The 489,148-nt window shown below is 40.7% G+C and overlaps 3 protein-coding genes and 2 long non-coding RNA genes across 19 annotated transcripts; 3 read left to right on the top strand and 2 right to left on the bottom strand.

The window, feature by feature from the left end:
* The first annotated feature begins 116,612 nt into the window (after positions 1 to 116,612).
* Positions 116,613 to 218,688, top strand: USP3 (ubiquitin specific peptidase 3). 4 transcript variants are annotated; one of them, XM_047074991.1, is made up of 16 exons: positions 116,613 to 116,816; positions 147,361 to 147,421; positions 151,064 to 151,195; positions 168,412 to 168,495; positions 170,390 to 170,471; positions 171,696 to 171,778; positions 174,045 to 174,158; positions 176,867 to 176,980; positions 187,664 to 187,810; positions 188,483 to 188,527; positions 191,090 to 191,196; positions 191,339 to 191,419; positions 213,959 to 214,077; positions 215,331 to 215,444; positions 215,585 to 215,652; positions 217,892 to 218,688. In XM_047074991.1, the coding sequence occupies exons 1-16, from the start codon at positions 116,726 to 116,728 to the stop codon at positions 218,055 to 218,057; spliced, it is 1,608 nt and encodes a 535-aa protein (XP_046930947.1). In that variant the 5' UTR covers positions 116,613 to 116,725; the 3' UTR covers positions 218,058 to 218,688. The 4 variants fall into 4 exon arrangements, with proteins under 4 accessions (XP_046930947.1, XP_046930948.1, XP_046930949.1 ...); XM_047074992.1 differs by lacking the exon at positions 188,483 to 188,527 and having other exon boundaries at positions 116,616 to 116,816; XM_047074993.1 differs by lacking the exons at positions 116,613 to 116,816; positions 147,361 to 147,421 and adding an exon at positions 148,574 to 148,666.
* On the bottom strand, positions 179,573 to 230,735 carry LOC124508523 (uncharacterized). Of its 2 annotated transcripts, XR_006961273.1 has the most exons (5): positions 229,404 to 230,735; positions 195,533 to 195,656; positions 192,653 to 192,723; positions 188,206 to 188,258; positions 179,573 to 180,088 (listed from the first exon to the last, which is right to left on the bottom strand). It is a non-coding gene; the product is annotated as an uncharacterized LOC124508523 (long non-coding RNA). The 2 variants fall into 2 exon arrangements; XR_006961272.1 differs by lacking the exon at positions 188,206 to 188,258.
* Positions 224,696 to 228,501, top strand: FBXL22 (F-box and leucine rich repeat protein 22). The gene is made up of 2 exons (XM_047074995.1): positions 224,696 to 225,072; positions 228,165 to 228,501. Exons 1-2 carry the CDS (start codon positions 224,738 to 224,740, stop codon positions 228,499 to 228,501), a joined length of 672 nt encoding a protein of 223 aa, XP_046930951.1. The 5' UTR covers positions 224,696 to 224,737.
* Positions 230,736 to 234,922: 4,187 nt separating the features above from the next.
* HERC1 (HECT and RLD domain containing E3 ubiquitin protein ligase family member 1) lies at positions 234,923 to 429,730 on the bottom strand. Of its 11 annotated transcripts, none has more exons than XM_047074980.1 (78): positions 429,612 to 429,730; positions 384,234 to 385,189; positions 379,735 to 379,830; positions 372,680 to 372,874; positions 371,568 to 371,879; positions 369,313 to 369,409; positions 368,576 to 368,719; positions 367,226 to 367,353; positions 364,640 to 364,784; positions 364,366 to 364,537; positions 363,046 to 363,180; positions 362,512 to 362,677; positions 357,433 to 357,558; positions 356,110 to 356,331; positions 352,201 to 352,353; positions 351,942 to 352,074; positions 349,955 to 350,146; positions 340,545 to 340,766; positions 338,314 to 338,487; positions 334,770 to 334,884; positions 334,561 to 334,681; positions 332,547 to 332,718; positions 329,933 to 330,272; positions 329,334 to 329,454; positions 322,847 to 322,898; positions 315,856 to 316,124; positions 313,904 to 314,119; positions 313,143 to 313,263; positions 312,676 to 312,913; positions 312,330 to 312,523; positions 308,915 to 309,070; positions 306,465 to 306,571; positions 305,823 to 305,933; positions 302,832 to 303,008; positions 298,630 to 298,869; positions 298,181 to 298,264; positions 295,907 to 296,427; positions 293,356 to 294,131; positions 291,152 to 291,350; positions 288,756 to 288,916; positions 282,815 to 282,931; positions 282,382 to 282,613; positions 281,354 to 281,478; positions 280,185 to 280,405; positions 278,966 to 279,234; positions 278,169 to 278,221; positions 277,280 to 277,480; positions 276,258 to 276,432; positions 273,763 to 274,033; positions 273,417 to 273,630; positions 272,396 to 272,655; positions 271,169 to 271,296; positions 269,685 to 269,812; positions 268,255 to 268,455; positions 266,928 to 267,058; positions 265,928 to 266,127; positions 265,429 to 265,534; positions 263,014 to 263,160; positions 260,922 to 261,023; positions 259,665 to 259,838; positions 257,870 to 258,163; positions 256,542 to 256,607; positions 256,254 to 256,379; positions 255,337 to 255,475; positions 254,098 to 254,279; positions 253,241 to 253,396; positions 252,402 to 252,524; positions 251,318 to 251,420; positions 249,599 to 249,768; positions 247,847 to 247,985; positions 245,727 to 245,896; positions 244,337 to 244,506; positions 243,891 to 244,056; positions 243,027 to 243,103; positions 241,979 to 242,231; positions 241,326 to 241,478; positions 238,197 to 238,502; positions 234,923 to 235,568 (listed from the first exon to the last, which is right to left on the bottom strand). In XM_047074980.1, the coding sequence occupies exons 2-78, from the start codon at positions 385,161 to 385,163 to the stop codon at positions 235,383 to 235,385; spliced, it is 14,667 nt and encodes a 4,888-aa protein (XP_046930936.1). In that variant the 5' UTR covers positions 385,164 to 385,189; positions 429,612 to 429,730; the 3' UTR covers positions 234,923 to 235,382. The 11 variants fall into 11 exon arrangements, with proteins under 11 accessions (XP_046930936.1, XP_046930939.1, XP_046930945.1 ...); XM_047074983.1 differs by having other exon boundaries at positions 272,396 to 272,652; XM_047074989.1 differs by having other exon boundaries at positions 272,396 to 272,601.
* A 7,116-nt stretch (positions 429,731 to 436,846) lies between these two features.
* LOC124508518 (uncharacterized) lies at positions 436,847 to 470,803 on the top strand. Its single transcript, XR_006961271.1, has 3 exons — positions 436,847 to 436,922; positions 457,821 to 457,998; positions 468,943 to 470,803. It is a non-coding gene; the product is annotated as an uncharacterized LOC124508518 (long non-coding RNA).
* Positions 470,804 to 489,148: the final 18,345 nt, after the last annotated feature.

The raw sequence follows: 489,148 nt of genomic DNA, 5'->3' as shown, positions 1-489,148 counted from the left end.
AAGACCCAATTGCCCTGCTTTGAGTGATTTTTTGTTTGTTTGTTTAGGGGATCAGAAAGGGGGAAAAGCAAGCAGGAATGGATGGAGTGACCAAATTTCTAAACTATTAAAGCTGAACATCGAGCACCCCCTCGCTCCCCAACAAACAGCACAAACCTAACCAGCTTAAGTTCCCAACTCTGGGAGCCTTCCCTGTCAGAGGCTCCCTGAAGCCTGCGTAACTGGACATGCATGGGCTCGCTTTGCCATCATCAGATGGGGCTGTCATCCGCCAATAAATAATCCATTACTCAATGGGTTAAGGTGGAAAACGGACCTGTGGCACACAAAAGGTGGCAGCTGGCCACCAAACAACATGCCCAGGCAGAAGGCTCCAGGGTGAGGAGCTCCTGTATAATGTCGCCATCTGACTTGATGAAAGGGCGAGGCTGCTGAGTCAAAGGGCAGAGAAGTGTGGGGCAAAGGAGCTCGAGATTTGGTGTCGGGGGGTCTGGGCTGAAGTGCCTGCCCCATCACTACTTACCGAATGGCCTTGACAGTGGTACAACCTCTTGAAACTTCAGTTTCCTCCTCTGTATAGTGCAGGTTGTAATCCTGGTCCCTGGGTGACTAACAGAAATGATATATGGCTGGAATGAGGGCGAGCGGAAACTTTTCTGTTCATTCATTCACCCTCTGTGTGCCAGGCGCTGTGCTAGGCGTTCTCCTTGCTCTTGGAGAGTGTGGAAACGTAAAACAACCTCATAAACAACTATATCAGATTGGAATAAGTGTGATGGAAGGTTGATGTATAACCAGACGGGAACCACTCTGCCTGGGGCAATGAGGGAAGACATCATCCATGTAAGAATTAGATTCTGTGACTTCATAAAACCTCTGAAGCACACTGCTAATGCCAGTCTCTTCTTTCCCAGAGCTGGCATCGTTTGACCATACATAAGCCAATGTGTAGCCATAAGCATTCCAGTATAAAGAGTTTGATTTCCTGGGGCGCCTGGGTGGCTCAGTCGGTGAAGCGCCCGACTTCGGCTCAGGTCATGATCTCACAGTTTGTGAGTTCAAGCCCCGCGTTGGACTCTGTGCTGACAGCTCAGAGCCTGGAGCCTACTTTGGATTCTGTGTCTCCCTCTCTCTCTGCCCTTCCCCCATTCGTACTTTGACACTCTCTCTCTCTCTCTCTGTAAATAAGTAAACATTAAAAAAAAATTTTTTTAAGGAGAAAAAAAGAATTTGATTTCCTAAGGTATGAACTAACTTTTCACATAGTGTCACTCAGGGTTGCCCAGGTGGCTCAGTCGGTTAGGCATCTGACTCTTGATCTCAGGTCAGGTCTTGATCTCAGGGTCCTTTAGTTCAAGGCCTGTGCTGGGCCCCAGGCTGAGCGTGAAGCCTACTTAAAAACAAACAAACAAACAAACAAACAGTGTCACTCAGTTGGGAATGACTTGTTTATGGGGCTAACGAAAGGACTAGTGGGCGGAGGACTAACATTTAGTGAGCACCCACTGTTTGGCACTGTGCATGGCACTTTATTCTTACAACAGCTTGTGGGGATAGTGTTAGGATTGCCATTTCACAGATAAGGAATCTGAGGCTTGGCAAGGTTAACTCCTTTCCTTGAACGAGGCTGTTGGGTGGCAGAAACTGAATCCTCAACCAGACGATTCTCTGTCTCCAAGACCCAGGCAGGCTCTTTTCACGGCTCCCCTAACAAATACCTTAGATGGGGATACTTTATATCCTTCTAGGATGAGGATTCTTTCATTTTTTAGATGCTTTGATCATTTATTTGTGGATTAGGGGCACAATGTGCCAGAATGCCCAGCATGGGCCGTGGCTGTGTCCTCCCTGACCTCCATGGGGTTACTGAGAGCCCCTGCACTCTGATCAATGCTTAGCACATCTGCCAAAATGTGATACGGGGAACCTGAGACCACAGGGCTTTGATATGACACGTCTCTCCAGCAAATGAGAATATGAGCCCGACTGCCTAGTTACTTGTTATAGTAATGGACTTGTTATGTAATGAACCAAGGAAAGGGAGTATGGAGGAAGGCAGAGGGAAAGGAAGGAAGGAAGGGAGGAAGGGAGGGAGGGAGGGAGGAAGGAAGGAAAAGGAAGGACAAGGAAGGAAAAGGAAGGAAGGAAGGAGGGAAGGAAGGAAAGGAGGAAGGGAGGAAGGAAGGGGAGGGAGGAAAGGAAAGGAAGAAGGAAGGAAAAAGCCACAGGTTTTCCTTTGGGTAATAGCTGAGAAGACCTCTGGGCCAAGACTTGCACAGACCCCTTGATCCTGGTGCAAGTGTCTAGGTCTTTGAAAATGCAGTCACTTTTGTAGCTTTATTCACATGGGCTCCTTCACCTGTGAAGCTGTGGCTTGGAGTCATAGCCTCTGTGTGAACCCTAGCTACCCTGCTCACTTTCAGGCAGGATCGTCACAGGGTAGAGTGACCCACAGGAAAGAATGCTGGACTCATGGCTTTGCCAGGAATGAGCTCTGGGCTTATAGCAGATCTCTTGTCCAGTATAGGCCTCAGTTTTCTGATCTGTAAGTTGAAGTAAGAATGTCTAGCCACACACAGAGTTGCGAGTGTGGGATGAGACCATAGATGTGACAGTACGTCGGAAAACCAAGTGAAAGTACTCGACAAACACGATATTCCTAAGAGAGGGCTTGAAACAAAAGATATTGTTTTGTCTCGGCCTTGGTTTACCAAAGAAAATGAAAACTGGATTCCAACAAGGGACCATAAGTTCTCATTCAGCCCCTGCCACCAGTTACCATGGCAACTTGTGACTCTGGTCCAGCTACTTGTCCGCTGAATCCTTCAGCTGTTGCTTCTGTCAAGTGGGAAATAATGGCTTGTCATCAGGACTTTTATAAAGCACTCTGCATGATTAATAACAAAATGACAGTAATTTAAAATTCTATGCACAAGGAAAGTACGCATTGTCAGTGAAAATAAACCTTGGTGCAATATGTTTCCTCTTTCCAGGCAAACGATTCTGAAAACCATGGTTAGCCGACAAGAGACTGCTTAGGAGATATAATTAGACTACAATAGCTTAAGGTTTCTCACATCCATCTCCTTTCACCCCTGCTGGTTGGATCCACTCTTCTCTAACCTCGGGGGTTTGGTCCAGATCCTGGACTATTCACCGAAAGTGAATAGTCCTCATATCAATTCTGACAACTTCCGCCCGGGGTTAGGAAGGCCGAATGGTATAAGGGAAAGAGTTTGGCATCACATGAACCTGGGTTTTGAAAGTCAGCAACACCACTCACTACCCATGGGAACTTGGGCAAGTCACTTAGCCTCTCTGAGTTTCAGTTGCCTTTCTTTTCTTTTCTTTTCTTTTCTTTTCTTTTCTTTTCTTTTCTTTCTTTTTCTTTTTTTTTTTTTTTTGAGAGATAGAGGGAGTGAGAAGGGAAGAGGGGCAAAGGGAGAGAGATAGAGAGAGAGAGAGAGAGAGAGAGAGAGAGTCTCAAACAGGCTCCATGCTCAGCACGGAGCTCAACATAGGGCTCAATCTCACAACTGTAAGATCATGACCTGAGCCAAAATCAAGAGTCAGATGCTTAACTGACTGAGATACCCAGGCACCCCTCCTGTTTTCCTTTCTAAAGAGATGAGGGCCATAGAGTAAGAATACCCCAAAGAGCAATAAGGAGGAATAAACAAAATAAACTAGGCCTGTAAAGAACTTAGCCCAGTGGCATATAATGAGCACCATATAATGGTAGTTCTCTGCTATAGAAAGGCCTTGAATGGCTGATGGGGGACTATTTCACCCATTGTTCCTGGTTTAGGCAACCCCACCAACTTCCCTGGTTTGGGCAACCATACCAACTTTCATGAACCCTAAGAGAAGAATGAGTGAAGATCTCAAGACATCTCTTTTCCCCTAATTTTACACATTGGCCTCTCAAAGAATGTCACTTTTGTCATAACACACCAGCCTTCCTATAGAAGCAATGATACCTTTTAATCAAGGAGACTCAGAACTACTTTATCACGGGAAATGCCTGATCACTAGAATCTCGGAGCTGGGAGGTACTCCTGAGCTCAGAGATGCCACATGCTATTAGAATAAGCTAGTAATTTCCTCTTGCTTCGATACCCTTGTTTTTTACAATTGCAGGAATTTATAATCTGATCCCTCATTTCCTTTCCTTTCAAAGAAAACTGGCAAGCAACTCCCACCTTCCTTCGGCCCCAGTGCCAGGCAGAGACTCAGTAGGCTGGAAGCCTGGTGCAGTTAACATTGCTGGTTTCATGGCATGGACAGGTGAGGGCCACTGAGCATCTCAACAGACCATCCAAGTTGAGCTGGCTCTCGGGTCAGGTGCCCGCCCCTGGCAAGGACCCAGCTCCATCTCAAGCCCTGAGAAAGGGCTCAGGTGTACCCGGTGGCCAAGGACAGCAGATAGGCAGCCAAGGCTTCATTGTTCTCTCACCCAAGAGAGTATGGCCAGTGAACTAGAGATACCTCCCTGAGGGAAGGCTGCACGGTGAGCTCACTGAGATGAGTAAAGAAATCTTACCTATGGAACTAACTTCTTTATGTCCACCCCATCCCCCAATCCTTGAAATCAAGAGTCTGAGGCTCAGGGAAGAGGAGAGGGGCCGGAGGTTGAATCAGTCACCAACGGCCAATGATTTCCTCAGTCATGCTGATGTAATGAAGCCTCCAGAAAAAACCAAAAGAACTTCTGGGTTGGTGAGCACATGGAGATGTGGGGAGGGTGGGCCCTGAAGAGGCATGGAAGCTCCATACCCCTTCCCCAGACCCATCCCGTGCAGCTCTGCCATCTGTTCCTGAGCTGCACCCTTTAAATGTGTGGGGTTTTCTTTTTAATGTTTATTTATTTATTTTGAGAGAGAGAAATATATGCGTGCATGCACACAAAGGGGCGGGGAAGAGAGAGAGGGAGAGAGAGAATCCCAAGTGGGCTCCACGCTGTCAGCACAGAGCCCGACGCAGGACTCGATCCCATGAACCGTGAGACTGGCAAGATCAAGAGTTAGACACTTAACCAACTGAGCCACCCAAGTACCCCTGTTTGTTGCTGTTGTTGTTGTTGTTGTTGTTTTGAGAGAGAGTGGAGAGTGGGCACAGGGAGAGAGACAGAGAATCTCAAGCAGGCTCCAGGCCCAGTGCAGGGCCCAACACAGGGCTCAGTCTCACAACCACGAGATCATGATATGAGCCGAGATAAGAGTCTGATGCTTAACTGACTGAGCCACCCAGGCACCCCGAGTTATATCCTTTGATTATAAACTGGTGATCCAGAAAAAAAAAAAAAAAAGAGTTTGAGGCTCACTTTACAGTGGAATAAATTATAACTAGGTTACTTACATCTTCGAATTCTGTTTCTCTTGGGGAGGATGGGAAGGAGAAATGCCTCAGATACCTCAGTCATTCCATTTTTGTAACAGAAACTGTGCCAATTAATTCCAGTGAGAATTTGTAAAATTCTTTTGAAACATTTAGGAAGGATTCCATACTCCATAATTACAAAGTGTGCTGATGCTTGTTACTATTGAGTTGTTCATCTTTAGTGAAGGCATCTGATCCCCCTGTGATAAGAAGGATCTCAGAGTCATTACCCCTCTGAGACAAAAAACATGTTAACACAGGCCCAGTTCATAGTAAAGAAATCACTTCAGAGCTAGTGAATAAGAGAAATCCCGTCATGGGGTGCCTGCCTGGCTCAGTCAGTAGAGCATGCAACTCTTGATCTTGAGGTTGTGAGTTCAAGCCCCATGTCGGATGTAGAGGTTACTGAAAAAATAAAATCTTTGAAAAAAAAAAAAAAGAGAAATCTCATTGTAATAGTTCCTATATAACAAGCTGCCAGCAGAAGGGAGATGGTAAAAACTAGGGAAGAAGGCAGAGAAAAGTTATGGAAGGAACAGTGCTAACGTGTAGCCATTGTACAGACTAAAGAGGAAGAAGCCTGGGGAAGTCAAGGATAATTCCATGGTCTTCCACCTGAGGGATGAGCAACATGTGATTTTGTGAAAATTCAGGAGTCTGATGCTGGACCAAGCATTCCTGGCCAAGACTGGAAACACAACTTTTTTTTTTGTTTCTTTTTTTTTTAATGTTTATTTATTTATTTTGAGAGAGAGTGTGAGCAGGGGAGGGGCAGAGAGAGAGGAAGAGAGACAATCCTAAGTAGACTCTGTGCTGTGAGCACAGAGCCCGACATGGGGCTCGATCTCATGAACCATGAGATCATGACCTGAGCTGAGATCAGGAGTGGGACGCTCAACCTACTGAGCCTCCCAGGCACCCCTGGAAACAGAACTTTAAATGCTCAACTATAACAGGGAAACATCTCAAATGATTTTTATAAACAAAGTTATTTAGAGGGAATTCATAAAAGGAAAAGAAATCGCATACGAATGCATCCTAGTTGACAATAACTTCTTGCATGTTCCATTCTTATTCTTGTTCATGTGAACAAAAAATATTTATCCAGTTACTATCAAGTAAATATACCATAATGTGCATACAACTTTTAATAAAAAAAAATGACAGTGGATCATAAGCACTTTTGTACTTTTCTACGTAATCTTAATAATTTTTACATTGACAAATCTTAAGTTTCAAGAAGTCATGAAACCTGGGAAGAGTAGCGATTTAAAACAGGGAATCAAATTTCTTGAGGGAGTTCCTCAAGAAGGTCAGGAAACTCCTAGAAGAACAATGGAAGATACAATTTGACGGATTTAGATAAATATGACACTGGGTAGATTGTAAGTCAGTGGCTTGATGGCTTTGGGAACAAGGGGAAGTGATTGCATATACAGCACTGGCTGCACAGGGGAAGTGAGCCCACAAGGATGGGTCCAAGTTCACAGCCCAGAGCAGGAGCAGCCTTAGTGTATGACAGTGAGTCTTCTTTCAAAGTTCACATGCTGCACAGTGTTTCACCAGTAGGCACTCTAAAGAAGCTTCTAGGCTTCAGAGCTCCTAAAAGAGCCCAAGACCAAGACCAAGAACCAAGGACACTCAATGAAAGGAAAAGTTTGGGGAATCATCAGAACCACACATCCAGGACATCCAGAGCTGGGCATTTTATTCCTTGTCCCACTTCTAGGTTGCCAGCTGCCCTCCTCCCACTCGCTTGTTGTGCTTTTCCTTTCTTCTCTATTTCATTTATTCCTCCCCCGTGAACGTTCTCCATCTTTCAGTCTGAAGAATCAATGGGCTAGGGCGCCTGGGTGTCTCAGTCAGTGAGTGTTCGACTTCAGCCCAGGTCATGATCTCGTGGTTTGTGAGTTCAAGCCCTGCATCGGGCTCTGTGCTGACAGCTTGGACGGAGCCTGGAGCCTACTTTGAATTGATGTCTCTGTGAAGAGGGATTAGCTAGGGCAGTAGGAAGTAGACTCCGAAGACCCTGTCCCAGGAAACAAAGTGACAGTTTTACTTGTTACACTTCTGTATTGTTTGAAGTTTTGGGGTTGTTGTTGTTGTTGTTTGTTTTAAGCAAATCTGTTACACATTGAAACAGTCACACAAGTCAAATTTTAAAACCATTGAAAGAGGCAAATGTTTTCTTTTTTGAAGTAAAAAGAAGCAACAGACAACTGTTAAAGAACAAAAGTGCAACTGAGTACATTTGAAGCTCTGATTGGCTTTATGAAGCGATTCAAGAATCTCGCAAGTGGAAGTGAGCTTCCGGGAGAGGAATTCGACCACATGGAAGGTTTTTATAGGAAAGACAGTGGGACAAAGACGTCATTAGCAAAAGAAATGATTGTTCCAGGAGAGGGCGCTTTCTCTTTGGGAAAAGGGCGGGGGAGGGGGGGGTCTCATCATGCAGATTACTTCATCTCCCCTTGGGTGGGGTGGAGAGGACCCTCAGGACAGGTTGCCTCATTGGTGCTGGCTGGCCTGCATTTGTAGGGAAGGTTGAAACTACAGTTAGGTTAGGTATAAAGCCCCTGTTTCAAGACTTGGCCTCAGTAACGCCGTGTTGAGCTGCTGGTTCTTTTCCACACTACCTAAGGAGAGTCTACAGTGCCAATAAAAGCAGGGGCAAGATCCCAAATAGCAAATGCAGAGGAAAGGTCTCAGATGACAGGCAGTCAGTGCCTCCGAGAAATCCCGTTCTGCAAACACAGAGTGAGCCTCGAGAAAGAACCCTGATAGGAGGGAAATGGCAACTGATAAGAGATGGGTCATTTAAAAACGTCAGCAGGGAGGACAAGGAGACAAGGCAAAAGCAGCAGGAGTCTCAAAGATTTGGAAAGCTTGAGGCAAACACAGAGAATAAAAGGAGCTGCCATATCCGAAGCCAGGAGGGAACATTCCAGACAGAGGAGAGCTGGAGAAAAAGGGACCAAGAGGAGCAAGGAGAGAGCAGTTAGGGCTTGCACTGCAGGAAAAAAAATGGTTCCGATTTTTTAAAACGTTGTACTAGGGAAAGCTTCCAAACACATATAAAAACAGGGTACAGGGGCACCTGGCCGGTTCAGTTGGTGGAGTATGTGACTCTTGATCTCGGGGTTGTGGATTCAGGCCCCACACTGAATGTAGAGATTACTTAAAAACAAAATCCTGGGGCACCTGGGTGTCCGACTCTTGGTTTCAGCTCATGACATGATCTTGTGGTTCCTGGGATTGAGCCCCGAGTCAGGCTCTGTGCTGAGTGTGGGCCTGCTTGGGATTCTCTCTCTCTCTCTCTCTCTCTCTCTCTGCCTGCCCCTCCCCCCCATGTGTGTGTCCCTCTGTCTCAAAATAAACTTTAAAAAAATCTTAAAAAAAAAACAGGGTAGTTATAATGAATCCCTGTGTACCCATCACCCAGCTTCAACAATTGGCAGCTCATGACCAACCTTGCCTCCTCTATACGCTCACCAACTCATTACCCCTTCCCTGGGCTGGCTTGAAACAAATTCAAGATTCAACATCCTTTCAGTGGTTCTCAGACTCGACTGAGCATCAGAACCCCCTAGAGGGCTTGTTCAAACATGGATTGCTGGACCCCACCCTGGGTTTCTGATTCTGCAGGTCTGGAGGGGGACTGAGAATTTGCATTTCTATTTATTTACTTTTTTTAATGTTTATTTATTTTTGAGAGAGAGACGACAGACAGACCGCAAGCAGGGGAGGAACAGAGAGAGAAGGAGACACAGAATCTGAATCAGGCTCCAGGCTCTGAGCTGTCAGCACAGAGCCCAACATGGGGCCCAAACTCACAGACCTCAAGATCATGACCTGAACCGAAGTCGGACGCTTCACTGACTGAGCCGCCTAGGTGCCCCGAGAGTTTGCATTTCTAACAAGTTCCCAGATAATACCAGTGCTGCAGATCCAGGGGCCACACTTCGACAACCACTGTATTATTTCATCTGTACATATTTCTCTTTTAAAAACGACCCCCTTATTTAAAACATAATCACAATGTTGCCACCACTCACAAAAATCTATCGTAATTCCTTACTATCATGTTTTCCCAGTTGTCCTCTCGGTGGTCTTACCAACCACTTGTTGATCTGTGCTCCGGACAAGGTCAGGGCCTTGCCGTTGGTTAGTCTATTTTCTACTCCTCTGGTCTAAGGGGTGGGGTTTGAATGAGTAGCATGAGGGTCGTTTGGGCAGTAGCACTGAGAGATGTGCCGCTGTGTATTGTGAATAGAGCACAGCCTTTGGGTCTGAATCGCACTCTGCCACTTGCGATTGACAGAGGTCGGACCCGCCACGCCACCGAAGTGCTCTGAGGCTCATTTGCGTCAACTCTGAAATGAAGAGAATAAGCCTATCTCATGGAAGACTTGCGAGAACAGCAGGGAACATCAAGCCTGTGGCATGGTGTCTGGTCACCTGCTGGGCTAAGGAACCAGAAGACATGGTCGGTAGCAGGTCTGTGACCTTGGGACCTCAGGCAGGTGCTTCCCTAAGCTCCAGCTTTCTGATCAATAAAATGGAGATGATAATAATAGTACTTTCGTGGGGTGTGAACGAGCTAATGGGCACAAACAGCTGAAGCATGGCATCTAATGTGCAGTAAGCTCTCAGATTTGTTGTTGCTCTTAGGAAAATACCAGTTATTATTAGGAGCACAACGAATGTCACTTTCACCTGAGTAGGAACGCCTTCTTAGAATCTTGGTTTTCAGAGTGATGGGCTGGGAGATCCCAGGCCGTGAATGTTCATGTTCCCCATCTCACTTATTTCTTAGTTTGGTTAATGGCACCACCATCCTCCCGGGTGCCTGAGTTAGAAACTGGGGGTCGCCTCGACTCCACGCCACATTCAAGTGCATCATCCATTGTGAGGGTTTCCCCCTTCAGGTTGCCGCTGGGATCCCAAACTGAATGAAAGAACCTAATAGCGCCCGGTACACAGCAGGTCCTTAATCAACACTGATGGTTTATTTTTACTTCCATTGCCTCTGCTCTCCTTCTGACCACCGCCCTCCCCCCACCCACACTGCCCAGCAACTCCCCTCCCCAACCTCCCTTGCCCCTCCCCCGCCAGCCTCTCATTCTTCAGATGACAGCCTTTCTCCCTGTTTCTCCCCCTCCCCCACCCTGTCTGCAGTGCAGTCTCCCTCATTCTCCAGCTGTGTAAGGAGCCACTTTCCTTTTGTTGTGCTTCTCTCCCTTTGTCCCTGATACTTCCGGCTGCCTCCTTCCCATAGGCCTTCACTCTCGTGGGTTTTTTTAAATGTTTATTTATTTTGAGAGAGAGAGAGAGCATGCACAAGCAGGGGAAGGGCAGAGAGAGAGAGAGAGAGAGAGAGAGAGAATAGCAAGCAGACCCTGCGCTGTCAGCAGGGAGCCCGAGGTGGGGCTCAGTCTCGTGAACCCTGAGATCATGACCTGAGCCAATGTCAAGAGTTGGACCCTTAACCGACTGAGCCACCCAGGTGCCCGGCATGTTTTTGATAACGTATGTGAACTTAAAAAATATATTATGTTTTTTTGTGTACATTCTGTTCTTAAACCCACCTACCACATCTACTTATCCGGTCCCCTGGAAAATACCCTCAACTCCCCGCGGCCAGTACTACAGTGAGACGAATGTCTTTGTTGATGATCCTTTAGGACCTGAGCAAGAGTTTCTCTGAAGCATATGCCAGGAGGGGAATCACTGAATCATAATATCTATGCCAATTTCCTTTGACAAAGTACTGCCGGGTTGTCCCTGAGAACTACAGAACTCTCGGCATCTGAAGACTCTGTTGTCCAAACCCTTCCACTAACAGACTTGATGAAAGTCTAGCATGGCTTCAGTCGCTTAAGGTCATCCCTGGGATGATCCTAGCCCCCTGGAAGGGCCCACCCGGGATGAAAGTTCAGTGCTGCCAGGAGAATTTGCTGTTCGTCCCGCAGATGGGCCCCTGAACCCCTCAAAGGGCAGTTACTTTAGAAAGCTTGCAATTATGAATTCTTTCTCTGCCCTTTGAAACGCAAATCTACCACCTCAAACTGTTTCCTAAAAGACCTAAGAGGAAACATTCAGGGAGATAACCCTTCTCTCCCGCCTATCCCTGTGGGAGGACAAAGACCTAACTTGAGCAGGCGCCTCGTTGCATCTCACACCACTGCCTCCTTCATAAAGACGGGAGAATTTGTTTCTCCTCAAATAAGCACCAATTAACGAATCCAGGTAGCCTCGTCACATAGGCTGAGCCCTCTTAACCCCCATCTCAGTATCTTTCCCCTTGCACAACCTTGTTGAAACGTTTCCAGCCTTTTGTTTTGAGGACGTTGAGTCCCATTCCCTCTGGACTCATTTTCCCTGTTGCAACATAGTTACTGAATAAAACCTGTCCTCGCTGCTTAAACTCGTGTCCAGCTTTATTTGTGACACGCGCTAGAAAAATCCTAGCAGTGTACTTTCTTCCCAGCAGGCGACCAGAAGAGTTTCAGACCTTGCGAGAATTTCATATTACCCAGTCCCCTAATTCTTGCCAGCCTCCTGGGTAAAAAGAGATCTCTTTTGCTATTGTTCGGATTTTCATTTACCTGTAACGGGTGGGATTGAGCAGAACTACTGGACTTTCTTATGTGAGTCACATATTCGTATTCTTTGTCCATTTTCCTACTGGGTTCTCCATCTTTTTCTGATTGATTTGTAGGACTCTCTTATACATTCTAGGTAATAATCCCTGTTGGTTTTTTTTTTTTTTAATTTTTTTTTTCAACGTTTATTTATTTTTGGGACAGAGAGAGACAGAGCATGAACGGGGGAGGGGCAGAGAGAGAGGGAGACACAGAATCAGAAACAGGCTCCAGGCTCCGAGCCATCAGCCCAGAGCCTGACGCGGGGCTCGAACTCACGGACCGCGAGATCGTGACCTGGCTGAAGTCGGACGCTTAACCGACTGCGCCACCCAGGCGCCCCCCTGTTGGTTTTTGAAGTCTCAAATGTTTTTTCTCAGTCTATCACCTGTCAGTTAATTTTGGTAACAATATCCATCATTATCATTAATTTTGACATAGATCTCTCCATTTTTTTGGCCTATGACTGTACTTTTTAGGTCTTGGTTTTAAAAGAATCCTTCCCCACTTTAAAATCATAACTCTATTCTCATATATATATTTCTGTGTCTTTTTTTGTAGGGATGGTTTTCACAGTCAATCTTTAGTGTATCTGAAATTCACCTTTGTTTATGTGTGTTGAGGCTTCAACTTAATTTTTCCCCATGTAGTGAGTCAGTTTCCCTGTCCTATCAACTCAGCAACTTACCCTGTCCCCATTGATTGTGGTACTTTTTTCCTGTACATCAGGTACACTCACACCCAAAAGCATATACGTTTCTGGGCACTTTATGGCCCTTGGTCTCCTCACACGTTTCTGCACCATAGTGTTTTATTCCATGACCCTGGAGTATCGTGAGGTAAGTCCCTCCTTTTTGCTCTTTTCTCAGAATTATGGATTTTGATTTTTTTCTTCTAGATAAATTTCTGAATATGCTTTTCCTTTCCACTCAAAAAATTATTAGATGTCTATTGAAATTGCATTACATTTTTAGATTCACTTTGGGAGAATTGGGATCTTTACATGTTAGGGAGTCTTGTCTACCAACGTGGCATATGTCTCTGCTCATTCAAGTCTTGTATTGTGCCCTTTAATAGTTTTACATTTGGCTTCCAAAAATGATTTTGAATTTTTCATTAATTTTTAGGTACTTTATAATTTTGTTGCTCTCATAAAAGGTATCTTATTTTCTATTATATTTTCTGGTAAAATATTGCTAATACAGAAGAATGCTACTGATTTCTGAAAGCAGACCTTGTTCCTGACATCCTTGCCAGGATTCTATTAATTCTGGGGTGATTTTCTATATGGATAATCAAGTCACCTGTCAATAGTGACAGTTTTGTCACTTCCTTTCCTTTTTTTTTAAATTAGAGAGAGAGAGAGAGCAAGCATGCAAGCATGGGAGGGGGCAGAGGGAGAGAGAGAGAATCTTTTCTTTATTAATTAAAAAAATTTTTTTTATGTTTTATTTATTTTTGAAAGACAGAGAGAGACAGAACAGGGTAGGGGCAGAGAGAGAGGGAGACACAGAATCCCAAGCAGGCTCCAAGCTCTGAGTTGTCAGCACAGAACCTGACACAGGGCTCGAACCCACAGACCATGAGATCATGACCTGAGCCAAAGTCGACGCTTAATGGACTAAGCCACCCAGGCACCCCAGAGAGAGAGAGAGAGAGAGAGAGAGAGAGAGAGAGAGAGAGAGAGAATCTTAAGCAGGCTCCGTGCTCAGTGTGGCAGTGTGGAGCCTGAAGTGGGGCTCAATCCCCTGACCCTGGGATCAAGACCTGAGTCAAAATCGAGTCAGATGCTTAACCAACTGAGCCATCCAGGCACCCCCCCCCCGTTTTTTTAATTTAAATCCATGTTAGTTAACATATGGTGTAATAATGATTTCAGGAATAGAATTTAGTGATTCATCACTTAAAACACCCAGTGTTCATCCCAACAAGTGTCCTCCTTAATGCCCCTTGCCCATTTAGCCCATCCCCCCCACCCAACACCCCTACAGCAACCCTCAGATTGTTCTCTGTATTTAAGAGTCTCTTGGGGTTTGTCTCCCTCTCTGTTTTTATATTATTTTTGCTTCCCTTCCTTTATGTTCATCTGCTTTGTATCTTAAATTCCACATGTGAGTGAAGTCATATGATGTTTGTCTTTCTTTGACTAATTTCGCTTAGCATAATACCCTCTAGTTCCATCCACGGAGTTGCAAATGGCAAGATTTTATTCTTTTTGACTGCTGAGTAATATTCCATTATATATATATATATATATATATATATATATATATATATATATACATACCACATCTTCTTTATCTATTCATCTGCCAATGGACATTTGGACTCTTTCCATACTTTGACTATTGTTGATAGTGCTGCTATAAAGATGGGGGTGCATGTGCCCCTTCGAAACAGCACACCTGCATCCCTTGGATAAATGCCTAGTAGTGCAATTGCTGGGTCGTAGGGTAGTTCTATTTTTAGTTTTTTGAGGAACCTCCATACTCTTTTCCAGAGTGGCTGCACCAGTTTGCATTCCCACCAGCAGTGCAGAAGGGTTCCTCTTTCTCCACATCCTTGCCTACATCTGTTGTTGTCCAGGTGTCCCTTTCTTTCTTTTTTTTTTTTTTTAAGTAGGCTCTATACCCAACGTGGGGCTTGAACTCACGACCCTAATAAGATCAAGGGTCACATGCTCTACCAACTGAGCCAGCCAGGCACCCATCACTTCATTTCAAATCCTTATACCTCTTACTTCTTTTTCATGTCTTAACATGTTGGCCAAGACCTCCAGTACTCTGTTGAGAGGTAGCAGTTCCTGTTCTTAGAGGGAATGTGGATCTACCTGAACCTCTTATCTCCTTCCTATCCCCAGGGGCTAAGCCTGCCTTTATGTAGCCACAAGCTCTATTTCCTACTTGTGCAAGACTGGTGGTTCTGTTTTGCCATGTAGTAGAGTTGGGATAAACCCTAATCTGTCCATGGAAATATGGGGGAGATGTAAGTTCCCCCACCTGTGGCACCTTTCCTCTTCCCCTATAGACTGTAGTCACATACACATATACCCTGGGACCCAACTATTTGCTGTCTCTCTAGAAGCTTCTCACAGTTATTACGTTAGATACTCAGATTCACCACTGCTCCATTTCTGAGGCGTTCATTCCCAGCACTGTGTTGAGGAGGGTAGCCAGTAGCCTAAAATGGGTTGCCATTTTGTCAAGATCCAGAAGCCAGAGTGACATTTCTAAAATAATTCCCATCATGAGAGTGCTTTAATCATAGACCATTGAAGGCCCTCACTGTAAATTAATAAGATCATTCAAGGACTTGACAAGGTGGCCTCACCTCCTTTTCTGCTTACCATAGCATACCCCACACTCAGACCATCCTGGGTGATCTCCTTTTCCTGAATGTGTGTCCATTCAACCTTATCTGCTTACCATTCAGTTCCCTCTGCAAGGGATTCTCTCGCCGTTTCTCCACACTGAGAAAGCCTAATCATTCATCAAGGCTCAAAACAAAAGTCATCAGTCTTATGCTGTCTTCCCAAGTTTATCTCATTGGTATAAACCATTCCTTCCACCGTGCTCTCCAGAGCACTTGGCTATCAGATTTGCCTTACAGTTTGTTGTTACTTGTCTAACTGTTCCATTAGATAGCAACATCCAGAAGGTCAAGGACTGTGTTCTATTCATCTCTGTCTCTGCAACAATTCCTCGCACACAACAAATGCTCAATAAATGCTTGTTCATCAAATGAAAAGGTAGAGATCACAAATTACTCAAAAAAGAAGTCGTGAATAAAGATGAAGTAATGCCGATCGAATGTGTATTTGCAGAGGTGTTGTTACCTGCAGTAATAGTCAGCAACACGCAGATAGGAGCGAGAACAGACCCCATACGTGCCTAGTCATTCTCGTTATTCTGTGATAAACCTTGCGGGTGCTATAGTGACAGGTGTTCAACCTTTGCAGTGCGGAGCAACCCTGGGGGCAATTGTGGAAGTTAGCGTGTGGGCAGACATCCCTGGGTCTCTCCTTCTGAACGATACTTCTACTTATGCTGTATGCTACAAAGGCCCTTGAACTGTGCCACTTTACAGGTCAAGATTATAAGATACCTGGAAAGGGCTTTTGAAATATTACCTTTGGAGCACCTGGCTGGTTCAGGTCACGATCTCAGGGTTCTTGAGTTTGAGCCCCACGTCAGCCTCTGTGCTCTCAGCACGGAGCCCGCTTCAGATTCTCTGTACCCCTCACCCCGTCTCTCTGCCCCTTCCTGCTTGTACTCTGTCTCTCTCTCTCTCAAAAATAAATAGAAACATTTTTAAGCACCTTTACTTTTGATAGGAATTTTCAATAAGTGGGAGAGATTGGTCATGTGGTAGAGGAAACGTGGAAAAAGTAAATGAACAAACTGAAGTAAAGTTAATCCCGTTTGTATTGTTGCTTTTCTTTGAATGATGGTTTCTTCTGTGCGTTTATTCTTTTTGCTTTTTGCCTGTCTAGGCAGTAAGTAAAGAAGGTATTTTATATATATATATATATATATATATATATATATATATACACACATATATAGCATATATATGCTATATATATATATACATATATATGCTATATATATATATATACATATATAGCATATATATATGTATATATATATAGCATATATATGTATATATATATATAGCATATATATATATATAGCATATATATATATATATATATATATATATATATAGCAATCTATCCTAAGAGAGAAAACAGAAAGGAAGGAAAAAGCAAGGGCCATGTTTTTGTCCCCATGATACAGAAGAGAGTCTTGCAGAGTCACTGGCCTGAACAACTTCAGGGAGCAACCATTCACATTGAGGTCTATACTAATCGTCCCCCCACCCAGTTGTGCAGTGCGCAATGTACACAACTGTACACGAGGCCCCTGCCTGGCACCTAGTAAATGTTGAATGAATGAATGAGCAAATGAGTGAGTGAGCGTGTGTGCGTGCCTACACATCATGTTTGTGGCATTTAGCAGAGTTTTAACTGGAAAGAGAAATAAGCCAAATTAGAAGGAGTATCCCTGTTTAGTGGGCTCCCAGAGCACAAACCACTTTGCTTTTGGTGTGAAAAAGTGAGAAAATAGCCAAAGCAGCTATAGATTCAAAGAAAAAACTTTCACCAAATGTTTGGTTAATGGTGACACCTAGTGGTGGTATCCAAGGTGTGGGTTTTCCTTGGAGTAATAAACTATTTTATTTTACACGTTAGGGTAGCGGAGTCCTTGGGAAGGTCGATTCCTGCTCCCCTAACAGATTGGGCAGTTAAGGCCGATAGGCTTCCCACGGTCAGCACAGCTGGGACATTTGTTGTTCTGGAGTTTAGCACTGGAGAGGGCATTCCCTTGCTGCTGCCACAGAGACCTCGGAATAAATGCCAGAGGTGGTAGGAAACTCCCTTCCTTCCAGTGGCACAGGGTCACTCACTGTCACTTAAGACAACTGTCCTCAGCTTTTCCACGTATGTCTTAATCTTTTTCCCTCTCCTTCCTTTGCTTCTTCTATTTGTCCATTGTCAAAATAGCCAACCCATGTGGCCATTTAGAATGAAATGAATTAGGGGCACCTGGGTGGCTCAGTCGGTTGGGTGTCCGACTTTGGCTCAGGTCACGATCTCGCGGTCCGTGAGTTCGAGTCCCACGTTGGGCTCTGTGCTGACAGCTCAGAGCCTGGAGCCTGTTTCAGATTCTGTGTCTTCCTCTCTCTCTGACCCTCCCCTGTTCATGCTCTGTCTCTCTCTGTCTCAAAAATGAATAAATGTTTAAAAAATTTTTTAGAATGAAATGAATTAAAACTAAATGAACTGAAAAATTCAGCTCCTCACGTTTCAAGTGCTCTACAGCACTGGTGGCCACTGAAGTCAGTGCAGAACACGATCATTTCCATCACTGCAGAAAACCCTCCAGGAAAGCGCCAGCCTGGAGTTTGGTTACCTACCTCTCCAACCTTCCCTCTCTTTTCCTTCTCAACACCTCTTCTCTAAGGGGTGATTCTGACCCCTCCCTCCCTCCCTGCTCACTCCAGTTTATTTGGTGGCTTTCCGTGTTCTGTATATTATTATGTAAACTCGTTGAGGTGACCTTACCAAGTGAACACAAAAATATATAATCATATTGGACAGTGTATTCAGGACAGTCAATGATTCATAGCATCTTGTTTTCCATGCATTGGAACACATCAAAATATTTTTAAACTCAACACATCAACACATCATTTAAAACAATTATAGCTCAGGCTTTCTGTCTCTCTCTCTCTCTCTCTCTCTCTCTCCTGCTTTTTAAATCCACAGGTTTCTGCCCTTCTACTTTGTCTTGAGTTAAAGTGGCTTTAAAATTAAACAGTATATCTTTTTTAATGTCTGAAAAAAATATTTTTTAAGGTTTTATTTTTAAGTAATTTCTACACCCAAAGTGGGGCTCAGACTTACAACCCCAAGATAGATCGGGAGTCACATGCTCTACTGACTGAGCCAGCCAGGTGCTCCAGAAAAAATATTTTTTATGCATAGAATAGCTTTGAAGTAATATACCAGAAACTTTTGGTTGAATACTCTTTTATAATATTTTAGTTTTTACCAGATTTTTATGCATGTGTATATTTGTATCTGTGTATGTACTTATCTCTATGTATAACTTTTTATTACTTTTTAGACTTTTTTAAAGTTTATTTATTTTGAGAGAGACAGACAGTGCCTGTTCAAGAGGGGCAGAATCCCAGACAGGCTCCTCACTGTCAGCACGGAGCCCGCCGTGGGCCTCGCACCCACGAAACTGTGAACTCATGACCTGAGCTGAAACCAAGAGTCAGATGCTTAACCAACTGAGCCACTCAGGCGCCCCTGTATGTATAACTTTTTAAATTAAATTGAATTCTAAATCACTTTTGCAACTTAAATCCTTTCTGAAAATAAATGTTGCAACCCTGAGAGGATCCAACCAGAGGCTTTGCAGGATACATGAGCTCCCGGAGGGAGAGTAATTTCTGAATGAGCCTGCAAAGTTTGGGTGGTGACCCATCTCTTTAAAGAGATCAGGCGGGACGGGGAGCGGTGGGGGTGGATGTGGCACTGCATGAACTTCAGATTTATGTCTAACGACAATTTGCCAAGAATCGGAATGCACTGACAAGTGGTCCTCTTGACTGTCGATAGGAAGTTACATTAGCTGGAGAGTCTTCCTTTTCCTTCCCACCCATGATTAGAGAAGAGTGACTGAGAGCTTGTCCCCTTGGTGCCCATCTCGAAAGGGACCTTGGAAGGTGCTAACAGCTTGGATCCTCCCTTTCAGGGGCACACTGACCCCCCCATGTCTCTGTAAGGGCTTGATGAACAGGGTGAAAGTTACCATCTCTTGGGGCACTTGGGTGTCTCTGACGGTTAAGACTATGACTCTTGGTTTCGGCTCAGGTCATGGTCTCACTGTTCGTGGGTTTGAGCCCCTCTGTGCTGACAGTGCAGAGCCTGCCTGAGATCCTCTCTCTCTCCCTCTCTCTCTCCCTCCCCACCCCCTCAAAATAAATAAATGAACATTAAAAAAAAAAAAAAAGAACATGGGCTCAGGGCATGATCTCACGGCTTGTGAGTTCAAACCCCATGTCCGGCTCTGTGCTGACAGCTCAGAGCCTGGAGCCTGCTTCGGATTCTGTGTCTCTTCCCCTCTCTCTGCCCCTCCCCCTCTCACGCTCTGTCTCTCTCTCTCTCCTTCAAAAATAAATAAATATTAAAAAAATTCTTTTAAACAAAAAAAGAACAAAGTTACCATCTTTCTTCCTTTTCCTCTGATCCCTCGGCTAGTCATGGCCACCTACCCTCCGTAGAACCACCGGCTTTCAAAGAAGAAAACTGGATAAACCCTGAGATCTCTCCTGACTTCAAATCTGGTTTCAGCTCAAAGTTACTTCAGAACTTGGATTTATGCAGCATTTATGTAAAGACATGTATCTCTTTGAAAAGAGATTTGGGGACCAGGACAGAATCACCATACTTCCATGATAAATAACGGCTCTACTGCCAGTATGAGAAAAAGGGAAACTGAGGCAGGGCACAGTAACTGTGGTGTGTGCTGGGATTTGCAGCCACTACTTTTGACTTCCCGTAAGCCAGTTTGCATCAAAACCATATAATCATATGCCCAGACCAAACTGTAGCATCTCTGCGTGGATTCCTCTAAATAAAGTGCCGCCCGGACCATGCCACCCAGGGGAGTTGGTTTGTGGTTCCTTCTGACTGTGGACGCCTGTGGTGCCAGCCTGGCTCGGGCAGGATCATGGTCCTTCTGAAAGAACAGGCGTTTATGTGTCAGCTCCGTGGGACATGCAGGAGTCCGTTTCTAATGGTGCTCTGTGATGGGAAGACAAATAACATCCCATCCCTTCTGCGGAGGACCAGCATGGTCCTTATCCCAAGGCAGACTGGCCATGGGAAATGGAAAACTCAGGATCATCAGTGCGACGAAGGCCCATGAAACACTCCTAGTCCATCCCCAATTTTATGGAGAGGGAAACTGAGGCCCCAAAAGGTTAGGGGGTCAAGCGACCTTCCTAAGATTATATAAAGGGAGTACAGGGCTGCAGCACAACCCCGGCCCCTGCCAGGCCTCCCAAACCGTTTGGTGCTGCCTTGTCTGCACCATCCCAGCGGCCCCGAAGCCCCCCGTGCAAAGACTTCCTCTAGCCTCGTGGAAAGATGCAAACACCTTCATAGTGTCCATTCGTTAATATGAAGATTCACATACTGAGGATTACTCGGTGAGTGTTTTCAGGTCAGATTTCTTTTATTTATTAATTTTGAAAGAGAGTGCGTGCGAGCAAGGGAGGAGCAGAGAGAGATAGGGAGAGAGAATCCCAAGCAGGCTCTGGGCTGATGGCGGGGCTCGAACCCAGAAATCCATGAGATCATGACCTGAGCCGAAACCAAGAATCGGGCATATAACTGATGGAGCCACCCAGGCACCCCTCAGGTCAGATTTTAAGTGTAGATCTGTGCTAATAAATTAGCTACTAGCCACATGTGGCTACTGAGCTCTTGAAATGCAACCACTATAAACATGCTATAACTGTAAAATACACATCAGAGTTTGAATAGTTGTTATGAGAAAAACAAACTTTAATCATTTTCATACTGAGTAAATATTGAAATAATATTTTAGGTATATTAGGTATTATTTAACGTATTATTAGAATATGGGTGTATTTCTTTTTACATTAAAAAATTTTTTAATGTTTATTTATTTTTGAGTGAGAGAGAGAGAGGGAGAGAGCATGAGTGGGGGAGGGGGAGAGAGAGAGGGAGACACAGAATCTGAAGCAGCCTCCAGGCTCTGAGCTGTCAGCAGAGCCCGCAGCTAGGCTCGAACTCACAAACTATGAGATCATGACTTGAGCCGAAGTCAGACGCTTAACTGACTGAGCCTCCCAGGCGCCCCAGACGGGCTTCTTTTTATGACAGTCTCAGGGCATTCTGAGTGATAAGGGCAGAAGTTGCAAGCCCTTTTGGGTTCTAGGCCCTGAACTCACGGGATGCCCGCTTAGCTATCTAATATCGGTCAAGGCAAGTCACAAAGCCAGCCCCACTTGAAAGAGTAGGAAAATAAACTCTGCCTCTTGGTGGGAGGAGCTGCAAAGAATCGATGGCTGGATTTCATTCACCACACACATGTACTAAAATATTCATTTAGTCTTTTGAAATCTACATAATACACGGCAAACCTAGAAAGCATTGTCTCAATTTCCACCATCTCCCTTAACTGGTTAAAAGGAAAAGCAACTATCGCGAAACTATCCAAACGCAGAAGGTTTAATTCTATTTAAACTTAGATAAATGTGTGGGTTTTTTTTTAATGGAAGAATAAAAGGGGGGCAGGGAATGGACTTTTAAAGAGAATGATGAAATGCAGGCCTGGAAATGGAGTCCCCAGCAGGAACATCTGCTACCACTTAATATTTAACTGTGTGAGCCCCAGACGATGAGAATGGGTGGGATTTTAGTGTTTGGAACTTACTAAGCACCATCTATTTGCTACACTAATTTTTAGTTGATGTGGAATTCTGTATTTTAGGAAGACAATTTGAAGGGCACAAAATAAAGCTAAAATGAATATAAGTGAGCAAAAGTGGGGGGAGCCCCGCAGGACAGCAGGTGAAGGGGGTTAGCAGGAGTGTAGCTGGGTATTCATTAGATGTGATTGTTACATTAAGTATCAGTTTTGCACTCAGACAAAATGCATGGAAGAGAAAAAAGGAAAGGGGAAACAGCGAGAGGAGAATCTTAAATGTTAAAAAGTGCAATTTGTGAAAAAGCTTTACTTCCAAAAGAAAAGAAAATTCATTTAATTTTGGAAGAAACTCTTTCTCAAACAACTGCCGTTTTCATCTCCAAACCCAATCCACCATATGTGAGATTGCGTTCAGTTAAAGAAAACAGGTTCTGGAAATGATTTACACACTCAGGCATCAGGAAAAGTCACTGATAAAAGCGAATGTGCAATTTTCTTGGGGAGAAATGACCAATGACCACAGGGATTCAGAGAGTATGGAGTGGAATCAAGGGCTGGGGGAGCCAGGCTGCAAACAAGAGAGAAAATGTAAGCCAGGTGAGAATGATCTGGATACGAGAATTGCAGGCTACGAGAAAGGGAGATAACTGGGCAAGAATCGGCTTGCTTCCTCCCTACCGGGGTCCTGCAAAAGCATTAACTGGCCTTTTAAAAATGAGAAAAAGGAGAAAGAGAAACAAAACGAAAAGGAAGACCCCGAGACATCACCAGCCTGGACCAAAAGCGAAAATGGGGCGTTTAGAGAGAGTTGCAAGGCCTGTGGCAGCTGTGGGGTCCTGACCCACCCCTCGCCAGCCATTTGACCTTGGGTGAGTAATATGATATCTTTGAACTTCAAGTTCTTAGTCTGTAAAATGGGAGCCGAAAGTGATGCACATAGCATGCCAGGCACGCAGTAAATTCCTATTATTCTCTCGGGGCGAGCTAAGCTCCTGCCATTTTGTCACGCTTCCTGTCTCCTCCTCAGCCCTGACATTTAAGCTCATTCAAGACAGGCCCCGACTCAGGCACGGCGGCTTTGGGGGTCCCAGCAGAAGCGGTGAATAGTTTTCCTTCTGGTTGGGATCTAGTGGGGCCCAAAGGGGCAAACCTCAGCACGGCTCTAATTTTTAAACATTTTGTTGCCTTAAGAGGCCAATGTAAATACTTCCCAAGAGCCTCAGTAGATTTCCAAGCGTTGCCTGTGTTGTGGCATCTGCATCACCCCAGAGGTAAAATGCTTAACGTTTTTAATGTGGATTTTCCTTCTCCCGAAGCCTTTAAAAAAGATCTATTTCTCTGAGTACCTTTTGCCAAGAGACAAGAGAGTAGAGAACATGCCTCTGTTGAGTTTTACTTCTAAGCATAATGTAATCCTTTGCATTAGCTGAATTCACTTTAAAAAATACTTATTGAACATTTACTATGTGCCAGGCAAATAGAGGAGCTCAGGTGAAACAAAGAAAAGTGAAACATAGTTCTTGCCCGTGAACAGTTTCTGGTCCAGAGGGAGCTAAACCGAATACACACTCAGGGACCCCCAATCAGGTAGGAACAAGGTAAACCGGGGGGTTTTGAAGGAAGGGTAGCATTTTCTCTAGATTTTTATCACATCAACAACATTCTAATAAAAATAATGCCCTAATAAATAGTGATTTTCCGTTCTCTGTGCTCCCTTACACAATCTTATTCAAGCATCTATGTGATTTTTATAGTATGTTCACAGTACAGTTTTGTGCTCTCCTAAGCACCAAGTTATAAGCATTTCCTTTTGCTAAATACTTTCCATCATAATTTCCCTCTGTTGGTGAATGTAATTGCCTTTACGGTCCCCCATTGTAGGATGGTTGGGCTATTTCCAGTTTTTTCATAGTGACAATTTATGATGTAAAGGGTATCTTTACGCATGTAGCTTTTTTTTCTTCTTTAGTATAATCTTATTTAGGTTAGGTCTGCAAAGTAGGATGGATAGGGGTCGAAGGGCATGAACATTTCTGTATCTCTTGAAATATATTGCTCTGTTGTTTCCAACACCCTCCCTCAAAACTTGGACCCATTTACGATGTCACCAGCAACCTGTTTCTTCAAAACAATGTCAGCATTGGGTGATTTTTTTTTTTTTTGGCTTTTTGTTTTTTTAATCTGATGTCATAGCTATGCCATGATGCCTCACTGCTATCTTAATTGACATTTCTGCGATAACTTTTTCCATATCCTTCCTGGTTGTACCTCTTAGTGAGTTCCTGTGCAGGTCAAGGGGGCAGAATTCTACAGGCAGAGAGCCGGTGAACAGGCCCGTTGGGGAGAACAAATGGCTCAAGCAGGTGTCGGGATGGAAGGGAAATGCAGACTTTTTGGTTGGGGGATAGGGTATACCAAAAAGAGAAATGGTGGCGGTGAGGCTAGAAAGGGAAGTGGATACCAGCTTGTGCAAAAGTTTGCTTTGAATCCTATGGGTTTTTAGTGTAACTGGTACAAAATGCCTCATAGGAGCGAACAGTGAGATGGCCTGAGTCTCTTTACCTTGATGAATCTTGTGACCAACACCCAGAACAGCCAGCTTCACGACCCCCTATTGCTTCTGCCCAAACAAGCTCCTGCTGCTCCCTTCTTTTGCACCCGGGGCCTGCTGATTCCCTGGCTCCTGCCCACCTGCCTCACCTCCAGTCGCACACTCGGGGAACCCTGGCCCGCCTCCTCAGCGGTGTCCCGCACTCACCCTCAGCATGTGGCATGGGTCATGCTACATGGGCTCTCTCCACCTGACCCAGCCCAGGACCCAGCATCAGTCCTGAGCATTGGATCCCCAGTCCTGCACTCCTCCTGCGCCCACCTGGCCCCCTTGGGGATGTGTTCTCTCTGTCCTGCAAGAGGGTTAAAAACCACCAGACTGGGAAGGAGGCATCTACAGTGTCTTTCCTCACCTACTGGGAAAACCGGGCACCCTGAAACAGAGCTGTAGAGGAGTGTGTTGTCCTTTGAGAAAGCACCTAGGCCTTGGTTCCTAAGCTTGGTGGAATCTTACACAATAGTGTTTGCAAGTATGAGAATCTCAGATGTGAAATAAGGCTCCCAAGACAATGGCCTGGGAGCACTCTCTGACCCAAGGGTTGCCCTTGTGACTTTCTATAAGCAGACCTTCTGATAGAAGGCCCTTGATTCCCAAAACATGCCTGTGGGAAATTTCATCCCCCCACTAAGGCTCAGTCTCCTTATCTGTGAAGTGGGAAGAATAAAACCCATGCAAGGTGTTGTGAGGATTAAACGAAATAATGTATACAGAGGACTCAGTGCCCGGAGACACTCCATAAATGGTGGTGACGATAATTTGGGTTGATTTGGTCAGCTGCCTGCCTCTGTGCCTCTTCTGAGTGCACCAGCCTGAACACCCACGATGAGATTATTGAGCATCTGGCCCCAAGCCCTCAGGTATACCACAGGCCGGGGCCATTCCCTCCAACCAGATCTGTAGACCAGAGCTTCCTTTCAGACATCTGTGGTGGGTCCAAATGCGGGTCTCCCGATGCCCACCCATGTTAGTAACGACTGTTCCTCCAGGGCAGGGAGGGGAGAGCCAAAACCAAATCCATGCTGGACCTTGATGGGAGGGGCTGCACCTAGGGGCCTGAGGTGGGCGGGTTCCCTCAAGGCATCGTGGCTTCCACGCTGGTTAGGGGCCTTGCAGCACGTGGCACCGCCCAATCTCAGGGGCCACTGGTAGGCCACCTACTGAGCTCCCGGTGCTCTGCTCAATCCACAAAGCCAATGTCATTCTCTCCCAGTGCTCTCCAAATAGGAGGGGGAGAACGCTGAGGGTTCTGTCCCTGGGTTCTCTGTGTGGACAAGCACTACTCTGTCTCCACAGGAGGAAGGTGTGAAATCACGTCTGTGGCAGCCCCGTGGAAACAACAAAGAGCTACACAGTGTCAGGCTCCCAACTGTGAGTTTTGGCGTGAGCCCCGCCCCTACGATTTACTGACCCCTGGAGACCAACTGCAGGTAGCGTGTTGTGATATTTGAGCAGATTGCATGGTTCGCCAGCATGGTTTTTCAGACAAGGCAGATGAAATCACACCCTCGTCAAACTGGATAGACGCCCCCAGCTGGGGTCTGGCGTAAGCTGTGTTGATGATATCATCCATATTCCAAGCTTGTCCCCACACTTACCTGGTGCACACCCCGAAGGGAATTCTGGCAGCTCCAAAAAGTAGAAAAACAGTTGCTTTTGATCCTGGACTACACTCTGCTCTCATATTGTGGGAGAGCAATTATTAACTTGTCTTAACTTGACATTCAAAACCATCTCAGTGTCTGTTTTTTATTAACTATATCCCACCAGACAGCCTAAGGCAAGTGAAGGAAAAGGTAAAGCTTTGAACGTTATCTTAGAGACCAGCTGGAGGAAAATTTAAAAAAGAACAATCATATTAGCATGTATTCAGTGCTGCCCTCCGCTAAATCCTGCCTGCGTTCTCCCTTTATCTTGACAATGACGTGGGAATCTATTATCGCCATTTGCCAAACAAATGGATCTCAGCTATTGGAATAATCAATATTGGTTTTTACAATGAAAAATAAATTGAGCTTTATGTCCACATGTAGTACAGCAATGGGGATGCTTTTCTCTCTACACCAAAACACAAGTTGTGGTAAATGTGTTGGTTGCATGACTTTTGTACGTTCTTTGACTAATTCCATCTGTTCTTCCTGGGGTAAGCTCACTACTTATATTTGCAGAGGCTAAAGCATGCATTTAAAGGGAGGCTCCCTGGCCACAGCTCATGTTGCTGCTCTGTGCACACACTGTTCTGTTCCTCACTGCAGAGGGCCCTGCATGCACGTAGGCCAACTTCATCCTCATGCTCCCACCAGAGCGCCCTTGGCTACCTCTTGGGCCCCTTGGTGTGCACGTCAGAAATACTACCCGCCTTGGGGAGGACGGGTCTGGGGAAAAGTTCATCAAAGGGTCTGGGGCTCATTTCAACAGAGAATTCCAGGGCCCCAGGCACCACAGCCTGATCTGGAAGGTGCTTCTTGTCCCCGGCCCCCTTGGCTCCATCTTGCTCCGTGGGGGAAGAGCCCAGGGATAGGAAGGCCTAAGCACGTGGTCCTGTAGAGCTGAGTGTATAGGGCAGGAACCCTGACTGCCTGATCCAAGGGTGACATTTAATGGTGTGTGCCAATGCCAGCCCAGATGGGAAACCAAGTGGAGAAGCATCGGCTATTCTGGCCCCACAGGGCCAATAAGCATATCCCTGGACCCAGTGGAGGTCCCCAGAGTGGAGCTCACAAGGACTGGATGCCCTCTCCACCTAGATATCATGTGGGTTTTTTTTTTTAAGTTTATTTATTTATTTTCAGAGAGAGAGAGAGTTAGCACATGTGCATGCAGGGTTGGGGCAGAGAGAGAATCCCAAGCAGGCTCCGCACTGTCAGTGCAGAGCTCAACACAGAGCTCGAACTCATGAAACCTGTGAGATCATGACCTGAGCCACAGTCAAGAGTCAGACACTTAACCAACTGAGCCACCCAGGTGCCCCTATGTCAAAAGTCTCCTTAGCCTGGCCTCAACCCATTCCTCCCAACTTAGTCCCAGCATGTTTCCAATTAAAGGTTAACCTCCTCCCCCCCAGTAAAAGAAAGGATCTAGGCCTAAAGCAGCTACTTCAGGAGGCTTAAGCCATGAGGCCCCCCCAAGCATGCAGAACCGACTAGGTGAAGTAACCAGAGAGAAGATTGGCTCAAAGGCTAGACAGAAGAACAGATGAGAAAAATGAGTCCTGCTTCTATTCCTGAGTATAGTACCTGGAGAAAGGGGTTTACAGACCCAGGATTTAGTGGGTAAAGGCATCATGCAGAAGCAGGACTTGAAACCTTCCACTTAAGGCAATAAGAGCTCTGAGCCTCAGTTTCTTCACTACAAAACAAAAATCTACCTCCTTGCAGGGATATCGTGATGCGTATGTGGAGATAATGCAAATGAAGTGTTTTATGCTATCGAGTGCTTCACGTATGTAAGGGCATGCTACTGGGTAATCTTGGAGGTCTTTTCAAGTCACTTGGAAAAAATAGTTTTGATGAGGTATACTTTGTGTACCATGAAATTCACCCATTTTAAGTGTACAACGCAGTGATTTATTTTTGCACAGTAACAGAGTCGTGCAACCCTCGCCCCGATCCAGTTTTAGAACACTTCCATCGCCCCAAAGGGACCCCTGATGCCCATGTGATGTAGAGTTCCATTCGCACCACCCCCCAGTCTGAGGCAACCATTGATCTGGTTTCTGTACCTTTGGATATGTCCTTTCTGGACATTTCACATAAATAGAGTCATACAATACATAGTCATTTACATTCAAGTTGCTTTTTACAACATAATATATGTTGTCTTTTCCTTTTTCGCTCTGTAATTCCCAACTCACCAGACGATTTTATTCTAAAAGTTTATGTCTTGCACTGGTCTTTAAACCTCACTTATGCTTCACCAAAGAAATACTGTTGTAAGTCATGGTTAAGTTCCCAGGCCAACTCCCAATGCCTACTTAACCCCGAACAGAGCCAAACTAGAGTATAAACACTTCCAGCCTGAGCTTTGAGTCCTGAGAGGAGGGGGCCACGGGATACAGAAGGGACATAGGTTTTCTCCTGCTTTCCCTTATACAGGGTGCTCCTAGTAACATCCTTGGGGTGGGCAAAACTTCCTACTGCACCTCTCTCTAGATCAAAATGGGATCCTTGGATTACCCGCATTAGAATTCATTCATTGGGGCACCTGGGTGGCTCAATCAGTTGAGCCTCCGACTTTGACTCAGGTATGATCTCATGGTTCATGAGTTCAAGCCCTGCATCGGGCTCACTGCTGTCAGTGCAGAGTCTGCTTGGGATCCTCTGTCCCCCCCCACCTCTCTCTGCCCCTCCCACACTTTCACTTTCTCTCTCAAAGAGAAATAAAAATCTTATTTTAAAAAATTCATTCATTCATTCATTCAACAGAAGCATTTCAAGAGCTCTATGAACTATTCATCAATTCCCCTATCCCATATTTGGAAACAGATATCTGGGAGTGGACCGCAAGAATCTATCGTATTTCACAAGCTCTCCAAGAGATCAGAATGCACAAGACAGTGTGCCTCTTCTATGCTGGACTGGCTGTCCCTGAATTTTAGGGTGTCCTAAGCCATTCAGGCCTAGGCTAGCCACAAAGTATCGATTACCTATCTCCCCTCCAGTTAATAAATTCCCTTCCCTCAGTGTAGCTCTTTTCTGCTAGATAATAAAAGAGCATCCAGCACTGCCCCTGCATGTTTCTGTATTTTCCAAGTTTTCTTGTCTAACAGTTTAAAATTAAAAAGAAAATAAAGATAACAACAGAGGCAAAACTGGATTCTGTAGCCCCTTGTCCTACCCTGCTCAGAGCCCTATAAAAACTGCACTTAACAGCTTGATTATTGTCTCCCTCCCTCCTGCTGGGGCACAAGCTTTGGGGGGTGGGAGGGAAGGGGGGTGGGGGGCTGCCTTTGTCTGGTATATTCCTGCTGCCTTGCCCAGTGGCTGCCAAATAGTAGGTGCTCAATAAGAATCTGCTGAAGATTGTGAAAGATATTGGAAATCTGATTGAACAGCTCAATACTTTGAGGAGGGGGCACCTGGGTGGCTCAGTCGGTTAAGCATCCAACGCCGGATTGCTGCTCAGGTCATGATCTCACGATTTGTGGAATCGAGTCCCGCATCAGGCTCTGTGCGGACAGTGAGGAGCCTGTTTGGGATTCTCTCTCTCCCTCTCTCTCTGCCCCTCTCCTGCTCACGCCCTCAAAATAAATAAACATTTAAAAAAAACCCAACAACTCGATTCTTGGGGTTAATATTTCCATTCACTCAAAGGTAGTTAAATTTTTCAGAGACTGTCTCTAAGAGCAGGAGGGGTACCTGATGATTCCCTGCAGTTTCTGACAGAGAAATTAAGGGAAAATAAGAGTCCAGGCTTTTTGAAGAAAGAGGATTTGGGGCCCAGAGACCATCACATGCAGGCTCTTGCTTTTAACTCCGCCTTCCCAGTTTGTGGGACTCTGTTACAGAAGCCTGAAGAAATCAGTACTGTCTCACCTCACTTCCATTTTTCCTTCACTTTTGCTGTGCCGTGGGATTATGTCCTTCCATAAAGTGTTTGCCTTAGGCTCTGTTGTCAAAGGCAGTTAAAAATATTATATATATATGTATATGTAATATACATATAATTTTTATATTTTACATATTATTATATTATATATATTATTTTATTATATATTATATTATATATTAATATATTTTACAATATATAATATAATTATATAATATGTGTGTATTGTAAAAATATATAATATATATTTTATAATAAAATATAATTTATAATGTAATATATAATATCTATAAAATTTTAAGTATTATGTATATATTTATTATGTGTATATAAAAATGATGGTAATATTACGTATTATGTATATACACATTTGCATATATAAATATATATTTGTGTGTATTATGTATACCTGAGGTGGAATTCGACCCATGATAGATAGGAGATGAATATATATATATATATATATATATATATATATATATATAATATACATTATATGATTATAGGAGATGATTTTAGGAGAGTTATGTTTATAAAGGCATGAACTATTATTTTTGAGAGAACACATAAGAAACTGGTAAAAATCATTGCCTCTACAGAGGAGGAGTGTCTCGGGACAGGGATGAAGAGAGAATTTTCTGGTTTTCTTTTTGTACCCTTTGCATGTCGAACAATGTGGATTTATTGTGTTTTGGTTTTTTTAAGGTAAATTTAAAATGGTTCAAAGACAGTGAGCCTAAGAAGGCCAGAGGTCCTGAAAAGGACACAGAGAGTACAGAGTAGAATGGCCTTGATGTAGAATGTAGAATGGCCTTGATGACCAGATAACAGATGAGGTACTTGATGTCCCAGAAGCCAGCACATTCTGCGCCAAAGCCTAGTCAAGATGAATCACAGTTCAGGGAGTAAACGTGGGCAGGTGTCTTCCTCCACTATGGTGATGACACGTAAGCCCCCAGGATGAAGGAGGACAGTCACCCTAGGGAAAAGAAAAGAGAGGAACAAATACAGACTCCACTGAGCTTAAAACTAAAATGACCAAGAAAACCCTCAAGTGTCTGAATTTTCCTGGAATTGACTATCGTCTGACTGTTACTGTGTCTGCATTTAACCAGAAGGCAGGATGGGAGCTCGTGATAGTATTTAAAGCTAAATTTCAGAAAAATTTGGTATTTTAATTGGTATTTCCCCCATGTTACAGATGGGAAAACCAAGACTTAATCACGGTTATGCAACATCTACATGTTAGAGCTGGGTGTTAGTGTCAAACCTAGGTGCTTCTAGCCCCCGAAGCTGATGCTTTCTTCAGGACTCCACATTCCATGTTAAGTGGGGTTTATTTGGTCACTTTTCTAAGAGAGGTCCGCACATCTGCCAATTAAGTGGCCAATTGGCTCTTAACCAAATGATGCTTTGGGGTTGGGAGTAGGAAAGACTGAAACTGGAGAGGAATGGAAAAAATAGAGGGAAAGAAGTGAAGCCCCACTCCCACTCATCTTTGTTTCTCTTTCTGGAGAAGGTACATCCTGTCCAACAGGTTACTTCTTCAGTACAGTCTGATCCAGGTGTAGCTCCCACTTGGTCTGAATTCTTGGTGACCTGGTGTTTTGGGGGGCTGATTTGAGAAGGTTTGAGTTAACAAGCTATGGTGTCATGTCATAGGATGTCTGTTATTGCCAGAGTGTTCCCCAAGGGACAATGATAATCTGGGTCAGTCATAGACTGTTCTCTTGGTCTGACTTTATAAAATTCGAAGGATTCTGCTCCCAACTGGTTCTTGTGATTAAAGAGCAACAATATTCCTGTGGCAAAACTTATAGATTATTTATATAAAAATAAAAAGAATGCCTGAAACTATGGAAACTGGAATCTTCTGACCTAACTATGGTTAGCAATAGGAGAGCTTCATGTTTACCAAACACTTCCTTTCCTTTGGGCCCCAGAGTTACTGAGTTCATCTTCTATCAATCTACTTATTCTAACAATTATTGGGAGAGAGGTTTTAAAATCTCAAACAGTTGGGCACCTGGATGGCTCAGCTGGTTAAGCATCTGACTCTTGATCTCAACTTAGGTTTTGGTCTCAGGGTTGTGAGTTCCAGCCCTGTGTTGGGCTCCACACTGGGCATGAAGCCTATTTAAGAAAAAAAAAAAATCTCAAACAGTAATTGTGGTTTTGTTTATAACTCCTTGTAGTTCTATCAGTTTTTCCTTCATGTATTTCATGAAGCTCTATTATAAGGTATACAAGTGGTTAAGATTATTGAATTGAATTGACTTCTTTGTCATTATTTCATTACTCTCTTTATTCCTGGTAATATTCTTTGTCTGAAATCTACATTGTCTGATATTTGTATAACCACTCCAGTTTTCCTTTGACTAGATTTAGCATGGTATATTTTTTCTATCCTTTTACTTTTAACCTATTTGTGTTTTTATATTTAAAGTGAGTTTCTTGGGGCGCCTGGGTGGCTTGGTCGGTTGAGTGTCTGACTTCGGCTCAGGTCATGATCTCACAGTCCGGGAGTTCGAGCCCCGCGTCGGGCTCTGTGCTGACAGCTCGGAGCCTGGAGCCTGTTTCCGATTCTGTGTCTCCCTCTCTCTCTGCCCCTCCCCTGTTCATGCTCTGTCTCTCTCTGTCTCAAAAATAAATAAACGTTAAAAAAAATTTTTTTTAAGTGAGTTTCTTATCGATAGCATATAGTTGAGTCTACTTTCTTATCTTTGTTTTAATTTGGATATTTAGCTCGTTTACATTTACTGTGATGATTTTTATGATTGGCTTCAATTTTCTCTCTTGTTCTGCCTTTTTTCAGCTAATTAGCTATTTTTCATGATTCCATTTTTCTCGATTTATTGGCTATAGCTCTTTGTTGTGCTACTTTAGTGACTGCTTTAGGGTTTATAGAATGCATCTTTAACATCACAGGTTAACTTCAATTGACATTATACCACTTCATGTATGATGTAAGAATGTTATAATGATATACCTATGTATAATATAAAAACCTTTTAACTGTATATCCTTCTGGCTTTTGGGTTATTGTTCTCATACATTTACTTCTAAATAATGGCATTATTATCTTTGCTTTAAATAGTCAATTATCTTATTTTTTAAGTGTTTATTTATTTATTTTGAGAGAGAGAGCGCACAAGCATGAGCTGGGGAGAGGCAGAGAGAGAGGGAGAGAGAGAATCCCAAGCCGCCTCCACACTATCAGTTCATGGAGGCTGATGTGGGGCTCGAACTCACAAACCATGATATCGTGACCTGAGCCAAAGTCAGACGCCCAAACAACTGAGCCACCCAGCCGCCCTATAAATAGTCAATTATCTTATAAGGGGGTTTAGCTAAGAAGAAAAAGCCTTTAAATTGCTGATGCAATTGTCATTTCTGATGCTCTTTATTCTTTTATGTGGATCTAGGTTTCCCTTTGGTATCATTTTCCTTCTGCTTATTAGACTTTCAATAACCTTTCTTGTAGAATATGTCTGCTACTGATGAATTTTTCCAGCTTTTGTGTTTCTGAAAAAGTATTTTACCTATCTTTCTTTTTCCTTCTTACAAAACTTTTTTTAAAGATTTTATTTTTTTAGAGCAGTTTTAGGTTCACAGCAACATTGAGAAGGAAATATACAGATTTCTCATATATCACCTACCCACATACATGCATAGCCTCTCCCCTTATAAACATCCTCCACCAGAATGGTACATTTGTTGCAATTGATGAACCTACATTGACACATCACAGTCATCCAAACCCCAGTTTATCTTAGGGTTCATTCTTTGTATCATACATTCTGTGGGTTTAAGGCAAATGTGTAGTAACATGTATTCACTATTGTAGTATCATACAGAGTGTTTTTACTGCCCAAACAATCCTCCCTGCTCTGCCTGTTCATTCCTCGCACTCCAGCTCCTGGCAACTACTGATCTTTTTACTGTCTCCACAGTTTTGCCTTTTCCGGAATGTCATACAGTTGAAATCATACAGTATATAGCCTTTTCAGATTGACTTCTTTAACTTAGTAATACGCATGTCTTTTCATGCCTTGATAGGTCATTTCTTTTTAGCATAGAATAATATTCCATCGTGTGGATGTACCACAGTTTATTTAGCCATTCATCTATTTTTTTTCCTTTTCCTCTTTTTTTTTTTTTAATATATGAAATTTATTGTCAAATTGGTTTCCATACATCCATTAGAGGACATCTTGGTTGCTTAGAAGTTCTGGTAATTATGAATAAAGCTGCTAAAAACTAAGGAGTACAATTTCTGGATCATACGGTAAGAATATATTTAGGGTTTTTTTTTTAATGTTTATTTATTTTTGAGAGAAAGAGAAGGAGAGAGAGAGACAGAGAGAGAGAGAGAGAGAGAGAGAGAGACAGAGTGTGAGCAGGGGAGTGGCACAGAGAGGAGACACAGAATCTGAAGCAGGCTCCAGGCTCTGAGCTGCCTGTCAGCACAGAGCTGAACACAGGACTTGAACCCACAAACCACAAGACCATGATCTCAGTTGAAGCCGGACGCTTAACCGACGGACACCCAGGCGCCCCACGAATATGTTTAGTTTAATAAGAAACCTCAAAATGTCTTCCAAAATGCTCATGCGATTTTGCACTCTCACTAGTGGTGAGTGAGAGTTCCTGTTACTCTGAGTCCTCACCAGCAGTTGTCATAGTTGACAGTGTACCAGATTCGGCCGTTCTAATAGGTATGTAGTGATACCTCATTGTTTTAATTGGCATTTCCCTGATGACATAGAGTGTGGATTACCCTTTCATATGCTTATACACCATCTGCATATCTTCTTTAGTGACATGTCTATTAAAGTTTGGCCCACTCTTTATTTGGGTCTTTTGTTTGTGGGTTTAAAAAAAAATTTTTTTTAATGTTTATTTATTTTTGAGTGAGAGACAGACAGAGTGTGAGCAGGGGAGGGCCAGAGAGAGAGAGACACACAGAATCCGAAGCAGGCTCCAGGCTCTGAGCTGCCAGCACAGAGCCCAGTAAGGGGCTTGATCTCATGAACCATGAGATCATGACCTGAGCTGAAGTCAGATGTTCAATCGTCCTAGCTACCCAGGTGCCCCTAGTTGTTTGTTTGTTTGTTTAATTACATCTCTCTTTTTTTTCTTATTGCTATCTTACTGTTGAGTTTTAAGAGTTTTGTGTATGTTTCAGATAACAATCCTTTATCAGGTGTGTCTTTTGCAAATATTTTCTCCCTGTCTGTGGCTTGACTTCTCATTCTCTTGATCATCTTTATTTTTTAAAGATATTTTCATTGAGTACAGAATTCTAGTTTGACAGATTTTTTTTTCTTTTTAGCACTTCATTTAATTTTTTGGTAAAGTTTATTTATTTTGAGCTAGAGTGTGAGCAAGCACAAGCAGGGGAGGGGCAGAGAGAGGGAGAGAGGGAATCCCAAGCAGGCTCTGTGCTGTCAGTGCAGAGCCCAGTGCAGGGCTCGATCCCACAAACTGTGACATCATGACCTGAGCTGAAGTCAAGAGTCAGATGCTCAACTGACGGAGCCACCCGGGCGCCCCTCTTTTTAGTACTATAAAGATGTCATTCTACTATCTTCCAACTTGCTTCATTTCTGACCAAAATAGTCTGTCATCTTTATTTTTGTTTCTCTGTAATATGTCTTTTTTCCTCCACTGCTTTTTATTCTCTCTTTATTACTCGTTTTAAGCAATTTGATTATGATGTGCCTCGAAGTTTTCTTCTTCATGTTTTTGTGCTTAGGGTTTGTTGAGCTTCTTGGATCTATGGGTCTGTAGTTTTTGTCAAGTTTAGAATATTTTTGGCCATTATTCCCTCAAATATTCTTTTTGACCCCTGGACCCCCATTTCTGGGACTCTAATTTCTAAATTACATGTATGTTAGGCCACTTAAAGTTATTCTTCATTTTACTGATGCTGTAACTTTTCTTCAGTCTTTTTTCTTTTTTTTTTTTAAACATTTTTTATTTATTTTTGAGACAGGGAGAGACAGAGCATGAGCAGGGGAGGAGCAGAGAGAGAGGGAGACACAGAATCTGAAACAGGCTCCAGGCTCTGAGCTGTCAGCACAGAGCCCGACGCGGGGCTCGAACTCACGGACCGCGAGATCATGACCTGAGCCGAAGTCGGCCGCTTAACCGACTGAGCCACCCAGGCGCCCCTCTTCAGTCTTTTTTCTAAGTTTCATTTGGGATAGTTTCTATTGCTATGTCTTCAAGTTCACTCTTCTTTTTTTCTATAATGTACAATCTATTTATCCTAGCTCGTGCATTTTTCATCTTGGACATCATAGTTCTCATCTCTCAAAGTTCACTTTGGGCCTATTTTATATCTTCCATGTCTCCACTTATTATGGCCATTCTTTCTTCTAGTTTCTCAAGATATTGAATACGGTCCTAATAACTTGAAAAATACATTGTTGTACATGAATTATAGCATCTGTATTCTTTCTGGGTCAGTTTTAACTCACTGACATTTGTCTTCATTCTGGATTATATTTTCCTGAATTTACGCCTGCCTGGTACATTTTGTTTGGATGCCAAACATCGTGAATTTTACTTTGATGGATGTGAATACTTTTGTATTTATATAAATATTCTTTAGCTTTGTTCTTGAATGAAGTTAAGTTACTTGGCAATAGTTTGATCATTTCGGGTCTTATTTTAAAATTTTGTGAGACTAGATCAGAGCTGCATTTCATTTATAGTTATTTTTTCCCCGAAGACAAGACCTTCCTTAATACTCTAGTCAGTGCCTCCTGGATTGTGATGTTTCCACTCTGGCTGTTGGGAAAAGGAATTACTTTTGGCCCAGTGTGAGCTCTGAGTACTGTTCCCTCAAATCCTTTTAGGTGGCTCTTTTCCTTGTCTCAGCAAGATTCTTCACATGCATGGGCTGACCAGTATCCAAATGTGTACTCAGGGGGCCTCCTTTGCAGATCTTCAGTATTCTCTCTCTGTGCAGCTCTCTCCTCTCTGCTACTCTGCCCTGTGAGCTCTAGCTGCCATGGCTTCCCTGGACCCCACCTCTGTTTATTCAACTCAGAGAATCTCTCCTTCTGAGAGAAGCCTCACCTGAGATCAGGCCCTCCCCAGGGCAGCTCACATCTGGAGACTTAGAGAGGCAGACGTTTTGCATCACTGTGGGACACTCTGAAGGCCACTACTCATCCCTGAGCTCCCTGTGGGTTGACTGAAGCTTTGTCAGTCCTGCATAGCAGTTGTTCTTCTCCCGATGCCCAATCCTGGTTTCTCTGCCTGCCTTTTGCAGGCATTAATTCCTAACAAATGCCTTGTGCCCAGGCTCTGGCTCAACATCTGCTTCTGGAGAAGCCCGCTTGAGATGATTATCAAGCCAGTGACTCCTGTGGGCAATTAAGTGGAGCTTAACCTCCAGGGACCTCTAGGAGACAGTGCAGGGCGTGTGCCTCAGAGTTATTCTGTCTGAGGATCGAGGGAGCTGGAGAATGTATCTACCAACTCCCCTCAAGCATGGACTGAGGGCTGCTCTGGGAGCTGTTAAATCCTGGCCCTCTGGTCTGCGCCGCGGGCAGTACAGCAGGCTCCGGCAGCCAGAGAAAGCCCTCCGGCAATAATGTGGGATGCTGGAGCGGGGCCAGGCCTAAGTGCTGGATCCAGGCAGGCGAGATTCCTGGTTGGTACAGGGACCGCTACATTCATACAAAGGAAGAGTAAATAGCAGGAAAAATGAACGAAATATTTGTATCGATATGAATAAGTCTCACAAAAATAATATTGAGTGAAACCAGCAGGTTGCAGGAGGAGATATGTAATAGATTATAATTTATGGAAATGTTTCAAACATGCAAAACAAGAGCAAATATTTTTGCGACGTAGGTATTCATAGTAAAAGTAGAAAATGTGATGAACAGCGAATTCAGGTGAGTCATGACCACAGACAGGGAGGGAGGGATGGGATTAGAGGGCGCACACAGGAGGCCTTAAAATAAAAGTGTATTTTAAGTGTTTTGTTTTTTATGCTGGGCAGTAGATATACCTATGACCATGGCATTATAGTCTAAAGTTTTTCTAGGTCTGAAATTTTTTAAACGAAAAAGTAGTATTAACCAAAGTAAAATCTTATTGAAAGAATCCAAATGGTTTTAAGGATTAAGGATCTTTTTAAGTTGAAAAATGCATCTGTGAGAAGAGCACCAGAGAATGTAATAGCAATCGCCATTGGAAAGTAGAAATACTTCCAACTTCATACTTTCCCTGTCTGAACTTTTTTTAACATGAGCAGAAACTGCCTTTTAAAAGTTTTTTTTTTTTTTTTTAATATTTATTTTTGAGAGAGAGAGCATAAGTGGGGTAGGGGCAGAGACAGAGGGAGACGGAGGCACTGAGACGGAGGCACACACTGGGGTGTGTGGTGTATGGGGATACAACCCTATTACCATACCATTGCCGGGATTCCCTCCGTTGCACCTTCATTTCCCTGACTTATTCATTCCCAAACTGGACACCTGTATCACCCTCTCCCTGCCCGCTCCCCTTCACCCATTTTGCCTAGGCCCTCACCCCCTTCCCCTTGGGAAACCAGTTTGTTCTTTGTATTTGTAGGTCTGTTCTGCTTTTTTTCTTTTTCTTAGATTCCACATCTAAGTTAAGTCATAATGGTATCTGTCTTTCTCTCACTTATTTCACTTTGCATTATACCCTCCAGGTCCATCCATATTGCCCCAAGTGGCAAGATCATTCTTTTTTTTTTTTTATGGCTGAGAAATATTTCATTGTGTGTATCTATCTACCTACCTACCTATCTCTTTATCTATGTCATATCATCTGTATCCATTCATCAAGTAATGGACATTTGGGCTGCTTCCATATCTTGGCTATTATAAATAGGGTTGCAATAAACATAGAGACGCACACATCTTTTTTAATTAGTGTTTTCATTTTGGGGGGGGGTAAATAACCCAATAGTGGAATTAACTGGATCATATGGTATTTCTATTTTTAAGTTTTTGAGGAAATGCCATACTGTTTTCCCCAAGAGCTGCACCAGTTTGCATTCCCAGCAACAGTGCATGAGGGTTCCTTTTATCCCACATCCTTGTCAACACTCGTTACTTTTTGTCTTTTTGATACTAGCCATTCTGACAGGTGTGAGGTGATATGTCATTGTGGTGTTGATTTGCATTTCGCTGATGGTTAGTGAGGCTGAACATCTTTTCATGTGTCTGTTGGCCATCTGGATGTCTTCTTTGGGAAAATGTCTATTCAGGTCCTCTGTCTATTTTTTAATCAGATTATTTGGATTTTGTTTTGTTTTATTTTGTTTTGTTGGTGTTGAGTTGTAAAAGTTCTTTATAGATTTTGGATAGTAAACCCTTATCAGATATGTTATATGCAAATACCTTTTCCCATTCAGTAGATTGCCTTTTTATGTTGTTGATGGTTTCCTTCACTGTGCTAAAGCTCTAACACCACTATTTTAATTTCCATTAATCCTTTTCCAGGTTTGCCCACACACATACATAGTGCTGAACTGCAATCATATTGCACATGTATTCTATACTCTACTTTTCTCACCTGATCATACATGGTATGTCCATAAATGTTTCTCCATTTCTATATAGTCTAAAGAATCATCCTTTTAAATGGCTGCACGATGTTCCGTTGTGTTGATGCATTCATCCAGTCCTCTATTTTGGACATTTATATTGCTTCTCAATTTTAGATATTGAAATAACTTTATGATAAATATACTCATAGAGGTTTTTGTTTATGTTAAATATAACCTTAGCAGAATCCCAGGGGTACAATTACTAAGTCAGGGGGTGTGACTGTCTGTGTGGAATTTTGCCACGACACACATAAAGCTTTCCCTCTGACAATGGCTGTTTACTTAAAGCCCTGGCCCTCCCAAATGCCTAGGAATCTTCATTTTAGAAATAATCTATTTTGGGCTTGTTTTTGTTTTACTAGTTTGTGGGGAGGCTAAAGAAGACAGCTGGGAGGAGATGGGCAAACCCCAGTTTGCCCAAAGAAATGTCTATTTTCTTTTTTTTTTTTTAAGTTTATTTTGAGAGAGACAGAGACAGCACAAGTAGTGGGGGAGAGGTGCAGGGAGAGAGGGAGAGAAAGCATCCTAAGCAGGCTTCGCACTGCCAGCACAGAGCCTGATGCGGGGCTCAAACTCAAGAAACTGTGAGATCATGACCTGAGCTGAAACCAAGAGTCAGATGCTTAACCGACTGAGCCACCCAGGCACCCCAGAAATGTCTATTTTCTAAGGGGCATGAAGAATTTAGGGGGAAGGCAGTCCTCACTTCTAATCCTGACTACTACTGCTGAGTTGTGCAGCCTTAAGAAAGTGGTCCCCTCTAAGACTCAGTTTCCTCATCTGTGAAATAGATATCAACTATGTCTACCTCACGGGTGTGTTCTGAGGATGAAGTGAGAAAACACACTGAAATGCCGGATGCGGAGCTTGGCCCGTAGCAGGTGCTCCCCAGATGCAGACTGATACTACGATCAGCAGAAATACTCCCCCACAGACCAGTGCATCAAAGGCAGAGCCCAGCCCTGCTGATGGAAAGGGTGCAGAAGCTGGACCCACAAATCTGCCTGGCCGCAAAGTCGCTTCCTACGTGAAAGGCTGGTATTTCTCAAGGGTTCTGATGCTGGTGATAGTTAAATGATTGAAAGAAGGGGAGGGAAAGAATCTTCTCTGAACTTGGGAACCTGTACTTTCCATATTAGCCCAGAAATGAGAGGAGACTGGTGTTCCTTGGACAACTATGATGTCCTAGGTGTTTCCCGGGCACTTGTTGCCCCACGGTCTCTGTGCAGTGTGAGGAAAACTTGGAGTCGTCTAGGTAACCCATGTTTGCACCCTGACCCCCCACAGCTGGGGAACTGCACAACTGTATGTAATGTTTCCTTGTGTGTAAAATGGGGGTGATCAATCAACCTCGTGGGAAGAAACCATGCCTCTAAAGCGCCTGGTACATAGTAGGCACCCAGTGGCAGCTGTAATGGAAACTTGCCCCAGCGCTGAGCCTGGGGTGGGGTCTCCTGCCTCCAAAATCCACATTCTTTCCACCACCATTCTTCCTCTCTATGCGCATACCATGGTCTGTGTGACACAGAACACTGAAGGAATACTTTCATGTTGATTCAAGGAAAGGATTCTTCTGGGCGTCTATGTTCAGAACATTCTATATTCATGAAATTCATCTCTCCACTCACTTCTGAAAGTTTCCCTTCTTATTCAGGACCTCAAAAGGGATGGAGACCCCGAAATGTAGATTTTCCCCAGATCAGAACAGCCACTGGGAACAGAAGCCCTGATACCCTCGTGTAGAGCAGTCCCTGCCTTTTCTTGGATGATGGCTTTCCCTAGAATAACTGGACATTCATTCGTTCACACAAGGGGAAGCAAGCTCAGAGAAAAGCAAACCCGCGTTTTAAAGCCTTGGGGATATTTACCACACCTTGTTGAACCTGTTTGGTTAACAGGTAAGGAAACTGAGGCCCAGTCAGTCACGTTGGTCACAACTGCTCCACGCTTTCGTGTCTGAAACAAAATTACTAACCACCCTGTGCTTCTGGTAAACAGTGTTTGAGGTTTCACATCAATACGAGCGATCATATATGAGAGCGTCTCTGGCTGTGCTGTTAAATTACCACCTTTCTAGAGTAATCTCTGCCCGAAATACGCTGCGGCTGGAATGGCCTCTTGCGCGTGAAATGACCGCGGGCCCCGTGGGCATGCAGAGGTCTGAATCAGGAGAAAGGTGACCCCCTTGGCAAGATGGGAGGAAACCTCACGTGTTTCAACTTGCTGGTGCCAGACTCCACACAGGGCCTGCTTCTGTCAAACAGTCCCTCTCTGCAGCCATCCTCACGTGACGGGGTGGAGCCACCATGCTCGCTTATTTTCAGCGGGAGCAAGCAGGGGCTGCTTCATAGAGGAAAGAGCTAAGAACGCACTCTGCCCACAGCGGGTACACGTTTTGCTGTTCTTAGCCTCGGTTTCCTTATCAGAAGGTGGGGACGGTAACCTTTCCCGCATCCAGTCCTATGCATGACCGGCAATACCGTCGGTAGACCGATGCCTCCCACATTTGAATCTCCGTCCCCAGTGGCTCTCCTGAGCTCTAGATTCATGCATGTGACTGTCCCCTGTACCTCTGCTTTGTCATCCAATAATCAACACGCCTCTTCTCTGTAACCCATCAGTCTTCATCCACCTGCTCCGGCCAAAGACCCCGGGGCCCCAACTCCTCTTCCTCCCCTCCCCATACTTAATCCACCAGCTGGCTCTGCCAGCTTCACCCACAGGATGCATCCAGAACCTATTTGTTACCACATACCCTATTTCCACTAGTGCCGGCATTTTCTTCATTTTCTTGCCAGGAACTGAAGGATCCCTGTATCAGAATAGTGTTTTTTCAGTACATAAAACGCTGGGGATTACAAAGAAAACCAATCATACTGAAATATAGCTACCAAAACATTTTAAATAACAGACTTGTGGTATATTAATATATGTGCTTCACTGGTTAAGTGAAAAGACCTAGTGGCAAGTCTAATAATTATTATAATTACAAAGTAGTGACGAGGATAAGCAGTATTTCTAGACACCTGCAGAAACTGTATGTAACGTGATGTAAAACCATCTGTGATTTCTAGCGGTGACAAAGTCACAGGCACTGCCCATACTGTGATCGTTGCCTACATTTATCATCGCGGGCAATGCTAACGTTTAGTTAGAGGTTAATAAAAATAAAGCGAAGCCCCATCTAAGGGCATGAACTCCCCGAATTCTGCAGGCGAACACCTGGAGTTTTACAGGAAGCCTCCAGGCTTGCAACCTGGCCTCCCTCCGTCCATTTTCCACACCACAGTCCCCCTGACTGCTTCCTATGTATGTCCTATCATATCACTGCCCTGCTTCAAACCCTCCAACAGTGTCCCATCACCAAAAATAAAATGCCAAGGGACCACAACAACAGGGCCCCACCTGATCCGGGCTCTGCCTGCCTCCCCGCCCTCATCCTACCACTTTTCCCTCACTCGTTACACCTGGTGGGCCCACAGGGTCTTGGCCCAGTGACACTCCTTTCCCCAGTACCCACGCGGCTCCCTCACTTCCTGGGGGCTTCTGCTCACATGGTGCCTCCTCAAGACACTTCCCGCGGTCCCCTCCCCACCTACCCTGTCTCAAAAAGACCAGCCCCTCTTCTCAGTCACCTTCTATCCTCATGTTCCACTGTATGTCCTTTCTAGTGTGTATTCCTACCTGAAACGTGTTATATGTGTCTGGTTTTTTCTTGCCTGTCTTCCCCACTAGAGCGTAAGGCTTTATTCACTGTTCTTGGGGAAAACAATGCCGGCCCTATAGAGAGAACTCTAGACGGAATGAATGGAGAAATGTAAGCTTCAGACTCCTCAGTCTTGAGAGCACCGGCCAGGAGAGGCCAGTCAGGGTAGTTCCTGGAGAAACTGGAAGGCGAGCAGGGCCCCTGCCAGTTGAAGTTGTCCTCTGCTTCAGTGCCTCACTTCATATGCTCCGGTCCCCACGTCACTCATGTTGCCAGCGGACAGCCCATCTCAGAACCTACAGAGAGCCCAGAGGAGAGCGGGGCACCAGGCAGAAGGAAGTCCTGCAGTAGCCGAGCCCAGCCTGGGAGGGCACTGAGTGAGCTCTTGATGTTACCAGTGCAGCCCCGAGGCTCTCAGCCCCTGCCCCAGGCTGAGGTCCCCTTCCCCAACCTCATCGTGCTCTCCATGAGGCGTGTTGAGAAACACAATTCCGGAGGGGAACCGTCTTAGTCCATCTGGGCGGCTGTCTCAAAATGCTATAGGCTTCGTGCCTTATAAACAGCAGAAGTTTATTTCAAACAGTTCAGAAGGCTGGAAGCTCAAGATCAACATGCCAGCATGTTCTGGTGAAGCCCCTCCTCCTGGTTCATAACCAGTGCCTTCTCACTGTGTCTTCCTATGGCAGAAGGACAAGCAAACTCCCTGGGTCTCTTTTATAAGGCGCTGATCCCATTCATGAAGGCTCCACCCACCGTGACCTAATCACAATCCCAAAGGCCTACTTCTTAAATTTTTTTTTCAACGTTTTTATTTATTTTTGGGACAGACAGAGACAGAGCATGAACGGGGGAGGGGCAGAGAGAGAGGGAGACACAGAATCGGAAACAGGCTCCAGGCTCTGAGCCGTCAGCCCAGAGCCTGACGCGGGGCTCGAACTCACAGACCGTGAGATCGTGACCTGGCTGAAGTCGGATGCTTAACCGACTGCGCCACCCAGGCGCCCCTCTTTTTTTTTTTAATTTTTTTTTCAACGTTTTTATTTATTTTTGGGACAGACAGAGACAGAGCATGAACGGGGGAGGGGCAGAGAGAGAGGGAGACACAGAATCGGAAACAACAAAGGCCTACTTCTTAATGCCATAGGCTTGGGGGTTAGGATTTCAACATATAAATTTCAGGGGGACACAGACATTCAGACTATAGCAGGTACTACTGTCCTTTATTGGTCAGTGCTCGGCCGATGCCCCTATAATCGACTGTAGTGGGCTTTTCAGCCTCACGGTCTTGTCCTGGACAAGTACTGGGACCCGGACAAGGACAAGGATCTGGACTTCCCTCTCTCCTGGCCTGGCCTACCTGATCTCTCAATTTCAGGTTTTGGCAGAGCCCCGATAACCTTCAGCTCCCTCCAACCATCATGCTGCCTGTGCCCCAGATCCATGGTGGACCTGCCTGAAGAGTCAGCCCGTCGGCCACAGAAAAAAGGGGCTGCCCTCCCCTTTAATGGCCTGTCACATCTTGAAGCAAACAAAAGCAATAATCTAGCTTAAGTCCCAGCCCGATTCACCAGATTTGATTCCCAATCGTTGAAATTTCCTTCCCAGGCCTCTCAGGACCCAAGGCTGGGCGGAGGAGCTGGGTTGAGCTGGCCCCTGGGCCACGTGTCATGACACCATGGGGGAGCTATAAATCAGGATCTTGGGTGAAGTTGGGGCCTTCCAATGGAGCCATGCCGAGAGGCCGACACCAGCCCAGAGCAACAGGCCTGCCAGCTTGGGTCTCCTTAACATATACAGGCTAAGTGTTCAGAGGTCACAGACCATATACATCAGTATTTTAAAATTACAAATCAAGGGGCACCTGGGTGGCTCAGTTGGTAAGCCTCCAACTCTTGATCTTGGCTCAGGTCATGGGATCGAGCCCTGTGTCTGGCTCTGTGCTGACAGTGCAGAGCCTGCTTGGGATTCTCTCTCTTCCTCTCTCTCTCTCTCTCTGTCCCTACCCTGCCTCTCTCTCTCTCTCTCTCTCTCTCTCTCTCTCTCTCTCAATAAACATTAAAAATAAACAAATAAAATAAAATTACAAATCAAGCTAACAACAGCATGAAATAAATATGTTCTATCCTCCTACCTTGGCAAATACACCTTTATAACATACCTTCATTCCACAGGATGGAATCCCAGGTTCAGATGTAGAATTTTCACATTCCTCAAAGTTCCAAGCCCAAATATGATAGCAGAGGAAAGCCCCCAACCCCCAACCTGTCGGTCCCCCTGCCCAGTTTTCTTTCCATTGCCAACTCTATGTCATACCACGAGGGGACTTAGGTGAATGCATCTCGGCACCCCAACTCCCCACACAAACTTCATACTCACAAACAGCTGCCCTTGATATCTCCTCAGCCAAGGATAAGCACAGCAGCAGTGTAATCTAAGAGGGAGGTCATGCAGCTTAGAGGCTCTTGGGTAGGGAATGTGGGAGTTCCTGGTACCCTAAGGATGGTCCAGTAGTGAGGGCACAGCCACTTGGCACCATGAACTCCTGACCCCATGGGGAAGTCCAGGGCTAGAGAAGGGCCAGAGCAGGCCCTATAAAGTGTGAGGCCCAGGGCAAGAGTCCCCCTTCCCCCAGGTCTAAGGGTGCTACCTCCCCAGACCTCACAGCTGAGCTGGTTGTGACATGGGACATGGGAGGGTACTGGGGAATGGAGCGTAGAGCACTTGCCTGAGGTGGGAAAAAGGAGTAAAACTCTGTTTAGAGGGTGCTAAGGATAGACCCGTTATAGCATCAGAGGCAAATCCAAACCCATCTTCGGCTGTTTCTAAAAATCTTCCCTTAAAGGACAATTTTGTTCTCATTGAGGATTTAAAAAAGAATCCCCTACAAATAGTTCCAAAACATTCTGTTGTAAAAATTCTAGCATGTTGGCAAAAAATAAGCTTTTCTGCTTGATGGCTTCACCATTCATAAAATATTCGATCCATCCAATTCAAAAATTGGAACAGGATATTTAAACTATCAATAAATATAGGTAAGGACAATGAACCTTGAATTGTGGTTTTTAACCTTGTTTTTTAGTCATGACCAGTTTAGGGGAGAAATACCAGGGGAAATGGGAATAAAAAGGTAAAGTAATTTTTTTAATGTAATTTATTGTCAAGTTGACTAACATACAGTGTATACAGTGTGCTCTTGGCTTTGGGGGTAGATTCCCGTGATTCATCGCTTACATGCAACACCCAGTTCTCATCCCAACAGGTGTCCCCCTCAATAAGGGAAAGTAATTTTTAAAAAATAAACGAAGTTGGGGGGCACCTGGGCAGCTCAGTCTGTTAAGTGTTAGACTCTTAATTTCAGCTCAGGTCATGATCTCACAGTCATAGGCTCAAGCCCCACGTCCAGCTCCGTGCTGAACGTCGAGCCTACTTGGGATTCTCTCTCTCTCCCTCTGCCCCTCACCCCCAACTCGTGCTCTCTTTCTCTCTCTCTCAAATTAAAATAAAATAAATGAAGTGGAATAGGTATAGGAAGAAACAGAAATGTGTGCACAATGAGAAAAAGAAGCATAAAAGACCTACCCACACTGATGAATATTCTTATACTGGTGCCTTTTAAGACACTAAGTATTTTGAAACCATGTGGCATTTTTACAACCATAGGCACCAACAGCGATATCATCTCTAAGTACTTGCCATATGAGTTGTATGAACTTGTGTGACAGACTTCTGGTTTCTCAACTTTTTCTAAAACTGTCTGGGCATGAATCACAGAGGGCGGTTTATCTTAAAAGCATTAAGCAAGTGGCAGGTGTCAGATATCTGAATCAGCAGGACTCTCTTTTGTCCCTATAGCAACCAGTCATCCATAATAACTAATTTTTAGATAGGACTGGTACCTTTTAGCATGTGATGTCATATTGCGTCTAGTGGTCCCACTATAGCCATGGGTGGGTGCCTATCCTTGAGATACAGATAAAGAAACTGGAGAAAGGGGAAAGCGCTTGCCTAGGGTTTGAAAGCAAGTGAGTTACTAAGAGATCTAGGGCAAGAATGAGCAAGCACCTAGGTCTCCCGCCTTCTAGTGCTAAGTGCTCGCCATTTTGCTGACACTCAGCCTCCCCTCCCCCACCTTCCCCACCCACTCAGTGGAGAAGAGCTTGGGACATCCATGTTCCCAACAGCCAGGTGACTCAGGCACGGATGCCTGACAATGGCAGCAGGGAGGCATCATTCTGGGCTCTTCTGATGAGAGGTTGTAGGTGTAACCAGCTGTATGTGGTAGGGGAGGACCCAAGAGGCAGCTCTAGGGTGCCTTGTTTCTAAGAAGCCAAGAAAAAACAGGGTCTAATGGTGCCTTGAAATTAAATGCATGACATCCAGGTGGGCCAAATATAGAAACAAAATAATAGACGTGCTTTGGGAAATCACCATCCTTGCCACGTCTGAGGACACTGGCCCAGATTAAAAGGGAAGGAGGGAGGGAAGGGGCAAACCAGGGAGGCCAAGCTGCGGCTTTGAGCCAAGTTTGCCCCTTGAAGAGAGGTGCCAGGGCCACTGTTCCTGGCTACAGCTAACTGTGACCACTGGGCGAGCCATAAGTAACTCAAGAGGTGGCCCTAAGAGTCAGAGCTTAATAAATACACGTGGGATGAAAGAATGACTGTGTGGACAGACTGAAGGATGGATGGAGGAACAGAATGAGTAATCAGTGCCTTGCTATCAAAGTTTCCGTGGGCACAGGGTTCAGGTTACATTTACTGCTCTGTATTTTTGGAGCTGTTTTTCAGGTTGGAATATTGGATTCTGCCTTTAACCAAATTTTTAAATTTTCAGAGTGACTTGGCCACTCCACAAAGCTGCAGACATTGGAGTGGGGAACCCATCACTCAAAAGTCACATCTAAAACTTGGCTTGATTTTGTCTAGCCCTTGCCAAGAATTTCCAAAAACATTGACCTATGACTGACTCTAATGGGCTTTTGTTGTTTAGTTTTAAGAATACTTTTGGGGGCGCCTGGGTGGCTCAGTCAATTGATCGGCCTACTTCAGCTCAGGTCACGATCTCGTGGTTCATGAGCTCAAGCTCTGCATTGGGCTCTGTGCTGACAGCTCAGAGCCTGGAACCTGCTTCAGATTCTGGGTCTCCCTCTCTCTCTGTCCCTCCCCAGCTCATGCTCTCTCTCTCTCTCTCTCTCAAAAATGAATCAACACTAAAAAAAAAAAAAAAAAAAAAAAGAGTACTTTTGTCCATGTGGCAGAAAACAGTAGAAAGAGCACTGGTGTTGGAGTCAGAAAACTGGCCTCTGTCCTCAGATAAGATGTGTCATCATGTGAATCTGAGTTTCCTTATTTGTAAATGGATAGGATTCTCTGCCCGTCATAGGATATTGTAGGAATCAAACGCAAATGAGATGATGCCTGTGAACATTCTCCACACATGGAAACTGCTAGTTATAATAGTTATCGAGTGCCTTCTTGATGCGAGGCGTTAGTTCTAAGAACTTCACATGAATCAACTCATTTCTTCTTTATCACAACACTGTGAGATACTGTGAGATACCTGTGGCACTGTTAGTACCCTCACTTCTAGATGAGGCAACCAAGATACCAGCCCACTCAGCCAGGAACCGGAAGCCCTCAGATACAAGCCAGTCTGGCTAATGCCGAGCCTACACTGCAGCGACTGCCCATGTGCTCCCAAGCATCGCTGTCGTACCACTAAATGCAACGTACTCAAGCCTGTCAGTGTTGGGGTGGACTGTGGGGTGCTATTGGCATTGACGTCAGACCAAAGGCTGATTTCAAAACTTGTACCAGGCCCGCGATTATTGCTTATGTTTGTCTGAAGCCATTGGTAGGAATGTTTCTTCAGATCTGTGACCCATGACGCTGTCACCAAAGGGGAAACTAAGGCTGAGAGGTGAAGAGCCTTAGACCGTGGTCACCTAGCTAGGAAGTAAAGTAGCATGAGTGGGATTTGAACCAAGTCCCCAGAACCCACGTATTTGCCCTCACAGCAGGCCACCTCTTCTTGTCTGTGCATCCTGCTTAGATCCTGGGACAGGGCAGGCTGGACACTGGGACAACGTGAAGAACATATTTTTCTCTTGCCACTCGAGGTTCCACATGAAGAAAAAGCAATCATTTTTGTTTTGTTTTTATTTACTCTGAGAGAGAGATAGAGAGTAAGTGGGGGAAGGGCAGAGAGAGAGGAAGAGACAGAATTCCAAACACCAGTGCTGACAGCACAGAGCCTGATGTGGCGCTCGAACTCACAAACCGTGAGATCACGACCTGAGCCAAAATCGAGAGTCAGACGCTCAACCGACTGAGCCCCAAAAGTAGTGGTTGAATGATATGGCTACGGCAAGGCAAACAGACCATTTTGGAGGACAGGTTACTGTCCTGGAAAGGAAGACGCAGACAGGACTCAACAGTGGGGGCCGGGTCAAGGGGGCGTGCAGTGATCAGAGGGCATCAGAGGACATGGGAGGCGAACTTGGCCTATTCCTCAGGCCAGCCTGGTGTTGAGAAGAGGTTTGAAATGAGTGTGTTTACCTTGCCACGGCCCTTCCTGCAAGGCAGCGTGGCCCTGGTGAACATAGCAGTGTGGCTCCTCAGATGGGATCTGGTCTCTGGGCTCACCTCGGTATGTCTACAAGTCCCATACGCTGTATCTCAGAAGGATGGAAACACGTTTTTCTTTGAATGGACAGGTCCACACCCCACCCATGCTATTTAAAATCAGAGTGGGCCAAAACAGCACGCTGGGATCCCAAACCCCAGTGGTTTTCATTCTGGCCCCCGAATCCAGGGGAATGATTTCCAAAACCTCTTTCAGTTGCCCAAACATGGCGTCCACCTTAAACCATCTAAAGATGTTCAGAATAGCCCCAGACGGGAGCCCAGAGCATTTTGGGCAACTTGGGAGCTCAACTGAGTCACAGCTTTGACTTCTTTTAGGTCAAGACTATTCATCTAAATAAGGCACAAGAGAAGCTGGTGTTTTAAGCTGTGAGGACAGACGAAAATAGCTCCCCAGCCTCCCTGGAGTCTGCTTTTCCACCTCAGCACCTGACACAGAAGTCACCAGGCCTGCGGCCAGAGATCTGTAATCCAAACTGTGGTGAAGGGGAATAACCACCAAGGAGGCTCCTCTGTTAGCTTTGGATCGCCAAGTGAGGACGGGCCTCTGGCCGCCGGACTCTGGTTTGGCCCACAGACCTCAAATGTCTGAGACGGGAACGATGACATGTGTGGGGCTCTGATCACCAGCCTCGGAGGGCACTCGCTGACCAAACGGGATGGCGTGCCATGAGCCGTGGGCGTGGGGGAGGCCTGGGTCTGGCTGGTGAACAACAGTAGCTGCCTTTTCTGGAGCACCTGCCTGGTAGAGATTTACATTAGAGGCGCCTTGCTAAGGTCAGGTTGGACAGAGGAACCATCCTGAGCAGAGGAACAAATTGGAGACCGAGAGTGGCTCTCCTGATTCAGCTCCGTGAGGACAGCACTAAGTCTGTCCCCTTCACTGTCCTTCCCGACACTCAAACAGTGCCCAGCCCAGGGTAGAAATAGCAAATCGTTACTGAGTAGACTCGACCTCCCCTCGTGGGGCTATTGGTGTCAGAGTACTTTCTTGGAAATACTGGACATGTCAGCCCCTGTTCTGTGGAGAAACGTTAGTTCTTTAGTTTCTCTATCTGTAAAATGGGCGTAAGGCTCCCCTGCCTTTTTCCCATGGTTGCTGCAATGAATGCGGGAAATATTTGAAGTCTGAAAGCATCTTATAAGCGTAAGGGGTTAGGACCGTTGCCGATGAGGGAATCTCTGCTCAGATCTGTTGTCCCCGACTTTGAAAGCAGTCAGAACCTGAAAGCATGTCAGAGATTCGAGATGCCCTTTCGATTGTGAAAGATGGTATACTAAAGGACTTTCTCACCTTCGGGTTTCCATTATAGCACTGCAGTGTGGCCACCCCTGTGATGACAATGTTGGATTCACATCCACCAGAGGGACAACCAACCACCATTGTAAGTGGCTAACTGTGAACTCAGCATTCACATCTGAGCGGTGAAGAGTAAAGAAGTGGGAATTCTTCACCTTTCTTAGGCACATTAAAATAGACCTGACCAATACAGTATCCTCTTTAAAAATCAGTTCTCTGGAGGGGCACCTGGGTGGTTCAGTCAGCTGAGCGTCTGACTTCGGCTCAGATCATGATTTTGTGGTTCGTGAGTTTGAGCCCCGCATCAGGCGCTCTGCTGTCACCGCAGAGCCTACTTCGGATCCTCTGTTTCCCTCTTCCTCCCTCCCTCCCTCTCTCTCTCAAAAATAATAAATAAAAATTTAAAAAATAGATAGATAAATAAATAAACTCTTTGGGTGTTTTGTGTTAGAATGAAGATCCGGGCAACTCAGTGAATATAAACATTAGCTACTATTCAGTGAGTGCCTTCACCTGGGCCAGGTGTTTAACCAACACAATTTCCTTTTACTTCTTCCTTCGATGCTCTGAGGCCAGTATTATTCCCATTTTATAGATGAAGAAATCCAAGCCCAGAGACTTTAAGTAACTTTCCCAAGATCACCAGCAGACACCGGGGATTTTTCCAGCAGCAAAGAGGAAGAAGCAAAGAGAGTAATGGTTTTGGACCAACCAGTGGAGTGACAAATGACAGCAAGATCCTTCTGGTTTGTTACAGACCATTTTTTCCTTTTCCACTTCAAAGTGTGTAACAGGCTGGAGCCATCTATAAGCTGCCGTCCAGGACATCCGGCTGCACCTGAAGTAAATGAGATCAATGAAAGGAACCGAGGTGTGCCCACTGCCAGGGATAAACCAGAATGACCAAGTGGTTAAGGTTAGTTTGCAGCAATCACACGGGAGCTAAGCCCTCCAAACCACTGCTGTTCTTTTCAAAGGAAGCACCTTGGAGGACTCCACTTCCTGCACTGGGCGTCGCAACCTGGCACATCGGAACCACTGGGAAGCTTTAATACACTGATGCCGGGCCCGACCTGCCAAGATTCAATTGAGTTGGGCAGGCAGGGCCGAGGCATGGGGATTTTTCACATCTCACCGGGCGGTTCTAACATGCAGAGGGTTGAGAATCACCACCCTGGGCCGAGCCTTTTGGGAACTCTTCCTGTAGAAATGCCTTCAAAGTCTGTGGCACTTCCTTTGAATCTTATCAATAGTAACCAATCTTCTTCCTTTAAAGATAGATTGGGGTTTTTGAAAAACAGGCGAAGTCATTCAGAGCTGAACCTGTGGAGTAAGAACGAGATACTCTTCTTTGTCCCAAATAAGATGAGAAACCTCAAAAATGCACCTGGATCCCATGTGTGGCTCTGCAGGGGGTTTCAAAGGCAATGATGCACTAAGCACCTGCCATACGCCAGGGGCGGGGCTGGGGCCAAAGCTGTCAAGATCAGAGCTGGTCCTCTGGGTGAGTGGGAACCAGGACCCAGGCCTTGGATTCCCTGTCACTAGGGCTTGCTCACACTGGCCTCCCTTTGAGGGACTTTGCCAAATGCCCCATCCCTCTCCTGCCACATGGAGTTGTGGCATCTAAACGCTCCTGGTTTCTGGGGCAAAGATGCTCTGCAACCAACATCTCACCAAGCTACATTTGATCCTGAGCTGTGGCCTGAGGTTGAGGGTGGGTGACTTCCCATCCCTTCCTCTGTGCCCACCCATAGATGCCACAGGCCCTGCCCATCTTGCCTCATCCCTTGATGGAGTCTTCCCAGAAGTAGGTTCCAGAATGGGAATCAAGGTGTCAGGAATAAAACTCTGGGACACAATGACAAGGGGAAAGGGAGGACCTGACTTAGCCTTTCTTAGTAATGCCGTGGTCTTTCTTTTTTTTTTTTTTTAAAGAATTGTGAGTTTTGTTTGTTTGTTTGTTTGTTTTAATGTTTATTTATTTTTGAGAGAGATAGAGCACAAGCAGGGGAGGGGCAGAGAGAGAGGGGGGGATACAGAATCCAAAGCAGGCTCCAGGCTCTGAGTTGTCAGCATAGAGCGTGACACAGGGCTCGAACCCACAAACCATGAGATCATGACCTGAGCCGAAGTCGGATGCTTAACTGACTGAGCCACCCAGGCACCCCAGTAATGCCGTGTTCTGGACAGTAATTTCACAGTGTAACCTCAGCAGTGTCTACACAGCTTGAGATCCCAGTTTCCCCAACTGTACATAAAGGAGATTTATTTTTTTGTTGTTGTTTGCTCTTTTTAATTTATTTATTTATTTATTTTATTTTTTATTTTTTTCAATATATGAAATTTATTGTCAAATTGGTTTCCATACAACACCCAGTGCTCATCCCAACATAAAGGAGATTTAAATCATTAATCTTTAAGATCCTTTCCAGCTTTAAAATGCTGTGAATCTAAAACTCTATGGGCCTGATTGTTTTTTTTAAGTTTACTTATTTATTTTGAGAGAGACACACACACAGAAGCCCAATCAGGCTCCGTGCTGTCATCAAGAAACCTGGTGAGGGGCTCATACTCACTAACTCTGAGATCATGACCCAAGCCAAGATCATGAGTCAGACACTCAACCTACTGAGCCACCCAGATGCCCCTATGGACCTGAATTTTTTAAATCAAGACTGGATTTTAAGACAAATTCATTACAACTCTGCTTTGCTGCCCAGAGGGACTAGGAGAGGATGGGCACAAAAGCAGAGTGGACACTTTGGGCGTGAAATCCGGAGACAAGTCTTGATGGCTTGTGGTGTATTCTAGATGTGTCCATACAATGAGCTTTCCAGATAAGGTTGGGAACAGTCCCCTGGTGCCAGAGTGAGAGAAATGCCTTTCCTTGCTGCCTCTTAACACAATTATTGTCACGTCTGCGTGGTGGTGGTCATAGAGGCAAGACAAAATCATTCTGGAAGGAGAGCAGGACTTCTGCAAGTACTGCTTGTTGGCTTGATTATTTTGTGGAGGGGCAAGCCTTGCTTATGAACCCTCGTCTTTCTGTAAACCAGAGGAGCTGGTGGAGCTGGATCATTTGGGCTTCGTGGACTCACGTAGCTGAACATTGAAAGTGGAGTCTGCCAATCACCCTTGTAGGTTAAGGCCCGTTTATCCCTGGCCGCTTTCAGAATTCTCTCTTTATCCTTGTATTTTGCCAGTTTCACTATGATTCGTCGTGCAGAAGATCGATTCAAGTTACGTCTGAAGGGAGTTCTCTCTGTGCCTCCTGGATTTCAATGTCTGTTTCCTTCTCCAAACTGAGGAAGTTCTCAGCTGTGATTTGTTCAAGCACAACCTTCAGCCCCTTTCTCTCTCTTCTTCTGGAACTCCTATGATACAGATATTGTTCTGTTTCATTGAGTCACTTAGTTCTCTAATTCTCCCCTCGTGATCCAGAATGTTTTTATCTCTCTTTTTCTCAGCTTCATCTTTTTCCATAATTTTATCTTCTAATTCACCTATTCTCCCCTCTGCCTCTTCAATTCTGGCTGTCACTGCCTCTAGTTTATTTTGCGCCTCATTTACAACATTTTTTAATTCCTCATGACTATTTTTTAGTTCCTTGATCTCTGCAGCAATAGATTCTCTGCTGTCTTCCGTGCTTTTTTCAAGTCCAGCAATTAATCTTATGACTATTATTCTAAACTCTTGTCTAGTTATATTGTTTATAACTGTTTTGAGCAATTCTTTAGCTGTCATTTCTTCCTGGAATTTCTTTTGAGGTGAATTCTTCCATTTCATCATTTTGGTTAGTTTTCTGTCCCATATGTGTTTCAAAAGCTTGTTATGTGTCCTGCACCTGTGAGCACTACTATATTAAAGAGGGGTCATGCACTGTCCAGGGCCTGGCCCTTCAGGAGGTGTTTTTTGGAGAGTGTTACTTGGTCTCTGTTGTTGTGAGTTTGGTTACTTTATCTCCCTACTCGTGGTGATGTTTTGAACCCTCCACTAGGTGTGCTTTGATTTGTTCCTTGAAGTAGTCCTATGGCCCGTCAGGTTGTCCCGGTGGGTCCCTGGAAGCGCGACTGTCTCTTTTCCTCCCGGACTCTCGGAGTTCAAAGTCCTTTAGCTTCGACACTGCTTTGTTTGTGAGACTAGGAAACTTCAGATCCCCTTATTTCTCCGCCATGTTGGCTCCTCCCCCCTGGAGTCTGCCAATCAGACTTGGTTTCCAAGCTTGGTCTTGCCACCTACTAGCTGTGTGACTTTGGACAACTTTTGTCACCTCTCTGAGCATTGGTTTTTATCACTGGAAAATACGTAGGGATATATCCAGCTTGCAGGGTATAGGTCCGATTAGACACAATAATGCACATGAAGCAACTGGCAATAGAAGGTCAATGCTCAGTAGCTGAAACCTCCCCGTAACCTCTGGGTGTTTACCACCTAAACAGTTTGAGAACCACCTGCACTATTTATTGCAAGATCTGCGCAGTAAGGGAAAGAGCTCAAGGAAGCAAAGACCTCTGCTCAAGGGAGGAAGGTTGGACCTTAGCAGCCAAGACTCCTGGGTATTTCCCTTTCTCTCCGTCACCCCTCTGACAGTGCAAGGGGACACCGCCCTCCATCTTTGGCAGTAGAGGCACTAAATTATAGCAGCTCCAAAACCGTGCTAGCAAAAACATAATATAAACACAAAGCTTCATTGTAATTCCCAAGCCAAAATTATTCAAACCTGGGCCGGGGACCAGCCCGACATTGAAGGGTCTGGCTGGAGGGCACCCACGTGGTTTCCTGGAAACCTCTCCCCGACAGCACAACATATGGTCAAGATGACAAGCCTCTGTGTAACCCCGGGTTAAATGCATAATGTGCTTATTACACATTTAAGTATGTTGTTGATGTTTTGAACAGGCAGCTTCAACATTTCAGTATATACCTATCATTAAGGAGAGTTTTAAAAATAAGATCCTATGTACCTGGGGTGGGGGTGATGAGAGATAGAGGCATCAGCATGATGTCACTTAACTTCAACCTCAGGGAGCCTGGGTGGCTCAGTCGGTTAAGCGTCTAACTCTTGATACTGGCTCAGGTCAGGTTCTCACAGTAGTGAGATCGAGCCCGGGTAGGGCTCTGTGCTGACAGCCCAGAGCCTGCCTGGAATTCTCTTTCTCCCCCTCTCTCTGCTCCTCCCCTGCTGACATTCCTTCTCTCTCTCTCAAAATAAATAAATAAACTTTAAAAAAAAAAAACAAAACCTTCAACCTAAATACACTCAGCAAAGAGGCAGTCTCTGAAAGGCTTGCCCATATAGAAGTGCCCTCCTCATCACCTTGCCCCCAGGCCTAGGGGTGCCACCATTAGTCTGGGTCTTTGTCCCAAAGGGAGAGAGGAGAAAGGTCAACAGGAGTTAGGTTTATTAACTCACTTAACATTGGAGTCACCTGGAGAGTTTAAAGTAGTGATGTCACCCCAACCCTCAAGCCTCTCCTCCCCTCCCCTTCCCACTCCAGTCCTGGTCAGTCTAGAAAGCCTGGGGCTCAGCAGACACCCAGTAACAAACTACAGGTAGGTATTGTGTTCCCATTTTATAGATGAAGAAATTGAGGCCCAGAGAGTTTAAGTGATTTTTTTCCCCAAGGGCACCTAAGTAATTAATGGCAGACTGGATTTCTCTGGCTTCAAAGAGATTCCCGGCTCATCAGGCTGCCTTGATAACCCAGGAGCATTAACTACTTAAGCTATTAATACATCAGAAGACTTAATTTATAGTAGTAATGACCTCTTACATTTTTATGGAGGTGTTATGGTTCACAAAGCACTTTCACGGTAATTTGTTTTTTGATAGTAAGGATAAGAAAGATAAGAAAGTTTAAAGATAAGAAAACTGAGGCCCAGGAACATTAATACATAATTACACAGGTAGAGGAACCACAATTTGAGTGCAAATCTTCATATTCCTATTTCCAAAGCCTGGAGCACTTGGGAGAGGGGGGTGGGGGAGGTACCTTTTTGGATCTAGGGAACTGGAAAGTTTCAGAGCAGGACAAGCTCTCGGGTTCACTAAAGGCAGGAACCTGAGGGACTTCAATACCCAGAAGGCAGCAAAAGAGGGCAGGAGGCCATAAAGAAGGCTCCATCCTTTCTGCAATTGGGTTTCTGGCAGCCAGCCCAGCTCAGAGAAGCACGTGTTGCTAAGTGTAAGGCCACTAATGCCCAAGTGCCCTCCCAGGAAAGACAAGAAAGGAGAAGGCCTTTTGTCTGGTTCCCTGTGCAACTGCCCCTGCATAACGTGCTGAGTTCTGTTTTATTTTTCTAAAATGCATTCTATATCACATTCAGCACCCAAATATTGGTTTCCAAACACCATTGTCCAGTAAAAGCACCAAGGGCTCCTTAGAGAAATAGTTGATTCCAGGACTTGGGCAGGGAAGTAGAAGGTGAGTCTGGAACATCTTGCAGGACCAGAAAATGAGGGAGTTTTGACATTTTTTAGTAGATGGGAAATACCCCAATTAATTTTAAAAAGCTGATAGGGACATTAAAAAAAAAAAAAACAGAGGGAAAAGGTTACCTACTGGACAAACCAGAGACAATTTGGGCATCAAAATAAATAATAACTGTAAAAGATTATAAGATGTTATCCATCCAAAGACTCTGTTAGCCCATATTGATACTTATAAACACAAACAGATATACAAATAGATAAATAATTAATTAAGGGATAGGAAACAGTAAGGAGAAAGAAAGCTCTTCCTGTCAAATAATGTAGAAGAAATGATGAGTAAGAAAATCATCATTTTCTAACTATTATACTAATAAATGATTGTGTATTTAAAAAAATTTTTTAATATTTTGTTTTTAAGTAATCTCTACACCTGGGCTGGACCTCACCACCCTGAGATCAAGAGTTGCACGCTCAAAAAAAAAAGAAAAAAAAATCACATGCTCTAATGACCCTAGCCAGCCAGGCACCCCAATGATTTGTGTATTTTTTTATTATTGTGTATTTATTATTTCTTAATGTTTATTTATTTTTGAGAGAGAGACAGAGAGACAGAGCATGAGTGGGTGAGGGGCAGAGAGAGGAGACATGGGATCTGAAGCAGGCTCCAGGCTCCAAGCCATCAGCACAGAGCCCGACACGGGACTTGAACTCACAGACCATGAGATCATGACCTGAACCGAAGTTGGTCACTCAACCTACTGAGCCACCCAGGCACCCCTGGTTTGTGTATTTTTAATTACAAAGTGAAAAGAGTCCCTTTACAGTTGAAAGATCTAGAAACACAACCTTAACCAACTGATCAAAGTTAACATCACCAGTAATGAGACAACCAACATCATGTGCCTCCTGGTATGATGCACTGAGGAGGACACACTGTTTCTGCCAAAAACTCGTAAGCTGGACCTAATCATGACAAAACAGCCAGACAAATCCAAATTAAGGGACATGCTACAAAACCTGTGCCCGTGATCTTCCAAAATGTCAATATATAGAATATATATAATGCACTAAAATGTTAAAGCTAGCGGATCTCATTGAAGAGTAAGCAAGTGTTGTATTATTTGCCACTCTTCCATAGATTTAATTTTTTTAAAATAAGAACAGGAAGTACAGGTAGCTTTAGAAATAGCCACACAATATTCAAAGTGAGTTGTGAAGAACCAGGGAAAATACTTTTATTCTGAAACTCGGTTACTGTTTCTAACAGCAAAAAAAATACTGAATCATTTACCTGTGTCACTGCAAGGTGGGAAAATCCTGTATGCCGTATAAGCACAGCTCTGTGTTAGTAGTTTCTAGGTGAAGCTCTTCAAAACAAAGTTGTTGTTTTTTTTTAATTTTTTTTCAACGTTTTTTATTTATTTTTGGGACAGAGAGAGACAGAGCATGAACGGGGGAGGGGCAGAGAGAGAGGGAGACACAGAATCGGAAACAGGCTCCAGGCTCCGAGCCATCAGCCCAGAGCCTGACGCAGGGCTCGAACTCACGGAGCGCGAGATCGTGACCTGGCTGAAGTCGGACGCTTAACCGACTGCGCCACCCAGGCGCCCCACAAAGTTATTTTTTTAATGGAAAATGAAATTTTAAAAAATGTTTTTCTAGGGGCGCCTGGGTGGCTCAGTCGGTTAAGTGTCCACCTCTTGATTTCGGCTCAGGTCATGATCTCATGGTTCATGAGTTTGTGAGTTCGAGCCTTACGTAGGGCTCTGTGTGGACAGTGCAGAGCCTGCTTGGGATTCTCTCTCTCCCTCTCTCTCTGCCTCTCCCTCACTCACACTGTCTTCTCTCTCCGAATAAATAAATACACTTTAAAAAAATAAAATAAAAAATGGTTTTCTATAGAATTTTATTTTTTTATAGACTTGGCAGTTTTGCTCAGACTTCATAGTTACTTAGCAGGGCTTATAATTCAGTAGAAATGAAAATATATACTATGTTGCTATATTAAAATAGCTACACAAAGAATGTATTTACTTTTAATTATTAGTTATAAATAAATAACAGTTTTATATAAATTAAATAAATTTTATATAAATAAAATCCTATGGGAATTTTCATTCTGGGATATTGATGTATATCCTATGACTTTAGAAACATGTTAGAAGTAGAAACTTTATAAATATATAGTTCGTTGTAATAGTCTTTATCATAAGGAGACAGTACACAAAAAAATACCATGGTGTTACTCTCCTACTTGAAGATTCTTGGAGTGTCCCATTAAGCCAACAGAAGCCCATGCTCCTTAGGTGAACCCCCATAGCCTTCATAACTGGCTGCAACCCACTTGCTAGAATCATCTCTCTTCCCTGCCCAGGCACTCCCAGGCTCTTTCCTGAACAGGCCCTATCCTTTCAAGACAGAGTCTTAGCAAACATTCTTCCCTGGCTGGAAGGCTCCTTCCTGCTCCCCAGCAGGTGTCTCCTTCAAATAGCAGCTCTACGTCAGCCCCACCCCACCCTAACCCCTGCCCCTCTTTCTGCTCATAAATGTCCCCGGGGTAGCACTGCCTCACTATATTTGAACAACATATCATGACGGTGGGATCTTTCCTCTTTTCCAGAATTGCCTATGAGAGCCCATAGCTGGAAACCTCACATTTTTAGAACAACTCCACCAGCTACCCCTGTACAAAATTTCTAACATGCAAAACATCATTTCTAGAGAATCAGCACCCCATTTCTCCCACCCGAGCCCCGTGATTCCACCCTGGGTCCCTGCAAGATGCACTGGGGGAGGGGGATTGATGATTAACTTTGAGGGGTGAGCACGTTTGTAAATTGAGATGACTTTTTTGCCATCTCCTGCCATTGTGAGAGGGTCCCCTGATTGGTCCCATGCATAAAAGCCAACAGTAGAAGTACCAAGATAATGACCCTGAGACAATCTTTTGTAGGGCCTCAGAGCTTGCTGGCCTGAGCAGAGCTGGGGGAGGTGAAGAGGAGGCTCACTAGGGTGAGTTAGCTAGAAGGGACCAGGGCCACTTCCTCTGCTGGGGAATATCATCGCAAAGACATGACCTCAGATTGATTTATAAGCCAGACCCAGGCACTGGGAGGCTCCTCACTCCTCCCCTGTCCTGGGAAAGTGAGTTCAGCTGGCTTTTCCTGCTCCCAGAGGCAGCACCAAGGACCTGGCCTTGAGACAGTGATGTGTTGAGGACATCTACTTTGTAGGCGTGACTAAACCCAATTAAATCCTCTTTGTAAACTTTTAAGGGTTTGGAGGGCGGCTGCAGGGACCTATTGGTCTTGCTGCAGCCAGACGAGCCTCATATGTAAGTTCCCTTTGCTTATTAAAATTGCCAGGACCAACCTGGAGTGGCTGCCTCTTTCTTCAGTCTCTCTGAACTCTCTGTGCACCGACCCTTCTCAGGTTACACCAGGGGAGTTCCTAAGAGGGTTTCAAACCAACATCCTCTAATCCCATTTCTGGAAAGGTATGGCTGGGGGCTCCAGAGCTGGAAAGTAAAGAGACAGGGAGAGCAAGCTGCAGCGTGGTACCGCCAGTGGGGGATGCACACGAGGTGGGGCGGAGTGAGGCAGCCGGAAGTTGGGAGCCTGATCAATTCTGTGCCGACCAATGTCAAAGGGATTGCGTGAGCTTGAGTCCTGTCACACTGGGGCTGGATGGAGCTTCTACCCATCCACACGGAACCTCTTGACAATGAGGTAGCTCAGGGACCAAGGTCCCCTGGCCATCCCAAAGATCAGCAATTAGAGCAACCAGGGGGACCCCCTCCCCATCACAGTCAGTCAGTTGTGGGAGAAGACTGGTTTCCCTCTCGGGTTTCCAAGCCTGGAAGGGCAGGAACAGGGAGAGAAGAGGGGCTGGAAAAGGACATTCCCCCAGGGATACACTGCGGGAGCTGTGAAGCTGGGGAGGGGACCCAGAACCCTATGAAAGAGAAAATGGGAGTTTGCTGCAAGAAGTGCATATTTGTAGATGTTGGCACTGATTTTTTTTAATGTTTATTTATTTTTGAGAGAGACAGAGCACGAGCTGGGGAGGAGCAGAGAGAGAGGGAGACACAGAATCTGAAGCAGGCTCCGGGCTCTGACCTGTCAGCACAGAGCCTGACGCGGGGCTCGAACCCACAGACTGTGAGATCATGACCTGAGCCGAAGTCAGACGCTCAACCGACTGAGCCACCCAGGCACCCTTGCACTGAAAAATTTTAAAACAATTTAAAGGCCATGTATTAAGTGTATTCCCATTTTAAAGTACGCATTTGGGGGAGCCTGGGTGGCTCAGTCCGTTGAGCGTCAGACTCTTGATGTTGGCTCAGGTCATGATCCAGGGTCTTGGGATCAAGCCCCAACTCAGACTCTGTGCTGAGTGTGGAGCCTGCTTAAGAGTTTCTCTCTCTCAAAATTTAAAAAAAAAAATTTTTTTTCTCTCTCTCTACTCCTCTCCCACTCACATGTTCTCTCTCTCTCAAAAAATAATAAATAAATAAAGTATGCACTTGAATGGCCTCCTTGTGTAAAAATGTGGAGCACATAACTGTACCCGTGAGGAGCCCAGGCGCTTTATCATTGGGTAGTGAAACCGCTGTATGCTGAACTTCAATTGTATGAAAGTGGTGGCATTTCTTTAGTTATTTCAAAGTTGTGTTTATTTTGTATGATGGGATTTTCTCCTGATGGCATGGCATAATACTTTATTTAGATTGTCCAAATTTCCCCTCTTTGCGTGTCTATGTGTCCTATGGTATTTTAAGAACATGTAAAATGCTAACAACTTTTCTGAAAGTTTCAAATGATATAAAAATAGGGGCACCTGGGTGGCTCAGTCAGTTAAGTGACTGACTTGGGCTCAGGTCATGATCTTACAGCTCACGAGTTCGGGCCCCACGTCAGGCTCTGTGCTAACCGCTCAGAGCCTGGTGCCTGCTTCCGATTCTGTGTCTCCCTCTCTCTCTGCCCCTCCCCTGCTTGTGAGGTCTCTCTCTCTCTCTGTCTCTCAAAAATAAACAACCATTAAAAAATTAAAAATAAACAAACAAAATAAATAAAACATTACCCCAAAGAAGTTATTATAAAGGTTGTGATAACTACCACTGATGTTTATACATGGGTGATCACACATGGGTCCCTTTTATTAATGAAGTTGAAATGATTTAGACATCAGGTCACTTTTTAAGAAACGTAAATGCCAATGGAAAACAACATTTTCTTAATGGAAATAATAGCCCTTTCTACTTTTTTTAACAGCTTTATTGAGATATAATTCACTTACCATACAATTCACCCATTTAAAGTATATAACTTAAGGCTTTTGATATATTATTAAATTTTAAATCGTGGTAAAAAATATATAACATAAAATGTGCCATTGTACCCATTTTTAAGTGTATAATTCAGCGGCATTAATTATATTCACAATCCCTGATATCACACTATTTTTCTTACTAGGAAAAAAAAAGTTGATTTTTCATGTGAAGTGCTTTTAATTCTCTGCAGGGAGGATGAAATCTTTATGTTCTGATACCACTTGTGAAAGATGAAGAATAAATTAGAAGGGAGACCTGAAAGCAAATTTAAAGCCTTTACATCTGCTGACCAGCCCTGTGCCTTGCGGCTTAAAAAAAAAAAAAAAAAAAATGATTATTTGTAATTCCTACATACTACGAAAATACATGCTTTTAAAATGTTTCATCCTTCTGGAGAAAATGTGTTTTCAAAAGGAGAAAAATCCCTCTTTGGGCTACAAGAAAAGTCACCTGTGTGAGCAAGTGTATCCACATGGTAACCTGGGATGAGCACTGGGTGTTGTGTGTAAGCGATGAACCACGGGAATCTACCCCCAAAACCAAGAGCACACTGTGTATACACTGTATGTTAGCCTGTTTGACAAGAAATCAGATTTAAAAAAAAAAGATAATCTGCTGATATAATAAAGTGGATTAATTGTTACTTCTCAGGGGAGAAAAGAACAATCTGTCACACTGCACAGACATACACGTTCAGAAGTGAAATACAAATGTAGTTGCATTTTTATAAAGGTCCTCAATATCTTACTCAACCCAAAGAGACAGCTGAACAGTGGGAATCTGAGTTAAGGTGGCAAACCCCAAGGAGGGAACGATGGTGAGCGAGGGGCATGAGGCAGAGTGGAGGCAGCCTTGGACCTGAACTCAGGTACAGCTGGGACTGGGACCCTTTCCTGCGGTTTACCAGCTACTCGGCCCAGGCAAGTCATTTCCCTTCTGATGCCTCAATTTGTTCTCACCCATGAGAAGGAGCGTATCGAGTGGAATGCTTTCAGCTGCAAAGAACAGAAAACCCAACTCACAACAGCTGAGACAATCAAGAGTCTCGCAGGGAGAAGTGGGAGGGAGGAGGGTCAGGGTGGGCTCTCTCAGCTCCAGGCTGTTCTCCAGCCCCCAGGTTCCTTCCGTCTCCCTGCTCTGCCCGTGTCTGCTCAGGATAACTGCTCCTCCTCCAGGCCTCAAGCTCAGACGCAACACCGTCCAGCAGCCAAGGAGCAGAACATCAGCTATGTGAAGAGCGAGGAGAATCATTCCTCGAAGCCCTTCACCAGACTTGCTCCTGCATCCCTCTACAACTGTGCCAGGTGCCTAACTGGCGACTAGCAAAGGGAGTGCCCCCCACCCTGCCCTGTGCTGCTCCGAGATCTGGGAATCGGGGAGCAGCGCCCACCCCCTCTGAGGCCCAGGAAGGAGGAACAAAGCCGAGGCCCAATATTCACACGGAAAAGGAGACAGATGGGGACCCCTGGAATAACTGGTGAGTGGGCAACCAACTCTGCCGCCTGCGGTTAAAAATAAGACCTATTCTAAAGTCTTGATATGAAGGGGCACCCGGGTGGCTCAGTCGGTTAAGTGTCAGACTCTTGATTTCAGCTCAGGTCATGATATCGTGGTTTGTGGGTTCAAGCCTTGTGTCGGGCTCTGCACTGACAGTGTGGGGTGTGGGGCCTGCTTGGGATTCTCTCTTCCTCTCTCTTTGCCCCTCCCCTGCTCCTGCATTCTCTCTCTCTCAAAAATAAATAAACATTGAAAAAACCAGAGGCGCCTGAGTAGCTCAGTTGGTTAAGCGTCTGACTTCAGCTCAGGTCATGATCTCGAGGTTTGTGGGTTCGAGCCCCGTGTTGGGCTCTGTGTTGACAGCTCAGAGCCTGGAGCCTGCCTGGGATTCTGGGTTTCCCTCTTTCTCTGCCCCTTCCCTGCTCGCGCTGTCTCTCTCTCTCAAAAATAAATAAACATTAGAAAAAAGCCTTAATATGAAGATTCAATAAGATAAATGTGTAATCTATTTGTAAATGTTAAAACACTGGGCATGTGTTAATTACTGAAATTACAAAGTGTTGAGCACAAAGGAGGGAGTAATTTTTGCTTCTCCATTTTCATATGCGAAATCAGATGAGTGGACAACCAAACTTTCCTTCCTTCCTTGTTTCCTTTTCTTTCTCCTTCGCTCCCTCCCTCCCTTCCTTCCTTCCTATCTTCCTCAAACAGTCCCGGGAGCTATGCTAAGTGATAGAAACAGAGATATGAATTAGTGTCGTCTTCCAAGTGCTCCCAGTCTGCCAGGGAGCCCTTACAACTTGTCTTACACTGTAAATGCCATAAGGCGGGTAGAAAAAGCCCCAGCGAGCAAAGAGCCCAACTCTGCTGAGCAGTGAAGGGCAGGTGGTGGCGCGGCCAAATAACACTACGCCTGATCTGATTTATTTCCAGTTTAAACTTGAACATAGCATGGACATACTGATGCTAAAATAATTGCTCCCTGATTATCTAAACTGGGCCCCCTGCGTGTTTGTGGTCATTGAATCTGACAATTCTGGGAGTCGGGGGATGTTAGAAGAATTGAACTGAGTGAAATTAAGTTGCTGTGGCCAGTTCGGAAAGCGGCAGGAGTTGGGGGGGGGGGTGGAGAGGAGGGATGGAATTGGGTTGTTGACCTGAGTTAAATAGAAAGGAATGGAATTTCACTTGTTAGGGTGGAATAAAACACAATGGAATCGGCTGAGTTGAGAGGCACTAGTAGACCCACCTCTTGGCTCCTGCTCACCATTTATTGAGTGCTTGGCTTACACCTGACACGATACTAAGCACTGAGCATGCGCTATCTCCTTGCACCCACTCAGAGCAAGGACCGAGGTGAGGCAAGTGAGGTGCCTAGGATGCAAACCTTACAGGGACCCCCATGCTCAGGGCCAGACAAGTATGCCCTCTTCCCAGCCCTGCCTCCCTTCTACAAAACACAGTCCCATGTCACAGATAAGAAAGCTGAGGCTTGGGAAGGATTTAGCAGTGTGTTGAATTCATCAGCAGTGGAGTCGGGAGGCAAACCCAAAGGTCTGTGCCCATAACACACTCATGGGCTGTCTGAGAGGGGCAAGTGGTAGAACCACGAAATGAACCAGTCTCCCTTCCAGCCTGCACTTCCTACACACAACTTAATTTGTGTGGAATGAAATTCATGTAACATGTTTAATCTAGGGTGAGCAAAGTCTCTCTACGTGGGACAGAATGGAGAGAAGTAACCTGTCTTTGGGGTTGGGGGATCCACAAATCCTCGCCACTCTGGCTACCCATTAGCATGCCTGGAAAACTTGAAGAAATGCGAGCCCCACCACAGATCTCCAGGGGTGGAGCCCCAGCATGGAAATTAAAACATTAAGGTTGAAAATCACACCTACCCTTAAGACTTGCGAATGCCTGGCTGATGAATTATCAGACATAAACTCCAACTCTGAAGAGAGATTGTTTCTGCCTTCCCACTGGGCCCCTCGCCAAAGGCCTGAGAGGTTTCAGGGGCCAAGTCGGATAGGCCATGGTAGGCTGTGTGAAAGGGAGTCTGGGGACACACTGAAGGCTGGGGACGTTTGGCCTTCCTGTGTCCTATAAACAATGAGAGCAAGAAGATAGCAACGTGGGTGTTTTGATCCCAAACAGGCTTGTTTTAGTGTAGGCAAGACTGTGACATTTTTTAGTTCTGATAGGGGTCGGGGGGCAAAGAGAAGGGCAGGACTATTGCTAGCTCTATTATCTTAGACCTCTGCCGATACTCTTTGCTAGAGGTTCTCTCTCTTGCCTCTTTATCCCTGAAGCTGCCTAGTTTGTCCACCCACCAGAGGGAAGATGTGGAGTTGCACAGAATCCTGTGTCATGTCCTCAGAAGGGGAGGGGAGGGGACCCAGGTGCTGGGAGGAGGGGCCTTCCATATGCCTGGCTCAGCCACTGATGGTCCAGGTGCCCTTCACAGGCCCCTTAACCTGCTTGAACCTCAACTTTGTCATCTACAAAATAAGGACAATTGTTCCTCTTCTACCTACTTCCTAGACTTGGTCTAAGCAGATTGAAGGAGATACTAGTTTAAAGCTGTGCTTGGAAAGCGTGGACACTTCATGCAACTCATCTCTGGGCTCTCGTGGAAGGCTCTAGATATTTCTGTGAATACCTGAAAGGACTTTCAAAAAATCTTGATAGTATTTCTGACGCTATCTCTGTAAGCCTCTTATAGAACCCATATTAATTTATTTTATCTCTATGGACCTTATACTGACACTCAAAGTTTGCTACATGCTCAAGGGTCCATCAGCTATTCTAACTTAACATTTCCAGGGACTTCGTACCATACTTCGCAGGTGTTTGCAAGGATGAGAAACAATAGCACAACCTGGGAGATGTTTAGAAATGCAGACTCTCGGGTTCCACCCCAGACTTGTGACTCAGAAATTCAGAATCTACACTTTAAGATCCCCAAGCGATTCAATGTACATTTTGGTGTGAAAAGCCTTGTTCTAGTCACCAACTACAGAGTTAGAGAAAAGCTATGGGAAAGAAATGATGCCTGTGCCTGTGATACTTGAGAAGCCCTCACTCAGAAAAGCTTCCAGACCCCTGTGTCAGGAGGTCGTCTTGCACGTGCTAAGGAGGGCAAACACCCCCAATACTGCACAGCTCCTGAGACAGGAGAAGAGGTGAGAAAGGGAAGCGAAAGGCAACTAAGTGATAAGTGTGAGGCTCTGTATGTGCAACTACCTGCTAGACAGACTTCATTGCCCCATTTCACAGATGAAGAAACGGAGGTTGATCAAGAGTGAGCAACTTGACTAAGGCCTTGCATCTGGCTAGTGGAGGAACTAGGATTCTAATTAGTATCTCATTAGCTACCTCATAAGGCAGAATGCATTCCACCACTCCACTTGGAGCAGAAGACCTGCATATAAATGCTCTGTTAGGCTCACGCATCTAGCTTCTAAATGTAGATCGTTGTATTACAAAACTCTCATTGTGGTTTTCCTCCACTATCTCCTTCCAGAACATTTTTATCATTTGATAAAGAAATGCCATATCCGTTAGCATTTACTACCATTCATCTTCCCCCAGCTTCTGGAAACCACGAATCTATGCTGTCTCTATGGAGATGCCCATTCTGGAAATTGCATACAAATGGAACCATCCAACATGTCTTTGGTGACTGGCTTCTTTCACTTAGCAAACGTTCTCAAGGTGCATCCATGCTTGAGCATGTATCAGCACTTCATTCCTTCTTAATTGCCAGATAAGGTGCCATTGTATGGTTATAGGATGGTTTGCTTATCCATTCATCAGTTGGTGGGCATGGAGGTTTCCACTTTTTGGCTATCATGGATAATGCTGCTATGAACATGGGTGTGTGATTTTAAGTGGACCTGTGCTTACAGTCTCTTGGGTATATATGTAGGAATGGCTTTTGCTGGGTCTTACAGTAACTCTGTGTTTACAAACATTTTTCAGAAACTGCCAAACTGTTTTCAGAGAATCTTTTCACTATTTTGGTACTATATTGGAATTAAACAAGATCAGCATGCAGTTAAAGAGACTTGAATAAACTGAATAGACAAGAAATAGAAACGATTCAGTGAACTTCAACCTACACTACATCTGAAAAGCGGGCAAAAAAAAAAAAATGAATTTGACCAGGACCTAGAAAAGCCAGTTGTCTACAGGCCTGTGACTCATTTGTTTTGTTTAAAAAAAATTTTTTTAATTGTTTTTTAATGTTTATTTACTTTTGAGAGAGACAGATCTTGAGCAGGGGAGGGGCAGAGAGAGAGAGGAGGACACACAGAACCCAAAGCAGGCTCCAGGCTCCTAGCTGTCAGCACAGAGCCCAACAAGGGGCTTGAACCCAGAAACCACCATATCATGGCCTGAGCCAAAGTCAGACGCTTAACCAATCTAGCCACCCAGGTGCCCCTACAGGCCCGTGACTATTAATGACAGCACAGGATGCTGGAGACCTGGGCCCAAGTCCCCACTTGCCACTAACTGACTGTGTAATCTTGAGCAGGAGCCTTCCTCTTGCTGGCCTCATTTTTGTCATCTACACATTGAGAAGTTCTGTCTGAATGGGATCTCACTCCCTGTAGTTCTGTGGCCATCTTCCACCTTCCCACATCTCGGAGCTCCTACTCCCAGTGATCAGGTGCTTTCCTGATAAAGATATTCACCCTGGAGCTCCAGAAGCCTCAGGAAATGGCTGAAATTACAGGTGCCCTGGAAGACCTTTGAAGAATGATGACAAGTCAGGAGGGTTTTCCAGTCATTGCACAGTGGCAAGCGAAGTCTCATACCACAGGCACAGATGGCACTCAGCCACTGTGAACTGAACGATGTGGGTGAACAGATCCTGCATGCTGTGGATATGAAGATAGGATCCACCTGCACTGAAAGAATAAAACAGAAACAGCAACCACCTGACCAAACTCCACGTGTTTAAGCTTGGCATTTGAAAAAGAATATTTATTACATGTTAGTCACTCTAAAAATTCTATGTACTCATTACAGAAAGTTAAAACACAAAAAATTATGAAAAGAAAAATCAAGCATCCTACTACCATCAAAAATAACCATAATTTACAGTTTAATGTTTATTCTTAATATCTTTATAGTTTTATTTTTAAAAAAATTTTTTTCAACGTTTATTTATTTTTGGGACAGAGAGAGACAGAGCATGAATGGGGGAGGGGCAGAGAGAGAGGGAGACACAGAATCGGAAACCAGGCTCCAGGCTCTGAGCCATCAGCCCAGAGCCCGACGCGGGGCTCGAACTCACGGACCGCGAGATTGTGACCTGGCTGAAGTCGGACGCTCAACCGACTGCACCACCCAGGCGCCCCAATATCTTTATAGTTTTAATTATTGGTATTCTACTTGATAGTTTCCTATTTTTTTCTTATTCCATGTCATCAATGAGTCATCAGGAACTTGATTTTCAATGATTACAGGCTATTCCATTGTATAGATAGACTATTGTTTTTTTAACCATTCATTCATTATTAGATGTTTATGGGGGGGGTCCTAAATTTTGTCTCTGAAAATAAACGATGTTCATCTTTGGGAATCCCAAGCACCTGGGTGTTTAAAGCCCTTCACAATTTGTGGTGCCTTGGTGGCTCAGTTGGTTAAGCATCTGACTTCAGCTCAGGTTGTGGTCTCACGGTTCCTGAGTTCAAGTCCGGCATTGGGCTTTGTGCTGACAGCTCAGAGCCTGGAGCCTGCTTTGGATTCTGCGTCTCCCTCTCTGTCTTCCCCTCCCCTGCTCATGCTCTCTGTCTCTCAAAAACTGAATAAATGTTAAAAGAAATTTTTTTGGTGGGGGGGCGCCTGGGTGGCTCAGTCTGTTGAGCGTCCAACTTCAGCTCAGGTCATGATCTCGCGGTCTGTGAGTTTGAGCCCTGCGTCCAGCTCTGTGCTGACAGCTCGGAGCCTGGAACCTGCTTTGGATTCTGTGTCTCCCTCTCTTTCTGCCCCTCCCCCATTCGCTCTCTCTCGTTCAAAAATAAATAAAAACATTAAAAATTAAAAAAAAATGTTAAAGATTCTCTCTCTCCTCCTCTCCCTCCACTGCCCCTTTCCCCTGATTGTGCTCTCTCTGTCTCTAAAATAAATAAAATGAAAAAAATGTTAAAGCCCTTCACAACTTAACTCCAACGTGACTTTACAGCCTCAGCTGCCATTAGTCTCCAATGCAGGGCAGATGTTTAGCCAGCAGGCACTGATAGAGCCATCCTGGGTGTTCAAAGACGAATAACATCCTGGGTGTTCAAAGACGAATAACAGCAGGGTGGTTAAATCAATCAGAAGTCATCTCTAACTGCTGTCCTGAGCACCCACGCACACACACATCTCGGGGTCCCGGCCCTAGGAACCTCTCCCAGACCCAACAACTGAGACTCACCTGGCCAGTAATCATCAGGACTGGTTAGCGCGTGCACTTTACCGAGTGTTAACTCGGGACTTTGCCACCTTCTCCAGGGTGACCCTTTTGTTGATGCTGCTTCCCCCTTCCTCTGCCTCTGGCTACATTTCACCAGTCCTTCAAGACCTAATTCAAGTCGCCTTCTCCATGAAACTTTATCCAACTACTCCAGATCAGTTCGAACTCTTACAGTCTTTTGTTATCGTATAGTTACTGATATAGTCAGCACCTATACTGCGAATGCCATGGTTGACACGGTGTTTGCAATTGTACTGTTACTCACATTTTCATACATGCTCACTTTTCTCCCCAGCCAGATCCTGGGCTCCTCTGACACAGGCACGTGTCTTAAAGTCTTCTTTACTCTCTGCCACAGACAGTGCTATAATTTATGTATCAAGCTGTTGCCTCTTCCTAGACATACTGGAAAGTGATTTCCTCATATCCCTTGCGGTTCTGTTGGGACCGTTTGAATTCTAACCAAGAACATGTGTGCAGAAGTAATGTGCCTCTTCAAAGATCTCATGCAAGCCTTCAACCCTCTTTTCTCCTTTCGCAGGATGGCAGAGATGGTGGCCTCACAAGACGGAGGTGGCCTGGGTCCCTGAAGTACCACATGGAGCCTAGCTGCTCAGGAGATCACTGAGGCTGCCTGGGACAGTAAGTGAGCAAGTCTAAACCTTCAACGTGCTAAGCCACTTAGGTCGGGAGATTGTTAGTGCCCCCAGTCTGTTTTTATTGGGAATACAAGCTAAGAAAGGTGTTTGTGTTTTCAAAGGGATATAAACAGAATGCAAGAGCTGTATGTGGCCTGCCAAACCTGAACTATTTGCTCTCTAGCCTTCTACAGAAAATTCTTGCTGAGCCCTGTAATAACCGATGATGCTAACATAACTCTGCATAGCATTCAGTGGCCATACGAAGTTCACTCCCCTGGTCCTTCCCCAATAGACTATCTGCACAGTGCATGAAGTCATGTGCTTGATGCGTGCTTCATTCATCTCTGCACCCTTATGGGTACTGTGCAAATAAATGTCGAATGAGTTAAGGAATATGGACATACCTACATCTATGTGGATGCGCTGTTCTAGGAAGCGGAGGTCACATAAACCTAAGAGTGAAAGATGTACCAGATCCAGTTTATATGCTCCCTATTATGTCTCCTTGGCCCTCAAACATTCCTTCTCCCAGGCCTTGACCCCTCTCCTTAATTCTTGGCCCAAGGGGTCCTGGCAGAGCTCATACTATTTGTGAGCTCATAAGGTCCTAGCAGCTACCACCATCACCCCCTCTCCCAGTGCCACTGGTTGCCTCCACGTCCTCTAAGGACAAGGGCCAGAGTACTAGGTGCTTCCATCCTGCCCACCACAGCAAGAATCACAGTAGCTCAGACCCCCAGACCTGAGCTCACCTGACTCATAGAGGCCTTGGCTTCTCCAGAGATTGCCCGAAGTCTCAGGGGGGTGGGCTTGTAGGGGCGTGCAGAAATGCAAGGGCTAAGTACCCCGTAGGGCAAACTTTGATTAGCCAGAGACCGGAAATAGGAAGGTGCTGGCAAGTAAGGTGTTCTTCTCTCCTCCAAGGCTCCAGACGGTCTCTTCAGAGAAATCCCACATGACCCCATAACCCACCATGCCAGCTCAGTACCACCATCCAGTATTTGCTCTTCCTTCCTCCCTCTCTTCTCTTTTCCCCCTCACTCTTGTTGCCCTGGGTGAAGCCAGCCAATAAAGCATCAGTGCATAAGCCCGGCTGCAGGCTCTGTTTTCTGGGGAACTAAAGCTAAGACAACAGGAAACAAAGACTTACGGATTCCTATTAAGTGCCAAGCACAGTGAGCCTTCCCTGTGTTGTCTCATTTCATCTGTAATACTACGATTATTTCTTTATTTAAAAAATTTTTTTATTACATTTATTTATTTTTGAGAGACAGAGTGAGACAGAGCACGAGATGGGGAGGGGCAGAAAGAGAAGGAGACACAGAATCCGAAGCAGGCTCCAGGCTCTGAGCAAGAGTTCAGCACAGAGCCCAACGCGGGGCTCGAACCCACGAATGGTGAGATCATGATCTGAGCCGAAGTCAGACACTTAACCGACTAAGCCACCCAGGCACCCCTATAATACTGTGATTATTAACTGGGTCTTCCAGATAAGAAACCGAGGTAAGAGGAAATGGGCAGCTATTAACTGGTGAAAATGAAATGGAGTATTCAGACAGGCAAAGGGCACCATGCCTCACCCTCAGTATGTTACACTTTTTGTGATCTCCTAAGAGTTTTGGTCCTTTGAGGAGCCTTTAGTTCATTCAGTTACATGCCAAAGAGGTTTGGGGCAGAATTAAACCATAGATAGCAGCATCTGACCTAATAACAAACTGTTGTGAGGGGTCCTCCAAATGACCATACAGAATCAGGAGGAATTCCAGGAAAGGAGACAGAGCAAGAGGGAGGAGGACGGGTTTGAAAGACTGGCGAGGAAGCTTTCATGTGGTTCTTTCCAAACCAAGGAGAGGCCTGAGCCCCAGAGGCTCAGGCCCAGTGTGAAGCTGGGTGACAGCAGGAGGATGTTAGCTGATGCAAAGGTGCTACCCTTGCGGGCTGCTGGGAGGTGAGAGCATGGGGGCAGGAGCTGGGCACAGCTGAGCAGGGCCGAGGGACGGGCTTCACTGCCTCTGAGCCGAGCAGATTGTAGGGTAGGGAGCTCCATATCTGGTGTGGAGGCGCCTCCTAGGGGCTTTGGAGCAGCTGAAGGATGCAGGACACAGGGCCTTTGAGAGCCAAGCCTGCAGCCCCCAATGAAGTCTTTCTCTTGGCACCTGTCAGAACTCAAAGCCCTCTGTGCTGAAAGGAGACATACTAGAATAGAAATAACCTCTGTCGTACATTTTATGGAAAGATGCAGGAGCTCAGAAGACAGAACAGTCCTAAGAAAGGCATTTGGAATTTTGTAACTTACAGCAGGAAATGTGAGAGATTATCCGTGTGATCTCAGGTGAAAAATAATTTCCTAAACAAGATGCCAAAAGTGAAGGAAATGAGGAAGGGAAAGATGGACTGTGCATTAAAATAAGAACTTCTATTCATTGGGGAAAAAAAATCACAGAGCGTGACAAGACAAGCCAGAGACTAGGAGAAGATCACTATCACACATACAACTGGCAAAGAATTCGTGTCCAGAATCTATAAAAGGCAGCTACAACTCAATAGGAAAAAACTTAATTTTTTAAATGGGCAAAAGACATGAACAGGCATTTCAGACATGAAGACCAAAAGGCCACAAGTACATGAAAAGATGCTCAATGTCCTTATTAATAAAGAAATGCAAACTAAAACCAAAATGAGCAAATACTGGATGGTGCTATGGAGCTGGCTGTAGCTAGTCACAGGATCAGGTGGGATTTCTTCTCTGGTGAGTCAGTCTCGAGCCCTGGCTGACAGACAAGGCCTTCCTACTTCCTATCTGTTGTTAATCAAGATTTGTCTTGTCCAGAGTAACCAGAAATTTAGAAGCAATCAAGCATGAACAGGAATGCAGAACAGTGCAAATTCTCATATACTGTTGGCGTGAGTGTTAAGTTGTATAACCTGTTGGAAGAGTTTGGCCTTATCTTAAAAATTAAAGACCTACATGCTAAATGACCCAGCACTTCCACTTGTAGATACATACAAGCTCTTACCCATACGCTACAGGAGACCTAGAAAAGTATTGTTTATAATATTCTCAAACTGGAAACAACCCAATGTCCATTTGCTGTAGGACAGGTAAGTGAATGATAGCACATCCCCATCATGGAATACTATATACCAGTGAAAAATGAACGAGCTGCAGCTGTATCTATCACCACAGGGACATCACAGATGCAAGAAGTAAGTTATAGAAACATACTTATAGTACAATCCTCTTTATGAAAGTTCAGAGACACGGGGTGCCTGGGTGGTTCAGTCAGTTAAGCATCCAACTCTTGATTTCGGCTCAGGTCCTAATCCTGGTTTGTGAGTTCAAGCCTTGCATTGGGCTCTACACTGACACTGGAGAGCCTGCTTGGGATATTCTCTCTCCCTCTCTCTCTCTCTCCCCCCCTCCTCTTTCTCTGTCCCTTTGCCTCTCTCTCTCTTTCTCTCTCTCTCTCTCTCTCTCTCTCTCAAAATAAATTAACTTTAAAAGTTCAGATATAGGCGCCTGGGTGGCTTAGTCTTTTAAGCATCTGACTTCGGCTCAGGTCATGAATTCACGGTTCATAGGTTTGAGCCCCACATCAGGCTCTGTGCTAACAGCTCAGAGCCTGGAGCCTGCTTCAGAGTCTATGTCTCCCTTTCTCTCTGCCCCTCCCCTGCTTGTGTTCTGTCTCTCTCTGTCTCTCAAAATTAAGTAAACATTAGGGGTGCCTGAGTGGCTCAGTCAGTTAAGCATCCAACTTCAGCTCAGGTCATGATCTCATGGTTCGTGGGTTGGAGCCCTGTGTCGGGCTCTGTGCTGACAACTCAGAGCCTGGAGCGTGTTTAGGATTCTGTGTCTGCCTCTCTCTGCCCCTCCCCCATTCACACTCTGTCCCTCTGTCCCTCTCTCCCTTTATTTTATTCTCAAAAATAAAAATAAACGTTTAAAAAATTAAAACTTTGAAAAAAGAAGTTCAGAAACGGAAAAAAATGAATACATTTCTTAGGGATATCAAATATGTAATGAAGTTATTTTTCAAAAGGACAAGAAAGATCGACACAGAGTGAGGCTAGCAGAGTGAAGGGGCAGCATCTGGGAAGGACAAGTAAGGCCTTCACAGGAGATTTGGGGGATATTTTTTCTTAAGGTCAGTATGTGTTTTGTTGTATGAATGAACTTTTCACTAAAAACTCTTTAAAGATCAAGAGCTGTTTTTTTAAATTTTACATATGTATGTATGTATGTATGTATGTATGTATGTATGTATTTTACATCCAAGTTAGTTAGCATATAGTGCTATAATGATGTCGGGAGTAGATTCCAGTGACTCATCCCCTATGTATAACACCCAGTGCCCATCCCAACAAATGTCTTCGTTAATGTCCCTTACCCACTTAGCCCATCCCCCCCACCCATAACCCCTCCAGCAACCCTCAGTTTATTCTCTGTATTTAAGAGTCTCTTATGTTTTGTTCCCTTCCTTGTTTTTATATTAGTTTTGCTTCCCTTCCCTTATGTTCATCTGTTTTGTATCTTAGATTCCTCATATGAGTGAAGTCATATGACATTTGTCTTTCTCTGGATTATGTCGCTTAGCATAATACCCTCTACCCTCTAGTTCCATCCACGTAGTTGCAAATGGCAAGATTTCATTCTTTTTGATTGTCAAGTAATATTCCATTGTATGTATGTATGTATGTATGTATATATGTATACATATATATGTGTGTGTATATACACATATGTGTGTGTGTGTGTGTATACACACCCACCACATCTTCTTTATCCATTCATCTGTCAATGGACATGTGAGCTCTTTCCATACTTTGGCTATTGTCTATAGTGCTGCTATAAACACTGGGGTGCATGTGTCCCTTTGAAACAGCACACCTGTATTCCTTGGATAAATACCTAGTAGTACAATTGCTGGATCGTAGGGTAGTTCTATTTTTAATTCTTTGAGGAACCTCCACACTGATTTCCAGAGTGGCTGCATCAGCTTGCATTCCCACCAACAGTGCAAAAGAGATCCTCTTTCTCCGCATCCTCGCCAACATCTGTTGTTGCCTGAGTTGTTCATGTTAGCCATTCTGACAGGTGTGAGGAGGTATCTCATTCTGGTTTTGATTTGTATTTCCCTGACGATGGGTGATGTTCAAGGAGCTGGATTTTTTTAAAGGTCAGTCAGATAAGGGGCGCCTGGGTGGCGCAGTCGGTTAGGCGTCCGACTTCAGCTCAGGTCACAATCTCGCGGTCCGTGAGTTCGAGCCCCGCGTCAGGCTCTGGGCTGATGGCTCAGAGTCTGGAGCCTGCTTCCGGTTCTGTGTCTCCCTCTCTCTCTGCCCCTCCCCCGTTCATGCTCTGTCTCTCTCTGTCTCAAAAATAAATAAACGTTAAAAAAAATTTAAAAAAAAAAAAGGTCAGTCAGATAAGTCTCAGAGGGTACTTTCTATGTAGCTGATCCATCTGGATGGGCTCAGGACAGAACATCAGGGCTGGGGGAAGGGAGGGCATTCACACTAACAGGGGGCTTACCCTATGCCAGGGTCTAGTAGGCATGCACACTCTCAGTGGGCATCAAATGCTACCTTGCCAATAAAGCAAACCACAAACAAACTGAGGGGCTGAAATTCTGAATGACAGCGAATTAGAACTTACTGCCGTACCCAGTAGTCCGTGTGGAACATTTGCACAGTGTTTCACAATTTACAAAACCCTTTCATATGAGTTAACCCGGTTGGTTCCCATGATCTCTCTGAGAAGTAGCCAGAGAAGGTTATTTTTAGGCCTCTTGTAAAGGAGAAGAAGTCAAGTCCAAGAGAGGTGATATGACTTGATTGAGGCCACACAGCCAGCACTAGGTCTTAGAACCTCTGGTCAAGTGCTCTATGGTTATACCTGCTGCCTCTCTGTTCTGAGTGTGGTAGAGAGAGATTCTACCATAAATCTGCCACCCACCCACCCCTGCCAAGCCTGCACCATGCCCCTCTTCCCTCCAGCCACATCCTTCCTGGGAATGGGTCAGCCTGCTCCCCCCCACCCCACACCCTCCCACCCACTGGGACTACTTCTCTTCTCTGGTCTTGAATTATATTTCCCTGTGTCCCAATCCTTAGGAGTCTTCTATTTCTTTTTCCCTGAGGAATTTCTTCAGATGCTTCTTTTCCTTCCCGTCATTATAGCCCCTCTACATAGATTTCAATCTGCCTCTTACTATATACATCACCAGTTTACTGACACCTGTCCAGACTAGAATATCCCAGGGGTGGCACCCTGGCACACAAATCTTATAGATGGCTCTGTACAGTGCAGTCTTTGTCAATGGAAAACATAGCAAGATGGTTTGGAAAAGCTCCCCGGAGACTCTGATTGGCCATTCCAGGTCCCCCACCATACCCCCATTTGAGGATCAGTGAGTAACACATCTTAGCTGTGGGAGCTGATGGAGTTACCTGACCTCTCTGAGCCTCCATTTCCAAATCGGTTACTCTATAGGTGTTTTTAAGAAACTAAATGAGGCGGTGCCTAATGCATAGTATGTGTTAATCAAACATTTGTTCCTTCTTCATCCAATCATCCCAGAAAATAGTAGTGGGGTGGGTTATTAAACCCAAAGCCTTTCTGACAGAGTCAAAATCGCTCACCCTCACACAGGCCCAGTTTCTAACATTTCCAGTCTTCTTTCAGGAAAAGAATTTGTGCTTAAGCCAAGTATTTGAGCTCCTGCTTGGATCCCTGGGTGGTGGGGCACTTGGAGTTCCCAGAGAGGAAAGGCCCAGAGTTCTTGTTGGAGGCTAGGTAGGAAAAGGAAACCAACTCCCACAACACAGAAAGTGTTCCCAGAACCATGTTCTGGAAGTCATCCAGGCAGGGAAGAGGTGGACAATTGGGGGCAGGGGCCTGGAAGGAGAGAATCACAGGTTCATTTAGATTCAAATCTAGGACAGATGAGAACCAGGAGCTAGAGGTTCTAGCTCTCTCTGTAAGCTTGGGCAAGTCACTTGACTGCTCTGGGCCAGGGCTCTGGGCCATAGCAAAAAGACCTTTCCAACAGAGACATTCAACGATGCTTTGTATCCCTCAGAGTCACTAGGAAACGAATTAACTCTCCAATCACATAATTTTCATTTGCGTTATTGTAACCTGGGCTGATGTCCAACTCTTTAATAAACAGTGGGCAATTATGTCCCTTCCATTAGTGAGTCAAGCCCAGCCAAGGGTGTCACAGCATCCCTTTCCTCACTTAGTAGTTCTGGGCAGCAGAACAGAGTTGCACTCTAGATTTTGAAACAGCTGAGCTTTCTTAGGAAGATTCCAGAAGGACTTATTAACCCAGTGAATAATGCAGTAAGTGCCATTCTGACTCCCTGGGCTGCAATACTGCAGTCTTCTGGTGCTTTTCTGTCTTCACAGGAAAGACTCAAATGTTTAACTGCAATGAGAACAGCCGTTTCACAAAGGAGCAATTATACAGGCAAAAAAAGAACCTGTGCACTGATATCCACAGAAATGCAGATTAAAGCAAATTTGGGACCCTCTTTTAAAATATTAATTCTCAAAAATGTGTTAAAGTCACAACATTCAACGTACCCGATGTTGCAGCAAAATCGACTCACTTATATAATATAAACTATGCCATTATAAATAGTAATAGCTCTTTGGGGAAGCAATGTGGCAACACATGGGATCCTAGAACCATATTCATGATTACTAAACAGTAATGCAATAAAAAGTCCGCATGAAGAAGTCAACATCAGCAACTTCTCTTATAGAAAAAGAAAAGGGAAAAAAATGTGTCTAAGCTTAAGGGAATTGCTACATGGATTTTGATGGGCCACACATTTACCTCCTACGTAGCTATAAGGATAATTATGCAGATTAAGTAGCAACATAGAGAGGAGTGTTCATTATGATTGAACTATAACAAACTTCAGGGTAACATGCATTTTGATTATAGCTTTTTAAAATGTGCATACACGTGTAAAACAGCTGGAAGGTGTTGAAATACAAGTGGCTGTAGCGTTCAGTTTTTCTGTTCAGATGACATCTTGTCTTCAGTTAAGGTATATCAGTTAAAAAAGAATTCATCTTATCACCAAACTTTCCCACTAGACAATGAGACCAGGAACTTGGCTTGTTTTGTTCAAACTTATTTACCAAAGCACTTGTCTGGTACGTATGAAGTGCTCTGTAAATATTTGTGGACGGACTGACCACTGCTGTCTCTAAACAGGGTCTAATAAATCCCCGACAAAGACCTCCTGTCTGTGCAAAGACGCCCTTGCCAGCACCTTCCCAGTCTCTAAAAACAAGAGCACTGTCACTTAGAGACAGCTTTTCAAAACTCAGTATCTTCTCTTTCTCAGAGTTTCACTGGCAGAAGGAGGACATCACCCTAAAGCCACCACCGGCCCCGGGGTCACCTCGGCTTCCTCCTGCAGCTTCACCCAAAGGGCAGATCTTGACAGGGACACAAGGGGGAGCACTGGATCTGGATACTAATTCTTTACACCAGAAGGTGGCAGTCTATATACACTTTGTTAGGGCACAGAACCAACACCTTCCAGGACCTTTTTGATCATCAGATCACTCAGTGGTGGACCATAGTGAGCATGTGACAAGGGTCACCAGGGCCTCAGGCCAAAGTCAATCGAGGAGGCAGTTGATGGAGGCAATCGATGCCTACTGTGCCTGATACTAGGAGAGATGGCATCTCCTTCGTTTTACAGTTGGGGAAACCAAACTTTGGAGAGGCCAAGAGACTGCCAAGTCCCCAGTCTCTAGTAGATGAGTATTGGCCAGACCTGAGCTCAGCTCTCCTTACTCCCATCCCTACCCTCCTCTACCACATCCTGTGACTCCCAGCTCTCCAGCAGCAGCAGCAGCAGTCTGTGAAAAAGTGGGCAAGGATATTTCTAAACCATGATTTAAATGCTTTTTACATCAACTTAGATCATACCCTTTGATCATACTCTTAATATTACAGTTAAAACTGGAGGCAGCCTGAATGCCTGACCCTGGTAGGAGCTGGGGATACTGTACTATGGTCACTATACTGACACTGGGGAGATCAGAGCTGATGTCCAGCTTGTCACGTGGGTACTGTCATACTGGTTGTTCCATTACTGAAATAAATATTCCCATGCCAGTCGGTAACTAGTATGACCTGAGTGTCCCCCACCCCCACTTGCCAACCTCCCTGGCTCCTCCCCTAGGATCCTCCTGGATCTCCCCATCCAGCCACTAAATGGTGAATGCCTGGCCCAGGAGGATGCTCCAGGACCCTCCCCTGTCAGTGGTCAATGCATATCCTAGGAACAGTTCTTAAATATTTTCTAAACCTCCTCTGGCTAAGATTCCCTACAGTCACGTAAAGGGAACCTTGTTTTAGAAGGAGACCAGAGATACGCAGATCGATAAGGCAGAGACATCATATGACTTAGTCAAAAGAGGCAGATCTTGATGTAATGAATATAAGGGATAGCAATGAGGCAAATTTTTATTTACATAAAGAAGAGTTTCTAAGAAGCCACAGAGTTTGTAAATATTTGGTAATTTCATGAATGGGAAAAGTGGCAAATACTGTCAGTTGCCTACTCAACAGCCTTTCCCCCTCATTCCTTTTAAAAGAAAATTGCAATTTTGTTCATTTTCCTCCTACTCTTCTGACAACCAAGTGCTTTGGGGAAGGTTGAGCCTGGAGGTCTGGAAAAGGGGGGGGGGTACAAATCTAAATTGCCCAAGGCCCACGTGGCAGCCCATTTCTCTTGCCAAGAGGTTAATTTAGACGTGGGCTGGTCATGCCGTTCTGGCCAGTGAGGTAGAAGGGAAGGTAGGTGGGAGATTCTAGCAAGACTTTCTTTGCCCGTATAAAGGGTTCATGGCAGGAATGCCCCCTTTGTTTCCCAAATATCTTGTATCCCTAAAGGGAGAGCTAAGAGAATTCCAGAGAACAGGAGTCTTAGTCATGACATCTTTGAGCTGCTAAATTAATCAACCCTGGAACTGCTCTACAGCAAACCTTCTTGTTATTGTTCAAGCCACTTTAGTTGGATTTGTTGGTATTTGCAGAGTCCCACTAGCACGTAAGCTATTTATTCACTGCTATATCTCCATTATCTATAATACTGTCTGGTACACAGTAGACCCACCATCAATATTTGTTGAAAGGATAAATGATAGAAAGCACCCTCATTGATGTAGGAGGGTGTTAAGTTTTTTGACAGTCTTGGTGTTAGAGTTTTCCATTTAATGAATGTCTTTGACCGTCTATTGTGTCTAAGGCATTAGTGTTATAGAAAGTGGCAGACAGAACCAGATTTGAATCTGGCCCTGGTACTCACCACTCAAGTACCCTTAGGCAAATTGCTCATCTTCACTGAGCACACATGCAAAATGAGCACAAACGACTAAATTATAGGGGGGGTTATGAGGCTTAGATGAAAAACAGCCACAGAATCAGACACACGGGAGGGGCTCAGCTGGTGTTTGTTCTTCACTTCTCTGGATTTCCACATCCTCAGGTACCAGGACACCAGGATGAATCAGGCCAATTCCCTCCTTAACCTTGCAAAGGGCCTCACTGGCCAGGGGAAGAATCAGACACATCAACAAATCAACCAAATGATCAATGTTAACATGACCAGAAATGAGACAGTGACCTCATGGACATCTTGATAGTGACACCTCAGGGTGAACACAGGTGAACACAGCATAGCCCATGGGATACTCCAGCCAAATCTGTACACCATGAACCCATCACGAGGAAACAACCGGCCAACCTAAAATGAGATGCTTTGTATAAAATAACTGGCCTAGACACTTCAAAAATGTCATGAAAGACCAAAAAAAAAAAAAAAGGTAACTCTTCTAGATTAAAGAATACAAAAGAGACATAACTAAACGCAATGTATGAATCATGATCTGGACTTTCCTTTGTGATAAAGGACTGCATTGGGGTACTTTGTGACATCTGAGGAAAGTCTGTATGTTAGATAATAATCAATATCAAAGTTAATTGCCTAATTTTGATCATTGTTCTATGATTAGCTAAGAGGATGAGAAAACATACACGTTGAAGGAATAGAGGGGTATAAAGTCTGCAAGCAACTCACCAACAGTTGGGAAAAAATAAAATTATACATCCAGATAAATAGATGGATAGATCTAGAGAGATGAAGGCAAATGTGGCAAAACATTAACATTTAGGGAATCTGGGTGAACAATGTACATGAATTCTTTGTATACTATTCCTGCAATCTCCCTTTAAGTCTTAAATTATGTCAAATAACATTTTAAGAAAACATTTTTAAGCAATAGCAGAGCCACATCTGGAAGGAAACTAGGCATTCTGGGGTTGGGAAGGAGGAAAAGGGAACCCCGGGGCCAAGTAAAGACTGAGGAAAGCATTCAAGAACCCACTGGATGCTGGTGGGCCCATTTCACAGAAAGCTACATTTGAGCAGGTTCTGGAAAGAGGAGTCAGGGCGCTCCAACCAGACAACAGGAGGAAGGGCCCTTCAGGAAGTGGCCAGGAAGTATGAAAGAATAGGGCACTGGCAGGCAGGAGTCACATGTGGGCAGGCACTGGCTGTGGGCAGGAAAGCCAGACTGTAGGTTGGGGTTGAACTGTAAAGGAACGAACGCCCTTCACAGGTGACGGGACTTTATCCTGTAAGCAGGGAGTGGGCAGGGAATAATAAGATATATGTCATACACGGTGGGGGGATGAACGTAGGAGAGCAGGACAGGAGCTAGGGAGACCCAGGACTACTGCAGCATTTGGAGGCTCAAGACGTTGAGGGCTTGAATGTTGGTTTCCCCGGCTACCCAAAAGTAGAGTGTTACTATGAAAACTTTTGTAAGCCACAATAGTATAAAGTGAAGCAGGAATCCCCGTTAATTTATGTGGAAACATTTTTTGAGCATTCCCAGAGCCAAAAAAAATTGCCTCTCTTAGGCCTTTCTTAGGACACATCTTGCTAACAGAAGCACACCATAAATCAAGAAAAGGCTGGGATGCTCACAGACACTTTTCAGGGCTGTGAGGGCTAGATGCTTCCACGCTGAGTGTAGTTCATGCGGAAGGAGCTTGGTGGCGCCGCTGTTGCGGCTGGGGTGTGTGCTTGATAGTGGCTGACTGTAAAACAAACACTAAATGCTATTCTCAATTTTCACATTTAAAAAAAAATTCTTTTTTTAATGTTTATTTTTGAGAGACCGAGCATGAGCGGGGGAGGGGCAGACACACACACACACACACACACACACACACACACACACAGAATCCGAAGCAGGCTCCAGATTCTGAGCTGTCAGCACAAAGCCCGATGCCAAGCTTGAACCCACCAACCACGAGATCATGACCTGAGCGGAAGTCAGCCGCCTAACTAACTGAGCCACCCAGGGGCCCCAATTTGTGCATTGTTTTTTCAATCATAAAAGTGAAAATCCTCTTTAGATCTCTTTGGCTAGTGAAAATAGATACTGATGTAGGGTTTTTTTGTTTTGTTTTGTTTTTTACATTTTTTTTTTAATTTTTTTTTTCAACGTTTATTTATTTTTGGGACAGAGAGAGACAGAGCATGAACAGGGGAGGGGCAGAGAGAGAGGGAGACACAGAATCGGAAACAGGCTCCAGGCTCTGAGCCATCAGCCCAGAGCCCGACGCGGGGCTCGAACCCATGGACCGCGAGATCGTGACCTGGCTGAAGTCGGACGCTTAACCGACTGCGCCACCCAGGCGCCCCTTGTTTTTTACATTTTTTTATGTTTATATTTTTTTGAGAGAGAGACAGGCAGAGTGAGAGTGGGGGAGGGGCACAAAGCGAGAGGGAGACACAGAATCCAAAGCAGGTGCCAGGCTCTGAGCTGTCAGCACAGAGCCCTATGTGGGGCTCAAACTCACGAACCACGAGATCATGACCTGAGCTGAAGTCGGACGCTCAACTGAGCTACCCAGGCGCCCCTGTAGGCCTTTCTGAAAAGCAAAGTGATGTAACATGAACTTTTGATAATTAGGGGATACCTGTAATGCCTTTCAGCCAGAACTAGAATGGTAATATTTACATTTATGTCTCCAGGGGGAAAACTGGAATCCCATTTTGGTGCTCTAATTTGCAGAGGCCATGGGACAACTGCTTTGCTGGCAAGGCGAGTTCCTCTCCAGGCTTAGAGGGTGGAGCAGACATGGACATGTACGTGGACAGCCAGGGATAGAGGGCCACTAGCCATCGCATCATAAAAAGCCTTTGCAAAAAAAAAAAAAAGCCTTTGCTAAATGCAGAAAACCACCTACATTCCCTGTCCTAGTCAGCTCAGTCTCTGATAAACCCCACAGTGCCTGCCTGATTTGCCAAGATTTCACTGTGCTCCCCACGTGGGTGCTACGGCCACTCCTGCCACATTTCCACCCAGGATCCTAAAGACCTGGCCACAGACGTGACTCCTTTTGTTGCACAACAGTTGGGCATTTTCAAATCAAATAGAGTCAATCCATTCACTTAACACTCAGCAAATATTTGCCCAGTGCTACTGTTTGCTTAAGGGACTTAACTAAAAGGAAAAGGGAAAGCGGGCAGGGTGAGAAAATGACTAGGTTATATTAGGATAAGAGTGGTTTTTCCTGTCGGGTTTTCACTTGGTATACCCAAGTGAGATAGGGATTTGGAATTTGGGTTTCAAACTTGAAAGGAATTGTCATTGCTGGCTGAATGAGAAGTGGCATTCTGAGCAGCATGTTAAACGCTCATGGAACAAGATGATCCATATTCAACGTGAGGATTTTCCTTAGATGCATCTAGAATTCTTACTCGACCAGGGAGTTGTTCGTAGTCATGGTGGGTAGGATGATGATGATGAGCACCTTCTCTGTGCCAGGCACTCTGCTAAATGCTTTCTGCATATTCTCTCCACACCTAACCACCTAATCCTACAAACCAGGTATTGTACACTTGAGGAGGTCAGGCTTCAGAGAGGCTGATGCACTTGTCCAAGGCCATGTAGGGGCATGTAGGGGCAGAGCCAGGATCTCAATTGAGGTCTTCTTGTCTCCAAAAATTACGACCATTCACCCTCATGCCATGTCCCACCACTTCAGAATGGGAGGGGACTTTCAGGTAAATTAACAAAAGTGTGTGCTAAGTCGCATGCACCAGAGTCACTGGGAGGGCTTATTACAATCAGGTAGTTGGAAGGGAGGGGGGCGCCTGGGTGGCTCAGTCGGTTAAGTGTCTGACTTCGGCCCAGGTCCTGATCTCACCATTTGGTGTGTGAGTTCAAGCCCCCACACCAGGCTCCCTGCTCTCAGCACAAAGCCTGCCTTGGAGGCTCTGTTCCTGTAGCTCTCTGCCCCTCCCCCGCTCTCATTCTGTGTCTCCCAAATAAATTAACATTATATATGTAGATATATAGTACAGATAGTTGGGGGCCACCCCTAGAGCTTCCGATTCAGTAGGTCTGGAGTGGGGCCTGACAAACCCAGGTGCTCCTGGTGCTGCTCCTCAGAACCACCGCTCTAAGAGACAGACTCCTTCAACTTTCCCACCTCCAGGTCAGTTTGGCCCCTCCAAAGTCCACCCACTTTACCCGCCTAAAGAGAAGAGGGAGGGCAAGTGCTGCCCCAGATCTTCCCCTCTGTTTTCATGGGAGCCCGTTAGAGACCGCAGGCTCCGTGCCGACAGAACGGGGCCGCCCTCCCCCTGCACCCCAGCGTCAATCCCAGGCCCCCCTGGACTTTCGCTCACTTGCTGCTGCTTGGTGGACCGAATCCGCTTTCACCTACTCGGTCGAGTATGGTTTGCGAACTCTGCCTGCCTCTAACACCCTCTTCCCATCCGCGGGACTTTAGACTGGGAGTAAGAGATCTGATTCAGGTGACATGGGCCATAGGTTATCTGCCACCTGAGATCCTTGTTCCTCTGGAAAGATAAACTTTCTGGCAGCTGGGTGACCTTCCCGACTTACAGGTTAATATGGGAATATGTGTTTCAAAGGCTCATGAACTTTTAGACTTGGAAGAGATCTTAGCCGAAGAGGAAAGGAAGGAAACTCATACTTAGAATATGCCACGTATCAGGCACAAGGCCAGAGGCTTAGTATGTGTCATCGTATTTACTCTTCAGAGCGACTCTATGCGTTAGGGTGTGTGTGTCTTTTGATCCCGTGTACAGATGAGAAAACTCAGATTATAAGAAGTTCAGCAACCGGCCACTCTGACACAGCTAGTAAAGAACTCCTCCACGATCTGCCCCCAGGTCTGCCCCTGCTCTCTCCACTAATGCTGGCCCGTCAGTTCACAACACTGATATCCTCTCCACTTTCAGCATAAAGTTATTGAGCTTTGGGCCACCCACGAGGTCCAAAGCCTGTCTTAATAAGACAAAACCTGAGTCAGTCACGTAGTAGTCAGTGCTAGGGAAGCAATAACAGGTCCAGTTTGAGATGCAGCCGTGGTGGGCAGGAAAGAGGCCATGGTCAAGTGCTGGGGGAGCAAGTGGGAGGTCCTAGGATTCTAGAAGAGTGGGTTGCAAGAGCTGCTCGGGGCAGGCAAAGACAAACAGGGTCACACGGGTCTCAGGGGAAGATGTGACAGCCAGTCTGGGGCCTTAAGTTAGAACTAACTGCTGTGCTCCTCCAAAGAGTCAGGTGCCAGCCTTCCTGGCCAGGCTGCGGGCCTTTGTGAAGGCAGCTCCCATGCCCAGAGGCATGTCTGTCAAGTGCCTACCTTTGTGCCCCAGCATTGTGCAAAATGATGAGGCTACACCTTTAAAGAAAAAAAAAAGTCATCAAAGAGTACCTGTTTAGGAGCAGGTACAAGCAACTAACTAAACCCAGGCAGATAAATTAATTTGAATATAGTGCCTTATAGTTTGGAAAGCCTGTTCACATACACACACGGTGTCCAGTGACCCTCACGAGGACCCTACCACAGGGGCGAAGAGGAAGGTTGCTGTGCTAGGCATTCTGTCCTTCCACACCTGATGTCTCACGGACACTTGGCACACCCCAGGGGACTCACAGCGGAGGGGTGGGTGAGCCTTCCTGGAAGTGTAGCAGTTGAATTGGGCTTGGAAGGACAGGTTAGGAGTTCTACGTGCAGAAAAGAGGAAAAGGAGGTTCCTGCAGGTGGAGGGAACGCTGCCATTTGTTTCACTGTGACTTCGGGGTTGTAGGCACTGTAGCCTTAGCTGAGGGGAGGGAGGCTTGAGACAGCCTCTGGGCCTCTTCCCTTCCCAGTTGAAAGGCTGTAGCTTTTTTACATCTGCCCTCCTGTGACAGCTCCCTCCGGAAGAGCCAGTATGTCTCAAATGCTGGCAAATAGGCATCTCAGGGGCTGGGGACATGTGCTTTCAGCTGACAAGGGCTGGCTTGGGGATAAAAGTTAAGATCTATTATTTTCTCTCTCTGCCATCCATTTTTCCTCAATGACTGTTTTCTTTTAATTTTTTTTTTCCAACGTTTATTTATTTTTGGGACAGAGAGAGACAGAGCATGAATGGGGGAGGGGCAGAGAGAGAGGGAGACACAGAATCGGAAACAGGCTCCAGGCTCTGAGCCATCAGCCCAGAGCCTGACGCGGGGCTCGAACTCCCGGACCGCGAGATCGTGACCTGGCTGAAGTCGGACGCTTAACCGACTGCGTCACCCAGGCGCCCCAATGACTGTTTTCCTAGAGTCCATCATGTAGTGATCGTGACAGACCAGGAACAAATGAGGGAGGAGCCATCAACCATGGGTGTCATCTGTCCTTGTTGAGTCACTGAAAGAAAATGTTAGCCCAGGGGTGCCTGGATGGCTCAGTCGGTGAAGCACCTGACTTCGGCTCAGATCATGATCTCACAGCTTGTGAGTTCGAGGCCCGTGTTGGGCTCTGTACTGACAGGTCAGAGTCCGGAGCCTGCTTCAGATCTGTGTCTCCCTTTCTCTCCGCCCCTCCCCGCTCATGCTCGCGTGTGCATGCTCTCTCTTTCTCTCTCTCTCAAAAATAAGTAAACATTAAAAAATCAGAAAAAAAAAAGAAAGAAAGAAAATGTCAGCCTGGAATCAATGAAAAGTTGAGCATGAAGCCAGAAGGGGAGGAGATTTAAATGTGTCTCTGAACCAGGGCAAGTAAGAAAGCAAGTCTTGGACTGGAATTTAGCAGAATGGCTTCACCTTAGCAGCTGGGGAACCGGGGGCCGGGAGGACCTGGGAAAGGACTCTCACAAGGAAGCACAGACATTAGTGAGATTGAGGGAGGAATGGGGAGAACCGTCAGGCAGCCTGAGTGGTCGCCCAGCCCAGCTAGCACCAAGAGGAAAGACCATTCCTCCACCCCAAACAGATGTGGCCACCCCTCTGGGGTGCTCTTTGGTGGGGCCAGACTGAATACTCCCCAAGGGAACCTTGTACAGCACTCACACTGAGACTGTCTCTTCAGTGGACCCTGGACTGAGCAGGTGGAGAACCTGGCCCTGCCAACCCCAGCAGCACCTGGATGAGGCCGTGGCCAGGAGCCAGATAGTATGACTCAGACAAGGGAAGTCCCAGGAAAATCACTGTGAATCACAGTGAACTCCTACTGCCATCAACAGGCCCTCATTTGTCTCCTTTCAACACCACCCCCTTCCTCAGGACCAGGAGGAGGAAGGATATTGAAATCGTAAACTGCACAGTGACTGAGATTTTAATAACTAGTTGGAACTACAAGCCTGTAAAACCTTAGAGGGACCTAAATAAATTGCTTGCTCTAAGCCTAGGGAGGGATCCAGGCCAAGAAGGGTTAATGCCATTATGGGAATAAAGCTAGTTTCATGTTTGCCCATGTAAAAGTGATGATAAAAACAAATCCACCAGACTCAATCCCCCCACAACAACCCTTGGGGATATTTTGTTTGTGTTTTTTTGTTTTGTTTTATTTTGAGTGTTTGTTTAGTTGTTTTTGACAGAAGTGAGCAAGTGGGGGAGGGACAGAGAGAGAGGGAGACACGGACTCCAAAGCAGGCTCCAGGCTCCGAGCTGTCAGCACAGAGCCCAGCGTGGGGCTTAAACTCATGAGCCATGAGATCATGACCTGAGCTGAAATCGGATGCTCAACTGGCTGAGCCACCCAGGTGCCTGTTTGTTTTCTGATTGAGGTGAAATTCACATAACATAAAATTAACTATTATAATGTGTACGATTCAACTGGCATTAGTAGATTCACAATGTTGTGCGACCACCACCTTTAGCAAGTTCCAAAGCATTTTCATCACTCCTTGGGGTTGTTTTTATGCCCTTTTTATGGGTGAGATACTAAGGCTCAGGAAAGAAAAGTGACTGATTCAAGTTCATCAGTGGTAGAGGCCACACTTGAACCCAGATCCTCTCGCTCCCCTGAAAGGAGGGAGCGTTTGTCTTCAGACTTCAGTAACAGCCTCTGAACCCACTTCCTGTCCTCTTGTTTCCCTTCCCTCCAGTTCTCTTAGACACAATTAGTAGATTGATCTCCTACAGCAAGACTCCAACAGCATCATTCCCTTCCTCAGCCTTCCAAAGAGTCTTCTTAGCATCGAAATAATATCTGAGCTCCTTTACATCGAAATAATGTCTGAGCTCCTTTACGGCTTTAACCTGTATGTGATGAAATCACCCCGCACCTTGCAAATGCTCACTCATTGTTGGTGGGAACTCTGGGACTGGGGGCTGATCCCGGCCCTGCCCCTTCCTTGATCCTGTCCATCAGCTGCCAGCCAGCCTGCATTTGCCCTTTAGATTTCTTAGTTTTGGACACCAACGTTGGCTCTGAGAACAATAAGAAACACTTATCAAGTTCTTTGAGTGTTCCCATCAGAGCCCCTTGCCTTGACTTGAGGGGAAGGACAGGAACCTCCTCTCCCTCCACTTTGGCTGGCTAAATTATTTTAAGGTCAAATAATGGATGCAGGGTAGATATTAAATATGTTGATGGCAGCATATATGTGTTAGTTGAAAAGATGTTCGTGGTGTATTGTAAGATGCCAAAGGGTAAAATCATATATATATAATTGTTGCAAAAAATATCAATCTATAGAAAGAGTGCATATATATGTCTTGAACTGATGCACATATTTGCATGAGAAAAAAGTGTGAAAAGATATACTCCAAAATATGAATGATGCTTCTCTCTGGGTGGTGTAATATGGAGTGATTTTAATTTTTTCCTTTTGCTTATTTTCACATTTAGTAAGATTTTTTCCTAGAAAAACATGGCTTGCGTAAGAAAAAGAATACCGAAGGGGAAAAGCGTTCCTGTAATACTTTGGTTGCCCACCTCAGTGTGGTTTATCTCACAGCTCATTCATATATGCGCCTGCTTTCCCTTTACCTTGGGGACACGGGTCTCCTCTTACTCATTTTATCTTCTCCATGACAACCCCATGACCTGCTCAAGAATGAATTAGCTGGCTAACGAGTGGACTCAGGCTCTCCTCTCTCTAACCCCTCTGATCCTAGCCCCTCGGGCAGGCCACCAGGAGATAAAGCTCCTGACACTTCCCAGTCTTGAGTACCTGAAGTTTCCTGCCAGGCAGGGGTGCCAATGAGCAAAAGGGGCAAAGGGGCAGCCACAGGCATACACAACTACCTCATCTGTGTCCTGTATTCACTAGACGAACATCAGAGGGAGAAACAGCAAGACTGTAGACCCAGCAAACTCTTGTGCGTGTGGGTTTCTTCTCCATATGCTTTCATTACTGTAAGGCAGATGTTCCATTGCCAGGGCAACCAGACCGGGGAGTATGCACAGAGCAGCCTCCACCTCAACCTTAATTCTATTTTGTTAAACTCCCACTGGGTTTTGAGCTCACTTCACATTTGTGGTTGCAATAATGTAAACATTCTTCATTTCTCCTGGTTGGGTGGTAGTTGCGGGGGGGCGGGGCAGTCTTCATCTTGTCTTGTCTCTCTTTATAAGGTCTGCCTGACATGTATTATTTCTTCTACAAATGACCTACGAAACTCATTTTATTTTTACCAGCTCACTTTGATATCTTTCACTCCTCCCCTACTGTGTTGTGATCAGTATTGCTCACTCAAAATAGATGACTATATATATATATATATATATATATATATAAAATATATTTTCAATATATTAAAAACTAACAAGAATATCAGAATTGGAAACTTCCAGTGGAGAGAATGCTAGAGAAAACAGCTTTTAACTATGTTTTTCCCCCCTTGATTTGCATCCCCCCCCCCCCCCGCTTGGTTTTCCTTCTCCAGCTCCATAGTAGCACAAACACGCATGTTTCTAAACTACATTGGAGAAGCAGCTCTCTGTGGCATGGCCTGATTAGGGTGAGCCATGATTCTGCCTCTCCCTGGTAAAATCAGAGGTCTCAGCATGACAGGCTGAGAACTAGACTCCTCAGTAATAATGAAACTCATGTGCCCTCCATTTCCCTCTCATTCCATCTCTTGTCCCAGTTAAATTATTTGTGAAGTAGACTCCATTCCTGGAATTGTGTCCCAAACAAAGTGGTTTTCTGGAGAGTTGAGCTTCAGTCATCTAAACACACTAGGCTTGCCCACCACCTGAAGTTTGATTGTTAAAAGGAGTTAAACCTAATTAAATAGAATCAAACCAGATCGAACTGATAGGCCAAAACCTAGCCTTGCCCATAAGGGCCACTGGCCCCTTAAATGTAGCTCAGCTGAAACCACAGTGTCTAAGAGGAGGCACGCACACTCCTAGCACCCATTCTGGTAGTTTGGGAAGGTTCTCTTCTTACTTAGCTCATTGCTCTGTGGTTCAACTCTGGTTTCTCAGTTACTGCCTGTGGTAAACGACTGGCTTTGAATCAAGTCAAGAGCGTGAAGTCTCTGAGAGAATCCGGGTATGAGCTCAGCCAGGGTGTGAATGAGCATAAACGGGGTGGGGGAGGAAGAGAGGCCCCACCTACAGTCAGTGAGGGGAAAATGTAACTCAGAAACATAAGAGAATTATGAGGTGAAATGGTCCCGCCCTCTCTGGATAGGTCCCAGCCATGAAGGTATCTGAGAACAGCCAAGCCAGGAGAGGTACACCAGGGGCAACTTCAGGCTGCAGCCTGATCCTGCACCCGGAACTTGAAGGGAAAGAAGAAAGGTCAACCACTGTGCTAGGTTAAGCAGTTAGTTTTCATGACAAATCTGGGACGTAGATCTCATTCCCATTTTACAGAAGGGGAATCTAGCCCAGAAGGCTTAAGCTGTATAATGGGCAGGTCATCACCTTTAGAGACGAACTGGGTATCTAATATCACTGCTTCACCTCCCTGACCCTCAAACTCCTCATCTGTGAATGGGAGATATTAATGCCCGCCTCCCAGAGTTGTGAGGATTCCGTGCAATTAAGGACAATAATGCACAGAAAACAAGGCCCTGACACACCGGAGGTAGGTTTTCAGGGAACGTGGCTCCTCTTGCTCCTTGCCCAAAGTCAAGGTCACCCATCCCCCTGGGGGGTAAGTCGGGGACCTCACTTTAGTGCAGGATCTCCATGCCTCCTCTGGTCTCCCTGTGTGTGCTCAGGAATCGGCAGCTGAAAGGAGAGAGAGAGGGGGTTCTCCAAGCACCCAGTCAGCTCTTCCTCACACTTGTCCCTCCTCCAGCCCACTTCGTTGCCCAACCTGGTGCTGGACTTGCTTGCTTTCAAGTGACATCCCTTAATGTCCACAGAAGAGCCAGTTCTGCCATGTGGAGCTCATAGTAGCCCCAACTCAGACCTCGACCCACTGACCATTCTGGTCCCTTCAACCTCTGTATTAATGCCCCCTATTTCCCCCCTTCCCCCCCCAGGGCCCACCATCTTTCTTTCACGTGGAGGCACAATGTTTGTGGCCTCTGCTGGGAAGCCTCCCATCACACTCTTAGCTGCAAATAACTCTGTCTTGCTCTGCTCACTTACTCTTGACCAAACAATTGTCACCTAATGCTCTGCGTCCCAGTAGTTAGCTTGAGACTCATCCGGGGAACTACAACTCCACTCCCCAGGAAGGAGGGCCCCTGTCTCTTTTTCCCTTCAGTGGTTTCTGTCCTGCCTCCTCCCCCAGGGAGGCCCTGCCACTTGAGGAGAGGTCAGCAGGGGAACTTTCAGTTTGCACTGACCAGCTGAATCAGGTGAGAAAGAGGAAACCATGTGCCATCCACTTTCTCTAATTCAGTTTTGCCAACCATTAAGACCCTTAGCCCTGGGTCAGTTTCTCAGCTGGTTGAAACCCACATGGAAGGAGGAGCAGGATTTCTGCTCAGACCTCAGTGGCAGACTGGGACCCCTGTGGGGTCAGAAACTCTTTCTTGTTTTCAGTAAGTTAAAAAAAAAAAAAAAAACCCTACTACATATAAAAGAAAAATACAGCATATCTGTAAATTATAAAGCACAATAATAAACACTCCACTTAAAAACTAATCCAAACGGTCTCCTCCCATATATCCTGTCTCTTCTCAAAAGGTAACCACTGTCCTGTATTTTGAGCTTAAAATTGCCTTCCATTTGTTTTCAGTTTTAGCCAATATGTATGCACTTCTGAGCTCTATATACTTTGCCTGCGCTGGGTTTTGAGGATGCGGTTCTCTATAAACAATCTCAAACTGAATTTAAACTCCAGTGGTCATGAGATTTACCATTTAAGGATGGATATGTACCTACCCTGTCACTCAGCAATTCCACTCCTCAGTATGTACCCTAATGCAGAGCTTCTTAAACTTTTTGGTTTTAGGATTCTTCTGTGCTCTTAACAATTATTAAAAGATCCCATCCCAAAGAATTTTTGTTTATGTGGGGTTGTGTTTATTGATATTTACTATATGAGAAATTAAAACTGGGACGCCTGGGTGGCTCAGCTGGTTAAGTATTCAACGTGGGCTCAGGCCATGATCTCCTAGTTTGTGAATTTGAGCCTCATATCAGGCTCTGATCTCAGCACAGAGACTGCTTCGGATCCTCTGTTTCCCTCTCTCAGCCCCTCCCTTGCATGCACACACACTCTCTCTCAAAAATAAATAGATATTTAAAAAATTAAAACTGAAAATTTAATTTATTAATTTTATTTTTTAATGTTTATTATTATTGAAAGAGAGACAGAGTGTGAGCAGGGGAGGGGCAGAGAGAGAGGGAGACACAGAATCTGAAGCAGGGCTCAAACTCACGAATTGCGAGATTATGACCTGAGCCCAGGTTGGACACTTAACCGACTGAGCCACCCAGGCACCCCTAAATTAATTTATTAATTTTAAAATAAACTCATTACATGTTAACACAACATATTTTATGAGAAAGAATTATATATACTTTAAAATTTGGGGAGATGAGTGGCATATTTTTACATTTTACCAATCTCTCTATTGTCTGGCTTAATAAAAGACAAGCTCACACAGATACATAGTTGGAAAAGACAGGAGTATTTTAATTTTTTTTTAATGTTTATTTATTTTTGAGACAGAGAGAGACAGAGCATGAACAGGGGAGGGTCAGAGAGAGAGGGAGACACAGAATCCGAAGCAGGCTCCAGGCTCTGAGCTGTCAGCGCAGAGCCCTACGCAGGGCTCGAACTCACAGACTGCGAGATCGTGACCGGAGCGGAAGTCAGACACCTAACTGACTGAGCCACCCAGGCGCCCCAAGACAGGAGTATTTTAAATAGCCTTTTCTGATCACGATGCATATATCCTACAACCTCTGGAAAACTGCACTGCATATGCCTGACAGAATAAGAGGGAAAAATTATTGTGAAAATAGTTTTGACCTCATGGTCCCCCAAAAAGGACATAGGGACCCCTAGGGTCCTTGGATCACACTTTGAGAAATGTGGTCTCAGTGAAACTTAAACATGTGTGCTGGGAGGAATGTGCTAGATTGTCCATTGCAGTATTGTTTGTAATAGAAAACACTGGAAACATTCCAAGTATCACCCATCAGCAGGAGAATGAATAAATGAATTGTAGTTCATTCACACAATGGAATATTTTATAACAGTAAAAATAAAGCCTCTTTCCCCCATCTTTGTATATAGGAAGTCTATGTATTAGCAGAGTTCTTGCATTTTGATTGAGTAGCTCAACTGATAGGTAGACTAGAGTGTTAAATGAGGCCTTGCACAGAGTAGGTATTTAAGAAATGGACAAATGAAAGAACATGCCCAAAGGCTGTGACTGAAGAAGCAAAGCCAGAGTCACCTAACTTCCTGCTGTGACTTTTGTCATGTTAAATTCTCAGGCTGAAGCCTTCTTATTTTCTGAAGCACTTGATTTCAGACAGATGATTAAAAGCTAACTTCCTGTTTTAAAATGATGTTTATGTCGCTGCAAAATACTTTGCAAACAGTGGGACTTGATAAACTGTGAGCTCACAGAGAATTCAGCACATTTATAAAAGATCTTCCCTCTGGAAGTTGGAGAGCCCAGAGCTAAAACAAGTACATTCTGTGTTTAAAACTGAGTCTTCTTGCTGGAATAAAAACATTTCAAAGCAAAATCTTCCCACACATCTGATCCCCAGTTAAAAGGGAAGAAGGAACAATTGAGAGCTTTATAGAGGCCAAACAGGCCACTGAAATAATCCTCATCAGCACAAACTCCTAAAGGTTGTAGGGAAGTAGACCCAAGATTCCTATGAATGGAACTGTTTCCCAAAGGGCTCCCTTCTCCACCATCCCCATCACTCCTGCTCCTCCCCACCCCCCCACCATGGGCAGTGTATGGTACATTCTTTCAACTACAGATGCAGGTGGTAGCATTACAGTGGCCACAGACTAAGGAAGTAGTAAAGGATACGTGTTACATCTGTCCTTCAAATGCACTTATATTAGTAGTTATGAATACGGTGACACTTCACGTATCCAGAGGCTCTTACCCAGCAAACTTACTGGTTTCCAACATAGATTCTCCACATATTAGTATTTTAATATTGTTTTGAGATATCAAATATCAAATTTTTTCCCAAAAGATTTTTCCATTCTGTGCTGTCCCTATGTTGCCAATGCCACCTCCCCCACACCCCCAACACACACACACACACACACACACACACACACACACACACACACACTTCCCTAGCTTAACTCCCAAAGAGCAGGCAGCCAGATATACACCCACTAAGCAGGAGACTGGAGGCCCCAAGGGAAAAAGGCTTAAGAGATTGACAGTTGAAGGTCACCTAAATAAACAGTGGGCTCTCTGCCTAGTTGTCCTGCCTGAATCCTTTTTATCAAACAACCTTATTCTCCCTCTTAGACACACACACACACACACACACACACACACACACACACACACACATTTTCCAGTCAGTTTTTCTGATGCTCCGCTCTTAAATAAGGATAAATAAGCAAAAATCATATAATTAAAGCAAAGTCTCTAATTTAAAAGCAGCTAAAACAAAACAATGAACTCAGAGAAAAGAAAGATATACAGAAAAGAGGAGGGAAAAAATTCTATATTTAATCTTCAGGAAGGGAAGAGAAGATAATGTATCCATGAAACAAAAAAGGAGCACTTGGAAAACAATAAAACACTCTTGGACTTGAAAATATGATAGCAGAGCGGGGTCTGGGTGGCTCAGTCAGTTAAGCTTCTGACTCTTGGTTTCGGCTCAGGTCATGATCTCCTGGTTCACAGGATGGAGCCCTGCATCCCACTCTGTGCTGATAGTGCAGGGCCTGCTTGGGAGTCTCTCTCTCCTTTCTCTCTTCCCCTCTCCTCTCTCTTTTTCTCACTCTCTCTGTCTCTCGAAATAAACATTAAAAAAATTTTTTTAAATATGAGAACAGAAACGACAGCTCAGTAAAAGAGTCACAAGATAGAATTTAAAAAATCTCCCAGACCAGAAAGTAAACAAAAAAACCCTGCATAACTTTTTGTTGAAACCAGAAACTTAAGATGCATTTGCTTTATCAACCAAAAAGTATTCAAGAAGCCTTGGTTTAGGAAATCAACTTTTCTATATTTCCTGTTGCATCAACATCTGGCTTCTTAGACATGATTGGATCCCACCCTCTTTATCTTGTGTTTTGACTTCCAAGAGTTACTTACTTCAAATGTAGAGGTATTTGTATGGATGATTCCATAAAACCAAATGCTGATTTCTGGTTAACAAATAAAGTGTTACCGACTGAGAAATAGACAAACCAATAAAAAAAAAAACTGTCCAGAAATAGACCCAAGTATATATATGAACATAACACTTAATAAAACTAGCATTTTAAAGGAGAAAGGAAGTACTATTCAAGTGTGTGGGTATTGAGACAATTGACTAAACACCATTTTCCATTTGGGAAAACTGTTTAAATTATATTGTTACTTCACTCCTTACTCCAAAATAAATTCCAGATGAATAAAAAACTCAGTGTAAACCATGAAGCCATAAAAGTATAAGAAGAAAGGGGCACCTGGCTGACTTAGTGGGTAAAGCATGCAACTCTTCATTTTGAGGCTGTGAGTTCAAGCCCCACATTGAGTGTAGAGATTACTTAAAAAATAAAATATTAAAAAAAAGGAATATGTTTATAATCTTGAAATTAAGAAAGGATGCCATGAAATATAGAAGCTCTAAAGGCAAATGTTGATAAGTTTGAGTATATAAAGTTTTTAAATTTCTGAACAAGAATAAACATAGAAACAAAGGCAAAAACAAACTAATAAAATCATTACATATATGATAATTGGCTAATTTCCTTATACAAAGAGTTCTTACAAATGAGTAAGGAAAAAAATCACCCAAGTGTATCAGTCAAGATCCAGTCAGGAAGACAGAAACCATGCTAGGTAATTCCAGCAGGGATAATTAATGCATCTGATTACACAGATGCTGGAGAGTTAAAAGACAACGGAGTAACACATTTAGAATGCATATCATACATAGAGAGCTAATAGTGTTAATTTAAAAAAGTGCCTGAGACCAAAAAGAAAAACCAACAACTCCACATCAGGCAAAATACATGAAAATTCACATAAAAGAAAATAAAAATGGGTCTTTTTTAAAAAGATGTTTGTTTATTTATTTATTTATTTTGAGAGAGAGAGAGTGCACAAGCAGGAGGGGGCAGAGAGAGAATCCCAAGCAGTCTCCAAGCTGATGGCACAGAGCCCGATGTGGGGTTTGATGCCACGACTGTGAGATCATGACCCCAGCCAAAATCAAGTCGGACACTTCACTGACTGAGCCACCCAGACACTCCTAAAAATGAGTCTGAAATGCATGAAAAGATGCTCAATCTCATTCATAAGAAAATAAATAAAAATTATAAATGAGATAATATTTTTCATTTATCATTTTAGAAAGATCAAAAGCCATTAAAAAAAAGAAAAAGTAGACTTAGAACCATCCAAAACAATTTAAGCAGAAAAACAATGCTGCAGAATAGTATGACCATTTGCTGTTCAAAAAATGAGAACAATAATATATATAAGCATATACAGTAATATTAATATTGTATAAATATATATCCACATGCACATACATACATACAATAATAATTTCTGGAAAGAGAAGAGTTCTAACAGTTGTTTTTGTCTTCAGGAATGGAACCTAAATAAACCTTGTGTATTTGTATTATGGTAAAATAAAGTCATCACTTTATTTTAAAGTGTACAATTCAGTGGCATTTAGTACACTCACGATGTTGTGCAACTATCACCACTATCTAGTTCCAGAACCTTTTCATTGCCCAAAAAGAGACCCCATACCATTAGCAGTTACTTGCCATTCCAACGTTCCCCCAGACCCTGGCATCCACTAACTTGCAGAGAAGAAAATCTCTATGGATTTGCCCCTTCTGGATATTTCATACAAATGGAATGATATAATATGTGGCCATTTGTATCTGGCTTCTTTCAGTTAGCATAATGTTTTCAAGGTCATCCAAGCAGTGGCATGTATCAGTACTTCATTTCCTTTTATGGCTGAATAATATTCCATTGTACAGATACACCATGTTGTGTTTATCTTTTGTCAGTTGACGACATTTGGGTTGTTTACACTTTTTGGCTATTGTAAATAGTGCTGCTCTAAACATTTGCATGCAAGTTTTTGTTTGAACACCTGTTTTCCATTTAGGTGAATATATACCCAGGAGTGGAATTGCTAGGTCATAGGATAATTACTGAAAACTCTGTAGTGACTTCGGAATGTTATCCCATGTGCATATATTACCGAACTAAAAATGGACTAGTGTAATAAAAATAACGAGAGACAGATATTTTGTTTTACAATCACTGTTGGGCAGCGCTGCAAAATCAGCACTGGATCAATAACTGGCCTTGTGAAAGAAAGAAACTAAAAGAAACTGAGGTGTAGGAAGTAAAATATCCAATTTTAAAACATGACTCATAGAACCAGTAGGTCTTCAGGCTACAAATGCTCCCCATCATTAAATGTTCCAGTAGCATTGCCCTGGTGAGCGTGGGAAGGGCTGTGAGAATGTTTTCTAAATCCATTTTTTAAAAAAAGTTAAAGCGGTAATTAAAGTTGACTTGGGCCGCGTGATTACGTTGGTTTGTCAGTTGCGTGTACTCTCAGCGGGAGCCCTGGCTCCCTCAACACCACGGATGTCCTCTAGGGGGCGATCCCAGGAGGCACGCAAGAGCCCCTGAGTTGCTCTGCACAGGCGGCCAGGGAGAATTCGTCTAGCAGAGCTTTTACAAAGGCGAGAAGAAGAAACATTGTACAAAGAATCCAGTGTGGGAAGGACACTTCGAAAACATATTTCTCAAGTCCTTTATTTTTATAAAGGAGGATGAAACCCGGAGTGGTTGCTGATGGTCACACAGACTTTAAACATCAAGTCTGGAAAATGCCGCCTTGCTGCAAGTGCGAGGTGTGTGGAGAGTGACTTTTCAAGCCCCATCTAGCTGAGTTCGGATCCCTCTTCCTTCCCCCTTGCGTCTCCGTCGGCCCCCTGCCACCCAGTTTTCACCACTTACTTAAATGTGTGACCTTGGGCCAGTTACTTAAGCTTCCTGAGCCCTTTTCATTATCTGTTTAATGAACGGAAGAAACGCTATCTTGTACCTTTAGGACCTTCCTCACGTCTCGTGCATTGTTGGTTCTCAGTAAGTTTCTGTAGCCTGAATGAATAGGTCCTTCCTGTAGCCCTCTAAAAGGCAATGGTTGCGCTGCTGGAATAAGTCTTTACTGATGACATTATAGGCAGTATCTTAAGGGCTTTCTCATACTGGGAAAGCAGACTGTGGGAGGGAAAGGAAAGGAGAGTTTGGGGTGGTAGCCCCATTCCAGTTGGAGTGAAAAGCTCCTCTGTGAAGCATGAGCAGCCCCGGTGACCACCTTGCTCCCCTGCCAACATCTGGGCGCCTGCATATCTGTCAGCCAGAGGTCTTCAGAGCTCCCAGGTCCTGACATTCTTTGCCGGAAAAGCGGGGGCCCTCGTGAGGGACAGTCCCATTCCCCTTGGCCCAGTTCCTGCCTCCTCTCCCCCGGTGCTCTGACAAACGGCCCTGTCTGGTTGTTTCAAGTAATACTGATCAAAGCATTTTATGAGAAGTGCTGTTTATGCCCAGCTACACAATGATTATGCATATCATCAAACACACCAGAGTAACATGGTGATAAAGCTTATTTTGGTTGCATTAAGAAACTGAGGTCGTGTTTTCTCAGTCTTTATAATGTATATGGCACAAATTTGTTTAAAAAATTAGGTGGTAGGTTATTCTCACAATTCTTTCCTTGGGGGAGAAACAAGGCAGGGATGGGGTTAAAATATGCTTTTTTCATTAAAAAATATTGCTACAATACACAAAATATGGAAAATAAAGAAAACTCCCATACTTACATCATTCAGTTGCTGTTAATATGTTTCAGTGGGTTTTTAAAACACTTTTAAAATGAGCTTTTTAAAAATTTTTTCTTTAATTTTTTCAATGTTTATTTATTTTTGAGAGAGAGAGAGAGTGAGACAGAGACAGAGCGCAAGCCGGGGAGGGGCAGTGAGAGGGAGACACAGAATTCCAAGCAGGCTCTAGGCTCTGAGCTGTTAGCACAGAGCCCTAAGCTGGGGCTCGAACTCAAGAACCATGAGGTCATGACCTGAGCCAAAGTTGGATGCCTAACTGACTGAGCCACTCAGGAACCCCTCAATGTACTTTTTACAACGTTGTAGTCATGGTAACATTTCTGATTTTAAAAATTTGGCCTCCTCCAGAAAAAAAAAGGGGGTGCCTGAGTGGCTCAGTCAGTTAAGCTGCCAACTCTTGATCTCGGCTCTGGTCATGATCTCATGGCTTGTGGGTTCAAGTCCTGCGTCTCTCTCAAAATAAATAAAAATTTGGCCTCCTCAGTGCCTAGCAGTGATATTCACTCATCAAACATTTCCCAAATGCCTACTATGTGCCTGGCAGTGGGGCACAAAAATGAATTACACAGGGTCCTTGCTAGGATATTGTTCCATCTCCTCTCACAGTATCTTCAGCTTGTTAATGTATCTGCTAAATGGTCCTATTCATAGAGGGTGGGGACTCTGGGAGGGAGAGCACACTGATGGATTAAAGGCAGGTAGGGGAATGTATGTGGTAATAGCAAGGAACAGCAAAGAGGCTGGTGTGGCCAGAGAAATAGGTGCTCCGGTCAGCACTTGCTAAGTGAAGGACTTATCCCAGCATGCAGTGCACACACTTAAGTTTAGTCCTTGGAGTTCAAAGTGGCTCTCAAATCACAGCTCCTTCTGCCTCCTTTATTCCAGGTTTTAAAAAATGTTATCTGTGCAGATGTTATCCTCTTCAAAATAAAACCAGTTTTTTAAGAACTCATTCCTCCCACCGTCCTCTATGCTTGCTTTCCATTTCACTGAGAACCTGTCTGTGACCTTGAGTTTTCCTCTTCTGGGTCACTTACATGGGTCTCTTCTTGGTCTGATTTCCCCAGTGCCTAGAATTGTACCTGGTTTAATTCAGTGTTCAATCAAAAGCTCTTGAATGACTGAATGAATGTCCCTTTGTGAGTTTCATCAATCCTTTTGACATCCCCCCCTTCCTTTAGCCTTTCCATCTGTCATACCCATGCCAGTTTTATTTACTTGTTTTTTAAAATTTTATTTATTTTTGAGAGAGACAGAGACAGACAGAATGTAAGCGGGGGAGGGACAGAGAGAAAGGGAGAGAGAAAATCCCAAGCAGACTCCCTGCTGTTAGCGCAGAGCCTGATGTGGGGCTGGAGCAGGTGAACCCGTGAGCTCATGACCTGAGCTGAAACCAAGAGTTGGACGCTTAACTGACTGAGCCACCCAGGCACCTCCAGTTTCATTTACTTGTGTGTGTGGGGTGTGTGTGTGTGTGTGTGTGTGTGTGTGTTAACCCACATGAGTTACTGTCAGTTTTTCATTTACTCTGTTCCTTTCCCTGGGAGAGGTGCCAGGTGCTACCTCCCAGGGGTGTCTCATTACACACCAGCCTCCTTTGGACTTTAAGAGGCTGGAGATCTTTTAGGGAAGGAGGGAGAGAATGACTGCCTACCTACCACTCAAAAAAGCAAGCTGATCCAGCCAAAACTCTCATGCCTTGGACCTTCCCCAACTTCACCCCAAGATTCCATCTGAGGATGAATCTAGATACCATTTGCATGTCACCAATAGGAATGAGAAGCTGCAAGTCAAGCAAGAAGTAAATAAGGGTTCCAATCTGAGAATAGAACAAGCAAGATTCGTACTGTCTAGTCAAATCCAGATTTGGTGGTGACACCTTCATCATACCACACCAAAATGCCTTTATGAGGCTATTATAGAGAAACAGGATAAAAACCCTGAACTAGGGGTGAAGAGACCTGGGCTCTCCTTCTGATGATTTGATATCCTACACATTGTACACACTCTTGGACTCTTTAGGTCTCATTTCCTCATCTGTAAAAGGGTGGGTTGGATTAGATGATCTCCAAAAGTCATTCAGGTGCCAAATCCCAGTCCAAGATTGTAACTCCAAGGGAAAGGCTGCCACATGACATTCAATTCCTCCAACAATGAGTGTTTTGCAAACTAGTGTCACCACCACCCCCAATCCCACAACACTGCTCTGTCACAGGGACCTAGATTTTATACAGGCTGGTGGAGGTGGTGCCTGGAAGGAAACAGATCACCTCATTCAAGGGAGCTCAGCCCTGGGAAAAGCTGATGGCCCTGCCCAAATTCTCAGGAGACTGAAATGCATCAGAACGCCCACTTAATGTGTACTGAGAACCACAGCTGCCAAGCAGAGAATATTGCTCTGTTCCCACTCTACCCTTTCCACCCTACACTATACCCTGTCCCCCCATCACCCTTTCCAGGATGCTGCTCTTAGGAACCAGGGTAAGATCAGAAGGCTGTTGGGCAAGGTGAATGTCTCCATGATAGCATAGGCTCTCTGGTACTCCAGAGTCTTGCCCTCCTGGGCCTCTGTTCCCAGTGCCAGGGACACACTGGCCAAGATCCTTTGAAAATGCTCTTTCTCCATGCTCCAAGCTGTCATTCCTATTCTCCAGTTACCCAGGCTCACATGAAGGTATGGAGATGGCTTTGGGAAGGGTCTCTTGTAGGTGCTCATGTATCATAAATGAGACTGGAGGGGCTGATTTCCTGGGCAGTGTATGACCTCTTGGGTTGGGAAGGGAGTGGCACACCTCCTCCAAGGCCTGGAGTCAGCTTCAGGCCACAGGCCTTTCTTTAGAATCATTTGGTCTTTGCCATCCCCTCTGTAACCAGACCTAGTTTGCAACCAACTTATCTTTATCTTCCAGTGCAAATATTCTAGTAGCCTCCTTCCCAGATAGCCACTCCAGGGGGTCCTTGGCAAAAGTTAGGGCTTGAAAAAATGTGCAGAGGATGAAGTTGGTGACTCATGTCAAAGCCAAGGCTCTATCCATCAAGTCGCTGTACTCAAGTGCTAAACATTTATTGAGAACCTACTATATGCACCCCCCGGGGCCATGATAAATGTGCAGATGAATGAGGAAGGGGTAGTTCTTGCATCCCAGGAATGCAGTTTCTAATTGTGATCTGGGGCGAACATAAAGGATTCTATTCCAAAGCAGACTGAAATAAGTGAGATCTCTAAAGTACAAGCAGTGTCCACGGGAACTGGATGGAGAGAGATCAATTCACACTGTGTGTGTGAGAGAGGGACGGGTGGGGGAGGGGAAAAGGGAGAAAGGAAGAAGAGAAGGGATGAGAGAAAGAGAAAAAATATGACTAAGATGGGTACTGGGAAGAATTTTTCTAGAAGATGGGCTTTGTGTTGTGTCTTAGATCTCCCACAGGCTGCAGTAACATGGGCAGAGGAGGCAGCTTGAGTGAGAAGCCAGGGCGAGAGTGCTCAGAATCTCATTAGCAATCAGGCCAGTGTGGGGGTGTAGAGAGAAGCCAGGCAGGTGAATCAGGACCTTGATGCCAGGGGAGGGTCTAGCTTGCTTCTGGGAGCAGTGGGGGAGCTGCTGGAAGCTTCTGACAGAGCACAGGCAGGAAGAGATGACCAAAGTTTGCAGTGAGAACTGGCCGTGGGAGGTAGAGATGAGGCCATTGTGGTTCCTCCCTTCTTTGGCCACCGCCTGCTGCTAGGCCGGGCACTCAGTGCGGGATAGAAAGAGGAGGATTGCTTCCAGCAGTGGGAGCTCCCTATCTTAGCACAGGCTGAGCATAAGGCCCCTAAAGGCCTGTGGGAGAGATTCAGAGGAGGAAGTGGCCTGATTTGGGGGTGTGGGGTGGCTGTGGGAAACTCAGAAGGTCCCGAGGCAGGAGGAGGTGGTGGACATGGGCAGGGGGAATGGAAAGGAAACACATTCTGGAACATGGTGAAGAAGTCTTTTCAACTCAGCCAAAGCAAAATAATAGCCTTCACCCCCTACAAAATCAGGCTCATTTCTGGCTTTGAAAATCTTGCTTTTTTAAAAGTTTATTTATTTATTTTGAGAGAGAGAGAACAATCACAAGTGGGAGAGGGGCAGAGAGAGGAGAAGGAGAGAATCCCAAGCAGGATCCGCACTGTCAGCAAAGAACCTGACATGGGGCTGGAACCCTCGAACCTCGAGATTATGACCTGCGCCGAAGTCAGGTGTTCAATGGACTGAGCCACCCAGGCGACCCTGAAAATCTTTTTTAAGGAAGTGCAGATGAATTTTTCTTCTAAGTGCAATAAAAACTCAGTGAAATTAAGAACACAATTGCCTGGATGTTCAATCCACTGAGAGAGAATTATTATTTGATTGAATTATAAGGAAAAGAGGTAAATGACCACAGACAAGTTAATATCAGAATATTAGTCATAAAAACACCTACTATGGATGCCGCAAGCAGATGACTCAGCCTGGGGCCCATTTGAAGGGTGTGGGAGAAGCAACCCCACCTAAAAGTTTGCTCCACCCTATTAATGTTTTTAGAGTCCTTAAGTTCTGAAGAACTTCTGGTGTCCTCCTCTATAATGTATAAAAAAGAAAAATTACACATATGCTACAATTTAACTTCATTCTCTGATTGCAAATTTTTTACTTCATTGGAACTGATTTTGTGTGTGTACGTGTGTGTGCATGCGTGCACTTTTCTTTTTACCTGCTTTGCTGATTCCTTAACCAGGACCGCCCTTACTAGCCTGTCACCATATCCAACAACCTACCATTATAAAGACATTTGGGGGGGCTCTTGAAAATGTTTATATTTTAAGCGTTCCCTATTGAAAAGGAGAAGATGGAACATTACAAGGCAGCAGAGTGGAGGTGGGAAGAGCCAGGCTGGGGAGGTAGCCTGCCTGGCTGCGAGACTCTGAACAATTTTCTCAGTCCCTCTGGGCCTCAGTTTCTTCATCTATAAGATAAGGATGGGTGTGACTGGGTGGCTTAGTTGGTTAAGCATCCGACTTCGGCTCAGCTCATGATCTCACGGTCTGTGAGTTCGAGCCCCACGTCAGGCTCTGTGCTGACAGCTCAGAGCCTGGAGCCTGCTTCGGAGTGTCTCCCTCTCTCTCTGCCCCTCCCCTGCTCATACTCTGTCTCTCTCTGTCTCTCAAAATTGAATAAATGTTAAAAAAAATTTAAAAAAATATATAAGGAGGAACCAAAGAATAGTAGTATCCCTCAGGGTTGTCCTGAGGGTGAAATGAATCAATACACAGACAGTAGCTTCAGAAGGGTATCTGGTCCATGGTGAGGCTCTAGAAGTGTTGATAGGTTATCTCATTTACCTTCACAACAGTCCAGTCGAGGATCATTGTCCTCGTTGTGGTTAGATGAGGCCCAGAGTGAGGCTCAGAGAGGGTAGATAACCTGCTTTAGGATACACAGCTCAGAAGTAGCAGGATTAGCTGAAAGTCAAAGCCAAGGTGATTTGACTCCAAAGACCCAGCTCTCCCTCTTATTGTGGTGCACAGTTCTCTGAGTGGGGAATTGCCTTAGCCTTACGTTTTTTTTCTTTAAATGTAAGTTACCTTTTTGATAACCAGTAGTACACAACTCAAAAGAAATAAAAGGGTGTACAGTGAAAAAGAAATTTCCCTTTCTCCCTCCTCTTCACTCAGCCTTCCTCTCCAGAGCCAACAGCTGTTACCAATTTCTTGTATGTCTTTCCAGAGTAAGCTTTAGACTGAGCTGCTCACTGCTTCACACACACTTATTTACCAGAGTAATGTAATTCCCTGAGTGCCTCATATGCACCAGGGACTTTTTTCTGGGCTACTGCTGCCTTCAGAGGGCTCACTGGCTTGAGTCTAGAAGTTATTTATGGAGGAACTTGCTGTACTGAGTGCTGCACCCAGTATTTTTCCCTCTCTGGCCATCTTTTCCCCCAGTACAACCAACATCCTGCACACAGGAAAAGGCCGAAAGAAGTGCACAAAAAAACCTCTTCTCTAACTTGGCTTTGCACAGACTCTGGCAAGCGAGGAGCACTCTGGTGTCAGAAGCCAACCAGAGGACTCTGGGGGGGGGGGTGCTGGACAAATGTGACATCTCTCTGGGACCAGCTTCCTCCTCTGTGAAACTCCTGACCCTTCCAGCTCGTTAATCGTTTTGCCCGAAGGACTCTTGAGAAGGGTCATTTTCTGTGAAGCCTTGTTGCTTCTGGTCTCACTTCCAGCCCAAAAGGGCCAGCTACTCCACTGGTGACTGAGAATGGCCAAGAGGGCTGGAATGCCTTTTCCCTACTTTCCCACCATTGTTCTGTAGATGATAATGTCAAATACCTTTTTTCCCCATGCTTCTGCCAGTTTATAACCGGGTCAGCCACATCACTGCTTTCTATAATGTAATTATAAAATATGTTTATAGATGCGCCTGGGTGGCTCAGTCATTTAAGCGTCTGACTTGGGCTCAGGTCATGATCTCGCGGTTTGTGCGTTCCAGCCCCGCGTCGGGCTCTGTGCTGACAGCTCGGAGCCTGGAACCTGCTTCGGATTCTGTGTGTGTGTGTCTCTCTCTGCCCCTCCCCTGCTCACACTCTGACTCTGTCTTTCAATAATAAAATAAACGTTAAAAATAAATTTAAAAATTAAAAAATATATATGCTTATAACCTTTAAGGTATAATTACATAAATGCAGAAGTTATGGGTGTTGGTGACTTCAGAAAATGGTTCCAATCATGACATGTGAATCCCTGTTCTCTCTTTCCAAATAGTAAGTATATGGCTAAGGGAGAGTGAGCATTAAGTAGGGAAGTCACCATTTTGGAAGCAACTATTATTATTCCCATTTCATAGACAGAGGCTCAGAGAGGTCAGGATGCTGGCCTAAGGTCACACAGCAGGCCAGTGGCAGAAGCAGGATCCTAGTCTGATTGGCACCAAAGCTCTATTTCTTTCCAATGCACCACGCACCTCACAGAAAGGCCTGGGACTATGTTCTGCATTTTGAGAAATTCATTTTCTGGTGAGCTGAATATTCCAGAGAGCTGAATTGTCAGGTCAGGTTAAGGTTAGGAAAGGACAGGGGAAGGTAGAGACGGAGGTTCTCCAAGCCTAGGATTCTTTCCCCATCAAAATTCCATGAGCCTCTCCTTTTCAGTGGGTTGTAAGCTCCTCCCATCATGACACAGGACACAATCTCCCATCACGATTAGGGGTAAAGGGGAGTCACATCTGCATTCCAATCCCTGCCTCTTTGTTTCTAGGTAGGTATACACTGTGGTTTTAGTTTGCATTTTCCAGGTGGCTAAGGCAATTCAACATCATATAGGTGTTTAATAATTGTTAGTGCCTTTCTTTACTCTGTCATATCTCTTATTCTTCTGTATCTTTGCACCCTTATCCCCTTTCCCAGGACCTGACAAAGTGCAACCCCGAAAGATGCCAGAGTCTTGGGGCCCCAGGTTTCTCTGTGTTGGCAGTTCTCTGCTTTGGGGAGTCAGTAGCCCTACGTTGTCTGTCTTCTGCCTACCTCCCAGCTCATCTTTCAGCTTTCCATCTCCTTCTACATGACTCTCCAGCCAGACTGGCAGGTTCAGATCCTCTCCAAGCCTCTGAGCATTTGCAGATACAATTGCCCTCTGCCTTGGACACTATGTTCCCTTCCCACCACCATACTTTACCTGGCTGACTCTTAGGTATCAATCAAGTCCCACATCATATCTCACTTCCTCCGGGAAGCCCTGCATGATGCTTTCCCTCACCCCCACCCACCGGTTTGGGTTAGTTGCCCCTTATTTGTGGCTAAGCAACATCCTGTACTTCCCCTCCTAGCACTTATCACACTGTGTTGCAATTGCCTGCTTGCTGGTCTGCTTCTCTTGCCCCTTCCTCATCCCTTTGAGATGAGACTTTTTGTATCCCATGAGCCTTGAGCATCTGTTTTATTTATTGAATGGTCTGGCCCAGATGCCTTTAAACGAACAAAAATCTAACCTTCTGGGCCAGCTATACTAGAATCAAGGATTTCGAGCCATCATCCTCCATTTCCCACATCAATCCTCCTGTTTGACAAGGTATCGAGAAAACGAACACTTCTTGAGGATCTACTGTATGCCAAGCACCAAGACAGGCCCTTTACATGTAAAGCCATTTTCACAATTAGAAGGCTGGAAGCTCCACGTCTAGATAGCACTTTGAAACTCAAAGGCTCTGATGTGCAGTCATGCGACGAACAAGGAAAAAGGAGTGATACCACAACACTTTCCATCTTGTTAGTGGCAAAGAGATGTTAGTAGAAGGGGACCCCCACATAGCACCAGGCTCTGAGTCCCTGAATCTTCAGTGCCTCGCATATGGCAGCAGCACAGACAAGATTTGTCAAACAAATGAATGAACGGTTGAAGAGAGAACGCAGAAAGAGCAGATTGGAAGCCTAGGAAACCCATCTTTCTTTCCAGATCTGACCTAAAATATTCCCCCCACTTCCTCCATGTGTTGATACACAAAACTGGACGCTGAAGTATTTTTGTCTTGGGCGGCTGTCCACAGTGCCGGCCAAGGCTGATCCTTGCGATTTCTGCTCAGTCTCCATTGACTAAAAATGGCTACACCTAGTCACAAGGGAAGCTGAGAGATTGCTGGTTGTGAACCCAGGAGGAAAAGAGACAGATTTGGGGTAAACAGCTAGCAATCTCTGCCACAGGACAGAAGGATCATCCTGGCTCTGCCAGTGTCACTGGCTGGCCATGAGTTATCACAGGATCACTGGATGCTCACTCTGGAAAGTCCCTTGGGGATAATTTAATTCCACCCCCTAATTTTACAAATGGAACACTAAGGCCTAGTGAGAGAAGTATTTCCTTCACTGTCAGAGTTGTTTGGTGCTAGGGTCATGCTGTTTTGCTTAATCAGTCAGTGCTTTATCTGCAAAGGGGATCTTTTTAAATTTTAGTTTAGTTTTAGTTTAAGTTTATTTATTTTGAGAGAGAGGGCACGAGCAGGGGAGGGGCAGGGAGAGAGGGAGAGAGAATCCCAAGCAGGCTCTGCACTGTTAGCTAGGAGCCTAATGTGTGGCTCGAACTTAGGAATTGTAAGATCATTACCTGAGCCAAAACCAAGAGTCAGACGTTTAACCTACTGAGCTACTCAGGTGCCCCATTATTATTATTATTATCATTATTATTGTTTATTTATTTATTTTGAGAGAGACAGAGAGCATAAGCAGGGGAGGGACAGAGAGAGACACACAGAATCCGAAGCAGGCTCCAGGCTCTGAGCTGCCAGCACAGAGCCCGATGAGGGATTTGAACCCACCAAATGGAAGATGATAACCTGAGCCAAAGTTGGACGCTCAACAGACTGAGCCACCCAGGCACTCCTATTATTTTTTTTAAGTAGTTTTCACTCCCAGCGAGGAACGTGGAGCCCAACGCAGGGATTGAACTTATGACCCTGAGATCAAGACATGAGCTGAGATCAAGAATTGGAAAGTTGGATGCTTAAATAACTGAACCACCCAAGCGCCCTTGAAAAGTGGGTCTTTAAACAAGAGAACCTTCTCATCTCCTTCCTGAAAGCACTGTGAAGTTTACATTTCAACGATAAAGAAAAAAGCATTAAAAGCAATACAAATTAAGATGTTGATGAAATAATGATTATTACAATGGGAGTAAATGATTCTTTAGTTACTTAGAAGGTTCTTCTGTGTCCTGTGGTCCTTAAGAGTCTTCATTATTAGGAACATCAGCTACCCCCCCCACACACACACATAATACTGCAAAATCCTTTAGCTGACCATGTGTATGAGGGGTGAAACTCTACCACATTGGATAAAAGACCAAGTACTAATTGTGTAAATTTGTGCAATTATTTCACCTTTGAGCTTTAGTTCTTTCACCAATAAAATGGAAATGATAATATCTACCTCTCAGGTTTGTTGTGGGGATTAAACAAGAAATGAAAACCACTTGATGTAATATTTGGCACCTAGTTGGTACCCAATAAACGTTAAGTTTCTGTTGTTATATAACTGCAAGTCTTTCTGTGAATACCTAGGGGACCATTACATAATGATTGATATAATCACTCTTGAAAGGGGCACTTTCAACATTTAATCAACTAATAGGATGTTTTCTTAATATCTGCAATCACTGTACTAGGTACCTAATATCCATTGAGAAAAAGATAAGCAACTCTACCCGAGGGAGACTGAACCCTAAACAGAAAGTAACAGCACTATATGACAAGCTTAGGGGACAGAATGGGTGGGGGGGGGGCAGGGGGGCTAGGAAGTCTGCTTACCTGAGTGATGGAGGACTTTCTTGAGGAGGTTATATGCTTCATGGGGAAGGAGTAGGAGCTGTCAGATAGAAGGGAAACAGGTAGGGGAGGACACAGACGTGTAAGGAAGCACATTTTCTAAAATGAGGGAGCTGGGGCGCCTGGGTGGCGCAGTCGGTTAAGCGTCCGACTTCAGCCAGGTCACGATCTCGCAGTCTGTGAGTTCGAGCCCCGTGTCAGGCTCTGGGCTGATGGCTCGGAGCCTGGAGCCTGTTTCCGATTCTGTGTCTCCCTCTCTCTCTGCCCCTCCCCCGTTCATGCTCTGTCTCTCTCTGTCCCAAAAATAAATAAACGTTGAAAAAAAAAAAAAAACTTTAAAAAAAAAAATAATAAAATGAGGGAGCTATTTCAGTACTGCTGGAACAGTAAAATAAATAAATAAAAAGCTTTAGCAAAAGAGAAGGGACAGGTGATTGACAGCAGTGGGTTTCTGATTGATTTTATCTTGCCGGAGATGGGGAGCCACTGGAGAATTGGGGGCAGGGAGATAATGCGAAAGGGGTAAATGGAAGAAGTGGGAAAATTACACCGCAGGTAAGTATTCGTGACTCCGAAAGAGAACGCTGGCTGGCTCAAGGCCACACCCACCTTCCTTCAGTTTTTCAAATAGTTACCTAGGACCTGCAGAGAACTAGGCTCAATTCCAGGAGTTGGAAATCAGGCAGTGAACAGTACTGGAAAGGTCTCTGTTCTCATGGAAGAGACTGATACTAGATAAACAAGTAAACAAGCAAGGAAGTATCAGATAAGAGCCTCTTGGAAAATCAAACCAGGTGATAAAAGAGTCCCGAGGGGCTGTTCCTACCTGCCCCCTCACTTCTGAATTTTCGCCAAGCCTTCTCTAGATCTAAGTTTGGTTTCCCAAGGAGGCTTTGCTCTTAGAAAAAAAAAATCTCTACGGTAAATAATTAACTCAGCTCTCTGTGCGCTTCCAATAAGCCTGCGTGGAGATAGCTAGTCTTCTCCAGGGCCTGGTCAGTTTGTAATCCTTGCTTCGGGGCCACCCACTTCTGGTACAAATCTCAAGTGTAAGGCTAGGGGAAGGTCACAGCAACCTTGAGACCTCTCCTGATCATTGTTCCTATGGCAATGTATGACGTCCCCTCTCAGCAGGCCCCCTCCTTTATATATATATACATATATATGTATATGTATATGTATATGTGTGTATGGGTGTGTGTGTGTGTGTGTATATATATATATATATATATATATATATATATATATCCTTTATAAGAGAAACCGTTTGATAGCATGGCTGAAATTGTGTATTCCTGCCTCTGAAAAGTGCAAACTTTTAAAATACTCCCCCTGCTCCTGGCAGGAGCTCCCCCCACGTCCCTGCCCCGCCCCAGTTCCCTGGTCTCTAGAGGGCTGGTCGGGGAATCCCCACCGCTGCCTTCCCTACTGCCCGAGCTGGAGGTTGGCTTGTCACCACCAGGGCTCTATGTATGTCAGGGCTCCCAGGAGCCAAAGGGATGTGGGCTAAGAACAAAAAAGCAAACATCGTTATAGGTAGCCGGGAGAGATCAGGAACTAAGAAAGTTGATTTCTCAGCGTGCATGGCCATGGTCTTCCCCATTTTGACACATTTACTCACCGTGAAGGTTCCCCCCCCCAAAAAATGTGTGTATGTGTATGTGTGTATACACATGCATATGTATGTATGTACATGTATACATATGTATGTATATATGTACATATATATGTGTGTGTGTGTGTGTGTGTGTGTGTATATATATATATATATATATATATATATATATAAAATGAAAGCTGAGACACAGGAAAGTTCTCTGTGTTTTAGGGAAATTTAGTGAAAGCCCCAGGAGGGCCTTTCTGATTTTGCCCAGCTTCTCTGGACTGTTTGACTGTTGGAAAGTCATAGTTTGCCCTTTGGGAACTTTAGCAGTCAGTGATGACTAAATTAGGGCCCCTACTCACAGGAGTTTTTAATTCTACTTGGGAGGAAGAAGACGCTAATAAAAACCTTCTTTTCCTTTTCTTTCTTCTTTTCTTTTTTTTGTTTTTGTTTTTGTTTTTAGCAGTTTACACTTTAGGTGCTTGAGCATTCCTAATGTCATTAAAATGATAAACTCAGAGTCCAAAGGAAATTTAGAGATCAACTGGGAGGGGCAGGGGAGTGGCAAATACCTGCCCTAATACCAGCCACTTCCTCAGCTCCTGCCCCTGGTAGACATTGCTAATCGATCACTCATTCATTCATTCATTCATTCATTATTGAACACTTACTTATTGGACATCGTCCATGTTCCATATGTTAGGAATACAGAAGGAAACCAGACAGACTTGCTTGCTACTCTTATGGACCTCCAAGGGGGAGACAGACATTAAATAAATAATTACACGCATGAAGAGTGTTTCGAATAGGCAGAGTATGGGGGCAGACAAGGGCATCACATAGGCATCACCTGGAAATAACCTAGGGTGGAGAGGGGTCAGGAAAGGCCTTTCTGAGGAAGTAATGTTTAAGCTGAGGTCTAGAGGATGAGGAAACTGAGTCTCTTGGAGGGTGAAAAAAGCAGTACATACTGAAATGAAGAGGACATGGGTCAGCGCCTGCTCCATGGCTAAATGAGAGGGTATGGATACTAAATGGGGGGTAGTTGTTTAGAGAGAAACAGAGGTTGCTCTAGCCAGGCACTGGAAGAAGGACTGGAGAGGACTGGAAGGTCAGATTGAGCAAAGGTCCGATTTATTGTTTATCCACCCCCTTCCTGGGGAATTATGTCCTCACAGGCTATTAAAAAAAAAGCTATAAATTATGGGCTATCTACTAAGTAGTGGCAATTCTTATGAAGTCTTCATCTTCCTTGTGAGATAAGTATTATTTTTCCACTTTTACAGATTAGAAAAAAAAGGGTTGGGAGGACTAGAGAGACATTTGCTTGCTAAAGTTGGCCATCAAGTAGGCAACAGAGCTAGTATTTGAGCAGCTACACTTTCCACACTCCTCACTGCCATAAAATCCCCAGACCGGGGCATGCTCTAAAAGCAATCAAATAAAACTTGGAAAGCAACAGAAGAGCTTTAATTCCAAAGTATTGCTGGGAGAAAAGGGTCGGCAGAGATGCCCCAGGTGACTGACTAAACATCATGAGGCAGAAGAATGAGAGGAAGAAACCGAGTCCTGGTGGAGGGTGTGGGGGGGGGGGCCGGGGGAGGGAGCGGGGCGTAGGAGGGGTAGGAATGGGAAGGCGTGACAAGTGACCGGGAGGGCATCCTGGGCTGCTTCAGGACTGCGCTGCTGCGGGGAGTTGCCCAGCTCTAACCACTACCCGGCCCTGCCCGGTTAATCATTTCCTGACCTTCCTTCCCCCTTTCGCCCTGCCCGCAGGATTGCCACATCAGCCCCCACCCCCACCCCGCCCCCGCTCGCCTCCTGGCCCTGCAGCTCCTTCGCCGGGTTTTACAAGAAGCTCCAACTTTGAGGTAATATTTGTAATAGCCCCGGACGTCCTCAAGGCCATTCCCCAGAGAGATCTCGGGCTAGCTCGGGTGTAATGACTGCCCAAGCGGCCGGTTGAGGATTGCCCTGGCCCCTTTTTCTACAGAGCGGTCTGAGAGCTAGGGATCCAGTCCTCGCGTGGATTAACCAATTCCCCCAGGCCAAAAAGGGTAGGGTAACGGCAGCTAGCAGAGCGGTGCGAGGTTTAAATGAGATATTGTGTGTCAAGTGCCTGGCTAGTAGGTGTCTAACGAAAAAAGTAGTAGGATCTAACAAATGTTAGTTAGATCCCTTCCCTTTTTATCACATAGTAATTGAGACCTCGCACGCAGCAAACCCAGGTTACATCTCGCTTAAACCCACACTGGGGGGTTAGGGATGAAAGTCCAACCACGTGTTCCAGGCAAAGCAGATGGTGAGTCACAGTGACAAGATGTGAAGCCAGGTTCGTGGGCGCCCCCGCGGTCCCAGCCATACAGCACCCAGGTGACTGGCTAAAGGCCACGTGTTCAGAACCTAGAACCAGGTCAATATCGAAACTGTCGCAGGGATCATAACACTAAATCGGGACTGTTCTGGGATGTATGCAGCCCGCTGGGCCACCAGGAGCCAGTACCTAAACCTCTCTGCGCTTGTGTCTTCGTGTGTAAAATGGGAGCTCCAGTCCCCGTCTGCCCAGGTGGTTTTTATTTGCTTCACACTTTTCTGAGTGGCCAGATGTTCTACCACAGAGTAGTCAGACCACCACACAACACGCCGGATCAGTCTTCTCTGTGAGCACTCGCTCCTCCGCGGTAAACGCAGCGGACCTGCCCGGCGTGTGGGGGCTTGGCGCCCCACCCTTACCGGTAAGAGGGGGAAGCCACAGCCGCTCCGCGCTGCAAAGTTGGTAAGTCACTCGCGAACGCAGCGGGATTCTCAGCGCCACCCGCCCGCGCGCTTTGGAACCCCACCCGGAGCGAGAGGACGGGGGCGGGGCCGGGTCTGGGGGCGGGGCCTGACTAGGGGCGGGGCGGGGCCGGCCTGGGAAGACGGAAGCCCTGAGCCTATGGGTGGCGGTAGAACCCGGATCGCGGAATTCCACGTTCTTGGGAGCGGGGCTTCTGGAGACGGCGGGTGGGAAAACCCGGCGCCCGGAAGCCTTTGCTTTCTTTGACGCAAGGGCTCGGGACGCAGCCGCCGTCGGCCGAGCGCCCGGCGAGGAGCGACCCCAGACGGAGCCTTCGCAGCCGCGCCGCCCCCCGCCCCGTCTCCCAGTCTCCGAGCCTTAGCCTTCCTCGCCGCCCTCCTCGTGGCAATGGAGTGTCCACACCTCAGCTCAAGCGTCTGCATCACTCCGGACTCAGCCAAGTTCCCCAACGGCTCCCCGTCGTCTTGGTGTTGCAGCGGTGAGTGCGGCCCCGGGGCGGCCCTGCCGCGCACCCGAGGCCCCGGTCTCGCCCGGCCTGCCGTCTAGGGGCCGCGGGCGGCCGGCGCGCGGACCCAGGGTGGGGTGAGGGCGAGCCGGGCCCGGCGGCTGGGGAGGGGTACTCGGTGAGGCGGGCTCGGGCGGGCGCCGCGGGTGGAGCGGCGGCGGCTCCTTTGTTTCCCGCGGCCCGACGGCCCGGCCCGCTGAGGAGAGGCCCGAGAGGGGCGGGAGCCCGCGGGGGCCACGAGCGCGTGGGGGCAGCGGCGGGCGGGGGCCCGGGCCCGCGCGGCTCGCCCCCCGCCCCGCCCTGCCGGGGGGCTGTACTCACCCGTGTCGCCGGGTCCGGGGCTGTGGGGGCGGGTGTCCGGCCCCCACGCGGCGGCCGCACGTGTGGTGGGGCCCGGGTTGCGTCCCTCCTCAACCGCACGAGAAAAGCGCCGCTCACCGGGCGCAGCTTTGTTTGGGCTGCGGGGCGCGCAGGGGCCCTTCGCCGCTTCCTCCGCCCGGCTTCCTTTCGCTTCCCGGCAGGCTCGGGCAACTCGATCCACGCCAGGTGGGAGCCCTCAGCCCCGAGAGGCGCTCGGAACTCGGGCGGCGGAGGTTGGAGTCTTTCATCAAACGTGAAGGGTGAAGTTTGAAGACAGGCTGCGGGCTAAAAAGCTCCGGAGGCTGAGCCAGCAGCTGGTTTGGAAGGGCGGCTCGAGTTGCCTTTCATATCTTTTGGTTGTCTGAAATTGCGTTAAGATTCCCGAATTCATGTGCTGTAGGACCGTTATTAGGTTTATGTACTGCTTTTGCGTTACTTAAGCATCTTAACTCCTTCTGTTGGGCTCTTTGGAAGCCCCAGTGCCCTCTTATTGTCTGCCCTAGCGACTTAGGATCGCACCAGCCACACTGCTTTGATTACTTCCTGGTAGGGCCCTGGTGCCGCCGCTAGAGTCTTTGTTTATTAGCTTTGAGATGATCAATGGTAGCTTGAGGTGTAGTGTAAAATTTGAATTGTGCATTTCAAAACCCTTAAGTTCATTTGAAGAAATATAGGAAAATGGCAATGGTACAGTTTGGATGTGTGACATTTATCATTGTGGTTTGGAGCTGGGAAGGTAGTTGAGAGAACGCTTTAACACTTTTGACAGGTTACTTCTTAAATGGTGATTATGTCCTTGGAGAAAAACATAGGCAACGCCACAAAGAAAAAGGTACTCTAGGGTAAGGACTAGAAATAACTGCGGTTTCTTGGAGCTTTCAGAGGTTTGATGCTTTTTCGTGCCTTTGTAAAGTCAGATGATCTTTTTCTGCATGATGCCTTTAAAGATTAACAGGTTAAATTGGTTTTACAGTGCAGTATTGCAGTTTTTTTATGAAGGTGCAGAAACTTGTACAAATTAGCTTTCACCTACAAATTTCTCTTCCACAGTGAATGTTGAGTATGGAAAAATAAATACGGTGTAGCAAATCGTTTTACAAATTGGTTGGGGGTGCATTAGCTATAATTGTAGCTATAGCTGTCGTGCTATAACCTAACTTTTAATCCTCCCCCCACCCGCCCCAGAGATTTGAAAAACAAAGGACCAAAGTAAACACTAGGAAAAGCTTATCACTTGAGGAATAGTGATAGCTGTAGTGATGAGCTCTTGCTCATCTGTAGTAAACTTCAGGGGTACAAAGTGGACAGCACACTTCTGGTTTTTTCTAGGTAAAATCACATCGAATTTAAAGATGGCCTCGCTGAGCATTTGCATCTAAAAAAGAGGGACGCCTGGGTGGCTCAGTTGTTGAAGTGTCTGACTCTTGGTTCCAGCTCAGGTCATGAACGGTTCATGGGATCAAGCCCTGTGTTGGCCTCTGTGCTGACAGCACGAAGCCTGCTTGGGATTCTCACTCTCACTCTTTCACTCTCTCACTCTCTCTGCTCCAGTCACCCATCCCTGCCCCCCCTCCCCTGTGCTTGTGGGCGTGCTCTCTATATCTCAAAATAAATAAACATTAAAAAAATTATAAAGGGGAAAGAGCTTATGCAAGTGGCAGATAGCCTGTTGTGAGTCAGTCTTGGCCTTTGTCAGTCAGGGAGTCCACTTGACTGTGGAAATAAGTGCAGAAAAATGAGTATCTCTTGAGGAACTGAAGTTAAAATGGAGCATAACTAACAGACTTGTGCTGATAACAAGAACAAAATATTATGTGTAGCCTTAAAGATGGGGTGATTTCTCTCCCAGGAGGAGGATGGCGGTCTTTGCATCTTGAAACAAAATTTGTCTCTGACATTGCTTCACAAGGGTGGTTCTAGTCACATGCTTGGATTTCTAGAATCAATAAAGCTAGATTCACAACTTTATGTTTTTTTTCCTTCTGTTCATGTTTTGTGAATTGACCCGTTTCGTATGGGCCTCCCATTTTAACCTGTTGTCATCCATTTGTTGATATAATCTTCTGTTACTGTATTGAGCTTGATCTTGTTCTTGCCTGCCTGTTTCAGTGATTAAATGATTAGTAAATCTGTGAGTCCTTAACTAATTCATCATCTTGGAGTGTTATGTATTCTGGTATTTATTCTCTAACTCTTGAATTTATTTTCTTTTTTTTTTTTTTTTTTTTTTTTGGTAGGGGACCAAAAGGGTAGCCAGTGTGTTGAATAATGCTGTGACTGAGTATTGAGTCCGATTACATTCTTATTAAGGAGGGAAAAAAAATCCCTGTTTTGGCACTGGGACAATAAAAGTAATGCCCTCGCCTTGTTTTCTTTGGGAGCTTGCAATTACACCACAGTGAAACAGCCTTAAGGCAGCCAAGCAAATTGCAAAAGGCCAACGTCCTAGGCTCTGTTAGCTAGCAGTACATCCTTGGACAAGTAGTTCTTTTTCTTTTGAGCATCACTTTGATTATTTCATCTGTAAAAAAAAAAGGGGGGGTAATACTTCACATCTACTTCACAGGTTGCTGCTAGGATGAACAAGATAATTTTTCGTGAAAGTGTTGGGAAACTCCTGTACACTAGGCAAGTAATAGGTGGTATTACAGCCAGAACATCTTTATAAATAGGAGTCTGCATACTTAAATATCTAAAGCCCCTTAAATAGGGCCTAGGACAGACTGGCTTTATGCTGAATTATGCTTTGCAAGGAGATATCTTACTCAACAAGATTAGGGTGTGTAAGAAGTAATTATATTTCAGCATTAACTTGAGCTTCTTATTTATGGAATAAGGCACTGTATGTTAGGTTATATAATTGTATACTACAGTGGTTCTCAAACTTTTTCTTCTTGGGACCCCTATATACTTAAAAACTACTGAAACCTCAGCTTTTGTATGGCTTGTATCTATTGATATTTGCTGTACTAGATATTAAAACAAAATTTAAATATATTTTAGTAAGTCATTTACAAATAACAGTAATAAACCCATTACCTGTTAATAGAAACAATAGTGTACATAAAATAACTGTACTTTTCAAAACAAAGATTTAATAAGGAGAGTGGCATTATTTTACATTTCTGCAGCTCTTATTATTGTCTAGCTTAATAGGAGACAGCTGCATTTTCGTATCTGCTTCTGCATTCAGTCTCTTGAGATACCACACATCATGTAGCCTCTGGAAAACTCCACTGTATGCTTGTGAGAGAATGAGGGTAAACAATAAAAGTAACATCTTATTATTATTTATGAAAATGGTTTGACTTCACTATACCCCTGACAGGGTTTTGGAAACTCTCAGGGGTCCAGGACCACACTTTGAGAATGCACTAGTAATATAACTATACTAACCGTGAAGGACAATTGCTCTAATAAAAAGCTTTAAAATATTAGATAAATCCTTAAGGCTAGCCACATTTATGTCTTTGTGGAGACTTACAGGGTTTTTCAAATATATTTGCTGGGAACAGATCCAGTTCTGTTGGGGTCCAGTTGTCCTGTCCTCTCAAAAAAGTTACAGTCTAATCTAGTTGGTGAGAGACAGGAAGCTAACAGGTTAGAAGATAAATCCATGTTGTGGTTTAAGGTAAATGTTGAAAATAGCAATTTCCTAATAAGGTAAAGGCTGATTTATGTCTAATCTTTGCTAAGGGCATTTCATTTTAAGTGAAAAAGTTTTAAATAAAAACTAGGACATTCTCTCAAGATCTTTGTTACGTGCACATACCAGATGTTATTTTCAGAAGCTGGAGGCTTGGGCATTTCTTACTTTTGTGGGTAAAATGACTGAACAAGTGGTAAAATACAGGAGAGAAAACACAAATTGTTTAAAAAGGTGCCCTAAACACAACTGTTTTAATAACTAAAGCCAAAGAATAAGCATTTGGACCTCAGGCGTTTGGATTAAATAAAATAGCCAGTTAAATTGGAGATATTTTAATAGCATAGTCATGAGAATTTTCCCTGATTAATTCTTCAAAGAGCTGAGAATACCTCTTTAAGTTTCCAGTACACAGTTGCCCTCACATTATTCTACCCAAGAAAACTAAGTGTAAATGAAGTGAGTGTTCTCCAATTGGGGGTGGACATTAGAGATACCCCCACCCGTTTTGAAGATCCGTTTAGTAAGAATAGGCACTAATTATTGAGTCCTTGACAGTGGTAATAAATTTGTGATTTTTAGTAAAGCTTGTGATAAATGTGAGAAATTACCTTGATCTGGTGATGGGTTATCTTGTGTCATATTTCTCTTACAACCTTCATCTAAAGAAGACTCTTGGATGCCCAGTAGACTAAATTTTCAAGATAGGATCAGTCATTTGTTCATCCTTGAGTCGAATGTATTTTCTGCTTTTGGTAACACTGTTTAAAGTACTTATTAGGTGCTTAGCATGTATATAAGACACTCAGTAAATATTTGCTTAATGAATGAAGGAATTTCTTCAACTTAAGATCATGGCTGGAATGGCCTTAAACTTTATGTTGAAAATAAATGCAGAGTGAACTTCTCCCCAGAATGCTTTCACCAGACCTCACTCCCAGTATTTTAGTTTGTAAGGTATACTTTGTCTGGATTATGAGCAAATGGCCTTCTGCAATGTTGTTGCCACAATGAATTTGTATTCTTTTGGCATTCTGTGTTTATAGATGGGCAGGTGGACATTTTAGTGTCAGTGTGGTTGGGGCAGTTCAAAATCAGTGGACAGGTGATGCTTTTCACATTAATTCTAGAGGCTAACATTTGAATTTTATATACTTCTCTGAAGAACTTAAACTTTGTGGGTAATATTTGTAAGCTTAAGTCAAATGTAATTGTCTTTCGAGTTTTTCTAGCAGTATTGCCCCTCACCCCCAGAACCTTAAACCAGCCTTAGCAAAGTCTCTAAATAATTGGTAGTACATGTGAAATACCTAGAATCTAGAGTGTGCTTTGTGTATTTGCTTGGAGAGGCTGCAGTCTGGGCATTGAGCCTAACGTTTTGCTTTTGTGAAGTTTTGACACATTGATCAGAAGTTATTTTCTAAATAGTATTCTTAGTAGTATACAAAGAATATCCTTCATGTCCAAAGCAGAAGAAAGGATAGGGTTAAGAGGAGAATGTGAACTCTTTGTTTCGGTTTCCCGTTATTCATTTATTCTCAAAATAATTCCTTCTCATCATTATTTGCTTTTACAGCATTAGCCTTAGGCCTTTATAACATCCTACTTTTTAAATCATTTTAATATATGCAATTTCCTTCTTTACTGGAATTTAATAGATTCATTTTTGGATTGTTGAAACTAGATTTAGAAATACGTTTGTAGTATTTGTAGCTCAGTAAGCAGGAGAGTAAGTAGTTTAGTTTGAGCTCAGTGAGTAATTTAAATTCCTGTTTTAAAAATTTAATTGAGTCTCTCTTCTATCAGGGAGTAATTTACATGTACATTTCCCCCAACTTTGTTTTTTTCTTTCTTTTAGAGTTTTTCTCTCTTTCTTGAGCTATTTTATATATTTTTTCTTCTTCTTTTTTTTTTTTTTTAATATTTTTGAGAGACAGGGACAGAGCGTGAGCAGGGGAGGGGCAGAGAGAGAGAGAGAGAGAGAGAGACAGACAGACAGACAGACAGACCCATAATCTGAAGCAGGCTCCAGGCTCCAAGTTCTCAGCACAGAACCCCACATGGTGGCTTGACCCCACAAATGACGAGATTATGACCTGAGCTGAAGTCTGATGCTTAACCGACTGAGCCACCCAGGCACCCCTATTTTTCTCCTTTAAAAAAAAAATATTATCCTTCGATTAACTGCAGTTTCCCACCTCCCTCCTTATGGGTTTGGTGTTCAGCCTAGGCATTGGAATAGAGTTGGGTAGGTAGTTTATCAGTGCTTGAAGTGGAAAATATATACGGTTTAATATATTTTAGTGTTTCATGTTTATTCATAGCTCCTTTAGACATGAGAGCAATTGCATTCTGGGTGTTTTAATAGAGCTTTCCTGGACAGATGGCTTAGAAGGAAGTACTTAGATTCTCAGCAGGGGCTAGTACTTTTTGGATGGTATATTTGTGATGAAGCTTACCTTGATTGACAGTTTAGAATGGTGAGAATAGCATTGATATTAGTAACAGCTTGTTCATCTTACCTAGAATTATTTTGTGCCAAGACCTCTCAAGATGCTCTGTGATTCATAGTAAGTCTAAATTGAGAATGTAGGTAAGAGTAGGTGTCTTTTAGATTGAAAGAAAATTTACCTAAAACTTGTTCATTGCAGTTGTATCCTGGAATCTTTTGGGGTTTGAATGCTTTTTAATTTAGAAACTTGTATGTAGAGATCATCTTTTAGCTGCTGTGAGTCTGCAGATGTTAGTATCTATAGTAATTCCAGATGTTTTCTCATCTATTAGTTTTACTGAGTAGGAGGAGAATGGAGAACAACATAAAGTAACTTCAAAGAAGATTGCTAGCGTTTAATCCTAACTAATTTAATTAACTGCCCATCCTTGTAGTTTTTCCTGTTTTATGGATTGTGAAACTGAGACAAAGATTAAGAGAGTTGCTTAAGATGCTTGGGGGTATTAGAGATAGCCCAAAGCTTAGATTCAAATACCATTCAAACCATACTTTCAGCTTGCCTTTTAAAAAGCAGGGTCTTTATTTTGTCATCCAGTAACTTAGTGCTTAATAATTTAAAGGATTTAAAGTGTTTGGAAACATACTGGAAATAATTCCTTTGAAGATTTTTGGCAGAAATATGTTTTAAATTCCACATTTTGAAAATAATTTATTTTAAAATTCTGTATTTGATTAGCCTTTCCTCTCCCTGTTTATTGATTAAAGTGCAGACAAGTTGGAACAAGATTGGTAATGTGGTTGGAAGAAACTGCTGTTTTTGAATGTCTTAACTTCATTACAGTTCAGATCTAATTTTTTTTTGTTGTCTGAAATTCATATTACTTTAGTTCAGATATAATAAATCAGCCTTCTCAACATAGCAATGGATAAAATGCAGCTAGCCTTTGGTTATTTTTAAAATGCGCTTCTGTTCTTCCGGCACCTAGGTGGCTGGGTGAGCATCTGACTTCAGCTCAGATCATGATCTCACATTGTGTTCGTGAATTTGAGCCCCACATTGGGCTCATTGGCTCACTGCTGTCAGCTCAGAGCCCACTTCAAATCCTGGTCTCTCTTTCTTTGCCCCTCCTCTGCTTGTGCTGTCTCAAAAATAAAAATAAAACATTAAGAAAAAATAAATGTGCTTCTGCTCTTGAAGTTGTCCTTCTCATTTTTAATTTTTTTTTAATGTTTATTTATTTTTAAGAGACAGAGAGAGAGAGCACAAGTGGGGAAGGAGCGGAGAGAGAGGGAGACAGAATCCACAGCAGGCTCCAGGCTCTGAGCTGTCAGTGCAGAGCCTGACATGGGGCTCGAACTCATGAACTGCAAGAGCGTGACCTGAGCTGAAGTCGGCGGTTAACCACCTGAGCCACCCAGGTGCTCCAAGTCCCTTCTCATTTTTAAATTTTGTTTCTGGTAGAGGAGATTCTTCTTGGAGGTGGTTTTCATATGGGGTAGGGGAGATAGGGAATTCTTAAGAGATGAAATTTTGCTTTTGCTTCTGGTACCTCAGAGGTTTTTTGAATTTTTGCTTTTAGGCCAGTGTACTTTGTAGATTCCACTTAGTTATGGTCTAAGATTTTCCAGTTGTATTTCTTATAAAGGTTAATTATAGTTTTTAGACTACTAAGATTAAAACAGATTTCCCTCTCTTAAATATTGAAAAGTATGTATGTGTGTTATTTACAGATGTGTAAAATGCAGATGAACTTAGGCCATTTCAGATTTTGAAAACTATTGTTGAAATTAAACTTAGACATTGAAGTTTATAGTTGTCTTAGTGTTTGTGTTAGCTAAATGCTTCATGATTAATAAATACAAGGTGGGAATTCAAAGTTTATTTTTACAATATGAACTAGCTTGTATCTTTGAAAAGATATAACCAACTGGTTTTTATGTGAAGACTTTGTACTGTGCTTTAGGATTTAATAGTTCTATCAGTGGGCCGTTTTCCATCTTGAGTAGACATTCAGTCCTGATATTTTTTCTAGTTAGGTTTAAGACAGCTTTGTAAACATGTTTGCCTGTTTATCCTTGACCTACCCTGAAGACTCTTCATTTTATAGACTGTTCTTGTACTATCTCATCATCAGAAAGAGCAGGCTGGTGATTAACTGTCATATTCCTACAGGTTTAATTTAACTGCTTGTAAGATACTACACTTATTGTATAATAATAGATTATTGTTCATTCCTTTGTTTTGAACATTTGTTGCACAATATTGGGATGGTAATGTTTTGGTCAAAGTTTTTGAAGATCATACTGAAATTTCAAGGAAACAGTTTTTGCTCTAGAATGTTTTGGAAAAATTGATAGATAACATGTTAGAGAAATGCTTTAATGTAATATTTTTTAAAAAAAGAACTTCTATTTAAAACTTAGAGTTAGTTGCTGGCGTGGCTGGGTGGCTCAGTCGGTTAAGTGTCTGACTGGCTCAGGTCATGATCTCACAGTTCATGGGTTTGAGCCCTGTGTCAGGCTCTGTGCTAACAGCTCAGAGCCTGGAGCCTGCTTTGGATTCTGTGTTTCCTACTCTCTGCCCCTACCCCCCTCACAGTCTGTCTGTTTCTCTCTCAAAAATAAATAAACATCCATCAATCAATCTGTCAATCATTCTTAGAGTTCTTGGGTCCAGTACTTAGGTTATTGATTGATAATCTTTTAATTTTAATGCCACACTGTTAAACGTCCTTTGATTTATTTGAGATTAACTCTAGCTTGCACTTAAATTATTTTGAATGTTAGGGGAGCATGGGTGGCTCAGTTGGTTGAGCCTCCGACTTCTGCTCAGGTCATGATCTCATGGTTTGAGAGTTTGAGCCCCGTCTTGGAGTCTGTGCTGACAGCTCAGAGCCTGGAGCCTGCTTCAGACTCTGTGCCTCCCTCTCTCTCTTCCCCCTCCAACTCGTGCTCTGTCTCTCTCAAAAATAATAAATAAATATTAAAAAATTTTAAAGTTATTTTGAATGTTAATTGTGAGATGTGTTAACGTTGGAGAAATTGCTCTGCACCGACTAAGGACTCAAGTTTTACCTTATGGGTGTGCAGTAGTTGCCAGACGTCAACATTCATGACATGAGAGTTTAACTTGAGAGCTTTACTACATCAGTTACATTCAGGTATTTTAAGTGTTTTGTTTGTTTGTGGTCTTTTTAGAGCCTCATTTAAAAACATTTTTTAGGCTTTTGTGGGTTTTTCTTCTTTGAACAACTAATAGATATTTTGGGGAAATGTGGGTCAGATTTTAGATTTGTGTCTACTATTTTTTAAAAAATTCCAACTCTTGTTTTTTGTTAAACAATTAGAACAGCTGTTGGAGTTTGCAGGTGCCTATTTTCTGTAATATTTGGTATCTAGCCCCTTAGGCAGAATATAAGTATGTGCCCATTTTATAGTTTTTCTTTCCATTTTTTCCATAAATAGTCACACTGATTTTTGGAGAATGAAGAGATTCCCAGCATACCAGTAAATACAAGTGTGGTGTTCCCCACCCCCACCCTTTTGTGCTTTACTGCTTTCCTTTATTATGTAACCACAGAAAACTAGGAAGAGAATTATACAGTGCAGATATTAAACCTGTTCTCTGAGTAAAGTCTTTGACAATGGGAGGTTCTTAAACTTCTTACTTATTTTATTTATTTATAAATATAAATTATAAATATTCATATATGTACACACACACACACACATATATATATATATATGAGTCTTGTATTGCATATACTTGCTCTTTTGAAATAATAGTTGTGTGGTGTTTATATTTATGACCTGATTGTTTTCTTTTGAAGATCTCACTACCATTGGATTTGCTTACTCAGTTTATTGGCAAAAGCATGGAATAGATTAGATCTTGCTATGTGAAGTAAATGGAAAAATTGGATGTCAGAATTATTCTTTTTTTTAAAATGTTTATTTATTTTTGAGAGAGAGAGACAAAGCACAAGCGGGGGAGGGCAGAGAGAGAGGGAGACATGGAAACTGAAGCAGGGTCCAGGCTCTGAGCTGTCAGCACAGAGCCCAACGCAGGGCTCGAACTCACAAACTGTGAGATCATGACCTGAGCCGAAGTCAGACACTTAACCGACTGAGCCACCCAGGTGCCCCATCAGAATTATTCTTAAGTGATGCATGGCTTTTGTTTTCATTCTGCATAATCTGCTTCATAGGGGAAGTTATTTTTGAAACGATATAAATATAAACTCTTGGCAATTTTTCTGTAGTTATTTGTGTCTGGTCTTCCAAAGGCAAAAGTGGCCCATTTTGACTCTAGATTTGGTAATCTGCTTTGGCTTTAGTAGTTGTAATCCTCCTCCCCGCTACCCTTTCCCCTCATTTGGAGGTAGGGGCACAGTTCCAGCAGTTAGCTGAAGGCTGGTAGGGTAGATGTAGCATACATAATAGCTTCATTAGGTTTTTCACCAAAATAGGTCTGAAGAAGTCAGAGTTTGTGATAGAATGACTAATAACAATTTTATTTAATGCATTACTGTTTGGGGGCTTATATAGTTTCACATACATTATTTCCATATGTTGTTTGCATTTGATGTTGAAAACTGATTACAGAAATTTCAAAATAGATTAAAATGCTTGAGCATTTAATCTCAGGTGAGGGGACCAGCCTTATGGATCAAAATTTGCCTCTATGTGGGAAGTCAGCAAGACCAGATGCCCTCTCTTTTCTAGCTCTGTAGGTAACTGGATCTGCTAACATATAGATGACACGTTTTGGCCAGTTTTGAAATTATATTCTCTAGTAAAAAAACACATACAATTAGCTCTGCAAATTCTACTTGTAGTATATAGGGAATTCACTGTGTGCCTAACACACCTCATATGATAAGTTGCTATTGTAAATTTTATGTCATGTAAGAGATTTAAAAAAATTTTTAATTCCAGTATAGTTAACATACAGTTTTATATTAGTTTCAAGTGTACAGTATAGTGATTCAGCAATTCCATACATCACTAAGTGCCATGTAATAACTTTTAGACATGCTTTTTCTTAAAGATGAAAAAATGGCTTGGGCAGTTACATGAATTGATAGGACTTTATCAATTTACCTTTTAAAGATTAATTCATGTTTTCAAAAAGTAATACATGTACATAATTAAGTCATAGTAGCCAAAGGTTTAAAACACAGCAGCAATTTCCCTCCCCTCTGCCCTCAATTTTACTGCCATAGACAACCACTTTAAGGTCCATTTAGTTTTCTCTCTCATGCAGGTAAATACCTGTATACTTCTAAGTAATACATTGTTATTTCTTAATTTATTGCTTTTAGGCTTTATCTCTTGACATCTTGCTCTGGTAAATGGGGACACTAGTGTTTGTTCCACCCTCCTTTCTGCCCATTTTTGCATTTCTCAATATAGTTAGAGTACAAGTTTTGGTTAATATGGAGAGTACTTTTTCTTTCTTGTCCAGAATTTTATTTTTCCTTGAGTTAATAATTGCCTTTCTTAAAAAATTTGCCTTCTACAAAATTTCTCCCAGATTTACTTCTAAATTTGTCAAATGTCTATGAATATTGTTTTTCAAGCACTTAAGCAGACAATCTCTTAGTATTATTATTTTTTTTTCTGAAGACCTCTTTACCTGGGCCGCCTTGCTCCTAGTTGAACAGATTGTTCTCTGGGCCTACTGTGCACTTTTTATCCTATTTTATCCTATTATTCCCTTGCTGTTCTCTTGTCACTGAGATCTCCCATTTCCTGGATCCCATTTCTTTTTCTTTCTTGGTTTATTAGACTTTTGTTGGAGTATGTCATACAGCCCCCTCCTCATAGAAGGCAGATTTTTGACCCCATGCAAGCCTGACACTTTTATTCCACCTTCATACTTGATTGCTTGACTGACTATAGACTATTAGTTAGAAAAGATTTTTCTCTGAGAAATAGGAAAGTGTTGTTTCTTTGTTTTTAGGCTTCCAGTGTTGCTGTTGAGAAACCTGATGCCTTTCTGATTATTAAGACTTCACATAGTGTATATCCTTTTATTCTTTTTCTGGATGCTTTTAGGATATTCTTTTTATCCTTAGTGTTCTGAAATCTCAGAGTGATATGTGTTGGTATGGGTAGTTTTTCTTTTGTTGTGATGGATACTGAAGGGGCCTTTCAGTGTCCGTGTTTGATAGCATACTTATCTTCCCATACTCATATCTCTCAATTTGTTCTTTTTTCTTTCTGGAACTCCTATTAATTGAATGTTGGTTGTCCTGGATAGAACTTGCAATTTTCTTATCTTTTTATTTCTTTGTCCTTTGGCTCCAGTTCCTGAAATATTTCCTTAATTTTTTCTTCTATCCTTTTTATTGAATTTTGATAATCATATTTTTAATTTTCAAGAGCTTTTTCTCGTTTTTCTGACCATTGCCTCTTCATATATCCTTTTGCTTTTCTGCAGTATCTTCTATTACTCCAGAGTTTTAGAATTTGTTTTAAAGTTTTTCTATGCTTCTGTGCTACAACATTATTTGTTTCCTCTGGATTCCTCTTGTTCGTTCGTTCTTCCTTCCTTCTCTTTCTTTCTTCCTTTCTTTTCTTTTCTTTTCTTTTCCCTTCTTTTCTTTTCCTTTCTTTTCTTTTCTTTTCTTTTCAGTAATTTCTGTGCCTAACATGGGGCTTGAACTCATGACCCTGAGGTCCAGAGTTGCATGCTCTACCGCCTGAGCCAGCCAGGTGTCCCTTTCTTTTAAAACGATTCAGACTAGGGGTTTTTTCAAGGATTTGTTTAATCTTTGTCTGTCTTCATACAAGAGTGAGGCACTAAAAAGCTTCGTGAGTTGATGGGGCTTGTTTATATTTGGCTTTGCTATGAGGTAAGGGGAACTTTTTTCATTGGAGGTGACACTGAAGATGTCTGTATGATAACTTTTTTTTAGCTCTATTCAGTTTTTCAGTTTTCCAGTTTTCCCAGGCTATACACCTGGCCATGAATGTTCTGACATCAGGGTGTAGGAAGTTTAATGATTCAGTTGTCCCTTACAGCCCTTAGATCCATTGTTTTCAATCCTGTCCTTCTCCTGCTGTCTGCTGTGCCTAGTGTCCCTGAGCCCAGGGCCACCTCCTGTCTGCATTCTTTTCTGCTGGCAGTTAGGTTGTAGCTTCCTTTGCACTACTAAGATTCTTAAAGCTCCTCTAACTTCTTCCTGACTTCCAAAAACATGTTGAAATCTTTTGTGTGCTTTGGTTGCCTCACATGTTCTCTTTATCCTTGTGAATTATTATCAGTTTAATTCCTTTTTTGTCATTTTAGTGGGATGTTAGGAACAGGAGATGAGAGAGAAGTTGGTCTGCCATGTTTAATTTGGTGTCTATTTTTAAATGAAATATTTTAAATCTGTTTTTAGGGCAAGATCTTTGTCCTATCAAAAATGGATCTTACTAATTATCATTCAGATAGTTAAATCACTGAGACTGAACTTTTGCCTTACTCTATTTGAGTAAAAATTCAAACTCAGATTTACCTTCTCTGATGGACAGAGCAAGATATTGTTTCTATTAGAGTCAGCAGAAAAACTAGGTAGACCAGAGGGGTTTTTTGACTCTGCTTAGGAAACCAAATCGCACGCCAGACTTTGAATATGTAAAAAAGAAAGTTGTAAGGTCCTTTGGACTACTACATTTAATATGTTGTAATATTTTTACTGGATTAGTTCATCATCAATATAGTGGAGTTAATGCTGGGTTCATAAAACTCTTTGGCTCTGCGAATTGGTAATTTAGCCTTGTTCCTTGTGTTTTGGTATTTTAAAAAAAGTGTGTTCTTTTTAAATTAATTAACTTTTTAAAAGTTTATTTATTTATTTTGAGAGAGAGAGAGAGAGGGAGCAGCAGAGAGAGTGGGGGGGGAGGACAGAGGATCTGAAGCCAGCGGACTCCTTGCTGACAGCAGAGAGCACAATATGGGGCTCGAACCCACAAACCATGAGATCATGACCTAAGCTGAAGTCGGATGCTTAACTGACTGAACCATCTAGGTGCCCCAAAAAGTGTGTCCTGAATTGGAAGTAAAGAATAAAATTTTTTTAATCTCTCAAAACTTGTATTTTGATATAATTCCACACTTAAAGACACATTGCTAAGAATAGTACAAAGAACTCCCATGTACTTTTTTCCCCCAAGGTTTTATTTAAATTCCAGTTAGTTAACATACAGTGTAATACTGGTTTCAGGTTTAGAATTTAATGATTCCACACTTTCAAACAACACCCAGTGCTCATTACAACAAGTGCCCTCCTTAATCCCCATCACTTATTTAACCCATTCTCTCCCCTCTTTGGTAACCATCAGTTCTCTATGGTTAAGAGTCTTTGCCTAGACTCACCAATCATTAACATTTTACCCCATTTGTGTTATCATTTATGTATGCACCCTCTGTTTGTATATTTCCCCCCTGAGTAATTTGCAGATAAAATGCTTCTTTGTCAATAAATACTTTAGTTTGTGTTTTTTCTAAGAACAAGGAGTTTCTTTTCAGTAAGTGTAGGATATTGGTGAAAACAGGACATTAATACTGATAGAATATTAATGGTATGCACATTCCATATTCGGATTTCTCCAGTTGTCCCAATAATGTCCCTTATGTATGTCCTTTACAGCACTTTTCCTTTGTGTTACACCTACCTAGCTACCTCAGATCTACTGATAGAATATTAATGGTATGCACATTCCACATTCGGATTTCTCCAGTTGTCCCAATAATGTCCCTTATGTATGTCCTTTACAGCACTTTTCCTTTGTGTTACACCTACCTAGCTACCTCAGATCTAATCCAGGATCATGCATTTCATTTTGTTGTCATAACTCTTTAGTTTTCTTTAATCTGGAACCGTTTCTTGGCTTTTATCTTTCAGATCATGGTATTTTTAAAGAATACAGGCCAATTATTTTATAAAATATACTTCAATTTGAGTTTTTCTGATATTTTCTCATGATTAGATTCAGGTCATGCACTTTTTTCATAGGACTACTACAGAAGTAATGTGTCTTCTCAGGACATCCTATCAAGAGGTATATGATGTTGGTTTGTCTCATTTTTGGTAATGTTAACTTCCAGTATTAAGGTAATATTTACAACGTTATTCCACTGTAAAGTTACTATTTTTCCTTTTGCTATTAGTATCTTTTTCGGAGGTCCTTTAGAATTTGTGTGTATATGCTGTTCCAAGCTTTCACCCAATAATTTAGCATCCATTGATGATTCTTGACTGAATCACTTATTAGTAGGATGGTTGCGAGATGTTGAATTTTTTTTTACGATGTTGAATTTTTTTTTATTAAATTTTTTTTTTTAACATTTTATTTATTTTTGAGACAGGGAGAGACAGAGCATGAACAGGGGAGGGTCAGAGAGAGGGAGACACAGAATCTGAAACAGGCTCCAGGCTCTGAGCTGGCAGCACAGAGCCCGACGTGGGGCTTGAACTCACGTACCGTGAGATCATGACCTGAGCCGCAGTCGGCCGCTTAACCCACTGAGCCACCCAGGCGCCCCCGATGTTGAATTTTTAATTTGTATTTCTTCTAAATATATTTGTATTCTGTAAAGAAGAGCTTTCCTTTCTCTCCCACCTATTTATTTATTCATTTATTGTATTAGTATGGACTCATAGATTTTTTTAATTTTATTCTGTGATACTGCTATAATTTGAGGCTCATATTAGCATATATGACTAGTGGGGGCAACTTAAGCTATAGTTTTGACATGTCCCTAATTGTTCTTTGAGCTCTTTCTTACTTTCTGACACAGCAGGATACTCCAGTCTTGTCTTATACTCAGCCTTCCCCAGCCTTGGAGTCAGCCATTTTTCCAAGTATTCCTTATTCTGTTTAGTGGGAGTGATGTTTGTAAACTAGGATCTCTCAGCAGATAAGAGCTAAGAAATATAAATAAATGCACGTGTCTATATGTGTGTGTGTGTGTGTGTGTGTATGTGTGTGTGAGTTCATATTAATCCTTATAATTCCAATTCAACAACACAGGTCTGGTCTTGCCCAGTATTTGCCTTCAACAGCCTTTTCATATTTGCAGTGCTCTTCTCTGACATTGAAAATCTGGTTCTCATTTTCCTCAGTATATGTACTTATTTGTTCTGTGTGCCATAATCAGAGAAAGTAATTCCAGAACTGCTAACCCATACCATTGTAAAGAAAACCCCTTTTAACTAGAGTTCAATATATGTTTATAGTTATGTTTATCTGTATACTGACAATATATAAAGTATTATGCTCAAAAGCCACTTAGGTTACTTTCTGTCTTTTAATAAACTTATTTATTTGATTTACATTTGGGTTCATTTGCATTTGATTCCCATTTTGGATTTTTTTCACTTTTCTTTCAAGGCTGATTTTTATTTTACTTTTTGAATGTATAAAACATTAGCATGGTTCCAAAAGTTAAAGCTATACTGGTTGGGGGGCGGGGGTGCCTGGGTAGCTCAGTTGGGTAAGTGGGACTCTTGGTTTTGGCTCAGGTCATGATCTCGCGGTTCATGGGTTCAAGCCCCATGTAGGACTCTGCACTGGCAGCACAGACTGCGCTGGACTTTGCCTCTTTTATTTAACAGTATACCCTGTATTTCATTTTATGTTTGTAAGAATTTTGTTTAATGTTTGTTTATTTTTGATAGAGAGAGTGAGCGAGCACAAGCTGGGAAGGGCAGAGAGAGAGAAGGAGACACAGAATCTGAAGCAGGCTTCAGGCTCTGAGCTGTCAACACAGAGCCTGATATGGCCCTCAGACTCATGAGCTGTGAGATCATGACCTGAGCTGAAGTCGGATGCTCAACAGACTGAGCCACCCAGGCGCCCCTCTGTATTATTTTTTAACAGCTTCATAGTACTCCATCTTTGGATGGGTCACAGTGAATTCAGCAATTCTCCTGTGTTTTGGCTCCTATATTTAGGTTGTTTCCAATGTTTTACAATTACAAATAATGTTTCAATTAATAACCTTGTACAAATATGCTTTTGTATCAAGCGTATTGGAAATTTTAACTTTTTAGTTGTGTGAGCAGTAATGTGTAAGTCATTTTATAATTATATCTCAACCTATTTGCCTGCCTGCTCATGTCTTCCCATCTGCTTTGGCCTTACAAGTGTATTTAAGGCTGTTGAAGGGAAATACTGTGTTGTAATTATTTTTCTGTTTGAGAAACCTTGAAATCAGAGAGCTCTAAGTGGCCTTGGAAACATTTTTAGTCAGTACATAATAGCTAATCATATGTGTTCTGGGCCCAGTTTCATTTTAAGCAATTGACTGCTCCTTGTGCATGCTAATCAATGCTATTTTACCACCTGAGTACGCAGACTGAACTGTTTCTGGGACTTCTTTCTTTCTTTTAATTCATGTTAGGTTCCTTCAAGTTGTACTGCTGACTGGCCACTCCCTGGGGTTATAGAATTGCATTGGATGAGACAGAAGTGGATATTTGGGCATCTGTTTTCTCTGATGGTCTCAGAGCATTAGCCAACATTATAAACTGCAGATTTTCAAAGGAATGGCTTCTTGGATTCCCAGTTAATGCTGCTGGCCCTCTCAGGTGGCTGAGGACTTCCAGTCTTTTGTTCCAATACGTGGGCATTGCAGCAGGAGGAAGACTTCTTCCTAATTAGTAGAGAACCATGTAAAACATTGGCTAGTACAGTTTCCCATCATAGGGACCATGAATGAATTATACATGTGTTGAGGTAATGATTCCCTCAGCCTAAGGGTGGCTGTAGCCTCCCAATAGATCACTTTTGGTTAAGAGAAGCCTTTTGAGTTTATGTGCATGTGCCATACAGATGTTGATCATTTTCTGTGCATGTCCTGACATGGAAAAGGTTGGAAAAGTAGGTTAGAGCACAGTCTCAAAATTAGCGTCAAAGAGCCAAAGACTTGGCTTTTTTTTTTTTTTTTTTTTAATGTTTGTTTAGTTTTGAGACAGAGAGAGAGGGAGAGAGAACTTGAGCTGGGGAAGGGCAAAGAGAGGGGGACAGAGGATCCGAAGCGGGCTCTGTGTTGACAGCAGAGAGCCTGATGCAGTGCTCAAACTCATGAACCATGAGATCATGAACTGAACTGAAACCAAGAGTTGGACGCTTAACTGACTGAGCCACCCAGGCGCCCCAGGGACACTGCTTCTTAAAGAGAATCTGGTAATAAGGTGGATAAAGAGGAATTAAATTTTAGCCTACTGGTTCATAAAAATAGGCTGAACACCATATATTTAATTTGGTGTGATTTAAAATCATTCCTATTTTTTTCTTTGCTAAAAAGAAATTTGCTAAAAAAGAATTGGAAACTTAAAAAATATTTTTGTTTACCCGAAGAAAATGAAAACACTAATTCAAAAAAGATATATATACCCCCGTGTTTATTGCAGTGTTACTTAGAGTAGCCAAAATAAGGAAGCAACTCAAGTGTGGACTGATAGATGAATGGATAAAAAAGTGTTTTATACACACACACACACACACACACTCTCTCTCTCTCTCTCTCTCTCTCTCTCTCTCTCTCTCTCTGTCTCTCTCTGGAATATTACTCAGCCATCAAAAATAATGAGATCTTGGCTTTTGCAGCAACATGATGGACCTAGAAGGCATAATGCTAAGTGAAATAAGTCAGAAAGACAAGTACCATATGATTTCACTTATACATGGAATCTAAAAAGCAAAACAAAGCAGAAACAGACCCCATAAACAGAGAACAGATTAGTGGTTGCCAGAGGGGAGGGGTGGAGAGACAGGGTGAAAGGGAGTGGGAGGTACAGGTTTCTAGTTACGGAATGTTTAAGTCATGGGGATGAAAGGTAAAGCATAGGGCATGTACAATGGTATTGCAATAGTGTTGTATGATGACAGATGGTAGCTATACTTGTGGTGATATAGTATAGAGTTGTCGAATCACTGTTGTATACCTTAAACTAATGTAACAATGTGTGTCAACTATACTTCATTAAAAATAAATAAATTAAAAAAATTTTTAAATGACTTGGCTTAGTGCATTGTACTGGATATTGGAATACCCAAGGTATATTTTGCTTGATTAGATTGGTGAGCCATCATATAATCTCTGTTCTAAATACCTTTGAGTTGAGTGTATTTCAGTGTGGTTTTGACACTTAAGTTGTTTCTGTACTTAAATATTTTATTTGTGTCATTAAGTTATTTAAACCTCTTTGCACATTTCTCAAAATGTACATCTAAAATGCATTTGCTTTCTAAATACAGTATATTTCTTTTACATTGGATATATAAAATTTAATGATTCTGACATTAAGGTGGTTATCGTACTTCAATCAATTTTGAAATAAACTTCTTAAAATTGACTATTTTACCTCTTTCATTTGATGTTTTGAATATTATAATTTTAGGTCAGATATAGGAGGGGTTTCTGAGGGATTTTTGCTGACTTTAATGTGACTTACGTATTTGAATTTTTTTATGAAAAAGAATTGTCAGCTGCAATTCCTTTTAGTGAGTGTAAACTAAGGGAAAAAATTCTGAGAATTGGTACTCATGGTATATGTGGACATATGTTAACTGTATTATATATAATAGCAGCCACCAGAATTAACCCCTGGCAGCCATTTTATTCTTTTTAATACATTTTTGAGGGAAATAAAACTGACAGTCACTGGTGCTGTCTCTTTGTTAGGTCCTTTGCTGTGCACTTTGTATCTTTTGTCTTAGGAAATCTTTACCATAGCCATGTGAGGTTGAGGTGGTGTTTGTCCTTTATTCCAGATGAAGAAGCTAGCTCTGGAACCAGCCTCTTAAGGTCACAGAATAAAACAATGGTAAAGCTAGAAGGTAAACGTAAAACTGCTGGTTATGAAGCCCATGCTTGCTTCATTATGTCACATGACCTCTTAACATGTTTATTTTGAGTCTTTAGAATAACAGCTACATTCCTATAAGGGTTAACCTAATCATTTGGTGTATTTTTTGTGTTAAAGAAGGAAGATTTCTTTTGGCAGGGTTGAGTCAAGGGCAGATGATCAAGGCCTCTGCCTAGTTCAACCCAAATGATATAGAAAAGAGTTCTGGCCATTGTGCCCATCCTTTTCCTCCTCCTTCTTCTAGGCTGGCCATGCAGCAATTTTCTCAGAAATCCAAGAGAAAAGTGTGAGTACTTCCTCAGAAATCTTGGCATTCTAGATAGGATGGGGGGGACTCTTGATCCCAGCTAGAAAGGCCTGGGATCAGACATTGCTGAGTAAGATAGGGGTCAAGTCAGGCTGGCTGAGGAGTATGTTAGAACTCTTAGAGCAAAGATAGAATTGGAAACAGAGATAGAGTATTCATTCATAACTATTCAGTTTTTCCAATCGAACCTTCAGTAAAATCTGAGGTTACCCAGAATGCTTATTAAAGAACATATTCCTGGGGATGCCCAGCTGGCTCAGTTGGTTAAGCTTCCCATCTTGGCTTCAGCTCAGGTCATGATCTCATGGTTCGTGAGTTTGAGCCCCGCTTTGGTCCCAGCACAGAACCTGTTTGGGACCTTCTCTTTCCCTCTCTGTCTGCCCTCCCCTGCTTGCTTGCTCACTCTCTCTCTCAAAATAAATAGATAAACTTAAAAAAAATAATCCACAGAGACCAAAAAAAAAAAAAGAAGGATAAGCTCTTGGGGCGCCTGGGCGGCTCAATCAGCTAAGCCTCCAACTTCGGCTCGTGTCATGATCTCACAGTTCGTGGCTTCGAGCCCTGCGTCGGGTTCTGTGCTGGCAGCTGGAGCCTGTGCCCTGGTTCAGATTCTGTATCTGCCTCTCTCTCTGCCCCTCCTCTGCTCATGCTCTGTCTCGCTCTCTCTCAAAAATAAGTAAACATTTAAAAAGAACAAAAAAAAAAAAAAAAGAAAGTTGGACCCTTAACTGACCAAGCTACCCAGGTGCCCCGAGGCTTTGTAGTTTTAAAGGAGAGAAAAGGAATTCTTGCAAGTGTCCGTAACACTTCCATAAGAATCTTTATTCAGAATTTGGGGTTGCTATGGGAATAGTGTTTTTGAAATTTGAAGTTTGTTTTTATAATATAGGGCAACATTAGAAGTGATTTTTGTGCTCAAATAAGAATTAGGTTGTCTTATGGTAGTGACAGCACATCTGGATTTGAGTTATTAAAATATTGAGAGGATATAGAAAGAGCCAGTCCCAGAGATGATGGCAGTTTAGTTGATGATAGACCACCATGTCTTTACTCTCTTACTACTTCTATTGCAGAGAGGATAGTCTAGCCTTTATATAATTTTGATTCCTATGGGTAGAACCTTTTGAAGGTTCCCATCCTCGCTTCTCTTAAACAATGTCAATCATTCCAGTGAGTTTGGTAGGTGTGAGTGATGGATGCTATATCACTGATAGCTCTCTTTCTAGATGTGGTTTTCTGGTTATCTACTGCTGCATAACAAAGCTACATGTTAATAGCTTAAAGCAACCATTTTATGTTGCTTATGATTTTGTGAATCAGGAATTCAGGAGGAACTTGGCTTGTGTTGCATCTTATGGAGTACCTAGGGCTGGAGCCGTCTTCTTCCAAGATGGCTTCTTAATTCACATGTCTGGTGCTTCTGTGCTCCATAGTCTCTCTCCCTTTCCCAACCCCTGATCCCATGGTATCATATTCTCCAATATCTCTCCATGTGGTGTGGGTTTCTCATAGTACGTTGGTCTCAGGATGATCAGACTCCTTAGATGGTGGCTGGCTTTTCTAAGAGTAAGCATTCCAAGTAATATCAAGAGTAAGCTGTCAGTTTCTTAAGGTCTGGACTTGTAAATGGATACAGAGTCTCTTCTCTTATATTCAGTTGATCAGGGCAGTTACAGAGCCTGCCAAATTCAAAGAATGAGGACATAGACCTACCTCTCGATGGAAGGAATGTGAAAGTATTTGTGGCTATCTTTAATCTATCACAGGGCCATTAAACAGGAGAGAAGGATTATGAGAAATACTGAACCGTGACTTTACCAGAAAACAATTTACTTATTTAATGATTCAGGAGAGATTAATGGATTGCTAGTCTTGAATAAGAATGGGAGTGAGCAGGAGAGAGCTGCCAGAAGGAGGAAGGTAGAAAAGGTTCTTATGGGGCAAAGTGGAAAGGCGACCAAGGTACCCTTTGCTTCATAATTGCTTTCCCTGCCTTGGCCCTGAACTCTTTGTTCTGTGATCTTGGCCTTGATCACTTCTTTCCCCTTTGGATTTGATGCTCATGCTTGGTGGTCATCGTCGTCACCATCATCATCTTCTCCTCCTCCTCTGCACCCTCCTTCCTCCCTCCTCCTCCTCCTCTCCCTCTAGTATTTGGACCTCTGCCTAGTCTCCCAGACTCTGCATTGGCTTACTCCTTTGGCCCTTGGCACCTCCCATTGCTTTTTAGGAGAACTCTCCTATTTCTCTGTTCCTTGGGAACCCGATGCCCACTCCCAGAATGAGCAGCATTGGGTGATGGGGTGTGACAGACCATGATTTTGGCTGTGTTCAAACTGCTCTGGCACCTTTGGCATTTGATTAGTATAGCTGGATTTCTTCTTTTCTGGACTACATTGTGGCCCAGTTCCTGCTGTCTTTATGTGACTTTACCAACTCTTTTCCCCCAGTGATTTCAGAGGATTCGAGTTGAAGATAGGAGAGACTTCAGAACTTGTAGCATAGAATAGGCTTGTGAACATATGGTTCAAATAATATTTATGGTATAAAGAAGATTATATGCCTTGCTCTTAAATATCTAAAAATACATTAGTTAGAGGGTAAGCTGGTTTAGTCCTAGAATATTGTTCTACTTATATTTACTGGAATACTCATAGAATTTTTATGATAATACTGCTCTGTTCTTCAGTTTCACAGGGAATAACACTTTTACTATTGACACTTTTGTGTAATGTGTATGTGTGTGTGTTTTGAATAACAGCTGCAAAAATTTTGTTTTCACTGATTATATTTTTACAAACCCGTAAGTTGTAGTCTTGGATTTTGATTTAACTTACCACTCATGCTTAATAATTTAGAATTAAGACTGTTTCATTAGGACAACTTTATATTATCAGCATCTTTAAATTTAAGCCATTTAAAAATTTTACTATACAAGTAGTAATGGTTTCTGAAAAACTTCAAACACTGTAGTAGAAAATAGGCCCATGTGGCTCCAATCCCCCATCCCATTTGTTTTACATAACCACTAACAGTTATATACTATATATCTTTTCAGACTTTAAAAATTCCGTAAACAGGTATATAATATACACACGGAAACACATAGTATAAAATCTTTCCAAAAATATGACAACCTTCTGGACTTACTGCTTTATAGCCATCCATGCCTTCAAACAGTTTGATTTCCAGTTCTGTCACTTACTAACTTAGCAAGTTACGTAACTTGTCTATGCCTTAGTTTGCTTATCTGTACAAAGAATAATATATTCCTTATTGGATTTTAGAGGATTAGATTAAGTAATATTCATAAAGTGGTTGCCATGGTGCCTGATACATAGTATGTCCTAGATAAATATGAATTAGATAAAAGTGAACTTGCTTTTTTTTTTTTTTAACATTTATTTATTTTTGAGTCAGAGAGAGAGCATGAACAGGGGAGGGTCAGAGAAAGAGGGAGACACAGAATCTGAAACAGGCTCCAGGCTCTGAGCTGTCAGCACAGAGCCTGACGCGGGGCTCGAACCCACGGACGGAGAGATCATGACCTGAGCCGAAGTCGGACGCCTAACCGACTGAGCCACCCACACGCCCCTGAACTTGCTTTTTAAAAAACCCGTATTGTGGATGTTTTCTTATGGCCTGGTAATATTTTTAGAGTGCTACACTTAAAAAATTTTGTGTGTGTTTGGGGGGAGTAGTGTTCTGAGTTTTACTGTCATAGCAGCGTGTTTGTCTATAACAGTTTTATACAGTGATTCCATACGCTTAAACTTCCTACCCCTTACTGTTGAAGTGAGTTGCTGTTACTGATGGGCGATGTGGTGGGAATGTGTTCGCCTCTCAAGTGGTGGGAGGCAGGAAAAAAAGCTGAAAACCATTGGTTTAGAATTCTATACTACATTAGCAATTAATCCTTGTGTTAGGCCTTCAGATTAGGCGGAGAGTAGAGTTGGGAGACTTCTGCCTATATGGGAAGATGACATTGTTTCATTTTTTTCCTTATATTCTTTGACTAATTTTATGATTAGAGAGGACATGCCTATCGCCTCGTCTTCATTTTACAATGAAGAAATAGACCCAGAATAGTAGTGATGGTCTCAAAAAAAATTTTTTAAGTAGGCTCCATTCCCAGCACTGAGCCCAATGAGGGTCTTGAATTTATGACCCTGAGATCAAGAGTCAGACACATAACCGATTGAGCCACCCAGACACTCCTGATATTCTCAGGAGTTCTCTGGTTCTAGTAATGGTAGAACCAGGACTAGAATCTTGGTCATTGGATCCTCACCTTTCTGAATTCTTAAGAAGGTAAAGAGCCTCACTTTGAGTTGAAGCAACTAGTGAGTAATGGATGCACTATAGGTGGCTTGCCTGTCAGTGCTATATGCTTGAACTATTTTGTGGGTAGAAACAGTGACTAAGTTGTATCATAAGCATTGGTGCATGATGTTTTATTAAAAACATTTTTAGAATTTCATGAGAGTTGTTGATAGGCTTTGAATATCAAATGTACTGTATATTATTAGGTTCTAGGTAGTGAATACTAAGGATATTGGAGATCAGTGGTTATGTGGAAAGAACGTTGTATTCAATGTGGATGCCATCTTGTCTTGTGAACGAACTCCTTGTCTTCAGAACACAAGCTGAAAACATTTGTGTGTAAATGACCCTTTAAGCACAAAATGGGCCCCTAGTTTTCTGCCTTTCTTTATCTCTTGATAAAGGAGCACACTACCATTCCTTTTGCAAAAGTAGTTAAGAAATAAAATCATTTTGGTTATAGATCACTTGGATGCCTTCCCTCTGCCTGTGTGCCCTATTCTCACCTCCTGGTTTCCAGGAGAGTTAAAACTTTGGGGCTTTTAGGAAGAAGATCTGGCATGAGCATGTTTTAGAGGCTGGTGCTCCTTCACCCCTCTCAGCATATGTGTTATAGCTTCTACCTTCTGGAGACTGGCTCTAGCCAGGAGAAGATCAAGACTCTCTACCTCCAAAAAGGCCCTTTTGCCAAACTGTAGAGTTTGTGGCTGAGGTGAGAACAGGGCCAGAGGAAGGTTGTGATGCCATAGTTGAAGGAGGAGAGTAGAGGGAGCCTAGTTAGTACCAACCTCTGAGCTGAGATGCCCAAGCTTAGCTTACAGTTGGAAGAATCCAAATAAATTGGAGAGATTGGTGAAAGAAAGAGTAACTTTGAGGACATTTTATAATATGAGTAAAGGCAAAACTCCATTTATGAGATCCAGTGACTCTGTCGTGGCCAAGTGTAACTGAGAAATACACCACCTGACTTCCTTGCCTTGATATCACCTTTAAGTATAATTAGGTGTAATAAAAAGAGCTCTAATAAGTTCTTAGATTTATCTTTTTAAACTTCTACAAGTTTCTATCCTTATAACTGTTTCTGTCAAGTTCTAGCATTTAAGATTTAAAAAAATAAAACCTCTTCAGTTTAATATTTTTATTTTTCACTGAATAGATAGTATGAATATTCATAGCTTAAAAACATTTTTATTGACTCTGTGGGGTTGTGTTTTTTTAAAAAAACATATATATATGTATATATATGGTCGACCCTTGATCAACACAGGTTTGAACTATGTGGGTCTACTTATATGTGGATTTTTTCAGTAAATATAGTGTAGTACTGTAAATGTGCTTTCTCTTATGATTTTCTTAATATTTTCTTTAGCTTACACTTTTTTTTTTTTTTTTAATTTTTTTTTTCCAACGTTTATTTATTTTTAAGACAGAGAGAGACAGAGCATGAACGGGGGAGGGGCAGAGAGAGGGGGAGACACAGAATCGGAAGCAGGCCCCAGGCTCTGAGCCATCAGCCCAGAGCCCGACGCGGGGCTCGAACTCACGGACCGCGAGATCGTGACCTGGCTGAAGTCGGACGCCTAACCGACTGCGCCACCCAGGCGCCCCACTTTAGCTTACTCTTATATAACATACAAAATATATGTTAATGGACTGTTTATGTTATCACTAACACTTACAGTCAACTATAGGCTATTAGTAGTTAAGTTTTTGGGGAGTCAAAAGTTATATATGGATTTTTGACTGTGTGGGGTTGGGACCCTAAACCCTCCCTGCATTGTTCAAGGGTCAACTGTATATTATTCCAGTTACATTATGGTTCATCTAGCATTTTATAGAAGAGCCTGGGAAACTTCTAATACTGTTTCCATGGAAAATATGTTCATCCTACAGATAAACTTTTGAAACTCATCTGCCTATAAATTGAGACTACCTTTTATAATAAGATAGTGCCCCTTAAGGTGATAAAATAAATAATTTCAAAATTATTTGTAGTGTTCTTTTATTCATGCTACGTCTTGTTCTCAACAACAATTGAAAGTTAGTTTAATGTACCCCTACAATGGGGTACATTAAAGTTTCCTTGTTTGGGAGTGCCTGGGTGACTCAGTCAGTTAAATGTCCGACTTCGGCTCACGCTATGATCTCATGGCTCGTGAGTTTGAACCCCGTGTTGAGCTCTGCTGACAGCTCAGAGCCTGGAGCCTGCTTTGGATTCTGTGTCTCCTCTCTCTGCTCCTCCCCTGCTCATGCTCTCTCTTTCTCTTTGTCTTTGTCTCTATCAAAAAGAAATGAACATAAAATTTTTTTAAAAAAGGTTTTTAATTTGGATAAGGTATGTATAAATGGTGACTGTTCCCCAACACAGTGCAATAAGTGGCTTCAGAATGTCTCATCATACCCTATTCTCTATAGTTTTTTAGCTTTCAGATATTTTTTTGGTGTTAAAGTATTAAGCCCTCAGAAAGCACTGTCATTTAAATAGCCAAGACCAACTTTCTTACTGTAAAGATTCATGTTAGAAGAAGTCAGGTTTCTTAACTTAGGAAGTGAAGTCTTTTTTGAGTTTTATTAAAAGGCACAGTCACTTTTTGCAGTATTTCTGAAAGTCAATACTTTATTTTCTTTTATTCTCTTTCTTCATCCCTGTGTAACATCCCTGTTTATTTACCTACTTATTTATTTTATTGAGGTACAATTCACATAACAAAAGTAACCATTTTAAAGTGAAAAATTCAGTGGCATTTAGTACATCTACAGCCATGACCTCTATCTAGTTCTGAGACATTTTCATCATCTCAAAATAAACTCTATACCCATTAAGTAGTTACTCCCATTTCTTTTTGCCCTAGCCTCAGGGCAAAATTTGCTATTTTAAAATTTGATATTGAGAAATTAAAAAGCTAATAAAACTTTTTGACTTAATTGAGATGTTATAACACAAGATGTAGAATATGTTGTTCTAAATTCAACAGCATGCAGAAATGCATTTAATATGCTGGCAGTGGAGAAATTAGTTTATAAAGTTGTATGTGCTGTGTGTATATTTCCACCTATAAGGAGGAAAAAGGAATACTTCGTAGAAAACACACCAAAGTGATAGTGATATTACTCTAGATTTTTTTCTCATTTAAAAGAGGAAAAAAAGTTTCCATAATTAAAATGAAAACAAACTCTAGATAGTTAAAAACTTGGGCCTAAACTTACTGTTGTAACATAATTACATATTTCAGGTTAATACTAAACTTCAACAGCTCCCCCCACCCCCGATTGAGTTATGTGTTTCTTAGTATTTAATAAGAGAAAAAGATTTGCTGGAGGAACAAAGTTATAGTACTCATGGTTTTTCAGTCCTCCAGTTATATCTCAAACCATGAATACCTGTTTTGAGTAAGCTGTGTTCTAATTTATTTTCCTTTAAAAAATATATACTTTAGAACTTTCTTTTCAAACTATAAAAACATCATATTCCTGTTGATATAAATCAAATACCATGGGGGTGTACAAATGAAAAGCTAACAGTCTCCCCTCAAATATAGTCTTCTCACGTACCTGCCTATAATAATTGCTGTTAGTAGTTTGGCTAGAATTCTTCATGGCCTTTTGGTCATGTGGCTTACATGCCACGTATAATAAAATTGGACCCAATCAAGTAAAAACCTCAAATGCCTTCAGGATGGCCCTGGCAGTTACTGTAAAGGTGTGAATGCATTAAGGAAAGGTAGGAACCTTGCCTGCTGGAAGGAAATTTTACCACACAAAGCTTTCATATTCAAGAAAGGTTAGAGCCTTGTGCTGGCCAGACAAGCAGAATCCCTTGGGCAGTGTATCACTGTGCTTTCCTATTCCTTGCCTACCTCTTCCCTCCCATACAAATATAGAATGAAGGTATGTCAGAGATTTATTTAACTCATTAATGAAGTAAACAGCAGGATGATAAAGCTGATTTTAAGAGCATTTGAGGAATTGAGTGCATGTAGATATTGAAGAAAGAACATTGAAATAAATTGTTAAACTTGATGTAAAATTGGTTAATGTCCTATATAGTAGTAAAACCATTACTTTTTTTTTTTTTTTTTCAACGTTTATTTATTTTTGGGACAGAGAGAGACAGAGCATGAACGGGGGAGGGGCAGAGAGAGAGGGAGACACAGAATCGGAAACAGGCTCCAGGCTCTGAGCCATCAGCCCAGAGCCCGACGCGGGGCTCGAACTCACGGACGGCGAGATCGTGACCTGGCTGAAGTCGGACGCTTAACCGACTGCGCCACCCAGGTGCCCCAAAACCATTACTTTTGGAGTGTGCTGGACAGATACATCTCAAAAATCTACCTGTTTACCTCTAACTTCATAGAATTTGGGTCCTAATCAACAATAAACAGTAGTCAAACAGTAGTACTATAATTAAAATCTTTGGGAGGACCTCTTAATGCTTCATTACATGTTGAAAAGGCCAATGGTTCTTGATTAACCTCATTTCAAGTTTTGGTCAGTTTTTCTTACCAGCCAGAAAGGCCTGTTGTAATGTGTAAGGCAAGAATAGTACAGTAAGGACCAGGATTTGGAGGAGCTTAAACTAGGAAATTTGAACTTTCAACAGATGTTTATTGAGTACACACTGTGTGCCAGGCAATGGATTTATTATACTCCTGAGTGTGTGGTTGTGCCATGGTGCCCCTCCCATACCCCTAGGAGGTGGACTTATGGTTCTCAAGGGGTTGTATTACGGAGTCACCTGAGAAGCTACTTTTCTCAGAATACACGTGTTCTTTGTCCTCTTTCCCCACCCCAATTGTAGATATCTTTGCCTGAGTAAAACATAGGAGTTTTGAAATAGCTTTGCACATGATTTTTGTGTCTCTTCTTTTTGAAAATCATTGTTATGTTTATTGGGCTTTTTTTTTAATTGAATAGGTAAACAGTAGGCAAAATTATAAGCAGTATTTTAAAAGTTTTCATGCTTTTCTTGCCTGTCCCATCCTTATAATACTTAAACTAAAATAATGTCCTGATTTACCCTCAGCAGGAATTATATGCAGTTGTCCTATTTAGAATTGAATTTCATGCAACCAAGACATTCATCTGGGAAGAGCTGGGTGTAGTCTTCCAAATTGTATCTTTAGGCTTTGTCTCTAACTAAGTAAACTGAAAGAATTGTCATTTATACTAGTATATAATCTGCCTGGCAAAGACATGTGATTAAAAAATTAGACTTAAAAAATGTTTTTAAGAGAAAATAGACTGTCATTAGCTTGTTGGAGACTGGTAAAAGTGAATACGTAATAAAGGAAAAATGTATATGTTCTTGTGATTGAACTGTTTGAGTCAACAATTAAAATGAGCAGCTGCTGTGGACATGCATTTCAGTTCTTTTCAGTGTAACTTTAATTAGGCAGCCATTCTGTGTACATGCACTCACAAAGCAAGGATTTAGGATTTCAGTACACCTAAGCAGCCATGGAATTTATAACTTAATCACAGGATATGATATTACAGATTAGGGGAGAAACTGGGAAATAACATGATACAATTGGTATATTGTGTATTTTTCTTTTTATTAGTGTGCCGGTCCAACAAAAGCCCCTGGGTCTGTTTGACTTGTTCAAGTGTCCACTGTGGAAGGTAGGTGACATACTTATTACCTCACTACCCTACTTGATTTTTTCAATTTGCCTTTAAGCTTTATGTCAAAGTTTTATTGATTTGGATTATCAACACCATTGCTTAATCATAGTCTGTAATTTCTCTGTATGGCTTCCCTCTCCTAATACAGTCTATTTGCTCAGTGATAAAACTGAGGAAAATCTAGGGGGAAAAACCTTTGTATTGATACTCAGAAGAATTAATTTGATGATCAGATAATCTAGTAATATTTGATTAAAAAGATGAAATGAGAGAACTTCGAAATCTTTAAATAAAAGTTTACCTTATGGTTGTTTCTTAAACCTTTTAATAGGGTAAATTCAAGCATACACAAAAGTAGAGAGATAATATAATTGAACCCCATTACTTTCATCACCCAATTTCAACAGCTGTCAATACGTTGCCTGTCTTATTTCTTCTATTCCCTATACCATGCCCGGCTTTACTAACTTTTGAATCAAATTCCAGTTATCACATCATTCTTCTGAAAACAAAATAACAAAATGTTTACAGATAAAGAGTTCCCTTTATTACAGATAAAGGAATCCCCTTGAAAATGATCTCACTGTGGAGTTCATTATTAATTCGTGTCTAAGATGTACCAACTGTTTCATTGTTCCATTAATACATTTTTTGTTTTACGAAAAACTCCCACCCCCACCCCCCAATTCTGGTTCAAGCCTAGCTTTTCGTCCCCATTCTTGGCTTCAAAATGATGTTACTTAAATACTTTGATAACTCTTTTCTTCAAACTCAAATAAATACCAACCTTTGTGTTCTTTTACCTTGGCAGTAGCACATTTATTCCTATTGCTCTTTTAACTTAGAAAATCCACTTTGAATTTACTTAGAACGGGAAATCATACTGTCACACAGGTCGAAATATACTTTGTATTTATTAGGACTATTTCCCCATTGTTATTTTTAAATCTTCATTGCATGAAGAAAGCATCTATGTTCAGTTCAAATCTATGTTCAGTTCACTTTTGATTTTTTACATTTTGAGTCGTGGAATTGAGTATTTTTTCCATGTACACTTAAAAGTACGTTTGGAAAATGTTAACTGCATATCTTAATTGTGGCTGTTGTGGTTTTGAAATCTCTAGGATTTGGGGAACCTGAAAATACTTTGTACAGATAACATTTTTTTTAAAAAAAGAAGAAAAGTACAAGCACTTAAATTCTGCACTTGAAGAGACAGATTCCTCTCCTAGATTTTGAGAGGTGAGAATTATAATGCACTAAAATTTATGTAGTTCTGTTCTCCAGTTGTCTCATAGTGCTCTACGACCTAAATCTTGAAGGTCATATGCCAGCAAAAAGACCTAACAAACTCGCAAAAATTGGAGAGATTAATATTCTTAATAGCAAGCAACAAACAATTCTCTTAAGTAGGTTTTGGAAAAACAAAATGAAAAATTTCTAGACTCTGCAGGTAGTCTGTTTCTAATTGCAAGCAGTCTTAAATTTAGAAATTTTACATAGTTTCGGAGAAATATGATTAAATAGATTAAACAGATAATGAGAGTAGCTTGTGTTTGGTTCTTCATTTTACATAGCTGATTGGTTAATTTTCTTTTATGTAATCCTGGGTATTGATTGCCAAGCGTTCTGATTTTCAGTAATTTTAGGCCAGTTGTCTGCAGAAAGTCTTAAATTGAATATTCCTTCAACTAGAAAACATAGTTTGTCAGTAGCATATTTGATTTATGTAATTTAGTTGGCCTTCACGACATCATCCTGTTTATTTTTCAAATTTTTGTGATTGTTAGAGGTCTGTGATATATACATTGATGCTTTTCCTTCTTAGACCAAATTGTCCAGTTAAAATCTAATCTAAATGAGGGAAATACTTGTTTGTATGTTATTCATCTTATACGTAACTGTTAACTTCTGAGTGATATATTTGAATATTACCCAAAACATAGCTAATCTTAATGTCAGCAGTAATATACTTCCTACTTTTCAGTGATGTTTTACAGTAACGATTGAAACCTCTAGTACATTGAAAGACTATAGTGTGGTGGCTAAGTGAAGTATACGTACTATGTACAGATGACCAGTTTTCAAAGACTTAAAGTAATGCCTTATTATCATCATTCAGTACTGCTTTTTCTTTGATTTGGAAGGTGCTCATTATAAATAGTAGTTGTGTTTCTCGACAGTATAAATTATATAAGCATAGGAAATTGAGGTAATTAGATGTTGAACCTATATGATGCCTTGGAATTTAAATATTGGGTGTTTCTTGACCTATGCAACGTATGTACGTAATATGACCACTTTCTAAGCACAGAGGTTAAGTAACTCGTCTAAGTTCACGATGTCTAGCATGTGACAAGGTTACTTTTGAAGCCAGGAAGTCTAGTTTTTGAGCTTATACTCTTAATCATTATTTTATTTTAAAATTGCTTTATACCTTTGTGGACAGAGGACTCATATACACACAAGTTTTGGTTATGTTTACTATGATGAAAAAAACAGGGGAAAAAAAACATCAAAGTTTAAGGTGAGGTTGTAGTGCCTCTGATGCTTCCAGCTTTCCTAGGGTAGAGGCTGGACCTGAAGTTCATCCTCCTTATTTACCCCAACTGTCCTACTTTCCCCAAGGTGAGTGTTGCTCCTACTATAATTGAGATGCCTCATGACAAAATGTTACTTTAATTCTCTGAGTATGTTTATTTTGGTACCATTTAAACAACATTTGTTTTGACTGAGTTTTCAATTAGGCCTTGCCTTCTATAAATCGACTACTGTCTAGGGACTGGGAAATTTTGTTTTATAAGGTCTTCACAGTACTGGTCAGTTACAACATAGTACAATATTTAGGTGGAGGTTGAGAGGAATTTGGGTGTACACCATACGCATTATTTCAGTTTCATTCTGCCTTCTGTAATACATTGATTTATTAAGTCTGAGTTGGAAAGTATTAGGAGATTTCTATGAATATAGTTGACCTTTGATTGTCTTTGTCCATGTAAAGAAATAAGTTTATGTAGGTTTAAGATGATTTGTACTTTCTGTTGTTTCCAAACAAACGTGTTTCCATATGAGTGGAACTAATTATTTAGGCATTCGAATACAAGATCTGAAGCCATATTGATGAGAAAGAGACAGAAGATGATCTTGTTTCCATATCTAACTTTCACCTTTTATATTAAGCAGCAGTCCAGGCATAACCTGTGGTCCTTTGGGAAGTGGTTGAGTGATTTAGTTTACAGAGTTCACCTTTGAGAACAACCTGAGTTGGGGGTTAGCAGTCTGAGAAAAGCTTAAAAAAAGAAAAAAGCTACAGCAAAAGCATTAGCAAAGGGGTTGATAAGTGATAATGTCAATGGTATTGAAACTGATTTGCATAGATGATGCTTTTCCTTGCCTCATCCTAATCTGTGTATAATTAAAAGTTGACTGTCATGTTTGATTGTAAAAAAGTATATTTTAAGCACTCAGCTTAATAAATCACTATCCAATTGAATGCTTTTATAGGACTGAGTACTCTTAAAAGGAGGAATTCTTTCTCATTTTAGTTTGATTATCATCTGATTTTATTGTCATCTGCTACTATTTTAACTTCCAAAGTAATATTTGGGTTAAAATGAATTTTTATTTGGTTTTTATAAGGTATGTGAATGGCCATGCAAAAAAACATTATGAAGATGCACAAGTACCCTTAGCTAATCATAAGAAATCAGAAAAGCAAGATAAACCTCAGCACACAGTGTGTATGGATTGCAGTAGCTACAGTACATACTGGTAAGTATTAGTATTTTCTGGAAATGATATTCCTTACTCAGTGTGCAAATGTTGTCTCATTTTCCTTGCTCTCACCTCTTCCCCGTCGATCTCTAAACCAGTGCTGCTGCCATTACCTCCTTTTTGTTCTGTTAGGACTCATAGGGGATTGGAGCCATTAGGAATGCCTGTCCTTATTCATTCAGTTTTTACTCTGCATTGTTCCCTTCAACTTCTGGGCCTCCTTCTCTTTCCCACCCCCTCTGTTCCTTGTTCATCTCAGTAAACTGCAGGGCAATGAAAAGCATTTGTTTGTGGTTCTTTATAATTCTTTTTCTTTTGTTTTTAATTGAAGAATATTATGATACAAACTTCTGTTAAAAACAAACAAACAAACCAAAAAAAAAAACCAAAAACAAAAAAAAACCAAGTGTATCCTTTTACTGTCTGGGTAACATTTTGTTATGTAATCTTAAAAATGTAACTTCTTTTTAGAAAAACTGTTCTGACACTCTGTCTTCTCCCAGCACAGATCCATTCTCTTCTCCTCCTCTGTAGATAAATGTTAAGGATTTCATGTGTAGCCTTTCAGGCTGTTTTTTGTTTTGTTTTGTTTTGTTTTGTAAATATCACATCCTTTAAAATATTAGAGTCCCTGTTCTCTCTTTGTAACATAGTATACATATATGTTTCATATAAATGGCAATGAAAGAAGTATCGATTTTTGTGACTACTTAGAACTAGGTTATTTAGTTTACAGTAACGTTTAACAATTCATATCCATTTGTTATACTCAGAAGGTCACTGTTTTTGCAGTTTTAACTTCAGTGTTAAGCAAATGTTTGTCGTTGACTAGTAAATTATGAATAATTCTTTACTTGTTTTATCAGTTTACTCTCAATTCAAAAGGTTTTTGACATTGAAGGGGGGAAAAAGCCATTTGAAGGATCCCTTTGGAGATTTTTTTTTTTTTTGGCCATACAGCCCTTGAATGTCACATGAAAGCGGTACTGGGCGCGGATGGGGATTTAAAGTCTAAATACCACTTTTGATTCACACTCTACTGAAGTTTTGTGCTAATCTTTTCTATATCATCCTTAGTTGGTTATTGTATTGTAGAAAAATGTCCATTAAAAGGAGGAAAGAATGGCTTCCCATCTTTAAAATTTTTACAGGTTGAACATTATTAAATTGTGGCTACTGAATAAATATCTTAAGATTTAGTCATTTAGACTACTACTGTTTCGGTGGAAGATGTCCAGACCTGGAAGAAAGAGAAGCTGGAGGTAGATAAAAATAAAAAGTTTCAAGAAAAATGAAAATCTTGCCGAGATTTTGACACGTGGGCTAGTGCTCAGTTTATTGTTATTTGCTGTTGTAAAACACTGCTTCCTATGAAAGTTAAGCATTAGCCAGGCTTTTAAAGTGTTCTCTTTAGTTTTTCCTCTTTTCCTTCAGGACACTTACATACTAGAATGAGGTAGCTACCTAATTGACAGAACCATGTTTCTTTAAGACTATTTCTTTTAGTGAGTGGAAATTAAGATCATTCTTTAGGTATAATCTCATAATCATTGTTGTGAGTCAGATCAATCTATACATACCAGATATTGAAAACACACATTTTTCTTCATTTTCATTTAGCAGTGTGCATGAAATGTTAAATGGGGAAGTTTGGAAATACAATTCAATCTCTGTGTGCTATGTAAAAAGTTTGCAGTGGGTTTTCTTGCAGCTGGTAAGATTATCAGGAAACAGTAACTCTTTGAGGAAATTTAAAAAATTATCATAATGGAGTGGAATTAATATTCATAGGTCTATTTAAAAATATGTTGTATACTTCAGTGTCTTTATTTGTAAAAATACATTTGAGACTTTATGAATTTTGAAGGAATGCCTTTATTAACCAGAATTGCAATTTGATTTGTTTTATGTTGGTATAATATGCTAAAGTACGTGTGGTTTCATGGCTGAATTGGAATTAAATGGCAGATGTTTAAAAAAAAATTTTTTTTTAATGTTTTTTACTTTTGAGAGAGAGACACACAGGAGCGTGAGTTGAGGAGGGGCAGAGAGAGAGAGGGAGACACAGAATCTGAAGCAGGCTCCAGGCTCTGAACTGTCAGCACAGAGCCCAACACAGGGCTTGAACTCACGAACCATGAGATCATGACCTGAGCTGAAGTCGGACACTTAACTGACTGAGCCACCCAGGTGCCCCTTAAATGGCAGATCTTGGGGAATATACACCATGGCAGAGCCTTCTTGGCCAATTGCCAGTCTTTTGTGTGAAGTTATACAGAGTTGCAAGTGTATGGACGCTCAGAGCTTCTGAAATGTAGGAAGGGAACTGCATCTGGTCACATTACTGTATCATTTGGGGGTTTAAAAACAAAATGCCAGGGACTCACCCTGCAGCAGGATTACATTGATGCCTTAAAAGAAATCTGTGATAGTTGCAAACAGAGAAAGCTGTACTCTAAATTAAAGTTTCCTCATACCTCAGTGTGATTAAGAAAGAAATGAAAAAGGATTTCTTCTTTCTGTATGAATGTGTGTGTGTTATTTTCTAGTACACTTCAGTAATTTCACTTCAGTTTATAAATTTTCCTTGCCCGTAAGTTTCTTGTGGTTAGACTCAATGATTTGCTTTGTTGGTAAAATATTGGTGCATTAGTTTTAACTTTATTATTATTACCGTGGTCAAAATCTTTTTACTTTAGTTAATATTAAAGCTCCTTTTCCATGTGCTCTGTACTCTAAAGAAGTTGAAACATGCTCTTGAGAAACATGCCATATCTTTATTTCCCCTTTCCAAGAGTCCCTGCCCTGCCTTATCTTTGCATATCCTTCAGTGAAGTTAACCACTGAACTCTCCCCAGTCCCTCCTCCCAGCTTCTATTGTAGCTAGATGTAATCGCTCTTAAACTCATAGTTCTTGGGATACTTATAATTTCCTGCTGTGCATTAGGTTATTTGTAAATGTCCTTGGTGACTGCAGGAACCATATGTCAGATAATCTCTTCCACGCTACTCAGTGTCCGGTGCAGAGAGGGCAGTATATGTTTGAAGGTTTGTATTTTGTTACGTATCTTCCAAAAATGGGGAAGGTTACATCACATCTATAATATCGTGTCCTTTGGTCATTTTGGAGGACTGAATAGCCATGGAAAATCTTTCTCCAAGAAGACCTAAATCATGGCAAGTGTGAGCTATTTTATTTACCTCCCAAGAGGGACACCTTGCTACAGCTCCCTTCACTTCTCACATAAACAGGACATCCGGAAGAAGTTCATATCATCCAAACAGAACAACATAAAATGGGTCACTGTTTCCAAAGAGGGAAAGCGACACCAAAAGGAGTAATTTTGATTTGACACAGACCTACTCATTTAGGAAATCAGTCAGCTAAACTAAGCTTTGAAGTCAAGTGAAGATTTCTATAAAAATGAAAATCTCCCCCCAAATGAAAATCACTCCCACAAGGGCTAGTGTTCACTTTTATTATTTAAGTAATTTATTTTTTCCTCACACCCCATCTTCTCTCTCCAGTCAGTAAAAATGGAATTGTATGTGGTATACGTTCTTTTATCACAAAGAAACTAAGATTTAAAATTAGGAACTTTGATTTCTTATGTAGATATTTGGAGTTAATAGTTTTTAAATACTGAACAAATAGCTTTTGACATCTGACATAGTCTTGCCGATTCCGATCCTTATCAACAGTAACTGAATTTCTGAGGATACAAAAATGTAAAAGGAATATTAAAACTAAGTTACTAGAATTTTTCTTTTCTGGCAGGTAATGTTTTAAGGCACTCTTTCACACAAGGAAATATTATGAAATGTTAAGCAATTCATTTGTTTAGAAAAAAGACTTGTATTTCAGATTTTAAACACCTGTAACAAATAGTTTTAACTAAAACTAGTAAAAATAAAGCTCTTATTTGTGGACTTAAATTGATACCGAATTGTTCTCAAAGAAAATTGTGATTGACTATTAAAAAGGGGAACATCTTTTGACTATCTTTATAAACAATTTTAGTACAGATTTTCAGTGATGTAAAGATTAGAGAACAGGAAGAGTTTTGTTTATTTAAAAACAGCATTTTGAAGTTTATTTATTTATTTATTTTAATATGAAATACATTGTCAAATTGGTTTCCATACAACACCCAATGCTCATCCCAACAGGTGCCCTCCTCAGTACCCCTCACTCACCCTCCCCTCCCTCCCACCCCCCATCAACCCTCAGATTGTTCTCAGTTTTTAAGAGTCTCTGATGTTTTGGCTCCCTCCCTCTCTAACCTTTTTTTTTTTTTTTCCCTTCCCCTCCCCCATGGTCTTCTGTTAAGTTTCTCAGGATCCACATAGGAGTGAAAACATACGGTATCTGTCTTTCTCTTTATGGCTTATTTCAGTTAGCATAACACTCTCCAGTTCCATCCATGTTGCTACAAAAGGCCGTATTTCATTCTTTCTCATTGCCGTGTAGTATTCCATTGTGTATATAATCATTTTGAAGTTCAAAAAGAACTTTTTTAATAGAGGTGTTCTGAAAACATAAAGGGCTCTTTCCTAATAAGCTAGTACTTGTTTGCTTTTAACAAAGGATATAGATTTTCTCTGCAGGTATTGTTCTAATTTTCCAAAATTGGCCTATTTGATGGCAATACATAAGAATTTAATAAAAGAATTTAAAAATAAGCTTGCTATGTAAATGAGTTCTTCTGAGTTTTAACTTTTCTTGGTTTGAAAAGATGAATCTTCTGTATCCATATCTAGTATTTATAATAAAACCAGAGATCAAATTTGCCTCCAAATATCACAATACTATACAAGGGAATGAAAAGGAATTTAAAATTTATTGCTGGATCCCCTGCTGCCCTTTTTGAGGGGTACTTTTTGTATAGAAGTTTTTGTTTTATTTTGAGGGGATTTTTTGGTATTAGTATTATACACAACTTACCGTTTAAAGATCACTTTGTAGGGACACCTGGGTGGCTCAGTCGATTAACCATCCAACTCTTGATTTCAGCTCAGTTCATGATCTCACACTTCATGAGTCTGAGCTCCATAGCAGGCTCTGCATTGACGGTTGCCTGCTTGAGATTCTCTCTCCCTCTCTCTCTGCCCCCTCCCCTGCTCGTACATGTGCGTGTGTGCGCGGGCTCTCTTTGTCTAAAAATAAATAGCATTAAAAAAAATCACTTTGTAGCTGTAGGTTAAAAGATTGTTTCTTTACTGTTGTATAAAAAATCAGGTTCATTTGTATGATGGTTGCTTCTTGTTTCCGATTGGTGGAGAGTCGTTTGGCTTGGGAGTATTTTCTAAGTTCTTCAAGGATGCCATACGGATCTTTGTAACTTTAATAGCACTTAATAGGAATGGAAAAACAACCTTAGAGTTTCAAAGTTAAGAAAGAGAAAGTTTTCTCTGTTTTGGGTGTGATATATGTGCCATAAAATATGGTAGCATTTGAGCAATTAAAAGTGGCTAGTACAGGGGCACCTGGATGGCTCAGTACGTTAAGCGTCCAACTTCAGCTCAGGTCGCGATCTCATGGCTCATGAGTTTGAGCCCCGCATTGGGCTCTGTGTGGACAGCTCAGAGCCTGGAGCCTGCTTCAGATTCTGTGTCTCCCTCTCTCTCTGCCCCTCTCCTGCTCTGTCTCTCTCTCTCTCTGTGTCTCTGTCTCAAGAATAAATAAACATTAAAAAATATATAAAAATTAAAAGTGGCTAGTACAGGGCACCTGGGTGGCTCAGTGGGTTAAGCGTCCAACTTTTGATTTTGACTCAGGTCTTGATCTCACATTTTGTGAGATAGAGCCCCACATCAAGCTTTATGCTGACAGTGCAGAGCCTGCTTAGGATTCTCTCGCTTTCCTTCTGCTCCTCCCCTGCTCTCACGCATGTGTGCATTCTCTCTCTCAAAAATAAATAAACTTGGGGCACCTGGGTGGCTCAGTCGGTTAAGCGGCCGACTTCGGCTCAGGTCATGATCTCGCGGTCCGTGAGTTCGAGCCCCGCGTCAGGCTCTGCTGACCGCTCAGAGCCTGGAGCCTGTTTCAGATTCTGTGTCTCCCTCTCTCTGACCCTCCCCCGTTCATGCTCTGTCTCAAAAACAAATAAACGTTAAAAAAAAAAATTTTTTTTAAATAAATAAACTTAAAAAAAAGTAGCCAGTGGGACTGAGGAATGTTTTGTTTTATTTTAATTAATATAATTTTAAATCACCACATGTGGCTGGCAGCTATTATCTTGGACAGTTCAGCCTCAAACTATTACAATTTAACATTGATATATTTTAATGTTATAAATCTTTCAAAGCATTTAGATAAAAATCTGACAGAAACTCCAAAAAAGAAAATAAGTCAGTTTCACAAATTAAAATAGTTGCAGATGATTAAAACTTAAAGCAAATATAACCCAGCAAGATGTACCAAAAAGAAAAATTATATAATTAGTTAATTTCATGTGAAGTCTGTGGACGTATTCATTATTTGTATCAACGTATTTCATAAAGAACCCCCAGTTATTATATCATTACAAGCAAAAATACATTTATAAATAGCCATTTCTGAATTTAAAAATCCTAATAACATTGAAACAAAAGGAAATTATTAAAATATCACAGTCTTCTAAAAACTAAAGAAAAAAAGGAAGCATCATGTACTAAAGCCATTTCCATTAAATCAGAAACAAGACAGAAATACCTTTTATAATCATTTACATGCGGGGTGCCGGGATAGCTCAGTCCTTTGAACATCTGACTTCAGCTCAGGTCATGATCTCGCAGTTCTGTGAGTTCAAACCCCACTTGGACTCACCTGCTGTCACCTCAGAGCTCTGTCCTTGTCTCTCTCTGCCCCTCCCCCTCTCATTCTTTCTCTCTCTCTCTCTCTCTCTCACACACACACACACAAATTTTAAAAACCGTTAAAAAATGAAAAAAAAAAAAAAAGATCAGGGCACCTGAGTGCCTCAGTCAGTTTATCATCCAACTTCAGCTCAGGTCATGATCTTAAGATTCCTGAGTTCAAGCCCCATGTTGGACTCTGTGCTGATGGCTCAGAGCCTGGAGCCTGCTTCGGATTCTGTGTCTCCCTCTCTCTCTGCACTGTACCCCCCCATCCCCCACTGCCTGTGTGTGTGCGTGCTCGTTCTCTCTCTCTCTCTCTCTCTCTCTCTCTCTCAAAAATAAATAAATATTTAAAAATCACTTACATGATTGTCAGTATCATTTAGCATTGTTTTGGCAGTTCTAGCCTTTGAAGTAAGACAGTAAGTAAATGAGATAATTAGTATTAATATTGGAAAACGGGAAAAATTTTTTTGTTTTCAAATTACATAATAGAATGCCCAGAAAATTCACGGAAACTTTAGCAGAAAACAACCAGAATTAGTTAAGAAATTTTGAAATGGTGATATATCATATACAAATAATAATAGCTTCATTAGCAGTTATCAATCAAAAATGGAAATACCCAGGGACAGCTGGGTGACTCAGTTAGTTTTGGCACAGGTCATGATCTCATGGTTCGTGGGTTCAAGCCCCGCAGCCGGCTCTGCACTGGCAGTGTGGAGCCTTATTGTCTCTCCTTCTCTCTCTGTCCCTCCCCCATTTGTGCTGTCTCTGTCTCTCTCAAAATAAATAAATAAACTTTAAAAAAAAAAAGGAAATAATCAAAGAAACAAACAAACAAAACCCCAGCGTAATGGCAAAAACTATAAACTATATGTAGGAATAAACGTATTAAAGACACAAAGCAAAGACATAGATCCTTTGTGAATAAAATTCAGTGTTAAAAGCAGTCCTTTCCTCCCCAAATTTTTACCTTGAAAATTTTTACTTGAGAGTCTAATTTGCATAATGATTTTCAAACATAATGTGAACAGGAGTGTCTGGGTGCCTCAGTTGTTTGAGTGTCTGACTTTGGCTCAGGTCATGATCTCACGTGAGTTTGAGCCCTGCATTGGGCTCTGTGCTGACAGCTGAGAGCCTGGAGCCTGCTTCAGATCTCAGATCCTCTGTCTCCACACCCCCACACCCCCTCCCCCCCTTCCCTTGCTCACGCTCTCTCTCTCTCTCTCTTTCTCAAAAATAAATAAACATTAAAAAATAAAAACATAATGTGAACAGCATCCAGAAAAAATCACAAGAGCAGATGTGTTGCTCTTATTCAGTAAATATCCATTGAGAACCTACTCTGTGTTAGGAACCTAGTTTTTTTAGTGCCAGCAGTCACCAAAATAATGCCCTTGAGGGGATGAAAGAAAATATAGGACTTCTATTAAATGTTTTTATTGGGGTTCCTGGGTGGCTCAGTTGATCATCGGACTCTTGATTTTGGCTCAGGTCATGATCTCACAGTTTGTGGATTTGAGCCCTGAGTTGGGCTCCATGTTGATGGGCTCTCTCCCTCTCTCTCTGCCCCTTCCTCATTCATTTGCATGTTCTCTCTTTCTCTCTCAAAAATAAATAAACTTTTTAAAAAAAGTTTATTAGGGGTGCCTGGGTGGCTTGGTCGGTTAGGCGTCCGACTTCGGCTCAGGTCATGATCTCACGGTCCGTGAGTTTGAGCCCCGCGTCAGGCTCTGTGCTGACAGCTCAGAGCCTGGAGCCTGTTTCAGATTCTGTGTCTCCCTCTCTCTCTGCCCCTCCCCTGTTCATGCTCTGTCTCTCTCTGTCTCAAAAATAAATAAACGTTAAAAAAAATAAAAAAAAAGTTTATTAAAAAAAAAGCTCTGGCCAGCATTTCATATACCTGCTGCTGGTAGTCTTTAGATTAAGTGGTCATGTGTCATGAACTGTACACAGAATGTCTTGAATCAGAGCTTCGTGTGTGGAGTCCTCACCCTTGTTCACCTTTAGCATTTTGCAGTTTATTGCAGTCTGCTTAGTTACATGGATTTACTTAGTTTTTCCAAGTCAACCCTCATCACATGATACACTGTTTAAATGATTTTTACCAAATGGGGCACCTGGCTGGCTCAGTTGGTAGAGCATGCAACTCTTGATCTCAGGATTGTGAGTTCGAGCCCCACATTGGGTGTGGAGGCTACTTACAATAAAAAAATAATACAAGAGATTTTTACCAAATAAGCCCTGCAAGATAATAATGCAAATACTAGTGAACAAGAAAAGGGAAAGCTAACAGACTTTCCCACTCTGAGCTCATCAAACACAGGAGAAGATAAAAATATTGGCTATCTAATAAAAACACAGACTAATCAGATCCAATAAGTTTGGACAGAAAGCTTAAGCTATAAGAAGTATGAATTTGTATCTATTATCATTAATGTCAAATTTCACCCTGTGTATATTATACTTTGAGATATTAGTTTAATCATAGTGTGAAGATATCATGAATAACAAGACATTTTCAAATAGTTTATTTTACCTCCAGCTTATTTTAAGATGTTTCTTTTTTATATTATGCACATTAATTTAGATTTACTTACATATATGTGATTTCTTAATACAAACATATAAATATATTGGGGGTAGTTTTGTGGTTTACTTTTTAACTTGATTAGGTGCCTGATGAAACTAATTTGGAGATTTCTTCTTAATAGATGAGGGTTTTGCTTTTTAGAATTAGAGGGGGCATGTAATGCAGGAGTGAAAATAGGGAAGAAAGAAGTGTTTCTAAAGTTAGAATTGGGGCGCCTGGGTGGCTCAGTCGGTTAAGCATCCGACTTTGGCTCAGGTCATGATCTCGCAGTTCGTGAGTTCAAGCCCCGCGTCGGGCTCTGTGCTGACAGCTCAGAGCCTGCAGCCTGTTTCAGATTCTGTGTCTCCCTCTCTCTCTCTGACCCTCCCCCGTTCATGGCTCTGTCTCTCTCTGTCTCAAAAATAAATAAACGTTAAAATAAAAAAAATTTTTTTTTTTTAAGTTAGAATTAAAAAAAAAAAAAAAAGCCAGGGAAAGAAAGCACATACGGAGATGACCAAAAGTGAGGAATATTTTTGTCATTAAACAAGTGAATGGTGCTACATGGAAGATACTAAAGAAAGGTAAGGGAGTTGATATATATGGGATGAAAGCTTAAATCTAAATGCAAAGCATGTAATACTGAAGTGAAAGGGAAGATTGGGAGGGAAAGGTGAGAGAGAAGAGAATGAAGGTAAGGCTAACATTGTGGGACCACCAAATACTATAGCTTAATTTGGCTGTAGTTATCTGTGGATTTGAAAGTCACTGTATAAGGGGGTGGGTGGGGTGGGAAAGATCATACCAGAGGAAATAACCAAAGTAGAGAATAGAATGTTAGTTGAAATAGAGGAGAAAAAAGATCGATTTGGGGGAGATTTTATAAACAGAAAAGTAGAAAGGATTAGATATGATTAGATGTTAGAAATTAGAAATAAATGAAAATCTAAAAGTATACACATAAGGAATCAATGTAATCAAGAAATTGGACAGTTTTATTTTGCTCTTTATTAGAGTAAGCAGAATGTGAAATAAACCTCTGATTTTATCCATTTTTTACCTCCCTAATTATATAGTGGTATAAATAACATATTTTTTTATGAAAATTTAGCTGCTACTTGTATATTCTTTCAGTGCAAGGTAGTAAAGTTAATTATTATCTTAACATCAGTGTACATGTAATTCCATACTATATGCTTAATTTCTTTATTAACTATTGGCTTAAAGTAATTTGAAACTATTTAGAGATCATTTTTGGCTGAGGGAATTTGGATTTGAGAAGAGTCTTTACATAGCCAAATATAGTGTGGTTTGTCTCAAGGTGTTAGAAATAAAGAAAGATACCAATCCCCTTCCTGCCTTGTTTTTTTATATCCTATTTCTTTATCTAACATCACTAATATGTTGCCTGATATGATTTCTAAGTGTTATTTTTTATCTTTAATGCTCAAGTTACTTACATTTTCTTAAAAAGTTCCTTTTTCTAAATACAAAAGTGGACCTTTTCCTTATCTGACAAATAGTCTGTTAGAAGTAGAACTCATAGCCATCTTTGTACTTTCTTGGAAGTTCTTCTCTAAGCCTGAAATAGTCATGTGATGCTTTGATGAATCAAAAAAAAAAAAGTAGAGCTTATCTTTACTTGAAAAATCACCTAAAATTACTAAATAAGAACTTTCTTAATTGTAAATTTAATAACCTAAAAATTGGTCGTGTAATATTGGTGGTTCTTGGCTTGTGTTTGTTACATACTTGAAGTCCTATGTGTATGAGGAGATGCTGAACCCAGGCCCTCTTTGAGAGAAGTACTAATCAAGTTAGTTACCTGAACTCTGACCAGCTTCCTCCTTTCACAGTTTCTCAGTGACAGCAGTATAGAAAGAAGAAAAAGAGGAATACAACTCTTTATAGTATTATTTCAACTACATTTTGTGAGCCAGGTGTATGTTCACCTTATGACATTTAACCATATTTTATAACATTTATTTCAAAATGGGAAAAGCATTCCGAGTTTCAGAGGACCAATCTACAAGCTTTTGAAACCCATCCTACAAGTTAAGTACTTTTTTGTACTTCTTTTTCTGACATAATCTTCTTGAAGGGAAAACCAAGGAGAGTGGCTGGGTTTTTTTGATTTTGTTTTTGTTTTTTTTAGGTGTTTGAGGTAAGTATAATTCTGACCGATTGGCTTCAACACAGTTGTAAACCAGAAGAGATGTTTAAATTTTATTTTTTTAATATATTTTTTCATGTTTATTTATTTTTGAGAGAGAGAGAGCACGCAGGCAGGGAAGGAGCAGGGGTGGGGGATGGCGGAGAGAGGATCCAAAGTGGGCTCTGCGCTGACACTGTAGAGCCTGATGCAGGGCTTGAACCCACAAACTTTGAGATCATGACCTGACTGCTTAACAGACTGAGCTGCCCAGGCGCCTCCAGAAGAGATGTTTAGAACTTGTTTACTTTTTTTTGTTTTAAGCTTATTTATTTGGGGGGAGAGGAGTAGAGAGAGGGAGAGAAGAATCCCAAGCAGGCTCCACACTGTCAGCGCAGAGCCCAACACAGGGCTGGAACTCACAAACCATGAGGTCATGACCTGAACCAAGATCAAGAGTTGGATGCTTAACTGACTGAACCACCCAGGCACCCCAGAACTTGTTTACTTTTTAAATCCTTCTGTTTGCCTTGAGACTTTTTAATACCAATATTAGTGGGATAGTTTCCAGTTTGAAATCAGTGTCTTCAGCTAGGACTAAGGCAACCAGACAACATTTAAATTCTCATTTATATCCTACTTTTGCTACTTACTATCTTTTGACCTCTGGGCCAGGGAGGAAGAAGAAATCAAAAGGAGTTGGGGCAGGTAGAGAAGCCTGTGCTGTGAGGCAGCTCTTGGTTACACAGAGGAAGGAAACTATCAGTTCTTGATCTCTGCCACATGCCAGGCACTCTTAGAAGTTTTGACCTATAGAAGTAGGTGCTTTCCTTTCAAAATGTCATCATCATCATCATCATCAAATAATAGTGGTAAATTATTTCAGTTATCAAATCATGTGGTAAATTCAGAGAGTATAAAAATTATAATCTTAAAGGTAAGTGTCCTTAGTGACTGTAAGAAAACCTAAAATTGGCTCTTGAGAAATAGGGGCAGTTGTGAAAACATTAAAAAAAGTTTCAAACCAGTGAAAACAACACCAGACAAAACAAAAATGATTTCTTACAGTTCAATAAAGTTAAATTTGTTACCCCTTTATGATATTGGGTAGTAATATAGAGTATTAGAGCGGGTAATGTCCTAGATACCCTTTAGATTAGCAGTGCTACCACCAGAAATAATACAAGTCATACATGTAATTTAAACTTTCCTGATAGTCACATTAAAGCAGAAGAAATAGGTGAATTGATTTTAATTGTATATTTTATGTAACCCACTTGTTCAAATAATGTGTCAACATGTAATCACCATAAAATTAGAGATTGTTTGTATTCTTATTTTTACATGAAACCTTCCAAATCCAGTGTATATCTTACACTTACAGCACATCTCCATTCAGATGCTAAATTTTCATTAGAAATGCTTGACTTCTATAAAAATCGCAGTTAAAAAAAGTAGATTCTAGGGGTGCCTGTGGCTCAGTTGGTTGAGTGTCCATCTTCAGCTCAGGTTATAATCTCACAGTTCATGAGTTCGAGCCTGCATCCGACTCTGTGCAGACAGCTCAGAACCTGGAGCCTGCTTCGGATTCTGTCTCCCTCTCTCTCTGCCCCTCCCCCACTTGTGCTCTGTCTCTTTCTCTCTCAAAAATAAACATTAAAAAATTTTTTTAAAAACCAATTTCATAAATTGGTGATGATTCATAGCATTTGCACATATATACTGAACAATTTTAATAACCACATCCATGATACAGTCTCCTTCAGAACACAGATATTTTCAATATGTATCATACAGTGGAATAAATACAAGGGAATTTTAGTAAATTTTTTATAGTAAAAAAAATTTTTTTAAGTTTACTGTTTTGAGAGAGACAGAGTGTGAGTGGGGTAGGGGCAGATAGAGAGGGGAGAGAGAATCCCAAGCAGGCTCTGCACCATCACTGCAGAGCCTGATGTGAGGTTCAAACCCACGAACCATGAGATCATGACCTGAGCCAAGATCAAGAAAAGGACGCTTAACCAACCGAGCCACCCAGGTGCTCCATAAATTCAGATTTTTGATCTCACATAGCTGGCCCATTGTCTGTCTTGATAGAAACTTTTTCCTATCTACAGTCGTTTGAGACAAAACATACCCACAGTATTAATTGGTCAGTATCTCTTGTGAAACTCATGTAAAGCTAAAAATAAAAGTACTTGCAATTTTTTAAATGTTGAATTGATTGAGTTTAATTGTTAGAAAAGTCCTTTATTCACTGACACTTGCTTGGTGGGTCAGTTTAAGATCTTTTACATTTTGGGGGTGCCTGGGTGGCTCAATTGGTTAAGTGTCCAACTCTTGATTTTGGCTCAGGTCATGATCCCAGGATTGTGGAATTGAGCCCTACATCAGGTTCTGTGCCACGCGTGGAGGCTGCTTAAGATTATTTCTCTTTTAGGAAAAAAAAAAATTTCACATTTTGTAAAATCTCTTTTTAATCTTTTCCTCAAATTTTAAATCCTAATTCCCTTAATGAAATGATAATTTTTTTTATCTCTTCTTCTAAAAATGGTTTTCTTTCTTGAGCAAGAATCTAGGCCATTTTATAGTTGGCCAAAATTATAAGCTCAGATCCTTTACTAATCATTGAGACATTTTTTTGTTGTATGTTTAATTCTGATTTCATGAACTGCTTTAAGTTTTGTCTGTTGAGAGGCAACTTCTTATTAAATGAATATGCATTTGCTGAAGGTGACTCTTAATATTGTCTACTCCATTATCTTGAAACCTTTTTAATATAACATTCATTTTGCTCTGCTGTAACAAATTGTAATTGCCATCCTTTGTAAAATTTGTGGCATAACTTCTCTACTTGATACTGCCTCATTAGTGTGCCTTCATGTGAAAGTTAAAATTTTTTTCATAATTTTTAAGCTAGAAAAAATTTTTTATTATAGTTAAAATAAGTATTTCAACTTAACTATCAATTACTGTTTACATAACAGTAACTCTGCTGTCTGTATAAAATATTCACATAAACATTGCAGTGCTGCATTGTTGCATAGAAAAATAACGAACTCAACCATTCTGTTGACATAAACCAGATTGGTAATATGCTAATGTGTAATACTAGAAATGACACATGCACCCATCATGTGATGTAATAATAAAAATGAAACATAGTTTTACCAAAACCGTAAAATTGTGTTTAGTGGAAAAGTATTTTGTAAAAATACTTTAGATGTTAAGTGAAATTTTGTATCAGTTAGAATTTTTTAAAAATTAAAATTCAATTATTCAGTTGCATCAGTCACATTAGCACAGCTGTAGAGTCTTGAGCAACTTATTTAATTTTTTTTAATGTTTATTTTTGAGAGAAAGAGAGACAGTAAGGGGGGGGGCAGAAAAGGGGAGACAAAATCTGAAGAAGGCTCCAGGTTCTGAGCCATCAGCATAGAACCCGACATGGGGCTCGAACTCACCAACTAGGAGATCATGACCTGAGCTGAAGTCGGATGCTTAACGGACTGAGCCACCCAGGCACCTGGCACCTTACTTACTTTAATGATGAAAGTTCAGAGAGATGAAGCAACTATATCCAGTTAAGCCAGATTTATTTAGAATGGAGCAAAAGCATAAGTAAATCTATATTTCAGTATATGAAAGTGTTACTTTAACAAATGTTATTTTACATTCTAGGCTAAATCCATATTACACCAAAAAGAATTACTTTAATAAGAAAAAAAACCCAGTTATTTAGTTTAACTGGACATAGTTTGTTTAAACAGAACAACAACTTTTTTGTAGAGGTTAGAGTTTCCAGTTAGATATTATTAGATATTATGGCTTAGGGTAAATATATGAAAAGTGATCTAAATTTACTCTTAGACGTTGCTCCCCAGTTGAACACTAGCATTTAATATTGTTTTTGTTCTGAATACTGAGTATTTTATTTGTAATACATGCATAAATTTATGTAAACATAAAATGAAAATGTAAGGAAGAATGTAGCAGTGCAATTTGATTCTTCAGTCAATGCTTAAGCTTCATGGAGGAACCAAGTGATTTAAGCCCAGATTCATAGAGTAGACCTTAACCCTCTTAACCTTTATGCTGAGAAGAAGCAAGGAATTAAACCTTTTCACTAATTTAACTTTGTATGTTTTTATCATAAAACTGCTAAAGAATTATTCTCCTGCCATTGCTGGTTCTTTGGCCATAGAAAAACACTCCGGGATGTAAAAGGTAGCTTTTGCTGTTTGTGTACATGTTAGGAAACTTGGAGAATACATTAGAGACTCATGATTGGCAGCATAGGTAGTCAGTTAATGCGGGAAGGGGTGTTAAATAATTACATATATATTATTATTTTAGAGTTTTCAAAAGCATCACTTGAAATTTTAACTTCTGTAAATAAGAGACACAAGCCATGCTTTTGTGTGTGTAATCTTTTTTTTTTCATTACTCTCCCCCTTTTTTCTCATTTTTTTATAGACTGATTACAGACATGTAAGAAATATTTTTTGGATTCTGCTGAAATGACCTAATTTTTACTAGTTGGTATGCATTCAAAGTTTAATTTGCTCAGAATGGCAGCATTATTGTCATTATTCTTTGGTAGTTAAAATAGTGGTTTTATACAAAGCTGCTATTCAAAAGAACATATTGGTACTAGCTTGTAAGGTTTTTTGTTGTTGTTGTTAAAATTGGCTTTATTCCAGGAAAAAAATTGAATGCTATGTACAAGGTAATGTCTATTACATATGAGTCCTTGTAATTGCTTACTGACTTGCTAAAAACACACACAATATCTGTTTTGTTTCTTAATTTTTAATAGTGTTGATTTTTTTTTTTGAGAGAGAAAGTGCATGTGGGGGAGGGGCAGAAGAGAGGGAAGGAGAAAATCCCAAGCAGGTTCCATACTCAGTGTGGAGCCCAACGTGGGGCTCGAACTCATGACTATGAGATCATGACCTGAGCTGAAATAGAGAGTTGGATGTTCAACTAGTTAAGCCACCCAGGTGCCCCTCACAGTATCAGTTTTAAAGAACACCTTAACATCTTTCTTCAAAGCAGTTATCAGTTTCCTGAAAGGTGTAGCTGCTGTTTATTTTTGTTTTCTAGCACCTCAGAATGAAGATTCTTCTCAACCATCTGAATTCAGTTTATTTTAGTTAAATTGTTTTAAATGTATATCTTTTAGTTTAGTTTTTTTGTTTTTAATTTATCCCTGCCTTTTCCCTATTCTTCACTTAAATCTTTCCTCCCTGCAAATTCCCATTATTTTGAGTTGGGAAATATCACCTGAAAGCTTTAGGCTTGAGGCTATGTGAATCGACTTGGTGCTTTTTATTTTCTGTGTATTATGCACCACTAAAAAGAATGTAACACCTGTAGCAGCTTATTTTGTTTTTGAAGGAGAAATTGAAGAGCTTTTGAGTAAAAATGTGAAAAGAAGCTAGTGATCATTGCCTGCATGGCTTTTTTTAAAAGGCTTTTAAAAAACATTCCATTGTGGATTCCAAGTTCTCTTTAAACTTACCACTGACAGTAACTGCCTGCAGAGCCATGTGATCATCTTGGCAGCAGCCAGGCCTTTTAGTGATTTCATTACTGTGGTTTCCTCAAGCTCTTTACACACGTTGATTAATATTTTTCTTGCAGTTATCGCTGTGATGATTTTGTGGTTAATGACACCAAGCTGGGACTGGTACAGAAAGTCAGAGAACACTTACAGAACTTGGAAAAGTAAGTAATAGGCTTTGGGAAAGGAAGGGAGATAGAATGGGGTTGAGGGGTTGTTTAGAATTTTTGAGTGGGATTTTTCTTAATGAGTTCCATAACTTCCATCATGTTTTTAGTGTGATTGAAATGTTAGTGAAGTAAACTTTGGGTTTACTTTGGATATCTGAAACTGTGCCCATAGTTAATGGTCATAACTGAGCATTTATTTCATTTAATATTTATCATAAGTTATAGCCAAGAGTCCATGAGCCTTTTTTTAAAGTTATTACCCATCAGTGTATGTCCACACACACATATATACATATATACATATATACATATATACATATATACATACAATGGAGTATTACTCGGCAGTCAAAAAGAATGAAATCTTGCCATTTACAACTACGTGGATGGAACTGGAGGGTATTATGCTAAGCAAAATTAGTCAGAGAAAGGCAAATATCATATGACTTCACTCATATGAGGACTTTAAGACACAGAACAGTTGAACATAAGGGAAGGGAAACAAAAATAATATAAAAACAGGGAGGGGGACAAAACAGAAGAGACTCATAAATGTGGAGAACAGACAGGGTTACTGGAGGGATTGTGGGAGGGAGGATGGGCTAAATGGGTAAGGGGCATCAAGGAATCTACTCCTGAAATCATTGTTGCACTATATGCTAACTAATTTGGATGTAAATTTTAAAAAATAAAATTAAAAAAAAAGTTATTACCCATCAATTTATAAGCTACTCAATTTATTTGCAAGGGGAATTTTGGAGGTGTAAGGAAAGGACATAAAATGATAGAAAATCATTATAGAGTTACCTTTGATATTTGAAAATCCTTGTCAAATGTTTTATGAGGTCTTCTTAGAAGCACTAAAATTTATGCATTATTTTTAAGGGAAATTAGGTTTGTTATATTATTGTCCCTTTGCACCTGTATGATAGCACAAGATCTTATTTTCTTCTTTTCCTCTTTTTTTTAAAATTTTTTTTAATGTTTATTTATTTTTGAGAGACAAAGAGAGGGACAGAGCACGAGCAGGTGAAGGACAGAGAGAGAGGGAGACACAGAATCCGAAGCAAGCTCCAGGCTCTGAACGGTCAGCACAGAGCCTGATGCGGGGCTCAAACTCACGGACAGTGAGACCATGACCTGAGCCGAAGTCAGATGCTCAACCAGCTGAGCCGCCCAGGCGCCCCTCTTCTTTTCCTCTTTTGTGAGGGGCTGTGTCACTTGAAATTACAGTAACTTGTGAAATGCTTTGCCATCATAAAGAAATTACGGTACTTATGTGAATAGAATTTTTTAGCTCTAGCAAGGTAGGTTGTTATTCAGATAAAACTTCCTGAATCCAAAATTGAAGCAATAAACAGAAATCTAAACAGTGATGGCTTTGAAGCTGTACGAATAGAAATGGCTCTGGAATGGCTGCTGATGCTAGTGAAATTTGTACAAATCACCCCTAGTCATCAGGTACCATTTATTTTATTTTGGCAGTTGATATTAAAAGCTGTTGTATGAACATACCAAAACTAGGTGTCCCTTAGGAAACTTAAATGTAAAGGCAATACAGTATTTTTAAATCATATAATGAGAGAAAATAGCCTGAGGTCTTTGAGTAAAACACGGTAAGTTTTCATTAACTGAAGTTTTTATGCATGTCTTACTGACTAAATAGATTATAAAGCTGATAAGGGAAGAATTGATTTCTTTAAAATCTCAACTAGTTAAAATACTTGGAGTTTAAGTACTCTTTGGCCCCTCTCATTTCAAGGGCTTCCTCCCTTCTTGTAATCTGAATAGAGCAACAGAAGCCCTGTCTAGGATTAGAGGCAGAAGTACAGGCTGTGTAGTATGTGTGCGTCAATGTCTTTTTTACTATCTGTTTTTGTTTTAATAGCTCCGCTTTCACGGCTGACAGGCATAGGAAAAGAAAACTTTTGGAAAATTCATCACTAAACACCAAGTTATTAAAAGTAAATGTAAGTAATTAAAATTTATGCAAATGTAGGAATTGGTTTAGACCTAGTCGCTGTTTTTGTTACATCTCTAACACTAATGTTGGTCCTTATGAACTTTCATAAATGTATGCCTTGGATTTGGAATATTTTACGAAATGTTTGCCACTTGTACTAATGATTCTTGATGTGACTAAATACCCCAGTGAGTCCATCTGTCAGTGCCTTCCTTCCATCAGGATTACTACTGTGTTCCTCTCCCTTAGCAAGTGTTCATTCTGAAAGCCTAGTCATGTATCTTATTACTCTGTTCCTGAAGATCCCAAAGTTCTTTGCTTCCTTCTGTTAAAGGTCCTAAGTGCAAATTCTATGGGTCTGAGGTTTTGGTAAGTTTTGTTTCTTAGGACTTCATTAATAAAAGTCTATCATGAAAGAATATGCTTCCTCATTCTGGTAACCATCTGTTACCAGATGTATGAGCCATGAATAAATTAAAAAAATTTAACGGTCGCTAAATACTTATAAATACATCAGTAATTTTGCCCTACACCTGCCTCTCTGCTGTCATGCTAGTTATGTTTAGACATGCACTTAATTGAAGTGTTATGATTTTGTGCGATAAAGAGCTTAAAGTGTTCCCTGGCCATCTGAGTTATGGGCAGAGAGGTTTTGTGTTGGATTGGTAGATTCACTTCTAAGGTGTAATATTTAGATGTCATGGTGCATTTGTAGAGTTAATCAGAAAACAAAGCCTTGGTCTTTAAGGGAAATTCAGGTAGCGTTTTAAAGACTGATATCCTGTTGCTAGGAACACATGTATTGGTCTTTTATGCATGGCTTAGAGTTAAAAGTTTGGGGACAGATTTATTTGAGGTGTATATGTTTATATTTTTCAATTTGTAGTAGTTTTAATAAAATCTTGTAAAAGCATTCAGTCTTAAAACTTTATTTCATTTAAGGATCTTCCTGGTTTTTATATCGTGTACTCCATGGTATTTATTAATGCTGGTTTCCATATAAGCTTCCACGGGGTACTTCCATTGAGAACAATCCCAGGATCAAAAGTAGGCTTTTAAAAATATCTGGATACTTAGAGAGTAGAACGAGAGTTTGAAATATTCATTGGACAAAAAAGGACCAATTCCAAATTGGTTTGATGCTAGAGTTTCAAATACAGGCCTTTGCTTTGATGTCTGACACAGCCTTCTCTTGGTATTGCTGATGGCCTTTTCTTATCCCATTTTACAGGGAAGCACCACTGGCATTTGTGCCACAGGCCTTCGGAATTTGGGGAACACATGTTTCATGAATGCCATCCTTCAGTCACTCAGGTAATGTTCAGATCAGAGTTAGTTTCTAGCAAAACGGTTAGGAGCAAAGGCTCAGGCTTCAGATTTTATCTCTGCCACTAACTCTAGTCATGTGGCATGTTATCTCATTTCCCTGTGCCTTAGTTTCCTCATCAGTAAAATTGAGGTTAATAGTTCTGCCTCATAGGATGGTTGGGAAGATTAAATAATATAATTTATATAAAGTGTTTAGAACAGTGTCTAGCAGTAACTGTTAGTTGTCATTATTTATATCCTGTTGCTTCTTGAATGAACTAGAGCAGAGGTTAGAAAACTTTCTCAGTAAATGGCCAGATAGTAAATACTTTAGTCTTTGCATCCCACACACAGTGTCTCATATCTTCTTCTCTTCCCCCTCTCTTCTACCCCAACCCTTTATAAACATCTCTTTAAAAATGTAAAAGCTTGGTGGGGAGCCTGGATGGTTCAGTCTGTTAACCATCAGACTTCAGCTGAAGTCATGATCTCACAGTTCATGAGTTCAAGCCCTGCATCAGGCTCTATGCTGATGGCTCAGAGCCTGGAGCCTGTTTCAGATTTGTGTCTCCCTCTCTCTCTGCTCCTCCCCGCCATTTCCTCCCTTCCTCCCTGGCTGCCTCCTTTTCCCTCCCTCCCTCCCTCCCTCCCTCCCTCCCTCCCTCCCTCCCTCTCTCTCTCAAAAATAAATAAACGTTAAAGAAAATTTTTTTAAATGTAAAAGGTCACTGGCCCAGGATCAGATTTGGCCTGTGGGCTGTAATATGCAGACCCCAGGATTATAGGGAACCTTGTTCAGAGTTGAATCTGATTATAGTTGAGTCTTTTTTTTTTTTTTTTTTTTTAGAGAGAGTGCATGAGCAGGAGAGAGGGGCAGAGGGAAAGAGACAGAATCCTAAGCTCAATCCCATGACCCTGGGATCATGACCCGAACTAAAATCAAGAGTTGGAGGCTCAACCAGCTGAGCCACCTAGGGGAGTCTTATGTTATTTATTTATTTAATTATTTATTTAACTTTTTTTTTTTTTTTACATTTATTCATTTTTTGAGAGACAGTGTGAGCGGAGGAGGGGCAGAGAGAGAGAGAGAGAGAGAGAGAGAGAGAGAGAGACAGAATCAGTAGCAGGCTCCAGGCTCTGAGCTTGTTAGCACAGAGTTGGACGTGGGGCTTGAACTCACCAGCTGTGTGATCATGATCTGAGCTGAAGTTGGACGCTTAACCAACTGAGCCACCCAGATGCCCCTCTTTATTTATTTTTGAGAGAAAAGGAGACCGAGCACGAGCAGGGGAGGGGCAGAGAGAGAAGGAGACAGAGAATCTGAAACAGGCTCTGAGCTGTCAGCACAGAGCCCAACGCAGGGCTTGAACTCACGGACCACAAGATCATGCCCTGAGCCAAAGTCAGATGCCTAACCGACTGAGCCATCCAGGTACCCTGCCCCCCCATTAGTTGAGTCTTAAATATGATCATAAGATCAGATGTTTAGAAGATCTTTAAAATGTAAGATAAGTAGTAAAAATAAAATACCCAACAAGGTTGACCTCAGTTATATAGAAGAAATTATTTTGAAAGCCATATACTTGTAGATTTTAATGCGCCATCAAAGGCCGGAATAAATTATCGTCGTAAGGCCATCTTGCTAATAAGGAACAGAAATCATACTTGGTCCCACCTTAAAGATACTATCTCTTGACTTATCTAGTTTTTTTCAAACAAGAAACTCAAATCACTGCAGAATTCTCCTTATTACTCTGTACTGTATATCTAAACAATATGGTTGGTTTCATGGTTTGTTTTTATTTGAGGAAATTATTGAATACCTGGAAACAGGCACCCCCCCCAAAAAAAAAATGGTGACAACCTTTGGGGGAGGGGAATTGAGGAATATAATGAAACATTTTTTAAAGTTTTATTTATATGAGTAATGTCTGCACCCAATGTGGGCTTGAACTCACAGCCCTGAGATTAAGAGTCACATGCTGTTCCAACTGAGCCAGCCAGGCACCCCAGAAGTGAGGAATTTTTTTTTAAAGAGATTTTGCTTTAAGCTCTTTGTTCATTTCTACAAAGTCATCTGTTAATACTGTTTTCTTAGAGTAAATGAAGAAACTTAATGAGGAAACTCAAAGCAATTTCTTGAGAAAGTGAAATCACATTTTCAAAATTCACATGTGGGTTTTATACAACTTTCTTTACAGTCCTAGTAAATTCTTTTTTTTCTTTTCTTTTTTTTTTTTTAAATAATTTTCTTCCCTTCCTTTTAAAATAGTAACATTGAGCAGTTTTGCTGTTATTTCAAAGAACTGCCCGCTGTGGAGTTAAGGAATGGGAAAACAGCAGGAAGGCGAACATACCACACCAGGAGCCAAGGGGATAACAATGTGTGAGTTCTAAGAATATGTCCTTTCTGGCTTTGAGCTACAAAACAAGTGACTCTTACTGGTGATTTCCATTTCATTATGTGAGTTCATAGGCACATACATTTTAAAACACTCTTCTAAAAATTGTGTTTAAGTATGTAGCTGGTAATCTTAATAATTGTTGGAATTCTTTTATTTCTGTTTACCTAATGGGAGGATAAATTTAGCTCTCTACTTATTAAGTCTTTGTGGATTTGAGCTCTCAAATTGACATCTGTATATGAAACACAGTTCTAGGTTTAGACCAGCATGAATATCATTAGCCTTTGTGAGTTGATTTGTCTTATAATAGTAGATAAACCTCTTTTGGCTAATAAAATTAATTTGTAGTCCTCACATTAATTATGGGGCAATGCAATCAATTTTTAGTTGACACGGAGAAGGGAAAATTGACAAATGATTATTGAGAACCGATATGTATGCAAATTCAGTGCAGCTGCGCTCTATTTGGGGTTCAGATAATCTCTATTATCTATTATCAGTGGCACATTTTTTCATATTTTAACATTACTGAAATAAGGCTATGTTTTATAATTGGTATATATTTTAACGTAATATTCTTTCTGCCTGCCCATTCCTGCTCCCACACACCCCATCCCCACACATTCTGAAAAACCATTTTACGATCTGACATTATTCTGCTTAAGACGCTCAGGGAAATTACGATAGAACATGTTAGAATAGTGTACAGTTTGCATAGAGCCAAAATACCAGGGAACTTTAGAGCCAGGCATTGGAGTAGGGAGTAGTCATACCACTATAAGTGATGTCTTAAGAGTTTACTTTGCTAGCAGCATATAGAATGAACTGGAAAAACGCCTGCATTCAAGGAGACTTCACACTTTATAGTATTTGGGTTGGAGGGGATAGCAGTGAAATAAGGAGGAAAAAATACATTTTTAGAAAAATTAAGGGATGTATGAGTAGTACTTGATGCATTAGTGTCATTTAGGGTTTAGTTATAAATTGCAGAAATTATCTCTGGCCATCTTAGGCAGAAAAAGAATTTATTAAAAGTCTGTTGGTAAGCTATTACTGGATGGGTGGAAAATCAGGTCTGGCATCTAGACATCCAGAATCATAGCCACAATCACCCCATGGAACTATCCCATAAGGATATTACTGTCCTCTAACACACTTCCCATTGTGACACCAGAGTTCCTGTTGCCAGCACTGCTGGAGTTGAGTGCTGGGTGAATGCTGCGGTTTCTGCTATTATTGCTGCCTCTGTACTCCAGGTGATGTTCTTTGTCATCAGAAGGAATTTGCCACTGCCCCAGCTTCTTCGCCTCACTAACTTCTGCTTCAAATAGGCAGGACCCAGGCCATGTACCTGAGTGCTGGCTGCAAGGTGGTTTGAGAAAGCAAGTTTCTGGGCTTTCCAACTTCCATAGTGGGAAGCAGGCTCTGACTCTTACCCAGACTCTTAACGTGGGGAATTCCTCAAATACAGGAAGAAGGTTCAGGTACTAGGAAGCAAAAAATTTGATTTGTGAGCACACTACTGGATGACAAAGGTTGAGCTATTAGTGAGATTCTCTGAGAAACCAGTCAGGTATCTGTGAGGATGGTAGGTGTATTGACAGACACAGGTATTGAAGTTGTTTGGTGATGTTTCAGTTTAACTGGTTATTGGAGGTGTTTCACTCTAGCTACCTGCATAGGAAAACAAAATTAATAGTGACTTAAACAACCGTTTATTTTCTCGTGTAGAAGTTAGAGATTATCCCTCTAGGGCTGTTTGACACCATCATCATGCTCCTTCTGGCTTTCTGTTCCACCAACCCTAGGGTAGGGCTGTCATCCACATAGTTCAGAGTGGTGCTGGATCGCCACCATTTTGTGCTTCCAGCTAGAAGGAAGAAGGAAGGGATTAATGATGACTACTCTTTCTCTTTAAGGAAATTTCTCAGAAGTTGAACACACTCAAAGTTTTTTATTCCAGGAGTTCTTACACCAAACAAAAAATGGAAGTTCTGTTCCTATGAGAGAAGACAATGGTTATTGGGCGGCAGTAGGGAGAGTATAGAGAGCAGCTTTAGTGTATATTGGGTTTGAAGTGACAAAGGACATTCAGAAGAAAATTCCCCTTGGAAACTGGAAAAACCTGACTGAAATGTGGTCATGAGAGAATCTGGCTTTTAGATTTGGATTTGGGAGTCATGGTGTAGAGCTGAGTGTTGAAGCTTTGTGGTCAGATGAATTGTCTCAGACAGAAATGAGCCGATTCTCACACACTGAGGTCTGGGAAGTGCTCCTTGTAAGTGGTAAGAAGGAAAACTACAGGAAATGGAGAAAGAGATTCTGTTACTTAAAAACTTAAAAAGTTTTTTTTAAAATGTACATTTTGAAGTAATTTGTAACTTCTCTATTGCTTTATTGTACAAGTATGTCATTACTCTGGCACACTCAATGTTCGTTGTGGGGTTAAAAAAACCTAGTTTTGTCTATAATTGCTGCTCTTTATGTGGGTTTTTGAGATGCTCTTACTTAACTGTCAGAATTAGGTTAGAAGAAACCAAACCCTTTTTATGTTTTCATTTTTTTAAATATATTTATTTTTTTAAATTTACATCCAAGTTAAGCATATATGATTTCACTTTTATTATGAGTTGTAGCCAGTTGGACATTATGCATTGAAATAGTAGCCTCTCACTTTCTTCTTTTCCAGGTCTTTGGTCGAAGAGTTTAGAAAGACACTCTGTGCTTTATGGCAAGGTAGCCAGACTGCATTTAGCCCAGAGTCCTTATTTTATGTTGTTTGGAAGATCATGCCAAATTTTAGGTAAGTATTACTTAATGAAGCATATTTTAAAAATCAATATTAGTCTTCATACTATTCCTGGAACAATTTCCTATGAAGCAGTGGTATCTAAATAATAAAGACTGGCTTTATTTTGTTTTGTTATTAAAATGAGAAGAACAAGAGTTGGATCATTTGACTAGACAAATGTGTATGTTTAAATAATATATAGACATTAAAAATGACTTTAACAAAGGGTAGGGGCAGTGCCTGGGTGGCTAATTCCGTTAAGTGTCTGACTCTTGGTTTTGGCTCAAGTCATGATCTCACGGTTCACTAGATCAAGCCCTGGGTCGGGCTCTGCACTAACATGACATTGACACCACAGAGCCTGCTTGGGATTCTCTTTCTCCCTCTCTCTCTCTCTGCCCCTCCCCTGCTGGTGCACACATGTTCTCATGCACTCTTTTTCACACACACACACACACACACACACACACACACACACAAACACAGGGAGTAGGATATTTTGTTCTGAAAACAAAGCCCTTATAAATAACTTAGGTGCTCTAGGAAAACATACTGGACAAAATTTCCTTGATTCTTTCAAAAAAATTTTTTTTTTAATTTAAATTTTTGTTAACCAACATACAGTGAAGTATTGGCTTTGGAGTAGAAGTCAGTGATTCATCACTTACAGCACTCAGTATTCCTCACAGCAGGTGCCCTCCTTAGTACCCATCACCCATCTAGCCTGTGTCCCACCCTCCTCCATCAACCCATAGTTTGTTCGCTATCATTAAGAGTCTTTTGTGGTTTGTTTCCCTCTCCTCTCTTACTGCCTCCCTCCCATATGTTCATCTACTTTGTTTCTTAAATTCCAAATATGAGTGAAATCATATGGTATTTGTCGTTCTTTGATTAATTTATTTCACTTAGCATAACACATTCTTCATCCACATCATTGCAAATGGTAAGATTTCATTCTTTTTGGTGGCTGAATCCATTGTATATATTGTATACGTACAATACATTGTGTGTATATATATATATATTATATATATATATATTATAATATAGTATATATATACCACATCTTCTTTTAAGAAAATTTTTTAAATGTTTATTTGTTTTTGAGAGAGAGAGAGAAAGAGCGAGAGTGCTCAAGTAGGGGAGGGGCAGAGAGAGGGAGACACAGAATCCGAAGCAGGCTCCAGGCTCCAAGCTGACAGCACAGAGCCTGATGCGGGGCTCAGCTTTAGTAACCATGAGATCATGACCTGAGCTGAAGTTGGACCCTTCTTTATCCATTCATCAGTCAGTGGACATTTGGGCTCTCTCCGTAATTTGACTATTATTGATAATGCTGTATAAACATTGGGGTGCATGTACCCCTTTGAATCTGTGTTTTTGTATCCTTTGAGTAAATACCTAATAATGCAATTACTGAATCACATGGAAGTTCTATTTTTAGTTTCTTTTTTTAATGTTATTTATTTATTTCATTTTTTTATTTTTTAAAATTTACATCCAAATTAGTTAGCATATAGTGCAACAGTGATTTCAGGAGTAGATTCCTCAGTGCCCCTTACCCATTTAGCCCCTCCCCCTTCCCACAACCCCTCCAGTAACTCTCAGTGTGTTCTCCATATTTATGAGTCTCTTCTGTTTTGCCCTCCTCCCTGTTTTTATATTATTTTTGTTTCCCTTCTCTTATGTTCATCTGTTTTGTCTTTTTTTTTTTTTTTAATTTTTTTTTTTTTCAACGTTTATTTATTTTTGGGACAGAGAGAGACAGAGCATGAATGGGGGAGGGGCAGAGAGAGAGAGGGAGACACAGAGGGAAACAGGCTCCAGGCTCTGAGCCATCAGCCCAGAGCCTGACGCGGGGCTCGAACTCCCGGACCGCGAGATCGTGACCTGGCTGAAGTCGGACGCTTAACCGACTGCGCCACCCAGGCGCCCCTGTTTTGTCTCTTAAAGTCCTCATATGAGTGAAGTCATATGATTTTTGTCTGTCTCTGAGTAATTTCACTTAGCCTAATACCCTCCAGTTCCATCCACGTACTTGCAAATGGCAAGATTTCATTCTTTTTCATTGCCAAGTAATACTCCATTGTGTATGTGTATGTATGTGTGTATATATATATATATATATATATATATATATATATATATACACACACACACCACATCTTCTTTATCCATTCATCTATTGATGGACATTTAGGCTCTTTCCATACTTCGGCTATTGTTGATAGTGCTGCTATAAACATGGGGGTTCATGTGTCCCTTCGAAACAGTACATCTGTATCCTGGGGATAAATGCCTAGTAGTGTGATTGCTAGGTTGTAGGGTTCTGTTTTTAGTTTGTTGAGGAGCCTTCATACTGTTTTCTAGAATGGCTGCACCAGTTTGCATTCCCACTAACAGTGTAAGACTGTTCCCCTTTCTCTGCATCCTTGCTAGTAGCTTTTGTTTCTTGTGCTAATTTTAGCCATTCTGACAGGTGTGAGGTGGTATCTTATTGTGGTTTTGATTTATATTTCCCTGATGATGAGTGATGTTGAGCATCTTTTCATGTGTCTGTTAGTCATCTGGATGTCTTCTTTGGAAAAGTGTTCATATCTTCTTTACAAAAACAAAAGTTATTTGTTTTTTGGGTGTTGAATTTGTTAAGTTCTTTATAGCTTTTAGATATTAGATACTTTCAAACTTTTATGAAGAATAATTACCATATACACCATCTTGTTATTTCAACTAAAAAAAAATTCAAATGCAACTGCAGAAATATGTGTCTTACATTTCACTGTTTGGGCTGGGTTCTAAAGGTGTTAGAAGACTAGTCAAGGCTAGTCCATCGGGATTCAGTTTTCAGAAGGTAACTGGGCCACATCCTAATGTGCCTGTGGAGTCACTGTGTTTTCCTTGCTGTCTCTGGCCTCACTTGAGAAGGGAAACAGCCTTGCTGTCAGAGGAATCTGCCTCTTCTCCTTGGTTAGTCATCTCTGTAGGGATTCAGGTAGTAGCAGATTTGAGGCACTGCAGGTGTTTGACAACAGTCTTTGCTACCTTCTGCTGATTTTATCCTCCTGAAGCGTGTCCATGCTCTTGCTAGTCAGGATGTGGGCATCTAATGTATATTCCTCTCTTTTAAAAACAAACAAACAAACAAACAAAAAACACAACAGTCTGCTTTAGTAAAAGTTAGCTATTTTTCTTGCTCTATTGCCTAATAGTAGTTTAGATATATTGGTAATATAAAGAAATGTTTAAAACGTAATAAACAGAACTGTCATTTGTTACCTTAACTTGAAAAGTCTAGCCTTGAGGATCTGAGGTGATGGACTGTTGTTCCCCCGGTCTTTGTTTTGAAGGAAGTTTCTTTTATATATCATGCCACTTAAATCCCCTTCCAGAGGAGATAAATTTTGTAAGGATTTTAAAGTTTCTTTTGTTTTTTTTTAATTTTAAAAAATCTTTAATGTTTATTTTTTGAGAGAGCATAAGTGGGGGAGGGGGAGAGGGACGGGGGACAGAGGATCCGAAGCAGGCTCCACACTAATAGAAGTGAGACCAATGTGGGTCTCACAAACTGCGAGATCATGACCTGAGCTGAAGTCGGATGCTCAACCGACTGAGCCACCCAGGTGCCCCAGGATTTTAAAGTTTCTTGACTCTAAGTAGGAAAGGTGGAAATGACGGTTTCATTTACCACTAACCAAGTTTGGACTTAATATTAACATTTCTAACATAGTCTCCTAGTTAGACTCTTGGTAGGGACTTAGTCTTTGTGTTTTGTAAACTATATATTTATAAATACATACATATTTTTATATGTTTTTATATAGCTTATATGTTTTATAAACTATATAAAAATAGTTTCTATTTATTGAATGCTATGTGCCCAGTACTTTACGTCTTTTATGTCTGACTTTAATTAAAAAACCCAACAATAAAATTTGTCAAGGTAGGAAGGGTTAGCCCCATTTTAAAAAAGATAAAACTGAGAGGAGGTAAACTTGTTCAGTCTTAAGCATCTAGTAAGTGTAGGACCAGAATTAGAACCCAGGTCTTTGTGGAGTTGGTAAATGCTAGATGTGTGAGCAGTAATTTGTCTACATGCCTGAATAAAGCTCACCAACTAACTTTATACTATTCTGCTTGGTCCCCATGGTGACTCAGGTCCTTTATTTTTCTTTCTTTCTTTTTTTTTTTTTTTTTAAGCTTATTTTTTTATTTTGGGAGAGAAAAAGAGCACGAGTAGGGGAGGGGCCAAAATCAAGGGTTGGATGCTTAACCGACTGAGCCACCCAGGTGCCCCTCAGGTCCTTTATTCTTAATCAGTTTAGAAACAGTATGAAACTTGTATTCAATAGAATTGTACTTTTCTTCTAAGTCTGCCCACATCTCTGCCCTTTGTATAAAGTTTCTGTAGCCTGTGAGCATGATTTTATTTTTAGCTGCTTAATTTTGCACATCCTGTTCCCTTACCGATGAAAGGGAAGGACTCTTGGAAAAGGTAACCAAGTTTCTGTTTATTTAAGGATGGACGGCACCCTAGATCTGAGAGGGGTGGCCCCATTCCCTAGAGAATAAATTGGATTATTTTCTTAAAAAAAAAAAAAAGTTGAGAAATGGAGTGATTCCTAATATACATGAACTCTTAGATTTCCTTACTGACTGATGAGAGTAGAATGACTGTGTGTTGTTCGCAGGGCTTTCATTTAGTTCTGCAGTAATTGAGATTGTTCCCCATTGTATTTTAATCAAAGAATAATTTTCTCTTGGTTAGATCTAGATCTTGAGATTATATCCAGGATAAAGCTTAAGTGTAAGGTTACTGTACAACACCCAGGTGTGAGGGAGGTGTAGGGCTTTCTTCTTAAAGCTGTTACTCCTATTAGGTATGCAGGGTAAAGTTCCTATAGTGTGCCTATGTAGAAGTGTAGGGAGTCTTGAACTATGTTTTTGTTATATTTATGGTCCCCAAATAAATGTTGTAAAAATGTTATGAAGTGGGGCGCCTGGGTGGCTCAGTCTGTTAAGTGTCTGGCTTCGGCTCAGGTCATGATCTCATGGTTCCTGAGTTTGAGCCCTGCATCAGGTTCTCTGCTGTCAGCACAGAGCCTGTTTCAGATCCTCTGTCCCCCTCTTCCCCTGCCCCTCCATCACTTGTGTGTGCTCGCTCAAAAATAAATAATAAAACATTTAAAAAAAAAGGTTAGGAAGCCCATTTTCCTGATTAAAACCTATGACAGTGTCTCGGGAATTTGATCCCTTGGAATGAAATAAAAACATGCATCTGGAAGTAGGAACAGCTTTCATTCATTAAATAAATGCAGAAAAAAATACACTGTAAATGTAATCAGCACCTTTGGGTATAGAAACCACCAAAGCTATTCTTTCTTTTTCCCTACTCAGACCAAAAGGCAGCAGGTAAACAATTGCCAAAGTTTGACCTTCTCAACATGCATATCTACTTACCACACTTCTTACTGCTACCTAGTATGTCCTGCTTTTCCTGTCCTTTTCCTTTTCATAAAAGTACCTTTAAGTTTATGTTTTTTAAATAGATAAAATACAAATGGCTCCAAATTTCCAAAGATGAAAAAAGGAATATACAATGAAAGTTTTTTCTTTTACTCTATTTACCAGCCATTCATTTTGTTTTCTGGAAGCAGTCATAGTTACTAGATTTTTTTGTATCCTTTTGGTGATACTCTGTGTATATACAAGTGTGGGGTGTGTGTGTATAATTTTTAACAAGTGGTAACAAAATTTTTTTCCTACTTTGAAGTGATTCGTACTAGTATCAATAACTTTCTTTCTCTGTTCATTTTATGGCCACATAGTGTTCTACTTTATGGTCGTATCATAATTTATATACAGTCCCCTACCAGTGGTTATATAGACCATTTCTTTTGCTGTTGGAGACAGTGCTGCAGTGGATAGTCTCATACGTGTATGTGCAAGGTTCTAAGAGAGCAGTTGCTGGTTCAAGAGACAATTGCTGGGTCAAAAGATACTGGCTTTGGGGTGCTTGGCTGGCTCAGTTGGTAGAGCATGTGACTCTTGATTTGACTCTTGATCTCAGGCTTGTGAGTTTGAGCCCCACATTGGGCATAGAAATTACTTAAAAGAAAGATACTTGCTTTTAATTTCGATAGGCCTTTTTTTTTTTTTTTTTAAACTCCTTGCTTTCCTTAACATGATGTTTGTTGTCTCATTGCCTCTGTATCTTTGTTATGTTTGTCCTATGGGATTTGCTTTATGATGCCCAGTTTCTTCTTTAAGGTCAAGTTTAATGCTACCTCTCCAGGAGAGCCTCTTGATAATTCAGATCAGGTCCTGGTATTTATTCCCTTGCTTCTTATATCATTTTTGTGCTGTCTCTGATTTCAGATAAACTTGACTTCATATGTATTGGCCTTGACTTCTCAAAATCGAGTTTTCTGTAGTTTTGTTTTTATCAGTTCTTGTTGTAATTAATGTTTAAAAATGATGGGTGAATAAAGTACCGAAACATTATTTTTATATTTGCTAGCTAACTTGGCTTTGTAGAGAATATAAAAAATATCTTTGTGGATAACAAATAAGTCTCTGCATGTGAGATCTTAATTTAATGGTAATCTTTCTAGGTATGCTGTTAGCAATTTATAATTAAGTAGTACTATTTCTTCTGAGTAGGAGTTTGCTTTTGTATGTTTTTGTGTGTTTTGTAAATAAAAACAATCATGTTTGTTATTTTCACTTTTTGGTATTTTTATCTCCGAGAAACTCAGCCACGGTTGATTCCACAAAATGGATAGGAATAGATAAATGTAATTGATTTTGGTATTTCAGATAATTTAGAAAAAATAGTAACAATTATTTTATGAATGTTAAAGTTATTTAAAAAATAAGAACACGACCTAAAATTAGAGTATGTCCTAGGTATTTTAGAAGAAGTTTTCTCTGGAATGATAAAATTTGATTCTGTATAGGCATATTCTGTTCCCTATTGGACTTTGCATTTTATGCATTACGTACTGGTACTGCCAAAACAGAGCATAGTCAATAATGTACAGGTGTATGTCATGACTGTGTGTATTTTGGCTTCATACAGGAAGTACTTGCATCTGTTTGTATTCTGTGGTATCTGTTTCATTACTTGGAATGTCTGCTTTTCACACTTAAGCCCAGGTACAAAGTAGCATTTTCTTTTACTATTCTTTATTGGAACTTTTCTTTATTTGTACAATGTGAGTAAATATAGCTTGTCTTGGGGCACCTGGATGGCTCAGTCAGTTATACTCCTGACTCTTGATTTTGGTCTCACGGGTCGTGGGTTCGAGCCCCACGTTGGGCTCCATGTTGACAGTGCGTTGCTTGCTTAGGATTCTCTCTCTCTCCCTCTCTCTCTGCCCCTTGCTTGCACTCTCTCTCAAAATAAACTTTTAAAAAAATTTTAAAAAACATAGCTTGTCTTATCGTGCCAAAAATTGTTGTGAAGAAACAGTTGCCCCTGTATTCTTATACGTGGTGCTTCAGCAGTGCCCCTCTTTCTCATCTCCTTCACTCAGAAGGGATGCTTCATGATCTTTTGGGCTTTTTATATTTGCATTGTGGTCGCCAACCATTATTTCTCACAGCATCTTTATGACACAGATTTTCTGTAAGCATTAAGGAGGTAATCTTTATCTAAGGTTACAAACAAATGGAGATAAGGAACAGTATTAAAACTGGAGCCACTGTTTTTTCCCCTCAGTCTTTACTTTCTTAATTCTGGTCTGTCAGAGAGATACCAGTTGGCTTTTTTTTTTTTTTTAATGTTTATTTATTTTTGAGAGAGAGAGACAGAGAATGAGCGGGGGAGGGGCATAGAGAGAGGGAGACACAGAATCTGAAGCAGGCTTCAGGCTCTGAGCTGTCAGCACAGTTGACAGCGGGGCTCGAACTCATGAACTGTGGGATCCTGACCCGAGCCAAAGTCAGACACTTAACTGACTGAGCCACCCAGTTTTTTTATAAATCTATTTCCTCACTAATGCACAAGCACTTGTTTGGGTGACGTCACTGAAATGATTTGTATACAAAACAAACATTGCATCCAATGTGAGGAGTGTTTCCTTTAAACATGATTACCAACCAAGAGAGATCTAAGTTGAATGCAAAGGAAATTTTGAAGCTCCAGATTGTATAATTGGGAAATAATTGAAAAGCTAACTGAAGTTTGTTGGTTGTAACTTACTAAATAGTATTTTTTAAGACTTTCAGATAAGTCAGTGAAAGTGTTTAAAAATGGAGTTGTAAATGTTTAGTCAGAAAAATTTCCTAGTCTTAATTTTTTTTTTAATGTTTATTTTTGAGAGAGAGGGAGAGAGAGACATGGTGTGAGCCAGGGAGGGGCAGAGAGAGAGGGACACAGAATCCGAAGCAGGCTCCAGGCTCCAAGCTTCCAGCACAGAGCCCGATGCAGGGCTTGAACTCACAAACTGCGAGATCATGACCTGAGCCAAAGCCGGACACTCAACCGACTGAGCCACCCAGGGGCCCCAAAATTTCCTAGTCTTAGAAGAAAAGAAGCAGAGCCGGTGTTTTTTTTTTTTTTTTTTTTTTGGTAAAGATCACAAATTGGAACAAAAATATAAGTTATACCTTTATAGAACAGCTGAGTGTTCCATGATCACATGAAGGTTAAAAAAAATGTTCCTAATGGTAAGGGAAGTGTTTGAAAATAATGTGCTTTTATATAAGAAAAGAGAATCATGGTGTGTTGGGAAGCATTCATGAATGTACATTAGGAAGATTTTTTTTTTTTTAATTTTTTTTTCAACGTTTATTTATTTTTGGGACAGAGAGAGAGCATGAACGGGGGAGGGGCAGAGAGAGAGGGAGACACAGAATCGGAAGCAGGCTCCAGGCTCTGAGCCATCAGCCCAGAGCCCGATGCGGGGCTCGAACTCACGGACCGCGAGATCGTGACCTGGCTGAAGTCGGACGCTTAACCGACTGCGCCACCCAGGTGCCCCAGGAAGATTGTTTTTTAAAAAGGAATGGATATGTGTTTGATGAAAGAACAAATCAACATAACTACAAAGTACTGGTTTTCATGACCCATTTGAGAAAAATGATTAGAGATTATTTTGGTGAGAGAATAAAACTGTTTTATATGTGATAGAATTTCACATATGATCTGAGATACTAATCTTAACTTTGAGTCATAAAAAAAATTGGATGTTATGATGAAAAAGTTTAAAGCACCTCCATAGATATGTAAAAGAACTACCTACTTGGAATACTTTTGACTGAATTTTAACATTTTTGTTTATAGAAGTCTTAGAAGAAATCCTTGAACATATATTGATACTTAGTTGCTGAACAGATCAGTTAAAGCTATAGTGGTCAAGTGACTTCTGACTTACGTTGCACTGGTTGGGTAGATGTTTTCAATAATTTATGATTTCCAGGAGAAATTTTAGGGAAAGGAGGAAAATATATATTGAGGGAAACTCTGCTGGAAAGAAATTTGTTTGTGGAACCACTGCCTAGAAGAGTGGTGGAAGTTTTGACTCAAGACCAAGCCAGAAAAACTTGTGATTTAAAAGATAAAAAGAACCTCCATGCTAGCAAACTGTAGTCAGAAATGTTTTCTACCCATAGTGTTTTAAAGTACTTTGTATGTGTATCATTGCTTGATTATTTTATGTACGTTAACCTCTATAATCTTCAACTGTACCAGCTTCATTTTCTGTCTGCCTTCATTACTGTTCACTTGTCATGGTCTATATTAGTATCAGAATTCCATACAATTTCCTGTCTGAATATAGTACAAGAAATAAGAATATGTTGCTGCTTATATTCAAGTTTTAGGCTAGAGCATAATTGTATATGAGTCAATGCATTTTTTAGAGTATTTATTTAAAAAATGTCTTGGGGCGCCTGGGTGGCGCAGTCGGTTAAGCGTCCGACTTCAGCCAGGTCACGATCTCGCGGTCCGTGAGTTCGAGCCCCGCGTCGGGCTCTGGGCTGATGGCTCAGAGCCTGGAGCCTGTTTCCGATTCTGTGTCTCCCTCTCTCTGCCCCTCGCCCGTTCATGCTCTGTCTCTCTCTGTCCCAAAAATAAATAAACGTTGAAAAAAAATTTAAAAAAAAATAAAAATAAAAAATAAAAAATGTCTTTTGAGTCAGAGATTAGGAACCAAGTATAGACTCTTTAGAAAGTTAAAAAATTAGTATCTTTCAATCTAAAAAAATAGTTTTAAATTCCTTATCTCTTATAATGGTAGTTTAGACCTAGTTTTCTGGTGAGGGCAACATGTGACACTTTTAACATTTGAGCATCTTCTAGAGAGGCCATGTGTGATAGTGGGAAAGCTCGGAGTCCATCTAGGAGACATGGGTTAGAGTTCGTCCCATCTCTGTAAGTCCTTTGTTATAGAACTTAGGCATGTCATATACCCCTTTTCTTGCCCCCTCAGTTTTCATCTCTAAAGTGAGTTCAGTTGAGATCACTGCAAGCCCAGTTAGCTCTAATGTTCTGTGTTTTCACACTTGTTTTAGGAGAATTGTTCCTCATAGAGAAATTTTAGAAATTCTCCCTGAAGAGAAGTAAAACCTGGGGCAAGTGGGGGGGACTGTGCTCTGAGGTGGGACTGCAGCCCTTCACAACACTTTGCCTTCCTGGATGTTTGGCTGGGCAGGTGGAGCCTCCCCAGTGACGGTTGTTTCTTTTTGCTTTAGGGGCTATCAGCAACAGGATGCCCATGAATTCATGCGATACCTTTTGGACCACCTGCACCTGGAACTCCAGGGCGGTTTCAATGGCGTTTCCCGCTCAGCAATTCTGCAGGAGAATTCTGCTCTGTCTGGAAGTAACAAATGTTGCATGTAAGACGTAGTTTTCTTCTTTTGTTTTTAGGAGGACCTCAGACATTTCTGTTGGTGTTACTATTTATTAGCTTTGTAATGGAAGGTGGAGAGTTTTCCTGGATCTTTGGTGAAATTTTTGGGCACTTGAATTTAGTAACAAGTGGGTGAGCATGTGCCTCCTGCTTCCATACCAGAGGCATTCTGTACTTGCTTCTTGGTGTAGTACCGATTGTTTTTGGTATATTTTAAAATATGAAAAAGAACAGAAAATATTTTGTACAATTTAGCATTTAAAAATTCCTTGCCAAATGTATTGAATAATGTTTGGGAAACTTAATTTTCTTTACTAAAATAATTATATTTATTCAGTAGAAACAAAGGCTTAAAATATTTTGAATGTAAATTTTCCTTACATTTGTTCTTGAATGAAATTGAGGCCTTTGGAAGTTCTCAGAATTTTTCTTGCCTGTCAGTAGGAATAAAACAAACCTTTTAGATTGTTTTCCCGGGTACTAAAACCCCAAAATATACATTGAGATTAGAAAGTTTATTTTGCTTGAGGTTGGGATGATTTGCTGTTATTTCAGGCTGACTTTGTTTAAGTGTAGTTTCCTTTTGTTCAAATTTTTTTGAATTCACCTGTGTCAGAAAGGGATTTACAAGACAAATTTTTTGTATTGACCTGTGCAGGAAAGGGATTTACAAGACAAACTCCCTAGAGACAGAAGGAAAAGAGTAAGTAATATATGAGGGTCACTATAGTATTGCCTTGCAGTTCACAAATCTGATTTAATTTGGAGTTAGGGTCCTTACAATGACAGAGCAGCCTCATAGCTAATCTGGCTGTATCAGAGAAGGGCAACCTTTTGAATTGCCATGCTTTTCAAAATGTTTGGCTCTCTGGGTCCTACTGGCTATGATTCCAGTTAGAATCCAGTACAGAAAGGGAGGGGTCTGTGACCTGGTAGAACTCTTCTTGATGCTAGCACCAAGTTGACAGTAGTATTAAGTGAAAACTTCTGCTTTGTATTTTATGATGGAATTTCATACACTAAGAATATTGAACTGGGCCTTTATCAAGGATAGTCTGTGTGAGGTGAGAGGGTATATGTTTTTATTTTATTTGATGCCCAAGGCACCCTCATGGGAGTCACAATGTGTAATAGTCCTAGGATGATCTTCTAGTAACTGATGAGTTTTCAGCATTAGCTCAAAGTTCCATTAGTGAGTTAGGAACAAAAAGAAGAAAATTATCATTTCAGGATCTAAGCATCATATTTGCTAAAACTGCAAAAAAGGTCTCCTCTGCACTGTTTACTTGTGTAAACACATCCAGCCCTGCTGAAGGTGGGGATGGTAGAAATAAATGACAGACGTGTTCTTTTTAGTACACAGAAAATCATTACTGCCAATATAAAGGACCCTAGCGGCGTGAGGCTGTCCAAGTAGCTAATATTTAAACACTCTTATAACATAGTTATAATAAATGGGAAAGCAGTTTTGAAATTATTTATGAATCTCGTTTTAAATCATTTAATGCCATACACATCGCATAGTCAAGACTTGATTAGTATCCTTTTCTCAGTGGAAGAAATAAAGCAGTTTCCATTTTAACTAAGGGTGTCATTGTATGAGAACATCAGTATGGAAAGGTCATAGTCCTTTATTTATGACATAGATATTCCACCTGAAACCTGAAGTGGCTTTATGTCACATAGTTCCAATGTATCTTCCCTTTTTTAATTTACTAAATCTAGATATCTTATGAAAAACTTTAAAAAAGGTGAAGCAACAGTGTATTTCTTGCCAGTAAGGAACAGAAGCCTTTCTGTGGAAAAGGAAGCCAACATTTAAAATAATATAATTGCTCAAGTAGGTTTTGTCTGTCTCATCGTTGCAGTGGGTTTAATTTTGGAGCAAATCAGAAAGTACGGTTACGTATGTTAGAAGTATTACTGCTTGCAAGTGACAGAAACCACCTAAAATTGCTATCAGCAGAAAAGGAGCATTTACTGACTTAACTGCATACGTAAGTGCACAAAGGTTAATAATACACAAGTGTTTGTGGTAGGTACTATCAATGATAGCAAATAGTTGAAACCACCTGAAAAGCCATTACATTATATTGGTTAAATTAAGAAAAGGAGCATAGTGTTAAGAGCATCTGCTCACACCAGATCAGCTGTGTGACCCTGGGCCAAGTTGGACCTCAGCTTCCTGGTCTCTGAAGTGGGAATAATTGTATCTACTTCATAGAGTTGTTTTGCAGATGAATTGATTTAATACATGGAAAGTACTTTGAATGTAGTTCAGCATAGATTAAGTGCTCTCTAAGTGTTTGCTAATCCTGCTTTCATGGTGTACTTTCTTGGTGGTTCTTGCGTCTATTACGTGTTCGTACTGTGGCATGCCATACTGCTGTCAAAGAGAGTGAGGTAGGTGTTCAAGACATACATTTTGAAAAAAAAAAAAAAAAGCAAAATGCAGGTGTGAGCCTAATTATTATGCTAGTAGAAAAGCCTTGAAATAATTTGAAGGCTTTCTTTTTGGTAAGCACTTGTCTGAACTCCCATTTCATCTTTACACGAGGCCTCTGAGGTAGGTAGATGTTATTCCTGTGGGACATGTGATGAAGCTGAAGCACAAAAAGTTAAGTACTTTAGGGCTATTGGTTTTGGTTTTTTGTTTAATCATTCTCAACCTATATTCTTGATCTCAGCAAGGAAATTACAGTATTATTTTAAGTGAGCTTTTTAAAAGGCTTGTTGACGGTAACATCTAGCCTTCAACTGTGAAGTCATACCTCCATCAGTAATTACTATGTATTAAATTTCTTTACCTTTTTTTCCTCAGCCTGACAGTTGACCATGTAAAAAATCTAAAACTATCCCTGAGTGAAGTTATTCAGAGTAATTGAGAGAGCTCCATATGAGAGACTTTGCAAAAATTTGAATATAAGGTGGTTTCCCTTTTTTCTGAGGGATATATTTGTGGGTAAAGGGGTCCTCTTGTCCTGAGTATAGGCATGTGCGTGATCTGTTAGTAATGACAAATGTCCAGGGTTAGTGACTTTTGGAGAAATCAGTGGAATTGGAAGTGATAGTGGGGGAAGGGGGGGGGCAGTGTCTTAAACCTTTTATTTGGTAGATATCTCTAGAGAGTTAAAGTTTTTGTATTTCATAATTTAAATAAAATATTTAATATCTGTTAAATAAATGACATATTTCCCCAAAGGGGAGCTTTGTACATATTTTCCATTTTTACTGAGGTATTTTCCTCTGTGGTGATTTTCTTTAGAAATGGAGCATCTACGGTTGTCACAGCTATATTCGGAGGTATTCTCCAGAATGAGGTTAACTGCCTCATATGTGGGACAGAATCTAGAAAGTTTGATCCATTCCTAGGTAAGACATACTTGGCATGTAGAGATAAAATAATGTATTAAAATGACCGTAAAGAGATAAATGTACAAATATGCCAGTTTTTGAAATTCTTTTTTGAGTGTGGTATGTACCTTTAACAGCTGTTTTCCTATTTCCTTTTAAGACCTTTCATTAGATATTCCAAGTCAGTTCAGAAATAAGCGCTCTAAGAATCAAGAAAATGGACCAGTTTGTTCATTACGAGGTAAAGATACTTTAATGTTGTAGAATTGTTTTTCCACCTGAATAGACTCATAAACTCCATCTACATGTGCTATGATGTTAATTGCCTTAATGAACTTGTGTTATAACAAAAGTCAAACCTGAATGTCTTTTTCTATCAAACAAAAGAATGTGTGCCAGAGATACTAAATCAGACATAAGGTATTTCTCACCTTTTTCTTTAATACTGATTTAAAATTGAGAGTCTGTAACAGTTTCTGACCTAATGAAATAGAATTCATTTTGTGGATATACCATTAGTATCCATAGAAGGAAAGAACACTCAGCTAAATTTTTTTAAGTTAGGGTGTTATTCTTTTCTGTGACTAAGTTTTAGAAATCTATTGATGCTACATCTGTCGGTTAAGCCTGAGGCCTTGATTTTAAAAGCAGGACTATGAGATTTGGAACAGATTTTTTCTTTGATGAGTGTTAACTACTTTAGTCAAGGCCAAAGACTGATTTCTGACCAGTTACTAAAGTGACTAGTTGTTCTCACTGATCATAAAAAGAAACTAAGATAGGAGAAAGAGGGCCTGGTGTGTGTTCTTTGATTAAGTAACTCTACACTGAAGGCAAATAACAATTTATACCCTGAGTTGTCTGTTCACTGAAAGTAATTCTTTTTTCTTTCAGCTGTTCTAGGGAGCGTTGTCATAAGGATTTTTATATATTTTATATGTTTAGTATTTTATATATTATATATATCCATTTATATATATACACACACACACAGTTTTCCTACAGAAAATTCTAATTGGTCTATAACTACAATGTCCACTGTGGTGAAGTCATACCATATAGGTGGTTGGTAAAAATGTAAATTAAAATTAAAAATTCATTTGCTTAGGTGATCAATAACCACATGTGACTAGTGGCTACTGTATTAGCACAGATGGAGAATATTTCCATTATTGTGTGAAGTTCTACTGGGCAGTACTGCTCTAGAATCAAATTATCCAAGTAGAAAAGAGTAGAACCATCACCACCATCACCTAGTAAAAATAACTGTTGGGGGAGGGGCAGGCTTGTCTGTGTCAGGTACATTGGGCAGCATCTAGTTTTGTTAAAAAAGGAGCAGCATAGGTGCTTGTAGCGCTGTTCCTCAGGTAGTATGTTGAAATCTCTCGGGGTGGCTGTCCAAGACACTGGACTCCTGTAAGACAGGGAAGAAACTGGGTATGAAAACATTTTGTAGGTGCTTTCAGTTCCTCACCTTTGCAACAGTAGTGATGGTCTCTTTTGAACAGAAGAAATTTAAGCAAATCCCATCTGCTCCTCTTCCCTCTAAAAGACATGGTTCCAGGTTTCAGAAATACCACAATGTACTTGGTATCAAATGTCAGATTATTTTCTCTTTATATTGATGGCATGTGAGCACAAGCTAACTTAATCATAAGACAAACATTTGATCATTTAGCGAGGAAAGCAGTGAGAAATTATTAGTTATTGTCAAAGTCTGGTTATCTAAACTGGACATGGCTTCATTTTATAACTCCTTCAGTGAGAACAGTAATAATGCTGACATTAGTTAAAAAAAACCCACAAATGTTCTTTAGTACAAATATGTGAATATATATTTGAACAGTATTTCCTAATGTTTAACAAAACTCAGTAAGTCCAGATGATCTTGGAAACCCAGAGACCCTGGTTTGTTCAGGCTTCTTACCTTCCTTCTGCACTGTGTGCCCCTATCCTGAATTGGTTGTATACATGGTTATTATAGTTCCCTCTGGCATTTCACTTACTACCTATTCCAGAATGCTGTAATACTCAAAGACCTTACTCTCTGGAGACTGTCCAGGAGGGGAGAGTATATGACATAGCTTAAGTGGTTGATTGGTACTATAAACAAGTGGCAAATGGCATCTGCCTTGCTTCCCAAGTGGTATTTTTCTTGGCCTAGACTCCCTGAAATCTGATTTGATTGGGATTTAGCTTCAGGGGGCCCAGACCATCCTGAGGGGTTTAGGGTTTGGCTGGAAACAGGTTTCCTGTATTCTCAGCTGGTTTTCCTTTGAATTTTCAGACTTGATTTTTATTTTATTAAAGAGCTTACTGTTGACTTAAAAAACTAGATGGTAGAGTTGGGTATCTCCTCATTCTTTCTGTTTACCACTGTTATCAATTAAAGGTACTACTTTTCTTGGGACATCCAGAATGTGATGAATTTTAGTCGATATGCATTTCTTTATTAAACAGATGGAGATGTGATTACCTTTCACATGCTTTTACATGCTTTATGCAAGGATTCCTTGTGTGGTTTCTGGAATGTTAATTGATAAGATTAGTTTTCATAGAAAGGAAAAATATGGTGAGAAAGATCCCTGGAATTTGAAATTATGTAACTGAAAGCATGCATATTATGAGAAGCTAAAATAACCCCAGTTCTAAAATCTCACAAAGATGGCATCAAAAAGGAAAGATATTATTATAGACCAAAGAATCCTACATAAAATATTAGCTAATAGAATTTAGTACTGTAGTACAATAACATAAAGAGATCAAGTAGGATTTTTCCAGCAGTGCAGGACTGATATATTGGTAAGGAAGCATTTCTTCTGGCCATCAAAGTCCTAGGTGGACTAAAAACCAAATTGACATGAGACAGATTAATATCTTATGTATGGGGAATGCACACAGCCATGAAATTCTGAAGACAAGCAACATGAGGTAAGGAGAGGGGTAGGAGGGTAAGGAATATTAGCAGGAAGGTGAGAGGAAATGTTTGGAAAATAAAGGTGGTCCTGTTACATAGGGAAGTTTCTTCAGTAAAGATGTATCTCTTGTTCATGGTACAGGCTCACCTTTCCAATGTAAATTTAGGCAGTTGAGGGAAAGGTTAAGAGCTTTTCCTGAATTTTAACTTAAACAACGAATGTTCATGCCAAAGTGGCCTGTCTTTGGGGCTGCCTGCCCTGGGCCCCTGCAGTTTCCTCCTCTGAAACTTCCCTCAAGTTTCACACATTAAAATTGAGCCGGTTGATTGTTCTGTCTGGTTGAACCAGTCCTGGGCAGTAGATCAGTTCAGTTAAACTCATTTTGGGGGGCATGATGCAAGTGTGTTCTCAGAGTTAGGCCTTGAACTATAGTTCAAGCAATCAGGTATTAAATAAGAGGCATTTCTGTGGAAACACACAGAGCAGTTAGTGATTAGATCAAATTTTAAGCTGGTGTCTGAGTTTTGAGGGTAGCCAGTTGAGATTTCTAGATGTCAAGCTTAAAGCGTCTTCAGTGCAGTGGCAGTCTGACAGATTTTCTCTGGTTTGTAGTTTGAATGTCTCTGGTGATCTTTTTGAATGGCCCACAGAGCAAAAGGCATGAAGAGTGCCTGTATATGCTGATGTGTTTATTTCTCTGAGGTTTACATAAATTTATTCATATTTAATTTGGAGGGCTTCAGGGGAAAGGGCAGTTTTAGTTCTCAGATGAACTCAATGTAGAAGGTTGGGACAAAAATAAAAAATGTTTGTGGAGAGTTATAGCTAGGCATCGTAGGAAACTAGAAGAAATCAGGATCTAGTCTAGATTATAATGAACAGTATTAGAATCTAATAGGTATGTTACTGAAACCTATTTACTCTATAATCACCTTTCGTAAAGAGCCAAATTAATAACTCATTTGTTTGTAAAATCTAGTTTCAAAAAAACGTGGCCTGATCACTTATATAAGTGCAGCAGGAATAGCAATAAAACCTGCTTTGCCTGGAGCTTTTTCTAGGTTGAAGCTTTAACAGCCTCTTGAGACCAGATCCCCAACAAAACATCATCACAACTTCTGCAATACCTATAGATTTGGGTGAATTCCTCTCTTCCCGAGGTCCCCAAAATATCCTTAGGTTCCTGTACTTGTCAGGAATTAACAACATTTACTCACCTGGTAAGGCTGCTGGGAACTCTGTAAGCAAGGTACTAAATTGATATCTCTGAGGGGCTTTATTGGCTCCTTAAAGCTGTCTGGTCATATCTGAATTTATGCATGCATCAAATGTGACATTCCAGTCAAAGCCTTGGTTATATAACCAGTGTTTCCAATTGTGTCCTGTTACAAGGAGAACAGAATTGAACTTGTGCAAATAATTATAAGAATACTTACTGAGAGTTCCTGAATTCTGGAGGGTTCAGGTAGAGAAAAAGATGCAAGTTCAATTTGTTCCAGTGGTAGTATTCTATCAAATTGCTCTAAGTCATTTAAGAGAAAAAGTTTGTTTTTTTTTAATCTAGAAAAACAAAGCATTTTAGAAAGTCAGCAATGTGGTAAATAAAAAGTCATAAAATTTCAAATTACCCTTTTCAGTTCTTTCATTTCCATGTCATTAATTCTTGTTTTGGGTTGAATCCAGTTTTTCTCCTAGTTCAGAAATTCTTACCAGTTTCATGGTAAGAATTCAGTTTTATGATCTTAAGCTTATCAGAAACCTATACTTAGAGTTCTTTATGTGAGTCTCACTGAAGATAAGGCACATCTACAGTACCATCAGAGTAAAACAGTGACTGTATCAGAGTTCATTACACTGTAGAGGACAAGGAAATTCGGTTATTTCTGTGACACACAACACATAATAACATACTAGGACATCAGAGTGCTACGGGTTTTATGTAAGATATTTGACAACATTTCCCACATAATTTAACATACCTAATTAATTTCTCACAAAAACTTTGAAATATTCTAGGACCACTCTCGAACACCTTACATTGTGGTCAAAAGACTTCATATTAGGATCACAGATCGTTATGAAACAATAATTATCTATTTACCCAAAGTGACAGTAAAAGATTTCAAAGGCAAATATAGAACCTCACATAGTTGTGAGCAAAATTTAGCTTTTTTAACACTAACTAGACTCCCGTTTTCTTAAATAATCAAAGACTTTTGATAAATAAGCATTCTGTGATCATTTCCTCTTTTCTAGGCAGATTACCTTTAAAGATTAAAAACAAAAACATTTGTTTATAGTTTATGTTTAAGAAAACCTTGGTCTTTTAGCAAAGAGAAAAACTAAAACTTAAGTTTATCCTAATCTTAGCCAGTACCGATCATATATAAAATTCCTTTCCCATAAACCTTCTGAAACCTCTTTTATATTCACTTCTTAAGTTTTCCCCTCTTTAAAAAACCAGTCTCCTTTTACGACAAAATTTTCTTTTCCCTAAACAAAAAAATGTATTCCTATCCCTCATACTTTTTTCTACCAAAACCACATATCTTTCTTTCCTTCCATATGGAATTGTTTCTTATTGTTTCTAGTAGTCTTAATTACATTTATTAGTTTCTAGTGAAAACTAAGTGGTAAGCAACTATGAAGTTATACAGTATTTTTTAGAATGGCGAATTTGTGAATACATTTCATAATTTCTGAAAACATAGTTTTTCAGTAAAAAACCAGGTTTGCTAACAGACTTCTATTTTAGTTTCTCTATAAGAAGACAAAAATAAATTAACCTATGTTCAGTACTTATGGTTTTATTTTACTTTATTTGGAAATGACCTAGATATTCAATAAATTTCACTTAACAGATCACTTAACTTAGTTTCAGCGATTTGGGAAACTAAAAGTTTACCTACGAATCTTTTTATCTTATTTACATCTGTTTGCTTGTTCTTAACAATTCCCAGAAAACTTCATGAAGCATTAGACAAAAATCAATATTTTTTTTTTCCTGATAAATTTTCAGAGGTGAACTTACTTGACTTTCAGTAAACACAGGTAGGATGACAGTCTTACATTTCATGCTAACTCTAAAGACATGTTTTTTAGTTAAACCAACTTTAAATTAGCTTTCGTACTGAAAATTTCCCAGATCATGCGAATTTGGAAAACATTTGGGTTAGTTTCTGTCTTTCTGAGTTTTGGAATTCCCAGTACTTACAAGTGCTTGGCTTCAAACCAACTAAAAAGAACTCTTTTACAAATTAATTTTGGTGATACCTTCTGGAGATAGAGAAAATATCTTACATTTATAACATATATGAACATACACAGTCAAGAGACAAAATATTATAGCTTTTGTTTTTACTAATTTGTTGAGAGGACATTTAAGGCCCAATTGCCCTTTATTTACAAACTTCCCTGAAGTTTGTATTTCAAAGGAATGGCTTTTAGGTCCTAGAGAAGATGCGGACAGAAAACTTAGATCACAAAGAATCCCAAGTTTTCTCCAAAATGGAAATCTGGAGCATATCTGCCTATTACCAGAGGTGCTGGAATCTGGGCACAAGACATTTTAGCAGTATGCATTTTAAAAAGGTCTTTTATTTTTTTCTTCAGTCTCAGGTGACTGTGAACTGTGTTTAAAGACATGATGAAATTTATAATTTTAGGGGTGCCTGGGTAGCTGGCTAAGTGTCCAACTCTTGATTTTGGCTCAGGACATGATATCACAGTTTGTGAGATAGAGCCCCGCACTGGGCTCTGTGCTGACAGCGAGGAGCCTGCTTGGGTTTCTCTCTCCCCCTCTCCTGCTCATGTTCTCTCAAAGTAAATAAATAAACATTAAAAAAAATAATATAAAGAAAAAAATTTGTTTAGAGTTTCAGGGCAGTTGTGATTTAAAACTTACTATTATTGTTTTAAGTATAGGACAATTTTGTTCCAGTATCCTGATCTTTTATAATAAATAGCTACCAACATTTTGAGGGGAATAGGCGAGCTTTAGGGATTGGAAAAATTGCTGGGATTTGACTTGATACTAGAGTTGCATTTCTGGTTTTGTAGAGGTTTGTAAGCCAACTGTTTCTAATTCCCAAAGGAGTGGATTACAGTCAGAATATCAAGGGATTGGCTTGCCTTTTTAAATTAACCCCCCTCTCCCTTTTTTTTTATTTTTTTAACTAAAATGGGAATCGACAGATGTAGTAAAGTCCATATCAAGCAATTTAACAAAAGCCTTCTTGCAGCATACATAATTCAGTCTTGGCTTCTGTTAGCCCCTGAATGCTGGTCTTGTGCAGATCATTTGTGTGAGGGCCTGGGAGAAAGTTTGGTCTTCTTTTCTTTGTGAAGGGCGTCTAGGATACATCTGCAAAGTATTGCAAAGGAATGTCTCAAGCTAACAGAGCGTGCTTACAGAGCCCTGGAAGGTAGGAGCAAAGCAAGCCTTATTGCCAGTCTCAAGTGCTTTTGTCAAATTTATTACCTGGCTTTCAGCCTCTACATTAGCAACATGTATTCTTTGAACCCAGAGATTGAGCTGCCTGTAATTCTTGGTAGGAAAAGGAGGTTAAAACAGGTAGATGAGGCCAGATTTTAAGGAGATTTTACATTGGATGTGGACATTTATTTTTAAGTCTTAGGCCTGATTTCTGTTCAGCTTGTCAAGGGACTCCTTAAGCCTCACTGTTCTCTAATAAGACCATTGAGATCTCTCTATAGAGTGTCTTTCCTTTAAATATAACCAATTTAAAGACCATCTATGAGTAGGATCTATTAACAGTCACTCCAATTAACCTTTTAATGGCTGAACCAAAGAAGCAAGAAGCATCCAAAAAGGGCATAGATGATACAGCCCCCATGATCTAACAATCTGCTCCCAAAATTAGCCTAAGAAAGCAAAGACATTCATTTCACAGGTGGTAAGGATAGTAAAAACAGGTTCTCTGGTCTCCCAGGAAAACACAAGATTCCTCCAGTCACAGCCTGCTAATCTGTGACACTGGGCAGGTGCTGATGGACTGGGACTTGCCAGCATGAACAGGCAATGGTGACTGAGATGACAATCACTTTTTTTTTTTTTTTTTTTGAGAGAGAGAGAGAGAATCCCAGGAGGGGCAGAGACAGAGAGAGAGAGAGAGAGAGAAGTGGGGCTCACCTGAAGCAGAGCTTACCCAAAGCACAACTCAAAGTCGTGAACTGTGAGATCATAACCTGAGCCAAAGTCAGATGCTTAATGACTGAGCCACCCAGGTGCCCGAGATGACAAAGATTATAAGGGGGTGGGACCTCCCATGACAAACACCCCTGAGAGCTGGCTTGGCCAAAGGGAGAGTCCAATCCCCAGTCTATTCCACTGGCCATGAGGCTACCCTTTTAGGATATAGAATGAGATCAAAGAAAAAATATCTTCTATACATGTTAACAGCTTTGGCTAAACCTTGGGTTTCTTGGAGCCACATGAATACCTAGGGGTCTGAGGATCAAAGGGGAGAAGAGATGTTTGTAAAACAAAGATTGTCCTGTTATTTAGGCACATAAGTTTCTTAAAGAGGAATCTCTTCCTGGTGAGCTGGCAGTTGAGGGGGAGGTAAAGAGCTTTTCCTGAGCCTGCTGAACCTGCTGGGCTAGGAATTAAAATGTTAATTTGATGGAGATTATCAAAAGCTGTCAGTGATCTTCATAGTTAACAGTGAAGCACTAAGGATTTTCCATTACACTGTGGAAGCAGCCAGGAGTCCTGCCACTGAGGGACAAGGCATTAGACAAGGAAAATAAAAATAAGGACGAGGAAAGACCAAATTGTCAACATTTGCAGATGAACTGGTTAGACGCTGCGAACATTTCAAGAAAATTAGTTGGAAATTATGAGAGAATGTTTAATAGCTATCCCTGAAGAGCAGCCCTGGGTAGGAGACTTGTTTTTCTAAAACTGTCCATATTTTAAAAAACAGGTATTATTTTGATAAGTTCTAAACATGGAGCTAAAAAGTTTAATAAGGCAGCCAAATAATAAATAGGCAAGGGGTCCCTGGGTGTTTCAGTTGGATTTCGGCTCAAATCATGTTCTCACGATTCAGATAATGGAGAGTGAGCTCCACCCATGTCAGGCACAGAGACTATTTGGGATTCTCTCTCTCCCATTCCCCCACTCAAGAATGAGTTTGTGCTCTCTCAAAATAAATATTTAAAAAGTAGGCAAAAAAACAATTGCTTTACTATACATAGTAGAAGATCCTCTTCACAGTAGCAGTAAAATCTTGATTGAAAAATATTTAAGACCTAGGTGAAGAACATTATAAAACTTTATACAAGAACAGATTAAAAGTCTTAATAAACAGAGCCATGTCCTATTCTTGGATGGGAAGACCCAATATGAAATGGTAGAGATGTCAGTTATCCCCCAAATTATTCCCTAAATTTATTCTAATTTGCTCAAAAGTTCTCCTGTAAGCAGAAAAATTCTTAAGAGGTGCTTAAAAAGTTTTTTAAGTGAAGATGAGGAAACAGGTTATTAGAGATGAGGTAGAAAATGTCCTAGATGTACTAATTTAGCAGGTACTAGTGCAGAAATGCTTATATATGGGAATTTATTATATAGCAAAGAAAAAATTTCAAATCAGTGCAGAAAAGAAATTAGTCAATAGATAGTGTGAGTGAAAATGAAAATTAAAACATTAATTTCATCCCTAATTCCTGTGTTTTCTCAAATTAATACAAGGTTTCAAGATTTAGTATGAGGGGCACCTGGGTGGCTCTGTTGGTTAAGTGTCCAACACATGATTTCAGTTCAGGTCATGATTTCATGGTTGAGTTTGAATCCATTCGGCTCTGTACTGACACCGCGAAGCATGCTTGGGCTTTCTTTCTCTCCTTCTCTCTGCCCCTCCCCTGGTCTCTCTCAAATAATAAAAAAACTTAAAAAATTTAATATGAAAAATAAAACCACAGGACTCTATCGGCAAGCTTTTTTTGGATCTTGTTGTAAGGGAGAGCTTTCACCAAGGCCAGAACCCATAAAGGAAAATATTCATAAATTTAACTGCGTAATGGTGAAAGACACCATAAACAAAGTGGAAAAGGAGATGACCTGTGAGAAAGAGTACTTGAGTAAAGTATACGAATAGGAAGAGAATTGCAAACAGTTGATTTAACATATGAAAATGCATTGTCTCACATATTCAAGAAAGTGTACATAAAGCAGAATTGTTCAAAATGACACAGATAGGTAATATTCATTGTTAGTAAAGGTTTTGGAGAGTGGACACTCTCACATATTGGGGTCAATGTAAATTGCTGGTTTGGGAGGACAGTGATCATTTTCAGTGAGCATTTCCTTAAAAAGTAATTTTACTTGTGAATGTGGACAATGAAACCTGTAAAAAGATGTCCTTGAAGCATTCTTTGTTATTGCAGAGATCAGAAACAGTTTTATGTGCCCACTAGTTTAATAAATTGTAAATTTAATAAATAATGCTATGTAGTAATTAAGGAAAGATATAAAGTTGATCAGTAGCCAGGCCACAGAAAGATAGCTACAAAGTACTGTGGAATACTATCTATGGAAGTATGTTTATAGAATGATTCCATTTGTATAAAATAAAAAACATTCAGGTGTGCATTAAAATTCTTGAGCAGCATATCCATCTGTTAACAGTGATTTCTTAGGGACAGGCATTCCAGAAGAAAGTGAACTACGACTTCCTTTTTCATGCTCTTTTATGTTGTTTGAATTTTTTTAACCTATTCTGTCACCTTCATAATTATATATTTGCTTTCGGGGAGTAAAAAAAAATGTGGATTAATTTAAACATACTTCCCAATTACTGTTTTGCTAAATTAAATTTATATAGTGGATAAAGGGGATCTAATAACGTCAACAAATCAGTTTTATTCCCTGCTCTCCATAGGGATGTATTTAACAGTTTAAATAATGTGGAAGACTGACACTTGTGAAATATATGCCCTGAAACCTTTGAGAATCTTAGGAGTTTCAAAAACCACCATGGCATATATTTTTTTTTGCTCATGAAATGCAGTAATGTACAAATGAAAAAAGTTTAAGCAGCTTCCTCAGATGGGAGGTGTGAAGGTAAGTAGAGAACAAAGCTTTGCTGAGATGTGAATGCTGGGTAGCTAGTAGACTGTTCACTGGCCATGTGATTCACTTCCACATACAAGCTTTGAGAAGTGAAATTTGTATTCATGCTGCTGCAAAATAGTAAACTGTAGTCATTTCAGGGTCATTCAGACTTTCCAGATAATTAAAACGGCAGGCATCAAATCTGTGAATATCAGGGGTAGGCTGTGCCTAAGCAGTCTTTTTCTTTGAGAAATAATGACTGTATGCATGTATGTTTCAATAAAAGTTGAAGGACATTAAGAAAAGCGTCATACTCATTGTAGAATTTAGCAAAGATTCAAAAGAATACAAAGGGGAAAATAAGCGACCCTTATAATTCTGTCCAGCAGTACCATGGTTAAGAGAATTTTTATTTAAAAACTGATATAAAAGCTGTTTTATAAAAAGGCAGCAGTTGGAAATTTAGAATTATTGTGGATTGTTACTGTTTTAACCCATAGAAGCCATTACAAATAGGCATTAGTTTTAAGGAGAGCTAAAAACAAGCTTTTAAAACCCATATGGAGAGGACTATGTGGGTAGTTCTTTACTAATCCAACGAGGGTTTATAATGTTCCTTCTTTATTAAAACTGGAGGCTGCCCACGGACACGACAGGCTTCTGACTTTGTGATGCAGCTGTGACAGTAAAGCTGCCTCAATGTCTGAGGGGTATAGCAGCAGGTGTGGGCTGTTGAGCTTGTAGCAAGAAAGGGGTGTGAGAACACAAGATGGCTTTGAGAGACAGTTGGGGCTACCATTTTAAAAACCGAATGTTTGAAAAACCAGATTCAGCTTGTATGGCTTACTAATGAATTGTTTAATGAGCCTTTTCTGTCTTCTGTTGTATTTTGGTTTATCATAAACCAGTTATGCATAAATCAGTTATGGGACCACTTACTTAGGTCACCCTTTAAGTTTAAGCCTCTCAAAAGCAATGGAGCAAAACCTGGTCTTCTGTGCCCCTGTAGCTGTGGCACAGAGGCTAATTGCAAGCAGCTAGGCTGAATGTGGACTTCACCCAACAACGAGCCCAACCAAGGTGGCCTGAGGCATATAAAGGGCATGGGACCAAACTGTGCAGCATACCCACAGCAGGCAAAGTAGGTCATTGCAGCTCCCTGTGCTGAAGGCATATGTGGCTTACCCACAATAGTAGGTCACATGTAACCCACACAAAGGGCACCCCTGGAGGACCTGGTTTTGGTGACCTGAGGGGGGTATTCTCTCCTACACAAGGCCACCACTTTAAAGACCAGGAGATGTAGCTGACCTACCTAATACATAGAAACAAAAACACAGAGTTATAAAACATGAGTAGAGAGAGGAATATGTCCCAAATGAAAGAGCAAGACAAAATCACAGCTAAATGAAATGGTAATAGGCAATATGCCTAATAAAAAATTGAAAGTAGTGGCATAAATATACTCACTGGACTTAAGAGTGGATGAACTCAGAACTTAAAAATATAAAAACCAGTCAGAGGTAAAGAATTCAATAACTGAAATAAAAAATACATTAGAGGCCATCAACAGCAGATTAGAGGATTCAAAAGAATATAGTCATCTGGAAGAGAGGGTAATCAAAAGCAACCAATCTAAATGGGGAAGAAAAAAAAATGAGAATAGGTTAAGGGACCTCAGTGACATCATCAAGCATAGTGACATTCACTTTATAGAGATCTCAGAGGGAGCAAAGAGAGAAGGAAACAGAAAACTTACTCTAGGGCAGAAGGAAATGGCAAGATGTATTCAAAGTACTGAAAGGAAAAAACCCTGCAAACCAAGAATACTCAATCCAGCAAGGTAGTCATTCAGAATAGGAGGAGAGATAAAGAGTTTCCCAGACAAAAGTTAAAGGAATTCATCACCATGAAACAAGACTTTTAAGAAATGTTTAAGGAATTTTTTAAGTGGAAAGAAGAAGCCATAACTAAAAGGAAATTACAAATGGAAAAAATTTGACAGGTAAAAACAAATATATAGTAAATGTAGTAGATTAATCACTTAATGGAAGTTAACACACAAAAGTAGCAAAATAGATTATATCTACAAAAATCAGTCTAGGGATCAATAAAAAAAGATGCAAAATCTATCATATACATAATATGGAGGGGGAGTAAAAATGTAGTCCTTTTAGAACTTAAGGGACCATCAACTTAATACAGACTGCTAAACACATAAGATGTTATATATGAACCCAAGTGTTACCATAAATAAAATACCTACAGTAGATACAGATACACAAAAAATAAAGGAATCCAAGCATAACACTAAATAAAGCCATCAAACTACCAAGGAAGAGAGCAAGAGAACAAGAAAGGAACAGAAAAACTACAAAACAACCAGAAAACAGTTCAAAGAATCATGCTTACTTTAAATGTAAATGGACTAAATGCTCCAGTCAAAAGATATAGGGTGATGAAATGGATTTTAAAAAATCCAACTGTATGCTTCCAAGAGACTCACTTCAGACCTAAAGAAACATACAGACTGAAACTGAAGGGATGCAAACACATATACCATGCAAATAGAAGCAAACAAAACACAACACACACACACACACACGCACGCACACACACACACACCCGAGGTAGCCACAGTTATATCAGACAAAATAGACTTTAAAACGAAGACTGTAGCATGAGACAAAGAAGGGGACTACATAAAGGGATTGATCCTACATGAAAATACAATTGTAAATATCTGTGTGCCCCAAATAGCATCTCAACACATAAAGCAAATATTCACAGACCTAAAGGGAGTAATTGACAATAGTAATATCAGGGGACTTTAATACCCTACTTACATCAATGAATGGATAGGTTATCTAGACAGCAAGTCAATAAAGAAACAATGCTTTTGAATGATACATTGGACCAGATTGGCCTAACAGGTATATTCAGAGCATTATACTCAAAAACCAGTAAAATACGCATTATTTTCAAGTGCACATGGAACATTCTCCAGGATAGATCATGGTAGGCCACAAAACAAGTATATTAAAATCATATTAAGTATCTTTTCCAAACATAATGAAACTACAAATTCATTACAAAAAAAAATCTTGAAAAAACACAAAACAGATGGAAAAACAACAGTCTACTAAACAACCATTGGGTCAGTGAAGAAATCAAAGCAGAAATAAAAAAATACATAGACACAAGTGAAAATGACATTAAGATCCAAAATCTTCAGGACGTAGCAAAAGCAGCTTTAAGAGGGAAGGTAATACTGATACAGGCATACCTCAAGAAACAAAATTCTCAACCTAACTTACACTTAAAGGGGCCTGAAAAGAATAAATGAAGCCCAAAACTAGAACGAAGGAAATAAAAAAAAAAGTAGATCGCTCAAACTAAGAGCAGGTTCTTTGAAAAGGTAATTGATAAACCTTTAGCCAGACTTATCAAGAAGAAGAGAGGACTCCCAGTAAATAAAATCAGAAATGAAGGAGACACAACAAACACAAAGGATATAAGAGAATATTATGCAAAGTTATATGCAACAAATTGAAAAACCTAGAAGAAAGGGGTAAATTCCTGGAAACTTACAATCTTTCAAACTGAACCAGGAAGAAATAGAAAATTTGAACAGATCAATTACTAGTAATATAATTGAATCAACAATTAAAAAGAAAAACTAACACAAGTCCATGACTAGATGACTTAACATATGAATTCTATCAAGCATTTAAAGAAGAGTTAATACCTGTTTTTCTCAAACTATCCCCAAAAATAGAATAGGGAGGAAAACTTCCAAATTCATTCTACAAGGCCAGCATTAACCTGATAACAAAACCAGACAAAGATACAAAAACAAAGATACAAAAAACAAAAACAAAACACCAACTATAGGCCAGTATCTCTGATGAACATAGATCCAAAAATAATAAAGTAGTAGCAAACCAAATTCAACAATACATTAAAAAAAAAAAAAAACACTCAACATAATTAAGTAGGATTTATTCCAGGGATGCAAGGGTGGTTTACTACTCGCAAGTCAATCAGTGTGATAGGTCACATTAACAAGAGAAAGGACAAAAACCATATGATTATCTCAAAAGATGCAGAAAACGCATTTAACCAAATACAACATCCATTCATGATAAAAACTTTCAACTAAGTAGGTTTAGAGGGAATATACCTCAACATAATAAAGGTCACATATACAAACCCACAGCTAACATAGTACTCAATAGTGAAAAAGTGAGTACCTTTCCTCTAATATCACGAACAGGACAAGGATATCCACTCACCATTTTTATTCAATATAGTACTTGAAGTCCTAACTGTAGCAGTTGGACAAGAAAAAGAAAAGGCATTCAAATTGGTAAGGAAGAAGTAAAATTGTCATTATTTGTAGATGACATGATAGCATATATAGAAAACCCTAACGACTCCACCAAAAAACTCGTAATGAAGAAGCAGAAAGAAAATCCTGCAGCAAAAAGATACATACCTAGGAATAAATTTAACCAAGTGAAAGATATATACTCTGAAAACTGTAAGACATTGATGAAAGAGATGAAACATGATACAAAGAAATGGAATGATATACCATGCTCCTGGGTTGGAAGAGTATTGTTAAAATGTCCATACCACCCAAAGCAATCTACAGATTGAATGTAAATCCTATCAAAATACCACTGGTATTTTTTATAGAAGTAGAACAATCCTAAAATTTGTATGAAAGCACAAAAGATTGCCAAAGCCATCATGATAAAGAATAAAACTGGAGGTATCACAATCCCACACTTCAAAATATACTACGAAGCTACACTAATCAAAACAGTGTGGAACTAGCACAAATAGACTTGGAGATAATGGAACAGACTCAAGAGCCCAGAAATAAATTCACAACTATATGGTCAGGTAATCAACAACAAAGGAGGCAAGAATATGCACTGAGGAAAAGACAGTCTTTTCCATAAATAGTGTTGGGAAAATTGGACAGCTACTTGCAAAAAAGTGAAACTGGACCACTTTCTTACACTATACACAAAAATAAACTCTAAATGGATTAAAGACCTAAATGTAAGACCTGAAACCATAAAACTCCTGAAAGAAAATACAGGCAGTTATCTCATAGACATCACCCTTAGCAACATATTTATGGATAGGTCTCCTCAGGCAAGGGAAACTAAAGCAAAAATATACTAATAGGACTACACCAAGATAAAAAGGTTCTGTACAGCAAAGGAACCAACAGAACAAGAAGGCAGCCTACTGAATGGGAGGAGATATTTGCAAATGATAAATCCCCTAAGCGGTTAATAGCCAATACACATACACACACACACACAAACTTGAATAGACATTTTTTCAAAGAAGACATACAGATGGCTAGACATGAAAAGATGCTCAACGTCACTAATCAAGGAAATGCTAATCAAAACCACAATGCGGTATTACTTTATACCTGTCAGAATGGCTAGTAGCAAACAGAAAAGAAATATCAAGTGTTGGCAAAGATGTGGAGAAAAGGGAATCCTAGTGCACTGTAGGCAGGAATGTAAGTTGGTGCAACCTACTGGGGTAAGCAGCATGGAAATTCCTCAAAAAAAAATTAAAAATAGAAATACCATATGATCCAGTAGTTCCACTGCTGGGTATTTATCCAAAGAAAATGAAAACACTAATTCCAAAAGATATATCCACCCCTGTGTTTACTGCAGCATTATTTACAATAGCCAAGATGTAGAAGCAACCCAAGTATCCATCAGTAGATGAATGGATAAAGAACGTGGGATAGATATACATGATGTATATTAGTCATAAAAAAGAATGAGATCTTGCCATTTGGGACAACATAGATGGACTCAATAAGGAAACATTGGCCTTAAATGACACATTAGACCAGATGGACTTAACAGATATGTACAGAACATTTCATCCAAAAGCAAAAGGATGTACATTCTTCTCAAGTGCACATGGAACATTCTCCAAGATAGATCATCTGTTAGGCCACAAAAGAAGTCTTAATAAATTTAAGAGGATTAAAATCGTGTCAAACATCTTTTCTCACCATAGGAGTATGAAACTGGACATCAATTATGAGAAGAAAACTGGAAAATCCACAAATATTTGGAGATTAAATGACATGCTACTGAACAACCAATAGGTCAAAGAAGAAATTAAAAGAGAAATTTAAAAAATGCCTTATGACAAATGAAACTGGAAACAAAACATACTAAAACTTAAGGGCAAAAGCACTTCTAGGAGGGAAGTTCATAGTGATAAATACCTACCTCGAGAAACAAAATAACTTTACACTTAAAGGAATGAGAAAAAGAACAAAGCCCCAAGTTAGTAGAAGGAAGAGATTGGAGTGGAAATAGAGGAGACTTTAGACAATAGAAAAAAATCAATGAAATAGCTGGTTCTTTGAAAACATAAAATTGACCAACCTTTTGCCAGACTCATGGAGACAAAGACAGGACTCAAAATCTGAAAGGAAAGAGGAGACATTACAACTGATACCACAGAAATGCAAAGGATCCTAAGAGACTATTACAAACAGTTACACACACTGGACAACCTAGAAGAACTGGAAGAATTCCTAGAAACCCACAACCTTCCAAGACTGAACTATGAAGAAACAGAAAATGTGAACAGACATTACTAGTAAGGAGATTGAATCAGTAATTGAGAAACTCCCAACAGACAGAAGCCAGGGACTATATACAACTTCAGTGATGAATTCTTTTGAACATTTAGAGAATTCATACCAATCCTTCTCCAACTTTTCCAAACAATAGAAAATGAAAGAACACTTTTTTTTTAATGTTTGTTTGTTTTTGAGACAGAGCAATAGAGCAAGCAGGAGAGGAGCAGAGAGAGGGAGACAGAATCCTAAGCAGTCTCCATGCCTTCAGCACAGAGCCCAGTGCGGGGCTTGAATATTCGAACCATGAGATCATGACCTGAGCTGAAACCCAAAGTCAGATGCTTAAGTGATTGAGCTGCCCTGTCGCCCCAAGGAGAGAACACTTTTAAATTCATTTTACAAGGCCATGTTACAATGGCCTTGATACCAAAGACAAGGGCACCATAAGAAAAGCTGATGTTCCTAATAAACATAGGTGCAGAAATCTTCAACAAATCATTAAAAAAGTGAATTCAACAATACTGTTGACCCTGGAATAACATGGGTTTGAACTACACAGGTCCGCTTAATATGCGAATTGTTTCAATTAATACAGTATAGTACTATAAACGTATTTTCTCTTCCTTGTGATTATTTTTAAAGCTTATTTATTTTGAGAGACCAAGCATGTGTGTCCAAGTGGGGGAGGGGCAGAGAGAGGGAGAGAGAGAATTCCAAGCAGGCTCCTTCCTGTTAGCACAGAGCCCATCATGGGGCTTGATCCCACAAACCCTAAGATCATGACCTGAGCTGAAATCAAAAGTTGGACACTTAACAAGCCCAGGAGCCCCTTCCTTGTGATTTTTTAAAATAACATTTTCCTTTTTCTTACTTTACTGTAAGAGTATCGTATATAATATATATAACATACAAAATATATGTCAATTGTGTTATTAGGATTCTGGTTAACAATAGCCTATCAGTAGTTAAGTTTTGAGGGAGTCAAAAGCCATATATGGATTTTTTTTAATACATGGATTTTCAGCTGCACAGGGGATCAATGCCCTGAATCTCTGTGTTGTTCAAGGGTCAACTGTACACTAAAGGTTCATGTACCATAATCAGGTAGGATTTGTTCCAGGGATGCAGGGAAGGTTTAACATCTGCAAGGTAGTCAGTGTTGTACAACACATTACAAAATGAAGGATAACAATTCTATGGTTATCTCAGTAGATGCATAAAAAGCATTTGGCAAAATTCAACACCCATTTATGATAAAAATTCTTAAAGTGGATATAGAGGGTACTTTCCTCAACATAGTAAAGGCCATATAGGACAAGCCCACAGCCTAACATAATACTGAATGGTGAAAGCTGCAAGCCTTTCCCCAGGGCAGAGAATAAAACCGGGATGTCCATTTTCACCACTTCTATTCAATATAGTATTGAAAATCCTCACCAGAGCAATTAGGCAAGGGAAAAAAAAAAGGCATCCTATTTCAAAGATGACACAGAATTATATATAGAAAAACCCTTAAGATTCCACCAAAAAGCATATTCAAGTTTTAGCATCAAAATCATTATAGCAAAAAACTATTGCACTTTATACACTAATAATGAACTGTCAGAAAGATAAAATAGTCCCTTTACAGTTGCATCAGAAAGAATACCTAAGAATAAATTTAACTGAGGTAAAAGACCTGTACAATGAAAACTGTAAGAATGAAGAAAGAAATTAAAGGATACAAATAAATGGAAAGATATACCATGCCCATGGGTTGGGATAATTAATGTTGTTAAAGTGTTCATATTACCCTAAGCAATCCCCAGATTCACTGCAACCCCCATAAAAATTCCAATGGTATTTTTCACAGTAGAATAAATAATTCTAAGATTTGTGTGGAACCACAAAAGACCCCAGATAGCCAAAGAAATCCTGAGAAAGAAGAAGAAGGCAGGAGGCATCACACTTTTTTTTTTTTTTTTAGGTTTAGTCATTTGTTTTGACAGACAGAGAGTGGGAGAGCAGGAGAATCCCAAGCAGGCTCCACAGTGCCATCATGGAGCCCGATGCGGGGTTCAGACTCACAAACTATGATATCATGACTTGAGCTGAAACCAAGAGTCATATGCTCAACCAACTGAGCCACCCAGGTGCCCCACACTCCTTGCTTTTAAACTAAATTACAAAACTATAGCAGATCAAAACAGTATGGTTTTGGCATAGAAACAGACATATTTATCAGTGGGACAGAATAGAGAATCCAAAAATAAGTCCATACATACATGGTCAGTTTACAACAAAGGAGCCAAGAATATACAAGGGAAAGGATGGTCTCTTCAATAAATGATGTTGGGAAAACTGGACAGTCACATGCAAAAGAGTGAAAGTGGACTACTTTTTTTAACTCAAAATGGTTTGAAGACTGGAGCCTAGGACCTGAAACCATGAAGATCCTAGAAGAAAACATAGGAGGTAAGTTCCTTGACATAGGTCTTGGCAGTGACTTTTTGAATCTGTCTCCATAAACAAAGGCAACAAAAGGAAAAATAAGTAAGAGGGATTACTTCAGAGGTGCCCGGGTGGCTCAGATGGTTAAGCATTTGAGTCTCGATCTTATCTTAGGTCTTCATCTCAGGGTCATGAGTTCAAGCCCTGCATTGGGCTCCACACTGGGCTTGAAGCCTACTTAGAAGAAGAGGAATAACTTCAAACCAAAAAGCGTCTGGACAGTAAAGGAAATAAGATAAGAAGGCAACTTACTGAATGGGAGAAAATGTTTGGAAATAATATTTGCTAAGGGGTTAATATCCAGAATATATAAAGAACTCAGATAATTCAATAGCAAAACAACAACCAGTTCCATTTAAAAAATGGGCAGAAGATCCTAATAGACATTTTTCCAAAGATAACATACAGATGGCCAACAGGTATATGAAAAGATGCTCTACGTCACTAATAATCAGAGAAATGCAGATGAAAACCACAATGAAGTATCACCTCACAACTGTCAGAATGGCTGTTATCAAAAATATAAGAAATAACGTGTCGGCAGAGATGTGGAGTACACTCTGGTCAAAATGTGTATTGGTGTAGCCACTATGGAAAACAGTATGGAGGTTCCTCAAAAAATTAAAGTAGAACTACCAGATGACGCAGCAATTCCACTTCTGGGTATTTTCCCAAAGAAAATGAATATACTAACTTGAAAAGATATAAATGATCCCCATGTTCATTGCAGCATTATTTACAATAATCAAGATATAGAAGCAACTGTTATATGAATGGATAAAGACAACATATTTATACAATGGAATATTTCAGCCATAAAGAATGAAATCTTGCTTGCCATTTACAACAACATGGATGGAACTCAAGGGCATTATGCTAAGTTAAACAAGTCAGAGAAAGACAAATACCTTATGATCTCACTTCTATGTGAAATCTAAAAACAAAAAACAAAAAAACAACAACAAAAAAAAACAACAAACCAAACCAACAACAAAAAATCCAAGCTCATAGATAACAGAAAAGAAATTGATAGTTACCAGAGGTGAGGGATGGGGGGTGGGCAAAATGGGTGAAGGGGATCAAAAAGTAGAAACTTGGTTAGTAAGTCATTGGGATACAATTTGAGCATGTTGGCTACAGTTAATAATACTGTATTGTATGTTTAAAAGTTGCTAAGAGAAATCAGAAGTTCTCACCACAGGAAAAAAAATTAAACTATGTTATGTATGGTGATGGATATTAATTAGACTTATTGTGGTGATCATTTCACAGTACGAATATTGAATTATGTTGTGCAGCTGAAAATAATATGTGCCAGTTATACCTCAAAAAAATCCCACAAAGAATGCATGGTCCCCTTTTCCACACATTGGCCCGTGCACTCCCAGGCTCTTCCTTATACTGTCTCATGGAAGCCAGCATGGACTATGACCTGAAAACTCTTGAGTACAGAGACCAGTGTCCCTTTTCCTTATATAGATAGGTTTGTGCTTGCTACCCAACTTTTCAAACATTATATTGTTTAAAGATGCATACGTGCATATATGTGGTCTAGAGAGGCAAGCAAAAAGACAGTACAGAATTCAGGATAATGGCTATTTCTAGGGGGAAATACGGGGTTTGTGAGTGGGAAGATACAGGAAACTCCTAGCAGGGCTCCCACACATGGCCGTTTAGGTCGTTCACTGCAGAACTCTAGGGGAAGCCGTATATATACATAAAGTCTGGCTCCTCCGGTACTAGAGAGAATCCATTTTTTTACCTGAGGGCTGGGTACAGGCATTCATATCCTTCTCTAAAAAGAATATTATTTCTCTACAGAACAATACATACCTTACTGATTACAATAGGAGTTGGCAAACTTTTCCTATAAAAGGCCAGATATAAATATGTTAGGCATTATTGCACAGAAGTTCTGCATCCCAACTACTTAACTCTGCTGTTAAGTGTACAAGCAGTTACAGATGATATATAAATGAGTAGGTGTGTCTGTGTTCCAAGAAAACTTTATTTACAAAACCAACTAGCTGGATTTGGCTTGGGGCTGCAGTACGCCAAACCCCAGATTACACAGTTAAACCTTTAAAAGAAAAAAAAAAAACAACTATCTGTGGTTTGTCTAGTGGATTCAGAGTAGAGCCTGGAACAAAGGATTCACTGGAGGTATAGTAGGAAGGTCAGTAATGTCGTTTCCTGCAATCCATGTTTTTTTAAGTAAGTTATGACTGAAAATGTTGGATCTGACTTTGTCCAACTATAACGTAAGACATTGAGAGAAAGTTGCTGCTCAAACTTGGATTTAAGGAAACCATTTTCATCAAAATGATCCAGACTAATTCTTCATTAAAAGCAACAAACCCAATAACCGTATCACCTGTCGTTAGCTGATCACTACCAGATGTCAGACATGATGGCCAGAAACTTCACACGTTATTTTCCTCACAGCAGTTCTTCAAAGTGGGTTTGTTTGGGGTTTTTTGGTATCCATTTTGCAACCAAGAAAGGCTGACTTTTCCAAGGTCACAAAGCTAATAAAGCTGAGATTTGAGCCATAGTTGTCCAGCTTCAAAGTTCAGTCTGTTTTCTACAGCACACTGTCTCTATAGAAGGCTTTCTGTTTTAATGTCGCCAAAATCAATTTGGTTTTAGATTGTCTTCGCAGTTTTACTGACTTAGAAGAACTCGATGAGACAGAGTTATATATGTGCCACAAATGCAAAAAGAAACAAAAATCCACTAAAAAGTTTTGGATTCAGAAACTACCCAAGGTAAGCATGGAGTTTCAAATTATGCAATTTTGAGGGGAAAAATGTTTATGATTGATGAGAAGACAAATTATTTTTGTAACTTTAGCCTATGTGATCTATTCTATATTGGTCTCTAGAGTTTTCAGCAAGAGGTAAATAAACCCTTTGAGAATGTATAATTAATGTGTCCTGATCACAATTTCCAATATGTGGAGAGGATGGTTTCCTATCACACCACTAAGCAGCCAGCTGGGTGTCCTACAATTCAGTGCAACTCTGACACTGTCAAAGCCGGTGATAGTGATCAGATTCCACAGGTTCAGGGCTCAGTCCCATAAGACTACCTCTGCTTCAGAAGCCCAGCAAATGCAGCTTGTTACTTTATGCTTCTGCCCAACAGGCTAGACTTGTATATGAGGAGATGCATAGGGCAGGGTCCTGAACAGAGGAGCTTCTGTCCTTGTGGAGTTTGGGCCTGGCACAGTAGCACTTTGAAGTGTTCTGGTTCCCCATCTGGAAGCTCTCCAAACCTCTCCTTTAGGATTTTTATGGAGCCTTCATTACATAGGCATGGCTGATTAAGTCATTGGCTGTTGGCAGTTGTTCAACTTTCAGCCCCTCTGCCCTACCTGGAGAGTTGGGTTGGGGAGACTGAAAGTTCCAATTCTGTAATTACATGGTTGGACCCCTGGCAACCACGCCCGATCCTTTGAGGCAGTCAACAAGTTACCTTATTGGCATAACAAAGACACCTATATGGCCATCCCTTTGGAAATTCTAACAGTTTAGGAGCTGTGTGGAAATACATATATAATATATATACTATATAAGTCTAATTAAATATATAACATTATATAAAGTATATATAATTATTTTAGAAAAAACATAGTGTATATAATATATATATATGTATATAACATATATATATATGTATATAACATATATATATGTGTATATTAGGTCTTAACCCCCTTTCCATACAGCTCCTAAACCCTTAGCATATATATTTTCTAGTTTTTATTTCCAGTCAGTTAACTACAGTGTTGTATTAATTTCAGGTGTTATATTTATTATAAATCACAATATCATAATAAGGTATGTGGAAGAAAGTACTATCAAGGTTCAAAAAAAAAAAAAAAAAAGAACTGATAGGCCACCTAAAATATTACTGAGAGGTATTAGTACCAAGTAGCTAATTTTACTGAAAGGGAAATTAGGTGCTTTTGTTTTGTTTTGTTTTGTTTTTACAATCTTTGTCCTTATCTCTCATCCAGGTACTATGCTTACATCTGAAACGATTTCACTGGACTGCATATTTAAGAAACAAAGTTGATACCTATGTAGAATTTCCATTGAGAGGCCTAGACATGAAATGCTACTTACTAGAGGTATGATAAATTAATTACCTTTGCTAGGAGGTGCTAAGATGGCTTTTCATTAAAATTAAGTCTTCACATTGATAGGAGCTAGGGTGTCACTGACCCCTGCTCCTAACTCAGTCCTGGATGTCTTCTCCCTTGTTCTATAGCCTGAGAACAGTGGCCCAGAGAGCTGCCTGTATGACCTTGCTGCTGTGGTGGTGCACCATGGTTCTGGGTAAGTGTGTCAGTGGCTTTTCTTATGGTTGGTTTTCGAAAAGCACAGCAAAGGGGCACCTTGGTGGCTCAGTCAGTTAAGCTTCCAGCCTCAGCTCAGGTCATGATCTCACAGTTTGTGGGTTCGAGCCCCACCTCAGGGTGTATGCTGACAGCTCAGAGCCTGGAGCCTGCTTCTGATTCTGTGTCTCCCTTTCTCTCTGCCCCTTCCCCACTCACACTCTGTCTCTGTCTCAAAAAATAAGTAAACGCTAAAAAAAATAAATAAAAAGCACAGCGAAGACCTGCAATTTTGCACCACTCTTGATTATTCTCCGTCAACTCCTTAAAAATGGTTTCAGATACATAACACAGGTGAGGTAGAACTTTCTTTCAGTCGTGGTGTCAAAGAATGTTCTGGAGAGGATGTTGTGAAGTTAGAAGAAAAGGCACATGAAAGCAAAATGGAGAAGGGTTCATTTGAGCTCAGCATTGAGAACCTATTTGTCCACAAAATCCTCAGTAGGCTTTACTCCAAAGTTGTTTATTTCCTTTGCCATTTGACTTTTAAATTGGGGGAAAATGGGAAATTATTTGGAGTAACTTACTTCATATCTGTTTAAAGATTTTTTTATTTTATTGAATAATTTTTTTCTGGTAATTTTATTATTAGTTTATGCTTTCTGATTCCTTGAGAATGGCTATTTTACTTTTAAACATGGACAAACCCCTATCCGTGTTGAGAACCCTTTTCCCTCAGAACTTTGTAGACATTGCTCCCTTGACTTCATCATTCCAGGGCCAAGTCCACTACAGGTCTGATTCTCATCTCTTTATAGGCAACCTTTTTTTTACTTACTGGAAGCTTGTAGGATCCTCTCTCTTCGGATTTAAGAAATTATAGTAGATGTATTCCTGGCTTAGTAGTTGATAGGGACACTCTTTGGTGTCCTCAGCTCATGGAAATATTGTTTGTTCCACCCCATTCTCTCCCTGTTATATGTGTGGCAATCCCTCTGTATCTGCAAAGATACGTTCCAAGACTCCCAAGTGGATGCTTACAATCATAGTAACAAATCCTATATATACACTTTATTTTTTCATGTACATACAGACATACCTATGATAGCTTAATTTATAAACAATTATAATATTAATTATAATTGTGACAGTGTTAGGCTTCTCTTGACCTTTGGACAATATATTAGAAAGCATCATCTCTTGGACCGCAGCTGACTGTGGTAAACTGAACCATGGAAAGGGAAACTGAGGACAAGGGGTGACTATTATATAGTGAATTTTCTGGTCCTTTTCCACATTTTAACCGTTGTTTAATGATTTCCATCTCTGTTTTTTAAGACTGCCATGGCCTATTTTTCCAAATCACCAATTTGGATTTTATCTGTACCCAAATTGAAGATGACATTTTTAATACCATGGCAATCCCATTTTTCTGGTAACTCCTTTTCCTAACAAACATTTTTGTTTTATGGTTGCGCTATCTTTTTTAAACCATTGGTATTAATAAGAATTTTTAAAGCTCTTTGGTTTTCTGCATTAAATTTGTTAGTGGTTAAGTGCTTGTTCTTCCCAGTACTTTTCTTTCATACTATGTCCCCACCGCTGCCCCCCCAAGGGTTTGATGATTTGGGGCTATTTAGAATCCTAATAGATGATGAGATTATTATTGATAAATGGTAAGGGTTTCTCTAGCATTTACGAAAAGTGTCTGTTCTACCTGAGGCTTTTCTCTCACCTGGGAGGGCTGACTATAGGGCTGACTGTATGGCTGAGTGGGTGGGTCATGCTGAAAGAGAAAAGCCCTTTCCTGGAGGCAGATTACTTTCTTAAGCTCAGGTTTTTTCCAAGGTTGTGATGGAAATCTGTTCCTCACTTTTCCATGTGTCCATAAGCCTAGACACATGCTTGTTAGGTTGAGCTCCTTGACCCCTTTGGTGTTTCCATTAACCCAGTGCTATGTGAACACTGCTTTTAGGTGATGTAGAACATCTTCAGTTCCTGCTCATTCAATGGCCCTCTTCCCTCTATTTCCAATGCCTGCACATTCATTGTTACTTCCTTGAGTTTTGAGGAACATACACACGAGTTTAGTCCACCATCTTAAACCACAAGTCCCTAGGGCTTATTCTTTATTACAGTATTTATAATTTATTGCATTTTTAACAGATTATATGATTGCGCAGATCCTTCTGTTATTTCTGTAGTCCTTTTCTTTCATTTTTTTTTACGTTTCCTTATAGGGTCGGTTCTGGACATTATACAGCATATGCAACTCATGAAGGTCGCTGGTTCCATTTCAATGACAGTACTGTAACGCTGACTGATGAAGACACCGTTGTGAAGGCAAAGGCCTACATCCTTTTTTATGTGGAACGTCAGGCCAAAGCTGGATCAGATAAACTTTAATACCTCCTTTAAATCATTATTTGTCAACTATACCGGACAAACATTTCCAGTTTTCCGTAAATACTTGATCCGAGATTTAATTTCATTATGCACTTTTCAATTTCCTATTTTTGGTTTAGTTTTGTCAATGGTAGTGACATATTAAACATGGGCACCAACTAATTTTTTTTTTAGTTCTACCAGAAAACCTCAGCAGATACTTTGATTTGCTGCTTTAGTTGTAATAATTGTTTTTGTATGTAGTTTCAAGAACTTAGTTCTATTTGACTTTTTTTATATTAATGTTTTCAATTCTCACTTTGAGGCACATTTACATCAATGCTTTGTTACTGTCACATGCTGAAAGCAAGATATGTTCCTGATTGCGAAGAGCAGAACTGCCTGCTGCCTTTCACAGCTGTAATGGGAGATCAGGTGGACTCGAAATCCAGGATCATGTGCGCACATCATTTGTGGCCCAAAAGATTTCAGTGACTGTCAGTAATCGTTCTTTTCGATTATAAGAGGTAACTGGGAGAGCATCATTAAGTAGACCAGGTGATTGCTGCTCTTGGTATCTCTCAAGGCTGCTGCTTATCAGCACTGATTAAATAAATTTGTTGGATCACTTGTACCTGTACTGCAAATTCAAGACTTAGTCCTTTGAAGTTTTATTTTGTTTCGGGGTTATTTTTTGCTTGCGTGTGTTTTCATGGAGAGAAGAGTACAGAAAAGTCCAGATACATTTAGTGTTTCAAAATGTCTGTGACTCAGCTACACGGTATAGATACTGTCAGGTGAGGAGACCAGAGCTTGTTTGCCTTTAGAACCAGACTCTAGTTCCCCCACTGTCCGTGGTGCTGGATGGAAGGAACTACCTGTCCACTTTTGCCTTATTTCTTGCTTGGCCATCTCAAGTTGAGATGCTGACCTCCAGAGCTGATTTGACCATCACCTACACTTCCCAGAAGGAAATTTGAGTCTTTGCTACTTTGGGTTTTAACAACTCCCACTGGCCTATCCTGATAGCAGAGCAAGCTGAAAATATTCTCACTGTGAACAGAGTTTCTATTCTTGAGTTTAGCAGTCTTGGTTTTAAAACTGTGTTCAAGAAACATAGGTACAGGCTCCATTAAGATTTAACTCAAATTGAAATTTGGAACCAGAATTCCATCTAAGAAAGGTAATTGTGATTTCTGCAAGTGTTCCAGGTTAGTTTGTTGATTTGGGGGTGGGGTGGGGGGCAGTGGCAGCACTGATGAAGGAATCAGAGAAAGGGACTCCCAGAGAGGGTTGCACCTTAGGACTAGGCACTGTTTTCAGGTTCATCTCTCATTCCAGCCTTTATTTTCTTCTCAAGTGTCTACAAGTCACAAGGGGCAGAATGTATTTCATATTAAGCCAACCTACCAGACTTTTTGGTAATCTTGTTTTTTTCTACTAAAAGACAAAACTGTCAAGTTTTAAGTGCATGAATGTAAAATAAAGTCTAACAGCTGTCCTCAGGGTGGATATTTGAAGTTGCAAGAGAAGATGTGGCTCCATTTCAGTATTAGCTAGGTGTATCTCCTATTCTCTCAGAGCAAAAATCAGCTGCTCAACACTTTAACATGGCCAGGAGAAAACTGCAATTGTGTCTAAACTTGTACTATCCACTATGGTGGTCACCAGTTATATGTGGTTAAATTTTAATTAAAATTAAATTTAGGGGTGCGTGGGTGGCTCAGAAGTTTAAATGTTCAACTTTGGGTCAGGTCATGATCTCTTGGTTCCTGAGTTCGAGCCCCACATTAGATTCTGTGCTGACAGCTCAGAGCCTGGAGCCTGCTTCAGATTCTGTATCTCCTCTCTCTCTGCCCCTCCCACTCCCCCCCCTCAAAAATAAACATTATATATTTTTTTCAATTAAATTTCAAACTCACTTCTTTGGTCACACAAACCACATTCCAAGTGCTCAGCAGCCACGTGTGGCATAGGACTGCTTAGGTCTAGGGCAGTTCTCTTAGATAGGAGTGGTCTAAATTTTCACTCCAGAGAAAAAAGCTTTGCCTTTATGTTTAGGTCTGACACCTTAGAAACAGAGTCTAGAAGATAATTAAGAGGGCAACATATATTTTAAATAGTTTACATTTCTAAATTACATTAGGTTGAACCATAGGAAGTTTGTGGTATTTGCCTTTTTGGTCTACAAAAGTGAAAGTTTCACATAATTTGACCTAATATATTAATATATTAACACCACATGTAATTGAACTTGGAATGTGCATCTTCTTTGATTTTTGTTCAGTATCTCCTATGAATTCAGGCTCTTTTACTGAGATGGTATATAGCTGTGACTTCTAACATTTGCACTTAGATTATTCCCTCTTAATGGGCAGCTGTTATGACTTCAACAATAAAGCCTTGGGCAGTGTTGATGTTGGTGGAGAAAAACTGTCTTTTCGTACCAAAAGGAACTTAGTGACAGCCAGACTGCTTTGCTGGGGGAAGGTGGTCCTTAGACAGGTAACATCATTGGCTTAAGAGATGGACACATTTCCTCTTTGAATTTTTAGAGTATTTTTAGTGCTTGATTTTACTTAAGCAGAATGTTTGAATGGTGTTATGAAGGAAGGCTGTTTGGAAAAGTGATTGGATCCATTGGAACTGTGCATTTGAACACCAGTGATGTAAATGTGCCTATTCGTATTTACAAAATTTAACTGTGTAGCCTTATCACACCTATTTTAAAAGCTGATCTTTGTGTGCTCTTCAGGGCTTTCCCCTTGTGCCATGTCGTCTGTGTGTGTGTGGCTTCTCGCGCAGAGAGCTTATGCTGAGGCGGTGCCTCATGCTGTCACACCTCTCCCCTGGAACAAGAAAACTTCCTCAGAAGTCCTCCCACACAGGTGGGTGATAGAAACAGTTTGTGGCAACACAAATCTCTCTCCATGGTGGAGAAACCTTTGCTTATCCACTGTATTCTACTCAGTGTCTAGTGATGACAAATGTAATAGAATTAAACCAGTGAAGTGTACAGGCCCCGGTCAAGTGTTAAATGTGTATCTCACCTGGGGAACCTACTCAGCAGCTTGGTTCTGCAGTTGGGGACATCTTTATTTCTTAACAGCCAAACCTCTTTCATTGGTTTAGTGTACATAAGTCTATTTAGATACGCTTCTCCCACTTCGGCCCCCAGCGTCCCCTAAACTGCCTCATGTACCCTGTGGCTCAAGTGGCCTCTTCACTCAGGCCCTGAAAAGGCTCGTGAGCAGTCTGTTTCTGCGGCCAGGGCACCGGTCCCAGGGGACTGGGGTGTAGCCACAGGAACGGGCTGCGGTGCAGGAAGAGGCAGCCACGTGGTGGGTCATGCTGGAGGGCAAGGTCTCCGCATCGCCTCGCAGGCCTGAGCATGATGGACTCCAGAGCGCCCTGCCCTCCGCCGGTGCTGGTTGTGTCTGATGTGACCGTTTGCCGCGAAAGCCTCGTTTGTGTGATGCGAGAGGATTAACTGTGCAAGTGACTAATTTCATTTATGTTGTAATCACATCCCTTTTCTGCTTCACCAACCTGAACTGTTTTATGGATGAACGTATCATTAAATTTCTGGTCTCTTTCCTCTTGGCTATTATTTCTGAGCTCCTTTCAGGGGAGCCAATGAAGTAATGGTGCATTTGCTCCAGCCATGGGCCTTGTCAGTCAGTCAGCAGTTTGCTTCTCAACCCTCCCTATCTGGGGCCGCCAGAGTACAGAGGCCGGGATGGAGTGACTTGCAGGGACAGGTAGTGGCGGGAAGGGACACCCTGGCACCTGCAGTCAGGTGCTGGAGGAGCAGCCCGTGTGCATCAGAGCCAAGTGAGATCACCCTGCCTCTCCTGGCACAGCTCGTCTTATCAAGTGCTGTCTGCTTGTCTCCTTCAGAGCTAGACCCCACCCTGAGGAACTGGCTTTTGGGCTCTGAGCAAAGGATGTTTCTTGGTCACCTTTTTTTTTTTTTTTTTTTTTTTTTTAAATTTTTTTTTTTTTTCAACGTTTATTTATTTTCGGGACAGAGAGAGACAGAGCATGAACGGGGGAAGGGCAGAGAGAGAGGGAAACACAGAATCAGAAACAGGCTCCAGGCTCTGAGCCATCAGCCCAGAGCCCGACGCGGGGCTCGAACTCACGGACCGCGAGATCGTGACCTGGCTGAAGTCGGACGCTTAACCGACTGCGCCACCCAGGCGCCCCTTGGTCACCTTTTAAATAAAGTAAGACAGGCAAATAAAGTGCCACTGTTAAGAAATAAACATTCTGGTTTTCAGTAAGCTCCTATATATATATATATATATATATATATATATATATATATATATACATATACACACACACACGACCCCTCTGCCCCCGTGGTCCCTGGAGAATGAAAACACAAGAACCATCCCCCTCTCCCCCGTCCACATCCCTCCTTTTTCCCTCTTACTTATTGGCCTGCTCCTGTCAGTCTTCCACCTTTGGAGACAGAGGTGCCGGAAGCGCACATGGTTTTGCCTCCAGCTCCCATAGGCAGCTGTGCTGGTCAGAGGCTTACAGGCCAACTGGGAGCAGCAGTTGTCAACAGCACCCTGGCGGTCCAGACCCTCCCTGCAGGCGCGCTTGCCTCCATGGGCCCACCCCCTGTTCTGGGATATTCCTCCCCTCCCCCAGGCTCTGAGCGTTGGTCCTGCCAGCCTGGAACTGTTCCAGCAGGGCCTCAGGACTCTGTGGACGCCACAACAGACCACAAGTACTTGCCAGTGGCCAACCTTTTAAGAAGTTCAAAGAACCACCTATTTCTAAGAGGTCAGCCCTCTGAAAAGTACTGGTTTGGAAAGGAACTGGGAGGGAAAGTGGAGATCGTAAGGCTTTCTATTAAAACCCAGCCAAGCATACCGTTAGACTGGCTAAGTGCAACCAGAGCCAAAGAGGGGCCGTGGCTGTCAGCTGTACTTGTGAACCATTAAAATGGTTAGTCTGGAACATTAGCTGTGACTAGTGACCCTTCCCTTGAGAAATGCTTCTTTTAGCTGTCTCTTGGTGTATGTTTTTAAGAAAAGTCACCCCTTCCACTTCGCCTTGGCCCTGCTGGGGTAACCAAGCACACGGGACCGCTAAGTCTGGTGTCTCAGAGGTTTCCTTAGCTGAATTATGGTTTGTTTTGTTTGGGGTTTATTTCCCAGAGAGAGTGGTGGGCTCCGGGGGGGGGGCAGAGAGAAGGGGACAGAGGATCCGAAGTGGGCTCTGTGCCAACAGCAGCGAGCCTAGTGCAGGGTTCGAACTCATAAACTGCGAGATCATGACCTGAGCCGAAGTCAGACAGTCAACTGACTGAGCCACCCAGGCGCCCCTGCATCATGCTTATTTCAAAGGCAAAGCTGCACCAGGAATGACTAAGCCTTAGTCTGCATTCATCTGCATTATAGCCACACAACTGGACACCTAGTATCCCCTTATGTCCAATTCCAATCAAATGGGAGAATGAACAAAGCTAACTTACTTAGATGGTGTTCCCTGGAGCAGAGAAATATCTGGTCCATGCCTCATGAGGCAGCATGCAGCCTTTGGCCTCTTCCCCCAAACAAACTAACAGAGGGGCATACAATGCCGGTAATTCACAATAGCAGAATACAGTAGGATCCGGGATGGTAGAATCCAGGATGGGAGTGGGAGTGGAGTATTAGAAAATAGATCCACGTACTGAGAAATCTAAATTACGTCAGGAAAGGAGAACTTAAGGGATGATGCCTCCAGGCAGCCTGCCTAGGCTCAGGGGCCCGGTTATGAAGGCATTCACAAAGAGGATGGTGTGTGGCTGGCTTAAAGGGCAAGCTTAGGCTAAAATACTTAGAATTGTTTCAGGCAGTTTTGTACTAAGAGCTACCTCATCCATCCTGACATTTTGGGAAATACAGACGAGATACAGCAGGGCTCTTAGCCGGAAAAATAGTAAGATGTAAAGCCAAGTAAACTGAAGCTTAAAAGGTTCCACAAATACACACAGAAGAACCTTGACAGCTAAGCTACTTGAGGGGAAGCTTTGCGAAACAACTCAAGGTAAAAACAGCCAGCTGGGAGGCCAAGGCAGTCCAGTCACCTGGTGGAGGGTAGCAGGATTTGAAGGTGGTCCAGCCTGGCCTGCAAAACTCACAGGAAAGGGGGCATTACCCATGGCTTCACCTTCCCCCTCTGCACACAGAACTGTCACCCTTAGCTCTCTAGACAACAGGCTGCTTCCTACTAAGTCAAACAGAAGACTCCTATTGGTACACTAGAAAATGAAAACATACAATTTATAATTAGGGTCTCTCCCAGTGAGCGGAGACTGCAGGCCTAGACAGGTGGTCTGGCCGTCCACCCTCCAATGAAAGTGCCTTGCGAAGAGCCAAGAGAGCTCTCTGCTAAGCACCACTGTCAGCTAAAAGGGAAAGAAATCCCTTTTAAGGAAGCTATTTAACTTCAATAGCCTGCTTTTCTGCCAGGATTTTCAATTCCTCTGAACATAAGCCGAACCACAGACTGCTACACGTATGTCTGGATCTTGGCTTCCCCCCCCGCCCCGTTCTCAGAGCTTCAGCACCAGTTGTTAGCCAAAAATAAACACCATTCCTCAACCATATATGTCCACCAGCCCAGAGCGGGGGAGGAGGAGCAGGAGGTAGGGCAGGTCCCCGGGCTCCGGCCACACACTGTGGCTGCTGCACGCCATGCATCTCACCCAGCTCAACCGGGAGTGCCTGCTGCACCTCTTCTCCTTCCTGGACAAGGACAGCAGGAAGAACCTTGCCAGGACCTGCCCCCAGCTCCAGGACGTGTTTGAGGACCCCACACTCTGGCCCCTGCTGCACTTTCACTCCCTCGTAGAACTCAAGAAGGACAACTTCCTGCTGAGCCCAGCCCTCAGGAGCCTCTCCATCTGCTGGTACTCTAGTCGCGTGCAGGTGTGCAGTATTGAGGACTGGCTCAAGAGCGCCTTCCAGAGGACCATCTGCAGCCGGCATGAGAGTCTGGTCAATGATTTCCTCTTTCAGGTGTGCGACAGGTAGGCCACCTCCTGAGCAGAGCTGGCTTTGGTGGGGTCTGGATTCTAGAGCTCTAGGAGACTTCTGGGGGACAGGGAAGCAGAAACCACAAGACCAAGATAGCTCCATTTGGGGGAGAATCTAACTAGGCCCAAGGCAGAATGTCCCGGCCTGTCCACAGCACAGTCCCCAGAGGATGAGGAGTACAGTCGTGGGGATTCTCCTCCTCTTAGCCTCACAGGTCCTGGAGCTGCTTCTGCCACAAGGAGGAAGCATTCGGGCAGCTGTCCGCCCTGGCAGCCATTAAGACCTCAGGGGGTCTGGCTGGGCCTCTATTTTCAAGGTCAGGCCCTGGGAAAGGTTCTTAGACTGAGCTATTAGCTTCCGCCTCCACTCTTCCCCTAGCAAACAAACTCCAAGGTTTGTGACATGCAACTAAGGAAGGAGAGCAAGGGTGCTCTGGGTTAGTCGAACCAAGCCAGACTGCAGGGGGAGGAGGGGTGGTGGTATTGAAGAATGGTTTCCTCATTAGAAATTTACTAATCTCACTGTACCCCTAGGGAAGGGTGTTTTGGCCTATTTTTACAAATGAGCAAATCAAAGCCTGAGAGATCATGTGATTTACCCATAGCCTAGGATTACTGGATTTTAGGAAAAAAAAAAAAATGCAAGACATCCAGTTAAATTTGAATTTTAGACGAAATTAATTTGTTTAAATGTTTATTCATTTTTTGAGAGAGCGGGCTAGCGAGCATGAATGGGGGACGGGCAGAGAGACAGGGAGACACAGAATGCGAAGCAGGCTCCAGGCTCTGAGCTGTGAGCACAGAGCCCGAGGTGGGGCTGGAACTCAGGAACCACGAGATCATGACCCGAGCCAGTCGGAAGCTCAGCTGACTGAGCCACCCAGGCTGCCCCTAATTTTCTGATGTAAGTATGCCCAAATACATCCTGTACTCATCCGTCAAGCCTACCATGGGTAGAGGCTGAGCCACAGGCAGCCCTCCATGGTCTCACCCTCCTGCCTAAGGTAGCCCACACAAGCAGACTTCCGCTGCCAGCCTCTCTCTCAGCCTGTATTCACCAGTCCTGTCCTGACTTTGAGGAAGAGCACTCTTGGTTGGTAACACACTAGGCTCCGCCAGTTTGCTGCCACCCAGGTTTAAAAGCTGCTGTTTACTGGCAGCATGACAGGAATGAAAGCAAACAGTGTGGTGGCCCCGCCCTGCCTTTTTTAAGGCAGCAGGAAGAAAAGCCCATCTTGGCTAGGCCCTGCCGAGATGAGGCCATCTTGATGGGTTTAACAAGGCCCGGAAATCAGACTGGAGTGACATATACGGGAGGGTCACGCCTGCTCTCAAGTTGTTCCATTCTTGCTGTAAGAGAGCTGACAAGGTACGGATTAGGCCCCTCGTGGCACCATGTGGGTGCAGCAAGGGGCCCCAGTGACACAAAAAGAACAAAGGGCTTGGTGGTCAGGGTTCCGTGTGGAGTCTCCCAGCTCTGCTCCTGTCCAACCATGGGAGCCCAGCCCAAACATTTACACTCTTTCAACCTACTTTCTTGATCTTTAAAATGGGATAAGTCACCTTTCTCACAGGCTAAGAGGATTAAATGACACAGTAGCACTGGCACACAGTGGATACTAATATCCACCAAATCTGGTTCTTTAAGCAATCGGCTCTTGGCAGGGAGAGACGGGAAAACAGGGAAGGATGGCAGGGAAGGAGTCTGCTTTCTCTGTTTTGTTCCTACAAGCAAGATTATTCTAAAGGTTCTTACAACAAAAGGGACCACTCACCATCTTTGTGGCTTAAACACCTAATCATCATAACCACCCTGAAGGGAATAATTTCTCCCGCTTGACAGATAAGGACTAGCACAGCTCAGGCATTTGTCCTTGGTCAGAGCGCAAATAAGTTACAGGCAAGTTACCTGAGCCCTCATTCACACAACAGGGTGTAGACAGAGGATTGGATATGAAGACTAAAGAAGCCATGTGAACTTGGGGAGGTGGAATGGGCTCAGCGCCTGAAATGAGGTGGTGCCCAGTCTGGTACAGTCAGGGGGTTAAGGGAGAAGCTTATCGGGAAAGGGAAAGCCCCAGTCTAGACGCCAGCTCCTTCTGGCTACAGGGAGCCAAGGCCCCTGCCCACGAGACCGGTCCTTCTTGACTGCAAAGCTGTCTGGTTCTGTGTGCTCCCAGAAAAAGTGAGTTACAATTGCCTACAAAAGGCCCTAAGGCTCATTACACCCCCCATCTCAATCTTCACTACAACCCCACCGGTAGGCATTATTCCCTCCCTGCTGTGCCTGCCCCACTTCCCCCAAGAAACTAAAGCTCAGTGAGTGGTTTAGCAAAGGTCACACCGCAAATAAGTCAAATCTAACTTATGCTCAAGATTCTTCTCAGCAGCAGGTGCTGGTTAGGTTGGGGCAGAGGAGCCTCCAAACTGTGTAGAAGTGGCCCCGACTATACCCACTTCACTCTGGTTCCTGACCTTTTCTAGGCTGGCATCCCAGTGGGCATGCAATAACTGTCTCAGTTAACTGAGCTGAAACCCGGGCTCTAGAACCCAGAGCCAGGCATACTGGAAGAAATGTCCCGACCCCAGATTCACGGGTTGAACGAACGTGCCTGTCTCTAAGCCACCCTACAGGAAACCCTTGTTCCCACCTGACCATCCTCCCAGGAGCATCAAGGCCTAAGTTTGAAGCTAGACTCGATTGGTCACCCAGCATCTCTTCTCTCACCCCAAAGCAAACAAGTCCGGAGAGAACCCAAGAACATCCAGAGTTGTCCACCTACAGCAGGACCAGGGGCGGCTCACGAGGCTGAAAGCCACACAGATTAAAGTTTGGTGGAATGGAGAGGCAGAAAGTAGGGGAAATGGGACAGAAGCCTTGGTTTTGATCCTGGCCGCGGCATCGCAGGCCAAGTTCCTTAAACTTGCTGAGTCCCTTTCCCTGTTTCCGTGCCCACAATATGCAGAGAGTCCCAGCGTTGTTAGGGGGCAACCTGGCCTGGGAGCTCCAGGACCGGGCGCGGCCCAGGGCAGACGCAAATCGCGACCCCGCGGGCCCCTCCCGGGGTCATACGATCTCTCCGCAGGTGCCCCAACCTCGAGTCCGTCACGCTTTCAGGATGCGGCCATGTCACCGACGACTGCCTCGTGCGCCTACTGCGCTGCTGCCAGCACTTGCGTGCGCTGCGCCTAGAGAACTGCGCGCGCGTCACCAACCGCACGCTTGCTGCTGTGGCGACGCACGGGCGCGCGCTGCAGACCCTGCACGTGGACTTTTGCCGCAACGTGAGCGCGGCCGGCCTGCGCCGCCTGAGCGCCGCGTGCCCGCGCCTGGCGCTGCGAGCCGAGCACAGCGCGACGATGATCCCCGACCAGCTCCCCAGGGCGCCCGGCACTGCCCTTCGTAAGCTACTGCCGCGCTAGGCAGACGGTTCCGAGGCACGACACGCGGCCAAGGGCCGCCGGGCGGAAGGAGCAACCTGGTTTCCAACCACAGCCCCTCCACCTCCCAGAGCGTTGTCACACCTCTGAAGCTCAGTTTCCCTGTCTGCAAAATTGGGACACTAATGCCTACCTCACATTAATGACGGTTTTACGCACAGGAGTGCAAGATTAACCGGATGCTGGGAAAACACTCGGATAGTTCTCACTAAACACCAGCACATTTCCCGACGCCCTTCTGCCCCAGGTCCTCAACCACACACTGCCTGCAGCAGCGGGACAGGCCTGCACCACGCATGGACTACAATCCCCGGCGGGGGCCGAAATACCCGCACGGGGAGGCGTGGCCACCGGGAGCTCTCCGGCATCGCGCAAGCGCCCTGGGAACGGGGGTGGGGCGACCTCCGCAGCCGGCCTCTCGTCCCGCACTGCGTCTGCGGCTCCGGCTTCCCAGGAGCGTGGCCTCCGTGCAGCGCGAGCGGGCGGGAGAAGCGGGGGACCCGGGACTCACAGTCGGAGAGAGCCACCGAACCCGCCACCGCGGCCCTGTCGCCCGCACCTTTGCTCGGTGGCCGGGCGAGCCCGCTTGCCTTTCCCCAGCAGAGACCGCACACATAATTCTAGAAAATGCGCTGGTAGATGTGATTCTTTCCTAAATAGCATATCCTTATTTCCTATGGTTATCTTATCACAAAGGCAGAAGAAATCGTTTGAAAAACCCTAAGTAAAGATTTGAAAACAAGAGCAGCAGCCCCGGTTAAGTCTCTTGATAATGAAACCAATTAGAAGCTGATACAAAGTTAGATTTTTACATGCTGGACTTGCTCAACATGGGCACACGCCTTGACTTAACAATTTCAGGGCTTTAGTCACTGATGTCTCACCTTTAGCCACAAAGTATAGGCTCTCGTCCAGGCAGCAGCCTCCGGGTCCCAGGTACACGGTGAAAACTTGGGTTAAGAGAGGAAGGCAGGGAGCCATGGGCCGGCGGGCAGGCGACGCTCACGCTCTGGCTCCGCCCACCACCAGCGGTTACCTAGGGCCTTTAGGCACTTGAGGCCAGGTGTTTCTTTTCTGGGAAAGAGGCTCTCCATTCCTACTCAAGGTTGCCCAATATTGGGGAACCAGCGAGGAAATTCCATTCTCACGGAGCTTACCATCTAGTAGAAGGGACAGTAATTGGTATATAAAAAGAAAATAAAGCTACGGTGGCGGAAGGTGGGGAGGAAGCACCAGGGAAGGGGATGTCTGGCAACTGCTGGCGAAGGTTTGGGGAGAGGGAAGCTACTTAAAAGGGGTTGATCAATATAAGCCTGAGTGGCAGCATCTGAAACAAGAAGTGAGGGAGGGGGCCAAGCAGCATCTGGCAGGAAAATATTCCAGGTGGAGGGAATAGCCGGTGCAAGGCTCCAGACCAAGAGCAGAGCCCGTGAGTTAGGGGAGGCCCGGTGATTAGCGTGGCCGGAGCAGAGTGAGTGAGGAGGAAAGGTGAGCAGAAAAGGAGATCAGAGAAATAGGGATGTGGGCGGCCGTTGGGGCCTCAGAGGTTATTGTGAGCAGGAAATGAGAGCTGGAGGTCCCCCACCCAACCTACCCGCAGGAGCCAGGGCCCCAAGCAGAGATGATATACATGTAGGTGACTCCCAGGAGCTGAAATTTCTCCAGGCAGAACCTGTGGGCAGGCAAGCAGCAACCCAGCCCATCCCAACCCCTCCAGGGACTGCCAAAAAGGCCTCAGCTGCGCCCAGGCCCCCTTGTCTCGCCAGCGCTTAGCCCAGAAACAGGTGGGTAATTGCACTGAGGCCACGCCTGGCATAGTTCCTTCACACCCTTGTGTAGGGAGAGCCCCGCTGCCTCAGGCCGCCAGCTACTCTGGAATGGGAGGGCCCCACTCCTCCGGGTGGGTAATTTTCCAGTTTACCCACCATAGCTCCAGACTCTAGAAGGAGGCCTTGCCGGCCTTTCCCCCACTCCTGCAAACAATGTTTAAAGAAAGCTCAGGCTTCCATGGGGTTAAATGTTTGTTTAAAATAGCACCACTTAAACCCTGGGCTTTGCTTTTATTATCTCTGATAAGCCTGAATTCTCAGCAGGTTCTGTTTGCCCTGAGTTGGGGGGTTTAGTCTGGGGAACAACAGAATCCTAGTTTCTGGCTCTCCTCTGACTGAGAGCAGTCAGCCTTCTCCAGACCTCACTTTTTTTTTTTTAAGTTTATTTATTTTGAGAGAGAGAGAGAGAGAGAGACAGCTTGCATGAGCGAGGGAGGGGCGGGGGGTGGGGGGTGGGAGAGACAATCCCAAGCAGGCTCTGAGATGTTGGCACAGAGTCCTACTCGGGCTTGATCTCATGAACTGTGAGACCATGACCTGAGCCGAAATCAAGAGTTGGACGCTTAACTGACTGAGCCAGGCGGGTGCCCCTGGCCCTCAGCTTTTTAATCTGTGGATTGGGATTGCTAGAGAATCTTGCTTGCAGGGCTCTTCTAAGGATTAAGACATTATGTGTGTAAAGCAGAAGTCACTGCAAGTTCAGCTGGAATAGGGTAACCTGAGGCCCCCTTTCCCTCTCCCTATGGAAGCTCTTTTACAAATGAGGGTTAAATCCCCTGGCTAAGCTTGTGGTGCCCAGTAATCCCCCACATACTGAGGCTGTAGTGACCACAGAACTGAAGCCGTGCTGACAGCTGCATCCAACAGTTTCTCCAGCTTGAATCGGGCCCTGTCCCCTCCCCGGGGCGTGAGGGCCACCTGAGGAACAGCCAGAAGGCAGACACTGATGAGATGGCTCTCCGATCTGCCTTCTAACAGGTGCTGTTCACATCAGTGGGCACTGAGCAAGAAGCCCTTGACAGAACAGTCATTCCCCTGCTTGATCAGTAACAATGTTCCAGGTCTTCTCTCAGATTTGCATAGAACAAGGGACTTCACATGCCTAATTAACCCACGGACTCAATCATCTGGGGTTGCGGGGAGTGTTGAGTGATCTGCAGCTCTGCCATCCATCACTTCTGACAAGTTATGACCTCTCTGAGCCTGTTTATCTCTACAATAGGACCAGTACCCTCTCTGTGACGCTCTGATGAGATCAGGTCTAAATGTGCAGTTGCCTGGAGGGCTGGGGTAGGGAGAGGCGTCCTCACATCCACATCTGTGGGGGCCTGGAAAAGCCAAGTGCCTGGCAGAACCCACAAGGCCTGGGCACCAGGAAGAAGCAAGCAGGGTCTATATAGGGGTGATCCAGGAACACTTGATGGAGGACATCACTTGATTTGAGCCACGCTAGAAGACTGACCCCAGCTCCCATGGGGTCTGTGTTCCATCAGCAGGCACAGTTCAGCAAGGGTGCAGCCAGAAAGCCCAAGGCATCCCCACAGATGCCAGGGGAGACGGGAGCCTGTGTTCCAAAGCCACTTGAAAATGGCTTGGAGGTTACGAGTGTCCTCATGGCTTCCATTAGAGCAGACTACAAACTCTCCAGCTCCTGAACGCACTCTTCACTCAGTTTTGGCCAAGGCAGCCAATGGCTACACAGAGGAAAAGCTAGGGGGAGGGCGCTCAGCCTTGGCACGGGCACCCGGGCAGGACGGTGCTCCCCGGTGGAAGGCTGATGCCAGTCACCACACGGTGCCAGCTGGTCTGCACGGGAACCTCAGTACTAGCAGAACCTGGAGCCGCACGCTCTTAGGTCAGGGGCTCCAGGATGCTCCTTGGCAGGTGGAGGCTCCCGGTGGGGCGGGGGGGGGGGGGGTGCCATGAGGTTTGTGTTACAGGGACACATGGGCCCATTTCTGCACAGGTGGGATGACTGGCGGGAACTAAGCTCTCTGGGTTCTACTATCATCGGTGGGCGCGCTCACAGGAAGCCAGGGCTCCCAGCTGTAGCCTGTACACACTTGTGATCCGGCACTTTCCCTCTCCAGACCTCAGGTTATGGTCTGTAAAAGGAGAGGTCCCCTGACCCCTTAGCTCTAGGATTCCTCCAGCTGTAGGATACAATGCCCAAGACGTTTTTTCGGCTAAAAACCAAGTTCAACACATCTGACTAGCAGGGCTGGGCAAGGGCCACAGAGCTGGGAGGCCCAGAACAAAGCTGCCCTTTGAAAGGCCTCTGGGGAAATCTTAATTTTAAAAAAATTTTTTTAACGTTTATTTATTCTTGAGAGGGAGACAGAGTGTGAGCAAGGGAGGGGCAGAGACAGCGAGAGACACAGAATCCGAAGCAGGCTCCAGGCTCCAAGCTGTCAGCGCAGAGTGAACACAGGGCTCGAACCCACAAACCGTGAGATCATGACCTGAGCCGAAGTCGGTTGCTTAAACGACTGAGCCACCCAGGCACCCCAGGGGAAAATCTTAAATTTTAAAAGCTGGGGGTCCAAATTCTCTGGAGACTATGTCAGGGTCAAAAAAACTGCAAGTATTTAACTGAATGAATCCAGCAAATAAAAAACTGCCCAAGCCTCTAGAGAGAGGCTGAAAGTGAACTAGGGGATAAACACCTGTGCTGGGCCCACTTCAACCCCTCAGACCAGGGACTTCAACCTTCCTCTCTCTGTCAGGGCTTCTAAAAATCAGCAAATTACAAAAGGAAAAAAAAAAAGACAGGTTTCCAGCAAAGAAATGGCATCTGTTATAAAATCAAGGTGTCTATGCAGATTTTCCTTGCAGGGTCAGACCTCCTGAAAAGCCGTCCAGGAAGCCTGACAGGTGGCGCCTGGAACCATGAGCATCAGCCTGCTGAGGGCACCTTTGCCCTACAATCAAGAATCAAATGTGGCAGCAAAGGTCAGAGCCTTTCAAAGGTTGAGGCATTATTTTTATTTAAAATAAACCCTGAGGGGCGCCTAGGTGGCTCAGTTGGTTAAGTGTCCAACTTCAGCTCAGGTCATGATCTCACAGTCTGTGAGTTCGAGCCCCACGTCAGGCTCTGTGCTGACAGCTCAGAGCCTGGAGCCTGCTTCGGATTCTGTGTCTCCCCCCTCTCTCTGTCCCTCCCCTGCTCATGCTCTATCTCTCTCTGTCTCAAAAATAACATTTAAAAAAAATTAAAATAAAATAAAATAAAATAAAATAAACCCCGAGACTGCAGATGTAGCCTTCAGCTGGGCACACTCTCAGCCCAGCTCAGAAAGAGGGAAGAGCCACTTGTTACCAGGAACCAGCCCAGGAGGCTCTGAGAGACCAGTCTTCTGGCATTGTCCAAGACCTCAGGAGCACACAGAGGCCTCTCTCCTCTCAGTTCCCTCCTGGCCCAGAGGCCTAGGCAGTGTGTTTCCACCCCAGGCTGAGTGCTTTAGGCCCAGAGCCCTTCACCACTTCTGTTCCTGCTGACTGAGCTCTCACAACAAGTATTAAAGGTTCGTCTTTGCCCAGAACCCCTGTGGCTTCCCAGAAGCTGTAGTTTCTCCCTCTGAGACCCAATTCCAATTGAAGGCTTCTCTTCGACAAAACTAACGTGTCGTTGTGACATGTATTATTAGGCACGGTCACTGGGAAATATCTATATAACACAAAACCGTATCTTTGTTCCAATTTCTCTTTGAAAATACTTATTTTCTACCTTCCTTCTGGAAAACAAGTGCCTGCAAAGCTCTCCATCTGGCACCTCATTTGACTGAACTGTCCTCGGTCCATGAAGTACTGCAGCAACTTGTGGCACGAACTGGCTGTAGATGAAGACAAACCACCCAAAGGCCTTGCCCTCTTCCTGTTCCCACTCCCGGCAGCCAGAACCTTCATAGCTGCTCTTGAGATGGCCCCCTCTCCCAGAACCACCCGCTCATTCTGACATGCCCACGAGTGTAACCCCTTCCCCAGCCCATGCACAACTTCCCACCATCCACCATTCAAGGATACGAAAGCCACTCACTGGTTCTCATATTATTCGCACATTCACCCACTCATTCTCGTGGTCACTCATTCGTGCGTGCGGAGTGCCTACTAGCAATGGCGGTCCGACTGCACGACTGTAAACCGCCAGGCTCTCTAAGCCCCCACGTACTCCTCACAAGCAAGGTTAAATCGTGTTACTCTCGTTAGCTTCCTCCTTGCTTAGGAGAGCCACTCCCCACTGGGGCTATTCCGGAAAGGCTCTTGTTAGCATGTTACACTCAAACCAGCTTCAGAGGAGGAGGAAGGGGGTTGCTGAGAGGACAGGCCAACGGGCTGACCCAAGGGCCCCGGGTGATGGGTGAGGGGACGAAGTAAGGCAGCCAGGATGATAGAATAAATGAAAGTAGGGGCTTCCCACTCCCAGAGGCTGCTCTGTCATCTCCAAGCCAAGCTCACTCGGTGTGAAGGAGTGTTTCTGACGGGTCAAAACGCCGTCACAGTGAGACTAGCCCCAGAGCTTGTCCTTTCTCAGTCAGAGGCTCCACTGGAGGTAACAAAAGCAGCCCACGCTCTGGTTCCTGCATCGGCTTTATTTCTCTGCATAAGGAACCCTGCACAGGCAATTCAAATTAAAACAAAATAAATATATGAATATTCATGTAAAACTGTCCTTTCTAATGAACAATTATACACAATGTACAATTTCATGTTCACTGGGTGGGTTTACAAAAATGTACCATTCCCAACTAAAAATGCACCAAAATGGTTCCATGCAAACTTATCAAAAGTGACCAAAAATGTGGAGGGAAAAACCTGACTGAGAGCACTTTGTCTTTTTTTTTTTTTTTTTTGTACAATCACAGAAAAATAAAAACATCTAATTTCTTTGTTACATTTAGAGTAACTAAATGTGGCCACTGTTTGTAATGTCGGTTTATGTTCCTAAAACATCTATGTAGTTACCATAAAAGTATATCCACATGAAACTGGAAGTGAGCATCACTGAGAAAAGGGGCTGGTGGCCCCCCCGCGCGGTCAGTAGTCGGTGTCGGAGCCCTCGGCGTTGTCCACGTTCCGCGAGAGCATGTAGTTGTCCATGTCGATGGAGCGGCAGTTGTTGATGGCATAGCGCAGGCGCTCGGCCATGACCAGCTGGCTGGAGTAGGGGGGCAGCCGCAGCTGGAAGAAGCAGGTCTGTGAGGTAGGCAGACTGTCATAAGGCTGTGGAGAGAGAGACCCGGAGCCGTGACTGCAGCATCAGGGTGTCACGGGGTACCTGTGACTGCTGCCCCCCCCCCCAAAATCAGGAAAGCACTTCTCCCGGCCTTTAAGATGGGCTCCACAGACAGGACTGCAGGGCCGACTAGAGGGGAAGGACAGACTGTGCTGTGTTGGAAGGAAGGCGGGCTCTGGTGTCCCACGGCCACCAAGGTTTTTGGCGAAGAGGGTTCCTTCCTGTCCTCACTCCCCCAGTGGCCCCGTGTGGAAGGTGAGAGCAAGCCCTGACCGGCAGGATCATGTGAGAGAACACACTTCTCGCGGTGCCTGCCACGGAGTGTCGGCGCAGCAGAGCTCGTTCCCTATCGCCTGAAGCGGCTGCAGGGATCCCCTGCCAGCCGGTGAAATGGAAGGAACTGGGAGGGAGTCACCGCCCTCCTCCACGCCCACCCCATCCCCGCCCATCCCTCCCAGTGTGCATTCCTTGTCCCTCGTCTGCGATGGCTGCCAGCACACAGCTCGCACGAGGAGGGAGCAGTGAATTAAATCCCAGTCCATCCATCTAACTGACAGTGACACAGACATTTAAAATGATCATTACGATGACCAGCAGCAAAGCCGAAAAGTGCCTGGGGCAGGCTGCGCTAAATACAGCACACAGAACCACCTATGCTGGAGGCTGACTGGGAGGCGCGCCACATACGTGAAAGGTGGAAAAGGCCGCTACTAGGGAAGCGACATACGCTCTCTGGCCCTCCCTGCAAACACAACTGGCTGCCCAACTATCTGTACTGATGGTAATGATTCTACATTTTTATAACATTAAAAAAAAAAGTTTTTAAAAAAGCATTTGGCCTCTCTTTCTCGCTCACCTCCTTGAAACTGGCTCTCCTCCTCCTCCCCGGAGCCCTACACCTGGTGAATACACCTCAAAGACGTGGGAGATGGAGGGCCTACAAGCCTAACTGGGCCTGAGTCAGTGAGGACACAGAAACCTCGATCGCAGAAAAACAACAACCAGCAAAGACACTCAAGGGGAATGTCAACAGGTGCATCTGATCGGGAAGGTGGAGCGATGGTCTGAAAGTCACAAAGGAAGGACCTGTAGTGGTCAGTTTTCTGAGGCTGAAAAGTCTCAGGCAGGGGATTAGTGATGGATTAACTCCCGGGATGGCAGGGGTAGCTTGGGATGGACACAAGGCAAGGGTTTTTTCCAGAGCTGAATAGAAGCAAACCATTTCTTCCACCCACCTCTCTCTGAAGCAACAAAACAGATTTACAACTTATAGTTTCTGGCAAGTCATGTAGAAAATTTATGGAAAGGTTCTTTTCATAGCCCTTCCTGTGCACGGCCTCTCCAGCAAGCCTAGCCTAGGCCGGCAGCTTCAGGAGGCAGTGGGGGAGGGACAGCTTTGGCTACAGCAACCTCCAGGAATAGTTACTGGAAAAACACCAGAAAGGCAGACGCTGAAACTGGCAGGAAGGGTCCTTGTGTGAAGAGGCCCTACTTTCCTTACTGTTTCCAGAATAAACATGATGGGCCCTGCTCGGAAGACTGCCCAGCTCTTGAGGAGTTGGGAGGTAAAGAGATAGAGGAAACACATTCTAATTTAATGCTGAGTTCAAGGTATGTACCAAGTGTCCAGGAGGTAGACAGAGGGAGATCCAAGTCTGGCCTCAGGAAGGGTCAGGGGCAGCAGGAAAGCATCCGAGAGGGCTTCCTGGAGGAGATGACATTGGTATCGGGACTAAAGGATAAGTAAGTGCTTGCCAGGCATAGATGGAAAGGGGTGTGAAGAACTTCCTAAAGCAGAGGGAAGAGCCTACACAAAGGCACATGAGTGTAGAAACAGCGTGGTCTGTCAGGAAAAAAGATAAGCAGTCTGTTACGGTCAGAAGGCACTATGTGTTAAGAGGTGATATCAGAAGGCAGGGACAGAGGCCATACTGTGGAGGTATTTAAGGCCACTAAGGCAGCTGGCATTTATCCTCGAGTCAGGGGGCTCCTGAATGGTCTGAAAGGAGGAGAGTGACAAGGTCAGATGGGTGTGAGAAAGATGACTCCGGCAGCAGCGTGCATTTAAGGCTCTGAGCCCTTTTATTTCTAAGCCATCTGTCAAAATGGCAGCTGGGCTGGGGCTGTGCTGCAGAGAAGCCACAACACCTGCTCCACGGCACGCACCACACAGCAGCCACAGAGCACGTATTGCTGTTCCCGTCTTCATGTTCCTCCTGCAGTACGTGCGCCAGTTACTGGTTAGTGTCTTGTGAAAACAGACAAGACCACGTCTGAGCGCACAAGTCACATGATGAAAAGGCGCAGGAAATAAGGGCAGAGGCAACACGATGGCCCCAGTGGCAAGCTTAGCTTCTACTCAGGAAGATACTGGAGGATTTATCAAATGTTGCTGGCTGTAGTGTGATTTCTATATCCATTTAGGGCTGTTTTCAGTCAAGTTATGTTTCTTAACAAGTTTTTCTGCTGGATTTTTTTTTAAATCTGGAAATTCCAAACATTAAGCCTGAATTGGCAGGCCTACTTGAGGGTCACCAGTTCAGTTTTCCCAAAATGCAAGCACCAAGGAGGCGGCGGGGCGGACATTAGCCAGGAAGGCAGGCGTGCTTACTTACCCTATCAACCTTCATGATTTGAAATCTCTGAGATATGTCAGCAGTGTTGGCTGGTAGTCGAGATCTTCCAGACACAAACCTCATGAAAAGCACCCGCTCCTCGTTTGAGAACTCCTCCAGCGTGTGCCAGAACCACTGCACCAGCTGGTGCTGCTCGTCCACCTCCCGGTACCGCACCACTTTCTTCAGAACTTCCACGGAGATCTCGGGCATCCCACACACCATCTGCTCCAGCTGCTTTGCCGTGAGGAGGGACAGCAGCGGCACAGGGACGATCCAGGACATCCCTTCTCGGACTGCAGCCACCTGCTCCCAGGACAAGTTGTTTGTTACACGTGTGCACAGAGACCGGGAAACTCCCGCCTGCTCATTCCCCAGACCCCCACTTTTCCCCACAACTCAGGTGCAGGTGCACATGGCCCACCTGCCCCTGCCCCTTTGTTACAGCTTCTCCCTGCCTGTGGGACTTGTACACCCCTTCTGGTCCCAGATCAAGTCCATTTAGGAGCCCGCCTTCCGCCTCCACAAAACTCAGCCCGCTGGGCCCCCCAGTGCCATGCCCGCTCATACCCCTAAACACATGTGGCCGCGCACTGTTACACTGGGCTCTGTAGGCTACTTGGTCTCCTCATTAGGGTAAGAAGCTCCTGGAGGATGTGTCTAGCTTCTACTGTTTTCGTCATTCATATTTTTCTTTTGAAAATAATTCTATCCTTTCGTAAAATTTATTTGTGCTCATTGTAAAAAAAAAAAGAAAAAAGAAATGTACAAAGAAGAAAGTAAAACTGGCAAGACTTTCTGTGGGAAGGGGGTAGAAAGGACAGAAGATTTAATCAGGAGACTTGGGGTCTGAATCCAAGCTCCACCTCTTCTTTTACTTCAATTTTCTCATCTGAGAAGCAAGGCAAATGATTGCTGCTCATGTGACTATGACGAGAATTTTTAATGCAAGTCTGTGTGACCAGTTACATTGCTTCTTTTCTCCTAGTGGGGTGCTCACAACAGGTCAGCTGGGGAATGTGGTGCGGGAGCTGCCAGGGGCTGCCCGAGTCTGTTTAAAAAAATCCCCCCCAAGGAGGGCGCCTGGGTGGCTCAGTCAGTTATCGTCTGGCTTCAGCTCAGATCATGATCTTGTAGTTCGTGAGTTCGTGAGCCCTGCGTCGGGCTCTGTGCTGGTGGTGTGGAGCCTGCCTGGGATTCTCTCTCCTCTCTCTGCCCCTTTCCCATTTGTACCCTCTCTCTCTCTCAAAATAAATAAACTTAAAAAGAAAAGAAAAAACCCAAGGTTGCACAGCAATGCACACACCCTACGCACAGACTCATCACCATTCAAGACTTGTTCACAAATACTTCTTCACTCTTGGCCAACTCAGAAGCAACAATGATAAAAAGCAAAACAAAATCTGAGGACCTCAACAGGAGCCACACCTTGGGGAAGGCCCTGGGGTTGTGACTGGTATAAGGCTGTCCTGCCCAGGGCTAAGAAACAGGAGTGGCAGTGAGGGCAGTTTGCACTGTTATTAAAGGGAATACCCTAGCCAAAGTTTGTCCCAACACAAGCTATCATGCCTGGCAGAATACAAACCAAGCTGTCTGGAAAAAAATGAGGCTGGGGTATGGGGCTGGCTGCTTGGCAGGGAACAAACGGGGACAGCTGTGGGAAAAACACTGGGTTCTAAGAGACATGGAGGAAGTGAGAGCGGAAGAAGGCCTCATTTCTGAAAGAGGAACAAAGCCAGGGCAGAGAAGAGCTCAGCTGAGAGTGGAGGGTCAATCCGACCCTCAAATGAAGGGCCAGCAGAAGAGCCTAGACCCCACTGTTAAACCTGGTTTGGGATCCTGGCTTTGCCTTGGGCACATCATTTCTCTGGACTCTGTGCTTTCATCTGTGAAATGGTGACAGTAACCCTTATGTTACAGGGTAACTATAGGAAAAAGTGCACCTGAGGGTGCCTGGTCCCAACCTGGCCTGCAGGGGTGACCAATACATTTTTAGTCAATTATGTACTCTAAGGATTAAAATTCTGAAGAACTGGAGACAAACCCTAGGCCCTGGATGTTGTTAACAGCGTCACTCACAGGATTTGCTTTCACTAAGCTAAGGGATAACAGTTTTCTGACCGGACTTGGCCCAAAGCCAGAGTCAAAGAAGGAAGCGGGAGTGAAGGGTGCAGAATATATATACACTTCAAATCACTACATAGCCTTAGAGTCTCAGTATAGCTCTCAAGAAGACCCTAACATATTCTGCAAATAAAGTATTACTAAAATGGCTATTAAGGACTGTGTAACCAAAAATTTTGTCCCATTTTTGGACAAAATATTCATTTCTCTGGTCACTCATCACATTCTCATTATTTATTAAATGCTTACTACATGTCAGCACAGAACAAGAATATCGAGGATACACCATATATATATGATATGTGTGTGTGTATGGATGTGTGTGTGTATGTATGTATGTGTGTATTTATACATGTATATACACACACACACACACACACACATACATACATACATACGCACACACTTCACTCAAAGTCTGACAGGGTAATTAAAGAAACAAAATCTAAACTTTGTGGCCTAGTCCTTAGACCACAATATAGAAATACTGTGATATCTTGAGAAATTTCTAAGTAACAAAAAAGAATTCTACAGACTATGGACCTGGAGGAAAGCTGGTCGGTAGAGATGAATTTTCAACTGGAGCTTGCAGGACTGCAGCAGGAGGGGGAAAGAGGGATTCGTGTGGGATTGCAAGACCAGTGTTTAGGGGTTCACTTGCATGGGCCCTGACTGACCCAGCTGGAGTGGGGACACTGGGCTGGGGACAGTAAGAGATAGAGACAAACAAGACAGGGGAAGAGTAAGATGTTGGGGTCTAAAAGTCTGGGTGAGAGCTTGGTCCTTTAATCCAACCAGTGACCAATTCAGAGCTGTCCTAAGGCCCTGAGTAAGATGACAGGAAATTCATAGATAAGGCCTGTAAAGTCTCTGAAGAGCAGCTGAAATTCTGATACAAGTTAACTGACATGGTAAGTTCATACATTAAAATTCAGTAGTAACCAGTTAGCTCTTCTTTGAAGACAACTGCAAACACTCACAAGCACGTTCCAAATGTCATCTCACCTGTCGGTCCATCTCATGAAGTCGATATTCAATGGCCCTCTCCACATACTCCTTCCTGTTGGAAAATGTCAGTGGGATACTATTTCCACCAGGGATTATGGGAACCATTTTGCCATCAGCACTTTGGCCAACAAAAGAATCAAGAGGAATCATCTAAAAAGAGAAAAAAAATTTTTACAAAAAGAACCCGTTTTTTTTTTTATGTAACAAATAAAAGTAGATTACACACAAATATAGCAAAAACAGTAATAACATCAAAAATATTTTAAGGATAAAAACAAGGAATCCAGGTAGCTAATCATGCCACTTGATCAGAAGGGAAAGTACTGACTTATGAGGCTGTAGTTAAAAATTCCTCTGTTCTCAAACGAGGCTTGATGAACTCTGCTCACCCCAGGCCTCCCTCTCTCCAACTGGGCCCCCTCGCTTGCCCATCCTGGCAGGCAGAGAGCTGACAGGAGGAAGGAGCAGAAGCTGGGGTGCTGGTGTCAACTCCACCCATCGGCAGCTATGTCAGTTGCTGGGGCTGAGCTGCTCAGGCAGCAACGGGATATGGCGTGAGTTAATCAGACAGCAAGTGGAAGACTGTATCTGAGTTTTACACAGAAAAATTCTAGTTAAAACCAGCAGAAGGCAGACTGGCCAAGACTCACCTCATGGAAACTTTCCTCGGTAATCCCACTGTCTTCAATGTGAAGAATGCTGTTGAGGGTCTGCACGTAGAGCAGATCCACCTCCTCCAGGTCTTCTAGGGTGAGTGGGACACAGCACAGCTGCTTCCACACCAAAGGGGCCAAGTGGAGGTCCAGAGGCTTCTTTGTGCGAATGGCAACCCCCATCAAGATCCCCAAGAACTTAAACTGCATTAAGTGTTCGTCAAGGCAGGCAGAGGGGTTAAAAAGGAACCTGCAAAATTAAAGGAAATATTTCAAATAAACTGCCTTCATTTCTATTAGAAATAAGTTATCCGACAGCTATAGCATAATCCAGACCTGTGCTGTTCAATATGGTTGGTAGTCATCTGCCACATGTGGCTATTCAAATTAATTAAATAAAATGTAAAATGCAGTTCTTCAGTGACTCTAACCACATTTTGAGTGCCCGACAGCCACATGTGCCATGGGGCTAGTGTTCTGGATAGCCCAGGGACCATATTTTGAATTATTTTTAGAAGAACCATAAAATAGCAACTGAATGGTCTATTAGCCCCTAAGCTACCTGCTCCAGGATGCTCTGTTTCCTAAAATCATTTATCATTTATGAGTCCATGCAGCAGGATTCAAAATTTAAAATTTGGCAATACAGATAATTGCTAAGACTAAGTGCTGTGACTTAATAGCATAGCTAATCTTTCTGATGAATTGTGATGCAGCAAATTCCTTGAGGGGAGGCCATGCGGGCCTTCAGAAACACAAAATAAGTCAGGTTTCATTATCAAGTCTGAGTTTCCTCTCCCCTCTGTATGATATTTGAATTGGTCCTATAACAAAGTCATGACGGAAGTGCCCCAGTTTCCTGACCTGTAAAATGGTAATAATAACAGTTCCTACTCCTTTGGGTTCTAATGAGGATTCAGTGGGATAACATATGTAAAGCACTGAGAACAGTGCCTGGCACACAGTCAGCACTCAATAAATGAACTATCATTATTATTATCATTATTACTGTAGATAGTCAACAAACACTTGCTGACTGCCTTACCTATCCCTATTGTAGCCCACTTCTGCAGTAGCATTGGGAGAGGGTATAAGAAGGTCAACAATACCAGTTTCAAGTTCCTGTATAAGAAAGAACAGGTTTTTGAAAAATGACAATCAAATGCATCAAGAGAACAAACTAAAGATCATACTGAAAAGAGAATATTCTGAGGAATTTATAGTTATGTGACAACCAGGCAACTCTATTAATTTTTGTGGCTTTAATTTAAAATGAAACTAGAAACCTTCCCCATGTAGAAAATATCCTGTAAGTAACAAAGTCAATCCAGGGAAGGAGTTGGGGTATCTGTGAGCAGGGTATAGGTCTATTCGAATATAACCAACAAAGGAGAGCCAGAAGTTATTTCAGTCATAGGATTGATTAGAAAAATCCTGCTACTAAGCAAAGCAGGAAGGGTCGAGTGGATCTGGAAGCAAAGTTGTCACTGCAGATCTCAAAATAAGAACCAGTCCAAACTCTTAGTATTTGTTTTTCTAATTCCGCTAGAACCTGGCAGTTCACTTCCTTCTAAAAGCACCAGAATTAATCGGAGCACACGGGTGGTCCTGGATTTGTCTATTACATAAATGTATAAGTATGTGTCATCATTGTTTCCTCTGCCAGTATTAGAGCACCACAGACTGTGAGTCACTGGTAGATGGTTAATCACTGACAGGTACCTTCACACATCATTTCACAAACCGTAGCTATAATTCACCTATACATCATTAACAGCGTGATTTTTATAAGGCTCACAAATGCATCCTTGCTACATTTATAAAAACATGTCAGAGCAGTCACTGGAAACAGTAAAAAACAGCCACCACTTGAGCACATGACTCAGCAAGGGACACTGCATGAATATACCTGGCACATCTCTGTGATCGTGTCATCAAACACTCCCCCAGCATCATCCGCCCCTTCACCAACCAGCTTAACCTTCCACGCTCGTGAGGGCAGACGGAGGTCTGATGCATTCAGCTTAACTACTTGTCTTGCTATCTGGACAAAGATGGGCTTACACTTCCGTCCTCTTTAAAAGAAAGGGAAAACAGAATGAAAAACAACTCTCACTAATTTTCCCAAACCACCACAAAGGTCCCTTGAAGGTATCTTCCCATCAGTGAATGAACAATCCAGCCTAACAACAGTCAAACAGTGTGCTAGGCCCACCATAACCACACTGGGCACTAAGGGAAGCACTGCCACTATCCTAGTTTACAAGTGAAGAAGCCGAAGGTCACAGAGATTAGTTAGTAATAAGGTTCATCTAAAAAAATGCTAGACAGTGAAACATACACACATATGCTAACCTGGTTGATATCCTCTTCACAGTAATTTGAGGTCCATAGTTTTTGCCTTGAACCATGGTTTTCCCTATGGAGCGCACCATTGGCAGGGTGTAGACCCTTGGAGCTAACAAAGGCCGAAGCTGTCCCTGTACAATGCCCCATGTTCCAGCATTATAATGGGATGTACTGTTCTGTAACAGAAAGTAAGCTACTCAGAAATGGAACACTCTAAGGCTCAAAAGAAATAACACCTCTCACTTTTAGAACATAATTCTTCATGAATTAAAAGCATAAACCTGGGGGGGCATCTGGGTGGCTCAGTCAGCTAAGCATCCAACTTCTGCTCAGGTCACGATCTCGTGGTTTGTGAGTTCACGCCCCAAATCAGGCTTGCTGCTGTGAGCGCAGAGCCCACTTCGGATCCTCTGTCCCCACTCTCTCTGCCCCTCCCTGGCTTGAGCACGCACACACGCACGCACGCACTCTCTCTCAAAAAAAACAAACATTAAAAAAAAGTATAAACCTGGATAGTAGTATTAACTTTTTACAAATCCTTTTTTCTGATAAAATACATGATTATCATTTTTTAAAACTTGGAAAATACAGAAAAGGACACACACACACACGCACACAAATGAGTCATCCATAATCTACATTATCGCTCTCATCTATTTCCTTCTAGTTTCCGTGTGTGCATTTTTTGCATTGTTGAGAACATACTGTTTATACAATTTTTTGTTTTTCTCACTTAACTTTTTATCATCAACATTTCTCCCATGAATTACAAACAGTTTTCTAACATTTTCTTTAGTGCTGCCCAGTATTCTGTTGCCTGGCTGATCACCTATTTCTAACAATGATCTGTCAAATCTCTCATATGCCCCATGACTGGCTACCCAAAGATTTCTGACTAACAGTTTTACAAACTGTGACACATTTTGGCAGGCATGTCTATACATTACGCAAACAAACAAACATAACCAGCTTGCTTTCTTCCTAAATTACAGACTGTCCTACAAAGGCAGTCAAACCAGCCAGATTTACTTTATCTCCCCCACAGGACCCAGAATGCTCATTTGTAAGGAGATAAGGAAGTCTCCCCAGTGTCTCAGATTCATTACAGAACCACTTAGACTGTGGTGCTAACATCTGTGTGTGCTTAAGTTTTAAAAATCACATCACATATTGAACTTTACAGAAAATACATGCTCAGCCATTCATACTTCCTTGAGCTATGGACAAACCAAAGCATTGTGTCCAGCAGCACAGTTATCAGTATCCGGACTATCGCTAAACCAGCAACAAAATGGAAACAGAACTATTATTGCCTTTTCTACATCTTTTGGGAGCTGAGAGTAAAAAGTGTTTTCCTGGGACCTGGAGAGCAGTGCTTCCCAAGCCAACATGTTACCTGGTTGTTGGGGCTGAGGTTCAGCAGCCTCCAGGATGAGTACATGAGGTCAGAGAAATGGTAGAGCAGCCGGAGCCTGGCCCTCGCAGTGTGAATGCTCACCTCCCTCAGCGCCCCATACTGGGGGGGGACCGCATCGGGCAGGCCCAGCTGCAGAGGTACCGACACACCTGCCCAGAGAGCAAATGGACACTTACAAAGGAAAATGCACTGCTTTCATTTTGAGTATTTGGAAAATTTTCAAACACAGAGAGAAGGTGAGATAAGTGTACAATGAACACCCATTCCTACCACCTAAGTTCCCTAATTATTATTTGTCTATATTTGCCATATCACATATTTATCAGTTCCTCTCTCCGTCAATTCACCTTTATTTCTTGATGCATGCGTGTTGGTTTTTAAAGCATCTTTTTTATTTATCATTATGGAAACTTTTAGTTTAATTTAGTTTTCCATTTAACTATGGGGCCTAAACAGTTCCTTCACAAGAAAACAAAAACACCCCAAATTCTTCCTTTCATATTCAGTAACTGCCATCTTCATAAAACACAAGATGTAAGCCAGGACTAGGTAGGCAATTCTGGAAAACGGAAATGGGCAACTCAGCAGTCACTTCCCACACTCAATAGGGATCTGAGAGAAAGTGACCATGACAGAAGGAAAGCTATGGGTGCATGGTTTATGAAGGCTTTGTACTGAGGAATAAGAGCTCTGCAGAAGCAAGGACTGTAAGGACCACATTCATGGTGAACCTCTTATTAAAAATGCATAAAAGAGTAAACATACAACACCCTACTTATTTGAGTTTTGTGTAAATAAAGATTTGTACAGCTCAGTTCCCAGCTTATTTTTATTCTAGTTAATTTTATTAATATTATTAGTAAAAGCTAACATTGAGTACTTCTATGTGCTGGGCACTATTCTAAGAGTTTCACACAAATTGTTTAATCCTATAGCCCTTTACAATAGGGACTATTTTTATCCTCATTTTACAGACAAGGAAACTGGGTCTGAAGATCATTCATTCAGCTTATAAGTGGAGAAGCTAGGATTCAACCCAGGCAATGTGGCTCCAGAGTCTGGACTTTTAACCACCACACTGCATAGCCTCTCTCCTGAAGTGCAAGTGAAATCTCTCTGGAAGATGAAGAGGACCCTGAATACGTGGAATTATCAGTATGTGCATAGCACTACTCATTTCAGATTCTGTTAATCAGAAACCATCTCCTGCTTGTTTGGCTTCTACTTGGCAGTCCTCATTTGCTCTCTAAGGATACCTATCTAGAAGAAAAAATTCTCTATGGTGAGTCTTCCCCAGGGACCTCTGGCTTAGAAGTAGAGGTCAGCAAAAAGGGAAGAGGATACTGAGTTCCCAGGCACAAGGTTGCTTTAGGGAAACTCTAGTCTCTTAGACACCAGAGAATGGTAGAAATAATGGGCTTAAGGGCCTGGAAGAGAAACAGCCCCAATATCAAAAAAATGCTTAAGAATGATAAATGCCCCACATTTGCAGGGAATGGAAGATGGACCCAATCTGGACAGTACTTGCTAGGATGTTAAGTACACAAATACACATTTTCTTAATATGTTTTTGTAGCTTTATAAGGATTTAATAATAAACAAAAAGGTAGAAAACTGCCTATCGGTCCTACTACATGCTGGAGTAAAATGGCAACATTTTTTTTTTCTGTGTCAGTGCACAGACATCATGTTTCAAATGGTTAACTTGGGGGGGGGGTGTGAAGAATTTGACAGATGGTCTCAGACCTTTTAATCTTTATTCCTAACAGCAAGCCTTAGAAAGCTATGGTTCATCACTTCTTTCATATAAATATGAAAAAACACTTAGTTGCTGCTCTAAAATTGTACATTTTTGCCTAAGTGACAGGTTTTTTTCTTTGGCGGGGTGCAGAGAGGGAGGGCTTTGTGTGAGGTCTGCAGGAGAATCACCTGCTATCAAAGTATTTACAGTGCTGGCAGCACAAAGACTGCTTTGGCTGGGTGGGGAGGCCTGGCGGTTTCAGAATGATGCCTCGATGCAGTCTGAAAATGGCAAGCAGACAGAGCAGCTGGGCACTGCTGAAAGAGAAGCTGCAGGAGAAGGGTAGTTCATCCCTCACCGGGTGCTCTTGGTGGGACAGGTGGCGCTGTCCATGCAGCACTGTGGCAGCGGCCAGCTGAGATCTGCCGGACATTTTTCCCTTGCAGGACTGTTACCAGGGTTGGTTCTCGAACATGGTTGGTGTGGCCTAAGCCAAGCTGGAAATAAATTACAAAAATACAGAGCCAATTACAAAGAGGAAGAGAGGAGGTCAAGATGATGAGATCTGCCTTAGGTGGTAGCAGATACAAATAAATATCTGTACTAACCAACATCAAAAAAATGAAGTTAATTCTGATTGTCTCTATCAGAATAGTCCTCACAGCTCAGACTGTCTCCTAAAAACCAAGCTGCAACAAGGCTATTCCAAATCTAGCAGTGAGTCTTTTTTTTTTTTTTTTAATTTTTTTTTTTCAACGTTTATTTATTTTTGGGACAGAGAGAGACAGAGCATGAACGGGAGAGGGGCAGAGAGAGAGGGAGACACAGAATCGGAAACAGGCTCCAGGCTCCGAGCCATCAGCCCAGAGCCTGACGCGGGGCTCGAACTCACGGACCGCGAGATCGTGACCTGGCTGAAGTCGGACGCTTAACCGACTGCGCCACCCAGGCGCCCCTAGCAGTGAGTCTTAATGACTGAACACATCCTTGGATTCCACTTCTAGAGAGGAAATTAATTCATGAATAGTTTAAAAAAAATAACAGAATGATCTACACAGCTTTTATTTAAAACACACGGATTTCCTTTTAAGATGGGATGCCTGGGTAACAATAAATAAACAGCTATAAAAACGTACACAGAAGCAGATTCTCATCTCCAGGTCTCTGTTCCTAGGGTGTGACTGGACACCCAGTGTTTCAGCAGCTAAGCACCTTGACATCATTAGAGAGAATCATGTCAAGACCCTGCCAGTGACCTCCCTAAGATGTCTTCAGCATCAACTCTCTTCTCATTAAGACACTGTGCATGCAAACCACAATGATGAGCAGCTTCCTCATCTGTTAACATAGTGATGAGGTGACCACAGAGTCACCGATGACCAATGGAGACCTTGAACTTGAGGGCCTCTGGCTCTATGGGCAGACAGACCCAGAGAGGATTTACGGAGGAAGGGAATGTGGCTCTGCACGCAGGGCTGAAAGCCACTGTAGCAGCAGGCATCCTAGACATCTCCCACCCAAATCTGTGTCTCCTCCATATATAAGGTAGGCTGAATACATCAACTTCTTGAATCTTTTCTCAAGCTCTTAGAGGCTCAGTTTATTCCTCTGTAGAACAAGAATGACAAGACTTCCTGCAGAAACACAAATATACTATGGACACCATACTATGTACAGTACTATGTCATATTATTAAACATAAAAGTATGGGTTCATTCTTTCCATTTTCCAGATTAACTGATGCTCCTAGGACCTAATCTCACCCATTACCATAGTAAAAATCATGATGATGCCAATAGCAAATACCCCTAAAGTGCTGCTTACTATGTGCCAGGTACTTAATGAGTGTAGATACACACACATACTCAGTTAATTCCCTTACCTGCTTTGCTATACCATCAGATTTTTTTTAAAACCATGGTGTAATGCCTACTTGGCCACAATCAAGAGAGACACATACACAACTGGACTCACAAATAATTCAGTCCGTGTCAAAGTGATATGTGTGAGGCATCGTGGTAGATCTTATGAGTTTCCTAGCTTATCCCTTTACCAAACGAGGAACACTGTCAGATTTCTAGAATATGAGGCAAGCAAGATAAATATTTACCTGCCCTTCTGAATTGCTCCCCCAGGCATACACATCTCCAGTTGATGCCAAAGCAAGAGTGTGCTCAGCTCCAACCGCCACATCTTCGATGACCACTCCAGCCAGCACAGGGATCTGCTGTGGTCGGTTATGATTGCGAGCACGCCCCTCTGGCAAGCCTATCAAGCGATCTGAAGAAATAGAGGAAATTTATGGATGGCATACAACAGTCCTTTATGTTTTCTAATGAGTTCTCTAACTTTTCTGGTGGAATGGCGATGACATATAGAACTCTTTAGAGCCAAAGCTGCTATTCTGGTAAGGTATACTGGATTCTGAGCGGATGAAGTTTGAAACTGTTTCTTTGCAAAATGTCACAGACTCCTTATTCATAAAATAAATAAATCTAAAATTAGCAGCTTATTTCAAACCAAGAGGCACCTCCAGTATCCTCCTATTTGAGAGGATTGGCAGGTAGTTAAGAAAGGCCCTACAGTTCTTGTACTCTAAGAAAAGACGTTGCTCAACTTGCCTTGTCCTCAAACTGCCAGCCAACTTCTCCCTTTCCCTCTGCTGCCAAACTTCTAGAAAGTGCAGGCCAGCCCCTGTTACCCCATGGCCTCTAGAACTGTTTGGTTTGGCCACCTCCTGCAGCCTACCTTCCACTCTCACCACTACACTGAGACTGTACTGTCAAAAGCCATGAGCAGCTCCTAACTGCCTCTTCTCAGCAGCCTCTTCTCAGGCTCCAGCCCCTGGAGCTCCACATAACCTTCTGATGACCTGGCCTCAGCCCCCTCCCACCCTGCAGAGACTTCTCACTACCCTGGCTCACTGGCAACCTCTCTTTCACCCCTTTCAAAGCCAACTCTCCCCAGTCCTCTTTCTGTGCTCACCTGCCCTAGAGTTCCATCCAAGTCTTTTTATTCTATACTCTCCGTGGGCTTCCTGAGCCTGTTAACATGGTTCTAAGTACTATTATTGTGCATTACGCAAACCTACATCTCCATATCCAATTTCTCTGGAGTTCCAGATCCAAATCCCCAATAACTTGCTAGACATCTCCATACATATACCTAGAGTATATGGCTCCAATTCAGTATGACCTTAACTAAGTTCTTACCTACTTCCAAACCAGCTTCCTGTCCTCAGTTAGCGGCATTAGAGTTCTTCCAAGATTAGAAACCTCATTCACGACTTATTCCTTCCTCTTCCTCACATTTGCCTTACACCTTCCTCAGTCACTACAACTTGCTAAGAAGTTCGATTTAAGAAGGTGAATATACTGCCAGGGAATCCCACAGTGGATGACTCGACTACGAACCACTCAAGATCTGAACCCTGAATGCCTGTGAATTCCTAAGACCTGAATCCCCAGTCCCTGAGAGGGCTGGGGAATCAGACAGGATCCAGAGGAGCTCTGTTGGTCAAGAAGTGTTTATGGCAGAACAGTGGAGGGAGAAGAAAGGAGGATGGGAAGGGCTTTGGCAGGAACTCTTCTGGCAGGATCAAAGGCTCTGGTATGACAGACTATCAATGGGGAGAAGAGTTTGTCCTTATGACAAATTTCATGAAAAAGGAGCAGAAAAGTAGCTAGTGAGTGAAGGTCACAGTGGCCATTCATCACCCAGAACAAAACACAACTCAATTTAGAGCACTTTCCATAAAACTGGAAGGCAAATGTTTCTGTAATACATGTGTACACAAGACAAGTAAAGTATTGCCTGGAAAATGCCTCACCTTGACCAAAGGTATACACATGACCATCTTTGGTTAATGCAACAGAAAACTGAGTTCCACAAGCAACCTTTTTTATTCCAATTCCACAAAGGACATCAACTTTCTGAAAAATATAAGCATAAAGCACATACTTTAAAAAGAAAATAAGAACACTTTTGAATTTGCCTACTGGCCTGTATAAACAAGCATTGTCTACTAATACAAATACTAATTGTCACCTACCTGTCTCCACCCAAATTCACACTCCTAAATTGAATCTGTGGGAGGGAGTGTTGGGGACAGGGGCATTTGACTAAAATCCCTAGGACCCCAGGTGAGTGAAAGCATTTCTCTAGGCAACAGAGACCAAAGAGAATCCTGTGGCCTTTTAAATAATACTGCAAGACCATGTCCACGGGCTGCTCCCAGTTAGGCTTTTTCTACTTTCAGAGGTGATAATAACTGCTTTATATGTACCCCAGAGATGGTTTCCTGGCTTTCCACATCCCTAGCGGAATATTCAGCAGTCTAGATATCAAGATGTTACAGACTATATATGATAGGGCATCTGGAGTTGAAGATACATATTAAATATTCGTAAATCATGCTGCTTGTTAAACGTGTTAGGAAAACCCACTAAAAGAATTGCACAGAAGGTCTTCTGCAGGGCCAAGAAACCTGTAACATACTAGCTTCTAATTTATTATTTTCTGCATTTCCTTTTTATTATTTTTTAAAAGGAGGCATATACCTCTATAATTCAGTGATAATAATAAGCTAAAATGGCAGCTGCAAGCATAAGGTTACAAAAGATTGTTCATGGTTCCCTCCATAAGACACCTTGGAGACATGTTTATAACTATTTCTTCTCTACGTGGGAGATAGTCCTACATTGTTCGGCCTGTGTATGGAGACACAGGCTTCTCCATGCAGAATTTTTACATTCATTTTAGCAATTAATGGCTTATTTAAAACCAAGATCCAAAATGCTGGACATTTAAGAGTAAGTAATAGAAGTTTCCAAATTTCATTAAGAATTTACTTAATGTTAAAGGTAAACGATTTTCCAAGTAAAAAGAGGCACTGACACAAAGACAATACTGACCTGAGGGGAAGATTTTGCAGTGGAATTTCCTAAGCCTAGTTTTCCATAGTCCCCATCTCCAAAAGCCCACACCATGGAGCCGTCTGCTGATACTGCCAAAGTGTGGTTTAAACCACAGGCCACCTGGAGAAATAACAGGGTACTCAGTAAGACAAACGCATAGCACCTAAACCACATACCCGCTTCCGAGACTTCGGCTATATATATTTGTATTTTTATTAATTTCAGGACTTTCTGCATATGTTAACCAAAATGTGTAAGAAAAAATTCCTAATGTCCACAAAGAAAAAAATAACTTTTTCTTTCAAGGCAAAATCCTTTCAATACCTGTGGCTAACTCAGAATCAGAGAGCATAAAAGAGGAAAAAGTACATATGACTAAAAACATTTATACGTCTGAGGAATGATACAGGAAAAGATAAAAATACCTCCTTGTTCAGAGATAGTCTCAATGTATACAGGACAGGGACAATATTGCTTAAGAGCAGTAGCTACCCATGATGCTGCACTTCAGCCATCTACTTCAAAACTAGCAGACAGCAATGACAAAAATCTGTATTGTTTAAAGGTTTTATATCAAGTTGTACTACAGAGGGGTTTTTAAAACATTCATATCCTGAATTAAGGCTTCTATATGTTGGTCACATTGTTTGCCTTAAAATGTTAATTTTCACATTGGGAAAAAAAATCATGACAAATGATCCAAGTACGCCAAACAAAATGTACATGAGGTTAAGTAGAACTGGTGATTCTAGTCTTCCTGAAAGAACAGAGTCTCAGTGCACACAGAGGAAATACGAATCTACGACCATGAAACATATTATGGATTTATTCCTTGCCTGTCCAATCTGATATCCCTCCAGTGCAGTCACTCTCTCTGGTAGTTTTTTGTTAGAGGTGTTTCCAAGACCCAGACGACCGTAGTCACCATTCCCAAAAGTGAACAGTTTGCCGTCTGAAGTTACCACTGCTGAGTGCTTGAAGCCACAAGACATCTACAGACAGAACCAAGAAGAAAAAAAAAATTAAGAAGAGAGTATACTAAGAAATAAAGAACTCCGTCATTTTCGGGTAATAATATAGTAATAAACTTCACTGACAACTCTGGGTCTTCAAGACCAGTATGTCCGACCTGCCCAAGTGGCCCTCCTGCTCCTTCAAATCTTATCACCTCATCATCCTCAGGAAGACCAAGCTGAAGAGCCTGCGTTGGAAGAACTGTTGCTATCCTGTAGTTGTGTACAGATGACCTAGACCACGTGTAATAGTAAATGTGGAAATGCTTTGTGAAAGCTAAAGTGCTAGGCAATTTTACATTAATCACTAATTGACTTTCCAGAATATGTGTACAACTCAGCCTTGGTAACAATAATGGTAAATGGAAAGCTTTTCATTCAAACTAATACTGTGTCCAGAACTATGGGGCAGAAGCTAAACCCCACTGTTTTTCTTCCAAGGACCTGGAGTACCCCAGCCTGGGCCAACCAGCTGGTTCAGGAAAAAGGACTCCATTCTAACACCAAAGCCCATTCAAACTTCTGACAAAGTCAAGAATGAACAACCAGAAACAGTGGATCTCTTGTAATGATTGTATAATGTATTTTTACCATTATCTCCTGTTACATGAATTTGAGAACCCTATTCAACAGCTAGTATATTTTCATTCAAAGGCAAACTTATCCATGTCCTGCCTGACCTGCACCACTTCTTCTCCTTGTAAGGCCTCGATCTGCCTGGGGCGCCGCTGCCTGTCGCTGTTCCCGTGGCCGAGTTTGCCATAATCGCCATCTCCCCAGCTAAAGACCTCACCACTTTCAGTCAGGGCCATTGAGTGACCATCAGAACCACAAGATGTCACCAGCTGGGTCACCACAAATCCTGGAACAGAGCAGAAAGAAACCCAACAAGAATCACTGGATGTTAAAATTCTTTAGTTACAGTTGCTACAGAATACTCTTAGAATGGAAAAACACCAAAACTGCACTACAGTAATAAAAACAATGTCTTTAATTTTAAATCACATTTGTAGCCATAACTTAGTAAATTGAGAGCAGTCCCATAAAATAATGATGACCAGGAAGGAAAGGAGGGTGACGGAAACAGTTAATCATTAAGGACCATGTTCTAGCCACTCCTATAAATGCTTTACCTGGATTATCTCCTCTCTATTTTCACATAAAACCTACAAGGCAAATATTATCATCACCACTTTTACAAATGGGTAAACCAAGTCACAAAGAGGTCTAGTATAGCTTGTGCAAGGTCCTAGAGGCAGGACGTGGTAGTTCCGGCCAGGAGTCCCACCTTCCCGTCCCCACTGCTGTGCTCTTCCCACTTAGATCTCAAGGAAGAGAACTTAGAACTGTTTCGGAATTGGTTCTCAACTCATTATTACTTGTATGCTTTTAATACAAAAACCCTCTTTGCTCTCTTGTAGGCTTTGGAGTCAGTAAAAGTTGACTTAAGGAACAAGCCAGGGGCTCCTGCAGTGGTTTCTCCAGGGATATACTTTTTCCAAGTCAGAGAACTCTGACAGTCTTTGACAGCACTCTGAGAACTCTGTAAAAGTCTTTCGTACATTTGCACATATCCATAGAAACTGATTTTTACTCTTAAGGAAACACATGCATGATTATTGCTATTAATAGTTGCCTAATTTCAGTTTTGTAATTTTATAAGAATTTGTTTACAACAATCTTTATGGGTCTTAAAATAGTTATTTATATCATTGAATTCTAGCACTGCCATGAAAAACAGCTTGCAAAATAACAGCTTAAAATATGGAAATCAGGCTGTACATCCTAAATGAGAATCTAAATAAGTGAAAATCCTATTACGACTTTATCCAGCAAAGGTTTGAGATGAGTTCCAACATAAGCAAACATTCCTATGGTTAGTCCATATTTTCTGACCAGCTTTTTGAGAATAATTTTACCTTGTAAGGCTGAAATAACTGTCAGCACATGAAGGTCATCTGAATTTCCTTGCCCCAATCTGCCATAACTTCCTTCCCCACAAGCCAACACTGTGCCATTGGCCTGGATGACAAAAGTACAATTCTGACCACATATGACCTAGTAAAGAAACACAGAACTATATTATCCTTCATTATACAGCCTTAACACTTAAAATGATTCTACATATACTTAGGATGCCTGTATTAATTATTTTATCCTTTCACTAAAGGGGATGAGTTGAAATAAGTATGGGGTTCCTACAAGCCCTTGACTGTTATAAAACTGCTTACTTAAGGAGATGTAGGAGGCTCATCGGACTATTTAAAATCATTTAGAACTATGTGATCTACAGGAATTTCAGCCAGCTGTGCAGTGTTAAAATAATAATGTTAACAAAACAGACAGCGGAAAGGATGATGGGGAAATATTAAAGACTGGCTAGAGATCATCAAGAAGCAGAAGCCTGAGGAGATATACACAAGAAAGAGTAACGCATCCTGGGACTCACTAAGGTAGAGAAGAATGGGTAAGAAAGCAGTGGCTTGAGAAACAGTTTGGGAATATAGTACCACAATTATTAGAAGAGGAGAGGGGTGTTAAAGAAATCTAGCTAAAAATCCCTGTAAGTTAACGGCCCTCAAACAGAATCAATAATTAGGAGCATGTTAACTTCTGTAAATATGTACTAGGCAGGTCTAATGCTGATGCACTTGAAAGCAAGAAAAACTTAGAAAATTAACAAAAACCCTAGAAATCTTTTATTTGGAGGCTATACATGACTTTGTTCAGTTATTCCTCACCACAGATTACACAATGGAAAAATTTTTTTTAACGGCAAGGGAATCAGAATTGTTAGTTCCCAAGTTTCTTCTCCATTTCTTTACCCAGTAGTTACCTGTTGGGCCTGTGAGAATGAGGGAGCTGCTGCAGGTACCATAACATTTCTTCCAGCTTCTGCAAGCTGTCCATGCCTGCCAGCACCCCACAGGTAGACATCACATTTACCTCCCAAGTGCCAGTCCTGGAAAACCACAATCATCTCAAAATTAGATTCATTCATTCATTCATTCATCCATTCATTCATTCAAGTATGTGCCAGCCTCTAAGAGAGACATCAGGTGACAAACACACACTTAAAATCAGAAGATTTACTGAGAACCACCATTTAGTTATCTTTACTGACCTCAGGTCTGGATGTTGCCCAAGACATAATTTGTTCATCCATGCCATTAATCCATTTACTGTTATCCTGTAAGACACAATAAACACCAAGATGAATCTTGCTTAATCAAAATGTATCTTTGCTTAACTAAGTCTTCTTTCCATAAAAGAACTTAGTAATACTGTAAGAAATTAAGAGGAGTTTTACAATCACACCAAATTTGACTATGCATGTTAATATTCTCCTTTATCATAAACAATTTTACTATCTACTATCACTATCACTAATACAATGGTGATTCGAAGTTAACCATTTATGTTTTCTGAGCACCAACAGGTACAAGAGTCACCACCCCCACGAACTAGCTGTACAGCAGTAGCAGGTCACTTCATCTTTCCAGGCTTCAATTTCCTCATCTACAAAATGACAAATTTGGGGCAAATGGGCTCAGAAGGACTCTTCTTAAATTAAAATTATATTTTATATCTATAAATAAATGACCTATACTTCGATAATTTCCCTCAATTCATATTTGTTTTATACTGTATATTTATGTATTCAAATGTTTGTATGTACAAATATATATACATTTTTTAACATTTATTTATTTTCGAGCGACAGAGAGAAACAGAGCATGAGCAGGGGAGGGGCAGAGAGAGAGAGGGAGACACAGAATCCGAAGCAGGCTCCAGGCTGTGAGCTATCAGCACAGAGCCTGATGCAGGGCTCGAACTCACAAACCACTAGTTCATGACCTGAGCCGAAGTCGGATGCTTAACTGACTTAACTGACCCAGGTGCCCCCTGTATGTACAAATCTTAATTAAGCAAATATATTGTTAGATCAAGCGCTGGCCTGACTATCTACATAGGCATTTTATCTACATCACAGTTTCTATATCTAGACACTCTCAATTAGAATAAGAAATAACAACTGGAATGCTCTTCTATATTCTTACTTTATGGAGATTAAAACATGATTACAGTGTCAAATAATTCAGAGTCTTTATGTGGAATAAATCTCACAAGATGACCCAGGAAAAGATGTTAAAATATGTATAAATGAGGTACTAAACGTGGCACCTATGGAGAAAAAGTGAGAAAATATGGGACTATGTCGTTGAAAACCAACAAGTTTACAGGTGCTTCACAGTTCTCCTATAAACAATCTCTGTCACCATAGAGGCCTGCCATACGACTGAAAATGACTATCTGAAAGCAAAACATTTTAAGTTTATCTAAGGGCATGCTTCTAGCTATCCAAGCTAGGAAATCCTGAAGGTCTGCTACTTGCTAAACAGCCATGATACAATCTCAGCTGCATGTAACAGCAGCTAATTTTAGGCTTACCATTAGGAATGTAAGCTCATCCTCTGGAACAGGCTCTAGATCAGGAACAGTAAAAGATTCTGGAAATTGTGCTCCGTTGGTCAGGGCTTCAGCAGCTTTTATGGTGGTTGAGAAACATTCTAACCAGGCCCACTCATTTGGATTCCAGGATGCTGGGTCAGGGAGGCAGTTCTGGTGGTGTGGTGGCACTGGAGGGTTACATAACAGCTGATCCAAATGCAGTCCCACAGCGAGGGAAGCCAGACATTGCATGTAGGGGCTATGAACAAGCTGATCGCCACAAACCACATGAGGCTAAGAGGAAATACAAGAATGTTAAGTTGAAGAGTCTGTACCAAACATTATAAATTAACCTACCAGGCACCTGGATGGCTCAGCCTGTTCGTTAAGTGTCTGATTCTTGATTTTGGCTCAGGTGATGATCTCATGGTCGTGAGATTGAGCCCAGCATTAGGTTCCACACTGGCCGTGGAGCCTGCTTAAGATTTTTCTCTCTCCCTCTGCCCCTCCCCCGCTCACACATGTCCTCTTTCAAAAGAATTAACCTGCTGTATTCTGAAAATCTGTAATTGTATTTTTTAAGTTTACTATTCTTTTGTACCTGAAACTAATATTACTCTGTATATTCAACTATAAATAAAACTTTAAAAAATAAAAACAAAACAAGAAAAAGTTCAGTTCTTTAAGATTTTTACTTTGAAATAATTTTAGATATACAGAGAGTTACAAGAGATAGAACAAGAATTCTTGTAAATCCTTCACTTAACTTCTCCTAATGTTAACACATAAGCATGGTGCATTAATCAAAACTAAGAAATTAATATTGGCTACAATATTAACTAAACCACAGAACTTTATTTCGTTTTTCTACTAATGCCCTTTTCTGCTTCAGGATCTAATCCAGCACATCACACTGCATTTAGTAGTATATTGTCACTCTATAGTTTTTCATGAATAATAATGATAATGATAATAAAGGTAAAAAAGCAAGTAACTAAACCAAGGCAACCTCCTCCCTTCTCACATTTCCTCCTTTACAAGAGAATCCTGGTAGCCATCAAAGGAGATCGCTCTTCTGTGGCCCTCCCTAACTGTGGCAGAGCAATTCTGTGAGACTCTGAGTAATTCAGAAAAGAGAACCTAGGCAAATGCATCAGTGAAGTTAACCGGGCACAGTAACAGTTGACTGTATTAATATAGCTTGGCTGAAAAAGAAGGAAATAACACCAAACAGCTCTGCCTAGGGGCAGCACACAGTGACTACTGAGGTCTGGAGGACGGACTACACAGTATCACAGCCTGGGCTACAGCTCCAAATTCCATTATTCCTCATTCTAGTATTTTAAGGACCCTACTCACTTCAGCCTTAGCTCTTCTACTTAACTTTCCACATGGATTCATCTGATACACAGAACGTTTACTCCAACATCCATATCCACCCCCATCTCTCAACTTCAGGATGGCAAAACCACACAAAAATAGATTTATGGGTCACAAAAGATGATACTCTGAAGGTACAGGTATTTTAAGAAGTTTTGGAGTGAATAAGTAATCTGAAAAGAAATTATACCAACACTATACAAATTTGAGGGTTATTTTAAAATTTTACTCCCACTAAAAGTAAAAGCAGGCTGAGGATTACTCAACAACTGTTCTAGACATGACTTAACTTTATTTGATTCTACCAAACAGCCCCACTTATTTTCCTTAGACCTTATGCTCTTAATTGCTATGCAATTCAAATGCTGGAGCAGCAGTCATGTGCAGATATGTAGCAGTGAGTGTAATCGGTTACCTTTTCATAGGCATACTGCTCCTGAAGCATCATGGGTAGCCGCTCCAGAAATGCTCTCATGCAGGGAGCCATATTTAATCCCAGAACACCCTGCTGTTTCAGTGCTGTCCTACAGGTTGCTAAAACATGATTGGCGGCAGCCCATTCTGCTGTACAATTCACGACCAAAACATCCTGTTGGAAAACAAATCATGCCACATAGTTATTTAAATAAAAGATAAAAGAGAGATCATTCTATTACCATTCATATCTGAAATCCTTCCAGTTATTCCATTAAACACGTTTGCTTTTTGGACATTTTATGCTGTACCTTTAATGCTTATCGACTTCAAAACATCCTAACTTTTGCTAGGTAAAAACCAGTGAATAGGAACCATAAAATTTGTGAGCTACCTTGGCTTTGCTGATGCTCCTTAAAGAGACAACATTAATTCTTTGCTGTTTCATAGGACTTGCAGGAAAAGGTACCCAGGATACTTCCAAAGTCTGACATGACCACAGGGGTATTATAGGAAGGAGTACTCTGTCTGCTGAGGGACACATCTACAGGACAAGCAGCTCGGCTCTAACTGTGGCTCTATGATTTATCTACAAAGGCCACTACTGCCTTGGCTCTGAGTCTGTATTTTACTGTTTATACAGGTTTAGAGCTCAATTTTAGTATCTTTTACCTACATAAAATATAAACCAAAGCAGCACATTGGCTCTATTCATTAAGGGTATGAAGAGCAAGACTGCAGGAGATAATGTCATCTCTGACTTACTTCGCAGAAGGGGGCTAGTATGTATACACGTATACATATTTGTGTGTGTGCGTGTGTGTATGCAGTAAGTATTTTTTTAACTAGAATATTAAATTTGAAAGTCAAGATACATTTTGTATACTCGAGTTAAAGGTCTTTGGGGTGGTCCTGTGGTCCTACTTTTTAAAGAAAATTCTTTTGAGACAATTTACTGTTATCTCAAAAGTCATGGCAGAAAGTAAAAATCCACTTTATAACTTCCAATGGAACTTAAGTCGTTTGATGATTAGGCATTTCGCCAAAATCTAGGGTATGGTAAGAAGAGTACTAGATTATAAATCAGGAGGCCTGGGTTCTAGTTTTCCTTCTGTCACAAAATAGTTGTATTATCTTAGGCAAATAATAATCCCTCTGGATATGAGTTTTCTCCCCTGTAAAGCAGGCTACTTAGACTATGATTTCTAAGGTACCTTATAGACTTATCCCCTACGATTTTAGAGAATTGTAAAAGTACCTTCGATCTATTTGAGCAAGCAGCTACCCCGACATCTGGAATCCATACTGTGGTCTGAATAGCTCCAGAGCCTATCACTACAGTTTGCAAGACAGAGCCATCCTAAAATGAGAAGTAGTTATATCAGTACACATTACTTAACCTTAGTCATTATTTACATTTTTTTTTCATTTTATTTTATTTTTTAAATTTACATCCAAGTTAGCATATAGTGCAACAATGATTTCAGGAGTTCAGGATTCCTTAATGCCCCTTACCCATTTAGCCCATCCCCCTTCCAACAACCCCTCTAGTAACCCTCTGTTTGTTCTCCGTATTTAAGAGTCTCTTATGTTTTCTCCCCCTCCCTGTTTTTATGTTATTTTTGCTTCTCTTCCATTGTGTTCATTTGTTCTGTGTCTTAAAGTCCTCATATGAGTGAAGTCACATGATATTTGTCTTTCTCTAATTTCACTTAGCTTAATACCTTCTAGTTGTATCCACATAGTTGCAAATGGCAAGATTTCACTTTTTTTGATTACCGAGTAATACTCCATTGTATATATATACACCACATCCTCTTTATCCATTCATCCATCGATGGACATTTGGGCTCTTTCCATACTTTGGCTATTGTCAATAGTGCTGCTATAAACATGGGGGTGCATGTGTCCCTTCGAAACAGCACACCTGTATCCCTTAGATAAATACCTAGTAGTGTAATTGCTGGGTTGTAGGGAAGTTCTATTTTTAATTTTGTGAGGAACCTCCATACTGTTTTCCAAAATGGCTGCACCAGTTTGCATTCCCACTAGCAATACAAAAGAGATCCTCTTTCTCCGCATCCTCGCCAACATCTGTTGTTGCCTGAGTTGTTAATGTTAGCCATTCTGACAGGTGTGAGGTGGTATCTCCTTGTGGTTTTGATTTGTATTTCCCTGATGATGACTGATGTGGAACATTTTTTCATATGTTGGTTGGCCATCTGGATGTCTTCTTTGAATTTTTTTTTTTAACGTTTATTTATTATTGAGAGACAGAGAGACACACAGAATGAACAGGAGAGGGGCAGAGAGAGGGGAAGACACAGAATCTGAAACAGGCTCCAGGCTCTGAGCTGTCAGCACAGAGTCCGATGCAGGGCTCGAACTCACAAACTGTGAGATCATGATCTGAGCCAAAGTCGATCCCCCAACCAACTGAGCTACCTAGGCGCCCCTGGATGTCTTCTTTGGAGAAGCGATTATTCATGACTTTTGCCTATTTCTTCACTGGAATATTTATTTCTTGGGTGTTGAGTTTGGTAAGTTCTTTAAAGATTTTGGATACCAACCCTTTATCTGATACGTCATTTGCAAATATCTTCTCCCATTCCATCGGTTGCCTTTTAGTTTTGCTGATTGTTTCCTTCGCTGTCCAGCAGCTTTTTATTTTGATGAGGTTCCAAAAAGTTCATTTTTGCTTTTGTTTCCCTTGCCTCTGGAGATGTGTTGAGTAAGAAGTTGCTGCAGCTGAGGTCAAAGAGGTTTTTGCCTACTTTCTCCTCGAAGATTTTGATGGCTTCCCATCTTACATTTAGGTCTTTCATCCATTTTGAGTTTATTTTTGTGTATGTTATAAGAAAGTGGTCCAGGTTCATTTTTCTGCATGTCGCTGTCCAGTTTTCCCAGCACCACTTGCTGAAGAGACTGTCTTTATTCTATTGGATATTCTTTCCCGCTTTGTCAAAGATGAGCTGGCCATACATTTGTGGGTCCACTTCTGGGTTCTCTATTCTGTTCCAATGATCTGAGTGTCTGTTTTTGTGCCAGACATTTTAAATTTACACACTTCACATTCACAAAAACATTTTAGAAAAAAATCTATATACTCCAGTGAAATTTAGCAACGTCTAATTATATAGGTACTACCCAATTTTCTGGGGCCTTTTCTAGATGACTTTAAAAATGTATCAATAAGAAAAATTAAAGAGTGGAGAATTCTGAAAGGAGTTTCTTCAGTACCCAAAGTATTAGTACACAAAATACTCCTAGGGATGGTTGGGTTAATTTTTACCATATCTAAGTTAATGCATAAACATTTCTTAAGATAAAAATAACATCTGTACTCTTACCCTTAAAGACCAAATGTTCATGAGCCCACCTAGTCCACCAGACACGAGGGCCAACCCATCAGAACTAAAGGCAACAGTCCGGACAGGGGTGATGTGTCCCCGCAGCTGATAAACACATTTGGCTCCGGCTGATTTCCTATATCCATCCTGCAATTCATTTTGATTTTTAGCATATATTGAAATTAAAACAAACTTATAGATTCAAGATTTATAATTCATTCTTGGAAATTTTATATTTCAGTAAAAAACTGGGCAAGAGGGAAGGACAACTCTCTCATAGGTTTACCATGAGAAAATAATAAAATAACAATGTGGTTCTCTGAACTCTCAAAATTAACTCAAAATGAACCATAAAAGTCAAATTCAGAGCTAAAATCAAAATAAAAAACTGAAAACTCTGAAACTGAGTTCATATTTTTTGACACCCTTCTAAGTGAATTTCCTATTCTTCAAACTGGCAGAAATTACAATTGTAAGTTCCAATTATCCCTCAGAGATAGAAAAATCCTAACTTCTGCTTTTTAATGAGTGTTTTAATTTTTAAATTTAGCTTTATGTAATTTTCATTTTTAGCTCCTAAAATTCATGAATTGCACATGTTGGTTCTATATAAACAGGCTCTTCTTTTTGATGGCCAATGGTTCTGTCTGTTACGTGGTGTCTAATTTCATGTTTGCATTGTTGCATCTTGCACGTTTTAATTTTTTTAAGTTAATTTATTTGGTGAGGGAGGGAGAGAGAGAGACAGAGACAGAGAACACAAGAGGTGGAGGGGCACAGAAAGAGGATCCCAAGCACGCTCTGCACTGTCAGCATAGAGCCCAAAGCAGGGCTTGAACCCACAAACCATGAGATTATCACCTGAGCTGAAATCAAGAGTTGGAAGCTTAACCAACTGAACCACCCAGGTGCCCCTGCCTTGCACGTTTTAGAAGTGAGATAGGTCCAAAGGGCTACTCTCTAGTACAAACAGAAAATCAGATTTATCTTTAGTGCCTCCACTTCCACTTCTTTTTCATTAAGAAAAAAAATTTTTAATGTTTATTATTATTTTTGAGAGCAGGGGAAGGGCAGAGAGAGAGGGAGACACAGAATGAAGCAGGCTCCAGGCAGTGAGCTGTGAGCACCTGTCAGCACAGAGCCCAGTGTGGGGCTCGAACTTACCAAGTGCAAGATCATGAACTGAGCTGAAGTCACATGCTTAACTGAGCCACCCAGATGTCCCTCCCAATTCTACTTCTATATTTTCCTCTCATTAGTGAGCTATTTACCTCTCCCTCTTAACCTCTTTGTTCCTGTCCTTAAGCTTCCTCTTCCTTCTAGTTATGACAGTGTATATTACCAGATAGACTTATTTATCCAGATATAACATAATGTATATTTCTTCCAGGGGTATTTGTATCATGAGCAAAAAGAAAGAGCAACAGAAGGTACAAACCGTTAGCTCAGGGATGCCATATGACTGGCCACCAAGTATTTTAAAGAATTTTAAGTCAGGTGCCAATGTTTAATATTGGGAGATTTTACTTAAAATGCTGGGCTTCTGGCTTCTATCAGGAAAAAAAGAGACAATCTGGTAACAATAGCCTCATTTCTGGATGGCGGCAATCAGCTCTCTGGCAGCCGTGTCCTTTATAGAAAGCATGTGTGTTTCTAGGTTTTTTGTTTTTACCCTCTCCACACCAACTCCCAGCTTTTTGAGTTTATGTTGCTTGTTTAGATGGCCTTATAAGCATCTATCTGAATCTGTAAACTTCTTTTTTTAAATCATTTTTTTAAAAATGTTTATTTTTGAGAGAGAGAGAGAGAGAGAGAGAGAGAGAGAGAGAGAGAGAGAGAGAATGCGATCAGGGGAGGGGCAGAAAGAAAGGAAGACAGAGAATCCTAAGCAGGCTCTGTGCTGTCTGCACAGAGCCCAGTGCAGGGCTTGAACTCACAAACTGTGAAATCATGACCTAAGCCCAAATCAAGAGTGGGATACTTAACAGACTGAGCCACCCAGGCACCCCCTGTAACCTCCTTTGAAGTTAAAGGAATTGCTCTTCATAGGTGGAATGTGGTATCAGCAGCAGATACTTTGGACAGGGGTGTTCCTGTGGTGTTCCCATTTCACTGTACCAAAGATTTAGGACTTCTCTATCTGTAGTACCAAATAATATCCATTACTATAAATGATCACCACTCAGTGTATCTTGAATGTCTCACTTTAACAAGCAATCATGCCGTCCTGACTTATAAAAAATAAGGCCAATTCAGAAAACACACAAAGTATGACAATTATTCATGTTTCCCTAATGGATCTTGCCCTTTAAGATACTGAGTAGTGAGTATCTCAGTAATCAAAGGAGGATTACTTTGATAACACAAACCATCTTTGCTTTCAGATAAGGTCTTCAAAAGCACCAGAACATTTACCTGGTAATTTGACTCCTGGTCCCACCATCCTTCTGAACTAGTCACACTGGTCTGTGTGGTATCTTGTGGAATACGCCAAACACATACCAAGCCACTCTGACAGCCACTTAAAAATTAATCACGTAAAACCAAAACATGTCAATATGCAGAAGTAAATATACTTTCAAAGAGCAATCAATTAAAGACCTGATAAAACTGTTACAATATTATTTTAAAAATTATTTGCAATAGGTATATGCTATAATCTTTTACAAGAATTACAAGAAGAATCGATATTCTAGCAACATCACACCCAGATAAGGAGACTGCATTCCAACTTCCATATTTTGCCTTATTTCTCTAAGGTAATCTTATGGAATTATACATTATAAGAACAGTAACAGGCAAACTGTTTAAGACCACTGAAAAGCCATATTTAACGCAAGTAACAGTCCATAATAATATAAAAATTAAGACACACACACACACACACACACACACACACAAATTTATAACATACGTAGCCATCAGTAAATGCAATTTGGATCCTTTCCCTGGGAGGCTGCACCAAGCAATGCCATTTACAATAGATGGATGGCAGAGTGAATGTAGACAGCGCCAGCATCCTGAAATAGGCCCCCAGAGTTTCACATTTTCTTCTTTGGCACATGTCATAAGAATATGACCTGTTGGGTCCCACTTCATACTAACAAGAGTATCCTTAAAATGACAGGGAGAGAAAAAAAAATCATAGTAACCGTCCTTCACAGATACATAAACTCAGTAATTTATGACCTATACTTCCATTACTCAATTATTTTGAAATCAACATTTTATGCAAATAAGATACCGTCATATCATTCCCAATCACAAGACAACTCACCCTTTAATATAATCTGCATTATATACACTTGCTACAGTCAAAGCTCAGTAAATGTTAGTTGAATGAATGAACTAGGAAATTCTGATTCAGAAGGAATATTTATCTTTCATTAGCATTTTTAAGAATTACTGACTTGTAATCATTAGAATAATGAAAAAGAAACTTAAAAAAAAGCATCCTTCATACCAAAATAGCAAACATTATGAGAATCTAAGACATACTGTACGTTTACATGGTTGCCGTAGTGTTCTTCTGACATTTTTTTATTTTTACCCTCCTTCACACTTTCAACCCCTGCCTTCGTGCACTTATGTTTTGCCTAGATGGCCCTGTAAGCATTAGAACCAGCAACCCTTTTTAAGGTAAAGGAATCATTCTTCATAGATGGAATTTCTAGCATGACAGGGGGTGTTCCAAGGGTGCTCCTATTTTACTGTTTTGGTTTTACTTCTTTCTTGGCTTGATGGCTTTCTTACACAGACCTTTCCATGTATATACATGGTCAAAAGATTTTGTGTAACAATAGAATATGAAATCATAAGTGAACTATGTTAAGAAAGTTTAAAGAAAACTAGTATCAAGCAATACTATAGTAAAAAAACAAGAAAAAGTAACCATCTGGGAAAGATGTTTTTACCTTATGTGCATCAATTAGAACAATGCCTCCTTTCTCAAGTGGTTCCTTCGTTCCCAGTAACAATTTTCCATCAAAAAATCCTACTGCAAATGGTCTGTCTTCACTGAACCAAGCAATGCAAGTTACAGACACTAACATGATTAAAAAAAAAATTTTTTTTAAGAAAAAAATATGACACTCATATGTCACTGTCTAACTTAAAAGACATATTTTTGCAACAAACATATGCTACCACAACCACTCCAAGTAAATTTCCAAACATCTCTTTGATGCATTTATTAGATAAAAGGTAGGCTGAGAGCAGGGATTCTGTGTAACTTACTTTAAAAGTATTATAATAAGTGACAAGGACTACCTCATTTTTAACCTTTTTTTCTTTTCAAATGATTACTGAAAAGTTAAATTCCTTGCTGATTCCAAGTCCATGTACCAGGTTCCTTCCTTGTGGACCAGAATCTACTATGAAACTGAGAAATGAAATAATCCATCATAGAAAGAAAATTATCTGTCCCTTCTTTTGCTTAATATTCCTTACTCTATGTGTTTCCATATTTTACCAAACATGTTCTAACAATCTACATTCATATTTGCTTCTTCAAGTACACATAACTCTGGAAAACTACAAGAGAAGTAAGAAACAGTATTTATCTGTGGGAGTAGAATGGGGACATGTGGAATGAGTGGATGGGAAAAAGACTTTTCACTGCCTATCTTTTTAAACTTTAAGATTTTTGAACCCCATGAAGGCATTACCTATTTAAAAAAAAAAAACCCTAAATTTAAAAAATACTTGTTCTATTCTGTGCCATGTAAGCTGGGACCGTGATCTGTGAAATACTCCACTCCCCCCAAACAATTAAAAAAACCATGTAGTAAGATGTCTATGCATCCAAAGGGAACACAGAAAATAAATGAAAGGAGACTTCCTACTATCTCTTGTCATACCAGGAACGTCCCTCCTCCTCCTTCCATTTCCTCAATTTCATTTGTTAACAATTTCATCTCTACCAATGATTATAATTCTTTTCTCTTGGACATTCCTAACTTTCAAGGGAAATTGGCAGCCCCACTTAAGTTTCAGACACTCACACAAAGGATGAAAGACTAATACAATACTATTAGATCTCATTTTGGCAGAGGTATGTGGGAGATGTTGGGAGGGAATTATCTTTCAACGTAGTAACTAACTAAAACGAAATACCAACTGGAAAATTTAGAAAACAAAGCCAAAAGTAATATTAACTCTGCATTTTTAAAAGCAAGTGCCAAAAAAAATAAGTTTTTTGGTTGGGGGAAATACTTTCTTAATGAGACACAAGTCATTTACCATCTTTTCGATAGCAATGTTCCAATTCTCGACGGTGCATGGTGGATACATCAACAACTTCTATCAGTCCTAGAGAGCCATCCATCCGTCCCACCAACAATAATTCTGGAGACTCTCCTGACCAGGCTGTAGCTGGACCCTCTTCTGGCCAAGCCAGGGCAGATACCCAATGAGGCTGAATATCTACTAATCCTTTACCTCCTAAAGAGGGAGAAAATGTTAACTAGTTACTTAATCCTTAAAAACAATAATACAAAAATATTAATTCTAATATTCACTCAAGGCAGTCCTCAATTTCATAATAGTCTATTAATAAATACAATTATAAGGCAGGATCCTTCATTTATATACTATATATGATTATCAAATTCACAGGCTTTCCTATAACTACTAATGGGACAAAAATGATAGCTTTATTTATTTTAAAGTTTATTTATTTTTGAAAGAGAGAATTGTGACAGAGTGTGAGTGGAGGAGGGGCAGAGAAACAGGGAGACACAGAATCCAAAGTAGGCTCCAGACTCTGAGCTGTCAGCACAGAGCCCAATATGAGGCTCAAACCACAAACTGTGTGATCATGACCTGAGATGAAGTCGGATGCTTAACCGACTGAGCCACTCAGATGCTTCAAAGTGATAGCTTTATTAAAGAAGGAGTAAAGGAGGGGCGCCTAGGTAGCTCAGTCGGTTGAGCATCGGACTTTGGCTTAGGTCATGATGTCATGGTTCATGAGCTCCACATCAGGCTCACTGCTGTCAGTGGGGAGCCTGCTTCTGATCCTCTGTTCCCTTCCCCTGCTCACGTTCTCTCTCTCAAAAATAAATACAAACTTTTAAAAAAATAAAAAGGAGTAAAGGAAAATACTCAGTGCAGAAATGTCAAACACTTACATCCTTTCCTAATAATTACTGAAAATCAAATTAACGTAAGAAATTTCCCTAGAGTTAAGGCTAGCTTTTCCTTCAAATCTGTGAAACATAGAAAAGCCTTTCTTCAAATATGCAAAAACAAACAAAATTATGCAATAAGCCTAAGATTATAATAATTTTTACTTTCCAGAGACATATCATTAAAAATTGAAATGAGTTTGTACCTGTGAATTAGACAAAATTAGTAGAAATATTTCAAGTGATTCAAAAGAATGCATCACTGAAAACTCATAGCTCAAAACCTATTCTGAACACTTAGAGTAGTATATGAAAAGAATTTTTAGCTTACAATTACCAGGTTAGTCAAAACTCTTAGAAAGAGAAGTCAGGAAATGATCATTTCCTCTTTAATTTAAACTATAATATGCACACATCTACACAGCTGATGAACAGACTGTGAGTTTCAAGGTGAAAGGAAGCCACTGTTTGGACTCAGAAAGCTAAAAAAAAAAGGCTTAAAAAGTACCTTCAGTAATTTGCTAGTATTGGCATGACTCTTACCATTAACTTGCCAAATATTCACCATCTTTTCCAAGGCCCCAGCTAGATATTTGCCACTGATACTCCAGGAAACAGGTGAGAAACTTGGATCACTGGGTGACCCCAGGCTCTCCTCAGCATCTCCTTCTCTAAAATATAAAAGACACATATGGGATTCTAATCCCCATCATCCAAAAATATATAAAACCTCAAATCTTAAAATAAAGGTTTCATATGGACTGAAGTAAATAATAGAGACTCTTCATTTCAGAAGCTTGGCTAGCAGTATTTGACAACCACATATTTGCTAGCATTTGTCATGGTGTGAAAAATGTAGAATTAAAGAAGAGTGATGCTTAGATTACCCAATTACCATAGCAGATAATTTCTCAACAAAGACATTCTGATTCTTTATGGGTTGTAAACCTGGTTATTATTCAGAGCACAATGATTCTTGTTTGCCTAATCTCTAGGGAAGCTCTCAGAAAGGAAATACCTATGCCAGCCATAAAACTATAAAGGCTGTTAACATTCTGTAAGAAATATCAATTCCTAAATAATCCTTAAAGAGTGAAGGAATATTAGCCTACTGTTTTACAGAATTTAACATTTATAATGCTAGCATAGTAGACCTTGATTTAATTCTAAGACACTGATTGTTAAAATTTTTATTTTCTTAATTACTATCCTGGAAATTTAAAAACACACACCAGAGATATAGTAAGACTATTCTAAAAGAAAAACTGTAGGGGGCCTGGGTGGCTCAGATGGTTGAGCATCCGACTCTTGATTTCAGCTCAGGTCATGATCCCATGGTTGTGGGATCGAACCCCGCACTGGAGTCCATGCTAAGTGTGGAGTCTGCTTAAGATCCTCTCTCTCAGAGCACCTGGTGGGCTCAAACAGTTATGCATCTGACTCTTGATTTCAGCTCAGGTCATGATTTCACAGTTTGTGGGATTGAGCCCCATGTTGGGCTCTGCGCTGATAGTGCAAAGCTTACTTGGGATTCTCTCTCTCTCTCTCTCTCTCTCTCTCTCTCTCTCTCTCTCTGTGCCTCTCCCCTGCTCTCAAAATAAATAAACTTAATCAGGGCACCTGGATGGCTCAGTTGGTTGAGCATCTGACTTCGGCTCAGATCATGATCTCCCAGTTTGTGGGTTCAAGCCCCACATCAGGCTCTGTGCTGACAGCTCAGAGCCTGGAGTTTGTTTCGGATTCTGTGTCTTCCCCCCCGCCCACCCCTCCCTCACCTGTTCTCTGTCTCCCTCTCTTTCTCAAATATAAACATTAAAAAAAATTTTTTTTTAATTTTCCCTTTCTCTCCCTCTGCCCCCTCCCTGGCTCTTGCTCTCTAAAAAATAAAACAAATTAAAATTAAGAAAAAAATAAAAATTGTAATAACTTTTAATGACACTGTGATTACATTAACACAACCAAGATGAAGCATGTTTAGGATTCTCTTATTTTAAATGTTACACATGAGAGCTGATGTTAGCACTCACAATCTGTTGAACACACAGGTTTGTTGCAGTGAATATTGCTTCTTAGTAACATTCCATACCCGGATGGTACCATCATTGCCACTTGTAGCCAAAAGTCCTTTTTTATTACACCAAACACAAGTCATCACCTAGAAAGGTTGAAAAAGTCCAACGATTTTTAATTAAGTTTTTTATTTTAATTCTAGTATAGTTAACATACCGTGTTATATTAATTGCAGGTGCACAATATAGTGATTCAACAATCCTATACATTACTCAGTGCTCATCATGATTAGTGTACTTTTAACCCCTTCACCTATTTCACTCCCACTCCCACCCACCTCCCTTCTGGTAACCTTCTCTACAGAGTTCTGTTAGAGTTAAGGGTCCACTCTTTGGCTTGTCTCTTTTTTATTCCTTTATTCATTTGTTTTGTTTCTTAAATTCCACATATGAGTGTAATTGTGGTATTATCTTTCTCTGATTAATTTATTTTGTTTAGCATTATACTCTCCAGCTTCAGCCATGTTGTCGCAAATGGCAAGATTTCATTCTGACAAAGTCCAACATTTTTGAGCAAATTTTGATTCAAATGATTTTGTCATTCTATATCTATCAAATTAAAAAATAATCTACCAGAAAGTTGTAAAAGAAAAATATTCATGTTATAGCATAATATACATGGTTTCACTCTTTCCTAATTGGCTTGTAAACATACATCTATTTGTATGGCTTTAAAGTACTATGCCTAAACTCATTTGAGTTATTGCAGACCTATGAGAATCTTTACTAAACATGTTTATTTAATTCAATAAAGTATAAATATTCCAACATATGTTGTACAAAATAAACAACACAGACTAAGAAGTGACTTTTAAAGTGGTAATAACGGAAGTCAGTCTTCATTTCCTAAACTGCCCTTGTCAATGCTCAAGGGTCTGGTAAGTTAGATTAACACAGCGGTTAACAATTTCTTCTCCTCTTGCACATATAAGCCCTCATCTTTTGTGAGGTAATTCCCTTGGTTTTCTTCTCATCCCCCATCTGATTTTTCTATTTGTACACTACTATGTCAACCCAACATACAGAGAAAGGAAAGCTGGTAACTACTAGACAAATATTGGTAATTGTGCGTGTGTGTGCACGAGGCAGAGAGAGAGACACTTAAGATCTAAGCTCTCAGAGAAGGGCAGAAACTATTTCATCTTACATAAGGGGATTAACATACTTAGGGCTCAAAATACATACTCTGTTTTGATGAGCCTCCAACTTGATAAAGGAGCATTTCCTGAGATCTCCTCCCATATCAGCGAGTGTTTGGGGAGTAGTTTGGTTGTCGCGGTCATGTGCAGCAAGAGTGCGCACAAGCTGTTGAGCAGCCCATTGCCTATGCTGTGAGGACAGCCTGGAGGAGAGGCAGCAGGCTGCCAGGGCATTAGCCAGCTCCAGAGGGCCTACAGCAGAAGGATCATAGGAAGGATGGGCATACAATTGGGCAGTTAAACCTGCTTAAACAAAACAATGAAATGATGCCCAGGTAAGAGCTGGTGGTGGTAAACAAAAAAAATGGGTTAACCCATATCTTTTAAAAATTAGCACTTTTGCAAGCAATCAATTCACTAAGATATGCATACAAGGTATAAAGCATTTATCTACTATCACATTCTCTAATAAATCTGATTCATCGCAAATATACATTTATGTACATCAAGAGTCTTTCCTCTAAGTACACACAGATTCAGAATGCATCAGAAATAATTTCAAAACCAGGGCAGACACAGCATGCCCTAAAAAGTAAGAGTTTGGCTTTTGCTGCTCAAAAGTGATCATAACAGCCAGTCAAGGGGCTGGGCTGATAGATCCCAAAGCCCATCTATCTTGGCCGAATGGTCCTGATGAAGAGAAGGGTAGAGACAACAGTGATTAAGGAGTCCCTTCAAACTGTTATCATCTTATGACAAAGAGAAAAATAGCCGTTATCTTTACATAAATTTTATTAAGGACACCTAACCAAGATTATTATCTATTGTGATTCAAACCCTAATCTAATAGAATAATCAAACCAAGATTAATTTGGTACATTTTCTAATATCTGTTTCCATGCACCATGAAAAAGGATCCATGTAGTTTTTTATGATCTGAACTTAAGAAGTATACATAACGCTATGTAATTTATCACTTACAACAACTCTAAAACATGTTTTAAAAAGCACACATCAAATTGATTACAAGACTGTATATTTAAAACGGTAAATGGTATGAAACTTACCTTTCTTTTCAACTTCAGATTTATCATAGTTAGGTCTCAGTTTGGCCCCCTTGTCTGCTAGTAATGCCACAAGGGCCTGAGTTACAACAAAGTTTGGGGAGGTTACAAGCTTATTCTCTTCAGCAATTCCTCGGAGAAAGCTGGGTAGAAACTTTCGCTGAATTGGATCATCGACCGTGGTTAGATTTACACCTGTTGCAGCAGAAATCAAGTTCTGAAGAGGCAATTGGAACAAACAGGTTTAATTTTTACATATAATTTTGGAACAAAAAGATTTCACCTCAAAAGGCTCTTTAAGAATTGGTCAGAAATAACGCAACACGAAAAGCACTGAAAACCAGCTTACCTGTGTACACAACTGCACCAGGAGTTTGGCAGCACTAGGAGTGTTTGATGCCAGACATCCCACTGCTGTGCTCAGATAGGCCAGGCAAGAGATGGGCTTACTGGCCTTGCTGTGCCCGCCTCGTGAGCGTTCTGAGGTGCTTGCCATGGCAGAAGGGCTGGTAGAAAGGCCAGCTCTCCCTGCTGCGGCCAAGCACATTAACCGAACCAGTGTTCGGATATCTGTAAGCCCCAGAGACTCCAGGCCAGCAGCCAGGCTACAGCTGGAACCACTGCCAAGAAAGAAAAAACACTTCAGATGGATAAAGAAAACAGATTTCTGAAGGGACCACTGGGAGCCCCACCTATCAGCCAAAGTACCAATAACTAAAATAAAAGTCAACCTGCAATATTACTAGCCATATGTATCTTAAGATAAGTCAAAAAATATTAAGCTGGAAACTGTTAAGATTTTAATTATTTTATTTTAATTTCATGAACTTGGAAGTATAAGTATAATACACAAGAAAGTTCACAAACTGTGAGTTTTCACAAACAGAACCAACATTACCAATACCTCAGAAGCCTGCTTGGGTTCTTCTCAGTCACTAGACCCCTAAAAATAACGAATACCAATGACTTTTTAAGTTATGTATCAGTTTTGCCTGTTTTGAACTTTATATAAATAAGATAAAGTCTGTAATCTTTTGTGTCTGGCTTCTTTTAAGACTCATCCACGTTGTTGCATTATAGCAGTAGATACTCATTTTCACTGACATATTAATAAAATCTACCATAATTCATTTCTCCATACAGATGACAATTAGGTGGTTTCTAGCATGGGGCTATTATAAATAGCAGTGCCATGAAGTTCTTGCTTATGTCTTCTGGTGCACATATAGAAGCACTTCTGCCGAATATATACCCAGGAGTAGCTTTCTAGGTGATAGAGTATGTTCATATTCACCTTTGGTTGGTACTATTGAATGGTTTTCCAAAGTAGCTGTACCAATTCACTTCCTTACTGGCAGTGTGTTCTGGGTGTTCCACATTTTCTAGGTGCTCACATTTTCCCAACAGTCTTTTCGATTTTAGCCTTTCTAATAGGTGTATTTGTATCTCACTGGTTTTCCATTTTCATTTCTCTGAAGACTAATGAGGCTGAAGACCTCATTTTCCATGTTTACTGGCCATTTGGAGATCCTCTTGTATTATTTTGCATTTTGCCCACTTCTTCTATGAGTTGTCTCTTCTTCTCATGGATTTGTAGAAATTCTTTACATGTTCTGTTGGTTATATGCATTGTTCATATCTTCTCCCATTAAGTGGCTCATTTTTTTTACTTTCTGACTTTTTAATTTCTTAATGACTTTTGCTGAAGAGAAGTTCTTTTTTAATGTAGTTCAATTTATCAATCTTTTTCTTGATGATGAATGCTTTTTGTGACTCACTTAAGAAAACTGTACCTATCCCAAGAGAATAAATTCTTCCTACCTTAGAGAAACATTATTGATTTATCTTTCACATTTAGATCTAAGAGCCACTTGGAAATATTTGTCTTATATAGTGTGAGGTTGGGGCCAAGACTCACTTTTTCCTGTTGAATAAACCATGTGACCTAAGCCCAAGTTATTGAGGGGACATGCTTTCCTCATTGTTCTGCCATATAAACATTATCATAAATCAAACCATACACCAAGTGTTTATCTATATGTGTGGATCAGTTTCTAAATTTTGTTCTCCACTATCCAATACCAGAGTCTCATCTATTTTTGAATTTTTATTTCAGGGTCCTTCTGTCTTCACTGATTTACTTTTATATACCTCTGCTCAACAATTCTTTTTTTTTAAGTTTATTTATTTATTTTTCAGAGAGACAGAGATAGTGCAAGTGGGGGAGGGGCACAGAGAGGGAGACAGAGAATCCCAAGCAGGCTCCGCACTGTCAGCATGGAGCCCAATGTGGGGCTCGAACTCACACGAAACCGTGAGATCATGACCTGAGGCGAAACAAGAGTCAGACGCTTAAGTGACTGAGCCACCTAGGCGCCCCTGCTTAACCATTTCTTAAATGGATGTCTTTTAGGTATTCTTGGCTCTCTTCCTCTTTTAATATTACATTCTACAGTATGAACATGGCAGGAGTCTCCATGATGGAATCTGCAGGTTGAAATAGCTACACAGTTGGGTCAATTTTGCAGAAAATTCATTCAACCTTTTGATTTTATCCTGCATCAAATGGATTGAAAGCTTTAGTTTCTCATTTCAGATAATAAAATTAAAAATGTTTGCAGTTTACTCAGCTACTATAATACTCTTATTTTCTACCTAAAAAGAGCTAAGTATTTACTGACTGGATGAATGAATAACAATGATGACTATCTCCAACTTCTTTCATTTGACAGCCTAGATACTCAAGGCTCTAAAAATTCTATCTCATCCTCCCAAACAATACTAAACTCCTGTCTAATATATACTAGGAACTAACTTAGCATCACCTGACACGATAATTCTTACCTGACCGAGAGAAGAGACAGAGCTCTCATTACCATGGTTCTTGCCAGAAGAACCTGAGCAGCAGCAGTCACTCTCCTTAAAGCCACCACCCGGTCATGAGGGTTTGCTAAGGCAGCGGCCTGCTCACCTAGTGTTATTCTTCCAGAGGAACTCTTTTCTACAGAGCCATGGCAACCTGAAAAACATATCCAGAGCACTGAAAAATTTTCCCATTCTATGTTCTGGGCTGCAAGGAAACACAGCAAACCAATGTGTTTTGTTCATTTGGACTTTGTTACACAGAAAATTCCTTGGGAGAAAGAGACAGTTCTAAGGCAATAACCTGTTATATATGTTCCTTAAATTTTTTTGGTTTTATTTTGTTCATATATCATATTATATATAACAGACACAGAAAAGATACAGTTTTTAAAATATGCTTTAAGTATACAGAAAGGGCTGAGTCACCAATACTAATTCTTTATTTTGTATTCCCGAGAGCAAAAGTTACCCATACCCTTTCATGCACATAAAAAAAAAAAAAGACTGCAAAATTGGGTTTTTTTTGTTGTTTTTTTTTTCAACGTTTATTTTTGGGAGAGAGAGAGACAGAGCATGAACGGGGGAGGGGCAGAGAGAGAGGGAGACACAGAATCGGAAACAGGCTCCAGGCTCTGAGCCATCCGCCCAGAGCCTGACTCGGGGCTCGAACTCACGGACCGCGAGATCGTGACCTGGCTGAAGTCGGACGCTTAACCGACTGTGCCACCCAGGCACCCCCAAAATTGGTTTTAGTCAGTTCCAGGATTTCCCTATTTTCTTTAAAAAAAATCATACTCATATTTTATAAATTTTCTTTTTATTACTTCGGCATTTCATAAAAGCAAAAAATGAAAAATATTACCTTATACCTTGAAAATGTTCAAACAACTAGCTAAGGATACTTGATGGGGTGGAACAATGTTGTATTACTATTTATCTAATCTAAGAAACAAATTAATACAGACTCTATAAAATCAATACCAATTATCATTTCAGTTTACCTATTTGCATTAGAGTCTCTTCCATACTGTTGGTAGCTGTTACCATTGCTACTGATGCTCCCAAGGGATCACTGTCAGGGAACTGAACTGGTTCTGGTACAATGCGTCGGTCATTTAAACCAAGTGGTCCAGCAAGTAATTCAAATTCTTCTTCACCTGTTAGCTTTTCATCTTCATCAACATCTAACATGTCCCAGTCTTCTGGAATTTAAATAAATGAATTTATGGTATGTGAATATAAACATGAAGTAACTCTGCTGGCAACGGTTACTGTGAGATATGTCTAAAATGCAGATGGACTGAAAGCCCAGTGCCCACAAAATATGCTATGGCACCATCTCCTGGTGACCCAACCAAACTGCACTCCCTGAAGCATAGAGTCTAAGGGAAAGGGAGTCTGAGTCAAACCCACCTAAAGCAACAGCAAATGTTACAGCTGGTAATGAAGGTTTCAGCTAATAAAAGCTATTGTTAGGGGGCCAACAAAGAGTTCTTAATGCTATCCATAATCATTAGAGAATCAGTTATTTGAAGTAAATGAATGCTCCATATAAATTCACGCTGTCATCAGTTTTGTACTTTTTACTTTCCTCAATCAGGATGGAAATTCAAAATGTACTCCATACTTTCCCTACTTTGAAAAAAATATATGCCACACAGAAATTAACATTCTGTGGTAAAGCTAGTATTTGAACCCAGGTCCTTTCCCTTTGATTTTTAAAACTAGGGCTGTTGCTTTCAAACTACCTTTAGCTTTTTAGAGAAAGTTTTAAGTTACTATGTACTTAAATACCAACACATACACATAAACTAAATTTTAGTAACAGATGTTAAGCAGAAGGTATATACAAAAATACACGTAAAATAAAGAAGCTCTCAAAACAACTACCTTCATACACACTGTCCTGCTTGCCAATTAGATCTGGAGCTTGTCCCTTGTACCTGCACCAAACATGAAGAACATTGTATTTTTATACAAAACAGTTAGTACCCAAAAATGCAAATTAAGTCATTAGAACATTTTAAAAGGTCATTAATAAAGCAACACAAAATAAAGTGTTTCAGGTTATGGGCTAAGAAAAACTCCTGGTATGTAGGTACACACATGCTTACAAAATCAATGATCATTTTACCAAGTTACTGGGGAGGTTTCTAGGTCACCTACAACACTCATCCAGACCACCTTAAAGATTTTAATAGTTGACAGTAAGGGCAAAAGCCCTGCTCACTACAGATTAATTGCTATTCAAGGATATAAAGAAGTAATATTTTCATGGAAGCTCAATTTAATCTAAACAGTCTATTTTTTTTTAATCAACAAAAAGATCTTAATTAAGATGTCAAACAAAAACAGAGTGAAAAACACAATGAAAAAAATTGACCATAAGCCTCCTGAAAGTTAAGGCAAGGGTCCTGCCCAGAACCTGCCAACAAGTTGAAGGTTAATAGAGTCAAACTCCAGTCAAAAACCTGCTGCCATGGACTGCAGGATCCCAGCTCTGGCAAAACATGAATTCCTCAACCACCTTCATCCTTCCTGCCCCCAATTCAGCAGTCATAGGACTTAGGGAAAGGTTAAGTGTAACTCTTCACATTAAAATAAGCTTTAATTCCCAGGTCTTGATGAGAGATACTTTATACTCTTCATTCAGAGGGGGTTTGGATATCTTCGCAATTTCAAGGTACCTTTCAGAACTTGTTGTCTTGGATTTGGTCTTCAGGGCTAAGTACTTTTCCCTGCAGCTGCCGCAGAGCAGGTAGTATGGATTTCCACTCCCACATTCACCACCGAACCAGCCATCCACATAGGAGCCGTTGCTACGATAGCCCTGGCGGTTTGCACTGCGCCCACAGCCTGGGTGATTTCTCTTCATGTGCTGGTTGAAGCTGACGACACTGCACTCACACAGTTCACACACTACCACTTCTTCCCTGTCTTCAGACTCACAAACATGCTGCACAAAATTTTATATCAAATCATTAGTCAATTTAACATAAAATTAAGAAGAGGTAAATAGATATTTATATGTTAAATTAATAACTTTGTTTACACATGTTGGAACACTTGCAGGATTTTCATTAATGTTACGTAACAAATTTCTTTCAAATCAGAATTTAGATCACATGATCTCAAGGTGTTCCTTGCTCTTTCTCAATCTAATAAGTTATAATAAAATTAACTCACTCTCCTACTGAGAAGAGTTCATAAAAATGACAATTAGCGCTATCTCAAATGGCTTTTTAAAAATTCCTCTAATAAACCTACTTTACATCTGGTCATAACATGCATATCTATTATCTGAATTTCTAAGAAGTCATTAGGATTCATTTATCTTATTAACTTAATATAGTAGATGCTCTTTTCTATAGGATTCAGACCTGTGAAGTTTTCACGCTCCCTGCTACAAAAGCATAATGCTAAACAATGAAAACATACAAACCCACCATGTACCCTGCCCCTGGATGGAGGTAGTTACAAGACCTAGGTGGCACTGGTTCTTAGAATGAGGCACTACAGTGATTAAATGGAACCTATGAAGGAGAAGAGCATGCATTCAGATAGAAAGGTGAGCACAGCAGCCATGTTATACACCAAGAAGAGCTAAGAATTGATGCCGGTTTTGTAATCTATCTTTGACATTACAATCAAATATTAACAAAATATGGCTCTATTCATCTAGTCTGGAGAGGGAAACGATAAAATCGTACAGAGAAAGCAAGAGACGCTTTTTCTTTTTGGTTTGTAGGTATCAAAGTAACCTTAAGCATTAGAGCCCCAAACTTTAGGATGAGATCTAAGACTTTTCAGAGTGTTACAACTCTAGGCAAGGCTGTTATTAGTAAGCTCTATGAACAGGAGGGCAGGAAAATAAGTCAGAGCAGCCCCCGCTGCAATCACACACACCCAGGTAGGCCAATCCAGTACCTCTGGGATCCACATTCCCAGAATATCATTGTCACTGGTCAGGTCTTGTCCAAACATAGCTTCCATTGCTTCATCATCAAGATCAATTTCCAATTCCTCATCTAAATTAAAGTCATACAACGCCCCTGGGTCTTGTTGCAAAGATATTCCTTCTCTCCGACTTTGATTCCTGTGGGCCTGCACAGAGCGGTATAACCCCGCTCAGAACAAAACAAAAAAGGCATTTTATTTACATGCATAAAGTAATTCTGAATATTTCACCAGTTCTTAACTGCCTGGATTCCAGACCATAAACATAAAATTTGACCTATCATGTGTGATTCTTCTTCTATAAAATGGGGTAATAGCACTCATACTTCACAGGGCTGTTAACAGGTTTAAGTAAGATAATCCATGTAAAATACTTCATAATGTAACATGGAAAACACTCAGTAAATGTGAGCTGTTATTATTCTTTTAGGGTTACTTAAAAAAATCAGTCATTATATATTAAGTACACATCCTGTATTTTCTAGTTCAGTCTTAACTTCTCACTATTACTATAAATTACTGAAAAATTATGTTTTAATAGTTCAAAAATCAAACACCATTTTGACAAGTCACACATCCTAGTTTTTAGTTTAGAAAATATGTTCCCTATAAATTACACTTCACATGTCTAGAGCATAATCCCAGAAGTATTTACTAATGTAACAATGAAATTTACTTTTGCTTTTCTAGGGCCCTACCTAGTAGTTTTGTCCTAAGGTCCACAGAGTACATCAGAAAAGCCAGTGACCACTTTAGCACAGTGCTCTTTTTAGCTCCTTCTTAATATTAATGTGACATTTTAAACATTCATCTTCACTTCTTAAAGTATAAACAGCTCGAGGGCAGAGACAGCATTTATGAAATACCTCTATCTACAAGTAACCAGTATAGACTTCTGTACCCAGAGGGAGCTTAAAAATAAATTTATGAAAGTATGCTGTGATTTCAATGCAAAACTATGTAAACAGGAAGAAAAATGCAAATAGCTGCTCTGTTAATGTGGAGGAACTGAGTACTTAGTATCATTAGTTCATCTTCTTTAATGCTGCTTTCACACTGACTTTAAAATATAAACTATACGACTTTCACCAATAGAAGGATGTGAAACATATAATTACCTGCTCTTGCTAGCAATGTGCGAGCAGCTAAATCAAACTTGTGCCTTCTTGTTACTGCTGAGCGACCCCTAGCTGGTGGTCCACTTCCAGAAGCTGCATTCTCTGCATGGTCCAGATTATCAGCGCTACAAGTGCAAATTTAAAAGCAACACAGATTTTTAAGAACCATCATAAATGGAAAGCACAGGCACAAGCTTACTTATGGTCTTGCTTTTTCCTCCAAATATTACCAAGAATGAAATATATTTATGATAAAACTGAAACACAGCTTGTCTTTTTGGTAAAGCTCCTAAATTATAAATACGTCATATTGCCCTAAGCAGTAATTTTACCTATTATTTTTTTACTTTTATTTATTTTTTTAAGTAGGCTCTACACCTAACATAGAACCTGAACTCATGGTCCTGAGATCAAGAGTCACACACTCTACCAACTAAGCTAGTCAAGTGCCCTTACCTGATTTTGAATTATGCCAACAAGGGAATGATGCTTAATGCATGTTCAGATCCAAAAGAGATCAATGGTCTTAACTAAATTCTAAATGATTCAACACTTAAAATTTGAAATGAAATGACAATCCCTGCCTACAAGAAACATATTTCAAAGTTATGAAAATATCCACTGAGATTGTCAGAAACAAGTCTGCATATAAGACACAAGCCTTGGTAACCAAATCCATTAAATCAATTTCTAATATTAAAATGAACATTCTATATCATTTATAAAGGAGAATTATTTTATCAGAATGTTTATTTTATTTCAGAATAAACTTGTTTTAATTGTTTCTTTTCAGTTTTATTTCATGTAAAAATTATTACCTATTTTCTACAAAAACATCCATTCAAGACTTGTCATATCATTTTTACGCTTCACAGAAACATAAACTTGTAAGCGAAACGTCCATCTTTTCATATACCTCTAGTTATCAGCTTTACAAACCATTAAAAGCATCTATGAAGGGAAATAAATGGGACACTTGGAAGCACCATTTATAACGCATAAAACAAGTACGGAAACCGGACTCTCACCTTTCACTAAAGCCTTCTTCCATTTCAGCAGCATCAGCTGATGGTATGTCTCCTGGTGACTGCAAATAACAGGGATCATTTGACTTCCCACCACTGCCTAGGACAGCTGCTCCGTGTCTTGAGTCAGCTGTGCTGCCTGGCTGCGGTTCCTCCTCATCCTCATGCCCAGGGTGCTCTATCATCCACATGGCAAGGACAGTGATGTTCTGGGCATCAGCCTCTCCTCGAGCACCTGAACAGGTGAAAAAAAAGTATGATACTGATTTTGGGCAACATAATTATTCATGGCACCAATTTAAGAGTGTCTGCTATGACACCATTATAACTAAATCTGCTATTAAAAAGTTTTACGGTCTCTTAAAACAATGTGTCACCCTCTATAATATCGGGCTTCTCCTATATGTATATACTGATATATAAAAACTTATCCTACCTGTGGCTTCCATGGCTTTGGCAATCTGCCGGAGAGAGAACCCCATCTCCAGCAAGGGCACTGCAATTGCTGGAGGAGGAGGAGAAGTTGAGAGTCTGCTGCTTGGGTCTGACAAGGCTGAAACAAAAGAAAGAGAGTAAAGTCCTAAATATCAGCACATACTATGAGTAAAAAGTGTCCTTATAGTAACTGTTAAGTCCCCAATTTCCTAATACTGTCTACATTTATTGAAATTTTATTCTATTCAGAATTCACTAAATGTGGAACTAAATGGGATTTTGTTACAGCTTTTTAAGGTTTTTCATAAAGCTAACATAAAACAAAGCTGCTGAAAAAAATATTAAATGTTTTCTTACTCTGAAATAGTTTCTAACTTACAAAAAATTTCAGACTTAACAGAAATTTGCAAGCATAGTACAAAAGAATTCTTTTACCCATGAACCACTGGAGAGTAAGTAGCAGACATGATGCTTCAACTCCCTTGAATACTCTAACAGTTAATTAACTCCTACAAATAAGGACACTGTCTTGCATAACATAGTATCAAAGTCTGGAAATTAACAATGTTAATATCTATCTAATCCAGATCTCATTCTAGTTTCACCAGAACTCCTGATAATGTTCTTTACAGCAAAAGATCCAATCCAGGATTATCATCCTTCCATTTAGTTTTCAGATCTCTTTTCAGTCTCCTTCAATCACTTTGATACTTTTAAGATTACAGGCCAGCTATATGATAGGAAGTCCCTCAATTTGGGTTTGTCTGATGTTTCTTCACGTGCTTTTTGGCAGGAATACAAAACTGATTCTGCCTTCTTCTCATTACATTCTACTAGATGGTACATGATTTCAACTTGTCCCATTGCTGGTGATGCTAACTTTGATCACCTGAGTTAAGCTGGTATCTGCTAGTTTATCTCCTGATTAACTAAAAAAGGTACTCTTTTTTTTTTCTCCCTTTGTAATAAATATTTGTTGGGAGGAATTATGTGTAAATAGCCCATTCCTCATCAAAGTGAGACTCACTAACATCCATTAATGTTTATTGGCTGAATTATTTATTATGATGATGATGATGATGATGGTTGACAAATGAGGATTTTCTTTTTTTAAATTTTTTTTTTCAACGTTTATTTATTTTTGGGACAGAGAGAGACAGAGCATGAACGGGGGAGGGGCAGAGAGAGAGGGAGACACAGAATCGGAAACAGGCTCCAGGCTCCGAGCCATCAGCCCAGAGCCTGACGCGGGGCTCGAACTCATGGACCGCGAGATCGTGACCTGGCTGAAGTCGGACGCTTAACCGACTGCGCCACCCAGGCGCCCCAGGATTTTCTAATTCCATCATTGCTTTCAGATTTATCAGTCTCCTTTCTCCATCAGTAGAGATTTTCATTGTATTTGTGGGTTATTATATGTTATTATAACAATGATTATTTATTTTGATGCCCCAAACATTCCAGATTTGGCTAGTAAATGTCCCTTCAATCTAGTTTCTATATCCTGGAGGCATGTGCCCATAATTCTCTGAGCAGTTTATCACTTTCTGGCACAAGATATTCTAGGCTCATCTCATACTTAACCCTGAAATCAGCCATTTCTACCAGGAGATAGGGTTCTCTTTTAGTAGAGAATGGTATTTAGAAGACAGGATCTTGGCACTAGGTGTGTTTATTGCTACTAAGGCATCACTGCTCCTAGGTCCTTTCAGTGGACAGTGCTGATAGAAGCCCTGTGCCTCATTTAATGGTTTTTGAATTCAATTAGGAAGGAAAGAAGAAGGAAGCAGGGAGAATGACAACTTTCATTTTTGCTTAAAAAATGTCACTACTCCTACAGTGGTAATAGTCCTGACACATTTGTTGGACTTCTGCTTCTAGCCATGATAGAATAACAGAGACTGGATTTACCCTCACCTTAACAACTAAAAGAACAGATGGAATATATCAAATGATGGTCTGCAGACACTGGATGGCAGGCAACGTAGGACAGTGATCTCTGAGAGAAGGAAATCAAATGAGGCGAGGTATACAATTGCCTCAGCATATTTGCTGGAGAGAATTTCCAAGCTGCAGTTCAGGGAGGGCAAATTCAAGCTAAACTCAGCGGCCTCTCTGAATTGAGGACAAGAAAGTAAAGAATTCAAGATGGCTAGCATTCACAGGGTAGAACACCAGAAAGGAGAAAACTGTACAGAAAGAAGAGAGCTGCACAAAAAGCAAAATTCAGAAATGTACAGAAGGTCCTTCTTTTTCCCTCAAGTCTTCAGCTGATGTTAATGCAGCAACTACCCAGAACTAGGGAAGGAATTACCAAAAAGTAGCAGGCAGAACAATCCTTGAGGCTCATACAGGGTTGGGAAGAATTTGTGTTACCAGAAGGAAAGAACTACAATACACAAGGCACTGGATAGAATACTAAGAAAGGTATTAGTTCAGTGGTGGGGAAAAATTTAGCCAAGCTAAAGGCTGTTCTGGTCCCTCCTAACAAAGCTTAAAAGGAAGGCTTGAAAGAATCAAATCATTTCCAAGTAATTTAACTGTATCCTATAACAAAGTTAAAGTATATTTAAATAAATACAAACTATCAAGCACCCAAAAAGGTAAAATTCACAATCTCTAGTAACCAATATATAATTACCAAACATCCCCCCCTCAAAAAAACCCCGAGAAAATATAATTCAAAATAAGTAGAAAAATTAGTCAACAGAAACAGACCTAGAAATTAGATATGTGCTAAGAAGAGAATGATATTTAAACAGGTATAAAGGTGATGTTCATTATTTGTGCATTCCATATTTGCAAATTCATCTACTCATTAAAGTTAATTTGTAACTCCCAAATCAATACTTGTGGTGCTTTCACAGTAATTTACATGCACACAGTGACAAAAACATTTCAATCTCCTGACACACTGGTTCCTAGCTGAGGTATAACAGGTGATGCTTACATTCTTGTTTGAGCTCCGAGACTGTAAACAAGTCTCCTTTTCATGGTCTATTTAGTGTCATGCGTTTTGCAGTTTTGTGCTTTTTGTTGGTGACTTCACTATTTAAAATGGCCATGAAGCATAGTGCTGAAATGCTGCTAGTTTTTTTTTTTTTTTTAAGTTTATTTATTTATTTTGAGAGAGAGACAGAGTGTGTGCATACAAGCTGGGAAGAGGCAGAGAGAGGGGGAGAGAATCCACAAGCAGGCTCCACAGTGTCAGTACAGAGCCCAATGCTGGGGGCTCAATCTCACGAACTGTGAGATCATGACCTGAGCCGAAATCAAGAGTCAGAGGCTTAACCAACTGAGCCACCAGGAGCCCCTGTCTAGTGTTTCTAAGTCCAAGAAGGCTACGATATGCCTTATGGAGAAAATGTATGTGTCACATAAATTTCATTCAGGCATGAGTTATGGTGCTCTTGGCCATGAGTTCAATGCTAATGAATCAATAATATATATTAAATATAATGTATTTAAATAGAAACATACATAAAACAAGGTTATATACTTGACAAAATGTGACCAGAAGTTCACAAAAACCTACCCTTATCTCTCCCTTAGGAGTAATGGTTCATTTTTCACTAATTCAGTGTTCACAGTGACTTTATAGAAGAACATAACTATCCTAATAGTGAGAACTGACTGTTATTCCATGTATTTGATAAGGCAGAGAAAAGATTAATAAGCATGTTAAAGACATGGAAGACTGTCTTTACAATGTATGCATGGAAAAGTACTAGATGGGATTAAGAGCAAATCTGATTCTGCAGGAGAAAAGATTAATGACCAGAAAACACAACAATAAAAACTATCCAAAATGGAAACAGACATTAAATAAACAATAAAAAATAAATAAAAAGATATTAAAAAAAATCAAAGCATTAGTGATCTGTGGGACGACTTCAAGTGGCCTTGTATACACATAACCATAGACACTGAAATGGAGTTATACAACAGAAATACATCTGAAAAATAATGAATTAAAAATTTCCAAATTTAATGAAACTATAAATCCACAGATCCAACAAGCTCAATAAATCCCAAGCACAAGAAAACTAAATCAGGGCAGATCATAATAAAATTGCTTAAACCTAGTGATAAAACAGAAAAATCTTAAAAGCAGCCAGAGAAAAAGGCATATTATATCAAGATTAGAATGAAAGAAAAGATATCATGCAAGCCAGAAGACAGCAGAGGATCTTAAAGCACTGAAAGAAAAAAAATCGTGAATCTAGAATTCTATACCCAGAGAAAATATTTTTCAAAAATGAAGGTGAAATACACTCTTTTAGATATACAAGAGCCAAAAGAATTCATCACTAGCAGATTACAAGACATGTTAAAGGGAAAGCAGAAGGAAATTATACCATATGGAAATTGGGAACTACATAAAGAAATAAAGAATCTAAGACCTGATAAATATGTGGGTAAATATAAAATACATACTTTAGATTTCAAATTTCTTGCAAAGACAACTGGCTGTTTACAACAAAAATAATAACAATATGTTATGGGCTTTATAACCTATGTGTATATTAAATGTATGATAAAAGTACAAAGACTAAGAAAGAAAGGGGAAATAAAAGTATACCATTGTTAGAATTTTTAATATATATGAAGTGGTACTTGAAAGTAGCCTGTAATAATTAAAAATGTATACTATAGACCTGAAAATAATCTCTAAAAATACACATATAGCTGATAAGCCAACAAAGGAGGTAAAATGAAATAATATAAAATATGAATTTAACAAAAAGACCAACAGAAGGAAAAGAGAAAGAACAGACAACGTGAACAGAAAGATGGTAACTTTAAACACAACCCTACCAATTATCACATTAAATGTAAACAGTCTACACACACCAATTAAAAGATAGAGAATACCAGGTTGGATGAAAAAAGCAAGACCCAATGATAGGCTGCCTTTACAAAGCCCCTTTTAAATATAAAGACACAAAAAAGTAAAAGGCAAAAATGATGGGAGACAACATACCATCCTAACACTAATATATTTGTATCAGATAAAGCAGATTTAAGGACAAAGAATATTACCAGGAGTAAAGAGAGTCACTTGGTAATGACAAAGAGGTCAATTCATTATGAAAACATAAGAATCTTAAATATTTATGGACCCAAAGAGAGTTTTAAAAGACATGAAACAAAAACTGATAAATGAAAGGAGAAATAAACAAATCCACAATTTCAGGCAGAGATTTCAACACTACTCTATCAATAATTAATACAGTAAGTAGACCAAATACTGATATTTACTGATACTTCTTTATCAGTAGAGATAAAGAAGACTTGAAAAAACAATCAACTACCTTGACTGACCAAACATTTACAGAACACTCCACTCAACAATAGCATAATACACATTTTTTCCAAGTCACATGGAATATTAACCAAAACAGACCATATTCTGGGCCATAAAATAAGTCTCAGTAAATTTAAAAAAAATCATATTATACAAGATACATTCTCTGATAACAATGAAATTAGAAATTAGTAAGAGAAAGACATCTGGAAAATTCCTAAAGATCTGGAAACAAAATAACATACTTCTAAATGACCAAAATTGTCAAAGAAGATATCCATGGTAAATTAGTACTTTAAACTGAATGAAAATGGAAACACAGCATTTCACAATGTGGAGGTTACAGCAAAAGCAATGGTGAAGGGAAATTCATAACACTAAAAATGCCTATAACAGAAAATAAGAAGGGTCTAGTATGACTGATGTATAGCATACCTTTTCTCTCCCAACTAGCCATAAATGAATCTACAGCTTCAAAATAGAGAAGACAATTTAGTTTGATAGGACAGATCACCCTTAATCAAAATCACTGTTTTACCTTCAATGAGAAAAAACACAATGCCCACGTTATGAAGTCCCACACATCAGGAATGCCAAGAGGTTTGGGTGTCATAGTGCATGACAGCACACGCACCTGTGCGGTTAGCTGGCCTTGCTGACTGGGAATCAGGAGAAGTTAAGCTTTGCCTTCTTCCTACTTCATCAGAAGGAGAGGTTGGTAACGATGATATTGGAGGAGTCTGTGCACGACGTGTGGGAAGTACAGTGGTAGTTGGGTAACTAGAGAACATTTGCCTTTAAGAAAACAATAATGGTTAGCATAAAAATCCAATTAGAAAATAATACATACATCACAGTCTTCTTATAGAAGAATATTCAACCTGGAAAACTTTAAGTTAGCTATGGTTTAATGGAGGAGGGTAGAAAGACTCCCAACAATTTTAATAATCATTATCACATAGGATACATTTACTATAAAAGTAATATGTTACCATTTGTTTGGCAAAATGCTAGCAACATAGCAGGTGAGGGGAAGGCAGCAATTAATAAAATAGATTTTTAAAATATCCCTGCTTTCATGGAGCTTTCCTTCTACTATAAGAAGATGACAGGGTTATTTTGATAGGTATACAGTAGTTAAAGAATAAGGGATTTTAAAGATAGCTAAATTACAGTTACTTCAAATATAAATTTACTAGCTAGCCATGAAATTATTCACAGGTATTCAAAGTAATAGACTATAGGTAAGTTATGGAAAGAAAAGAGAACTGCCCAGTCACTTAACACAACTGAAAAACAGCATATGAACGGTATGCCAGGCATGTAGAGGGGGAAAGGTACAAGAGAGGCAGCCCCCTCAGGCTGAGAAGGCACACATTGGCTTAAGAATAAAATCCAGGAAGGTCCTCATTGACTATCTACTCTTTAGATTTGTCCAACAAAATAACCTTTTAAGCATCAAAAAATACTGTTTACCCAGTCAAATAACTGATACATGATATTCACACAGGCAGCAGTTGTTCCCTGATCTTTCTAGTGTTAAATGATGCTTAGTCAGGCAGAGACAACAGCAGCTCTAATATAGTCCCAGCCAACAGCAGGCAAAGACTGAGAAGAAAGGAGGAGTCACAAGGTCTATGAATGCCTGTGAGAGCAAGGGAATATTATTCTACCAGTGAATGCCATGTCTACACTGCACAGCTTGGAAGGCAACAAGGATTAAAAACCATATTAGAATATCCCATCATTCTTCTTTTCCTCCTTTCTTGAAGAGAAGTACCCCCGTGGAACTGTTATCAAGTGAGAGAGTTAGGATATGTGAGGACTGGGCAATGGTAGCTGCTAGGATTATTACTCCTCCTGCCCAAGACCAGAGCAGTAACTCAGTTGTGTGAGCTAAAGACTACTGCATTAAGGGTCCGGTCAGGTCCCTTATGACTCAGGTCATAATCTCTCAGTTCATGAGTTCAAGCCCCGCATCAGGCTCTCTGCTTTCAGCGCAGAGCCCACTCTCGGATCAGATCATCTGTGACAACCTTCTCTCTTGGCTCCCCTCTGGCTTATGCGCACATGCGCACTCTCTCTCAAAAACATTAAAAAAAAAAAATCACTGGGGAACCTTAATTAGAATGCAAACTGTGCCCCACCAGACCTACTGAATGAGACAGGGGGATACTTTACAGTCCCAGAGCCTTAAAAAGCCTCCCAGGTGGCTCCTGTGGACACCAAAAATTGAAAAGCATTACAGTAATAGCCCCTCTCCTACTCTCTAAGATGTCAGTCTACACAATGGGAATGATAATAACCTGTCAATTATGGGAAGGGGGGAAAGAAAGAAGAAAAAGGGAGACCAACCATTCTACTGCTCTTTATTTCACTTAGGCCCTACTTAAGGGAGCTCACAAAATAGTCGCTCCCTAATGATTTTCTCTTAGAAGTTTTCATTTTGTGTATATAACTGGTAAAGTGAAACAAAAAGAAAACTCACACATTATTTGGAATTTACAAACCTACTAAAATATGGTTGGCTGAAGAAGTATCTATTGTAAGACAGGCTCTTTCATTTGAAAAGTAGACTTGTTTGATCTTACAGTAAGAATGAAAGTATAATTAAGAAATTATGCTTAAAAGGGAAATAACTAGAGAAAATTATTTTCATGGAAGTGACCTCCATCTTGAGGCTCTAATATTCAATACAAGCATTTACTTTTTGAGGAAAAAAATATCCAAAAGCCTAGCTGAAAGAAAAGAAAAGATCATTATAAGGAGATAGACTCCTACACTATCTGACTGTCGGTGGCATGGGTGATAAATCCAGACCACCCCTCGACTGGCTATGAGACTTGTGCAAGTTATTTAACTTATGAGGGGCATTCCCAACTTTAGCAAAATGGGTTTGACTTTATGATCTCTTAGGTTCCTCCTAGCTCTAGAATGCCTTTAGTTGGGCACATTCTTCACTGACAGAACAATCACGTGTTCAGAATCATAGGCATCAATACAGCAGATGTTAAAGGTCAACTTCCCTACCTGAGAAGACTAAGTGGCATCACTCCTGGGGATTCAGATGCAGGTACTGTTTCTGTGTCAGTGACTGGAGTGGTGGCAGTCGTGGTGTCTTCCAGCGAGCTGCTCATAAAGGAAGTTGTGCTCGAGGCTGATGGGCTAGTGGTAACTGGTGTTTGTGCCTGCTGGGCTTGGTCACTTTCTTCAGCTTGTTGATCAACCTCTATAAACCAAGGTAAATATTAAGAAAGTAGTAAGGATTTGTTTTATCACAAGTGACATATAAATGAAAAACTTACAATATGAAAAGTTTCTAAATATATTTCCCAAGTGCCAATTTCTATGACATATTTTTTTAATGTTCTTGCATATATACACCCTGTATTCACTACTGTAGAGCCTTACTACAGACTCTACTAATAAATACACTTTTGTAATAAATTTTCTTTTTTAGAGAAGAAGGTTCTCTTAAAAACAAAAAAGAAGTCACCTGGGTGGCTCAGTCAGTCAAGAGACCACCTCCTGATTTCTGCTCAAGTCATGATCTCACAATTCCTGAGATCAAGACATGCATTGGGCTCTGTGCTCATTGCTTGGAGCTTGCTTGGGATTTCCTCTCTCTCTCTCTCTCTCTCTCTCTCTCTCTCTCTCTGCCCCTCCCCGGCTTGCACGTGCGTGCTCTCTCAAAATAAACTTTAAAAAAAATAAAAAAATAAAAACAAAAATAGTCTCACTTTTGTTTTTATGATTTGACTAGAGGTTCTCTAAAGGTTATCTATCTAATCATTAAAATTCTATTTCCTGGTTGCACCTGAGTGGCTCAGTTAAAGTATCCACTCTTGATTTCGGCTCAGGACAGGATCTCACAGTTCAGGGAATTGAGCCCTGCAATCAGGCTCCATCCTGCCAGCACAGAGCCTGCTTGGGATTCTCTCTCCCCGCCCCTCCCTGACTTTCTCTCTCTCTCTCTCTCTCTCTCTAAACAAACAAACAAACAAACAAACAAACTAAAAAAACGGCTGTGTTTCCTGGGCGTCTGGGTGGCAAAGTCAGTTGAGTGTTCGACTCTTGATTTCAGCTCAGGTCACAATCACAGAGTTGTGGGATCGAGCCCCACATCAGGCTCTGCACTGAGTATGGAGCCTGCCTGAGTTTCTCTCTCTCTCTCTCCCTATGTGCTCTCTCTTGCTCTCAAGTAAAAAAACAATAAATTTTTTAAAAAACTGTATTTTCTTAGCACTTTGATTTTGATGTGCCTATCTTTAGACTTTACATAGGCAAAGATGAAGACATGTAAATACAAGTAATACATGTAAATATAATACAAATCTAGATAGAAACCCCATGCTCTAAAAAGGACAATGTCTCACAAAATAAACTACTCCCAAGAACTAAAAAATTAATTAAAATGTCTAAGAGCTTACAAAGTATTTATAATTTTTTTTCTTATCTGGTGAGGGAGCTTACAAATAAAGAGAATATCAAGATAGCAGTTACCACAAAGACAGCTAATTCTATTGGGGTTGCTAAATGGCCACATACCTACATAATCATGATCTTAATACTATTTATATGCAACATGTACTTCCTTCTGCCTATCTACCATTTAATCTATGAAAGGAAGAAAGGGAGTGAGGAAAAAGGGAAGGTAGGAGGAAGAGGAAGGGAAAAAAGAAAAAAGGAAAAGAAATTCCATGAAGGCAAGGGACTCTGTTCACTGCTGACTTTCCAAGAACCAAGAAGAGTACCTGGCATATAACAGGGACTCAGTAAATATTTACTGAATAAACTTCATTTTTATCTCAGAATTCATATTCCAAAAGGTGAAGATAAAGATAAAATAAGGGCTTTTTTTCCCTACAATACAGAATCTATAAAAGTAATACTTTAAATGTCTCTGAGAAGATATCAGTATATATACTATATATGTTTTGAATCAGATCAATAAATTATTGAGTATCTTTTGTGGCATGAGTTAAGTTTTACAAAACGTAGTAATAATTATTAAGTTCTGTGCTTGTATATGTTTTAAATAGAAAATTATAGGTAAACAGATAATTATTAATATAAAAGAAACAAACAAAAAAACCTGTTTACCTTGCAAAGGAAAAACAATGTGAAAACTGCTGTGGCCAAAAAAATTTTTGATGAATAACTTATGGAATATATCACATCTGACATGAATAATTTCAACAACACATAAGGAAAAGAAAAAGCAGATAACATACCTTGCTTAATTTTGCCCCCAAACTGGTCTTCCAGGAGCCCATGGACCACCAATTTGTAGATCATGGCTTGAGCTCGTTCCAGATCAGCTAATCCCAATGCTCTCTTTATGGGCGACCGCATGACGGCTCGCTTCACCATGTGTCGCATCAGGAACTGCAAGGCTGCTCGCATCTCCACATCTTCATGAACAACTGGAGAGCTTGCACAGTCTGAGTTATGGCCATTTTCAGCCAGAACTTTTGGTATCAGCAACAGCTCAGCATATTTACTACAGCCAAGAAGAGCACTAAGTGATTTCATAGCACCGAGGTAGAGATAGGACAGTTGGACTGCTCTGATTTCTGATTGGGCTATGTCATGGTTTTTGGATATGTGTTCGTGATTTTTTCTTTTTCCTTCTGTTATCTGATGTTGGGATTCCACACTTGGCAGTGTTGGGTCTAAAGAAAATGAAGCTATTTCGTTTTCGGATTTGGAGGCTGTGGTACCCTGATTTTTGACATCATCGGATGTTAAGCCTGTTCGCGTATCTAAAGCAGATTCACTCTCGGTTTTCTGCTCAACATCTCCTTTCTCCTCAGACTCATGTCGGTGTTTCTTTTCATGTCGCTTGGTGCTCTGTTTGCCCATGTCTTCATGAATACCAGTCAGATATGTGAGGTCCAGCAACACAGAAGCCGTCAGACCTCGGAATCGCGCCACATCAAAAGGCAATGGTTCACAGGGCTCCAGATTATACAATGGAGTATCACTAGGCGACCAAAAAGTTGGGAAGCTTTAATAAAGATCAGAATGACACAGGAAGAAGCAAGTGAGGGATAGACGGGAGGAAGGTACAGAAAATAATGTAAACAAATAAGATGTATCATGTACACAGTACAAAGCATAATTTACACAAACTAGAGAAATCATTACAAAGAGAAAAATAAATCTATTATGAGAAAATAGGGAGATGTGATGCTAAATGCAAAAGCAATGAGATGTGCATGTACTTTCAAATCAGAATATTGTTACTACAATGCAAGCCAGGAATTAGCAAAATTTCTGTAAGAGAGCCAAATAGTAAATATAGCTTTCAACCCTGCCATCATAGTATGAAAGCAGTCACTGAATACCTAAATGAATGTGTGTGGCTGTGTAACATTATTTACAAACATAAGAGGTGGGCCAGATGTAGTCTGTCTATCCCTGATATAAGCTATGTGGAAAGTTTGTATAATAAATTTTACTTATTATGTGCGTAATGACTATAACCTATTTCAGAGAAGACTTTATTTCCATTTAAAACATAACTTTGTAGTCTTCAATTAATGCCTCTAATTTGTAGTTTAAGCAAAAATAGGATCACACACTTCCTGATATTTGGCAAAAATTTACTGAAGTTTAAAAATGTAAGTACACAAAAAATGTAACAGCTTTAGCAAGCATCTAAAGTTTGGTGGCATAAATTTGTTATATTAACCTAAATCTTAATTTTAGCTTAACCTTAATCTTTATTTTCCCTTTGTCTTATTTCCTTATTTGTTTTGATTATTCTGCTATGTTACATTTGCATTTTAATAAGGAATCATAAATCCTTTCTGAAACAAGGCAAAGAATAAAAGAAAAGGTAAATACTTTCATGTAACACTGTAAAATTTTCATTGGTTTCTTAGCTTGGTGGAATGGGGTAAAGTAGGGTCCATTAACTCCTAAAATTGTGTATAAAGGTTACACATGTGTTATTTTCAGCTGAGAGAATCTATAGCTATTGTTACATTCTAAAACAGCACTGCCTCCAAAGAAATCTTATGAACCGCTGTTTTAGATATTGTCCCATGTCATATTAACACTATTAAGCAATCACTTTAGGCAATATAATGAACAGTTACATATTATAATTAATAAATCCACATTTTCAAAGAAGATACATGACGTATTTCCTTTGAAACATACGAAGTTTCTTTTTCTCACAAATCCTATCTGACTGCAAACATGTCTAAATGCGTTTAAGTATATCATTTGTGTTAAATAAACGTAATTTCCATTATCTATCCAAAATAGTGCACACTGAAGGGACAGAAGTATGTGCTTAAAAAAAAAAAAAAAGTAAGAGTACTTATATCACAGTTAATCCCAAACTTAATTTTAGTCACTCAAATGTTTCTGCCTACACTCAAAGCCCACCTACACAAAATGTAACTGACAAATCTGCTGGCTGGCTTTTTTCTATCCCGGTATGTAATGGAAATGATCAAAAAGCAAGTAGCCAAATGAAAAATAAAGACGGATCCCAGTTAAACCTAAATTAGTGAGCTTACCATTTCTTCACAAAACAAAACAAACAAAACAAAACAAAACACCATATATTTTATTAACTACTAGTATTCCAGGGAACATGGGTTTGAGATATATTCCTTTATGAAATCAAATTACTCATACCCAACTGTATGAAAAAAACTTATTTTAAAAACTGGCTCACCTAAAACACAGTTACTCACTGTCCATAGGCAATGGCCCATTTCACCATTAAATACTCGTTTGCTAAAAGTGTAACTCAACAGATCATACCTGATGGTAATTTCTGCTTCATCCCATTGGACCTTAGCAGACGTGCTGCCCTCTTTGACCACTCCCAGCAGCGTGGCATGGCGCCCAGTTTGCTTGTGAACACACCGACCTCCAACTCTAAGACCAGCATCAACTCCTCCTATCACTGCCAGCACAGGCCACACCTCTATGCAAAGGGTCCTCAGCTGCGGCTCTGAGAGGTCAGCAAGGCCATGTCTATTATGTTTACCTTTCTCTTCCTCTTTGCTTTCCTTCTCCTCTCTCATTTCATTTTCCTCTCGGCTTTGAACCGAGCGGCTTTTCTTTAGCTTCTGACCTGACTCTTTAATACATATCTTAATTTTATGCAGCCTTTCCATCATTTTTTTGTTAATGCAGTAAGTCCAACGGTCTGTTCTGTGAAGGATACGGATAAGCTGAATAGTGGCCTCCGCCAGCACTGCTGCTACTGGACTACAAATAGGGTCTCCTGGAAGTAAGTCTCGTGGTGTCCCACGCATTTGCATATCACAAATTTTCACCTATAAGAAAAAAAGAAGGCGGCAAATGTGTGATTAATAGTTCTTATAAACCATTAGTCACTATACATTCTAGTACATGTAATCCTATGTTGAACTAGTGTTTGGTCTCCTAATATATATGCGTATTTATACCACTGGCTGCTGGTAAAGAGTGAGCAAATATTACAAATTTACTAAAGTTAGGAGCAGTATGGTCCTCTGAAACAAGGTGCCCCATTATTTAAACTTCCTCCTGCAGCCTGTGAGTATTAGAGCTGTTGCAGCCACCCAAAAGGTGGATATAGACTAAGGTGTACGTGACTGGCTCAATTTACTTCCTACCCTGCCCCCCCCCCCCCAACAACAAAAAAGCCTTGAGAATCTAGTCATTCTTATCCTCAAGACAAGTCCTCAGAGCATCTTACACTGTTCAACGGCTACAAAGATAAAATTGTTAAGTCTAGATATCTGGGATATTCCCAACCTACACACATTTCAAATAAGACACTGAGGTTAAATTAAAAGAAGAGCAAGATTTGGATCCAGATCTTAATTCTGCACAATCTTAGGAAATTATTTAATCTCACTAAACCTCAGTTTTTTCATCTGAAAAAAATTGCACTAATAATAGTAACTGTCTCTTATGGTTAAAGATTGAGACGATGTACTTAAACTGCTTATTACTACAGTGCCAGATACATAGTAAATGTTCAAAAAGAGGTTAACTACCATTAATATTGTTTTCATCAGAGACTGTGAAACTTATCAGAAAAGGCTTCTGGACAGAATAAATTGATTCCGACACAGTGTACAGGTGAATTAATTCCTTCAAGGTTCATAGATGTTGGGGAGCAATAGGCCATCACTCTAACCAGGTGATAGCAGAGACTATTTTGGGCTGCAAGAATATCATCAAGGAAAGGGATGACTGCAGGTACTGGGCTGTCTCTGAACTTCATCCCCAGTTTTGCTGACTACCTACTCAGGAGGCAGCTCCCTTCACTTATAAAATGCTAGCTTAAAATTACATGACCTTGAAAATTTTAAAAACACATTTAAAAGCACAGAATAAAAGGTAACTTTCATAGGTAGGACCGATCAAGTTCAGCACTTCCAATATAGATATATGACAGTGTGAAAACTTTCTACTACAAAAGAACTAGAAATTCTGGAGACGAGAGCTAGGCCACACTTCATCCTCAAGTGAAAGGATGTGGTAGAAAAGAAAGCAACAGGGAGACCACAAAGACGTTTGTCTCTTCTTGGCTTTTAGATGAAGAAAAAAAAAAGTTTTTAGCGAGAGTATAGCCCTTTAATACTGTCCTCCTGAAGGTTTGGGGTTCAAATTAACACCATCTATAAGGTGTAAGAACCCCCTCAGCTGAATGAACCTCAGGTTCCATATCACAACTGGATCTGTCATTATTCAGCTAAGGGTATCTGATTACATTTAAGATTATTTCTAGATCTCTTTCTCGAATGAACAACTGCCAATGAACCAGATTACTCCTAAACTATCGCCTATGATTCCTATAATTGAAAGTTGACTCATTACATTCAAATTGCCAGAATATCAAATAGTGCCTTAATGAAGAGGAAAGGCAATTTCTAAAAGTAATCTAACTTTCTAGGAGAATAAATTACCTGAACAGGTACTTTTAATGGTAGAAATAGTTTATTCCATTTATAAACTCTATCTGATCCTAACAAATATTAATTTAAAAGAAGACAAATATCCTTTACACTTAAGTATAAATGTTTGAAGTTTCATTACCTTCTCCCCTGGGTTGCTACTATAGAACATTACACACGGGTATAACTCTGCTGCGTCCACATCTTCAAAAGCCAATTTGGGTTCCTATAGTGTGGCAGAGGAGACGAAAACACATTTTTTTTAAAAATATGGAATATCTAATTACATTAAGACTCAAAGCTCTTATGAGACAGAACACAATTTATAAGATCAAATCTCAACCCTGCTAACCAAGAAAATTCCACATATAACTAATGATGCTGATTTGTTCATCTGCTTCAAAAATCTTACTGGGAATTTACTATCTTTCTGTTGTTTCTGTGGTCCTGGTAAATACTAAAAGAACCAAAAGGTATTAGAGAAAAAGCAAAGGGTGGATAACGTATTAATTGAGTAATCAGCACTTAAATAACTGAGTTGAGTGTAAATAAAAAAGAAAACATGCAATGCTTGTCAATGAGTTTCAGTACCTCTCCATTTTTCCCAAAGGAAATGGTTCTGGCTTCCATGTCTAACACACAGGTAATGAAATCTCCTTGAGTAAAACTGGACAACGTCAGAGTCTGTTCTCCATTGTGATAGAGGTTACCACTGTAGGCCCGGTACAGCCACATATCGGAGGTAGTACGGTGGTTAAAGTCATGTACTGGCCAGCGAGAAACTCCAACACACGTGCCTTCATTACCTCTGTTTTCCTTCACAATGTAAAACTAAAATGAAAATGGTAATGTTCACTAATATTCAAAAAACTTGTTTATGTATAATTAACTGTATAAACCAATACTGGGGAATATGCTCACAAGTAACATTGATGCATTTATGGGAATACGATAAGTTCATTTTCAGCCCAAGTGAAAATAACATATAAATGAAACAATTTCATCATTTTATAAAATAAATGAAAATTCACTAGACTAGAACAATTCTAACTCATTAAAACATAGTTACAGTATTATCTGGAGAAAAGAGAGAGAGACAAGTGGGAAAAGATGGTGCTCTGGTGCCTGGTGGGCTACAGAGTTACAGGTGTTATGAAACAGCAGGTAAACTGCTATCTGTTGAGAGAGATAAAAGTTACCTATGGAATTCAAAAGTAATAGATCCAACCATAGGAGAGTTAGTTCACTGACTCCAGTGACTGCTTTAAGCCCTGTTAGCTAAAGTGAGTCAAAAAGAGGATAAAGTTTGTAGTGTGCTCTCTTGTAGGCGGGAAGAGAAAGGGGCCCAAACATCCTTATAAAAAGGCTTTGGATGGGCCAAATAATAAAAATTAACTTGCAGTTGCCTCTCCTCTGGGCAGGAGGGGGAAGAGTTCAAATTTCCCTGAAGGAGAGTTCTGTGTAGATCAAAAATATTAGAAGTTTGTGTTGCTTTTTCCTCCAAGAGGAAAAAAAGATCAATCAGTTCCCAAAGCTGGAGCAAAGCTTTAAATAAACAAAAAAAGAAAAAAGAAATGAAAATACAAACACCTCTCTAGATATTTTCTTTAGCCTAGATGCTTCCACTGCTGTAGCAGTGGTCCTGACCCAATGAATTACCCTAAATTTACTGCTAGGGCTTTGAGTAAACCTGAAATCTGAGGGTAAAAGTAAATTTTTAAAAAAAGCATTTGCAAGTGTTCTGTGGCTACTGCATCTGGATGTATGATAAAAATTGATGTAAAATTAATAAATCCTAAGGGATCATCCTGATCAGTGAAAGCTGCAAAAGAAAAATTGTTAGGGAGATCCAACTTCCATGTTTTCTACCACCAGTGGGTAAATTTAAACTCTTTTGAGTATTGGAGACAAAAATAAGTTTCCATAACTGATGATTTTTGCCTCTGGAAAAAGAGAGACCAAATAAAAAGAGTGGTAATCTCCAGAGAGAGATACACAGATACACTTTCAGAGTTTTAAAAAGCAGTTTTACTTGCCATTGAGTTTTGTAAAATCTGATATCTGACTCTTAGAGGCTAATGATTTTCCAACCTAAATTTTGACTGGCGAAATTTGGACTCTAAAGATTGACAAGGCAAAAAAACAAAAACAAAACAAACAAACAAAACCACCTACAAAAGTATTACTTGTCACTTTGACTTAAAACACAGCAGTTTGGTCTTACAAGCATCTATGCTTCATTGCTGCCAAAAAAGTTGCTTAGCTTTTTAGAATCCTGAATTTATAGATCCTAATTACCTGGACCTGACTCTAATCTAAAACCTGAAATTATCTGCCTTGGGCTGTTTCAACCTAACATGAGCTATGCTCAACTTAAAAGCAGAAACTGGCCCAATGAACAAAACCTAAATTCTGGGACTGTTGTGGATTTAGGACTCCTCTGTGGGGCCAAAAACTATGAAAATATCATCGATTCTGCTGGACTGTCCAGATCACTTGCAGATACCCCTGGGTAAGGGCTTTTTCTTTTATGTAACCATCTAAATTTGAACTAATTGGCTCCATATTTCTGACAAAGAAAACGATTATACTCCTAACTTGCAATTCCTGCTCAAAATAGAAAGTTGGAGGAAGGCATACCCCAGGGAGTATAACCCTGCCATCCACTCTTAATTAACTGGACTGTCAACCTCTTCTTGGGGACATCCCACTGCTGTTGACTTATGCTCAGGTTTTTGGATTAGTTGCAGTTTGCAACAACAGACTGATAGCTTGACTACATGTCACATCTTTCTTCTGATACACTTATTTTACTAAGGCCTTTTATTAAAAGAAGCTCTCGCAGAAAGAGATTTATCTTTCTAGGCTGCTAACTAGATAAATGATTAGGATAAAAGAGGAGGTTTTTAAACTTTCTATTTTGAAATAAAAAAATTTTTTAACTGGGCTTTTGTCCTGACCAATCTCCCAACTAACTCTTCTGGTTAAGTTGTATGAAAATGTTTTTGTGTGAAAATTCTTTTGTCCTTGCACCCAACCCTTCTGGACAAAAGGTCTAAATGAAGACAAAAAAAATGATGGAAAAAATCTGAAGTTATAATTACTAAATGAGACATACTGATTTTAGAATAAGGGGGGAAAAAAAACAAAAACCCAGACCCTTGGGAAGTGTGGAGGAGTGGGGAAGGCATTAATGATCTTTGTTTTTGAGAACTGCTTCTCTTTAGAGGGGAAAAAAATCCATATTGTCTTGAAGGCTACTGAGATTACTTCATATTCAACCTGACTGCTGAGCCTCCCATTACAAATGACAGGCTGTAAGAAACGGGGGGTGGCTGGCCCCAGCACCTGCACATTTCCAGCACACCTCTAGATGTCATCATGCTCTTCAGGCAGATAAAGTGAAGTCAGAGAAAAACAAAACCATTTAAATGACTGCCTTTAGGCAGTATCTGAGTCCCACTGACTCTAGATTATTCAAACTGCACTGGGAATAGAGAGTGGGGGGCCCTCTAGTGGAATGTCACAATGGGGCCCTGTTAACATGTTCTGCTTAACCTGATTAGGGGTATCCTAACAATTGTAAACTCTTTGTTTCCAGGGATAGCATGTATGCCTTCTAGAATTGTATTTCTTGTGTATACACCCTATCATGACACTACCTGAGCCCTGGACTGGCCAGAGGTGTGCTGTGCTGAACTGATGCCTAAGTGAGTTAATATAAAAAACTTAAAGACAAATCCACATGACTTTCTATGACAGACATTTATGGTTAATGAGATTTGTTTTTAACTAGCTAAGTCTAAAACCACCAAGGAAGCATAACTGAAGTCAATAGTACAGGCTGGTCTCACCCTGTTGCCTGGCGCCCTACTGATAATAATATACTATATTATTTATAGTATATACTACACACATATATATATATATGTGTGTGTGTGTGTATATATATATATATACACACACACACACACACACACACACACACATACACATACATATACACACACACACACACACACACACTATATAATTTTACTATAAAGAGACTATGGCCAAGAGCCAACGGGGTCAACTGTGACAAAAAGGAATTAATATAGCAGAGACTGCCATCCATAGAAAGGCCTGCTTGCAATGTTGGTCCTTGGCTGGCATCTGGAACTAGAATGATAACCAGTTCCCTTCAGTGATAAAAACTTTACAAGAAGGGTAGCTCATTGTGCCTAGGCTGTTTTGTACAACGTTATAGTTTAACATAAACACCTGCTTTCCTTCTGGGAATCTAAAATTTTAGTGTATGTCAGAGGGTGACCAGCACCCAATAAAAATCTTGGGCATGGAATCTCTAATGGGCTTTCCCAGGCAGAAACATCACATCATTATTGTATTTTCATGGCTGAGTATGATCTCTGTGATCCCTCATTGAGAGGGATTATCGTAATTTTTTAACTGTTCATTTAAAAAAAAAATTTCAGGTAACTTTAGAAGACATTATAGAAGTTACAAAAATAATAGAGTTCCTGTATACCTTCATTCAGTTTCCATTTATGTTAACATCTTACATAATGATAAAACATTTACATATGATTTTTTTTTTTAAGTAGGCTCCATGCCCAACATAGGGCTTGAACTCACAACCCTGAGATCAGGAGTTGCATGCTCTACTGACTGAGCCAGCCAGGCGTCCCTACATATGATTTTTAAAAAGTTTTTGATACACATTTTTGGTAAGAACATTTTTTGGTTAAGGACTAAAACACAAAATGCTAAAAACTACTTGGAATTCTACATACCTTCCACTGATAGCATCCAGAAGTTACTCCAGTTGATGCCAATCCATATCCTTTTCCTCCACTGCCATGAGTTAAAATCTGTCCATTCTCCACTAGACAACACTGAGCTTTCTCTGGATCAAAGGATACTTCTTGTATAGGAAGATTCTCATCTTCTTCCTCTAACTCTCCCTGCTTCTACCAAAAAGGAAGCTGGGTCAGTATTTCGGAATAATTCAGATCTCAGTTAATATATATTCTAAGACTCTTTGGTTTTATTTCACAAATATTTATTAAGTATCTACTATGTACCAGGTACAATGTAAGCAAGGAAACTCAATGATAAATACAGCGGGGTCCATGCATAAAGCTTACGGTCCAATTAGGGTCAAAGAAATAAGTACCACCAGTACTGTGGAGAATAACAAGAGTTACATGCAAGTATTGCAGAAACAAAAAGGTTTAAGTGTCTAAACATGCTTGGGAAAGAGAAGGAAAGCATTCAAAAGAGGAGGACTTCTGAGGTGAGTCCTAAATGATGAGGCATTCAGCAGATGGTCAAAGAAGAGGAAGACATTTAGGCAGTATATAAACCATGGTGCCAAGGCATGGAGGTACAAAAGAGTTCAGTGATCTATGGTAATTGTAAGCAGTGTGGAATGTCTAGAGGATGAGACAGCAAAAAAGGAGGCTAGAAAGAGAAAAGAGAACATCATGGAATGTCTTGAACGCCATTTTAAGTTTGAACCTAACAGATAACAGGGAGTGCCTACACAAATTTATATAGAGAATCTCTAATCAGATCTGTGCTTTAGAAACATTGTTCTACCAGGTGTATATAGGATGAAGGCAGAGAGATCAATCAGAAGATTATCACAAGAGTTCAAGTAAAAAATACTGAGAACTTGAACTTATTAATTCATTCAATGAGTATTAAGTATCTACTACTATACCAGGTCCTATATATTCAGCAGTATATTAGATAGATAGAGATAAGATCTCTGATCTCACAGAACTTATATTATATATGTTACATATTATATATTATATATTAATTTAAAAATATGATATATATTATATTTATTAACTATAATATATTTTATATATATATTAGAACTTACATTTTAGAAGGTAGAGATAGAAGATAAATAAAAAATATCAGGTAATAAGTGCTATGTCAAAATTAAAGCAAATCATGTAACAGAGTATGTGACAACTAACTCTAGATTGAGGATAAGGAAAGGACTCTCTGAAGTGATAATTGAGACCTGAATAGTAAGAAGAACTTGACATCTGAAAAACCTATGGGGGAAGTACTCTAGGTAGAAAGAATAGCCATGCAAAGCATAAACGAAGGAACAAACTTAGTGTGTTCAAGAAACAGGAAGAAGGCAAGTTGTTCTGAGTGTAGTGAGCAAAGGGGGGAGAACAAATAGTTCTAGATTTTATCCCAAGAATGATGAGAAACCAATGGAAGGTTTTAAGTACAGTACCAACATGCTATGACTTACAATTTAAAAGATCATTCTAAATCCCATGCAGAGAAAGGACTATAGGGAATTAAAAATGAAAACAAAAAGGCCATTTAGGAGACTACCACATAGTCCAAGTCAGAGATGATAGTGGCTTGGAACAGGGTGATGGCAGAGAAATGAGGAGGTGGGCAAATTCAAGTTATATTTTACAAAGGAAACAATAGGACTTGGAGATTGTATAGCAGGAGAAAATGGGGGGCGGGAGGGTAGTGGTGACAGAAAGAGGATAACACCTAGGTTTTTTTCGTCAAGTCACTAACTAGGAAGATAGGAAAGCTGAGGAAGGAACAGGATCTGATAGAACTAAAAATGCTATGAAGTATGAGATGCCTACTAGACTATCATTCAAGTGGTAAGGCAAGTAGAAGATGGATATGGTAGCCCAGAATTCAGGGAAAATGTTAGAACTGGAATTAAAAATTTGGGAAGCAACAGCATATGTGTCTGAATAAGGTTTTGTTGGGTGAAGGGAAGGGAATGGGGATGATGGTGAGAAAAAGAAGGGGTCTTGGGAGGCCTGGGATAATCTAACACTTAAACAGAAGAGGGAAGAACCAATATAAAAGAATGAGAAGAGGTCACTGTACTGAGATAGAAGGAAAACCAGAAAAAGTGTGGACTCAAAAAACCAAGAGAAAGATTAAGGTAGCTAAATGAATGGATTTAAGAGCTATATAGGAAGTAAAATCAATGGGGCCCAATGACTATGTGGATCGGGAGACATCAGGAAAATCCAGAATTCCCAAGAATTCAGGTTTGAAATGCTATGTGAATGATGGTGCCATCAATTAGAAAATGGAACAGGGAGAAAAGTATAAAGATTTGATGGGGAGACACCCGGGCTAGCATTTAAGTTTGGAAGGCATTGCATACAGGTGAAAGTGGTCCCGGATATACTGAGGCTGTTGGAAAAGCTAAGACTGGAACTCTGAGGGCCAGCAGTGTTTGGGATGGAGGCTAGGAGAACGTGGCACCAAAGAAGAGATGCCTCTAGAGGGAACCAAGGATGGGCAGAGGACTAGCAATGTAGAATAAGGTAGTTTTGAAAACAATAGAAGGCTAGAGTTTCCAGAGACAGAGTAAGATGTGGACAAAAAAGTGTATCCTATATTTAGCAATTGGCACTTAACTTTGTCATTTAATTTCGGTGCTCTGATGGAAGATCAACAATTGAGTTGAAGAGAAAATGAGAACTAAGGAGTGGCCCCAACATGTATAAAATTACTTTTTTGAGAAGCTTAGCAATGAAAGAAAAGACAGGAACACGGGAGGCTTCCTGGTAAAAAGGAGTTTGGGAGGGTGGGAATTAGAGATGTTTATAAGCTGAGAAGAAAGAACCAGTGGAGAAGAAGAAAGTGCAGAGAGAATATGGAGTAACTGGTAGAACCAAGTCCCTCAGAGAAGAAGGGATCCAGAGACAGGAGACAGGGTATTTACTTGTGTGGTCTAAAAATACCTTTTTGGAAGAATCGCTTACCTGTAACTTTATTTCTTGTTCTTTTTCCTTTATCTGAATAGCATGTTTGGCCTGAGCAATGGGTGTCTCCCACATACAGTCCGACAGAAGGGAAAAGAGGCGTTCAACAACCTATTTATTGAAGGAAAAAGAATGATGAAATTTGTAAAGGTGATTTTAAGTAATATTAGAAAAGATAAATCATGTAAGTAATACTAAGCCACATGTAAAATTTCATCATACCAAAGTCAACAACTACTTTCAGTGGTTGGCTGTAATTTAAATATCTTGTTTCTAGAAAGATCATTAATCCACTAGAAAGTGGGTCCCACTACCCTCATGTTTCTTCGCTACATGGACATCTGATGAAGACACACAACCTCACACACTTCTCTCTCTAAAGGCCCAAACCTAGGAAGAAATTCCACAGATCTTCCTTTCCTTCTGACCTTTTAAGTATTCACTATCTCCCTACTCCTCACACCCATAACTTAATTTCTCTTTCTCCTTGCTTGGAAATTAAATAATAAAGCAATTTCAGAAGGAGAAGTCTAGCTATTAAATAAATGATACATTTACAACTGAAGAGACTATAATTTAGATTTTGGAAAAATAATGTTACAGATGTGAAAAGTATCTTCTAATAGCTTTAAAAATAGAAACCTGAGCCATTTGATCATCTTCTACGCCAGATTCACAAGCTGGTAGCACAGCCTCAAGGACATGAAGTGCAAGGAGCCTTGTTCTTAGGTTACCAACGAGAGGAATACCTGGGGAGGGAAAAGACATTTTCTTATTATCAGTGTGACTTAAATTCAAAGTGTAACTGAGGGGCGCCTGGGTGACTTAGTTGGTTAAGTGTCTGACTTTGACTCAGGTCATGATCTGATGGTTCGTGAGTTCGAACCCCATGTAGGGCTCTGTACTCCAGCTTGGAGCCTGGAACCTGCTTCGGATTCTGTGTCTCCCTCATTCTCTGCCCCTCCCCTACTTGTGCTAGGTCTCTAGGTCTCTCTCTCTCTCTCTCTCTCTCTCTCTCTCTCTCTCTCTTTCTCTCTTTCTCAAAAATAAACAAACATTTTTTAAAAAGTGTAAATGGGGCACCTAGGGGTTCAGTTGGTTAAGCGTCTGACTTTGGCTCAGGTTGTGACCTTTTTGAGTTGGAGCCCTGCATCAGGCTCTGTGCTGACAGCTCAGAGCCTGGAGCCTGCTTTGGATTCTGTCTCCCTTTCTCTCTGTCCTTCCCCCACTCTCACTTTCTCTCTCAAAAATAAACATTAAAATTTTTTTTAAAAGTGTAAATGAACTTCTTGCATAAACATATTTGAGGCTCCTAAGCATTTATGGGTGGAATGGACAACACTTCAACCTATTATCACAAGAATTCTGGACTCAGCCCAGACCCACTAATGTACATGAATATTCATGTTTACGTCTCAGTTTTTCTGTATATAAAAGGGAACAGCACTATAATAACTACCTGTGCCAGGTACTATGCTATGCATTTCACACACATTAACTCTATTGATCTTTATAAATCCTACATCACATCCCTGTTTTACTGATGAGGAAAGTGAGGCTGAGAGAAGTTAAGTAATGTGACCATAGCTCAGCTGAGGCAGAAGGAGAATTTTAAACAGGTTTGTTAATCTCTAAAGCTCAGGTTTTCATATCCTTTCATTGCTTCTCCATCCATGCCTTGACTGCCTCACAGAGACTGTTCGGATTAATGGGGAGTAAGCAGTTTGTACTTTTCTGAACTAAGCAAAAGCAGAGTCAGAATAATGATGCTCTTTTTTATACCTACTACTACAACAAAACCAGTTAAAAATAAATGAATATCTGTTTTTTTCTTTATGCTCCAAGACTTTAATATTATATAAGCTTCACCTTATTAAATGAGAAAAAAAGCCTGTTATAAGTTATACGAGTTAAGAAAAACTAGCAAAGTATATTGACAACGTATACATATAAAACAACATGTACCATGGAAAATTAAATTTGTTTTAGCCTATTTAAGAAAGACTAGGGATGATAAAAAAGTTCCAGAATGGAGAGTAGTAATGGCTGAGTAACACTGTGAATATAGTGAATATCACTGAATTATACACTTAAATAATTAAAAGCTGTACATTTTATATTTTACAGCACTGCAAATTTTATATATATTTTACCACAATTAAAAAAAAAACTGGAGGGGCGCCTGGGTGGCGCAGTCGGTTAAGCGTCCGACTTCAGCCAGGTCACGATCTCGCGGTCCGTGAGTTCGAGCCCCGCGTCAGGTTCTGGGCGGATGGCTCAGAGCCTGGAGCCTGTTTCCGATTCTGTGTCTCCCTCTCTCTCTGCCCCTCCCCCGTTCATGCTCTGTCTCTCTCTGTCCCAAAAATAAATAAAAACGTTAAAAAAAAAAAATTTAAAAAAAAAAAAAAAACTGGAGGGTGGGGCACCTAGGTGGCTCAGTCATTTAAGTGTCCGACTTGGGCTCAGGTCATGATCTCACGGTTCATGAATTTGAGCTCCACATGCCTCTCTCTCTCTCTCTTTCTCTCTCTCAGTTCTCTGCCCCTCCTCCGCTTGTGCTCTCTCTCAAAATAAATGAATAAACTTAAAAAAAAAAAAAAATTAGGAAAGGACTGACAGTAATCTATGAAGGCTGACCAGACTTTTAGACTAAGAACTTGGAGTTAAGCTTATTACATAGAGCTCACATAGACAGCATACAATCAGAAGTTACAATCAAGACAACAGAAATCATGTTATGATTATAGAGAACGGACAATCAGACCTGCATTTTGATAATCCAACAAGTGACATCAAAATCTGCACCAATTATTAAACAGGATGTTCTCTGCTTATTTTTATTATGGTAATCCAAACAAATAGAGCCAAGTTCTCTTTAGATTAAATCCATAATCTAGCCTGGTGCTACTTTCTATTAATTCCTATCAAATTTTACTCCTGAAATTGGACTTTTCTTTTGACCGAGTAAGTACTCAGAAAACAAAAGTCTTGAAATCAAGGTCAAATATTCAATGTTGTTAAAGTGTGGTATTATCTGAATAAAATACACGTAATGTATAAAAACACTCTAAAATAAGGCAAAAGTCATATACCTGAAGAACACTTCTGAGATGCTATGTTTAGAAGCACCTCTGTCCATTTTGGGGAAGCCATTTTTGATTGAATTGCTTTTGAAGATACAACTCTGCGAAGAAAAACTAAAAAATCCCCCAGATGCAGTTCTGCTGCATGTTGTTTCCTAAGAGCAGCTGCAGAGTAAAGAGAAAAGTTTACATTACAACCAAAAATCAACAGGAAAAAGTCATACCAAGTAACTTGCATTTAGATTGTAGTTAGCCCAAACCTAATTCAAAATCTAAGTTGTCAGTTGGCTGCTGAATTTTTAAAACTTAAAGAACATTGGGGCGCCTGGGTGGCGCAGTCGGTTGGGCGTCCGACTTCAGCCAGGTCACGATCTCGCGGTCCGTGAGTTCGAGCCCCGCGTCAGGCTCTGGGCTGATGGCTCAGAGCCTGGAGCCTGTTTCCGATTCTGTGTCTCCCTCTCTCTCTGCCCCTCCCCCGTTCATGCTCTTTCTCTGTCCCAAAAATAAATAAAAACATTGAAAAAAAATTAAAAAAAAAAAAACTTAAAGAACACCATGGGGAAAGGTCAGAAAACAAAGCCGAACTTAAAAACATTTTTTACATCTGTGTACAATAATAGTGAGGTTGCTAGAATAAAGTATGTGTACTTGGTTTTGTGCATTTTTTTTTTACTGCTATTTTAAAATGCAACAGTTCTCTATCCAAGTCTAGAGTTCTATGAGGTAGAATCTGAGAGAAATGGTCTGTGAACCCCCTAAAGTTGTATGAAAATTGTGTGTACATTTGACTAGTAAAAGAGTTCACAACTTGATTCACATTTTCAAAACGTCTGTGACCTCCCCCAGCCCCATCAAATTAAGAATCACATCCCTAAAGAAGACTTTGTGTTTTCAGATTCTACAAAGAAACACATTTCTAAGGCTGTGTCTGGTTTGCCTGAGCACCAACTCCATGTATATCTCTTATATAAACTTGCTCTAAGCAATCTTCTCGGTTTTTCCACCAGTATCAGTACCGGCTTCTCTCTTGTCGCCACTCTCATAGTTTCCCTCCACCCTGTGCATTTTTAGGCCAAAGGACTATCTGCTCTTCCTGTAACACACCACGTTCTATCATCATCCACCACCTTTCATACCCTCTCAGCCTGGCAAATCCTACTCAGAGCCAAGAGGAAGAAGTATGCCAGTGAGGCAGTTGCCCAGAATATCAATCTCTACAGGGCACTAAAACATACAAAATCATAATAATTTGGAGGCAAGTATTATACACAGCATTCCTTTCAGGGAGATCCTGGCATGTCAAATTAAGGAATACACAGACGAGTCACTTAGGAGACCCCCGCACCACGGGCACCACACTTAAATGGCCAGCAATCTACTTTCACAGACATCTTGTCATAACTAGAGGACATCTGTTCTGCTGAGATGGGTGTGCATGTCTACGACAGAATTAGAACGCTGGTGACAATGAGAGACAATTGTACTCCTCTGATACAATTCCTCTACATGGTCCTCTACCTCTTCTTTACTTAAATGCTAATAAGCAAATATTTTTATAATATCAGTTTGAAGAATATAAAGTTATTAGCCTGAGCTGGATACCCACATACTACTCCAACCCTGTTCCTACACATTCTTCAAAATCCAGTTCAAGAGCTACCTCTTCTATGAAGCCTTCTCTCTTGGTAGAGATCCTTGGGAAAATCTGTTATGAGGGCTCTATCCTACTCCCCATCCTCACTCCCAGCAAGTATCTCTGTAACATGATACTAAATTAGTTAATTAGTTAAATTAATTAAGTTTGGAGACCTTAAATAGAAAGATGGTTAATACAACTTGGAGATGGTATGTGTTTCAGTACCAATACCAGTTTGAAATCAAAGGTACACCTTACTTTCAGTTAAGTATTTTAGAGTGTCTGTGGGGTTTTTAATAGCTGGCCACCGTTGACTTGCATCAGTCTCACTCCCAGCCATCCCCATGAATAGAGATGGTGCAACAGCCCTCTCTCTAGGACGACCTGAGGGGAATGGATGTGAATCCCATCTGCTCTTACACCTGCTGAGATGCACTTACGGAAGAAGTGCTTCTTTCTTTACTAGATATGGAAGGGCCCAGTTTTCCTAGGGGCCTATAAGTTGAGAAGTAACTCTATTAGGTCTTTCCTGCTGTCCATATGTGCAGTACTGCACAGAGTGGTGAGAAACTATTACCTTAATCACCCTGTATCCCTCACTGGATCTCAGAAAAACAGGAGGAGGCATTAAAAGCTTGTTTATTTTACCATGCCTTGTGAGTCTGGCATGGTCTTTGTAAAAGTACCACACTCTTTATATAAACAGGAAGAAGGAATGTGACACAGGGGTAGCCCCTCAAACCAAAAGCTAGTCCTTAGATTCATATATCCTCCTAGATTCTGACTTAAGAGATTTAGCTATTTCTTCTGAGCTTCTTGTATTACAGTGTAATTATTTGTTGACATGTCTGCCTCTCTGGTTACCTTAGAAGGTCTCTAAGGGTAGAGACCATGTTTTATCATTTTTGTATCCACAGGTATTTCCTCTACCAACCCATCTACACAATATTATTTAAATATTACTTTAATTTTAATATTTAGTACAGTATTCCAGTATTAATATTAACATCCACATTCATAGCTCTCACTATGTGCCAAACACTGCTCTAAGTGCTTTGCATGTATTTAATTAGTCTTCAAACACTCTAAGGAGGTTGGTTCTATTATCCTTATTTACAGATGAGGGAATTGGGGGCACAGAAAGGTTAAGTAACTTGCTCTCTCTCCATCCATTCATTCATCTGGCTGCCTAGCTAGTTAGCTAGCCAGCCAGCCAGCCATCTTGGTCCAGAGAGGATTTAAGGTCTCCCAGAGTTTATTACAGTAATAAGACATGGCAGTTTCATAAAAATCTCTTTAAGAAATGGCCAATCTTAAATCTTTATTCCTTAATTATGTAGCAGATATAGGAAGTACTTCTACTGTTCAGGTCCTTTAATTTTAACCTAGTTTCCATATATGAAAACCTGTGTTCCTGAGGGAACACTTAAGTCAAGACTATGGTTAAAGATGGGTTGTCAGGATCAAATGCTAAGAAAACAGAACCTGGGGGTATCAGTCACCTAGAACCTCTAGATTCTAGAACCAGGACAGCCAAGGAGAAGCTGAACTTAGGGAACAGTATGGTTGCTATATCAGGGTTAACAGACTTTAAAGAGAAGAGGTTCAGTCAGGAGCTCATCGAAATCACACTTATTTGGAGAGCAAAAGAGTTTATAAATAAGTAAATGAAAATTCTTTCTAAAAAAATTCTTTCACGCCTCACAACAGAAAGAAGTCTACATTCTAATATTCACATGAGGACTCAATAAATGCTTGTAAATAATGACAAAAAAAGGTTTATGCTACCTCTGAAATCTCTCTTCTCAGTTTCTCCACTGGAGTCAACTTTTCTTTCTTCTTCTTCACCCTCTTCTCCTTCCCCTTCTCCAAAAGAGGCCATAAGTAGTACACCAGCTTGGGACAACAAATTCTTCAACTGACTACAGAGTAGATCCAACAAGGACTGAACTACTTTGGGGCTCAGTTTATCAGCGTAAGTCCTACATGAAGTAACAGGGAAAAAAAAAAGGGTAATAACATAGTAGGGTAAATGTACTTAAACACATAAAGGACATTAGGGGGAAGTGGAAATTACTCAAATGAGAAAAGACCAGGTGCCATACAGTTCCATCAAGACATCTATAATGCTCACCCTGTAGTGATAGCTAGAATTTGGAGCAATCTTGTACTAGCCACTTTTAAAGCTGTACTAAGCTGAGAAACACCCGTCTTTGGCAGTAACTGCAGAGGCTGTCCCAGCATGGTGTCTGTACCACATAACTGCGACAATACGTTTAGCAGACCAGTGGAAATTGCCAAAGAAACATCCACTGGTTGATAGTGAACGCTCAGAGCAAAAACTGTAACCAAAAGGAGACGTTGCTGGGCTTCTAGAAAAAAAAGAAAGAAAGACAATTGAGAATTTTCTTTGAAATAAACAACACACTAAAACAAAGCATATTCAAAAATATAAATAGTAATGTGGAACACCACTACATTTTCAAATATGTATTCTTTTACATGTAAATTGACCTATTAATGTTAAAACAAGATATAGAACATTAAGTATCTAGCATAAAATGTAACCTGCATCTTATATTTGTGGGGGCAGTTACTCACCAATGTGATGCTTATTTGCCTGTAGAGCTCTCTCTAGGGTAGCAGACAACTGTTGATAAATCTTATGCACAGCCACCTGGATTTCAATCTGAATATTTCTTTTAGCTGCTCTGATCCCATCCTGAATAAAGATTTACTTTTTCTATTAGTAACAATGACACCTCCTACCCAAATAAAAGTAATAGCATTTTATCCTACTCTATGCTAGAGTCCTGTGGCAGTTTTTAATTATTCAGTATGGTTCAATATATAAAAGCTTTATAATAAATTTATATTTAAATGCTTGACAATTCCTGATTCTATATATTCTTTCTCCTTTCCCACAAAGCAATTTTTCTTCTCTAAATATGGAAGACATAAAGATAACACTCAAAAAAATTTTTTTCAAGTCATCAGAGAAACTGGGTAAAATGATAAAAGTATAAATGTAAATTCTGGAAACCCATCCTCCCAAACACCAATCCCTATCCCAAATTAGATCTATCTCTATCCAATTTGGCTAAGGGTTATGACAACTGAGCCAGCAGAGGATCTAAAAAAACAACAGTACCATAGTTCACCTAATCTCCACTATACTACTATTACTCAGGAAACTAAACGACTTAGATAGCTTTAAGAGTCATTTAAAAGTCTTTATATTTTTAAATCTCAATGTTAAACACCAGAAACCTTAGCATTATTAAACTGATGTTTAAAAAAAAAATGGCTAGAATCTGAATATACTGCAAGGTGCATCCTCACACGCCAGATCTGTCACCTACCTGATAGTGATGCAATCGGCCACTCTCTCCTTTGGCTCCTGCATGTCCCACAGTGCCTAAACCAAAACACCCTGCTAGAAACTGCAGCCTCACAGACGTGAGCAGTGTGGATGACTGGAAGCCCAAGTTTGATCTGCTTCCTGTCAGAGAGATGCTTCCTTTTTCCTCCATCCCAGACAAAAGAACGAGGATCTGGTGAAGTGCTTCTAAACGTAGCTTGAGAAAAGCAAAATAAATATATTTTAGAGTTCTTCACTGAACTGAGACACAAAGGAATTCCAACACAGATAATATACTTAGCACAGAAAATCCTGACGTTTCTTAGGGCTCTATTCTATTAAAGTAGACATTTATTTTATCATTAAAATCAAAATATTTCTAAAAACTCTACTAGCATACTTCAGTAATTAAGAGGCTACACAGGACAATGAGGAAAGCAGATCTGGATGTATGAGACCTAATTTCAAGGCCAGACTCTTCCATGTACTTTGTGGCCTTGGGAAACTCACTTAACTTTCTGAATCTCAGTTTCTTCATGTGTCAAATAAGGCTAATCCTATAGTACTTTTTCTAACCTACTCACATAGCTACTGTGATGCTCATGAGGATATATATATATATGAAGGGTTCAAAACCATAAAGTGTTATGATTACTGCTTCCTTCACTTACAGGGAAGTTAAATAGAATGAATAGTGTTTCATTCAAGAATTAGAAAAAGAATTTCTGGAAGGTTTTTCTGTGGGTCTCTTGAACATCTGGCTCTCTCGTCCCTAGCTAGGAGGGCAAAACCTACCACTGTAGTCCATCAGCCTATCCCTCTTTTTTTTTTTTTCAATAACTTTTTATTTTGAAATAACTGTACATTTAACAATAGTACAGAAGGGTTGAAAACATGGTATAGATTCTTCCTGTATGCCTTCCTCCTACTTTCCACTAATGTTACCATCTTAGGTGACTATGGTACATTTATCAAAACTAAGAAATGAACACTGGTACATCACTATAACTAAACTACAGACTTTATTTGGATTTTACCAGTTTTCCCAAAATGTTCCTTTTCTGTTCCAGGATCCAATCCCAGATACCATTTTGCATTCAGTTGTCATGTCTCCTTAGTCTCTTTTAGTCTGTCCCAGTTGCCATCTTTCCTTCGAAAGAGCTGTTCACGTATTTTACAGAATGTCCCACAATTTGGGCTTGCCTGATATTTTTTCATGACTGGACTAGAGTTATGGATTTAGGGGAAAATACTATAAAGTCCTCTTCGCAACACATTATTTTCAGGGATGTATGATGTCACTATAACTTATTGTTGATAATGTTAATCTTGATCACTTGGCTAAGGTGATGTGTGTCAGGTTTCTGCAATGTAAAATTATTCATGTTTTTCCCTTTTCATACTCTGCTAGCTCCGAGACACTAAGTCCTGCTTACTTTAAGAGAACGGGAATTAACCTCCACATCCTAAAGGAAGAGTATTAAAGAATTTGTGTACATGTTAAAACCAGAATAATAAATATTTTGAGGGAAATACTATGAGGCTACACAGGCATCTTAGGTCGCCTTAAAGTTCTGTTCACTAACTTCAGCATTCATCATTACTACTGTGGTGTCCTAATCTAGCCTTTTTTAAGTGGAGACAAATGGGTCAAAACCGGAGGCTCTAAGAAGCAGATGTATATGCTCACCAGCCAGTCTCATTTTAGTTTCTAGGAGACAAGGCAAGACTTAAGATTACAGTATCTTGCTCTAAGAGATGGCAATTAAAAATGCACTTTGTCCATTTCAAACAATATATTATGCCATTATATGATAGTGACATCAAAAAGTTCAGGTGGAGGAGAGGGAGAGGCAAAGAGTAGATGAAAAGGAAAAATTTTTTCTACTATTGTACAGTGATTCCATTTAAGTTTCCACAGTGCCTCTTGAGGAGTAAGAATCAAAGACTTACTTCTGCCCTTAACTGCTGCTGTTCCATTGCAATGATAGAGGCCTGGGGACTCGTAGACATACTTTCCTCTGGCTCTTTAAAACCTGGAGCATTCCCCACATCTCCACTCACAAAGCTTACAACATTTTCGATCAAAGTGTGAACTCCCAAAGACTTGGTAAGATCAAAATCAGACTCAAAGGAGTAAGAGGAGTTGCATAACCAGTCTCTGCTATGTTTCAAGCGAGCCCAAGAGTCACTCAAGGATTCCAATTGACTGTGCATAGGACCTACATACAAACAGAACAAACATGTATCAATAACAACCAAGTAGAGCATACATTCTGAAACTAGGGGAGGGCTGAGTGCTGCTACCATACCAACTGGTGAGAAATGGACACTCACGTTTGAATTACATGCATGCATTAAGTGAATCTGAGCAAAATGCTTTGGTAAAAACAAAAAACAAACAAAAACCAGAGCAATGTAAGAAAATAAAGGGAAAGCCCTGTTTGATGTATCAGTGTCTCTGAAAGCGCTTTAGCAACACACTGCCACAAGAAAAAGAAAGGCAGAAGCTGCTCTCAAAATGCTTAGCTTAAAATGCTCTGCGATATTAAACTAGACCATCATTTACGAACACAAAAGAACTAGGCACTTGGAACACTGCTCGTAAGACCTACAAGTACTAGAATTTCATCCAATTTAACATTATCATTGCAAAGAGTAAGTTAAGACTGAGCAAACTGTCTACATATCTGCAATGAAACATTACCAAAAAATGGATATAGAAGGGCAAGTAAACTTATACAAAAAGGAGACACAAACATCACCCTTTGGGTTTCATTAATATAAGGAACACTTTCACTGTGTCATATGCATATTTACTGCATGTTGTGAAACTCCTATATAGAGGAAGCAAAGTTTCACAGACAAGAATATAAGAGATTTGAAGTAAAATGATATCTATTTAAAATTACCAAGTGATGTCACAATAGTTGCTAAATATAATATCATTAGTTTTGCCAGTGGACATTTTCTAGACTAAACAGACTAAAACATTAGACAACAAATACGTTAGTATGTTTGAACACAACAAGTCATATGCCAATATTAGCTTTAAATAAATATATAAATGTCCAATTCTTACAAGCTTTGTTTTTTTTTAATTTAATTGATGTCAGGTACATGAATTAGATTAACCATAATCCTTGGCTCATGATAATCTCTTATCACTGGTCCACACATGGCCTGCTTTTGTATTTATATTTATTTATAATAAATGTGAACACAAGAACTAGAAAACTGATAGTAACTTGTATCTACCTATCTGTTCCTCCTCTAATCCATCTCTCCGTATCTCTTCCTAGCTAAGGCTATATTATCCCTAAGCCTGGGTTTATCATTCCTTTGCTTTTATTAATGTTAAATATTGTTTTATCTTATATGTATTGCCAAGACAAATAATGTTTAGTTTTAGTGAGTTTTTACTTTATAAAGAAGTATCATTTTATGTAATCTTTGTGGGCATACTCTCTTCCATCAGTATATTGCCAATATTCATTCACATTATTACATGTAGCCATAATTCATTTGTGTGAGTACTGTATAATGTCCTATCACATGAATATACCAACTTTCTCTATTAGGAATGCATCTTAAGGTAGTCAATAAAATATGCATTCCAAAAATTGTTTTGTTGTATAACTAGATGGAAAAGATATGGAAAGAGAACTATTTAAACACTAATGCCCACAGAGAAAAAAAATTAATAAATAACGATTGCCTGACTTATTTCTGAATTACTACACTGGTGTCAATAAAACCCCAGGACTTCAAAATCAGATGTAGAAATTTAGCTAATATTATAAAGTAACTGAATTAATTTATATGCTTCTACTAGAATAATTTAGAATAGCAAAGAAGACATGGTTACTCTGCCTTCCATGTTTTAGCAAGAATTCTTAAGATTAAAAAATGCTGAATTTTCAGTTTTACTGAGCATGAAAAATAACCAATCTGAAAAATTCTCCAAACTGCATAGCTGATTATTTTTTTCACGTAAAACAGAAAAGAGTAAAACAACCCAAAGAATAATGCCAAGTATGCATAATGGATTAAATTAAAAATTATAAAGAATAAAGCAGAAGCTAATTAAAAAAAAAAAGAAATAATCATTTTCCATTTCCGTAAGCACCCCAAATCCAGAATGTGGATTTAGCCTTAACTTACAAATAATAGTTTTTGGCTCTTTGCACTGAGCTTGTTTGTTCAATAATAAAATTTCAGAATAAAATGTTCTGTTTTCCAATACTTACAAATTACTTTTCAAAATGAAAATAAAATGTGCAATGAGCTAGTGTTAGAACCACAGATGTAAAAGAGACCTTGAAGATTATCCAGTCCTCAAATTCCAATTGAGGAAATGGAGGTCAAAAATTTGATCTGTAAAATTAATAATGCTAATTCCTTAATTTTATGGGAGGGAGGTGATCTTACAAATTCCTGTTATTAATCAACTTCATGAGTCACCAATACACGGAAATGTCAACTGCCTGCCTACACAAAGGTTTGACTATGAAGAATATACAAAGAGTGAATTGCTTTGATATAACCCAAAATGTTGTAGAAATGGGTGGCCAACCCATTAAAATCCTCTTGGCAAATTAAAGCAAGAGTCAAACTTTTTGTATAAAGAGTCAGACAGGAAATATTTCAGGTTTTTGTGGGTCTTAAAGGTCTGTGCTGCAACCACTCAACTCTGCTGTTGTAATAGGAAGGCTGTCACAGACAATATATAAACAAATGAGTGTGGCTGCATTCCAAGGAAGCCTTATCTACAAAAAGAGGTAGCAGGCCAGACTTGGTTCACCAGGCATACTTTGCTGACCCCAATGTAAAACATGCAACTTATTAGGTATATGACCCAAACAAAATTCTGTATGACTAAAAAAAAGAACAGGAAAAGCAGCATATGAAAACATTAGGATAGATAAATAAAATAACCGTAAGCCAAATATTTAGGCTGACATCAAAAATACTTTAAAACAAAAACTTATATTATGGAAATGAGAGATGAAAGAATTCTTAAGTCTTTAAAAAAAAACTGTAACAACCTGATTAACTTTGGTTTGTTCAATACTGTTTCACTGGAATATAGGAAATACTGTGTCTGAAAAGTACAATAAAAGCTTCTATAGAGTAATTGTGACTAAGTCCAGTTCTTACTTAGTATTATTTCAGAGTCATCTACTATAAAAAGGAAATACAAAGCTCAACAAGACTTTTTTTGAGATGGTTTACTTGTCCTTACAATTTTGGTTCTTAAATGGAATTTTCAAAATGAACATGGCAGAGCTGCAATACATACTTTATAAACCATAAAATATGTAGGCAAGCTAAAAGGGGAAAAAAATTAAACATGCCATCATGTACTTGCTTGAAGCTCTTCTTTTTTCTGGGGCTCAACTGGCCAAAAAGGAGTAAATACACTACCACACAAAAATCAGAAGACAAAAGGAGAAATTTGATACAGGAGACAACATTTACATTTGCTCTTCTTTATATAATCTAATTTGAAATGCATAGATAAAAACAGCATTTCACCCATACATGTTACACCATGAAACACACATGCTGATAAATGTTTCCAGTATTATTTTTAGCTGTAAAACCCTAACACTTTATTTATAAGGCCTAAGGAGTGAAAAAAATCAAGTCATACAGTATTTTAACTAATAAGATTCCTGATGTTGCTTCTTAAATTGCTACTTTGGTATCCCTACCATTTTTCACTGCACCAGGTTCAGCTTAAGTATGAAAACTAAAGTTAAGTATCTGCAAAGTTAGGTATCTTCTTTCAGCGATGGATGAGCTCGGTTCTACACAACTACAGCAAATCTTTTAAGTATTTATCAAAGTACCAAAATACCAACACATTTAACAGGTTTTGTATAAAATTTTGACGAGCTGTTGTAAGAATTAAATGAGTTAATATGTTTTAAGCATCAGAACAATGACTGGCATATGGAAGTAGTTTACAGGTGTTTAATGAATACAAAATGTCCTATTATCTCTGAGGCACTAAGCAGAAATGTTTCACCTATCTCTTTTTAAAGTAATTTAAGACATTTTTTTGGTTTTAGAATTTAGCTTTAATGCCTCTGAACAGATGAGCAAACAGCTACATTTATGTGCTCTATTTGCTCTACCCATTCCTACCATATTTGCTTGCTTGGACCAATTGTGAAAGATTAACTTGAATGAGGGAAGAAGCAGCAATCATGGTTCAAAAGCATGAATCCTAGTATCCCCAATGCCAAACACTGAAATTATAGGCACTAGCATTCCTAAGGAGGAGCCTTTGGAAGGAAAAGAAGAGCAGCTGAAACGAGTATAAAACCATTAATTGTTATTGATACATCCATTTAATTTCAGTGAATGTGACATAGTAACTTATCTCTAATTTCTTTTACTAGGTTTTTAATAACTCAGGGCCACTGAGACTAGTAAGTACAAAAGCTATGCAAGGGAAAAAATTGTCATTTCCTCTTCAAAATACTGGAAAGGGGTAAACAAGAGCATAGGAGAATTGTCACTTGGCAGGGCATCTGTTTGTCCTTCACAGCTCAAGTTATAATCAGAACACCTAAATGGCCCCAAACAGTTCTGACTTGATTCGTTTGCCCAAATGAAGATAGGCATCTAGTCCAAATTGGCAATAAATAAGGAAAAAATAGGATTGTTTATTCTACCATTATTTAAGAACAAAACAAAACAAACCACTGCGGTCCGAAGGTAGTCACTAAATACAAATAATTTTTAAAAATTCCTTTCAAAATATATTCCCCTTAATGTATTTTCAATGTTCTTTTATTTTAAAGAAGGAAATCTATAAGAAAACTATTAAGTGTACATTTTGATTGTTTAATCTGTAAGCTCTAGTATTCATTAGATTGAAAACTATTTTTGCTGCCTTCCTAAAAGAGTAATTCTTCTACTTTCTAATCACCTATTCCTAAGAACAAAGCCATCAGCAGATTTTTCTCTGGGAACATTAAAATGCAATGATTATTAGGATAAATTGGTACCATATTAAGTGATATCATGAAGATTTATATAACTAGTTTCCCTCCCTATTATAATTTCCTAAGTGAATAATTAAAAAAAAAAAAAAAAACTTTTCCCATGAGGTCCTATATTTGCTTTTCTGTTTTCAACAAAGTAAAGTTAAATTCCAAAAAGTTAATAGGTTTTGGTACTGCCTTGAGCTTTTTGGAGAACGTAGTTTATCCACAAACAATATTTGGATTAATGGCTTCATTCATTTGTATCTCCTTATACCTACAACTATAGAAACTCCACATCTACTCATAGGATAACAGTTTAAAAACTTGAGCAGAAACCAACTCTAGGACAGTAACTGTGAAGTGTTGTTCTATTTTTCCTAAGTAACTTACAATGAAATTCTAGGTCATTTGTAATTCAGAGAAAAGATACCACTTTCTGTTTTATTCTAAACATTACTTTGCACATACTGACATGGCTAATATAGACTAAATCTCACAGGATAAAGGTTTAAGAGAAAATAATTTTAGCTAATGGACTATCATGCATAAATATAATCAGTACAGCAGGAGGCTCTTACTAAAGACTGGATCCCTTATGCTACTCATTAAGTTTGGAGCCATTGTCTCTCTAGCACCAAATGATACACATATAACAGAAATTTTAGCAACAGTGCTCACCTGAGCTAACCAAAATTTTAATTTTTATGTCAAGTGGTTATGCAAAAAGGATTTTCTGGATAATTATGACACATGAACTCCCAATTTTCAAAGAATTATAAAATAATAAAATACGTATCGCACATTACACTAAACATCATTTAATTATTTTTATATCACAAATAACCTTACGATTTTTTTAAAAAACCCAACAGCTACGTTATACCTTCCAAAGACTTTTCAAATAAACAAAGTACCAGTTCTAGTCATTATTCTTAGTATTTCAGAAAAATCATTCTCTGTATTCTAATTAAAGGACAAAGTATCATATTTTATTTGACAGAATGCCAACATTTCTTCCTCTAAGTTATAAACACACAAATGAAAAAACTGTGCATGCATTTATTTCTTCCCTTCATTCCTCAGTTTTCCCTCATCTCTCAGTTTGCTTCCCGTGGGGGAACTGAACATTCTGCCAAGGAAGCTATCAAGAGAAGGGTTTAGTTTTGAAGTACAGAAGACTTACTATCACAGAAAATAATTTTTCCCACAGGCTCTTAAAAACTGCCACTAGCACAAATGTTGAACATTTCACATTTTCACAACCACAGTATAAATGGGTTTAATAAAAGTGCCAGTTAATAGAGAGCAATACTTGGGGAGTTTTTAGGTATCCTTGAATTTAGAGTCTCTGAAACAGCTGTCCTTTCCATACATTTTTATATACAACCAAGAGTTAACTGTATTATTTACTAAGAAAGAGCTTCTAACAAACAAGCTAAACTCTTGATAACACTCGTAAAATTGTTCCTCATGGGAAAATTTGTCTAGAAATCATAAGCTTATGTCTTACATGCTGTATCTTAAGAGGCAAAGAGTAAAAAAAAAAGTGGAAACTTTCTGAAAGTGTGCATGCAGAGACAGGAGGTGAGTGGAGGAGAGTTCTCATGTAATACCATTAAACTATGGCAACTGTACCAGTGAACTAAAACACAGCGAATGATGTACATAACCCCCCATAATGTAAAGCATTACTTTTGGAGTTCCACACAACTTTTTAAAAAGTCAAAACACATGACAAATGAGAAACAGACTGGTTATTAACTCCTAGACATTTCTGTTTTAAAAGGGTGTATGTTAAAGAAAATGATTTCCTTTTAACTCTTCCAATAAAATGTTTCTAAATTTGTTTCTGCAATAATGTTTCAAAGACAATCATATCTAAATACATCAGATATAAAAACAGCTACATCATTTAACCAGATTTTTAATTTCTTAATACTTACCTCTCTTTCTATGAGATGATGCCAAATCCAAATCAACATTTCGTCTTCCACTCTATTAAGATAAAAATGAAAAATTTAGTTGTGAAAAGTGTTTTAAGATTAGATTTAACACAACATTAGAATAAAAATACATAAAATTATAACAATGTGCTACCTGTATACCAGTCAAGTCAGACTAAAGTCTAATAAAACGTCTCAGAAAAACCCACTGAAAACAGCTTTAAGAAAGCCCAGGTACATAACTCTGAGATACTAAAACACAAAGTCAAGGTGTATGCTAATTAACATTGTAGAGTAGCATAAGTTTTTCTTTGTTGTCACCTTTTCTTTTTTGGAATTATTGCCTTTTTTTTTTTAAGTTCATCTATGTATTTTGAGAGAGAGAGCAAGCACATGCACAAGTGGGGGAAGGGCAGGGAGAGAGGGAGAGAGAGAATCCCAAGCAGGCTGTACACAGTCGGCATAGGGCCCAAGGCTGGGCTCTGAACTCACAAACTGTGAAATCATGACCTGAGCCAAAATCAAGAGTCGGACGTTCAACCAACTAAGCCACCCAGGTGCCCCAGGTATCTTTGTCTTTTATCTTCCAAATACACTATAATCTTATTAATACCTTCCATAGGTCTAAAGCCTCCTGTAGCAAAGTCTCATTTTCAAAAATTGCTTTCTCTATTCTTATTTTACACTCTTTTCAAAAGCCCCACTAGTCTTGGCTAGGCATTTTAGAGGAAGAGAATCTGATGAATCCACCCTAACAGAAAAGTAACACAGTCCTAAGACTACTGGCAGTATTTTAAAGGATTTTTAAATGTTTTTAAGGAGTGCCTGGGTTAAGTGTCCAATTCTTGACTTCAGCTCAGGTTATGATCTCACAGTCATAGCATCAAGCCCCACATTGGTCTCTGCACTGGGCATGAAGCCTGCTTAAGATTCTTTCTCCCTCCCTCTGCCTCTCAAGCGGGCATGCACTCCCTCTCTCTCTCTCTCTCTCAAAAAAAAAAAAAAAAAGCCTATTAAATCTAGAAATCTCAAATTGCTGAAACTGCAGACAGCTCAATAAAATAGTGAAGGTTTTCAGGAAGAACAGAAGTATATTTCTGTTGGGGAGGGGTGCAGACAACTATCTGCTCTGCTCATATGTACAGCCAACCAAGTACAAACCATAGGTGACTGACTCATTTATGCAAAGACTTGACATTATGGTCTTACTAGGCATTTCATTTTTACTCTATCACATAATTTTAAAAAATGGTGGCAAAGAAGAAAGGTTGTAGAAGTGATAAAACAGATTCATTTAGGAACTGCCATTGTAGAAAACCATTACCTGGTTACACACAGACACATGTACCTACATTGTAGATAAACACATTTTGTCTTACATACACACACACACCAAAAATAAGTATGTTGTCAGGCCATTTGGTGCTAGACAAAATACGAAATGTTACAACCGCTCCTGAAGATATCAGTGGATCATGCAAGAAAACATTTTTATCACACAGTACCTTGGTCATGAGGGGTCACAGAATAATTTTATCTCAGGCCTCAGAACTAGAATTATCTGTTTCCCTTGAACAACTGGTTTGTTATATCTTTTAGACACTGAATCTTGGAAATCATTATGCTGTTCCTCTTTGGTGGCCCACCTTTAGCCAAACATCACAGGATATGGTCTGAGGTGTACAAAATCTCACCCAGGGCTTTATCTTTCAGTTTCTTTGAGTCCTAATTCATTCACCTAATTCATCCTTTTATAAAGTATTTATTTTTATACACTAAATCAACTCCTTTGTGGAATAAGGAAGAAAGGGAATAGATTAAGAGAGTGTAGTATGAAATGCTGGATAGGTATGACAACTGTCAATCACACAGTTGAACTTACGCTTAATTAACTGTTGAGGTTTACTAAGACAGAGAAGTAGATAATACATCATGTAACACTCTTTATAAAAGAAGGATAAAGCAAAGACTGAGCATTAAACTGATTAACTTCAGTTATGTTAAGAAAGCATTTCATTCATTCACAAATCAGAAATGAAGTACCACTAGATATTAAGGATATGAATGGGATATGAATGGAAATCCTAAATAACCTGACAGAAGGATAATGTATTTTAGCTGGAAAAACCCAAACTGCCCCCACTGTTTGCCCCTCTTCATCTATACCAGGCTGAAGGCTCAGCCCACATCTCCCTTCATCTGCAAAAGAATCTGCTCTGGTTCTAGACTTTCCTATCTCTTACAAGACTCTCCCTTCATCTGCAAAAGAATCTGCTCTGGTTCTAGACTTTCCTATCTCGTACAAGACTATCTTTCTAAACATTCTGTAAAGAAAGATGATCAAGAGCAAATCTTTTTCAAAAATGTGTTTATTAATCTTTTATAAACTGTAGGAAACTCAATGTTAACAATCTTGGCAACTAAATCTAGGCTCAATCTACCTCCACTGATCTCTCTTTCCATTCTGTTCTGAAAATATATATATATTTTTTTTTTAATTTTTTTTTTAACGTTTTATTTATTTTTGAGACAGGGAGAGACAGAGCATGAACAGGGGAGGGTCAGAGAGAGGGAGACACAGAATCTGAAACAGGCTCCAGGCTCTGAGCTGTCAGCACAGAGCCCGACGTGGGGCTCGAACTCACGGACCGTGAGATCATGACCTGAGCCGAAGTCGGCCGCTTAACCGACTGAGCCACCCAGGCGCCCCTGAAAATATATTTTTCAAAACGTTTTAAATATTACCAAACTTGTTCTTTACAACAACCCAGTTGAGGCAAGTATAACAGGTAGTTTTCTTTTCTTTTTTTTTTTTAAGTTTATTTATTTTGAGAAAGAGAGAGAGTATACACATATGCAAGCAGGGGAGGGGCAGAGAGAGGGAGAGAGAATCCCAAGCAGGCTCTGTGCTGTAAGCAGGAAGCCCAATGCAGGGGTTGAACTCAAAAACTGTGAGATCATGACCTGAGCCAAAATCAAGAGTCAGATGCTTAACTGACTGAGCCACCAAGGTGCCCTGCATGACAGGCAGTTTTATTCCCCATTTCAAAATAAAGAAGCTGGGGTTCAGAAAGGTAAAAATCTTGCCCCAGGTAAAAATCAATAGTAAATCTTAAGCCTACTATGACTAAGTGAGATTTCACTATTTGTTTTCTCAAAGTATGTTGCTTTAACTACATCTATCCTCATTTTTTATCTTTTCATTTCAGTGGAAATGAATTATCAATCTACAAAACATACTGTAAAAGACATCAGGGGCATTACAATAAACCTGCCTTCTAAGAGGTCTGCTGGAAAGAAATACTAATAATACATAAATAAGTATGATGTGAGACAAACCATTAGTGGTTCATTAGAGATACTACCAAAATGTCACAGAAATAACATGAAGACTCCTGGGAGTAACGTGATCTTGGAAAGCTTTCTGGAAGAGATGACACTTTAGCCAGTTCTTAAGAAAAGATAAGACCCCCATCAATAAAATCCAGGAGAAAGACATTGAAGGCAAAGAGTGCTTGAGGAGAGGCTCAAGAGGTATGTTTGGGGTCTGGCGGGTGGACTATCATGCCAAAAATACAGATTACTGCAGGGGATAACTGGTTCCAAAGGCAGGCAGGAAACATTTTCCAGAATCTTTGATTTCTTGGTAGGTAGTGCAGAATCACAAAGTTTTCTAAGTAGGAAGGGAGCGTGACCAGCTGGTATTATTTTTGTTGTGTTTTCTTTTAAATTTTTTTTAATGCTTATTAATGTTTTAGGAAAAGAGAGAGAGACAGAGCACAAAGAGGGAAGAGAAAGACAGAAACACACAATCCAAAGTAGGCTCCAGGCTCTGAGCTGTCAAAAAAATAAAGAAGCATTTAAAAAAAAAAAACAAAAAACAAAAAACAAAAAACCTCTAACTTTGGGAACAGGATCTAAGGAGAGGAACTGAAAAAAGTAGGGAGATCAGTTTAAAACTACCAGTCCAAGCAAAGGTAACAAAGGCCTGAATTAAAGAGTAGAAACACTAAAAAATAAAAAAAGGGCACCTGGGTGGCTCAGTCAGTTGAGCGTCTGACTCAGCTCAGGTCATGATCTCACAGCTCGTTCAGTTCAAGCCCCACATAGACTCTGTACTGACAGCTCTCAGCCTGGAGCTTGCTTCAGATTCTGTCTCCATCTCTCTCTCTGCCCCTCACCTGCTTGTGCACTCTCTCTCTCTCCAATATGAATAAACATTAAAAAAAAAATGTTTTAAGAGTAGAAAGGACAGAATGGGCACAAATATTTTACCAAAACAGGTAACAAAATAATTCATCCATTCCAAAAAAAAAGACTTAGTGATTGCCTCCTACTACATACCAGGCACTATACTGCAGGTACTTGCAATACAGCAGTAAACGAAACAGCAAAAACTCCTGTCCTCAAGGAGCTTATAGTGTAGTATAGGCCAACAGAAAGTGATAAACAAAATTATGTTTGGTGCTGGGGGATGGGGGGGGGGAACCTAGCAAGGCAAGGTAGACAGGGACTGAATATGTGGAAAGGAGGGCAAACTACAATTTTAGACAGAGGGGTCAGACTAGGCCTCACTGAAAAGTAAAAACAGAAGGAAACACTGAAGTGAGGGAATTAGCCAGGCAGACAACAGTATTCTAGTGGGGGTGGGGGAGGGAAATAGGTAAAAGCCCTAAAAGGAGGTTGTGTGGTATGTTCATGGAAAAGGCAAGAGGCTAGTGTGATAGAAGGAGAGTCCTCAATTAAGGAGGACAGTAAGAGATCAGAGTGACAGTGGAGCCAGCATATGTAGGGTCTTGTAGGCCCCTGTAAGGACTTATGCTTCTAAAAAGCAGTCACTGGAGGTTTTGAGTAGAGAAGTAACATGATCTATGTAATAAAAACTATCACAGGGTTAGGAGACTAGATAATGAGACTGATCAGACTGAGAGGAATCTCAGAGACTATAAGAGAGGAAACATGAACTGGGAGCACAGAGATACTAATGGTAATGACTAAAAGAAGGAAAAAACAAACAAAACACCATGGTACAATAAAATCTGCTTAGGAACACTGCTGAACTTTCCTTAGAGGAGGAATCTTCTTTGCTTAGAAGTTTCTCTGAAACAATACCTTTCTGTTTATGTAGTACTTTATACTTTTCAAAAGTATTTTCATATCCATCATCTCAATTTACACAATAGAGGAATTTCAGAGCTAAAAATGGAGCTTATAAACCACTCACTCAGTCCAAAAAACCAGAGTTTCTGTTTGGGCTGCCATGTGACATGACCAAAGTCTCACACATTGTCATAAACACAAGAGGCACTAATGTCCTCCTATCACAGCGGGACACTAAGGCCCAGATAAGTCAAGTAACACGTATAGATTATTCACATACAAGACAGAGGGAGAGCCAAAATGCAAATCCAGCTATGAACTCCAAGTCCAAAACTACTCAAAAGTAGTAATCTCTTAGACAATTTGCACACCATAATTTACCTATCACACTACAGCATACTTTGCTCCCTGCTTCTTAGGTAAATCAGCATCTCATCTGTTTGATTTTGACTGTATATGCCTGCAGCCCAGGTCCTGAGGCTTTTTTGGTAGGTAACTGAGAATTACTGACAGATTTTAAGTAGAGGAAATATAAACAGACTTGTGAAATGTGGAAGGTGGGCACAAAACAAGCAGTAGGACAACAAGTTTGGAGGCTTCTGGACTAGTCCAAGCAAAAGAGAAGGAAAGTTTGAACAGAACAGTGGCAAAAGGGATGGAAAGGACATATCAGAAACATACCAAGGTTAAAATTTGCAAGACTTGACTAACTAGATGGTAGGGAGTGTGGGGGTTTGCAAAAACAAGAAAATAAGGAAAAGAAAAGGATGAATCCTGAGTAGTTAATAATACCACCTACTAAGATAGTGAATGTAAGAAAAGAAAGTTTGAGAGAAAGATGAATTTATTTTTGGATAGGTTAAGATAGGGGTAACCTCACTTGTTCAGGAGGACTGTCCACCAATGAGTCAGATATATGAATTTGAAGTTTAGGAAGAAGTCAGAGCTAAAGACAGAAATCTGAGGGGCATCTGGGGGGATCAGTTGGTTGAGTGCCTGACTTCTGCTCAGGTCATAATCTCACGGTTTGTGGGTTTGAGCCCTATGTCAAGCTCTGCACTGACAGCTCAGACCCTTGAGCCTGCTTCAGATCCTCTCTCTCTCTCTCTCTCTCTCCACCTCGCCCCACCCCCATTTGTGTGCTCTCTCTCAAATATAAAGAAATAAAATAAAACTTAAAAAAAAATAAAGATAGAAATCTGAGAATCACATTAACATATAGGTGGTAAATATCTATGCAATATAGTTATCCTATTTTTCTTAAAAGTTCTTTTTAAAAAGTTTTTATATGTCTAAAACAAACATATAGTACTTACTGTAACCAAACTCCTATATATCTATACGCTGAAAACAAAAAGCCCTCTTTACTGAATCCAGGTATACCTACCAGCGCGTAACCCTCTTCATCTGATTCAGGCTGAGACAAATCAGATTCACTCCTCGATTTGATCAGTCTATAATTTGGACTTGCATGGACTAGCCGGCTCTCTGCAGTAAGACTTTCACTCCTGTCTCACATGCACAAAGAAAAGTTTTTCAATTTGGGATTGTTAGTAAACATAAAATTGAATGGAACTAGCAGCACAGACCTAATACATACACAGTGAGGAGTAATTATATCTGTCAAAGGGAAATCCTGACTCTTGTGTAAGCACAAAGCCCTTTACGATGACATCAAACCAACTTACATGCCACTACATTACAGAGAGATGCAAGAAACTTCATATGTTTGTCTACTGTTGTTTATAGGTATGAAAAATTGTGCCTCCTCATCTAATCAGAAATTTCTATTCCAGGCTGAATCAGTATCACTCTTTACACTACTTTAATACGTTAATAGACTAGGGTGAAGAGACTACTTCACCCTAGTCAATTTGGATTTCCTCCTCCACATGTGTGTTCATTTCAGAAGACCACTATAACTTCGAGAACAAAGTGTTGCACTGCATAAAGTCACAAATGTTTCAAGTTTCTAGTCAGTCCCACCTGGTCATAAGTCCACCCCCTTCAGAGGCACTTGTTGAAGGCTGCTGCAACTGTCCTTCTTCCTTCCGCTTCTGAAGCTCCTCAATCACAGGACTTACTCCTAATATTAACAGGGCACACCGATGGATCACAGAGTTGCAGGCAGCGGTGTACACATCCTGACCCTCAGGAAGGTCTGTGCTGACCCTTCGCTCTTGCTGAGACTGGGGAGGTGGATCATCAGCTCGAGCCCCAGACCCTGCCCCACTGTTCATTCTATCTCGATCTCGGCTACGAGCTACTTCACGGGCTGAGAGGAAACACTGAAAGATTTCTGTAACATGCAACACAAAAACAAGGTCTTAACACATGGGGAGAGAAGAGCAAAGAAAATAACAATAAAAATAGTCATAAAGTTTGGATCAAAAACTTACTGAAAGAGGGAAAAGTTATTTTTTAGACATTAAATACAGCATAGTAACTAAGTTAAGATTATATTAAATACATGTAAAACATTAAACTTTTCACAAAAATTAAAATAGGAAATAATTATGCCGTTATAGAATTCACATTTGGTTTATTCTATTTCTACTCTTACTCATGAGTTAGATCAATGCTTTCCAAGTGGCCCCAGACCAGGGCATCAACATTTTCTGGGAACTTGTTACAGATGCAAATTATCAGGCCAATCCCAGACCTTCTGAATCAGAAATTCTAGGCATGGGGCCAGCAATATGTGTTTTAACAAGCCATCCAGCTGATTTTGAGGTCTGCTGAAGTTTCAAAATGACTGAGTTAGATTAAAATAACTATTTCTGAAATGTTTATGACCTTCGTATGAAAAATGTCAGGTTACAAAAGAAACAAAATTTAAGTTGCATGAGTTAAGAATAGCCCCCCTTCCCTCTCTAAAGTCTATGTAATTCCTGACATCTATACTCCGCTGTATCTCAAACACATTAAAAAAGTAAAACCACTAAAGGTCTTTGCTGAAACTGAATATGATAATAATATACAGCCAAGACTGCTTCAGAAAATCAAGTGGCATCACCAAGAATGTGCATCTAATACCAGCCCTTCCCAATTCACAAGTGTAAAAAAATAGTGAGTTTAGTAAGGTTCTGATGCAGTGGCAGATACTTCACAACAGGAAAATAATTTTTTGTTCAAATTTGGAGAGAAGACAGTATTCTTTATGGGGCACCCAAGCAGAAGATTTGGATAAATACTAGATTCATCTGTTCATACAGAAGTATAAACTTTAAAAATGGCTTTCATATGTGTATTTTATAGAATTATTACATAATATTTTCATTATGCTGTTTGAAGTCTCATTTCTGTAAAAACCAAAGCAACAAACTCAGTACAAAGCTTGAAATCAGTTAAAGTAATTAAGAGAAGGGTCACTGGAACTTTGGGCAGATCTCATTCGATTTCCAGCTGCTACTAATCTGGCCCTAGGCATAAATTTTGCCTCCTTAAATCTCAGTTTGCCCATCTTTAAGATAAATACCAGAATGTATCTCATTAGCTATTGTAAGGATTATCCATCTATGTGAAGCATATGACCCAGTGCCCAGCATGTAACACAGGTGCTCAAAAACCGTAGCTGATTTAAAATTCTTACTCCCCAGTGACTATTATGCTTTCTTTTACTATAATTGAAGGTTACAGTTTGTTACCATGTTTTCCCCTTTGGCCTTTGTTTTCCAGAATTTTTAAACTAAGTTTTAAGTTCAACTGCAAAAGTCCCTTCAGCCTAGGTTTTTAAAATATAATTATTCTCCCTCCCCATCTCCAATCCCTTTTCTCCTCGTTTTTTTAAGTAGTTTCTGGTTTTGAGCCACCTCCATATATCATTTTTACAAGTATGCAAAACACAAATAAATTGATAATAAAATGTCAAATTGATTAATACACAAAGATAATCCCAACACCAAATGCATAGCTAGCCATAATGTTTCAGTCTATAAAGTGAATATACATTTTAACTTGAAATAGCCAAATCACTCAAAAGATACTAACACATGTTTAAAAGCTTTGGTATTTCCTTTTAAACATCTAAATGATTACAATAGTTTTCTATCGTAGCCTTGAAATATACAAGTATGGAAAGTGTTATAATCACCCAGCCAACAGAATTCTCATGCATACTCTTGCTCTCTACTGACAATGGCAGTGTAGTCAGTGGGTGAAATTTATAATTTTAAAAGTGTGACATATAAAAAGTAACTAGGCTCTCCTAGTAAGTGCTGGAAGAGGCTCTCTTCCTCACCACACAGAGGGGCCAGGCCAATGGACAAACTGGTACCCTCCAAAACAAACTCTGTATGACCTTATCCAATCACTCATGGGCATTATTGCATGCATAAGACTCAGTGGAACAGTTACTGGTTCTAAAAGCCTGCTTTCAGAGCTTTTCAGCCCCAAACATGCAATCCAATAGCTTCAAAATGGAACTAGCACAGTTTTTAAGAGCTGAAACATTAGCTAATGTAAATTCAGATCACCAGGAGAATATCAGATCCTTACAGAAAAACTACAGAGAAATGTTTGCCCTTCTCTTCTCCAGTCAGTTCCCCTACCATGAAGAATGCCATGATGTGGATCTGTTAATTAAGAAGGGTGTACTCACTGCCAGCTGTCATCACTTCATGTTCCCGTTCTTCTTCTTCATCCTCTGGCTCGGGATGCCCCTCTTCCCTGTCTCGCTCAGCCTGTTCTTCCATTTCAGCTTCTTCATCAATGGTCCGGGTAAACGAATGCTCCTGAGGATCAACATCTGCAGAGTCCTGGTTTTCTGAGATCTGAAAGAAACCATCAAAGCTACACTGAATACAGTTTTCAAAACTCTGAAAAACTTCATCAAAACTTTGACTTTTTGATCATGGAAAATATTGCTAAAACCAACAACACATGAATTTTACTACAAAAATCCAAAAGATACACTGAATAAATCTGAAAAGATCAGAAACAATGTATGTACACAAAATATGTACAGAGACACCTATATGCTCTTTCCCTCAGTATTTTGATTAGAATGTCATGCTATTAAGTGGATTTGAATTGATACTGCTACTCAGCAATAAACTCCTACAGAACTGCAACTTAAAATGAGCTGAGTATAAAACCAAGCATAAAAGGTAATTTAAGAACATGAATTTATATACCATTCAGTCTCCTTCAAGCTGTGTATACTATTACTACTCTGTATAAATGTTTAATAATTCTAATTTAAAATTGTATTTTCCAGACTTTTTTCAGAGAGGGACACCTATGCTCTACTCTTAGCAAATTTCAATTTATAAACAGTACTGTTTTTAATTTTTTTTAATTTCTTTACTTTCCCCTGAAGAAATCAAATTAGAAATCTGATAAGAACAATGTTAATTTTATTTCCCAGTGGTTAAGCTAACTAGCAGTCATCTAGAGGACAGAGTCCTTACAACAAAAGTTAAGAGTGTCACAAATGCCATAACAGTATGCAACATTTCTCCCACAGACTTTAGTATAAAGTACAAGTGAAAAAATTTAATGATCTTCTCAGATGCATAATAAAAGTTATTTTGTGATTGATAGCCAGTAAATAATTCAAGAATTTCACAGAGATGGGGATACTGAGCAGTCAGTCAGACTCATATAATACATTAAAAAGTCATTTATCCCCATAATATGTAAGTTTCAAATCTGAGCCTCAACAAAACAGCATATTAATACTGGACTTTCAAGGTCACTAATAGTTAGATTCACAAATGTTAAATCAGTGCATGCCAAAAGAATTCTATAATACAAATGCAGAGACAAAGTTTGGTTTTTAAAATCTAAGACCTCAGTAACAGGGTGCAAATCATCTAATGTATAAAGTTTCAAAGTAAGCATTTCTGAAGCTGATGTACTATCCAGGCTTATAATTTATAGGATCATGTTATCAGGATTACCCAGCACTTTAAAAATTGCCTATTTTTGCTGCAAGAATAACTTCTGGAGTAATCTTTAAGAAAAGGTTTCAATCTTTACCACCAGTGGTGGACAATTCTAATCATGATAAGGCTTTCTTCCTTATGTTCAGCTAACAGTGATTTTCCATTCAGTTGTTACCTTTTGGTGCTGCCTATGCCCTCTAGAAAAAGAAACACCCTTACTTCCTCTTCTACATGGAAGCTTTTTAAGTATTGTTAAGGCAGCTATCATGCGACTTCTGTTTTCATTTCCCTAGGCTAAATGTTTTTGACACTTTCAGTTTTTATATAAGATGACTTTCAGACCTTTCACCAATCCAAGGTAGCTTTTGTTAATGTCCCTCATAAATTATGGCACCCCAAATTAAAAGGATAATTCAAATGTGGTCTGATCAGCACAAAATAAAGGAATAATCTTTCATATGGTTTGGACAACTCAATTTATTCTTACTTATACAGCCTATGAATATACAAACTTTCTTAGCAGCCATATCACTTGATAAATGTGGTGTTAAATAAACCCCAAATTTTTTACTCATCCAATTTCTTCACTATAAAAAGAAGTATGTACTCGGTATTTATTGAATATCTGCAATGATCAAGGCACATTTTTTCCCCTCACATAAACCAATAAGAAGCTATCTCTCATAGCTTGCAGAAAAACAGAAATTGACTGATTTCCAACTTTACCCATCTGTCTCGTGATGATGACCTGGTCTGAATAAGTTCAAGGTTCTTGCAAGCAAGTAAACGACTTCGAACTTTGTACACACAACGGTACACTTCTGACAAGCTTTTACCAGGCTGATATCTAAATAAAGAACCAAAATAGAAAAGTTACCTAATTTCTAACATCATGAGAGCAAATATTTGTCTGAGGATAGTTTTAAGTTACTTGCCGGCTTTCTCCACATGCTTGGCTAAGTAAATTTGTATGTTTCAGAAGGGCTGCAAGAACAAATCTAGACACAGTGTCCAAGAGTGACTCGTTACTTAAAGTTGCACTGTCCCAATCTGAAAACAAAAATGATTCATTAACATTTAAAAGGGCTCAGAAAACAGTTCAGAGATAATTTTAATAGCTTTAGTAATCCAACAGGTGAATGTTATCATTTCCTAAACGTTAACAAATGCACCTACTAGGTCCTATATACTGTTCTGTGTGCTAGGGATATAGCAGTCAACAAAACTAAGTCCCTGATCTCACATAATTTATATTCTAGTTGGGGGGTGGGAGACACCAATAAATATAAACATTAATATGACAGGAAAGAGCTAAGGAGAAAAATAAAGCAGGGCAAAGAGAACAGGGAGTACCATACTATTTCATACAGGCTAGTTTGCAAAGATCTCTGATAAGATACAGGTGAGTAGAGATGTAGACAAAATCGGGAAAGGTACCACAGAGAAATAGTGTCTCCTCAGAAAAAAACTAGTGTAGAGGCCCTGAGGTGGGTTCAAGGAGGCCAGTGTGGCCAGAACAAAGTGTGCACACATAAGCTGTAGGAGACGTTAGAAAGTTGGCTGGAGACTAGATCACACAGGGCCTGCAGGCCACTGCAAGTCCTTTAGATTTTACTATAAGGGAAACAGGAAGCACCATTAGAAGGTTTTGAGTGGAAATACAATATGATCTGATTTGTGTTTTAAAAGGCCAACTATAACTGCTGAGTGGTGAACCAGATATGGACTGCAACAGCAGTACTGCAGTAACTCGAGGAATGATGGTGATTCAGACCAGAGCAGTAGCAGTGGAGGTAGGAAGAAGTGGTCAGATTCCAAAAGCGTTTTGAAGGCAGAGTTGACAGGATTTGTTGATGGATCAGATGTGCGAATACGAGAAGTCAAAGTTGACTAGAAATGTACTTAGACTGTGGCTGATTTACTCAGACAGCCAGACCACAGGAAGAACGCTTTGGGGAAATAAGGAGCTGGAATCAGGAGTATGGTTCTGAATACTGTCTATTAAGCATCCTAGTAGAGATATTGTGTAAACTAGTCAAGTGTGAATATATGTGGTATTTGAAGCCATTAAGTAGATACTGTGAATACAAAAATGAAATGAAATGAAGTGGGTAAAAAACAAAACAACAATGGACACAGATGAGTACGTGCAATAGAAAACCAAAATCACAGCATCAGATGATGAGAACTAGGCAGGTGCTTTCTTTAATTCCACGTTAGCATACTAATGCTGTACTTTAAAAATGTAGTACAGGGGCGCCTGGGTGGCGCAGTCGGTTAAGCGTCCGACTTCAGCCAGGTCACGATCTCGCGGTCCGTGAGTTCGAGCCCCGCGTCGGGCTCTGGGCTGATGGCTCAGAGCCTGGAGCCTGTTTCCGATTCTGTGTCTCCCTCTCTCTCTGCCCCTCCCCCGTTCATGCTCTGTCTCTCTCTGTCCCAAAAATAAATAAACGTTGAAAAAAAAAAAAATTAAAAAAAAATAATAATAAATAAATAAATAAATAAAAATGTAGTACATGCAGTAGATTCCAAATAGGGGTGGGAGGTTTACTGTCCACTAGACTTTTAATTTGACAGATTTACCAAGCTACTTAAAAATAAAACCAAACAAAAAACACCCATGGAAAATATCAAGCCCCAAGTCAACATTATTTGTTCTTAATCCCTTCTTAAAACTCCTATCTCAAGAGATAAAATTTTATATCTTGGTTTTCCAGTCATTTCTGTAGGCTTAGGTAAAAACTAAGTTCAGACTTACCTATTTTACAGGTTAAAAAAAAAAAAAAAAAACCTTGACAATATAAACATGCATGATTTTAAAAAAATCTTATAGGCCACAGCAAATCTTAAACGATAGACTCTATTACATAAAAAATTTTCCACATTAAGTTCTTGAGAAATCATCTGTTCCAAGGGAATGCTTGCTATTCTGACAGCTGCTATGACTTAAAATCAAACAATGACCCATATCAAGGACTCTAATGCTCAACTTAAAATGCAAACTATAGACCCTCTGCTGTGTTTCCAATTTAGCAAGAGATTATCCTCCTATAACAATTTGTAAAGTAATGGGTTCTTTTCTTCATTAAAGTTATGGTCATTTCATATCAAACACTACAGAACGCTTCCACTATTCAGGTATAAAGTCTAAGCTACAGTGTACAAGCAATTCCACAAAGGGAGCCATACAATGAGTTTTTATTCATCTTATGTTTATATCTTGTTCTAGCTGCAGGGGTGCCTGGGTGGCTCAGCTGGTTGAGCGTCTGACTTCAGCCCAGGTCATGATCTCGCGGTTTGTGAGTTCAAGCCCCGAGTCAGGCTCTGTGCTGACAGCTCAGAGCCTGGAGCCTGCTTCCGATTCTGTGTCTCCCTCTCTCTCTCTGCCCCTCCCCTGCTCACGCTCTGTCTCTCTCTGTCTCTCAATAATAAACGTTAAAAAAAAAAAAAAATTCCTAACTGCAATTAACAAGTGATATGATAAAAAAAAAAACCCTAACTGAACATTCCAAGCAAATAATGCAAATATGAGAGAATCTCAGAAAACACAACTTAGAAAGTAAATTTTTTTCCTCCTCCATTACCATACTTTTCCACTTCTGCTTGGAGTCAACACAATACAGAATGAATAAATAAAATGAATAAACTGGATGAAATTAAACTTTCAAAGGTATCATATCTAACGGTGTTTTAAAGATGCAAACAATATGCACCTCATTTCATGTTTATTACACAAAATGAAATACAATAAAAGGTAAAAAATGTATTTACTTTTACCATTTTTATCACAGAAGGAAGACAATTCAAAGAATAGGGGGAAACTAAAGATATGATAAGAAAAAACACCCAGAGAAAGACAACTTATGGATATGGGATTCTGAACAATCAAGGTCATTATTAAAAAAGAAAGCATGGGAACTAAAAAGAAATCAGGTATACCTTTTTAAAACTTGTATATAAGGTTAATTTTATTTATCAAATAACATTAGAAATTGAAGTAACACTACATACTTGCATGGCACTTTACTACTGTACTCAATAGTCCATCTTATTTCAAATCGGTATCTTCACTAGCACTCTGTAGTGGGCAAATGTTTTACAGGGAAGGAAAATGACCAGGCTTAGACTTCTACATATACAGCTTTTTAGTTCTTACCCTAGGGCTTACAAAGGGAAGAGATTCATTAACAGGCTCTTAAACTAGGTCTATTTACACTGCAGGGATCCTGCAGTAAAATGTTTGCCTCTGCATTTATCTTTTATGTAAATCTCAATTTTCCCATAGTAGGTTTGCTAAATTGCATGCCTAGAATATTTTCCACAAAGAAGAAAAAGAAACTTATGTTTAATGTTATTTGTAAAATACTTTTTTCTATAAAAAATAAGGTGTTTCCTGTGATTTTCTATTGATACATATCACAAATATTTTAGTATCACAAGCTATCTCCATATTTACCAACTTCATCCCCTTCATCTTACCTTTACTAACAGCATAATCCTGCATGCTTATCCAAAGACTTCGAGCAGGCTCTTTTGAACAACCCAATGCCAAGTCTACATAGACAGCAATTTCAGGCCGCAGTTTATAATCAAAAGGCTTCTGTTCTTCATTTCCCGAAAGAGCTACTTCTAGCAGGCAACTCATACATTTATCTAAAAAGAATTATTCAAATTATCAATTTTAAACCTGAATAATTATGGTGCTACAAATAAAATCTCAGCACTTTTATTTAATCCATATGAGATAATACCTTTCAAACCATTTTAAGTAGATGCTACAAAGGTAAAGTCCTTTAACATTTCTCAATGGGAGGTAGTATCACCTTCTAATCACAGCCAGAAGGATGTGTGACCACAACATCCAGGGAGGAGTTGTGGCATTTTGGTAGGCAGGGGTCAGGGAGGCTAAATGTCCTACATGTGCAGGTCCTGTAGAACTCTTGTTCAAAATGGAAGGATATCCTCACTGAGAAATATGGGAACACAGGGAAAGGGACTAGACAATAACTTAATCTTTTTTTCTAGAATTAAGGGAAAATAATCAGTTAAGTACCATTCAAGAGAGAGCAAAGATACCATGAACAATTTCTCTACTGATATTTACATTTGTTCAAGTGGTTCCTAACCTTTTAATGAGACATTTTGGCATTCAGAATTCATTTCCCATTTTAAAAAATAGCTAAAATGATAGGTTTGGGACTAACACCAAAAGTCAATGTAACCCACAATAGAACTGAATTACCATATATCTACAATTTTACAAAGGACAGTAACCTTTTCCTAATACATGGAAGTATTTTTTTTAAAGTGTATTTAGAGAGAAAGTGTGAGTGGGGGAGGGGCAGAGAGAGAGAGAGAGAGAGAGAGAGAGAGAGAGAGAGAGAATGAAAGAATGAATCCCAAGTAGGCTCCGCATTGTCAACGTAGAGCTCAATGCAGGCCTTGAGTTCACAAACTGTGAGATCACGACCTGAGCCAAAGTCAGATGCTTAACTGAGTGAGCCACCCAGTCATCCCTGCAAGTATTTAAACATAAAATGTAACCAACTGACTAAAGTAAATGTAACAGAAATATGAGGAAGGTAGAGATAAAGATATTTTTGTCCTCAGGAGGACATTTGCAACTACCATAGAACTAAACACTAACAGCACTGGAAACATATTTACAATGTTAAACATTCCTTGAAAAACCATGATTTTACTTTTCTTGGTACAACTGTATCCTAAGTACCAGTCTAGCAGCATCAGCCATGGCTAGAATCACTATCTGGTTCATAATTGATATGATGAATAGATACTCTATTTGGAAAAGGGAGAAAATCTTAAACTGCTCTTCTCAATCCCACTCCCCAACCCTCCAAAATCCAAAGCAGAATATGGGAATTTTGACTTGATTTCTATCTATTGTTTTCCCTCTCGGTTGAGATCCTCTTAGATGGAGATTTCTCTTAGACTTTCCTTCTTGGACACTGAGTCTCTTTCTCTCATCAGAGGAATAATGAATTTGAGGTCAGTAAGACCACATAAGCTGTCTAATCAACTCCTTTTATGGATCAAAGTTAGAGACCCAGAGAGACTAAAGGATCAATCCTAAATAAAACAACTAGATCATGTGTTCAGGAACTGGAGAGATCATCATGTTCTGATAGTCTGAGAGCTACCCTACCAGCAAAGTAGACAAATGGGAGATGAGGCAGGAAACAGAAACCCCAAAAGGTCCATAAATGGGGAGGAAAAAATGAGGAATTACACAAGTAGCATCAGCATCAAAGTACACAGGTTGCAGTGGGGGGGAGGTGGAGAGAAGGGACTGCCACTCACATCTGGGAGGTGTTTGAAAACGGAGTCATGGAGACTTTACAGAGCTTTACATTCTATGAAACAGTTTCATAACCTCCAACCCCCTGAACACAATAATCAAAGCATTTTCCCATTTTTATGAATTAAATGACTTTGCTCAAAATGAGTGATAAGTAATAACAGAGTGGAACCAGAACTACATTGTCCTAGTTTGGAGGCTTTCACTATACAATGCTGCAGGATTTTACTTTTTCTGAAGGCTCCAAATTACAAATCTCAGATCCCCCACCCAGCTAATGTTTCATTTGTTTGCTATCAGTTCTTTATTCAGCAAACCCAGAATAAGAGAAAGCTCCAATGGAGGTACAAACACAAGCATGTATTTTAAACGTTATAGAGAAGCACATTACCTAACTGAGGGGTGTCCATTTCTACACCATCACTAAAAAGTGGTGTTTTCATCCAATATGCGGTGTCCTGTTCCTCTGGAGACACAGGGGAGCCCTGAAGCATACCACCAAGACACCGCCCAATAAGGAGAGCAATCGTTCTTTCCAGATCCACAAGCCACACCCAGGACTGAGCTGGCTGAGGTAACGGCATGCCGGCAGGATCAATCAGTTCTGGTCCTCCTGAAGACAAAATCATTAATAACTGTGTCTTATCTGGTATTCAAGAGTGTCAATCTTTCTCATTTCTATTGCACTGCAGTAAGATATTGAAGCAAATTAATTTTACATTGAAAATATAAATTATAACACTTTCTGTATTTATTCTCTTCACTAGGCTAATTTAAATATATTCTAATAAGTTTGCCATCAAATAAAAACTTCCTTTGTAAAGTTACTAATTTTAAGATAAATATTAAAACAGTATAAGACAAAAATATCCCAAGGGATTGTTTTCCTACTTTTAATTATCCATATCAAATTTCACCATAACAGTGAGTACCTGAGGCAGCTCATCCCTCCAAAATCGATACAAGAGTTGTTTTAGTGATAGGAGGGAAGATGGCGGCGTAGGAGGACGCTGGGCTCACCGCGCGTCCTGCTGATCACTTAGATTCCACCTACACCCGCCTAAATAACCCAGAAAACCGCCAGAGGATAAGCAGAACGGGGTCTCCGGAGCCAAGCGCAGACGAGAGGCCCACGGAAGAGGGTAGGAAGGGCGGCGAGGCGGTGCGCGCTCCATGGACTGGCGGGAGGGAGCCGGGGCGGAGGGGCGGCTCCCCGGCCAAGCAGAGCCCCCGAGTCGGGCTGGCAAAAGCGGAGGGGCCTGAAGGACTGAGTTCCTACAGCAAGCGCGACTTAGCTAGCGTCTGGGAGGTCATAAGTTAACAGCTCTGCTCGGAAAGCGGGAAGGCTGGAGGACAAAGGGAGGGTGAGCTGCGGAGCCCCCGGACGACAGAGCTCAGTTTGGTGGGGAACAAAGGCGCTCGCCAGCGCCATCTCCCCCGCCGATCCCCCAGCCAAAATCCCAAAGGGAACCAGTTCCTGCCAGGGAACTTGCTCGCTCCGGGCAAACACCCAACTCTGTGCTTCTGCGGAGCCAAACCTCCGGCAGCGGATCTGACTCCCTCCCGCTGCCACAGGGCCCATCCTGAAGTGGATCACCTAAGGAGAAGCGAGCTAAGCCTGCCCCTCCTGCCCCCGTGCACCTTGCCTACCCACCCCAGCTAATACGCCAGATCCCCAGCATCACAAGCCTGGCAGTGTGCAAGTAGCCCAGACGGGCCACGCCACCCCACAGTGAATCCCGCCCCTAGGAGAGGGGAAGAGAAGGCACACACCAGTCTGACTGTGGACCCAGCGGTGGGCTGGGGGCAGACAACAGGTCGGACTGCGGCCCCGCCCACCAACTCCAGTTATACACCACAGCACAGGGGAAGTGCCCTGCAGGTCCTCACCACTCCAGGAACTATCCAAAATGACCAAGAGGAAGAATTCCCCTCAGAAGAATCTCCAGGAAATAACAACAGCTAATGAACTGATCAAAAAGGATTTAAATAATATAACAGAGAGTGAATTTAGAATAATAGTCATAAAATTAATCGCTGGGCTTGAAAACAGTATAGAGGACAGCAGAGAATCTCTTGCTACAGAGATCAAGGGACTAAGGAACAGTCACGAGGAGCTGAAAAGCGCTTTAAACGAAATGCAAAACAAAATGGAAACGACGACAGCTCGGATTGAAGAGGCAGAGGAGAGAATAGGTGAACTAGAGGATAAAGTTATGGAAAAAGAGGAAGCTGAGAGAAAGAGAGATAAAAAAATCCAGGAGTATGAGGGGAAAATTAGAGAACTAAGTGATACACTAAAAAGAAATAATATACGCATAACTGGTATCCCAGAGGAGGAAGAGAGAGGGAAAGGTGCTGAAGGGGTACTTGAAGAAATTATAGCTGAGAACTTCCCTGAACTGGGGAAGGAAACAGGCATTGAAATCCAAGAGGCACAGAGAACTCCCCTCAGACGTAACTTGAATCGATCTTCTGCATGACATATCATAGTGAAACTGGCAAAATACAAGGATAAAGAGAAAATTCTGAAAGCAGCAAGGGATAAACGTGCCCTCACATATAAAGGGAGACCTGTAAGACTCATGACTGATCTCTCTTTTGAAACTTGGCAGGCCAGAAAGAATTGGCACGGTATCTTCAGTGTGCTAGACAGAAAAAATACGCAGCCGAGAATCCTATATCCAGCAAGTCTGTCATTTAGAATAGAAGGAGAGATAAAGGTCTTCCCAAACAAACAAAAACTGAAGGAATCTGTCACCACTAAACCAGCCCTACAAGAGATCCTAAGGGGGATCCTGTGAGACAAAGTACCAGAGACATCACTACAAGCATAAAACATACAGACATCACAATGACTCTACACCCGTATCTTTCTATAATAACACTGAATGTAAATGGATTAAATGCACCAACCAAAAGACACAGGGTATCAGAATGGATAAAAAAACAAGACCCATCTATTTGCTGTCTACAAGAGACTCATTTTAGACCTGAGGACACCTTTAGATTGAGAGTGAGGGGATGGAGAACTATTTATCATGCTACTGGAAGCCAAAAGAAAGCTGGAGTAGCCATACTTATATCAGACAAACTAGACTTTAAATTAAAGGCTGTAACAAGAGATGAAGAAGGGCATTATATAATAATTACAGGGTCTATCCATCAGGAAGAGATAACAATTATAAATGTCTATGCACCGAATACAGGAGCCCCCAAATATATAAAACAATTACTCATAAACATAAGCAACCTTATTGATAAGAATGTGGTAATTGCAGGGGACTTTAACACCCCACTTACAGAAATGGATAGATCATCTAGACACACGGTCAATAAAGAAACAAGGGCCCTGAATGAGACATTGGATCAGATGGACTTGACAGACATATTTAGAACTCTGCATCCCAAAGCAACAGAATATACTTTCTTCTCGAGTGCACATGGAACATTCTCCAAGATAGATCATATACTGGGTCACAAAACAGCCCTCATAAGTTTACAAGAATTGAAATTATACCATGCATACTTTCAGACCACAATGCTATGAAGCTTGAAATTAACCACAGGAAAAAGTCTGGAAAACCTCCAAAAGCATGGAGGTTAAAGAACACCCTACTAACGAATGAGTGGGTCAACCAGGCAATTAGAGAAGAAATTAAAAAATATATGGAAACAAACGAAAATGAAAATACAACAATCCAAACGCTTTGGGACGCAGTGAAGGCAGTCCTGAGAGGAAAATACATTGCAATCCAGGCCTATCTCAAGAAACAAGAAAAATCCCAAATACAAAATCTAACAGCACACCTAAAGGAAATAGAAGCAGAACAGCAAAGACACCCCAAACCCAGCAGAAGAAGAGAAATAATAAAGATCAGAGCAGAAATAAACAATATAGAATCTAAAAAAACTGTAGAGCAGATCAATGAAACCAAGAGTTGGTTTTTTGAAAAAATAAACAAAATTGACAAACCTCTAGCCAGGCTTCTCAAAAAGAAAAGGGAGATGACCCAAATAGATAAAATCATGAATGAAAATGGAATGATTACAACCAATCCCTCAGAGATACAAACAATTATCAGGGAATACTATGAAAAATTATATGCCAACAAATTGGACAACCTGTTAGAAATGGACAAATTCCTAAACACCCACACTCTTCCAAAACTCAATCAGGAGGAAATAGAAAGCTTGAACAGACCCATAACCAGCGAAGAAATTGAATCGGTTATCAAAAATCTCCCAACAAATAAGAGTCCAGGACCAGATGGCTTCTCAGGGGAGTTCTACCAGACGTTTAAAGCAGAGATAATACCTATCCTTCTCAAGCTATTCCAAGAAATAGAAAGGGAAGGAAAACTTCCAGACTCATTCTATGAAGCCAGGATTACTTTGATTCCTAAACCAGACAGAGACCCAGTAAAAAAGGGAACTACAGGCCAATATCCCTGATGAATATGGATGCAAAAATTCTCAATAAGATACTAGCAAATCGAATTCAACGGTATATAAAAAGAATTATTCACCATGATCAAGTGGGATTCATTCCTGGGATGCAGGGCTGGTTCAACATTCGCAAATCAATCAACGTGATACATCACATTAACAAAAAAAAAGAGAAGAACCATATGATCCTGTCAATCGATGCAGAAAAGGCCTTTGACAAAATCCAGCACCCTTTCTTAATAAAAACCCTTGAGAAAGTCGGGATAGAAGGAACATACTTAAAGATCATAAAAGCCATTTATGAAAAGCCCACAGCTAACATCATCCTCAACGGGGAAAAACTGAGAGCTTTTTCCCTGAGATCAGGAACACGACAGGGATGCCCACTCTCACTGCTGTTGTTTAACATAGTGCTGGAAGTTCTAGCATCAGCAATCAGACAACAAAAGGAAATCAAAGGCATCAAAATTGGCAAAGATGAAGTCAAGCTTTCGCTTTTTGCAGATGACATGATATTATACATGGAAAACCCGATAGACTCCACCAAAAGTCTGCTAGAACTGATACATGAATTCACCAAAGTTGCAGGATACAAAATCAATGTACAGAAATCAGTTGCATTCTTATACACTAACAATGAAGCAACAGAAAGACAAATAAAGAAACTGACCCCATTCACAATTGCACCAAGAAGCATAAAATACCTAGGAATAAATCTAACCAAAGATGTAAAAGATCTGTATGCTGAAAACTATAGAAAGCTTATGAAGGTAATTGAAGAAGATTTAAAGAAATGGAAAGACATTCCCTGCTCATGGACTGGAAGAATAAATATTGTCAAAATGTCAATACTACCCAAAGCTATCTACACATTCAATGCAATCCCAATCAAAATTGCACCAGCATTCTTCTCGAAAACTAGAACAAGCAATCCTAAAATTCATATGGAACCACAAAAGGCCCCGAATAGCCAAAGTAATTTTGAAGAAGAAGACCAAAGCGGGAGGCATCACAATCCCAGACTTTAGCCTCTACTACAAAGCTGTAATCATCAAGACAGCATGGTATTGGCACAAAAACAGACACATAGACCAATGGAATAGAATAGAAACCCCAGAACTAGACCCACAAACGTATGGCCAACTCATCTTTGACAAAGCAGGAAAGAACATCCAATGGAAAAATGACAGTCTCTTCAACAAATGGTGCTGGGAGAACTGGACAGCAACATGCAGAAGGTTGAAACTAGACCACTTTCTCACACCATTCACAAAAATAAACTCAAAATGGATAAAGGACCTGAATGTGAGACAGGAAACCATCAAAACCTTAGAGGAGAAAGCAGGAAAAGACCTCTCTGACCTCAGCCGTAACAATCTCTTACTCGACACATCCCAAAGGCAAGGGAATTAAAAGCAAAAGTGAATTACTAGGACCTTATGAAAATAAAAAGCTTCTGCACAGCAAAGGAAACAACCAACAAAACTAAAAGGCAACCAACGGAATGGGAAAAGATATTTGCAAATGACATATCGGACAAAGGGCTAGTATCCAAAATCTATAAAGAGCTCACCAAACTCCACACCCGAAAAACAAATAACCCAGTGAAGAAATGGGCAGAAAACATGAATAGACACTTCTCTAAAGAAGACAACAGGCACATGAAAAGATGTTCAACGTCGCTCCTTATCAGGGAAATACAAATCAAAACCACACTCAGGTATCACCTCACGCCAGTCAGAATGGCCAAAATGAACAAATCAGGAAACTATAGATGCTGGAGAGGATGTGGAGAAACGGGAACCCTCTTGCACTGTTGGTGGGAATGCAAATTGGTGCAGCCGCTCTGGAAAGCAGTGTGGAGATTCCTCAGAAAATTAAAAATAGACCTACCCTATGACCCAGCAATAGCACTGCTAGGAATTTATCCAAGGGATACAGGAGTACTGATGCATAGGGGCACTTGTACCCCAATGTTTATAGCAGCACTCTCAACAATAGCCAAATTATGGAAAGAGCCTAAATGTCCATCAACTGATGAATGGATAAAGAAATTGTGGTTTACATACACAATGGAATACTATGTGGCAATGAGAAAAAATGAAACATGGCCTTTTGTAGCAACGTGGATGGAACTGGAGAGTGTGATGCTAAGTGAAATAAGCCATACAGAGAAAGACAGATACCATATGGTTTCACTCTTATGTGGATCCTGAGAAACTTAAGAGAAACCCATGGGGGAGGGGAAGGAAGAAAAAAAAAAAAAAAAGAGGTTAGAGTGGGAGAGAGCCAAAGCATAAGAGACTGTTAAAAACTGAGAACAAACTGAGGGTTGATGGGGGGTGGGAGGGAGGGGAGGGTGGGTGATGGGTATTGAGGAGGGCACCTTTTGGGATGAGCACTGGGTGTTGTATGGAAACCAATTTGACAATAAATTTCATATATTAAAAAAAAATAAAATAAAATAAAAAATCACATTAAAAAAAAGTTGTTTTAGTAAAATGACTTATTAAATTTTTTTTTTTTTTGAGAGAGTGAGAGAGTGAGTGTATGCACACAAACAGGGAAAGGGAAGAGGGAGAAGGAGGGAGAGACTCCTAAGTTTTAAAGGCCCGAATTGAGAACTGTCTGGTACTGAAATCCACACCCATGCTTCCTTACTATCATCTGTTTTTAAAAGCTCTTCACTTAAAAAAGAAAAACTACACTTAGCCATTAAGAACAGATGTCAATGAAATCCTTAAAGAAAAACAAAGAAGATCAACAAATCCAAAAGCTTGTTATTTGAAAAGACTGATAAAATGGACAAACCTCTAACATAATCCAGAAATAAAAGATGGCATAAATTTAAAAATTAGAAATAAAAAATAGGATGTAACCACAGACACAATAGAGATTTTTTTTTTTTTTAATTTTTTTTTTTTCAACGTTTATTTATTTTTGGGACAGAGAGAGACAGAGCATGAACGGGGGAGGGGCAGAGAGAGAGGGAGACACAGAATCGGAAACAGGCTCCAGGCTCTGAGCTATCAGCCCAGAGCCTGATGCGGGGCTCGAACTCACGGACCGCGAGATCGTGACCTGGCTGAAGTCGGACGCTCAACCGACTGCGCCACCCAGGCGCCCCACAATAGAGATTTTTTAAAAACCATCAATGAGTGGGGCACATGGGTGGCTTGGTCAGTTAAGTGTCCGACTCTTGACTTTGGCTCAGGTCATGATCTCACAAATTTGAGTTTGAGCCCTGCATCAGGCTCTGCGCTGACAGTGCGGAGCCTGATTGGGATTCTGTTCCCCTCTCTCTACCCCTCCCCCGCTTGGTCTCTCTCTCTCTCAAAATAAATTTAAAATACTTTAAAGAAACTATTAATTCCCACTACTGTAAATTTGTTATTTGGCATTATTTAGCAGATTATTTGCCAAAGCCACAATATATCTAAATGTGGGGAATAATAAAGAAACAAAGAAAGCAAGAAAGAAGCCATTAATGAGTATTATGAACAATTTTAAGCCAATAAATCTGAAACACAACAAAATTATATTTTCCAGAAAAATATCAACTCCCAATTTTAGAAGAAACAAAAAGCTAGATGACAACAATAACCACTAAGGAAAGAAAATTAATAGTCAAAGTCTATCCATATGCCAGAGCCAGGTAGTTTTATAGATAAAGTCTTCTAAAGCCTCAAAAAGAATTCAAAAAAATTCTATTTTATACAAATTATCTCAGAGAAAAGAGAAAAAAGGGAAGACTCCCAACAGATGCTATGAGATTAGTATAACTGTGGTAGTAAATGACACAAAGAATGGGAAATCATAGAAAAATATCAGTTATGACAATACAGATGCAGAAATCTAAAATAAATGATACCTAACTCACCTAATACAAACAGATGAATCTTAACAAGTTCTGATATGCTTTAGGAAAACAAGAGTAAACCTGGAATAGTTCCATATAAAGTCTAATCAACACTGTGCTACAGTTGTAACCTTGATACTCAACTTCACCTAACTCTAGTTGGTACAGAACCGTACAATGCTAAAGTAAGACAGGCCCTCAGTGTCATCTTGTCCAATCCCAATCCTTCCAGAAGAAACCAAGGTTTAAGAAATTATAAGCAACTTGCCCAAGATCATACAACCAAGTCACTAGTTTTATGCCTTAGTCCAGGATTCTTTCTAATAAAACATGTGGCCTCACTTAAACTTGAAAGGTTTTTAAGACTTCAATAATCAAACTCCTTTGATGACCTTATGATAGACTTTAATGGAAAAATGGCGTTAATGTTTTCTAGATATGGTACTTTAAGCTATATCCAACTGAATGAGATCATCAATATTTTATAAATTGGAGTGAATTCACGTGCCATGCCTAAAATCAGAATGCTGTATGTATGTATATGTATATATACATAGGCATGCACACACACTATATATGTATATATATACGTACGTATACACACACGTATAAATATATATACGTATATGTATACGTATATATATGTATGTATATATGTATATGTATGTATGTATATGTATGTACGTATGTATATATACGTATATATATATTCTATCAAGTGCCTTAAAAAAAAACCCACGCACAATAAAGATAGATTCTCATTTTTTACATTCAGTTATCTATATATCCAATCAAAATATAAAATATTTTACTGTCAAAGAGATTTAAAACTAAAGATTCTCTTCATTTAAGAAATAAAATTTTCTAGTCAAATCAATCCATTGATTTTAAAATGTGTCATCACGCTGCTGACTGAACTATGAAAGAATGCTTTCTTATTATCCGATGTAAAATATGTCCTAATTTCTTTTTTTTTTTTTTTTTTTTAAATTTTTTTTTTCAACGTTTATTCACTTTTGGGACAGAGAGAGACAGAGCATGAACGGGCGAGGGGCAGAGAGAAAGGGGGACACAGAGTCGGAAACAGGCTCCAGGCTCTGAGCCATCAGCCCAGAGCCCGACGCGGGGCTCGAACCCACGGACCGCGAGATCGTGACCTGGCTGAAGTCGGACGCTTAACCGACTGCGCCACCCAGGTGCCCCTCTAATTTCAACCATGTCAAAATTTGAAAAAAACGTGTCTCAGAATCAATGAAATATACTATTGAAACCTGATGACCATGTAAAGACCCTATTTATGCACTGTTACATATGACCACCTTTCTGAAGTTTTCCCATTTCAGCTGCCCTTTAGACTGCAAGTTCCTACACCATAACAACCTTACCCTTTGATTACATAAAACACCCAAGTGACAGATATGATTTACCTGATGCGTGCAAGAAGAAGAACTTTTCTCAAAAGCATTATTTATTGTTTTACTCTCCTTACTTACCATGAAGAGGCCACTGTAACTCTTGGTCTTCTAAAAGAGCGGCAGCTGGCAGGAGTCTGTTAAGGCAATCAAGAGGTGGCAACAAGTCTAGGAGGTAACTCAAGAGAGGCCGTGCCACCGACACAGGGAGTAACAGTAGGGAGTTAACAATCTGGCAGAGCATACTCCCTGCAGCTGAGACGTATATCACATCTATGAAAGGTAAGAAATTCAACATGGATCAATTGTTTCAAACAAACTTTAAAAAGAAAAAACCTAAGAAATACTATTTTAGCTTAAAACTAGAGCACACTAATTCAGTAATTCTTTGTCAAACATCTATGTGGCAGCTGACATGGTATTAGTATTTACTCACTTCCAGAAAGTACCACCAGCAGAAACTTTGTGGGAAAACACACATATCCTTGTGCCAACACATTCAAAAGATTAAAGCTGCTTCCCTTAAAATGCATTATGAATTTCTCATTCACAAGTTTATCCTCATTTTCAGATTTACTCAAGAAATATTCATTGACTACAACACACAAGGCACTGTTCTAGGTGAAAAGGAGACAGCTGTGAACAAAGAACTAAAAACTCCTACCCTCATGATACTTACATTCTATGTGTTTTGTTTTTTATTTTATTTATGTTATGTTTTGAGAGACAGAAAGAGAGAGGGCTTGTGCAAGAGCGGGGGAGGGGAAGAGAGAGTGAGACAGAATCTTAAGCAGTGCAGAACCCAATGCGGGGCTCGATCCCACAACCCTGGGATCATGACCTAAGCCAAAATTAAGAGTTGGAGATGCTCAACCGACTGAGCCACCCAGGTGCCCCTCTATGTTTTTTAAAACGAATTTACTTTTCTTAAAAAAATCAAGGTCACTTCAAAGCATCTGTCTTTTCATCTGTATTGGTTTTAAATTAATTTTATTTCAATATTTCATCGTATTTGGGGGCAGGGAGGATCTTCAAAGATGAGCTCTGTTTGAACGAATTTTAAATACCTATGGAACAACAAAATGGAGGTGTCCAGAAAACAATGGTTTCAGTTTCGTTCTTTCTTTTTTCAGTTGGGGAAATTCAGAAATAAGGTGGTTTTGAAGAGACATACTGAATTTTAGTTGCCTTTGAGACAACCAAGAAGAGACACCCAGTAGATAACTACAAAAGGCTTTAATAGTGCGAAAAAGGAATTCTCAGCCAGATGCAGATACAGGAATCAACATATAGTCAAAGAAAATGGGACCAGATAAGATCAGTTAGGGAGAAAAGAGGGTTGAAGGCAAAATTCAGAGAGTCTTAAACATTAAAGGGCATGTCCAAGAGAGAGGAACTTATAGGAACCAAGTGGAAAAAAGCAAACAGAGTGACAGAGTAAAAAGATGATTGTGACTACACAGAAACCAAGAAAAAAGAAAGCATTGCCAGGAGGAAAGTGAAACACTTGGCATATGCTGAAGAAAGGTAAAGAAACAGCAAATAAAAATTCACTTTATGCCATTTAAAATTAATCTTTTTGAGCATGTATCATCCAACGCCTTTAAATTAGGGCTCTTCCGGGGGTGCCTGGGTGGCTCAGTGGGTTAAGTGTCTGACGCTTGATTTTGGTTCAGGTCATGATCTCATAGTTTTGAGATCAAGCCCCAAGTCAGCCGCCATGCTGGGCATGGAGCCTGCTTAAGATTTTCTCTCTCCCTTTCCTTCTGCCTCTCCCCCACTTGCTCTTGCATGCTCTCATTCACATGCACTCTTTCTCAAAAAAATTAAAAAATTTAAAAACAATAAATTAGGGCTCTTTCATGCCAAATAGCATCTTTTAAGATCAGTCATATCAATCACTATTACCATCACCTCCAAACCAAAATCAAAAGATCTTCAATAGGAAGGAGATTCAAGATCATTCCTATTTCATTCAGAGGTTTCAGGCTCCCTTAAGGCTTTGGAAACGCTAAGAATTCTTGCTTTACAATCACTGATTAAATGTCAAATCTAGTACCAAACACACCTCTTAATTTTTCTCCAACACTGCCATTCCAAGGACTTTCCTTGAGCAAATTTGCCGAACGTGAATAAATATCTGTGGCATGAGGCAACAAGAGCTGAAGGTGTTTATGAAGCAATGCCACGCTGCTTGAGTTCTAGGGGAGAAAAGTTCCTATATTACTACTGTAAAACATTCAAGGTACAGAAATATCATAGTTTACCCAAATATCTGAGTTTCAAGGTCCCTGAGAGATCATCATAATAGGCAAAGAATCACATACCTCACTAATGTTATTGATATGGCAAAATGCCAGCAGTTGTTTCTGCAGTGAACACAGGAGTTCATGAAGATGAGCAGGCTGACTGTTTTCCGAAGATGATGTTCCAAGTAGAAATTTATCACTATTCTTTTCTAGCTCTCCAAATGCTTGATCCTAAGATGATATATAAAAGAAGATTAAATCCGAAGTACTTAAAAATAAAAGTAATGTCCTACCATAAATGATTGACTTAAGAAGCCACTGTCTCCTTTCTCCCGTTATCAATCTTTAAATCTTTGCGCTATTGTTCTTAGCTATTAGATAGCAAGATTTGTCAAGCAATTTCAATTTGTTTTACTGTTTAAACAAAAGTAATGCACATTTCACCACAGAAACCTTGAAAATTGAGAAAACCATATAAGATCCACAAACATATTTCAACATTTTAATGCTGTTGCTTTCCATACCTCTTATGTAAAAGTTTTGTTTCCACATACTGTGAAATGACACAAATGAACAACTAAACACTATTCAAAATTAAATTAGGTTATGATTATAAAAAAATAAATGATTTCAACTATACTGAAAAAATAGGCAGAAAAAAAAAGAAATGGACTAAAGAGACATAACAACTAAATATAGTGTGATCCTGGATTGGGAGAAGGGGTTGCTATAAACACATTATTGCGACACTTATACAAATCTGAATATGGATTGTATATTAGATAATAGTTCTGTATCAATGTTAAATTTTCTGAATTCAGTAATTGTTCTGCTGTTATGCAAAAGAATACCCTTCTTAAAAAATACATGCTTACGTGCTTAAGAATAGCCAGGAGGGCATTTATAACTTACTCTCAAACTATTTAGAAAGAGAGAGAGAGAGAGAGAGAGAGAGAGAGATAGATAGATGAAGCTAATTTAGCTAAAGGGTAGAAGGGATTCTTTGATTCTTGAAAGTCTTATATAAGTTTTAAATTAGTTCAAGCTAAAAATATTTTTTTAAAAATTGTTCCTGTAGAGGCGCAAGGGTGGCTCAGTCAGTTAAGCGTCTGACTTTGGTTCATGGTCCATGGGTTCAAACCCCACATCAGGCTCTGCGCTGACAGCTCAGAGCCTAGAGCCTGCTTCGGGTTCTGTCTCCCTCTCTCTGCTCCTCCCCTGCTCACACTGTCTCCGTCTCTCTCTCAAAAATAAACATTAAAAAATAAATAAATAAATAGATAAATAAATAATTAACTGTTCTTGTAAAAAATTTAGAAAATACCAAAACTGTATTTTAAAAAATAAGTTATAATTACCATTTAGCCAACACCCAAAGAAAACTCACTATTAATATTTTTTAGTGTATTTCTTTCCTGATTTTTGTGACTATTTCATTTTTTTCACAATACTGCATATTCTATGTTTAGACTTCTCTTTTCCAGCAGATTCACAAATATTTTGTTTTCAGAAGCCATGGTTATATAAATTTTAAAAGTCATAATATTCCCTTGAGCATATATACCGTAACTTACCACCCATTTTAGATATTTAAGTTGTTTCCAAGTTTTATTTCTTATAATCATGTGATGAACATCTTTATGCATGAAGTATGGTCGATGTGTACAATATCCAAGACAGAGTCTCAGAACATTTTAAGGCCCTTGCTATATAAGCACCATTATAAGCTGCCAAATAAGCACTGCTATAGACTGAATGTTTGTATCCCCTCAAAATTCATACATTGAAACCCAATCCTCAGTGTGGTGGTATTTGGAGACGGGGCCTTTGGGAAGGGATTAGTGCCCATATGAAAAAGACCCCAGAGAGCTCCGTTGTGTGAGGACACAGCAAGAAGATGGCTATCTATGAACCAAGAAGCTTCAAATTTGCCAGCACCTCTGTAACAGTGAGAAATAAATATGTTGTTTAAAAGTCACCCAGTCTATGGATGACTACGGTATTCTGTTACAGCAGCCCAAAGAGACAAGCACCACCATTTTAAAATCTTGGGAACATGACAAATTTGGACAAATAATTTAGGATTGTAGCCCAAAATCACTTAATATTTTATTTCCATTTCCATATAACATACATATCAACCCCACCCCTAATGAAATTAGAAAGGCACTACTTAATTTATTTTCACTTGTTAATTTTATTTTTAATTATAGTAAAATACATACAACATCAAATTTATCATCTTAACCATTTTTGAATGTGCAGTTCAGTAGTGTCCAATGCGTTCACATCATTGTGGCATGTGCCACGTTTAATTATATAAACGCAAGATTGTATTTTCCTTTGTAAAAAGACCAAATAAGGGACACCTGGGTGGCTCAGTTGGTTAAGCATCCAACTCTTGATTTCAGCTCGGGTCATGATCTCACAGTTCTTTGAGAGAGAGAGAGAGAGAGAGAGAGAGAGACAGACAGACAGACAGACAGACCCAAGTAGGCTCCATGCACTGCCAAGGACTCTGTCTCTCTCTCTCCTCCTGTCTCTTCCCCCCCCACCTCTCTCTGCCCCTCCCCCACATGCTCTCTCTCATAAATAAATAAACATAAAAAAAAGAACAAATAAAAGCATTAAGAAATCTCTAGTCAAAGAGGGTAGATTCTTGCCTAAAGTACATGTAACAGCTATACAGGAACTGCCCTAAGGATATATGACTAATTACCTGGCAGCAGCTTCTACAGCTGAAGGCAAAACTATTAAACCACAGTAACTGGAGGGTGTTTTCTTCCAAAGGACAAGCACACCAAACTATATTTCTGGTGTTAAGAATCCCATGGGCTTCACACTTGACAGTGACAGCCAGTCGACTTTAAGAGAAAGGCACTACTTTAATGCAGCATAAATATCCCTTACAACTTTGGAAAAAATGTACTGTCAATAACAAATGGATATACCATGACACTGTTCCCATTCCACGTGCAGCCAAACATCAGATCAAATTTACATTCTTAAATCTGAAAGAAAATTATATAAGCTCAATTGTCACTCTGACTTAGCCACCTTTTAATGTGGACAGAATAGAACACTAAGACTTGCACAGAAGAATATATAGACCCAACCCTTCAGGGGCATAGGAGACAATATGAAACAATATATGAACTATTCAAAGTTAAGTCATACAGTACACGTAACTCTAAGATCTAAGGATATGCAGTTATAATTACATGGTTAAATAGGGTTATTTGGTAAGGCTTCCTTGAAGAAATCACAGATTAGTAGAGGAAGCTGGAGACAGACATGTCATGTCCATGAGCTCAGAGGAGTGGTGTGTAAGCCAAATGATGAAGTGTCTGAAGGGGTTTTAATTTAATACAATGAGGTTATTTAATACAACTAGGTTATTCCAGCAGTAAGATGCAGAGACCAGCAACAGTGACAATAACTACAACACTGGTATTAGCATTAGGTCATGATAGTGTGGGTCAGAACCAACAGAAATGGCGGGGGGCGGGGGGAGATGGATCTAAGAAATACTTAAGAATTAACTACATCCTAACACAGGGAAAACTATAGCATCTACTGTCTTCTACTGACCAGCTATTCTTAGTAAGTACCAACCACATTGTAACTATAGGAGTATATATTATTCCCTTCCTCACTATTTTCTTTTGCAAAATGCTTTTGACTATTTTTATCTGTTTATTCTTGTACACTGACATCAGAAAAAATTGGTAAAATTCTAATATAAATCTTTTTGGAATTCTCAATTACAAGTCATTTGGCTTCTACAGTACTTCAGAAGATCTGACACATGTTTTCCCCCTTTGGGGGAGTGAAGTCCAGAGTTTTATTCATTTCATACATATTTAAATGTCAAAATACCTTAACCTGAAGCCATCCCTATCGCCTCCAAAAAAACAACAAACAAAAAACAACCAAAAAACCCCAAGCTTTATTCTTTTTTTGCTACAAAGAAAAAGAGCAACTTACTGTATAAAATCCTAAATTTCTTAAGAGAGTTTTCATCAAAATTTCAGCCAGATGAGTGTCTGGATGGCAGCTCTGAGTGCCATAAGGTTGATCTGACAGGTTTCCATAGCCAGTACAAACAGAAGAGAGGTCAGCAGCATCAGAAGGTGAGCTATAGCCAAGTAAGGAAGCTACATGGGTATGATCTTGTAAACTTGTCAGAATGATATCCAGTTGCATTCTCTAAAGAAAAATATTTTCATCCATGAAATAGGTACAAATAGTTTAAAATGCATTCAAAAAGAAAAAAAAATTCCACTTAATATCCTGATATTTTAGGAAGCATGTATTTAAAAGAAAAGCTATGCCGGTGTCCAGATGACTCAGCCAGTTACGTGTCCGACTCTTGATTTCAGCTCAGGCCATGATCCACTGTTCGGGTTCTGTTCTGGCAGTATGGAGCATATCTGGGATCCCCTCTCTTTCTCCCTGCCCCTTCCCTACTCATACTCTCTTATTCAAAAATAAAATAAAACTTAAAAAAATTTTTAAAAAGAAAAGCTATCCCATTAATACCATTTAAAAAGTGTAACTAATAATATTTTATTCCTTTTTACAATAATACATAATACCCAAACTCTAAGCAAAATGATATTCTCTGCATAATGATTGTAGTTAGCACTTTAAGAATAGGAAATGTTACCAGATAAATTATACTACACATTGTTCTACAGAATTATCAATGTAACTATTTATTCTAATATTTCAAATGAATCAACTGAAATCTAAACTAGTAAAAAATACTCACTGGAGTCATCGGTGGATTATATTGCCAGTAAGAACCACTTTTTCCCTGAAATCTACAACTCTACAATTGATTGTTATACTTGGGTTGAGCAAAATGTACTTATTTTAATGTACATAATATTAATAATGTAATATTAAAAATGGAAAGAATAAGCATATTTATATCCTCAAATATATTTTCACAGTCATCTTTTACTTTTTATATAAGCAATTTCACATAACATTCTGGGCATGGAACCAACAGTAGCACATGACCTTGATTTCAACTCAACACATTATAAAATGTCTCTGGCTTGACAATATAAGTAACAAATTTTGAAATTTTAATAACTAGCCCCAAATCATTTAATAAATTATCATTTGCTTCACCTTCATTAGAATTCTGGGAACTCTTCCAGCACAAAACATTAAATATTAGGATTTACTAGACCCATCAAGAATTATTCCATGAACACATGGCAATTGATTAGCTTTATTTCCCTCTATTTTTGTGTGTGTGATATTACTGGTTTACTCAGATACAGGGTAAAGGCTCACCTGTCCTTTAGATAAGCTTTCCCATCTATCAGGTCCTTGGGGCAAAAGAGAATGAAGTAACTCCATACGTTCTCGTAATGGTGGTAATAGCATGGTTGCTCCCACTGACAGAGTTTCAATTACCACCTAGTATCAAAAAAGAAAAGTGTATTTATTGACCTAGTCCTCATCTTTTTAAAAGAAATACATGAAAAATAAAATGTACTGATTATTAGGATCACAGAAGTCTAAAGAAAGTAGATCACAGAAGTCTGAAAAAGTGACATGAAAAAAGAAAGCATGCAAGTCCTTTAGAGGTTTTTAAGTAAACTAGGATACATATTTTGAATTTGCCACTAAGAGCTAATCATCATCCAACAAATATTTAGTATTGACTTTTTAGTTCAGGTTCTGGTAAGGCTCTTTGCAAAGTGCTGTAGACACAAGTGAACAAGACACACAAAAGCCTTGCTTTCATAAGCATACAGTCTAATGGGAAAGAGATCCTGAGCAAGTTTTTACAAGTGTGAAAGGAGTCACATAGGGAAAGTACAAACTTGAATCACACACACACGTAATTAACATGGCTGATGGGCTCATGGAAGGTCTCCCTGAGGATTAGCCATTTAGGTTAAGATTTTTTTTTTAATTTTTTCTTAATGTTTATTTATTTTTGAGAGAGAGAGAGAGAGAGAGGGGGAGAGAAAACGCATGCACATGTGAGTGGGAGAGAGGCAGAGAGAGGGAGACAGAATCCAAAGTAGGCTCCAGGCTCTGAGCTGTCAGCACAGAGCCTGACTCAAGGCTCGAACCCGTGAGCTGTGAGATCATAACCTGAGCTAAAGTTGGACGCTTAATTGACTGAGCCACCCAGGCACCCTGAGGTTAAGAATTTTAAAATGAGAAGAACTTAACCCAACAAATGTTCAGGTAGCTATAAAGAATAGCTACAGGGGCGCCTGGGTGGTTCAGTCGGTTAAGCGTCCGACTTCAGCTCAGGTCGTGATCTCGTGGTCCATGAGTTCGAGCCCCGCGTCGGGCTCTGTGCTGACAGCTCAGAGCCTGGAGCCTGTTTCAGATTCTGTGTCTCCCTCTCTCTGACCCTCCCCCGTTCGTGCTCTGTCTCTCTCTGTCTCAAAAATAAAGGTTAAAAAAAAAATTTTTTTTTTTAAAAAGAATAGCTACATTATCTTAGGCCTCATAATTTCTCAGGGCTATAGCTTCTTTATCAGTAAAATGAGGGTGTTGGACAAGAAAAAATAAACACTTGAAGATTAAGGGCTCTTATAAATTTAAAATACAAAAGAAATTTAAAAAACCTGACTAGAAGAGTTAGAATATAAAATTAAATTTCTCATAAAGTAGAGGGGGAAAAAATGGAAAACAGGAAAGAAAACCAAAGAAAAATTATGAGGAGTTGTCCAGGATGTCTAGTAACCTAAATAACAAGGGGTTCCAGAGAGACAGAAAACAGTGAAGAGGAAATCAATACACAATATACTTCAAGATAATTTCTTAAAACTGAAGGCGATGAGTTTCAAAATTAAAAAGGTCCACCCAAGTATAAACCAATCCACATCAACTGAAATGTGAGAACACAAAGGACAAACAGAATTTGCTATAAAACCCATAGAAAAAACAGATTTCTATACAAAGGATAAAAATTTGAATGCATTTGTTTTCTGAACAGTAACACTAAAAACTAGAAGACAATGACTTCTACAAGAGAATGAATTCTTACAGGAAAATGATTTAGATCAGAATACTACACTCTCAACTATTCGTGAAAATATTCAACTCACAAACTACTTCATTTTGAGGACATTTTCAAAGAATATTTTTCCTATCTACCCTCTCTCAGAAGCTACTGACCGATATAGAAACCCAGCAGACAACTCCCTAACCAACTGACCAAGGTCAAAATCTCCAGGGGCGCCTGGGTGGCGCAGTCGGTTAAGCGTCCGACTTCCGCCAGGTCACGATCTCGCGGTCCGTGAGTTCAAGCCCCGCGTCAGGCTCTGGGCTGATGGCTCAGAGCCTGGAGCCTGTTTCCGATTCTGTGTCTCCCTCTCTCTCTGCTCCTCCCCCGTTCATGCTCTGTCTCTCTCTGTCCCAAAAATAAATAAATGTTTAAAAAAAAAAAAAAATCTCCAGTAGTAAGATACATCAGTACCATGAACCCCATGATGCGATGTACTAAGGACACATCATCATTTCTGTGGCATTCTTGTCAAAAATGTATAACCTCAGTCCAATCATAAGAAAACATAAGAGATAGATATTCAATAAAATAACTGACCAATATTCAAAAATTGTCTAGGTCATGAAAGACAAGGAAAAAATGAGGAAAAAACAGTGCAGAAGACTAAGGAGAAACATCAACTCTAATATGGGATACTGAATGTGATTCCTGCAAAAGAATAAGGTCATTGGTGGGAAAATGATAAAATTTCTAATAAGCTGTTTAGGGTAATGAATAGTATTAAACCAATGTTATTTTCTTGGTTTTGATAATTGTATTGTGGTTATGTATGATATTAGCATGAAGCTAAGTGAGAAAACTATATTTTATGCAACTTTTCCTGAAGTCCACAAATGGCTCAAAATAAAGCATTTAAAAAGAAACAAAAAAGAGCAGCAACAGTGATTATTGCTACAAATGGATTAAGTTACTAGAAGTTTCAGAGATAAGGAACAGAAACAGGCCTGTACACATTCTGAGAGAATTCATCTCCTAAGGACTCTCCTAACAGAGTAGATATCAAGGACATTCAAGGAATAAATAAACAATTCTAAAGATAATTTTTTAACGTTTATTTTCCTTATTTTCTTCCAGTGATTTTTGACCTTTTAAAAATACTACACTACCTCATTTCTGATAAATATTAAAAACTCAAAGTTCCTATTCACCACCAGGTTAGTATTTCTTCTACCTGCATGCCAGGGATATGTCTCTCAAGTTGAAAAATCGGTTATCTTTTTTGTTTTTTTTTTAAATTGACATCTGATTCACATGTCATAAAATTCACCTTTTTTTCAGTATAAAATTCAGTGGTTTTTAGTATATTCACAGAGTTGTACAACCATCACCCCTGTTCTAATTTTAGGACATTTTCATCACCCCCAAAAGAAATTCTGTGTCTGTTAGCAGTCACTCCCCATCTCTCCCTCCCCCAAACCCTTAACAACCAACTGATTTGCTTTCTTTCTCTACGGATTTGCCTACTCTGTACATTTCATATTTATGGAATCATGTAATATGTGGCCTTTTGTGACTGGCTTCTTTCGCTTAGCACAATGTTCACAAAGTTCAATCATGTTGTAGCATGTATCAGTACCTCTTTTTTATGGCTGAATAATATTACCCTCCATGGACATACCACATTTAGCTCATCCATTCATGAGTTGACAGACATTTGTTTATTCCCACTTTTTGGTTATTATGAGTAATATTGCTATGAACATTCCTATAAAAGATTTTTGAGTGAAAATTCTTTTGGGTATAGACCTAGATGTGGAAATGCTACATTATATGGTAATTTAAGGTTTATTTAAGGAACTATCTTCCGAAAGCAGCTGTCCCAATTTACATTTCCACCAGCAATTAGAGAGTTTCAATTTCTCCACATCCTCACCAATACTTACTTGCTATTGTCAGTCTTTCTGATTGTAGCCACTGAGTGGGTTTGAAGCAGTATTTCATTGTGATTTTGATTTGCATTCCCCTAATCACTAACACTGGTGAGCATTTTTTTTTCATGTGCTTATTGGCTATATGCATATTTTCTTTGAAAATGTGTCTACTCAAGATTCTTTGCTCATTTTTAAAGTTGGGTTACTAAAAAAAAATTTTTTTTAAAAGTTGTGTTATTCATCCTTTTTACTGTTGAGTTGTAAGGATCCTTTATATGTTCTGGAAACTAGAGTATTATCAGACATATGATTTACAAATATTTCTCCCATTCTATGAGTTGTATGTCTGTTTTCTTGATAATATTCCTTTGAGGCATAAATGTTTTTCATTTTGATGAAGTCCAACTTCTCTCTTTTTTTTTTTGGTTGCTTGTACTTTCAGTGTCATATCTAGGAAACTATTGGCTAATCCAAGGTCATAAAGATGATGGATGAGTTGATAAGCAAAATATGATATTTACGTACAAAAGAAGATTATTAAGCCTTAGAAAGGAAGGAAATTCTGACACAGGCTACAACATGGATGAACTCTGAGGACATTACACTAAGTGAAATAAGCAGTCACAAAAAGACAAAGAGTAAATGATTCCACTTACATTATATATTTAGAGTGTCAAAAATCAAAGAGAAAGAAAGTAGAATGGTGGTTGCCAGAAGCTGGAGAGAGGGTGGAATGAAGATTTATTGTTTGGTGGGTGTAGAATTTCAATTTTATAAGATGAAAAAAATTACGAAAATGAATGGTGATGATGGTTGTATATTACGAAGGTATTTAACACCACTGAACTATATACTGAAAGATGGTTTATGAGCACTAGGGTGGCTCAGTAGGTTAAGCATCTGACTCTTGATTTGGGCTCAGGTCATGTTTCTCAGGGTCATGGGATCAAGCTCCACATTGGACTCTGAACTGAGCAGAGAACCTACTTAGGATTCAATCTCTCTCACTCTCCCTTTCTCCCCCTCCCCTACCTCCGCCCCTTTCCCCCATTCACATGCTCCTTTTCTCTCAAATAAAAAAATAAATGGTTAAGATAGTAAAGTTTAAGTTGTATGTATTCTACCATAATAAAAAAATAAAACTGGGTCCTTGCCCTCAGAAATTCATCCTCTGGTAGAAAAGGAGCTGTATGTGAACAGACAATTCCAAAACATTGTGATGCAATAAAAACATATACAGGAGAAACCTAACCTGGCAGGAGAGCAGGGAATGAAAGGTTTCCCAAAGGTAACATCTGACTTTTGTCTAAAGGATGAGTTAACCAAAAACATTTACTCCCACCAAGAAAATAGGAGTAAGGGAAAGAACATCCAATTGAATTTTTCCAATATATGACTGAATTTATGAGCAACAAGTTCAGGGAAAGATGTGTCTGGAGATACAGATTCCAAGTCCTATATGCTTACCTCTTGAATTTCATCTGGGACAGTTGAATCCATCAGTCTGAAGAGCAAATTTCGAAGTGGACCTGCCTGTCTCCCAAGAATGCTGGTAGCTACCCCTCCCGCAAGCGCAAGAGCAAGGTGATTTGAAAGCAGCTTCAGGCACAGCTTGAGGAAACTGTGGTGTTCCCTGAAACCAAATAAACTACTATGAACTTCTGACCTACGAAAGAACATGTTCTATCCAGTTTGGGTAACATTTTTTTTCTCTTTAAAAATTTTGTCAAATTATGAGCAATAGTGATTTTAAAACATGATTCGTGAAATTATGGGTAATTTTTCTTAAAGGTTATTATCAGTAAGTACCCGAAGTTTAGCTCTTTTTTAGATTTTAAAGGAGTTTAATATAAATGAGGGCAAAATAGGACAAAAAGAACAATAAGTCAAAACTCAAAATGAGTAATAGGTGTAGGCATGCTCACGCGTGTGGGCGCACGCACACACACACACACACACACACACACACACACACACCTTATATACATATATATAACATACCTTGATGAAGGGAAAGGGAGTGGGGGAATCTCACTGTTTATTTTATCACAGTATCTCTCAAGAAAAGAACGCAGGTGTGAGAAGGTACTCTCTTCAAGATCTACACAATAAGGTCGGTGCCACGCAACAACTTGTCTAGAAGGAAGAAGAAAATCATGTAACAGACTTGACAGGGGAATTTTCACACATGATCAAAAACAAAATTTAAACCATTACTAAAGCTGAAAGATTTCAATAAGATATACAGAAGATCTTCTTGATTATGAAAGTTAAAACCCTTCACTTTAGCAACCAAGGAAAACCAAGCACTTGCCATCCCTAGAGTTATTCAAGAAGAAAACATATAACCACAACCTGCTTTGGAAGGTTGGGTATTCACTCACTTAAAGGCAGAGGGCTGAGTCACATGACCTACTATAGGCTTCCAGTTCTAAGGGTCTATACAATGTATATTTCATATTAAGAAAAACAGCCTAACTCTATATAATGATAAATTGAAATCTATTAAAAGAACAACACCTAATGACTCTTGTGAAGATTGTCAGGATCTTGAGAACCAATTACCTACATATGAAGTGGAAAGTTGCAAATTTAATGTTAATAGCAAATTATTTATAATCAATTTATTATATCTTTAGCTTTTGTTTTGGAAGGTAATTATCTATAAATGTTTTTAATTGGTTAGAATGTCCTAATAAACCCATCTGAATCAAAGGTCTAGAGTGAAAATATAATACATGTCAAGTTTAAATTAGCCCACATGCATAAGAAAATATGTATCTCAAATAACCCTAAAATTCCTTAAAATTCACACTAATACTGTCTAAAACTCACCTACCTGATTATCTAATAAGATACTGTTACCACTTCAGGAAAAAGCTAAATTCCTACAAAAGTAAGTTCCTTTATTTAGAAGTACAGCCAGTTTCTTTTCAAAAACCAGCCACATAAAGGCCACTGAGGCTAATCAACTGTTGAATAAAGCCTAGTTCTAATTTAAATTATTTTAATGGAACTTCCTCTTAATACGTGTTTAATTTTTAAAATCATTATCTAGAGACAGAGAAGGAATTCAAAATGTTTAGAAGACACTTAAATTAAGAAAATATCTTAAATACAGGGTATAAACTTCTTGCTTACATATCTAACCTCAACATTCAAATCAAAAGAACTCTAGATGTCATTGCTTTGATAGTAAAAATACCAATACTAGAAATGTTCAGAAGGTCATTTTTATGAACAGAGTATAATTATTTTTGCTTTTATTGGTGTTTCAGTTGTTATTAGAACACAAGCATTTTTAAACGTGGGCATTCTTACCTATCCCTAGGAAGAGCAGTCCATGCCAGACTATGTGAAGTTCCAGCAGAAATCTGCTGAATAGCTATGCCATCTAAGCCACTCACTTTCTTTGGTTTAGTAATAGGACCTGTGGAATTTCCTTGGCCACACTGCCCCATTGAATTATTGCCCCAGGCATAAACTTCATTATCTAAAAACAAAATGGAGAACACAAGAAAAGCCAAATTTAAATGTATTACATTTATAGAAGGTAATAGTTAATACTATTTCTTTTAAAAACAAGTAACATTACCATGAGAAAGAGCCAAACAATGACTGTCTCCAATAGAAATATCAACTATTCTTGTGGCAGCCAGTTCTTCAATAAGCTTGGGTCTCAAAGCAGTAGCTTCTGAAGAACCACAACCCAGACAAGCTCCACAGCCCCAAGCATAGACCTGAAACAAACAGAACAGCACTACATGTTATATCCTGTGTTACTAGGTCAAAGACTTACACTGTTTAAAAATAAATATCATCTATTAAACAAGAGTGTGGTTTGATACTAAATAATAACTTTATGTTGTTAAAAATAATATTTACTGACTTGTTAAGTATTTTCAGTCACTTATTGTGCTGTTTTTAAGTGTTTACTATATACACAGACAAGCAGCCAAACTGAAAAGAAAAATAACTGGTCACAGAAAAAAATGGAAGGATCTTAGAAGAATCTTAGCTTAGAAGTACTGTTGCTATCTTACAACTTCTTCATATGTTTCTCACTCTGCAGGTCTCAACAAATATTTCTTGGTTGACTAGACCAAGGTATAAACATATAAAATGAATGATATAAATCACAAGACTGATGTTTATAATTTAGTTAAAAACCACCACACCTCATTGTTACAAGAATTTTAATGATCACTTACAAAGATGGCCATGTGAAGCAGGAGTCCACACAGTTCTCTTTGAACATCTGCTTTTTTTTTTTTTTTTTTGGCTAATTACTACAACAACCACTGACTGATTTAAGAAGCTTGGGGGAAAGGTGAGGTGACAAGGAAGATAAAAGGGTGAATGACTGCCTGTTTGGCAACCCCAAATCAAAACAATTAGCAAACTAAATGACCTTCTTTTCCCTTCGGTGGGTTGTGGTAATATCATAGAGACTTTAACCCTTACGCCACCAGGTTTGGGACTATTTTTGTCTTGCAATTCTTTCAGTAAAGACTACTGAGAGATTAAACCTCTTAAACAAAAAATGAGCAGCAAATACTTGTACCAGTTGCTAGAAAACTACTTAAGACAAAGATAGAAAGAACAAAATTCCAGTACAATTAAAGGTATATCTTCGGAGGGGTTAAGAACTAAACACAAGTAAGATGAAAAAATATGTAGTCAAAGTCATTCTAAATCTCCTAAATCACTCAAGTACAATACAGTACTGTCAATAAGACACATATAGCTAGAGTTTGCTCTTGCCAAGTTACTTTGGCTGAACACCAGATAAAGAAACACTTGGCCTGTATTTAGGGACTCTGTTGTCTAAAAAATACATACTGTATTTTTCAACATAAGAATCACACTTAATATGATGGGAAGTCAGCAGTGAAGTGGCCTAAGAGGACTGAGGGAAAAGCAGATATCACCTCAGGCTTAGCAACTGTAACAGTAAACAGAAGTATCCTTGCCATTTAAAAGTATTTCTCTCTTATTTTATTTTTTCCTAAGTATATATATTTGATTTCACATAACTTCGTGTATTCATGATACAACTATTCTATCTCACAACTAACTTACAAGTTCCTTTGGATTTCAAGGTAATAAAATGTATTATCAACTAATAGCTGAATAGTACTTGATAATTTATACAAACTTTCAATAAACATAATTACCTTACCTGATCATTTGTAAGCAAAATGGAAATCATTAATCGTTTCATACAAAAGAACCACATGATGATCAAGGGAGGTCTGTGATTTGACTATGGCTATACACCAAACAAGTGAGCATCTGCTGTCTTCAATTCACAGATTCTTACCACAAAACCCGTAGTGACAAAGATGTGCAAGAGAAATTTCAGATTTTAAGGCAGCATCCAGCATTGTAACAAATGACTAATGTAATGAAATACAGGGTAATTTGATTTTTTAGGACACAGGCATTCTAGACCCTCAAAAAATAATTAAACTATATGCTAATTTCAACTTTGCTATTCATCTGTCTTGTGAATTAGTCACAAAACATTTTTATACCACTACCTGGCACATAATGGATTCTGACATGAGAGAAAATGAGTGGTCAGCTCACTTTTTCACTGTCACTGCTGATGGAATAAGAAGGAAATTATCATCAATCTATCACCATACCTGGACCCTCTCTAACACCAACAAAAACAGAAATCAAAATATGCATACAGAAGTTCAAAAGTTTATATAAAGGTATTCTAAAGCTCTGACCACCTTAAGCCTGACACACCCTTTCTTACAAATACCTATCCCCTCAGATTATTTTCCACTTGGAAATTTCTCCTTACCCTCTCTACTGATCACCTTCTTGCCTTCTTAGTTCCTATCACTGGTTCCAACAAGATCTATTCACACTTTCTCCCATTAACCATAATTTTTAGGAAAACGTTTAAGGGGTGCTGAGTGCTAAAAAGGTTTTATACAAAGAACAGGAGGCTGAGGGCAGGTTTATCTGGATCATACGGGACAGGTGAGAAAATCTGATTCCTTTGCAAATATTCCACCTCTTCAAACAGGAGAAAATATTTCATTTCAGTAGACTGCCTTTAAAATGTATTTTTTAACTTTAAAGTTTAATTATGATTATTACTTTTTAGTTACTTACTCTTCTGAAATAATTTAAGCTTTTTATGCTCATCCCTTAGTCCTACCTGCCCTGTTGATGTTAAAGCAAGTGAAGACTGGCTCCCAGCACAAACTTTGCGAATGAACATTCCTTGTAAAGCTTCAACAACTTTAGGTTTATACACTCTGTTAGTATCGCCATGGCCAAGTTTGCCTATTTAAAAAAAAACACACACACACACACATTCAAATTAAAAAATTTACTTGTTTTAAAGAACCTCTATTCTTTACCTAAGTATTTATTTTGACAAATATTGCTCATCTTTACATCATGTACCTGACAGATGTGCAAAACTCTTAAGTTTCTGACAGCAGAATATGTGAACAAATGAATGTTTTTGTTACAAGATAGAAACCAACAACCAACAGGCTTCTGAATCTTAATTTCAAGTAATTAAAACAACTTTGAGAGACATGGAAAACTGTTTTTCTTTCTCCACTATGATGGTCATATTTCTAACTTCAAATTTGCTGATGTAATAAATACATTCTACACAAGATTGTGTATGTATCTATTATTAATTTTGAACAGATCCAATAATTACTGAAATATAAGACTTGGCAAATCACTAAAGAAGAAAAACAAATGGCCAACAACAAATTCAACCTAAGAATCAAGGAAATACTAATTAAATGATACCATTTTCACTACTGAAATTATTTTTTAAATAATCTTAATACCCCATGGTTTGTTGTTGAAAGATACGGGGAAATAAGCAATCTCACACTGCTGGTAGTTGTGAAAAAGTGGACAAAGATTTAGTTATTGTTGTGTAGTTTTGATCCAGGAAAATATTTGGAAACCACCCAGATACTCAACAATAATAAACTGATTTTTTTTTTTTAAGTTGTGTTACAATCACATAAAAGAATACATTGAGCTATTTTGGGGCACCTGGGTGGCTTAGTCGGTTAAGCATCTGACTTCAGCTCAGGTCATGATCTCACGGTTTGTGAATTCAAGCCCTGCATCAGACTCTCTGCTGACAGCTTCAGATTCTGTGTCTCCCTCTCTCTGCCCCTCCTCCGCTTACACCCTGTCTCTCACTCAAAAATAAATAAACATTTTTAAAAAATACTGTTAGATAAAAACCAACAGGTTATAAAATACCTAAGGTATATATGAGTCTGCTTTGGTTTTCAAAAAAGACATCCATATGGAAATATATGTACATATTTAAATATATATCATTTAGAGGTCCAGCTATGACAGTTTTAACAACGGCTATAGCAACATTTCTTGAAACAGTTCATTTAAATTTCTGCTCATCTTAATATTGAGTTTTTCTACAATAGGCATGTACAACAGAAAAGTAAATTTTTTGAAATCTCAAGAAAACAAGCCCAAAGTTATCAATAAATAAATTTTTACATACCATTGTCTCCTCCTCCAAAAGACCATACAGTTCTCCCATCTTTAGACAAAGCAATAGTATGTGAACTGCCACAAGAAACCTCTCCTACGTTGCTAATGTCTTTCACTAATGTTGGAATGTTACGGCTATTACTGTCACCGTGACCTTGGATAAAACATATACAACAAAGAAATAATGTTGTTAACTCTTTTTCTTTAGGCCATTACTTCACAGGTAGAATAAACATTTTAAGTTAATGACAGAAATGAGGTATTTTCAAAGTAAAATTAAATAAGAATCATTTCTAGTATCTTCTCATCTCATCTCATCTAGGCTGCTCTCACACTGAGAGACCCAGTCCCTTCAGCGAATAATTAAAATATGCTATATGTGCTCCTCTCCCAACACTTGTCTAACGTTATTTAGGATCATGCTCATGTCAACTAGTTTTCACTACTAACTAGATTACACACTTCAGGATCATGATGGTATCTTTCTTACCCCTGAAAGTGTCTCACCCCTTAATCCTTCAGTGTCTGCTCATTATAGGTACGCAGTAAATGCCTGGTGGATTTAATTACAGCTTAAATTTCAGCACTAGAATCCAGGTATTCACTATATAAAAACTATCTTCCTCTGAGCTAAAACTAACAAAATAAATAACAATTTTTTTGCCTATTAAATCTAGTCTCACTACTTCTTAGGAACCATCATTTCTATTTTTCTGTGAGAGTAACTGCAATTTTAAAAAATCTTACCTAATCTTCCAAAGTCTCCTTCACCCCATGTGTATAATTCACCATCCTCTGTGACAGCAGCACTATGTCTGTATCCAGCAGACACACAAACAACTACCTACACAGCACACAAAGCACACCAAGATGAAGAACATGAATATGCTAAAATATATAGTTCATACTTGATCTTATGCACAGAGACTTCAGAGATACTGATATTCACAACTTACCCAGAAGCTGCCATGTACAGCTGTAGAGGCTGTGCTCAGGACAAAAGTACCTGGGGTCAAGAAAGTGGTGAAATACAGCCTCTGCTGTTTCCCAGCCCATGAAACTTGCCTTCCACTCAGAGAAGGTAACTTTCCTTAATTCATGCAAAGGCGCTGTAAAGGCTAGCAGGAGCCCTGAATATATTAATCTAATCACTTGCAAGGATATGATATCACACCAACCAAGTTTTTACTCAAAGAGTTGGCTGGGGCTGAATGCTCATGTACAATGAAAAAATTTTAAATATAATGTTAACATAAAACTTCCAATCCTGGCTAATCAAGAAAAATTCATTACATAATAGGGATAACTCAAAAACACAGTGACTATTACCAATGCAGAAAGATCTAAGCAGTATATAAGCTTACATTAACTAAACTCCTAACACTATCTCTTTACCCTCAATTAGCTATGTAGTTGATGAGTAGAATCAGGGGAATAAGATTATAAGCAACATAATTGGGGGATCACTATCATACCTTTTAACACTAGTCAAATAGTAATTTAACAGAAAAAATACACTAATTATTTGCATCTTTTCAATATTCAAAAATTTGAACTCACTTTAGAAAATTTAAAGTTTAGATTCAATTAAAAATACTGAGCACCTAATATATTCTAGACAATATGCTAAAACTTTTGAAATTTTTATCTGTAAAAGTAATTTACTTTTTGGAACATTTTTCCTTTATGATGTCCATATTAAGTTATATTTAATTGGCAATGTTTCCACTGCAAAATGGGACATTAAAAGGAACAGAAGTAAAAAAAATTTTACAGCATTAGAATTAAGGAAGAAAGAAGGTGCTGGAAAGACCAGAAAAATGCAACTTCAAGTAGTATTTGTCTGAAAATCTCCTTAGAGCTCCACATTCAATATCTTATCAAGTATCCCATTATGTTGTCAAGTAGAACATTCCAAGGCTCATTGCTTTGGGGTTGATGTCTAAGTTAAAATACTGAAAGTTATAATAAAGTAAAATTCATTTGATAGCCAACCTTGTCAGACAATCTCCTATGAAGTAAAAGTGCCCACTTGTAATTCTGGTATAAAATAAAAATTGAAACTTTAAAAGGATTTTATATAAAAAAAACTTTTGTAGAAAGAATGCAATCTTAAAATGGAGGAATCCATATAATTGCATATAAGTTTAGGAAAATACCTTTAAGGAATACCTTTAAGGAAAATACCTTTAAGGAAAGGTAAAACAGAAATAAGAAGAGGAAGTCTAGGGGTGCCTGGGCGGCTCAGTCAGTTAAACATCTGACCTCGGCTCAGGTCGTGACCTCACAGTCTGTGCTGATAGCACATTTTCTTTGTCTCCCCTCTCTCTGCCCCTCTCCCACTAGCTTGCTCCCACGCTATCTCAAAAGTAAGTAAACATTAAAAAAAAAAAAAAAAAGAAGAGGAGATCTAAGTTCAGTTTGTAATGGTGCTAATTATTTGTGTGTGACCTTAGGCAAGTTAGTTAACCACTCTAAAAGCCTCATTTAGGTTTCTATTAAAATGCCACCTCCTCTAACCTTACAACCTCATTATCTAATATCACACCCCACCCAAGTTAGTATCTACTACATTACTCATTTTTTTCCCTACTATTATTTGAAATTATTTTATGTGCTTACTTATTTTTTATCTCTATCCACAGATTAAAGCTCCATGAGAGCAAGGATCTTGTCTGTTTTGTTCACTGCTGTTGTGTCAACTACCTAAAACACTGCCTGGCTCTTGGAAGGTACTAAACAAATATTTGCTGAATGGAGGAGTCTCAGTTTCCTCATGTGAAATGAGAATAATAACTACCTTAACAAAGTTGTTGTAAGAATTAAAATTAAATACTGTATGTGAAAGTGTTTTGTAAACCATAAAGCAAACATACAAAAGATAAGCCAAAGGATTTGCGGGTAGAGTGCCACTTCGGAAAGAATACATCAAAATCTGAAAGATACCATCCTTATAGCACAGTGCATCTAATAATTTTTAAATACAAAAAGAAAGCACATACCTTTCCCTGCAGAGGGCCCTGAATAAGCTTGGGATATTTCTGTGTTGAACTATTTCCATGTCCCAGTTTCCCATAATCACCATCTCCCCAACTGAAGACTTCTCCTTCTGTTGTAAAAGCTAAAGTGTGACCATCAGATCCTTTAGAAGATGAAACCTTTTTAATGGACCTGTGAGGTTCAAATGTTAACTTCTTTAAAGTGGACTGATTATTAGAATCTCCAAGGCCCAGTCTTCCATAGCTGCCTTTACCACAAGCTCTGACAGAGCCATCCGTAGAAATAACAAAAGTGCAGTATTGCCCAGCTTCAATCTATAAGCAAACAAAGAGAATAATAAAACGAAATGCTTCTGTGAGAATCAAAGTATAATATTTGACGTTAGTTTTATCAAAGAGGTTCAAAGGAAGTCTTTAAAATCAGAAGTTGACATGAATCTCCAGAGAGATTAAACAGAAAATTAAGAAAACTATTAATGGCCTTTTTATGTTGACTTTATTGTTGAGCTCAAATTAATGTATATGTTATCTTTTCAGGGTATCTACCCAGTCATGGTTCACTAAAACAACACAGTAAAATGTTTTAGCCTCATCTTATAAAGGCTGGGTAAAGGGCAAGAAATAAAATTATCCTATAAATCCCTTAGAGTCCATTATGGTGAAAGACCATACACAGTATTTTACATTCATTCAAAAAAAAAACACATAAATTTTAATGAAAATAATAATAAAATGGAAGGTTCTAACTTAGCTTAAAGGTAGCTACAAATGAAAAAAAGTGATAATAAGAAAATAAAATGCTGATTTGGCAAAGGGAAAATTCCAGTTTTTATTTAGTCCTATTTATTATTTGCATTGAATATAATGGTAAGTCTGTTGTCATTCGTAATTCTTTTTAAAAATCCAGCTCCCAATTTAATTTTTTGAAACTTAGAAACAAAGTTAGGGAAATGGACTAAAAGTTTTTTTCTAGTAAAATGAAAAAAGTGATGCAATACAGTGTAGAAATGATATAGATAAGAAACAAGAATCTTCATCCACTTAAAAAAAGCCCTGAACACTATTTAAAGAGAACCCTGTCATCTACCAATCTGTAAAGTATGCAGAGAACTCACAGTTTGAGCATCAGAGAAACTGGGAGCCAGTTTGGGCTGTAATATTTTCTCCTGTGTGCCTTCCACCAACTGATGGCTGCTATTGCTCCCCCAAACATAGACCTCACAGGTTTCTGAGACAATGGGAGTGTCACCAGTCTGAATGCTATCTGGGCTAGCACACGTTCTTGAGTAATCAGAAGCCATTCTGCAAACCTATTAAAATTAAAAACATGCAATACATAGGCAAGATATTTTTAATGGAAACATTTTTATAACTGTCACCTGAAATTACTGTTTACTTTCTTCTAAAACTCTCAACTGTTCAAATAACTTAAGAACAACACATCCAATTTTAAATACAGATGGCCAGACTACTCACTCCTGAAAAAGATACTAATAACGGTGGCAAAAGTGGAGGAAGAGACATACAATCAAGACTTTTTTAGCTAAAAATTATATTATTGTACACACATTACAGAAAATCAAACCTTAAAAAACAAAGAAGTGGCTGGCTCAGTTGGTAGAGCATGCAACTCTTGATCTCAGGGTTGTGAGTTCAAACCCCATGTTGAACACAGAGCTTACTTAAGAAAGAAAGAAAGAAAGAAAGAAAGAAAGAAAGAAAGAAAGAAAGAAAGAAAGAAAAAAAGAAAGAAAGAAGAAAGAAAGAAAGAAAAAAGAAAGAAAGAAAGAAAGAAAGAAAGAAAGAAAGAAAGAAGAAAGAAAGAAGAAAGAAAACACAATTGATAATCTTATCACCTTAAAACAATGAATGCTATCTATTTTAGGTATGTTTTCCCAGATTTTTGCATATACGTGTTCTTTAACATTGTTATCACAGTGCATATATAAAAGTAATGATACAAAAGTCATGCAAAATTTTCCATGTCTACCTAATCTTCATGATTGAACTGATAATTTCCCACCTAACATAAAAACACAATTTACTTAACCCTTTCTTTAAAAATTTTTTTTTAACGTTTATTTATTTTTGAGACAGAGAGAGACAGAGCATGAACGGGGGAGGGTCAGAGAGAGAGGGAGACACAGAATCCGAAACAGGCTCCAGGCTCTGAGCAGTCAGCCCAGAGTCCGACGCGGGGCTCGAACTCACGGACCGTGAGATCATGACCTGAGCCGAAGTTGGACGCGTAACCGACTGAGCCACCCAGGTGCCCCTTAACCCTTTCTTTTAAACAGGACATTTAGATTCTTTTTGTTATATAGAACATTTTAGGGAATGTAGTTTTTAATACATTTTTTTTTATTACTTCTTAAATAGAGAACCTCAGAAATGGGGCTACTATATCCCAAAAGGATAACAACCTTACAAATCTTGAAATATACTAGGTAACAAATTGCTTTCCAAAATGGTGCTACTTTATTATTTTATCACCAGCAATATATTCTATGTATAATAAAAATCATCGCTTATTTACAATCTGTGTTGAATACAATGGTAAAGTCTGTTGTCATTCATAATGCTTTTTAAAAATCTAGACTTCTTCACCTGCCGCCCCCCACAACCCACCAAAAGGACTGGACCCAGTGTGGCCATTTCAGTTGCCCTAACCACGGAATACATCTTTATGAGAGTACCAGTCTCACTGAATTGATACCAATATGTATGATTCTAATTTTTTTGCAAACTTAAGTGGGATAAAGGAGGATGCCTTATTTTAACTACACATTTCATTATTATCAATAGAACTAAAGTTTTTTTCATCTATTTGTTTACCACTAACTTCTGCCCATTTATTTTTTAGAGCTTAACGGACTTTCAATTGGCTTATATGAATTCTATACAATAAAAATACTAACTCTGGGGGCAGCTGGCTAGCTCAGTCTTTAGAGCATGCGACTCTGCCTCACATCGGGCAAAGAACTTACTTTCAAAAGGTGTATTAATTCTGACTGTAGCTGTTTCCAATTGTTCTGTCTAGTAGTTTTTTGCTCAAACAAAATAAAAGAAGGAAAACCTCCAAAAGTCAATCTTCAGAAGCCCATTAGATGGAAGGGGATAGAGTAATTTTAGTCAGAATCATTAAATAGTATCCAAAACAAGAGAATGATATGTGTGTTAAATAAACATTTTCCAATGAACAAAAGGACAGTTTTGAGAACATACAAAATATGGGTAAGTGAAGGCTGCCAGTCCCTAATAAAAATCTGAAATTTTGCTGGAGACAAATGGAGAATGGTGGGGTCAAGAGTGTTAGAATTTTTTTTTTAAGTTTATTTATTTAATTTTTTTTTGGGGGGGGGTGGCGGGGAGAGGGAAAGAAAGCACAAGTGAGGGAGGGGCAGGGATAGAGGGAGAGAGAAAATCCCAAGCAGGCTCTACACTGTCAGTGAACCTGTGAGATCATGACCTGAGCTGAAATCAAAAGTCAGATGCTTAACTGACTAAGCCACCCAGGCACCCCGTGTGTTAGAATTTTTAATATAAAAATCTATTGCTATTAATAGGTTTTATAAAAAAAAGTCACAGCTCTCCTCCCCACACAACCCCCAAAAAGAGCGAGATAGAAAAAAATTTACTTATAGGGCTTAGAAATGTGTGTTTAAAAACAACTGAGGGGTGGCTGGGTGGCTCAGTCATTTAAGTGTCCAACTTTGGCTCAGGCCATGATCTCACAGTCCGTGGGTTCGAGCCCCACATCAGGCTCTGTGCTCCCTCTCTCTCAGCCCCTCCCCCACTCATGCTGTCTCTCTCTCTCAAAAATAAACATTAAAAAAAAAAAAAAACAGAGACAGGGGTGGGATAGGAACCTAGGAAGATGACAGCAGCAGCAACACAGTTTTCTAAACTCCCTGAACAGAACAGCTACAAGGCCAAACTTCAAGTTCACACTTAACATTCACAATAAAACTAGGTGATAAGGGTACCTCCAGTAACTCCTTTCAAAAATATAAGCAGATGCAGACGAACCACCACCCAGCACAAAAACTACATGGTAATGACATCTGTGCAAGAGGAAGCAATAAAGTATCCGACAGACCTCAGAACAGGAAAAACCTCAAACAACCAATTAGGTACTCAATGGACAGAACAGTAAGCCAATCTAAGAACAGCAGTTGCAAGTAGGAAGGGCTTTGCCTGGTCTCACAGCAGGTAAGTACAAAGAGTCCATGAGAAGTTTGAAAGAAGCTATAGTAATCTACTTCTTGTGAACTCTTCAAGTTGACAAGCAAGAATTCCCTTCCAGGACACAGTCACCACACTAAAGAGAAACTACTGGGAGAGGAATATAAATTGAGCAGGATAGGGACAATAAAGAGGAAAGACAGAATGTCAAAATAAAAGTGGTGGAGGGGACCATGCTGCAAAACCATCTTGTTTTTTTGTTTTGTTTTTTTTTTTTACAAAAAAATAATAGGAGTCTTTGGTGTTTGAAAAGCTATCTTGAATCTCATCTCCATTTTAAAAGTTCAGAAAACCAAACTGTCCACAAAAATCAGCAACAAAAATATCCAGGTCAAATTCCACATGAAGTTATTACTAGAAAAAAAGGGGAAAAGAGGCAGAATAACATTCCTACAATAAAAGCATGCCAGAAGGGAACTTCTGACAAAACAGATCAAACTGTAACCTATTTCGAAACAAGCTAAAGGGATTAAGAAAATGAAACAAGACATGAAAGAAAAACAAAAATCTGAAATAGAAACACTCAAAAATGAGATGACAAAACTCAAGAAAAAATCAGAAAAGAAAAAAAAATTTCAGAAATGAAGACTAAACTAGAAGGAATCCAAGTGTAAATATATACAGTCGACAATACCTTAAGAGCAACAAAAAATAAAAAAGGAAAAAATGTTTAGAAATAAGTAAATGAAAAAGATATAAAAAGTATTCAAGAAAAAGTGACAAATACTAAAGTTAGGCAAAGATCCAACATACAGATAATGGTGGTCCTTAAAGAAGAAAACCAAATTTAAAAAATTTTTTAAATACTAAAAACCAGAATTTAGGGAAATTTTTCTGAAATAAAAAAGATTTTAAACAACATATTGAAATTCTCATATCTCTGATAATATCAATCCAGAATGTATGACATCTACATGTATTCAAGTGAAATACTGATCTTTAAAGATCACCTAACTCATGGGAAAGAAAATCAGATTATCTTCAGACTTTGACAGCAAAGGTTCATGCCAGAAGAAAACGGATGAACATAACTGAGGTGCAGAAGAAAAGAAAATGTGAGCCAAAGATTTTATATTCTCAAAACTGACTTTAAAGTACAAAGTGGACAGCAATTATTAACACATCAGAAGACAATATTGTTCTAATGGACTTTACTGAGGAATGTACTAGAGAATGAGATTCAGATAACCCAAAAGAAGAAAAAGACATTAACAGAGAAGCTGACTGTGAGCATTAAATATATAGTTACTTATAAAACTAAAACTAAAACTAAATGAGGGTTAAAAGGAAGAGAACATGATGCTCTATGTACATTTAATGTTAACTATAAAAAAAAAGAACATATATAAAAATGTAATGTTTTCAGAGGATCTCTTTTGCATTGTTGGTGGGAATGCAAGCTGGTGCAGCCACTCTGGAAAACAGTATGGAGGTTCCTCAAAAAACTAAAAATAGAACTACCCTACAACCCAGCAATTGCACAACTAGGCATTTATCCAAGGGATACAGGTGTGCTGTTTTAAAGGGACACATGCACCCCCATGTTTATAGCAGCACTATCGACAATAGCCAAAGTATGGAAAGAGCCCAAATGTTCATCGATGGATGAATGGATAAAGAAGATGTGGTGAGTACTACTCAGCAATCAAAAAGAATGAAATCTTGCCATTTGCAACTACATGGATGGAACTAGAAAGTATTATGCTAAGCGAAAATTAGTCAAAGAAAGACAAATATCATATGACTTTACTCATATGAGAACTTTAAGAGACAAAACAGATGAACATAAGGGAAACAAAAATAATACAAAAACAGGGAGGGAGATAAAACATAAGAGACTCATAAATATGGAGACCAAACAGAGGGTTACTGGAGGAGATGTGGGAGGGGGGATGGGCTAAATGGGTAAGGGGCACTAAGGAATCTACTCCTGAAATCACTGTTGCACTGTATGCTAACTAATTTGGATGTAAATTTTAAAAATAAAATTAAAATTAAAAAAATGTAATGTTTTCAGTAGTCATATGGTGGTAGTATTTGTCTTATTTTAGGGTGGCTGTTTGTGACTGTGTGCAGTAAGTAATTAAAACAAGTAAGTAATTTTGGGGTATTCTAATTCTACCAACCCTATACCCTTGAGAATGACTATTCTTAGTTTAGAAGAAAGGAGATATAAATGTAATATAGAAAAGATTAAGTAAAAATTCTTTGGCTCTGAATTTGAAAGTATCAGCATCAAATCATGAGGTATATTAGCTTTAAATACACACACTCTAGCTCTGGCCACTATAAAAGCCTAGAAACAAAATACTCAGTAGTGATGAACATTTTTAACACTCTGATTGTGGTTCTGAAATACTATTTCCCACTAAAAGAAACTAGGGCTTTTTGAAGAAATAGCTATCTGATTCTAGATCTGGGGCAAGAAATGTACAAGATGAACCTAGAGTAATTTAATGTGTCAGACAGCAAGAAAGCTATCAAAGATTATTAGGTCCATGTCAAAAGAATTTAGGAACCACCCTGAAGAGACTACTACCCCAAAAGACTATTGGCCCACTACTATGGGTTCATAATAATATTTTTCAAAAGAAATCAACTGGTCAAGTTTGGAGGATAACAGACTAATTCAATAAACTGAACACTAGTAAATAAAAATCAGTGCCAAAATTTTAAAAAATTGGATAAACAGAATCAAGCACTTCTTCTGCCTTTCTTAAATGAACTGAAGCAGAGTAACCAAATAATTGATAAGGGAATCACCTTTATAAAAACATTCCAAAGAATAAATGGAAGAGGAATGATACAGTTAAAATATCACCGTTTTGCACTCAACCATCAATGAATTAATAAATGTAGTCATATAAATGTAGCATCAACACTTGCTAATACCACAAAAAGAGAGACAATTAGAAGGAAGCTGATGGAAGATCACAACGCCATACAGTCTTGCCAAAGGGATCAAACCTAAGATCAAACCTTGCCAAAAGGATTAATCCTCAGGTCAAGCCTCTGGATCCACCTGACAATTTGCAGGAAATAAAATAGAACATGGTGAACCACATTATGAGTAATCAATCAGCAAAAAGCCCAGGTTCCTGAGCAAAAACATTGAAGGAAAAGAAATAAATGGAGGGGAACCCATAGATTGATTTAAAAGACATCGTGTGTGTGTGTGTGTGTGTGTGTGTGTGTGTGTGTGTGTGTGTTTAGAGAGGAGGGGAGAGGGAGAGGGAGGAAGGAACAAACGGAAGGAGAAGAAGAATCGTAAGCAACCTCCACACACAGAGCAGAGCCTGATCTCATGACACAGTGAGATCATGACCTAAGCCGAAATCAACAGTCAGACGTTTAACCAAATGAGCCACCAGGCACCCCAAAGACATCTTTGTTTTTTTTTAAATAGGCAAGACAGTGTCTACAGTGTCTAGAGATACACACCTGGGTGACACAACAACAAAGAAATGCAAGGAAGTGATTACTCTGAAAGTCAGCTTAGTGGTTACATAGGAGAGGAGGACAGGGGTAATGACCAAAACATGAAAGGGCCATTCTGAGTGGCTGGTAGTTTTACTTCTTTACCTGGGTAAGATGAGAAGAAAATTTATTTTATAATAATTTATTAAGCCTGACATTTGTTTATATGTCTTTCTGTATCTATTTAATAATAAATGTTTTAAATTAAAGTTACCTGCACATGACACAAAGTTCAAAACGAATAAAAGGGTATATATAAATTGAAAAGTATGTCTCCTTCCCACTCCTGAGGCCAGACACCCTAGCTCTACTTTCTAGAGGCAACTACTGATGCTACTTCCTTTTGCATCCTTTCCAAAGATTGAATAATTATTTTTAAGGGATAAACAAATGCTACAGCATTTTAAGACAAAGTAGTTTTAATGTAGAAGATATGATTATTACATACCTCTTCAAAGAGACATAAAGCTGCCTCATAGAGTGAGCACAAGCCATCAGATGTTCTGGTTGGTTCCCTCCACTGACTTCGATCAGCAGATGAACCCTACAGTTTCAGGAGACATATGTATTAAAATCACTTAAATATTCCACAAAAATATCTGAGGAATTGTTTATATGATTATGCATATTAAGATCAAATCCTAACACTAGGTCATGAAACCAACTTTTATATAGAAGTGTTATAAAAGAAAGAGCTATAGAGTGAAACACTAAATTAAGTGCCAATTCCTCGATGATTACCCTATTCAATAATCATAGGGCTTGACCCAGAAAATAGTCAAGGAGGCAGAATTTTACTAATCACATATTCTTTGAGTGGCCAATATCCAGTAAATGAGGCCCCAGGAAATATTCTACTCTCCTGGGGCTGCCTTGCCCACCTGTCTCCAAGGATACGGCAAGTAGAACATAGCGAGCTTGAGTGATGACCCTGACCAGAGCAGCAGAAAGTCTGTTCCTCCCTTCTTAGTTTCAGCAAAACTAAAGTCTCACAAATCAGTTCATCAGTCTCACAAATCAGTGCTGACTACACTAGCAACAAAGCATCTTTCTCCTATCACAGCTGAGGAATTGTAGACCTCTCTGGGACTCTACAGAAGGGCCCAATGGCTGTGACAAGAAATCATTCCATCATTAAAAAACGACAAACCAGAAAGTGAACTTGATCTCACTGCTCCCTCAAATTCTCAAATACTTAAATCTTTAGACCACAAATGTCAAGTTCTTTCTCTGGTTTAACAATTCTTTAATCATGAAATTTTCATAAGTAGCTTTATTTCAAAGGATTCTGTACTGTAAAAATATTTATATTCTAGATGATAAACTGGCAGATATATGACAGGAAAGTGTGTCTTTTATTACGGAAGGGAGGCTGGCCCTATAAGATCCCATTTATCAATATCAATTTTATTAATTCAAACTATTTTAATCAACATGACTCCTAAGTAATTAAACAAATGAATATGTTGGCTATTTAAGTTATGGCTAGTTTATTAGGTACTAACCTGCTGCTACCAAATCAATTTTTATCTATTTAAGATGGTGCTTCTCAAATTTTAATAGGGACATGAATTATCTGGAGATTGTGTTAAAGCACAGATTCCAATTCAGTAACTATAGATAGGGTCTAAGGTTCTGCATTTCTAACAAGCTCCCGGGTTATGCCAATGCTGCTACCTGAGGCTTACTCTTTGAGTAGTAAAGCTAAAGAGAGCCAGCCACTTGTAGGTCTGGAATCATACCAGAAAGTGAGTGTTCAAAATTAACTAGCACCTAGATATACAAGGTGTTGCGATCTCAGCAAATACTTTGGGGCACAGATTCAACGAATTCCATCATTAGCTGTGCAGAACTTCTGAGGAAAACACAAGTGTAATCTATGGTTCCGTTATTTAAAGGCCATCTCAAGTGATCATCAAATCAAAAGCAGATGAAGAAGTAGACTGCTGCACCTTCCTAGGAGCTGGTACCAGAGCCATCATAATCCTCTTTTTTTATGCCTTTCTACAATATGGAGGAAAATGCTGAAAACCACATGAAGTTTTCAGTAACAGATCTGGGTTTAAATCCAGGCTCCATCACCTATTGGATGTGTTAATGAAGGATAAGCTTCCCTATCCTTAGACAAGAATAATGCAGATATTATTTAGGTTTGTTGGGAAGATTAAATAGAGTTATGTATAAAACATGCTTAGCACAGCTCCTAGTATATAATAACAACTCAAAACTGGTAGCAGTAATTAATTTGCATCATGTACACTGAGAAAGAAAATACAAGAGATCTTTAATAAATTCTTTCTAAATTTGAAAATACCAAACCAACAAAACATCCTTCAAACACTGTCACTGATTTCTGTCCTTCCCAATACAGTCAATACAGTACTCTCCCCTCTCCCCAATCCACAGTTTGACTTTCTGCAGTTTCAGTTACCCAAGGTCAACAGCAGTCCAGAAGCAGATGCTCCTCTTTCTGACACAGTCAGAAGGTCAACAGTAGCTTAATGCTAGGTCACACTGCCTGCTCATTCCCCTCACTTTCTCTCATCGGCATTGTATCATCTCACATCATCACAAGAAGGGTGAGTGCAGTACATTAAGATATTTTGAAAGAGAAACCAGATTCACGTAACTTTTATTACAGTGTATTGTTATAATATCACTATTATTGTTGTTAGTCTCTTACTGTGCCTAATTTATAAATTATATCATATGTATGCATGTACAGGAAAAACCGCAGTACACATAAGGTTCGCAGCACTATCTGCAGTTTCAGGCTTCTACTGGGGGGGTCTTGGAACATAGCCCCCAGGGATAAGGGGGGGATAATGTAGTTAAGACTGAGACTAGTCCAGCTCCAGTCAGTCAGTAAGGATTAAAGACATCTCTAAAACCCATTCTGTACAGAATTCTTAATGTAAGTAAGAAAACAATACTATCCATAAGTATTTTTTAAACAACTAAATTTTGGAAAATATAGCACATGAAATGTGTAACTTTATACACTGTTAACATACCACAGGAATTTCAATGGTATAAAGATAAGTGGAAATTAAAATAACATAAATTCATGATTTCATAGGTCTTCATTTAATTACCTACCTCTTAAGCACCTACTATCAAAAATAATGTTATACCTTTTTTTTCCACATTTGTCTTTTTAAGATATTCTGACAAGAACATAATATCCAGGTACTGGATAGAGTACCTTTCCACATATTCTTGCTATCTGGTTTGACTCCACTTAAAATTGCTGCAATGACTCCCCACTGCCTATAGCACCAATTTTCACTGCATAGCATGAGATACAAGGCCCTGCCTACTTAGCAGCTTTATCTCATCCCATTCCACCCCGTACAAGCAGGGGCTTGCTCTCCTACACCTTGGTCACTTTGTGAATTCTGGTCCTTTCATCTGAAAACTTCTCCAGCTACCTCCACTTACACATTTCACGTTTGCAGGCAAACTCTACTTTCCAACTAAGCTCAGGGATCCTTCCTCCACAAGGCATTTTCCGTCCCTTCCCTCCAGCTCTCCTCCTGTGTCCCATCACCTCCTCTCTGTGCAGACTTCTACTACAGCTCATTATCTTTAATTTGAAATGTTTGTGCATCTCTCTTTCCTTAAACTGTGAGTTGGCTGAGGGCATGGACGCTACAAAGCTCGTTTATCTTTTTAACTCAGTGCCTGACAGCATCTGGCACACAGTGTTAAATAAACACGAAGTGGCATCAAAGGCCAATGGTGTTTTAACTGTTGTTTATTCTTTTAGAATTCAGAGATATACAATGACATTTTTTCCCTACTCTCTATTTAAATATAAGGTCATGAATATCTTGTGGACTCCCATTCAAACAATTACTACACATGTGTTATCACTGAAGGTTAAGAATCACAGAAGTAAATAAAATTTATGGATTGAACTTATTTTTGTTAGGCCTTACATCAGATACTCAGTTAATGGTTATGTGTCTCTCTCTTTCACTTCTAACTTGGGTGGTGACTTTTGTCCCAGTTGTTCAGGGGTAGAGAAACTTAAGGCAGGGAGGATCAGGTCAAGTTGGGGTCCAGTGTACAAGGACTGGATATACCAATTTTCCAAATTCACAGACAACACTGTAAAGTGTAAGAAACGTGAGTTCTGAAGACCAAGAGCATCAGACTCTTATCACTTACTGTGCAGGAAGGAATAATAAACATAAAATTCAACTAAATAACCCTTCCTTCCCTCTAAAGCCAATCTGAAATTAAATTAAATTCAATCTAATATAGGTCTCTGGTGATGTTAGGAGAGCCAAACTAAATCAAATATACAAGATTCTTCCCCAGAACAGATCCAGATTTCTGTCAAAAGCAATCTAGTTTTCCAAGGTGCCCTCATTACAATAAGGAGCTATATCATAGGGTATAAACTTGGAAGTTATGGAGGGAGGCCCCTTCTGACTAGGTGTATTTGACATTTTATCCAGGAATGAAAGAGGTAAAGTGAAGAGAAAACTGGAAATCCAACAATAATGTAAACTTATTCTATTTTATATCTACTTTAAGGTAGGCCTTCACAGGAAAAAAAAATGAATAAACTTAACATAAATACAATACATGGTCTGCAAAGACAGACTTAGAGTAAGAAATAAATAATGAAGTGTCTGCCCCGTAAGTACTTAATCAGTATATGTTTCACTTCTAGTTCTTTTTGCCAAATGTGTAAATTTAGGTAACTGTCACAGTTTCTTCTTCCTTAAAATAAGGATAAATTATATCTACCTCATGATTATCATGATAATTGAATCACAGGATGCATCCAAAGCACCTTGTTGTTAGCAGGTACTCAACAAAGGCTAACTCTTCTTCCTTAATTGCAGGTATTGGGGAGCAGTAAATAAAAGAAGTCAAAAAAGGAATGAGATGGTTTATTACAGATTAAATTGAAGGCAGATTTATAGTACATACCAAAGAACGCCTCATCTGCATTAATATAGTCATAAAGCAGTCAAAGCTGATCATTCCTTCCTGGCTTGATAGTAGTTTGCTTTTCTCCATGGAATTTACAACCGCTGAAGCCCCCAAAGCCATTTCTATCCATTCAAGAAGGTACCGCAAAGAGCCTCGCTGAGCTGCTAAACCAAGTAGCAACTCAGAAGCTAATCTGCGACCTAAAGTGTCTGCCCCAGAATTGGGAATAGTTACTCCTTTAAGAAATGTTGTCACTTGTGATAAGCAGTCCAAACCCATTGGAGGAATCTTGCTTTCATTTGCTAAAGATAATGGTGGCAAAGAGCTGACAACTTCAATTGCAGTATGAATAACGTCGTTGCAAAGACTAAGACCAGGTCCTGACACAGGCATCATCCAACTTTGTCTCAGAAGTGCAAATAATAAACTTAGACCAGTTCGAACACCCATTTCTATAAGTGCATCAGTGCTTGACCGGGGACGTTCACTAACAGAATGGACATCTGCTGAACCAGAGCTGCTCTCCGGAGAATGCTGCTGCTGTTTCACTTTGCCTTTGTCATGGTATTTATTAGAAAGTGCATAAAAGACACGCTGGAGTACAAGCAGTCGTTTTCGAAGTGCCCCAGCAAATGGGGAATCTGAACATACCATCTTCGCTAGTGCTAGCTGGCTGCTAAGAAGGGCATCCAAATAGTGGTCCTGCTCATCACTTGAAAGAGACTCACGTTCAAAGTCTGGCAACTGTGGTCCTTTGAGGCACAAAACTTGTTGGGGCAAAGGTACTACTTCTTTATTGCTGACCAGTTTAGAATACAGAACAGCAACTCCCTCTCTTGTAGCAATAGATTCACTATCCTCTGTAATCCAGGAGCTGTTCAGGTGTTCAAGCCATTTCAGTTTCACTGGTGGAACCATAGTTGCCATGTTGGTTTACTCTTCAGCCATTAGTTCTATAAAGGGAGATGAAAAAGCAGTCAAAAACTTACACAATTGATTCATAAAATGTTTCTGAACTTCCATCTTACATTACAATTAGTGATTTCAAACTGGTGAGACAAAGTCTGAACTGGAATTAATAGCAATGTACCAATGTTAGTATTTTAGCTTTGATAAGTGTACTATAGTTATCTAAGATGCTAATATTAAGGGAAAATGGGTAAAGGGCATAGGAGAACCCTGCACAATCTTTGCAACTTTTGTGTAAACCTAAAATTACCCCAAAATAAAGTTTATTATTAAAAATTAGTGATTTGTGTGCCTCTTCTCTTCAAGTTCTGGCCCCACTGTCAGTATAACAGTGGGTTCTACATGCTCATGACCCCCAAATTCCTATCTCCAACCCAGAACTCTCCCCTGAACTCCAAATTCATATATACAATTCCTCACATCATCACTCCATATAGATATCTATAGGCATCTCAACATATTTAAAACCGAATTCCTAATCCACCACTACCGCCATGCCCACCCAAACCCATTCCTCCTATAAACTTCCTTATCTCATAAATGGCAACTCTATCCTTCTGCTCCTCTGGCCAAAAATCTTGGGAGTCACCACTGATTCCTCCCTCTCTTACACAACAAATCAGTCAGCACTACTTACGAGTACCTCCAAGAATCCAAACAGCCACTCCCTTACTAAAACCTGCCCCAAGCTATCATCTCTTGGATCATTGAAGGAGCCTTCTTACCAGTCTCTCTCACTGTACAGAGGAAGCACAGTGACTCCAAAAGGGTAAAAATGTTTTTTGTGTATTTTGTTTACTACCATATTCCAACACATAGTAAGTGCTCCATGAGTATTTGTAGGGAAAAAAAGTACTTAAAAACTAAGTCCTATGAGATAAAGTATTCACAAAACATACATCCCACAAAGGACGGGCATCCAAGATACATAAAGAACTCCTACAACTCAAAAATAAAAAGACAATTTAATTTTTAAAAAGGCCAAAAGACTGAACACAACTTCATAGAAGATTTATGAATGGCTGATAAGCACGAGAGAAGTGCTCAAAATCATTATCAGAAAAATGCAAGTTAAAAACACATCCATAGGAGATACTATTACACATCCTTAAGCATGGCTGAAATTCATAAGACTAACAATACCAAACGTTAGCATGGATGTAGAGTAACCAAAACTCTCACAAATCGTTTGCAGGAGTGTAAAATGGAACAACCACTTCAGACAACCACTGATAGTTTCTTATAAAACTAAAAATATCCCTACTCAATGACCCAACAATTTCTTTCCTAGGGATTTACCTAAAAGAAAACATATGTCCGTAAAACAGACTTAAATAAAAATATGGTTACCCCTAGAAGGTAAAGACATGAATAAACTGGGAAGGAGCATGAAGGAGCTTCCTGAGGTGAATATTGGATTACCCAAGCATATCCATTTATCAAAGCTCAGTAAACATACATTTAAGATTTTTACATTTCACTGAATGTGAATTTTATCTCAATAAACAATGAATTCTAGTTGATATGCATACTGAAGTATATTTAGGGGGCAAGTATACTGATATAATTTATTTTGAAATGCATCAAAAATTGAGATGCACTGATGTATATCTTTATATATATATATATCTTTATACATATCTATATATATATGATAGGTATGTGATAAAACAAAAATAGTAAATTAGTAATGGCAGAATCTCAGTGGCAAGTATATGTCTGTTCATTTCAAAATCTTTCAACTGTGGGGAGCACCTGGCTGGCTCAGTTGGTACAGCATGCGACTCTTGATCTCAGGGTTGTAAATTCACATTCTACCTTGGGTTTAGAGATTACTTTAAAAAATCTTTAGGGACACTGGCTGGCTCAGTCGGTGGAACACAGGACTCTCATTCTTAGGGTTGTGGGTTCTAATCCCACATTGCGTGTAGAGATTACTTATGTTTGCAATTTTCATCATAAATTACTGCAGGGGAGGTGGAGACTAAGTCTGCAAAAAGGAAGTCATTACAGTTGGTAGTAGAAGAACATCCTCAAATACTGAAGGGCAAGTTGGTAGAACATCCTCAAATACTGAAGGGCATTTCATTTTCATGATATAGGTAAATCTTCAAGAAAAAGCTCATGTTATAGAGATCCTAGGCCATCTAAAGGAGTTTCTTATTTCTCAGTACGCCCTGTTAAATTCTAAATATAAAATCTGATGATACTTCCCTTCTCAAGCTTATGATTACTATGCTTAATTATCTTCATTATATACTCAAAGTATGTACTTAGGAAGGGGGGGGAAACATAAGCCTCCTCCCACTTCATTTGGTAATTATTTATTAAACATTGTGCAGAGGATATAAAAGCACCTTATTTACCTTCATCCCTGCAACCCATAGGTAATTTTGTTCTTTTTAATTTTGCTAGTTTGATAGCTATAAATGGATATGTTGTTGCTCTAACTTCAATTTCCCTGATTACTAATAAATCTGAACAGCTTATGTTTATTGATCATTTCACTACACTCTTCTGGGAAATGTTTGTTCGTGTCCTTCTAGTCACGTATTTTTCTATCGGGTTATCTTGTCAACTTGTAAAAGGTTTCTGTATTCTATCAATGTCCTCAAAATACAAGTATTTCTTCTAAATCTTTTTACATACACATACATCTCTTTTATAGCTCTTGCTTTCCATCTTCAGTTAAAAGAGTACCCACACACACTCATACCCAGATTACACATGAATTCTGGATTATGTATTCACCTGGACTTTCTTGAGGTATTTTTGTTGTTTTTACACCGGTCTTTAATCCACATGGAATTTAAATAAACTCTGCATTCATTTGGAACTGTAACAAGCTCTACATGTAAAAGTGGTTCCAAGTTTACTGTTTCCAGGTGTATGGCCAGTTATACCACCACAATTTAAGTAATCCAGGACTTCCAAGATGGCTGAGGCCAATGCAAGCTGAATGAGTATTTCCCCAAATTTCTTTCCATAACAATAAGAAGGAAAAATTCTATTCTACACAAAACCACACACACAGCATAATTTGAAGATACAGAATTTGAAGAAGCAAACTGCAAAGTAACTGTGAATAAAACAGAAAAATCACCAATCTCAGTGTACACACTGTTACTTTTAGGTTTTGTGGAAGCAAAAGCAGACTAAGAAAAACTGTACAAAAGACAAAAAAGGAAGTACAGTAAAGGGCCCACAGGTGATTTGGAATGACTGCCAAAGAAGTTATATCCACACTAAATCTGAAAACACTACAAATGTGTCCAGACAAATCACAGACTACAGGAACTGATTTAATTTAAAGAGTCAGACGGGATTTAAATGAGCAGGTACAATTTTAAAAAGACGGGTAATTTAAACGAGCATTCCTGGAAAAGCAGAGGGGAGGGAAAAAAAGACAAACAGGAAGAAGAGAATCACCTTTTTGGCAACTGGGTGAAGGGTAAAAGAAAAAAGGAGGAAATGTTTACGGTTCTGAGAGAGAGGACAACCATAAAATTGTCAACATAACAAAACTTCACTCAAACAAACCAACCAAAAAACCCCTCTAAAGTACTTGGACTTTGCTATATTAACAGAAGAGGGTGACATTAAATTAAGAATATTATAAAATACCCAATACCATAAAAATGAACAAGAGAAAAGTCCATACAAAGCTACTGTAGAAAATCAAGAAAGAAAATTTCACATATAACTGATAGAAATCTTTCAGACAACAAAAAAACAAAAACAAAAAAAAATACAAGTTAATAATCTAAACAAAATTAAACACACTGAAACATACGAAGGTACAAAAAAAACTGAATTGGAAATTTAAAAACAAAGCAAGAACAGACTAACAAAAAAAGGTTTAAAAAAAAGGAAAGAAAAGAGAACACAAGGGAAGGAAGGGAAAGAAAGGAAATCATAAAAGAGGGGCACCTGGGTGGCTCAACTGGTTGAGCATCTAACTCTTGATTTCATCTCAGGTCATGATCTCAAGTTTGTGAGTTCAAGCCCTGCATTAGGCTCTGCACTGACAGCCTGAAGCCTGCTTGGGATTCTCTCTTTCCCTCTCTCTCTCTGCCCCTCCCCGACTTGTGCTCTCTCAAAATAAACAAATAAATAAATAAAATGACATAAAAGAAAATAAAGAGTCAGAGAGAAATTAGCAGAAACAGAAGACAGGCAAAGGAGGACAGCTGTACTATTAACTACCTGAAGAAGTTTAAAAAAGAGAGTGTGTGCAAGCTGGTTTTAAAGCTACAAGCCAAGAAATCTCACCAGAAACAAAGAATTTCAATCAACACAATAAGGGCTCACAATTACCTGGGAAAATTATCCCAGAACAATCAGTTTTAGGACATTAACCTAGTTAAGCTATTAGATTTCAAAGATAAAGATAAATAATCCTCAAGACCTCCAGGCAAAAAGATTCAATAACTTTAAAAGGCAAAAGAATTAGGGGTGTCTGGCTGACTCAGGCGGTAGAGCATGTGACTCTTGATGTCAGGGTGAGCCCCATGTTGGATGTAGAGATTACTTTAAAAAGTAAATACAGTAAAAGGCAGAAGAATTAGACTGACATCACATATGTTGAAACCAACCAAATAGCACAGCAACAGCTTTTGTAAAGCAAAAACAAAAACAGGAAATGCAATGAAACAGAACCACACTAATGATGGGAGACTTTAATATACCACTCTCAGTACAGATGGATCAAGTGGACAAAAATAAAGAAACAGAAGATCTAAACAACAAAATAATTCACTCTTTTCCCATTAATACAATCTATTTCTGGATTCTCTACTCTGGTCCACTTGTTCATTCTTAGGCCAACAGCGACTTTATTACAGTGGCTTTGTAACTGTTTTGATGGATGGTAAGACAAGTCCCTAACCTTTAAAATTATATTCAGTCACATGCTACCTCCCTCAACACATTACTAATGTTCTCATTTGAATTACACTGAATTTATATATTAATTTTCAGAAAATAGACATTTCGGGAGCACCTGAGTGGCTCAATCAGTTAAGCATTCAACTCTTGATTTCAGCTCAGGTCACGACCTCAGTTTGTGAGTTCAAGCCCTGCATCATGTTCTGCACTGACAGCATGAAGCCTGCTTGGGATTCTCTGTGTCACTCCCCGCTCCCCTCCTTGCTCACGTTCTCTCTCTCAAAATAAACCAACATTAAAAATAAATTAAAAAATTATAATGCTAGAATAACCAAATGTGGTTCTTACACATGAACAGACATATTACATTAGAAAATATCAAAAGAAAAGAACTGAGAGTCCAGGAGATCCAAGTATATACAAAAAATTAGTACATGATAAATGTTGGCATATGATAAAGGTTTTAATCCTAATGAATGCATATACACTACATCCCAATGTGTACAAGGCCCCATGTTTAAGGATTTTCAATACACTCTCATTATAATAGGGAAAAACCAAAACATTCATCAATAGGGAAGAGATAACTAAAATGTTGTATATTCAAATGATGCCAAAGTATAAACTTTATACTATAAAAAAGTTAACACATGCAATTCAACAAAAATAACATAATTTTCTAATTATCAAAACAAGACTTAGTGTTTAAGGAACACAAAAAACAACACTAGAGGAGCTGTACTGCATAAGTTAACAGTAAAGCACCAGGGGCACTGGCTGCTCAGTATGTAGAATGTGAGACTCTTAAACTCGGGGTTGTTAAATTCAAGCCCCATGTCAGGTGTAGAGATTACTTAAAAAATAAAATGAATTAATTAAAAAGGGGGGCACCTGGGTGGCTCAGTTGGTTAAGCGTCTGACTCTTGATATTGGCTCAGGTCATGATCTCATGGTTTGGTTCGTGAAATCGAGCCCTGCACTGGGCTTGTGCTGATAGCATGGAACCTGCTTGAGATTCTCTCTCCCTCTGTCTCTGCCCCTTCCCTGCTTACTCACACATGCTCTCGCTCTCTCCCAAAATAAGTAAGTAAACGTTAAAAAAAAATTGGAAAGTAAAAGCATCAAAGTCAGCCAGGCTGGCTAAGTTTGAATCTAGTCTACATTACTTACTGGCTATTAACCAACGCCAAGTTCTAGGTTTGAATCTAGGCTGTTATCATTTACTGGCTATTGACCAAGGCCAAGTTCCTTAATTTCTCCAAAGCTCCAAGTGCTTTCTGTAAATTATAGGATAATAAAGAGAACCCTCTATGGTTATCACGCATACAGAGTTCTTAGAATCACTGCCTGAAACATAGCATACACTCAATAAATGTAAACTGCTATTATAATCATTATTATTTTGTTCCTTATTGCTATCTCTACCAAATATTGGTTATAGATATATGTGGAGATGTATATAAAAGTTTTTTTTTAAAGATTAGAAGGACAGACACCCCCCCCAAACTCATGACAGCGATTGCCTAGGGGGGATGGCAGGTGTCCAACAAGACATTAACTTTATTTATGTTTCCATTCTCTTATTTTTAAATTGATCACATAAACATGACAAAATTTTAACACTGTTAAATGATGGCAGAAAACAAAGAAGAGTCCTTTTTTATTCTTGTACTTCTCTTCAGTCTTAAATTTTTCTCAAAAAAAGGAAAAACAAAAAAGCTTGTATGATCATACTGTTTTCAATTATAATATAATCAAAATTTATCATCACTGTCCCATTACTGTTTTAATTTTTAATAGGCTTGTTTTCACAAAAAGCATTTTAACAAAAAAAATCCTAAAAATTTCTTTTTTTTTTAAGGATTGATTTTATCTATCTTGTTCTAACAGTAACACAGGTTTGGAAAACAAAAATCAAATAACATAGGTTTAATAGCGTTTATCCTTTCTCATGCATACAGAAATCTGCAGTTATAGGACAAATACCGTAAAGCTGATATATTCATCAGCATGCTACCTCAGACACTGTGATAGTTTTACTTACAATTTGTCATTCTGCATATGTATTACACATAAATAAGAGAAACATAACTTCCGGGTATATTCTGATGATGTATTCTGTAAAACAGAAAAATGAATCATCAGAGCAAGATTTGCCAAAGACAAGGGGATGATGCCTTATGAACAATTCTGATCAATGGAGAAAGGTTTAAACAACAAAATACTGCAGCAGACTAAACACTTTCAATAAAACTTTTGAAGTACTGGATAAATTCTACCTAGTTCTTTTTTTAATACATTATGTTGTAGGCAAATAAAAAGATAAAAAAACAATTCATCAAGGGTGTTCAAATTACAAATTCTGGTTCCTTCAGTGCTAAACCACTAATAATAAACTAATATCCACTGGGATGTCTCCATTTTTCAAGCTATTCAAGCCATTCACATCAGCTACAACCCAAAGATCCTCTCTAAACGTGAAAAATTAGAATACATTAAATTTCTCCTTCACTTAACACAAAATATAAAGTTAGCATTTCTTCAAATACTAACTATAGTATTTGAAAACTATAAAACTTCAAAAACTATAAAAGCTAGTTTCCAATCATCTGTTTTGAAACCATATTACCTACTTAGCTATAGAATCTCCAGTGTTGATGTCCTACAATTGTTCAAAAACAAAGCAAAATTGTTTATTTAATCAACTTTCTGATGTAGTTTTATTACAAAAACTGTCTAATTGGGGCAAGGTGCAGTAAGTGATAACTGATTTAATTTTTTCATTTTCCCTGAAACTCCAAGAAAGTATATAGTAGGTTCACAAAGTTTATATCTTTGTATTCAATCAACCAACATTTTCAAATCTTAGAAAGTCACAAGCCAGTTTATCAACCTCCTACCTTAGCTACAAACAAGACACGCATGATTCAATATATATAAGAATGGAATTAGGAAATTAAGATGATACTAGCCAAAAACGGCCTTGGGCAAAAATGCTTACTCCCAGAGCACATATGAAAAAATAAGAGAATCGAATGAAATAATCTCCAAAGTTCCTTCCAGTTTTAAAATACTATGGACCTTTATATTTAAAATAATCCCCTCAAAATAAAATAAAACCCAAATGTTTAATAACATTCAAATTTGGATCCTACTACACTCTACCCACTTTTGGAAAGAATACAAAAACACTGCACTAGGTTACAGTATACACCAAATTATTTAATTTTTTAAAAGTTTTATTTATTTAAGTTATCTCTACACCCCATATGGGGCTTGAACTCACAACCACAACATCAAGAGTCACAGGCTCTTCCTACTGAGCCAGCCAGGTGCTCCCCAAATCATTTAATTTTTAAAAATTTAAAAATTTATTCCATATTGCTCCTGTCTTATGGTTTTTTATGATAATTAAAATATCTGAAATCTAATAAATGCTTAAACTCTAAAGACTTGTTAATTTTAAATTTTAATCAAATTTTTTAAATTAAAAAAATTTACATTAGAAACTACTGGCTTTAGTCATATTTCAGTGCCCTTATCCACATGTTAATGTCAATTGGATCTTGAAAAGCAGGGTGGGGGGGAGGGACTTACATAATTTGATAAGATCACATATAAGGTAAATGTCAGAATAAGGATTTAAACACAAGTCCCCAGAGTCTGAAGCTGAATGCAATTTCCACAGTCCCATAGTATCATTCCCTGGAAAAATTAATTCTAAATGCAGGCTAGCTTTAAGAATCAAGAGTGAGAGCTTGACAAAATACACATGTGCAGCTCCCCAACCATAACCTACCCCACCGAAGAATTTCTTTTGAAGAAGTGTGATACTGCAATCCCCCATCTTCACCTTTGACATCAGTGCCTAAGGATGATAGCTGTGACATTGTGATTTACAATAAGAAATACATTTATAGGGGCGCCTGGGTGGCGCAGTCGGTTAAGCGTCCGACTTCAGCCAGGTCACGATCTCGCGGTCCGGGAGTTCGAGCCCCGCGTCAGGCTCTGGGCTGATGGCTCAGAGCCTGGAGCCTGTTTCCGATTCTGTGTCTCCCTCTCTCTCTGCCCCTCCCCCGTTCATGCTCTGTCTCTCTCTGTCCCCAAAATAAATAAACGTTGAAAAAAAAAATTAAAAAAAAAAAAAAAAAAAGAAATACATTTATACTTGGTTTTTGTCCCAATTTTGTCCCCAATCCTAGCAGAAAGCTCCTAAAACCCTTGGAATTTGCTGTGATGTCTTTTGTCACATTAATGAAGTGACTTGGGTGCCTGAGTGGCTCAGTCAGTTGAGCATCCCACTCTTGATTTCCGCTCAGGTCATAATCTCATGGTTCGTGGGTTTGAGCCCCTCACTGAGCTCTGTGTTGACTGTGCAGAGCCTGCTTGAGATTCTCTTTCTCTCTCTCTCTCTCTGCCCCTCCCTCGCTTATGCTCCCGCTCTCTCTCAAAATAAATAAACTGAAAAAAAGTTTTTAAAAATAGAGAAGTAACTTTTGGAAAGTACCTGAGGATAGGGGCTAGCTGCCAGTGGAGCCAACCATGTGACTAGAGGGTAGGAACTTTCAGTCCCACACTCTAACCTCTGGGGAGGGGAGAGTTAACTAAAGATCGACTTCAATCATCACTGGCCAAATATTTAATCAATCATGCCTCTGTAATCAAACCTCTCAAAAAGAGGGAGGCACTTGGCTGGCTCGGTCAGTAAAGTGTGCAACTCTTGATCTTGGGATTTTGAGTTTGAGCCCCATGCTGGGTATACAGGGATTACTTACAAATAAAATCTTAAAAAGCAGGGGCGGGGCGGGGGGAGGTATAGAGAGCTTCCAGGTTGGTGAACACATGGAGAGTCAGGGAGAGTGTCATGCTCCAAGAGGGCATGGAAGCTCTGCACTCTCCTTCCCCATACCTTGCCCCATGCATCTCTTCCATCTGGCTGTTCCTAAGTTATATCCTTTTATGAATAAACTGGTAATCTAGTAGGTAAAATGTTTCTGAGTTCAGTAAGTCACTCTAGCAAATTAATCAAACCCAAAGAGGGGTCGTTGGAACCTCCAAGCTATAGCCAATTGGCCAGAAATACAGGTGACAACATGTACTTGTGATTGGCATGAGGGGGGTGGTGGCAGCCTTGAAGGACTGAACCCTTAACCTGTAGGACCTGACACCATCTCCAGGTAGATAGTGTCATAGTGAGTTGAATGGCAGGACGACAAGCTGGTGTCCAAAAACTGCTTGGTTTTGTGGATAAAACCCACACATCAAAAGTGTAACTGGGATCAGAACTATACATCTAACTGAAAATTCTCTCTGTGCTGACCCATTATGGTAGCATCCTTACTCCGCTCCCTGGTTAACAGGTTCTCCCTCACTCTGTTCATCCTCCATCTTTCTACAACTCTTATGCTCTTGTTTCAAGCCTCAAACAGCCATTGGTTTACCAGGTAAAGGCCAACTGCTTTACCTCCTTACAATTAGGAATTTAGGTACTTCCTCAGTTTATATTCTTCTACCCTCTCCCATGCAAGACGTTTCAGAACTTGAAAACTAGGCTAATTCTCTCACAGGATACCTCTCACTTTGAACTGTAATTAGAGTTTTTTCACTCTAACCCTAATAGATAATACACTCCCTTGGATGGGGACTCCATCTTACTCAATTTTAATTCCCTAGCATGCAACCTAAAAAACTACAGTGTTTGTTAAATTAACAGATTAATTACAACTAATGTCTACATTTAAATAATATTAGCTACCAAAAGAGTAACTTTCAGACAAGTTAACTTTAAATCAGTCAGTTAATGATTGACTAAAGGCCAATTTAGGGAGTTGTACAACTAAATTACAAACTGTAATTCAACAGAGACAACCTCTTTTACCTACCTTTTTCCTCAATTCAGGGCTGATACATGACAAGTCTTCAAGAAATGGTTGCTATTATCATTATCATCCCCAACCATAGTTATAGTTACTATTCATATATTATCTATACCCAACCCCTAACCTCAAGTGTAAAAGTCTAAAACAACTCAAGTCTAGAAGTATAGAACTTTTAAAAATGTAGAAGTATTCAAGTGTGTCTGAATTATAAGTATAATATCATTCCTTGCCCCAAGTATCCAAAGGAGGCAATGATCAGAAAGCCCCGGAAGTTATTACGTATCCTCGGGGAGCAGTGGAGGTCAGAGTTATGAGAAACTGGGGACTTTGAAAGCAAAGAAAATAGAATTTGAGCAAAGATAAGATGGAAGGTAATGAAACAGTAAAATACTACAAAATGACAGTATTTAATTAACAAAGATAGCTGCAAGCAAGACTAAAAATGCAGAGAAGCAAGATCAGAGAATTTCTGAGAGCAAATTTCAGGAGCTATTCCTAAGTCTGGCTCAAGATTCTGTGAAACCAAATGAAGGGAAAACAAACCAGAGGCTCATCTCAATTGACTCAGAAAACACATTTCATGGGAAAAACAATCAAACTAAGAACAGAAGGAAACTACCTCAATGTAATAAAAGCATTATATGAAAACCCATGGCAAACATCATACTCAATGATAAAAGCTTTACTTACAGCAAGGATGTCTACTTTCACCACTTCCATTCAACATAGTACACATTCTAATGAGAGCAATTAGGCAAGAAAAATAAATAAAAGGAATCCAAACTAGAAGTAAAATGAGCTCTGTTCACAGATATCTTACATGTAGAAAACCCTACTAAGTCCACACACACACACACACACACACAAACTGTTAGAACTCATAAAGGAATTCAGCAAAGTAGCAGGACACAAAGCCAACACACACACACAAAATCAGTTGCATTTCTGTAACTAATGATGAACAATCTAAAAACAAAATTATGAAAACAATCCCAATTATAATAGCATCAAAGAGAATACTGAGGAACTAACTTAACCAAGAAGGTGAAAAACTTATACAATGAAAACTATAAAACACTGCTGAAAAAAATAGATGTTGAGAAATATTCTCTCCACTAAAGTATATGTTTTATTTATTTATTTTTTAGTTTATTTATTTATTTTGAGAGAGACAGAAACAGCATGGAGGGGGCATGGGAAGGCGGATGCAGAGAAAGAGAATGAGAATCTCAAGCTGGCTCCACAACACTGTCAGCACAGAGCCTGACCTGAGGCTCAAACCCACAAAACCAGGAGATCATGACCTGAGCTGATACCAACATTTGGAACCTTAACCGAATGAGCCATCGAGGTGCCCGTTTGTTTTTTTAAATAAAAAGTTAATCAATTTAAAAGGGGGAAAAAAAAACATTAAAATTTTCTCAGAAGCTTTTCAATAGTTTTACTCTAAAAAACAAAATCTGTCCATAGTTGTTAAAAAAAGCCAAGAAATGACCTCTCTCCCCTGCTCTCCCTTCTACAAGTTATCTCTGAGATATTTAATTCCTGGAAGGAGTCATGCTCCTCCCTTTCTACCGCAGGACACTTGCACATGAAGTTCTCCCTACTTACAGCCTGCCTTCTCCATCCCACATTCTTTCACCCAGTTACTGTATAGTCATAAGATATCAGTTTAAATAGTACAGGGACATACTGGGTACTCCATAATTGCTAGTTGAATTAAATGTCACTTCCTCAGGGAAGCTACCCCTGACTCCACCCATAAGAGATCAAGTCCTTCTTTTAAAATGCTCACATAGTACCTAGTACTTACCTTCTCAGAATTTTCAATTTGCAATTAAGTACTATTTGTGTGAGTATGTGTTTACTGTTCTCTCATACTAGTCTACAAAGTCATGAGGGCAAACATGCTTATATCTCCAGTGCTTAGCAAAGGTAAAGCACATAAAGGGACCTCAGTAAATATTTGGTAAACTGTGCTGAGCAATATGTGTCTATGTAATTCATTATTTACAATCTAATTTAAACCCAGATATTATTTTACTCTGAGCTGATATATAACAGAAGTATTTTAAAAGAACGGATTCCAGGGGCTCCTGGGTGGCCCACTCAGTTGAGCATCCTACTCTTAATTTCAGCTCAGATCATGATCCCAGGGTCATGGGATCAAGCCCCAAGTGGGGCTCTGCACTGAGCGAGGAGTCTACTTAAGATTCTCTCTCCCTTTGCCCCCTCCCGTTAGTGCACACTCTCTCAAATAAAAAAAAAATTATAAATAAACAAACAAACAAACTGATTCCAAGGATGAAGGTACCACATGCACAGACCACATGAATTCTGTCTTCAGTCCATTTCTGTCTCCTCTTCTCACTGTACATAATTTTTGGAATAATTCCAGCTACTCCCAAGGCTTTCACGTGCCTCTCATATGCTAATGAAATCTAGTCCAAATTTTTCTCTCCTGAGCTCCAGACCTGAATATCCACTGCTAACATAATATACCCACTAAAATGTCCCAAACGAATCTTAAATTCAACATGTTGAAAACTGAACCTGTCATTCACCACCACCCCCTGCCACACTCACACTCATCAATAAATTTATGAAACTCTAAATTTATGAATTTAGAGATTCATAAAAGAAAAACATCAATGAGAATACTTATTAACGGCATTATCAAGGAAGTGCAGAAGGGACAGCCCATCTGCAAAGTTCTGCAACTGAAAATTAAGTGCACATTGTGATCCAGCTCTACCTACCCCTGCCCCAAGTAGTTCCCTTCTGGAGGGTTTTACTAGGCTGACTTATTTTGGCTCTCATTAAACCATACAAATTTTCAGTGTTTAGCTACACAAAATTAAACAGCTGATAAAAAGGAAAAAACTTCTTTTTTTGTTATTATCCCTATTTAGAAAGTGAGTACACTTAGAAAAGGAAGAGACTTGCTGAGTTCGCTGGCAAATTGTTTTGCTACATCAATAATGAGAACTAGTCAAATAAACCAGGAAGCAGACCTGCTTATGCAGCGAGTAAAGAACTATAGGCAAAATCAAATCAAACTAATGGGTTTTCGCTTGTATTCAAAAACCACCAATTCACAATCCTGATGAACCAGCGAAATGCTGGCAAAGAAAAAAACTGCTGTTGTCTTGTTTTATTTTGTTTAATTTACAGTAATGATTTATACGACTGAAAGACAATTGTTCTTTTTTCTATTCATGGTCCAATGCACAAATCCAAATTTAATTATGTACATAAATTACCAAATTCACCAGTGAAAAGTGGGGCTGGAAAAACTACCAAAGGACTGGAAAATAAACCAAATAGCACTACTACTATCTTTGTAAAACTGAAATAAATGAAACAAGCTGAAGGATTTGAGCACACGGGTAGACTAAATAGTTCTTACAGGTGAATTTATCAAATAGTGAAGCTTTTTTTTTTTAGTTTGTTTGTTTATTTATTTATTTATTTATTTATCGAGAGAGAGAGCACGCATGCACACACAAGCGGGGAGGAGCAGGGAGAGAGAAAGAATCCCAAGCAGCCTCCTCACCGTCGGTGCAGAGCCCAACGAGGGCAAGATCCCACGGAACTGTTAGACCATGACCTGAGCCGAGATCAAGAGTCCGACACTTACCCAAATGAGCCACCCAGGCTCCCCAAATTGTGAAGTTTTCTAATGCTCTACTCTCTAGGTGAACAGAGCAGTAACAGTAGCTAACATTCACTGAGCACTTTCTTTTTTTTTTTTTTTTTTAATTTTTTTTTTTTCAACGTTTATTTATTTTTGGGACAGAGAGAGACAGAGCATGAACGGGGGAGGGGCAGAGAGAGAGGGAGACACAGAATCGGAAACAGGCTCCAGGCTCCGAGCCATCAGCCCAGAGCCCGACGCGGGGCTCGAACTCACGGACCGCGAGACCGTGACCTGGCTGAAGTCGGACGCCTAACCGACTGCGCCACCCAGGCGCCCCATCACTGAGCACTTTCTATGTGACAGGCACAGTGCGAAACCCTTTACATGTATTATCTTATTTAATCTCAGAACAACTCTATAAAATACTCTTGTTATTCCCATTTGCCAAGAAAGGAAATGGAGGCACAGAGAGGCTAAATACAGTTTGCCCAACGTCACAGTGCCAGGAAATGATAGAGTAAGCATGCAAACCAGAGCGGTCTGACACTCAACCACTAAACCACTAAATCATGCTGCTTCTTATCACTATCATGGTGGTTTCACATGTCCTATATCACTTTAAATTTAAAAAATTAAAAACCTCAGAAGGTTTCAATGAATCAACAGTTCATTCTCAGAGTCCTATTGCAATGATAATACCTGTTCTTCCTAGCACTCTCTCAAGATCATTAAATCATCCCAATCAGGTAACAACAACAACAAAATAATTTTCAGTCCTTATCAGAAATTTGCAGGATAGAAATGCAAAGGACTACCACACTGAGATATCACCTCACGCCAGTCAGTGTGGCTAAAATGAACAAATAAGGAGACTATTAGATGCTGGAGAGGATGTGGAGAAACGGGAACCCTCTCTCACTGTTGGTGGGAATGCAAACTGAGGCAGCCACTCTGGAAAACAGTGTGGAGGTTCCTCAAAAAATTAAAAACAGATCTATCCTATGACCCAGCAACAGCACTGCTAGGAATTTACCCAAGGGATAAGAGGTGCTGATGCAGAGGGGCACTTGTACCCCAATGTATATAGCAGCACTTTCAACAATAGCCAAATTATGGAAAGAGCCTAAATGTCCATCAACTAATGAATGAATAATGAAATTGTGGAATACACAATGGAATACTACTTGGCAAGGAGAAAGAATGAAATATGGCCTTTTGTAGCAACATGGATGGAACTGGAGAGTGTTATGCTAAGTGAAATAAGTCACACAGAGAAAGACAGATACCATATGTTTTCACTCTTATGTGGATCCTGAGAAACTTGACAGAAGACCATGGGGGAAGGGAAGGGAGAAAAAAAAAAAAAGGTTAGAGAGGGAGGGAGCCAAACCAGAAGAGATTCTTAAAAACTGAGAATAAACTGAGGGTTGATGGGGGGGTGGGGGGGAGGGGAAAGTGGGTGATGGGCACTGAGGAGAGCACCTGTTGGGATGAGCAATGGGTGTTGTATGGAAACCAATTTGACAATAAATTTCATATTTAAAAAAAATGCAAAGGACTGAAAATAGCAAGACAATTTTGACAGAAAACAAAATTGAGGAATTTCCATTATGTGTCTTTAAGGCTTATTATAATACAGTAATCCAGACATGTGTATTGGCATCAAGATAGATCAACAGAACAGAACTGCAAGTCCAGAAGCAGACCCACACATACATGGCCAATTAATATTTAACTAAAGTGCCAAGGCAGTTTAACGGGAAAGAGAAATCTTCAACAAAGGGTGCTGGAACAACTGGATATACATACGGGAAAAAAATGAACTTCAACCCTAATTTCATACCATCTACGAAAATCAACTCAAACTGGTTCATAGACCTAAATGTAAGAGCTAAAACTATAAAAATTTTCTAGAGGAAAACATAGGAAAAATTCTTAGCAACCCTGGGTTAGGCAAATATTTGTTAAATAGGACTCAAAAAATTGATACATTAGACTCCATCAAAATTAAAAAGTTTTTCTCTTCAAAAAGCACTGTTAAGAAAATCAAAAGGCAGGCCCCACACTGAAAGAAACTATTTGCAAAACATATACCTAACAAAGGACTTGTAGCAAGAATACATAAAATGAACCCTTGCAATTCAATAGTATGAAAATTTTTAAGTAGACAAAATATTTGAACAGACATTTCACCAAAGATCTATAAACGGCCAAATAAGCATAAAGAAGATGCTCAACATTATCATTAGAGAAATGCAAATTACATGATGATTCTATTACAAACCCACTAAAATGGCTAAATTTATTCAAACAGATAATACCAAGTATGGGTGAGGATGTGGAACAACTAAAAATCTCATAAACTGCTGGTGGTATGCAAAAGGGAAAAGTGTTTGGCAATTTATTATAAAACTAAACATATACTGTACTTACCATATATGCAGGAATTCTACTCCTTAAGGATTTGCCCAGAAAAATTAAAACACATGACTACATAAAAACCTACACCTAAAAGTCCAAAGCAGCTTTATTCATAACTGCCAAAAACTAGAAATTCAAGTGTTCATCAACTGACAGAAAATTAATAGTCTACCAATACAACAGCATACTACTCAAAAATAAAAAGTAATGTACTGATACAAGCAAGAACATGGATGAATCTCAAAACCACTATGCTAAATGAAAGAAGCCAGATACCAAAGACCACATAACTATGCCACCATATGTGTAAAATCTAGAAGAAGTAAAAGTATAATGATAAAAAGCAGATCAGTGGTTGTCAGTGACTAAAGGAATAAGAGCAGATTAACTGCTAAGAGGTACAGGGGATGACTGGAAATGGACTTTCTGGGGATGATGAAAATGGACTATATTGTGATTATGGCAGCAACAAAATGACATACATTTGTCAAAATGTATCAAATTATTCACTTAAAATGGTGAGTTTTATTCTCTACTAATTAAGCCTAATTTTAAAGCTGACCTAAAACACACAAACAACAACAAAGAAAAAACCAGTAATTTACATGCCTCTTACCACCTTTTGTCCGCTTAATGCCCTAAAGTCCTCTTTTTCTTTGCAATATTCGTTTTCTTTCCTCTTTTTTTTTTAACATCAACCATTTCTGTTCATTACTAAAGCTTAACTCATCGTCACTATACAGATACCTCCCAAATCCATGCCTCTGGCTAGCACCTCTGCAGAACTCCAGTCTTTTGTTTCCAAATGTCTGGTGCACATTAAAACGTCAATGCTTCCCACCCTCAATTCATCATATCCAAAATTAACTTCACCACCTCTTCCCGCTTCCCCATCTCCTCATGCTCCCTTTCCCCTCCCCTATAAAACTTTACAGAACCAGCTCCTTCTGATACATCACTCAGGTATCACAGTCAAAAACTGTAGTGTAATCTTTGACCCCACTCTGTCTTTTATGCTCTAGCCTAACTTTCCCTTCTCCCCACACCCCTCCCACCACCACCTTTATAACCCGCCCTTTATAACTGCAATGAGCTCCTAAGGAATCTCTGCATTCCACTGCATCTACCTACTTCTGCTAGATTAAAGCTCAGTTCTAACCAATTAATCACTGCCCATAAAGAGGTCAATGGCTCTACCATTTCCTATGAAACTGAATACAAACCATCTAGAGGGAGCCAAGTCTGCCTTCCAATTTCATCTTCCACAACTCCCCTATACACATCCTAATCTTGAAAAAGCCAAACACTCCCCACCTCTGTGCTTTTGTTCATGCTATTTCTTGTAACCGACTGTCCTCATCTATCTAACCTTTACCTGTCATGATCCAGTTCTCTTTCAAAGGCCAATCTCAAAGGTCACCTCCTCCATGAAGACTTTCATGTTTTATTCACTCTATTTAACAATACAGAACTCATCACTTCCCCTTCTAGACTCTTGTAACACTTTGCTTACACATATTATAACACTTGTCACACTCTGCCTGATGTATTATTATTTGTATATTTGTCTTCATTACCACTAACCCATTCACTCTAGAACCAACCAGACTTAAGCCTTTCAAAACTGGTACTCTGTACTGCACCCTCTTTGTCCCTTTAAGCCAGTGGCATCCTACCTTTCTTGTTGCAGAGGCTCAGAACTCTCGGTAGTAGAAGAATTTATTGTGAGCTAATGAGTCTACAAAGAAATTTAAAAAGTATATAGCCCATGAGGGGCTACAGAGAGAAATCAAGTAAGAGATTGCATTCTGCCTTTTTTGTTGTAAGTGGAAACTCTGCCTGGAGAGAGATCTTTTTTTTAATGTTTATTTTTGAGAGACAGAGAGAGAGAGACGGACAGAGCGTGAGCAGGGGAGGAACAGAGAGAGAGGGAGACACAGAATCCGAAGCAGGCTCCAAAGCTCTGAGATGTCAGCACAGAGCCCGACGCAGGGCTTGAACCCACCAAACTCGAGATCATAACCTGACCCAAAGTTGGAGACTCAACTGACTGAGCGCTACCCTGGTGCCCCTGGAAAGAGATTTTTTTAAGGAGGCCCTCAAAATCCACCAAACCAGATCTTCCTGCATAACATTCCTCTGCTTACACATATACCGTAATTTAAAATGGGTCCTGGACTAGGCATTCTCTGTTTTTTTTTTTGTTTTTTTTTTTTAATTTTTTTTTTCAACGTTTATTTATTTTTGGGACAGAGAGAGACAGAGCATTAACGGGGGAGGGGCAGAGAGAGAGGGAGACACAGAATTGGAAACAGGCTCCAGGCTCTGAGCCATCAGCCCAGAGCCTGACGCGGGGCTCGAACTCCCGGACCGCGAGATCATGACCTGGCTGAAGTCGGACGCCCAACCGACTGCGCCACCCAGGCGCCCCTAGGCATTCTCTGTTTGACCTCAGTCTCCCCAAACAAACTTAATCTCTATTCTTCCATGATCTGCTTTGTACCTTTTGAGGCTGACCTCTAGGATTATACTGTCCAAGCTCCCCTGGCTTCCAGGTGGGTTAAGCCAATGAGAGGCACTAGAAGGAAATCAGAAAATGAGAAGAAAAAGAAATGGCAGTCCTTATTTCCCTGGCTCTCTCCCCACCTCAGAACCCGTTCCTTTATGGCCACAGGTGCTATCCACTAGCTTGGTGTTCACTGTTTCAACTCTCATCAGGGCTTCAGTCTTCCTCCTCTTCTTGACCTCTGGCTTAAAAGTATCAACAACTTTCAGATATTATTGAGCCTTGAGAACTTCACAATCCCTTGTTGCTTTCCTTAAACTTACCCACCCAAACCTCTATAACTAGTCTATTTATTTCCTGCCAGGGCCCTGAGTGATATAGCTCCCTGGACTTAAAATTCCTCACTCTGCCTTTCAAGGTTTACAATCCACTGTTCCCTCCAACCTATCAAATCTTAACCATCGCATGCTCCTTAGCAGTCTCCTGTTCTAGTCAGGCAGGCATCCCTCCCAATCCTTACCATCTGGAATGTATTGACCCCTACCTCCATACCCTCAGTCATGCTGTTGCCTGATAGATGGCCACCTGTCCTCTCTACTTAACAAATCCTGTACTTCTTCAGATAATTCAGATCCTACCATCTCCTCCACCTCCCGCCCCCCCCCAACACACACACAATTAAACCTATTCTTTTCTTTAAGTTTATTTATTTTTAGAGAAAGAGAGAGTGCATGGGGAAGGGGCAGAGAGAGAGGGAGAGAATCTCAAGCAGGCTCTGCTCGGCACAGAGCCTGACTCGGGGCTTAGTCCTATGACAGAGAGATCACAACCTAAGCCAATATCAAGAGTCGTGTGCTAAACCGACTGAACCACCCAGGTGCCCCATAATTAAACCTGTTCTAACAACCTTAACCCAAGATTATCTTTTGCATGTTGGAATTTCCATGTCTCTTACATAGAAGAGCTTTGAAAACTAAAAACAAATGCTAGATATTGCACTGTATAGTCTCTAATTGTTAACCACATATCCTTCAAAGGGAAATAATTTGAGCTATTTTAAGTCCTTCTTTTATATTCCACCATGGAAATTAGAATAACATTAGAAATACAGTAACTCTTGTTGACGAAATGTAATTTACAAAAATACATTCACCATAACATTCTAGTATAAAAAGTTTGTGATACCAAGCCAGAAACAAATTAACTATGTTTTTAATGATTCTATTTTCAAACTATGGCTGCTATCAACCTCGGGGTTTTTAGAAGATCAACACACTATCTAATGAAAGAATCTTTGAGAACAAAAGAGTAAAGCAAGTTATGAATTTGTCAAGTTCAACAACCTGTTATGCAAATAGATACAATTAGTCCAGAAATACGAAGAGAAATGCACATGCAGGATACCTTAATTTGTAGTTGGCCAGTGAACCAGACAATACCCTTCAACAATAATAGATTTTCAAGACACATGAAGAGACTAGTGGTCTTCATCATATACCGTTTGTAGAAAAAATCTCCTCCCCCGTCTTTGGACCATCAATTTGCTGGCATCTAAAGCCAAGTCACATCAATCATAATATCTTTTGGTAAATTTATCCTGACTGAATTCCCAGTGACATATCCAATTTACACTTCAAGAACTTATTCTTATGAGGTTCCCTAAAATAAAAAATAGAGACATGGCTAAAATGCAAGAAAAAGGTACTATGGCTAGTTCCTCACACAATCTCAGAATATGTGAATGTGATTTTGAGGAGAAAAAAAATTTTGAAGATTATATGAAAGTTCTACTGGTATCAAAAGACATTGAAGGGGGTGGCCTTAATAGTACCAAATGCTAACTGGCTTCAAAGTAACTTTTTTTTTTTTTTTTAAGAGAGAGAGCGTGCACACCAGCAGGGGAGAGGGGCAGAGAAGAAAGAGAATCCCAACAGGCTCCAGGCTCAGTACAGAACCCGATGGAGGGCTCAATCCCAAGACCCTGGGACCATGACCTGAGTTGAAACCAAGACTCGGACACTCAACAGAGTGAGCCACCTAGGGGTCCCAAAGTAACTTCTTTATCTCTTCATCCAAAAAGAAAACAAACAGAGGGATGTACTCCTAGCATATTCACTAATGAACTAAAGTCAGTCCTATATGCACACTTTTTTAAAAATCTCTGTAACTATGTTAATTTTAACAAAGGCATTCCAATTTATTACTACTAAGAACTTGAAAAGAATGTGCAAATTTATACACAGTAGGAAGGTCTACTACATACACAGCCCAGGGCTCCTGCAGAACTCAGAACCCAGAAGAGAATAAGTATATGTAAAGAACTACAATACAACATGCTAACCCTGAATAACAACGTTACGAAGCAGGAGCTATGGAGAATACTAAGGGAATGAAGAGAAGGGCAGAATAGTGAGGACACAACAAACACCCCAAAAGTTGAAATATGAGGGCCTAAAATAAAAGATCAGTAAGGTATTTGGCTTGTGAGAAGATGAATTTTAAGCATATTGAGAAGGTATGCTTAATGAGACTAGGTTCAATCAACATTTTCACACTGCAGTTTTAATTTTAAAAAAGGCACTGCTTAAAAATAAGAAATATCCTATTCACTGCAGCCTTGTTTAAAATAGCAAAAGAAAAAAAACGGTAAAAAATGAAAAGGGATACAATTTAAAGTCCACCAATAAGAATCTAGTCAAATGAATTATATACATACACTGGGATTCAAGGTAATCATAAAAATGAATGAGGAAGATCTACAATTACCTGGAATATATTAAATTGGAATGATAAACCATGACATATTAAGTTTAAAAATACATTAAGATGTAGACCAAGCAATTCCACTCCTAGGTATTTATCCAAAGAAACTGAAAGCAGGGACTCAAACAGATATTTGTATACCCAAGTTCACAGCAGCATTATTCACAACAGCCCAAAGGCGAAAACAATCTCAGTGTCCATCAACAGATGAATGGATAAACAAAATGTGTTACATATATGCAACGGAATATTACCCAGCCATAAAAAAAAAAGGAAATTCTGATATATGTTACCACATGAACGGACCTTGAAAGTATTATGTTTAGTGAAATAAGCTAGACATAGAAGGACAAATATGATTCCCCTTTTATGAGGCACCAAGAATAGGAAAATTCACAGAGAAAGTACCACAGAAGTTACAGAGGCTGTGGGGGAGAGAAAGAAGGAATTATTACTTAATGGGTACACAGTTTTTGTTGGGGATGATGAAAAAGTTTTCGATATAGACAGCAGTGATGGTTACGTAACATTGTAAACACATTTAATGCCACTTAATTGTATACTTCACAAATGGTTTAAATGATAAATATGCTACATATACCACAATAAAAAAGATGTAGAACAGTCTGCAATGCCTGTCATTTTTGTAAAAAGAAATAAAAATGAGAAGATATATATGAATGCATGACTGGAGGGGTTTAGAATTTCTGACAAGATACATAAAGAAACTGGCAACAGTTAATTCTGGAAAAAACTGGAAAGTGTAAATAGAGAATGAATGGTAGACATGCATTTTCCTGTGATCTCCTCTGTACCACGTGAAGTTTCTTACTATGTGCATATATTAAGAATTTTTTTATTAAAAAAAATTATTATCCACGCAAGGATAATCTTCCCACGGATGTTAAATCCATTGGGAAACGTTGTGGGAGAAATGATTTTCACACAATATCAAAATACCACCCCCTAGATTGTTTACTAGTTGCACAAGGGAAAAAAATGTTCATTTATAAGTGATCTAGTAGTAGTCACCATCTTAAACAAGTGATCAAACTCAGCATCACTTATAATGGAAAAAGGGGGCATCAAGTGCCTCCTGAGGTGATGTAAGAAGTACACAGCACCTATGCAGTGTTCATGCAATTAATGTTTAACCTGAATATATAATAATAAAGAAACAATCAGCAAATTCAGATTGTAGGACATTATATAAGACAAACGGCCTAGATTCTTCAATAAAGTTAACACCGTTTTAAAAAAGGCAGAGGACTGTTCTAAATTAAAAGAGACTAAAGAGAGGTAAAACTCAAAAGCAATAGGTCAATGTGACTGGATCCAAGATCAGGGAAAAAAAAAAAAAATAGAAAAGATATGAGGGAAACTAGAAAAATTTAAATACAGACACTGCATATTAGATGATAATGAGCTCGTGTTATTTTCCTTAGGTGTGACAAAGGTATGCAGTTATGTTGAAGAATGTCCTTCTATTTAGGAGACATATACTCAAAGCGTGCAGGGGAAGTATCTCGGTGACTACAACTTACTTTCACTTAAAGCAAAGTGTGTAGTGTGTGTGTGTGTGTGTGTGTGTGTGTTTACAGAAAAGGAAAAAAGCAACTTCAGCAAAACATTACAATTTTTGAAACTCGGTGAAAAGTGGTATATGGATGTTTTCGTATAATATTCCTCAACTTTTCAACAGATTTAAGAAATTTTCAAAATAAAAGTTTGGGGAGGAGGGCAGGAACAGCTGAACAGGAACAGTGATATAAAGAGAAAAAGAGGGGCGCCTGGGTGGCTCAGTCGGCTGGGCGTCCGACTTTGGCTCAGGTCACAATCTCACGATTGGTGAGTTCAAGCCCCGCGTTGGGCTCTGTGCTGACAGCTCAGAGCCTGGAGCCTGCTTCAGATTCTGTGTCTCCTTCTCTCTCTGCCCCTCTCCCACTTGTGCTCTGTCTCTGTCTCTCAAAAATAAATAAATGTGAAAAAAAAAAAAGAGAGAGAGAAAAAAAGATTATCTTTTACAATAAAAGTGTTCATAAGAGGGATGCCTGGGTGGCTCAGTCAGTTGAGCATCTGACTCCTGATTTAGTCCATTCAGGTCATGATTACTGGGTCATGGGAGTGAGCCCCACATCAGGCTCCATGTTGAGCATGGAGCCTGCTTGAGATTTTCCCTGTCTCTCTCTCTCTCTCTCTTCCTCTGCCCCTCTCCCCCACTCACACGTGCTCTAAAAAAAAAACAAAAAACAAAAAACAAAAAACCTGTTTAATATTTTTAAAAGTATACATAAGAGTTAAATAATAAGCATTAATATTCCATAATTAACCATGTCCTTCCTGATGGAGCATATGTGATAAACTCATTTATTCCCAGGAATATCTGTTCTAAGCAAATCTCATGTTTAGTTTCCTTGCTACATAATCATTTTCCTTTAAGTAATTACAATGATATTATCTCTTTAAATACAAGAGTTCGATTTATAAGTCTTACTCAAAAAGGAGCAGACAGAAAGTTCCCATAAATATCAACACTAAGTTGCCTATTTTTCCTAGAAGGAAGATAAAAGCCAAGCAGCAAGATGGCAAGTTTACTTCAGCGTCTGCTTTATACAAACTGCATAGAAGGAAGCTAAAAGGCGGAGAATAGCTTGGGTTCAAGAAAAAAGAGAAGGCAGAGCTTTCCATCACTTAAATCTTCAACTCACATCTTCACTGTTTTAAAACAGTATGAATTCCTGTATCAGAAAACATCCAGGCAAATCTCTATTATAACATGATTGGATGCAAATTACAGCAGGGAAAATCCAAATAAAACTGATTTGGAAATGAGCTTAGCTATCCGAATATGTGTTCAGTCTTGAGAATTCACTTATAAATAAAACAATGAAGTCATACTATGAAGACCTGACTCAGAAGGGAATGGGAAGCTTTTCTTGTTCCCTCCTTGACTACCTCCCTCCTGCAAATCTCTCAGGTTGATGGAAAACAGAATTTGAAAATAAGTCCATCCCTGTGGAACTAATCAAGTTGTACACTTACTCTATGTATATTTCTATGAATTTATATTATAGTTTGGTTAAAAGTTTTTAAAACATTTTTTAATGAAATGCCTAGGCTCAAGTCTACAAAAACATGTAAAGGACCTATATGCTGAAAATTACAAGAGACAAATTAAGGAAACCAAAGGAGATCTAAATAAATGGAGAGACATGCCATCTTCCTAGATTTGAAGACTAAATATAAAAATATCAATTCTCCTCCAAAGTGATCTATAGATTTAATGTAATACTATAGACAAGTTTATTTTTTTAAGATTTTATTTTTTAATTTTTTTATGTAAACTCTACTCCCAACGTGGGGCTCAAACTCAGAACCCAGAGATCAAGAGTCACATGCTCTACCAACGGAGTCACCCAGCCACCCTTAAACAAGCTTATTTTAAAATTTATACAGAAAGGAGAAGGCAAACCCTAAGAGACTCTTAACTATAGAGAACAAACTGAGGGTTGATGAAGGGAGGTGGGTGGAGGGATGGGCTAAATGGGTGATGGGCTTTAAAGAGGGCACTTGTGATGAGCACTGGGTATCATATATGTAAGTGATAAATCACTAAATTCTACTACTAAAACCAATACTATACTATATGTTAACTAGATTTTAATAAAATCTTGGAAGAAAAAAATTTACATAGAAAGCTAAAATTGTAAGCCTTACCATCAACTTAGTACCAACAAGAAAATACTGAAAGATATAAATAAAATATAACCCAATCCTCACAAAGAAAAAATTTTTTAAAATTAAGACCATCCCAAAAATGTGCTTGGGCAAACAGACTGATTAACAAGGGAAATTACTAGATGCAGTCAATAAGCAAGATTTGCTAAAGCCCTGACTTCAAGTACAAAAATCTATCCGCAACACAACAGGCTCCTTTCCTCTCCTCACCACTCCAAAAGTACTGATAATCAGGGGCACCTGGGTTGCTCAGTTGGTTAACCATCGGACTCTTGACTACGGCACAGGTCATGATCTCACGGTTCATGAGTTCAAGACCCACACCAGACTCTGTGCTGAGGGCACAGAGCCTGCTTGGGATTCAGTCTCTTCTTCTCTGTCCCTCCCGTGTTTGCTCTCTATCTCTCGCAAAATAAATAAAAATATTTAAACTTAAAAGAAAAAAAAGAGCCATGCTTTATCCTTAATGTTTACCTAAACATTAAGGTCTGAGTTACTTACCTTTTGATCCAGTATATTGTGAAAACACATTTTTCCCCCAAATTCTATAATAAAATGAAGCTTTGTCCTACGCATTGCCTCCCTAAATTAACATAATCCCAAACAGGTTTTTTTTTTACCTATTCACCCAGCCTTTACTAACAGGTCAGCTATTAAAGTATGTGTGGGGTGTGACTATACATCCCAGTTTGCCCAAGATATTACCATTTTATGCCAATAGTCCTGCATATACCCTTTTATGATGGTAGAGGCAAAAGACCAAGCACCAATGGATATTCTCTTTTAATACAGTATTTCAGGTTATAAAACAATATGTATAGAATTTTGAAAAAGTTTCATATAAATGATCTAGAAAAAAAAATCTGGAGAACTACACATTAGAATTTAATAGTGGTTACTCTGCGGAGTTGAACAGTTTTTGCCTTTTGCTTTGTATTTCCCTATACTGTCTAAAAAAAGTATTTTTTTACAATAGCATGTATTATCTTTCACACTTTGAAGGGAATTATTTCCATTTGTTAAAATGTAGCTTTCTTTCTGACCAAAATCCTCATCTCATTTCAAAAGCACACACTATTCATTAATATATTTTATTCATCAAGAACTGAGGCAATGTGAGACAGATACATAAAGAGACAGAGAGAGTAGAAAACTTTAGCTTTTAAGATGCAGAAATCTAAATTCAAGAACCAGTCTTGCTGTGGAAAATATAGTACCTACCTACTTTCAGAGTTGTTCAAAGCATCAAAGGAGAATCCATGTGAAAGTATTTTAATACAATACACTAATATAAGCTATGATTATTACTACAAGCACATGAACAAACTATGGAAACTCAGACTTCATGTATAAAATGAAGGTGCCTATTAAGTGAGCTCCAATTCCCTTCTGGTATTAACAGTGTCCTCTTAACTCAGCCTTCTACCTGCATCTAAGCTCTCTCTTCAGGAGGTATACCTTTTCTACAATAGTTCCCAGGTCTCCATGTTTTCTACCTTCACTAGGACAGAGCCAGATCTCTACATTCTTCTCTTATGGCCCTGTCTGAAAGTGAAAGAAAATATGTCTGCTTCCTCCAAACAGACGTTAAAATCTCCTTTAATCTGATTTATATTTTATGATCTCCATCTGCTATACCCCGCAATGTGGAATAGTGGCTAATAAGCAGATGGACTTTGGAGCCAGGCTGCCAAGGTTCAGAACCTGGCTCTGCTATGTCACCAACTCTGCAATTTAACCATTAACAATTTACTTAATCTCTCTGTAAAACTGAGATAAAAACAGTACACCTACTGCATAAAGTTGTTAAACAATTGTAAAAACAGTGCCTGACATACAGTAAATGTTATATGTGATTAAGTCCTTTTTAAAACTCCTTCTCTCTAAAAGTATAATGCTTATAGGTTCAGATAAAACAAGCAACAACCTTTCTTGTTTTTTTTTTCTCACTGAAAAATGTATTCTCATTTACCTATCAAAATTTCTCCACTAACTGTAGTGAAGTCATACACACTCATCATCAGATGTTTTTCTTTATTCTTTGTTCAAATCCTCTAAGCCAACATTTCCCAAAATCTGTTTCCTTTAGAAAATTTGTTTCACTAGTTCTTCAAGATGTTATGAGAGGGGGAAAAAAGGTTCAGTGATCAAATAAATTTGGAAAAGGCTGTTTTAATGTTAAACAGACTTCTTTTACATATTAAATGCACCATTACATTCCAAGAAACCATAAACTGCACAATATTCACGAAGTTTATTTGACCCCAAAACCTTTTAGTCAAGGAGCCACATTAGGAAAATGCTGCTGCTCCAGTTCTTTACAACCTTTAATACAAAATATTCTATGTTAGGGGCACCTGGATGTTTCAGTCTGTTAAGTGTCCCACTCTTGATTTCAGCTGAGGTCATGATCTCACAGTTCCTGAGTTCGAGGCCTGGAGTCCTGCATGAGGCTCTGCACTGACAGTGCCTGTTTGGGATTCTCTCTCTCCTCTCTCTGCCCCTCCCCTGCTCATGTTCACTAGTACTTTCTCCCTCAAAAACAAATAAACATTAAAAAAAAAAAAAAAAAGAAAGAAAGAAATGAGGTACTAAAAAAACAACAAAACCAAAATATTGTATGTTATGTAAACTCAACATTTTAAAAACCTGATTCAAACACAAGGCCTGTTCTCAAAATCATGCTGAGAAATTTGCTCAAGAAATCAGTAACTGCTGCCCTGCACAAATCACTTCTTAAATTTCTGAATATGAACAATGACCTCTAAAAAAGAACCACCACCAATAGCCAGCTAGCTAAACATGCTAGGTCACAGCTGTTATCTCATGATGGCATGTTAACCTATTTATTGGCCAAACATCCTTTAAACAAAGTCTAATTATTCAATATTTCTAAGTATTCTCTGAATGTTCAAATAATAAGTACTTGTACTCTTCCCTTAAAGGAATTCCACCACAGAACCTTGTCAATCATCCCAGAACCAGTTCGGGCATAAATACAATGCCCTAAATATACAAATCTACATTGCTAAAGAGGTATCCAAAAGAACACCACTTAGTAAATGAAGAACAACAGAATTGCACTATTTTGCAATTCTTGATGAATTAATAAATCTAAACAATGATTGTCAATAACTGCTAACATCCCAAGCCATAACAAGACCTTATGTACCTCCTATGTAAACAAACCACTCCCATGAAGTAGTACTCTTACAACAACAAAATTCTGACAAATTATCAAATTATAGGAAATTTAGGAGACAGAATATGTTAAATGACATCACAGAAATGCATTCAGCAAAATGAGACCATGTGAAATTTCTCAGAGCAAACAACCTAGTTTCTTTTTAAGGAAGTGAAAAAAGAGATGGAGGGAGAGTCTAAAAGATTAAAATTGATTTAATAAACATGCCAATAAACTGTAAAGTACAGACCTTACTTTGACCCCATTTCAGGCAAAAAATTATATATGTATATATATGCAAAAAAATTATATATGTATACATATACACATATATACATACATACATGTAAGTAAAACAATCAGAAAAATATGAAACCTGATTATATACTTGGTGATATTAAGAACTTGCTATAAATTTATTTTGGTATGATAATGGTGTTTTGCTTATTGAGAGACTCTTTTAGAAATCTAAACTGAAATATGTGAAATTTACAAATTAAATATGCCTGGGATTTGGTTCAAAAGAGTCCAAGGATTTGGTGGTGTGGTAGTTGATAGAACTATAGAAAAAACAAGACTGCCCATAATTCTTCAAGCTCAATTATGAGTACATGGGAGCTCTTTATACTATTCTATTTTATATTAACATATGTTTAAAATATTTTATAATAAAAATTTTTTAACGTTTATTTGAGAGAAAGAGAACAGGGGAGGGGCAGAGAGAGAGAGAATCTGAAGCAGGCTCCACACTCAGCAAAGAGCCAGACAGGGGGTTCGATCTCACAACCATGAGATCATGACCTGAGTCAAAATCAAGAGACCCAGCACTTAACTGACTGTGCCAAGCAGACACTCCTAAAAAGATTTTTTTTTAAATGTTGTCTGGGGATTGAATTACTTCCCTAGGACTACAAATAGTCTCTACACAAATTCCCACAATAGATTAATGCACAGTCAGGCATAAGAGAATGTAAATTTACCATGATCAAATTATATTTATAAAGTACTATCGGAAACAATTTGACATGAATTTCACTAACACCCAACATGCTAAACTCTCACATAATTACTGTTATTTGCAAGCCTACTACAATCTAACCAATTTATGGCTTTCTATGAAAAAACTACAGTGTTTCAGTATAATTTTTTAATTTTTATTTATTAAATAAAGCAACAATCACAGAAAAAACTTGCAGACAATACTGCAGAGTCATCACTATCTTTCTAGTCCTATGGGCCTATCCTACTTCTGGAATTCACCATTAGCAGACTCATTGCATAAGTGCTCCAGCGCACTGAGCTCCAAAAGAATTAGCTTTATCTTGTATATGAAAACCCTTTCCTGCCTTCCTACTCTGAAATAAAGAGCCAAACCAACAGATGGCAGACCAAGAGGGAGGGGGTGGTGATAAGGAGCCAGTTACAAGAGAGAACCAGGGAAAAAGAAAATAACACTGAGAACTGAAAGATGTAAGAATTTAAGAATACAAAATATTCAGCAATTCTGTAGATTTTTGCAAAGCAAAGTCACATTTTGTCAATCATCAACTACTTTAAAGTGAAGGGACTCTATGAATTTACATCTTACTTTACTCTCTTATGCAGTGTACCTTTAAGACTTTTGAGAAGTCCCTCTTAATATATCTCAAATCAATTTAAATTAACCAAAGCAATTCAAACTATTTCCAAAATGAACAAGGGGAACAGGGGACTTACTAAGCTTTTATCAGCATTTCACTATGGCTTTACATTCACATCAGCATTTTCGGAAGCTACCAATTTTTTTTTTTTTTACTTCAAAAAAGTAAAGCTATCCTCCTCTTCTATCCCAATCTCCAATATAATAATAATAATAAAAAAGCATCAATATTAATGCAGCCTAACTGGTAGAAGGTTTTAATTAAAATATTAGTTTAAGAAACATTACAACAGTGTTGCTATTAGAAGTATAGTTTTAATCTAAATTATATTTCTTAAAAATTGCTAGGCTTTCAGTATAACATTGGGAACATGCCAATTACAGCAGGCCATCTTTGTCCATTCATCATGCCAAGTTACCTCCTGCTTCCAGATTAAGCAATTTATAATCACTTAATCAAGCCCATAATACCACATAATACAGAAGTCCACCACTCACGCTCTTGCAGTTTTACAAAGAAAGAGCAACTTCCTTTATGATCAGAACCTATTAAAAGAGGGTCCAGAGGCACCTGAGTGGCTCAGTCAGTTAAGCGTCCAACTTCGGCTCAGGTTCATGGGTTCAAGCCCCACATCAGGCTCTATGCTGACAGCTCAGAGCCTGAAGCCTGCTTCAGATTCTGTGTCTCCCTCTCTGTCTGCCCCTCCCCTGCTAACACTCTGTCTCTCACTTTCAAAAATAAATAAACATTAGGGGCGCCTGGGTGGCGCAGTCGGTTAAGCGTCCGACTTCAGCCAGGTCACGATCTCGCGGTCCGGGAGTTCGAGCCCCGCGTCAGGCTCTGGTCTGATGGCTCAGAGCCTGGAGCCTGTTTCCGATTCTGTGTCTCCCTCTCTCTCTGCTCCTCCCCCGTTCATGCTCTGTCTCTCTCTGTCCCAAAAATAAATAAACGTTGAAAAAAAAATTAAAAAAAATAAAATAAAATAAAGCACAAGGTTAAAGACTGCTTTATGCTTTAAAAAAAATAAATAAATAAATAAACATTAAAAAAATTAAAAAAAAAAAAAAAAAGAGGGTCTAGCAACTAGAGGTTATCCAAGGGCTCATTCCTCAAAGCTACCTCTCTCCTCTATGGAAGCTTGTCAAATACCAGAGTCTCTATCCTGTCTATCTCACAGAGGTGTTAAGAAGATCAACTGAGAATATGGTTACCAAAGTACTTTACAAACTAGAAGCCATATACACTATACAAATATATATGTGTGTGCATATGTATGTAAATGCACACACACAAATGTAAGTCATTATTATTTCACTACTAGATTGTGCTCTAGACAGTTTGCAGGCTAAACTTGCTCCCTACTATCATTAGGTTTCAACATCTACCAAGAATTTCATCTTTCTATATGAAAATTTAACCGTTCTGTAGTGATATCCAATCCATATACCAATTGCTGTTCTCTTCTCACATCTATTCCCCCATTTGGAAGAACAGAACTAGAAACATTCTTTAAGAATTCAAAGCAACATGTGGCACCAAAAATTTTGTCTCACTGTCACTATGAGTTCATAAACATGTATGTAGAATGGTCTTGCTCAAACATTAGTTGGATAGGATCTTAGATCAGCCAAAACCAACACACTGAGGTTGGCCATTTCCAAACTCTGCCCCCAAGAGTTTCTGCCAACAGCCCCCTTTGTTACAGAATTCTAATCCACACTCCCACCACTTAATAGCTGTGTTAGCTTGAACAAGTTACTTAACCTCTCTGTGCTTCAATTTCCTTATCTGCAAAATAAACAAGTTGAATGTTGTATTCAATCAGATTTAACCATGGTTTAAACAATAGATAAAAGCACTTAAAATAATGCCTGGTGCACAGTAAATGCTCAGTAAGTGTTACCCAGCATTATTCCTTTAAATGTGCATCTGTCTACTCTACCACACCACCTTCAGTGAATTACACAAATCTCTCCATCATTCTCTTTTTATTTTTTTTAAAGTTTATTTATCTGTTTTGAGAGAAAGTGTGAACAAGGAAGGGGCAGAGAGAGAGGGAGAGAGAATCCCAGGCAGGCTCTGCTGTCGACACAGGGCTCAAACCCACAAACTATGAGACCATGGCCTGAGCCAAGGTCAAGAATCGAAGACCTAACCAACTGAGCCACAAAGGCACCCCATCATTCCTTCTTTTTAAAAGAATGAACAATTTTGAGAAAACAGAATCTGGCCATATTACTGACAAAATTCATTATATGTAAATGAATACTTGGTTGTATAAGAAAGATCAATGATATCTTCTAAAAAAAAAACTTTTGCTTTTTTAAATATTAACACATAGATAATATAATCTTTCTAGTTCTAGAATAGATTATCCTATATTTCTAATACTATCAAGTTAGCAAAGCTACTTACTTGAATTGTATAACATAAAACTCCCCACTGCCCATGACCTGTATTAAGTTAAAAAAAAAAAAAATGCTTGAACAATATGTACCCCCCCAAAATGAAAATCAACAGACTTTATTTTTTTTTTTTCAAATTTTATTTATTTTTGGGACAGAGAGAGACAGAGCATGAACGGGGGAGGGGCAGAGAGAGAGGGAGACACAGAATCGGAAACAGGCTCCAGGCTCTGAGCCATCAGCCCAGAGCCCGACGCGGGGCTCGAACTCACGGACCGCGAGATCGTGACCTGGCTGAAGTCGGATGCTTAACCAACTGCGCCACCCAGGCGCCCCAACAGACTTTAAATTAAGAGTTTAGAATGAGGACAAATAGCTTGCCAGAGCAAGAGGAAATACTACTATTTCATTAACATCACTACCATTATAATGAGAATAACCAAACACTGCAATAAGCAAAGAGCTGAACGGCAAGCTTATTTTTTGCATATTACTTAGCATAACCTATGCACAATTATTTGCTCTTGATAATGGTATAAATTCTAAATCTTTTACTGTTTATTTATTTTTGAGAGAGAGAAACAGAACATGAGCAGGGGAAGGGCAGAGAGAGAGGGAGACAGGGAATCCAAAGCCAGCTCCAGGCTCTGAGCTGCCAGCACAGAGCCCAACGCCAGGCTCAAACTCACAATCCGGGAGATCATGACCTGAGCCAGAGTTGGACAGTCAACCGACTGAGCCACCCAGGTGCCCCATAAATTCTAAATCTTAACGTTTCACATGTGATAACACAATGCAAAAAAATTCACACTGTGTAACTGATTTAATAGTTCCCCTTCGTCATAAAACATTAAAGGCGTACAATTATTGAATCCAATTTAGAGACAATTTTACTTCACACTCAAGTTCCTAGAGCTGTATTCTTGGCTTTCTATGTATCAGGGACTTTAGAGGCACCAGAACGAGTAAATTATATAGGTTTATGGTGTCATGGAGTTTACATTCTAGTGAGGAAGACAAACAAGTAGACAAGTCACTAAATTTCAGGAAGCACAAGTGCTATAAAAAAAAAACAAAAGAGAAAAGGAGAGTGGAGGAAAGATGATTACTATTTTCTACAGTGTGATGGCTAACAATTTCTCTAAAGAGGTAAAAACCTCTGAGAACTCCTTTTTAAACAAACACTTGAATGATGTGAGGGAGGAAACAAAGATCTCAGGAAAGAACACTCCCAACAGAGCAAGAACAAATAAATATTAAGCCCTGGAAATGTACCTGTCACAATCAAAGAATATAAAGAGTTCAGTATAGCACAGGTGGAATGAACAGAGAGACAGGCAGGGATGAACTATACCATGTGGTACCTTGTAAGTCAACACAAGGAATTGGGCTGTTACTTTAATTGTAAAAGGAAGTCATTGTAAAGTATTAAGTAGAGGAGTGGCCTATCTGACCATTAAAAAGGTCAATCTAGCTACAAGTAGAAATAGACTGTCAGAAATCAAGTGAGAAAGCAGGGTTAAGAGACTACTGTAATTATTTAAGCAGGAGTTAATGGTGGTTTAGACCAAAGTAATAAGGCAGACATGATGACATGTGATCAGATTAGAAATATATTTAAAAAATAGAGTCAAGAGGTTTTGTTGATGGGCTTATTATAGGGTTTGAAGAAAAGAGAAAAATCACAGATGACACCTAGGCTTTTGGCCCAAGTGACTAGTTGATTAGTTCTGCCATTTACTAAGAGCTGATTCAGAGAAAATGAAGAGGACAGAAATCACACCTTCTTTATTGTATAAATTTAATTTGAGATGCCTCTTAGTCAAATGAAATGGTGAAATGAGCAGATGAACTCTAACCTGGACTTCAGGGAAAGGGTCTGCGCTACAAGACATAAATGTGGAAGTCAATCAGCACAGAGAGTTTTTAAAGCTATAGAAATGGATAAATGTAACAGGAAAGACTTGATTGTTTAATCCTCACATCACCCTTATGACGTAGCAATTACCACTACTCTCACTTTTATAGACCAGGAAACTGACACTAAGAGACTAAGACTTGTCCAACATCACTCAGCTAACAAGTGGCAGAGTTCAAAAAAAAAAGAAAAAAACAGATCTGGACTACAATGACCCTGACCTTTTTCAACTGAAGTTAGTCATCTGAACCAGAGAACCTGAACTGAATACTGGAGTAAATATTTTCTCAATTCTCCCAAGAATGGTAGATACCTAGTGGCATTCTAGAGGCACCAGCGAGAAAGACTTAATTCTTTACATACAGTGCATGTCCAAATGTCCTAAAACATTAGTGTTTAGTTCTCTCCTGGAATCCCAGCTGAGGGAAAAAAACTCACCTATACTATTATTCAATTATTATCATTCTATTACTACTACCTCTACTGGCACCACTAGTACTTGGAATCCTTTAAATTAAGAGAGAAAGAGATTGGTGAATAATGTTACCAAACTATGACTTTTCATGGCCTTCTCCTTGTAACTAGTAAAATCAAGTGTCATTTGGGGTTTTTATAGGACCAAAGGTAATTTTACTAAAAGACTACGCAGACCTCTATTGGTTCCATTCACAATCAGCACTGAGCATCTCTTTTCCTGAGAACACCAGTTCATCTGAAAACTACTAGAACGTAAGCTCCTCCAGTGAGAGATTTTTTGTTTTTTGTATGGACTTGTCAAATCACTATGCTGTACACCCGAAACTAATGTTAACATTGTGTGCCAATTAGAGTTAATAAATTTTTTTTAAAAAAGAATCCTCTTTTTTTTTTTTCATTAATGTGTCCCAAGCACTTGGAAAAGTGTCCAGCTGGGCAGAACTTGTTACTTTATAAGATGGGGATGTTTTTCATGTTGTCTTAGTACCTTGGTCACACTAACATCTGGTATTATCCTAATCTAGAACTGTAAATTCTCGATTGCATCCTCCTTAAGATTAACCTTCTTTCTTATGGAAATATAATAGCTTCCAGATATGGCCATTACCGGTCAAATAACTACCATACCATGATTTCACTATGTACTGTGTACAGTGTTCAAAATAACTAGCACACAGTGTTAACCAAAACTACTAAATCATACATACTATGGAAGAAAGAATATTCTTCTTACAATCTCAGCTATCTTTTGTTAAACTCCAGAAGTATTTCAGAGTACAGGTATTATGAATCAATGCAGCAACTCCATTAAATGCAGAAAGTTTCAATGAGCAAACCCAGCTAGACCAGAAATTGCATTCAAATTGATTTCACCTGCACATAATAACATACATGTATCAGCACTATATTAGTGGACAATGTATTTCATTTTCAAACTATAAGAACCTACCAACCACAGGCATTAAGTGCCCCTACACAATAGGTTCAGGTCACTGAAATTACTACAGGGCATTTTTAAAAATCAGTCATCTCTGGAAAAAAAATAGCACAACACATTCTCTGTTGGTAACGTTATAAGGAAAATAGGCATTCTCATACATTACTGGTGGGAATGCAAACAAGTACAACACTTCTGTAATATCTAACAAAACTACATACAGTCATCTACTCTTACCCAAAGGGGGAAACCCCCAGCAGATACCTGAAACAGCAGTTCAAGACCCCCCAGTGGATACTTGAAATCGCAGATAGTACCAAACCCTATATCTGGTATGTTTTTCCTACACATACATACCCATGATAAAGTTTAATTTATAAACTAAGTAAAGTAAGAGATTAACAACAATAATAAAATAGGACAATTATAACAATACAGCTAATCCTTGAACAACACAGGGACTGGGGGCACCGACACCCCATGCAGTTGAAAATCCGCATACAGGGGTGCCTGGGTGGCTCGGTCGGTTAAGCGTCCGACTTCGGCTCAGGTCATGATCTCACGGTCCGTGGGTTCGAGCCCCGCGTCAGGCTCTGTGCTGACAGCTCAGAGCCTGGAGCCTGTTTCAGATTCTGTGTCTCCCTCTCTCTGTGACCCTCCCCCGTTCATGCTCTGTCTCTCTCTGTCTCAAAAATAAATAAACGTTAAAAAATTTTTTCAAAAAAAAAAAAGAAAATCCGCATACAACTACTGACTCTCTGAAAACTTTACTACTAATAGCCTATTGCTGACTGGAAGCATTACCAATAACAATCAATTAACACATATTTTGGACATTATATGTATTATATACTGTATTCTTACAATAAAGTAAGCTAGAGAAAAGAAAATATTACTAAGTAAATCATAAGAGAAAATACATTTATAGTACTGTGTGCACCCAGGTAGTTCAAACCCAAATTGTTCAAAGGTCAACTGCATACTATAAAAAAAGTTATGAGGGGTGCCTGGGTGGCTCAGTTGGTAGAGCATGCGACTCTTGATCTCAAGGTCATAAGTTCAAACCCCACTTTGGGTGTGGAACTTACTTAAAAAAAAAAAAGTTATGTGAATGTGGTCTCTCCCAAAATATTTTATTGTACCATACTCAATCTTATGATGATGTGAAATGATAAAATGCCTACATGTAGTGAGGTACATATGATGAAGTGAGGTAAATGACAGGCATTGTGATATAGTGTTAGGCTACTACTAACCTTCTTTCTGACTATACATCAGGAGAAGGATCATCTGCTTCTCAACCACTGGTGACCACCAGTAAGTGAAATCATGGAAAGATAAACTGTAGACATGGGGGAGGACTACCATATGTACTTAACTTTTGACCCAGCAACCCTACTCATAGAAATCTTCTTTGAAGATACACCTCTAACAGTACAAAACTGCAAAGGCACAGGTCAGTTAACTGCGATACTGTTTATAACTGCAAAATATAGGAAACAACTCAAATGTACATAGAATGGCTGAATAAATTAGATAAATCTACTGACCGGAGTGCTATACAGCTGTAAAAAAGAATGAAGACTAGTTATTAAAACGAATGAAGTAATTTGGGGCCCTTGGGTGGCTCAGTCAGTTAAGTATCTGACCCTTGATTTCAGCTCAAGTCACGATCTCACGGTTTGTGGACTCAAGCCCCACATCAGGCTCTGCGCTAAAAGCACGGAGCCTGCTTGGGATTCTATCTTCCTCTCTCTTTGCTTTCCCCTGCTCCCTCCCTCTCTCTCTTAAAAATAAATAAATAGACATTTAAAAAAGAGACAGAATGAACTAATTTGGAGTGATTTCCAGGATATCCGGCGATTTCCAATAAGTAAAAAAAATAAACTGCAAAAGAGTATCTATAACATGTTACTCTTCATATAAGAAAGAAGGGAAAAGAAAACAGTTGGGCAGTTACTCAGAAAGTTAAACATAGAGTTATCATACAACCCAGTAATTCCACTTCTAGGTATATACCCAAAGGAACTGAAAATATATGTCCACACAAAAACTTGTATATGAATGCTCATTTGCAGTATTATTCACAATAGCCAAAAAATAGAAAACCAATGTCCATCACTGGATGCATAGATGTGATATATCCATATAATGGAGTATTATTCAGCCATAAAAAGGAATGGAGTACTAATACATGCTACATGGTAGAACCCTGAAAAAAATTATGCTAAGTAAACGAAGCCAGGCATAAAAGTCCAAATACTATATGATTCCATTTACATGAAATGTCCAGAATAGACAAATTTATACAAACAGAAACTAAATTAGTGTTAACTGGGGCTAAGGAAGATGGTAGGGGAAATGACTGCTAATGGATACAGGGTTTCTTTTTGAAGTGGTGAAAATATTCTTGAATTAGATAGTTGTTACGGCCGCACAACCTTTGAATACACAAAACATCACTAAATTGTACACTTTAAAAAGGTAAGTTCTATGTTGGGTGAAATGTATCTCAATTAAAACTATATGAGAGGGGCGCCTGGGTGGCGCAGCCGGTTAAGCGTCCGACTTCAGCCAGGTCACGATCTCGCGGTCCGTGAGTTCGAGCCCCGCGTCAGGCTCTGGGCTGATGGCTCAGAGCCTGGAGCCTGTTTCCGATTCTGTGTCTCCCTCTCTCTCTGCCCCTCCCCCGTTCATGCTCTGTCTCTCTCTGTCCCAAAAATAAATAAACGTTGAAAAAAAAAATTAAAAAAAAAAAAAAAAACTATATGAGAAAGGGGCGCCTGGGTGGCTCAGTCGGTTGAGCATCTGACTTCAGCTCAGGTCATGATCTTGTCATTTGTGGGTTCAAGCCCCGCATCGGACTCTGTGCTGACAGCTCAGAGCCTGGAGCCTCCTTCAGATTCTGTGTCTCCTCCTCTCTCTGCCCTCCCATGCTCATGCTCTGCCTCTCAATAATAAATACATGTTCAAAAAAAAATTTTTTTTAACTGTATGAGAAAGAAAGAAGAAAGGAATATAAAAAAAAAACCCACAGGCTGTTCATTTCTGTAAAAGAAATAACAGAAGAATAAACAAAAAAAAACTGAAGAGACTGGTTACCTACAAGGCAAGGAAAACAGATGGGCAAAAGGAGGTGGAAGTGGAGGTGGAAATGGGGTAGTAGGAATAAGAAGTGATATTTCTCTGTATCTTTTTATGTAGTAATGTTTAGTAACTACAATGTTTCATATACCAAAATAAATAAATCAATAATCAAAATCAACCAGGATTGAGGGGTAATCCAAAATGGAATACAAAGAAAAGAATCTAACTGCATTACAGATGAAAAACAGAACCACCCTAAAGGGAGTGGGGAAATAAAGAACTAACCTAAACAACTTTGGAAAAAATAATATTTTGACTAGATACTGTAAGGCTAAAGACAAGACAAAAAAAAAAAAAAAACACTGGACACAAACACTGAACTCTAATTAGCAAATAGGCATCTCATAAGGGTACTGTTAGCAATCAGTAACTACTTGATATGCATTATAAAAGTCAGCAAGTAATTTGGATATGATCTATTATCTCATTTTCTGTAGAAAACAAAAGCCAGATTTTTCACTATCAGAAAAAAGTTACAAATAAGAAACAATCAAAGATTGGGGGCCGAGGTGGGTCAGTCGATTAAGCGGCCAACTCCTGGTTTTGGCTCAGGTCATGACTTCACAGTTTGTGGGTTCAAGCCCAGCATCGGGCTCCACGCTGAAGGTGCGGGGCCCGATTGGGATTCTCTCTCTCCCCCTCTCTACCCCTCCCCTGCTTGCACTATCTCAGTCTCTCAAAAAAAAATAAACTTAAAAAAAAAAGAAAGAAACAAGTAAAGGTTAAAATGAACCTGTGGTGTTGGAGTAGAAGCTATCAATACAAACTCATGGTTTTTAATATATATAGAAAGATAAATATAGAAATAAACAAGCATGCGCGTGTGTGTGCGCGTGACTCATTTGTACGTGTGGGAGGGTTAGTATATATACCTGTATTTCCAAACCCTGCCCTCTGAGGGCCTAGAATTAGTGACACTCCCGTTAACTACACCTAGCATCCAGGTCTTAATTTAAATTCTATTCTCTGATCAAAGGAAACAGATTTCCTTAGACAAGTTCTTGATTCCAGGACTGATAAAAGGAAAGGTACAAGATAAGCAAGAAATAGCCTATGGTGCCAGAATATAAGGAAGTTCTTGAATAAGGATGAAGGCCAACATGAAAAGGCTCCTAATGGCCAAAACTGGGGAAATTTGAGTAACAAAAAAAAATAGTATTGGGCTATAACATGTAGAATAAAACAAATAACCAATGACAGTATACTTATATAAATAAATAACCGAATAAATGAGGAAGAGATACCACTTCCTACTAGAAGAATTCTAATAATACATATTTTTAAAATGAAGAAAATACAAAATCACCATTAGGTAGGCAACACAATAACTGTTGAGGACAAGATCTACCAAGGCATGGTAAAATCAGTGGAAGAAAGTTTGAGGAAAAACAGTTTATCTGCATAGTCCCCCTCCCCCCTCCCAAGACGTGTACCAAAAGGATGAATAGTAACTTTATAAGGGAAACACAGCAGAGGCCACCTTAACAAAGTAATCAAGGTGAAAATATCACTAGCAATAAGATCTGTCAACATGCATCCTCTAAAATGATGCACCTAGGACACATCATTTCTGTGGTTTTCTTGTAAACATACGTAATTTCAATCGAATCATAGAAAACATCAGACAAATCCAAAATGGGAAAAATTCTACAAATTAACTAACAGTACTCATCAAAAGTGTCAAGATCATGAAACACAAGGAAAAACTGAGGAACTGTCACAGACTGGAAGAGACAAGAAAGATATAACAACTAAATGCAATTAATTAGATCCTGCAACAGAAAAAAAGGCATTGGGGGAAAACTAGTGAAATTCAAATAAAGTCCGTTAACAGTATTATACCAAAACTAATTTCCTGGCTTTGATCATTGTACTTTGGTTATATAAAGTGTCAACATCAGGAGATGATGTATGAAGAGTATTATATAGGAACTCTCTGTACTATCTTTGCAACATTTCTGTAAGTCTAACATTATTTCAAAATAAACAGTTAAAAATAAATAAAATCCATCAATTGATCATCTTATGCAACTGTCATATTTCCTTGCTCAGGGATCTCATCTGTAATTTAATATTCTGATTAATTTAGAGGGCCCAGTAAGTGACAACAGAAAAAACTAAAACCATAAAAATGAGATCTGGTATCTAAAAATTAATTATCTACTTTATGTTCCCTTAGACCTTAGTCGAAAAAAAAAAAAAATTGCTAGCTGATGTGACTTCACTGGCTTTGCAAACTTATTTTTAAATGATGTGGCCAACTGGTTGTTTTCAACATCATGATAATCTGCAGTATGTGCCTGTAGCAACGCATTTCATTTGTCTATTAAGCCAAAGTTTTACTTACATTAAAAAAAGTTAATAGGTTATAGTAAGTTTTTTACTTATTATTACATAGTTGCCCAACTATAAAATTCAAAATGTTTCACAAGTCAATATGCTTTTATCTTAACACAAACTTCTCTCCACACCCCAAATCACAAAGTCTTCATTACTATTATCTTACTGGAAATCTAAATTTTAACAGTGCAACTGTTCAATATATCGAGTCATTCTTTTTAATTTAAATACTAAGGAGTATTTGGGGGAAAAAATGTCTTTTAGGAAAAAAAATGCTTGAAACCTTAGAATTCTACTGCTATTTATTATTTACATCTTCTACTAACCAATCCAGACCAACCAACAACAAAGTCTTTGAAATTCCTTTAATCTAATAGGATTTGCAGACGATGTTTATATATATACATATATATATATATATATATATATATATATTTTAAATGTTTATTTATTTTTGAGAGACAGCACAGGCAAAGACAGAGGGGAGGAGACACAGAATCTGAAGCAGGCTCCAGCCTCTGAGCTATCAGTGCAGAGCCCCACACAAGGTTGGAACCCACAAACCGTGAGATCATGACCCAAGCCAAAGTCAGACGCTCAACCAACCAAGCCACCCAGGCGCCCCAGAAGATGTTTATATTAATAAACAGACTAAGTGACACATTTGCTTTCTCCTCCATGCACCACCAGGACGCCTGCATAGGGAGTGGAATACATGACCAGCAAATGAATGGCTAAGTGTCACATGCAAAACAGCATGACTAGAAATTTAAGAAGCAAAGTGGTAAGAGAACCTCAGGAAAAACAAAATTCATATAAGTTTAGAATTACAAAAGGCCTTAATAGGCCATTTAATCCATTCCAATAACAACTGCAGACAAATGACAATCTATCATGTTTTTTAAAACCACTAGATTTTCAACCTCCCTAGATGTTTCATTCTGCTATATAATACTGTCATATAATTTGAAAGAAATATTACAAGACTACTATTTTCCCTACTTAATGCTTTCTTTTCTCAAATAATACATTTTAACTCACTTCCAAGATATACCCATGTGTAGATGCATTATACGTGTGTGTACATGCATACAGACACCTAGGACACTCAATTTTGCTTGTATAAACTCACACCATAGAAACCTGCATAATCAAAGGCAGGTATCCATCCTATCCCAATCACAAAGGCACTATGACAAACAATGTCACATAATGATTTGGGTCTAAAAATAACCAATGAAAATCAATGTTATAAAACCTTGAGGAAAAGAGGTTTCTCCCCACCGTGAATAATCATAGTTTGCTTCCCCCAAACACTGCTCCTTTTCAGCACCCACCAAAGAAAGAACTGTAAAAACATATATGTACTAGATCCAAGCAGTTAACACTTGTTTAACTTTCGATTTTTAAAACCATTTAACTAACAATCATTTTGGAAGAGGGTCCAATGAAAGAGACAGTGATGACAGAGTACAACCAGTGATAATGAACAAGTAACCAGTCTTAATCAAGTGGACCCAAGTGACTCAAATAAAACAAATCATTTTGAAACATATACAGAATGGGGAAGTCCCAATCAATGATGAGCCACGTATTATTCGAAAAAATTAAGCGTCTGTTAGGAAATACACCAAAATGCTAACCATGAAATGCTATCTCTGGAAATGGAATTACAAGGACGAGTTAGTTAAGATTTGGTATTCCTATAACTCTGATTATCCATATTTTCTACAGTACTATAGACATTATTTTAAAATTAAGGCAAATTCTGTCCCTGCACACAGCTCTCTGGGCCGGAGAGCAGGTCTTTTACATAATCTCTTGGGAAAGGTGGTACCAGTTCCTGTCCTCGTGTCTCCCAAGAACCTGCCACTCATCACAGAAAAGGTTTCAACATGTTCCCTGGGACAACTCTTTTCCTCATCATCCTCATCTCACCCAGAGACTAAACAATGCATCTCGTCTCCTCTTTTGGTAGCACAGGCATTATAAATTGTTATTCTACCGAGGCAGGAGATATGGAGAAAGGTGTACCAGATGAGCTGCCCCCACCCAAAGGCAGAGCAAAGGAGAAAGACACGTCGTCCCAATCTCCACCTCAAAAGGCGGCCGGTGACTGGGGGCACTGGGGTCGAGGCTTTCCCGAAACAGGGTCGGGCCGCTGCCCCACGACCCCAGCCCCGGCCGGGGGAAGGCCCTCGTCAGAGGATACAGGGGTGAAGGAGAAGGTCAGAGACGCGACCCCCGAGGGCCCAGGGACAGGTACAAAAAGCCGCTGGAGGGGCGGGTCCCTGTGCGAGCGGCTGGGTTTCTAAGACGGCTCGGTAGGCGCCCAGGCGGCGGGAGGCCTCTGAAGCCGGGGACGCGCACAACGCCGGGAGGGTTCCCCCAGGCCTCCGCCTGCCGCCCACCCAGGACCCCGGCGGCCCCGCTCGGCCGCGGCCCGGGAACGGCCCCGGCCGGCCTTGCCGGGCCGGCGGGGCGCACGCACAGGCAGCCAGGAGGGCAGAAGAAGAGGCGTTACCGTACGCGGCTCCGGAGCTGGCTGGCGTGGGGCGCGGCTCCGGCGACCCGAGCTCGGCTCGGCAGCGGCTGCGGCGGCCGCGTCCTTTATTTTTGCTGCAGCAGCGGCGACTTGTCAAAGGGAAAGACGTAAGAGGCGGCGGCAGCGACGCCGGCGGCGGCGGCGGCGGCGGCAGCGGCGGCGGCAGCAGGCAAGTCTCGCGGGATTTGTGCGGTACTCTCGCGCAGTCTTGACCGCTCGTCCCGCCCCCCCCCCCCCCCCCCCGCCAAGGCCCAGCGCGGGAGGCTGGAGGGGTTGGAGGAGGAGCACCACCGCGGGATTGCGGGAGGAGGGGAAAAGGGAAGGAGACTTAATGGCGGGGGCGGGGGTTTGGCTTATGTTCTGGGGACTTCGGCACCGCCCTGACCTCCCTTTTGAGCCTTCGCGGAGTCTAGACAACCCCGTCCACCCGCGGGGACTGGACTCTGCTTATGAGGCACAATTGGAGACGTTTCACAAGGGCGGGTGAGGAGTTGGGGGCCATCCAGCAGTCCCCGTTTTCCCCGTGGTGGGCGGAGAAGACCTCACCGCCCAGAGTCCTGGGCGAAAGAAGCGACGCTTGGGGAAGCTGGTAGCAGGGGCGGGGCGACCACACCCCTTTATCTCGGAAGCGCGCCTGGTTCTCTGAGCTCTTTATCTCCCCTCACACATGGCCCTAAACCTCTGGCCGGTCAAGTTCAATCATATAAAAGTGTTTCACTTGGCATACTTCTATCTTATTTATGTCTGCGCTGCAGGACTGCTAGAACCCTGCAGATGCTGGGGCCTGCCACTCCTTAGTTTTCTTTTCTGCTGAGGAACACCGAGTTAAATTGTCCCTTGGGTGACTTACATCCTTGATCATGACCCAGACCTTCACAAAGAAGTCCCGTGAAGGGTGGGAACGCTAACAGGCTTTGGTCATCACCGTACACCCAGCACCTAACAGCAGTCCAGGTGCTCATTAAATTATTGAAAGAATATATTCCTGTCTCCTCCCTTCTGTTATCTTTTCTTACTACTAGACTTCCACATTTCTAGCCATCTTCCTGGTGTCCTTTGTTAAACATATTCTACTTAGTTACTGCTTAACTGAGTGAGGATCTGAAGCATTTCTCTTCCCTCCAGAAGCTCACAATCTAATTGGGGACATAAGAGGAGTTCATAACATACAAGCCATGTATGTGTTACTCATGTAAAAAATTATGATACAGGCAGAAGACAGAGTGCTTGCCAGTGGTTAAATTGGATATATATGAGGCAGTGTGGCCCAAGTCCACTATCAGACGTAGGTGAGAATTCTGGAGTTCTACTTACCTGGTATATGACCTTGGGCAAGTTGTTTGACCTCCCTAAACCTCGGTTCCTTATCTATCAACTTATAATGTTGGTTCTTATTATCACAGGGTTCCTGTGAGGATGTAAATGTACGTAAAGCTCCTGGCACATATTAATTACTCTTTAAATGGTAGGCCTCATTATGTGTATAACTTTTAAGTTTCTATATATAAAATATGCTGTGTATTTCTGGTAAACTAGATGTGAGGGAGTGGGTATACATGGAGTGATATTGCTAGTGCTTTATGATGGGGATATTGCATGTGAAACTGAGATAAGGCCAACAAGTCCCTTATCATTCTTATTTTAACTTGCTGATGATGTAGGCATCTGTGCCACTCAAGTATCCCATGACATTTCATTTTTCCTGGATTGTAAAACTATTGCTTTTACTCATTCTTTTTCAAGAAAAAGCACCTGGGTGGCTCAGTTGGTTGGGTGTCTGACTTTGGCTCAGGTCATGATCTTGCGGTTTGTGAGTTTGAGCCCCGCGTCGGGCTCTGTGCAGACAGCTCAGAGCCTGGAGCCTGCTTCAGATTCTGTGTCTCCTCCTCTCTGCCCCTCACCTGCTCATACTCTGTCTCTCTCTGTCTCTCAATAACAAATAAATGTTAAAATTTTAAAAAGAAAAGAAAAGGACTCTGCTTATTTTAAAGGCCATTTAAGAGAGTCCCTCCTTCCTTCTTAGCTTCCACCCTCAGAGCTATGTGCAAAGGAGAATTGAACAATTAAACAATTGAGTTCAACTGCAGACAATTATCAAATATAGTTAATGTCAGCAAGTAAACCCTGGCTTTCCACCCTCACCTTGACCACTCCACTTCTTTTCTAAACACTCTTTAATATTTTTTTTTATTTTTTTTCAACGTTTATTTATTTTTGGGACAGAGAGAGACAGAGCATGAACGGGGGAGGGGCAGAGAGAGAGGGAGACACAGAATCGGAAACAGCCTCCAGGCTCTGAGCCATCAGCCCAGAGCCTGACGCGGGGCTCCAACTCACGGACCGCGAGATCGTGACCTGGCTGAAGTCGGACGCTTAACCGACTGCGCCACCCAGGCGCCCCTAAACACTCTTTAATATTTATATCAACATCTTCTGGAGTCTTATTGTATCATTCTCCCAACTCTACCAGTTCAATTTATCCAGATTTCCACTAGAGAAAAATGTTGGAGATGGAAGGGGCTGTTAGAGGGAACTCAAAGCCAAGGCCTCAGCATTGCTGGCCCTTGCCCTGAAAGTCCTCTGAGCCGTGCACTGCTCAGTGCCACACCAGTCGGCTACATTTTTCCCCACAAATACACATCATACCCATCTCATGCCACATATTCCACAATCCTACACCTCAATGAAGAGGTCCCAGGCAGAGGAACTGGAGAATCAATAGAAGAGTATATATTTTTCATTTTTCAACTGCACATAGGAAATATGTGGCTCCTAAATAAAAAGTAGTGATGGACTGAGGACCCACAGGGGGTTTCACAGGAACAGCCAAGATGATCCCTGGCTATTCACAAGATAGAAATCAAATAGGAGTCAGCAGGAGATGAACGCAGTTTATTGAAGGCGTAGAGTACAGAAAGGGAAGGAGAGAGAGTCTCATCTTTGCTCAGGATCTGGGGTTTTTATTAAGGATTATGGTCCAGTGTGCATGTCCTCTCAGGCATCCAGGAACCCACTGGAACAAAGACAAGGGCCTACATCTTATTTCTTGGAGCTAGGGGTTCTTGGCATCGAGATGTCTAGCGCTGGTGGTCTGGAATACACAGATGATGGCTTCCTCTGGTCTTTCTCACCTGGTCCTTCCTTAGATGTAATATATTCTAAAGAAATTAACTCCTCATCCCTTACAAGGAGAACATACACTATTTGCTTTATGAGGCATGTATGAAGTGGGGGTGCAGGTCCCAGCAAGAATAGAAGTAGGAAACAGAACAAAAAGTAGATTTTTATGGAATCTTTCAACTTCCCTATCAGGAAGGCTAAGTCAGAAGTAAAAGAGGCCCAAGAGAGGAGCAAAGTGTGGAGGCAGAAAGTTAAAAGCATTCAAGGAATAAGTCTGCTTTGCCTTTGCCACATGGCTCAGAAAACGAGCAGCTCCAATGTTCAGAAAAGGACTCTAGAGCTGGAATCCATAGTCATTAGTTCTGGTGTCTCCTGAAATTGCAGCCTATTTTCCCTTACGTTACAGAAGTTACGTGAACTTCTCAGATCTGTAAAAATGGATGATAATGGGTTTTTTGCCTGCCTCAGAATATCATGGAAGTTAAATAACATAGGAAACTGCTTTCTAAGTCTAAAGTGCCATATAAATGTGAGGCACTGTTATCATTCATTCTTTTAAGAGATCAGAGACTTTTGCAAGGCACCAAATGTACTAAGTTGAGCAAGATTTAATACCTGCCCTCAAGGGGTTTCTGGTCTAATAGAAGGTGATAGGGAAGAAAATAGATCATTATAATATTATGTGAGGAGAGTGCAAGGTGAGAAGAGTATGGAGGGGAAGGACTTAGCAAGAGGAAGTGCAAAGAGCTGAAGCAATCTTGGAGAAGGAGGTTTAGAAGCACAGCACACACAATGAAGAATGATTTGTAAATCAACTCCGAAATAACTTTGACAAGTTGCTCTGTTGTGGCTTGTGAATTCTGCTTTGTTCTAATAAAACTCACATCTCTTAAACCATTAGAAAAGAGTCTTTGATGTGGAGTCATTATATACACCCATTAGCTTGGAAGAAAAATGGAATTAATGGAGGGAAAAATCAGTGGTATCTTAATTAGAAACATTTTGTTCTTACAGCTTGTGTTTAAATACCAGAAAAAGAGAATGAATTCTACCTCACATTCTTGGTCCCCAATTGTTCCCTCAGCCAGTCTTTCTGATCCTGGTAATATTGCAGATCAGAGGCCAAGAGGCTTTTCCAAAATGTGATAATAATACCTTATTCTTATTTATGTGCTTATTTATACTCCACTTCCTTACAAAAAAGACTTTCAGATGACTAATAGCACTTTATTCTTAGTCATGTTATCCTGTAAAGAAACTGTAAGAGAGTGTATGTATCATTCAATCATTTCTCACATTTATCGGTGCCTACCGTGTATAATACATCACGCTAGAACTATAGGCTATACAAAGTAGGTCCATGCCCTCTACGGTTCTGAAAATGAAAGATGGAGATACACACAGTTCGTGGGTTCAAGCCCCATGTCAGGCTCTGTGCTGACAGCTCAGAGCCTGGAGCCTGCTTCAGATTCTGTGTGTGTCTCTCTCTGCCCTTCCCCTGCTCTTGCTCTCTCTCTCTCAAAAATAAACATTAAAAAATAAAACAAAAAGAAAGATGGAGATACATATCCATAAAAAGATAGCTAAATAACCAACAATGTGGATTCTATTCCTATATATTTTTCATTGGTTGAATGAGCAAAACTGTAAAGTCAGGTGCCCAACTTCTGAAACTTGTGTATCCCGTTGCTCCTCCAAAGAGGCAGGATACAAAGGAAGGACAAGATGTTTATTGTAACTTGATATTTGTAAATGTGTGATAGGTATTTTAATAGGTCCCCTGGAATACATCATCCTTTAACCAGTGTGTAAGCATTATAATTTTCTCTGGGTACAGGTAAGATTTGAAATAGGCCAAACTCAAAACCAGTTAAATTTATTTGAAGACTTGCACACACACACACACACACACACACACACACACACAGCCATTACTAAAAAGCAGTGTGATGCAAACTAAAAGAAAGTGCAGAGAAATAAATATTCTGAGAACTCAGAAAAGAGAATATAGATTGCAGAAGAGAGAGAACTTCATCCAGGTGGTAGAATCTGAGAGGGAAGCTGAGAGCTAAATATAAAAAGTTACGTATTTTGATAATAATGTATTCTCAAAACACCAACCTCCAAGCCTCAAAAGTTGCCTGGAATTTTTTAAAACATATCTGCATATGAGAACACCTTCATTACCTCTTTCCTCACTAACACTAACAAATACTTGATCTGGCAAAGAGGTTTGAAAGGAAGCAGAGATACTAAAAACAGGTAGTCCTTTGGGAAATGGAGTCCCTTCTTGCTGAATACAAGCCTTCTAGGGTTCCCACTCGAAATCCACATTCTAGATGAAATATCACATATACCAGGGCAACCCACCATCTAAGCGGCACTAACCAATTCTCTCACTAGTTCCTTAAGCCTACAGTGCAATAACCATTTTCAGATAAATTAAATTCTTTTCACAACAGTTTGTTAGTGTTATTTCATCAAAACACAACTGCCTGGGGCAGACGCAGATGAACGTTTTCTCACTCAGCAGCAGGCAATGGAATGTTGATGCCGGGAAAGATAATGAAGCTACAGGAAAGCAGTGTGCCTACCACGAGAAGGGGAAGAAGAAAAGAACTAACATTTATACAGTGGTATCCATGCCAGACATTGTGGTAGCACAGTGGGAACAAGATGAACAAGGCAAATCTTTGTTCTGGAAAGAAAATAGTAGAGAGGGTGTATATATAAATAATTATAACACAAGTTAGAGAGTTCTGAGTATAATAAGATAACTTTTCTCCCCTTTTAAAGGACTGGGGAGCTTAGAAGGGGGATAGTTTAATTTTTACAGTTGGATCAGAGATAGTGCATGAGGGATGAGGCCTTGAAGACTGAGTGGTTAGTTTAGACATGTGGGAATAGGAAACATTCTAGGCACAAAGAACAGCGTAAGCAAAAGTGTGCTCAGGATCAGCAGGCAGTCCAGTTTAGTTGTGACTATATGATATTTATGTTATCCAGATTTGTTGGTTCCAAGTGACAGAAACCCAACCTGAACTTGCTTGGGCAAAAATAAAGGAGAAGAATTAGTTCAAGGAATCAAGAAAAATGGCTGAATAATCAAACTGAAAGTGGGAGATGGGGGGAAAAATGAACTGAGGCTTCAGGAAATTTTGGAACCAGTAACTTCAGCATTACCAGATCTTTCTTGCTCTCTCCTTGCTTCCCTTGCTGCATTGGCTTCAGTTTCACTCAAGACTGGCTTTATTTTTAATTTTTTTTTTAACATTTATTCATTTTTGAGAGACAGAGAGAGACAGAGCATGAGTGGGGAAGGGGCAGAGAGAGAGGGAGACACAGAATCTGAAACAGGCTCCAGGCTCTGAGCTGTCAGCACAGAGCCCAACGCGGGGCTTGAACTCACAGACTGTGAGATCATGACCTAAGCAGAAGTCGGACGCTCAACCGACTGAGCCACCCAGGCACCCCTAGACTGGCTTTTTTTTTTTTTTAATTTTATTTAATTTATTTTTTTAAATAATCTCTACACCCAACATGGTGCTCAAACTCACAACCCCAAGATCAGGAGTCACATGCTCTTCCAACTAAATCAGCCAAGTTCCCAAGACTGACTTTCTTTGTATATCTGGAAATACGGCATTCCCAAGTTTTGCATCTGGCTATTTCTACCATTAGAAAAGAACTAATACCCTTAATTCAAGTTTGAGAAATCCTGGGGGAAAAAAGTGCTGATTGTCCAGGCTTGGATCAGTGCTCATCCCTAGAACAATCCCAGGGCCAAGAGAAAATTTAGGGTACACCATAGATGTATACCATAGTACTCACTAATCATATGAGAAAAAGTGAGAGATGGATCTGGAAAGGCAGTTGAGAATTGTAAGACTGTGCTCTGGAAGTTGGTAAGGACTGAACCTGGCATCTGTAAAACGAGTTTTTTAACCAAGGGGTTGTGGGAGAGTGGCGGGAATGTGTTGGCCCAAAATCACGGTTAACATTTTCTAGACTATGAGTTAAGATAGGGTTGAAACTTTTGTTATTATTCAAATTGATTAATGTTTTGTCATTTCAGTCAGGATGTTATGAAACATGGTGGAACTCTCACATTGACTTTAAGGACAGCAAGACCTGGGATCCTTCTTCAACCTTCTAGCTGGTTGACTTTAGGTGGGTATTGTAACTAATTGGACCCTGAATTTCCTCACTGAAAAGTAATAGTAATGATGCCAGCTAACTTCTATTGAATCTAGATGTTCTAAGCACCTTTCCAACATGATTTCATTTAATCTTCAAAACAACCCTACAGGTCTCTGTAAGTCTGAGATAATAACCCCCACTCACCTGGTTGTTGTAAACATTAAAGAAACATTAAAGAAACATGTAAGATGCAGAGCCCAATTGCCTGGTTCATAGCCAACCTTCAATAAATCATTATTTTTAATTACTTGTTGCCAAAAAAAGGAAATTCCTCTCATTTCCTGATTGTCTCAGGCACCCGAAGGTGATACTTTGAGAACACAAAAACAATGAATGGGAAGAACTCTATGACCCCTTGTCTCTGATATAGAGGGGATTAGTTAGGGTCTGACTTAGGGGCTAACATAGGCCAGGAAGAGAAATACTACAAAATAAATAGAAAGATTCTAGAATATTGAGAAATGTGATTGTGGAATGTCAACTGAATGAGATTGGGCTAGGTCAGTCTTTTCTTTCTCTATCTCTTTCTTCCCCCTCCCCCCCCCCATCTGTAAAGCTGATCTAAAGAGCCATTTGAAATTTCTTGTCTTTTTGAGCTAAATGCCATTAAATGAATAAGATTATTCAACCAAGAAGGGAAACTAACATTCACTGAGAAAAACCAATGCGCTTGGGCTGTGGGCTGAGCTCTTTATATACATTAATATCTTTTACTACCCCCCACCATCCAGTAAGGTGAAGATTTTCTCTGTATTATACAGATAAGGAAACTGAGGCTGAGTTTAGAAGTAATTTGGTGCTTTCTAGTAAGTAGCAAGGCTGGGATTCAAACACAGATCTGTCTGACCTCAAAGCCTAGAATACAAAATAAGTCCACTTCCTTACCAGGGAGAGATATTCAAGGCATGGGTATCACCTAAACCCAAGAAAGCTGGTGAAATAGTAGGCATTTCTCAACCATTCCTTTTCCCTACCCCCTCCCTTACCTTAGACAATACCACCTGGCTGCCCAGGGCTGTAGATTCTTTCCAGAGACTGTCTTCTCATCAAAATGCATCTGTCCTGGGTGGAACATCCAACTCTTGATCTTGGGGAGGGAAGTTTAAACCCCATGTTGGGTGTGGGCCTTATTAAAAAAAATTAAGAAGTATCTGTCCTCTCCTACTCTTCACCATAGTGATATTGTGTCCTAGAGTGTGCTCACTCGTTTAGTTAACACATTTTAAATACATTTTTGCATTCTAAATGGGACCTCCTGGGAGTATTACAACAACATTAAGAAATAATTCATATGATGGAAATTTCAGAAGTTAGAACAGAAAACGAATCATACATAGAGACAAATAAGCCTTCAAGAGTTCCCCAAGTTGTACCACATAGCTCTTCACCCCACCCTGCCAACCCCGGCTATGAGTTTCCTGAAAGCTGAGCCTGGGGCTGTCATGTTTAGTGCCTGGAAATAAATAAATATGCGATGAACGAATGAATGAATGATACCTGAAACACATGACTTCTCACTACTTCCCCGAGGCCTCAGATTATCCCACCAATGTGTCAACCGTTCCAGCTGATGGGATTTTTATTCCCTTTAAAAAAAATTTTTTTTAATGTTTATTTATTTTTGAGAGAGAGGCAGAGTATGAGTGGGAGAGGGGCAGAGAGAGAGAGAGAGAGAGAGAGCGATACACAGAATCGGAAGCAGGATCCAGGCTCTGAGCTGTCCGCACAGAACCGACGTGGGGCTCGAACCCACGAACCATGAGATCATGACCTGAGCCGAAGTCAGACGCTTATGCAACTGAGCCACCCAGGCATCCCTATTCCCTTTTTTAAAAAAATGTTTATATATTTATTTTGAGAGAGAGAGAGAATCGCAAACAGCCTCCACTTTCAGCGCAGAGCCCGACAAGGGGCTCAGTCCCGTGACCATGAGATCATAACCTGAGCCACAATCAAGAGTAAGACGCTTAACCCACTGAGGCACCCAGGCACCTATTCTCTTTTGATAGAACATTCCTTCCCATCCTGTCCTTCAGTGAGCTCTCCCAACTTTCAAACAAGGTCAGAATGAACCATACCTTAGTGAATGACAATGGACCCCATCATTCTGAAATATGGAATAAAGCTTTCAAGACTGTCAGGAGAATGAAGAACAGATTTGCCTGTGTGTGGCAGAGAATGTGAGTTACCACAGATAGTTAAAGCAATCACCAAAAATCCAACAAAACCAGCAGTTTCTTGAGGAACATTTACCAGCCTTTTGAGGATCTACAGATACGTGGATTAACTCCTTTGGTTACAAACCAAAGCAGTATAAATAAAAAGGGATTTTCTTGGTTCATATAAATGAAAATTCCATGGACACATCAAGCTTCAGAAATGCCTGGATGCAGGTAATCAAACAAGATTATCATGGACTTTGTTTTTTGTTTTTTTTGTTTGTTTTTTTTTTTTTTAAAAAGGCTCTGCACTGACAGCTCAGAGCCCAGAACCTGCTTCAGATTCTGTCTCCCCCTTCTCTCTCTGCCCCTCCTCTGCTCACACTCTTTCTCTCTCTCTCAAAAATAAAATAAAAGCATAAAAAAAATTTTTTTAGGCCCCAAATGGAGTCATTTGTCCACCCATTACAGCAAACCAAGATTTAATGACAGTCCCAGGAATGTGATCCTTTAAAGGCCAATCTGAAATTTCCTGGTCAGCACTAGTGAAGTGACCAGCATGATAAATAAACAAAACCTGCCATCCCCTCCCCCCACCAAATGTTCAGGCCCGAATCAATCATTTCTTTTACTAATACCTTCTTGTCCCACCCTACTGCCTATGAAAACCTTCCATTTGTACAACTCCATGGAGCATCTCTCTACTTATTAGATGCGATGCCGCCCAAATCATAATATCTGAATAAAGCCAATTAGATCTTCAAATTTATTCAGTTGAAATTTGTTTTTTAACAACTTAATGTCTCACATTCTGTCTCTAGACCCTGTGTTACTCTGGGCAGGACTTTGTTCCCAAAGCAGCTTTCTGCATACAGGAGCGATGACACCTAGCAGCTCCAAATTTATGTCGTCCTTAGAACTCTTTTTGGGGGGAGACAAAGCAAAGAGACTCTTTAAATTTTTTTTTAATGTTTATTTATTTTTGAGAGAGAAAGAGACAGAGCACTAGTTGGGGAGGGGCAGAGGGAGAGAATCCAAAGCAGGCTCCTAGCTCTGAGCTGTTAGCATAGGGCCTGATGTGGGGCTTGAACTCAGGAACCGTGAGATCATGACCTGAGCCGAAGTCAGAACTTAACCCCCTGAGTCACCCAGGTGTCCTGAGATTCTTTAACTGTAGTGAACAAACTGAGGGTAGATGGAGAGAGGTGAGTGGAGGGATGGGCTAAATGGGTGATGGGCTTTAAGGAGGGCACTTGTTGGGATGAGCACTAGGCATTATATGTAAGTGATGAATCACTGTGTTCTGCTCCTGAAACCAATACTACACTGTATGTTAACTAACTTAAATTTAAATAAATAAATTTAAATAAATAAATAAGAAATATTTTTTAATTACAAAATAAAACATAAATACAACAAACAAAACCCAAAGCAAATGCATAGCTCAATTTAGGGTGAACATTCTTGTCAATACCACCAGATCAAGAAATAGAATCTTGCCACCCACCCCAAAAGCACCATCCAGGGGCCCCTTTCCAATCACAAACCTCTCCAGGGCTGATTTTTATAACGCTCACCCTATAGTACATACATCCCTAAACTGGAGTTTAGTCCTGCCCACCCTTCTCCAAAACAATACAACCCTAAATCTCTTTCAACTTGTATCTCCTCATCCCTCTATCCTTTTACTTTATCCAATCTGTCCAACAATCCTTTTGACTTGTGCAGTTTCCCACAGTCCAGATTTTGCTGATTGCATACTCTTGGTGCATTTCAACATATTTCTCTGTGTCCTATATTCCTATATTTCCTGCGTATATGTAGATGCATCCAGAGACTGAATTAGACTCTGGTTGTGTCCTTTGACAAGACCATAGGAGGCACACAATGCCTGGTCATCTCACTTTTTAAAAATGATGTTGACATCCACTGATGCACGAGGCCCATATCTTTTAATGCACTGAGGGTTGTGAAATGAACATATTCTGATTCAAGGATCAGCAAACTATGTTCTATGGGCTAAGTCTGCCCAAACTTCTGTTTTTATAAGTAAAGTTTTATGGTCAGGAAGTGACAGTCAGACACAGAAAACCAGGATCCAATCTCTCTTGATGCACTAGGCTTCTGGTCCCCTCTAGGGTCCTGGAATCTCCCTGGGACTAGCCAGGTTAGGTTACAAGTTCCCCAAAATCACCGAATCTACAGACTTTTATCCGTCTCTTATCTCAAGAATTCTCCCTTCACTGTCACTGCTTCTACCTCCCCCACCTAGAATCTCTCTCCCTTCCTCCAGGATGGTCTTCCATGGGAACTCAAACTTTTGGAAACAAAACCTAGGACAGCAGGCTGTCTTAGGTAACGTCTTCTCACGGCCCTATAGCTTGAAATTCCTCTGAGGCAGGAAACCCAAAGCCTGTCTACCTTCTCAGAACAGGAAGGGAAAATCCCAAGAATAAATAAACAAATGACTGCTAGTCTTTCTAATTTTTCCACAACAGCAAAAGCAAAATATATCATCTCAATAAGTTTTCCTTACTGGTTATCATATGCCAAAGAAAGGGTTATTCTGGAGGGCTCTATCTATGTGAAGTCCCCCCCCCTTTTTTTGCAAGTAACAGAAAAATTATTCAAATTAGGTGAAGGAAAATGGGGGATCTATTAAAAGGACTCAAACAAAGGAGTGGTGTGGCCTCATTCATAAGGAATGAGAGCCAGGGCTGGGACAGTGGCTCTGAACCCCCTCACACCTCACCATACCCCCATCCTGCCTCCTGTTTTGCATTTACTCCATTCTCCTTTCTTGGCAAACTGCTTCTCCTTGTTTCTCTGTTCTCATGGCAGAAAGCAGCCACCCTGTGGCTCCCAATTCTCTTTCTTCTCAGTTCAAGAGATCAGCAAATATTCACTGATATCTCTCAGAGGCCAGAGTCTCTAGACAAACAAACTGTTCCACCTTTGGAGTTTGCAGACATCACTTCCAATCATCTCTTCTTGGCCAGATCTTATGGGCCACACCTAGCTGTAAGGGAGGCAGGGTTATGTGGTCTCTCACTGGATGGTCATAGGCTCTGTGGGATCTATTACTGAAAGGAGGAAGGGGAAATAGCCACTGGAGGTAGTTAGCTGCCTCTGCCACAGTCCACATCAAATGCTTAGTTGTTTAAGACTGAGATGGGTATGGCACCTCCTAAGGCCAGAGGCACATGATAGATCTAGCTCATGCAGGGAGCCATAACCTGTGAAGAAAAAGGAAGTGACACCACCAGGAAACAGACCCGGTACTTTGTTTTTGTTGAATAGGTTCACAAACCTGAGGGAAGCCTGGGTGGCTCCTTTGGTTGAGCATCCAACCCCTGATTTCAGCTCAAGTCATGATCCCAGAGTCGTGGGATCAAGTCCCATGTTGGGCTCCATGCTGAGCGTAGATATTCTCCCTCTCTCTCTCTCCCTTTGCTCCTCTCCCCTACTTGCAAGCACTGTCTCTCTAAATCAATCAATTAATTAATTATTCACAAACATGAGAGTCTCAAATCAATTTTTTTAGCTTTATTGAAATATAATTGACATGTAATGTTGTATAAGTTTAAGGTGTACAATATGTTGATTTGATATATTTAAATATTATAATACTATTCAGCTATGAGAAACAAGAAAATGCTGCCATTTGCAATATTAGATGCACTTGATGGCATTATGCTAAGTGAAATAAGTCAAACATAGAAAGACAAATACTGGGGGCGCTTGGTTGGCTCAGTCAGTAGAGCATGAGATTCTTTATCTCAAGGTTGTGAGTTCAAGCCCCATGTTGTGTGTAGAGCTTACTTAAAAAGAGAAAGAAAAAAAAAGTAAGGAAAGAAGGAAGGAAGGAAGACAAATATTGTATACCACTTATATGTGGAATCTAAAAAAGCCTCTTAGAAACAAAGTGAAATGGTTACCAGGGGGTGGTGGTGGGGAATATGGAGAAATGTTGGGCAAAGAGTACAAATTTACAGTTAGAAAATAGATAAATTGTGGAAATATAATGGACAGTGTGGTGACTGTGGTTAATAATATTGTACTATATTCTTGAAAGTTGCTGAGAGAGTAGATCTTAAACGTTCTCGCCACAAAAGAAATGGTAATTATGTGATACAATGGAGGTATTCTCAAATCAGTTTTAATCCATGTGGCCAGATTACTTTCCCAAAAGACTGTCCTAATTGCCATCTCTATCGGCTGATTTTGAGGGTGCCTCTTCCCCCAGTCTCAGAAGCACTGTATGTTATCAGTGTCTTCAAGTTTCACCAACCTAATGGATGAGAGATAGTTCTAATATGCATTTCCCTAACCACAAGTGAGTTTGCATTTTTTTCTTGGTTTTAGGCAGGGTAAGTAGACTTCCTGTTTGTTGCTTTGGTCATGGCCTCAGGGCACAGCAATCTGTGGTATCCTTTCAACCCACCCCAGTTTGCAAGACCTGGGAGAGGGCCCTGCTCTACAACTTACTCAAAGCAGCTGCACCATTTCCTGTACATTTGTGCAACCTTCCTGGAAACCAATTTGCCACCTGTAACCCAGTAAACCCTCTTTTGGGAATCTGTCTTCAGAAATAATCTAGCGGCACCTGAGTGGCTCAGTCAGCTGAGTGTCCGACTTTGGCTCAGGTCATGATCTCATGGTTTGTGAGTTTGAGCCCCATGTCTGGATTTGCCTGTTATGGTGGGGCCTGCTTCAGATTCACTGTCTCCTTCTCTCCCGGCTCCTCCCTCCCATGTGTGTGCGCTCTCTCTTTTTCCTCTCTCTCTCTCTCTCTCTCTCTCAAAAATAAACATTAAAAAAAAAAAGAAATAATCTAAACTTCGGAGAAAACTATTGCACAAAAATGTTCATTGCAGCGTTATTTATAGTGGAAGAATTTTTATAACAATCCAAGTAGCCAACAATATTTAATGAGGGTTAGGCAAAATATGTAGGTTGCAAACCAAAATTCATTAAAATGATAGTTTTAAAGGGGGCACCTGGGTGTCTCAGTTGGTTAAGCATTCAACTTTGGCTCAGGTCATGATCTTGGGGTTCCTGATTTCCAGCTCCACGTTGGTCTCCGCGCTGATAGCTCAGAGCCTGAAGCCTGCTTCAGATTCTGTCTCTCTCTCTCTCTCTCTCTCTCTGCCCCTCCCCTGCTCACATTCTGTCTGTCTGTCTCTCTCTCTCTCTCTCAAAAATAAACATTTCTTAAAAAACATTTTTTAATTAAAAAAATTTAATGATAGTTCTAAAGACTTTGGAATGAAACAACAAATTACTCATGTTATAAAATATGGATAGAGGACAGCTCCTGTTTTTGCATGCCCAACACCTTCTGGAACTGCCTTTCCCCCTCGTTGTATGGCAATCACCTTGTTCCTTCCAATCCCTGCCTTCAGGAGTGGGCAAGTGACGCAGGCTCAGACAATCATGACACCCCTTTCCATTACCTACACTAGTTTGTCCAAGAGTTGGGCACGAGACCCATGGCAGGCCAATCAGAGTCTCAGCATGATATTTGGTATGTGGATACTTTATCTTCCTCTGGGGTCAAGAGCTGTAAGGACCACAGAAGCCTCCTCATGCTATTGACCATTCTTCCCCATCACACAAAGAGAGCCCCCAGAATTATTAAAGGTACACAGAAAATAGGAGAGCCAGCGCGTGGAGAGACACAGGACCTTAACATCATTTTGGCACATGAATCTAGCTATCCCAAAAGCTATCCCAGTTATCGAAACAATGAATTTCCTTTTTTAACTTAGGCGACTTTGAGTTGGGTTTTGGTTACTTGAAAGTGAGTCTTGACTAACACGATGTATCTATGAAGAAAATGCATGGAAAAATTATGGTGTTAAGGTAAAGGAATTATGGGAGTTTTTCCTCTATATTTTCAATTTTGTTTGTGATCTTATATTATTTTTATAATTTCAAAAAAATGATTAAAGAAAAGCAGTCTACCCTCTCAGGGCCCACTGCAGTTGAAAATGATCATATTTCAGGGTCCACACATACGTAGGTTAGGAGATGAGAGTTTTCTGGGAACTTATGACTCAAAGTCACACAGCTGAGGGACTGAGATGCAAACTCTGGTCTGCATGCTCCAAATCAATCCTCTTCCTTATTCAAAGGAATGTCATAAGTGTAAAGAAAATATATAATTACTCCACTGTATTTGATGACAAAGTATAATAACTTACAGTTTAGGAAATTAATTTTATTATATATATTAGTCATTTCAATTTTATTGTATATATTGTATTCATTTCCTGTTACCACAAATATGGTGGCCTAAAACAAGAGACTCATTATCTCATAATTCTGGGGGTCAGAAGTCCAAAATAGGTCTCACTGGGTTAAAATTAAGGAGTTGGCAGGGCTCTGTTCCTTCTGGAGGTTCTGGGGGAGATTTTGAGGGGGTGGTTATTGTACTTACCATGACAAGTTATATAACTACAAAATTTAAAACCTGGAGGATGTACCAAAAAGCCACCCACAATTCCTCCATCATCTTAATATCATCACCAATAATATTTCTTTTTTTTTTAATTTTTTAAATGTTTATTTATTATTGAGAGACAGAGCATGAGCAGGGGAGGGGCAGAGAGAGAGGGAGACACAGAATCTGAAGCAGGCATAAGGCTCCGAGCTGTCAGCACAGAGCCCCATGCGGGGCTCGAATTCACAAACCACGAGATCATGACCTGAGCCGAAGTCAGAGGCTTAACTGACTAAGCCACCCAGGCACCCCATCACCAATAATATTTCTGTAACTCTTTCCCATCTACTTTTCCATTTAGTCCTCCACACAGTTTTGTGTGTGACTTTTTGTGCCTGACTTTTTCACTTGATGTATACCATAAACTTTTTCCTGTACAGTGGCATTGGCCTTTATGATACTCATTAGTAATGGCCGTATACATTCCACTGAATGGATATGCTGTGGTTTATTTAACCAACTCTCTCCTGTTAGACCATTAGATTGATATTCAGGATGTTCCCATCTCTTGACTCTTATATGCAAAGAGGCAATGAACAGACTCATGCATACAGCTCTTTTTAAGTTTGTGGATGATTTGTTTAGGATAGATCCTCAGAGATAGCTTTTCCAAGCCTAAGGAAACACTTTGACACCAATAGCCAAACGACTTTCCCAAAGGTCATAGTGATTGCACTAGCACCAGTGACGAAGGAGATTGTTTGTCTCACTGCATCCCATCAATTGTTGTCACTCCGGGAGTATGAGTTCAAAGCTGTTGCCAAATGTCATTTGACTCATTCTCTATATCCAGGTTGTACCCTGGGGAAATATGCTCCTGGTCACCACGTTGGAGATAAACCTGAGGTGTCATGGTTTCTCAGGTGTATTCTCTTCAGTCATGACTGAATTAGCCTGTCCACCAATTCAACCCTTTTGTCCAGAGACACATGAACTTAAAAACCAGTTTCCCAGCAACAATTTTTTTTTTTTTTATGGTTTAGTAGGAGAGACAGCACCAATCCCCACTACAACAGCTGTGAAACATATCTGGAACATGTCAACATCTCTTCTTGGTCTTTTAGAGCTGTGCCTAGCTGAACCCACCAGGGAGATCTACAGGCTGCCTGAGCTCCCGGACCTTGCCAAGCATGTGGTCTCAGGCTGCTGTGACAAAATGGAGACATAAAGCCAAGTTGGCATCTAGACGTGTGGCTGCCTCTGGTCCTGAGCTGAAGCTTTTTCCATAAATGATAATAACATGACAGTGATACTATCAACAACAGTCACCAATATCGTATTTCCTCAGTAATTGCTAAAGTCCAGGCAGTATGCTGAGTACCATATATGGACCATCTAATTTCTCCTTACAAGAACTCTAGAAGGTATCTGCTATTACAACAATTATTAAGATAAGGAAATTGAGGCTTGGAGAAGTTATGGAACTTGTCCAAGGCCAAACAGTTAAAAAGTGACAAGGCCAGAGTGTGAGGCTAGATTTTATCTGACTCCAGAGGAAGATTCTTAACCACTACGTTAGGTGGTAAAGCATGCTAAAAATATCTACAACATACTATCTTAGTGAGTTGCTCATCAAACCCAGTGTCTTCAGGAAAAGCCCCTGGTGCCTCTGTGTACATTCAAAGAAAAGCAGGGAGAGCCCCACGATAGGGCCTTGGGAATGAATTACAGAGATAATGAGGAGGCTTTCGTACCTTGCCCACGCATTCTTTTTCTATCTGACCTGTTCTCTCAGCTGGAAAACACCAGGAGGAAATGAATGTGTACTTGGGTTCAGGATCCTGGTTTGTCTTCCAGAGCAGAGGACCAGGCCTTGAGTTCGGGCTCTTTCATGTTTCTGCATTTCTCTGGTGTTCCCCTTGCTCCAGGCCTGGACAGAGGGTACTGGGCCAGACAGAAGCACACACGGAAGGCCTTGGCGGGTGATTCTGAGTCAAGGTCTCTGAGCCAGGAGGCCGCACCCCCAGAAACATCTAGCACACATCTGGGGCAGGCTGGTGCAGATGTTATGCTCCTCGGCCTCAAGAGCGCTCAGGCCAAAGTCAATGTCACACAGCAGTTTGAAGTTGTGACTTCCACCCTTTGACTCTTCCTAATCCCACCCTCCCTGCTGCTGCTCCCTGATCCCTCCCTTCCCACTGCTGTCTCTAGTCATCCTTTTCGTGACACCTGCACTGCTCTTCAGCCAATGACTGCTCTTGTTGTTGCTGGCAGTGGTAGTTGTAGCAACGGCAGTAGCAATAATAGCCGTGGTAGTAGTAATAATAACAGTGTTGGTGGCGGAAATGGTAGTAAGAATAACTTCTGCTGTTGTGTATCCAGGACTTCCTATGTCCCAGGCGCTATGCTGAGTACCTTACTTGCATTATTTTATTTCATCTTCTCAACCCCCCCTGGGCAAAGTAGGTATTAGTACTTCCATTTCATGGATGAGGAAGTAGAGCTCTGAGATATCATGTAATGTAGCAGAGCTGGTGTTCGAATCCAGGTCTATCTGCCTCTAAGGCCCAGGCTCTTAAATGCCATGTTCACTCTCTTTTGATGAGAGAGGAGTTTTCCACCGACTACCAGGCTGTGACCAAGAGCAGGACTTGGTCACAAATACTCTGTGTTAGTTTTCTATTTAGATAAATTACCACAAATTGAATGGCCTAAAACAAGAATTTATCATCTTAAGAGTTTTGGAGGTCGGAAGCCTAACTTGTCTCATGGAGCTGACATTGAGGGTGTCCACCGTGCTGCATTCTTCCTGAAAGCTTTGAGGAGAATCCTTTGCCTTTCCAGATTCCAGAGGCACCTGCACATAAGCGATGTAGGATTGTTTTCCTGTTTCAAGATCCTTAACTTAATCACACCTGCAAGGTCCCTTTTGCTGCATAAAGTAACCTATTCACAGGTTCAGGGATTAGGGCACCATTATTCTGTCTACCACACCCACCGAGGGCTCGTTTCCACAACCCAAAGCCAGACAGGAAGAGAAAGGCCCATTGAGTGAGTGGCACACACCAGCCCTTCCCTCAGATGCTCCCTCACCAGGGTCATGGAATTTGAATTTGGCCTTGGTTTGCAGAAGGATGTGTTGAGAACAGGATCAGAATGAAAGGAGAGGGCTGGTCACCCACAGAATTCAGAGCTGGGCAGAGTTAGAGACAATGGAGAATGCATTCCCTTCAGTTTACCAGAGCAGGCTTCCCCTCCACAACATTTTGGACAGACCTTTCCTAGAATGCCTCCTGGAACAGGAACCTTACTCCTTTACAAGACAGCCAGAAGTTAAAACTTCTTCCCTAACTTAAGCCTTCCTCCTCAGAAATGTGCCCCCCTTGGTCCTGGCTCTACTGAGACTGAACAAACCCTCTCTCCCTTCTGGAGGTGAGGCCTCTAAGAGCAGTAAAGAGTTTGAAGGGTGCTTCTGCTAAATTGAAGGCACCAGTTGTACCTGGGGTGCATTCTGCCATCTTCCACTGCCACAGTAACAGTGGATGCTCTGGGAGCCATCAGAGTCCCATGGGCCCACGGACAATACCAGTCTGGTGCCTGCCATGTAATAAAGGACTCTTAAAGGCAGTGCTCTAGACAGGTGTTGAATAACAACAATAGGTCAACCTTGCAAGAGAAGGGCAGAAGCAGATTTGGAAGCCCAGCCAGGAGCCCCAGATTCCTCTCTTTAAAGCGACTGCCAGAAGTGAGAGACTAGAAGCAAGTGATAAAAATTATATATGGTAGTGCGGGGCAGCACCTCCCACAGCTTTAGTCCAAACTCAAAGTATAATTCAGGTCTGATTTTTCCTTTCTGCTCACTCGTGGGCTCTGCTGCTGCCTCTGCCTCCCTCCCCGTGTCTCTCTCTCTCCTCTTCTACCTTTTGAAGTGCCTCTGTCCCTCTCCTGGGCCTAGGCCATTTGCCCTCCACACCAGTCCTTTCTCCCTGCTCTGGTCTGTATTATAGGAGGCGACCCCTGCAGGCTGCATTTCCCAGCTTCTGGCATATTTGACCAATGGGAGACACTGGGAGGGAGATATACTGGGGAGAGGCCAGACTATTTCTCCCCAACACACACCTCTGACTGCATCTCTGCTTTTGTTTTGTAGTTCCAGCTTCTGTTGGTGTCCCTGGATCCTGCGCCCTAGCAACCTCCTCCCAGGGACCTTCCAACCTAAGGGTAGAACTGGCTTCTTGCTGCTGCTAACCTCTGAGTGGCATTATGTTCCCCAGTGGTTTCTCGTCCTTCCATCCCTTTTGTAGCCAGTTCTCTTTACGAACATCTCTGTTTTATATACTCAAAGTGATTATTGTTTCCAGACTAGACATTACCAATATCTGTTCTGTAACCCTTTTAGCTGTTATGCTTCAAGCATCCCATGTGGGGAAATAGGTTCTACTTACATAAATGGTTTAGAAAAAAGCTTAGGGCGGAAAGGGGCCACCACGGGGCAAAAACCCCGAGGTTAGTTAGCGAGATATTGTAACCGGATCATGAGAAACTTGTTATATCACCTGCATGAAATTACTTTCCATCTGGCGCCAATGTACCTTGAAGACAAACTCTACTTGCCCCCCCAGACTCTTTGCTTCTTACTCACACAAGTTAATGATTACTGTATGATTGTTTTCTCCATGTTCACATGTGTAAGATCTTATTTCCTTCATGTTTCACCATGAGGGTAATATCTTGTGAGTTCAATGAATACGGAGACAAAACCCCTGTTTGGGCTCTTGTCTCCTTCTGGACATTAGCCTCTCTCATATTCAATTCTGTGTCAGCTCTCTTGCTGGACAAGAGAGCACTCCAGATTCATAGTCTGTGACAATCCCATACTGTTCTACAAATCCTAAACACCTTCCCTTTAGTCTAAGTATTGATTTTCCCGTGTAACAAACTTGGTAACTGATTTAGAAAATTCCTTTTTGTTTCCTAAAGCCTCTGAAAATGAAGATAGAGGTCTGTGAGACCAACAAAGTTTCATTCATTCCAATAAATATTTACTTGGTTCCCAGCATTCATTCATTCATTCATTCATCAAATAGTTATTGAGAACCTACCATTTTCCAGGTACTGTTGTAGGACCTGGGGATACAGCAGAGAACAAGACAAAATCTTTGCTTTCCTGGAGTCTATATTCTAGTGAAGGGAGACAATGAACAAATAAGCCTATCAGATGCTGATAAGAGCTACAGAGAAAATAAAAAGCTGAGAAAAGGGGTGGGGAGTGGCTAAGAGAACATTGCCTTTTTACACAGGTAAAAAGAGGATCCCTCTGGTGAGGTGACATTTGAGGAGAGACCTGACAGCACTGATGGGTGGGCTGTGTGATTATCTGAGAGAGGAGTATCACAGGTAGAGGGAAAAGCAAGTACAAAAGTAAATCCTGGGGCAGCTGACTTACTTAATCAGAAGAGTATGTGACTCTTGATCTCGGATCATGAGTTTGAGCCTATGTTGGGGGTAGAGATTACTTAAATAAAAACCTTTAAAACAGTGGTGCCTGGGTGGCTCAAATTGTTTAAGCATCCAACTTCAGCTCCAGTCATGATCTCATGGTTAGTGGGTTCGAGCCCCACATCAGGCTCTGTGCTGACAGCTTGGAGCTTGGAGCCTGCTTCAGATTCTGTGTCTCCCTCTCTCTCTGTTCCCCTCCCCTCCCATTCTGTCTCTCTCTCTCTCTCAAAAATAAAGACTAAAAAAAAAAAAACAAACTTTAAAACTAAAAAAATAAAAAAATCCCAAGATAGAGTAGCCTTGACATGTCCTAATAACAGCAGCAAAACAGGGATGACTGGAATGGAGTGAATGTAAGAAAGGGTGATAGGAATGAAGGAAGAGAGAGAGGAGTGGGGAGGAAGAATACCATAAAACAATAGAGTCAAGGTAAGAATGTTGGCTTTTACTCTGAGATGGAGACCACTGGCAGGTTGTAAAGAAATGAGTGGTGTGCTCTAGCTTACATTTTTTTTTGTTTATTTTATTTTGAGAGAGAGAGAGAGAGAGAGAGAGAGAGAGAGAATCCCAAGCAGGCTCCATGCTGTCAGCACAAATCCTGATGCTGGGTTCGATCTCACAAACCATGAGATCATGACCTGAGCTGAAATCGAGAGTCAGACGCTTAACCAACTGAGCCACACAGGTACCCCTCTGGCTTACATTCTTGAAAGACTGCAGCATTGCAAATAGACTAGAGGAGGGCAGGGATTGAGGCAAGGAGACTATGTAGAGAACTGGGAGGCTAGGGAGAGATGCTGATGGCTTGAACCAGAGTGGATGTGGTGGAGGTGGTCAAATGAGGTTAGATTCTGAATGTATTTTACAGGTAGTGTCAACAGGATTTGCTGATACAGAATATGAAAGACAGGATCCCAGATGACTCTGTTTTTGGACACGGAAAACTGAGAGAATGCAGTTGCCACTTAATAAGATGGGGAAGACTATGGGAGGAAGGAGTATGGGAGGAAAGGTCAGAAGTAAATCTGTCTGTTTTGGGACATGTTGAGTTTGAGATGTCTGTCAGCCAACCAGGTGGATGTGTCAAGCAGACAGTTGGATATGAATGAGTCTGGAATTGACAGAGAGTTCTAGGTTGGAGACAAAAAATGGAGAGTCGACAGAGAATAAATGCTGTGTAATGTCACTAGACTGGGTGGGATCCCTGTGGAGTAAGAGCTAATAAGATGAGGAGAGGTCTGAGGACTGAGGGCTGAGCACTCCTGTGTTTAGAGGTCAGGAAAATGTGGAAGAACCAGAAGAAGGGTCTGGGAAGGTGGTGTGAAATGTGTGTGTGTGTGTGTGTGTGTGTGTGTGTGTGTGTGTGTGTACTTGAGAGAGAGAGACTGAATGACCCTGTGGGTGACTTCAGTCTGTGTCCTGCCTGTCTGTAGGTTGGGTAACTCTGGGTTTGTGTGGCAAAGGGAAGCTGCATGGACTTTGAATCTGTAAGCAAAGTTCCAGACTTGCAGTGTGAGTTCAGTAAACTTCCCAAGAAGCGTTCATAAACTCAGTTCATTGATATCTCCAAGAAGCCCCCATAACTTGAGTTTTATGTAGTCCCCCAAAGCGACCTATTGGCCCTGAGTCCAGTAGCCTTTCCTGGGCATCCTCACAGCCAGGGTCAGCACATTTTCCAAGAAGCCTCCTGCCTAAATCTGTGAGTCCCCAGACAGCCTTTACAGCCTAGATGTAGTACATTTCCCAAAAAGTTCCCACAACCTCAGTTGAGCCACTTCAATAGGATGTCCTCTGAGCCTGGATACTCAAAATTTCTCAAGTGTTCCTGCAGCCTGAGTCCAAAGCATTCCAGAAGTTCCTTACAGCCTGAATCCCTCTATCTCTTATGCCCAGCAACACCCCACTCCCTGGCCTGATTCCAGAGTTCACTGTACCCCCAATCTCCATTACTCCAGGCTCTAAGTTACCAAGACCCAAGCCCATTAAGGCAGCTGAAGCCAGAAATCCTTTTCTTCAATGGAGGTAGCTGGGTCTGTCTCCCTTCTGCTTACCCTGACAAAGGCCTCTGCCCCTTGATGGCAGGCTAGGGTCCCCACTAGATCTTCAGGGGTGGCTGCAGGCAGATCAGGATGCAGACGCATGATGGCAGGAAAGGGGGATCCTAGGCAAGGAGAGAGATGAATCACCCTGGCAGCTCTGCCTCTGTCCCTCTCTCTTCTTTCCCCCACTCTGCAGAATGACTGGGCACAACTTCCAAGTCATGACCCCTGCATGGACTCGAGAGTGGGGAGGACAAACAGGGAGAGGATGTGGAGCAGGAGCCCGACATGGCCCTAACCCAGGCCAGCACTTTTGCTGGGAGCTACCAGAGGTCTCTGATGTTAGAGAGATCTACAACACTACTCCCCTAGGAACAGAGTTTTGAGCTGAAGGCCAAAGACTCTCTGGCCTTAAATCTGCTACAGAGAGGACAGAAATACTTATTCAAAACCATAGCTGACCCCCTTAATGCCAGGTAATTTATCCTGATCACAGCAGGATAAAGGATTTGTTAGCAGGTAAGGGCAAGAACACATTTGGGTTTTTGTGAGAATTTGCTGGCTGGTGACCTGGGGAATGGTCTTGAGTGGGAAGATCAGAAGTAGAGAGCACAAGTAACAGTGAAGAGGTTGTTGTACTTGCCCAGGCAGGTGTTGAGGGAGGATTAGGCTAGAGTAGCAGTAGAGCCCCTGGACGAAGCAGAGGTATATGGAAGGATGTGTTAGGAGGCAGAATAGACAGGTCCTGGGGATAGTTTGTGTATGTAGGAAGAGGGAAAAAGTTTATTCAACAAATACTTATTAGGTACCTCCTATAGCCAGGCACAGTCCCAGGTGCTTAAAGTATAGGGTTAAAAAAAAAGTAAGGGAACAAGGTCTCTGTGTCACTAGAGTTCACATTCAAGGGAATGCTCCAGGTTCTGCCCTTGGTGCCTGGGTGGATGATGGGGCTGTGACTTACTGAGTTTGGGACAAGGGGAGAGGAGCTGGTTTGGAGCTGGAGAGGATGCTGAGTTCCATGTTAGACATGGTTCATGTAAGGTCCTGGTGGGACGACCAGCGAGGACGGCCAGGCATGGATTGAGGCTGGAGCTCAGATGAGAGGTCTGGTCTGGTGGGACTTGTAGGTTTGTCTGGTGGGACTTGCAGGTTTGTCTGGTGGGACTTGTAGGTTTGTCTGTGGTCACACAGAAGGCTGTCCAGGGCAAGCAGGAACAGTGAGCAGAGGACTGGGGACTGAACTCTGAGGCGACCTAGCTTCTAAGGGCAGACTGAGGGAGGTAGAGGAGTGGTTAGAACTTGGAGGATCATGAGAGCAGGAAGGATGCCATGGGAGCCATGGGAAAAGCCAGCATAGCTTCCAAGAGAGTCAGCCATTGCGTTGGGTCACTGAGGCCACTCAGTGACACCAATGAGGTGAGGGTCACATCAGAGGAGCCATGGGACTGTATCTTGGCAGGTTGAGGAATAATAAGGAATGAGGAAGCAGAGACAGTTGTGGGTCCTTCTTTTGCAAAGCTTGGCCAGAAGGGTGGCCTATTCAAGTCCTCAGATGAGAACGAGTGACAGGCACAAAGGAGAGCACAAGTAATTGGTTCAAAGTTGAATGGGGAGGGTGGGCCAGGAGGCACAGGGAAGCAGAACATACTCCACAGTTGCCCCTGCCTAGCTCCTTTAGGCACCTACAAGCCCACCTTCTGGCCACTCTGGATTGCTTACCTCCGAGAAACCGTTCTGCCTCAGTAGAAGGCAACACGACACCCTGGGAAGAGCTCAGCTTTCAGGGTTGGCAGGGCTTGCAGCTCTACCTTGTCACTTCCTCACCGAGTAACTCTGGGTAAATTTGTTAACTTCACTCAGACCCAGTTTTCCCATCTATAAAATGGTGTCTTCACAGGTATGAAATGAAACAATGAAACACTTGAGACTGTAATGAATGCCGTTGAATTTCACACTTAAAATTGGTTAAAGAGTGCCTGGGTAGCTCAGTTGGTTACATGTCCAACTCTTGATTTTTTTGTGGTTGTTCTCAATCCTAATAGTTCTTTATTTTCTTTAACATGTTTGCTATGGGTTGATAATTTGCAATAGGTGTCATCATGGGAATAACCAAAATTAGATTAAATGTGACAAAAGACTGACCATGTGTTTCAGACCCTTGAGTGATGACACTAAGTCAAGAATGGGAGAAAAGCATAGCAAAAGGAGACTACTGAAATGCTACTTATATATTCATGCAGTAAAACCAGCAATGCATGTCCAACACTTGATTTTGGCTCAAGTCATGATCTCATGGTTCATGAGAATGAGCCCCTCTCCGTTGGGCTCCATGCAGACATCAGTGCAGAGCCTCTTTGGGATTCTCTCTGTCCCTCTCCTGCTGGCATGCACACATGCTCTCTCTCAAAACAAACTTTTAAAAAAATGTTATGTTATATATATTACCTAGAATTTAAAAAAATTAGTAATGTAATATACCAAAAAGCATTAATGTTTGCACTATAAATGGGTTTATTGTATGGTATGTGAATGACATCTCAATAATGATGTTAAAAACTGCTAATGGGCAGATTAGGTTAGTACCTGTGAAGTGCAATTTAGAAATTGTGCCAACCTACCGCCAAAGTTAATATTTACTTATTGGTATATACTGACCTTTATGCACAGAGTTTATCATTAGATTTTTGCTCTAAGTTTTATAATTAAAGGGGCTAAGACCTGAAGGAAGGAGGAACTTCAAAGAACACTTTGACGGGTCCCTCACAGATCCTGGGTTTTGTCCTGGTTTTAGAGGTTGTCAAACTCCATCTGCAAAGTTCACGTGAGGAAACCAAGCTCTCAAGAATCCAGGCTTTGGCACCAAATTCCTGGGAGACTGATTAATAAACAGGAAAGCCAACTGATTCATTTACCAATGGGCTCACACGAGGGTCCTGGGACAGGGCCCTCCCCTCTCAGGGTGCCTAGTAAGCAGAGTGGAAGAACTCAGGGTGCTCAGTGTTCGTCAGATACCTCTTTCTGACAATAACACCCAGGTTTCATTGGCCTAGTTCATTTTATTATGTAATGAAAGTCAGTAACAGAACAGATAGTAAATGAGAAGCATTTAAAAAAGTAATGAATTAGAAACATTTGGTATTTTTTCTGATTTGGCCCCCAATAATGCCTAAGTTATGTTTATTTTTGTGAAACATGTATATGCACAATTTATTGTTTTATTATTCTTTTAAAGATTTTATTTTTTAAGTAATCATCCCCACATGGGGCTCGAACTCACAACCCTGAGATCCAGAGTGCACGCTCCACCGACTGAACCTGCCAGGCATCCCTATATCTGCACAGTTTAGAGTCCAATTGTTCTACAAAGTGTATTAGGAAAAACAGCAGTCCCCCACTCCTGTTTTTGATTTTTCAGAGGAAGCCCTACTTTCAACTCTTAGTGGGTGCTATTTCTTTTTCATATCTACATCTTCCTGATATTGTACAGATGAGAAAACAGCTGTGAAAGTTCTAGGCCGGGCGGCAATTTTGGTGGTTGCTCTAATAGAAATGTAAATGCTACATTCTAACCTCTTTACCACAGCTAATTGGTTCCTATAGCTCTACAGAGAGCAAAGCACGTTCTTCTACATTATGCCATTTCTTTAAAAAAATTATCATTTTTTAATTGTGGTAAAATATACATAATGTAAACTTAATCATTTTAAGCATTTTTGAAAGCACAGTTCGTTGGCATTAAGTACATTCATATTGTGCAAGAATCCCTACCATTTACCTTCAAATCTTATCATTTCATACTGAAACTCTGTACCTATTAAACAATAACTCCCCATTCCTCTCCCCACCCAGTTCCTGGTAACCACCATCCTACTTTTTTTCCTCTATGAATTTGACTATTGTAGGTACCTCATGTAGGTGGAATCATACAATACTTGCACCTTTGTGTCTGGCTTATCTCATTGAGCATAACGTTTTCAAGGTTCATCAAGGTTACAGCATGTATTAGAATTTGACATCTTTTTTAGGCTAAATAATATTCCATTGTATATGTATACATTTTCTTATTCATTCAACCTTTGTTGGACATTTGGTTAATTTCAATCTTTGAGCTATTCTGAATAATAATGCTATGAATGTGGGTGTACAAACATCTGTTTGAGTCCCTGCTTTCAATTCTTTTAAGTATATACATAGAAGTGGAACTGCTAGATATATGGTAATTCTATGTTTAATTTTTTGAGGAAGCTACCTCTTTGTTTTGACAATAATTCTAATTTTTTTTAAGTTTATTTATTTTGGAGACAGGGAGAGACAGCATGAATGGGGGAGGGTCAGAGAGAGAGGGAGACACAGAATCTGAAACAGGCTCCAGGCTCTGAGCTGCCAGCACAGAGCCCGACGCGGGGCTCGAACTCACGGACTGCGAGATCATGACCTGAGCTGAAGTCGGATGCTTAACCGACTGAATCACCCAGGTGCCCCATGTTTTGACAATAATTCTATGACAGAGATAAGGCAGGTACTAAGACAACGGTTCCCATAAACAAGGCAGGACACTTGGCGACTTTCCCACAGTGGCAAAGCTTGTTGGAGGATGAAGCTGGGATTTGATCCTCTTGCTGTAAGTCCAGGCTTCCCTCTACCATGTTGTCTCCCATATCGTATTGCCTTTTTCAGCCTAAAGCACCCAACCAGTGGTCTCAAATAAATATTTCTTTTCTTCCAGAGAACGTAGAAGATTTTCATTTCTACAGGCCACCACCCTTTGTTTGCAATCATCATTAGCATTTGCCATTGGCACATCAACAGTCCATTACGATTCTCAAATTGGAGCTCACTTCACTTCCATTTTGACCAACTCCATGGTGGGCTGTAGGAGTCTCATCGGCACATTGGAAAAACGAGTATGTTTTTACAAAGAATCATGTCTATGCTATGTTAACCCTTAAGTCCCAGGGGCCCTCTTTTGGCCCCAATTTTGAGTCGCCTCTACTCTGGACCAACTAACTCAACATAACTCATGGAATTTAAATAACAATGTTCAAGCAGCTGCCACATGCCAGGAATTGCACTGAGGGCTTTGCACATGTTATCTTGTTTAATCTACTGGTTATATCCCAAGAGATGGGAAAGATCTCCCTTTTCCAGATAAAGAAATAAGACCAGAAGAGATCAGGCTACTTGCCTGAGAGAATACCAAGGATCTGATGGTGCCAACAGAGTGCTGCCATTTCCCCACCTCACAACACCTCCTGCCAAAGGATGTAGTTTCATATCCTATCCTGCCACTACATAAAAATCTTTTTTTTTAGTTTATTTATTTTGAGAGGCGGGGGAGGCACAGAGAGAGAGAGAGAATCCCAACCAGGCACTGCACTGTCAGCTCAGAGTCCCATGCAGAGCTCGAACTCACAAACTGTGAGATCATGACCTGAGCCACAATAACGAGTCAAACTCAACTAACTGAGCCACCCCAGTGCCCCACTATGTAAAACATCTTAATCTAACATCATGAGATTAATGAGAACAGAAGGTTTTTTGAATTGCTGACTTTTTCCCTACTTGCCTGCATCAAGTTCAGACTTGATTTCTAATTGGTAGAATTTTCTCCTTCTCCTTTCCTTAGATGCTCTTCTACAGGACCAGCTATCTTGTCTGAAGCCTAGTTATTTGTGCCCCTGTTTAATTTCCCCTTCTCATCCAGAGTATTAGTCACATGCTATTGAGCCCCCATGGGTCCTGGCATGTAATGGGTGACCATGACCTTTAGGTCTCTGGGGTAAGACCAAGTGTTCCTCCACTTGGTTTGTGTTCTATCTACCCAACTATCATTGTCCTCAGTGTTCTCTGCTTCAAAACAGTAGGAGTCAGGGCATGAGGACTATGGGGGTGAAGAGCAAAGAAGGTGAGAGGAGGCCAAAATGATACAATTAGAAGTTCAATGTCCTAAGTCAAAATCCTGCTTCAGTCATTTACTGTGTGGCCTTGGGCAAGTCACTTAACCTCTCTGGGCTGCATTTTCCTTACTTGTGAAAAGAGACTAACTATCCCTGGCTCATAGGGTGGTTGTGATTGTTAAGTGACAGGATGGGTGTGAGGGTAAGAAAGTAAGAGAAGTTGTCAGTACACAAGAGACACTAGATGATCACCTGATGGGTAAATAAATGGCTGAAAGACCTAGGAAAAGCATACAACATAGAATCTGTTTAAAGAAGTGCAGTTTTAAATATTTTTCATGCAATGTGTTTTATCTTTTGGGGATTTAAAAGGAATTAAGAAATAAATGAGGTATGTCAATGAACAGTTATGACTCACAGTGGAAATGCCAAGCCTTTAAAACCTAACAGCCAATTACTGGATCCAGCATCAAAGACACACCAAAGGACTTCAAAAAAAAAAAAAAAAATTCCCATAGTTGCTGTGTGTGAGATAGTGCCCTTGATTGCTAATAAGATGCTGAACAATAACAGTGGAAAATTTTTCTTCTCCATAGCATCAGGTGAGAATCCTATGTCTTATATCTGGATTAGGGCCAATCAGGACATCAGGGTCTAAATGATTCTGGTGATCTTGGCCCTAAATATTGTAGCCAAATCCCAAAGGCTACCGTCTTTTAGTTTCTTCATTAAGGCGCTAGAGTTGGCCCAGACCCCTCCCGCCTGCTCTCTGAGGACTTGGAGCTCGTTACCGCTGCTAATCTTTACTCTTTTCCTCTGGAAGTGAGCTTCCCACTCTCCCACACCCCACCCCAGGCCTGACAGCCTGGGCTCTCCAGCCTCCCAACCTGAGGTGCTGTCCAGATGCTGAGAGTTGGGAGCCTCCGCTTCCTTCTGAAATTCCAAGGGAGCTGTCCAGCCTGGGAGCTGGGCAGGGTCTCAGAGCTCAGGCAATACCTGCACAGCCCAGTACCCAGAGTGTCTGAGCCAAGGGAGCATAACTAGGAGGGCCCCTGGAGGCCACACTCACATGCAGAGGAGGAAACTGAGGCCCACAGAGGGTGGGGGGTTGGCTCAGGAACACCTAGTCCAGCAGTAGAGAGAAGCAGGTTTTCTGCCTCTGAGTCCAGCATTCCTTCCACACTGCTACACTATGGGATCTCATCCCCCACTATACAATATTACACACTCACAGACCAGTTTCTGTTGGACACAAACCTACCATTAACAATGGTGCTTACTTATACAGTCCTTTACAAGGTGTTTTTACTATTATCTCATTCCATTTTTACCACTACACTGTGATTAGCTATGGTAATACTGGCATCATCAGCCCCATTTTCCAGATGTAGAAACCAAGGCACAGAGACATACCTAGGGGACTGGATATAGTAAGTTGGGTGAGTCAGGGAGTCTGAGGAGTCTGTCTCCTCAGAAGAGGAAACATCTGAGCTGGACTGGTGAAGAAAATATCATCTAGGAGGATGCAGGGAGGGGAAGGACACTTTAGGAAGATGGACCAGCAGGCACAAAGATCTGGACTTACTGGGTGGGGGGGGGAGGAGAAGTGGAGGACACAGACAAAGACAGAGAAGAGCATGGCACAAGCATAAGGGTAAGGTCAAAGTTGTGGGAAAATAGAGGTGGAGGACTGTCTTACACAGCCGTCCCCAAAGTCTCCCTCTGAAGGAAGAAATGCAGTAGTCCAGGGGCAGCAGATGGTCTGTGCCCCAGCCCAAAGTACTTGGTGACAGAGCTGGCCTGAGAGTCTTCCCTGAGGGTGTCCCACAGAGGGCATGGCTCACTATGCTGTAAATTCCCCTAAGTAAGAATGACATTGATCCTGCCTGGGTCTTCCTCTTCCCCACCCCAGGGCCAAGTCATGGGCTGCAGCCCCATATTGTCTGTGATAGAGGCTCAAGGGCCTGGATGCCAAAGCACAAGGCCTCAGGCCTGGCCTTCTCATGTGGATGGCTGGGAGGGGAGAAGGAGGAAGGACGGTTGATGATGCACTGAGTGGAGAGGTCATGTTGCTGTGTTGAACTTTCCACCAGATGGGGTATAACAAGGGAATGAAGGGAATCTGTGTTCACTGAACATGTATTGGGCATTTGACTCCATTCACAACACTGCAAGTGTGTTGTTTTAGTTAATCCTCTAAATAACCTTCGCTTTGCAGTTGAGGAAACTGAGACTCAGAGAGGTCAGATGATTCTTATGACTGATTTCTAGAAAGTAGACTATATTATTGGCCATTAGAGTAATAAAATAGTAAAATGTCATTCTTCCTGCTTTCAGAAATATGGGAAGAGGTCACTGAGACCATCTAATAAATTCTCAATCTAGTAAATTCTCAACAGCCTTGTTGCTGTCTCAAGGCTCCAGGCAGAGGAAATAAACATGATTGTTTTAAAGACTTCTGGGTTAGAAGGTAGGAGGACACCTGAACTAGAAATCCACCATAGTTAGATGTGATTAAACCAACTTTTATGGGTTCTATGCCCTTTTCTGCTGAAAGTATCATAAACACCTTTCCCCGAGGCTGCCCATTCTGGTGTTAGCCAGATGACATCAGCCCTTGATCACCGGACAAATTATTATAGACTGGCAAGGAATCAGCTGTGGCCTAGGAGAAACAGGGATCATGGAGGATCTGGATGTTACAAGAATTCTGGAAAATCAGAAAGGAAAGGACACCAGGTTCAAATAATGGATGCCGAGAATTATATCCTAGGGTTCAAAATACATACAGTCCTGGCCAGCCATGCTACCTCAGTCCCTACTCCCCTTGTCTATCTAAGTCCTGTCTATCCTTTAAAACCCAGCTCAAGTTTCAACTCCTCCATGAAGCCTTCTATGGCCACCCCTTTCTATGCAGATCTCTAGGCCCATCTCTAGATTCTCAAGGGGCTTAGAGGCTGTTCTGTACAACATAGCACTTATTGTAGTAAGCCCTGCCTTTTATAGCCATAGTTGTATAACATTTTGGCTCCACAACTCAGTTGCAAGTTTTTAGAAATAGCTACAACTTGTGTGTTCTCCTCAATTCCAGGCATAAAGTACAGATTTTCCTTGACTTACAATAAGCTTGCATCCCAATAAACCCATTTTCATAAGTTGAAAATATTTTAAGTTGAAAGTGAGTTTAATACACTTAACCTACTGAACATGATAACTTAGCCGCGCCTACGTGAAACGTGTTCAGAACACTCCCATTAACCCACAGTTGGGCAAAGTCATCAGACACAAAGCTTATTTTATAACAAGGTATTAAATATGTCGTAGAACTTGTTGAATACTATGCTGAAAGTGAAAACCAGAATGTATCAGTTGTTTGCCCTCGTGATCACACGGCTGCCTGGGAGCTGCAGCGTGCTACCAATACCCAGCATCACGATAGAGAATTGTACACATATAGCTAGCGTGGGAAAAAGATCAAAATTTATAATTTGAAGTATAGTTTTATACTGAATGTGTATCACTTTTGTACCATCATAAAGCTGAAAAACTGAGTTGAACCATTGTAAGTTGCGGACCATCTGCAAACACTTACTGACTTGCATACACGGTAAACAATAAATAAATGTAGATTTGGTATCCAATGGATGTTTAATAAACATCTATTGGTTTGGTTTACAGAAGGTACTCAATAAATGCCTGCTCGTTTGGTATACAATAGGAGTTCAATAAATGATTGGCCTGACCTAATAATTTTCTTTCTCTCTCTCTCTCTCTGTCTCTAAGTAAGCTCTATACCCAATGGGGAGCTTGAACTCACCAACACTGAGATTGAGAGTCACGTGCTCTACAGACTGAGCTAGCCAGGCACCCTGGGTCCCATCTTTGATGAAAACTACCTAAGCTGATGGGGGCACCAGCCAGCGGATGGGAAGCTGGGTTGGATTCTCAAATGCAGCTAGGACAGGAAAGCTCCCCAAAGCAGGACAAAGTAGGGAGTGAACTGGTGGGAAAAGTCCAAGCCAAGTTCTTTTTTTTTTAATTAAAAAATATTTATTTATTTGAGAGAGAGAGACAGCGTGAGAGGGGGAGGGACAGAGAGAGAGGGAGACACAGATCCAAAGCAGGCTCCAGGCTCAAGGCTGTCAGCACAGAACCCTGACATGGGGCTCGAACTTATGAACTGTGAGATCATGACCTGAGCTGGAGTCAGATGCTTAACCAACTGAGCCACATAGATGCCCCCAAGCCAAGTTCTTGAGTGCGACTCAGTGTCCAGTCTGGAGAGTCCAGATACAAATATCAGGTCCCAAGAGGTACTTCCAATAACTTTCAGCAACACTTGCTCAGGGATGTCTTCCCTTGCATCACCCACCCAAAGTAGCCCTGCCCTGCCCTATCAATCTCTAGAGCACTACCCTATTTTATTTAATTCTTAGCATCCATACTACTTGGCATTATCAATATCACTAGCATTTCCCACCACACCCAGCACCCGCCTCATCTCTCTGCTAAAATGTAAACCCTAGGGAGATTTTCTTATTTATTGGTACTTGCCTTATTTACCAATATAACCCTATTCATGGCTAGAAGAGTTCTAGCACATAGCAGGTTCTCAATAAATATATCTTGAGTGAATGGCTGAATCAACTGAGAGAAGCCAAAAGAGAGGAAATCATCAGCAAGTGGATTCAGATAGATTTGGATGGGAATTAGCATAGGTCTGGCCTTTGGCTATAAATGCCCATAAACCTGTGTTTTCCACATTCCTTTGTGGGACTGTGGATGCCATAAATGGCAGTGTCTGGTTGTCTTAAAGGGACAACCATATAGGATAAAGGAAGAGAGGGTCAGCTTATCCCTTTAACATTTGTTCTATTCTTTAATGAGACTATACAGCAGCTCCACATCTTATTCTTGGAGAGTTGTATAGGATTCTCTCTAGTGGACAATACGAATGAAGCATATCATGCTCGTTTTTTATGCAAGTAATAACCAATTAATTTGGGTTATTATTCAGCATATACTTACTTCCCTCCCATTCCTACTGTGGTGACATTGATGTTGGGTTTAGCCAACATGTGACTGGCTTTAGCCAATGATATGTTATTGAAATGATGTTAGCAGAGGCTTTCCATGTACTTGTACACTTCGGCTTGTGTCCTGGGCTCTGGAAAGAGAAGCAAGTCCTAGATAGCTGCTATCCCTTTACTCAGAACCCCAAAATGAAGACACATGGAACAGACCTGAACCCAAACCGGCAGCAAGGAGCCAGGCCCAGCTGACCTGCAGCCTGAGACATAGCAGCCTTGCCAAGGCTGACCAACATTAGTCAAATTGCAGTTGACCGACAGACCATGAGAATGAGAATAAATCCTTGTGATATAAGCCACTGTTTTTTGGGCTAGTCTATTATGCAGCATTATTGTGGGAATAGCTGACAAATATATAATGCATACTCACTGTAGAAAAAAATTAGAAAATACAGATAAGAAAGAGGGGAAAACTATCAAAATCTATGATTCCATCGTCCACAATAAACACTTTTAACATGGTGGTATACGCTCTCAGCTATTTGTCTATATTTCTCATTAATGGGGACCTACTCTACACAACTTTTTGTAACCTGCTTTTTTCATACCCATATATCATGAGCATCTTTCCAAGGCCATAAACATTGCAGTATTGCCTCGTTGTCTTTCCAACACCCTGCAAGGCAGGCTCAGAAAGGCAACCTGATTTGCCCAAAGTCACACCTCTGGGAATTATCGGAGCCCCATGTGGCTTTCAGTTCAGAGCTCTTTCTACCAGGCAGGTTCCCTCTTGGGGCCTCATTAACATTTTTGGCACCTGGCAAGGTCACTCCTTCCCCAATAAGAATAAAATGAAACTTTTATCTTATCTGGAAGGAGAGCAGAGTGTTTGGTTCCCCTGATTCACATGATCCCAAAGGCTGTGACAAAACCCTGCTGCCAGCTTCCCATTGCGTGTGTCCTGGGAGATTGTTGTTTCCTCCCTGGGGTGGAAGGAGACAAGGGCAAGTGGTCGGGAAGTATTTTTTGATGGAGCCTTTGGCAGACCAACAGGTTTCCAATTTCGCGTTGGGGAGAAACAAAGCTCTCGGGTGTTCCAGTCAGCAGGAATGGAGCAGAGGGCAGCTCCAATTCCTGTAGAAGAGCCAGCCTAGGAGCTGCTGGCACAAACCTGGGAAACCTAGGGAGACAGGCTGCATTCCAGACTCCGGACAACTTCAGCAAGAAAACTCCATGGAGGGTGGAAAAAGGACCACAGAATGCCAAGATCAGAAGCTGCAGTTACTCACCCAAGCAAGGGGCCAGGACTCAGAGGATCTACCTCCTAGCTGTATGGCCTCGGTTTCTTCATCTGTCAAATGGTCACAGAACCCTGTGCCCAGTGGCCCCTTTCTTCTACCACAACAAAGCAAGGCTGGCTGTGATGGTGGTATAGTAACAAGAGGGCTGTGGAATCACAGCTGGAAATTTGCTCCCAGAACCCTGAGAGGCAGAGGAGATAGAGCTCCTGAGGGTGGAAGAGAAAGAAAGACCCTGGATTTGGGGACCTTCAGGTCGAGAAAGGTACAGCCTACAGAATCCTCAAAAGTTTGCAGAAAGTAGTCTCCAGTCACAGCTTCTCCTGTGATCAGGGTTTTCTCTGCAGAAAGCCTTTTTATTTGTATTTTCCTTCTTAAGCTGATTTTCTGACCCTAGCTGGTGAAAGGGAAGGGAAGGGAAGGGAAGGGAAGGGAAGGGAAGGGAAGGGAAGGGAAGGGAGAATAAAACAACCTATTGGGTAGATTTGAGCCAATGCAGGTGAATGGGAGACACAACAGATAGGGACATTCTGTACCCAGCCCCTGAGAAACCAGAAAAGTTGGTGCAACCCCAAGCAATGGTGGGGACCGCCCCAAGGCCCAGTGGCTCTGATGGCAATGACAGTAAGCCCTTGGGAGGCTTGTTTAGCTGAAGGGCTTCCTTCCTGCCTTCTCCTTTCATCAAGTAAGTCCAACCTCTTTATAGGGTGAGGAAGAGATGGGAGGTCCAGGGACCGGCCCTGCTGGGGAAAGATAACACCAGCTCTGGAGCCAGAGAGAATGGGATTGAAACTCCAGTTGTGTGTGTGACTTTGTGCAATTTACAGAGCCTCCCCAAGACTTGGTTTCCTCACCTGCAAAAGAGAGAAAACACATTGCTAAAAATGTAAAGTATCTCACATAGTGTCTGGCACCTCCTAGGTAACAAGTATCACCGAATGTGCCCAGAGAATTAGTGGCACAGCGAGGACAAGGTCCCAGGTCTGTGAACCCCATACCCTGGCCCCGCTTCTCTGATCTCACTGGTAGCAGGGAGCAGCTGGTGCTCTAACCCCTGGCAGTGAGGACAGCTGCAGGTGGAGCCCACTGGGGAACTGCTGGGCACACCTTCCCTCCCTAAGGATTCAGGTCACCAAGGCCACCTCTCTCTGAGACCTGAGGACAGAGGATTCATTCTTCCTCTGGGCCAGGAGGCAGCTCTCTGAAGGCAGGAGTGGGCTCCCTGGAGTCAGCACTCCCTCCAGGCCCCAGGAGATGCCAACAGGAGCCTGGTCTAGTGGCTGCTCCCCAGAACACATGCCCCAGGAACCCAGATCTGGATGGCTCTGCTCTGAGTTATCATGGAAGAGGCATCTTCCTCAGAGAGCTCCACAGCGTACTTGAGGCCCACTGCCCAGCTGGGAAGCCTCCTTCTATCTCTTTCCTTCCTGCATATAATTCTTTCCTCTTTAAACGCCAGTCATGGAAAGATATGTATTTCCTTCCTTCATTTGCCCAGCCATGTGGGGATGGAGACCACCCCATCTTCAGCATAATCCCCCAGCCCCTGGCACAGAGCCAGATGCACGGTGTTCAGCAAATGGATGTTGAGTCAAGGGGAGAGAAACTGAGTTGGAATCTTTGGGGGTTTCCAAAGGTACTTCAGAATTCACAAGACCGAAACGAGAAAGGAGAGGTTAGGAGGTTGGAAGACATTTGAGTGATTCAATCTAAACTTGATTCACCTGCCAATACAGATTTCAGTACTTCGAAGAAAAAGCAACATAGATACCATTACACAAAGGAAAATGTATTGTTCAACATGACTTTGTCCTCATTATAAATATAATGCATGTTCACTGAAAAATATGTTCATGTATAAGAAGGAAATGAAGTTCAGTATAATATATAATGTGCATATGTATATAATGCCACTGTTAATATTTCGGCATGTAGACTTGGAGTCATTTGCTAAGTATAGGCTTTTTTCAAAATCGTACATTTATACACACTCCCAAATCTGAAGTGAATTCTCTGTCAGTCATCCGAGGGAGGCTCTTAGTGATGTGCCTCCTGAGGCAAAAACAGGAGGGAGAGAGATTTCTGCAATTAGGAATCCAGGCTCTTTTGAGGTGCTAACCTCAGACCCTAAGAGGCTCAGTGGGTTTGTTAGCTAGGGGAGGAAAAAGGCAGGTGACATCCAAGCACATGCAGGCAAGGGAGTGACAAGTGGGACAGGTGAATTCCTGAAGGGGAAAATGGAGTTCCTAGTCATTCAACACCACGTACCACGCTGGAGATGGCTAGCAGGTCACACCTGGTGCAGGCACAACTGGTTAATCCCTGCACTCTTGACTGTCCACATAGCCCCCAGGGCAGACACTGCCACTTACTGAAGTTGAGTCGCCACTTGAGTTGCTAGACTGTCAATGCATCGCCTCTTCAGTCCTCACAGCAGCCTATTATTAAGGTAGTGTCCCCATCTTCTGATGAGGAATTCAAGGCTCAGAATGATGAAGTTAATTCCCTGTAAGCATTCAGTGGGAAGTGTCAGAGCCAGGATTCAAATCCACTCTGTCAGAATCTGTCACCCGAATTCCCCCTCTCTCCTCAAGCCCAGAGACTTCAAGAGGGACATGGCAGCAAGCCCCTGGGAGCTGTGCTTTTGCAGGACTCCTGGCTGGGCCTGGGCCTGGGAATCAGAGGTACCTTTTTTTTTTTTTTTTTTTTTTTTTTTTTTAATTCATATTCAAGTTAGTTAGCATATGGTGCTATAATGACCTCAGGAACAGATTCCAGTGATTCGTCCCCTATGTATAACACCCTGTGCTCATTCCAACAAGTGTCCTCCTTAACGCCCCTTACCCATTTGAATCAGAGGTGCCTTTAAGCCATGCTCCGTACAGTGAAGCTGGCAAGTCTCCCCATCTGCCATCCCCACCCCCACCCTCTGCCCTCCCCCTACCCTGAAGGATCAGGAACCCATGTAGGGGCTATAGACATGCTGCGAACGGGCAAGACAGAACAAGCCCCACAACTGCCACATCCTTGTCTCGACCTCTTGTCTGGCCTAGGGCCAACCAGGCAGAGAGGGTAGGGAGGTAGGCTCTGGTAGGTTCCTCCCCTAGCTAACCTTTCCAGTGACACCGAGAGGGAAATGCCTTAGCTTTAGGGGAAATTCCCAAAAGAAATAGTTCAATTAAATCAACTTTGTGTGGCCCAGGACCACCCCCATGAACTGCTGCAAGGGGAACAAGGGAGGTCACACCTGGGCCTGTACCTTGGAGCCCCCTGGGAAAGAGGATACTCACTCTTACCCTATTTCAGTCATTTTCATTCTCATATGAATTAGTTCTATGCATTTTCCCAGAAGCTAGACAGAGAGCTTAAGCCCTAAGGTCTTAGGGTAAGTAGGTCCCAATCTGGGAGATTCAGACAGAATGTAGGTTCAAACCAGGTTCTTCTACTGGCTAGCTGAGTGAACTAGGACTAATAACCTCTCTCTCTGAGCCTCAGTTTCTTCATCCCCAAAATGGGGGACTAGTAAGTCCGAGGTTGTCCAAACGATGGATAGAGACACCTGGGTGAAGATGTGCTTAGTCATTGTTTTTGCCTACCTGCCTGACTTCCTGTCTTCCTTGCAGGGCCTCAAGTGGGGAAGGCTGCCTACTTCATAGCTGTTCCAGGACAAAGCCAGAGCCCAGCCCCAATGCACGGAGAGTCTCAGGCAGGGTTCTGAGTGACCTGGCTGATCCTGAAGCTGGAGCTGATACCGGAGCCAGCTCCAAGTGGATTATCTGGGACTGGCCTTGACTGTGCTGCAGAGTGGCCTGTGGGTGGACACTCTCTGAGCACCTGGATCTGATGCAAACATTGACATCGGCAGAATCATCTTGACCAAGTGGGGTGAGGGCAGGGCAGGGCAGGGCAGGGCGGGGCTGAAGGGACAGGCCTTGCATACCATCCAGGTACACCCAGGGATCTGGAATCCCAGGGGCTTGCCCAAATTTTGTCCCCTGGATACATTACTCCCCTCTGGGGCTACTACATAGGCCCCTTTTGGGAGGGTCCCTGAGAGTGAGGAAAGGGCAGTAATGGTCAGAGCCCCTACGCCTCCAGAAGGCAGCCTAGCATGTGGGGAATTTCCTTCAAGGGCCAGGAAATCATAACCGCTGCTGAGCACAGGTTGTATGCCAGGCCCACCCAGCACTTGCCTGGCATTTTCCGTGGGTCCTCAGAAGCAGACAGACCTCCAGCTTCAGAGCCATCAGGACCAGGATAGTGGGAGATGGCTCCGGCCTGGAACTTCCCACTGCTCAGGGCTGCAACAGAGGTGGTGGGGACAGGAACGCAGGGAGAATAGGAGCTGTTGTCTGAGAGGGACAGGGGTTTAGCTTTGCTTCCCTTCATTTGTTACTAAAGAAAAGAAAATAATCTGACTTTAAACTAACAAATCCAGTACGCCAGCTGCAGGCCAGACTGCCCACGTGTGAAACCTAGAAAAAACCTTGAGTTCATCTGTCTAAACATGGAGAAACTGAGGCCACAGACATGACAGGACTGGCCCGACTTGATGGACCAGGACTTTAATATAGGTGTCTCCGCTCCTTGTGTATCGTAATTTCCATCCAGGAAGGGAGGGGCTGTTATCCTAAAGGTGTCAGACTTCAGGTAACGAGGACCTGCACCCTCCTCTTCCTCACACTTCATGTACCACCTCTTGCCCACAACCCCATTCAGAATGAGGCACCCAAGCATTAACAGTAAATAAAGGTACTGTCTCTGGGTGGCCAATTTTCTCTTTCCAAAAGGACTCTATGATGACAGAATCCAAACAAAAATCCTCACTTAAACGAAAATGAAGACTTACATCTGCTATGAAGCACCACAGAGTCTTGTTTGTAACTCATGGATGATTTCATGTGGTTTGGATAATGGTTTGCATACTTGGGTCTGTCTGGCCCACCAGACTGTAATCCCCTCGAGGGCCAGAAAGGAGTCTTGTTCTGCACTGAGTTTTCCTGGTGCCTGCTCGCAGCAGATGCTTAATAAATGTTTGTTGAATTAAAATGGAAAATGACTGGTGCCCGGGTGGCTCAAACGGTTCAACATCCGACCCTTGATTTCTACTCAGGTCGAAAATGTCAATAAAGAGGAGGAAGCTGTTACCATCGACATGAATGAGGCAGTTCAGCTAACTTTTGCACTTGGGATACTTGAACTTCTTTCCAAAAGCCACTCCACTCTCTCCTACAGTAACACTCAGTATGTCTGCAGAGGTACCCTTTGTTGTAGAGTATAAAATTGCTGATAGGAGACATTTAAAGTACTATTTGGCTCCCAAGATCAAGGATGAAGAAGGATCTTAGACATTCTTAAAATCCAAGAAAATAAAATTAAGCTCTTGAGAAATGCTTCTGAGATGCCAGCATGTACTTAAGTCTCTTCTGTCACCAAATTTGTTCCTCTCTGTACATATTAGATATTTTCTGTAAATAACCTATTTTCCTTCCATTCTGTATAATTTGTTTAAAGAATAAAAGTCCAAAGTAAAAAAAAACAACAACAAAAAACAAAAAAAAAGGATCCAGGGGTCATGGGATTGAGCCCTGCATCATGCTTGGTGGTAAGCATGGATCCTGCTTGAAATTCTCTCTCTCTCCGTCTCCCCCACTCATGCTCTCTAAAATAAGAATTAAAAAATAAAATACAATGGGAATGAAGGGCTATTAAGCTGCTACTGGCTCATCGTGTGATAGGGTAGGGAAAAAATGGGCAGTAAGGTCTCCTGTGTGTCGCACACAACTTGGTCCCATGAAATGCTACAGGAATAAAGTACTTCAGGGTCAAATAAAATTGCTCAGTTCCCAACAGGAAGACCAAAGGAAAGTGATTTACACTTCCTGATTGCACTCATTTTCAGGAGGGTGTTAATGACGTGTTCAACACTGCTTGATGTGAGCTTAATGGATAGAGCTGGTTGGGAGAGCAATTTAGCAGTATCTAGTGAGTTGTAGATATTCATGCCCCTGAGCTATGGATTCCAGTTCTGAGTGTATATATCAGAGAAACTTTCACAGATGGGCACAGAGAGACATGAACCAGAATGCACAGTGCGGTGATGTTTGCAAAACTAAAAAAAGATTCACCAACAGAAGAAGGGCTGAATTGTGGTTAAGATCAGATAAAGGAATACTATATAGCAATTAAGATCAATGAAGTGGGTGGGGAGCGGCTCAATCGGTTGAATGTCCAACCTTGGCTCAGATCATGAGCTCACAGTTCGTGAGTTCGAGGATCCTCTGTCCACCCCATCCCCCCCGCCCCTCCTCAACTTGTGCACCCACTCTCCCAAAATCAAACATAAAAAAAATGTTTATTAATTTTGAGACAGAGTGCAAGCGGGGGAGGGACAGAGAAAGAGGGAGACACAGAATCCGAAGCAGGTTCCAGGCTCTGAGCTGTCAAAGCCATCAGAGCAGGGCTCAAACCCATAAGCCATGAGATCAGGACCTGAGTCAAATTGGACGCTTAACTGACTGAGCCACCCAGGCACCCCCAAAATAACAAACATTTAAAAAAATCAATGAACTAGAGCCACATGTATGAAATGGTAAATACATGTTTTTCATGCTACACAGAGGCAAAGGGACACAGACAGGAATTTGAATAAATAGGCCCTGCTCCCGGTGGTGGGAGTGCTCTTCCTGGACAAGGCCTCCTATCTAAATTCTTAGGGGCAGATAAGGGGAAGGCAAAAAGTTCTTCCTGAGTCTTTTGGGCCTTGATTACCTTCGGCTCAAAGAACTCACATGCCAGAGTCACACATTTTGAAATCCTTTGGTATAGCTCAATTAATTTTCAGAACACACTTGTGTAATCAATCCCAGTCAAGCCCCCAAAGTCCCCTCGTGTCGCTGCCAGTCACCACCAGCACCTCTCCGACTTCTGACCAGAGGTGACTCCTAATCTGACCTCACAGACGAGGGCTGACTGTTCTGTCCTTTGTGTAAATGGGATCTTATACTATGTTACCCCTCATTTTTAAGGAGTGACTCCCATCTCCACAGTCCCCTAGCACTGTTACTAAACCTCTGTTGGACACAGCCTGTCCTGTGGACTTCCAGAAGGCAGAAGCAGAGCCGTATTTTCTTCATGACCCTCATAGGATTCAAGTGGACCAAGGCAGCAAAGGGTCCTAAGGTTGTCAATTTTCTGAGCCTCGATCCCATGCTGAGAAAAACAAGTCTTTATTCAGTGGTGAGGGGAGCTCACCCACCCTGGCTGCTTGGTTTCCCAAAGGATGCATTCCCCTTTCTCTCTCTCTTTTTGACCCCTGCTCCACTTCCTTCCTTTGGAGGATTTCCTCCCCCTTGGGCCAGGCCTCAGTGACCTTCTGTCAGCACCTCCTCTGAGGGCCAAGCCCCGGGCGGGAAGCCTGGGAAAGCTGCCCCCAGCTGCTTTTCCGTGACACTGGGCCAAGCCTGGGGCATTCTGCTTTGAGGTCAATGTGAGCTCGGGAGGGGGGAGGATAAGATCTCCAGGCAGATGCAGGGCCAGGCCCTGTTCAGGGTCAGCTCTTGTCATCCAGAAAGCCACAGAGCCTGGGAAGGGCCCCTACTGGACTTCCTCTGACCCACCCCCTGTCCACATGATGCCCCAGGAAATGCAGACCCCCCCAGGGAGCCCCATGCACACACATATACGAACAGAACCCACGACTAATGCCAACAACAGAGACGTTCGAGGCCTGCTTAGAATTCTAGAATGTTGTATTTATAGATAACGCCTTTATTTTATCATGTTTTGTTTTTATATTTTAACTTTCAAAGTTTCTTTATCCAGTGCTTTCCTCTCTTCCTTCTCTCCTTCCTTCTGTCCATTCTCTTTCTTAAAGAGAATATTCGTTGACCATTTAGTCAAGTTATGTACCCATGCGGGGCAAACTAGGCCCCTGTTATAGTGCCATGTGGGGAGAGTGGGGGTAGGGTTAGCATTTTCCCTAGCCCCACTCCTGCTGCAGCCTGGCCCTGGGGTCATCTGTCCAGCAGGCTGTGTGGCTGGATCTCATGGCTCCTATCATAGTTTACTGCCCTCCGCTCTGTGCTTAGGTCAATTTTCCAGATTGTCCCCAGGGCCAGGGCCAGGACTGGGTAGAAAGGTGACTCCTAACAGGGCAGGCTTCTTGGATCAGCATCTATGGGATAGGAGTCCCCACTTGGGTACCTATGAAAAGATCAGCCTCGTCCATAGCTGCCGCCAATGGCTGTCTTCCTTCAGGGTTGAGTGCTGGCCTTTCCTTATAGGGTCTCTTAAACTGCACCTGTCTCAAAGTGGTGAGCTTATGGCATTCCTTTTCCTTGAAACTCAGGAAAGAAGAGCCCGAGGAAGAACTTGAATACAGTAAGTTCTGGAAAATGGGAAAAGGCTAGCAAGTGGGCCCTGGAGACAAAACAATGTCCCCCATGGCTCAGGGGCCTGGCCTGCTGACAGGAATGGGGTCAGAGGAAGCTCTGGATGGAAGTTCCTTCTTGTAAGAGCCCAGGAACTCCCTGGAAGGGCCTCTCTGGCTGCAGAAATGCCCTTGCTGTACACACACCATGAACACACTTATACTCACCACCTCCCCATCATGGACACACCCCCACAGTTCACCCTCACAAATCCCATCCCCCACTTTACTCTTACCCTCCTCCACCATCCCCATCACAAAGAAGTCTAGAGCTAGCAAGGACCTTAAAAATCCAGCCGTTTTGTAGACAAGAAGACTGAGGTGGAGGAAGGAAAGACCTCTCCAGGGTTGCCTAGAGGTTGTGGCCAAGCTTGAGCAGGAGCCCAGGTCTCTACATAGTTCAAGGAACTGTATGTGGTAGAGCCACTACACCTCATTTCCTCTCCCCAGCTGTGTGACCTTGGGCAGGTCAATTAACCTCTCTGAGCTTACAGTCTTTATGAAATGATAACACCCACTTCGATGGGCTTTTTTGAGGAGTCATACGGTATGAGCACACTTTCCTTGCAAGCTCTAAAAATGGTGAGGGGTGGTACAAAGTCCAAATTCTGGCCTTTTCCATTCTTTTTCAAAGTTCTTCTGCAAGTTATATTGGGAATACATGCTGGACATTTTTTTTCCCTCTTAGGTTTTTAAGCTTTTTAATGCTCGGTTAATATAAAGAAGTTTGTGATTTAAATGTAGTTAAATATATCCATCTTTGTGCTTTTGTGTGCTGCCTAATGCTGTGATGAAAATTTTATAAATGACAGACTCCCCAAAGCACAGAAAAGAGAACACAAATAGATCTTAAAAATACAAAAATATCCCACAAATCCTCTCATAATAAAATACCTGCTGAGGTATCAGTTTTTACATTATCAAATTAGCAAAAATCCTAAAGTTGGTAACATATCACATTGAAGTTGATAGGATACAAACACGCTCATACTTTTCTGGTAGACATATAAATTGGTACAACCTTTATCAGGTGCAATTTTGCTGTACTTGTAAAAATTTTATTTTATTATATTTTATTTTTTTAGATACAAAATTAAATATTTTTATTTTTTATTTATTTTTTTAAATATATGAAATTTATTGTCAAATTGGTTTCCATACAACGCCCAGTGTTCATCCCAAAAGATGCCCTCTTCAATACCCATCACTCACCCTTGCCTCCCTCCCACCCCCCCATCAACCCTCAGTTTGTTCTCAGTTGTACTTGTAAAAATTTTAAATGCACATACCATTTGATCTACCAATTCTACTTCTAGGAATTTACCCTCAGAATTACACATGTATGAAATGACATATGTTCAAGGTTATTCATTATAGCCTTATTTGTAATAGCAAAGGAAACAACCTAAATATCCATCATTAGGTAACTGGTAAAAATATGCTTCATCCATTCAGAGGACTAGTATACAATTGTATCAAAGAAGAAGGAAGCTTTTTTTTTATGAGCTGATATGGAAAAAAAATCCCTCTATTTATATTAAGTAAAAAAAGTGTGGAACAGTATACATAATATGCAACATTCTGACCCCAAGAGGAAAACAGACCTCCATACAATGGAAGCAGATTCCACAGGGAACTGTGGTTGGGGACACAGTGAGTGCTACCCTATCGTGAGGGTGCTTGGAAAACGTACAGCCAGGTGTTTGGCATTATCATACAACAAGAGGTTAAGGATCCAGCTCCCAAAGTGGTGATCATGAGAACCAAGACTCCCCACAACTAAGAGGCTGGCTGACATCTGGAAAGAACCAGACATAGCCACCGGAGGCATCATGTTACTTTGGCTTCCATTAAGGAAACGAGTGGCATCACTTGAAAGTTGAGTGGAAGAAGCATGATGACCAAAAGTTTCTGGACAGCCTGTGTAAGTGGGAATCAAGTATCGCCGAAACAGAGACAAAGTAAGTAAGCATCACAAACCTGGTGACCCCGAAAGGTCCTAAAACCACAATTTGAGATTAGCCAATAAAAAATCAAGTGAATGTTTATAGTAAGGATCACGGCTGACATGGTCCTATTCCTGCCACATCGATAGCTGCTGCTTGTTAATATTTTTTGGGGGGATAACCTGTTTTGCTAGAGAGCATAACAATACATTATTTTGTTACTTTAATTAAATCTATTCATTTTGCTTCTTTTGTTAGATACAAAAAAACAAAACCATTTCATATTTGTATGTAATCACATACAATATGGCTCGGATCAGTCACTTTATTGCTTTAAGTGGTAACTGGTCTGATGTAATGAAGGACTGTAATATATCTTTTCCTTCTTCACAAAACTTGTGATTAGATATATATTTAAAATTTTTTTAATGTTTATTTATTTTTGAGAGAGAGTGTGCATGAGTAGGGGAGGGGCAGAGAAAGAAGGAGACACAGAATGAAACAGGCTCCAGGCTCCAAGCTGTCAGCATAGAGCCCAATGTGGGGCTCGAACCCACAGACCTCAAGATCATGACCTGAACCAAAGTCGGACGCTTAGCCGACTGAGCCACGCAGGTTCTCAGCCTGAAATTGAATAAATTGAATAAAACAAAATAATAATCAGTTAGCAAAAAGATATGTAGCCATTTGTATAAAAAAGGGGAAAGAATATCCTTCTGTATTATTATATAATAAATAAAACAACATAAAACTTATATAAAATTGATTTAGTTATATAAAGTTGATAAAGTTTATATAAAGATGATTATATATTACGTACATATATATAATCTCTAGAAGGATTCACAAGTAGTAGTAAATACCTGCTCGGGAGTGAATGGAGATTTTTCTGTGTATCTCTTGTCATACTTGAAAATTTTTGAACCATGTGAATGATACTTCACCAATTCAGAAATTTAAAAATGCAACATAAAAATAATGGCAGATTCTCGGAACCCAATTCATAATATCAAACCAGACTCTCAGGGATGGGACCTGTAGTTTTTGGCTAACTGGGATTCTTTTAGAGGAATCTTGGCCTGTGGTGGAAGATCCCGAAGAACCTGCAGAGCCTCAGATCCAGGAGTTAAGGCCCCGTGGCGTATGCTGCGCCACCTGGTGGTCTTAGACAAGATTCCAAGCATCCCTGTGAAAAATCTGAGGATGGTCAGCAGATACAGATGAAGGAGAGGGTAACATGGCACTGTGCCCACAGGCTCGGTGGATGGCTCCAGTGGGCACACAGCCTCTAGGGCGGCATGTCTGGGTCTTGATTGGAATGAAGCACAGCTCCAGAAGTTCCACAACCCCTGCGTCCCAAGGAGCCACCCAGAGGCAACCTACAAAGAGCACGCAGCACATGGGCTTTAAAGTAAGACCTGAGTTCAAGCTCTGGCACCACCATCTACTAGCCTTGTTATCTCATATAGCTTAGTCTCCTATGTCCTCAGTTTTCTCATCACCAAATAGGTACAGGTAAACGTCAGATAGTTTGTAGGCAAACCTAGAAAAATGCCTGCATATAGCAGGAATTTGATAAATGTTAAATTCTCTTTCCTTTAGTTACTTCTTGATGAATTTATTCCTCTGCCCGGGGTTCCTGGGTGGCTCAGTTGGTTAAGTGGCCGACTTCGGCTCAGGTCATGATCTCACGGTCTGTGGGTTCGAGCCCCGCATCGGGGTCTGTGCTGACAGCTCAGAGCCTGCTTCAGATTCTGTGCCTTGCTCTCTCTCTGCCCCTCCCCTGCTTGTGCTCTATCTCTCCCTGTCTCTCAAAAATAAATAAATGTTAAAAATTTTAAAAAAAAGTATTCCTCTGCCCAAAAGAGGGTAGCGTGGCTTCTGGGAGCTTGCTGTGGCTAGAGTGCCAGGAGGACTCAGCATTGCAAAGACTGAGGAAAAAGAAATCTGTATGCTTCTGGTATTGCTAAACACTCTCCCTTCTTCCTTCCACCTTCTGGCTTTAGCTACCAAAGGAATAAATTCTGGTCTGGCTGATGATGGGGAGGGGGGACCCAGGAGGTGGCTTCAAATCCCACAGGCAGTCCCCCAGGAGGCCTGGGTGCTCCATTAAGCACTTCCTCTGGCCAGAGAGCAAGGCCCAATCCTGGCCCTCAGGGAGCATATAATCTGAGGAGAGAGAACCAAATAAAGCAAAAATCACAATGAATGCACAAGACGGTGAGGGCACCAGAGAAGCACTGATGAAATTACTAAGTTGGCCACTTGCTCTTCTGGGTTAAGACACTGTTTCTAGAGGCTCCTGATAAAATCCAACTACAAAGTCCACTAGCCCCTCACTCCTTATTTCAGATTAGCATTTTAGCCTCCCTTCTAGGTCTTCTCAGAGATGGCAGAAAGCAAAGGAGATGAGACACTAGACTGAAAAAAGGTTTATTTGAGGCTGTGGGCAAGAGTGTTCAGAGAATAGGGCAAAGCAGCCTGGGAGGGGTGACCACCCGTTACAAGCTGTCTGGCAGTGGGAAGACACCAGCCTGGCCAGAGGAAGGACCTCACAAGAGGAAATTAGGAAATACCCAGGTCACTTGTGTCACAATTCGGCCCTGGCTGTTTTCGGTACCATGGTGGCAAAGACCTTCGAGAAGTCAGATGTCAGGAGAAAAGAACCCTGACCTTAGGCATCACCTGATTCACAGATGAGGAATCTAAGGTCCGGTGAGGGGAGGTGCTCCCCCCAGTCCCAGCGGATGACCTTAACGTGCACTTTGAGGCTTCTCCCCCATGATGTGGTGGAAATCACTCGTGCTTTGGAGCCAGCTAGAGCTAGATTTGAACCTGAACTCTCCTGTTTGTTGCCTATGCTGTCTTTGGAAGGTCATTCATGTCTCTAAGCCTCAGTACCCCTCACCTTTAAAACAGAGACAATAGATAGCTCTTTCTTGGGATTGTTGTAAAGACTAAAGATGACACATGCAAATCACCTGGCACATGGCAGGCACACAGGTGGGACCACTGTTGCTATCGCTTCTCCTCCCCAGGCTGTCCCTGGCACAGACAGGTAGGAAGAGGGCCGGCTGCGGCAGCAAGACTGCTTTGCACTTACTGGTGGTCCTGGTAGGAGCACGGAGTTCCAGCCTGGTGGGGGGGGGGACGGCGGGGGTGGGGGGAGGAGAGCAGATGCGTGGAAAGCAGGACGTGTCTCCTGGCTGGGCAGTGAGACTTCCTAACTAACCCTGCCTTGCATGCAGGCCAGGGGGCCACACCCCAGCCCACAGTGTGGGGAAGCTGAGGAGGCAAGGAGGTGTGGCCTCTTAGGATTAAGAGGTGCCGGGGTGCCCGGTGGCTCAGTCGGTTTAAGCATCCAACACTTGATTTCAGCTCAGGTCATGATCTCATGGTTCTTGGATTCAAGCCCCACATCAGCCTCTGCACTGACAGCATGGAGCCTGCTTGGGATTCTCCCTCTGTCTGCCTGTGACCCCTTTTTCACGTTAAGGCACTTGCCAACCCCATGCTTTGTAGTTACCAAAGCAGTGGCCAGGGGCAGAAATACTACACGGAGACTCTATCCTCCCCTCCCTCCTGCTCCAGTTTCTCATTTATGTATTTATTCTTGTTCTTTTACTGTATGATGTAACTAAGAAGCATCCGTGTTATGCAGCAACCACTCTCTGAGTGCAATGTGCTGGGCACCTATGATATTCAGCTTATGCGCGTTAGTTCATTCTAACTTCCTCACCGTGGCCCTGCAATGAACATATTGTCATCCCAGTTTTAAAAGGGAGAACTGAGGCTCAGTTCCTTGCCGAAAGTCACCTGGCCACAAAGGTGTCAGAACTGGGTGCCAGAGGCCTGGCCTGGCTTTGGAGGCTGCAGCCGGCCTGACTCTCGGGCAGGGGTGGGGCCGTGCTGGGAGTGGGAAGTCTCATTTGAACTCTAGAGAGTTTGCTCATGAGGAAACCCTGAAGGAGTAGAGGGCATCCCAGAGGGAGAACGTGGTGAACAGCACTGCCCAGCAGGAAAGGGGAAGAAAATGAGGGAGACATTAGATCTCTCCTGACATCTGTTCCGTTTCTCTTGGCAGTGACCTCAGATCCCCCCGTTAGTTTGGGAGGAAGCAGGTTCCATGGCTCTGGGTCTCAGGCCTAAACAAATTACCTAATCCACCCCCAGTCCCCAGCAAAACACATGGAGAGGTTCCTTGGGGTCTTCAGAAAGAAGCCGCCCCACTTTGCTGAGAAAGCTTCCATCGGTAACTTTTCTATTGGTGTTTACACCTCAAGTGTCTGTTAAAAAAACTCAACCCGAAGGAAAGGTGGGAGGCCACGGGGCCCTGCAATAGCACCACACGGGCCCCTGGGCCCCAGCTAAAGTGGTGAAGACCCAGTTGAGACCCAAGCAGTATGGGAAACAGACACCACAGCCACTCTTCTGACTCCTGGCCTGGAAGAGTCAGGCAGGCGCCCAGGCCAGGGCACTGGGTATTTTCAGCCTCCAGCAGCATCAGCAGGGTCTGAGAGGCATCAGCCATATTGTATTTCATGTGACCTAGGCACTGGGCCAGCGACGCGGCCATGGGGAGCCAACCTTTCGTCCTTGCCTCAGGCCTGGGCCCCGTCTCCCTTTCTGCTGGTGTCCAGAGCTAGACCAGTGAAGAGGCAGGTGAGAGAGGTTCCTGCCAGGTCCACTGGGCCCAAGAAACAGGTGGCAAGAGGGGCTGGCAACTCGAGAATGGGCTTGGGCACCTCAGCAACCCCGCTATCCACCCATGCCCTCCCTCCATAAACCTTCTGAGTAGTATCGCTCTCTGGGTACTGCACAGGGGGTAGGGGGACCAACCATCCTGGTTTGCCCTGGACGCTCGTGGGTTTAGCAGGGAAAGTCCTGTGTCCCTGACTGCCCTCGGTCCTGGGCAACCTGGGACAGTTGTTGGCGAGATCTCCTACCATCCCCCAGCTGGGACTCCTTTTTGAAGGTGCAGAAATTGAGGCCCAGGAGAGGCACCTTCCTCGCCCAGGTTCATGCAGCCAGGTGAGGAGTCGACACCAGAACCCAGATCTGTCTAATGCTTCCTGGCCCCTCCCCAGGCCAGGCCGGCTTCCTGCCAATGCGGGTGATTCCAGGGGCCCCGGCTGTTCTTCCTCCTCCAGACCCCTCCCACCTCAGTCCTCCCTCAGCCCTCAGTTATTTTAGCTTTCAAAAGACTGCATCAGAATCACCCGAAGTCTTAATAAAGCAGACAGTTAGGTCCCACCCCCAGAGTTTGTAATGCAGCAGGTCTGTGGTAGAGCCTGAGAATATGCATTTCTAATAGGGTCCCAGGTGATGTTAATGCTGCTGGTCAGGGACCACACTTTGAGAATACCTGATGTAAACCACAGTTCTGATAAAGTCTCACAAAACTTCTGGACCTCCTCAGGCCTCGGTTCAAGGCCTCTGTGATCCAGCCGCCATGGCCAGCACAGCTGCCCTCCACACCAGGCCCTCATCCTGCCAGGCTACTCTATGGCCCCAGCAGCTTCTCTGCCCTCTCCTGGCTCAAGCTGTGGCTTGGCCTGGCCCCCACAGCCCCTCCACAAACGCAAATACCCTTAGAGAAGCCTGTCTGCAGAGAAAGACAGATACCGTATGTTTTCATTCATATGTGGATCCTGAGAAACTTAACAGAAGACCATGGGGGAGGGGAAGGGGGAAAAAAAAAAAAAGGTTAGAGAGGGAGGGAGCCAAAACATCAGAGACTCTTAAAAACTGAGAACAATCTGAGGGTTGATGGGGGGTGGGAGGGAGGGGAGGGTGAGTGAGGGGTACTGAGGAGGGCACCTGTTGGGATGAGCATTGGGTGTTGTATGGAAACCAATTTGACAATAAATTATATTTAATATTAAAAAAAAGAGGCCTGTCTGTAACCTCACTTCCTCTGGATGCCCCCAGGGCTCCCATCAGTCAGGACACAAGTCTCCCCCCTCAGCTCACAGCTTAGCCTCTATTTCATCCTGCTCTGCATAACAGCTGTGCTTGTCACTTGAGGACACAGAATGTTTTTTTCAACTTTACCTCCATATATTTGTTAAATGCATGTGACCCCGGAAGACAGAACGAGGGCAATGGATGGATCTTCAGGGAGACCGATTTGTTCTCAACCAGAGAAAGAACTTGTAACAAAGTGAACAGTTTGACATCAGCTCTGGAGGGTCCTTCCAGGAGAGCATGAGCTCCCTGTTACCTCTGGGCACCCTCAGTGAGGTTGGAGGAGCATCTACAAAGTCACTGACGTCCCTGCTTAGGCAGGTACTGACCACCCAACCTCCTTCCCAGGCCGCTCTCTCCCCAGGCAAACCTGACCCCCGCCAAGCCCACTGCCCTGCATTCCGGACCCCCAGGGCTCCACAGGCTGGCTGGACCTTACCGGAGGAGAGCGATGGTAGACAAACATGAGTTTTTGTCCGTGGTCTTCACTGTGCAAATACAACCCAGGACCGTGGTGAGGGTCCCCTGTACCAGGCCAGCGATCTCCCTCCTCTGATTATGGCCTCCTTAGAAGGATTAACCCGTCCTTGACCCACCCACACCCACTTCCCTCACCTTATCTACACCTGTGCCTCCAGCTTCACGGGCGAGGGGAAACAGCTTATCTACAGGTAAGCTGAATATCTACAGGTTTGCCCCCACCTGGGCTCCTTGAGAACCATGCCTAGCACCATGCCAGGCACACATGAATGCTCAGAAGGTGTATGTTTACATCCCCTGCCCAGCTCAAACCCTTTCCCATCCATGATGCCCTACCAAGTACACACCCATGGGCAAATGTCCTCTTGCCCTTTCCCATCTGCTCTTGGGAAAGAGCCTAGGAAACCCATTCCAGTCAAGGGGCATGTGATTGGGGCTTTCTGCCCCTGCCCTCCCTGGGGGGAAATTTTACTGTTTGAATCAGACAAGCTTGAAAGACTCACTTGATCGCATTTTGGCTAAGCATACCGTTGCGGGGCTTTCTGTTTATTTGTTGGTTGGTTGGTTGGTTGGTTGGCTTGAAGAGGGAAAGGAAGGGTTTTCCAGGGTCTAGACTCATGGCTTGGCAGGGCCTTCCAGGGTCAGCACTGGTTGTAAGAGTTTGGTGAGGTCTGCTGTTTGTACCTTTCAAGACAATCCACCCTGGCTTCCTCCCTCATCAGGGAGTGCCCATCAGTCAGTTTCAAAGCTGGCAGCTTGGTTATTGGGATGGTCTGAGTAAGCCATGACCCAGGGGACCCAGCTGGAGAACACCAGGGTCTCAGTTCACCTTCTGTCAACCTGCGGGTCTCATGAACATTCTCATTTCCGTCCCTTCCTGGGGCTGGCTGAGGTCATCACCTTCTGAAAGAATGCAGGGCCAGCCAACCCGTCTGAAATCTCCCCTCCCCGTGTGTGTGAAAGGAGATATGTCCAACTGTGAACACATATAGCCCACATCCTTATGACTCAGCAGAGGTGGCTGTCCTCAACCCTGTCCCCTGGAATGTCAAATAGAGCAGCCTCAGAGGTATGACAGCATTAGAACCAGGTGCTGCAAAGTGTGGCCCCAGAGGCCCTTTCCCCATGATTCCTTTTGGACAAGACCCAGACATCCTGATATACCCACATAGAGACGGATACTCACATCCAGACACACCTAGACACACAGACGAACACACACAGAAACAAAGACAGACACACAGAAAACTCAGACACATCCAGTGATCCACATACACATAGACACATCCAAATATACCCACACGGAGACATGCACACACACGGATACCTGGGAACACCCAGAAACACACACATACGCTCTTCTAAAGGACTTGGTCAGAGTCAGATCTGTCCTCCATGCTTACTTAACCTTGAACCCCTGTTCAGACCCCAACAAGTGGCTCCCAGCTCTTTGGCAGGGCCCTCTGGGTCTCAGACCTAGAAACAGGGACACAATGACTAGAGGAGGGGAAAAGCATAGAATTTTTAATTCATCACACTACTGATTCAGTGCCCAGAAAAGAAGTTTTGCTCTTTCATTTATTTGGTAACTTTCCAAAGTCCAATCATGAAAAGGCACAAGGACAAGAAATCAGAACACCAACCCATATCTTTTTTTTTCCTCTTCTCTTATCAGAAGATTATCCGTCCTTTAAGGCCAGACAAAAGTCTGATGCACAGTAAGCCTTCAACACCAGTGTGTGAACTGGGTACACCCATGAGGGATGGGCATGCCAGGAGAGTGTGGCTGCCCGTTGTCTGGTTCGGAGGGCTCTGTTGTGGCTTCTTACAACTCTGAGATCCTGCAGCTACCCTTGCCATTTTGGATCTACCCAGGAAAGAAAACTCATTCATTAATTCCTTCCATAAATACTTGCTGAGCACCCACAGGTACTGTACAGAAAACAGCAAATGGGGAGACCCAGTGCTGCTCCCGTGGAGCTTGTGGTCTCTGAGTGTTCAGTATAGAGCCCCAGGTGGGGCTCAATCCCACCAACCATGAGATCACGATCTGAGCTGAAATCAAGAGTCAAACGCTTAACCAACTGAGCCACCCAGGGGCCCCCTAAGTAATTCTTAAAGTAAGCATTTGTTGTGTGCTGAATTATCTCCCTCTTTTCCTCCTGAAATTCATATGTTGAAGTCCTAACCTCCAATACCTTAGACTGTGCCTGATTTGGAGGTAAATTACCTCTTAAAATAAGGTCATGGGGGGGGCGGTCCTAATCCAGTATGACTAATGTTAAGAGATTAGGACACAGACATGCAGAAGGAGGGCCAATGAGAAAGGCCTCAGAAGAAACCAACCTTCCTGACACCTTGATCTTAGACTTCCAGCTGCTAGAATTGTGAGTAAATAAAGTTGAGTTGTCTAAGCCCCCCAGCCTTAATTAAAATTAAGGAGTTTCATAAAGGCGCAATGAGAGGTTATAGAAGGGGGACCTAACTTCTTCTGGAAGTGGGGGAAGGTCATTTAAGTTGAGACTTAAAGAATTAGGAGTTAGCTCCCAAAAGGTAGAAACTAGATGGGGTTTGGGGTGGGAGAGGGGACCCTGTGGACCACGGGCATGTGCCTGGTCCTGAAGCAAGCAGGAAGGAACACCTGAGAGGAACACAGGGTGCTCTTGACCTGTGGCTGGGGCACAGTGAGCAAAGGGCTCGAGGGCTAGAGCAACAGTCAGGGGCTAGGTCATGAGGTGCATCTTTGGCCACGTTCAGGATTTGGGGATTCAAGATAAGAGACAGGAGAAAGAACAGAAAGAGGGGATTAGCTTTTACTTAAATGCTTTTGGGGGCACCTGCCTGGCCCAGTCGGTGGAGCATGTGATCCTTGATCTCGGGGTTGTGAGTTCAAGCCCCGCACTGGGTGTAGAAATTACTTAAAAAAACATGGGGTGCCTGGGTGTCTCAGTTGGTTAAGCAGCTAACTCTTGATCTCAGCTCAGGTCTTGATCTCAGGGTGGTGAGTTCAAGTCCTGTACTGGTCTCTGTGCTAGGTGTGAAGCCTACTTAAAAGAGAGAGAGAGAGAGAGAGAGAGAGAGAGAGATTACTAAAAAAAATTAAATTCAAAAGAAAGGAAGAAAGAAAGAAAGAAAGAAAGAAAGAAAGAAAGAAAGAAAGAAAGAAAGAAAAATGCTTTTTAGCCAAAGACACAACCACCATCACTTTTTCAAAAGACGTGAACTCAGCACTGGCTGCTCTGCCCCCAGTCATCGAGGGAGCAAGTTGGCTCTGTCAGTTCACGCCTGCCAAAGGAGATCAGCGGAGATGGAAAGGAGGCACAAGTTCAAATTTCCCCGCCATCTCCCTCTCCCCCTTTGTTAGTGCAGGTGCCCTGGGAAGCAGATGTCAGGATGGAATAGAATCAGAAATGCAGGAGATATGGGTGAACGGTTACCTAGGAAAGATAAAGGGCAAGGGAGCAGGAGTGGGCAAGGGGGTGTTTCAGACACAAGGAGGTCTGACACAGAACACAGGAGAGAGGGAAGGAAGGAGGGCTGGATAGGAAGGGGCTCAGAGCACAGTGCAGCTTTGAGAGAGTCTCAGCCAGGGGGCTGGGGAGCCCCAGAACAAGGATTAGGGCATCCTACACTGGACAGGAGTGGCCTGGTTCTAGAACCTGCCTTTCCTCCCACCCAGCCCCCACCCTGCCATGCTCAATCATTGGCTCAGTCATCAGCCTGGGGAGAGACTAGCCTGGGGAGAATGTGCTGGTGGCTGGGGCAGCTGTTACGAGTGCCCCTTACTGCAGGATCCCCATCCCCAGAAGGAGAGCCTAGTGGCTGACTTGGTGGCTGCAACACTTCTCTCCTTTCCTTTCTCCCCTTGTTCCTCCCATCACTCCTTTCACTGTGCCTTCTCTCCTTAGATCTTTAGTAATCATACCACAGGGCCTGAATGAAAAGACAAAGAAGCAGTAAGTGCCGCTCAATACCTGACTCTGTTTCTGCTTCTGGCCTTCCAGCAGGCCCCCTCCAGAGAGGGGAGAATCAGATGGCCAGCTGACAGCCTCTGGCACCAGTGTGGGGGGAAAGCCCTTCCTGCTCTCTCCTATATTTAATAAACCTTTGCTGAGTGTCTGGGCAGAATCAGACATCACACAGGCATGTAGGAGAAGGAGAGCTGAGCAAGAGGTGCATCCAGGCCCCAGGAGCCCTGTACCAGGAATCTAGGCCACCAGTGTTGAGTGTCACTATTGGCCATGGTCATTCTCTTTTAGCACTTCTCAAAGTTGCCTGTGGCCCCAGAGTGCAGTTACATTATGTAAATAAAAAATCCCTTATGTTTGCCAAGTTCTTCGAAGTCGACAAATCTCCTTTGCTAAGTAGGTCTCGATAAGGCACTCATGACAAGTAACAATATTATTATCACCATTTCACAGATTAAAAAACTGAGGTCCAGGGGCACCTGGGTGGCTCAGTCGGTTAAGCATCTGACTTCAGCTCAGGTCATGATCTCGTGGTTTGTGAGTTCAAGCCCCGCGTTGAGCGTGGAGCCTGCTCCGGATTCTGTGTCTCCCTCTCTCTCTGCCCCTCCCCTGCTCATACTCTGTCTCTCTCTGTCTCTCAATAATAAATAAACATTAAAAAAAAGATTTTTTTTTTTTTTTAATTGAGGTCCAGGGCGCCTGGCTGGCTCAGTCAGTAGAACATGCAGCTCTTGATCTCGGGGTCATGAGTTCAAGCCCTACGATGGGTGTAAAGATTACTTAAATAAACAAGCAAACAAATCAAGGTCTGCAAAAGTTGAATTACAAGATCAAGATGCAACTGCTGAAAAGTGGCAGGATTTAGCCCAAACTTTTTGGCTCGGAGTGGTGCGATATAATCAGGACCGATAAGAACCAGAAAAGGGAATTGACAAAAGACACAGGATCGCCTTCTCTCAATTCAAAATGAGATGAAGAAACCCAAGGGCCATCCTACCCAAGAACAGGGGAATGGCCCAGATGGCAGTTCAAATCCCACCCAGCTTCTGGGTTTAAATTCAAAGAGACACCCAGAGCAAGGGTTGGCAAGCTCAATCTGCTTGGCCTCAGAAGACATCCTCAGACCAGAGTCCTTACACAAATTCCATGGGGAGGTTATGACTGGGAAGGCAGAGATGGGACGGGCAGGGAATATTTTCTGCCCTTTCTCTTTAAAATGGGAGTATTGGGGCACCTGGGTGGCTCAGTCGGTTAAGCATCCGACTTCGGCTCAGGTCATGATCTCACAGTCCGTGAGTTCGAGCCCTGCGTCAGGTTCTGTGCTGACAGCTCAGAGCGTGGAGCCTGTTTCAGATTCTGTGTCTCCCTCTTGCTCTGACCCTCCCCCATTCTGTTGTCTCTCCCTGTCTCAAAAATAAATAAACGTTAAAAAAATAATAATAAATAAATAAATAAAATGGGAGTATTAAGGGGTCACCCGGGTGGCTCAGTCGGTTAAGCATCCGACTTTGACTCAGGTCATGATCTCACGGCTTGTGAGTTTGAGTCCCGCAGCAGGCTCTGTGCTGACAGCTCGGAGCCTGGAGGCTGCTTCAGATTGTGTCTCCCTCTCTCTCTGCCCTTAGCCCACTTGCACTCTGTCTCTCTCTCCCTCTCTCTCAAAAATAAATAAACAAGGAATATTAATCCAAGCCAGGTACTCTCATAGGGTGGCAGGATGAGCTCTGATCAAGGTGCCAGTAAAACGACGGAGGGCAGCCCGCCATCGAGTTTCGAGGGGCAAGGCACACGCAAGGGTAGTCACCACACAGCTTCGTGTCCTGAACACTGTGGCATCTGATGACCCGATGACCATTAGGATCTATTTTTTTCACCTCACTTCCTCTCTTCATTATTTTAAGGTAATACTTTATACTTGCAAGGGTTGATAATATGTAAGTAAGAAAGCCCAATAGTGAAATGAACTCTGAGAGCCTCGGTGAACTTGGTGTTGGCTAGAACACTGCCAACAGCCTAGTACCCACCCTTGAGCTCCTCCCCATCTCAGCTGCCCAGAGGTAAGCTTCACCTTGAATTGTGAATGATGTCATTGTCTTGCTTTTAAAATACAGTTTTATAATACTTGCATGTATCCCTAAACAACATATGGTATAGTTTTTGAGCTTTATAAAAATAGTATCATACTGTATGTGGTTTTCCGGGATGCTTTTTTAACTCAACACTGTTTCTCCAGGAACAGTAGAGAAGAATGTGGATTGCAGGGTAGGCAAAACTGGGCTGAAATCTAGATCCCAAGTACTCAAGCTGTGTGATTGCATGCAAATTTCTTAACTCTGCTGAGTCTCAGCTTCCTCATCTGTATAAATGGGGTTCTTGTTCCCCTGACAAGGTTATGCAGAGGGTTTAGTGAAAGCCTGTAGGTCAAGTGTTCCTCCTGCGGAACAGGTTTTTAAAAATTACTGTGAGCTCTGTTGTTTTTTTTTTCCTCTTATTTTTCTTCTAGCTCAGGGGTGGAGATCACTGGTCCGGGGGTGGGAGGGTGGGGGTGGGAATCCTTACAAAATTACTTCTCCCTAGATAATATAATCAACTGTTTTTTAGATTAAGAACTGGGAACATGAATTTTATTCAGTAAGTGAAGACATTACTAAAGTATGTACTTCAGCTATATATTATGACTTGCTAATGGAAGGAGGGGGAGACAGAACTGGTGGGGGAAAGGGAAAAACAGGAAGAAACTATTAGTGGAAGGTCACCAACTGTGTTTCTGCTTTTTGAAATGTCAATTACCCATTGTTCACGACTCTTCAACTGCTCCCATCCCTCAGCCCATTAAGGTTTGCTTAGAATGGGATCCTCTCAACAGACCACCAAAGAAGACATTATTCTTTGGGGTCCAGCTACAGTGAACAGAACAATGTCGGGATGACAACAAGCTGGGAACCAGATGGAAAGAAAGTTGTACAAGCCTCTGCCCGATAAAATTCCTTGTGATTCCTCAATTCAGCTCTTTTCACATGTACCTACATGTCCATAC

The sequence above is a fragment of the Lynx rufus genome, unplaced genomic scaffold (genome assembly GCF_022079265.1).
Source record: "Lynx rufus isolate CCGP_SWC_20201006 ecotype Redwood Valley unplaced genomic scaffold, mLynRuf1.p SCAF_13, whole genome shotgun sequence".
Lineage (NCBI taxonomy): Eukaryota > Metazoa > Chordata > Mammalia > Carnivora > Felidae > Lynx > Lynx rufus.
This window is presented reverse-complemented; position numbering and strand designations above follow the sequence as displayed.

Bases quoted from the DNA above. Each gene is read 5' to 3' on its own strand.
- USP3 (XM_047074991.1), top strand. From the start codon at position 116,726: ATGGAGTGTCCACACCTCAGCTCAAGCGTCTGCATCACTCCGGACTCA. The intron at 188,528-191,089 runs GTAAGTAATATA...GATTTTCTTTAG, and splicing joins CTAGAGACAGAAGGAAAAGA to AAATGGAGCATCTACGGTTG. The intron at 215,445-215,584 runs GTATGATAAATT...CTTGTTCTATAG, and splicing joins TGAAATGCTACTTACTAGAG to CCTGAGAACAGTGGCCCAGA.
- FBXL22 (XM_047074995.1), top strand. From the start codon at position 224,738: ATGCATCTCACCCAGCTCAACCGGGAGTGCCTGCTGCACCTCTTCTCC. The intron at 225,073-228,164 runs GTAGGCCACCTC...ATCTCTCCGCAG, and splicing joins CTCTTTCAGGTGTGCGACAG to GTGCCCCAACCTCGAGTCCG.
- HERC1 (XM_047074980.1), bottom strand. From the start codon at position 385,163: ATGGCAACTATGGTTCCACCAGTGAAACTGAAATGGCTTGAACACCTG. The intron at 334,682-334,769 runs GCAAGTAACTTA...TTCTTTATTTAG, and splicing joins CAAGCATGTGGAGAAAGCCG to ATATCAGCCTGGTAAAAGCT. The intron at 251,421-252,401 runs GTCAGTATTGTC...TATATTTTTCAG, and splicing joins CTGCAAAATCTTCCCCTCAG to AAAGTTGATGTCCTTTGTGG.